At 35.4% G+C, this 498,345-nt stretch overlaps 5 protein-coding genes across 15 annotated transcripts; 2 read left to right on the top strand and 3 right to left on the bottom strand.

Annotated features, from left to right (window-relative positions):
* Positions 1-15,249: 15,249 nt before the first annotated feature.
* On the bottom strand, positions 15,250-185,913 carry LOC124355151 (LIX1-like protein). Of its 2 annotated transcripts, none has more exons than XM_046806138.1 (5): positions 185,475-185,913; positions 45,157-45,320; positions 32,167-32,307; positions 27,424-27,600; positions 15,250-20,535 (listed from the first exon to the last, which is right to left on the bottom strand). In XM_046806138.1, exons 1-5 carry the CDS (start codon positions 185,632-185,634, stop codon positions 20,299-20,301), a joined length of 879 nt encoding a protein of 292 aa, XP_046662094.1. In that variant the 5' UTR covers positions 185,635-185,913; the 3' UTR covers positions 15,250-20,298. The 2 variants fall into 2 exon arrangements, with proteins under 2 accessions (XP_046662094.1, XP_046662095.1); XM_046806139.1 differs by lacking the exon at positions 185,475-185,913 and adding an exon at positions 75,681-76,357.
* Positions 185,914-186,141: 228 nt separating this feature from the next.
* On the top strand, positions 186,142-401,007 carry LOC124355147 (kinesin-like protein KIF21A). Of its 3 annotated transcripts, none has more exons than XM_046806127.1 (25): positions 186,142-186,559; positions 293,969-294,191; positions 296,303-296,545; positions 298,472-298,693; positions 307,825-308,089; positions 311,371-311,573; positions 314,000-314,189; positions 314,694-315,002; positions 315,812-316,036; positions 317,607-317,806; positions 318,555-318,673; positions 320,802-321,044; positions 323,540-323,744; positions 325,438-325,593; positions 331,085-331,212; positions 335,085-335,270; positions 345,168-345,323; positions 351,726-351,882; positions 362,732-362,837; positions 364,783-364,960; positions 367,311-367,457; positions 368,380-368,500; positions 368,853-369,023; positions 385,984-386,183; positions 398,642-401,007. In XM_046806127.1, the coding sequence occupies exons 1-25, from the start codon at positions 186,522-186,524 to the stop codon at positions 398,703-398,705; spliced, it is 4,455 nt and encodes a 1,484-aa protein (XP_046662083.1). In that variant the 5' UTR covers positions 186,142-186,521; the 3' UTR covers positions 398,706-401,007. The 3 variants fall into 3 exon arrangements, with proteins under 3 accessions (XP_046662083.1, XP_046662082.1, XP_046662084.1); XM_046806126.1 differs by lacking the exon at positions 398,642-401,007 and adding an exon at positions 386,667-387,141; XM_046806128.1 differs by lacking the exons at positions 385,984-386,183; positions 398,642-401,007 and adding an exon at positions 385,573-385,668.
* LOC124355148 (ankyrin repeat domain-containing protein 49-like) lies at positions 398,587-424,880 on the bottom strand. Of its 4 annotated transcripts, none has more exons than XM_046806131.1 (6): positions 424,863-424,880; positions 421,655-421,802; positions 416,821-416,981; positions 415,566-415,710; positions 413,708-413,902; positions 398,587-398,794 (listed from the first exon to the last, which is right to left on the bottom strand). In XM_046806131.1, exons 1-5 carry the CDS (start codon positions 424,863-424,865, stop codon positions 413,715-413,717), a joined length of 645 nt encoding a protein of 214 aa, XP_046662087.1. In that variant the 5' UTR covers positions 424,866-424,880; the 3' UTR covers positions 398,587-398,794; positions 413,708-413,714. The 4 variants fall into 4 exon arrangements, with proteins under 4 accessions (XP_046662087.1, XP_046662085.1, XP_046662086.1 ...); XM_046806129.1 differs by lacking the exon at positions 424,863-424,880 and adding an exon at positions 424,666-424,743; XM_046806130.1 differs by lacking the exon at positions 424,863-424,880 and adding an exon at positions 424,671-424,697.
* Positions 424,881-431,809: 6,929 nt separating this feature from the next.
* Positions 431,810-443,236, top strand: LOC124355150 (bolA-like protein 3). Of its 3 annotated transcripts, none has more exons than XM_046806136.1 (4): positions 431,810-431,936; positions 440,116-440,287; positions 442,033-442,121; positions 443,046-443,236. In XM_046806136.1, the coding sequence occupies exons 1-4, from the start codon at positions 431,931-431,933 to the stop codon at positions 443,115-443,117; spliced, it is 339 nt and encodes a 112-aa protein (XP_046662092.1). In that variant the 5' UTR covers positions 431,810-431,930; the 3' UTR covers positions 443,118-443,236. The 3 variants fall into 3 exon arrangements, with proteins under 3 accessions (XP_046662092.1, XP_046662091.1, XP_046662090.1); XM_046806135.1 differs by lacking the exon at positions 431,810-431,936 and adding an exon at positions 432,480-432,686; XM_046806134.1 differs by lacking the exon at positions 431,810-431,936 and adding an exon at positions 435,452-435,505.
* Positions 443,237-454,340: 11,104 nt separating this feature from the next.
* LOC124355146 (zinc finger protein 532-like) lies at positions 454,341-487,568 on the bottom strand. Of its 3 annotated transcripts, none has more exons than XM_046806124.1 (6): positions 487,415-487,568; positions 476,699-476,893; positions 470,543-470,621; positions 465,189-465,309; positions 460,216-461,519; positions 454,341-457,168 (listed from the first exon to the last, which is right to left on the bottom strand). In XM_046806124.1, the coding sequence occupies exons 4-6, from the start codon at positions 465,285-465,287 to the stop codon at positions 454,591-454,593; spliced, it is 3,981 nt and encodes a 1,326-aa protein (XP_046662080.1). In that variant the 5' UTR covers positions 465,288-465,309; positions 470,543-470,621; positions 476,699-476,893; positions 487,415-487,568; the 3' UTR covers positions 454,341-454,590. The 3 variants fall into 3 exon arrangements, with proteins under 3 accessions (XP_046662080.1, XP_046662079.1, XP_046662081.1); XM_046806123.1 differs by lacking the exon at positions 487,415-487,568 and adding an exon at positions 487,086-487,370; XM_046806125.1 differs by lacking the exons at positions 470,543-470,621; positions 487,415-487,568 and adding an exon at positions 487,086-487,370.
* Between the last annotated feature and the right edge of the window lie 10,777 nt (positions 487,569-498,345).

Genomic DNA, 498,345 nt, shown 5'->3' with positions numbered 1-498,345 from the left:
TTTACCTGATACGCTCAATGGTGAAAATTATTTACATTTCTTGACGACTAATCTGAATGAGTTACTCGAAGATGTGCCACTATACACACGCAACAACATGTGGTTCATGCAGGATGGAGCTCCAGCTCATTACACATTACAAGTAAGAGAATTTTTAAATGAAGCATATCCAAACAGATGGATTGGTCGAGGAGCCCCAGTAGCATGGCCTGCAAGGTCACCTGACCTCAATCCTCTAGACTTTTTCTTATGGGGACATTTAAAGACGCTTGTCTACGACTCGCCTGTGGATACCATAGAAGAGTTGCGAATAAGGATTGTTAACGGGATTCAAAGGATACGTGAGACACCTGGGATCTTCGAAAGAGTTCGGCAGTCTATGAGAAGACGGCTGGATGCTTGTATTTTGAATGAGGGGAAACATTTTGAACATCTACTGTGACGTGGTTAGTTTTTTAGGACAAGTGTAACTTTTTTGTTGAATGATAATTCAGATAACTTTTTTATGTATGATAATGTATGATTGTTAAAAATATTTACTTGATAAAAAATAATAGTAACTCATTAATTTGTTTTAATAAAACAGCTGTTTTAATTTCAATATTACATTTGTAGAGAGCTTAACAGATTTTGTATATTTTTCATGCGTTTTGTATGTAATTAAGGATTATTTTTTAAAGTTTGCGTTTGTCTATTATAGACTTATTTTACATCTTTCTCTTCGAAATTAAATTTTCTACAAGTACCGTGAAAAAATATTTTGTGTTTATTGTACATTTAACATAGTAAATCTGCTTCAAACCTAAATGTAACTTGTTTTTCGGGACCAAGTTTCGCGTATTTCGTCACATATCTTAAAAATTACTGTAGCTACAGGTCTGGAAACGGTTTTATTCAATTTTTCAGTTAATTTTACATAAAGTACGCTAAATTGTACATCTTAATTAACAGCCAACAAATACCCGTAGGGCTTCGTTGCAGCAGGGGAACTGAAATTCAGACGAAATCTTTCACCCTGTATAACTTGGTAACTAAGCATTTTCGGACCTATGTTAATTAGACCTTTTTTTCTTATTTTGATGTGAGGAATCACGCCCTGACTTATGGGCACCTTTTTTCAGAACACCCTGTATATATATATATATATATATATATATATATATATATATATATATATATATATATATATATATAATTCAATGTAAATAAATTTGTATTACATTATTTAACTAATTCCCTTACCAAATTAGAAATATATATCTTAAAAATGTTAAGAAGGCAACATGGTACCTCCACCTGGTTAAAATTCTAAAGTTAATGATCTTTTGATATATTTTTTATGGTTATTCTGTCTGCGTAGTATATTACAAGATTTCAACCTTAATCAACCTGTGATTATGAATCAAATACATCTAAATAACTTTCAGCTTTTAAATATATATATCTTCTAAACCTAATCGGACTTTTTCAGCTTTAAGTATATACCTTCTAAACCATACATTTTCCTTATAAAATACTAATCTGTAAAATTAAATTACATAAAATTTTGTGTAATTTCATTGATCAAACGTCCTTTTAGCCAAATTGTAACCGAGATACATTTGTAAATATGATAAATTCCTCATATTACATAAACATTGCAGACAAGATGTATTACATAGTCTGATACATTTTATTTTTCTACATTTCTATACGCACCATGTTGGGTGCCTTCGAATTGAACGTGATGATACTCCTGCCCCGATTTGCACCTTTTCAATGATACATTTAGATAATTTAAACGTTATAAACTATAACTGAAATAATCAGATTTTGGGGAATTTTATCTCCCAAAATACTATCTACATCGAGGTCTAAAATTTGAAATATACAACCAATAACCCAAAAGATAATTAACTTGGGAATGTTTCCAGGGGACCCTTATTTCTTATTATTTTCCGCCTGTCAGGACAAATGCGCGTGCGAACACTCACACATTCACAGCTCGTATCTATTGTTATAGTTTTTTCTGAAGAAGATCCCTGACGGACCCGGGTCCAGGCTACCTCCCTTACACACTAAACATCTCACTTCAAACGTCTACCACATTAAAATATTCACCTATAAACCTCGGAAATAACTTTTTACTGATTGGGTAGTATTCACCCATGTATTTAAGTATGAGAAAAATATTTTTGTGTGTTATCGTGGATTGTGATAACCAAAATATAGAGAAAAACGCGGTTTTCTGTTTAAAATTTAAGCTTTCTCTACTTTAACTTATCATTATTCCAAAAGTAAGTTTTGGTTTTTCCGGGGGATGATAGATTGCCTTCAAAAATTCATATTCTGCCACCAAAAGTAAAGTTTTTAGATAAAATATACATTTAATAATGGAATTAATGAATGTTAATTAATGGAACTCTACTAAATGTTACGAGCAGTTAAAGGTTAAAACTTCCGAGAATTTTTTTTTACAATTCTTTCTCTATATTTTTGGTTATTATAATCCAAAATAACACATAACATATCAGTAAAACATATTTCCGAAGTGTTATAAGTGTATATATTTTAATGTGATAGACGTTTGAAGTGATAATGTTTGGTGTGAGAGAGATGTCGCCGGGACCCAGCTCCATCAAGGATCTTCTTTAGGAAAAAACTATAGGACTGTCTATCACTAGTTCAAAATGTACACCTTACAAGAGCATTTCGAAATTTTTATATCATAATTATATTATAGATTATATGGTAGTAGGCCTATATGTCTATTCATAAACGTTTCTTATCTTCATCCTGAATTTAGTTTCATATGGTCTAGTAATCGCTATTTGGTAACTAAAAACAAATTAAAAAAACTAAAAAAAAACAATAAAGTCAGGCAAATCGTTTAAAAATTGTTTATACTTATATTTTAAGAATATAAGTAAACATTATTTCATCGTGTGCAGCAAAATAACAACTTTCGAAGTCTATATTGCCTACATTACTCTGACCTAACCTTACCTATTTTGTATGTTTCGGCAACCTATCATCCCCCGGAAAGTTCAGTGCCAGTATATACGGCACTGATACTTGCTGCAAGCTGGGGAGATGGTAGCGATATAGAGATATGGACAAGGTGCGCGCTGCACGGAGGAAGCCACTCGAGTTATGGTAATTGGAAATGCAATTTCTCGATGAATGAGTTCAACGGACGGGAAAACAATGGAGGGCTGCGACCATCTGTCTTGGGCGAGTACAATGACAACGACAATAGTCTGGTCAGCCGGGGAGTGCTGACAGGGCCCGTTATGTACGTAGAGGCCGCCACTGCCACCGCAATACGCTCACCACTGCAGTAACTGCAGAACGCCGTGCCCACAAGAATGGACAAGAGCGTATGAACTATGGACAACAAACATTGGGGAGCCACTACTGTAATTATTGTGCTTGGCGTCCCCGTCAAGGCTACGGTCAGAGTCCAGTCCCACCATTATCAAAACTCATCATCATGATCATTATGAAAACTTAGATGAGTCATCCTTGAACTGACCTTGTGTAAATCATCATATGTTATAACCAATCAGCTGCTGTAGTGGAATAAAAAAAATAACTGACTGAGCAATCGGTGTGTTTTAGTAACCAGCTGTTTTAAACTAATCAAAAATATTGTCTCATTAGTTGGAACTTTGGAGGCCTGTGGGGGATGCCTAATTACAACAATTGTAAATTCAATCAAATAGGGGCATTACCAATGGAAAGTGTTAATACTTATACATGTCAAATCAAAGGAGGAGTTTCCTTTAACCACTTGTTTCTAGGATTTTGAAAGTTGAAATTTTAGGGTACCAGGGACCAAAGAAAAAAATTATATTAAATAATTCCCATACAATGTACCAGTGGTATATCACATTAAAAAGGGTTTCTAATGAATTTGTATGCAGCTTAGTTTTCGAAAAAGCAAACATAAATTTAGACCCCTTTATGAAACTGCAAATACGTCAATACAATATCTAAATTAAAGTGATATTAATTTTCTTAATCCGAATATGAATAAATCTTCCAATAAGGTAAACGTGTAACACCCGCAGTCCAATATTTGGAAAATTTTGATCTTTTAACAATCCGGTTAAAAAAAATGAAGTTACTAATAATCTTAGCATTCATATTTTTTTGGATACCCAAAATCGTCAATGAAGCGCAGACAGTCGGATTAAGTCCATTAAAAAGACATATGTTGTTTTAGAATACAATAATTTTAATTTTTGCCTCATACGGTAGTCTAGTGGTCAACCGTGAGTCCCTGTAATGGAGAGGTCGATCTCGGGGAAATATCATGTATGTAACATGATACCCCGACCTTCGCAAGGATATCAACCTCTCTATTAAAAAAAACTCATTTCAAGACCTTATTCTATATACATTATCATCCTAACTACAATCATGCTTATTACAGTGGTGTGTAACATTCTAAAATAATGTCTCTGTGACTTTCTCCAGAAGAAGAGTAATAATAATGCTCTCTTTGTTACTTGTTTTGCCGGTTTTTTTCAATGTTTATATTACTATTAAATATCCCTGCAATGTTGATCATGTAGATATTTATTTTTGTTCATGATTGTGTTATTAATATCAATATAATTTAGAGATTATAAATATTCTATTCACTGTTTAAAGTGTTGTTACTGACGATGGAAGGTTTGAAAGGATAACAAGATTTCGGCCATTTGCCATTGTTATAGGTTATAAAAGGTATAACACAACGTTTCGAGGATTGGAATTTGTCTTCTTCGTCAGGTTAGGGAGGTATTAATACATAAAAAATAATGGACCGAAAGAAGTAAAGAAGGGAAAGAAAAGTGTTCAACCACACCCAAAAACTGCGTGGAGTCTAGTCCAGGCGTTGTCACTGCACAGGATGCAAGTCCCGAGCACAAGTACGAAGATAACTATCACATCTCACTAGCACAGGCTACAGTGGAATACTGTACAGTATCCCGCTAGTCTGTATGTAGCCTGTGGTATTGGGATTCCAATCCTCGAAACGTTGTGTTATACCTTTTATAACCTATAACGATGACAGATTATGAATAACTAGCTTTATTTTGAGATATCCAGTGTAGGATGGCTGCTGAATAAACCACTATTTTGTGATCTAGGTGTGTCTGATATCGAAACGATGTATAGAGTTTGTTTTAACGTCTTCGATGCCGACATTATTGGATCTCATCAGACGGGACTCCAGATTCCAGAAGTCAACTCTGTGATTTCAGACGCTGCACTAAGCGTAGAAAATCCAGTTTCTACTAGACATTAAATTTACTGTACATTTCTTTATTATTATTTCATTATCAACACTAAATGTTAAAATAAGTGTTTTAGTGTTATTTGGGTGTAATCCGTGGGAACAATAAATAAATAGAATGGTGTTAATTGAACAAAAAAGAACAGTAGACTACTACTCCGGCATAGTACAGGGATCTAAAATTTTGGAGGAATCTGATTAGATCAACAATAATGGTTTATATGAATAGGATGGCACGAACATAACAATAACTTTACAAAAACGTTTAGAAAATTACGTAAAATTGTTCAAAACGTGTAAAGAATGACCGGCGGCAGGACTCCGACTGCGGCTAACGGTAATGTACAAAACGCAGAGCCATTGAAGAAGAAGAATAATAATCCTTTGAAAACAAGCGCTTCCGTTCAGGTGGTCCATTCCCTTGATCACTTACCGGTTTGTTAAAGATCTTTGTCCGAACGTCAACTGAAGGTTGGACCTGGACCCGCTCTCTACCTTCTTCGCAAACTGTCATCCAGTCATCCGTGATACGAATACTGAGCTCTTCTGTGGAACTAACAAAGCCATAAATATGAAAAAGAATTCTCCCTGCTATGATTGATGTTGGTGGAATAATCACGACTGTGAAAAACATTTTAAGGATCACGGCTTTCAGGAAAAGGAATAACTAAGTTATGAGAAAAAAACTGTTTACTCAAACACAAATTTTTATTATGGTATTTCGCGATTTCTGTGGTTATGAGGTTAAACGATGAAACGATATACCTATTCTATTTCATATGTAACTAACATATCTAGTTTGTAACTAACGTATCTAAGTTTCATATCTAGTCTTCAAAGACAATGGCCATAATAAGAGAGTATGAGGGACATGTCTAACTATTCGCCCAATGAAAGCAAGAGAGCGCTGCAGTGGGAATGGGCAATGAACTCTGGCGGCGGTGAGCATTAATGCGGCGTTTCCTCTTCATAAGAGGAAAACTGGTGCATCTACAAGTGCTGTAATAATTTAACCATCGACCTATTATGGATATCTTGGCAAATTATGTGTAATTTTATAATGTAATGTTTTAAACATCATTTGTATCGTATTATATCATACTTGTTTTGGATTTTCATGCACGGCTCACAATAAATGGCGCAGCTCTGCAATTGTGTGCCCGGAGCGGTCCACCCGTCAAAAGCTCTCTGCAATATGAAAATATAATTCACTTTCTAAATGAAAATATTTCATTTTCTTTTTGACCGGCGCACGCAATGAGCGGTGGGCGGATACTGGGCGCGGCGCAGCGATCACAATACGCGTCAAATAAACTTCTTCCCCTCACTTCTTGAAACTCAATTATTGTCCTGGATCCAATATAATCTAGATTGGGCGCTGGACTTTTTCCAAAGCAAAGAAAGGTCAGTAACCATGATTTAGTGGGATGCAATTACAAGGCGAATTCGAGGGTTTCCATGGAATTGCATTATGCTGACAAAAAGTGGTCCGTGTAGAGAATGCGCATTGCGGGTCGGCTCATTACGGCGGCGCAGAGACGAGAGGACTTGTCCAGTCCATTGACAAAAACAACCACGACCACATGAACCTGCCATACGTTATACAGCTGCAATGAAATTCTTTATTTTTTACTCTTTTATAAAATGATGACCCCGAGTGTCACCACGATACAATTCCTGAACTCTCCATTGACACAAAATAATATTTTACAAGAATAGTCACGTGTAATGTTTTGTCTCGTAATACTGCCAGATAGTGAATCGTCGTAGAGCGTGATGAACTTGATTTCAAAAGTGTTCGATTTGAGTGTTCGATTCAAAAAATTACCAAAACTTTAAATCGTAAGATTACTTCTGCCCAAAAAGCAATGTAAGATTATAACTTTAAAAGTGGAATAACTAATCTATAAAAAATGTAGATGGTGATACAGTTTCAGTATTATTTCGAGAGATTTTTACACGTTTTGTAACACTGCTAAAATAAAATTTTAGCAATATATATATATATGAGGTAGGTATATGAAAGATAACCGAAGGGAGAGACATGTCTTTATTCGTAAAAATGTAATTTTCTTGAGTAATATTTTATTAAAATAAATGTAATTTTGTTATAAAATGTAATTTCTTTAGCTCATACGTTATTATAAATATGTCTTTCTCTGAATTCACATTATTGTAAAAAAATATAATATTAGAACCGCTTTAAAACAGAAAACACGCTTAGAAAAAGTCTCGTAAAAACCAAACCAAAAATTTACAAACATGACTAAAAAATCTGTGTTTAGAGTATAACATGATCTTGTAATAGGGAACAAATAGGCGGGACAAAAGGCCACTAAACGTGATAATCAACGGACATAGCAAAAATAATAATACAAATAAATAGTGGAGAAGTCTAAAATTGCTCAGCACTGCTGGTCTCATTCATCACATCGAATGGGATGAGCCAATATAATATACCACGAGATGAATTTCTTTTTAAACACTTAATGAGGCTTCATACATAAAATACAGACTAACACTTGTCAATCTTCGGTTGAGGTTAGGTCACATTGAGTACCAATATTAAAAAAGAATTAAGTAGGAAACTTAAAAATATTAATCAAACAAATTTCAACCAACAAATTCAACCACGAACGATGACATTGAAGCGTAGGATTAAAAGATAAGGTCGGAGGACAAGGGTCTTTATCCTTCACCCTCCCGACCATCGCCTTCATGTCTTATTGTTTCAGATGACGCGCCGCGATACCACATGAAATGCCGACATTGATTTTCACGGGAGTGTTCCACTTTCGCTAGTGCGGGTGTGAAGTGTTGTGTGTCCTCTTCACTTCTGTACACTGACAACGTCTGGGTTCATTTCCCACTCTCTGGACTTCAAACTGTTATCAGGTATGATACATATATTTTTAGTGCCAGCCCACTTCTACACGTTGTAGAGTTTAAATACGTGTTTATGTATTATTTTTACACATGCATGGTAGATTTCAATCCTCGAACATAGTGTTATACATTTTGAAACATATAAAGATGGTAAATGTCAGAGATTGTATTATCTTTTCTAAGTACTATAGATAGATATGAGATCAGAGATAAAAATAAGCCAATTCTTGTTTTTGTTCTCTATATTTCATAATGTAATTTTGAGGGATTGCAAAAATGTTGTTAACATATAAAGCCAATAAACTATAGAAATCTGACCATCTACACATTAAGAATGTCCCAACGAGTTTAGTAAAACACTATAAAATAATGAATAAAAGCAATTCTTTGTATTTCTACCATGGTAAATATTGAATTCACAAACGTTTCTACGCTTGGGAGATCTCTCCCTTTGATCCAAAAAACTATTGTTTGAAATTTTTTTATAACATGTTCATACCACTTCATGCCAAATTCCATAAATTCACAATATGGCTATGGGCTGTTTTGCCATAAAGCTGTACCCAGTTTGACATTGAAAGTACTAGACCTATAATTCTAAGTTCAAATTGAGCAAATGTGTACCATGAATAATTAATTTCATACATATTTCAATAATAAAGCCATGTTTTCTACAGATCAAGATCTATGCTGAAAAATACTCGACATTTAAATAATGTATATTAATATGTTTTAACACTACAGTACTGTTTGCTGACAAGTCGGTTTTCAACAAAACAATTAGAAGGAAATATTTAAATATTTAATATAGGCATATATAAAATGTATATTTAATATTCCTTACTAATTTTTTTGCTGAAAACTATTGACTTGTCAACACACTGAACTGTGGTTTAAAAGCATGTACATATTCTTGCACTATCATTACAGCTGAAACACACTTTGTGAATGTCACTATACTTATTCCGGTGTTTTGAGCATATTCGCTTCTCAGCCTCTGTTTAAAATCATTACTGTGCAGCTTTTCCATATCAACCTTTATAAATTGGTCAACAACTAAACTTTTTAAACATATTCTAAACAATGTCAATCACAATGTTTTGCCTAAATCCATCTATTTGTTTAATGTGCAAAGACAAGATATGGACCTTGAATTCTGCTTTTTTAGTTTAAAAGACAAAACTATAACTATTAACAAAAGTCATGATTTACTTTAATTTGTTCTATAGAAGTCCATGCTAGTTTTGGTTAAAATCCAAGGCCTCTTGGATGTTCAGGATTGTTGGAAAGAAAATATTTATTACCCTGAAGGTTCACTCTCATGAATCCAAAAACATTTACAATTATTTTCAGTTACAGTTTTTCGTATAATAATTGACCTTGTTTCAAATATAATGCTGGGTAGTTATAAATAAGCCAATTTTGGCTCTGAGCCTTTGTACTTTGGATTTTATAGGACGCTGAACAAATATCCTGGGTCAAATGTATTTAACTACATGTCAATACAAATTTTGGTTAAACCCATGGATTCCGACAACCAAAATAGTTGTGAAGAAAGTATTTTGGGTGTTTCACTTCCTTGGTTCCAGATGTGCTCACAAACTATCATCTGTTATCATTTCTGTCCCATAGATCTTTATACAAATTTTGGTTGAACCATGCAATCACACAGTGTCTATAGTAGTAGTACAGAAATCTGTTTTAGCTCTGGAGTTTCAGCTTTTTTGGTACGATTGGTCCTGTCATCAAACCTGACCATGTTGTTTGCTTTTATAATATCTTTACCAATTTCTGTATAGATCCATTGAGGATAGTGGGAGTGATCGTGATAATACAGAGAAGTGATTTGTTTACAAATACATTGAGTAATGTGCAGATAAAAAACTTTTATTTTTATCACTAAAAAGACAACCATCATAGTATTTACTTGGTAATTTTTAGCTGGACAAAAATACTACTTAACAAATATTCTGAAAAACGTAAATACAAAATGAGGAAGGGTTGCTAAAAGTCCCACAAGAGAGTTCTTTTATGGCTGATTTACATCTGAGCAACCCAATGGGTGTCCAGAAAAGGCATATCAGAGTATAACTATCAAGATATTGGGACAAAGGGATGATGGCAACAATAGGTCTAATTTACTGTGGGAAATCATGGCTGGTGTGGGTGGGATTCCTTTGTTGTGAAAGACTTTAGCAAGTCTAAAAGTGAGGAATACGTCTTCCCTGCCTGATCCAACTGGTAGAGGCTATAACAGAGCAAATCACCCCTTCTTCTGAGGTGGCATTGCTGAAATATAGCACAATATTCCCCCTAATGATGACTGTACCTTGGAATCTCAGAACAATGCGGCTCCCTCCTCGTTGGAGACAGTAATAAGATACATAGTTTGAAGGAATAACTGATGTCAAACTCCACTCTCCAGTTTTGCCATCCCCACAGCTCTATTTTCATTGGATTAGAATTCAGTTAAAACCTCCTGTTATTTTTGTAATTTGCTGCAAGTTGATGTAACTAGTCAGTTCTTGTGATCATGGACGGAAAATTTAAAAAATGATGGTTTTGTTTCTAACATGCACCACAGAAAGAGCAGACCCAGTCCTTGTTTTTGGTGAGGGCCACCTGAGTTTAGATACCATTGTCATTGCTGTAGCAGACAATTTTGCATTTCAATACAATAAAAATTGTAAGAAATTTAATTTGGAATGAAATTGACTTATACTAAAAGTTTAGTTCATAAAGTACAGTTAATTTTATTTTTTACGGTTACTTTACAAGAGTTATTGTTTTTTTCTCATATACATTTTTCAAAATCTCTCCCCTGGAATTGCCACTGCACATGGCAGTTTCAACTGTACCTGAATTGCTGTCTGGAAGAGAGAATTACAATGTATCAAACATCTAACACAGCTAAAATTTCACAAAAAGAAAGGGCAAGCAAAAGGAAAGAAATAAATGTTTTGGGATGAATGGCAAATCTCTGATTGGCCATTCTTCAATATTGCCTAGTATTTTATTGCAAAATATAGCACATACTAACCCTTATAATGGCTTGTTTTAGTTTTAATGATGTAAATACATCTCTACTTTAAAGTAATTAACATCATCTTCTAATAATGCAATAATCACTTTGTGAAGGATTTGGTTGTCTTAAGAGTGTGAAGTTGTATGTGAGTTTGGATCTCTCATCTCAATTGATTAGGTTAATAGTGTATAGATTTATTCAAGTCTTCCATTTGAAAAAATAATGCCTTCATAGCTAGAGTATGGAATCTGGTAAACCGTCTGTTTATCCCAAATGTGTGACAAGTGGAGTAAATTATCCATATATCCAAAGTGCGTGTCTGGTAAAGTACAGTAAACTGTCTATATGTCCCAAGTGTGTGTAGGGTGAAATAACCAACCATGTATCCCAAGGTGTGTTGGTTGCAGTAAACCGTCTAAATATTCCAAGCAGGCCCTACTCAGTCCAGTTTTTTATAAACGATTTTACCAGGGCCAGGGCCCCACCCAGATGTCTACGAGGTGACAGGAGCATGGTGGCAGGACATGACGGGCCCGACCGAATATCTTTTCTGGGATTCGCCAAAACTGAGTAGCGCCATGACTCCAAATATATGTCAGGTGTAGAAAATGCCCTTGTATCCTATGTCGGATGAAGTAAACTGTCCATATACATCCCAAGTGTGTGTAGGGTAAAATAAACCAACCATGTATCCCAAGGATTTGTTGGATGCAGTAAACTTTCTATATATTCCAAGTGTATGTCAGGTGTAGTATATTGTCCATATATCCTAGGTGTGTCATGTGAAGTAAACTGTCCATATATCCCATGTGTGTAGGGTGAAATAAATCAACCATGTATTCCAAGGATTTGTTGTACACAGTAAACTTTCTATATATTCCAAGTGTATGTCAGGTGTAGTATATTGTCCATATATCCTAGGTGTGTCATGTGAAGTACACTGTCCATATATCCCATGTGTGTAGGGTGAAATAAACCAACCATGTATTCCAAGGATTTGTTGTACACAGTAAACTTTCTATATATTCCAAGTGTATGTCAGGTGTAGTATATTGTCCATATATCCTAGGTGTGTCATGTGAAGTAAACTGTCCATATATCCCATGTGTGTAGGGTGAAATAAACCAACCATATATTCCAAGGATTTGTTGTACATAGTAAACTTTCTATATATTCCAAGTGTATGTCAGGTGTAGTATATTGTCCATATATCCTAGGTGTGTCATGTGAAGTAAACTGTCCATATATCCCATGTGTGTAGGGTGAAATAAACCAACCATGTATTCCAAGGATTTGTTGTACACAGTAAACTTTTTATATATTCCAAGTGTATGTCAGGTGTAGTATAATTGTCCATATATCCTAGGTGTGTCATGTGAAGTAAACTGTCCATATATCCCATGTGTGTAGGGTGAAATAAACCAACCATGTATTCCAAGGATTTGTTGTACATAGTAAACTTTCTATATATTCCAAGTGTATGTCAGGTGTAGTATATTGTCCATATATCCTAGGTGTGTCATGTGAAGTAAACTGTCCATATATCCCATGTGTGTAGGGTGAAATAAACCAACCATGTATTCCAAGGATTTGTTGTACATAGTAAACTTTCTATATATTCCAAGTGTATGTCAGGTGTAGTATATTGTCCATATATCCTAGGTGTGTCATGTGAAGTAAACTGTCCATATATCCCATGTGTGTAGGGTGAAATAAACCAACCATGTATCCCAAGGATTTGTTGTACACAGTAAACTTTCTATATATTCCAAGTGTATGTCAGGTTTAGTATATTGTCCATATATCCTAGGTGTGTCATGTGAAGTAAACTGTCCATATATCCCATGTGTGTAGGGTGAAATAAACCAACCATGTATTCCAAGGATTTGTTGTACATAGTAAACTTTCTATACATTCCAAGTGTATGTCAGGTGTAGTAAATTGCCCATATATCCTAGGTGTGTCATGTGAAGTAAATCATTCATATATCCCAAATGTCAGTCGGATAAAGTAAAGAAAAATATGAACAATATAATATTCCTAGAGATGGCATTACTCTCTGATGGCAGGCTAATTTATAGCATTATGTTTTGTTTTAGATTTATAAAAAACCCAAATCATTATATTTATTATACTGTGTTCAATAACATTATTTTCTGCAAAACTTACAAAAAATTATACTATTGATAAAGAGTATCAGTAATTAATGTTTGGAACACTGAAATTTACAACAAAAATTATAACAATTAAAAAAGGTGAATCATACCTGATAAATCTTTTTAATTCAGTCAGTAACACCAAATCTGAAGAATTTTATGTAATTTGTGAAAATATGTACTTTATATAACTTTCATGATTAAAAAAACGTCTAGGTACATTATTTTGCAACATCTACAAGTAAAATGATGCAACATATTTTCACAGACTAGTATATTTACCCTCAAGTTCTTAATGGATATTATTCAATATAACTATGATTTATGATGTGATAATTTGCGTGTAACAATTTTAAATGTAAATAAAAATTTAACAATAACATAACACGAACCACCAACTAGAATGAAATCGTACCAAATAAAAATGAAACGTAAACGAAACCAGACCAGAACACAGTTGTGGCACAGCCATTGCTCATCTATGCTAAAATGAAAACAAAACTATCTTTTAAACATTTCTTTTTTCTACATTTGTTACTGTACACACACAAAATAATAAACAAACAATTTTAAGTCACAAAATAAATATGTTTGTGTACAACAATTAAATTTCATATTTGTTTTTTTTTTAAATGCTTTTAAAGATTTAATTATGAGAATGTCTATTACCTTGACTATCTCTCCCTAAATAACAAAACTAAATATATCCCACTTTACTTACTATTTAGACAGTTATAAATTATTTGGTGAAACGCAAAATAAATGATTGTTTCCATTAAACATGGATGAACTGTATCATACTTGCTTGGTACTAGGTTCCTGCAATAGCATTTGCATTAAATGAGCTAATAGTGTTGCTAGACTAGTAAAAAACAAATAAGCAAATTATACTTAACAATAAAAATGAAAGGAATATCTCGATCATCCATCAAAATACACAGCACATTTTCTCACCCTTAGATAAATATCAAATCATTCTCAAATAAATTAAGCTTTATATTTTAGCTTAACCTGAGTCTAAAATGAAAAATGCTAGTGTACCTAAATATTGAAAACTACACAATGAGGGCATCTTATTTAGTTCATATGCACCAGGTGTTGGGATAATAGTTTTAGCCCAAAACATATTGAAAGGGGAATAGTCTTGGTTTCTGTAATACAGGAGATAGTAATGGAGAAGGAATTTGAATGCTGTGTTACAAAAATCTAGTTCTTCATAGGGTCTTATTCCTTTGTTATCGCTTGTGTGTGTTTGTCACTATACGTTACAGAAAAAGCAGCATAGTACAACTCAACAACCCTGATAATTTGTGACTGTAACGAATTTGGTGACTGGATAGCCCTAAGTCTAGAAATTATATAAAGTATTTTAACAATTTAAAACAAATACCTTTTTTAACAAGTTTTGCCCTTAAATATCAAAAATGTTTTTAGAAAACCTTTTTTTAGAAAACCAAGAACAGACAATTAATAAAAATAGATTTACTCCCACATATACACAAGTAACTGTGTGAACATATTTAATGTGTTTTCTAGAAAAAGTTAAATACACAAGATGTTATAATTATATTTTATATTTATTAAATAATTAGGTTTGTTAATATATTATATTTATATTAAATTTATTAAATTATTGTATGTAATTTTAGTTGTATTCAGTTGTTCCTTACTTGATTGACACAAAATTCAGTTTATTTCATGAGGAAATAGAATATTATTGCAAACTCTACTTTTGTAAAATTAGTTTTGAAATTCAACTAAAAGGATGCAGTAATTTCGAAGAAACTCCAGTAAGAAGACATGTAGAAGCTATAAATAGATTGAGGGAGAAGTCTACGTTTGTATGAATTTCTATAAAATTGAATATCATAATCTTACACGTATTCAAAGAAAAAGGAAGAAAAAAGTACACACAGTAAAAATCCTACATACTTTTATTACAAAAGCTATACACAATTTTGCATCATTCACAATACAACGCATGATTTATATCAATTATATATATCGCAGGGTACAAAGTAAAATAAACATCTCATGAGATCAGTTAAACATCATTATCAATAAGTAATGCAAAGAATCACCTCAAATGTTATAGTTTTTTATTCAAATTTCGTCACAATTTGATAAGGAACAGAAGAACTCATATTATACCTTCTTATTGTTAATGTAAATTAACCTGAAATCTTCGACTTATATTGTAGAGACACTTACTTAAATCAACAACACACAATTTGAGCCAGTTAAACAATGTTTTTATGTGTATAAACAATTGAACAAAATAGAAAGTAAAGGGAAAAACACATTTGTTTCACAAAAACAAACCATGGAAGAGTAAAAAAAACGAAAACAAAAGGTTTGATTAATTAATAAGAACTTCCAAAGTGCATATTTTTAATCTATAAAAATATCCATGCAGTAGAAAGGTGTATATTTTTATTAGACTAATTTATTTGCTATTGCATGCCACAAAATCAGTTAACAGTTTTCAAACAGAATGAGTACATGTTGTTAAATATTTTTGAGAGACAAGAAAATTAATGGGAAATTATAAAAATCTAAGACTGTAAGTAAGTAAATTCAAAAGATATAGGATTTGATATATGAAAAAAGTAAATTTGAACTAAATAATACAATTTACATAATATTTTATGCAAAAAAATAATGATTCTCCCACTTCTGATAATTTAATAAAGCATTGCACCATCATGTGTGAGCACTAGTGCTACACTCAAGTTGACCAAAGAGGTTTAATTAATTGTGTACTACTTATTTAGTTTTAATGTTATAGTACCCATGCTGTCCTTATCCTGATATATAAATTATAAGTTTTTTACAATTTATGTAATAATTTTGAGAATTTATACTTTAATTTTTACCAGTTAGTAGAAATTAACAACACGAAATATGGCTTTTTGTAATATTGGAAAGTACAAAATATATAGGTACTGTACATCAAAATGTAATGAAACATTACTGCATTTGAAAGTAAATCTAGAAGAAATTCATGAAATACTGTATTTTATTGTGTGAACAGGTAAAGCTTGTTATGCAGAATAAATATATTAATTTCAACATAAAACAACTGAACAATATTAAAAATGTTAAACAAAACAATAGCACCAGCTGTATATTGTTTAACAATAGAGTTGCAATCAAATTATAACAACCGAGAAGACTTTTTATGTTACTACCATTATCAATAAATAAATAACTTCTTAACAAAATCACAATTTGACAATTAAAATATTACACGACTTATTTACACAGTATCTCTGCCCACAGGGTTAGTGATGGGCTCAAGAAATATAAAATCTATGAATATATTACATATATAAATAAATCACATGTTTCTCCATGACACTTGGCACGGAGATCAGTCAGTATATACAAGCGAAAAGCCATAAGTTTAGTTAAAATTATTAATGTTGATACATGAATAAATCTAAGCATGACCTTTTCTAGTAAACAAAATGAAAACTCGCAGGTGATATTAGTTTAAACATTGAGAAAGCACAGAGAAAATTAGTTTGCTATAGTCCTTCTTTTCAAAAGGTTGAATGTCAAATAACCACAACATTGTCATATAAGAAACAAATCTTAGTGAAAAGAAATCTGTAATATATATAAATATAAAAACATAAACTCTATGTCATATTCTTAAACTGGATAACTTACACTAGATAATCGAGTTTAACTTATTAGGTACTTCAGTCAACTCATTTTAAACCAAGAAACAAAGAGGCATCAACATTTTAATGTTAATTAAATAACCCTTACAACAGTAGTTATCTAAGGGTGTGGTGTCATTTTGAAATTAATATTACATGTGTGATAAGTCTGTTGTCATTTTGATAATTTGTGTCAGAAAAATGTCAACATCACTCAAATAGTGTAAATGCTTGTCAATCAATGTGCATAATCATCCATATATGTTGGTTGAAAAATACAAAACTCAAGTCACAAAATATTACAAAGACAAAAGTTTGTCTAATTTAAATTAATTTTAGATGTCCCCATACTTAAAAATGTGGGGTTCTGAATATTTGTAACCCTAGTAGTGGCTATCGGCTGTTATCCACTAACCACAGAGCGATTAATTTTATAACTATCAGTCACTGTTTGTTACACTAAAAAAATATTTAATTAAATGTAATTTTAAATTTTAGTTTTTGACCTGTCTATAGACATCATTTTTGCAGTGTGTGAAGACGTGGACTAATGATTCAATAAAGTTGTTATAGTGGCTATCCTATTGTTGTTGTACTTTATAATTCAAGCATTTTATTATTTTTAAATCCCATAATTGTTTTATGTTGGATGTAGTAGCAGTACAAATTATTTTAGTCTTCTAATATACCATACGGTAAAAGTTGTTCCTATCTAAAGTTCCGTTTTTGTGTTTTGCACGTTTTTTAATTTCAAAGCTTAGTTTTTTCATATTTTTGTACAAAAACCCATACATATTTAAAGCCTTCATATTATTTCATAACTTTTAATTATCTTGGAATTTCATAATTTAACAAAGAAAAACATTCCCAAACTAAAACAAAATGAGTGTAAAAGATTTTAAAAGTATTTAGTTTAAAAAAAGTAATCACACACATAACATATATGCATTCAATTTGATCAAAATATTGTTCCTTTATCCTTTTTTCTGAAAGATTAATTTAAAACATATTATCACAACTACTATATAACAAATCTTTACATGAAATCTCTTACATAGCAAAACAAAAACATAGAAGTGACCACCACTACTACAGTGAAATAAAAGATCTCTTTATTTAACTGTAAAATTCTTCTGGTGAATCACTGGTTGTAAAAGCTTTGTGTACTTATAACATTTTAAGATTCAATTTTGTAAAATGCACTTGTCTCGATATATTAATTGTTGGCAATTCATTCCAGATCTATATAGCACAAAATGCTCTGATTTGAAGCAAATAAATTTGTGTAAGTACTTGCTAAATCTAGTAACACATCAAACCTTAGAGACTGCTTACTCATCTTATCAACAATTCTCTATTTAGTGTGGTTTATTTTTTGTTCTAAATGTTTATTTATAAACATGATGAAAGAAACAATAAGAAAACTGTCAAGCAAGCAGATTTTTTTGTTGAATAATAAATGAATAAAGTATATTTAATTTTAATTGGACAATTAACAAATCCAACAGAAAATCCAATTTAAATACATGTTTTACAAGAATTTATAAAAAAAACTAGTACAAAAGAAGTTTTTACACGCAAGTAGTACAAATACTAGCACACATACGTAACATAATATTATATTTAATACAATGGTATTTAAATTTATTTCTCATAAACTAAAATCAAAACATTAACAAAAAAACTTGCCACAGTGAAATATTTGTTTTACACTTTCTTTACTTTCAACAACAAATTATATTACACTTAATTTAAAAAGATTTTTAATTTCTAATTGGAAAATAATTCTATTCAATGTTGTAGTCCATCTTAATGTACAAACTTTTATTAACCAAAAGAAAGAGAAATTATACAGCGATAACGTCCTTAAGAATATGGCTATCATGTATGGCTATTAGTTTATGCTAATCTATTATAACGAAACTATAACAATAATGTTCTGGTCCCTTTGCTAGTTATGGTTATTATTCTGAGTTGTCATCACAAATTTCTTACAATTGCTTTTATTTTTTAAACATAAGTTACATTTGGTTATTAACAATAAGAAAAATCAATTATTTTGTTTGACCTTTCAATACCCAATTAAAAGAATCATGACAAACTAAAGCACTGTTAACATTTCATTCCTGTTTAATCAACAAAATAATCCTTTGACTGAATATGGAATTATTATTAACCTATGGTTTCAGTATCATTAATTACTCAATATTTAGCGTGGGCGCAAATAGAAAATATTATCATTACATTTCTGTACTTTTGTCTGTAATAAAAGTATAACAAGAGAGTGATTGTTTTCAGTTATTGATTAAATGTTACACTTCAAACACTTTCGCCATCTTAATTTTAGTCTGTATTTATAGAAGATATCCCATTTTAAAAACATCCCTAATTAGCATCTGTTTAATTTTTTAATATTTATTATTGGGTTTTTTTAATCTCAAACATATCTACTACATTGTTTAAAAATTAAAAAGTAACACGCTTCATAAGAAAACCAATGATGTTTGGATGTAAATACTAACTAATCATATATTAAAAGGAAACATCTCCCATTATTCTACAACGAAAAAGTGTTTAACATTGTTATTGTAAGGAAAAACTATCTTTATTACATTTTTATTTTTTTTTTATACCTAAAAAAGAATCCATAAGTAGCAATACTTCCAAACAACCTTAAGACATTGCTTCTATTTGTTTTATGATTTTTAAGATATATGCAATTGCTATTTGAATTTTGAGTTCTCCTTTCAAATGTTTGACAACATTGTTATAGTCAGCGTTCTCAAAAATACATTTTTAATGATAATACTGAATTTTGGAGCTCATGCTTACATATTTTTTTACTCATTTAAGTTATAAATTTTAAATTGTATAATTTACTTGAGTTGTATTCATTCCAATTGTATTAGTTTACAATAAAAAACCCTTTTATATTTATATTGAGGGCACCATAATTTTCATTTCAGCAGAATAGAATTTCCACAATTGCCAATTTGTACTGATTAATTACATTTCACAGTACATAAAATAAATCCTTTATTATGATTCTCCTATTCCAGTAATAAAACAACATGTTGTTTACAATGGAGATAGAAAAAATTGCCCTACAAATGAGAGAAACTTGATTCCTAAAATTTTAGGGTAAATGCTGAAAATTCCTTTCAGGAATAATTCTACGAAATAAAATAAACACTCTTTTATAACAATCTCAGGATGAAATTCCATGACAAACAGAATTCAATATACCGGGTATCGAAAAGTCATACAATGCTGTACAGGACAAACTTTGGCAGTCTTTTAGCTGGAGAGGGAACCTCCGCTGACCTGTGTGTGGGCCAACATGAGGATGTCCTTCTTCTCCTTGGGGAAGCGCAACTCGCGTCCGGCCAGCCTGGCAGTCTCTAGCTCTCGCTCCGCCTGGTGTAGCTCTCGGCCCAGCGCGCCCAGACACTCCTGCTCTCGTGCAATCCAGTCCAGTGCCATCTGCGAGCGCATGTCATCGTCCAGTGCGCGGTTACTATAATGTGCTACCACCTACAACAAATGCGCCACATTACTTGACAAATGTTCACCTTTTAAAATTAAAATAAAGTAAAGTAAAGATGCCTTATTTTACCAGGGCTAAGAAGGCCTCTCTCTAACACTTAACCAGGAGGACCAACGGCTTAAAGGTAATTTCTGAACCACCACCAACAGCCGGGCAGGCGAGCTGCTTGCTAGGACAGGACCCATCCAAGCAGCAGCTCAGCGGTCACCCATCCAAGCAGCAGCCATACTCGATGTTGCTTGATCTGGTTATCTTGTGATAACTGTTGTACCCGCTACACTGCGCAATTGGCAAATTGGCTAACCGGCCTTTTAGGTTTCCTTCTAAGAAATCATATTAATTTTTCAATCTTAAAATATCAATTATTCTACAATAAGTCCACAACAAAGTTTACTTAATGAAAAAGGTTTTTATTTTAATACTAAATCGTACGAATTCAGAAATATTGTACGAAAGAACAAATATAATTATAGGGGCTGAATTCTTTTACAACTACAATATAAGCTATAATAATACCATATTGTATGTATTACCACAGAATTTTTAATTTGGATTATTTTGCACAGAATTCTTGAGACTAGTCACTGGAATAATACACAGAAATCTTCCCGAATATAACAGGGTACCTATCACAAGGTAAACTTTGAGATTGATTTTTTTTTTTTGCTAATGCCTGTTGAGAGAAAGTACATTAATATTTTGTTAAAATTTGTTGCCTCAATCACCGATTATAAAAATAATGATACTCTAAACATGAAACACAATCTTTGGCAAATTGGCTAACCGGCCTTTTAGGTTTCCTTCTAAGAAATCATATTAATTTTTCAATCTTAAAATATCAATTATTCTACAATAAGTCCACAACAAAGTTTACTTAATGAAAAAGGTTTTTATTTTAATACTAAATCGTACGAATTCAGAAATATTGTACGAAAGAACAAATATAATTATAGGGGCTGAATTCTTTTACAACTACAATATAAGCTATAATAATACCATATTGTATGTATTACCACAGAATTTTTAATTTGGATTATTTTGCACAGAATTCTTGAGACTAGTCACTGGAATAATACACAGAAATCTTCCCGAATATAACAGGGTACCTATCACAAGGTAAACTTTGAGATTGATTTTTTTTTTGCTAATGCCTGTTGAGAGAAAGTACATTAATATTTTGTTAAAATTTGTTGCCTCAATCACCGATTATAAAAATAATGATACTCTAAACATGAAACACAATCTTTAAATGGAATCACTCAATATTTTACAAAAATGAATTAAAGTTCAATCTTGTCAATAGTGAGATTTTAAATTCTTAGAATGCTAGTTCTGTGAATTTGTGGTGTAATGGTGCCTTTGGAGGTTACTAATATTTGATGATGGTCCTGAACTATATCAAGCAAATAAAGGATAGAAAAACAAAATAAATGTGGCAAATCTAAAAACAAGAAATGTTATCTTGCTTTTTATGTTTGATATAACATCTTCTTGAGGGTGCATTGAAATCCAACATGAAAGTACTTTTTAAATGGCTGAAGAAAACCATTATGAGTAGATGTTAAAACTTAGCATTGGATGCTGGTATCACTTCAAACAAATAATATGAAATGAAAGCTAGGATAGGTCTCCCGTCTATCCCACCCACTTCTATCTTGGTTGTGGCTTAAAGAGACAGACAATGAACAGACACTGCCCAAAACAACAGCTGGGGTTACAAAAAGATTTTTTGCAGGAGCTTGTATTCATTATCATGATGCCCTCTACATCCAATGGAGCTGGTCAATAGACTGCCTTGCTAGAGTAAAGAATTTCAATAGCTTCAAGACAAGGACATAGCCAGCGAGGGGGTTCAAGGGGTCCAGACCACCCCCAAATTTGTAATTGTTTCTATTACTTTTTTAATAAACGATTATTATTATTTTAATAATTCAGTACTTCTAAGATGTACTGCTGAAAGATTATTCTCAACACAGATACGGGTCAAGAACCTTTTACAGAAACACTTTTTTTGGCCATACTTTCTATCTACTTTGGGAAAATATTAGTTGTCTTGACCTCCCCCCCAAAATGTTTTCCTTTTTACTTAATCATTATAGCTTCCCTCATTCTCCTAAAAAAAATAATCAAAACGTATGCATAAGGTTAATGATAATTGTATGAACAGACATTGTAGATTGAAACAAAGCTATAACCAGCTGTTGTGATGTTCAGAATATCGGTGGGCTTAATAATTGTTGTAAACTGCCCCATATGTTGTGGTTCTAAATATTATGTTGATATTTATGTGGTGATGATTAGATGGATGTCCGATGTATGTTAAGATGAAGGTGTTGAATTATGTTAATTATTTGCCTCGCGTTGTCATGTAACTTAGTTTCGGGTTTCCAAAGTGAGGTTATGTTAGCTGGTACACATGGTCACTGAATATGTCAGTAGGGCCTTTGACAGTATTTCACATGACATCTTGTTAAATAAATTAGAATATTATGGGATCCGCAACGATCAGTTAAGTTTCTTCAGGACCTATTTGTGTGGTAGACTACATATGGTTTGTGTTGGAGATCAATATTCATCTCGAAAAGAGGTTCTTGCTGGGGTCCCACAGGGTTCTGTCCTTGGCCCCCTTCTGTTTATATTATACATGAACGATTTGCCAATCAGTCTAAGCTGTAAGACAATATTATATGCAGATGACACATCTTTAATTGTAAATGACAACTATTTAGCTAACGTTTTAAGTGACACGAACAGAGTAGTTAATAAGGCTAGTCTATGGTTTGGGTCAAATCTTTTAAGAATTAATGAAAGTAAGACTGAACTCATACTATTTTCATTGAGAAATTTTGAAATAGAGGATGACATTTCCAAACCAGTAAAGCTTCTTGGTGTCTCGTTAGATCACAAACTTGTTTGGGATGAACATACTAATAATTTAATATCAAAACTGTCAAGAGTGTGTTTCTTACTAAAAATAATAAAATCCTGTGTTAGTAAGGAGTTAATGAAGACTGCATATTTTAGTTTTTTTCACTCACATTTATTGTATGCCAATATGTTATGGGGAAATAGTGTGGGTGCTGACAGAATTTTTATATGGCAGAAAAGAGCTTTAAGAATCATGTTTGGATTAGGCTACAGGGAAAGTTGCAGAAATTACTTTACCAGCTGCAATATAATGACTGTTCCTTGCATTTTTATATTTCAGAATTTAATTTATGTCAGAGAAAATGTTACAAACTTTATTAAATTTACAGATGTACATAATTATCACACTAGACATGCCAAAGATTTAGTTTTTACCTGTTGTAAAGTTGGAAAAATATGCTAAGAGCCATAAATATCTACAGATAAAATTTTTTAATAAGTTACCAGAAGCATGGAGACTGTCAAACATTAAAGAGTTTAAAACAAAAGTGGCTAAATGGATGATAAGCCAAGCTTTTTATTCAGTAGAAGAATTCTTAAACTCATAGAAATTTTATTTAAATAGGATATATTTATATGTCAGTTGGGCTAAGTTTTACTGTTTGTTTTAACTTAATTAATTTGTAAAGTGGTATTCGCTGAGAACTGTATTTATGTCTATATATACTGACTTTGTCCAATCTGTAAGGATAAATGACAATAAAAAATTATTCTGATTCTGATTCTGAATATGTCGAAAAACCAATGTCATTGAATTAGGTTAATAGTTTGTGTTGACCGCAAGTAATTATTCAGAGTTTGTGTAAAAATGTTTGTATGATATTTGATTGTAAAGTGATTCCAATGAAGGTCTAGCTCAGTCAATAAAAATATGATACACTCACCACTTAGATGATTTCTAGGATAATAAATTTCCTTGCATTTCACTTACATAAATTATTTTAAGTATTTCAATGTAATTCTATTCACCAATTTAATTCAATTGAACATGTAACTCTGATGATCCGTGTAATGCATGTTCTTTCACAACATATTGATTAAAATCAAGTACAAGGAGTATTAGAAAAATAAGGTTCCCTATGCCACAGAGACAGAATGCGATATTTTGGGAGAAATTTGGCAACACTGTCTTACTCATCAGCTGTCCCTCTCTCTATCCATATCACTCGCGCTTCGCTACGTCCAACAGTGCCGGCCTAGCTGCCTTCGAAGATGGAGCTCCCTATTTTTGTTACCGCCAGATGCGAAATTCGTGCTGTGATACGTTGTTTAAATGCAAAACAGATTTCACCTATTGAAATTCATCATCAATCAGTTAATCGAAGTTTATGGGGAAAACTGCGACACATTAAGAAAACTGAGACGCGCGATCCAGAACTGCCGGAGAGGAAGATTGTCCATTGGTGTGAGCATTCTCCATAACAACGCTGGACCTCATGTCTCACGTCAAACTCAAGAACTGCTTAAAAATTTTGGCTGGACTATTGTGCCCCATCCCCCCTACAGCCCAGACCTACTAGCTCCAAGTGATTACCAATTATTCCAAAAATTAAAGGAACACTTGGGTGGCCAACGCTTCAGTACCGATGATTAAGTCAAGGAAGAGGTTACTCGATTCCTCAAAGGATTGGCGGCAGAATCCTACAACATGGAGATAGAAAAGTTGGAGCATCGTCTACAAAAGTGTTTGAACAGAAACGGGGATTATGTGGAAAAATAGCTTAACTTTTAAGTTTAAATTGATGTATAACACCAAGTAAAAATATACAGCTGTCTATTTTAAAAAAATCATGGGAACCTTATTTTTCTAATACCCCTTGTATATTCAAATGTTAATCCCACTACATTATATAATTTTCAATTTGCAATTCACAAATTTAATCATATCAAATTTTATTTAAAAATGTGCTCTCTGACACGAGGACTACTAACACATGTCCTTTCTCTTTCACCCATCAAGCAAGAAGGCTGGTAATCTGCTGCAGCTGTCGAGTCAACACACAAGAAGTTGTGAGCTCTTTAGTCTTGAACCCAAACTAATACGTTTTACCTTATTGTTCTTTCATATTAGCAACACATTTTAAATTTCTTTAGTGAGTATCGTGAAATAAATAACTGAATTGATTCCAGTATAAAGTTGACTTATCTTTTGCTATTTTAATTGTTTTAGTCTTACATGTAATAATCATCTGTTAGTGATACACAACAACTTCCACTTACAGATCTGCCACGAACAATTTGAAATTTAAATTTGAATCATATTTATCTGTTACAGTTGATGTTTTTCATATATATAATTCATATATATATATATATATATATATATATATATATTTCATATATAAACCTTACTGGCTCTGAAGTTGTAATGGACTATGCCATTATTTTTGTTGTTGTGGATTCACTATAGATGTCTCATTTTAAATATATAATTTAACACATCGAAAAGCTATGAGTTTTTCTTGTAAAACATATAATTTCTCGTTATTTCAGCGATGAAGTGCAAAAAATGTTTCACATTTTATTTCTTTGTAACTGATTAAAATATCAAATAGGATCATAAAACTATGTGAGGTCTAACAGAGTTCTTAACATGAGCTCTGATCAAGATCTGTACAGCTGGTTCTTAAAAGTTAAGGGTTTGATTCCCACAAGCCACAGAGCATGAGCTACCATTTATTATTTAAATTTTGTCAGGTAAGGCATTTAAGCGTGAACAAATTTTGTAATGTCTTTCAAATTAAGCCAAGAATTTGTCTAATTTGTAACAATAACAAAAACTAAACTTTGTACTTAATTACCCACAAAACTTCCATTCCATATTGTGCCGAAGAAAATTGGCACAAAAACACAACTTTTTTCTAAACATACATATATTTTTAAAAAACCCCAATTTTTAAAAGCTGGTTGAAGTGAAATGACCTTGATTTTTACTATGTATGGCAAATGTTAAATCTCACTTTGGGTCGAAGCCCATACATTTTGTCGTAAAGTTATGGGAGTTGTCTCATTTTAAAGTAGGACTAATATGCATCCAAAGGCTTTGTGGTCTTTCTTGTGAACTTTATACTTTCAAAATATTTAACAAGTTCACAATATCAGCGTTTATCAAATTTTTATTATTTACCGTTGAATCTTTCAATAATAGCGGCGTCAAACGCCTAAGTATAATGAGAAAGGTATGTAGGCTTCGCCATTTTGCCAAACAAATTATTTCGTTGTTTTTTCAAATTTTTCTCCGTGTACCCCAAGGGGTACCTAAAAACATTAGTTTACTTCAATAATTAGGCAATTGTGCGCCCAACGGGTACATGATAGTCTGAGGTATTTATTTTATTTCATTTTAATTTTAAGCGCGGGATCAAATTTAATAAACCACCAAGTCAGACAAACAATAAAAACACAATAATGAAATGCATAGCAACGAGTACCCCATCGGACCCAGGACACACTTAACAAAAGTCCAGTGTGTACACGATGGCTGCCATTACAGCTGGCTCTTAACGACCTGATAGGTCCTTCTTAAAATCTTTTATGTCTGCCCTTCCGTCTGTGCGATAACTCTTAATAGAAAGATCAAAGAGACATCAAACATGGTACATATATACCTCTTGATCCGGAAGGACTATTCGTTTTGAGGTCAAATCAGCAAAGGGCAGTGAATTTACATCACTTTGGTAACAAAATGTTGTTATGTTCTATCAGGTCCTTCATTACTCAGTTGTAATGGTGTATGACAAAGGCTAAGATAAGTAAATATTTCACCCTCCTGTTAAACATTACTAAAGTGTTACTATTATTTATCATGTTACTCCTGTGATGTTGCTAAGGGTGTGACTACTACTTTCTATATTGGACTTTAATAATAAAAACTATAGACTTAAGGTCCAAAAAGAGTTTTCATAATCTGTTTAGGATATCTTTGAGGAATCTAATCCTTAGCCTACCTCCTGACGGGAGCATTGTCTCTCTCGCATCGCTTTCAAGCTGCCGTTCCAGTGAAGCAGCTGAAACACGGTCATCAACTCCTGGAACTCCAGCATGGTCCTGCCCTTATTGGTCTCCAGCATAAAGCGGAATGCCCCAATCCCTGTGTTCGGGTTGTCGGCTTCTTCAGGGTCACCCTGTGCAATGACAGAAACAGAACTGATGTTAATTTTAGGTATAGGTTTGTAATAATATGTATAATGTAATATGTAAGCATTATAATATGTAAATAATAAAATGAATTTACAATAAAACCATTTACAGTAGAAGTACAGTGTGCACATTACAATGTGAGTCCTTAGGATTCTCAGAAGTCAGTGTAACTTGATGCATATTTTAAAGGTTCTGAGAACACACACAACGTGTATCCATGTATGCTTAGGATATCCGGAAATCTGTACAATTTGAGTAATATCTTAGAGATTTTGAGAGCAAATTCCAATCCCCTTAGGATATCTGGACATGTGTACAATTTGAGTAATACCTAAGAGATTTTGAGAGCAAATTCCAATCCGAGTCCTTATGATTATTAGGCAGTCAGTGCAATTAATTTTACTAATACCTAAGACTTTCTGAGTGTAGAGTACAACAATGTAAGTCATTAGGATTCCTGGAAGTTATCCATGTATGCTTAGGATATCTAGACATGTGAACAATTTGAGTAATATCTTAGAGATTTTGAGAGCAAATTCCAATCCCCTTAGGATATCTGGACATGTGTACAATTTGAGTAATACCTTAGAGATTTTGAGAGCAAATTCCAATCCGAGTCCTTATGATTATTAGGCAGTCAGTGCAATTAATTTTACTAATACCTAAGACTTTCTGAGTGTAGAGTACAACAATGTGAGTCATTAGGATTTCTGGAAGTTATCCATGTATGCTTAGGATATCTGGAAATCTGTACAATTTGAGTAATACCTTAGATATTTTAAGAGAAAATTCCAATATCCTTAAGATATCTGGACATGTGAACAATTTGAGCAATACCTTAGAGATTTTGAGAGCAAATTCCAATCCCTTAGGATATCTGGACATGTGTACAATTTGAGTAATACCTTAGAGATTTTTAGAGCAAATTCCAATCTGAGCCCTTATGATTATTAGGCAGTCAGTGCAATTGATTTTACTAATAACTAACAATTTCTGAGAGTAGAGTACAACAATGTTAGTCATCAGGATTCCTGGAAGCCAGTGTAATGCAATATGACTATAGAGGTTATGATTGCAGTTGCAATGTGGGTACCTTGGAACTATTACGTTTATTCTCTACATACAGCCTGTGCTGTTTAATGGTGTTATGAAACAGGGCAAGAAGATAATCGGCAATGTTCTTGGAGAACGATATTGATAAAAATCGTTATCGTCATAAACACGATTTGAATATTCGCTAAATCTAACTCAGATTCAAAGTTCACATAGTCGTAAGTCTATATGTACAATGAAATTTTAACTGCACAAAGAATAAGAAACAAAGAACAGCGTGTCATTGTCAATATAACTGGTCAACATCCAAGTAGTTCTAGCACTGTCCGCTATCCGCTTAAGCGTAATAATTAATTACCCCGTTTAGCCGGTAGACCTTGGGTCGTAAAGAGAATACAAAGAAAACGTAATAAACTGTTCGTATCTTAATCTCACATCAGCACTCATGCAAACGTAAGTATCAGTAAAGACTTGTATATTATCTATATTTATAGATAGGTTGTGAAGTGGCTGTGTACTACCGATCCGGCCCGGCCGGCTCGGCTGCCGGTTGCCGGTCTGACGCAGAGAGCAAGGCAGGACAGTTATGCAGAAGGTATTTATTATGGGTCCAGATCGTCACTCAGCCATGCCAGTTTGGGTTCCAATTCGCCGGATGCAACTTATGAGTTCCTCGGGCAGTATCTTGTGAGAAAGAATGTTCTTTGACATAATTTATTCGGCATTGCGTCACCGCCTGCCCCAGTTGGTGCTAATTGCGAGATATTCTGCCCCCGGGCTCCCTCACGTCCTGTAATGAGTCGTTTCGCACAATCGCCCATTATAAGAATATAAGCACCTCCTTGCCTGGCAACCGTATGTGCTTTGAACCTCCTACGCATCGTCTAATTTCCAACTTGGAAAGTGCCGATACTCATTGGTTCTAAACTCGAAAATCAGATTTGCCGGTTTAACTCCAACAGTCTTTGTTTAAGCTTTGTATCCCACTTCAGTACCAGTATCCCACTTTTATCCGTGCCGGTGTGATGGTTTTTCTCGTCCTTGAGACTTATGCTCGGAACTTGCATTCTTTGCAGTGACAACGCCTGGACTAGACTCCAAGCAGCTTTTAGGATGTTTAAATCCCTTTTCTTTCCCTTCTTTTCTTCTTTCTGTTCTCTATTTTTGTGAGTATTAATACCGCCCCCACCCGACGAAGAGGATAGATTCCAATCCTCGAAGCGTTGTGTTATGCCTTTTTGAAATAAAGATGGCAAATGTCCGAAATCCTGTTATCCTGTCCAACAGTCTTTTCTTCACTTAGAATTATAATTTACTGTTCGTGTTATTGGTTAATGCATAACTCAATTAATTTCCTGCACTGGCAACAATATACTCTCCGAGTTTACAACAGAAACGAAACTATAACCTTAGAAGTTGCACTAAGGTTAGTAGTCGGGTCCATTCAACAAAAGCTTTAACGTCATAAAAAGTATTTCCCTTGTGAACAAAGCAGCTAGTTCCTATCTAAATATTCGCTCATTCTTACTGACATAACAATACCACCTTCAAGGCGTGTTGGATTTTTATTATGGAAGGGCACATGCCATGAAGTGGGTAATATAACCTCGTGTGTCATTTTTGTTGTGCAAAAGATGTTTGAGTATCGATCTATAAGCCTATGAAATAAAAGAGGTTAACTTGGGCAGCCCAATATTCTCACCTTTGTCTCTGAGACATGATAATGACTCTCTGAAATGCAAACGAGAGGAATTTGCAAATTACAATAATTTCTGAGTTTGAGAAAGCCTCTGTGGTTCCGTTTTACAAGACCCTCTAGCTTTACTACGTCAGATTTAGGAACATCAGTAAGGATCGGTCTGGGGTCCATCGCCATGGGAATATATCCAATGTATATCAACGTTTTGAATCAAATTTGCTGTCACATTTTTCACTTGTCAAGTAAACAATTACTATTTGAATAAACGTTTGAATTCAAACATTAAGAAATCCTTTTTAATAAAACCTGGACTTTAAACGTCTAAGGATTACTCCATATTGCACTAAATTTCTCGCTTATTAATATATTAAATCGACTTAAAATAATCTACTTTTGAGTTCATACTACTTAAGTTGGATCTTCCACATGTGATTCAAATGAATGATATTAAACCACACCAATCACAAGAACTGGAGAATACCAACCCTCAGAAATAAACATTGTCACACGCCTCAACAGTCAGGTCGGTTCTGACTAGGTTCTGTGGAGGCTTCCACGCCCCACTATGAACAAACAGTTCACTACGTATTTATTGTGCGGACGAAAATAAACAGAAATGCCTACCAGTAAATTTCCCGGGTTATTTAGCCGCGGACGGGGATCATTTCTTAGGTTCTAAACCGCCACAAAAACTAGTTTGACCTTTCGAACCGCAGCCCTTTCATTTGCCCGCGCCCGAGCCGTATATCGCCGGATATTGTTCGCATATAAAGTTACATGTTTGCGGCAATTTAAAATGACAGCCAATTACCCGGAGATATTTTGAATGAACTGTTGATATTCACAGCTGGAGCGCTGAGCGGCGAGGTCGTCAAGCCCGGGTATTTATGCCGGGCCGGGCGATACGGCCGCTGCCCCGCGACTGTGACGGGTGACGATTACTTCTGTAGACATTAAACTATCAATAAGAGCCCGCGCGGTCCGAGCTAATGAAGTAAAGCGCAATGCGCGCGGCGCGAGGGCGAACTGCCAAATTAAGATCTCGAGAGATTCGCCTCCGCGTCCCGGGCGCAGCGTAGGAGCCTAGCCTGAGATTACCAGTTTATGCAAGTATTTGCTCTCGACGAGCGAAGGCTAAGCTCGTCTTGACTGACGGACTGACAACATCTTAAGTAGTCGACATGCCATTCCCGCTCCTTCCCACTTGCACGGTACATTTGTCGCAAAAACTGCGGGAATGCAAATGCTCGGAGGAACTCACAAAAAGCTGGATCCGTGTACGTTTAGTTTAATACGACAGGTTAGTGGGAGGCGGGGCCGAGGATGTCTTCCATCGATGTTAACAAGTGCGGCGAGAGCGAAGTAATCTAGCGTATAGTGAAGCGGCACTTGAAACCGACACCCGTACAATGTTGCCTCTCTACACGATATTTCCCTAGCCACAAGTTCTAAAGTTCCCGACAAGATAAAGTAATCTGGAACGATCTGTAATAAGTCAATGATGCAATGCCTTTTATTGTACGTTATTTGTGGGACTATTTATGTAAAGAATGAATACACTTTTGATATAATCAAGTTATAAGAGCCTCACAAATATACGAATATTGTAACAAAAATCATCATATTTAATCTACAAAAACTCGGTTAAGAGTATTTTGTACTTCAATACAAAAACAAGTGAGCTATCACTGAAGTGATGTAATCGTGTAACACGCCTTCATTAGGCTACTGCTAATCAGTAAAATACCACTATTCTAGTCAATATTTACTAATACTTCTGGACATTTACTAAACTTACCTTAAAAGACGCTCTGGCTTCGGCAACTGCCTTCTCAATGAAGTCATCCGATATCCTTCTCGAAGGATGCTCGTTGAAAACGGAATTCATCAGGGCGATCTTCGCAGCACTTCTCCTCGCTTCCGCTTTTGTTGGACAGTTCTGCAACGATCGTCAACAAATGTGAGACTTTCTGACAGGTGAGTATCGATAAAGCGATGGGCGGCGTATCATTTGTGCAGAATATTTACTTGTCTGGACGTAGGAGGGAGCAATGTGAAATCACAACACTGATAATACATAAACCTGCAGGCTATAAGTAGTGAAAAAGTATCTATCAATTTTGATTATCAATAAAAAAATATCTTTCTCAGATTCAGAGAGCGATCGTAAAATAATTGAACAACTCACTTCTAGATGCAGTTGGGTCACTATGTGGAGTACGTAATACAAGCCGATGGCGATTGTAGTAAAATGCCCTTAGGTTTTCCCCCTTTATTTTTTAGAATTACTGGAGATGTTTAATTTTAAAAGTGTAATTTCTAGTCATAAGTAAGAGTAATAATGTCAGGTTTGACCCCCATGGTCGCGGTCTACCAATGGAAGATTTTCATAAAAAAATAACATTATTATGACATGTTCACTGCACATCTATGAATAAACAAATCAAATAATTATAGCTTTAATACGAAGGGGAATTTTAAGGTTCATCAACTGAAAGCTACTCAATTATAGCTATCACGAAGAAGTCAATTTCCGAATTCTGTGGGAATTTAATTTGCAATTGAGTGCATTTCCAGAATGATAACAGGCCAAAGCAAGAAATGTGGAACGAACGTTTCTTAACATACTCCTATAAGTATTTTGCAGTTTTCCCACGGTTCTAGAATATGTAAATTGATTACGGTGCCCAGTGTTTTAAACGTTATGGCGTCATGGTTTACTAGAAATGCCTCACTAACTTAAATAGAGTAAATTAAGTTAATATTGAGAAATATTTCAAATTATTAATTGCAGAGTAACATAATCAATCTTCTTATAATTAAAATTAATCGCTAAATGTTTTGTTAAGCGTTAATCACAGGAACGGCTGGACCAATTCGGCTAATTCTTTTTTTCAATATTCGTTGAAGTCCGAGAGGTTTATATGGAGAAAGAAATTAGGAAAGATTTTCGGATTAATTTAAAATTCGGAAAACATAATGATAATATTCAGGACAACACAATCCAAATTTAACTGACTCTATAAACAGCTGTTGGAACTTTCAGCTGAATTTAACATCCTTGAAGAGGATGAAACATTTGTTTAGTTTTGAGAATAGCGTGCGAAGCCGCGGGTAACGGCTAGTAGTCAATACTTGCGAATACAGAAAAATAGAATTCTATAAATGAACGCGTCAAATATTTGACGTGAATTGCTTTAAAACTGATATCCATTTGAACAATAGTCTACTTACTGAGGTAAAACTGTTAAGAAATTTCAAAAAAGCTAAATTTTAAAACAAAGGATCTATATAAGAGACAGGACTATTAAAATACATTATAACTTAAATATTATAAATAATTTACCACAATCTCACAGTATAAAATGGCTCTCCACTGTCATCTCGACGACAAAGCCTAACCTACACGTCCGTCACTTATTTGCAAATTCCTCGAGATGGGGTGGCTCAGTTCAACGCCCAAGTTATTTATATCCCAAAATGACGAAGCGCACAAGCACGGGCGCTGCAATTAACTAGTGATTTAAATATTGTAAAATGAAATTGAATATACTTAAGCAGGGGCATTATATTAACATATCAATCAAAGTATAATCGTTATGATAGCGGGCGACTGAAAACATTCACCGGTTACGCATAGCGCAGCGGTGCGGCGCGGCGTCAGACGACTAGTTATATGGCTATAAAATATAATTTTGTTAAAACAGTATAATTTGAACTCATAAAAATATATTACAAGCTAACTTATAATAATACCAGGCGAATGATTAGCTTGCCTAGATAATTGGCGTCGAGACGGGGGTGTACACGGCCGACGTAACGTGCGAATCACTCAGACGTCCTTGATTAATTAGCTTGATTAGATAATCTGCGTTGAAACTGGGGTGTACATGGTCAAGGTGACGCGACGTGCGAATCACTTAGATGTCCTTGATTGATTAGCTTGCTTAGATAATCTGCATTACGACGGGGTGTACACGGTCGACGTAACGTGCGTATCACACAGACGTCCATAATTGATTTAGCTTGCTTAGATAATTTGTGTTGAAACTGGGGTGTACATGGTCAACGTGACGCGACGTGCGAATCACTCAGACGTCTTTAATTGATTAGCTTGCTGTGATAATCGGCATCAAGAGGGTGAGTACATAGTCCTTTCGACGTGACGTGCGAATCACTCCAGGCGTCCTTGATTGATTAGCATGCTTAGATAATCTGTCTAGAAATTGGGGTGTACATGGTCGACGTGAAGTGCGAATCACTTAGACGTCCTTGATTGATTAGCTTGCTTAGATAATCTGTCTAGAAATTGGGGTGTACATGGTCGACGTGACGTGCGAATCACTCCAGGTGTCCTTGATTGATTAGCTTGCTTAGATAATCTGTCTAGAAATTGGGGTGTACATGGTCGACGTGACGTGCGAATCACTCCAGGCGTCCTTGATTGATTAGCATGCTTAGATAATCGGGTTCCAGGGGGTGGTGTACACAGTCGATGCGACGTGCGAATCACTCAGACGTCCCTGATTGATTAACTTTTTGCGTCGAGTCTCTGTTTTAGGCGGTCGACGTCACGTGTGAATCATTCAAGACGTCCTTGCTTAAATAATATACATTGAGAGGGTGGTGAGGAGGTGTTACAACTTTCATGAAACATAATTTTATTTTCATAAAATTTTAAATCAATTAAACATACGCATAAGATTTTGAAGCTGTTGCAAACAGTCAGGTCAACATTAATAGACAGGGATTTACAGGTCTCCCAGTGCAGATGATCAGCGTTTTTTATTAAATTTGAAGCATTGCTCACTGACCTGACTAACCATAAACACGGAAAATACGGATCCGTGTTGATGGGTGATCTCAACGTGGATGAGATTAGCACAACTATCTATCCACCACTCGATTAGTCGATTTGTTAAGTCGTTTGGCCTTACTGTTAGTCAAAACTCCGACGCGAGTGACGGATACAACGCAATCGGCTATTGACATCATCACCAACGTGAAAAATGTCACAGTGTGTGTGGTCAACACAGCAATATCGGGCCACTACGTCCAACCAAAAATTCCAAAAACAATAAGAGACACAAGGCCAGGAAATATTGCTCTCCTAAACGCTTCCCTTTCAAAAGAATAAAAAATTTTATAAATTAGTCCCATTCTGCACAACAGTAATTTCAAATAGTAAATGATTGTTTAGATTTTCATCTCAGTACATGCTGCCTTATAAAAACAAAAGTTTGTCCAAAGAAGGCAAACAATAATTGGATTACCAGAGGCATTTTGGTGTCGAGAGAAAAATTAGAGATTTTTCTGAAATTAACAGAAAAAATCCAATGAACAATTTAAATTCGTTTTCGAAATTATAAAAAAACCTACAAATAGATGGATCAAGCTGCAAAAACTTATGATGTCTCAAAATAAATTCTTTCCTCCAAAAACGTTCCTAAAACTATACGAGACATCTTAAACAATAAAAATTAAGAATTAAAACTAACCACAGTCAAAATTGGGGACAGACTTGTGTATTATGCTTCCGAGGTTGGTGACGAGTTTGACGGATTTTTCGGAAGTCGAAAAGTCTCTAATTCCGGCCTACCACATTGATTTTACATTTTACCCCGATCAAGAAAACATATACTTACGTATGCTTCCGAAAACTACTTAGATAAAAATAAGTGTCTACTTGCGGTACTTATGCTTTAGATGTAGGGGAAGAGTGGAAATCCTTGAAAATAAGTTAAAAATGATCGTTTATAGTTTTGCGTGATAGAAATTCGTTGTTTTTCGGACTGTAGTCTAGGAAAGAATAGCTCGTTGAGGCTTTTTAGTACCCCCTGTTTTTGTTTAAGCCTCAGTAGAAATGTCACATCACACTGTCAAGGAAACCAACCGGATTGTGGGCAAAACCCTCGTCCAACACAGCCACAAGGGAATCCTGCGCGTAGTCAGAGTCCTGTTGCCTCAATGGCCCAGGCTCCTGTAGTTGAGGAAGAGCTCGATCAAATCATTTAACAACTTTTACCTTTCTCCTAAAAACTGCAAAACTGCAAAAATTTTTAAGAAAGAAGGTTCTTGTTCAACGAATAACTATCGGCCAGTCTCAATTTTTCTAGATTTGAGCCAAATATTCGAAACTTCTTTTAACAAGAATGCTTTACTTTTTGAACAAACACAACTAGTTTTCTGAACACTAATTTGGATTCAGAAAAAGTAAATCGGCGATAGACGCAGTCGTTAGTTGATCGATATGGTTAGAACGTCAGGATCACTCATTTAGTGTGTTCCTCGACCTTTCTAAAGCATTCGACAGTGTTGACCATGAAATACTGGTTGAAAAACTAGATTCTCATGGCATCCCAGGCGTGCCGCTCTTATGTTTTTTCCAGCCAAAAAGATCTCAAACCATTTCAACTGAACTACGGAGTTCCTCAAGACTCTATACTCAGCCCAATCCTTTTCCTGATATATGCCAACGACGTAAACCCATCGCTTCGGCACGGTGAAATATGCTAATGACTCGACTGTCTGTTTCAGAGATAAATCACAAGAATGTTTGAAGCAATAAACCTTTGTTGATCTCAACAACCAAGTTCACACTTCAACAACCTCAATATTTAAACAAACTCATCAAAATCAAACGCGTTGAATTTCACATTGCTAGCTACATTGGAGTCCTAATACGATTCGGCCTTTATGATGGCAGATTCCATATTGGAGAAAATCCACTAATGAAAATTCTTTGGAATATACCTTGATCGGGGTTGATTTTGGAACAATCACATTGACCATGTATGCGCCAAACTGTCCTCAGGAATATACGTCTAGAGATACTTGGCCTGATATTGCCTAGTCAGAAACTGATTACGGCATATTATGGGTTGATTTACCTCCATCTTTCTTACGGGGTGGTTTTGTGGAGAGCCTGTGCAAGCAGCCATTATCTGAGGGTATTGAGATTGCACAAAAAGACGATTCGCGTTATCGTCAAGTTGAACTTCAGAGAGACGTGCAGGCCAGCATAAAAAATGACCAATTGTTGACTCTGCCCAGCCTCTAAATTTTGTAAACAACTTAATGCTGTATGTCTAAACTTGCCCCTGTCTGGGGCCGGGGCACACATGGATATAATAAAAGAGGGACACTTAGCGTACTTGCCTTCGCATCAGGTGTTCAATTCATCATCAGATTGCCCGATTTTATAAAAAATACCTCTACGCCCAAGGCGTCAAATACAAGTTTGAAACACATTTTACAAGTCAAACACATTTTACAGTGTTGACGAGTTTCTGGCATGTAACTGGGAAACCGTCCAATTCGATGACTGATTTCGTCACTGGAAGTGGTTTGAAATTGACGATGGGCAAAATAGACTTGAGTTTATGAACTTGTAAATTAGAATGTTGTAAAATTGTAGTGTGAATGTTCCAAATCTTGACGTTTGCCATACAATGTTGTAATTGTAACGAGCAAATAAACTATTTGATCTGACTTGGTGTACATATTCAACGTGACGTGCGAATCACTCAGGCATATTTGGTTGATTAGCCAGCTGAGACAATCGGTATCGAGACTGTCTTTGAATTAATAGCTTATCTAGAGAATGAGAAGATGTAAAATCTCATAACGCATTGAATATTTAGCTTCCTTAGATTATCAGCATAGATACGGGTGTCTATTTATATATAAATATATATATATATATATATATATATATATATATATATATATATATATAATGTCCTTGTTATTCTTTCTGTAAGGTCGCGGTGTAGCCTATCACATCATCCTGTGTGTTGAGGTGGATTACGTACAATCTATGGAGGTCGATGTCGTGAGGATGTATGACAGAGAGATATTGTGGAGTATCCTGGGTAATAGCATAAAAGAAAAATGGATGCGTTTTTGCTTACAAGTTAATGTGATGTATCCGCTTAATTATTTGTTAATGGTTTATTCGCGTTTATATTTTACTTGGGTTGACTGCAACTTCTCTGTTGTACTCTCCCGACGCACATGATCTTTGTAAGATAGTTATGAAACCAGTTTGAATGTTTTGCACATTTTAATAATATATATTATTAAAATGTATATATATATATATATACATAATATATAATATATACATCTTTTATGCTATTACCCATGATACTCCACAATATCTCTCTGTCATGCATCCTCACGACATCGACCTCCATAGATTGTACGTAATCCACCTCAACACACAGGATGATGTGATAGGCTACACCCCGACCTTACTGAAAGAATAACAAGGACATTTACCATAACTATGAGTCACAATAACACACTACAGGTACATATCGAGAACTGATGAGGGAGTATGATGACATCTGTACATCATGTGAGACAGGGGAACATCTGTGTTGTGTAATATCGTTTGATATTCTCCTGACTTGATGGTTTAGTTTAGGTATTTTCATGGTTTTCAAGTAGAATTTTCTATTGGATAATTTGAATTTGGTGCTTTAACCACCATATGGGTGGTTTGATACTTTTTACATGTATAACAAAGCTTTATGATTTGGTACCTGAAGATAAGGGCACATACCAGTTCTTAAAACGTGTGTTTATGTTATAACACAAAACAGTGGTAGATAAGCTCATAATCTTATCATTAAAATCAGCAACCAATAATAATCTTTAAACAACGAACATATATTATTCTAAAGATGAAAACCAGCACAAGAACTCACTCGAAGAAAAGTATTAATTGCAAGACTTGGAGTCACCGCCAGAAAAAAGGACAAGTTTTTTAGAGAGATCAAATTACCTATCATGTCTTTCGTCAAATATGAGATATTTTTCAGTCTACCCTTCATATAAGAAAAGTTATGGTAAATAAAACCTATTATTATTTATAACAATTAAAAAGGTTTATTCTTTTCCTCATTATAATATTACAAACCTTTTAAAATTCCACATTAGTTACGTAGTACAATCTTTGTGATATTTCTCTGTAGGGTCGAAACGAAAAACAAACTGTTTGTTTAATTTGTAACGTATGTTTATTTTTTTAAAGAACGTAGCAACAAGTCTTCTGTTCTGAAAGGTAAATTATTTTAATTTTGAAAATTATCTAATCTCGTTTTATAATAAGCGCGCATAAAACGGTAGAATGGGTTGAATAGTTGAAAATATAGCGTCACGAATAGTTTTCTGATACGGAATCAAATCCTATAGAAATACCTAAGTAGAAAAATTATTAACATTTTAGGACATATCCAAATTGAATGGGCTGCAGACTAATAAACCTGATTAAAATTCCAAACACATTGCTTTCTAAGTGAAAACAGAACAAGAGGCTGGTAGAGTACTAGATAAAACAAATTATGAATTACAGAGTTGTTACAGAAGTGCAATTAGAAACAATACTATCTTCAAAAACAAAAAGCAAAACTAGTTTATGTTAGCGCAAGCAGACAATAAATCTATTTTCATCATCTGTCGATTGGCAATATTCGCAACAACCTATCATCCACCAGATACCTGGTATACACATACGATAGTCCAAGCAGACAATAAATGTTACAAAATGTCCCTCCACTTAACAGTAATTCATGCCATAAAGCCTACTTTTAAAGTTTTGTCACAACTTGATTTGCTTCGAAAGTGCCTAAATGAGATAGCCCAAAATGGTAACGAATCTGATACAGTTTTAGGACATGAATTCAAAAATCTATTTTATACGAAGATATCCCTTGGAACTAGAAGCTAAAAATGTTCTTTAACAGTTTATGATATAAGCAAACTGCATTCATGTTTTAAAGATTTTGTGACTTTGGTGCACACACAGATGCGGATGACGGCAATAAACTAGGTTGTGTAACAAGTGCGATATGAAACAGTATATCCCACCTCAATGTGTATTGAATTTGGTAGAATACAGTTAGCTAAAGATAAATACAGTTAGACTTTCGATTATTAATTTATAAAGCTTAAAAGTTCGTTGTTATCTATTAGAGATAAAGACGAGTCATATTTTGGAGGAAACAGTTCTGTCTGTCAATATGCAGACACTTTATTTTAAAATCCTTAAATATGGTGGAAACTTGAAATATTTATCAGCTTAAATTAAAAAAACAACTCAAATTTCAGTTGTTAAAGACAAATAATTAAGAAAGGATCGGCATAATTCGAATAGTTTCAAAACCAGAGAGTTCATAAATAAATCCAGAAAATGAATGAAAGAGAATGTAGACAAGGGTACTTAAGCTTTAATCACAGTAAATAGTCTTATATTTTCCTCTGTGAAGTAGGAAGTGGAATTGCAAAAATTAAACTAAATGGTATTATTACTCAAGAAATTAAGAGAGAAAAATAAATCCTAGTTGTATAAATTTATAAAATCCAAAGAACGGTAAACGGTAAGTAAGAAGGAAGCAGAAGGGTTGCTTATGAAGGAGGGTTTAAAGGGCAGGACACTAACTGCGGTCTGACAATAGCGTCTCGGAGCCAAATGTAATGGGATGCGTCACAAACCTGCTTGTATTGGCGGTGGGCTCAGGTTGTCCTATGGCCACAGCGCATGCGCATCAATTACAGTGTCCTGCGCATCGCATCCCTGGCACGCGACGTTACAGGCAACACGCAGCCACAAATTGTAAGCGTCCCTACCCGCACGCACCCCTTCCTCCTGAGAACATTATTACTGCGTTACGAGTCGAGCACACGCTCTCCCTTTGCCGTCCCCGATTCCCTCCAGTTGGGGTTAAATAGTAGGTATTTCACATATGTATTATGATGTTGTATTCTCGTGTTCACGGAACGTGATCGTTCAAGAGTCAGAGTGTTCAGTGAGTAACGGCCTTCATATCGGTTACCTAGCGGAATAATGACTAGGGTTCTCCATTACTACATTTGAACTTAAATTATCCAGCTAACGTGGGAAAATAATATAGTTGTAATAAGCAATGTTGTGAATACGTCAGTCCCCTTTTTCACATTCCTAATTCTGTTTTCCCTTCCTGTTCCTATTTATGTTCTTGCATATAAGCTTCAAACCTCTAAACACAAATAGTTAGTAAGTAATGCTATTCATATCGGTTGCTTAAGAGGAATAATGACTAGGATTCTCCATTACCACATTTTAACTTAAATGATCCAGCTAACGTGGGGAAATAATATAGTTGTAATAAGCAATGTTGTGAATACGTCAGTCCTCTTTTTCACATTCCTAATTCTGTTTTCCCTTCCTGTTCCTATTTATGTTCTTGCATATAAGCTTCAAGCCTCTAAACATAAATAGTTAGTAAGTAATGCTATTCATATCGGTTGCTTAAGAGGAATAATGACTAGGATTCTCCATTACCACATTTTAACTTAAATGATCCAGCTAACGTGGGGAAATAATATAGTTGTAATAAGCAATGTTGTGAATACGTCAGTCCTCTTTTTCACATTCCTAATTCTGTTTTCCCTTCCTGTTCCTATTTATGTTCTTGCATATAAGCTTCAAGCCTCTAAACACAAATAGTTAGTAAGTAATGCTATTCATATCGGTTGCTTAAGAGGAATAATGACTAGGATTCTCCATTACCACATTTTAACTTAAATGATCCAGCTAACGTGGGGAAATAATATAGTTGTAATAAGCAATGTTGTGAATACGTCAGTCCTCTTTTTCACATTCCTAATTCTGTTTTCCCTTCCTGTTCCTATTTATGTTCTTGCATATAAGCTTCAAGCCTCTAAACACAAATAGTTAGTAAGTAATGCTATTCATATCGGTTGCTTAAGAGGAATAATGACTAGGATTCTCCATTACCACATTTTAACTTAAATGATCCAGCTAACGTGGGGAAATAATATAGTTGTAATAAGCAATGTTGTGAATACGTCAGTCCTCTTTTTCACATTCCTAATTCTGTTTTCCCTTCCTGTTCCTATTTATGTTCTTGCATATAAGCTTCAAGCCTCTAAACACAAATAGTTAGTAAGTAATGCTATTCATATCGGTTGCTTAAGAGGAATAATGACTAGGATTCTCCATTACCACATTTTAACTTAAATGATCCAGCTAACGTGGGGAAATAATTTAGTTGTAAGAAGCAATATTGTGAATACGTCAGTTCCACATGGTTTATGTGGAAAGTTGCATGTTTTATCTTATCGTAACAGACACGTACCAGAGCATCGCTGTATACCTTATTGGCTCTTCCTTAAACCAAGGGAATTTTTTATTTTACAAATATTTAATTTTCACTTATAATATACATTTTTCCAAAACAATATAGTGCAAATGTTTTACAGTTATTCTTAAATTTCTGACGATATTTGTTTTTCTTTTTGAAATATCCATAAATCATGTTTTTATTTCCTGATTACTTTCACTTTTAGTTTTTTAATCGGTATTGTGTTATAATTATAACTTACATGTGTCGGCTAAACTGTGTAAAAACCGTCCCTAGTAACGTCGCAGCTTATCACCCAAAGGACCCAGGTTCGAAGTTTAGTTCGGACACATACAGCAAAAATTGTAGTGTGTTTACAAGAAGTATTGTGTGACGGAAGTGTAATGTAATTATTATACAGAGTGAGTTTTATGTCCTGGCACACCTGGATATAATTTAAACGGCACGAGATATCTATGTGAAACCTTGACCCTACCTATAATAACATATTTTGTTAATTTTTCAAGTTGTTGAAAATGTTTCCCCCCTTTGGGGGCAACTAAACATTTTCAAATACAAACCCCTCTCATGTGACCCCTCATTTTAAAGGGAATAAAAAGATAAATCCAATAATTTAAACTAGAGGTCTCTACGTTTATGTTAACAGATTTTATGACAAATTTACAATAATAAAATTAGTAACTGTCTTGTCCTGTTTATCGTAACATGAGTCAACACTAACGCAAATTCTAAAAACAGTAACCTGTTTTAATGTAGCACGTGTTCAAACTGTTCACCTTCGGCTGTTTGACAGTGTGCTAGACGTGTGTAAAAAATTGAGACATGATAGGGGTTTGTATTTGAAAATTTTTAGTTGCCCCCCTTTACTCAATTGTAAATTTGTCATAAAATCTGTTAAAATACTTTAGAAAAGGGGGGCAAAATTTTCAACAACTTGAAAAATTAAAAAAAATATGTTATAATAGGTAGGGCCAAGGTTTCACATAGATATCTCGGGCCGTTTAAGTTATATCCAGGTGTGCCAGGACATAAAACTCACTGTGTATAATACTTATCATTAATAATCAATCGAACTAACGTGTTACAGTAGACGGTCTTTCTTAGTAGTAAAATAAAGTTCTGATTACAGGAAATTGCTGTAACGTATTTCCTTTAAAGAATTCTTTAAGTCAAAACAATGTTTTAGATTTAGAGCATTATCGATACTACTGTATACTCGAAGAGAAATACAAACATAATAAGACCACCATAACACAAAATAATGATCGGCATAAAAAGTTGTAAATAGTTACCAATAAAAATTTCCTTTTTACTGTCTCACATTTTAATTAAAATCAGAAAATAATTAAGGTTATTCACTGAAATTCTTTCTTCTGGAAATCATTGGTATTAAGAAAGATACTCGACTGTTTTTAACTTTAAATCCTGTCAAGCTATTGGCATTGATTTAAGTACTAGATCCACTGTTGTTTATAGGAAAATCTGATACATTTCCCGTTCAGACCAACTTCATAGTCGATTCTGTCAATTTCTACAAATCAATTTCATAACGAATTGCTCTAACTTTTACAAACCACTTTCATAACTAATTCATTCGACTTCTACAAATCAACTTCGTAACTAATTTGTTCAACTTAAACAAATCAAAACCCAATTCGTTCGACTTCTACACATGAACTTCCACACCAATTGCTTTAACTTCTACAGACCAACTTCTCCGACGTATACAAATCAATTTCAAAACAAATTCCTTTGACTTCTATAAATCAACTTCATGATCAACTTGTTCGTTTTCTACAAATTTAACTTCGTAACCAAATAAGTTTGACTTTTACAAATCTGTTATTGAGCTGGTGGAAAGACGCACTTCAGGATTGTACTATATTTATTGATTTATAGACAATAATCATTGTTCATTCAATTATTTTCCTTGTTATGGTGAGCCTATAGCTTTGGATTTTCCCCTAACCTCTTTCGCTGCATCAAATCATATTTCTATGTTTCGGTAAAATGCTTTCTAAGAGTTTCATTGTTGATTACGCTGTGTCTGTAACCTCCAATTAATTATTTTTGTCTAGAAATAAAAGCATCTACTTATAACTGCAAAGAATAGCTTTGTTATTTCAATAGTAGACCATTCTGCCATATTAGGTCATACCATGTTCTTGTTAAAGCCTTTTATAATTAGTTTGTGTACTTCAGGCTACTACATGTGATGTCGTAGCGAACAGATATAGTTCCACAATGATTTTGGAAGATGGAAGTAGAACATGAGTTGTGGTTATGTGCAGTCGTTGAATTTGCGATTCAAAATGTGTTGAATACACGTAAGTTTGGATAGAAGAGATTATAAAATCACTGATGAAGCGAAATTAGGACGACCTTAAAAGAACTGATACGCTTAATTGGCTATTTGAATTGAAACTCCTGCTACGACTTTATTATTTCTAGGACTTATAATCTTGTAATGATACAACATAATTGAAAATGTATGAGTATTTAAATGTACGATCCTACTTTGTTAGGAACATTGTTCACACAGTAATGCCATATAGGATTTCAAACGCTGCTTGTAATATCCCGTTAAATGGACTTTTACAATTTTTCCTTTTCAGTGCACAGTAAAACCGACCAACCTGAAAACTTCCGAAGCAGGAACCTCCTGGTAACGTGACGTAGCAGACATAAGGCGGACTCTGGGACGGAACTGATTCGTAGATGACTAGAGCACCGTTCCTGAGGTCAGCTCCACGAGTCTGCTTCATCTGCCAGAACTCTTGCAGGGCCTCCACAACGTTTACTGCAACATAAAGATAAATCTAAGTAAATTATCTAAGTTAATTATCGAGGGTTAAGACTGGCTCTGACTCAAAAGTGTAATAGCGAAGCCAGTAACATCGTCTTCTCGTCGCGCACCATCGTTTGGTGAGGAAGCTAGCCGCTCACTACGCGGCGCTCTTCGCGGGTTTGATCTGTTTAGGGCAATCACGATGACGAGATCCTCATGGGTCACCTACATGGGGTGATCGCACGGTGCGGAGAGAAAGAGTGGGAACATGTGGACTTCAGTACGTGGAGTGAGGTATCCATTATAGCTGTCGGGATTGTACTGGTATAGATATTTTGTTCACACGTTTAGGAGTCGGGGACAATTAAATCGACGCATATATTATTTTCGTCTACTTATGTTACATTGGTCTTCCTTTAAATCTAATTAAACTTGTTTTAGTTTTGGAATTTAACTAAGTTGTCAAATAATTTAGGGAATTCCTATTGTAAAGGACCATTGATAACGATAAAACTTGAGAAAAGTTCATTTGTTCTGGCTACTGCCTTTCAAATAAGTATACTTTTATATTTGTTCTCCTGTAAAATTAGTGAATACGAATAAGAAACAGTGAATGATATATTAATTTTTTAACAGTGTGTTTTACAGCTGAGCTCGAAACACCCCTATCGATCTGGCATGAAGGTTGTTTTTAGAATAAGTAGTTGTAGAGAAAGGGTGAGGTTTCCGAAATGAGTAGATTTAACACCAATGCAGTTAAGTTCCTGGGTTGGTGGTTGCATCTGACCACCTCTTTAACAGGGTTTCTGCATCGACAGTTCGCAGACCGCAGCAGGGCCGGCTGCAACGGCCACAGTTTGTCTCGATCGGCAGCTGCGGCATAAATCACCAAGGACCGCGCATTATGACCAGAAGAGTGGATTTCCAAGCCGGTTGAGATGTCGACGGTTCGCAGACCGCAGCAGGGCTGGCTGCAACGGCCATAGTTTGTCTGGATCGGCAGCTGCGGCATAAATCACCAAGGACCGCAATATGACCAGAAGAGTGGATTTCCAAGCCGGTTGAGATGTCGACGGTTCGCAGACCGCAGCAGGGCTGGCTGCAACGGCCACAGTTTGTCTCGATCGGCAGCTGCGGCATAAATCACCAAGGACCGCAATATGACCAGAAGAGTGGATTTCCAAGCCGGTTGAGATGTCGACGGTTCGCAGACCGCAGCAGGGCTGGCTGCAACGGCCACAGTTTGTCTCGATCGGCAGCTGCGGCATAAATCACCAAGGACCGCATTATGACCAGAAGAGTGGATTTCCTGGCCGGTTGAGATGTCGACGGTTCGCAGACCGCAGCAGGGCCGGCTGCTTTGCATGCAACTCTTGCAGCGCATTCATCACGCCAGTGGCGACCGGATCGGCGCAATCATGAAGGTGGACCACTCACTACACGGCGGAATTTATACAGCTGATAACTGGAGTACTGGACTAGATCTGACTTGTTTCTGGCAGAGAACTGAGAGAACCGTTTGGCAACAACAGCTGGAGCTGCAGTTTACATGTCTCTGCCGTGCAAGAAGTTGCACTCCTCTACCTGCAGTGTTAGGTGGCCGATTTTTTAAGTAAAATTGTACTGATTAATTGTGCATTACTAAAAATAATTCAACGTTGAAAGGGCCAGGTCAGTTATTTGTGAAATTATTACATTTGCAGATTTGTATCAAATAACCTTGTATTCTTGTAGAATATAGGCGAACTAACCACGATCCACCAGTTCCCACACTATTTAAAGGGAAGAAAGTCTGCCCACTCTGTTGGGGCAATGTCATTCGGTGATCTCTTTACTTACTGCTCAGTCGTCGTGGGTTTTATAATTTAAAACTCACGGTTTCCCGACGCTTACTGTCACAGGTGTTGAGGCAACTTAGTTGAATAACCTTGCGTAAATGCAAATATATTATTAGTGTCAAAAGAGAAATATGATACAATGACCATTCCAGTTGAAAACAGAGCATAATCTACAGCCAAAGAGGCCAGAGGGAGGTATTTACGTTTAATCCAGAAAATGTTTTTGGGTTCTACATTACTTATTTCAACGTAAGACTATCAAAAGTAGGATCTAATAAGAACATAACAGATACTGATTTGTTTAAATGAGTCTAAATATTTGTGGAATTCTGAAACCTCTGTTTGGTTCATTCTATAAGATCACTCAATCTTGTAATAAGCAAACAGAAATTTTAAGGTGCCTTTTGCAGGTATACAGAGGCCATGTGAATGCTTGGGTAGAAGGCTTTCCCAAGCACGTCATAGGGTATTTAAGAGGGTGTCCGAAAATTCTCTGAGAACAAGGATGACAGTGCACAAGTATGCATATAAACATACAAGAACAGAGCAACCTATAGTGGCACATGGATTGATGCATAATTAAAATTTTTAAGAAGCATATTCAGTGAAACCGATAAGAAAAATTTCACACAATTTAAGTACGAACAACCTAAGAACCATGGAACAAGCCCACCAGCGCGTCACAAAATCAAAATTTCCAAGTGTTTTATCTGTATTATTTGTAATTTATAGAATAAAGAGATTTTGAACTTGAACACACACACTCGCGCGCGCGCGCGCGCGCGCTCACATATATACACAATAAATAACTTATTTACAGCAGATTTACTATGTTAAGACATTGCCTACATTGAGTTTCTTAGGAAGTAAACAACAATAGAAAAGTGAATAAAAGGCAGCTGCAGAATTTCTTATAAATTTTTGTATGCCGTAAACATGTAGACTATTCAATGAAACTGCTGCCGTGCATTACCAGACCTTACATCTACATTATTTCTAAATCGAGTTTTACGTTACAGGTGTCAAAGTATAATATATTTTTTTTACATATTATGTAATTAGATAAATACAATTTTAACATTCTTTAATTGTTTTTATAATATTGAGTTTTCTCAGCTTTAAACTTAAAAAATTTCAACCGTCGGCCATCTTGATACGTGATATGGTAGTATTATATAAATGTTTCTCTTGATTTGAGGGTGCAAAGAAAATAATTGTACCAAATTTAAATTTTACATCTTTACTGGTTTCTGAAGTAAAAATTAAAAACTAAAACTACATGTGTGTGTGTGTGTGTTTGTGTGTACATATGGTGCAAAGGAATTATACATTTAGAACGCAGCCAAGACAGTGCCAACAAAAAACATCACACGGAATCTCATGCTAATTTGGACCTTTTAAATTGTGACAAGCAACTGACGAGTTACTCACTGTCACTCGAGGAGGTTCTTACCAAATAATTTTTCAACATAAAACCCAGATCTTGAAGTTCCGGCAGTGGACCCGGACGGTGTGGGTGCGAGAGTAGCGGGACGGCGAGTGTAGTGTGGGCGGCAGTGACTCACTAGTCCCGGGTACCTGGTCAGTGGCCGAACCCGTTGGCAAAATTAATTGTCCTATTTGAAGGTCCATTTTGATGTTTATGCATGTGTGTATAGTCTGCAGGCCGGTGGTCAAGTGTAAGGTAAGTAGATATTCAGGTGCAGCAGCAGAAGCAAACTTATTAACCTCAGTTGCAGCACGTTAGATGGCTGAGGTAATTTTGAAACAACTAGTACACTGTTAAAAATGTTTGTTCTAGAAGAACACATTAGACGTATTCGAGTGCAAGATGTGTTGTATTTACACCCATCTTGAGAATGTATATTATCGATTGGACTATTGAAATAATTTCTTGCAATGTTGTGTTTATGGATCACCTGTGTTTAATTCCATTCACCATACATATGGGGCGGCATTCGGAACAAAACTCCATAAAACCTTAAAAAACCCAAAAAATTTAGATGTAACCAATGTGTTTTTATCGGGTTAGTAGAATTATACCGAAATCATTTAATAATATTTAGTATTATAATACGAAATCCGTATTCAAATCCATGTTCTCATTTATACACCCTGCCTAAATACAGGTATATGTAATTTAGGTTTAAAAAAAGTTGTAAACTATATATACAGGGTGTAACAAAAGTCACTCTACACTAGGATATTGTTCTATGAACTAAGAGTAGCTAAGAACTAAATGTAACCAATGGTCTATCTCTTTTCGTCTGTCTGTACATTTTATTTTTTATTTCAGAAACCAGTAAAAATATAAAACTTAAATTTAGTACAATTATTTTTCTTTCACTCTCAAATCAAGAGAAACATTGATATAATACTACCATATCACGTTTCAAGATGGCGAACGGTTAAAATTTGTAAAGTTGAATACCGTACTGTACAAAATGATAATATTATGAAAAGTTTTAAAGAATGATAAAATTTGCTGTATTTAATTACAGATATTTTGACAACTAAAACGTAAAACTCGAGCAAGGAATAATGTAAAAGCTGGTGTAATGCACGGTAACAGTTGCATTGTTTACATATGTTTGCGGTAACAAGAAATTTACAAGAAAACTTGGTGCAGTTTATTCGCTTTTTTATTGTTGTTTACTCCCTAAAACCTCAATGTAGAACATGTCTTAACACAGTAAATGTGCTGTAAATATGTTATTTATTGTTTAATTTAAATAATTTTGTTATCATTAGATTTGTGTAACTAAGTTTGTTACCATAAGCATTTGACCTAAAGTTGGTATGATTTAATTGATTAAGTTTTAAGATATTAATTTATTATAAACACACACACACACACACACACACACACGCGCGCGCGCGCGCGCACACACACACACACACACACACACACACACACACACACACACACATATGCTGATACCTGAGAAACGAAGCACCCGACCCACATTCGTATGGTGAAATGTGTTTGTATTGGCCTGAACAATAATATGATATACTTTTATCCAGAGAGTTACGGGACACCCTATATAGGTGGTCACTGACTAGTCTCAAGAGTCGGGCTTTATATACCACTTAGTCGAATAGTGCAGGTTTAATTCCTGTCTGTGACCATTCCACTTTTTAAAAGTTCAGTCAACCTTTTGCTGTACCGACTCTCATCTTTATTCTGTTTGATAAGAACCTCGCAAAGGCCAGTGGCCCTTGAGCACTGGCAGAATAAGGCTAAAAGTAATATTGGTCTTTCTTTGACATCTCGCTGCATGTGCAGCCCTGGTTTATCTGGTCTAGTTCATATAACATGCATGTTATAGGAACCGGGACGAATACATTCCTTCGACAGACACGCCCATACTCCGCCAATGTGTTTTTATCGGGTTAGTAGAATTATACCGAAATCATTTAATAATATTTAGTATTATAATACGAAATCCGTATTCAAATCCATGTTCTCATTTATACACCCTGCCTAAATACAGGTATATGTAATTTAGGTTTAAAAAAAGTTGTAAACTATATATACAGGGTGTAACAAAAGTCACTCTACACTAGGATATTGTTCTATGAACTAAGAGTAGCTAAGAACTAAATGTAACCAATGGTCTATCTCTTTTCGTCTGTCTGTACATTTTATTTTTTATTTCAGAAACCAGTAAAAATATAAAACTTAAATTTAGTACAATTATTTTTCTTTCACTCTCAAATCAAGAGAAACATTGATATAATACTACCATATCACGTTTCAAGATGGCGAACGGTTAAAATTTGTAAAGTTGAATACCGTACTGTACAAAATGATAATATTATGAAAAGTTTTAAAGAATGATAAAATTTGCTGTATTTAATTACAGATATTTTGACAACTAAAACGTAAAACTCGAGCAAGGAATAATGTAAAAGCTGGTGTAATGCACGGTAACAGTTGCATTGTTTACATATGTTTGCGGTAACAAGAAATTTACAAGAAAACTTGGTGCAGTTTATTCGCTTTTTTATTGTTGTTTACTCCCTAAAACCTCAATGTAGAACATGTCTTAACACAGTAAATGTGCTGTAAATATGTTATTTATTGTTTAATTTAAATAATTTTGTTATCATTAGATTTGTGTAACTAAGTTTGTTACCATAAGCATTTGACCTAAAGTTGGTATGATTTAATTGATTAAGTTTTAAGATATTAATTTATTATAAACACACACACACACACACACACACACACACACGCGCGCGCGCGCGCGCGCACACACACACACACACACACACACACACACACACACACACACACATATGCTGATACCTGAGAAACGAAGCACCCGACCCACATTCGTATGGTGAAATGTGTTTGTATTGGCCTGAACAATAATATGATATACTTTTATCCAGAGAGTTACGGGACACCCTATATAGGTGGTCACTGACTAGTCTCAAGAGTCGGGCTTTATATACCACTTAGTCGAATAGTGCAGGTTTAATTCCTGTCTGTGACCATTCCACTTTTTAAAAGTTCAGTCAACCTTTTGCTGTACCGACTCTCATCTTTATTCTGTTTGATAAGAACCTCGCAAAGGCCAGTGGCCCTTGAGCACTGGCAGAATAAGGCTAAAAGTAATATTGGTCTTTCTTTGACATCTCGCTGCATGTGCAGCCCTGGTTTATCTGGTCTAGTTCATATAACATGCATGTTATAGGAACCGGGACGAATACATTCCTTCGACAGACACGCCCATACTCCGCGTCAAGTGAAAAAAGATATTACTACCCTTACATGTCACTTTTTAGGCAAACCCGTCCAGTGATAATGGCTGATAGCATAGTCGGCGGATTTCACATGTTCACAGACATTTGCCTTAAAGTCCAATATAAAAAATTACAAACCTATGTCCCTTTTGCCTACATTTCGAAAAAAAAATAAAAGCACTATTTTATCACACTATACTGAAAGCGGGTATTTTCAATAATACTATTTTCAATAGTACGCTATGCCACCTGTCCCGTAACAGGCTTCGCTTAGGTTGAATGAACAATTTCAACTAATTTAAATCTCAAAGTGCCCTGTGGCTAGACATCTCAGGCAGATATCGTACAGAAAGTATACTTTTACATCCTCTCAGCAGGCAAATGAGAAATTGTATCTCCTATCACTCAGTAGATAGGATACAATGACGCTCAAGCCAAATTCCCTGGTTAGACTTACACAATAATAAAACCCATTCTTGTCTATGTAAAAGATGCAAAACTTTAAAGTCTTCAGTTCTCGAGATGTCTCGCCATATGATATTCACGTTGTTTCATTCAGTAGGTTCCATAGCAGTGTTTAAATAAAATTTACACATAGCGTTTTTTTTTTACTATTTTTCTTTTTTACTGTATGATTAACGTGCATGTGTTAATATGTTACATGTTTAAATATCAAATGATCATCCTTAGTTTTTTTACACACTTATTTACCTTGTTTTGTTTTTCTCGTTGTCATCATGGTTGCTTGTACGATCAGTGTAGAATTATTTGCTAAAGCTGAGGCAAACCCCAAGGAGTAGTATGAAACATCATCAAACTTAGAATCGCTTATGTAGAAATGAAGCTTTATACAAATGATCGATTGATCAGTTCGTTTCCTAGATATCATGCGGACAGACAGAAATACAAATTTTCCAACTCCACGAGTGATTGTGACACGTCCATTTTTACCCTTCTCTAACGCTCATGAGCCAATGAGTAGGAGATTGTTTTCTTCTCGTTATAGAAAGGGAAAAAAGATAGAAATTTTACCTCGTACTGCTAGTAGTAGTGTACGTAACGTATGTTGCGCTAGTAGTCTGATATTTATATCGGTAATGTACTCGTGTACCAAATACTTTCGGTACTGGTGATGCAGTGATGGAATACAGTATAATGCTGTACATTAGATTGGATGCTTTGGTAGCTGATTTTAATTTACATCATATTTATAACACTAAGTTACAAATCACAGGATGTAAACTGTATCTCGTAAGCGGTCAATGGATTTGATGAGTTTGTGAGTATTAAGCATTAAGCATTTACAAACATATATAATGATTATGTATGTATCTTCTCGGAATTTTTTGTTTATGCATTTATAAATGTTAATCATACAAAAACAGTGAATGCTATTAAATAAGGTTGGAAGATAGGAGATTTGTATATGAAATTGATGTAAGAGTATTTAATGATTGAAACCAAGGTTAAGCAGAAAATGAAGTGTCAAACTCTAAACAGGTTTAATTAGGTATTCCTCAGGGATCTGCATTCGGTTCGGCTTTATTTAATGTTCTTGTAAACGGTATAATACAAACAGGTCAATTAGAATTTATTTTCTAATATAATATGCATACGATAACGTATTAACGTTCAAGAAAAAGTACGCTGAAACTTTAAATTCGGAAGCTATTAAAGAAATAATATGTAAGGAAGTTTCATTCTTTGAACAGTTGAATTTAAAAACCAGTTTAATAAATCCAATGTGAACAAATAATTTAATCTCAATTCAACAACTAACCGAGAACACCATTCCATTTGTTGGCCAATGCAGTTTTAAATGATTTTACTTCTGATATGTTCTTTGGGAATAAACAAAATACGTACAAGATATAGACATTGACCAAACAAAACTAATAGTTAGGCCTACTATTCACATATTCGCTCTGGTATATCCTGGTTTAGAAGTATAAATTTGTGCTAAACATATTTTTAAATGAAAATATTACGGAATAACATAATATGATATTCCACAAGTACCAGTTAAAATTAATTGTAATATCACATTATTACAGAAGGAAAGTCTTCAGTTGATTACCTTCGCAAACCGGAGCTAATCTAAATAACAACATTCATGTTGATATAAAAATTAATACAAATTTAAATACCTTAACTAATCGGCTGAAACACGCATTTCAGTGTCAGGAGGATTTTACACGGTAGATGAATTTATGTACATTTACTTGCTACTTAAAATATGTAACTATGAGTTATTTTGTTAACTTTTTGACTTTATGCGCGGAATACACAATCACTGATGCGCAAGTTTAGGTAGGTAGGTCACAGCTTCCTCTTCCACTCTCATTGCACAATTCATCCCAAACTGTTGACCAGTACGTACTGTACAAAAAGCAACTGCAGTTAGTTAACTTCCAGAAAAAAAAATTAAAATGCAACCGGGAGATAGGTACCGATAAAAAACCAAGAAGCAAATCTTATATTCCTTAGTATAGCGAAAGCATAGAAAGTAGAAATACGCCAAACATACAGCTCAATTCATTGTTTAAATACCCTGCGGACAGTTTTGCATTGCTAGCGCTCGGCCAAATCCACTGGAAGAATCCGTATAGAACTCGATGATGCTAATACAAAACAATGACTTAAAAGTATAAATTAGTTGTACATCAATAAAGTTATATGTTCAATTTGGAAAATAAACGTAGTGTCCAAAATCATGATCAACAGGTTATCCGTTGAATCCTATTATTCTACACATAATTCATCTTTAACCACCCCATTAATAACGTAGCTAAATCAATACAAAGCAAATTCAGTTAAAACGGCGTTGTTCAACTGAACACGTAAAGCACTCTTTAATTAAATACGGTATATAAATTGTGTTTAAACAAAACTCATACTCAATAAAGTACGGTAAGTCAGCTGTCACATTTCAGGACAGCGACATGCGTTCGGTCACCTGAATGGTCCGACTCCACAGTTTAGAAGAGGAATAAAACTTGAAGCGAAGATGGAGACACATAAACTCGAAGAGAAGTCGGAGTTGGAGCTATTCCAAGTACTAGAACTCTGGGAAAACGACTCCAAGTGAACGACACTTCCAATGACCTTGTAACGAGCGCTAGCCGCCTACGTGCTCTCAACTCTCTAACCCGTGAGTCATGCAACAATGCAAGGCCGCCGCGTCTGCAGCGATTCTACGCGAACTGCAGCGGCAGCGGTCTCTTTCATTATGGAAGTCAACAAAGGAGGAATCTCCGAGGGGTTCCGGTCAAACATGGCTCTTAAACGTTAGCAGTGTAACCATCTGTAGGTCAACAGATATAAATAGACAGAATCATTTTTAGCATTGTCTGTATTTTGCAATAATGATTATAAAGTTTAAAATAAAGAGTGGATCTTGCGTTTTACGAATCTTTTATAATAGTAATATTTTATTCGTTCAAGTTATAATACAATTGAACACGTCAAAGTATAAATATCATTAAAAAAAATAAAAAACAGGTTAAATGTACAAAGTCTTTTTTATAAAAGCCTTTTGTTACAAAAAAGCTGTCTTAAAAGCCTTTTAAGAGTGTAAGTAGCCTACCTGTCTCATTTTTTATGTTTGGTGGCAGCTTGTTATATATTGTAATACATATGTACTGTGGCCCTTTTTGAAAACATGCAGTCGAATGTTGCTGCACTGTCAGCCGCTGCGTGCTCCTCGTTGAAGTCGCGCCGGCAGTTAAAAGAGTGGGATGATTTCTGATAAACATGCAGAACTCTACTCCACCAGACCAGCCAACGTAATTATGTTCAATTCTTCAAAACAATAACCGACAAGATTCTCTTCTGGTCATTTTCAACATTGCTCTTTCGCATCAGTTTTGAATTTTGAAAACTCTGAACCTTTTTTTTACTTGATGTACCCCAAAAAATAACTCCATACTTTAAAATGGACTCCACATAGGAAAAGTATACAACGAGAAGGACTCGGGTGCTGCATACCTGAGCAAGGCGGTCGAGAGCTTAGCAGACTGGGCGGAGCCTTTTGCAGATGACATCCACATGATTCCCAGCTGAGATGGCCATCCAATAGCAGCCCAAGAAATTTGGTAGCAGAAACATTTTGCAATGAGTTGTTGTTGTAGTTTTTAAGTGTATATCGAGATGGTGTCACAGAAAAAATTATTAAATTACTACAAATATAGGTTGTACACATAAAAAGTAACCTCCATTCCAAAGCAAACCCAATAACTTACCCATAAGAACTAAAGCTTGAAACAGACGGTTGCTGACAGAACCCGCCGCTGCGCGTCTCGTTGTCGGGTAATAAGAACGATTTCGGCCGAGAATGTTGCCGGGTCAGAGCACCGAGACTTGAGGACACAATGCACCGCCGAAAAAACCGAATTCGGCGCGTCTGGTAAGGTTTGGACCGGAATGTCTCGGTACGATCGGCAATTCCGTTTCGGCACCGAGCAATTTACAATGTTTTGCGGCAAATGTCGCGCAGGCCCCGCGGCCGCCTCCCCATACGGAAAGAGCACACCGCTTCATTTCTCGGTAGTAATTAGCAAACAATGCCGGGCCGAATCACCTCGCCGGGGATATGGAAGGAGAAAAACTTTGCAGAGTAAAATGCAAGAAAAAAATTGTGCAGAAACAAGCTGTTATTGTGTGGGAAGTTTTGCGGGATGCAGCGGCCGTTGCACCTGCCATCTCTTCACGGCTTCCCGCCCGGAGAATACTGTTCGACCCAGACTACAAGTACACGCGAAACGCCCCTAGTAGCTGTCCTACACCTGCACCACCACACCTTGCGTCGCTGTACAAGGTCAGAATGAAGGTCATCGGACGCCCTTATTTTGTACGGTGATACATCTCTTATTCAGAAGATTTCCCCTCCGCATCTCGCTCAGTGCAACACCTGTCCTGAAGCTCAGGACCTCATACAGATATCATCCGCCATCCTCACATTTATGGAAATATATTTCGTGTAATTATGTTACCTCATATTTTAAGCTGAACGTTTATCTATTACTATTATAATAACCTAATGGTGTCTGTGTGTGTGTTACTCAACCAGGTGTACAGAATATTGGACAGATTGTTGTGAAATATTACACATACTAGTTAACATATACACATAGATCTATTTTGAAAATCCCTCCTAGCTACATCTCCCTTATCACTCCATTACTCATTATAGTTATAGACTTGGCTTTATCAGCATAAGTTATATGTTTGTTGTTATTCGCAAGTCTGGTGCAAAAGCTTTTTAACGTTTAGGTTTGATTTTATTGGGATTTTAATCACCTATAATAAAATGCCATAATTTATTACATCATAAGTAACTAAAAAGATAAGAACTTCCACTTTCTTTAGTTTAAGTTTTCCTTTATACTTAAGATTTCTCAACACTGAGCTAAAAAAAGTGTAATTGTTTACTGAAATTATTCAGTAAAGCATCCTGAAATATTCTAGAAAAAAATTTAAAAAATGTCTGAGGTACCTATAAAATACAGTTTCTCTCTCTGACTTCAGGGCCCCATCTTTAAATTTAAAACTAAAATAGATCAAGAGATTGGAATTTATTTCAGTGGCTATCAATTACCTCAGTATTGTGTGGAATGGCTTTTATAAAGAAAGAATATACTCATGGTGTCCCTGTTTTTCTAAATGAAATTGTGTGCCAGGCCGCAGGGTTTTTATAAAATAACTTTATACATATCATATTACTTTTTCCAGTTGTACTTTTGCCGCTTGTCACTCATATTTCACAAGATTAGTTAATCTGCGGTGAACAATGCATAATCAATTAGGATTTCCATTACTGTGAAAGGCAGTAAAGTGTACGAAAATATATTACATAAATTTTTATATTCTTTTATAAAGTGTTAATTGATTAACTACTATTTTAAAGCTATATTATACAATAGCTTAAATTTTAAGAAAGGTGCATTCCTCAAACTCGAGGGATACAAATAAAGTAATTAACTAACATTTACTACAGGATATAAATCATTCAGAAAAAATAAGAGCAACATTTCTTTCAGTATAGATTGATATTAAATTGAATTTAAATAGTAGTGTTTACTCTATAATCTCATAGAATTACGAGATGATACTGTGAGATAAACGTCGAGAATAGTCATCAAACTGATTTTTTTTTGCAATAAATTTACCCATACCATTGGAGTTAAATATATCAAACGTCGTGCCTTACCTATCTTATGGAGCTTCTGCATTTCTCACATTTATACTATACAAACTGCATTTTAATTTCGTTTCAATTGCAATCATCAATTACATGATCGAAAAACAAGCTTTAACTGATCTTGCAGACTTTCGCTACACAGACTGGCATAAAAATACACTTCCAGCGAAGATTGTTACGTAAGCTTTCATGGTATCATATACTATGAAGCTCTAATATAACACCATGCTGAGAAAACTTATGCTGTAATGTAAATTTACGATACATTATGTCTAATTGTTTTGACGTTTTGATAAGTTTAGGGAACATATAGTAATCGTGTGAACAGAATAATTAAACATTCAGGGCAGGCCTAGTCTTCAGGATGTTTGAGGTAAATAATATTTAGGTGTTTTGGTACTGCTAGCAGCGTGTTTATATAGGTCAATTTGAGGTACACGACATTTAGGTAAACGAGGACAGTAAATTTGTGTGACTCGCGATGAATAACATTAGTTCTAAATTCAATCCTACTGATATACGCCAGAAAGCCAATTTAATGTTTCAACACAATTTTCATTTGTAATTTATAAGTCTACTTCCAACGGGTTAAATTAACAACCACGTCTCTTATCTATACCTCTAGTAGTGTAACTACGCCTAAATAAAACCTGCCTTCCCCTCTTCTTCGTCAGATATAAAGTGAAAACTTTCGATGCACAACGAGTCAGAATTTCGCTACCACAATTTATTTCTGCCTAAATGTCAAGAACTATCTTTAGTTAGGAACTGTAACGAACAGTTACACAGACTTCAAAGCCTGTTTCCGAGTAATGCCAAAAGCACAACGAGCCCAAATTTGCTCACGAAGCAGGCAGATAAAGTTTGGAAAAAAATCCATCTGAAAAATCCAGGAATTTGACACACCTTAAAATATGAATGTGAGGCAGAGAAATTTACAAGGCCAAAGACGAGGAAACGAGAGAGCGCAGCAAGCCGTGACTGGCACGCAAAGGAATTACATGTGTTCTAATTTATGGAATTATTTCAGGAGTTGTAAATTAAAAAGCGTTGCAATATATTTACGGGCAGAACTAACCAGTAGATGGTGTTGCAATGAGAAACGAATCGGTCGTTTGCAAATAAAATTAAAAAAATCACGAACCGTGTTAAAAAGATGAACAACTTGCATACATTTAATTATTTTTGCGTTTTCTCCCACGAACACAAGATGTGGTACATGCAGAAACACCAACATTTTTATTAGAACCTCTTTATAAATATTTCAAAGATAAAAACAAAAAGACGGAATTCTTCTAATATTCTATCCTATTCTAATAAATAGTTGTTTATGTTTTACAACTTTCCAGTAAATTATGAGGAAGCCTCTTCAATACTTGTCTAGCATTTTCCCTGGGAAAATGTTTTAAAATTTATGATCATGGTTTATATTCACCTTTTGTAAGTCACGTGGCAATGTGTTGTACAGTTTTTTGCAGAGGTCTAGGATAGACCTACTCTATTACACTGTAGTGAGGTGCTTCTACACTGCCAGCAGCCTCACAGCTCAAGATATTCTTTAAAAAATTGCAGAGCTGAATACCACCCTAACCCGCAAAAATAATACTATTATTGTTCAGAAATTAACAGAATGTTCAGTCGTTTAGTTTCAGCATAGCTCCAATGCATAATTTTTGGATTGCAGAAATTCCCAAAAACACTACTCCTGCTGTAGTCAAAGTCTGCTGTAGTGTCCTGCTGTACACTACGCGTAATTTAGTACAAAGCGTGAATCTTACTCCTCAATCAGACATGGATATCTTATCACTTTATACTCACATTCACATTGTTTATCAAATGTACTTTTATTTAAGCTGGACCTATTTACGCGTCTCCCGTTTGTAAGTAGGGAACTCTCCCACTGAGTTGAAGGCTACGGAAGATGCTGACGTTTAAAACGGACAATGAGCCTTTGGCGACTGAGCTCTTCTAAGGTAATCAAGGGGGAGGGGAGGCTATTGATAAGAATAAGGATCTGATGGGAAGAGAGAATATAAACTATAGTCCTGTGTTATACAATTTTCAAGATTTTCCACATGAACAATGGAAGGACCGCCAGAACACCTCTGACGTGATAGAAGGCTCAGGCCAAACCACATGGAAAACGTCGACTTAGGTATGTCGGTGAACACTGAACAAGTACGTATAATTTATTATATTTATTCACTGATTTAACTTAATATTTTCATGTTTATGTATTTGGATATCGTCACTACTTTACTAGACCTTCTTTACGGCAGCAAACCCATGTTATCTTAGTGGGAGTATCGGCAGGGTCCTGAGGGATACGGGATGTGAGGGCGCCCGCCGATTCTGGAGTTGTGGAAGTAGGGGGTCCGGTCCGGGCTGAATGGAATGAGTCGGGCCGATAGGATCGGAGTGAAGCAATCCACGGACAGGATGTAGCCGATGAGCGCGATAACAGGGACGGCGAGTGGCGAGCGACGGCGCGGCCCGTGCAGTCAACGAACCTATCCCCATTTACTACTACTCAGCACTAGCGGTTTTATGGGTTATGCAATAAAAATGGCTACGGTCGCATAAAACGCGGTCCCGACGCGCAGGCGCACTGCAGATTGCGGTAGGTCGAAACTGAAACTTGCAACTGCGTATAAAACCCGCGCAACTTTTAAAACCGCCATTTGCGGTCGTAAAGACGAGATCCAGCTCGGTTCGTTTCCACCACGTCCCGGAGTCTTCGCGAGTTCAAACTGTACATAAACTAGTTACAATTGCACATAAAACCCGTAATGTATTCAAAAAAACTATTATGGCGTCGTAAAAGTGTTTTGAGCTGGTAGGAAGCGGATCGCAAAAGAACATGATATGGTGCCCAGGATGAAGATACGACCACAAACAACAATGGGATCAATCTGAGCGAGAAATACAAACATTTACATTTTTTGTAAAAAGGATCTTTCGACAAATCGAAGTATCCTAAATGGGTCTTAAATAAGTTACTCGAGTTTCTGCTGAGTGTTTCATGGTATTCTCCTCGGTATTTTCTATTTGTTCTTTACATGCCAGTGAGGTGGAGCTTTGAGATCGGAGATCATTCTTAAGTAGCATATTAGATAGAATACTTACAAAATTCGAACTAAGCATGTGTGTGAAGGGGGGTTCTGAAATTGGGGACAAATCCGTTCATACTTGCTCATCTAAGAGTTAAAATCAAAACTGCATAGTAGCCTGTGTGGTCGAGTATTTTCTATTCGAACATGTGGTGAACGGGAGTTCTCGTGTCAGGGGCAAATCCGTTAATAATTCTTCATCTAAACATTAAAACCCATCGTCAAAACTACATAGAATTCATTAATTCCTATTATTATCTTCAGATCAAAGGGAAAAGCGATACGGTTGGGGTGTAAATCCGTAGGTCTATCATGTACCGTGAGACTCTGAGCAAAAAGTAAAAGGTCTAAGAATAGCATTTGCTTCAGTAGCATATGGAACTTCATTGGTTTACAATGTGAGGTGAAACTCTGATGTTGAAAAAGTCGCTTGGTGAAAACCTAAGTGATTTAAATGGTTCAAGGCATAGTTGGAGGCTTCTGAGATCTCTTGACGTTTATCAATCATTCGTTCGACCGTGACCCAGTCAGGGTACAATAACCCGAGAGTGCAAAACAGTATAATTTTGACCACTGAGTTTCAGTATTTTATTGACACTAAGCCACTTTTGAATACATAAGTGCAATTGTAATGTGATTTCTTCAAAAAGAAAAACAGCTGTTACTTACTAGGTTTTGGGTGTTAAAATGATTGTTATACCATTATTGGCTGAGCTTTAGCAAAGCTTACGGCTCGAGAGCCTAGTCACTGGAAAAAGTTTATATCTGTCTATTTGTCACAAGTTTAATTTCAGCGCACTCTTAAGTTGTAGCACCTCCCTAGCTCAGCAGAACTATTATTTTAACACTGCTATGAAACCAAATGTAATGAACACAAATCGGAATGTATCCTAGTGCAATATATCCTGAGAAAGATTTCATCCGTAGACTTTAAATTTTACATGAAACTCCATTTCCAAATAGACAAGAATTTCTTCAATGGTGGTGCGTGTCCAACCATGGATTTGGTTGAGCGTGATTTTTGTTTGAAATTCTTTTCTGCATGACTATGATCTGTCGCGGCCATCTCAAGACTGAATTGAGTATGGCCGTAAAATAGTACGTTACATCAAATCAACGCTTGCTTTTATGAATAAGTAAATGGTACCAAAATCCATAGGTCTGATGTCCAATTTTCTAATTTTATAGATGTAATTACAAGTAATGTTAAACTTCACTTTAAAGGCTTCACACTTTGGTGGACAAAAGGTTTCATTTCAAACTGGGGACCAGAAAATTGTTAAATAAAACGCTCTATATATTACACCATACTGGTTGCAGTTGTAAAAATGCTCTATATATTACACCACACTGCTTGCAGTTGTAAAAATGCTCTATATATTACACCATACTGCTTGCAGTTGTAAAAATGCTCTATATATTACACCATACTGATTGCAGTTGTAAAAATGCTCTATATATTTCACCATACTGATTGCAGTTGTAAAAATGCTCTATATATTACACCATACTGGTTGCAGTTGTAAAAATACTCTATATATTACACCATACTGGTTGCTGTTGTAAAAATGCTCTATATATTACACCATACTGGTTGCAGTTGTAACGTTTGCTTTGATGAATAAATGAATGGTGCCAAAATCCATAGATTTGATGTCCAATTTTCTAATTTTATAGATGTAATTACAAGTAATGGTAGAAGTAACTTTTCTTTTTTTTGTAGTTTCACAATAAACTCAGAGTTATAATATGTTCTCGATTTTATTCTCAAAAAGTCCTAGTATACGAAATTCAAAAATGCAAAATTATTATAACTCAACATTTTTATAAGCTCATGCATATGTATATATTATTTGTTCGTCTTTACAAATAAAACAACTTATATATTTTAAATGTTTTGCAGCTCCAATATATTCACGATAGATTAAATTTTACCGCGTTTTAAATTTGATATAATATATGATAATTTTAAGCCAATGCGAATGTTGACTCTAATACAGCGTCAGGAATCTGACACTGTCACGGACTTGACTCCTGGATTCTGGAGTCACGTTCGTCTGAAGAGATCCAAAAGAGTCGGTGACGAAGAAGCTTAAAGTAAGCAGTTTGCATTGTTCCAACATTAGAGACTACAAAATACAGTGTAATCTAGGTGAAGATGTATACTCATAGTCTCATCGCGTGGGCAACCGAGTGAACTTCAGTGTTTAGACACGATCTATGAGCATAGTGGAGCAACCGAGTGAACTTCAGTGTTTAGACACGATCTATGAGCATAGTGGAGCAACCGAGTGAACTTCAGTGTTTAGACACGATCTATGAGCATAGTGGAGCAACCGAGTTTTCTACACATAACGTAGCTGTGGTGGAAATGGTTGATTCAATACGAATCTGGTAATGGTTAATGATAACCAGTGAGGATCTTGTACTTCAAAGAGACAAGGTCAGATCTTGTACGTCAGATCACATGTCGCGTAACAGGCTTCGCTGAGGTTGCATGCAAAATTTTAAGTTTATAGCTCATTTAATTATTGAGACGTACTGTGAATAGACAATCCTCACGCAGACAAAACAAATTGTACCAGCCAACTAAATGATAGGCTCCAATGACGATCAGATAGGTCATATGGATGGGCCGGAAACATTAAAGAATTCTTATCTTTGCAAAAATAAAGTTTCGTGAATAATCTAAAGTTTTCGTATGAAATCTGTCTTGATATCTAACGGATACTACGTCACCTGTTAAAATGTCATATGATTATAATCAGCTCAGTTCTTTTTTTCTGCAATTCATTCTGCCAGATAGTCTGTAGCAGTCGATAGCAGCAAGTCTGAAATTCAGCTCGTTTTCGAGATATCGTACGGACAGAAAGAGAAACAGAAATGCAATTTTCCAGCCCGTCGAGTGATAGGATTCGCTAACGCTCAGCCCATAAAATATATATCGAGTGTCAATATCTCTACAACGCTCCCAAGATCCGTCCATTACAATACTTTATCAGGGATAGCGACTGGTCTAAAACATAAGTAACAACAGTGGCCAAGACATAACAGTGAATAATTAATGATTCTGCCAGATTTGTAATGACAGAGATTGCCGTCAATATGACTGTATGTAGCGCCTGTAAACAGATACATCAAAAACAATATTGCACACTGGTTAAGTAATGGTATTTTTCCTGATCGTTATCTATCAAAAGGCTCTGAGTTCTCTGGTCCAATCTTGTCCAGGGTTACATCAAATATGACAAGAACATCGATCTGCAATCAACTAAAGAACCCAAATTGTACAATTTCTTCAAAAAAGTGTGATAATTATAATTGATGAAAGGAATAGTAGATTTGTACCACTGTTAACAGAAACACGTGTTGATGAAATCCAGGTAAAATATCGTCATAAAATACATGAATTATTTTGCCAAAAACGTGAACTCACGTCAATATGTACGTTTTCTTATGGAGTACAAAGACGCCGAGGTTTATTGATTATTGTTTATATATTACTTACTTATGAGCATTTCAACCGACTTTCTATTCCATTACGAGATAGACAAAGCAACCAGCGATTTGCAAGGCTGCCGAATCGTGCGATGACTCACCCAGCGCTATGTCGGACAGGAGACCGGTACGGTAGCTAGGCTCCTCACAAACGGTCGCTTACAATTCTTCCAAGTGATTCAACTACACATTGTCCCATCAAGACCCATTTACCAGATTGTTACCTTTATTTACCGACTATATGTAGTTCGGTACGACAATGGACCAAGAAGTTCGGGTCAGATAGGGACGGATGACGGTCTGAGGAGTACGGCGCATCTTGATCGTTGACTGTTGGTCACACCAGAGTTTTGTGTTATGTAAGGGAATACAGTCTAATGAAACCGGTATGTCAGAGGACCAAAGAAGTTCGGGTCTGATAGGGACGAATAGACGGTCTGCGGAATACGGTGCATCTTGATTGTTGACTGTTTGCTCACGGCAGAGTTTTGTGTTATGTAAGGGAATACGGTATAATGAAACCGGTATGACAGAGAACCAAGAAGTTCGGGTCTGATAGGGACGAATAGACGGTCTGCGGAATACGGTGCATCTTGATGTTGACTGTTTGCCCATAGCAGAGTTTTGTGTTATGTAAGGGAATACGGTCCAATGAAACCGGTATGTCAGAGGACCAAAGAAGTTCGTGTCTGATAGGGACGGATAGACGGTCTGCGGAATACGGTGCATCTTGATGTTGACTGTTTGCCCATAGCAGAGTTTTGTGTTATGTAAGGGAATACGGTCCAATGAAACCGGTATGTCAGAGAACCAAGAAGTTCGGGTCTGATAGGGACGAATAGACGGTCTGCGGAATACGGTGCATCTTGATGTTGACTGTTTGCTCACAGCAGAGTTTTGTGTTATGTAAGGGAATACGGTTTAATGAAACCGGTATGACAGAGAACCAAGAAGTTCGGGTCTGATAGGGACGGATAGACGGTCTGCGGAATACGGTGCATCTTGATGTTGACTGTTTGCTCACAGCAGAGTTTTGTGTTATGTAAGGGAATACGGTCTAATGAAACCGGTACGACAGAGGAACAAGAAGTTCGGGTCTGATAGGGACGGATAGACGGTCTGCGGAATACGGTGCATCTTGATGTTGACTGTTTGCTCACAGCAGAGTTTTGTGTTATGTAAGGGAATACGGTCTAATGAAACCGGTACGACAGAGGAACAAGAAGTTCGGGTCTGATAGGGACGGATAGACGGTCTGCGGAATACGGTGCATCTTGATGTTGACTATTTGCTCACGGCAGAGTTTTGTGTTATGTAAGGGAATACGGTCTAATGAAACCGGTATGACAGAGAACCAAGAAGTTCGGGTCTGATAGGGACGAATAGACGGTCTGCGGAATACGGTGCATCTTGATGTTGACTATTTGCTCACGGCAGAGTTTTGTGTTATGTAAGGGAATACGGTCTAATGAAACCGGTATGACAGAGAACCAAGAAGTTCGGGTCTGATAGGGACGAATAGACGGTCTGCGGAATACGGTGCATCTTGATGTTGACTGTTTGCTCACAGCAGAGTTTTGTGTTATGTAAGGGAATACGGTCCAATGAAACCGGTATGACAGAGAACCAAGAAGTTCGGGTCTGATAGGGACGAATAGACGGTCTGCGGAATACGGTGCATCTTGATGTTGACTGTTTGCTCACAGCAGAGTTTTGTGTTATGTAAGGGAATACGGTCCAATGAAACCGGTATGACAGAGAACCAAGAAGTTCGGGTGTTGATAGGGACGAATAGACGGTCTGCGGAATACGGTGCATCTTGATGTTGACTGTTTGCTCACAGCAGAGTTTTGTGTTATGTAAGGGAATACGGTCCAATGAAACCGGTATGACAGAGAACCAAGAAGTTCGGGTCTGATAGGGACGAATAGACGGTCTGCGGAATACGGTGCATCTTGATGTTGACTGTTTGCTCACAGCAGAGTTTTGTGTTATGTAAGGGAATACGGTCCAATGAAACCGGTATGACAGAGAACCAAGAAGTTCGCGTCTGATAGGGACGAATAGACGGTCTGCGGAATACGGTGCATCTTGATGTTGACCGTTTGCTCACAGCAGAGTTTTGTGTTATGTAAGGGAATACGGTCCAATGAAACCGGTATGACAGAGGAACAAGGAGTTCGGGTCTGATAGGGACGGATAGACGGTTTGAAGAGTATGGCGCATCTTGATTGCTGACCGTTTGTTAACGCCAGAGTTTTGTGTGACGTACGGGAATATGGTCTTGCGAAACTGGTATGACAGAAGACCCAATAGTATTGATTATATAATAAAAACATAAATGTATGTGTTAACTCTCTGCATTTTGCAATAATTCAAAAGCTGCGGTCGTATGTTTGGCTTTAATAGAACCTCCGTGTTCTGGATCAGTGACGTTCATATAAAAATATCAATTATGCATTATCACACGTTTTATACAAGCTGCTTTGAATGGATTTATCCGCAGCGTATCATAACATATTTATAAATGACTCATTAAGCACTTATGAGGGAATCAAACTAGACACGGAACTCGTGTTTATTTTATCTTATTTGTGTACAAAAGAGTTAGGCTTGAGACTTCTTCTGGTCACACCGTGTTTTAATCTTAGAGTGGCTAAAATTGCTTATGTCTATGTAATTCACCGTAGCGGGAATTGTTGGAATATTAGTGCCATCGAGTTGATAATGGGGCTTTAGTACTGTATCTAAAGTTAAGTCACATCGGTGTTGTTTGGGCATGTGCTAACTATATATTGAAAATATGACATTTCTTATCAATTTACCCGGTAAAAAGACCTAAAAAGTGTGAATAGTTTAACATTGTTATTATTTCATAAAATCTAAGATCTTTTCGCTCATGTCGCCATTTGAAAATTCGCTTGAATAAACACTAAATATCTGAAATTAATACATTAACTTCGAAATCATTTTATGATAGTTTGGAAATTCTGAAGGGTATTTTAAAATTCTATTATATCCTCTAATAATTTAAAGTGATATAGATTTAACAACTCTGTAAGTTAATGCTGTAAAAAATCAATTAATTATATTATATAACAAGGGATGCGGTTTATAATAATGCAGTTTATCATAATACCGTACGTAACATTTCTTGGCCATAGAACGATTACAATAAATTCGTGGCAAATCTATTATTTAAAAAACCAATTTCAAAAATTAACGATTTTGAACCTTCTTTTAGTAAAAGACTCTCGGTGTGAATTTATTGGGGCTGGTAAGATTTTATTTCTGTATAAAACTCTACGCACGATATCTCGAAAACAAACTAACCTATAAATTTTAAATTGTTCATGAAGCTTAATTCTACACGAGGAAGACCGAGTTCGATGATAGTGAAAATCAGACCTTGGGATTTGGTCCGCGTTAGCGAATACATGTACATTGGTAAACCGCGATAGCTACGAGAGAACTGTAGAAGTAAATTTGTAAACAAGCCAGTACACTCATAAAATATTTTAACATGTGAAATATTAACAAACGTAGCCTAAATATCCCAACACATAAGCATAATTTTATTTTCAATTGGTATGTACACTTTTATTATTTAAACACTGACATGAAACCAAATTTCATGAACAAAAATGTCTATGTATCACGTGGCAAAATATATCGAGAGAGAATTCATCTCTAGAAATGATATTTTGGACGAAACTTCATTTATACATAGAAAAGAATATAAATACTATAATGTTGCATGTCCAACCGTGGAATTTCGTTAAGGGCCATTGAAGCTTATCCATCAATACGCTGACACAATTTCCCTATTGTTTGTCGTCTCCGGCAACCAAAGAAATGATCTCTTGAAATTTGGCATTGGACCTCAGCAAAGCATTGGACTAGGCGACACTTGGGGCGACGTACACCTTGCATTACTTCTTATGTGCTATTTCTTTAATGCACCTTCTACAACAAATGATCACTATGAGGAAAACATAATTTTAGTATACATTACACAACAGCGAGTTGAATGAGTTATAGCAATAGTGATAAATTAAGTAATAAGGGTTAACTCCAGCTGTATCGGTAGAGTGGTTAGTATGGGATGTCGATTAGCGCATTAGAGAGTGGGATACTCGTGACGGCAGGTCAGCTCCCGCAGGTCAAAGGTCACTCCTCCCTCGCCTAATTCAGGGCGTTCCATAAGCTCCTCCTGCTACAGATATGTACACCTACCAATTAACTGAGGACCGACGGTTCCTCCTCTCGCCCTCGACTATCAGCAGCTATACCGGTAGCATTGTTGGTGTTTGGTGCCGATTGGTAGATTGGAGAGTAGGATACTCGTGACGGCAGGTCAGCTCCTGCAGGTCAAAGGTCACTCCTCCCTCGCCTAATTCAGGGCGTTCCATAAGCTCCTCCTGCTACAGATATGTACACCTACCAATTAACTGAGGACCGACGGTTCCTCCTCTCGCCCTCGACTATCAGCAGCTATACCGGTAGCATTGTTGGTGTTTGGTGCCGATTGGTAGATTGCAGAGTAGGATACTCGTGACGGCAGGTCAGCTCCTGCAGGTCAAAGGTCACTCCTCCCTCGCCTAATTCAGGGCGTTCCATAAGCTCCTCCTGCTACAGATATGTACACCTACCAATTAACTGAGGACCGACGGTTCCTCCTCTCGCCCTCGACTATCAGCAGCTATACCGGTAGCATTGTTGGTGTTTGGTGCCGATTGGTAGATTGGAGAGTAGGATACTCGTGACGGCAGGTCAGCTCCTGCAGGTCAAAGGTCACTCCTCCCTCGCCTAATTCAGGGAATTCCATAAGCTCCTCCTGCTACAGATATGTACACCTACCAATTAACTGAGGACCGACGGTTCCTCCTCTCGCCCTCGACTATCAGCAGCTATACCGGTAGCATTGTTGGTGTTTGGTGCCGATTGGTAGATTGGAGAGTAGCATACTCGCGACGGCAGGTCAGCTCCTGCAGGTCAAAGGTCACTCCTCCCTCGCCTAATCCAGGGAGTTCCATAAGCTCCTCCTGCTACAGATATGTACACCTACCAATTAACTGAGGACCGACGGTTCCTCCTCTCGCCCTCGACTATCAGCAGCTATACCGGTAGCATTGTTGGTGTTTGGTGCCGATTGGTAGATTGCAGAGTAGGATACTCGTGACGGCAGGTCAGCTCCTGCAGGTCAAAGGTCACTCCTCCCTCGCCTAATTCAGGGCGTTCCATAAGCTCCTCCTGCTACAGATATGTACACCTACCAATTAACTGAGGACCGACGGTTCCTCCTCTCGCCCTCGACTATCAGCAGCTATACCGGTAGCATTGTTGGTGTTTGGTGCCGATTGGTAGATTGGAGAGTAGGATACTCGTGACGGCAGGTCAGCTCCTGCAGGTCAAAGGTCACTCCTCCCTCGCCTAATTCAGGGCGTTCCATAAGCTCCTCCTGCTACAGATATGTACACCTACCAATTAACTGAGGACCGACGGTTCCTCCTCTCGCCCTCGACTATCAACAGCTATACCGGTAGCATTGTTGGTGTTTGGTGCCGATTGGTAGATTGGAGAGTAGGATACTCGTGACGGCAGGTCAGCTCCCGCTGGTCAAAGGTCACTACTTCGCTTAATTCTGGGCGTCCCATAAGCTTCTGCTTCAGATATCTACGCCTACCAATTAACTGAGGCCAATACAGTACCTAATCTCTGTATCAACTATCAGCAGCTATACCGGTAGCATTGTTGGTGTTTGGTGCCGATTGGTAGATTGGAGAGTAGGCTACTTCTTTTAGTGGATCAGCTTCTGCAGATCAAAGGTTCCTGGCCCGATCCAGAGTGTTCTATACACCCTCCTGCTACTGATATATGAGTTTACACCTACTAATTTACACAGCTCGAGTAGCTTCTATAGTTAGTTTATAAAAAACAAACAGCTGCAAATTTGTCATCTTCCTTATACTGTTTACCAAGTACTTTTCTATTACTGTTTAGATTTAATTCATTCGTTTTATACTAATCTGTAGGTAAATTTGTACCGGTTATTTATACTTTATAGTAGCATAACTTACAATCGTTTTTGTTTAATTTCAATTTCTATTTAACGCAAAAATCTTTAGTACAAATCAGTTTATCGTCTGTACTAACAGTACGTTACTAAGTAATTTATCTTTTGAAACATTACACTTCGTTAGCAGAGTTTGATAATTTGAATTTGAATTTGCTAGTGTTAATACATATGTAACAGAAAAGGAACTTCATTTATTACTCTTAATTGCTATTAATGATTGAAGGTATTTCCATAGTAATATTGAAGATGTAAAACGTATTTTTTTAAGGCAGAACTCTAATGAACTCTGATAATGACACATATATTTGAATTTTTATCATTAAAATTTATTACTTATAATATTTTTTATTTGTAACTTCATCTAATCCTTTAACTGTATTGAACAATCATAATCGTGACTGCACACAGCAGCCACAAATTCCGCGCTTTGTGACAACCGAATGCAAGAAGGTTAGGCTTCTCAAAATGGAAGTTTCGAGGGAGATCCTGTCTCAAGGACAGGTTGTCACAATATTTCTGCGATCACTTTCGCAGCAAGCAAACAGCTTAACGCAGGCACTTAATTCATCACCTGAATGCTAATGACCTGAAACGTCTTCAATTTAAGATACTTTATTGGATTTAAGGCGTTCTTCGAAGTATTAGACTGCTCATGCGCGACAGTCCAATGACCTTGGATTAAGCCGCGACCGTATCGCAAACAGCATCATGGCATTTTGTGCGACCATCGTGGGCTCACTAAACTGCATTACGCCAAAAGGCGTCCATCCCTTTACTGAGAATCTAAATATCAACTCTAAACGTAATTGTTAAGAAGTGGATTCGAAGTAAATTAAAAACATAATCCAAAGACCTTTTAGTCCAAAGAGAACAGAGTTTATCCTGTCTGTTAACATACAGTTGGATTCAAAACTATTAGTCAAAATATAGATTGATGTGAATCACCAACTCTGCCACAAATGTTTCGTAAATAGCTGTTCTCCTTCATCAAGATTAATAACACTCAATCGCAACCAATTAGGTTCTCGGCCCATTCGGAGCAGAATTTTGCGGTAATGATCGGATAGGATGTACTAGCTTTAAATTTCCTTGACAGCAAACTGGGGGTGTGGCTGTAAAACCCCTTAGCGTCCAAATTTGCGCTTATAGTGTGCAAAAGGTCTTTGGTACACGTGAAGACGTGAAACACGTGCAGAACAACTTTGCAACGTTTCTTATCCTCATCCAACCACAAAACTGTGGTTAAGATTTCAAAGGAACCTACATCATCAGAATAAGGCAAAGTTAATGTCCCTGCGTACCTTCTTCGACCCTGGCTAGACCTTGGAATTGTCGATGTACCATATACAACTAGCGGGTATCAGGTGAATCATCATCTCACTCAAATGGAGAAGATGCTGGGAACTATAAACAACTTAGTGAACCGTGTAGATTCTTCATATAGAAATATTACACTGACAGCTGATATCTGATTTAATATTATTATTCACTTTTAGTAACATCTTTCGTCGATTTATTTTTATAAGTAAATTGCATTTGGTTTCTTAAAATTTGCCTGTTGGAACCAAAAAACGCTATATTTAGTTCTCAATCGTCCACGACCATGTATCGTTTCCTCTATCTCATCCACTTTTTAAAATACACGAATTCTCATTCAATGTGTTACTGAGTGTGTATTTAGATAAGACAGGCACTTTGGAACCCCGTAGTTAAATATTACCAAACACAACAATATTAAGCACAGAGGATGAATTTATCTTGGGTAGGATATTTAGTTGTAACCTACTAAGTATGCATTTAGTTAAGACAGGCACTTTGGAACCCCCGTAGTTAAATATTACCAAACACAACAATATTAAACGCAGAGGTTGAGTTTATCTTGGGTAGGATATTTAAATCAAAAGTGTCCAGTACAGAGGAGGCATAAATATAGTCGCGATTTTCCAAAGTAAATCAGCCGGCTGGGACCGGTCTCATTTGCATCCATCCTCCCCGGGTTAATTGGCTATTTAGCCGGCCGGCGATCGTTCAGTCCACGGTCCAGCCGCGCCAGTGAGTGTGTGCCTCGCTCCTCTACTGGCAGTGTAGTGCCGGGTATACAGGGTTGTCCGTCAGCACAGTCAGCTACGGGTACAGAATAAAAGAATATCTTTTCTGGGGCTGTCTATCCTGCCGCGCCAGTGAGTGTGTGCCTCGCTCCTCTACTGGCAGTGTAGTGCCGGGTATACAGGGTTGTCCGTCAGCACAGTCAGCCATGGGCACAGAATAAAAGAATATCTTTTCTGGGGCTGTCTATCCTGCCGCGCCAGTGAGTGTGTGCCTCGCTCCTCTACTGGCAGTGTAGTGCCGGGTATACAGGGTTGTCCGTCAGCACAGTCAGCCATGGGTACAGAATAAAAGAATACCTTTACCGAGATTCTCGGTCCTGCCGCGCTAGTGAATGTATGCTTCGCTTCTCTACAGGCAGAGCAGTAAAAGGGTGTGCGGGAATGTCCTTAACTCCTACCTTTATGTAGTTCCTTGTCCTGCCATGCCAGAGACTGTGCTTCTCTACTCGTAGAGTAGTAGCAGGGTGTGGGAGTGTCCGTTAATACAGGTCAGTCCTTGACACAGAAGAGACTACCTCTATGTAGAGCCTGGTCCTTCGGTGCCAGTGACTGTGCTTCTCTACTGGTAGAGTAGTAGCAGGGTGTGGGAATGTCCGTTAATACAGTTCAGTCTTTGACACAGAAGAGACTACCTTTTTGTAGTTCCTGGTCCTGCCATGGAGTTACTGTGCTTTTCTACTGGTAGAGTAGTAGCAGGGTGTGGGAATGTCCGTTAATACAGTTCAGTCCTTGACACAGAAGAGGCTACATTTTTGTAGTTCCTGGTTTTGCCATGCCAGACCTTGTGCTTCTCTACTGGTAGACTAGTAGCAGGGTGTGGGAATGTCCGTTAATACAGTTCAGTCCTTGACACAGAAGAGGCTACATTTTTGTAGTTCATGGTTTTGCCATCCCAGTCCTTGTGCTTCTCTACTGGTAGTGTAATATCAGGGTGTGGTAATGTTCGTTAATACAGTTCAGTCCTTGCCACAGAAGAGCCTACCTTTATGTACCTTTATGAGCCTACCGAATTCCTCTTCCTTCGGTGCCAGTGACTGTGCTTCTCTACTGATAGAGTAGTAGCAGGGTGTGGAAATATTCGTTAATACAGTTCAGTCCTTGACACAGAAGAGACTATCTTTTTGTAGTTCCTGGTTCTGCCGTGCCAGACCTTGTACTTCTCTACTGGTAGAGTAGTAGCAGAGTATGGTAATGTCCGTTAATACAGTTCAGTCCTTGACACAGAAGAGTTTACCTTTTGTAGTTCCTGGTCCTGCCATGCCAGTGACTGTACTTTTCTACTGGTACAGTAGTAGCAGGTTGTGGGAATGTCCGTTAATATAGTTCGGTCTTCGGCAACGAAAAGACCATATTTTCTGTAGTTTCTGTAGTGTATGTGCCTCACTCCTCTACTGGCAGTAGTGGCGGGGTGTGGTGGTATCCGTTAGCACAGTTCAGTCCTCGGCACAGAACAAGGGAATCTCTGTTTAGTACGTCACTCCTATTATACATGTATGCCTCGAATGAGTTGAAGAAGCCTTACGACCATGCAGCATTGAATAATTGCGGCCTGATGGCGAATTTCAGGTCTATGTGCAGCAATGATCGTTATATGAACATCTTGAAAAGGAAGATTAATTGTCATCCAAGTTTCAAAGGGGTTCTAGGCCACTACTTGTCGCTTTGGACTACTCTTTTGTCACCCACTCAGAAAAGGAAAATGCAGTATTCGCAGATGGCAAGGACATACACACTATAAAACTAAATAAGCCTCGGAAATAAGCATTTATTAAGTTCAAAAAATGAGAACATTTATGTACACTAGTTTGGTAAATGTCTAAACTCCATCTTGAGCAAATTCTGCTATTGATGAAGTATTGGCAGAGCAAGGTTAAGCCTATTCAGAATGCCTGTCATATTTTCTCTACGAAGAAGGATGTTAATGGCTGTATATTGTTTTAGTCAACATTTCTTTACTTCGTGTTACTGGTATAAAATAAACAAAACCAAAGACATCAAACGAATTTATGTATGCCTTAATTACAATATCCACTTATTCCTCATGAATCGATTCGTGATTATGTTCTGATGAACATAAAAATTCATTTCCAGATTCCTCGTGCATGTGAGAATTTATGTCTTATACTCGTAATTTAAATCTTATGGCCATTATCGACCTGATCTCCATGTTAATCAACATTGTAACTCAGTCTTATAAGTAATAAGTCAGTTATACCATTAATTCTCTTGGCCTTGAAATCGAAACTAATAGTTACTTACTTGCTACTGTAGACAACGCAACTAAATCATTTGATACACAACTTATCCATATCCAAGGCACCATGTGATAAATGTGACCGTTTACTTTTCAAGCAGGTATTATTAATCTGTATTCAAAGTGCAAAGCAAAAGGGTAATGACAACACACTTACGTGTATAAAGACGGGAAAATGCCATTAAAGATCAACTGGAAATTTCGACGTTTGTGTCACGTTATTCGATGCACATTTCTCACGTTAAGTATGATGAGTGCGATACTGAAACATTCTTTGTTAGTTTTCCGTATTGTACTGTTTTAATCTACTGTACATATTCGAAAAGTGCTATTATATCAATGTTTATTTCATTCTCACCAGTTGTTATTCAATGAACCTTCAAAAATAATGATCTAGAAGAAAGAATTTGATGGTTTCGAATAGCATTCCAGTGTTTGAAGTAAATAAGGGAGCAAAGCGGGTTTGTAGCGAACAAAGAAATGAGTTAAGGATGGAGTGTATGAGTGTGTGCAGACGGTGGTTTAACTCACCACGCATGGGGCACGGGCCGGGCTCCGGTTGGAACCAAGGAAACTGCGGAGTGGAGGTCTGATCGGACACAACCATCATGGCGCTGCAGCAGGCACCTCCCGCAGACGCGACACCACGCTCGCTACTGAACAAGACCGGTCTTACACGCGATAAACGGCGCAAATCGGGAAGAATTAGACAAAGTTTCGGGCTACGCACATAGTATAGGTGCAACGCACGGACTGAGCGCGGGGCCCGGCCGAGAACCTGCTGTAGACGAGAAAAAACAAAATAAAAAGCGACGGCCGGGACGAGCGGAGCGAGAGAGAGCGCGCTAGCTGCGAGCGTCCTACTCGTCAACAGTGATCGGCGCGGGCTGACGGGGCAGAGGCTCACTATCAGATCAGACCACTCACTAGTAGTGCATACCTTTGACCTCGCTCTCCGCACTCACAAATACCTCTAATCGTGGTTTAATTGTGATTTTACTTGGGGCTCTCTTAAACAATCTTCTTACGGAATACCTTCTATAGAACCTTTGTGTTTCAGCGTCCGACACCCTTTCTACGAATGAGCCTTATAGTCCTGTATTACAAATAATGTTGACCATCTCAACTTGTACAGTCGTACTTGGGAATCCTGCGGAAAGGTAGGTGAATCGTGAGTACAACTTGGGACGTATCTATATTAAAAGGTTAACTTTAGAGTAAAATTGTCGACTTTCACCAATTCGCCAATACGACAATTGCCAATAAGATATTTTTGTAACAATCTTGAAGGTGGAGAATGGAGAGCGTAACGAGCCAATTTTATTCCGTAAAGACAAGGCCGTGAGGTGGGGGTATTTCTGACGTCATATTTGGAATATAAATATATCTGTAATAAATACTACATAAATTAATATTCCGTGAAGTCGTCTAACTCTAGATAAAATTGTGTGTTGAATTTAATGCTGCCCACCAGTTGGAATTCTTTGGCGTATCCATGCTGGTGTTTCGGAGGCGGGTCTTCTCTTGGGTGTCTGAGCATGATGCACATTGAAAGCAAGAGTCTACCTTTGGTTGCTCATTCCTGCTAGTATTTTGTTATATTGTTTATTTTTTGTTATATATTGTTTTGTCATTTCATTGTTAAATTTTCATAGTTTATACTGTCAGCACACACTTATAGCATGTACTTATAGCACTTATAGTATTTAGTATTAGCATGTGGTTGTCTTGTTGATTTTTGTCTTGTTGTATATTGACCCATGCAGTAGAGTTAGCACACGCTTAGCATGAAGCATGTAGCTATTATCTTGTTACCTTGTTTTCAATTTGTCTTTGATGCACAAGTTGCATACACTTAGCATGTACATTATTATATAATTATTATCTTGTAGCCATTGTTATCTCTTTTTGTATCTTGTCTTTGATGTTCTATTTTATTATCTTTAAATGTATACCATATTCAATTGTTCTGTAACAATGGCTAGTCCAGTAGTACTAATATTGCATGTAAGTGGCTATGCATGAAAAGTGTACTATCAATATTTCGAATACCATTTTGTAAACATTTTTGTAAAATGGCGATTGCCGTATGTATGAATAAATAAATAAATGTACAATCTGACACTTGTCAGTTAGGGTGAGTTTTAGTGAAGCCTATCATAAATTCGTAAAATATTTCTGTCCGTCTACCCGCACGATACATCGAAAAACAAACTCATCTATATACCTGAAATTGCTCATGAACCTCAACCTCTACATTTCCATGGTGGTACATGTTATATTAATGTTAACGAATATGCACTGGTCTTATGAGTAACTATGATAGTGTGATAAATAAATGTGTAAACAAACTCATCTATATACCTGAAATTGCTCATGAACCTCAACCTCTACATGAGGAACACCGAGTTCCATGGTGGTACATGTTACTCCATGGGATTTGGTTGAATGTTAACTATTTTGCCCGCATGAGTAACGATAGCAACGAAAAAAGTCGAAAACAAACTCATCTATATACCTGAAATTGCTCATGAACCTCAACCTCTACATGAGGAACACCGAGTTCCATGGTGGTACATGTTACTCCATGGGATTTGGTTGAATGTTAACGAATATTTTGCACTGGTCTTATGAGTAACTATGATAGCAACGAGAAAAAAGTGTGATAAATAAATGTGTAAACAAACTCATCTATATACCTGAAATTGCTCATGAACCTCAACCTCTACATGAGGAACACCGAGTTCCATGGTGGTACATGTTACTCCATGGGATTTGGTTGAATGTTAACGAATATTTTGCACTGGTCTTATGAGTAACTATGATAGCAACGAGAAAAAAGTGTGATAAATAAATGTGTAAACAAACTCATCTATATACCTGAAATTGCTCATGAACCTCAACCTCTACATGAGGAACACCGAGTTCCATGGTGGTACATGTTACTCCATGGGATTTGGTTGAATGTTAACGAATATTTTGCACTGGTCTTATGAGTAACTATGACAGCAACGAGAAAAAAGTGTGATAAATAAATGTGTAAACAAACTCATCTATATACCTGAAATTGCTCATGAACCTCAACCTCTACATGAGGAACACCGAGTTCCATGATGGTACATGTTACTCCATGGGATTTGGTTGAATGTTAACGAATATTTTGCACTGGTCTTATGAGTAACTATGACAGCAACGAGAAAAAAGTGTGATAAATAAATGTGTAAACTAACTCAATACATCCGTAAGACATTCAAACATGTGACATATTAACAACATGCAGCCTAACTATCCCCATAGATACATCATTTTATTGGAACTTAGTGGATAAAAGTAATTGATTCGAACACTGACATGAAACATGTATTTTTCCAAAAATGAATCCTATGATGCGTCATTTTCGTGACAAAACTTCTTTTGCACGACTTACAGTCTATCTGTCCACAGGACTTCTCGAGAATGAAATAGGAAATAGATCTGAAATTTTGCATGCAACCTCAGCGAAGCCTGTTACGACATGTGGAGTGGCGTACTCCTGCCTTTTAATTATATAGAAATTTGGATGTTACATTTTCTAAGAATTTTTTTTCAGTCCGTTAACTCAATGACCTCTACTGTCCTCTAACGGACGTTACCCTAAATTTGGAAAATTAGGACCTTGAAGAGGTGTATGGATTTACGTACACGTTTTAAGATTGTCTAGTACAACAGCGCAGGCGCAAAGACTATAATATATATATATATATATATATATATATATATATATATATATATAGGCTACATAAAATAGATAAATAATAGAAGGGGATACACTCCGTACTCTCCGAAGAGTTTAGAGTAAGGGCGCAATTTATTTTGCGATAGGATTAGGATTAACTTACTACAAGGATCTATTATCTTAATGCAAGCTCAGAATTAGGATATTACAATTTTATACTGTAGTAAATAAACAATAACTCATATAAACAAAACAAAACAAAACATACCTTTAATATTTAAAATACTAATTTTAACTAACTATCTGTGTTAATTAAAATTTTTCATTTCTCACGACAGACCTTAACAAAGTTATAATATAATTTTGTTTTAGAGTTGTAAACCCACTTTGTAATACCCTTGAAGTGAGGGGTTGAAACAAGTTTTAATTACCGTACTGTTGGGCTGGGTAAACATAAATCATTAAATATGAATGTAAATATCTTTCCATAATGAATTCCAACATATCATACCACACTACTGACCTACGAGTATTATACATGTATTAGTCAGAGGGAATCGTTCATGGCTGAAAAACCAGATTAGGAAAACATAAAAGCATGAATAAATGTACTTACAAAATATGCACAAATTATTTCGTATATTAGAGAAACTCTCATAATTAAGTTACTACAAAACATAAAAACGCATATTTTATGCGGGAGAAGACCAAACAATTTTTTTAATTATTTGGCACACTCTATTCTGTTAAAGATTAAATTATCAATACAATATGTAAATAAAGATGCATTAAATCAATAAACAATAAATGTAAATAATATGAAATCAGAAACATTTAAATTATAACAATAATATTAAAAACTCCAATTAAATGTTAGGGAAACATGTCCTTATATTAAACTAGTAATAGACTATTAACGGTTCATGTGTGTTTACGTGTGCGTGTGTAGTAAAAAGAGATTAAGGCAAACTGAACAATATCAACACTTAATGAAGCATAATAGCAGTGTATTAATAGTAAGAGAAACTAATGTTGAAATTAAAGAAATAAATTGTACATTTTACACAATGAACAAGGATAACACGTATTTTATACAATGTTATAAGGTTACTTAGAATTTAAAACTAACATGTACTTTAATAAATGTTCATGCTTAATTCATTTATACCAATAACAATATTAAAATTATAGAAAACTAACGCGTGATATAGAATTGGCTTCTTTGTCCAACACCTCCTACGAAGTTGACAGGAGAAAAGCATCCATAGACACCTCGGGTTAAGCAAGCTTGAGGTGATCATCTTACAGCTTATTTATATAGCAATTGTGTTATACTATACATTACGTACTCCATGGTAACAATAAGATGAAAGCTTTGTATAGATTATGTAAGAACAAACTTAAAATTAAACAAAACAATTGTGTATTTTACATAATGTACAAAGCAAAATGTATAAACTGATATGTAATATATCAGTACTACTAAATAAATATTTCGCGAAGTCGTCTGACTCAATATAAAGTGGTATGTAGAATACCTATATGGATTAGGTAAGAACAAAGCAACATCTAACAAAACCATTTAAACGATTTCTATTTCAAGTTCGTATCATGATAATATCGAGGCTCATTGAAAGCAATGGGTTTCCAAGATCACCTGATAAGCCTTCAGCGTCAATGATGAGGTCAGAGAGTAGAGAAAGTAAGACTTTATTCAACGGTCTTTAAATTCTTTGTTTGAAGGTTATTTTTGACGATGGAAGGATTGTGAAGGAAACAGGATTTTTCCGGACATTTAAATAGTATCAATAAAAATGTTGTAAAAATTTCAAACTAATTATTTTAATTTACAATGTTTTTTTAAATGTATTGTATAAATACTATGAATCCCACCCATAAACAGGCATTATTTGTTCATTTCAAATTCATTTCAATTTTATAGCCTATTATAAAACAAACTGCACGTTTCGGGTAAGTGAAAACGTTATAAACATAGGCCGTGATAGGAAATTTGAAGGCGTTTTATCGTTTATCGAACCGGTCAAATTAGAATCGTAATCTATAAAGATCCATAAAATAAATCTCAATTAGTTGATGACAGAAACGATTAATTAAATAAAGGCCATGTTAACCTTATGATCGTCTTGCTTGTTTTCCTTTTCGAATCAGCACCAACATGCTGCAATTGTTACTATCCTACAATCGAGAAGCCTACTTTTGTCAAAGACGTTTGAAACAATTCACGTTTCATAACAGTATTTAAATATATAGTTAAAATTAGACTACACTGTCTGTTATATCTGCACTGCTAGCAGTTACCCGCTGCTGTGCGTGTAATTTAGCAGCAGTAATTAAGTATGACCATTGCTGGTTCGAGTGAATTATATTTCCGACGTCAATATTGCGCTTGCCTTGTTGCCACAATCAAAAATATGCGTCAAAAAGTTTATATTTATGGCCATCATAATTTACTTTTTTTTCTTAGTATGTTTTGTTCCATACTTGATTTTGCCTCGTTTCCCGATAGTATAATATGTATATAAACCACGGATCAAAAAGCCTACTTCTGCTAAAAGCGAAGTAAGATGGGTTTACATCAGTCTTTAAATTTATAGCAAAAGTTAATAACAGTTATCTTTTAAATCTAATACTTAATATTTGTTAAAAAATTGTAAGTTAAAAGTACATTAATAATGCACCAAGCGTTTGTTTCTTTATATACTGAAAAATAGAGTTAATATTTCATAACATTAAGAACTGGAATTACATTTAAGTCAAAAGCTCAGTCCAGCGAACTTTCATCTAGTATAGTTCTTGCCGACTGCTTCAAAGGGAGTCTCGGAGTCAAATTTTGACTATCTTATGTTTAGAAATTTTGTAAGCTAGACGAGGACTTACCTAATCGCTGAAATCTAAAACGAAGTGAAAATAATGATTATTTACTATACAATGTACTCACCATAAGTGTAAACAAATTGAAAATAATATTGTTTACACAGAACAGCTGATTACATTAGACACGCTCTTTTAATTCATATGTTACAACTTTAGAGACCAAGATGGGATTCTTCTCTACTTTAAAGACCAGTGGTGCGTAGCGCGGAGGAATTTTCGAGATAAGAATAGGTCTATAACGCTGGAACCCTATGAATGTTCAGGTAATAGTTTCAGTAAAATCGGTTGAATAGTTTACGTGTAAAAGAAAAAAAAAAAAAAACAAACAAACAAAGGCACTTTCGTATTAGAAATATTATTAGGATTAGGTTTACTGCATGTTAATGTTTAGTCTACGAATAATAATTATATGTTCTAAACAAATGCTATTTTATTTAAAAAAATGTCATTATATTAACAAACAAATTTCCATTTTGGACTATATATTATAAGCCAAATGAAACTAAACCTGTTGCAATCTTAAAATACAATCTCTAGTTTCTTGGAAACTGCGGAGGGAATTACAAGGCGACAGTGAGCATGCATGTTTTTATCATTTCTTTTTTTCCACATACATACAAAGATACATACATAATGTTATTGCTAAGTGACAGATTATATTTGTTTAAACTTAGGCTATCTTTGCATCTCCTTAGTACCTACAAGGGCAGTCAAACAATGTCAATATAAATAGCTTTAAACTGTCTACAAACAACAACTATATGTGTCCTTTATTTCAACACACAGCTTTTGAAGCTCCTAGTCATTCATCAGTTTATGAATGTTAGCTACCACTTGTAAATTTTTCATTGTATATTTTTTGATGTATTGGGTTTTTTCCCGTTGAAATAAATAAATAAACAATATCCCACAGACACTTTGTGGGAGTCCATAACTTAAGTTAATCTTATATGAACACCTTGCCCTGGATGAGTTTTAATTTTCCTCATGTGCTCTAGGGTCTTGAATAAGACTGTATGCAACAGTTAAGAAGAGGTTGTGTTTTCCCTTTACAACCACTTTGATTACAGCTGTTATATAGAAATATACATATTAAGTGAATAGTTTCGTACTTCTAAAGTATACTGTGTTAAACAATCAGTAATGGAGTGGGTAAGCTAGTTAGCTATGATTAAATTATATTAAATACAGGTTTAATAATTATTTTGTTTCATAGTAACTGTATACAATTAATATTAAATAAGGAGTTTACAATTATTGGAAGTTAATATTTTACACAACTCCTATAGATATTTAATTATGGAAGTTTGTCTTGAGATGATAAGTCAAACCCTTTCCTCATATCAGCTGCCGACATCCTCACAAACCCATTTCAAGCTAACCTAACAGAGATACTAAATTCAAACGAGTAAAAACAGACTTGGTTAACTGGACAATAAATCAAATGAACCTTTTCTGGTAGTTGTAAGCAGACCTACCCCCAATTACGCCCTGAAAATGTCCAGACAAATTTGATTAAACACCAACAAAATTAACCTATAAAATATTTAATGGGGCTCGGAAGTTGTTGAAGCCGAACTTGGGCGCTGTTCCCGACCGTAGCGACAATGGGGACGCGGACGTGAACCCATTATCGGTTTCAAGACATTCAAGGGCTCATTTTATAAACACGGTCCCCTTGTAATTAGTAGTCATAAATGATTAAATATTTCCATCTAGTGTTCTTAGTGAAAACCGGATCAACGTCTATTTTATAGATTATTGACTCATCGTAGGCGTGCGGTCCGACATCCTTGAACCTGTCGTTGAACTTTTAAAATCCCCGCGCTGCCGAGTAATACATGTAGCCTCGCCTGCCTCCACCTTCCTCGTCGACCGCCGTCGAGTAATACATGTAGCCTCGCCTGCCTCCACCTTACTTGTCGACCGCCGTCGAGTAATACATGTAGCCTCGCCTGCCCCCACCTTCCTCGTCGACCGCCGTCGAGCTATACATGTAGCCTCGCCAGCCTCCACCTTCCTCGTCGACCGCCGCCAAGTAATACATGTAGCCTCGCCTGTCCCCACCTTTCTCGTCGACCGCCGCACCGTCGAGTAATACATGTAGTCTCGCCAGCCTCCACCTTCCTCGTCGACCGCCGTCGAGCTATACATGTAGCCTCGCCTGCCTCCACCTTCCTCGTCGACCGCCGCCACTCGTACATGTAGCCAACGAACTATACTACTGGCAACGCGCGCTGTCCATAAGCCCTGTACTATGTTTTCCGGGCACACACAGCCCGTGGTGCTGCGGGAGTATCCATAGACTTGCAGGCGCTCGGAGTGGGCAAGAACTCAACCGCACTAATCGACTACACAGGTAACCCGCTTTTACATGTCACAACATGAATCGTTTTCATGTCACAAAAAACCCCCCCCCACGAACTCAAAAAAAAAATCATTGGACATACTTTACTTCAGTCTGTCTCAACGTCTGCTACGAGAAGGTCAATTGTTATTTTTAATCGTTTTAAAAAGTCAATTATTATTTTAATCGTTTTAATAGGTGTTTAAGAGTTACAAATTTGTTTTATATTCGAGATGCTTTTTAAACAATGGTAAAGAGTTGTGCTGCGTACAACTGTACTTCGAGATGGAGTAAAGGCTGCAACACTTCTTTTCACAAGTAAGGACTTAACATTTTTAACCATAGTAATACATTTCAGCAATTATAAATTGTAACATTTGATATGTTGTATTTTATACTTTGTTTCATAAACTTGCAAGATTATTAGGACCTAACAGAAATAGTTCAGTAAGTACGACTGTTGATGGTATATACGAATAAATAATTATGTGTAAGGGACTGATTATCCGCTAGTCAAAAAATATATTTTTATAGTTTTTAAAACTATAATTTGATATTTCTGTAAACAATTTAAAAATTCCAATTACTCAAGAGAGTTGTTCCAAGTTAGCCTATCTATTCTTAAAGTAGATTTCAGCCTTTTTACACTATGCACCAAATTCCAATCCAGTACGAAACTAAAACATTTGTTTATGTACTTCAGAATTATTGTTATGTTTTGATTTTTTCAGTAAATTATACAGACTTTTTATGTTTTAGCTTTCCGTTGGATGATGACAAACTTTTAAAAAAATGGATTATTGCATTGAAAAGAAAGAAATTCAAACCAACAAAACATACTGTTCTGTGTGGTAAACATTTCAAAGAAGACGATTTTTCATTTAGTTTTACCAAAACACAACTAAGAAAAGACTAAAAAAATGAAGCAATTTTCCGACATTTGTTTGACTTTCATCAAATATCCAACCACCGCCAAAAAAAAACAGAGGAGGGTTGTCATCAAAAAGAAGTTACCCGTACCTATTCAGCCACCTAGTGCAGATCTTCGATTTGAAGCCCAACACGTCTATGTCATCGGTAAGTTTAACATAATTATTTGTGTTGTCAGAATCAAAAAGCAAATGTGTAAATATGAAAACATAATTTTTAAAAGAACGTAAAAACTACTTTGCTCCCTGCAACAGTGTTTAAAAAACATAAAATCATTATATTAAATTGTTATTATTCTATTAATACTATTGGTAAGTATTTTTTATTTGATATAAAACTATAAACAAATTTTAAAGCCAGCCTTGTTTGCCGCAAACCTCAGTTATAATGTTCTATTGTTTTTATTGTCTGCAATTTTGCTGCGATAGGGCTATATTCAACGCAGGTTAATCTAACAGCATTTTTGTTGATTATTTTTTGAGGTTCTGCTGCTGCCGTTGGAACACATCACGACCAGTCAGTTTTCCACACACCAAACGAGCAAAAATCAAACAGTTTGGCCTACATCAAACACCGGTAAGCTGTAGTATAGTTCGTTGGTAGACATAGACACGGACATCACGTAAAAGGTTTTTTTTTTTTTAGAGGATGCGGCTAGATAAAAATGTCTCATGAATTGGAGTGGGGTTCTTATACAAATGTTTTTTTTTAATAAGTTTGGGGTTTGTGGGTTAATAATTTTAATAAATTCACGAATGATAATTACAATAATTTTAATTGTTGTAATTAATTCAATGCTAATGATTCTAGGATAAGCGGAAAACTGCATCACCAATCCTCATCTCTATCTCCCAGAAAAGTGCTATTGCGCCGGAAGGTTAAAGCTCTAAAGCAAAAATTAAAAAGAAGGGACTGTAAATTAAGGTCAATGAAAGAATTGATTTCAAATTTGAAAAACAAATTTAAAAGCACCAAAACAGATTCGTTAATCGAAATTGTAGGAAAACAACTTTACAGGGTTGCCTTTCGAGTTATTGTTGAGTAGCCTGAAAAACAAAGGAAAAAGTAAAAACAAACATACTTTCACAGAAAGTGTTAAGGAGTTTGCCTTAACACTATATTTTTATTCACCAAAAGCTTATAGATACTTGCGGGCTTCAAAATTTAATTTTTACCACATCCTGCCACATTAAGAAAATGGATTTCAAAATTTTAATTGTTGTTCCAGGGTTTTTGGGGAGGAGGTATTCATGTATTTAAGACATAATGTTAAGGAACAGGAGAGCACCTAAGAAATGTAAGTTTGGTATTCGAATTCCATGAGCATTAGAAAGCAGATAGTTTATGACGAGCAACTAGGGAAAAATGTAGGATATGTAGATGTTGGAGGATTCAAAATAGACAACAACGAGGAGATTGCTACAGAAGCTTTTAGTATTTCAAATTGTTTCTTTGAGAGGCACTTTAAATGTATCGTAGGGTATTTTTTATGTAAATAAAAACTTCATCAGTTTTTCTGTCGCAGCTAAATTAAAGTGGCTATAGTTAAACTAAGTGAAGTGGGCGTTAATGTACAGAGCGTGACCTTTGACGGAAACCAGCACGAATCTTAGCGCATTGAAAACATTTAGGTTGTAAGTTCCCTGAAGCGCCATTTTTCAAACTCGATACTATGAATTACGATATTTGTGCCATTTTGCTTGGATCCTCCACACATGTTAAAACTAGCAAAGAAAGGCACTAGCGGACATAAAAGGTTATAGACTCCGAGTCAGGGAGAATTTGTTTTAAGTTATATAGAGGATCTTAATAATTTACAGAACTAGCTAGGTCTGAAAATGTGTAACAAATTATCAGACAAACATGTTTTCTACAAAAATAGAAAAATGAATGTAAAGGTAGCTGCACAGACTATTAGTTCCAGCGATAGCAGACGCTTTTACAATATTTGAACATTAAAGAACATCCACAGTTCTCAGAGATTCAGATTGTCTAGCAACTGTAGAATTTTTAAGAATAGTTGACAATCTTTTCGATTTTATGAACAGTAGGGATCCATTTGGAAGAGGCTACAAGGGCCCGATGAAACTAGAAAAACAAAGCAAATGATGATTTAATGCTTTTAAAAAAGCAGACAACTATTTGTCAAAACTTAAAATTGTGGAGGACAATCAATTTTAAAATCATGCAAGGAAGACGTTCGCTTTAGGTTTTCTAAGTAATATTAAGAGTTTTTGTATTTTATAGAGACAGATTGTTAGTTTTAGAGAGGATTTTAAATACTTGTTGTCATACAAATTTAGTCAAAGACCACCTGGAATTATTTTTTCTCCTGTATTAGAAGTAGGGGTGGGAATAATGACAATCCTAATTACAAAAACAGTTTTACTTGGGCAGTAAGGCAACTAATGTTTAGGAAAACAGTGTCAGGGCATCTGAAAATTCCAACTGTCTTGAGTTTGACCCCAACTCACACTTAGGCCTTCTTGAGTTAGGCCATGGTTTATGTGTTGTAGATGACATAGATGACGAGAGTGAAATTGAGAGCGCCATATGTGTAATGGAAAATTATGATGACTCTAGTTTTTAAGGATGAAATCTTGTATTATATCTGTGGAGTCATGTTAGACACGAATGGAGAAAAACAAATCAAATGTAAAGATTGTTGTTATGTAACTCCATGCTAATGATTCTGATCTTAGAACATATACACGCCTTACTGATTTTAAATCTAAGGGCAAATTAATCAGATCAAGTGAGGATGTATTAAAGGTTGTTAAATATGCCTATTTGCTCAAGCTATCTGAGACTAATTTGACTACTGTAAATTTAACAATGAGAGTTTGTAACCATTTAACAGGTAGTGTATTCAAAGGACATTTAAGTAAACGATGAATTTTACTGGAAGCCATGAATTATTGTTAATAAAATCTGTAACTCAATTTGTTTTTGAAAATAATATCTCATCCACATTGCAAAACAAAAAACCTTGCATGTGACGAAGAAATCTAACTTGGGCATAAGACAAAAACTTAATAAAAATGATTTTGTTTTCCAACACTTAGACTAAGTTTATCATGTTTGTGAATTGTTTGTGACATGAATTGAAATATACCACAAGTAATAAGAAAACATGTAGCCTACTATTTTACCTAGGACTATATCTGGTTCCTGTTGTGTTAGTTACTGTCGTTAATAGCCTACGGTAATTTGATAACGATTACAGGTTATTGTTTTATAGTAATTTAACATACACCTCAATGCTTAAGAAAAACGCTGTGTAACAACAGATGTTAGAAAATTATGTTGTAAAATTTAAATCATATTAGAGGCTACAGGGCGATTTAAAATGCCGCGAAAGCAAACTGCATAGGGCCTGCTTGTAGCGCGGAGCGTGTTCTTGCCCCACTCCGAGCGCCTGCAAACGTCAGACGCAACCCCGGATTTCGGCCCGGTTCTGTAAGCCAGCGCGCGTTCCAGTCAGTAGTATAGTTCGTTGCATGTAGCCTCGCCTGTCCCCACGTTTCTCGTCGACCGCCGCCAAGTAATACATGTAGCCTCGCCTGCCTCCACCTTACTTGTCGACCGCCACCGAATTGTACATGTAGCCTCGCCAGCCTCCACCTTCCTCGTCGACCGCCGTCGAGCTATAATACATGTACCCTCGCTTGCCTCCACCTTCCTCGTCGACCGCCGCCAAGTAATACATGTAGCCTCGCCTGCCTCCACCTTACTCGTCGATCCTTCGATCTTATCCATTTCAAAATGAAATTATTCACAATATTTATGAATTTAAGACATTACACAGATATTTTAATGGCAGAGTTATATTTCAAAACGTAGCACTGAAGATTTGGTCATTTTCAGCTTTAATTATTACTTATATGTCGTGTTATTAATAACCACAAACTATGTTCTTGTGAATCGTGAAAGATCTAACTTTCTAGTAGATCAGGTGTTATACGACTTTGATCCATAATACTGAATATGATATCATAAATATAACATTTAAAAGATAAATAATATTCACACGACGCTACTGATGATACACTAGATTGAAACAATTACCAACACTAAATCGATATATTCGTATAACTGTTCTTTCCTACAAACAAGAGATACTCCCGGATAAACCTGATAAGGTTTCCTCCCTTCTTAAATATTTTCCCAAGGATATCTATCTATTATTGAAGACCGATATCTACTGCATCCAAATTTAGCAAAGTTCTCGAAAAAATATGTATCTGTCCGAAAAGATTTTTTTCTATATTTCACTATTTAATTTTTTAGTTAAAGTCCTCAGACCATTAGAAAAGTACGTACTATTTGTTAAGAGTGCTACTAGATTTGTCGAGAGACATTGTCCATATCATATTAAAACTTATGTCAATTTTCGGGTAGTCTAGGACTAGTTTTAAAATTAGAAAGGTGACGTAGTGACATTGAGGCGCTTAGATATTGTTATCGGGCAAGAGAGCAATGGTCGGGCAGTCTAGGACTAGCATTTAAATGAGAAAGGTGGCGTAGGTGACATTGAACACTCAGATATTGTTACCGTGCAAGAGAGCAATGGTCGAGCAGTCTAGGACTAGCATTTAAATGAGAAAGGTGGCGTAGGTGACATTGAGACACTCAGATATTGTTACCGAGCAAGAGAGCAATGGTCGAGCAGTCTAGGACTAGCATTTAAATGAGAAAGGTGGCGTAGGTGACATTGAGACACTCAGATATTGTTACCGAGCAAGAGAGCAATGGTCGAGCAGTCTAGGACTAGCATTTAAATGAGAAAGGTGGCGTAGGTGACATTGAGACACTCAGATATTGTTACCGAGCAAGAGAGCAATGGTCGAGCAGTCTAGGACTAGCATTTAAATGAGAAAGGTGGCGTAGGTGACATTGAGACACTCAGATATTGTTACCGAGCAAGAGAGCAATGGTCGAGCAGTCTAGGACTAGCATTTAAATGAGAAAGGTGGCGTAGGTGACATTGAGACACTCAGATATTGTTACCGAGCAAGAGAGCAATGGTCGAGCAGTCTAGGACTAGCATTTAAATGAGAAAGGTGGCGTAGGTGACATTGAGACACTCAGATATTGTTACCGAGCAAGAGAGCAATGGTCGAGCAGTCTAGGACTAGCATTTAAATGAGAAAGGTGGCGTAGGTGACATTGAGACACTCAGATATTGTTACCGAGCAAGAGAGCAATGGTCGAGCAGTCTAGGACTAGCATTTAAATGAGAAAGGTGGCGTAGGTGACATTGAGACACTCAGATATTGTTACCGAGCAAGAGAGCAATGGTCGAGCAGTCTAGGACTAGCATTTAAATGAGAAAGGTGGCGTAGGTGACATTGAGACACTCAGATATTGTTACCGAGCAAGAGAGCAATGGTCGAGCAGTCTAGGACTAGCATTTAAATGAGAAAGGTGGCGTAGGTGACATTGAGACACTCAGATATTGTTACCGAGCAAGAGAGCAATGGTCGAGCAGTCTAGGACTAGCATTTAAATGAGAAAGGTGGCGTAGGTGACATTGAGACACTCAGATATTGTTACCGAGCAAGAGAGCAATGGTCGAGCAGTCTAGGACTAGCATTTAAATGAGAAAGGTGGCGTAGGTGACATTGAGACACTCAGATATTGTTACCGAGCAAGAGAGCAATGGTCGAGCAGTCTAGGACTAGCATTTAAATGAGAAAGGTGGCGTAGGTGACATTGAGACACTCAGATATTGTTACCGAGCAAGAGAGCAATGGTCGAGCAGTCTAGGACTAGCATTTAAATGAGAAAGGTGGCGTAGGTGACATTGAGGCACTCAGATATTGTTACCGAGCAAGAGAGCAATGGTCGGGCAGTCTAGGACTAGCATTTAAATGAGAAAGGTGGCGTAGGTGACATTGAGGCACTCAGATATTGTTACCGAGCAAGAGAGCAATGGTCGGGCAGTCTAGGACTAGCATTTAAATGAGAAAGGTGGCGTAGGTGACATTGAGACACTCAGATATTGTTACCGAGCAAGAGAGCAATGGTCGGGCAGTCTAGGACTAGCATTTAAATGAGAAAGGTGGCGTAGGTGACATTGAGGCACTCAGATATTGTTACCGAGCAAGAGAGCAATGGTCGGGCAGTCTAGGACTAGCATTTAAATGAGAAAGGTGGCGTAGGTGACATTGAGGCACTCAGATATTGTTACCGAGCAAGAGAGCAATGGTCGGGCAGTCTAGGACTAGCATTTAAATGAGAAAGGTGGCGTAGGTGACATTGAGACACTCAGATATTGTTACCGAGCAAGAGAGCAATGGTCGAGCAGTCTAGGACTAGCATTTAAATGAGAAAGGTGGCGTAGGTGACATTGAGACACTCAGATATTGTTACCGAGCAAGAGAGCAATGGTCGGGCAGTCTAGGACTAGCATTTAAATGAGAAAGGTGGCGTAGGTGACATTGAGACACTCAGATATTGTTACCGAGCAAGAGAGCAATGGTCGGGCAGTCTAGGTCTAATTGTCCATATCGGCATTAATGTCAACGACAACGATAGTGAGGCCTTGACTGCGGTCGTTGGCGTCTGCAGTAACACTAACGAGACAAAGACACACTCACTCTGCCTCACACAAAACTTTCCGGTTATCGTAGCGTAGGTTCATCAGTCATATTTCGTCGTTTCGTTTGAAACAAACATATCTTCAATAACTTTTTAGTTTATTTATTTAAATAAATTGTCAAGAACTCTAGGTATTGTCCACATTTCATGTGTTATTACTTAATCCTACACTACGCTACGAGATTCTATTCTGAAGCATATTAAGACGATTTATTACACTACAATAGTTTCAAAACCGTAGTATTGATAGTTCTTGCATACTATATTACTTCTACACAGCGTATATCCTAACAGGGCATACGTAACTTGATAATGAAATAGAGTTACTAAAATACATCCTACGAAGATTCTATCTGGTAGTTTACTGTGAACTCATTATCAAACTATAAATCTTCTGTAATCATTATAAATCACTTTTACATAGGTTTTGTGTCAATTTAATGCTAAGCTAAATATATTAATTTTTTTCTAATAACAATTAATTTCGTTAACAAGGTAATATTTGGCATACTTTAAAATTAAAACCACGAATAACTACTAAAGTGGTCAAAGATAACATATTTCTTTTTGGGATTTATGGTTTTTACAACGCGAGTTGTAAATAATAGAAATAATAATAAAAGAAATAATAATGTTTCTTTTTCGGCAACTTTAATGTTATTTTCGTCTAATAAAATGTTCTTCTGTGTGGTTTGTTTTAACTTACAACAAATATATAGCTGAGGTCAAATTGCTGGCAAAACGCACATTGTTTTAATATGTCCACATTTACTAAATATGTAAAGTATATATATATATAGTAGACCACGTCCATGATGCCTATGTTAATGTTCTGTATAAGTGTATAAAAGTCAACTAAATCAAACGCTTTAGTAATTTTTTTTATCCTACCAGAACATTATTTGTATCTAGAGAAATAAAATTACATGCGATATAATTATTTATAGAGTTTAATATTAATTTATACTTTTAAAAAGTAATTTTTAATTATAACACATCGATTGACAATGGTTTCAATATTTTAAGTATACTTTTTGAAATTTGTTGTAAATGTAGGTAATAGTGAGACCGGTTTTTAATTGCTGACATCATAAAGAATGGGGTTTGTGTATGGTCTATTCTCTAGGGAATAATCATTACTTTTCACACAGTTTTTAGATTTCAGTAGTTAGGCACCCTTAGAAAATGTCCTAAAATATAAGATGATCAGAATTTGATTTAGAAGGCCCCCTTTAAAGCAGTCGGCAAGAACAATGTTAGATGAAAGTTTGCTGGACCGTGCTTTTGAGCTACTGTACCAATTCCAATTCTAAATATCGAGGCAATATGGTAAGCTAACCTGTCACATAGTAGGTAAGTCAATTTAAACGGTCTTAAGTAGGCACTTTTTAACCGAAGTAGGCATCTAGGTCCTATGTAAGTATAACCAACAAGGCAAACTCTACTATGGTACTGGAAATATCTTAGACCTGAAATATATGACAAGGACTGGAAATATACGCTTTTTGACCAAAGTAAGTTTCCGAGACCTGTGTGATCCGAGATTTGTGTTTTCTTGATCGGGATTACAAGGCAGATTCAGCTGTGACGTAATGTATATAATTAATTAGAACCAGAAATGCTCCTACACGTGCCAAACATGATATAATAATTAAGTTAAACTCTGATACTATTTACCACGAACTTAAATAATATCTACCTGATGTATGCCTACTTACGTTTTAAAATGTTTGTAGGACTCCCATCATATTACGTCATAATTGCATTTTATAAGGACTTCGGTTCTAAAAATTGCGTGCGAAGGCGCGGGTAACAGCTAGTTCTAAAATAATACAAATATTTTCCAGTTTATAAAAAATAAACAAGCAAATATTGTCATTGTTAATGTACTTTTACCTGCACCTTTTTTGTAAATATTTATTATTAGATATAAAAGACAAAGTTACTTTCTAACTTTTATTATAAATTTAGACTGTTATAAAGCCCATCTCAGTTTTATTTTGACAGAAGTAGGCTTCTTTGATCTGTGATTTATATTTTCTTGATCGGGAATCATGGCAAAATCAAGTATGGAACAAAAAATACAAAGAAGTAGTAAATTAAAATGGCTGTAAATATACACTTAGACGTATTTTCTTGATCATGCCAAAAAGGCAAACTCAACATTGGCGTCGGTACTATATTTCACTCGAACCAGAAGTGCTTATACAGGTACAAAACCTACAAAATTTTGACCAAAACAGCGGGTACCTGCTAGCAGATAGAAAAGACAATGCATTCTAACTTTTACTGTACATTTAAAGACTGATATTATATCTATCTTAGTTATCTTAAATTACTTAGATTTCATGACAGAATTGGCTTCTCAGGGCTGTGTATGTATACAATTTACATTTTTTTTTATCAGGAAAAGGGAAAAATGAACTAAGTGACAAATAATATTGACCAGAGTAAATTACAATGGCCCTAAATATACATTTTTAAAGATATGTTATTGGTCGTGGCTAGATGGTAAGCTTAAAATTAGCGACGGAGATATAATTTACTCGAATCAGGCGTTCTCATACAGGTACAACACTTACGAAGAAATTGCGTGCGAAGCCACGGTTAACTGCTAGTGACATAATATTTTAGTTGGTCAGATAACATAAAAGTTGTTTCAAGTTATAAACAAGAGATTCCATAAATAGCTTGTATTAGTAATCATAAACATTTTTTGCGATTGAATACATACAACCGAGAGCTACAACCCCCCGGTTAAATTAATGGTATAATAATTTTTAAGAAAAAATAGTTATTGAATTTGTTTATATTTACATAACTGTTATTAAATATTCTCATTTTTGTGTTGTAAGAAGTGTATTAGTTTTTGCTTCTTATATATTTATATCTTCAAAATTGGATTAAGAGCAAAAATTCTGCTAAAAACTAATTTGAATAATAACATATTCATAAAGAGAGACAGAATAACGACAATAAGGTTTTACTCTACATTACGATTTTTACCTTTACAAAATGTATAGAACCATTACAACTACCAAAGCTGTCGTATGTCAAAGCTTTATGAAATATTAAATGTTTAATAATTATGTAATAATAACTATAGCTGTACTAAGTGCTGCAGTAGAAATATAATCTGTAACGATTCATAAGTGACTCTCTCAATGTTCGTGGTTTATTAAATGCATGCAAACAATTATGTTCCACAATTAATTAGCGTTCTTTTGTTGTAATGTTTATTCCGTCATGTAATGTAGTGCAAGAACAGTACACTTATTGCACGTGTTCATTAACGTAAAACTGAGTAATTACCAAGTGTTCACAAAGCTTATAGAAGCCCTGTTCGGTTGTTGTTTCTGGGGCCCCTCCGCCCAGAACGGCTCGAGCGGCTGTGAGAGAACTGGGCCACGCATATGTTTACCAGACGATAGGGAAATCACGGGAGATGGCTGGCTAATCACAGGTCGTACGTAACGACATTACACGGAGAAAGTAGTTCGGACGACGCGATGGAGGCTTCAGTCGACCCAAAACTATCACTAAATGGAAGAATCGCATCGACACGTACAATGCCGCTTTCAACACATCGTGTAGACTGCGCATTGAACACGATTGTAAAGTTGAGATCTAATCGATTAATTAAAATATTAATCATAAAACTAATACACCTTGAAATGCTATTATAATTAATTTAAAGTTGACAACTGAACACATCGTGTAGACTGCGCATTGAACACGATTGCAAAATTGAGATCTAATCGATTAATAAAATATTAATCATAAAACTAATACACCTTGAAATGCTATTATAATTAATTTAAAGTTGACAACTGAACACATCGTGTAGACTGCGCATTGAACACGATTGTAAAATTTAGAACTATAACACTTTACTTACAAGCCATAAAATTTATGAAAGTATGCAAGTAACTACTGAGTATCATATTAAAACTCAGGTAAACGATACATGATATACACGATGAGATGACAATTCATTCCTGCATGATTCCACACTCTATTGAAATAATAGCATGCACTAAACATCATTCAGTAGCTTAATTATATTTCTTCGTTATGACAGTCTATGGCACGTTGCGATGCTATGCAGACAAGTAAATCTTCTATAATATAAAAATGAAACTGTTCGTGTGTAACAGCATCACTCACAAACGGCTGGACGGATTCGCCTAATTTTTTTTTTTAATTTGTTAGTCTTGATCTGTAGAAGGTTATAGGATACTTTTTATCCCTTTCCCGATTCAGGATTCCGCCCCACTGGTTACAGAAATACCCGTAAGAAATGCATTGCAGCAAACATATGTTATTAAGTGAAAGAGTCTTTTCAAATTTTTAATCAGCTGTTCTTTGTAAACATATATAATGCGACAAAAAAATATATTTATATATAAATTTCTTTACACTTATAGTTTTAAAGCATAGAGTAAGCTTAAGAGAAACGACAAATTTTGTTTAAACTGTTTCTGCAATCATAATATATAAAAATGAATGTTTGTGTGTTTGTCCTTTATAGACTCAGAAACTATTGGACCGATCACTATGAAAATTTGTATTTTTCTATGTAGAAGGTTTATACGCAATGCCCATTGATGTAACTAACCACCAGGCTGTACTGCAAGATATAAAAGTTATCAAAGCGCCTGCACATTATAAACTGCAATTACAACACAGTAGTTACGTATATTAAAATATCCAAACACTATTTGAAGGCAAAGAAATATACGGGCAAAGCTTAAGAGACGCGTGCGAAGCCGCGGGAAACAGCTAGTACTTATTAAAACATTGCAATGTAATGTACAACTTAGAGTAAGTGTCTAGTTTTAGTTTGGAATGAGAGTTTCATGGTCAATCTTCGAGGAAAACAACTAATACGGTGCTTACAGTTAAAGAGTATCCAGAACAATATTAAACACCAAACAGAAGGGGAGGGGATCTAGTCAGCTGATATTTTCCCGTAGTGGACAGAGTAAGGCCCTATTTTGTTCCTTAAAAGTTTCTTGATCCGTTTGCTTGCTGAGAACGATCTTTTAGCAGTAGATGTCAGTAATACTGAATTATGTAAATACTAATAATCGTTCTAGAAAAGTAATTGAAAGAATATTTGATGCAAATCAAATCCAAATCAGATGCAGTTCAATATTAAATTATTATAACATAAATAATTGAACAAAAATATAATTTTGCAGCATTCAACAGTTTATACCAGCAATTGAGTTACCGGTAGTTTATTAACAGTCAACCATTAAATACAAACTGGAATCGATAAAAAAAAACAACCTTTCTACAAATACAAAATAATGTCTACTGTTTCGGTTACTCTTGTAAATTATAATTTTATTTTTTTGTCGTCCTTTTAATTATTACGAAGTAGGCACAGGTAGAAGCGAAGATGTTGAACAATAACATCATTATCTGGGTCACTTAGCGAGATGCATCGGCCTAGCCAGTCCTCTGCAGCCTGTGACCTAATTACACGTTGGTTTTCGTGTCACAGTCCGCCTCTATAGTTGGTTGCTAAGGCCGGCTGCACAAGCGAAGCAGTTGAACATTAGCATCATTATCTGGGTCACTTAGCGAGATGCACCGGCCTGGCCAGTCCTCTATAGCCTGTGACCTAATTACCCGTTGGGTGTCGTGTCACAGTCCGCCTCCATGGTTGGTTGTTAAGGCCGGCTGCACAAGCGAAGAAGTTGAACATTAGCATCATTATCTGGATCACTTAGCGAAATGCACCGGCCTAGCCAGTCCTCTGCAGCCTGTGACCTAATTACACGTTGGTTGTCGTGTCACAGTCCGCCTCTATGGTTGGTTGTTAAGGCCGGCTGCACAAGCGAAGCAGTTAAACATTAGCATCATTATCGGGATCACTTAGCGAGATGCACCGGCCTAGCCAGTCCTCTGCAGCCTGTGACCTAATTACACGTTGGTTGTCGTGTCACAGTCCGCCTCTATGGTTGGTTGTTAAGGCCGGCTGCACAAGCGAAGCAGTTAAACATTAGCATCATTATCGGGATCACTTAGCGAGATGCACCGGCCTAGCCAGTCCTGTGCCTGTGACCTAATTACACGTTGGTCGTAGTGTTACAGTTCGCCTCCATGGTTGGTGACTAAATGCTCTCTCTTAATGTGTTCTGTTCTGAATGGTCTATCTGGCCTCTTCACAGCATCGCTTTGCATTTTCTGATCTGAGAAGGCGGCAAGGAGATTATGCGATCCTTCGGTTAATTGCACGCAGATAGGTCGTTCACCAATCACTACAATATATACGGTTTATGTCTGGATTTATATAATCGTTCTCACCAGTGGTCATCTTAATATTAATAACAACCATTTTATTGGTGTTTCAACATTAAGTGTGAACAATGTCCAATATTGCAAAATAATTTTTAATTTGAAGTTGTTAGCTAATATCCTAATAATTAAAATGTACATAACTGAAAAGAAATCAAAATACATGTAACTTGGGATATACCCAAATTAATTTGGATACAAAATTAAAAATGTATAAAATTATAACCATAAATTTTGAATTTAATTTATGTTAATGAATGAATGAATAATGTGAAAATACGAACAAAACACGCATTTATATCTTTATAATTAATTTTTTTAAATCAACTACATTTATTATTGATATTTTATTACCTAAAGAATATCAAGTTACATCAATAAATGTTACATATCAATTTCGAGTAAATAAAATGTATATGTGTTGTAGATGGATTTACTTTTGTGATGTGTCTGAAGAAGATATCCTTGATATCGAAAGGCCTCACAAAAAAATAAAAGTATTAAATATTGGTTTTATATTTTAATGTAAGTAAGTTAAAACATGTGTATGTGCAATAAAGATCTTTATGTAGTGTTTCAGTTTCAGATCAAAGACTGTCCAATCTCACATTAGTTGCAGATCAAAGACTGTCCAAGCCCACATCAGTTGCAGATCAATGACTGTCCAAACCCACATCAGTTGCAGATCAAAGACTGTCCAAGCCAACATCAGTTGCAGATCAATGTCTGTCGAAGCCCACACCAGTTGCACATCAAAGACTGTCAAACCCACATCAATAGAATTGGCTAGTGGTACGCTAGGCCTGTCTAGTGTTCCAGTAAGACGTCTGCGCCACAGATGTTTGACCGGTCTCGGTTTAATTGCAACCACCCTGCGAGCAACACTGTGACAAAGGTTCTCGGAGTGTTGCCGAACTTTCCATGAACGTTATAATTATGTCACAGCCCGTTTATCTCTCGACCCTGGGTATCGAAGACATTTCACCCCTTGGAGAGGAGACGAGGTGAACAGAAATGTCATTTTTCATATCCATCTGTGCGATTTGTGTATTCGAAATCTGAGATGGTTTAGTATACGCTATATAATATAACGCATAAGCGAACAAGTGTAACACCCAATAGTTTTGTTTACAAGACACTAAATTACGAAAAACAAAGTAAAATGTTATAACGAAATAAAGTTAAACGTTTTAGAGTTCAAAAAACGAAACAAAATGTACGTTTCTAGCTAGTTCAATTTGAATTTTCCAATGCTTTATTGGTATTTGACAATTATTGAGTTTGCTAGGCCGTAATCAGCTTTATAACACAGTACTGTAAATGTGTCTTATGAGGCAACTTTACAGAGTCCACAACAAATTCTTGACATATATACCACAAAATTTTCTTTTCCATCTTATCTTGGGAGCATTAATTTATGACCACAGCCTAAATTTGCACCAAAATCGCCATGATCAGTCTGAGGGGTCTTACCCCTCCTTCCGATCTCACTCACAATTTTTTTTTTAATCCAATCAACCAGTGGGGGTTTGGAGATTTGATTTATACTTCCCAAATGCAGTTTTTGGGAATTTTATATTTTAAAACTAATTTTTCCTGATGGCCTCATACGAGAACACACGTTCTCTGAAGCCCTAAAACGCCTTTATGGTCTAAGAATTTCTTCAAAAGAATAGTAAAATTTTAAAAATTATACTCTACAAGCTATGGGCCTTGGTAGCATTGACCACAATTTTAAAGAAAACCAGCTGTTGTAGCGGCGCTTTATTATATTATATTCCGTACAACTCAACAAAACTAGGGCAAACAGTCTATCGTGTATGAAATTAGAGTTTAACTTTATCAACTACATAAATGAATAATGTTTTAAAAGAATTGGCGGAGTTTCAAAGTTAAATCTTTTGAACACTGTTGTAAAGCCTAATACACACCCGAGAACAATAAATGGTCCAGTATTAGAATAATTTTAGGATCAAATGTAATACATAACGTATCTCTAATGTATTGCAAATATGAATAAGGTATTTACAACAATCTTCCCTCATTTCAAAAAGAGAAAACGTAACACCCGATGGTACAGGTCGATACGTGGTTATGAGTGAAGATTAATTACAGGGATCCTATCTAGGATTTGCTGGATCTTCATTGCACCTCAGAGTGTTTGAAGATGAAAAAAACGTTTAGTGATAAGCCTGAAATTTTTATCCAAGTATAGAAGTTCTTTAAGATATATTAGTCACCACTAATGTGTACTGACACATTTGGAAAATCTAAGTCTGACTTATAAAACAATTGTCATACTCACAACAGCACAACGACTAGTTTACCTGCAACAGAAAATGATATCAGTTATTGAAATGTGAGGGAGAGAGCTAAGCACACCGCTCACTGCCCAGGAATGTTAGGCCTAGTGTTGACAGAGGTGTTACATTAACAAACATCTGCACGGACGGAGGTGGCATTGTCGGTGAGATGCATTAGCCAGGAATGCCCAGATCTCCACCTCCACTGCTCAGGGTGATTGAATTGTCCTCAGGAAATGTAAATGTCTCCTGACAGTAGACCACGGGTCGAAGTGTCACTCGCTAAACGTTTGATACTGAAAAATCTTTTCAATCCTTTCATTTTAATCGTAACAGTGACCACACGTTTAACGCCAATTTAACTACAATCAAATTCAAGTTCACGCCATAATTCAAACTCTCTCCCCCCAAACATGTATTTAGTAAATAACCACCACATTTCTTACTAGTAACTAGTTTTGTACCATATATACATGACTTTACTGATTCATAAAACGTGAGAAATAAAATATATAAAATTTAACAAAGCATTCCATGGAAAAGGAAAAATTATTTAACAACAGCCAGTTTTATCAACGTCCCTCCATTTTGTAATCAATAAAACCATAACTTTAATTTTGACATAAAACACATGACAATGTTATAGCCATTTAGGTTGCAATACAAATTAGCATGCAAACTTACGACGTTTTAATGGTACAACCTGCATTTAGATTACCAAATTAAAAATTAATATGAACGCTAAGTAACACACTAATGAACCAAAAGGTAGTACCGATACTGATTCATAAAACGTGAGAAATAAAATATATAAAATTTAACAAAGCATTCCATGGAAAAGGAAAAATTATTTAACAACAGCCAGTTTTATCAACGTCCCTCCATTTTGTAATCAATAAAACCATAACTTTAATTTTGACATAAAACACATGACAATGTTATAGCCATTTAGGTTGCAATACAAATTAGCATGCAAACTTACGACGTTTTAATGGTACAACCTGCATTTAGATTACCAAATTAAAAATTAATATGAACGCTAAGTAACACACTAATGAACCAAAAGGTAGTACCGATGGCCGAGTGGTCTAAAACGTTCGACTTTGAGTCTGAGTTAGAGTGATAGAATCCTGTCTGTGTCTCTTGCACTTTTTATCAGTACTATAATAGACCTTGTACTGTATCTACTCTCCCCCTTATTCTGTTTGATAAGATCCTCGCACAGGCTAGGGGCCTATGAAGACGGGCAGAAAAAGGCTTAAAAGAGGATCGGCTTCTCCTACAAAAAAAAACAAACAAAAAAGCTGTGTTGAGTAAGGCAAACTGCGTCTATTTTCGTCTACATTATACATTTAAAACATTTTGTACTAAAACATATGTTCTTGCTTTAGCATAAATTTGTAAATGAAGCAAATGACAACAAATAGTTTAAGGATATTGATAACACAATAAAATACATAAAACGGTACACTATAAAGCATGTGTAGGTTTTAAAACGACAAAGTAGAATCACCTATGGTATAACACTGGACATCGTAATACGAAACCAACTTAAATGGAGAAGAGAAAGAGAGAAATTGAGCCGAAAGGAAAGGATTAGTGATAAAGTTAAGAGCAGGACGTACGTCATTAGACTCTCATTCCTCGAAGGAAACAAAATAGAAAAGAGATAGTTTAGTATTGTAAGGAGATTAGTCTAATACTTGTTGGCCTTGTATTATGTGTGTCAGGTCTTGTTTATTATATATTTACTATTGAATATCACACAACATTTGTATTAATTACATGATTGAACGTAGTTAACTAGTTAATTACTAAGAGAGTGATGTAAAATTTTTTTGATTGGGTAACATAATAATTCATGATAAATCAGTGCCAAATTAAGAAGATGTAGGCTGCAAATGGGTTCTTCACGTCATTAAGGAAGAGATCCATAGTTTTCTTGGATTGAAGAACATAATCGTTTATGATAAATCAGAATGGAAATGTTGTGCCAGATTAAGAAAATGTAGGCTGCAAATGGGTTCTTCACGTCATTTAGGAAGAGAGCCATAGTTTCTTGGATTTAAGAACATAATCGTTCATGATAAATCAGAATGGAAATGCTGTGCCAGATTAAGAAAATGTAGGCTGCAAGTGGGTTCTTCACGTCATTTAGGAAGAGATCCATAGTTTTCTTGGATTGAAGAACATAATCGTTTATGATAAATCAGAATGGAAATGTTGTGCCAGATTAAGAAAATGTAGGCTGCAAATGGGTTCTTCACGTCATTTAGGAAGAGATCCATAGTTTTCTTGGATTGACTTGGATTGAAGAACATAATCGTTTATGATAAATCAGAATGGAAATGTTGTGCCAGGTTAAGAAAATGTAGGCTGCAAATGGGTTCTTCACGTCATTTAGGAAGAGAGCCATAGTTTTCTTGGATTTAAGAACATAATCGTTCATGATAAATCAGAATGGAAATGCTGTGCCAGATTAAGAAAATGTAGGCTGCAAGTGGGTTCTTCACGTCATTTAGGAAGAGAGCCATAGTTTTCTTGGATTGAAGAACATAATCAATCGTTCATGATAAATCAGAAAGGAAAAGTAGTAGCTGATTAAGAAAAGGTAGACTGCAAAAAGAGGCCTCACTGATACTATATCACGTCTTACATCGCGTTTTAATTCTATCTTCTTGGGAAAAAAAACAACGTAAACATCTTCTAAGGATTAATCTAAAGTGTTCGATAGTTTAATTATTCAAATATCGGTTAGAAAGAAGGTGCGAAAATTAACAATTACGATACTTTAATAAATTGTTATTATCATATTATTGTTTATCAATAATAGGCCATTCATTACAAGTAAGTTGCCAGATGAAAATTGTGGAAAAATTATTAAAATAATTAGATAATCATATAAACCAATGTAAATGTATTTGTCATAGCCTTAACCACTAAATTCCAGTAGCATACCGGTTTATTTACAAAGACCTGAAACTGAGTTCTTGTAGATTAACCACGCTGGAACAAGTCGAGGATGCGTGTATAAAGATAGAACATTATTAATAGTTAGTTTATGGTGAGATGAATCATTCTAAAACATCAAAGATTTTATGTTTTCCCATAGTTTCCTCGATATCTTCTTAATACAGTTGTCGAAGTTTGATAGTTGCTATGCATACGATTCACGTCGACATTTTCAATAAATCTGTCTGAGACATTATTTTGTTATTACGTACAGCAAGCAGCATTTATTGGTGAAGTAAAAGTCTACAGTTGATCACTGTGTAAACGTTTGCCACAAAATCGAGATCTGATCTGTGATAAAACGTTATTATTGTATCTATTGGTGCAATTGCAACCGACGCAACGGTTGTTGATTTCCTGGGAATCGTTCGACCGAGACCCCTCAAGGCTCCTGTAGTTAGGTTTTACCGGTACACGAAGATCCAATGATTGACGACACGGGCCGGGTTGACCATGGCGTCGTGATAAATTCATTGCTAAACAATAAGCAGGGCTATACGGGGGCTAGTCACGCCGCTCTATAATTCCTAACAATTCGTTTTTGAATGGGGTCACACACTCTTGACCCGCCACGCCCCTCCCCCTCCTTCCTCCCCGGACGCGGAGATCCAGATTACATTCACCCGGCTCGTCAAGCACGTATTATACATCAACATTTTGACTTCATTATAATGGGCTACTTTTTGCTTTCAAGTATCGGCCGAAACCCGTCTGGCCCGATAAACGCGAGGACCTGATCTTCACCAGCGCACTCGGCTTCTGCGCACTGTACTGCTGTCGAGCCCGGCAGCTTGCCTACTACTACTCTGCTTCTGATGCACACTGTGCGGCGGCACTGCCTACTATTACTCTGCTTCTGATACACACTGTGCGGCGGCACTGCCTACTACTACTCTGCTTCTGATGCACACTGTGCGGCGGCACTGCCTACTACTACTCTGCTTCTGATACACACTGTGCAGCGGCACTGATGCATACTGCGTGCATCATGAGACACTGTTGCACCAGTTGGAGAGATGTGGCGTTCGGGGGCTTCCACGGTTATGGCTAGCCTCCTACCTAAAGGAGCGAGATCAGACAGTGGAGATTTCGAACGTCTCATCAAACAAAATTAAAGTGCCTCATGGTGTCCCTCAGGGATCTATTCTTGGGCCTCTTTTATTCCTGATTTATGTCAGTAGACTGAATTCTGTGATCCAGCATGGAAAACTTGTTCAGTATGCTGACGACACGACTCTCTGTTTTAAAAGCAAAACATTGCAAGAACTGGAAGTCACAACGTTCATAGAACTCAATTCCTGCATTCAATACTTTGCTGAAATAAACTTGGAAACAAACCAATCCAAATCGAATGTTGTACATTTCTGCCTTAGGCAGAATGAGTTTTCAGAGCGGCCAGCTGTATTTGTGGATGATGTCCTTTTAGAGGAAACATACTCCACAAAGTTTCTAGGATTGTTCCTTGACAGAGGATTGACCTGGGATGACCACGTCGACAATATGTGTGCTAAAATTTCAGCAGGCATATACGCCTTGCGCCACCTAGCAAAGCTATGTTCCCCTAAAGTTCTAAAAATGGCCTACTATGGCCTAATTCACCCACACTTTGCGTATGGAGTGAGACTTTGGGGAAGCTGTGCCAAAAACAAATTTGAAAGAGTCTTTAGACTCCAAAAAAAGGCTGTCAGAATAATTAGAAAGTTAAATTACAGAGAGTCATGCAGGGAATCTTTTAGGGAGCTTGAATTTCTGACATTGCCCTGCCTCTATATATACGACGTGATCATGTATTGCAAATCAAAATGCAGTATGGTCCGCGGCGAGGACATTCACCAATATGAAACCAGAGGCAGGGACAACTATCGAGCAAACAGCACAGGCTGACGCTTACGCAGCATCTGCCACAACAAGTTGGTGTCAGATTAATCAATAAGCTCCCGGAAAGTATAAAGAACTCCAACAATAAAAACCAATTCAAAACTCGTATAAAACGCCTATTGGTGTCTAGAGCGTTCTACTCTGTCGATGAATTAATGATGAGCCGCTGGGACTTATGAGAGGCATAGGATCTGGAGTCAGTGAGAGTGTGCTTGGGTGAATGTGTGGAAGGGTTGGTTTGGATGCATGTGTAAATGCCTTAACTTTGGCATGTGTGAAACTATTAACAAAATATGATTTGATTTGATTTGATTTGACTACTACTCTGCTTCTGATACACACTGTGCGGCGGCACTGCCGACTACTACTCTGCTTTCTCTGCTCAGCTCTCCAAATACTGCCCAATTCAGGTACTGATGACTGCATATTATGGAATAATTTACCCACATCTCTCGTACGGAGTTATCTTGTGGGGAGGTTGTGCAAAAACACATTTTCAAAGAATTTTCACACTGCAGAAAAAAGCAGTTAGAATAATTGCAAAACTTCAACAGAGAGAGTCGTGCAGACCAGTATTCAAAAATCTCAAACTGTTGACGCTTCCCTGCCTCTATATTCTGGAAACATCTCTTTTTTCCAAATCGAAATGCGAGGTCATAAGAGGTAGTGACGTACACTCTTATGACACTAGAGGCAGGAATAACTACCGTACTGGAAGACACAGGACGGTGGCTTATGAACGATTGCCTTCGCAGGCAGGAGTTCAGTTCGTCAACAAATTACCAAATTCGATCAAAAATGCCACAACGCCTAAGGCATTTAAAACTCGTCTGAAAACTGCTCTGATCTCTAAAGCTTTTTATAGTACAGACGAGTTTATGGCAAACGATTGGGGGACCACCTAATTGGCTAACCATGTGATTAGAGTGGGAAAATTATGAAATGAATGAGAATTTGGGTGAATGAAAAACTGTAAGTCTGAATGAGAGCCACTGTAGTGATGAATGCAAAATTTTAGCTATAAAATGTTATGACGATTGCGATGCGATTTGTATTGTTTTTATGCAATAAAACATTGAATTGAATTGATACACACTGTGCGGCGGCACTGCCTACTACTACTCTGCTTCTGATACACACTGTGCAGCGGCACTGCCTACTACTACTCTGCTTCTGATACACACTGTGCGGCGGCACTGCCTACTACTACTCTGCTTCTGATACACACTGTGCGGCGGCACTGTCGAGCCCGGCAGCTTGCCTACTACTACTCTGCTTCTGATACACACTGTGCGGCGGCACTGTCGAGCCCGGCAGCTTGCCTACTACTACTCTGCTTCTGATACACACTGTGCGGCGGCACTGCCTACTACTACTCTGCTTCTGATGCACACTATGCGGCGGCACTGTCGAGCCCGGCAGCTTGCCTACTACTACATACTCTGATTCTGATACACACTGTGCGGCGGCACTGCCTTCTACTACTCTGCTTCTGAATACACACTGTGCGGCGGCACTGCCTTCTACTACTCTGCTTCTGATACACACTGTGCGGCGGCACTGCCTTCTACTACTCTGCTTCTGATACACACTGTGCGGCGGCACTGTCGAGCCCGGCAGCTTGCCTACTACTACTCTGCTTCTGATGCACACTGTGCGGCGGCACTGTCGAGCCCGGCAGCTTGCCTACTACTACTCTGCTTCTGATACACACTGTGCGGCGGCACTGCCTACTACTACTCTGCTTCTGATGCACACTGTGCGGCGGCACTGTCGAGCCCGGCAGCTTGCCTACTACTACTCTGCTTCTGATGCACACTGTGCGGCGGCACTGTCGAGCCCGGCAGCTTGCCTACTACTACTACTCTGCTTCTGATACACACTGTGCGGCGGCACTGCCTACTACTACTCTGCTTCTGATGCACACTGTGCGGCGACACTGTCGAGCCCGGCAGCTTGCCTACTACTACTCTGCTTCTGATGCACACTGTGCGGCGGCACTGTCGAGCCCGGCAGCTTGCCTACTACTACTCTGCTTCTGATGCACACTGTGCGGCGGCACTGTCGAGCCCGGCAGCTTGCCTACTACTACTCTGCTTCTGATACACACTGTGTGGCGGTACTATCTAGCTCGGCAGTGCTAAATATGGATGTACATTTTCATAAAATAAATTATTATTGAACTCTATGGTCACTTTTTTACTCATAAGTAGCAAGTATATGTTCCCAATTGGGAATAACAAGTTAGATTACTAAAATCTAGACATAATAAGGTTTAAGAATTTGCTAGCGACCACTGCTTTCAGTTTGCGAAGGTCTAGCGCTACAAAGATGGGGTGCGATGCCCTGCCTTAGGCCAAAGGACGGGTTTTTACAGGCCGTTATATTTCACACCTGTATAACGTTGAACGACAACGGTGAAATTCAGGCGGAAATATCTATAGGCTTTCAAAGCCGAAAGCAGTTTAGCATGGGCCGAAAGCTTGGCGTAATTTTATTCTTGTTGTTATTCTTGTGTTGAATGAACTTTAGTGATCATGAAACACGATGTTGCGTCCCTCAGTCTTGTCCACATCATCGGTGAAAGGTTACTTGCGGGGGCACTACTTTGCCACCCATATCTTCAGAACCGTTAAGAGATAACTCATTGTACCTAAAGCTGTTTAATAGCTAAAACTCTTTACCTCCGTAACGGATTTTACTCAAAAAGTCGTAACTTTAGTAGTTTACGAATGAAAAGTAAAATTTCTTTCAATAATACACCTCTCTTTTCCATGGACAATCCGTGGATGAAACCCATTTATTAATAATTTGATCCCTCGTAATTAACATCAAAACTTCCGCTGGGCTACGAGTTTAACATTCTTATATATACTTGATTTGTATTCTAAGCTGAAAAGAATTTGCAATGTAGAAAATATTTACCTATGGCCAACTTATAGGAATTGTTTATATAGGAGTTATTTTAAGCCACCCAAAATGCATAAAACATAGGCTATAAAGATTAAAAGTCACTGTTTTAAATTTGTTACATTCTTTATTGAGAATTCAAAGAGACGAGATTGTTATTTAATGATTTTGAATTGAGGAAGCCCACTCTCATTCCCTACGAAAATATAACCATCAGTGTGTATTAATTGCGAATGTTATATTCTGTGAAAACGTAAAACTTACTTAAGGTGTTCCACAGGGATAAATTATCGGACCTTATTTGTTTTAATGGAAAAGACATTTTTTATACTTCCACATTAAATTTATTTAAAAAGCGCTTTCGCCGGTTAAGGCATCATCAGTTTGATATTGTTTACAGAAAAAACATATGTGTAAAATAGAATAAACATATGATAAAGTAGAATAAAATTTAAAACTAACTGTAAAGACCAAAAACTAATAAATTATAAAATATAATTTTACTCACTTCCACCAAGAATACAAAGCAGAAAATGAAAAACTTATTTGTTTTAATCGAATGTCACTAATTTGAATTCATCCATTCATAATGGAAAGATGATCTAGTTTACAGTTGCCTCTCTGTTTTCAAGGAAAAAGAACGAGAGAAGAGTTTGACACGAAACATGTCTAAATTCATGCATACAAAGATGTTCTAAATCTAAATTTCAGCACACCTATGCAAAATTTAATTTATAAATTGTCACTAACAAAAACATGTTTATATTCGGCCTGTAGTAATGATAGATGATGTAATATTGAAAGAAACAGAATCGAAAAGGTTCCTAGGACTGATCTCCGATCTGGAGTAGATTTATATCTGATCTTCGTAATGAATTTAGGGTCTGGGGTAGCTGTGCTAAATACAAAACCCTGTCGCTACTAGCTTGAGGTATAACTTTACTGCTGTTCAAAATGTTTTATGGCACAGGAAATTCCATCATTATTAGACCAGAAAGACAGAAGTTGGCGTTTGAAAACACGTCGTGGCCAGTTTGTGTCAGAATTATCATCCAACTCCCTGAGAATATTTAAAAAATCTACAAAAATCAGCCAGTTTAAAGTTTGTCTGAAGCGCTTATTGGTGTCTAAAGCATTCTACTCAGTTGATTGGTTTTTGGGAGAGCCGCTGGAATGAGTGAGAACCAGTTTTAGTCCCCGGTGCTTATTATGAATGGCAGATTCACTACAAAACGTAATTCGAGTCGAATGCGAAATTTGCTGTTCTTGTGGTAACTGTAATGATAGTTTTATTAGAACTTATATATTTTCCTTACTATTTTTATTTCCTTGTGTATTTATGTTGTAATATCTTCATTTTTTAACATTGTTATTTAATTTTTTATTCATTGTCACAGTTTTTTTAGTTTTTATTTATAAGAATCAAATTAAAATTTTGCTTTGCAGGTTTATAAATTGTAAAGCTTATCTTATTAATATTTTTTTGTAACAGAATATATTGGCTGACAATTGCAATAATAGACTAATAGTAAAGTGGTTTCATGTAATAAGATCTTGATTCTTGATATAATAATCTCGACTATCAAGTACTTCGATTCGTATAGAACCCATTGACATCAAACTGTTCCTCCATAAAAAAAAAACTATAATCATTTATAAATAAGCAAGGGGAGGAAGGATTCTTGGTATTAACACTAATGAAAATTGCTCTCTATTTAGCAGGAAAACAATATTTATACATGAGGAAAATTTAAATTTCTTTGGACATTAGGAGCTGTCAACATAATTGATTGTATAGTAAAGTTTAGTTTGCAGTAATTTGGTAATATACAATATTTATACTTGAAAAACACAACTTTCTTTGGACATTAGGAGCTGTTAACATAATTTATTGTATGCAAAAATGCTGCCTGCAATAATTTAGTAATTTATACATGGGAAACACTTAACTTTCTTTAGACATTAGGAACTGTTAACATAATTTATTGTATAAAAAATGTTGCTTGCAGTAATTTCGTAATTTATACATGGGGAACACTTAACTTTCTTTGGACATTAGGAGTTGTTAACATAATTTATTCTATGCAAAAATGCTGCCTGCAATAATTTCGTAATTTATACATGGGGAACACTTAACTTTCTTTAGACATTAGGAACTGTTAACATAATTTATTGTATAAAAAAATGTTGCTTGCAGTAATTTAGTAATTTATACATGCGGAACACTTAACTTTCTTTGGATATTAGGAGCTGTTAACATAATTTATTCTATGCAAAAATGCTGCCTGCAGTAATTTTGTAATACTCAGAGCTGCCTACACAAAACACAATGTCAATATAGCATGACGTTTAAATAAATAACACGTAATACTAAAGAATCGTCTGTACTTGCTGGCCAATGCCATATTACACTATAACTATTACTGATGACAAAAACTGTTGCAGACTTAAGGACGTTGTGTAAGTGTGAAATTTGAAACTCAAATGAACCATGAAAAATTAAATGCACGAGGAAATACTTTTCAGTTTGTCACTACAAAAAATTTGCATGAATTTGCATTAGTATTTTTAGATTTTCAGAAAAATCAATAAAATATATTAAATTGTGTGAAATTAACACAGGAATCGCTTAATAAAAAAAATATAGCTTTAAAGGCTTTTAAGTGTTGATGTAATGTACACATTTCTAAATGCACTGTAGTGTTGGATGGTCGTTTTGAATTATTTTCTATTTAAATAATTTAATCGCGCATAAATTGTCGCTAATACTACGCTAACCCGGCCCAACCTCTCCGTGTACCTTGTAGCAATAGTTTTCCAAATTCCCGATTGACTGGATAATAGCAACGATTATGTGTGCAGCGCTCGTTTTCAATACTAAGTGAAAATTAAAGAAAATGAGCATTTAGAGTAGGACGAGTACGCGTACGATGTGCATAAAGAAAATAGTGGTGAAGTGAAACAGGAGTAGCTCAAGGCGGAACTGGGTCTTCATCATCAAATCGTCTATAATAGTGCAATTTACATGCATGCAGTAGCCAACATCGCATTCCAAATTGGTACAAGATTGCTATAGATCTAAAATACATTTAATTATCCGGCTCGGACTCCTCCAATATGGCCATTTATATGCAAATTACCTGAGGTACTTTTGTAACGGACGCGGTTATTGAAGCGGTCCCGGCCATGCAACGCCACTGGACGCCGAAACACTTATTTTATGCAAAATGTTCCTAATTGTCCACCCGGCTCGTCTCCTTCACCACGAAAAAATATTGCATATACACTCTTAACAATATTAAATTTCATGCGTACCTAAAGTAGCTGGACAGGGAGCGCCTGTAGTTAGCCGCCATCTCGCTGCCGAGTCGTGATTACAAACGCCTAATTCAGCATGATCGGCCGTCGTAAAATAATTCAAGAAAATTGCAACGCTTTTCTCGTGCAAGACAAATTATTTCAATCATGACGGACGCGGGGGACTCGGTTCTCGCGGGATCTGTAGTCTCGACAACAGGATGTCACGGTTCCGGAAACAACGCGGATTTATGGCCAACGAATACGAGTTTGTCACTTACTACAAAACCGAAGGAATAATGACCACACGCTTGGTAGAGTTATACAAATTTCCGAATTTATTTTTACCACTAGTTATCACTAAAACAAACAAATGCTAATGGTAACAAAAGTCGTAACCGTTGTATTGAGTGAGTTAACGTGGTTTACTATAGTTGGTGAACTATTTACATATTAATATAAAAATTTAGATACAAAACAGATAGAACTGCATAGAATAGCAAAATATGTTAAAAATCGATCATATACTAATTTGTGTAATTTGAATAATTAAATGGCCAGCGTTACCCATTCCATATTTTAATATTATTATTATAAGATTTCCGCAAATAAAAGTGAGAAAAAAATGTTATGAAGAACATCACTTCACGCTGGACGAATTTATAACCAGGAACTCACAACTGAAGATTTTTCAAAACTAAAAATTGTATAGTCTTCTCAGTAAAATTCTATATTATAAATAATGTACGGGTAAACCTGGAACAACAAAACATGCTATAGAACGTCGACAATACACTGAGTATAACACAGTGAAACATTGAGATATGAGCATGTTTAGGGAGAACAAAAACTGACTAGGCGCATGAGCAGATCGAAACCGGCCTTGCTGATGAGCTACCAAAGTGGTTATTTCACCCAATGTGTGACGAGGTTAAATCACAGGGGATAGTCAAGTCATCAATGAGAGCATCTTCGTCTCCTAGAGAGCGCTAGCGGATGGTTATGATAAAGCAATGTTCGATGACCTCGGCCGGGTCAACAAATAGCTCAATCAATCAGCTGACTGCTTGACGCATGCGCAGTGTAGACGGCCAATAGTGCACAGTGCGCATGGCTTGGGCAGGCGTGTAGTGCGCAAGCGCTGACACTGTGCCATAATTTTCTTGGCGCATGGCCGACTACAACTGTGACAATGAACAATTAATTGTTGAACTAGTCAAAGTAGAAATCAACTTTTATTTTAATTATTATTGGACATTTCATATAATAATATCGACCCGGTCCGGTTCGCACGGGTTCAATACGTTTTTTTATATTTTTTTATAATATTCAATCATAAGAATCACTGATTTGTATCTTCAAGATTCTGATATTGATCAGAATCTTCCAAAAAACCTCAAAATAATAATTTACAAATCTGGCTAATTATAGTCAATCGCCTTACGAATGAAATGCTCGTATTATGAAATTAGATCAGTCTATAATCATTTATCTAACTAATCATTTGACTATTATTACTACTAATGACTAAACATATTTTTATACACAATATTGCAGCAGTTTTTCGTTGGATAATACAAATAGGTTATTCTTGGAAGTTACTCGTGAAAGGGCAACATATAGTTGTTCATGTCAAAAACACTGAATGCTTAAATCTAATCCTGCAACATTGAATGTTTGGACCTGTGACTTATTAATGGTTATTGAAAAAGGCTTTAATATTAGTTAATCTTGGATTTCATTATTATAATTCACAATGATGTGTGGTATGATGCCCGCTCGACCAATCTTAGCACAAGCGCTGTTCTTTGGTCATAAGTCACACAGCCAAAACACGCGGGCTTTTAAACATAATACCTACCTACCAAAATATGAATTGAAATTATTTACTTAGAGAGTAATTTGACCCAATCTTTAGTCTACGTATCTTAATGCATTGACATGGATACTTCATTCATGTAAAAAGCTTCAGAAATTTCTTACTTTCTTTGTACTATACCTATACCTAGGAACCTGCCCTAGTTCATAACGAAGCCGACAGTGAACCCCGAATCAACATCCGTTAAGTAGTTTAGAAAATATCGATGCACAAACAGACCAACGCAAAAAAGCAACTATAACTTATACTATGTATTGATAGAGAACTATAACAAAATTATTAATTAATTAATTGAGAGAAGGAAAGATTGCAGCTTTAGTTTATAATATGTTATACTAGCATAATATAACGTACTATAATTAACTAAAGAGCTTAATACGATAATGAACATTATCATAATTCCTTTTTTTCTCCATTTTTCCATACTACTCATACATAATAATATTTGTCTAACTATTTTAGGCCCAAAATCACAATACTATAAATAAAAATCACGCCATTATGAGTGTGATTCTTATTTTTAAAATGATAACAAAACACAAGAAGATTATTAACGAAATAGCTAGTCCATGTTCCTTGCAAATCACGTAATCAACCCACAACTAATCTAAATTTCGTTCATGCTATGGTACATTTAAAAAAATTTATATTTTAAAAATTGTAATAGCACCTTCATTGATCAAATCTTTCATGCTTTTAACTGAATGTGTTTATGCTTTTTATATAACTGTTTTACCAACCACAGAACAATATAAAAAGTAAGCTAAGTATTAATGTTAAGTAGATATAAACTAGTTTGTTCCGTAGACAAATCAATCTGTGTATGAAGTAATAAGGAATAATAATTGTCAACACAAATCTTCTATGGCATAGTCTAGACGTAGTATAGTGATTATAATAGGATAGTCTTCTAAATGTGGTAAACATTATCTTCTATATGTTATTATGTATGTTAGTACATACATTATTGCTCCTGTAAAGTCGTGACAAAATTGTATTAAAAATAATAAGATTTAATACTCATTTTCTAACGGAATTTGAACCTGAGATGATAAAATATTATCGTGTATGACTAAGCCTGAGACGTCACAATTCGATAGTATTCGAATTGCATGTTAAATGAACGTATGACAAAAATGAAAATACACTACTCTAAAGGACCTTTCAATTACAAAAATGTCAACTCAACTTTAAACTAAACTTTAAACTTCAATTAATTTTGAAAAATATCATATGTATATCTTTGTACTGTAATAAACTACTATTTATATACGTTAATGACAATAATCGGAATGTACGCAGTGCAGCTATCAATGTACAACCTTATGTATTACAGTAACCTCAATAATACATTCTCACTTCCACATTACTAAGCACAAGGCAAGCTACAACACATTAATGGCCCTTTTATTACATTTTATTTGAAACAGTTAAAGCAAATTTACTATGCAAACAGATTTTACTAGTTGTTTTGTAGTGAAATAATATCCACACATATTTTACTCCTGGTTTTAAAGAGAAATATAAACAAAATAGATTTTATTTGTTGTTTTGAAGTGAAATACTATAAAAACAAATGTTACTCGTTTGAACTCATAAAGTAGCACTAGACTCAAGAGTAATCAACTTTCATGGTAATACATTTTTCACTAATCTAATTTTATTTCCTAGCTTAATTTTCAATGATTATTAGATTGCTAAGCAATGTGAATAATTTGTGACTTCAATTATCATAATTCAATATTTATGTTTGTGATTTTATTGTACAGATAATCATGATAGTTGTCAATGTGTTCATAATTATTATCCTTTCTACAAAACACAATTAGTATTGAATGTGAATTAATTAAGGATTAACCGAATAATAGACAATACACAATTACAACGTACGCGCCTATTTTTTTAGAAATTGCAATTTTTGGACATTTTCTGCGGTTCCCACAATATCAGGTTGCCACGTCGATGACCTGAACCACGACTTAAGGTAAGTCGGTTGACCATTTTGGCTAAAATATTCGATATTTTTTATATATTTTTTGTAATCTACAGTTTATTCTGATTAATTTGACACCTCAACATCTTACAAATATTGAGTAGAAAAGAGTTTATCGGTTTACGTTTTTCGAAACCATGAACTTGGATCTTTTGCAGCACATCGCGCTTTCGCCATGAGTCAAACTACCATCTATTCAAGAATCGAATTAGAACAGTAACATAATATACATTTTATATAGTAGTGCAAAGTTTGAAAAGTGACTACAATTTTATTTTGCCTAGTTGGCACCCTGCATGGCTTTTTGCAGATGTAAATAGCTACTGCAAAAGTACAACTAGATTGTCAGCCAACAGGCAAAAAGAAGAAAAAGAAACTAGATTGTTTGTTTAAATCTTTGATTCTGTTATTGTATTGCAATAATAGTGGTTCAGTGAGAGTTTTAGAAGAGCTATTGTGTTAATTGATTTATTATAATCGTATTTTAACAAGCCTAGACCATCACTAAAGGTTTTTAAAAAACGCAAGAACATTGGGAAGCCAAAATGTGTCAGTGATTGCTTACCTAGGCCTACAAACGCAACTCCTCAGCCTCAGATCTTGCCTACTAATATCAAAAGGATAAGTTCTTCAAAGAAGAAAATAGCCAAGCATGAGGAACAGTATAGTATATTTAGCAATAGTAATGAAAAAGATACTTATGACATAGTAAATTTAGATAAGATTGAAGGTATGCTTTCTGATATAGCGGTTTGTAAAGACTGTAGCGGAAGACTGTCAGTGTCAACCAACCGAAGATTAGGCCTAAGTGTTGAGATTGGTTTTAAGTGACTATGGACTAATGACTAATGAGAATGTGACTAATGACTGTGGACTAAATACATCTAAAAGGAATGACAATGAACTGATAAATAATTCTAAGTCAGAGTTGAACATTCGTTTAGTATATGGAAGGCGTAGTAGTATTGGGAAGGGAGAAAGTGCCGCTATGACATTATGTGGAATAATGAATCTACCAAACCCACCGTTGTTTCGTTTCTATAACAAATGCTTAAAATGCTTGCATGATGCTACTGAAGAGATCTGTAAGGCTAGCATGACTGAAGCAGAGGTAGAGGCAGTAGAAGAGAATGAGGATAACAGAGATATTGCGGCAACATTCGACGGAACATGGCAAAAGAGAGGGTTTTCTTCGCAGAACGGTGTTGTGACTGCCACCAGTGTCAGTACTGGAAAGGTATTGGATGTAAAGGTTTTGTCCAAGTTCTGTAAATGTAAAAAAGATTTGAAAACATACATTCAGAAGACTGTACAGCAAATTATCAGGGCACAAGTGGTGCGATGGAGGTCAGTGGTATCATTGAATTTTTCCGAAGATCACAAGAGCTTCATAATATTCGATATGAATATTACCTTGGCGATGGGGACTCTAGTGCCTTTCCAACCGTTTCTGAATTAAAACCCTACGGTCCAGACTTTGAAGTAAAAAAACTCGAATGTGTAGGCCATGTTCAGAAGCGGATGGGGAGTCGACTTAGGAAACTAAAATCTAAAATGAGCAAAATAAAACTTGGCGATGATAAAACAATTGGTGGAAAAGGCCGACTGACAGAAGCTAACATAAATACAATACAGTTATATTATGGACTTGCCATAAGAAGAAATACTGCAAGTCCTGAAGCCAAGAGACAGGCAGTATGGGCTGAATACTATCATCTGATCAGCAGCAACGAAGAACCAGCTCATGCCTTGTGTCCGAAGGGTGACGAAAGTTGGTGCAAGTTTCAAAAAGCAATTGCCGACAAACGGACATATGATCATAATGAGCATTGCAATTTGCCAGTTCCAGTTATGGAGAAAATTAAACCTATTTTTAAAAGTTTGTCCAGTCCTGAACTGCTTCAAAAGTGTTTGCATGGGGAACACAACGAATCTGTAAATAACATGATCTGGTCGCGGATTCCGAAACGTAAATTTGTCCAGCTAGTTTCACTTGAATTTGATGTATATGATGCCATAACTATCTTTAACAAGGGACATATTACCAAATGTTTAGTTTTAAGTAAGCTTGGAATCAATCCTGGGGTGAACTGTGTCCGGTCCATGAAAAGTGTGATGAAACTCGCGTGAACAAAGCAGAACGTGCGCTTGAAGATCTTCACAAAAAGTGCAGGCAGAAGTCATCATTGGCCAAAAGACACCTTGAAGACCTCTACCAACAAGCAGAGGACCCAGATAATCCCTCCTATGGACCAGAATTGCACTTAGTAAGTGTCAGTTCTGTTTTATAACACATTTTCTTTTTTAAACTGCGATTTCTACAAATAACTGTTTTTCGACATAAAAGGTACATTTTTACAATAACCAAAAGAGATATCTTTATAATTTTTTTTTTAATTTGTTCCTTTTATAAAGCTTTATAAACAGACGGAGAGTTATTTTCATATTTATAAGTCAAAAAGTCTTAAAAAATGCAATATTATTTAAAAAATGTCATTTTTCAGGCAAAAATTCAAAAAATCATTAAAAAAAGTTTTAAATATTATTTTAGAAACTCTTCGTTAAGTTAAAGTCATGCATATTAACTTGTAAGGAAAGAAAGATTATTTCAATATCGATTATACTTTTTGAGAAAATGTACCTTGAATTTGATGAAATTTAACACAATTCTATTAAGCTACCACAAGTAAGCTTTACAATAAACAAATATATATATATATATATATATATATATATATATATATATATATACATACATACATACAAGTACACATTTTGAGATCAATTTATAGTTGTCAAAAATGTAAATGTTTGTTTGACAAATGACAGTCTTGGCGTGGTAATTTAAGCCTAGCATTGCAAATATTTTAGAAATAATTCAAATTGTAATACAGAGCACAGTCTGCTGTTTCATCTTTTAAAGTCTGGATGAGGTCACATTTGGAAATAATAATAATACATGGAAAACATTAGATTTGTGTCTAGAAGGTTTTTAGAAAAGAGTCTCATGTTGACCGTACATGGATTAAACGATTTATGGAAATGAACTTCTATTGCGTAATTGTTGATGCTGTAGAAATTGACAAGGGCAGTTTAAAAAAAAACTTGATAATGCTAATTAATTGTCAAATGATTAGACAGGCTGATTATGGAAATAATGATTTTACGGCAGTTAATTACTTCAAGTTAGTTATCTTACAATAGTGGCCAAACGGTTTGTACATAAAGTGTGCGCATATAACTAAAGGTCTTAGAAAGGTGACAAAATATGCCCATTGTATCACAAAAATGCTGCTAGTAGTGTACCCGCAGTCTAGACGAGCAGGCGCGGGCGTGTCGAGGCCGTGCGTGCTGTGGGCCATCTCCTGCCCACGACACGCCGCCAGTTCCCTCATTTGCGCTAAAAAGTTCACAGAATCGTCAACTAACGACGCCTCCATCCAAATGTCACGCGAGCGGCTTCGTGGTAAGCGTTGCTAACCTCGAGACAAGGAGGCCCAAGTCGCTCACATCTGCACAAGGAAACAAGGAGGAATCTTCAAATCTTCATTCATATCTTCTGTAGTCTTATAGTAACCGATAATTCCAGGACGTTTACAGGTGGTTAGCAGAGCAATTGCTGTAAAAGGTGGATATTGACGTGAATACTGATCTTTGGAGTAAAGGAATTTAATTTTCAGTTGCTTACAATTTCCAAGACGGTGTTACAGTTATACACCAAATCCTTGGACAGGAATTTTCTGATCTTCACAAGAATAAAGATATTTTCTAAAATATGCGCTATTTTGAGTTTTAGATACCATTTTTATATTACAAAATTTAAATCAACATCTTTAGGACATACTCAATAAAAAGTAAGTACATGTTAAAAATAACTATCTACTTATATAAACGTGGATACGATATTTTATTTAAGAAAAATAAAACGAGTTACCTGGCAAGATTTCCATAATTGTTATAAAAACTATCGTATAAAATAAATTATTTTTTCTGTTCAGTTGGGTTAAAATATCGCATTTTGTAAGCATTTAAAATTAAAAAAAAAAAAAACAGTAATATTTTGATGAAAATAAAAATACCATTTAGTTGAATATAGAATGAACTTTAAAACTTTAACGCTACGCTTTTATACACTGTTTTAGTTACAGTTAAAATTTTTAGTTTTTATTAGGTTAACTTGAAAGTATTTGGAGTAAGCTAAGTTGGAATTATGTTGAGTAAACTTATATTTTCAGGAAGTTCACTTTTAGTTGCCATATATTTACTATCTGAAATTGAATTTTATAGACTAAAATTAATGTGGCAACTAATGTATAAAGTGTTTAGTATGTATAGACTTATTCGACTTAAGGTCACACTGTAACTATATAACCCTACAGCATAAGACTTACACAAGTCAGCAGTTTGGCTACACCATAAAATCAGCTTAGATTAATTTACTTTAATTATTCATGCTATCTAAAAATCTGATACAATGACTGCAATACAGAATATATACCACTATAGGAAAATGGCGCTACAGCACAGATCAATACAATCTTTAAAAACAAATTGTGAAAGTAAGTTGGGAGAGTAAGTCCTAATGGAAATGAATATCGACTAACACAGACATATTTCCCTTACATTAAAGGAACGACTGATAAAATAAGTAAGGTATTAAAAGAGCAAAATGTCAAAACTATATTCTATCCACCCAAAACTTAAAGAACTGTTAAGGATTCAATTCCACTCTTTACTGCCTGGTGGTTACAAATAATGTCACGTGGTTGGATGAGTCTATGTTGGAGAACGAAACACAAATTAGGCACTCAAGCAAGGTTTTACTCCGTACTTGGCAGAACACGGTTACAACACCAAACATGCATTAGAATTCGACTAACACAGAAATACTAGCGAAAAACCCACAATCTAAGGATAGTGAGAGACACCTGAGAAACAACGAGAGAGGATATGACCTGAACAAAGAAAACACCATTAGATTATTAAAAAGTTGGCAGCCTGAACAACAAAATCAAACTGATTACTGAGATTCATCATTTTAGTCGATGGTTGGTTCAACTCCAGCCATTCATAATACAGCTCTACCCCCCCTTCACACATCCCTTTAAGCGGTTGTGTATTATTGGCTCTGCCACTTTCAGTAGAACATTGTTTAACTGAAGGTTGCTCCTAAAAGCCTGGACGAAGTATCTCAAAATAAAATAAATGTTTAAAAAGATGTATATTGTATATAATGTGAACAGAAAAACTCTGACACTATCTGCGTAAAAACTACGATTCTGGAAATTATCGGTCACACCTCTTAAAGTTCATCAGCGATCGGTTAGAAGGTTAATGCTCCCACCGATACTAAACTACACCGTAGTTCTACGGGTAGAACTAGTAGCACGGAAGGAGGAAATGCTGTCGTAACGGACTACAGAATAACCACTCAGAGGCTTTAAGTACAGTCCGCAATTAATTACTGTTTAGTGTCTATAAACTTCAGGAATAAACAATGTCGCAAGAAACGGCTACGCGAGACAAAAGGTAATTAAGTTTTTACAGCTAAATAGTTGCAGCATGCAGCTGGTCTGCTAACACGAGAAAGGCATGTCTCACGGGGACACAGAAGTCGCAGCGACTACCATTGACGTCTCCTTTAAGCGATATTATTGTATACAAATATAAACACCAACGGTTTTTGGACATCCGTATTACAATATAATATTATTATTGACTAATATTGTTTTGATTCAATGAAAATCTCCTACTTGGATTATTTTTGGTGGAGGACGACATGAGAGAGTATACAATGGTCTAAAATATCAAAGAATAGTTTTGTATCCGATCAGTTTTTTGTTTGACCCACTTAAAACTAACCAACCACAAGGAACAAAAATAATAGTTAAATCACAGTCGGCCAACGATATAAATTGTGTGAAATTTGTCATTTTTAGCCGAATACTCGGTTTATATATGGTATAGCCCATACAGTGATATAACTTTTATACAATATATGTTGGTAACTAACACTTTCAACTCCACCAAACAGCTGAGAATCGATTTCTTTCCCAAAAGAAATTCTCAGTGGAGACTCATTTATATCGGTTTCACGAAAAATCGGTTGTGCTTATGCAGTTCAAATTGGCCTAGGCTCCTGGACTATTTGGAATTCCCAGTCCCTTTCGGTGAGTCCGCCATAGCTTTTAATAAGCACAGATTTAGTGAACGAGAGATAAAATAATGATATGCTACCAACGGTTCACGATGATAACAAAAAGGTGTGTGTGTATTTTCTATTTTTATTATTCCATTCTTATCCGCGACATTATTTTTTTTAAAAGCTTGTTAGCCTTATTCTGTCCCATGACTGGCCTATACAAGGATATTGTGAAACAGAATAAAGGAGAAAGTCTGTACTCACAAAACGGTCCAATAACGATTTGAACATCCCCTGTCTAACTCATATCCTGTTTATCCACCATCCACTGGTTCTACCTCATGTCACATCAAATCATGAGTTTAATTATTTTGGATAGTTAAAATATGAAACTTGTACGTGTTTGTATTACACATTTTCCTGCATTCAGGAACACTACACTGTTTATTCTAATGTAACGTCACTCGCACTCTGACAGATTGCAACAAATTCTAGGAATTCGAAATAAGGCTGAAATGCGTGGGATAGAATTGTTGACTGTACTTTGTTTTTGTCACTATCAATACTCCTAGACAGGTATCTGGAGAACTACCTTTGATTTAATTTTCACTTCATGCCGTACCATTAGAAAATCGGCTCATAACACTACACAGAAAATAAAAACGGTCTTATCTTGTCTGTTAAGTGGCCACATTTTGTGGTACAACACTATTGCAAACTGTCGGAGCGCTACAAATGTCAATCAAAGTCAGTCCGGCCGAATGCTGACGACCGCCCCGACGAACGAGCTGTATCAACTAATAAACGTCTATTTCAACACTTATTTATGTAGAAAAAGGCGGACTGTGGAGTATACGACCAAGTGTCCAATTTTACGGGCCACAAATCAGGCCCACTAGCGGCTATAAACCCGAGCGTGACCGGTGTAATCCACCGGTGTCAGATTTCCGCTCAACTTTGGCGATTCAGATGTTACGCCGTTTAACGCCAACCCCCGCCCGCGCCGCGCCGCGATGACGAGTCAATTCCGCCAAAATCGAGGTGCCAGGTGTGCCCGACACTTTACCGTACATAACGATAAATCAAATTGCCGGCTCGTTCCGTTGCAGGGAATGCTTCAATTAACAATAGAATATTTATGATGTACACGGTCGGTGGACTCACACCGTGAGCCTCCTACATAAAATTTCGCACCTGAAAAGCTCTTCCAATTTGTAATAAAAACGACCAATACGATAAATTAAGGAACACGAGGGTCTGAAAACCCTTGAAATGCTCATGTGCGACCCGCTCTTTTAACCTTTTTATCTGACATTTACGTGGTCTTTCCAGGCTGTAATCTGCAATATAAAAGTATCTCAATGAAGTTTTTCGTAAATCTCAGGTACGGTGCTTCAAATAACACGTTTAAGAATCGTTACCAGCTATGCCGCACTGCCCCGCGCCGATGCTGTCCACACACAGAGCATGTGTTAAGCAGCATTTTTGGTACAAGCACTTCATTGCAAATATCTTAATTAAATACATGTACAGAAAATATTTACCAAACATTATTCATTTCTTTTAGTAGACTTATATTTTGGAGTTTCTGTTTGTAAGTTTGAGTAAAAGAAACACAAGAGGCGTGTGGCTCTCTCACCATGAGTTCAGGAACTAATGATTCGCTGACTTCTTTTTACTGAGTTACCCTGATTAATGTTCCTACGTACGCCTGCAGAATGGCATCTGCAGTAATCAACGTGTTAAGGAATTACATACACACGGTGTTCAATTAATTGAAACCAATGTAGAACAAATACTGACCATAGCACCATGTTACTGTAAAATAAAAAAACAGCTACGTGACAGAATCTATGATGTTACAAACGCGACTCCCAACTAAAGTACTGGACTAATGATTTCACAGGCAAGCAGTACAAAGTAATCCTTTGGTTTTCTGGTTCTAGTTTTATTAAGAGATCCTTTCCTTTGTGAACTTCAATGAAACTTTACAAAGTTTTAGGATCAATAGGTTGTCTGAGAATACTAAATATATCCTGGCGTAAATAGTTTTAATGGTTTGGTTCAAATTTTATGTGTTTAAAAGTAATTTCTGAAAGATTACTGGGTGCTCGATTTTAAACAATCTGCAGACTCATAGCTATATACTGACATGCTACAGACTCACAGGTATCTACTGAAAAGCAGCAGACTCAAAGTTATCTACTGAAAAGCAGCAGACTCAAAGTTATCTACTGAAAGCAGCAGCAGACTCACAGGTATCTACTGAAAAGCAGCAGACTGACGACAACTCACAGGTATCTACTGAAAAGCAGCAAACTCTCAGGTTATCTACTGAAAAGCTGCAGATTCAGAGCTATCTAGTGACAAGCTACAAACTCACAATGATCTAGTCACAGGCTGAATAACTATCTAGTGACAAGCTGCAGACTCATAGTTCTTTACTGAAAAGCTGCAAACTCTCAGGTATCTACTGAAAGCTGCAGATTCAGAGCTATCTAGTGACAAGCTGAAAAGCAGCAATGACTCACAGGTATAACTACTGAAAAGCAGCAGACTCAAAGTTATCTACTGAAAAGCAGCAGACTCACAGGTATCTACTGAAAAGCTGCAAACTCAGAGGTATCTGACGACAAGCTGCAGACTCACAGGTATCTAGTGACAAGCTGCAAACTCAGAGGTATCTGACGACAAGCTGCAGACTCACAGGTATCTAGTGACAAGCTGCAGACTCATAGTTCTTTACTGACAAGCTGCAAACTCTCAGGTATCTACTGAAAAGCTGCAGATTCAGAGCTATCTAGTGACAAGCTACAAACTCACAATGATCTAGTCACAGGCTGAATAACTATCTAGTGACAAGCTGCAGACTCATAGTTCTATACTGACAAGCTGCAAACTCTCGGGTATCTACTGAAAAGCTGCAGATTCAGAGCTATCTAGTGACAAGCTACAAAATCACAATGATCTAGTCACAGACTGAATAAGTATCTAGTGACAAGCTGCAGACTCATAGTTCTATACTGACAAGCTGCAAACTCTCAGGTATCTACTGAAAAGCTGCAGATTCAGAGCTATCTAGTGACAAGCTACAAACTCACAATGATCTAGTCACAGGCTGAATAACTATCTAGTGACAAGCTGCAGACTCATAGTTCTATACTGACAACCTGCAAACTCTCAGGTATCTACTGAAAAGCTGCAGATTCAGAGCTATCTAGTGACAAGCTACAAACTCACAATGATCTAGTCACAGGCTGAATAACTATCTAGTGACAAGCTGCAGACTCATAGTTCTATACTGACAAGCTGCAAACTCTCAGGGTATCTACTGAAAAGCTGCAGATTCAGAGCTATCTAGTGACAAGCTACAAACTCACAATGATCTAGTCACAGGCTGAATAACTATCTAGTGACAAGCTGCAGACTCATAGTTCTATACTGACAAGCTGCAAACTCTCAGGTATCTACTGAAAAGCTGCAGATTCAGAGCTATCTAGTGACAAGCTACAAACTCACAGTGATCTAGTCACAGGCTTAATAAGTATCTAGTGACAAGCTAGTGACTCATAGCTAATTACAAGCAATCCGTTTTCACATATTCCAGATTGTTTATGTTTAGTGTTATTTTCTCTCTGCTAATTTACAGAATCATTATTCTCTATTACAATTTTTTCATAACCTATTTAAATGTACTCTACAGTAAACCTTAAAATCATGGCATAGTCGATAAAACACAAACCTTACGCTCACATAGGGAATATAACTTCCCCGTGGATACTTTATTCATTTTCCTCGGATTAGTCCTTATATTTCAGTCGATTCTTTATAAAATATGTACTTATAGTAAGTTACATTTTATTCCTTCAGAATCGTAAATTTTTTGCAACCAATATTATGATTTGAAAAAATAAACGCAAATTTGATAGAGCATGAAAAGTTATTTATTTTTTTATCAGCAACTTAAAAGAACGTATCGTTATGTGGCCATAAAGAAAGAATGAAAAGGTGCTAGTGTTTTACGAACTAAAATCATAATTTTCAAAACAAGTATCATAAACAATATTATTTTGTATTTACTAAATTTATAAAGAACTTATACTGATAAAAAATAGTCCCCTAGGCCTGTCTAATTTACAGAGTGATTTTGTGTGAATTATTTTTATCCCAGTTTGTACAGATTAATAAAGTAATTGATCCGTTGGTTTTAAATATAGTAATTTTACCGTACACAGATGTTCCAAAACCAGTCTCCTCATTTTATGCATGCAAAAGAGATGTTGTGCCAGCCTACTGTGTTAAACGCTTCAATGACGCTCAGCCGAATACCATAAATGGAAATGCACCATCGTAGAAATCGATTTACTGTATAGAAATGAAGCTTCATCCAAAATCTTCATAGGTCGATTTGTTTTCGAGATTATTGTGCGAATGGACGGACAACAGACCGAACTGAAATGCTTCCAGCCTCTCGAGTGATAGGCTTCGCCAACGCTCAGCCAATTAGATTTTAAAATTCAAGGAGCTCTATAATTTTATAACGTGTCGCTCCATTGTCACAAATTCTTGCAATTGTTACTCCCTCCGGTGACTTTGTTCCAAATTTCCTTCAGTAACGTTTCAGGACTCTCAAAACGATTTCAGTCTCCCAGTAACAGCTTAACCCCAGTCCATTGACAACACAACCGGACTTCACACGGGTTATTCACTGAGTAGAGAAGTGGCAACTAAGGCTTACGCTATGTAAAAAAGCTGATTCGAGTTGCTAACTTATGTATTGTTTCAATCAACTGAAGCTGTTTTCCATTCCCATGCAAATGCAAAACAGTGTATAGACTCCACCCATACTAACAGTAATTGAGACACAATGTGTAAATAATGTAACAGAAATATTCAATACAATTAAAACAATTAGTTAATTTTTTGATACAGTGTAATTTCTTTACCTTTAAATTATTTAATTTGTAAACTGTAATTGCTCTATGAACCTTGTGAACTTGGACAGACCCATCACCGGACACTCAAATAGCCCCAACCAGGGTGACCGGACGGAAATTCCTACAAGGAGGGCTTTTGGGGGTGAAAAAGGAGGACATTAAAGCAAAAAGGAGGACAGTATTAAATATTCTAATAAACTTTGCAAATCATATTTATTGATACAGTACTAAAAACAAACATTATAAATTACTGTAGTACTGTATCCAAGCAAATTATAATGCAAAGAAAAAAAGAATCAATTGGATTTGTTTTGACATATAAATCGAAAAATTAAATATCATTAAAGAATATATTGATGGATACAAGAATTATTAAATATTATTAAAGAATATATTGATGGATACAAGAATTATTAAATATTATTAAAGAATATATTGATGGATACAAGAATTATTAAATATTATTAAAGAATATATTGATGGATACAAGAATTATTAAATATTATTAAAGAATATATTGATGGATACAAGAATTATTCGAAGCCATTATTTTGCATGTTGCATAAGATGAAACTAAATTTTGGTAGAAGTTTTGTCTTTGAATATTCAAATTGATTTAAACCCAAATTTTTTAAATTACCTATTCCAAAAATCAACTTGTAAAATTATTTGAATGAATTAATTGCATTGATTCGTTACATTATTATTAAGTTAAAATAACATACATACAGTATCAGAAATAATCACTATAACAGAAAAATATATCTTATTATAGCAAAATTAACCTATCATTCACAATAAATAACTAAAAATTCAAGGGGTAGTAGCGCCAGTGCAGCTGAGCGGATAGACACAACAGCGAGTCAGTGATACTATAGACAACACTCGAAATACAACTGAACCTACAAGCATTTCACATGCCATGGCATTCATTACATGTGCGCTGTAATAACTTTTCATGGTCTATCTTGGCACTTCGGAAATTGGCAAAAGAATTGGGTAGGGTACGATAAGCGCACCCGGTTTTTATATTGAAATTGGCAAACGATATTAATTAATCATAACCATCGATATAATCAATCGATACTGATTAATTATTTTGAACAATAAACTTAAATAATCTATATCAACAGCTGTAAACAATTTCAAATAATACACATAAGGTAGTATTTCAATTTTACATAAGTAACATTTGATTATTAAAAAGCAGTCAATTTTTGAAAACTACACGATATATTGAAAGATGACAAGACATGTTTTTCGTGGCTTCAACATGTTGGACTCGTACCGAAAAATCCATTATGTGAAAATTGTGGGAAAGAAACAACTGTAACTGTGAGAAGAGGAAATATGGTCGTCTTCGGTTTTCCTAATTTTGGTTACAATTTGTTTGTCCACTGTAAATATTAAATTCATATTTTAATTTAAAATATATGGTTGTTATTGAGGACTATAGATACTTTTATATCGATTGATAGTCTAGGATTTGAGATGCGAATATTAGTTAATGTCGATGGTTACATTCTTCGATATAAAAAACTGGGTCCGCTTATCGTACCCTACCCGAACTTTATAATATGATGCTACTATTTTTGAAAATTTAAGGATTCTCCAAAAAGTCGGACATTCTACAAAATTGTATAAAGCCGAAAGGACAGGAGGACAAACATTAAAGCCCCAAACTATTACAGAGATCGCGCATTTTTTGTGGAAGAAATCACCAACACAAAGCACAAGATTTGTGTTGTACCACGGCACAGAATAGTACGTCTCTTTATCGCCTTTCACGTCATATAGACAGTGGATAAAAAGTACTAAGCAATAGAAAATCCCAACGTTTAATTTTACTACCCATAAGAAGTTGCAGGCTACGCTAGAAGATGCGTTGACCTCTCCTACGCTGTGGAGTGGCGACGTCTAGCGCCCGTCGCCTCACTGCGGTCATTACAGTTCCGGGAAGAGTCAAAGTGGTGAAATGTTTGAAGTACCGGCCGCGAGAGGGGAAGGTGCTGGTAATGAGTACATTAGGGCCAGAGACAGGAGATGACTCGGCACCGCTTAACCTACTTGGCCGGACTTGTCCTTTGTCTTGCTTCACTGTTTCTGTTGACGATGTCAGGAATAGCAACTCCTTCCAATACTTCTAGGACCGCCAATCAATATAATATAATTGTATTCCTTATCATTATTTACATTAAGCTTTCTTTAAATACATTACTGTAATCTCTATTTGACTGTAACCACAAACAGTCAATTGTAGAATCATTTGCAAGTTGATCTTTCGATTAGACATCCGGATGTATACCTCTGAAAATACCGAAGAATTTCTACAACCTCCTGGTAGACAACGGATAATTGTGGCAACCTACTGAGTGATAGGGTTCAATGACTTCAACTGAATTCCATGGTTGAATATGCACAATCATATAACTCATTCTTGTCTATGTAGGAATCGCTGACGCTCAGCCAATTAACGCTGTGTTTTAACATATCATTGTTCTAAATATAAACATATTTTTATACTGACTGGATGGATATTGATATTGGTCATTTGGGTTGAAAACGTGTTACATATTTAAGACTGTTGTGTATATATCTTTTCATTAGACTAGTAGCTAATTAAAAACCCGTCTAGATAATAAAGTGGAATAATCATAAAGTCAACATATTCCTGTGTATATTTGGCTACACTAGGCTATTATGGGTTAATACAATTCCCATAGAATCCAAGAGCTCAAGGTACCAAATTTTAGTGAGGATCTAACTTTTTTAAACCCCCTTTAAATATAAAGAACTCTTAGTGGTTGTGTTTATAAAATTGATGTTTTTATAGTAGTTTCTCAGAAGTAAAACTATACTTAACTTATCACCAAATTGTACTGAGCAAGGAATATCACGGGACGACTTGTTCGTACTCGTTCATCCTTCTCTAAGGGTTACAACAGGACCCAACGTATATCAATGTCCTATCAAGCAAATTACACAGCCGTAGACCATACTGACAAGGTCGAGTCTTTTTATATTTTCACACGAATACTCGAAAACTGCTTGAGGAGACGTTTAAATCAACATGCACTTTACGGGTATGTCATTACTGCAGAGAGACCTTTGGCAATTTACATAATTTTCGCATCTCTGGGTCACGAAACCAGCGAGTTAGTGTAGATGTTTAAATAGGCCGAGTCGTATACTGGATACATATTTAAATATCCTAGCGAGACAAACACGTGATATACGGAAATGTATAGTTGGATAGTCAGACCACTGAATATGGTATTGAATAATGCGAACATCATTATCCCTTCAATAGATTTTCCTTTTACGGGAAGGATAAATCTTACTCGTAATGTACAGACGAAGGAGCTGTTTCCCGAACTATTCTCCGTTCTGTCGTAACGACTGATATATGCTGCTGCTGCTACTCTTACTACTACAACCTATAATTAATAATACTACTACAACAATCACTACTACTACTGCTTTCACTACTACTACTACTACTACTACTACTACTACTACAATAATCACTACTACAACTATTTTTGCTACTACCACAATAATCACTACTACTACTACTACTACTACACTACTAGTTGGATGAGGCGCAGAGATTGCTAAGTCTAGCTATGAGGCGAATACTCTGCTGGATGGGTGAGCATGGACTGTCTTTGACCACCGAGAAGACAGAGATCGTGCTTCTCACCAGGAGGAGGATAGATCCCGTCGTGCAGCTAAACGTAAACACGGAACTCATCGATACCAAACGCTGCGTCAAGTATCTAGGAGTGAGAATGGATTGTGGCCAATCTGAGTAGGCTCATGACCAACGTCGGTGGACCCGCGGAGCGTAAGCGCCGAGTCTTCATGTCCGTGACGAACTCGGTTATCGTCTACGGTTGCGAGATCTGGGCGGATGCCTTGCGGCAGAAGCGCTATAGGAGGAAGGTCGTGGCGGTGCAGAGGAGAGGAGCTCTCCGGATTTCATCTGCCTATCGTACCGTTTCGGAGCCGGCCGTCCTTGTGATTGCGGGGGTAATTCCCATCGATCTTCTTGCTCTTGAGCGGAAGCGTGTCTACGATGGGAATGGCACTGTCAGCCGTACTGCTGCCCGTTCTCACACAGTGGATGAGTGGCAAACTCGATGGGAGACGGAGAGTCGAGGGCGTTGGTCTTTTAGGCTCATAGGTGATCTGAGGGGATGGACCGAAAAAGAGCATGGAGAGGTAGACTTCTACCTTACCCAGCTTCTCACTGGGCACGGTTGTTTCGGCTTCTACCTTAACAGAATGGGGAAGATCCCGAGTCCGGAATGCCAGAACAGGGATTTGGATTCGGACGATGCCCTGCACACCTTCTTCAAATGTAGAAGGTGGGAAACGGAGAGAAGGGAGCTGGAGGCAGCTATCGGGCGTGTTTCGCCGGAGACCCTTATAGAAGAGATGTTGTCCAGTCCCGAATCGTGGAGCGCTGTCGCTGCGTTCTGCAAGAGGGTGCTAAGGCAAAAAAGAAGACAGCAGCTATAAAGCACCAGAATAGCTCTTGTCGGTGGATTTTAGAATGAAGTAATGCCCATTGGGCGAACGATGGCACCCTCTTGAAGTAGTTGCAGAGATGCGTTCCCGAGAGGGTTTCCAATGCCTGGACCGGTAGATTTTAGTGGGTGAGAGTCCCACACACCAGGGCGAACATCTGTCCCTGACGGTGCATAATGCATTTTCCTATCGTAAAAAAAAAACTACTAATACTACAACATTAATCCCTACTGCTACTACTGCTAATGTTTCCGTTGTTGCTACTACTACTACTACTACTACTACTACTACAATTACTACTGCTGTTGCTGTTGCTACTACTAATGCTACTGCTACTAAATTTGCATCGGCTCAAACCGATAGTCTTAGGTTACTTGTCACTCTATGGTCAACGCTCCGCAAAGCGTTCCGTTACCTCTACACTACAGTCTATAACTACTCAATTTTTATACTATGGAATATTCTATATCGAATATGGTGACCATATAGAATGAAATACACAGATCGCGTGGCGTCGCTGTCTGTGTATTTGTACACTTATGACTATCCATTCATGCTCATGCACCAAGTCACAGGATACAATTAGAAACACGTGGACAAAGGGGTGACCGAAACCACCCCCAGTGGGAGAGGCCCCACTAACTTTGGAACAGTTGCAGATAGGAAAAAGTAAACTCGGGGAATGTTAAGAAGCAACGAACGGAACGTGTTTTGGGCATATTTCAAATTTTAAGAAGATAATTTGAGATCTATGAAACTGGCATCTCTAAAATCAAAGTTTTTAATAGTAACACTCTCCTAAAATACTGTAAATAATTGAAAATGAAATAAACCTAAAACAAAAACATTAAATGTTAATGTGGTATTTAACAAATCCAATTTAAACAATCAGTAAAAGAAAACCTAGAAGTTAAAATGGCAAAGTCAAAAAGAGTATAAAGAAAAATTTAGAACAGGTATCTATTTTTAATTCCATCCCCCCTCTCCCACCAAAGAGATACAATAAAACAAATATCTGGATAAAAAATCAACTAACTACAAAAATAGCCAGAACTAAAAACACAATTTGACGAAATATTCCTGAACTACATGAGTGGTAGCACTAGTAATTTTTCCTATACATATAAGACCAGTTAAGACAAACTATAAACAAAACAATCAAAAGTTAGTTATAAAACTAATATAATAACTGATTCCGATAGGCTAATTAGATTTATCTTCATAGCTTTCTAAAGTGGTATAGCAGTATATATATATATATATATATATATATATATATATATATATATATATATATATATATATATACAAATCAAGACGTTTATTGGATTTATGCGTGTCAGATTCTTATGTTACTACCTACAGTATATATTTTTATAAATTAACACCATCATTAATTTACCAAGATTCAGCCATTATCTCAACATTGTAGAAGAGAGTATTGTAATATAGAGAATTCCAACATGTTTACTTAGCATCTCACTAATGATTTTCTTATCATTTGGTTATTAAAATATATAATTAATTTTCATTAAAATACAGGTTGTCCACAAATTACTCTATTAAATTTCACCATTTGATTTGTCAGGTCAAAATAAGTAAGAAATGTTATATAAAGTTCCCTTTGTTTACCGCCTATTGGTATGTTTATAATTTTTAGGAAAAATAATAACTAAGACAAATAAATAAAGGTATAATGTTCAAACTCAGGTTTATAAAGGGCGACCATATACAATTTTCATAATGTAATAACTCAAAAACGGAAGATTTTAAGAAAAATTAAAAACATTAGTACAATAATGGCTACTTTTAAAGGAAGATTTTCATACCATGTTTATTTCGCTACGACAAATACTATCAGGATAATAAAGGTTTTACTGAGAGCCTTCGCTCATAACAAATACACAAATCGAGTTATTAATATTATCCAACTGATTAATGATCAGCTGATTGTTGTAACTAAGCTGAAATTACCTGCTCATTGTTGACAATCTGTATGCTTGTTATACAATTTCTTTGGATGCAGCAGATTTTTAAAACTACTATAAGCTAGTAATAGTTGAACCATTAAATGTAATAATCAACTAAAAATTTAAGTAATTAACGGTTAAGTTAAATGGTTGTTTTAAGTAAATCAACCTATTTAAAGTATAAAAATATAACAACAAAAATTGTGGAATAGTTATTCCATGTTTTATAACTGGTATTTGGTTACAATATATTAACAAATAAAACAACATTTTAAGATTAATTCGGTAATACCATCATTCAAGAAAAGTTAATAAATTTCTTTATGAAAAAGCATAAGAAAGTAAAGTAATACGTCTTATGTTACTGGACGAAGTTAGGGCTAAGAAGCCCTCTCTAATACTTAATCTAGGGACCAACGGCTTAAAGGTGTCTTCCGAACCACTACCAACGGCCGGGCAGACGGTCGGCTTGCTACGACAGGTTCGCTCAGCGGTCACCCACTAATCAGCAGCCACGCTCGGCGTTGGTTGAAAAAAAAGCATGAGTAAATAAATGTAATTGTTGATTTTAGCTCCAATTTAGCTTCCTCTTAGTGCAGCGTCTGGAATTTGACGCTGTCTCAGACTTGACCTCTTGTAATCTGGAGTCATGTTCGTCTGAAGAGATAAAAAAGCTTCTTGCCTAGGTAAGTTATGTGTATGAGTAAGTAATTTCAGATGGTAGTTACAAAAATCACCAGTTAAACGCTATTGTAACTACTGTAGATTAGTTTATTTTAAATGAGGGAAGGTCCTCAATTAAACCTTTAACATTCCGTTATTATATGTCGTAGCGAAATAACCTTGGTATAAAATTGTTTATGTATAAGTAACCAATAATTCTGTTCTTGTAAAAGTTTTATAAAATCTCTCGTTGTTGAGTTGTTACACTTGTGTTGAAAACTGTGTATGGCCGTCACTTTGAAACCTAATATGATATTCTTCTGATTTAAAAAAAAAGAACAGATATTAGTTTAACTAAAAAGTGTGCAATGTTTAAGCTGTACATCTTTATTTAGGTTAAAGATAAACATTTTTCTTGAAAACCACAAACATACAGACAAACGGTAGAGTAAGCAAGCTCTACTCTTCATATGCCAAGTCTTACTTGTTGACCTGAGAATTCAAATGGTGGTTTAATTCAGTAATTTGTGGACACCCCCTTTGTATTTCATAATAATGAATCTATTGTCATTGTTACTTTTTGTTAGAATTATTTTCACAAAACTGTTAAACGAGAGTGCAATATTTTCGGACCAATTACCTAGAGAAATCAATCCAGATGGGTGGTTTAACATATACAACCGTTAAAGACTACTCTCGTAATTTTTGCGGATTTTGCAAACTGCTGGTGTTGCTTTTTAAGTTAAATGTAAACAAGAGTGGTGAGTTCTTTGTCCGAAAATGGTAGGGAAAGACCTAATCTGATGCTTCTCACAGTGTACTTTTAGTACTGTTCGGACGATAAAATTGTTTAACGATGCGGGCAGGTACCTACTTTGCTCTGTGTCGTATAAAAACGTGTTTAAATTATTTCACTTACTCGTGTCATCCAAGGTAACAATCCCTGTTACGGCGAGCGTAATGTATGCGCCATGAGACCGCTTGGGTTTGTTACAACACGTGGCCTGGGGAAAGAACATCATAAGATCCTTCCCTACCAAACATTAACATTCGGAGGCAAAGCATATTGCAGTAAATAACTTTCCGAAATAATTTAAGATGGATTTTACCACAAAGAAAGGATTTTAAAGTGAAAATAGAAAAAATAGGCTACACTTACATTTAATAAACACGGATTACTAGACTGCTTACTTTGATATGTTTCATTACAAAATACAATGTTGTAGTATATGGGAAAGATTAAATCGTAGTAAAATACAGTATATTATCATTTTATATTGTAAAAATTACAAATATATGTTTATAAAATCCATTTTAATAGAACCGACAGAAACGTCGCACCCGCCTTATTGTAATCACAACAATCAATCAACGAACGTTGAACTCGACACCAATCAAACTACAATTGCAGATAATGATAAGTTTTTCCCAATAACGAGTAACACAAATAATAGTAATAAAATGCAGAACATATCCGACATCATTTATAAAAGCGCCATGCATTGTATTTGTATTATGAATTCTATTAAAAAAAAGAACGGATCTGGCATTTTTTGTTATAAAGTAAATTCTTGTTTTACACAAGTTCAACTTCAATTTGATGACACGTAAAATTGTGGCACAACACGAGGCTTTATATCATTGTGAATAAATCAGGATACAACATGGTAAGGACATTAAAGCTTTATTATTAATGATTTTTAAGAACTGCAAAGGTGCTAATCATAGTATGTCGCTGTTAAGTTTAATACTCCCCTTTATGAGGTTAATGTAGGTTTGGTTGAGGCCTTTAATAATTAAATTCTTAAATTTTCGAAAAGGAAATGCTTATGCTTGGAAATTGTCATTTTGGTTAGCAACATGCACCAAATGGACATAATCGCTAGTGTATGCATTTCCAGGCTTAGTAAAACGCACATTTCTGACACTGACACTGGTGTTTCACTAGCATCAGACTCTCCAGTATCAGCAGAATGGAAGCAAACTGGAAAATGGAAAATAATAGAGAGAAATGACTGGCATCTACAAACACTGAGCCAATTTAATTCACTCAGCTCCTATTCGTAGAGTGGGTGGACGAAGTAACCGCCCCCACCACTGCTCTAGCACATTTTGATCCAGAAAACCCATTTCACGGAATTGAAACCACTAACTTAAGCAGAGACCATGAAAAATTCAGACACACAAAAAATAATAAATGTTTGAAAATGCTGTCTTTCTGAAACAACTCGTATTAAAACACAACGTATAACTTAGTCTTATTTTCTAATGAACTGTTCAATGCCATCATCGAAGTGAACTTCATTTGATAAGAACGTCATATCGCGGTTATGGCGGACTGGAAGAAGCAGAATCCACGAGATTCCTTTGAATGTATCTTGGTCGAGGGCTGAAATTAGACGAACACATTTGAAGCTTTGTATCTAAGCTTGCTTCGGGCATTTATGTCATGCGGACCTTGGAATATTTTGTTCTATGGAAGTATTACAAACTGCCAATTTTGGTCTGATACTTCTACATTTGTCTTAGGACGTGAGTTTATGGGGCACCTGTTCCAAATGCTCGTACAAACTTGAAAGAGTTCGTGTCGAAAAAAGCTGTCAGAATTCTTTAAAAAAGGTTTCTCCTAGTGAGAAGTGCAAGAAGTCTTTATTTGTGCAGAGCTTGGATTACTGAATTTACCCTGTCTCTATATTTTCGAGGTTGCCCTGTTCTGTCGACTCAAACGCGAGGTGGTACAGGACAGGGATATCCAGGAATTAAAGGCAAGCACAACACAGAACGACAGTTATTGAACGCGTGCCGCCTCAAGTTGGTGTCAGTCTAATGTGGGTATCAAACAACTTAATTTCCCCAAAACTTCAAACCTCGTCTAAAACACCTCCCTGGTGTCAAAGGAGTTTTACTCAATTAATGATTTCATGATGAGCCACAGGGATGAAGATTCTTGAAAATCATGAGCAAGAATGAGAACCCCCGGTTCTGATATAGAACAAGTATTGTATTTATTTATTAGTTTTGTATGTTTGACGTATGATTAAACATCACTGTATTTCGATTCCCTCTATTTAATCGACACTGAGGCGTTATGAATCATGTTGAATTTAAGAAAACTTGATTTTTCTTGCTACTATTTGTCCTGGCTTGTCACTCAGTGACAGAAAGGGAAACTGACCCACACCGCGCCGTGTACAGACGACCTAGAACCCCACAAAAACGAGGCGCTCCTCGCCGCCGGGACCTCCACAAGGTTTTATACCATACCGTGCTGCCGCGGCTACTTCCTAGAATCAACCTGTCACTATTATTTACACCGACTGGTTATTGAATCGCAAAGTCGGACAAGGGGGGCACGAGTCCGTGCGCGAAATGGCTCGATATCATCGCCCTGTTGCCCTCTCTCACCCATTCCACTCTCAGTCACCGTATCTATTCTTTCCTTGTTCTGTGCAATTGTGAAATGTACGCACTTTTTCAGAATTTTAGTAATCTTTCATCAGTCATTCAAAAATGTAAACACGTTTTAACGTCATCATATTAGAAACAATAAATATTAATAAAAAGTTACTAATTTATGTACGCAAACAATTCACTTGTACAAAGAATATCGCTTTCTGACGTTAACAAATTTATTATTAATCCTCGTAAACCTTGTCGTTGACTTCAGAGCAGCGAACCCGTAGTTGTAAATCACACTATGGATATAATCGATCACCAGGCAAGTTTCGTTTTCAGCCGCGAGACGATGTAAATGGGCTCGGACTCCGCCGGAGCAGTGATGCCTTATTCCAATCGTAAAACAAACTATCGATATATAATTGATTACATTTATATCGGTTACACGTAATCGGAATCATTGCTGGGTAAGATTCTGAGAGCAAGTTTCGTTTTCAGCCGCGAGACGATGTAAATGGGCTCGGACTCCGGAGCAGCGATACCTGTTCCACTCGTAAATCAAACGGAAACGGTTGACCTAGGGATAAAGCCTACAATCAGACGCAACGTTTCAATCACAGCCCCTTGATTACATGGAGCGCGAACGTGCGAACGTACCCGAGCTCCTGGCCCGCCGCCGCGGCCGCTCCACAGCCAGGGCCGCCAACATCACATCTTCACTGATCACCTCTTAAACAATTTAATGGTCTCTTCTACCTCGATTCTCCGTGTTCTACAGATTGACAGACCGATCGTGTTTATGAACTGGTTCTAAAGCACTTCTTTTTTTATTTAAAATCTTTCACTCATATTATCAGTGAATTCGGTCACTAATAGGGAACGAAAAATGTAGGAACACGAACTAGATACTGTGACTTGAACCAAGCATTACCAGTAAGAACCTCTGACTAATCATAAAGTAGTTTACTACCTTACGGTCGAATTACTCGTAGTCATTGGAATAGATTAAACCGATTAAAGGACATGAGACTATTATATATTTACAATTCATAACGAGAATAAACTTGATCTATAAAGCGTGGATAAGTGCTAAAAATACTGCCCTGTAATATTTCACGCAATAATTTATACCAGCCATCAATACACGAATGCCCCAGTGGATGAATTGCAGCTAGACTTACATCTCTTATCGCTGGCAGTTAATCGGGAAGTGCAAGAAGTGCAGCTGTTATTAACGCTTAGAATTTCCCGCTGTTTTCAACATTCCAGTTATAATTACTTGATGTTGAACAAGATCTATCAAAATGTTGAGATTAAACCGATTAAAGGACATGATACCATTATATATTTACAATACATAACGAGAATACTTGATCTATAAAGCGTGGATAAGTGCTAACAAGATCTATCAAAATGTTGAAATCTACAGTCAAAGTGTGGGTCAAAAGAAACAAAAATACAACTTGGAAAGAAGGAAATACGGTACATACTATAACTGTATTATGTCCAGATTGGCAAACAAGAATGTAGATAACGTGCTCATCACTTGCGAACCAGAAAAAGTAAGTTAAGCACTTAAAACCACCTAGCTCAAAGTGACGAAAACAATGATAATTATGAATATGTAATTATACCTAATTAGCTTTATAAAATTACCACTCCTTGTTGTTGAAGAATCCTCTGAAGTATAGGGATAGTTTGAATCACCTCTTCGAATACACATAGACTCATTATTAAACCAAATTATTAACATGACGAATGTTAAAGAGTAAAAGTAATGGGATATTAATGTTTATAACACGATGTGTTTTAATTAGTTACTAAGTGTTAAGTAATAAGCTGAGTCGTATTCCATTCCAACAAAGGACATTTGGAATTTCTAAATAGGAAACATTATAATTACATACTGTACAATGTCATTGATTGGTTTTGAAATACGGTAATTCTAAACCTCATATAATCATCCCTACGACTCTTTTCCTGCACTTGTTTAAGGTTTATAATTGGTTTACTTATTTGGATAGTGGTATGTTGTAATAAAATGCATTACTATTTTCAATTGAATAATGGTTATTTTAGGTGTATCTCTTAGTTATTTGTATATTCAACTGGTACGATTTTCAAAAATACCGCTTAGAGTGTTCAATTTCACCACGTGATCTACAATGGCATGTAAAATTTAGCAGTTTGAGTGTCCATATTCATATAAATCTTCTTCATATTCACCTTACACACTGAAGAAGGGAATTTAATAGAATGGGATTCGAAGCATTACCTTGTACTGATTACTTTACTTCGTAAACATGAGAGTCGGTCAATAAAATCAGTTGACTACGATGTGATTACCCCATTCTAAACAAGCAAACACATTTAACAATGTCGGAATGTTTTACATCATTTTTAAGATTTTTGCTCGAATTGACATCCTGAGATCGTGAAAGCCCAAAAGTCTCACATCTCTCGGGAAGTGTGTCTTTAAATGTTAACTACTGGACTGATCATTCTGAAATTTTACATGGACATTATTAGGGTCTTGGTTAACACATATACCTATTATCATTTCAAAAATCCCTCCGGGCTACGTTAAACTGGTCTTTAAAGTAGCATTACAGCAAACAAATGTTATTAATTGAAAGGGCCTGTAAAATCTAGAAGAAAATAAAAGTTTGTTAAAGTTTACTTTTAACTGTAAGCGTGTACTTTTAACGTGTATTTTACTTTTTAGCGAATATTGACAGTATGAAGTGCTTGCTCATTACTGCAATGCTGATTTCAAAGACAAAGTACTATCATCAACTTATTATTATCAACTTTTACTATACAATTAGACGGTCTTTTTCTATACTTCTTCTTTTACTATACAGATGTAGGCTTCTCAGACCTGTATATATATTTTATATATATATATATATATATATATATATATATATATATATACATTAAAGTGTATAAATGGCAATAGCCTTATTTAATTTCAATAAATAAGGTGTAATGGTAGCACATTCACCCGGCAAGTGAGAGATCCGGGTTCGACTCCCGGCGGAGCAAGTACTTTTTGCGATTCAATGTTTATTGAAATTATATATATATATATATATATATATATATATATATATATATATATATCTTCTTGACCAGGCAAAAAGCAAACTCAATTGTGGCAGTAGAAGTATCTTAGACAAAAATTAAATTACAATTTCCGAAAGTAGACGCTTTATTATCGAATTGTATATGTATATATATATATATATATATATTTGTGTGTGTGTGTGTGTGTGCGTGTGTTTTGTAAAAAAAGTCAAAATAAACTATTACACAAAAATTACGAAGGTTGGAATAAATCTAAATGGCCATAAATATACACTTGTAGAATATTTCCTTGATCGTGACAACAAGACAAACGTAACATTGGCATCGGTAATATAATTCACTCGAATAAATGCTCATATACGTGCAAAGCCTACGAAACTGCGCACGAAGCCGCGGGTAACTACTAGTAGTACATACAGTCTGATTCCTATAACCGTATTCCGGATAACTTGCGTATTTGTAAATCGTTAATAACTATTTTAATATTAAACCTATTTCAAAGTTATTCATAGTGAATGACTGTAACCGGGATGGTAGTGACTGGCAGGACATCGCCCCTGTACTACATGTTTGATCACCTGGGCTCGGTAAACAGTCGGTCACGTCGCTAGATATTGCCGCCGCTCCGGAGCCTTACTACCGGAGACCGACGGTAATGCGAGCTGCATTACAACAGTGGACTACCGGAGACCGACAGTAGTGCGAGCTACATTACAACAGTGGACTACCGGAGACCGACAGCAGTGCGAGCTACATTACAATAGTGGACTACCGGAGACCGATAGCAGTGCGAGCTACATTACAAAAGTGGACTACCGGAGGCCGACAGCAGTGCGAGCTACATTACAATAGTGGACTACCGGAGACCGATAGCAGTGCGAGCTACATTACAATAGTGGACTACCGGAGGCCGACAGCAGTGCGAGCTACATTACAATAGTGGACTACCGGAGACCGATAGCAGTGCGAGCTACATTACAATAGTGGACTACCGGAGGCCGACAGCAGTGCGAGCTACATTACAATAGTGGACTACCGGAGATCGATAGCAGTGCGAGCTACATTACAATAGTGGACTACCGGAGGCCGACAGCAGTGCGAGCTACATTACAATATTGGACTACCGGAGGCCGACAGCAGTGCGAGCTACATTACAACAGTGGACTACCGGAGACCGACAGCAATGCGAGCTACATTACAACAGTGGACTACCGGAGACCGACAGCAATGCGAGCTACATTACAACAGTGGACTACCGGAGACTGACAGCAGTGCGAGCTACATTACAATAGTGGACTACCGGAGACCGACAGCAATGCGAGCTACACTAGAATAGTGGACTACCGGAGACCGACAGCAGTGCGCGCTACACAAGAATAGTGGACTACCGGAGACCGACAGCAATGCGAGCTACATTACAATAGTGGAGTACCGGAGACCGACAGCAGTGCGAGCTACACTAGAATAGTGGACTACCGGAGACCGACAGCAATGCGAGCTACACTAGAATAGTGGACTACCGGAGACCGACAGCAGTGCGCGCTACACTAGAATAGTGGACTACCGGAGACCGACAGCAGTGCGAGCTACACTAGAATAGTGGACTACCGGAGACCGACAGCAGTGCGAGCTACACTAGAATAGTGGACTACCGGAGACTGACAGCAGTGCGAGCTACATTACAATAGTGGACTACCGGAGACCGACAGCAGTGCGAGCTACACTAGAATAGTGGAGTATCGGAGACCGACAGCAGTGCGAGCTACACTAGAATAGTGGACTACCGGAGACCGACAGCAGTGCGAGCTACATTACAATAGTGGACTACCGGAGACCGACAGCAGTGCGCGCTACACTAGAATAGTGGACTACCGGAGACCGACAGCAATGCGAGCTACACTAGAATAGTGGACTACCGGAGACCGACAGCAGTGCGCGCTACACTAGAATAGTGGACTACCGGAGACCGACAGCAGTGCGAGCTACACTAGAATAGTGGACTACCGGAGACCGACAGCAGTGCGAGCTACACTAGAATAGTGGACTACCGGAGACTGACAGCAGTGCGAGCTACACTAGAATAGTGGAGTATCGGAGACCGACAGCAGTGCGCGCTACACTAGAATAGTGGACTACCGGAGACCGACAGCAGTGCGAGCTACACTAGAATAGTGGACTACCGGAGACCGACAGCAGTGCGAGCTACACTAGAATAGTGGACTACCGGAGACTGACAGCAGTGCGAGCTACATTACAATAGTGGACTACCGGAGACCGACAGCAGTGCGAGCTACACTAGAATAGTGGAGTATCGGAGACCGACAGCAGTGCGAGCTACACTAGAATAGTGGACTACCGGAGACCGACAGCAGTGCGAGCTACATTACAATAGTGGACTACCGGAGACCGACAGCAGTGCGCGCTACACTAGAATAGTGGACTACCGGAGACCGACAGCAATGCGAGCTACACTAGAATAGTGGACTACCGGAGACCGACAGCAGTGCGCGCTACACTAGAATAGTGGACTACCGGAGACCGACAGCAGTGCGAGCTACACTAGAATAGTGGACTACCGGAGACCGACAGCAGTGCGAGCTACACTAGAATAGTGGACTACCGGAGACTGACAGCAGTGCGAGCTACACTAGAATAGTGGAGTATCGGAGACCGACAGCAGTGCGAGCTACACTAGAATAGTGGACTACCGGAGACCGACAGCAGTGCGAGCTACACTAGAATAGTGGACTACCGGAGACCGACAGCAGTGCGAGCTACACTAGAATAGTGGACTACCGGAGACTGACAGCAGTGCGAGCTACATTACAATAGTGGACTACCGGAGACCGACAGCAGTGCGAGCTACACTAGAATAGTGGACTATCGGAGATCGATAGCAGTGCGAGCTACATTACAATAGTGGACTACCGGAGACCGACAGCAGTGCGAGCTACACTAGAATAGTGGAGTATCGGAGACCGACAGCAGTGCGAGCTACACTAGAATAGTGGACTACCGGAGACCGACAGCAGTGCGAGCTACATTACAATAGTGGACTACCGGTGACCGACAGCAGTGGCAGCTACATTACAACAGTGGACTATCGGAGAAGCCAATTATTATTTTCCCTTAGTCTTCTTATTTTCAACCACTTCCAATGTAAATATTATATGAACAGAAGCAGTTTTAATACAGCAAATGTAAATTGATTTCGGTTTGTATAAGTATATATTTAGCAGCTCAAACTGTTTAAGTAGAATATGTAGTAATGCCAATTTCGAAAAATGAATTACGAAATAATCTTTATTTCGGTACTTGCCCCACTTAGTTACTGGTTGACTGTGATCATTTGCTTAATCATCAAAACAATACCGAATGGATCACATCGTGCTACAACGTAAGCTTAAAATTAAATGGAGATAATCCCGATTGAAATTTTGTAAATTCTGTTTAAATCGTGTTTATATTAAAAAATTTAATTTAATAATACGTATTCGGTATCCAATGGGAAAATTGTATATACAATTTTAATGTTGTTAACCGATACAAGACGCATACTTTTAGGTTCCCCTTTAATATCAAGGAATCCCAAAGAACACTGGTGGTTATTTTTGTTCTTTCGTTAAAGAACTACATAACATAAAATGTCAAGTAATATTTATTAAAATCCAAGTAAACCGAGAAACAATTATTTTATTATTACAATTATATTGTTATACATATACAATAACTTACTACGTATGCCCTTTACTTCGCCTTTTTACTTCAGCCTTTACAGTAGCTAAAATTAAAAAAGCTGATTGTTGTGGATCATTAGCAGTACTTTTAAATTATGATATTTTTTGTTGCTTAATAATCAATTATTTAAAAATGGATTATCTCCTTTATGTTATCAACCGATTTTCATTAATGTGGTATAGTTTGATTTGCAATTACAATTTCTAGATACAACATAATGACAAACTGTCTTGTTACGTGTATTTTATAAGATGTTTACATTTACGACTTTTAAAATGGTGTCATGTTGGAAATAACGTCCGTAAAAAGTTAATTTATTTTCTCCATTTAGATCATTGGGTCATACAATTTATTAGGCTATACCAACATTCAATTCATAACGACTGTTTGGGTAATTACTGAGTTTGAAATTATTGAATATAATAATTAGATCTTTTTAGCCCGGGAATATATCTGAAAAGGTTGGATGAAATTCTGGGACACTCTGTAGACAAAACAATTCCATGATTACCTTTTACGAACATTGTTGGACAAAGCTTGTCACTTGTGATGATTTATTTCACTTGTTCCGCCTAGTAAGTTATTTTCCTACTAACATCTGCAAGAAGAGAGTTGACTCATGCCGGTCGCAGAGGAAGCACGATTCAAATTGCCTACGATTACTCGATGCATCTAACACAATAATTTTAATACTAATCAAAGGTAATTGATTTATCCTTCTAGATGCGTGCATTCAAATCCACCATCTTCTCGAGACCATTTCAATCCTGTAAAAATGATCCTTCGGTGTGGGAGTCATACTTAGCCTGATGATCTCGCCTACCACGGACAACTAGATTCTGACGTCTTCAGCGTGATCTCGGTTCTTGTCTTCACACCCGTATTATCAAGACATTCACTTGCGTCTCAACATGCATTGTCTTATGGTGACATAATTATTTTACAAAAACTCACTAAATTCAAAGATTACATTATCACTAAACGTGCATATTTGTCTATTCGGCATCATGCAAAAGTTTCAAGGCATTCAACTTACAACACCATCAACAGACTCAAGCTTATTATGAAGTAACTTCCAATTTACCTGAAACAAACAAATTCAATGTAAATAATTTGATCTCACAGATATATTACAAAAGTATAACAACCAAAATACCTTAAGCAGATAATATAGGGAATATGAAAGTGTACTGTACAGTCTAGGACAATCAACTAACGGGGTATATAGTGGTAGGATCATGTATTGGCCAACAGTTATTACCTGGCTCTGTGACCTTGATATGCTGCTTATCTATACAGACCTCGAAACTGGTTTAATATTTCTACAGTCCTAGTACTCAACACCGAAGATCTACTAGCAGACAAATAGATACCGCAGTGTACAGATACATGACGAATATGAAAGTGTACTGTGCAGTCAAGGACAATCAACTAGCAATACACAGTGTGAATAAGGATACATTGGAGGGATGGAACTTGGGACACCTTTCAATGAAATAGAAGTGAACATTTTAGTCACAGTTACAACATTGCCCATTGCCCCAAAATGGAAGTTTGGGGGCGAGCGGCTAAACATTTTCAAAAGAACCATAAAGTGACTCCATCTTGGTGGAACCAAAATTCATTATAGTTGTTAGTTGCTACTTGGCTAGCTGAATAAACCTGATTTTGTAATATTTCCTGGTATACCTCGGCATTAAGGTTATCATCAATAAAGGGGCTCAACAAACTGATCCCCTCAAAATACCAAACAATTTAATATTTGAGGGTGCTGGTTATGTTGCTCTCTTATCCAATGAGATTTAAATCAGCCCAATAACGAGTCTTGTGTCTGTTATCGTTACCGTTTAACATGAAAGTTGCTTTATCTGAGAGAGCAATGTTGTTTAATCTATTAGTACTATGTAAAGTATCACAAAAACACGACTTAACTTTGTTAGTTCCAACCAGAAATTGAACATGATAATGGAATTCCTCAAAACTGATAAGATAAGGGAGGCCTGCCCTGCAGCAGGAAATAACTGTAAAACAGGGTTAAGATTGTAAGGAAAGTGGTTGTCTATTGAAGTTACCTTCTGTATATGGATATTCATGTTTTACCTCAATTAATTTTAAATTAATTTCAATGAGCTCCCATTTTGTACTGAGTCGAGATAGCTCTAGTTTCCACTGTTCTCCTTATTTTATCAAGACCTTTTAAAATGAGGTGCTTCGCGTTATGAAGGATCACTTTGCTGGGCCCTTGTTTTATTGATGGAAACCTTAATGCCGAGGTATACCAGGAAATGTTACAAAATCAGGTTTATCCAGCTATCCAAGTAGCAACCAACAACTGTAATGAAGTTTGCAACAAGATGGAATCACTTAATGGGTCTTTACATATAAAGATTTTCAGCAGCCCCTCTCCCCTCAAAATCCCATTTGGAAATGGGCAAAATTGTAACAGTGATTAAAAAGTTCTCTTCTATTTCCTAGAAAGGTGTACCGAGTTCCATCCCTCCATCAAAGACTAAATAGAGTGTATCCATACTTTTAACTCACACTGTATAGTGGTAGGATCAGGCATTGGGCAACAGTTCATACATGGCACTGTGTCCTTGATAAGCTGCTTATCTGTACAGACCTCGAAACTGTTGTAAGGTTTCTGCAGACCTTGTACTCAAACCGAAGATCTACTAGTAGACAAAGAGAGACTGCAGTGTACAGACAATATGAGGAATGTGAAAGTGTACAGTGCAGTCTAGGACTAGCGAGGGATATACTAGTACAGTAGTAAGATCAGGCATTGGGCAACAGCTAATGCCAACTGGTACTATGACCCTAATAGCTAGCTATCAATACAAACCTTGAAACTATTGTAAAGTTCCCCTAGTCTCTGTACTCGTTACCGTCCATCTACTAGTATACAGAAGAAGGAATAGATAGCAGAAAATAGGAATAAATGTGCAGTGACATGTGGTTTTAAGTACAATTAACTTATTGCGGAATACATTATTAAGTATTGCTCAAGAATTAATACCAGCAATTACCTCATCCTCCTCATCCAGCAAGACTAAGAAACATAAACTTAAAACTTAAGTACCGATAAGTTACCATCTTAAAAACTGTTAATGTCTCTGTATAACAACTTCTTGACCTAATTTTTCCAAACAAGTTTAGTAAACCTGGACTTGGCGTTTTTAAGGCTAATATATATACGACCATTAGTCTTAAGTCTCTGTAAACATCTTTACCTCTCTGAACTATCCTCCCAAGTAAATTTAATCCTCACTATTTTTGGATGCCATATTTATATCGTTAAATTCTCGGTTCAGCTATAACAACATTTTGACACTTCATGAAACTACTTAATCTCTCCGGAACTGACCTTTTTAAGATTGCTTAGCAAATGCAGGGTTTAAGATTCTTAGAGTATAGAACGTTTCATATTTATGAATGTTAAGTTTTTTGTAAACACTTAATTTGCCTAAAAGTAGCCTGCTTAAGCAAGTCTAGCGAACAAAAACTTAACAATTCTTAGGTTGCTATATTTACGATCGTCAAAATCTCCTTGTATAACTTAGTTTCCAATAAGAAGCCTCCTAAAACAGGTCTAGTAAATCCAAACAAGGCTGACAATTCTTAGGCTGCTATATTTACGACAGTACAAGTTCTCCGTGTAACAACTTAATCTCTCATGTATTAGCCTGCTCAAACAAGTCTAGAGAACGTACACTTGACAATTCTTAGGCTGCTATATTTACGACAGTACAAGTTCACCGTGTAACAACTTAATCTCTCGTGTATTAGTCTGCTCAAACAAGTCTAGAGAACGTAAACTTGACAATTCTTAGGCTGCTATATTTACGACAGTACAAGTTCTCCGTGTAACAACTTAATCTCTCGTGTATTAGTCTGCTCAAACAAGTCTAGAGAACATCAACTTGACAATTCTTAGGCTGCTATATTTACGACAGTACAAGTTCTCCGTGTAACAACTTAATCTCTCGTGCATTAGTCTGCTCAAACAAGTCTAGAGAACTTAAACTTGACAATTCTTAGGCTGCTATATTTACGACAGTACAAGTTTTCCGTGTAACAACTTAATCTCTCGTGTATTAGTCTGCTCAAACAAGTCTAGAGAACATACACTTGACAATACTTAGGCTGCTATATTTACGACAGTACAAGTTTTCCGTGTAACAACTTAATCTCTCGTGTATTAGTCTGCTCAAACAAGTCTAGAAAACTTAAACTTGACAATTCTTAGGCTGCTATATTTACGACAGTACAAGTTCTCCGTGTAACAACTTAATCTCTCGTGTATTAGTCTGCTCAAACAAGTCTAGAGAACATAAACTTGACAATTCTTAGGCTGCTATATTTACGACAGTACAAGTTCTCCGTGTAACAACTTAATCTCTCGTGCATTAGTCTGCTCAAAACAAGTCTAGAGAACGTAAACTTGACAATTCTTAGGCTGCTATATTTTACGACAGTACAAGTTTTCCGTGTAACAACTTAATCTCTCGTGTATTAGTCTGCTCAAACAAGTCTAGAGAACGTAAGCTTGACAATTCTTAGGCTGCTATATTTACGACAGTACAAGTTCTCCGTGTAACAACTTAATCTCACGTGTATTAGTCTGCTCAAACAAGTCTAGAGAACGTAAACTTGACAATTCTTAGGCTGCTATATTTACGACAGTACAAGTTCTCCGTGTAACAACTTAATCTCTCGTGTATTAGTCTGCTCAAACAAGTCTAGAGAACATCAACTTGACAATTCTTAGGCTGCTATATTTACGACAGTACAAGTTCTCCGTGTAACAACTTAATCTCTCGTGCATTAGTCTGCTCAAACAAGTCTAGAGAACTTAAACTTGACAATTCTTAGGCTGCTATATTTACGACACAGTACAAGTTTTCCGTGTAACAACTTAATCTCTCGTGTATTAGTCTGCTCAAACAAGTCTAGAGAACATACACTTGACAATACTTAGGCTGCTATATTTACGACAGTACAAGTTTTCCGTGTAACAACTTAATCTCTCGTGTATTAGTCTGCTCAAACAAGTCTAGAAAACGTAAACTTGACAATTCTTAGGCTGCTATATTTACGACAGTACAAGTTCTCCGTGTAACAACTTAATCTCTCGTGTATTAGTCTGCTCAAACAAAGTCTAGAGAACATAAACTTGACAATTCTTAGGCTGCTATATTACCGACAGTACAAGTTCTCCGTGTAACAACTTAATCTCTCGTGCATTAGTCTGCTCAAACAAGTCTAGAGAACATAAACTTGACAATTCTTAGGCTGCTATATTTACGACAGTACAAGTTTTCCGTGTAACAACTTAATCTCTCGTGTATTAGTCTGCTCAAACAAGTCTAGAGAACATAAACTTGACAATTCTTAGGCTGCTATATTTACGACAGTACAAGTTCTCCGTGTAACAACTTAATCTCTCGTGCATTAGTCTGCTCAAACAAGTCTAGAGAACGTAAACTTGACAATTCTTAGGCTGCTATATTTACGACAGTACAAGTTTTCCGTGTAACAACTTAATCTCTCGTGTATTAGTCTGCTCAAACAAGTCAAGAGAACATAAACTTGACAATTCTTAGGCTGCTATATTTACGACAGTACAAGTTTTCCGTGTAACAACTTAATCTCTCGTGTATTAGTCTGCTTCAAACAAGTCTAGAGAACGTAAACTTGACAATTCTTAGGCTGCTATATTTACGACAGTACAAGTTTTCCGTGTAACAACTTAATCTCTCGTGTATTAGTCTGCTCAAACAAGTCTAGAGAACGTAAGCTTGACAATTCTTAGGCTGCTATATTTACGACAGTACAAGTTCTCCGTGTAACAACTTAATCTCACGTGTATTAGTCTGCTCAAACAAGTCTAGAGAACGTAAACTTGACAATTCTTAGGCTGCTATATTTACGACAGTACAAGTTCTCCGTGTAACAACTTAATCTCTCGTGTATTAGTCTGCTCAAACAAGTCTAGAGAACATCAACTTGACAATTCTTAGGCTGCTATATTTACGACAGTACAAGTTCTCCGTGTAACAACTTAATCTCTCGTGCATTAGTCTGCTCAAACAAGTCTAGAGAACTTAAACTTGACAATTCTTAGGCTGCTATATTTACGACAGTACAAGTTTTTCCGTGTAACAACTTAATCTCTCGTGTATTAGTCTGCTCAAACAAGTCTAGAGAACATACACTTGACAATACTTAGGCTGCTATATTTACGACAGTACAAGTTTTCCGTGTAACAACTTAATCTCTCGTGTATTAGTCTGCTCAAACAAGTCTAGAAAACGTAAACTTGACAATTCTTAGGCTGCTATATTTACGACAGTACAAGTTCTCCGTGTAACAACTTAATCTCTCGTGTATTAGTCTGCTCAAACAAGTCTAGAGAACATAAACTTGACAATTCTTAGGCTGCTATATTTACGACAGTACAAGTTCTCCGTGTAACAACTTAATCTCTCGTGCATTAGTCTGCTCAAACAAGTCTAGAGAACATAAACTTGACAATTCTTAGGCTGCTATATTTACGACAGTACAAGTTTTCCGTGTAACAACTTAATCTCTCGTGTATTAGTCTGCTCAAACAAGTCTAGCGAACGTAAACTTGACAATTTCTAGTCTGCTATATTTACTGCTGTTATAGTCTATGTACAACAACTTTATCTCTCCTGAACTTAAAACGTTATCATGTCCTGCAAACGTCAACCTGGAAATGTTTAGCCTACCACATTTATACTTTATTACAACAACGTAAGGAGTCAATTATTTTTTAACTATGATATTTTGGGATAGTTTAAATATTTAAGTGAACTTTTACGTTTCTAAGAGCGGAATGGTGGAGGTAGAAAGTAAGTAGTTACACTAAGACTTTAAAGATATTGAAAACCTTAATGTAACTACTTACTTTCAATTTCATCATTGCGCTATTAGAAACGTAAAAGTTCACTTAAATATTTAAATTATCCCAAAATATCGTAGTTAAAAATTGTTTACTGGCAATATCAGATACACATTCAAAGGCATTCGTATCAGGGTACAAGTTGTGGCTAAACCAGTCAGTTAGCTAGTCAGTCAGCTAGTTCGTAAGCCCCGAGAAGAAAGACACAACACTGTTAAAACAGACGATAATAAAAAGAAATGAAGTGTTTGTCAACTGCTTTTAATCGACAAGTGGCGGCGCGGTTCGGGCGGGACGGCGGGAGAACATAAGCTGGAAAGGCACGGTAATGGGTGCGATAAACAGCGGTAGGATTTCCCACGTCTATCAGGATTAGTCCGAGCGCAGCGATCGACAGGTGGGAACGCGTAATGTTGACAAAGAGACCCAAGGTTAGCGTAATGAACTCTGATTTATTCTATCACAAAACGATGTTCGATATTTACAATCGATTTTGTTTTAAACAACTCACTTGTACTAGTATGAAATTTATTTTATATATGAAACTATTTTCCCATTGCTATGAATATATTAACATGTGCGTTAAAATTCGTGTTCTTAATTTGTATCTAATTACAAACGAAACAATTAACGTTCATGTTAAACTTGGAAAATAAGGGTCTCAACGTACACTGTATTCATTTTCTTACAACAGGAGTTAACTATAGTTTCACGCCTCCATCATCTATATATTATTCGAGTACAGATAGTATCGATGTTTGCAATATCGATGTCAGATGATCGATGTCCTGTTGTAGCCAAAGCACGCTCTGTGTTATGTCTCCTGTTCCCTCGCTAGGATACTGTGGAGGCGGACGCTTAAGGCTACACTGTCTGCGATTGTTCCCTGATAAGCTGGTACTCGAGCAAGGTTACTCTTATCTGAATATTCAGTGGGTAATGCACCACTATTCGAGTACAGATGGTGTCGATGTTGGCAATATCGATGTCAGATGATCGATGTCCTGTTCTAGCCAAAGCACGCTCTGTGTTATGTCTTCTGCTCCCTCGCCAGGCTGCCGTGGCGGCGGACGCTCAAGGCTACACGGTCCGCGATTGTTCCCTGATAAGCTGGTACTCGAGCAAGGTTACTCTTATCTGAATATTCAGTGGGTAATGCACCGAATGCTCGCGGTGCTGTGAAACAGATCTGCACCGGCAACTACTGTTCGATATAGGCTTCAGGAAATATCCAAGTGCCATATCATTTTATTTATTTTGGTAAACTGTTTCAAAAGCCACTTTTTGATCTGGTTGAGCCACTAAGCGGTGTTAGAAACACAGAAATGATTTTAAGTATCCGATTACCAACGAAAATAACTTTGTATAACGCAAACAGAATAAGAGTAAGTTTCTAAAAAAACTGTTTCCCAGACTTTTCTAAAATGTGTTAATTGGTCAGAGATCAAAAATATTACCCCTAGGCTACAAGTGAAGGACATCTGTACCTGGTCATCTACAGCCCCATGCAGCTGTAGATAGTTTAGATTTAGGCTACCCGCCTTAGACATTGTACTTTATATATGAGGGGAGTATCACTAGTTACACTCCAATTGATAGTAGCCACTATCATTAATTCATCTAAATGGTTTTCCTCCAGTATTGTTGTTTAACTATGAATACACAGGTTACTCACCTTCACCGTTCGTTTACTAGAGATGATAAGTTTGAAGAATGAAGTTCACTTTCCAAATTGGGACGTTATATCTATTAAAAGTTTGAACGAGTAGTGGACATTTAAAAAGGAATACACCACACAAACATATACGACAACATTTAAACTTTTCACTACGTTGTTCTCGAAATGGGAGTTAATTACAGGATTGACGACTGTTAAAGCACGTAATACGGTTAGGCTATTAACTCGATAGCTAATTTCGAAAAGCTGGTGCCTGTTTAGAGTTGGTATGAAAAAGGAAGTCTGAAAAATCTTATTTTGATTAGCTGTAGTTATTTATTCGATTGTACGTTTGAATATAAAACGATGGATTAAATATCCATTCCCGTATAGTGATAATACAATACAAAGGGGGGGGGTGTCTCTTGGATCTAGCACGTTTGTTAGGTTTTCGTGGAATTGATTTCTTATCAACTTTAATTTAAATAAGTAAAATAAAAGTCATTCGACGCTGATAATGAAACAGAGCTCCCAAAATGCTTCAGAAGTCTTATAAACATTGAAAATATTTGGTTTAATTTATACACTGGAACTGGGTTGACGAAAATAACACGATTTTAACAACCGAGGCACTAGATTTATCTCGTTAAAGACAATTTTATCTCTTCATTCATGACTTTGGGACAAGTCTAAGTAAACAAAATTTGGCAAAATTATTTATTTCAATATGGACCGGCGCTTTGGAAATGGTTTAAAGGGTCTACAAAGCGTGTAGAGATAAGAATTTTAACGGTGTATTTACTTCAGGCAATGATACTATTTTTATGATATTTGACGTAAAATTAAGGAATTTTAATAAATACGTAACATATTACTCCTTTCGATCAAAATATTCACACATCTTCAGCTTTTATAGGATCAATTTCAAGTGAAACGGTAAAACCCTTTTTCTACTTTCATTGTTTTGAGAAAAGTGAGCATTGACAAAGAGCTTTTCGACTAAAATTCATTTGACCAACTTGATACTCTTTGCATCATCTTGGAAGCGAGGATGTACTGTATCTGCGGTGCGTCACCTTAATGATAAACGGGGATACTGTTGGATAAGTGATAAGCTACGTTGAATAGACACAGAGTCGACATTAGATCTGACAGCTGAAACCGAGTTGCCAAACTGCACTCACCACTACACAGTTAGAAAGCTGCACAACTGACAGCCCTCGCCTAAACAAATTTCCAATGCATGTTTCAATACGAGTAGACACTTGACACCTAGTATTTCTCCATCTCACGTCTCCTTTCTTCACCTCCACTCGAGAGTCCGGCCCGACTCTCGCTTATGTAAGGCTGCAAACATGGTACGGCCCCGATCCAACTGAGTGCAACTTTTCCTCCGATCTTACTTTTTTGGTATGCTTTGCATGATTTTTATTTCTCCTTTTACACAGCGACAAAAAGATAAAAAAAGACTCATATAGGAGATATGGTTGCTATGCATTTTATGACCAAAAAACCTAGTTTTTCGTAAAATCTATACGGGATTTTAGAATTAATCGTCATCGACGCTAATTTCAGCGCGTATCGAAATAAGAACATACCAAAAGGGTAAAAAATATACATCCATAATTTTAGTCTCAAGTCGTATTGTTTGCTTGTCGCACTCATAATGAACCGGCATTAACGATAATAATATTTATATCGCCGTGATGAGGCAAATATTCGACTGACTCTCCAAACTATGAATTGAACCACATTTTTGCATGGTTAATACAACATTAGGACAACCGACGCGACGTCTAAATATTAAATATCTGAATTCCGCTGTCGTAGAGGATATCAAAATTACTGACATGTTAAAGTTGTTTACTTATGATTAAATTCCTAAGTGTACGTAAACGTTTAACCAAACAAACATAATGGATATTCTTGGCTAACCAAAAAACTTCACGGTCATCCACTTGGTGTCGGTCATTAACTGGTGCATTCACCCGATATAATAACAACCGCATTTCTGGCTTGTAAAATAATTGTTATAGCCCAATTATATTTACATTTTATTCAAGAAATTCAAATTATAATAGCTTAAATAATTACAAAATCCACACTTTATGCTTCCTGTATTTTCACGCAAACTCGCGTGAAGAATGTAGTTGCTTCATTTAAGGAGATTCCCATGCAAATGGTTTATGCATGGGAACCGTTTTAATGGCGCTCTTGTCTCCCGCCAACCTTACAGTCGAGCACAGCAGCACTGACCAGATGGCAAACCCCGTCTACCCTACAGACTACCACAGTCCAGATGGCAAACCCCGTCTACCCTACAGGCTAGCACAGTCCAGATGGAAAACCCCGTCTACCCTAAAGGCTAGCACAGTCCATATGGCAAACCCCGTCTACCCTACAGGCTAGCACAGTCCAGATGGCAATCCCCGTCTACCCTACACACCAGCACAGCAGCACAGTCCAGATGACAAACCCTGTCTACCCTACAGGCCATCACAGCGCACAGCAGCGCAGTCTAGATGGCAAACCCCGTCTACCCTACAAGGCTAGCACAGTCCAGATGGCAAACCCCGTCTACCCTACAGGCTAGCACTGTCCAGATGGAAAACCCCGTCTACCCTAAAGGCCATCACTTTCCAGATGGTAAACCACGTCTACCCTACAGGCCAGAACTGTCCAGATGGCAAACCCCGTCTACCCTACAGGCTAGCACTGTCCAGGTGGCAAACCCCGTCTACCCTACAGTCGAGAATAGTACATAGCAGCTCAGTCCAGATGGCAAACCCCGTCTACCCTACAGGCTAGCACAGTCCAGATGGCAAACCCCGTGTACCCTACAGGCTACAACAATCCAGATGGCAAACCCCGTCTACCCTACAGGCTACCACAGTCAAGATGGCAAACCCTGTCAACCCTACAGTCAAGTACAGCACACAGCAACGCAGTCCAGATGGCAAACCCCGTCTACCCTACAGACCAACACAGTCCACATGGCAAACCCTGTCAACCCTACAGTCGAGAACAGCAGACTGCAGCGCAGTCCAGATGGCAAACCCCGTCTACCCTACAGGCCAGCACTGTCCAGATGGCAAACTCGTCAACCCTACAATCGAGCACAGCACACAGCAGCACAGTCCAGATGCCAAACCCGTCAAACGTACATAAAGCACAGCGCACAGCAGCACAGTCCAACTGGCAAACAAAATAATTATTCTACAAGGATACACGTTTAATACCCACTCGTAAATCTTGTATAATACTGAGTCAACCTGAAAGTAATACTCCGGTTTATTACCCAGTTACGCTATATATGTCACAACCATGACGACAACCAAGTGTTACAACTTCCGGATAAGTTCCCGTCTCTTAGTAAACCGCTTTCTAAATATTACGTATTATAGTTCATGTAAAAATGTACAGAAAATCAATTGACACTCTTAACTCTTCAAAAGATTGTGAAATTGAATACACCGACGCAACGAATTATAGAAGACCTGACAGAACTTTGATGGTCGACCAAGCAATCCAACAGTGTAACTTCATCCTGAATGTTACTATGTCACATGATAAAATATCATATACTATTATTCTCAGTTTGTTTACAACTTTCTTCATTTTTGGATTTTCTCGGTGCCATCATAGTTTTACTTATGATGTTAAAATGATAGGTCTTGGTTTACCTTTCATTCTGACTATTAGATCACAAAATTAAACAGAGTGTATCCATACTTTTAACTCGCACTGTGCGGACAGACAACCACATACATGGAGACGGATAGACAAACAGAAAAAATGAAATTTGTCCAGTCCCTCATATGATAGACTACGCTTACGCTCAAATGGATTTCTGAATTGCGACATAACAAAAATAGGTGAAAGTTTAAATGAAATCAAGTTTGTTGTATTTGGTATATTTAGGAAAAGGTAGGAAGGACTAAAACACGGTTGAAAATTATATATATATATATAATGTTATTAACTGCACTTATAGGGTTATATATATATATATATATATATATATATATATATATATATATAATGTTATTAACTCCACTTATAGGGTTATATATATATATATATATATATATATATATATATATTAATGTAATGAAAGTAACCAAAACCCTTTTAAACAACTTTTTATTACATACACGTGTTTCGGTTTTTAACCCGAGTGGCGGTACTTTTTTCTCCAAGTGGCGGGACATATTTACTGATTTTGTATGTTCGCAAAAGAAAAGTGATATAAAATACTGTAAATTATATAAGTATGACATATCATATATCAAGTTAAACAACATAACACACAAAATAGAATGGTCATAATATGAAACACCTATCTTGGACAGGTGTAAAAAACCAATGGGTTGAATTCCAAAAATAAAAATAATTTTGTTTTGTTTTATGTTAGGCTGATTAAATGTTACTAAATTTAATTTTTTAACACAAATCCAAAATAGCCATTTTGTTTAAAATGTAATTCTAAACAAAAATATATATGTATTATTCCTAAAAAAACACACTAATTGCTGATCGAACCTTTTATGTACTCGATTTTTACTGCATTTTAGTCAGTATCAGGGCCAACCTCATTCTTCCTCTTTCTTCCTGGTTTGAGAGGCCTCCAGTAAAGTTCCAAGTAAGGGAACACTCCCTATGAACCCCAAAATTACAAGCTGGGCACCAGAAGTGAGTTTTGCCCCTTTTTTGGTGTGTCCACACACTGCAAAAAGTCTTTCACTACGGCTTGGTAAATGAGCAATCCGGTGAGGAAGATCTCCACTTCGTCCAGGAAGTGGTACAGTAAGTGGATGAACTGTTTGTAAGGGTACCACTAGTGCCAGTATATCTAAATACTATATCAAATTAAAGTTTGGAATCTGGTCTTTCTAACCATACCTAATATATAACGTTTAACGATCACCAGTGTACATTAACCTCTAAATAAATAATAAACAATTAGATATACACATGTGGACCTTTTAAACACATGTTAAATTTAAATGACAGTTGTAATTTTCTTATTAGTAATCTGTATTTAATATTTTAATTTTTTTCAAAAATTGGATTTGTCTTATTTTTCAGATTACTATTTAAAATTTTATGAGGATTTTTATTATAATTTAGATAAATATGTAATTCTTCTTTTGTGTTTAATTTCTCTCCTTTCCTTTCGATATCTAAAATTTCCATGTTCTTTTCAATATTTGTGTAGTTATGGTCAGTCTCCAATAAGTGTTCAGCAAAATTTGATTTTATTGTAGACATGTTATTTGTTTTCAAAGCTTGTATGTGTTCTTTAAACCTTTTATTAAAATTTCTTCCAGTTTGCCCAATATAATAGCTTTCACAGTCATTACAGTTAATTTTGTATACTCCAGATTGTTTGTATAATTCCTGTTTGTCATCATTTTGGTTCACTTTGTTTTCAATAAATTTAAATGTATTCTTTCTTGTTTAGTGACTGATGGAGAATTTTGAATTTTGAAAGGTTTTTCGTACAGCTTTGTTTAATTTAGTATTGAATAATACACATATATATTTCTGAATTTCTGTAGTATTATGATTATGTCGTATTTTGTTGGTTTTATTATTTTTTCTTGTTTTCGTCTTAATCATTTTTTGTCTACAATTTGTGGTTGATATCCATTTTTGACAGCTAGGTATTTTATTATTTTTATTTCTTTATTTTTATTCTCATCACTCATTGGTATATTTAACATTCAGTTTACCATTGAGTGAAATGCTGCTAATTTGTATTTCCAAGGATGGTTAGAGGATGATGGTATTAGAACATCTGTTTGAGTTGTTTTTCTATAAATTTCAAATGAGTGATTTCCATTAAGATTAGAAATACTTATATCAAGAAAGTTAATTTTGACTTTTTGGATTTCTTTAGAAAACTTAATTGTTGGTGATATAGAATTGAGAAATGTTAAAAAGTGTCCTGCCTGGTTCTCATCTCCATTGAAAAGACATAATATATCATCCACATATCTAAACCAATAAATTATTTTGTCTTAAATATATATATATATATATATATATATATATATATATATATATATATATATATATAGGCTTAACTTGAACAATTTTGTGTACCAGTAATCACTATCAGCCAAAAGGCAAAGCTCATTCTGAGATTTGTTGGTACAATTTTACTCTAAAACATAAAAAAAGAAGTAAAACTAACAATTTAATTTCTAAGCTTGGCAACATCACCTGCGGTTAAAGTGATTAAGAAGTTTTTACAAACAGTGATAGACAGGTATATTGAAACTAGTGTGTAGATACGAGTACTTCATCGTCATTAGAACTATTGTACCGCATCACCCTGCTGGTGAGAATTTAAAGATACTCATGACATTTATACAATTGGTTTCCTAGTTTTTTTCTCTCAGTTTATATGTGTTTTAGTAGTGCAAGAAAGTTGAAAGGATAACAGAAATTCGGACATTTATGTTACAAAAATAGAACACTAAGTATAGTGGGTTGCGATATATCCACTACTTCAGGTGCCTTAAGGTTTCTTTGACACCTTAGGAAGAAGATCCCAATGCTTAAAACACAGTGTTCCGTTATTGTAACATGCAACTATGGCATATTATATGTCCGAAATCATCATATCCTTTCAAATTATACATGATCAATAATAAACAGTAAACTGAGAAGTAAAATTACATATACGTCGGAATGAGAGAAAATATAAATGTTACTGATTATGTGACAGCACTTTTAAAACAAAACGAACAAATTCGTACCAACACATTTGGTAAGCATTTATAATGTTATATCTATGGACGATATTCCAGCAAAACTAGATACTTTACGTGCCTTTGATAAGAAAGTCAAATCTACGTAAAGTTGAAATGTAACAGAATTCATGTTTAGTACAAGGTCCGAACAAACCGATCACCTGCAGTACAAAGAGAGGGCAAGGACTGCTATAATAACATGGAAACGGTATCGACTAGACGATATTGCCGTAAACTGATTAGACTCGCCCCACAATTGGGGGTTCTGGCGCGGCGCGGCGGCTGTGAGCTGACCGAGCTCGCCTTCACACAACTCCTCTATCTCACCGTTCCGTGTAAACAGTAAGTTCACTCTCAAAATCTACCAGGAGCTGTTATGGAAAGAGCGCCACAACGTTATTGATCTGGCGACGTGCTCTGGTGGAATGGCAACTTGGAGGTGTTCGTTTTGTTTATGACGATTATTCCTGCCTAGGATATATTAGAATTACGTCACTTGCCGGCTTTGGTTTCGAGGATTGTTTGATGCTAGGATGTAATGAAATGCCCCAAATCTTGTGGCGAAATCTTACGTATTTTCGTAACACCAGACAGATTTGGTTTTCAGGATTGTTTGAGCCTTAGCTGTAAAGTTATCCATTTTAGTAAGACATCATACAGTTTTGGTTTTGAGGATAGGGTGTAATTGTATGTATTTTCACAAGACATCATACTGATTTGGTTTTGAGGATTATTTCAGGCTAGGGTGTAATGTGTGCATTTTCACAAGACATCATACAAATTTGGTTTTGAGGATTGTTTGAGGCTTAGCTGTATAGTTATCCATTTTAGTAAGACATCATACAGTTTTGGTTTTGAGGATAGGGTGTAATTGTATGTATTTTCACAAGACATCATACTGATTTGGTTTTGAGGATTGTTTCAGGCTAGGGTGTAATGTGTGCATTTTCACAAGACATCATACAAATTTGGTTTTGAGGATTATTTCAGGCTAGGGTGTAATGTGTGCATTTTCACAAGACATCATACTGATTTGGTTTTGAGGATTATTTCAGGCTAGGGTGTAATGTGTGCATTTTCACAAGACATCATACTGATTTGGTTTTGAGGATTATTTCAGGCTAGGGTGTAATGTGTGCATTTTCACAAGACATCATACAAATTTGGTTTTGAGGATTGTTTGAGGCTTAGCTGTATAGTTATCCATTTTAGTAAGACATCATACAGTTTTGGTTTTGAGGATAGGGTGTAATTGTATGTATTTTCACAAGACATCATACTGATTTTGGTTTTGAGGATTGTTTCAGGCTAGACAGTATAGTTATCCATTTAGTAAGACATCATACAGTTTTGGTTTTGAGGATAGGGTGTAATTGTATGTATTTTCACAAGACATCATACTGATTTCGTTTTGAGGATTGTTTCAGGCTAGGGTGTAATGTATGCATTTTCACAAGACATCATACAAATTTGGTTTTGAGGATTGTTTGAGGCTTAGCTGTATAGTTATCCATTTTAGTAAGACATCGTACAGTTTTGGTTTTGAGGATAGGGTGTAATTGTATGTATTTTCACAAGACATCATACTGATTTCGTTTTGAGGATTGTTTCAGGCTAGGGTGTAATGTATGCATTTTCACAAGACATCATACAAATTTGGTTTTGAGGATTGTTTGAGGCTTAGCTGTATAGTTATCCATTTTAGTAAGACATCGTACAGTTTTGGTTTTGAGGATAGGGTGTAATTGTATGTATTTTCACAAGACATCAGACTGATTTGATTTTGGGGATTGTTTCAGGCTAGGGTGTAATGCATGTATTTTCACAAGACATCATACAAATTTGGTTTTGAGGATTGTTTGATGCTAGGATGTAATGAAATGACCCATGACCCAAGTGGGGAAATGTTATGTATTTTCGTAACACCAGCCAGATTTATAATAATTTTCACTACGTCTATAACATTTCTATAACAATCATACTCACAGTACATACAGTATAATAACAGTAAATTATTTGACCCGTAGAACATTTTAAATTTGAACAATTTAACTATTGGAGGTAAAAAAATGTATGTCTCTACTAGTAACATACAATTCACTTGGTGTGTACCAAATGTACGGCCTGATTTCTACAGACCTGACCCCTGCACACACTAAGTACCATTTCTTCCTTTTCTATTTTCTAGTTTTAATAATATTAATTTGTAGTGAGATTGGTTAGTAACGATGACAGATACATACGTATTCGTTCTTCAGTGAGCCAGTACAACAGGTCAAATTAATTATTAAAAGTCGCAGCACAACTAATAGTTATTATGTGTTTGCTTCGTTACCTTCTAGATTAATATAAAATTATAAAATTGAACTATATAACTATGCCTACTATATGCAACGTAATATGACCGCTAGTACTAATATTTAATCACAGAATACAGTGAAGGTTGTTTATTAATATAAAATTATAAAATTGAACTATATAACTATGCCTACTATAGGCAACGTAATATGACCGCTAGTACTAATATTTAATCACAGAATACAGTGAAGGTTGTTTATTAATATAAAATTATAAAATTGAACTATATAACTATGCCTACTATAGGCAACGTAATATGACCGCTAGTACTAATATTTAATCACAGAATACAGTGAAGGTTGTTTATTAATATAAAATTATAAAATTGAACTATATAACTATGCCTACTATAGGCAACGTAATATGACCGCTAGTACTAATATTTAATCACAGAATACAGTGAAGGTTGTTTATTAATATAAAATTATAAAATTGAACTATATAACTATGCCTACTATAGGCAACGTAATATGACCGCTAGTACTAATATTTAATCACAGAATACAGTGAAGGTTGTTTATTAATATAAAATTATAAAATTGAACTATATAACTATGCCTACTATAGGCAACGTAATATGACCGCTAGTACTAATATTTAATCACAGAATACAGTGAAGGTTGTTTATTAATATAAAATTATAAAATTGAACTATATAACTATGCCTACTATAGGCAACGTAATATGACCGCTAGTACTAATATTTAATCACAGAATACAGTGAAGGTTGTTTATTAATATAAAATTATAAAATTGAACTATATAACTATGCCTACTATAGGCAACGTAATATGACCGCTAGTACTAATATTTAATCACAGAATACAGTGAAGGTTGTTTATTAATATAAAATTATAAAATTGAACTATATAACTATGCCTACTATAGGCAACGTAATATGACCGCTAGTACTAATATTTAATCACAGAATACAGTGAAGGTTGTTTATTAATATAAAATTATAAAATTGAACTATATAACTATGCCTACTATAGGCAACGTAATATGACCGCTAGTACTAATATTTAATCACAGAATACAGTGAAGGTTGTTTATTAATATAAAATTATAAAATTGAACTATATAACTATGCCTACTATAGGCAACGTAATATGACCGCTAGTACTAATATTTAATCACAGAATACAGTGAAGGTTGTTTATTAATAATAACAATTATAAAATTGAACTATATAACTATGCCTACTATAGGCAACGTAATATGACCGCTAGTACTAATATTTAATCACAGAATACAGTGAAGGTTGTTTATTAATAATAACAATTATAATATTATTAATATTTTATTGTTATTTTTAATTTTTCTTCAATAAGGATTGACAATCTAGTTTATATAATGTACTGAATCGTGTTGTTTTACTAATAGTTTAAATAGGCAATTTGACAAATCAAAAAGGCAACACAAAATATTCTAAACAAATACGACGGCTTTGTGTCTACAGTTCTTCAAAGATTCCTTTATACCACGTTACATTTGGACAGAAAAGTAATTAACTAATAGTTCCAATTAGAATGAACATAGCCGTGTTCTGTATGTTCCTTTTTGTTAAGAAAAGAACAAAACCTGTTTGGTTTTTACACACCATAGTATATAGTGGCACTCAGGGGGTTTGTTATCAGATCCACAAACCGAAGACTAAAGGATAAGACGTTTGTAACATAATTTGTATGAAAAATGACTGAAGGGATTGACATGTTCTTATAACAAAATATAAGTTTCTTAGATTACACATACACTATACTACCCGCGGCTTCACCCGCAATTCTTCTGCATTGCATCGCATCTAACGTTTCGTGTATTTGATTGAATAGTTTCAATGATTTCAATAACACGAACTACTTTAGACCAAAGTGAACGAACCCCATAGTCGAAGTTCTTTGCTTTGTTAATGAAACCATTTATAATATAACACGATGGAGTATATAGTATATACAATAAACGCAATGTCCTTCAAAGATTGTATGTAATTAAACAATTTTTTGTCTGGTGTATTGCTTTGTGATTCCACTTGCCGTTACCTCTGGCTTTGCATTCAATTTTGTAGGCTTGCACCTGTATGAGTACTTCTGGTCCCAGTGAATTATATTACCGGCGCCAATGTTGTGTTTTCCTTGTTGCCGCGTTGTAATTTTCTCCGGTCTTAGTATCTATTTTTAAATAGTTTATGATAGCTTTTTGTAAAATTGATGTATGAATGAGACTGAAATAAGGCAAAAACTGTATGTGTCAATGGGTATTGTGCTATAAATGGCAAAATTATTTAAATTTAAATTCCTAGACGTTTGCTATATATGTTAACATGTTTTCGCAATAAACAATTTGACTTTGATGATAACAAATCTATGTAAACCTTGTAGAACGTTTTCTTACCATTATCATGGAAAGAGAAATTAAGGCGCTTCCACAAACTCAATTTGCTGTATTTTAACACACGTTACATTATATATATATATATATATATATATATATATATATATATATATATATATATATATATATATCAGAACAATCATAAAAAGTAAATCGTCATTATCCTCGATTATAAATTTAAAATCTATAAGATCCTGTAACATTATAAAAACTATAGGAGTTGTAGAAGTTATTATATTTAGTTATTGTATTGTCAATTGAACATTTCTCAAAAGTATAAAAAATAATACACAAGTCCTGGGAATCAAACCCGTAATCTCTTCCTTAGCGAGCCGCTGCCTTTCCTCTACGCTACGGTAAAGGTCACTTGTTACATTGCTGTACTGTTTGATATTGACTTCAAACTACTCACAGAAAAATTCTATCTATCTTAGACATCCTAATCAACTCAAATCTTATAGTTGACAATTTTTGTTGAAGTGATAGATACTTTAATTCTTGAAAAATAGTAGAATTGATCTTCGATAGTCCCCATATCATATAATTGTGATGAGAATTTGGTTTCGTTTCCTCACTTGGGTCTCCAACCTTTAAATAGTTTTCGCTTTATCCTTTTCATATTTAGAATATATTTTAAGATATGGGGTTATATTTTGGACTTTTTTAAACTTTTCAAGCAAACCAAACTTTTTAAGGGGTTCTCAATATTAAAAATGGCACATCAGAGCAATGTTTAAAATGCGCCGAAGAAAATCCTGGTGCGTCCTGAGTACTAAATGTTGTTTAGAAACAACCCCAATTTTTTTCACAGTCAGCAAAGTTGCCACTTACTCAAGAGGGTTGGGCAGCGGCTGGCGGAATTCTACAACATTCCACTTTTTAAGGGGTTCTCAATATTAAAAATGGCACATCAGAGCAATGTTTAAAATGCGCCGAAGAAACTCCTGGTGGGTCCTGAGTACTAAATGTTCTTTAGAAACAACCCCAATTTTTTCACAGTCAGCAAAGTTGCCACTTACTCAAGAGGGTTGGGCAGCGGCTGGCGGAATTCTACAACATTCCAAAGGGTTCACAATATCGAAGTACTTCGGTATATAACTATTTAGTGGGCTAACAAAAGACATAATAAATTAAATGGTGGAATCTGCGTTCAAGAGAAAATTTAAGACAGTATTAATTTCTTTTTACAATAGAAACATGGTACAAATTAAATAATACAACATTATCATGTCCCATTAACGTATTCAACTTCCAGTTAAATTAAACGCGTAAAATGATTATTGACTATTTCCCAAAATTTACATACGTAGGTCTACAAACAATAACTTTTGCAAGGTGATTCCAGGCGGAAACCTCATAACTCATCTTAATAAAAATAATAAAACCACCATTTAGATTTACGTGTCCGGCCGACTTAACGGAACATTCTTGGTTTTGCCCTTTACATCATGTCAGAAGTTCCAGCTCGGAATACCAACGCTCCGACTGCAACACCTCTCTAATGGGACCAAGCTGCAATGCTGTTGAACCGACTGAAGCGTCCAGTGTCGCCATAAAAAAGAAGTCTTAAAAGCAGAGGTGTGGATAAGGTGAGTGGGGAGGGGGGGATCTAGCGAGTCAATGGAAGATGCGTTGAACCCCACTCACTAATTAAGGATGCAAGCCAGTGCGGGTAGCGGACTAGCGGGTGCTGCCCAAGAATGCGGCACCCATGTTGATTTTTGCTTCTTGTGGTCGCCATGCTGTCGCCCCAGGCAGCGAGCGCGGCGGCCGCCACTCACTCGCCGGACCTGGCTCGGCAGCCTGCCTCGGCCTCGCTTCACTACAATAGCGCCGTCCCCCTTTCGTTCTTCGATCCCTCTGTTCTCAAATTTTCCTTCGTACTTATTGGTCTCCCACCGGTTTTCTGGACTTGCCCTTTTCCTAGGCCTCGCTTCACTACAATATCGCCGTCCCCCTTTCGTTCTTCGATCCCTCTATTCTCAAATTTTCCTTCGTACTTATTGGCCTCCCACCGGTTTTCTGGACTTGCCCTTTTCCTAGGCCTCGCTTCACTACCATAGCGCCGTCCCCCTTTCGTTCTTCGATCCCTCTATTCTCAAATTTCCTTCGTACTTATTGGTCAACCACCGGTTTTCTGGACTCCCTTGCCCTTTTCCTCGGCCTTCTTACAGCTTCCTGACAATGTTTTCTTCTTCCCAACGTTCCTCGTCTGTACCACAGTACTGTCGTTGTGCCATTAGACTATTCTTCAGTGGTCCCATCCTTCAGCATCCATGTTCCTCAGTCCCCCAATGATCTCCATAATTTTTAATCATCGATTTCCACCTGGTACTCCAATTGTTCTCGATCACCACCTGCGTTGCTACTGAACTGTTCTCAGACTCCCACTTTCGGTTCTTCTGTTGCTTCTCGATTTCCAATCCTTCACTAGTCTTTTACAGATCTCCCTCCGTGTTTACAGGGTGATAAGTCTCTTATTCACAGCTTGTAGTATAGCTAAACACTCCTATATCACCTTACTCATTAAAAGAAAGGACAGTTGAGTAATTGTGCAAAAAGAGGTTTTCTACTGGAGGTCTCGGCTTGGCCGACGTTACTCCTGATAGAATCCTCGGCTCTGCCAGCATTACAACTAGGTGGAAAGTGCCGTCAGCATCCTAGACATGGTTTATGGTACCAAATAAAACTTATATAGTAATGGGTTCAACGACCGATTTATGGCATCTCTGTAATTATGGTTCTAAAAGCCATAAAATTAAGAGGAAATGACGGCACTTTGGTGGGGCATCCACAATTCCCCTGGCTAGCTGATCTTCACTTAGCTTCTGTTCGGTGGGAACCGGAAGCACAAATACATACACGCGTGTTATGTAGGCCATATCCAGTGTACAGAGCGACGTGCACTCAATCAATAGTGGACAAGAACCTTTGTAGTTACTACACATTTGCTATAAGATTTAACATAACTTATGTCACTTATGAATCTGTATATAAAGTTTTACTAATCATTAAGCGAGCGGCGCACGATGGACCTAAATTTGAATGCATGTATATGATATCAGTTCACCAAAATCCTGACGTAACCAAACCCAATCTCCCAAATTACTTTACTTGATACATCGCATTAAAAAGCCACAGCTATTTTATTGCAAAGTGTCAGATCATTATATGCAGTTTTGCAAAGGTAAACTACTCTTATGTTTTATGTGATAGGTTAATAATTCATATTTTTATTTTCTTCCTACAAAATTCAACAAAATGGAGCTATTAATAAAATTTCATTAAAAATTACTTCACTTGTCTTTAAAAAAATGTCCCATGAAGAATACATGACTTACTTTAAATTCAGGCATACTCGTATTTAACATTTACAATATATTTTTGGATACACAACCTAATTTAATGGATCTTCAAGTTTAGTCACAAGCAAGCCCATACAATTTCAATTTCACAAAAAAACTACTTAAGATCACAAAATAACTCAAATATATTTAAATTATACCAAACCCTTGGCTAAAGCTATTTAATTACGCAATTGAAATTTTATTCACAATTTCATTACCATCGAAATTATCGCCATGAACATTCCTCGTTGTGTTTTTACTCAAGATTGATCTTGAACAATCTATCTATAAAAAATAAAGCACTGACAACAAACCAGCCAAAAATAAACAAACTCATGACAAGATTAAATCTTATAACAGTTGACTTGGTTATGAATGACCGATGTGAACGTAGTTTTTGGCACTAATTTAATCTACGAAGATTAGATTCTAAATACCATCTTTTGGTCTTTATCATTTTTTACTGCACTACTTAATGATTAATCTAAGGGAAAACAGGTTCAGCATATTTTTACTGTTTCTCTATTGTTAAAAATATAAGTATACATTATTCATATGTAGCGGTGTATTATAATATAGTAAATACAGCGCTGCTGCTTACACCCAACGTTAATTGTGCTTGTGGGAGAGCTTTACACGACACACTTCATTGTAAAAAAAAAATAAAATATGTAAAAAATAAACCTACTAAATCATGATAAAACCCCAAAAGCGGTGATTCGGTAATTTCAAAGTATTTTTGGACGAGGTGCGTCAACAAATACACGATTCGATTCGATAACTTTATTATTTCAAGACAATAAGAGTTATGATACTGAATACCTCAGTACGATTAATAATATCGCTGCAGTGAATAAGTTTCAAAAACCCGAAGCAACACATTCGAATCTCAGGAATGCGCTCCAAAACTGAAATTCAGTTAAATACAATAACGGACTAATGCGAGATGTCGACCAGCCTCGAGTTACACGATAATGAGTTAGTACAGTATCATATCTAAACGAGTGGAAAAATGCTCAGAAGTAACGTGATGAGCGGTGGGAGGGGGGGGAGAAGTCAGTCAAGTCGGGAACTTGGGACACGTAACGCTGCCTGGCCGGTCGTGCCATTAGCATTCTTGGACGCCAAACGTATATTGGGAATCCGCAAAAACAAATTTAAATAATAATTTAGTGATTGTGATTTGGCTCGGTCGCGGCCAGCCGGGGCAGGGACGATGTTATGGCCGATAATCCCTAACAGTGGGCACGGCGGGGGCCTGACATCTCTATCCGACAACACAATACCGCGTCCTTATTGAATTTAACTTTTAGATGCGACCGTGTGAAAGTGCTGAAAGGCCAGCTCTCCACGGCGGGTACGGCGCGCCGCGGCCTCACGAACAACAGGGTTTGGTGCAAAGTTAGAAAGCGCTTTTTGCACCAAGTACACTAATTCAGAACAGAGGCCTACTCTGAATAAATGGCGTTGTAAACAATTAGGTACTCAAAAACTAATAAATGGTTAATAATTTAAAAAGGTGAAGTAATACAAATTCACCATACAAAACTACTGAAAATAAAGATATGTCATAAAATACGAACAGAAATTAATTCAACATATAAATGAAAGCACTGAGATGAAATTAAGTACAATAAGATTATATATTTGACGCATATTTGAAGTATTTTCTTCTAGCCAAAATACATGCCAAATTTGTGAATTATCCTGCGAGAATAATTCAGAAGTTATATTTAAAGTTTTCATATAAGGGTTTGCAGTTCATTTAACTTTCATACTGACAATCGGCCTCCAACAAAGTTTGACGATTTTAGAATGGTCCTACTTTTATAAAAACTAATTGCTACCACGATTCAAGCACGTTGTAAAGCTAAAAGTACCTACACGATCTTTACATCACTGTCACGACAACAAAAATGCATATCGTTGTTTTCACAATGTAGTTACTAAAAACTCCTCTTTTCTCACAGACAATAGGCCAGGTCTAGTTTGGAAAAATTTGACAAACTAATATCCAATTATGTTTGTTAAGGTATTTCAAGGTTTCCTCTACGTAGCTATTGCTGGATAAATTACGATAAAATTATAAAATGAAAATAAATATTTTGTTGATATTGGGGTTTATTTAATTACTATACTGAGTAATATAAAAGTAAAAATATGAAAGCCATCCAAAAAATTTATGTATAATACAAAATGTATGTAACAATATTATGAACACATAAACGATAAACAATATTCTAATACATATCTTTCTACAGGGTTCAGACATAACGTTCGATGTTACATATTCATACGACATGTGATAGCTTGGAATTATTTTAAAATCAAACACATGCTTTAATGAAAAGTAAAAGAAGAATTCGATAGCCAAGAAGGAATCTCAATAAAAACCATGTCGAAACAGACGCGTCAAAACACCGGGACGCGCTTGTAGAGGAATGTCTAAAATATGTAAATAACTGAGAGAGGTCATTCCTTCTGACCAAGTCTGTTTCTTGTCTTTCGTCCGGGGAGCGCATCATATTTCAAGATAAGACGGACAGATACGGCAACAAAAAATAAAAGCATCCGTCACGGAATCGTGGCCTGTATTGGGCGTACACGGAGTAGGTAAGTAAGTAGTGGCGATGTGGCTAAGTGAGGAGCGATGTCTAGCGAGAGAGCTAATCCGACAGAGGAGACGCGGTGTCAGCCCGCCAGTGACGAGTATGCACGCGACACAGAAACTCTCCTGCCTACTAGTAGTCTGCCGTGTGTTACAAGTAAGTAGTGGCGATGTGGCTAAGTGAGGAGCGATGTCTAGCGAGAGAGCTAATCCGACAGAGGAGACGCGGTGTCAGCCCGCCAGTGACGAGTATGCACGCGACACAGAAACTCTCCTGCCTACTAGTAGTCTGCTGTGTGTTACAAGTAAGTAGTGGCGATGTGGCTAAGTGAGGAGCGATGTCTAGCGAGAGAGCTAATCCGACAGAGGAGACGCGGTGTCAGCCCGCCAGTGATGAGTATGCACGCGACACAGAAACTCTCCTGCCTACTAGTAGTCTGCCGTGTGTTACAAGTAAGTAGTGGCGATGTGGCTAAGTGAGGAGCGATGTCTAGTGAGAGAGCTAATCCGACAGAGGAGACGCGGTGTCAGCCCGCCAGTGACGAGTATGCACGCGACACAGAAACTCTCCTGCCTACTAGTAGTCTGCTGTGTGTTACAAGTAAGTAGTGGCGATGTGGCTAAGTGAGGAGCGATGTCTAGTGAGAGAGCTAATCCGACAGAGGAGACGCGGTGTCAGCCCGCCAGTGACGAGTATGCACGCGACACAGAAACTCTCCTGCCTACTAGTAGTCTGCTGTGTGTTACAAGTAAGTAGTGGCGATGTGGCTAAGTGAGGAGCGATGTCTAGTGAGAGAGCTAATCCGACAGAGGAGACGCGGGTGTCAGCCCGCCAGTGACGAGTATACACGCGACACAGAAACTCTCCTGCCTACTAGTAGTCTGCTGTGTGTTACAAGTAAGTAGTGGCGATGTGGCTAAGTGAGGAGCGATGTCTAGTGAGAGAGCTAATCCGACAGAAGAGACGCGGTGTCAGCCCGCCAGTGACGAGTATACACGCGACACAGAAACTCTCCTGCCTACTAGTAGTCTGCTGTGTGTTACTAGTAAGTAGTGGCGATGTGGCTAAGTGAGGAGCGATGTCTAGCGAGAGAGCTAATCCGACACAGGAGTCGCGGTGTCAGCCCGCCAGTGACGAGTATGCACGCGACACAGAAACTCTCCTGCCTACTAGTAGTCTGCTGTGTGTTACTAGTAAGTAGTGGCGATGTGGCTAAGTGAGGAGCGATGTCTAGCGAGAGAGCTAATCCGACACAGGAGTCGCGGTGTCAGCCCGCCAGTGACGAGTATACACGCGACACAGAAACTCTCCAGCCTACTAGTAGTCTGCCGTGTGTTACAAGTAAGTACTGGCGATGTGGCTAAGTGAGGAGCGATGTCTAGCGAGAGAGCTAATCCGACAGAGGAGACGCGGAGTCAGCCCGCCAGTGACGAGTATACACGCGACACAGAAACTCTCCAGCCTACTAGTAGTCTGCCGTGTGTTACAAGTAAGTAGTGGCGATGTGGCTAAGTGAGGAGCGATGTCTAGCGAGAGAGCTAATCCGACAGAGGAGACGCGGTGTCAGCCCGCCAGTGACGAGTATGCACGCGACACAGAAACTCTCCTGCCTACTAGTAGTCTGCTGTGTGTTACTAGTAAGTAGTGGCGATGTGGCTAAGTGAGGAGCGATGTCTAGCGAGAGAGCTAATCCGACAGAGGAGACGCGGTGTCAGCCCGCCAGTGACGAGTATGCACGCGACACAGAAACTCTCCTGCCTACTAGTAGTCTGCTGTGTGTTACAAGTAAGTAGTGGCGATGTGGCTAAGTGAGGAGCGATGTCTAGCGAGAGAGCTAATCCGACAGAGGAGACGCGGTGTCAGCCCGCCAGTGACGAGTATGCACGCGACACAGAAACTCTCCTGCCTACTAGTAGTCTGCTGTGTGTTACAAGTAAGTAGTGGCGATGTGGCTAAGTGAGGAGCGATGTCTAGCGAGAGAGCTAATCCGACAGAGGAGACGCGGTGTCAGCCCGCCAGTGACGAGTATGCACGCGACACAGAAACTCTCCTGCCTACTAGTAGTCTGCTGTGTGTTACAAGTAAGTAGTGGCGATGTGGCTAAGTGAGGAGCGATGTCTAGCGAGAGAGCTAATCCGACAGAGGAGACGCGGTGTCAGCCCGCCAGTGACGAGTATGCACGCGACACAGAAAACTCTCCTGCCTACTAGTAGTCTGCTGTGTGTTACAAGTAAGTAGTGGCGATGTGGCTAAGTGAGGAGCGATGTCTAGCGAGAGAGCTAATCCGACAGAGGAGACGCGGTGTCAGCCCGCCAGTGACGAGTATGCACGCGACACAGAAACTCTCCTGCCTACTAGTAGTCTGCTGTGTGTTACAAGTAAGTAGTGGCGATGTGGCTAAGTGAGGAGCGATGTCTAGCGAGAGAGCTAATCCGACAGAGGAGACGCGGTGTCAGCCCGCCAGTGACGAGTATGCACGCGACACAGAAACTCTCCTGCCTACTAGTAGTCTGCTGTGTGTTACAAGTAAGTAGTGGCGATGTGGCTAAGTGAGGAGCGATGTCTAGCGAGAGAGCTAATCCGACAGAGGAGACGCGGTGTCAGCCCGCCAGTGACGAGTATGCACGCGACACAGAAACTCTCCTGCCTACTAGTAGTCTGCTGTGTGTTACAAGTAAGTAGTGGCGATGTGGCTAAGTGAGGAGCGATGTCTAGCGAGAGAGCTAATCCGACAGAGGAGACGCGGTGTCAGCCCGCCAGTGACGAGTATGCACGCGACACAGAAACTCTCCTGCCTACTAGTAGTCTGCTGTGTGTTACAAGTAAGTAGTGGCGATGTGGCTAAGTGAGGAGCGATGTCTAGCGAGAGAGCTAATCCGACAGAGGAGACGCGGTGTCAGCCCGCCAGTGACGAGTATGCACGCGACACAGAAACTCTCCTGCCTACTAGTAGTCTGCTGTGTGTTACAAGTAAGTAGTGGCGATGTGGCTAAGTGAGGAGCGATGTCTAGTGAGAGAGCTAATCCGACAGAGGAGACGCGGTGTCAGCCCGCCAGTGACGAGTATGCACGCGACACAGAAACTCTCCTGCCTACTAGTAGTCTGCTGTGTGTTACAAGTAAGTAGTGGCGATGTGGCTAAGTGAGGAGCGATGTCTAGCGAGAGAGCTAATCCGACAGAGGAGACGCGGTGTCAGCCCGCCAGTGACGAGTATGCACGCGACACAGAAACTCTCCTGCCTACTAGTAGTCTGCTGTGTGTTACAAGTAAGTAGTGGCGATGTGGCTAAGTGAGGAGCGATGTCTAGTGAGAGAGCTAATCCGACAGAGGAGACGCGGTGTCAGCCCGCCAGTTACGAGTATGCACGCGACACAGAAACTCTCCTGCCTACTAGTAGTCTGCCGTGTGTTACTAGTAATTATCGCCTTAGAAGATACTGGATTACTAGACGAATCGTGTTGGTGTAGTAGGTATAAACAACATCAACTCAGTAGTCGAATCCGGACATGATCCAAGTGTGTAGTTCGTAGAGATGACGAGGTGTTAGTCCGGCAGTAAAGAGTACGCGCGCGACACAAAATCCCCTGCCTACTAGTAGTCTAGTAGTGTAACAAGCAATTATCGTCACGCAATATACTGGATAACGAGGAGAAACGAGTCGGAGATGTCAATTTAGACAAAAGAAACTCCGTATAATGCGTTGTTATATCACTTGGTAATCTAAAGCAAGAGAACAAGTTTTCTGTAATTTGCATGGATAAATAGCAATAATTCTTTACACGTGTGTACTACAAACTGAACATTAAGCTTCCGTTGGCATAGTCCAGAGACCATCTCGCCTGAGTGAAGGCTCCCCGCCGCGTCGTGCTGGAGTGTGGCAGGCATAGAAGCCGAGGATTTAGCGGTTCATGAATGGACAACCTGACAGTGCCACTGACCTCTACTCCACATAATAAAAGATATTTTATGCAGGTCGCCCAGTAACTGGATCCCGCTGCGGAAAGCACTATAAAAATCAACCCCTGCGCTCCTTTCTTTACGACTTCGGTTCCTTCGACCGCGCCGCTTTATGAACCTGATTCAGAGAAACATCGTCATCTGTTTACTCAATATGGACGGCTCCATGCCCCGTTAGATTGAAATGTGGCATGCGTATTTTGAAAAGGTTTAGTAGTATCTGTTTTGTGCTTAATAATTCCATTTTATAACAACCAATCGTTACAAAAGATTGTACTTTATTTTGTTCTTTTCCGATTCATAGTGTATGCCTTTGCTGTTAAACGCAATCAACTGCCAAAAGAATTATAAAATAATGATTATAGTCGAGACAAATCAATGCAAGCCGGTGTTGCCGGCTGTAACGAAATAATAACTAGCGAATAGATAATCGAATAAATTTAACAATCGAGCAATCGTTATTCTCATCTATCATATTGAATCCCTTATCCTCACGATTGAAATTAACTCGTGCGTACAATACGACACAGAACGTGTGCAAAAAATTATGATTAAATAACAACATGCAGAATAATCGAATGCCGAAGGAAAATACAGATGTAAACAACCGGAACTAAGCGAGACGTCGCGTCGTCTCGCCGCGTAATACTGAATATTAGCTGATATCACAATGTGACAACGCCGCATGGTGAGGGGGGAAGTGGGGTGCGGTATATGCCCATACGGCCAGGCTTACAATGGTGTGTACTATAATACCACATTATCCGTATTGAATACTAAAACAAAACGGGAGATTCCCAGTTCTTCTATCTGCCCAGTTCTGCGCAGATGAATGGTGTAACTGTGAACACTGCACCGACCGGATTCACTGGCGGAGGGATGCGACATGAAGCCACAACCACATCGTAACAGACGGATCTGATGACGTGGCTCGGTTACATTACGGCCGCAAGTAACCCGGACACCACAAGACATGGCCGCTTCATGCGATACACCAACCGACACTGCGAATCGGAATTGCACTGAGACCGGGTTTGCTGTTGGATATCACGATAGCCTCAACACACAATCAGTTACCTATTCCTTCAGACGTATCATTGGGATAATACTTATGGGAAATATTTAACAGCCTAGTCATTTTTCGTTACTGTGAAACAATCCAAACTCGGTTTTTAAAACTTCACGAGTTACAATATATGTCCTCTCAGGCTACTCAAGTGTTAATCAGTTAAAGCGAAATTAAGGCACCATGGACAGTAAACAGCAGTTGAGCACGAAGCATAAACATTCCAGTACGGAGACTTAATAGCAGGTAGCATCTACATCCCAGAGTACAGTCTCTACAGACTGTACTCTAAGTAGCATCCACCATCTACTGTACAGACTGAATAGCATGTAGGAATTACATCCCAGAGCAAAGTCTGTAGAGTAGGCAGTATCCACCATCCAAAGCACAGACACCATGATATCATTATCCAAATCCTAGTGCTAAAACTGAATAATAGGCAGTGTCCATAGCCCAGTGCAAGTAAGTCCATTGCACAGATAGAACAAAAGGCAGTAACCATTTTTCTGTACAAATTAAATTGCAAACAGCATCTAGAATCTGGTTCATACATGGAACATCTGGTGGAATCTAGATACCGGTACTCAAATTGAATGGCAGATATCATCCTGAACCTGGTTCATGTACGGAGCAGTAGGCAGCATTCAGAATCTGGTTCATGTACGGAGCAGCAGGCAGCATCCAGATACCAGTACTCAGACTGAATTTCAAACAGTATCCAGAGCCTGGTTCACACACTGAACAGCAGGCAGCATCCAGAGCACGGCTAGAGACAATCACCATAAAGCCTCCGATAAGGGCGCGAGAGGATCGAATCTGCACCCACATAAATACACTCGGCTAATTACAATTCTTTGTTCACTCCGCTCGTTCAAAGTTCGCGGCCGATTCGCCAACTTCCGCCTGCTGAATGGGCCTGACTGGACCGCAGAGCGACGCGCCGCGCCGTTAGGCCCCGCTCTCCGCTCTGCTCGAGTTAATGAGTCGGGCGGATTTATCGGATGCGGCCCTCGCGTCCATCACGGGCCACGCCGCCGATCCACCGATATTATAGGCCGGTCATCAGATAAACTATTCTCGTTTTAAACGCCATTTATAAATTTCGACATTAACACTACACGTTTTTCTGTACCGTAATGAGCCTGAGTGAGTTGTACTGCGGATTCAACTACATCAAGGTTAAGTGTTGTTTCTTCGGAAAGTGTTTCCAGAGTACGATGTTATTTATAATAAAATTCGGTAAACAACATGTGAGTAATGAGCTTTTTTGTTTAATGTTACGATCTTTTCAAATGTATTTTACGAAACTGAAACATGTAAATGCAGAAAAATTGCAAGTTGGTTATTTTGTGGGAGAATAAAATGTTTTATTAAACAATGGAAAAGGTGTTGCGTTACAATTGTTACAATTCTATACTAGGGTGTAGCTGGTACTTGTTCATAAACATCACTTGTACGACATTCAGTAAAGGTCTTGATTGTGAGGAATGCACTTATACGAATATAGTGCCAGTAAATGATGACTCCGGCGGTACTACTCGTGTATATCATCACTACTATTTCTACGAAACCCCCCTAAAAAGCAAACACGACCGAGAGCAATTTGGTACAGTAATTGTAAACTGTTGTACAACGTCGACTGACGCACGCGAGAGTTTCTCATCAGTGTTCTTAAAAGTGAAGCATGTAAAAAGCAAGTAGGACTGGGACCTGCTATTAGAGGGACTGGTGTACTGTCGGTGGTGAGGGCCAATCACGGGTGATGTGGACCGCTCATCACAGCCAGTACTTTTATTGCGGTTCGCGGAAAAATGAAAACATGTCGGCTCGGAGTATCGGAAACGAGCACTGTTATGTTTGTAGATTACAGCGCTGGCAAGCGGCTGTACACAACAATAAAATGGAGAAGCCAGCCCTAATTATTGGAGTGCAAATGGCAACGGACATTAGGCACCTGCATTGTCGAAGGCCAACGCTCCGACTGCTTGGGCAGGCACAGCATTGTTAGTTGTTACTCCTAGCCTAGTGCTATATTCCACCGAATCCTCAGTCGCGGTATTTGTCACGAGCCTGCGCTGTAGTGTTGGGTCAGGTACCGTAGCTGAGCGCACGGCTCTCGGTCGACCAGGACGAAGATCAGGAATCTTCCTGAAAATATCTGAGTGACACACTTGTCTAGGACTACATGCCATCCACCGACAGCACGTCTCAAAAATGTCAGCAGGACGGTTAGTAGCAGTCTGGCCGCCGAGCACACACCTACAGTGGATGTTTGTACTCTAGCACCTCCTCCTTGACCAGTTTGTTGCCACTGCAAACCTCCCGCTACACTCCAGTAATTCTCTCTTGACCCGTTTATTGTCACTGTCAAATTTCGCGTTTCACTTTAGCAACTCCTACTTGACCAGTTTGTTGCCACTGCAAGCCTCCCGCTACACTCCAGTAATTCTTTATTGACCCGTTCATTGTCACTGTCAAATCTCGCGCTTCACTCTAGCAACTCCTACTTGACCAGTTTGTTGCCACTGCAAGCCTCCCGCTACACTCCAGTAATTCTTTCATGACCCGTTCATTGTCACTGTCAAATCTCACGCTCCATTCTAGCAACTCCTACTTGACCAGTTTGTTGCCACTGCAAGCCTCCCGCTACACTCCAGTAATTCTTTATTGTCCCGTTCATTGTCATTGTCAAATCTCGCGCTTCACTCTAGCAACTCCTACTTGACCAGTTTGTTGCCACTGCAAACCTCCCGCTACACTCCAGTAATTCTTTCTTGACCCGTTTATTGTCACTGTCAAATCTCACGCTCCATTCTAGCAACTCCTACTTGACCAGTTTGTTGCCACTGCAAACCTCCCGCTACACTCCAGTAATTCTTTCTTGACCCGTTTATTGTCACTGTCAAATCTCACGCTCCATTCTAGCAACTCCTACTTGACCAGTTTGTTGCCACTGCAAGCCTCCCGCTACACTCCAGTAATTCTCTCTTGACCCGTTTATTGTCACTGTCAAATCTCGCGCTTCACTCTAGCAACTCCTACTTGACCAGTTTGTTGCCACTGCAAGCCTCCCGCTACACTCCAGTAATTCTTTATTGACCCGTTCATTGTCATTGTCAAATCTCGCGCTTCACTCTAGCAACTCATCCTTGACCAGTTTGTTGCCACTGCAAGCCTCCCGCTACACTCCAGTAATTCTTTCATGACCCGTTCATTGTCACTGTCAAATCTCACGCTCCATTCTAGCAACTCCTACTTGACCAGTTTGTTGCCACTGCAAGCCTCCCGCTACACTCCAGTAATTCTTTCATGACCCGTTCATTGTCACTGTCAAATCTCACGCTCCATTCTAGCAACTCCTACTTGAACAGTTTGTTGCCACTGCAAGCCCCCCGCTACAGTCCAGTAATTCCATACCTCGATATGTTCTGTTAGAGATATGCCGCTCCAGACATCCTTTAAGCAACTCCTCGACCCATGTCTTGCTGGTACAATCCTCGCACTTCACTTTTACAACCTTTACATGGTGCGAGTGATTTCACTGTAAACCTCGCTCTTCACACTCGCAATTCCTTGACCTGTTTGTTGTCAAGTACAATCCTTGCGCTTCACTTTTCCATGACGCGGTTGTGACTGCAAAACACTCACTTTACTCAACACCTCCTCTTTGACCCATCTGTTCTTTTCAAGCATATGCTATACATCATTTACTCTTATTGACCCATTTATTGCTATAAATCTCGCACTTCACTCCAAAAACGCCTTATTGACCCATTCGTGCCAAACCTTGCGTAGCAACATATACCAGCGGGAAAAAATATTAAATGCATGTGAATATGAATATTTGCGTTCTTTTTGTTTACGTGTAATTTAAAGCGTTAAAGTGCACGAATCGCTCTACACTCTTGTAACTGCTGTTTAACTTGCCGGTGTAATAACATATCCTCCAGAGCTGTAGGAACTGTGCAAAGTTGGGGAATCTGAAAACCTCTCCCACGTTTTGGAATTAGGTGATACAAACAAATTGGTAAAGTGGGTTATAGCGCTCTTCCTCTAACCCATCTCTATTTATATAAATAAACAAATACTTTAATTACTGGAAATGTAACAAACGTTACTTGTAACTGCAACCGTCGTAGTGTAACATAATATTTCATCTCAGAGCACTTTCAGGCCTCTTTCTATATACTTGTAGTTTCTCTTAATCTGGCTCTTACAACTATTGTTACAGTTGATTTCTGCAACAAACGCCTAGTAAAGTAGCCTATTTTTAGTTTAACAATTAAGTTTTAATTTCTATCACAGCCTTTTAAGATAATTTTTATTACTGCATTAATGCGTTTTATTAATGCATTTCAAGTTTTTATCATAAACAATTGTTTAACCATAACAAAGAAAAACTACTGAATACAAAGGGTTACCGCGCTGCCAACTTGTAAGAATTAATTATAATAGTCTAAATGCAAACACAATTTTTTTATATTGATGGAATATTCACGATTTCTTGCCAAAGCAGTGATTAAAAACAAGGAGAACCTTAAATTAATTGTAAAACAACATATTAAATTCTAATCCGACGGAACCTATTATATATTACTGTGCACACTTAACAAATTGCAACAATGTCATAATCAAAGAATGGAAAATTAGAAAAACGTTAGAAACTCGATATTCTAGCACGGTATAATTAATTCTTACTATTATGCACTTTATTAATATTTTTTTACTAACGATTAAAGGTAAGTGCTGTATTTTAATTAAATTTAATTATGATCTTGTTTTAAATGCTGTCATCCCCTCTCGCCACTTTCAAATAGTCCACTACAAACATTCAGATTCTTATCTTAAGGATGGTCCCAATTACTTAATTTATCGTGGAATAATAAAAACCCGTTTACTTTTCCTGTTGATAAGTAGGCCTCTTGAATTTCTCTAAATTTTTAAAAAGAGATTAAGCAACCCAAAAAATTGCACCAATTTAAAGTGAACGTCCTACTCACAGACTGGCAGACTAATGACAAAGCTAAGCGAACATGACCGATTCTCTGGTCTTTAGCTTTTAGAATGTCCAGCCCACTCCTTATGGTCAACACGAATGTATTTCTGGTTTTCTCAACGACGCCAACGAGGTGGGGAACAGTACTGGCATCTTCAGCCATCGGCCCATCGTCGCGTCGATGGGAGCCTATAGGGAGTGTCTCAGACGCTACCTGAAGTCTTAACTTTCTTTTTCTCTCTTTCCATCGTTGTTTAGTTGCTAAATTGTATTCTCTTTTGTTGGAGTGAGAGACGTATTCAACACAGTCTTTTTACCTGTCGTTTTTGTTAAGTTTATTGTTGTTGTTGTTACCTGAGTTATGTTTATTATTTCCCGTTTTTTTATTAATTTTTGTTCTTAGAATACTTATGCTGTTCTTTAACTAATTTATTACACTCATTTTAACCCACTACTCCTTCAATAATTTAGACTAAAATATAGCGGCTCCAACCCCTACGTGTTTGTTATTTTAAACTTTTTTATGGATACTTTGATGGAGATTTGTTTAGTTTATTGTTGTTAAGATTGTACCTGTTTTTTTGTGTTCATTAGTTTAAAAGTTTAATTACTGTAAAATAATGTATCAAGTCTGTTTAATGGGAATCCGTTTAAATAAAAAATGTCAAAAATTGAAAGGGGGGGGTTTGTAATTGCGGAAAATGTACGCTTTAAATAATATTTGTAAAATAAGAAATTCTTATTAAACAAGGTAGTGATAAGAAAATCTTGATAAACACTTTGCAAATAGATACATGTTAGCAAATTTAATGTCACGTACACATTATTACTGTTATTATTAGTTTTAGGCTCAGCTCTTAAAAAAGCAGAGGATTGTCATATAACGCTTTCTATATCTTCCACATCAGTTTATTACTTAATTATAGGCCACGATGCCTTTGAAGTGAACAGAGTAACTTTTCCCACAATATTTTTACTAACCCAGTCACAGAGATATACAACAGTTTTTCAGCACTGTTGGAATAATCAACAGTTTAAAACGACTGCTAGAATGCTAAGTTATAGACTATTCATTTGTATAGCTTTGAGAGTAATTTTATTGGATACGGAATATCAGTACTTAAATAACTATATCGATTCTTTAGGGTCTACTAAAATATATTCATTTATATGTTTTTGTTGTATTCTGACTAAATCTAATTTAATTTTACATTTAAAACAAGCGTAAAGAGGTTTGAGTGTTAAACTTTCGTCCAATCTGAATTTTAAGTGTACAATCAATCTAATCTACATTGTACTGTATTATACAACAATAAATTGTAAAAATTAATTTAAAGTAGTGAACCATTTGAAAGACCTTAAACTGATGACGTTTAAACATTTAAATGACTAAGGTTTTCACTGCCATTTCGGTAGTATTACAATACAATCTTTAATAAGTTACACCATCAGACCGTACGTTAAGAGGGAGTTAATAAAAAGGCTCTTCGGCACGAATTTCTTTTTCTAGTGGAATCTCAAGACCAATACGGTAAATGGAGTATGCAATCGGTAAATGTAGTATGCAATCGGTAAATGGAGTATGCAATCGGTAAACGGAGTATGCAATCGGTAAATGGAGTATGCAATCGTCCAAGAGAACACAATACAACGTTTAACACCCATGAGTACTTGAAACGTTAAAAATATGAAATGTGTATTGTTAATAAACGTCCAATAACCAGAATTGTTGGACTCGTGGGAAAAATTTCATTTCTGCCTGCCTGTCCGCAAGATTTCTCGAAAATGAACTGACCTATAACTTGACCTTTTGCACGAAGTTTAATTTCTAGATGAGAACACTGAGTTCGATAATTTGGCTAGCCATTAGCGAATATTTTTACACTGGTCTTATAGTTAACCAAGATAGCAAAGATAGCAATGAGAAAATAAAAGATAGAAAGAAACAAACTCAGTACACTCATCAGAGATTTAAACATGTGACATATGAATGCATGTAACGTAACTAACCCAACACATACATAATTTTATAGTGACTCTAACTATTTATACACTTGTACATAAAAATCAATTTAATGAACAAAATTTTGAATGCATCACGTAGCAAATATGCAAAGAAATGTTTCATAGACAACCTTTTAATTTGACATTTATATAAGAATAAGCTACAATGCGTCGTTTGAGTGCCTACTTCTTTTTTTATGATTGGCAATCAGTGGTGTAAGGTCCTACCTCGTTACGTAAGGAGGAAATAGTAAACCTTTTATCTAATACTCTATACCTACTGTTTGTATCTAATGTGGAACGCAATAAAAAATACGAACATGGTAGGCTAAATGGTAACCTCAAATAACAAAAATTTAGGATGAAAAATATTACTCAGGACAGGTCTAGACTTGAAAGTTCGTCCACAACAGCGGCTGCAGACTGAAACTCTATAAGCTTAGATCTTACCCATACTGCAAATTCTTCAGTGGCACGAACTATGAATCATCCCTTACGATTCGTGTTATCAAAGTCTAACTTAGGTTATAGTGCGTTTTGTGAAGCGTTACGAATGACACATTAGAATTAGTAAACGCTGACTATACGTCACGGGGATCTGACTTTTCCTAGAGTGTGATCCAAATATAATTCATGAAGTCAACAAAAGATTTCGTTCTTTTATAAGGTGACATTGATCTCTGCTGTATGTATGAGTCTGTATGTATTCTCGTTAGTGACATTACCTGAGTTTGTTGTTAACATTTTACAACTAATATAAATTCACGTTTCCCTGTATTCAATCTTCAAAAATGAGATTACATTTTCGTGTAGTTTAAAAATTAGTGTAAACGTTCCCCTAAAATCATACATACTTTATGAAATAACCACAGTTGTTTTGTTTGATGAAGTTTTTTTTAGTTATTAACGTCAGTACAGCACTCATCATCATTAATTAATCCGAAGAGGAATTTAACTCCTATCCCATGTGTGGGTCCTACCTAACATATATGGATATATTCTTTCACGACCTACCGTTAAAGTCTCTATAAACGGAAATCGAAAATATCGTTTCACATTAATAATTGGCTAGGCAATTTACGAATACACATTTTTAACCTGTCTAGTGTATCGGCTAAACACCTTCGCTATTTTTAACAATAATTTTAATTGAAATTTTAAGTGACCAAGTTTCAATTCTATGCTCTTTACGACCGTTAAAGTCTCCGAAGATTCCATTTCCATTCACATGATTTATTTGAATTTCCTAAAATCGGTAAGTGAATCATGTCTTTAAGAATAGTTCTGTTATCAAAACTGGCTATACTGTCTAAAACATTACTATTAAAATTTCTATTTTATGATAGGCCACTGCTGTAAGTTTAAACTGTTTTTTCTATTTATTTATGAGTTTGGGTTATATTAAATCGAATTCATAAAGAATGTGTAATTCAGTGACATTTTATCACCTGGGTAGACAGCTATTAGCGATCTTTTACATCACTTTACCTTTCACATTATACATGTTATCCTCCACATTATACATTTTATCTTCTACATTATACACTTTATCTTCCACATTATACGTTTAATCTTGCTCATATTTTAATGCACTATAAATATTTCAATTCCTCCAATAAGGTAGTTATTGATGTTTTATTTCTGGTTCTGTTCTCATTTATGTTATAATTAAATCCTATTTCTAACCATTTACAGTATTTTGTTAAGCCATCAGTAATTTTGGTCATGGAATAAATATTATACACAATTTTATGTAGGCTAATCAATGTTCCCACTAAACTAACAGTGCTTCCTTTAATTATTGACAAAGTGGATAAGAAATTTTAAAATGTTAAAAAAAATTAAAATTGTTAAAAATTAATAAATTTTTTAATAGTAGGCAAATACCAAATTTTAAAAGTTTTTTTATTAAGTAACAGTGTTTTCTAAAATGAAGCAGGATTTCGTGGAAAAAATATACACTATTTAATAACTAGGTATGGAACTTTGTAAATGAATGCAAATCCATAACTAGGATTTATTTTAATGCATTTTTTTATAATATCATACGAATAATCTATTTTTTACAGATTTTATTGACTTCAAAGATAGCTTTCCGTGGTTTATAAAAAAACATCTACCACCGATTCATTTAACTAACCTGATATAATCATCTACCTGTTAAGAAACATTAGGATAAAATAGGAAAACTATTAGTCTTTTAGAGTACAATATGTGTATAAGTTTGATTCTTTATTTAATAAATTGTGTCATTTTGTAATTATTTGTGGAAGTAAACAATTCATCAAAAGTATTTCTGTGTCAATTCTATTATTTAATTGTAGGCCTACTTATTTATTATTAATAAATGGATTGTCTAGTGTACAGATCCATTGGATTTATTTTTCTCACACATTGTAAATGATTAGCTTTAATTTTGGGAGGAATAATATTTTGAAATGTAAAACTAAACATAATAACGTATGTATTAAACATAATAATGGAACAAAACTCAAATTAATTGGAATTTATTATATTTTGCGGAAACTTTATCATAAAAGGGAATTTATAATGAATTGTAGGTATGTAGTGATTTCTTTTACAGAATATATGATACACGCTATAGTTTTATTTCAACATTTAAAAATTCATTTATTTTTTCCAAAATGATTACTAAAAAAATGATTAGGCTAAAAAATAAGGCTCATTTTCATTTTAAATTAGAGAATGATTAAATAAATCTATGTTGGGTAGTCTAATTTTAACAATATTACAAAAACTTGGAAGTCTCTAAGTCTTTTAGAGACAATGATATTTTTTAACTCTTCTTCATAAAACTCGTTATTAAGTTATCCAGTACTATCGGACATGGAATGTATATTACAAGATTAATGTTCTATTATTTCTTTTTTATTCTTTATACAAAGAAGCAATGGTCTGCCAAGAACCATTTTTCCCAATTGATTTAGTAAGATGGTCATATTTTCACATCATTACAAATGATTCATATGATTGATCTGCTACTCGATAGTTTAATCGCAACAAAATATTTATACTTTATATGTTTTGCTGTAACTGTGTACATACAATTAAAAAAATAATTTCTTACATTCCAAAAGAAAACAGCTAGTGTTTTTCACATGTCCTTGTCTTTTCAATAAACTATGACATGAGTTATAAATTTAAAAAGAAAAATATGGTTTGTGAACCACAATATTGTTAGTGTTTGTTGTATATAATATCCATAATAGAAAACATGTGATCAATAACTGCAGAAACTATGGAACAAATTCTAAATCCAAACCACAATAAGAAGATGAATTTTTAGCATTCTAATTAAATAACTATCAGTATTTTGTTTGGGAGCATGGGAACCTTAAAATTTAACAAAACATGGCTTAATTTTGAACTACATGTTTAATAAACCCATATTGGGTCACAAATTTAAGGACACACATTTGGTAATTAATTAATGATTACAAATTAGAGCTCAGATACAAGTGTAACTAACATTTTAACTAGACAGAGAAATAATGAATTTTGTTCAATTAAAAAAAATTAACACACAATTTAGGGTAAAACAGTTTAAGACTTGGTAAGTTTTAAACTAATTATTCCTAGGAGGAATAATATTTTTATCGTAACTAGAGAAAATTACTCATTACGTAAATTATTTTTAAATACATTTTGAGAAATTCTATAACCATAAATTACTTATTTAAAGCGACTTACCTCGTCCATATCCTTGGGTATGTTTGGCAAAGCTATTGACGACGGCATCCACTGCTTCCTTCAGGATCTGTTTGGCACGGGCATCAGGAAGCGTTGAAGTCGCCGAAGAGTGGCGTAAAGCAGGGAGAGGCGCCGGAGGCGCTTTAGTTTTGGCGTTCATGTGAACTCTGCGGGTCAACCGAATCAGATGTTTGATAATAAACACGCGGATTTTATTCACACTCTGAGCTCTGGAATGAGCCCAGCACGAGCTACGAGTGGCATAGGGGCGGCACTAATCTTCACTGATGAGTTTTTCCACGGTACAGAGTGACACTCTTAACACAACGATGGGTTTCTTCAGAAAGACAGATAAACAAAGCGAGGTGCGAGGTGTTCGACGAACGTCACCTGGTCATTACTCATTAGCTTGTGCTGCTCTTCTGCTGCCCGTAACTTTTCTGGAATGAATTCAGGTATTTACCCAGCAGCGACACCTATTATGAAATCAAGTTCAACTACGTTCAGGAGGAGAGTGGGAGTCCGTACTGTGCTGCTACCTGTTGGCGGCGACACAAACTACTACGACGAGCCATTGATTTCTTGATATTTTTCCTTTTTGACGCTAGAGTGATCAGCTGGTACGAACTCTGTAGTTTTCTAACGATGAAGTAGGCCTTGGATTAAAGTCCAAACAGCACAACCGTAGACAGACAGACAGGCTGACTGACACTCGTTGAAATCATAGTTGCTCAGCTGTTCTGTTCGTAGTTCACGCTTCGAGTGTGTTTTGCGTGGGCCATAGTTTGACATAATGTTCGTGTCTGTGTTTAACATTACGTTTTAGTGTGTTTACAAAACCAATAATATTTTTAGTAAATAATTTGCATTCATGTCTTAAATGTTACTGGTTAGAACATGTACCTAAACCAAGCCATAATGGGTTCGTTTTAGTTTACCAAACGTACATTCAACAATTTTTCAAACAACCAAGAGTGCTCAGAAAATGTAATTTTCTTTGGCTTTTAAAATTGTTTATTATATTTTGGTGTAAAACCACCTTGCAACATGGCTGATGATGAATCGAGTGTACGAGTTGCAGTTAGGTAAGTGTTTACAATTCAATATTTTTAATTAAGTTACTGTTACAATGTCTATCTTGTACCACAAACACTGAAGCTGATTGCAGACGCGATCATATAATTTTGAAAACCGGCTTTGCCTTGCTTGTTGTTTGTAATCAAAGATAACACTCGTGCAAACATGTTTGTTTCAAGTTTGAAATAGATTTTTTGTGTTATTGGGTAGCCTAACTTGTTATTTGTTCTATTTCAACAAATTGCAAGAAAAATCATGCCATGGATTCTGTTTCTCAATTTCTGAATCTTGGTTTATTTATGCAACTCACTAGCAAAATATAAACAGTGGTCTATTCTATTTATATATATCAAAATAGCCTATATTTACTTCCTTATTCCATGGGCAGTTTCATTTTTTATAATACTTAATGGGTTAATAATCATAAGTATACTGAATAATACAAGTAGATTACAGTCTAAGTACAAGACAACTTGAATTTCCACTATATAACAATCAACCAGGCTGTTTAATAATGAATAACTAACTATTATATGTTCGGTATGTAGTAGGCTCTGATATGTGGAGCTGAATGTACCATACACAAAGTAACAGTTTGAATGAGCTACCTATATCAGATAAATATTGCAAACATTCTGGATATTATGTTGTAGCTTAATCTAATTTGTGACGTAGTATAAACATATTATTTCTCTCCAGTCCTGTCTGTTGAAAAGCTAACTTTGTCTTTAAATTTGATTTAAGTGTAAATTGATGCTAACATTGACATAGGCTAATAATAATACGATTGTTAGCCATTTCTGACCTTTAATTGTTGATTTCTTAGCCTACCCCTCTATTCCCCATAATCCTGTTACTGTATAAGGTAGTTGTTTTCTATATGAAAATACTACAATGCGTATAAGTATTTAAATACAAAAGGCAATAAACAGATACATACATATATGGTCTAAATATTATTCATAAGTCAGGTAAAATAGATGTCTAAAATATCCTGTGTATTCATAAATTTGTAAGAATCTTCAACAAAAATTAATTTAAGTTATTAAAAATGTGTGTATACGTATATTTTAAATTACTTGGAGTTTCTAAAAATGTTTTGAATTATATAGGATATTTTTAGAGATCTCTGATTTCTTCTGCTATAAAATAGATTAGGGGTAACTTTGTAATCAGGAGGTTGTTTGTAGTGGACTTAGTTCTCAAGAAATCAATTCTAAGAATCTCAACTCCACAAAAATGTCATCCGACACTGAGTAAGAAATGTCTTAAATTATCATAATATGATTATTGTCAAACTATTATATTGTTATTTTCGAATTTGCTGAGGCATACAGCACAGTTTAGCCTATTGACCCATTAAAACCCCAGAACTGTAGAACAGTTGGATATATTCTCGTTATTCTCTTTGGCCTAATTATTGAGAGTAAAGGACAAATTTATTTCAGTTTAGTCTAATTACTGAGCCAATAAGTTATTTAAAATCAGTTAGTCATAAATATACTTTACATCCATATAAGAAGTAGCATCTCCCAAGTTGTTTATTTAAACTTGTCTGTACATTTGTAATATAATTAAAATCTTTAGATATTTAATTCTCATTGTCAAGTACTATGTTCAATAACAATATTTTAAATTTAAATTGTATCAGTTTCTCTGTAATTTAATCCCAAAAACCAAAAAATGGTATTGTACTGTGTTGTCTTGTAATAATTTACTTACCAGTTTCTATTTGTTTTGGAAGTTTTTTTTTAATACAGTAATACATACTACAAGTTGCTATGACGAACTATCTTGTAATATAAAAGAACTTCATAATACCCTAAAAATGTTGACAAGTAGATACAATGACTTACTTTTTATAATTGTATAGCATGCTTTCAACACTTAAATTGTAATTTATTACCAATACTTATACATTTTCTTGTCACTAAATTTTATATAAATAATTTTCAAACAATTGTTCTTTAAAAATAATATAGAAATCAATGAATTTGTGATGATGACAATCTTAAAGTTACATGCTATTTTGTATGCATTGAATAATTTATAATATTAATAATTTAATTGTGTGATTCAACTATTAACTTCACCATTTTGATGAATTTTTTTAAACAATAGTGAGTGTTATATTCCCACAATTTTACATGTGTCATATGTATCGGATTTATAACTAGAAATCTTACTCTAAGCAGGTTTTTTTTTTTTTTTTACTTAAACTATTAGTGCCCAAATCTGAGCTGGATTAAATTAGATAAAACACTTTTTGTCATCACACAAGGAGTGTTGGGTTAGGCAGGTTATCAGGATAATTACAGCCATATAACTACTTTATCTCTCACATGGCTTATCTGGTATATCCAACACCAAACACCAAACTGTACTGTATGTATTGTGTCCAGCATCCAGCTTCATAATGAACAGTTCCCAATATTGTGTACTGATGACTAGTGAGATATTGTTCTTAAGCAGTGAATAATGTATAGTAACTTATTGATTAAAATCTCTAAACACTGTGTTTACTTACTGTGAACATTATTGATCCAGTAATACCTACTGTAATTGTATAGCCTGCAGAGATCATTTAGTGATTGATAAATAAAAATTAAATGATAAAGTAAATCCCAATAAATTTATAATTACACCAATTTAAATGTACAATAATTATTACCTAGGAAGAAAGAGTGGAGTGGTAACTCAAGAGGTATGCTTTGCTTCATTAGGTCTGCCAAGGACAAAGCGCTTCTCAACTACTCATTGTATACACAATTTATTAAACGCTTAATGAAGTTCATTTTTACCTACCACTATTATAGTCGCTGCTCTACTATGTTTTACCTCTTTTAAGTAAATTTCCTTCCTTGTCACACATTGCAACTGAATGTAATTTTAAACTATAAATTATAGTTTACTTGTATAACACAGTTTTGTATTTTTACTTGTGCAATCATTTTGGCACCCACCCCCTCCCTATTTTTACTAAAAGAATTTAATTAGATTTTTATGATTTAATGATTAGCCCAAAACCTTTGTTATGCTTAATATCTTATCTTCCTTAGTAATACAATTTAGACTGGAATGATTTATTGAGCAAAACCAGATAAAAGGTGTTGATTTATTGATAATATATAGTTTTTGTAAAGTTGCCATATAGTGTTCTCCCTGAACTATTTCATATTTGTTTGCCATGTAAATATGTGGCAAAGAAATTCCACCTTGTTCTCGTTTGAAACTCTCTAAATCTATACGTGTTGTTATGGCACACTTCATCCTTTTTCAAGCTCACATAACAAGGTACCTATCTGAAAAGTGAAACAGTTTGTTTAAGCTAGGAATAGCTTTCTAGAATTCATACATGAAGTGTTACAAACGAGCTTAATACAAAATACTAGGATTGTACATAATTTGTAACAATCATTCCACCAAATAGTAATATTGAGTTAGTGAGTAATTTTCATTCAGTAGAAAAAAAAACAAAAGAAGTGTTAAAAGAGCATTAACATTTTCAAGTTGAAGATGTTTTCCATTGTCTTTACAATAAAGTAAACAACAAAAAAGGATGAAGAGTTCTTTGAATATTATCAATAACCTCATCCTGCAATACAGATGATTAGTTTAGAGAAAAGTCACATGTTATTTTTGCTTCATTCAATGACTATACTTTTGGCTTAATATCTCTACAGATTCCTTCTCTGCTTTTTGAGTAAAGAGATGAAATTTTACCTTCGGCCAGTCCCAGAACAGTTCTTTACTGAAGTGATCTTTGACTACAGTTTCCAGTGTGCATATGTCTGTAGACTCTCATTTCTTATGTTTCTTATACTGTCAATCACCTCTTTTCAGACTTCTAAGTTAATGCATTTTTAAAAATATATGTGCCATTACACCTCTTACATTTATGTCAAAGGTAGAAATCAGTTGATGTTCAAGGGTTGTACATAATTCTATAGTGGCAGTTTGTATACATTTTTAACAATCCTTCAACCTCTTCTAGTGGAATTTAACTATTAATTATGAATGCTTCTATAGTTAATTACACAAAATGATTAATCATACAAACACACACTGTGTGCCACTTTCCTTGTTTTCAAGTTGTGTTGTACTTGTATTGTTTACAAAACTTTGAAAAGCCAATATGATAGGTGTATATTGTTTCTTGAAATTAGTTTATCAATGCCTTTTGTAATTAATTTTTGAACCATTTGTTCAACAAATGTTTTTATTTCTATTACATTTGGTCCATGAAATGTTGTTTAAAAAACTCTCAAATGTTTATAGTGTCTCTAAACAAGATCATACAAGAATAACAATACTGTAAAATACCACTATATCTTATCTAAATAATACTGTATATACAGTCATATTATTATAACAGGATGATCAGTCATGTAAACTAAATAAAATTGATATAATATAATTATACAAAGTTTTACAAATTTATTGTTAATATACTAGTTGTTGGTAACCACAGCTTTATGTACATGTTCGTATTATATGATATAGATTTTAAAGGCAAAGTTTACTTAGATCTTAGGAAGCGTATCTGAGATCAGCAATGGCTGATGGAAGAACCAACTACTCGTACAAACAACGTGATGTGGGTAGAGTAAATATTTACCAAATTATTGACTCAGTTGCATTTCATATTGCTAATCTAGACCACGTGATACTGCTAGATTGAGGCTTCCAACAGGGATGTTGACTATTAGTATTGAAAAGAGTTTATAAAACCAATGACCTTGAAAGAGACATTTTTTTTCTTATGGGAAAACTTGGAAATCACTTGAGATATGAAATCCTATCACTCTGATGTAACTTAATAAAGCCTAACTCTTGTGTTTTCAGACATTTTCTACAAAGCACTCCTTGCCCAAGTCTCATTGTCAATTCCCTCGATTCTGTTAAATTTTATAACAATTTAGAAATCTCCAATATACAATCTTATTTTTGTGACCATTTTGGCTTCTTAAATTATCAACTCCTTGCTTTCCAAAAAAATTTTATAATTTTGGATCAAGGCTACAATAAAGTAAAAATAACCTCTTTTTCAGATAACCCAGTGCTTCTGGAATCTTTTGCAGAGACAAATTTAAACATTGTTTAAAGTATTGTATCCCAGAATTGTTTACATTACTGTAATGAAATAGTTAAACATACCTTGTGTGTTCATAAAATTGTTTTTATGAAATTTTGTGTTAGTTGCAATAAAAACAAACAAAAACATTTATCAACTTGAAGTAGGCTACATTAAATGTAATCTGAATGTACAATTTCAAATAGACTTAACTTCTTTGATAACATTTACAGTACCTTCTGTTAGTTTTATTTTCAATATTAAAAAAATTGATTAGCAAATTTGGAACAAATCCAATAATACACCACAAAGTATTGACATTTCAATCTCGAGAAGTAGATATTATATTATATATTAGGATTACATTCAATTATACTACAGCTATATTTACTGTGGTCAAACATGAACATCAAATTTAGCTTTATTAGAACTAAGAATATATAACTGTTTAAATAAACAAATAGGATCAATGTTACAAACAATAAAGTTTGCATCACCTGTACCGCATAGTTTTAACCAAACTGTTGGGAATATAGGAGTGTTTTAATTTAAAATATATTAGAATATTATAATTTTAGGATATATATTTCATTTGTGAATATTTTTTAATTTTTGAGGAATGCTTACAATGTGTTTTAGACGAAAATTTGATATCAATTAAAATAAATCCAATATTAGAAATTTATTGGTTATATAAAAAGAAAAGCTCAGTTTGGTAAACAATTATTTTGGTATGGTAGTCAAGGTTTGTAATACAATTGTCTTTCAATGGTATTCTTGTCTTCACTTGTAACTAATGAAAATTAATATATTAATCTTGTATTATCCACTCCTCATCATGAAAATCTAGTTTTTCCATCCATAATAAGGTAATTCGTGTTGACCCTATACTCAAGGTCATTGATCGCATTCACTTTCATGGGATGCAATGACACTGTGAACTTAAGGTGCGATATATAAGAATTTCAAGGCCATCAGATCGCCGTATGTGCTGTTGTTGCCAAGAATTGGCTGTGGCGAGATTTGCACAATCAAAGATAAGGAGAAGGTCGGTCACCAGGTAGGTGCCAGCGGTCAACAGGTCAGGGCCTCGGTGGGTGGCTTCAGGTCCAAACCCAGGTGTTAAATACCACTCAGTCTGGCCATTGTCGTAGCTTAAGCTGCAAGGCCATATTGCTGCCTTTCATAAAAAAGGTCTAACAGTTCGTATGTTTGTATGGTTATTTTGGTTGCACTTTTGTCAGGCTAATGTCTTGAGTTTTTGCTGGTTTTGTGTTCTGTGTTGTAGTTTCTTTTTGGATTTAAATGTAATGCGACAATTTGCCTCAAATCGTTAGAGTTTTCTCAAAATAGGTTTTAATTTACTGTGGAATGTATTTAAATTGTTTTTTTGTTTATGTTTTGCTTTGTAGGGCGCGGCCAAAACGTTTCAGAACAGCTACAAATTAAAGAATAAGGGAGGAGTAGGGAGAGAGCTCTACGGAGTTTTTTTTTGAGTTGTCTTTTGACACAATTAATAATTTTTGTTGTGATTTCATAATCAGAAGTTTATAGCCTGGTCATTGACAATTCTTTTAGATAAAGTTCTTTTTCGGAATTACATTACTGTAGTGTACTTTCACTATGCTCCATAGCATCCTTTTCAAAAAAATTGCACACTTCCATGTTAATTCAATATCAGTTTCAACTCGTCTGTAAGTGAAACTGAGGTTACGTTACAGAGTCTGAACTTAACTTTCAATGTAGGGAAACCGACACCGGTATCTCTCCAACACAGTCACCGTGAGAGCCGCTCCTGGTGTCCTTCCCCGGCTGACATCGATACCTGTTGTTGCGCGAACACGAGTCACCACGAGACCATCAGAAGTGTACAGAAGTGTAGTAGGAATTAGCAAAATAATTATAAATGAGAAATACAACGAAACCTGTCAAGATTTTCAATGCGTTGAAAATATCCCTGGGGATAGAATCAGGAGGAACTCGCTCTTGGGATGATTTAAAAAGCAATTCAAGCAATTAAAAGCAAAGGTTGAATCAGGCAGCAGCAATTTTATAGTTCAAAACAAATACATCCAAGTTAAATATGTCTCTATCTAATTATGTATACACTTAAAAGTATGGATACTCTCTGTTTACCTTTCGATGGATAAAGATCGAGGGATGGAACTCGGGACACCTTTCTAAGGAAATAGAAGTGAACTTTTTAGTCACTAATACAACTTTGCCCATTTACCCAAGATGGGATTTTGGGAGGGGGCGGCCCAAAATGTTTAAATATAAAGACCCATTAAGTGTCTCATTTGAAAGGTCCTGATAAAAGAAGAAAAACAGTGGAAACTAAAGTTTTCCATCTCAACCCAGTACAAAATGGCAGCTCATTGAAATTAATTAAGTTAAAAAGCATGGATGGATCCTGCTAATCTTCAATGGACAAATATAGAAAAATGAAACTCGGAAAACCCATCTAGGATTATTCAATAGCGAATTAAGATAAACCAACAAAGACATCTGATGAGAAAACTGTCAGGTTGTAGCCTCAGGGCATCTGAAGACTACGGACCGGCAGTTGCTCAGATCTCGGCGTGTTGCGCGCGGTGTCACCGACCCAGTTTAGTGAAGCCCGGCTTTGCCTTATCGGAGATAAGGCTGCTGTCGCTACTGGTTGTAGCCTCAGGGCATCTGAAGACTACGGACCGGCAGTTGCTCAGATCTCGGCGTGTTGCGCGCGGTGTCACCGACCCAGTTTAGTGAAGCCCGGCTTTGCCTTATCGGAGATAAGGCTGCTGTCGCTACTGGTTGTAGCCTCAGGGCATCTGAAGACTACGGACCGGCAGTTGCTCAGATCTCGGCGTGTTGCGCGCGGTGTCACCGACCCAGTTTAGTGAAGCCCGGCTTTGCCTTATCGGAGATAAGGCTGCTGTCGCTACTGGCTGAGCTTCTTTGACGATGCGATGAGTTTGTTGGGTCGCTAGCACAATTAATTACTGGGTTGATGTTTCGGAATGAGATATTGGCATTAGTAGAGTCTTAGTACACCTAGTCACCAATAGTTACTAAACATATAAAACGTATTTACTGTCCAAATTCCAGCTGCGCTTCATCGCCTAGTTTTGTCGAAATCCAGTGTTAATGGTACATAATTAGGAAACCTGTTTCGTCATCCTACATGATGTGCATTGACAAACTCAACTCAGGTTTAAACAATAATAAAATTAAGACATGTATATCACATCTTACCTAACTAACATTTTTTTTTATTTTCGGGTCCCAGTCCCGGTGGAAGAAGTACGTTTTGTGATTCAATCTGTAATGAAATTAAGTTAGGCTATTGGCGTTTGTTCAATTTTAATTAATGTCCTTTATATACTATACTTAATATACTTTGTCGTATATAAAATACAGAGGCCTATTGGATTATTAGGGTTACTTACATGTAAGAGCATATCTTCTATGGAATGCTTTCTGTATCAATGCAATGTTTACAATTACTATCAGGTGATAGTCTATTAAAGAGAGTTACGCATATGTATATATATATATATATATATATATATATATATATATATATATATATATATATAACTGTTCTGAGTTCAGCTTAGCCTAAAATAAATGAGGTGTGGTGTATGTTGAGATCGTGTGTTATCGTTAATTATGGAGTAGAGCTTCTAAAATTATAGTGATTAAAGTGATATGTTAATAATGAGGTCTATTACAAACTAGATATATGAGATAGCTATTGTTACTAACAGCAGCTTTAACAGTGACATGATCATTCTTGAGTTTGGTGTGTTGCTGTACTCAATCGTACTTTTATAGAAATATGTTCTGCAGTTCGAAAGCTGCCATTTGAATTTTTAGGATTACTTAGAACAGATCTTTTTTTAATTATTCATACAAATTCTGCTAGATTCATCAATATTTCTTAATCAACGAATTAATCAATAGATTACTTGAACGATATAAAATAGCTCCCTAAAGAGAGAAAATCCTTGTTTGAGTTGCCTCGTTTGACACCTAAAAGCATCGGTCCATCCTCCATATTGGCTGCCCCAACACAGTTTTGTAATGCGTGTAAGCTTATCAGAGATTACTTCTTTTGTTGCTTGAATGAAAGAAATTAGTGGAGTAAGATATTTGCAAGTAATTTCAAAACATACAGAATACCCAAATTCATAATCCGAGATTCCTAGAAAACTTTTAAGTTTATAACAAAAATTATAGTTTTTCCCGAAAAAGTCGAAAAATCAGTGAGTAGAACGTGTTGGCTTCCTCAGTGAGCCTTTTGTATCTCTCGGTGCCATCAGTGAGTCAGTAAGTACTCTGGCAGGAAGTTGCTTGTACTTGAATCCTGTTCCGTTGGTGTCACTCACTGTGCCAGTGTATCAGTAAAATCGCATTCGAGAAATTGCGATCAAATGTAATAGAAGCTTGTTCCTTTGGTAAAAATGTCACTGTAACAGTGCATCAATAGTAAAGTATCAGTCGAGAAATTGCGACCAAGTGTACCAGAAGCCTGTTTGTCGGAACCGAAGTTATCGGAGTTAGATGTGCACAGTAATTGTAGGCAAATTGAATCGCGTTTTCGTTACGATCGGCACGGGCCGCGCCCCACACTTCCCGTTCCCGTCGGAATTGAATGAATCGTTCATCTCATCACCCTTCCTCCCCCCCCCCCACAATCGTTCTCCGCAACTGTTGGGTACTAGTTCAGACCGTTGTGCAGTGATAAATATCCCCTTATAGTTTGGCATTGTGTTTCTGTCCTATATCGTTGAGTACAATAATAGAGGGAACTTCAACGCAAATCTCACAACTGCGGGGACAAACTAGAATCATCGCGAGAGACGACGTGCTAAATGTGTATATTTACCAGTAGAGTTTGGTATATTCCGACTAAATATAATCCAATGGCTAGTAACTAGTGCCAGAGACTAATTCCAATGTTTTCCCTTATTATTAATGACTTTGTCAAGTATGATATTTTCATTCCGGTATCGAGTGCTATTGTTCCCTGGCGCTAGTTTCATAGTATGTTAATGAAAGTTTTGCAATACGGTTCGTTTTTCGGTTTATAGATATGCATCCTCGGGTGCATTGTATCGACAAAACAAGTCGGTGTACTGTCACGTAATGTCGACATTGTTAGGGCACGAAGTGATCAAACAAAGCCAAAGTTTCATATCGACACTGTACCTCTTGAATGCAAAGGAGCATAATACAAGGAGGATAGAGAGTGGACGTTATAGTCGATAAACAAATAGCAAATTCCATCGACATTGTTAATAGCCTACATGTGAATCTTTGGAAACCCAGTACATTTATGAAGGGATTTATTCCAACATGTCCTCTTAATTATTTATACATGTGTGTGGGAGGGATTGCAAGGTAAATACCACTTTCTCTGTCGTGATTCAGTGACAGAGAAAGTCGAAAGATAAGACAGATTACTAGGATATGAATGGGTGTGGCGATATGAATGGGTGTGGCGATATGAACTCATATAGCTCGTATAAAGTTTAGTCTTATTCTGTATTCCGCGCCGGATGGACTTTATTCTGTAGGAGGCATCTCATAATGTTATTTATGTTTATATTTAATTATTTTGTGTGTGGGAGGGATTGCAAGGTAAATACCACTTTCTCTGTCGTGATTCAGTGACAGAGAAAGTCGAAAGATAAGACAGATTACTAGGATATGAATGGGTGTGGCGATATGAATGGGTGTGGCGATATGAACTCATATAGCTCGTATAAAGTTTAGTCTTATTCTGTATTCCGCGCCGGATGGACTTTATTCTGTAGGAGGCATCTCATAATGTTATTTATGTTTATATTTAATTATTTTGTGTGTGGGAGGGATTGCAAGGTAAATACCACTTTCTCTGTCGTGATTCAGTGACAGACAAAGTCGAAAGATAAGACAGATTACTAGGATATGAATGGGTGTGGCGATATGAACTCATCGAGCTCGTATAAAGTTTAGTCTTATTCTGTATTCCGCGCCGGATGGACTTTATTCTGTAGGAGGCATCTCATAATGTTATTTATGTTTATATTTAATTATTTTGTGTGTGGGAGGGATTGCAAGGTAAATACCACTTTCTCTGTCGTGATTCAGTGACAGACAAAGTCGAAAGATAAGACAGATTACTAGGATATGAATGGGTGTGGCGATATGAACTCATCGAGCTCGTATAAAGTTTAGTCTTATTCTGTATTCCGCGCCGGATGGACTTTATTCTGTAGGAGGCATCTCATAATGTTATTTATGTTTATATTTAATTATTTTGTGTGTGGGAGGGATTGCAAGGTAAATACCACTTTCTCTGTCGTGATTCAGTGACAGACAAAGTCGAAAGATAAGACAGATTACTAGGATATGAATGGGTGTGGCGATATGAACTCATCGACCTCGTATAAAGTTTAGTCTTATTCTGTATTCCGCGCCGGATGGACTTTGTTCTGTAGGAGGCATCTCATAATGTTATATATGTTTATATTTAATTATTTTGTGTGTGGGAGGGATTGCAAGGTAAATACCACTTTCTCTGTCGTGATTCAGTGACAGACAAAGTCGAAAGATAAGACAGATTACTAGGATATGAATGGGTGTGGCGATATGAACTCATCGAGCTCGTATAAAGTTTAGTCTTATTCTGTATTCCGCGCCGGATGGACTTTGTTCTGTAGGAGGCATCTCATAATGTTATTTATGTATCTGTATATTTTGTTTATTTAAATAGTTATGAAGATGTTCACAGTTTTCCGTTATATAAAATGTTTGTTAACACATCGAGTGGGTTTTAATAGTGATGTAAAGATGGGTATTATGATAAGATTCAGTATAATATTTGGTGTCTTTTATTAAAATAGAGCAATTGTGGCTGAACTTCGCAAAAAATACATTTTCAAACCGGTCATGCCCTGTAATAATTTCTATTTTTTCTGCTTGTGTTGCCTTGATCAGTTACGTCAGAGAATCTTAATATAGGGTTGGTAAGGGAAATGAAGCATCATCCTTTGTTTAAAAGTTGCATGCCAAACCAGAAATGATTCGACATTTTAAAGATATTTATCAATCTAAACTAAACAAGAGTTTCCTTGACAATAGCCATAAACTTACTACTTACTATTGTGTGAAAGTAATAACGGAGTTTTTCTAGTATTAAAACAAACAGCGCCACAACTAGACCATGTGAAACTCTTCCGTGGAACAAAAAGAAAGCTGTCACTATGCGCCGGAAGGGTAGTAAATAATTATATTTTTGTGAAGTTCGCCGCAAGAGAGCAGCAGCAGACTGTTAGCAGCAGGACCGAGTGAGCCATTTCACTGTCAAGTGTTGAACGCTGTGTCATCAGATTATTCAGGCTATTACTGAGGTCTTGACTATCGACTCACGTGATCGATAAGCCACCTGTCTTGTGTTCACCCTTTATTGTGTGATACTGCAATAAAGACGTAAAGTCGTCTGGACATGAAGAGTCCATTCATTCTAAGAGGAATTTTCATGTGGGAAGGTCCTTATGACATAAATTAAATTTATAAGTAACCCTGACGCTGTAATTATCTTAAAATCGATAAAGACTACTTGTAAGGGGGGTAGGTAATTGACCAATAAGAATTACACTGTGATTTTAGAGCAAAATAAGTGCATTGAGGTTGTTGTACTTTCATTTCTCTACAACACCCAGACCAGACCATTACATTAGGTGCGTCCGCAATGATGTTCCGACATTTCATCAATGTCTTAATGAAAATCAAAGTCTCATGATGTTTTGTACTTTAGAGCTTCTGTAACACTTACAGAGTTATCTACGATATTAGTCTATAAGATTGTTTTTGGCTAAAATAAAAGAAAGCATATTACACGATCAGTAGTGCATCCTTTTTATGTGTTGTACCGTGAATGTGTAACCCAATTTCCGTAGTATTTGGTTTCTTAAGGGGTTATGAATATTCAATACGTAGACGTGCAACGTAAACAAATTAAGCTGCCTTTTAAAATTGTCTCTGAAGCCACCTTTCGTGATAAAATAAAATACGCGTAATTAATATAGCAGTATAACACCATACAGTATTTGTTCACAACACACTGAAATATTATTTCTTAACAAACACATCTAATTTATTCTTTTGTTTTATCCTGTTGTTTTATCCTTATTTATGTGTTGTTTCTATAAGTGTTTGAGAAAAGTCCTTGCGTTTTCGCATTTCTATACATTCGTATTGAATAATAAATCTGAGAGGGGCGGTATCTTGAGGCCAAGTAAAAAACGATTCTTACGTGGCACCTTTAATGTGAATGGAATTTACGAATAAATTTTCATATTTTTATATGTGGTGACCCCCGGTGGGTGGTTGGACTAATGAGTTGTTTGTGAAATGAAAAGATTTTGAAGTGCCGTAATCCTATTCTCAAGTGTCATCGTAAAATTTGCAACTAATGAAGTAACCGCCGAGTACATTTAAGCGTTAACGTTATGCGACATTGTTGTTGGATACTGCAATCAAGCGGTTTTATGATCGTAGTTGGGTTTGACCGCCCGCCGCGCATTGTGCTGTAGGCAGGTCCTTCCCCTGTGTAGTGGCCGCCATGAAATGCTCTGTCTCGTTGCACTCACATCATGTGTTGTCTCAGCGCATATCTCTAGGCATGCTTTTGTGTATGTGCTTCAAAGGTAAGGATATAAACAGGAAGCGATAAGTCCTCAGTGATATCTGTTTAATTCTTTCAACTGCCACACTTGAGAGAGGTGCCAATTTTATTCCAGACAGGAAGTTAAATAGGTTAATCGACGACCACAATCTTGAAGTCCCCCAATATTAGGCCCAAAAACCCATCAAGAACTTCACGCTCTGAGACGAACATACTCGCTTCCCACTCCAAGTCATCGCGCACGGCAATACCGCCCTTACTACTGGATCTGCTATTTGACCACCTTCGCCGCACGCAAACCTTAAGTCAGGAACTCAATTATCGATGGTACACAAGTGGTCGCGTCATTATCTGTCTATATCCCGATATAGCTTCCTTCAGTGTCGACCAACTTCTACTGTGCCACCGTCCTGTGCCAAAGTTTGGTCATTACTTTGTGTCACGTGAGCAGCGATCTCGTACACATGGTGACGGGCTCGAAACTACGGGGCCAGGTATCACCTTTTTCTTTTAGGACGAGAAGCTTAGAAAATTGCACCTAGCCCTATAAGGACCTTTGCGCTGCTTCCGGAGTGACAGGATATTTTGGATGGGTAAGGTTGGGATTAGGGGCCGCCTCATGTGGAGATTCATGAGAAGTCACCTTACTCTTGTTGTCCTTACTCTTGTTGGGGTATTGTTGGTTTATTTGTGAACGACCTGAACATGACCTCTATTCTAAACGCGTATTGACATGTGGACTCTCCCTGCGCTTAGCCCCAAAGTCTTCCGTAGATAAGTACTTAAATATGGATACTTAAATTCTACATCGTAATTTTTAGGTGTTCCGAGTCTAATCGATCCACTTGTTATCACTGTAACAAGCGTTTAGAAGCTTTGAAGTTCGACAATTCAATTCGGGTATGCGTCGTAATAATAATATTGGAAAAGACTGCAATCAGTTACTCCAGTTGGCACAAATATCCAAGGTAGTGTCTTCCATTACATGTCGTATCGGAGTTGAGCTTCGATAGGAGTTTACGAGTAAACCTAATGCATCACTGAAGCACTTCACCTTCAGTAATCACATCGTTCATATCAACTTCACAGAGTTGGCGATACATCTTAATTGGTTTATTGTGCTTCGCCAACAAAAACTGTATTACGGACCGCACTTAAAAACTTCGGGGATTTTAAATGCGTCACACATTTTAAACTGCTAATTTAAAACAAGGAGCGACAATAACCTCTCACTAGCACGACTGGATAGCCACTGAACTGGGAAACGCCCTGACTTCAAAATGGCCGCGTTAGTTCCACCCCTAGCGGCTACAGAGCGGCGAAACTCAATCTACATTCTGGATAGCCCTCGTATACTATACAATACAGTATGTGTCACCATGGTGCTCTTATACGTATGTAAAAGTGTTACGGTAGAATAACATTGTTTGTATCTGAAGCTTCAATATTTGAATTATTCAAACTTGCAACTGATATATCCATTCATACAATAAAACATTTCTGTCCTTTTTATGTGCAGAAATTTGTAGACTATTAATGAAACAAGAAATCCGTAAGTTGTATTAGTACAGTTGTAAAGATTGGTGGATCTGGTGAGGGTGTAATAAAATCTTATTACTTATCGATATTGCGCCATCCCAGCCCTAAAGGATCTTGTGTTAAGGACAGTTTTTTGAGGAAGTAGTTATATATTACATATTGACCGCAAGTAACTTGAAACATTGTAAAAAAGGAGAAATGCTGTAAAAGAAAGAAATAAGTAGAAAGCTTGTGGTTAGAACTTGAAAACACTATTTTTCCTCAACACATAAACCATTAAAATCTCATATTCTAGTATTAGGCCATCCATCATCTGAATCGAGAGACTTTTATTGCTAGCATAGTTTTCCCCAAAAGTTTTCTATTAATTTGAATTATTTTCAATCCTATTGTATTATTATTCTCACGACGTGCCACGTTTGTCTCTGAAACAGCATTGGAATCACCTATCAATGACTTGACCTCACTGTTGCTGTGTTTACTTTAGACGGTGGGAAGGTGAATTGTAACTATGGTATATGGCGTGTTTACACTTCTTTGCAGGAGTCTGCAGCGGTTGTTTACAATGTTTCAGCGACGCTAACAAAGCCTTTTAGTGCTCGTTGTGTTTAAGTAGCAGGTGGTAGGAAGCACATTTTCCAGCGTTCTTGTATTCTTTTAATTCTCTTCCTCGTCTAGACTGGTACATTACATGAACTTCGATCAGAATGAAGGTCATGGGTCATGCCATTGGACTGATATTTAAAATACTCCATATATATGTGTGTGTGTGTGTGTGTGTGTGTGTGTGTGTGTGTGTGTGTGTGTGTGTGTGTGTGTGTGTGTGTGCGTGTGTGTGTGCGCGTGCGTGTGCGTGCGTGCGTGCGTGCGTGCGCGTGTGCGCGTGAGCGCGTGTGCGTGTGTGTGTGTGTGAATTGTGGGTAAAGAATTAATACTAATGCGTTATAATAAGGATGGCCCCCAAATGATGAATCCATAGCACCCCCCCCCCTTCTACATGGAATGAAAGGCAGTGTATTATCTCTACGAAGTTGTGTATGTAGTGTAAAGTGGAATAACGGTTTAAACGTTACTTTCGAACCAAACAAGAACCAACAATGGATGGCTAGGAACATTGAGCTTGTTATCTGTCCTAGGACTATGTCACTTGTTGCTTCTACTGGTAACTAACTGTCTAACCATCTAGTCAGAGGGGTTCATTATGATATAGCTCCAAGTATTATGATATAGTTATTCCAAATGTACGTTAAAAATCGTAACGATTAGGTCTTTTAGTAAGTTTCTCACCGTTGTATCACCTGATATCACCGCTGCGTGTATCAGACCTCGGAGACCCCGACTCCCGATTGGCCCCTGTCACTCGCCGGTCGCTTGGGCAATCGCCGATCAGTCGCCTTGACTCTCGGCAATTAGGTGACGTCAGACCGCTTAAAATGCTACCGTCGGGCGTCATTTGTCTTTCAAATTAGGCTCTAAGGCGGAGGGTATGGCTCCGTTGTTTACCGATACAGCCGCTGACTACAGTGTACTCTCAGTTAACTTATACTAAAATTAATCGATGTAAACTTTGTGTTGCCGTTGTGTCATCGAATTTATTAAAAAGAAGGAGATGTTTGGTTAGATGGGTGTCGAATCTCTGTATTGTAGAAGTAGGAGGAGACACGCTGTAAGGAAGGAGGACTCGCTACGACCGAGAGTGTTCCCGTCGCAGTCACCGTGACTTATCGAGGATTGGTCTCGCCCTCGGCCGGCCGGCTCTGCTACCATTACCGATTATTCCCACGTAGCACACTGTGTCCAATGCCTGTTCTTCTCGCCGGCTAAAATTAATATGTTCCGATCTAATGCAGACGAAGAAATGAAAACTCTGAAATCTTTACCACATTTACTCGTAGACTTGACAATTTTGGCAAATTGCTTTAAGGAAAGTAAGGAAACGCAAAAACCTTCACACTACGTATTCAGCAATCTCGTGATTCATAATTGAATTCATAATTGTTACTAATGTAACAATTCAGGATTTTTATACAGGTTGTTCTATTTCTTTTGTTACTCTTTCGCTAAGGGACTTAGAAAACTCCCAACTGATTCGAAATATTCGGCTCAATGCTATCTTGGCAAAGGAGAAATCGGCGAGTAAATTTAAACAAAAATTGTATACACTATACATTAATACATGTAAAGTATTCAGTTAGGTGCATATGAATTAATTGAACCGATACAAAAAATATGTGTCAAGTTTTAAGTTCCGTATAAATTATATCTCACATTGTTACCGATCTGTAGTATGTCTACACTTCGAAGGCGGTTCATTACGAGTATCGTCCTAATTACTAATCTCCCAAAGTTAGGTCAATTTTATCAGCTGACATCTCGTCACAATATCGAGTAGAGAAATCACGTGAAGTGCATTTTTTAAGATGATTATACGTTAAACCGAGGTTTTTGTAGGTTTTATTCTTAGCATGTGGCTTCTCGAAGATGTGCGGTATTTAGAACGTCGCCGTAATGTACGACCGAGAGGTAGCTGGTTGTCAATGCTGGGGCTAATACTTTGCAGACACCTCTTTGTATGGTCCAAACTTGTTTAGTTTTCCGTCTCTCTGTCTTGACAAATTCTTAAATGGTTTAGTTTGTTGCAATTTAGCATAAGTATATCTTACTAAAAAACCAATATGTACAAACTTTACATACACATTTCCAATGGCACGGCGGTTATTGTAACATCTTTGAATTGTTAAATATATGCCCACATTCCAAAACATTGTATCATGTGGCTGACTATCGCGTTAGATATAGCTGCATGAAAATCACGAGATTAACTACAGTCTCGTGAAAATAGTTACTTATACGAACTTGTATAAGTAACTGCTGACCGGATGGGTTTCAACTAAAACCACTGTAAGGTTAGTGTTTTTGGCCTTAAAAACTACATATGTCAATCATTCACTGTTAAATATTTTACGGGGTTTAAAAAGCTTTAGCTGCATTTGAAATTTGTATCGGTCCTCCGATCACTGTTTGAATATCAGAAATGATCGGTTGATCCCTACATCAACAGTTCTCAGCGATCAGCGCAGATCTCTAACGCGAGGTTGTAGTGTTCCAATTGCTCTCTTTACCAACACCTCGTTGTTGCTGCAGCTGCTGACCCAGCAGTAACTCAGGGCAGAGTTAGCCTTGAGTAGATAGCCGGCTAGTAAAGGGAAACAGTACTTAGCACCGGTACTGGAGTAGATAGCTGTGACCGGTGGTCGAGGTGCGGCATGGCATGACAACGCCGCGCCGCCGCTGTCAGAAGCTCTGAACAGATGGTGTTATGTCGAGCCAGGTGTCCTGATTTCTACCGCCATTCTACTACTGGTGCTGTTGACTTGAAAGTAACTATTAGATATTGGGGGAATAGGAATTTTAAAAAATGTGTAAACTCGCAACTAAACAACCTAAATCACGATAGGTTTCAATGTTTTTAGGTTTCGCTATTAATGATCAATGAAAGCTTGCACAATCGAAACAAAATCGTATAGAATTATCGATAACTTTATATCGATGTTAAATCTCTTACTGTCCGTACCAAAGAAATGCTGTGAAATATAATTTAAGTATAAGTAATAGTACCAGTTATTTATTTCAAACCAATATGTACATTTTTCCGAGGTGTCTCTCGTCCTTTGAAACAACACTTATTAAAAAAGGTTACTTCTTACTATGACTTCTACTGTTTTTTCCGAGGTTCATTGGCATATTGGTGATTTGAGCTCATACCATTATTTTATCGACACAGATGAACCAATAAAACGGAGTATTGAAAGACCCGACAGGATACTTACAAATATACGTGCATTGATACACACATTCTTAATCCAACTATATCCTTACAGAGTACCCAACATGGCATTGGATATAAATGAATTCATTGCAAATAACAATCATTAATGTACGAGAACGTTAGAATTTTTCTGACTAACTTTGCTGCCTTTAGACATTTTGATCCCTAAATATATAACGTTCTTCTTTGGACTAAGAGGAACCTAAATTTATACATTTCAAGCCTCTTATAGTCTCTCTATCAAGAGGTATCGCACAGACGGACAGGCGGACAGACAACGACACGATCTTAAGAGGGACCTGACAAGCCCTCAAAAATGATCTTTCAAAACATTATTTAAAAAAATATTTTCTTTGTTCGGTCTTAATAAGATTTAATTGAGTGTGCCAAAATCTGTAGCCGCATATTTCAGGCATTTCTCACCAAGTGCAATGACATCTCCCATTTACTTATCAGTCTTGCAAGAACATCTTTTAACAGTTTTATAACAATACATATTTTTGGGAGTTAGTTACGACCAATGACCATAAAAATTAACACTATAACATCCGAACATGCAACGAGTGTTATTTTAGAACGGAGTGAGAGTAAGTAATCGGTCACAGAGTCATAGTTCACATGTAATTTTTGCGTCCGCATGCGGTGCAAAAACTGACCATTCGATATGGAAAAGGACCTAAATGTAGGTCCAAAGTGTTTAAGATGCCATTTCTGATTACAGGGTTTCATGCTCTAAACAGAAACAAATCAGGTTTTTATTGTCTTCTGATACATGTGACCGTGCTGAAATCTTAGAAATTACCACAGTAATGTAATTTGAAAGAGCAGAAACACAAAGCTCATGCCTCACATCTATCTCAACGAGCTGTAAAATACTTACAGACCACCCTAAAAAGAAATGTCTCTGCACAGCCTTGATTGTATCTCTCTGAGTTTGGCGGCTATTTTGTGTAATAGTGGCACACTCAAGGTGGTTCGGTCCGTTGAAATGCGGGCGATATACGTAACGTAAGTTTCTCCAAACCCAGCCTTGATAGTGATTCAAAGATCAATTTGGAATGTATAGAACACCAAATTCGTATTCTTTTTGTGGATCCTACTTTCCTACAACACCAATCCCGTAAGATAAAAGGAAATATTAGCGACATTTGGTGGCATATGGTTAGTTTTAGTGAATATCACACCTAATGGATTTACAAACTCCGATGTTCAGTATATAAAAGTCTTAATATTATCAGCATAAAACGTGATTATGGGTTCCAAATTGGAGTCTTGAGGAACATTAGACACAAATATTTCAGAATTATTCCAAGGCGTACTCTAAATGTTCTTTCTAACCTTACAAACATGGCTAGGAAACGATCCAAAAACTGAAAATTTCCTTACTACGTATGGCGTTATGCCTCGTTTAAGCACATGCCTGAGTAAAGCTTTACTTATAATAATAATAATATTAAATAATTTATTTCCCCAAAATAACAAGCTGAATATTACAAACAAACATTATTGCCAGTGCTTAATAATAAATAATACTATGATATAATTTATTTATAATAACACAAAATAACAAATACAAAAAAATGTATTCTACTTATTTTATTTCCAATCGTTACTTGTACCTTAGATTAGTAAAATATAAAAAGTAGGTTAAATCCTTTTAGGTTTTTCTTTCTTTATGTAATACTAATAATTAGGCCAATACATTTTACACAATATGGGAAATGCAGGTACCCCATAAGGCTGTGCCTGTCTTGGGGATACTGTATACAAAAAGAGTAAAAAATCAAAATAGCGGAAACGAGCAAGAATTAAATAATAAAAATGAGTTATTGTAGATTATGTATTAAATAAAAAGGATTAATGCACGATTTACAACTAAAATATTAGGATTTAAACATGTGACATTAAATATTACAAATAATTACGTTATAATCCTCTAACGTGTCTAGTTAAATATTATAACATAGCAGGCTAGACTAACTATACACTAATTTATCATCTTGACCGATCAACCATACTCTAATTTTTTGTAGAAAATATATTTGATATTCCTATTATTGTTGTACATTATAGTTAGGTAGCTCGAGTAGTAGCAGCAGTGAGGACGGTGGCTGCCCCGCTCCATGGCCAGGGTCACACATTACCCGGTGATGGATGCACGTTGTTCAGGATAAATAGCGCTAGCCACAATAATAATTGACTCGCTCGTGTTCTACTTTGATTTATAGCACTAATTGCTCGCTTGTAGGTATGTAAGCGGCGCGGCGCGGCGGCCGGGACAGGTGCATCTGCTGCAGCGCACCCTGCACTCGGCGAGTCGAGTCGCTAATTCCCAATTAGGATGTAAAAGGGTGGCGATCTTGTCCGTGATTGATCGCGACTTCCATCCCCGTCTTCACGGGTGCGGGATAACAGCGTCACTACTGAAATGAGTGAAGTCTAGGAATTCTAGTTGGCAGTGTAAATTATCTCTAATTGGTCACACTATCGGGCATTCGTTTTTCTTGTACTCGCAGAAGAATGACAGTTGCAATGGAAAAGTGCTATTGGTTCTTTTTCAGTAACGGCGGAAAAGAAAGTGTTACAGAAAAACGGCGCAGGTCAGTCATTTATTCGAGATTTGTTACATATATGGATACAATTTTTTGGTGTATGAATAGGATTTTTGGAAACAAGTGTGTATGTCCTTTGTTCCCGGATTATAAATAAACTTAAAAAGAGTTCATATTAACGTAATCCTCCACTAAAACACGGAGGGAAATTTGACAGAAAACATTTTGGAGGAAAGAAAGAGAATGAAGTTGTGGCATCTATTGACTTAAACATTACGTTTCTTATTTACAGATGCATTTTTTTCAAAACTGCGTGGTATTTGTGGGTAAGGTCAAAAAAAGTAATACTATATTAATAACAATTTGACTCTACCGTGACCGCTAGAACTATAACTGCCTACAAGCTCCTTAAACTATGCTACATCTCTAGCTACAGAATACGCTGTAAAAGCCTTCCGTCGTTTAGGGAGAGCCAAAAAAACGTGCTATTTTAATTCTTAACGTATATAAATAACTACATATTTTGTATGAGACGCCAACCGCTTGGGACGGGTCTTATTACTAACACTTTGCTAACGATACGATCTGAGCCCAGTCGGTCCCGTAATTAAGTTTTGGAGCTAATCCGGTCGGCAGAGTCCCGAGCCGGTGAGAAAAAGTGGTACCCGAACTTGTTCTATTAGAGATACAGTGAGTATGTCCATGTTGTTTGTTTTGGTGACGTAAGAAGTGGTCGGCGTTAACCTTGGACCGGGTTGACGGCACGATTATAATAAGCCGAGGATTACACGCCGCCAGATACACAACTTTGGTGGCGAGGTCGCTGGCTGGCTTAGTGGATTTTTTAATTAAAGGAGTTTTGTAAAATTCCCAGGAATCTTGCTGGAACGGTCGGAAACCAGAGATGTCGACGATAACGTGTATTTTGCAAATATAAAGGTCAGTTATAATGAAGGCCACCTTATATATTGTGTCGTAAAAATAATATAAAATCTGGAAATTCCTGTTGTAAATCCTTATTTTTGAATATTTGCGAAATTCCGTAACTTATTCGTACACACCCAACTCATTTTGATATCGTGCTTTTTGATCTGTTTGTGGATAATTTGGAGATGTGAGATCAGGTCCGTGTATAGTGGTAGGAAATAAGGCGCGACGAGAGGCCGGGTCTCACACTTTCGCGGCACGGTCCACAGCAGCCCCCCAATTATCCTCGCCAGATGAACGGGTTGATGAGTGGGAAAGGCGGCCAAATGTGTCGCTACAGCGCCCGTGTAGCAGTGTCGTGTGCTGTATAATTGTTGGCCGAGGCTCGCCGCCGTTAAACGGTCGTTTATTATGTCACTGTTAACAGCCAACAGGGATCTCATTACAGGGTCACGTGTCTTGCGGCGTGGTCTGAGGATGCGGGACATGATACATTCGTGGGACGTGACGGAACTTTTAACCTACAGACTACTCTTGTCTGACTAGTCAACAAGTCTGTGCTTACTTAGTAGAACATCAGATCCAAGTACATTCTTTCCTATCAACTGTACTTGGTCTGTGGTCCGCATTTGGTGGTGGCAGCAACCTTCTGATAACTGACTTTCCAAGGCTTTGTGTTACATCATCAGATCCAAGTACATCCGTCGATATCAACTGTACTTTGTCTGCGATCTCGTGTCTATTTATCTGATCGCTAAAATCCGTTCATTTCATCATGTATTTATTTTACTTGCTCAGGTTTTGGAGGATACTGAACATTTTTAAGGGCAACACTCACAGAAAAGACGGGGCTATATTTTGTGAGCGAGATATGGGTTGTGCACAGACATAGCTCCTTTTGCAAAGTCTGTACGCATGCTCTGCAGTTGCATGGAATATTAAAGCGTCTGGAAAATTTCCGTTCATTGATGTCTCAAAATTGGACAGTTGCAAGAGGAAAATTATTTAAATTTGTTTAAATTACTAAATGTGATAAATGGGGAAACAGTAAAGCCTACAGTGGTGAACCTTGTATTGTGATTTGTTAAAATCACTTTAATCAACATCGTCAGCTGTCTTCAACTATAATAGAAACATGCTCCGAAATGTTCTCGGATATTTGTAGTCAGGACAGTCTCTGTCCGCGTTATTGTCGCTCCTTGCGGTCAGGTACATGATACGGTGCGGCGTGAAACCGCACATTGACGCTTGGCGCGGCCGACAAGCCTCTGCGCAGATTACCAGCGTCTCCGTGTACACGGTTTGTAATCTGCCCCTTAATGCACTTTCCAGTTCATTATTTATCTGCCGCTTGAACGGTGTAATTGTTTTGATTTTTTTACTCAAATGGAGAACCTCAGTAGTGTCACTGATATGCCGCAGTAGGCTTAGTCTGTGTTTGTCCTGCGGGACCTAACTCTAGACGCAGGTGTGTCCGAGATGGAAAATTGTTGACTTGGAAACAATTGGGTAAGGAATACGAAACTTTGCACTATAAAGGCTGGCCAGGAAACTCAATTAAATCACTGACATGTAATCATTTGCCAAAAAAATTAAAATTATGATGGAATCGAATTTGGAACTAATAGTTTTGCAGTTTCTTTACATGCGGGATTCTGGTCTACTTCATATCCTCGTTATTTTGTCCGCTCTTTAATGTGTATGGTCCGTGTATTTATTTTATAGCATAACTATACGCATTATAAATATTTCAATTTACGAACATTGTACTGTAATTACAGTGATAATTTACGAAACAGCAAAACAATACTTTTTCATTTGTGAAAATTATTACAATTGAATACGATACATTTATTACCTTATTCTTTTCTGTAGATGAGTAAAGATTGTTCTGCACTATAGTTCCTAAAATGAGGAATGAACACATAAAAATAAGCCGATATAACGGGCCGTAACAAAAGGAAATGAAAATCGCTTCAATTATTGTATTCGGTTTCTTTAAAAATGGGCTTATCTACGATTTTCTTGTCATCACGATGGTAGTCATAGACCAATGTACACGTTTTTATTTTACCTTTAATTTTGATTAAACATTCTTCTCTAGACAAAGAGGAATCTCTCTGGGACCTTTCTATTTAGTCATCGAAGTCAATAATTAATTAACAATATCCGGTCTGCGAGTTCCTACAAATATTTCCCCTCCATCCCTAAAGTACTAACTAACGCATGTGTTGAAGACAACAAGATGGATACCAGTGCTACAGAGTACGAGTCCTGTACGGTTTGCAGGATATTCCCAGGCTAAGCCGGCTCGCGAGTAAGATGTTAGTGATCGCACATGAGTTATTGGGGCCGTCACAGCGGTAAAGTCGCTCGCTGTATTCACCAGTGCTGCAGAGTACGAGTCCTGTACGGTTTGCAGGATATTCCCAGGCTAAGCCGGCTCGCGAGTAAGATGTTAGTGATCGTACATGAGTTATTGGGGCCGTCATAGCGGTAAAGTCGCTCGCTGTATTCACCAGTGCTGCAGAGTACGAGTCCTGTACGGTGTTTGCAGGATATTCCCAGGCTAAGCCGGCTCGCGAGTAAGATGTTAGTGATCGCACATGAGTTATTGGGGCCGTCACAGCGGTAAAGTCGCTCGCTGTATTCACCAGTGCTGCAGAGTACGAGTCCTGTACGGTTTGCAGGATATTCCCAGGCTAAGCCGGCTCGCGAGTAAGATGTTAGTGATCGTACATGAGTTATTGGGGCCGTCATAGCGGTAAAGTCGCTCGCTGTATTCACCAGTGCTGCAGAGTACGAGTCCTGTACGGTTTGCAGGATATTCCCAGGCTAAGCCGGCTCGCGAGTAAGATGTTAGTGATCGCACATGAGTTATTGGGGCCGTCACAGCGATAAAGTCGCTCGCTGTATTCACCAGTGCTGCAGAGTACGAGTCCTGTACGGTTTGCAGGATATTCCCAGGCTAAGCCGGCTCGCGAGTAAGATGTTAGTGATCGTACATGAGTTATTGGGGCCGTCACAGCGGTAAAGTCGCTCGCTGTATTCACCAGTGCTGCAGAGTACGAGTCCTGTACTGTTTGCAGGATATTCCCAGGCTAAGCCGGCTCGCGAGTAAGATGTTAGTGATCGCACATGAGTTATTGGGGCCGTCACAGCGATAAAGTCGCTCGCTGTATTCACCAGTGCTGCAGAGTACGAGTCCTGTACTGTCTGCAGGATATTCCCAGGCTAAGCCGGCTCGCGAGGAAGATGTTAGTGATCGTACATGAGGTATTGGGGCCGTCACAGCGATAAAGTCGCTCGCTGTATTCACCAGTGCTGCAGAGTACGAGTCCTGTACTGTTTGCAGGATATTCCCAGGCTAAGCCGGCTCGCGAGTAAGATGTTAGTGATGATCGCACATGAGTTATTGGGGCCGTCACAGCGATAAAGTCGCTCGCTGTATTCAAAGATACTCGTACTTTATAGCGTGTGTCCCATATCGATCGACCCCAGCCAGCTAGCTGCTAGCATAGCGTTACCTGTTGCTGCTGCGGCCAGCTGCAGCAGTTATTACAGCAGATCACAATCTACAACGCTTACTGAAATTCTTGTAGGGAAAGTTAGGCGTTGGTTGGATGTAATTCCCACCGTAAAAGAGATTTTCAATTAAATCTGGACTGCACATGAAGAGAGGATGCAATCGGTTATTGATAGAATTTATTGATTTTTTATTTTTTATACAATTTGTTGATGATAAAAATGTATTTAGTATTTCACAAAAAATTATAGACTTTTGAAGTAGTGATTGAGGTTATCTTGATATCAGGCCCACGGAATACGGTTTAAGGATAAGCAATTTTCAAAGTTTGTGTGTTTGAAAAATAACTGCAGGCAATTACACGACCAAAAACTAAACAATTAAATTCCCTTAGTAATATATCATTAAAACACTTACTTTTCTGAAAAATGTACGCTTTTGCCTGGCACATATTTGTGCGATTTGATTATTCACGACAGACGAGCGGCACAATTAATTATGTGGCGGTTTCGTCATTAAAATCGATCATTGACACATTAGTGTGCCGCTGACTTCCCTCAATTTGTTAAGACATTATTTAGGTGTGGTGTATGGTGTAGGTTTGAAACGTTGTGTACGGCCTATTGGGAGTACAGATGGCCGAGCGGTCTAAGATGAGTTAGAGATAGCGCAGGTTCGAATCCTGTATGTGACACTTGTACTGTATCGTCTCTCCCCCTTATCCTGTTTGATAAGATCCTCGCACAGGCCAGTAGCCCATGAGGACGGGCAGAATAAGGCTTCAAAGGTAAGGGGATCGGCTTCTCCTTTATAGACAAAATAAAAACAGATATGTGGCATCTCCTATGTGCAACTTGGGTTTTGACTGTGTCGTGTTAAAATTTGTAATTTGGTTGTTAACGTTGATCTTTAGAATTTATTACAGCTGAACTAATGTCGATTGATATTCCAGAAGTGATTTCAACCTAACTGAATGAGAAGTGATTTTCTTAATAATTAATTATCACCTAAATTTTTATAGTTTTCAGCTGATTTGTAAAAAGCATTTATATTGATCAGACAGGTTTACCAACCATCCGACCAATAGAATAGAATTTCTTTCAAACGACGTAACAAAAACGGGGATTTATTATTTACTTGATGAAAACCACGAGGAAAGTATAATATTATGTGATAGGTTTGAAACTGGTAAAAAATCTACTTTCTTTTAATTCAGAAAAAAATATGTCGTTGTGCAAAACAAATTGACTCAAACCGTACACCCCATGCTTGCTGGTCTTTGAAAATCTTTCATTATAGTATTTAAAAACTGAAAAATTTAATGTAAAAACGTTGTAAGGCACTAATTAGAGAACTGTGATAGTTTGAAGATTTTTTGGCCAAAACGGTTTTTTGAGCGCAGCGAGTGAACGACATATCATTATCATTAATTAACTTAACCACATTGATTTGTTGGTCTTGTTATTACGCACACATTTCTCCATTTAACTCTTGTGGTTTCCAAGATCCCTTTAGTGTGCATACAATTTTGAACATTTTATATGGTATTTATCAGCTGGTGTATATACACGAAAACAGTTGTGTATTGCTGAAGGCCAAATGTTACATATATAAAAATCAAAGAAGATACGATACTCTCACGCCTAATAAATTGGTTAATATTAGCTTAACATTACTTATATAAAATAAAACCTCTTCAAGCAATTTAAGTTATTAAGTAACTAAGTTTGGCTTGTGGGGGTAGTCATATTCTGTGTCGCTGGTACCTTGGTACTCGGTATTTTTGCAATATTTGAGTAAATTTAAACAAACCGTGTGACATATAAATGCTTCAACTGGGAGCGGGCATGTTAAATTATTAACAGAGTGTTTCGTCAGCCATAATTCATGTACTGTAAAGATTCTTTATCGATTTCCCTGAATCTTGATTAATTATTACTTGGAACACCTGTAATTCTTCGTAGAGGGACCAAAAGGTTTTAGAATTTTCCTGTCTTTAGAAACATTTTAAAAGAAATTTAATTCTAAATGTTTTTAAAAGTAAACACAACGTTAAACAGATCCTACCGCCAAACCTGTATCATATACGAGTCGATCAGACTCGATTAAACAATCAATTCATTTGAAAAAGTGAGTAAGGATTTTATGAAATCGATATGACTCATACCATGTCCATCTCAGTAATTGTGTCCAAGAAATATCATTGGCCTTCGCTTGCGCGACTAGAGGACCTCAGTATATTACATCATCAGGGTTGAAACTGCTTGGTAATTTTATGAGTTTGAATAATATCTAGTACCTTGGGTTCCGGAACTAAGAATATATCTGTTGTGACAAACAATATTACTATCCGAATTTTAAAGATAGTTTCAGTTTGAATTATTTGCGTAAATAAACGAATAAGCAGTAATTTTATGGTGCACAGCTATTGCTTGTACCATTTGTGCGTTATCCATGATTTCTTTCTACAATAAACCGGAGCTTAGCGTTTTTTAAATTGTCCGAGGTATTTCAAACAGAACGTTCATCACGCTTTTAAAATTGGTTCGAAACATTTGTGTGTCGTGTGTTGAGTAATTTTTGACCAAACTAATAAAGTATAGCAGGGTTTCAAGATATTTGCCATCGTAATATGTTACAAAAGGTATAACACAACGTTTCGAGGATTGGAATCCATCCTCTTCGTTAGGTGGGGGAGGTATTAATATATACAAAAATGAGGAACAAACAGAAAGAAGGGAAAGAAAAGTGTTCAATCATACCTAAAAGCTGCTTGGAATCCAGTCCAGGGTATGTTATCCTTGTTATCTAAAGTACTTTTATCCTTTCATATTTTCCATCGTCAATAACAAACTTTAAACAAAAAGTAATAAAGTAAATAACATAAAATGTAAATAAGAGGCCAACTTTGAATTATTTGTTATTTTATATCAGTAGTTATTGTTTTACTCTTGTTTTCCACGTACATTCTTGATACTTAAGTGAACGATTTTATGGGGGATGAGAGAGAAGGGATCGCCTAAAATTAAAAACCATGTTCTCTTTGAGTTACTTTGAAGAAAATATGTTCGATGGAAAGGTTTATTCCGTAGGTTTTGTATTTTATATGTTTTAGGTTGTATAAGAATAGGTTACCCAAAGTTGGCTATTGCAAGTAAACTCTGTGGAATGGAAGTTAGGTTAAACACCAACTTTGCCTACTTAACTGACACAGTTTAGTTAAAATTTGCTATGGTGGGTTAAACGTTAAGAACTATCTCGGCTGAAAATGCTTGCGATATTTTGGAATTCGGAGACTTTCTTAACCAAGTTTTTGTGTATTTATATGAAAGGTTAGACAGCTGTCGTCATTTTAAAAAGCCTCAAAACTTCTACATTTATTCTAAAACGGTAGTCCGTTCGAATTAAGATAAGACGGCGTTAAAAAACCTTTGATAAAATAAGAAATGTTACATCACGCCTGTAACTGTGTAGGCCATTGCTATGGCAGGATGTGCCGTCCCTAGTGCACCGTTTTTGGCTGTGGTCGCCGAGCCGAGACAGCTGTATGGAAATGTTGTGGGTCTCCTCGGTCGTCGGCATTGTTGTTGTACGTGTCCGGGCTCTTAATGTCCTTAGTCATAATCACGCCTTCAGGCACCACTTCATTTATAAATTGTATAGTTTTTATTGGGCTCTGTAGAAGCCATATGGCTATCACAATACATTAACTTTGCTGTGAAGACAGTAAGTACTTAGGGAGCAGAAATCTGGTATTTTAGATGTGGTCGTCGAGCCGAGACAGCTGTATGGAAATGTTGTGGGTCTCCTCGGTCGTCGGCATTGTTGTTGTACGTGTCCGGGCTCTTAATGTCCTTAGTCATAATCACGCCTTCAGACACCACTTCATTTACAAATTGTATAGTTTTTATTGGGCTCTGTAGAAGCCATATGGCAATCACAATACATTAACTTTGCTGTGAAGGCAAATGCCACTAAGGGAGCATTATGATTATTACTTTCTCCGATGATTTTAACGTAAATACAGTATAGGCTCGTTAATGTGGACAGTGCTTTAAATAAATAAGTGTAGCGATGATTTAAACTCACCATTGTTACAAATAACTGTCACCATTTTCTGTAGTAAACTTAGCCTTTCTACGTTTTACTCGGACTTATTATCCGTGACCGTCCTCAGGTTATGGCAAAATCATTGTTGGCGTCATTGATCCTTGACAGCTGTGAGCTTTGAATTGTTAACTCATACTCGTACTTTTTACGAACAAAAATTATCTGTAAATGGCAAAAACTAATTTGTAGTAAACATCTGGTATCCGATGTTCCTGAGCCCACTCCACCAAGGTGAACCACTCTGATTGATAGTTGGTAGGGTACGTCAGGTCGTAAACAAGATATAAGAGAAACTCTAGGTAGCAATAAAACTATATAACGCCATCCATTACAAGAGTGGAGAAGAGACGAAGTGACCGCAGAAGGAATGATGGAGAAAGCCGCAGTTGATGTGGAGGTAATGGTGCCCATGTGTATCACAATCAAGAGTTAGAGAACAGACTGCACTTGTCAGACTCTGCTGGTGAGTTGGTTACATCTGTGTGATGTTACATTACTGTAATATACTCTGTGCTCACTACGTGGGTCTCTGTGTCATGATAATGGTGCCCATGTGTATCACAATCAAGAGTTAGAGAACAGACTGCACTTGTCAGACTCTGCTGCTGAGTTGGTTACATCTGTGTGATGTTACATTACTGTAATATACTCTGTGCACACTACGTGGGTCTCTGTGTCATGATAATGGTGCCCATGTGTATCACAATCAAGAGTTAGAGAACAGACTGCACTTGTCAGACTCTGCTGGTGAGTTGGTTACATCTGTGTGATGTTACATTACTGTAATATACTCTGTGCTCACTACGTGGGTCTCTGTGTCATGATAATGGTGCCCATGTGTATCACAATGAAGAGTTAGAGAACAGACTGCACTTGTCAGACTCTGCTGCTGAGTTGGTTACATCTGTGTGATGTTACATTACTGTAATATACTCTGTGCTCACTACGTGGGTCTCTGTGTCATGATAATGGTGCCCATGTGTATCACAATGAAGAGTTAGAGAACAGACTGCACTTGTCAGACTCTGCTGCTGAGTTGGTTACATCTGTGTGATGTTACATTACTGTAATATATTCTGTGCTCACTACGTGGGTCTCTGTGTCATGATAATGGTGCCCATGTGTATCACAATGAAGAGTTAGAGAACAGACTGCACTTGTCAGACTCTGCTGCTGAGTTGGTTACATCTGTGTGATGTTACATTACTGTAATATATTCTGTGCTCACTACCTATGTCTCTGTGCCAAGATTGGAAAAAATTCTAGGTGGGAGATTAATAAAACTTGACCTGTAAATTCTTTTTCAAAGTTTTCGAATTCTGTCGAAGTTTTCTGGGGTTTATTGATCTCTAAGTCACAACGAACTTAAAATACATTCTAAAAGTCCATTGATGTCCGTAGACTCTACAACGAACGCATTAGAGCAGTTTTGTCCGATAACTAAACCAAGGACAGTCTGGGGCCAGTAATCCAGATTGGGAAGTTTATTCCCTGAACGTTCTAACGAAAGCTAAGAACGAAAAATACAGCAATTCCTTTGAAATTAGTGTATTATACATGCGAATACTATTATAAAGAATGTTTACAATAATACCAAAAGTAACACTTTTAGTGGCATTTTTAATAGTATCTTTACCAGGTTAAAGTTTAATTAACGGTAAACATTGTAATATCCGCGTTGTGCTGCATATTTTATTAATTCAAAATGAATACGTATAAGGTTTATACAATTTTTCGATAGTGTGCAGAGAAATCTGAAACCTTTCTGACAGACATTAATAATTTGTGACTAACTAGAAACTAAGAAAACAAAGTTGGAGTTCCCTCTAACACAATGTTACTAGACATCTTGTGTCATGAATTTAGTCAATCGGCAAGCATATAATTAAACGTTACTCTAGATATGTTGTATACACTCGTCACGCTGGAGATTGATTGTTAATCAATTTTTTGTCGAGTGTAACGTTGCTAGTTTGTTATCCGCAAGAATTGAATGTATCTCGTTCGCCCAAATTTGACGGAGTCCAGTGACTATTGCTTACCGCTTCGTCAAGACCAGTTGTTGAGTGGCCGAGCGACCGGGCAATAGGCGAAGGCTGTGGACCTCGGCTGCCCTCCGCTAATTTGTCATGTTGCCCAACGCCCGGTGGTAGGTGTCAGGCCTGCACATGTGCGTGTACTACCGTGCCGTGCCGATCCTGCTTGACCCGTTCATTTGATCTTCGTGCTTTACCCAGTGCCGAGAAAAGAATTAACTTCCCAATCCATATGTAAATTCGCGTAGAGTCATGTCAAATTCGAATTAAACACCATGCTTATTGTCAAAATAGTATTTCTGTTGTGGATTTTTCAAGTATGACATGGAAACGTTTGGTTTTGTAAATATTGGAAATTGGGTTTCCTGGAGCTTTTTCTACAATATCCACATTTAACCTCGCTAGTCCGGCAGACATATCTGAGAGACATTGTAAACGAACACAGACAACCATGGAATTGAAGAATTTAAAGTATCTTATGGTAAGCAAAAGTGCCCCATTTCCTTCCCCAGAGTGCAAGCTAAAGAGTAACATCGTTTTAATTTATATTTATATCAGTTTTTTATATCTCTAGCTTTACACATAACGCACCTATGGTGGGAGTAGTTGATCAATGTGAATCTTGAGTTAAGCTCGAGATCATTTTGCTCTTAGTTATACCTTCACCTGGATTACTATATATATATTTTTTAGTGTGGCGTGCCTGATAAGCTCGAGTTCACTTTACTTCACCTGGATTAACTATATATATTTTATAGTGTAGGCGTGTCTGATGTCGAAACGATGTAAAGAGTTCATTCTGAACTTCTTAGTTGCCGACTATTTTTGTATCTCTTCAGCCGAACATGATTTCAGATTCCAGTAGTCAGTGTGTGACAGCGTCAGATTCCAGTAGTCAGTGTGTGACAGCGTCAGATTCCAGTAGTCAGTGTGTGACAGCGTCAGATTCCAGTAGTCAGTGTGTGACAGCGTCAGATTCCAGTAGTCAGTGTGTGACAGCGTCAGATTCCAGTAGTCAGTGTGTGACAGCGTCAGATTCCAGTAGTCAGTGTGTGACAGCGTCAGATTCCAGTAGTCATTGTGTGACGGCGTCAGATTCCAGTAGTCAGTGTGTGACAGCGTCAGATTCCAGTAGTCAGTGTGTGACGGCGTCAGATTCCAGTAGTCAGTGTGTGTGACAGCGTCAGATTCCAGTAGTCAGTGTGTGACAGCGTCAGATTCCAGTAGTCAGTGTGTGACAGCGTCAGATTCCAGATGCTACACGTAAGAGGAAGGTGAACTGGAACTAAACTCAACATTTATAGCTTCGGCGTTGTCTCTTCTTATTCATTTCAATTGAGATATCATACAATGGATTTTGCCATGTAACGGTTTTTATTCGTCCTCTTCCTCTTATATCATTGAGGTTAAGGTTTAAGGTGAAAAGAGGTTAATAGTTTGAAACCCATTAAATATAACTTCTAATGATATTATTTAACTTCTGAACTCTTTAATTCTTGTCTTATGATTTGGTGGGGGATTGTTGACGCTCCTGGTATGAAACGTGTAGTTTTGTGAACAGTCTTTTTAGTTTTAAATTAATATAGATATAAAGCTCAAAATAAGTCAGTACTTTTAATTTCTAAAGGTAAAATTTAGAATTTTAATTAATTGAAAGACAATATACAACTATTAATGGGAATTTGTGTAATTAAAGCGAGCTATTTATGGTGCACAGTTATAAAACTATTATAGTACTTAAAATTTACAAATGTGTAACAATATAGTGTAGAAGAAACTCCATTGGTAGACTAGTGAACTCTTATTTGAATCGTTAAGCGGAGGTTCAGTAGGGTCCCGGCTGTAAAACGACGCTCGACGCATGTCAACTAATTTGAAAACATTGACGACTAGTGTTCCTGCAGCGCCATAAATAAGGCGGTGGTCTAATTTGGACAACATCTACTAACATCAAAGGCGTTTTAAATACACCGGTGTAAATCAACCTGACGAATGAATCTTAAGTTTACGCTTTCTAAATCGATTCAGGAACATATTTATTACCATTTTTCAGTCTCGCGTTAGCATATGTTTCTGTCGTCTGGATCGCAATAATTTAGATGTAACCTCTTCATTTAGTCCTTTGTGTACGGTGCAGAATTACACTTTTTTATGAAAAATTTAAGCATTTTGTTTAAAACCCATTGATGACGGTAGAACATTTAGGAGTTCGTAAACTGTCGCAGACCTTTGCGGTTTTTATGTTTAAGCAAACAGAAACCAGTGTATCGAAAATCTATTTCGGTTTTTGTGGCGCAAAATCGATAATCGATATAGAACGTAACTGTACAAAGTGAACATATCAGGAACAACACTCAATTGCATGTCAGTTCCGTCAGCCACGAAGAGGAATGAATCTTTATGCTAGATATGTCCGAATCGCACCCTTTAACCCAATTTCTTTGCTACAACATTTTATATATCCGATATCATTATATCAGAAAGTACATTTCGAAATGTTCAATAAAAGAATCTTCAACGATGTCAAATTGTTAGCAATGATGTAGTATGCTTTTATTTGTAACATTAGCTAAATATAAAGAATAAGCTTTACTAATGTATAATGGGAATTGTACATACAAAACTTTGAGATACAAGTTGGTAATATTATCTAAATCTGTTCGTTACCACTAAGAAATTGCGTTCAACGTTCAGTTTATTGTGTTAATCTTATAAAATGTTTAATCGATATAGTTTACTACTCTTCGACTGATTTATTACAACACGTATTCACTAAAATGCTTGTTATCATTGTTTTTTGAGTTTCAAATCTTGGCATTTAAGAAACGTTTTTAATTTATTTCTTTTTATCCGTACACTGCAACTAGTAATTTTCTCTTATAATAAACGCGGTATTATAAAGGATATAGTTTTTTTTGTGTGTTAGTTCCAGACTTTGTTCTAATAGTGAAACTGACTACTTTTTATTTTGTGTTGAAATGCTTTGAAGTCCTAGTCTCAGTAAAACATGATTGTTTCTCTAAATGCACTAGGCTACTTAAAAAGATCTGTTGTCAATATTATAGGATTCCTTTACCGGAGATCATAAAAATAAGATTATCAAGTCAGCTGAATAACCTTCATTCCTCGACCAGCTAAGAGAAAGCGTGCTGAATAAATGAAGCTAACATCTGTTGAGCGTTGCATTCAAGGTGGATTCTAAAATAATAATCGCGCTGCCCGTCTTTTCCTCTCTTCTAATAATGACGTCTTCATGTCACATTCCGCTATCGGTGCTTCCATTCTGCAACAACAATATGGGGTTTCCTGGAGCTTTTAACACATAACGTACCTATGCTTATAAGTCAGTACTGACTTATAAGCATAGAATTCGCTGATGAGAATGATCATCAGCGTACCGCTCGTCTTGATCAGAGCTCGGTGACTCAGTTTCCGCGTTATCGCTATTTATTAGTTGCGTGACAGCTGCAAGACTATCAACGCCAACGACAACTTGTAAGATTGCTGGCCCGGCGATAGGAGCCAATGTTTCCGTGTGACCTTATCACATAACTCCGCGGTCGGTGCAATTCTCGACCAAACAAGCGACCGTTCAGTGATATTCGGCGTTTTGAGATAAGCCAGTACACTTATCTGTTTGTTGCTCTGATTTAGGGGAGTGTTCCCAACCGATATTCCGTTATCTCTTGTGTGATAATGAAACGTCACCGTATCGTAATTCTTTAAATTGTTGAGACCAAATGAAAATTCCACTCAGATACGTACGGCCTATATCTATTGTCAACACTCGAAATGAATATTTGCCTGTTACGCCAGATTCGAGAATGTTCGCTGTTATACACTATACTGTTTTAGGAGAACCTTGGTCCCTCTTGACACATACAAACGTAGCTGGCCTTCGCAACCAGACTATCTGCATGCCCTGGAGACCTGGCGCACAACCACTACTTTAATATTTTCTAATTTATTTATATTATCGTATATAATGTATTATCTCCATGAATGAATAGGTCTAAATACGGCATAAGTATGACATTTTAAAGTAGAAAACTATATGAACACATCAATCTACATTTAAAAGATAGCTTTACTGTCACATTAGGACCTCGTATTTGGACACATTTATTACATTTTGTTGTGATCAGAGACATCCAGACTATATCGTGAAAATATCGTGTAATCGAGGTTAAGAGGCATAGGCTACTCATTGTTGCATTACGTGCACAATGGAGTGCATTACGATGTTTTAGATATACGGTAGAGCAGACGCGTTTTCTTACACATAACGTCATCATTAAGAGCTGGCGTTTATTCAGTTTTTGTATTGTTGGCTATTCGCTGAGAACCTCAATGTGGCCATGTCCTGTCACAGTAAATTTACTTTAAATCAGCTATTTATTATTCGATTTAAATAATGTTGGTGTCATTACATTTGTGATAATATCCTATAAAAAAATGTTATTCGTGTAATTCTTGAGAAAAATTGCTGTTTTTGAAATAGTCAAAGTTTTATTGGCCGTCATTTTAAAAATATTAAAGATAATTTCATGATTATTCTTTACTGGCCTTTGGTATCATAAACATATGAACCAAATTTGGCATAATTAAACGTTTTTTAAGATATTAATTTTTTTAAGCCACTTATAGACAGACAGATAGGAAACTAAGCCTCAGAGACCCATTTTCAGATGGCAAAATGGTTTGTCTTTACCTGAGCAATACCTTTATCCACAGAGTTAAGTTTCCAATGATGTTGGCGTTCGTACTTTTAGAGATAATATGAAAAGAAACATAAAAGTTAAGAAAAAGTAAATTATATTCAAGAAAGGTGTACTTACGTCACATATGACATAAAATCGTACTATTTATTCATTCATTAATATTATATCTCATTCCATTTTCTTTCAATAGAATTTTTTTTGGACGCTAGAAAGAAGTGAATGCACATATTAAAAATTCCATTCAAGATTGGAAATATTTTTCTTTTTAGATGATTGGTTGCGCGAGGGACATATTCTATCATCCGAGTGTTCTCACAGGATGAAGACAATGCATCACATACCCTTACCTTCTCGCGACATGAGATCAGACCCAATCGCCTCTGACCGCAAGCCCGTGGGAGAACGCTCTCTAATAGAATGGCACGGAGAGCTGGGTGTGTAATGGGTGCTATACAGCCAGTCCTGGAGATCGTGACATATTCAGTATTGACATCATTAACTGCTTTACTCTCTCTCAGTCGTGAGCAGTCCCTAACAAACTTGATATTTGTCATTTTGTTCTGGCAAGTAAAACGTTGACAATCGTGATCAATTTGGTGTTTGATTAAGTGTTTGGGCCTTCGTTGTTGGCTATCAAGCCCCTCGGTGTCTCTGTCTTATTAATGTTTCTGGACCGAGAATGGACAGTATAGGTCCTGCATGACATAACACGGACTCCACTTCAGATAAACCCGACTCAAGAGAGAAACGTCCATGCCCTCTACATAGCCATAGGCATCCTAAGTCTGTAAGGTGATAAAATGCTCAGACTTTAATCGATGTCCCCTCCCCGCTGGTGCTTTTGCAGGCCTAATTAAGAAGTGCAAGTACAAATGATTTCATTTTTTAAATAAGCCTACTGACTGATGTGTTCAACAATACCTTACCACTTAATATAGTGTATTTTGAAGTGGAAAGGCATGACCGATGAGTTATCATTACAGCGAATCGACCTTTTCATGTGACCGCACTGTAAGTACTGTCCCTGTATCGTGTGCTGAGTAAACGGCCGGAAGCTGTGTTTGAGAACTCGCAATTCATAAGAAGGAAATGATGAGACCTCTAAATATGTGCGAACATGAATGAATTCATGTAGTTCAGTTGGCAACTCCGGTTGGTTTAATCAGGCAAGACGTACTGAAAGTACTGTCCCTGTACCGTGTGCTGAGTAAACGGCCGGAAGCTGTGTTTGAGAACTCGCAATTCATAAGAAGGAAATGATGATACCTCTAAATATGTGCGAACATGAATGAATTCATGTAGTTCAGTTGGCAACTCCGGTTGGTTTAATCAGGCAAGACGTACTGTAAGTACTGTCCCTGTACCGTGTGCTGAGTAAACGGCCGGAAGCTGTGTTTGAGAACTCGCAATTCATAAGAAGGAAATGATGAGACCTCTAAATATGTGCGAACATGAATGAATACATGTAGTTCAGTTGGCAACTCTGGTTGGTTTAATCAGGCAAGACGTACTGTAAGTACTGTCCCTGTACCTTGTGCTGAGTAAACGGCCGGAAGCTGTGTTTGAGAACTCGCAATTCATAAGAAGGAAATGATGATACCTCTAAATATGTGCGAACATGAATGAATTCATGTAGTTCAGTTGGCAACTCCGGTTGGTTTAATCAGGCAAGACGTACTGTAAGTACTGTCCCTGTACCTTGTGCTGAGTAAACGGCCGGAAGCTGTGTTTGAGAACTCGCAATTCATAAGAAGGAAATGATGATACCTCTAAATATGTGCGAACATGAATGAATACATGTAGTTCAGTTGGCAACTCTGGTTGGTTTAATCAGGCAAGACGTACTGTAAGTACTGTCCCTGTACCTTGTGCTGAGTAAACGGCCGGAAGCTGTGTTTGAGAACTCGCAATTCATAAGAAGGAAATGATGATACCTCTAAATATGTGCGAACATGAATGAATTCATGTAGTTCAGTTGGCAACTCTGCTTCCATTACTATGGCGGAATAGTGAGCAACCTACTTCCGAGTGGGCGTACTCTACTGGTGCCTTCTGCTGAGATCTGGAAACAGTACACACGAAATATGTCTAGTTTTGATTACTTACTTTAGAGAGTGAAGCTAACGTAGTTTGCTTCAGTTGTGAGGACAATCACATTCAAAGGCCTAGACTTCAACCATTTTTTTAAAAACTTCACGATTATAACTAAGGGCGCAAAATTTTCAATATAGGTATGCTTTAATGTTCCATGAGAGACAGAATTAAGTGATTAAAGAGTAAATGTTCATACAACTATATACTAATTCAAGTATCATCAATTACTGAGTCGTAAATAATTTTGTATGTAATGATATGATCGTAAACTTTATAATAGCTTTACCATTAAAAGAGTCGTACAGCTTAGTAGAGCTAACGAAGCGAGTCTATCATTTATACTAGTAACTATAATGAACGTGGTGAACGATTGGCGAAAGTAATGATTTCATGAATTACAGTGTTGGAGTTTTATTGTATATTTTATAGCGGTTTTTATGTCTTAGGATCCTAGGTTCACTCAGTCCGCGGAGTAGAGCTGCACAACCGAACTCTGACAATTGATATGTAATTGAAGTGATTGTGTGCACAACTGGCATTGTGAGATACATCGTGGTGAATAATTGGTGAAAGCAATGATTTCATGATTTACAGTTGATTAGTGTTGGAGTTTTATTGTATATATTTTATAGCGGTTATTATGTTTTAGGATCCTAGGTTCGCACAGTCCGCGGAGTAGAGCTGCACAACCGAACTCTGACAATTGATATGTAATTGAAGTGATTGTGTGCACAACTGGCATTGTGAGATACATCGTGGTGAATAATTGGTGAAAGCAATGATTTCATGATTTACAGTTGATTAGTGTTGGAGTTTTATTGTATATTTTATAGCGGTTATTATGTTTTAGGATCCTAGGTTCACTCAGTCCGCGGAGTAGAGCTGCACAACCGAACTCTGACAATTGATATGTAATTGAAGTGATTGTATGCACAACTGGCATTGTGAGATCCATCACGACCAGACCGCAGCACTGTGACGCAGTAGGACGCTGCCACGCCAACGCTTCCTTTATGCAACCTGCTGGCTTCAGCCTTCGGGTCAGGAATGTTCCTTGTGCCATCGTCACACGCCTGCGGCCGCCTTTTACGGCAATCCGTGCTGTGACGAAATATCTCTGTGTCTTACCTTCCTTATGGAACTAGTTCGTTACAATAATTATTATTATAAATATATGGTGGATTGTTTGAGACGATAATTGAATAGCAGAAATTTCTCATCGTTATATTATACATCAAAAACAAGACCTATCTCAAGCCGGCACATGCTCTCTTCTTCAGATATGCATAAAAGCTTTAAACAACGAAATGTTAAGCTTGCACTGAAGTAAGCAAACAATTTCAACGCAATGTTACGAACTAACGAGAGTCAAAGTTAAGAACAGAATAGTTGAACGTCAGTTACATGAAATTATACGTGAACCTAATATGAGTTCCTTAATATAACTACTAAAAAGGGAGTAAATTCCAGTTTCTGAAAGTTTCAAGTTTATGGGTTCTGCTGTATTACATAATTATGGTAAACGTCTTAATCCTTTTATCATTACAAAATACAGTTCCAGTTTAGAAGGGAACGTAGGTGTGTGTTTATATCTCACTAAAAAGAAATGAAAGAAGGAAAGTTTTCTTTCCAAAAATATATTTAATAAACACTATATCTACTGTTGAGAAGCAAATAACATACAATTTTGTGTCTTTACTTTTAACAGTTCGAGATTATACGCCTTTCAAGCAAGGAAAAACGAGGTCGGAGAAACGGATTATTCCACTCCCGGAATAACATGAGATGGTTGAGATAAGTAAACGAAGTGAAAACCTACATACCTTACAAGATTGTCGAGGCGGGGATGAAGAACGACGACAACTAACTTTCCCTGTACCATTACATATTTATCTGATCTGAGGTTGCAAACCATATTACTCAAACATGCCATAAATCTGTCCTTATTGTCAGTGAGCATTGTAATCAGTGCTCTAACATTAATAATGTTCTTTGATTCCAGGTAAGATGAAATGCCAGTCGGTGTCCACTAGAGATAAGTTCCTGATTTGATGTAAGTCCGTGTTTTACTATTTATTTACTGTCGTAGTTTATACGGCTGTGTGACATTCTTGCCAAGTGTATGAGATTGCTCACCTGAGTTTTTTTACAATGAAAGCAACATCAACAGGAATGAAGAATATTGGAAATGTACTGTAGATAGAAAAGGAATGAAATGACGACAGGTCACACGTAAGTTACTACAGCCCCTGCAGTTCATTGAGGATGGGCATCTACTAAAAATCCATGTGGTTACCTAGACAAACTCTACTCCTCACTGTTTATGTATTGCAAGTCACAATAAGCAACCGAGATGTGAGGGAAAACGCAATAAGTGGACAAATTCATCAATTGCATAAACTTACCAAGTGGACACACTTGCCAAGTGAACACGAAGTGGAAACTCTTGAAGTGAACAAATTCATGATAGGTGAACAAACTTCCCAAGTGAGCAAACTCACTAAGTGGACAAACTCGCCAAGTGGAAACTCCTCACCTGAACATATTCATCATAAGTGAACTCCGCGGGTCCGAGACGATCAAATTCGGACTGTATTCTGACATGACGTGGACATGATTTAATTGGGCTCTACACTACTTCTGAGTTATAGCCAGTCGTGATGATAGCCTAATGTCGATAGCGGCATGAAAACCCGTCAACATAGGAACCTCACATACCACTTGAATGTCATTGACACAATGGTAAACTTTATCGGAGTTACGGCGTTCCTCAGTGTTGGTCAATTGTGTCTGTGCGACACAGTCCATCAGCATGCGGACCACCTTCGGCTTTATGACAGTTTTTTCAGTTTATTGCTACCAAATGGCATCCACGCGGCACCTCCATTATCAGTGATAGGACCGCCACCACCCTGTGTGATTTTATACCGTAATTCTACATTAATAAGTCAATCTGTTGTGATCACTGCTCAGTTACAAATAGCTCATTACAATGATTCGTCATTATTGCTCACGACCTCACTTACCATTGTTCCATCGTGCTTCTACTTACCACAAGTACTTGAGATTATACTTACTATGGACGTAAAGGAGTTAGATTTCGAATGTCTTAAAAAATGAGACATTAAAATTGATTAAGTGTAAAGCAGAAGAACAGTATCGCTTTGTGCATCCTTCAAAGCATCTTTAATTTTTTATTCTAATTTGTTTTGCCTTTGTACTGGCAGATTGTTTAAGAAACATTACTTTAAGTTCTGTATTTTGTTGTGTAGTCACAGCAAATATGACAAAACGTTAGTTTCGCTGTCAAAGCGGAAACGTCGTGACTTGCACGTGAGCAGGAACGGTTTTCACGGTTAACCTCAAAGAACAGGTAAGTCTGTATCGCGGTCAAGGGCCGGAGCGGACACATTGCGGTTTCTGCTGCAATCTGGTGCTTATGGGAAGTGGATCACGATCCTCATATCTGCATCTACGTCTGTGGCTTTCTAATACTCGTCTGTTGTTGCAACTCATAATTTGTTACGCATTGTAACGTTGAAGAATATTTCTTAAAGCTAGCAAACGAGAACTTATGAATTCGAATTAGTTTAATGTGAAGGTAGCTTAATGCTGTTAAACGCGTAGAATCACCGTAGCATATCTCTCGAACGAGAAATTCACAATTTTGGTTTAAACACCTTGTAACTGAAAATCGTCCTGTACAGGAAGCTGATATATTTCAACAAGTGTACTGTAGTATATTTTAAAAGTGGTTTAACCGTACTACTTAGATGATCTAACTCATAACTATAAAACCAAATAACATTTTTTATTAGTTCTTTTTTATTGTTTTAAGAAAATTCTTTCCGATAATGGGGCACAGGGTAAATAAAATATCCTTTTACTATGACTTGAGTTTTAAGAATGACTTTTTGTAGGTAGGCGGGTGTAGTTTGAACTGTTTCCTCCATCATAAAGATTTTCCCTACTTTTTGTTGATAAACCTCGTAGGTTAAAATTGGTACAGTGTATGAATTGTGTATAATAATTCGAATTAATAGCTTTCAGATGAGGCGTATGCATTATTTCACTTATTTTATGATGTTTTTTGTCGTGAAGGTACATTCTGGAAGGAATGAAAATTCTGTTGATTTATTGGTAAACTAACATATGTAGCAAAGATGTCAATCTTCAGTTAGAGTCGGTTCATCTTTTACGCAGCAAACCATTGTATAAGTAAAGGAAATTGTGAATGAACTTATGCAGGTGTACTAACTTCTGTGCCATACAATTTCCTAACTAAGATATACTCTTTTAAGATAGAACCCACTAATTTTTAATAAAAAAATACAGTTTGAACAAATTGCACACAATTAGGTATTTTGTAATTAAATTTACAACGCTTTGACGTAACATGTTACGAGACAGCAAATCGTGTCGTGTTTCTTCCCAACCTGATCAGGACACTATATCTTCCATGTATGAGTGTGGGTCATTGTCAAGAATAGCCTCACAATAATGACACATCTAGTCTGTATATTAATGAGTTTACACAGTCACTAATTCAGTGGGTGTCCAAATGTAATAACTTCCATTGACGGACCTGGTACACGTGTTTGTGGTGAAGCGCAGCGCAGGCAGGCGTGACCACTGCCAGAGTTAGCACACATTAGTCAGTCAGTGACACGCACACCGGACATAATGTTGACGGAGTGATTGGACCGTTTGTCGAGGGCGGGTACACCTGTCAGTCACTCGCCACCGGATTCCGCGGTACGGGAGAAACTAATTAGCCGGTGTGTCTGGAAACTTCCCGGCCGTCGGGATCATCGTGGATGAGATAGTTCGACGGTCAGCGTTCGTGGTCCGGGTGCGAGAGGTCACGAGATTTTACAATCATGTACATAGAAAATGAGTAATTGTGTTTGTATGGTTAATGCCTCCTTTATCTGTGTATGATTCTTCTGGGAAATATGAGTATCAGTGGGGGCGAGTCAGTTTCAAGCAGGGAGTCACCCAACTCTCTTATCTGCTGTCCCTTATACATTGAGACAGGTGTTTTTGTGGGTAATGCCTCCTCTATCTGTGTATGATCCTTCTGGAAATGGTATCCGTGGGGGCGAGTCAGTTTCAAGCAGGGAGTCACCCAACTCTGAGTCTTATCTGCTGTCCCTTATACATTGAGACAGGTGTGTTTGTGGGTAATGCCTCCTTATCTGTGTATGATCCTTCTGGAAATGGTATCCGTGGGGGCGAGTCAGTTTCAAGCAGGGAGTCACCCAACTCTGAGTCTTATCTGCTGTCCCTTATACATTGAGACAGGTGTGTTTGTGGGTAATGCCTCCTCTATCTGTGTATGATCCTTCTGGGAAGTATGAGTATCAGTGGGGGCGAGTCAGTTTCAAGCAGGGAGTCACCCAACTCTGAGTCTTATCTGCTGTCCCTTATACATTGAGACAGGTGTGTTTGTGGGTAATGCCTCCTCTATCTGTGTATGATCCTTCTGGAAATGGTATCCGTGGGGGCGAGTCAGTTTCAAGCAGGGAGTCTCCCAACTCTGAGTCTGATCTATTGTCCTCTATGCATCACTAGTCGTATGTGAAAAAATTCCTTCTCCGAGGGAGTGCGCTTCTGCCTCACCTACAGGACATCAATCCCGCACCAGAGTTTCAAGTAGCGTGTCTGGGCCGGCTAGCGAGGAAAGAATAATTTAATATAATAAATAGAATAATCTTATTCTGTCCACGTTGGCGCCGGCGTATCAGTCATTAATTGAATCGCGGTATCAGGAATACGTTCTATGGGCTATGGTATGATTCTATTAATATTGAATTTTTGGGTGCAAGTTTTTCCTTAGTTCAATGCTACTCATTTTTTTATAGTGAGTTCATTCACCCTATGCAGGATTCTTATAGTAGGACTTATCTTTTTCTGTGGCCAAATTATGACGCATACTTGTATCTTAGAGTATATGAGATATGACAATGAAATAAAGTGATTGGTTTCAAAAATGTGTTTTATTCCAAACCTTTTACAAAATACGGTTTATCCCCTTCAATAGACTCGTCTGTCTATGCACCCATGCTGAATGCAAATTATGCATGCTTTGTGAAGAAACTACGATGTGCTGTATTACGCATCTTATCTTGTCTCTCGCACTTTTTCCATTACCTTGAACAGTACCTTAATGAGTTATTAAGTTAATCTTGATTTTTTAATAAATATTTGACTTTGTAAAAACGAACTTGAAGCTATAATAATGAGCGTAACCATTTAGAATTGCTCTGTCGAATTTGTCGTCCTCTGTAATGTTAGTAGTCTCTTCTAATTCCCTGCTTCCAACGCATGCGTTGGGCGCTTGGTTGTGAGTGGTATTGGAACATCCACGTTTCGATACTCATGAGCTCTTCTGTTTAATGAAAATCTACGAAAAATAACTTCATGATACCAGAGCAGATGTCGTTCATGTTTTTTGTTTGCTCACGCGAAAGGATTTTTGTAATACTTTGGTGCAAACGTCTTTCATTTTCAAATCATGCCAAATTTATCTTACTTTTTTCTATCATAATCAGAGTACTTTTCGAAGTTATATTTTGAAATTAAATATAATTTAACAACACTTTTATGGTCTTAGAAATACTACGAGACAGATTTAGAGAGCTCAAAAACACAACAATCAATATTTCAAAATTTATTGTATATAGCTTTTCCCGTGTTTAAGTTGCTATTAAATACTACAGTGGCCGAAATGCGTATATGTATAATTACAAGACATCCCGTCTTACTTACGTTTTTACTATCCAGGGTTTCGGAATATATTTGGGAGTTGTCATTTAACGGCACATTATTAATAAAAAAATCGAAATTGTACACAGTAATGATTGTGGTGTGTAAAACCCATTTTATACTACAAATGACTTTATCTCATAAAAATTCCCTGTACAATTGTTATTTATAATTGGATTTTATACGAGAAGCCAATTATTGTATAAAGATTTGAAACCCAGTTGAATAGGAGAAGAATAATTGCTTTTTATCTGCGCTGCCGTTTCAAGAAATTGAAAGATAACGGTGATAAGATACAATGCGGTTCATTGCACCATTCGGTTCCTGATGCAACTCTGGCTAAATGACTCATAGATTTTATTGCGCCACATGTTGACTTATTAAAAACAATCATTATATTTCTTGAAATCTAGTACTTCCGTGGTACTACTTCTATGTATAGTGTACCCTTCAAATATTTTACACATAGGGTGTTGTACTTTCATATCAATAAAGATTGATATGAAATGTACTGGCTCCGCCAGGGCTGAATTAACAATCTAATGTTGCTTACTGCGAGGTTAGTTCTGTTTCATGTAGTGTTTTCTTTGTACATTTTAAAATCTGAAAACTATAAACGTGAACGTACAGATTCTCCAATACAAAGTATAGAAAATTGAGATGGAAAGTCCAGAATAAATCTCAATCTTGTATGACTGAAACTGTAAACTGATAACCACGACTGATTGATCTCGACCTTTGCTCAAACCGCGCAACATGTGGCCCTGTGCTGGCGATAACGTCTATTGACAGTGCCGATAGCTTGACGTGTAAGTTATTACACCCACCGCTGACGTGTGTCAATCAACAGTGATAACACGACCGGCCTGCTTGCTCCTTGTGTGACGTATTCATATCGCTAACGATCGGTACCTCGCTATCCTCGCACAGTGTATATTGAGATATGTTATCTTAACCTAATAACGCCATGTTTCTAACGCCTTATTGCTAAGGAGCCTACTCTTGTAGTTTCTTCTTATGGATAAAAAATTATTGGTAACCGAGGTTGAAGGTTAACCACAATTTATCTAGCAGAGGTATTCGTGTTACAAACGATCGGTAACCCTTTAGCTACTCTCGCTTTCCCACGTTATCCTTCCACAGTTTATATTAAGATACGTTAACTTATCATAATAACTATGTTTTAACAGCTTATTACTAAGAAACCTACTGTTACTGATATAAAAGTATTAATGCCGAGTTTGAAAGTTAACCACGAACTGAGGTGCATAGGTACGATAACGAGCATTAAATTGAGTGTATTTATTTTTGGTTTAGATAATAAAGCAAATCATTTACAAACAATAACATCCATTTTTTATATCTAAAAATTAAACAAAAATATGCCTGTTTTGACGCTTTTTAACCAAACTTCAACATTAAAAATTCTAAAAATCGTAATTCGATTAAGATAACATTTTAATATAATATAGGTAAAAGTGTACTGTTAATGAGTATAACATTTTAGAATGATATGAAAGGAGCATTAAAAATAATTATTTTGGAAGCTTAGTTCTGTAAACTACTATTTAAAACGTTAAATTTGTAACATATATTTAATTGAAGCAGGCTTTTTTATTTACCGCAGACGGCATCTGCCAGTTTGAACTCACAAACCGCCAGACTGCAAAGATGGAAAACCGCCCTGGCCAATCTGGCGGTTTGTGTGTTTTAATGAGACAAATTCTGAAAAGTACACATAAATATTTAAAACTGTCCTTGAGGTAGCTTCCCAAAAGTTTGTACAAAGGTAATACTTCACGTGTTGCTAGAATCCACATAGTTTTGTTTTAAATTTGTTCAGTATAACGGTCAAGATAATCAGTTGTTTAAACATTAAAACATCTTTTTCGTGAACAAAATTATGACAAAATAATCACAAAATTATGTTGATATTGACGCTGTATAGAGTTATAACACGACTTCATACATTCCGTAACAATCTGTCAAAATTTTGTACCACAGGGAGTAAATTTATACTAGTATCTGAGATACACATAGTTATTACTGACTTAAAGTCTAATGCAAATATAATTGGTCTTTGTTTTGTTTTTGCTACCAAAATAAATTTTCTTGATTTAAATAAAAAGGATTTTAAGTATAATATATTTAGTCGGATCATATCTCCTGACGTTGGGCTGATGATTATGACACGTCAGTGATGCACTTTAGAATTGTGTCTCGTTCTGTTTTACAAAAGTACAAATTTTTGAATCCATCACAAGCAAAAAAAAGTCAAGAATTACTTAATTGTTTAGTAATTATTTAAAAAGACGAGTACAATTTTAAGCTGTGTACTGATTTCATATACTATCTAGGAGTGTTATTATGTAATATAGTATCTCAAAATATATAATTAAATACCTTAATATTGACCTTTTGTAAAATTATGTGAATAATAAGATGCAGTTTATTTTTTTGTACAGCTTACTAGTGATATATTACGTTAATGTTGGCTCTTTGAAATTGTTTCTGATATATTCTCCTCTTTTGTATAATTTTGAAAATGTTATGTTTTGAAAATGAAATGTACAGTTTTCATGAACGTTTATTTTTGTTGTTTGCAACTCCACTGTATACTAACAATTTCTATAATAAATATTTGATTTGTGTACAAATAACTGTTCATAATACGAAAGGTTGTAGGTCTTTTTCGTTTAAGGGCCAGCACCTTACAAACATACTATACCTGACTGACAGTGCATTTAATCGTTTTTTTTTTTTTTTTGGTGTTATTCATTCGTAGGGCAGTAGTCCAGGTACTAGGCCTACTTCTAGCATAAACTCGTCTTATCTCAACAGTGATAAACGCGCGCCGCTTATCTTTTGCCTGTAATGAAACCATTTTCTCATGAGTGAGTTATACTTAGTTTTTCTTGTTCGATAAAGCGTGGTGAGTTGATATGGGCTTGGACTTTGCAAGCTCGAGTTAATTTTTTTTCTGAAAGAGCAAGCATCGCGTGATCTGAGTTTTGAATAGGCAAGCTAGGGTCTTTTGTGCTGGCCCTTAAACGAAAAAGACCCAAGGTTGTTTTTGTTTTTAAAAGATTTTAAAATTATTATGTGTCCTTTCACGTGATTGACACGTTTTAAGTTGATGTACAGTTTGTATGGGCACAGCCGCCTTCCTCTACCATGGCTACTTGGGCGTTTACAGCGCTATTCTATGTTTCCAATGTGATATTAACTGTTTAATGCTACCGCTATTAATTAATTGGACTATCAAGTTTCTAATAACCTAATAATCACTTTATCATTATTTTCCCATCTGATTTTAATCGGAATAGCTAAAATAGTGACGATTACACTAAATAGTTTTTTTTATAATTACAGTATATGTATTATGGTTGAGTGTAGTTTTTGGTCTAACAATCGTTAAACCTAGTTCAAATTCTATTAGTACAGTTATCAATAAATCCATACTGTTAATTAAGTGCCGTGGCACGACATTAGTACTGGAAGTATACAGATCGATCCGTCACTTCGTTATTACTAGTGTTATTACAGTTGTTACGTTAACGACAGGTTCCGCGTCTTGAGTGTTAACTGCACAATATTACATGGTTCGTACGGAGCGGATTTGTGACATTGGATTTTTGCTTTAATTTATATCACATTTTAAGTGTGACACTTGAAATGAGTATGAAATTGGAAACTTTCTCCATTGTTATCATTCAAGACACATGTCACTCAAGTTACAGATAATGGTTCTCTAGATAATGTTTGGTTGGGATAGAAGTTACAATATAAGTAGGATACGTAAGTATGAAGAAAAACATAACTTTGAAACTGTGATACACATATTTAACAATGTTATATTTCAGACTTTATTATGATACTGTTGCATGGCGGTCACACAGCGTTTTCTTTTGACTGACACCATTCAATACACTTAGGTGAAATACAGTTTAAACTTTAGATTACACTATCGCTCAAAATTTCATATTTTATACTGAATGTATACTTTGTAATTTAAAAAAATAAATATACTATTCGTAATGTCAAATGAAAGCAAATAAGCTGTGAGTTTGGCCATATGAATGAAACCCCGTATTTACCCATTGTAGTTACACAATTTACCACTATACATTTGTCAAGGCGGTGAATGTAACACTGGAGTAACCCCCCGCCGTAACAACATTAAGTTGCTAATTATTGAGTACTCCGATCAACAGAACCAAGCAATTTCTGTAGGCTATGCGTAATCTTGTGTTGTAGACAATACATGCACTGCTTTAAATTTAGCAGTGCCACTAACTTATATAAAGAGCCTTGATATTGAAAAGGTATATAAAACTTAACATAGTGGTTTTGTTGGTTGATCCAGGGTCGAGGGCCGATGTAAAGCAGATGTAACCAGAGGGGGTGGAGCCTTAGGATGACAATGGGGAGTCAGTTGACCAGACTTTCTGGACGGCCCTTACCCAAATTTGGCGTGGATATATAATATGGCTTATTTTTAACCCAGGATCAGTGTGCAACCTGGCGGCCCAGGATTCAAACAAACACATTTTCCATTTAGACTATTATGCGATTTCTTAGAGAATGTACCTACTTATTTAATTCTACTTCCAAACTCGTCAACGATAACGAATTAAGATTAACCTTGTTAGGCTAAGTTTAAGTTTTGTAAGGTTTAATCTTTCTGATATTGCTCTCCAAAAACAATATCCATTCGAATACTCTTGTCAGCAGTACAGACAAGATTGTATAGATAGAGTGGTATTTTATAATCTAGTTTTCTACGCCACATAAACGTAGTTTTAAAATTGTAATTAATATTTTCATCAGGTTGTATTCCAATATGTTTCTATTTGTTTTCGTTGTTTTAATAAAAGATGTAGGATATAATTCCTTCTCCTATTGCTTTGGATTTTCAATGCCTACTGGAGGGACGAAACGAACAACACCAAAACCATTTAAATTAGGCTGGCCGTTGTTTCATCGTTGTCGCCTGACCGGAAATTAATTGTTACACAGCCTAGCGGTTTGATTCCTACTGCGTGTTTAAATAAACCTTCATATCGTTAGTTTGGTCATACATTAGACACTTCCTTTTTCAAGTACAGGTTTTGGACTAAAGTTTAGTATTACGTACACTTTTACTTAGTTAGTTCAAAAACAGTTAGGTCAAGTAACATTTTCAGGAAATGTTCATAAAATCAAGCACATACTACCTGGATATACAAATTCCACAGGTCCAAATTCAAGTTCAATTTGCCAACACTCCCAGCTTGAGCCAAGATTTACCACCTGGTTCAATATTCACATACAACTGCTAAATGTTTGTTATGTTTTGTTTTGCTTCATTGTATTCCATACTGTTAAACAAATATAGTTTTTAAATAAATTATTAGTTTAAATATAACAAATTATTTAACGTGAATCGGAAAATATTTTTCGTGGCTTTAATTTAATAAGTTTGGTATGTATACATAGAATTCGTGAACATTGCTTTGAAATTACACTAAACTAATTGAATCAATCGTGAAGTATCCATCAAACATGAGTGTGTACGAAGTTGGCATTTTAGGTTCTACTACAGCCCGTAATATTTATTTATGAAACATTTTTGGAGTATCAGAAAAAAGAAATTTAAAGCAATGAAAATACTTATATCTACGAAGTGAACTCTCTTTTCAATAAAATACATATCAAACGAGCGTGGAGTGAATCAAACGTCGTAAATTTCCGTCGTAAAACTAACGAACAATATTTCCTAAGGCGGTTCTTTTAGGCATGTGGCGTATTAATCCGTTTTTGAGGGGAAACTATCGAAACCTTTTCTGTAAATTTCCTCCCCGGAGATGGAACGTGACTTCTCGGTTTAAAAGCCCAGCCTTACACACTACGATGGTATTGCTGCAGTACTAATTTGTTAGCAACATATTGTATTTTTGTGTAAAACAGTTAACTTGATGTTAGATCAACGATGAACTTAAATAATACCTATTAAATGATTAATAACAATTATAGTTTTAAGTCGTAAAGAAGAAGGTAAAATGAAAGTAAATTGAAAATTTAATTATATATAAGGGAAATTTTACTTGGATGATTAAGTGTACAAATCCCAACATACTTGCGTTATTACTTAGTAACAAAATTTGCATAATTTGTGATACATTTGGTTTTGAAATGCATTGTTACGATTGATATAATTAATAACAGATTTCTTTTGGAAACACATATTTTCCTATTAATGTTAGGAATTGACCATAACATCTGTGTTATACTTACATTCGAAGTCTGGCAAAGATAATGAGAAGGAAACATATGTTGTAAGTAGAAAGTAGTTTATGATCATTAAGTGGGTGCTATGTGGTTTAGTAGTACAATGTTTAACCCAAACAATGGGAGAACCTGAATGGAATTTCTTTCGTATGCTAATTCACTTTGAACTGTACCCGAATTAATAGTAATTTTATGCCGTCATGAAAATGTCCAAGGTGTTATTTAGATGCACCTTTATCTTCACCTAAGCGTTCTCGTCGTCTCTCGATTTATCAGCATGTTAGGATTTTGTAGGCGCGAGATAGGTAAAGATGCCTTAGTAAAGAAAATGTCTTGTTTCATAATGCACTGAAAGGCGGGATTTATGGAGTGTTTCAATCATATTAATATCATCTGGCTTAGGGCCCTTCCAAGGTGACGGGTGGGAAATGTAGGTCGCAAACAAACACCTACTCAGCTGCGGCCGTCGTCGATCCTCTTGTATAATTCATAAGATGACGAGATCGCGCTGTGGTGAAGTCTCGGGTGATTCCCGGGGCTACTCGACATCGTGTTCAACGATTTTCATGCGCGTTATTGGTAACTACGAGTAATTGCAGTTTTGACCTGAGTGGTTGAACTGTGAAGATTGGACTGAAGAAGCGCGTTGTCTAGACTACGTAGTGCCAGGGAAAGCCGGTATCAGCAAAGTGTTAAAAGCCACTGACTTCGTTGTTCAACGATTTTCATGCGCGTTATTGGCAACTAATTGCAGTTTTGCCCTGATTGGTTGGACTGAAGAAGCGCGTTGTCTAGACTACGTAGTGCCAGCCGTATCAGCAAAGTGTTGAAAAGCCACTGACTTCGTGTTCAACGATTTTCATGCGCGTTATTGGCAACTAATTGCAGTTTTGCCCTGATTGGTTGGACTGAAGAAGCGCGTTGTCTAGACTACGTAGTGCCAGGGAAAGCCGGTATCAGCAAAGTGTTAAAAGCCACTGACTTCGTGTTCAACGATTTTCATGCGCGTTATTGGCAACTAATTGCAGTTTTGCCCTGATTGGTTGGACTGAAGAAGCGCGTTTGTCTAGACTACGTAGTGCCAGGGAAAGCCGGTATCAGCAAAGTGTTAAAAGCCACTGACTTCGTGTTCAACGATTTTCATGCGCGTTATTGGCAACTAATTGCAGTTTTGCCCTGATTGGTTGGACTGAAGAAGCGCGTTGTCTAGACTACGTAGTGCCAGGGAAAGCCGGTATCAGCAAAGTGTTGAAAAGCCACTGACTTCGTGTTCAACGATTTTCATGCGCGTTATTGGCAACTAATTGCAGTTTTGCCCTGATTGGTTTGGACTGAAGAAGCGCGTTGTCTAGGACTACGTAGTGCCAGGGAAAGCCGGTATCAGCAAAGTGTTAAAAGCCACTGACTTCGTGTTCAACGATTTTCATGCGCGTTATTGGCAACTAATTGCAGTTTTGCCCTGATTGGTTGGACTGAAGAAGCGCGTTGTCTAGACTACGTACGTAGTGCCAGGGAAAGCCGGTATCAGCAAAGTGTTGAAAGCCACTGACTTCGTGTTCAACGATTTTCATGCGCGTTATTGGCAACTAATTGCAGTTTTGCCCTGATTGGTTGGACTGAAGAAGCGCGTTGTCTAGACTACGTAGTGCCAGGGAAAGCCGGTATCAGCAAAGTGTTAAAAGCCACTGACTTCGTGTTCAACGATTTTCATGCGCGTTATTGGCAACTAATTGCAGTTTTGCCCTGATTGGTTGGACTGAAGAAGCGCGTTGTCTAGACTACGTAGTGCCAGGGAAAGCCGGTATCAGCAAAGTGTTGAAAAGCCACTGACTTCGTGTTCAACGATTTTCATGCGCGTTATTGGCAACTAATTGCAGTTTTGCCCTGATTGGTTGGACTGAAGAAGCGCGTTGTCTAGACTACGTAGTGCCAGGGAAAGCCGGTATCAGCAAAGTGTTAAAAGCCACTGACTTCGTGTTCAACGATTTTCATGCGCGTTATTGGCAACTAATTGCAGTTTTGCCCTGATTGGTTGGACTGAAGAAGCGCGTTGTCTAGACTACGTAGTGCCAGGGAAAGCCGGTATCAGCAAAGTGTTGAAAGCCACTGACTTCGTGTTCAACGATTTTCATGCGCGTTATTGGCAACTAATTGCAGTTTTGCCCTGATTGGTTGGACTGAAGAAGCGCGTTGTCTAGACTACGTAGTGCCAGGGAAAGCCGGTATCAGCAAAGTGTTAAAAAGCCACTGACTTCGTGTTCAACGATTTTCATGCGCGTTATTGGCAACTAATTGCAGTTTTGCCCTGATTGGTTGGACTGAAGAAGCGCGTTGTCTAGACTACGTAGTGCCAGGGAAAGCCGGTATCAGCAAAGTGTTGAAAAGCCACTGACTTCGTGTTCAACGATTTTCATGCGCGTTATTGGCAACTAATTGCAGTTTTGCCCTGATTGGTTGGACTGAAGAAGCGCGTTGTCTAGACTACGTAGTGCCAGGGAAAGCCGGTATCAGCAAAGTGTTGAAAGCCACTGACTTCGTGTTTAACGATTTTCATGCGCGTTATTGGCAACTAATTGCAGTTTTGCCCTGATTGGTTGGACTGAAGAAGCGCGTTGTCTAGACTACGTAGAGCCAGGGAAAGCCGGTACCAGCAAAGTGTTGAAAGCCACTGACTTCGTGTTTAACGATTTTCATGCGCGTTATTGGCAACTAATTGCAGTTTTGCCCTGATTGGTTGGACTGAAGAAGCGCGTTGTCTAGACTACGTAGTGTCAGGGAAAGCCGGTACCTACCAGCAAAGTGTTGAAAGCCACTGACATCGTGTTCAACTTTCATGCGCGTTATTGGCACCTGAATGCAGTTTTGACCTGAGTGGTTGGACTGAAGAAGCGCGTTGTCTAGACTACGTAGAGTCTGGGAAAGCCGGTACCTACCAGCAAAGTGTTCAAAGCCACTGACATCGTGTTCAACGATTTTTATGCGCGTTATTGGCAACCTGAATTGCAGTTTTGACCCTGAGTGGTTGGACTGAAGAAGCGCGTTGTCTAGACTACGTAGTGCCAGGGAAAGCCGGGACCAGTAAGGTAGGCAGCCACCGACATCCCACGGGCGACCCACTCGGCCCGGTCTTGTCTCTTCCCACATCTGGAGCAGCAAACGCGCATATGCCAACTAAACTAGCGTCAACTGCTCACAGTCACTGCAGTTCGGCACTTGAGGTCGGCCAGAAAAATACAGTTTCTAAAGCATCTCGTGTGGTTTCTTAATCGAATTCCTGTATTCTCGTTTTTGTTGGAATGCCTATTCGCCACTTCTACGGCGCGGCGTTTAGTTTCAATAAGGAAACTGGACTTACAAGGGCTGAGTTGTAAGCCGCAAGGTCGCCGGAGACAAGGAACGCGGTAATCGAAAACAGTGACGCCGCGAATCGAACACGGATGTCAGCTGATCTGAGAGACAGTATGGTTTGTTGCCAAGACTGCCTGGCCACTCTGTCAGTTGGTTTCTAACCTTAAATGTACAACGGTTCACAAGAACCAGATACAAATCTGGTTTGAAAAAGCAACTGAAGCGGGCAGTGAAAACGTTTTATTTTGTGAACAAATAGATCTTATAATAGGATTAAATGTATAGCAAGGTAGGAATACGCCACACCACGTGTCACGTGATACATGTCGCTGTGCCGTCCTTGAGGTCTGCAACATTTCAAGTATAGCCTAGTTTATTCTGGAGAATTCTTGCGGAAATGTATAGACCATTGTAATCTATGGTATAGACAGACAATCATACAGCAATGAAAATTTTGCCAGCCTTCTAAGTAATAGGTTTTAATGCATTCAGGCAAATTCCATTGTCTGACATAGAACTCAATAGGCTTGATAGAACTCATTCTTGTTTATGTAGAAATGAAGTTTCATGCAACAATTAAAGTCTACAGATGAAACTTGCTCGAGATATATTGCCACATGATACATTGACATTTTTGTGTATTAAGTTGGTTTTCAAAATAGGCTCTGGACAAAAAGTAATTTTATCCAGCCCCTCGAGTTCTTCGCTCCGCTCCGCCAATTTATAAATATTTAACTTTGTCACATATATTACTATATATGTCACGCTGATAGCGTCGTTAAGTCTATTACTTTTTAAGAGTGTGATTAAATCTGTTGTGATTTAACGAAAGTTGGAGTTTTAAACATCCATAATAGTACATCAGATCTGCAACAGATTAAAAATGAGAACTTCTGTTTTGTTGAAATGGTTAGTTTGATGGAATATTAACCCGTGAGAGATCTTCTTGTTAGATGGCACCTAACAAATATAGTTTTGGTCTGATGAAAAATGTTTTATTAAGTGGTAAACCCTTCCGATACTGCACAAGTGCCTCACTGACTATATGACACATTCTTTTCCGTCAAACACGGTAGGACTCATCCATATCCGTGTCTGTGGGGTTGGCGGGAATCTCACCCTGTGCGCTTTGTTAGTTGCCATCTGGACACGGGACTGACCGCGTTAGTGCAATTTTAGACGGCATCTACGCATGCGACCGATCCCGTTAGCGTTTTGTATTAGTGCAAGCGTGTTAGTGTCAATACAATGTTTAGTTCAATATCGTTATTTTAGTGTGTGTTTTTGTAACAAACATTATCTTTGAATATTTATTTTATTTAGTTTATTATTATTACAATTGAAATGGCCAATAATTCGCATAGCGTTATTTTAGTAGAATTGAAGAGGTCGAAAAAGATTGTACTAAAATAGCATTTAGAAGCATAAAAACAAAGGTAACATACACAAACACAATGTTAGATTGTAGCTATACAGGGGCCTGCTATGTATGTGGATAGGGCGGGACCTCACACGGGTTAAGAGAGTATAAAAGTAAGAGTACTAGCGTAGTGGTGATTCACATCAATAATTTGTTGGTAGTTGTACAATACGCCAAGTCCGTGTGACCGTTTCCTACTGTTGCAATGTCGTCTCTTGTCTGGAGAGCAGGAACTTGGCCGGCTACAAGGTCTCTCCTTACCTGGGTTCAGCTCAGCCGACCTATGTCGTGGTGCCAGGAGGTGCGTGTTCGTGTCTGCTGTGATAACAGCGCAGGGTTCACGCCAGATGTTCTCCTCACACGTGACCACGTTCAGCTGTTAGATGGAGATCTTGAAATTTAAAACTCTCAATTAGGGAAGTGATAATTTGATCAAGTCCAGCTGAATAAATCAGTAAGCAATTGTATGGATGTACCAAATATGTGTTTTGTTTCTTAAGAACTTAAGGTTCACCAAGACCATTATGTAAAAAGGATACAACAAGAGAGATAACATTCCAAAAGAAGTTATAAACTTCTTGAAGACAAATAAACCTTCATCCACCGAGAGAAAATTCAATGATGGTAATGAATCTTCGTAAAAATTCTATGCAAGGTTACGATATGTTAGTTCGATTCTCAAAACAACAATAGTTGATAGTAGTTTCTGAACGGTTTTGAACGATCACTGTGTGCTGTCGCACGAATCCCGGAGGAGCAAATGTATTCGTACGCCAGCAACAAAGACAAGTTTATTACAGAATTACAGATGGCGAATAATATCATTATGTATTTGTTAAGCTTTGTTTCGTTCTAAGTGTGCAAATTTCACGATGTACACTAAGTAGAAGAAACAACCTATGAAGACTGGTGCAGCCTTTCTTCCAATCAATGCAAAGTAATTCAGCATTGTGATTTCTCTCTGCCGCCGAGTTACGTGGACTGCTGCAGAAATGCCAGAGATTCACAGGAAACGACGAGGGAAAGTTCTAGTGCAGCAACAATAGGCGCTTGTTACGTAACGGGATGTCACGGGTGGGATCTCGCCGCTTCTCCCAGCCCCAGACTCTTGGGGACAGTCCATCAGCCGTGCACCTAGACCCTGGACTGCACCATACTCGGCATCCACGATCATTGTGCTCATACTCATTTACTCACAATCGTCTTTGGTGTAATATTCGTTACAACATTAGGCCTGATCTTGCCGCTTCTCCCAGTCCCAGACTCTCAGGGACAGTCCATCAGCGTCTGTCTAGCAGCGTGCACCCAGACCCTGGATCGCACCATACTCGGCATCCACGATCATTGTGCTCATACTCATTATTTACTCGCAATCGTCCTTGGTGTGACATCCTTCCACATTAGGTCTGATCTTGCCGCTTCTCCTACCCCCAGACTCTCAGGTCTAGATCAGTCCATCAAGTCTGCCTAGCAGCGTGCACCCAGACCCTGGGACCGCACCATACTGGCATCCACGCTCGATCATTGTGCTATTTACGCATTATTTATTTACTCGCAATCGTCCTTGGTGTGATATCCGTTAGGTAGTGTCTGATCTTGCCTTTCTTCCCAGTCCAGACTCTCAGGGACAGCTCCATCAGCGTCTGTCTAGCAGCGTGCACCAGACCCGATCGCACCATTACTCGGCATCCACGCCGGCATCATATTGATCAAGATTTACTCATTATTTACTCGCAATCGTCCTTGGTGTGATATCTTTCACATTTAGGTCTGATCTTGCCGCTTCTCCCACCCCCAGACTCTCAGGGACAGTCCATCAGCGTCTGTCCCCTAGCAGCGTGCACCCAGACCCTGGATCGCACCATACTCGGCATCCAACGAATCATTGTGCTCACACTCATTATTTACTCGCAATCGTCCTTGGTGTTGGATATCCTTCACATTAGGTTCTGATCTTGCCGCTTCTCTCCCACCCCCAGTAACTCTCAGGGACAGTCCATTCAGCGTCTGTCTAGCAGCGTGCACCCAGACCCTGGATCGCACCAAATCTCGGCATCCACGATCATTGTGCTCATACTCATTATTTACTCGCAATCGTCCGTTGGTGTGATATCCGTCACATTAGGTCTGATCTTGCCGCTTCTCCCGTCCACCCCCAGACTCTCAGGGACAGTCCATCAGCATCTGTCTAGCAGCGTGCACCCAGACCCTGGATCGCACCAAACTCGGCATCCACGATCATTGTGCTCATACTCAATTACTCGCAATCGTCCTTGGTGTGATATCCTTCACATTAGGTCTGTGCGTGGATCTTGCCGCTTCTCCCACCCCCAGGACTCTCAGGGACAGTCCATCAGCGTCTGTCTAGCAGCGTGCACCCGAGGGACCCTGGATCGCACCAAACTCGGCATCCACGATCATTGTGCTCATACTCATTATTTACTCGCAATCGTCCTTGGTGTGATATCCTTCACATTAGGTGCTGATCTTGCCGCTTCTCCCACCCCCAGACTCTCAGGACAGTCCATCAGCGTCTGTCTAGCAGCGTGCACCCAGACCCTGGATCGCACCAAACTCGGCATCCACGATCATTGTGCTCATACTCATTATTACTCGCAATCGTCCTTGGTGTGATATCCGTCACATTAGGTCTGATCTTGCCGCTTCTCCCACCCCCAGACTCTCAGGGACAGTCCATCAGCGTCTGTCTAGCAGCGTGCACCCAGACCCTGGACCGCACCATACTCGGCATCCACGATCATTGTGCTCATACTCAATTACTCGCAATCGTCCTTGGTGTGATATCCTTCACATTAGGTCTGATCTTGCCGCTTCTCCCACCCCCAGACTCTCAGGGGACAGTCCATCAGCGTCTGTCTAGCAGCGTGCACCCAGACCCTGGATCGCACCAAACTCGGCATCCACGATCATTGTGATCATACTCATTATTTACTCGCAATCGTCCTTGGTGTGATATCCGTCACAAAATTAGCCCTACTTCTAGGAATAGTTATGACCAATGTTGTGAATGGAAAAAGTGCCTTAATTTCCTCATACTGTAAGTTAGTACACATATTGTCTGCCAGAAGTAAAGACAATGGACAATTTAAAATTGTGTGGATCTCATTGGCACGTTTATTCGTCCTCACATGTAAAATTGCAGGGTTGAGTATGTCAATTACGTTGAGTAAATGTCGGTTATGGAGACATCATTCGTAAGTCTTCGTGGCACCTTGTGTGTTATAGTAGATTTGTAACAAGATATACGTAAGTAGAATGCGAAGGTATCATAAGTGGCGCTACCTTACAGGTCTCCGAAACCTTATGCACCGTACGAAGGGGTAACCAGTAAGTCTCGAATTTCACCCCCTTTCAACGTCCCCTCCAGTTAAATGAACTGCAGCTCATGGATTCCTGAGAGCATGTTTAGTGCGGACAACGATTTCATTCATTGCCGGTGTCCGCCGAGTGTTCCAGAGACCCCGGATCCCAGGCTCCAAGGCCAGGCGGTTATTATTTAATAAACAGTCGTGTGCGATAATTTGGCGGAGCGTGGCGTCACAGCTCATGTCCGAGATGGTATCAGCGACAAGAGGATGTGTATTACAGGGTGACATCATGGTCGCCGAGGACCTGGCTATGGTGTAATGTGGCCGCTTTGCATACTGGGAGAGGATCTGTCCGACCTCCCGCATGCCGCCTCTCACTCTCAACCTGAACAGAGATTCTGAACTTATTTCAAACAGTTATTTGATTATTAGATATAACATTGAAATATAAATTGTGAATGAATATGTTTTAAATTCTGGTTGATAACCACCAAATAATAGTTCTTCCGGGTCCCAATAGGTAGATTTCATGACGACTTAAATATTATTAATTTATTCTGATCAAATTTAAATGTACTCAATATCACGAATAAAGTTCGAGGTACAAAAAAAAATTGAAAGGTATCCAATCCTCTAAACGTTGTGTTATACCTTTGGTAACAACACATAACGATGGCAAATGTCCGAAATCCTGTTATCCTTTCAAACCTTCCATTGTCAATAAGAAACTTAAACAATTAACAAAAACATTGTTTGCAACAAAGGGTTTAGGAAGTGCTATAAGCATTCCCGAACACTTTTTATTTTCTTTCTAGGTTCATAAATAACGGCGTTGTATGTTTTTCAAGTTTGAACGGTCTCCATATTAAACGAAATACTGTACCAAGCTAGCCAACAATCTTTGCCGCCATATTTATAAGATCAATTAAAATGTTTTTGCGAATTTATGTTTTCCACAAGCCGCGTAGGTACGATATTTATAAACTTTTCAATATGGGATATTTATGGCTCTGAGAGTCAGTCAGTAAAGTTAATCAGATATGTTCCTTAAGTTCTACTGTCCTACTAAGAATTATAATTCTTTTATATACACAATGATTAGAAGTTCTGCATAAATACATATTTAATACCATAGATAAAACTATACTCTATACTATATATTAGAGTATGTTGTAATGTGTATTTTATACAAATTGAGGTTAAATTTGAAGGATTAGATAGCAGAAATTGATCACCTTAATAATTATATTTCTCTCAATCTCCATCACCCAAGGGTTGAAATGTTCTCATATGCGAATTATTCAGTTCAAGAAACGATGAAACTATTTTGTTGGATTGTGATTCAAACCTTTGATTTCAATAAATATTTGTCATTTGTGCTGATATTATTACTGTTAATTATCATTACAGGTAATGTCGAATACAATGCGGTTGTAAATACTGCTTTAGTGTTTCTGTTTTCTCTCCGAGTGTGTATAATAGAGATTCTGTCAATGTTTTACAGTACACTCGCGTCATAAATACTTCTAACGAGTTGTTGCAGGAAGAAACAAACGGGAACATGCGAGGTCAACAGAGTATTTGTGGTAAAAACAAAACCACTCCGTCTGAAATTACAGACAGGATTGTACCGTAGCTAGAGAAACGTGTAGTTTTAATGTGACAACAGTACGCACGTGTAATAATATTACGCTTTGTTTAATGTAATCGTTATTCTTTGTTGTCTTCAAATCATTGGCTCTAAACTTCTGCAATCAACAACTACCACTAATGTATGTTGATGTTACAGGCGTCTGTTTATTGGAAGCACAAAAAATTATGTAAGGTTGAAATAAAATCCAAATCGAAGTGAATATTTTTATTTTTGCAATATGGCCGCTGACAGAAATTATTTTGCTTAGGAGGGGTAGCATTGGGGCTAGAGTTCGTTTTAATATCGTTTCAGGAAGCAAGAGAGAAAGAACATTTAGACAAATATAATTGCTTTCATATATTACTTGTATGAATAACGTTTTTAGAACGCCTAAAGTAAACCAATCGTTGTTTAGACATTCTTTTAAATATTTTGGGCCGAAATAGTCAACTGCCTTTTGTGTAGTGAAAGACTGTAGCACCGTAAAATTGTTTAGTATTAAGTTGAAAAAAGTAGTGATATCAGTTTCTTAAACAATACACTTATACAGTTATTTATTTTCCTCAGATTATTTATTGTTTTCTCGTCGTTATATTTATTTCGTTAAACTGTAGTAGATAGTGTGTGTATTTATTTATTACCTCATTGTTATATTATTTATTTGTATATGTGCGTTATAATTATTTTTTATTTTTGTTACCGTTAAATGTTCGTTTCCTTAATAAAGTGACAAGAGAAATATTTAATATCTAAAAGGATGAATCGCAAATACATTACTCAAATAAGGCAATTGTATAGATAAGATTAAGCAAAGTGATTAGCAGGCGGCACGGAGTGAGCAGTCAGTTATAGAGAAGAGTTTGGACTCTAGCTTATAAACATTTTTTCTATTATTGCGCTACCACACTACTGGATGAAGTGGCAGTGTATATTTCTAGAATGTAGATTGTTGTAAAACCGTATTTTTGTGGAGGAATAAACTCATTATTTCATTTCATTATAAATTTGTACATAGAGCATAATGCTTTGTTTCCACGCGAGATACGACAAGTGTCAGTATTTGAGCGTGGTTACATGCTGCATCATGAGAACAGAGGCTCATTCATTGTCTCATCACGTTTGTCTTTAATCTATCAGGGAGGGAGGGCGGAGATTTTCTGAATTAAAACTTCGCGCTGCCGTCGTTGTTGGGCAGCAGTGTACACAGCGTTGTGCGTATCTAAATTCCTTGATAAGAATGGGCGAATTATCTTATATACACATCTATATTTGTAATTAGTAATTACTTGTAGTTTTCTTAATTTTGAGCATCGCGTATAGATCATACTGTAATCAGATATCTATAAAGTGTTAAAAGATGTAATTTCGAAGACCAATAATGTGCAATGTTTCTCAGCTAATTCGAATATGTTTACACGTTAAAAAGCTTTAGTGTAGGGAATTAAAGACGTTTTCCACGTCATCGTGCAAAGTAAGTCATTCGTTAATTGGGCATTATATCCATTACAGTAAGCAGCAAAGTACTTCAGTATATCACCGTCACTAAAACACAATTTTCCCAATGCACTATATAACTTGATTTATTAGATATCGTGTTAAAACACGTCATTCGCTCCAGTAATGTTCATATTCCTTTAATGTTTAAAAAATAACATTATTATCTTCAACCGTATTTCTGTGGGCCTTATTTTGAGAAGTACTAATATCAGTACGTAAAACGTATACAATTTACTCATGGAATCATCAAAAAATATTAGTATTCATCGACTTAGGCTCGTTATTACGTAGTTTTATAATCTATTATAAATTACATATAACATGTCTATGAACTCATTGTCCTTAGATAACAACATAACTACAATGTTCGGTGGAAATGTGTACTCTCTTTGTAAACTCAAAATGTTTTTACATTGAAGAGGAGAAATTTGGTTAATGTGAAGAAATCAGTCTACTGTTAGCATTTCACTGCAACGCAGTAAATCTATCTATCATTACTATAACTTTAAAATGTAGTATCAGTGACGTAGGAAACAGAAGAGTAACAAAACACACTCTGAAGAAAAGAGTTACGGAAGATACGTGGTATGAAATCCCCATCATCTGAATGCAGTTTAACGAAATGCAGTACACGATTTGTTAAGAACACAACACAAACTACGAGTATGTATGTACAGTGTACAGCGCTGGTACAGTGCACGGCCTCCGGTCTAGGCGAGAAGCATACTGATTGCCTGTACCAATGCGAGGCATTTAGAGCCCACTTACGTAATAGATACTCGCACCGGATGTATTTCATCGTAGTACGTATCTGATGTTACGATGATATCGGCGCGCGGCGTGGAGTTCTCGTCGGTAAGTGAGCGAGTTGATGCCTGCCAGCCGTTAGTTTGATGGGAACCGATCCTGTACTTGGCGAGATATGATCCTGTTAGATTGTCAGCACGCAAGTACATTAAGTACGTTGCCGCGGGCGGTCTCTGCACATTACGTCTCTCGCTCTCTTGGGAGCGTTCCAACTGGATTTCTCACGATAAGAAAACAACAAAGCGAGTGATAAATCCTAATGATTAATTTCGACATTGTTAACTCAAAACTGTACTGTTAATTCCTTAATTGAACGGGTAATTCTGTATTATGACCGTACGTTATATTTTCTACAAACTAAACAGACCTGAAAGCTGCGGGAGTTGTGCAAAGTGTGATAATCTGTCCACCCATCCCACAGTTCACGTGAATATTGTGGATACCGGCGTCTTTCCTATCATCTCTTTCCTCTTCTGTTTTTATCCCTTACCCGCTTGATTCCATGTATTTTCCAGGTAATGTCAAAAATAGAGGTACTAAGTTGTACCCTTGATTGTTTACTAATCTGTCGAAGGTCGTACTAACTTTTAGCGACTCAGTTATCAAAAGTAAGTTGTATTTAACTTTTGATGCAATTCTACTACGTTACTATACTATACAACGTAGATTGTAATTCAATGTAAATTTACGAGCATAACCTAGTCACTATAAGTTAGTACAACATTCGACGCGTTGTTCCATAATTAAGAGTACAACGTACTTGAAATCAACCTTTAATAGAAATATCATTCCTGTGTTGGCTTAGCGGCGGAAAGATATTCAATCCATTTCCATTTTTAGATGTGGACTAGTGTTTTATTTCAAAGCTTATTAATATAACTTATTCACTGTACCAGTACCTAAGTTTAATATAAATCAGTGTCATTTCCTGAGTAAAATTAATCCAATGTAAAATTCCATGTATTGGTATAAGTAATAAAATCGTAAATAAATCATATAAATACGTTTATAATATCCATCAGAATTGTTTAGTATATTTACACATAGGGTAATACTTATACAGCAGTATGTGATGTACCGCAATATTAATATTGTTTACTCAAAATATATTTTAAGAAATGCTTCCTTTGCTAATGACATAATTCCTTTTGCCATTCATAAAGATTTTAACTGATACACAGTGCCATACTGTTGATTTTAATTGATGATTGAACAATTTGATTAGAACAACAGAAATAAATTATTGTTATTAAATTAATAAAAGTTAAAACATTTAGTACCAAATACTAATACATTTATTATTATTTAATTTTAGTCACTCTAAATAAAATTTAATAGAGTACTGAATTATTTGCAGTGTAATGCTACGTTTCACCATTGAATTGATTTTTACACTTAAATTGTCTACTATATCTAAATATGAAACTATATAATACAGGGTGGTTATAAATTATTGTACACATTTTAAGATTGAATAAATAAATAACCAATCAACTTAACAACATGGAAATTGTTTTATTAAATAGCAAATTTAAAACAGTTTTATTACCAATGAAGGACAAAAAGATTACTGTTACTCATACTTTTACAAGGAAACTAAACTAATTCCACGTGCTCACCGAGGTTTGCACGCAAAGTTTGTAGTCTAAATTCAACCTCACACCATGTGTTTCTGAGCATTGCTGGAGTTATGCTTCCAATAACCTCTCGAACTCTATTCTTGAGTTCCTCAATATCTTGAACTTATTTGGCGAAGACTCTGTCCTTGACATAGCCCCACAAAAAAAAGTCTAAGGGTGTAATGTCTGGGGAACGTGGAGGCCAAGGAATTGGACCATCCCGTCCAATCCAACGACCAGGAAACGTGTCATTTAGGTAGTCACGTACTATCTTACCCCAGTGTGGAGGGGCACCATCTTGCTGCCAGTAAACATTTGGTTGTCTATGCTCAATTTGCGGTATTGCAAAAAGTTCAAGCATGTCGAGGTATACCTCTTTAGTGACTGTCGGTTCTGCGAAGAAAAAGGGTCCTATCACTTAATCTATAGCCAATGCACACCAAACGTTTATTTTAGGGCTGTCTCTTTCTTGTTCTCGAACATTATGAGGATTTTCAGTACCCCAAATCCTATAATTGTGTCTATTCACCTTACCAGAAACATGAAAGGTTGCTTCATCAGAAAAAATTACTCTTTTCAAGAAATTGCTTTCTCCAATGTTTATTGTTTGTTCTTCGAGGTCAAGTAATCTAACACCAAAATCGTAGCGTCGAGGTTTATCGTTAGGTTTTAGTTCATGTAATAACTGAATTTTGTATGGATGGGGCTTAAGGTGTTTGTGCATTTTTAAGACTGTTGATCGAGGTAATCCTAATTCCAAACTTGCACGCCGAGTAGACTTACCAGGGCTCCTTGTAAACAATTCTCTTACTTGATCAACAATAGCTTCAGAAACTGGAGGTCTACCAGCACCTTTTCTATGTTGGACACTTCCCGTCTGTTCAAACTGCCTATACCAGCGTTTTATAGAATTGTTACTCGGAGGATTGCGGCCATACTCTGAACGAAACCTTCTTTGAACAGTTATTACAGATCTGCTTTCACGAAACCAAAGAACACACCTAGCTTTTTCTTGCACACTAGCCATTTTGATACTGAGGTTAGTTTAGTGTTTGTTTAGTCAACTGTAATTAACAGCTGGTGTGGAAAGATCCATTGTTGACCAGCTGACTATGTCACAACACAAGTCATTAAGAAGAATCATACCTTACACCCACAGTTTAAGTGACATTTTTACTTTCTTTTTATAACTACTTTTTATAATTATTGTAATGTGTACAATTATTAATTTTCAGTCAGTATATAAAATTCTTTTAAATTTACAATTTAATAAAACAATTCCCATGTTTTTAAGTTGATTGGTTATTTATTTATTCAATCTTAAAATGTGTACAATAATTTATAACCACCCTGTATATCTAATTTATCAATTATTAATTTATTATTATATTGAGGTTAAAAATAGTAAGCATAAGCCGGAACCTACGAGTCCATACAATTTCCTGCGTCTTTGTTTTAATTTTTTTGTTCCTTCCCAACTCTGATCTTCTGTTTATGTTCGTACGGATCCGAAGTATCGTAGTCCACAGCTGAATCCGCAGCGGTTTGCAAGTAACGAAGCTGTTCGGACAACTCCACAAGACCGTGTGACTACACAACACCCGCGGCGTTGAGTCATTCTGATATCTTATCTGTAAGATTGTGTAGAGTGATAAAGTTTAAATATGACCGTTTTGCCTGATAACACTTATACTTAGATAGGAGTAGTCAACAATATTGGTATCAGCGCTCTATTGTGTTATTATTCGAACTCTGTGTTTGTAACGCGTTTTCAGTATAGGTACGGTACTACTATTAACGTTACGGTATGCTACCTGTAACAACACCAGTGTTTAATGAGTATTGTTTACAGAGTTTAGAGAAATACAATTCCTCTATGTACGTTTTAACGTGTTTCTATAACTTCCCTATTTCTAGTAGTAATCCCTTGTGTACTATTGGCGATATAATGAATTCAAAGTGTATTTAACAAATCGGCTCATTTACTTACTGTTTTACCTAATTCCAGTTGAGGTTTCTTATATAACATTCGTAGATTAGGAACTATTTTATCTTAAAGATTGCTGGCCATGTAGATGTTGTAGATTGCTAAACAGAATGTTTATTTTTTACCCAAGATCTAACCACTTTATCTTGCTTAGTGTCATCAAAATTGACGATAAAAATAAAGGAACTACTGTGCGTAGATAATTAAACTGCTGATTGATAACTTGATATCTTTTTAAAGTGTATATTATTAACGATGGATCAATTGAAAATATAACACGTTTCGATATTTGATATTTTAAAGTGAAAAATTGAAACACCGCGTTTCAAGAAGTGGAATCCTCATCTTCAGGTGAAAACTATTTTAAGGCATATGTTTAGGTATACACGAAAATAAAAATAAATTAGTCTACCATGTAGCGATGACATTGCCCATGTCATCTTTCACGACATCTTTAAGCAACTTGGGTGAGAACTCCTATATGTAACTGAAGTTCTAGGGTGTGCTTTGATGACTAGAACAACGCCAAACATTTCACTGCACTGAACTACACATCTGCATCCATAAGCAACCATTAGTGAGAGGCTTATATTCGTATCGATTATACGGAATACCGCGCTAGCTTCTCTCGCCTTTGTCTCCTCGGTACGTGCTGTAGACTCGTACATACACTAGGGGCTGCAGTAGATGAGTGGCACACTATTGACCTGGTTGCATTGCTAATATGCGTATCGATTATACGGGATACCGCGCTAGCTTCTCTCGTCTTTGTCTCCTCGGTACGTGCTGTAGACTCGTACATCAACTAGGGGCTGCAGTAGATGAGTGGTACACTATTGATCTGGTTACATTGCTGATATTCGCATCGAATATACGGGATACCGCGCTAGCTTCTCTCGTCTTTGTCTCCTCGGTACGTGCTGTAGACTCGTACATCCACTAGGGGCTGCAGTAGATGAGTGGTACACTATTGATCTGGTTACATTGCTGATATTCGCATCGAATATACGGGATACCGTGCTAGCTTCTCTCGTCTTTGTCTCCTCGGTACGTGCTGTAGACTCGTACATACACTAGGGGCTGCAGTAGATGAGTGGTACACTATTGACCTGGTTACATTGCTAATATGCGTATCGATTATACGGGATACCGTGCTAGCTTCTCTCGTCTTTATCTCCTCGATACGTGCTGTAGACTCGTACATCCACTAGGGGCTGCAGTAGATGAGTGGTACACTATTGACCTGGTTGCATTGCTAATATTCGTATCGATTATACGGGATACCGCGCTAGCTTCTCTCGCCTTTGTCTCCTCGGTACGTGCTGTAGACTCGTACATCCACTAGGGGCTGCAGCAGATAAGTGACACACTATTGACCTGGTTGCATTGCTAATATGCGTATCTATACGGGATACCGCGCTAGCTTCTCTCGCCTTTGTCTCCTCGGTACGTGCTGTAGACTCGTACATCCACTAGGGGCTGCAGTAGATGAGTGATACACTATTGACCTGGTTACATTGCTAATATTCGTTTCGAATATACGGGATACCATGCTAGCTTCTCTCGTCTTTGTCTCCTCGGTACGTGCTGTAGACTCGTACATACACTAGGGGCTGCAGTAGATGAGTGGTACACTATTGACCTGGTTGCATTGCTAATATTCGTATCGATTATACGGGATACCGCGCTAGCTTCTCTCGCCTTTGTCTCCTCGGTACGTGCTGTAGACTCGTACATACACTAGGGGCTACAGTAGATGAGTGGTACACTATTGACCTGGTTGCATTGCTGATATGCGTATCGATTATACGGGATACCGTGCTAGCTTCTCTCGTCTTTGTCTCCTCGGTACGTGCTGTAGACTCCTACGTACACTAGGGGCTGCAGTAGATAAGTGGTACACTATTGACCTGGTTGCATTGCTGATATGCGTATCGATTATACGGGATACCGTGCTAGCTTCTCTCGCCTTTGTCTCCTCGGTACGTGCTGTAGACTCCTACGTACACTAGGGGCTGCAGTAGATGAGTGGCACACTATTGACCTGGTTGCATTGCTAATATGCGTATCGACCCACTGAGAATATATATAATGGTGAGATTATACGGGATACCGCGCTAGCTTCTCTCGCCTTCGTCTCCTCGGTACGTGCTGTAGACTCGTACATCTACTAGGGGCTGCAGCAGATAAGTGACACACTATTGACCTGGTTGCATTGCTAATATGCGTATCGACCCACTGAGAATATATAATGGTGAGATTATACGGGATACCATGTTAGCTTCTCTCGCCTTTGTCTCCTCGGTACGTGCTGTAGACTCGTACATCCACTAGGGGCTGCAGCAGATAAGTGACACACTATTGACCTGGTTGCATTGCTAATATGCGTATCTATACGGGATACCGCGCTAGCTTCTCTCGTCTTTGTCTCCTCGGTACGTGCTGTAGACTCGTACATCCACTAGGGGCTGCAGCAGATGAGTGGTACACTATTGACCTGGTTGCATTGCTAATATACGTATCGATTATATGGGATACCGCGCTAGCTTCTCTCGCCTTCGTCTCCTCGGTAGTGCTGTAGACTCGTACATACACTAGGGGCTACAGTAGATGAGTGGTACACTATTGACCTGGTTGCATTGCTGATATGCGTATCGATTATACGGGATACCGTGCTAGCTTCTCTCGTCTTTGTCTCCTCGGTACGTGCTGTAGACTCCTACGTACACTAGGGGCTGCAGTAGATAAGTGGTACACTATTGACCTGGTTGCATTGCTGATATGCGTATTGATTATACGGGATACCGTGCTAGCTTCTCTCGCCTTTGTCTCCTTGGTACGTGCTGTAGACTCCTACGTACACTAGGGGCTGCAGTAGATGAGTGGCACACTATTGACATGGTTGCATTGCTAATATGCGTATCGACCCACTGAGAATATATAATGGTGAGATTATACGGGATACCGCGCTAGCTTCTCTCGCCTTTGTCTCCTCGGTACGTGCTGTAGACTCGTACATCCACTAGGGGCTGCAGCAGATAAGTGACACACTATTGACCTGGTTGCATTGCTAATATGCGTATCTATACGGGATACCGCGCTAGCTTCTCTCGCCTTTGTCTCCTCGGTACGTGCTGTAGACTCGTACATCCACTAGGGGCTGCAGCAGATAAGTGACACACTATTGACCTGGTTGCATTGCTAATATGCGTATCTATACGGGATACCGCGCTAGCTTCTTTCGTCTTTGTCTCCTCGGTACGTGCTGTAGACTCGTACATCCACTAGGGGCTGCAGTAGATGAGTGGCACACTATTGACCTGGTTGCATTGCTAATATGTGTATCGACCCACTCAGAATATATAATGGTGAGATTATACGGGATACCATGTTAGCTTCTCTCGCCTTTGTCTCCTCGGTACGTGCTGTAGACTCGTACATCCACTAGGGGCTGCAGCAGATAAGTGACACACTATTGACCTGGTTGCATTGCCAATATGCGTATCTATACGGGATACCGCGCTAGCTTCTCTCGTCTTTGTCTCCTCGGTACGTGCTGTAGACTCGTACATCCACTAGGGGCTGCAGTAGATGAGTGGCACACTATTGACCTGGTTGCATTGCCAATATGCGTATCTATACGGGATACCGCGCTAGCTTCTCTCGTCTTTGTCTCCTCGGTACGTGCTGTAGACACGTACATCCACTAGGGGCTGCAGTAGATGAGTGACACACTATTGACCTGGTTGCATTACTCATATTCGTTTCGAATATACGGGATACCGTGCTAGCTTCTCTCGTCTTTGTCTCCTCGGTACGTGCTGTAGACTCGTACATACACTAGGGGCTGCAGTAGATGAGTGGTACACTATTGACCTGGTTGCATTGCCAATATGCGTATCTATACGGGATACCGCGCTAGCTTCTCTCGTCTTTGTCTCCTCGGTACGTGCTGTAGACTCGTACATCCACTAGGGGCTGCAGTAGATGAGTGGCACACTATTGACCTGGTTGCATTGCTAATATGCGTATCGACCCACTGAGAATATATAATGGTGAGATTATACGGGATACCGGGCTAGCTTCTCTCGCCTTAGTCTCCTCCCCGCTTCCAAACTCGTCTAATTACAAGTACTGGGGGTCTCTTCGTGTCTCTAGCGATCGTACCGAGCTACTGGAGATCATCCCAAAAGCACACAATATCGCTTTGAAAAAGGGAGAACAGGACATTTCATTCGGAATGTTTACTGAACTTTATTTTATTTGTATCTTTTATGTATTTAAACCGGTTTATTTTGTATTGTTTTTTTTTATTCTAGTATACTGTTTTCGAATGACCTCCCAAAACATTATAAGGTTGTGGCCTTTTACAAAGTCAACATTTGAGCATTTTGTATAATTTTAATTAGTTACGTCAACGGTGTTGGAATCATTATTACAGCAGAGTACAAACATACTGTATGGCGCGATTACGTGAATCTTCTGAATCTGAAAGTATAAATCATTGAAACCCTCGCAAACTATTTATTTTTCTCTGTATCGCTTAGAGACAGTCCTTGACCTATTTATAATGGGGATGGACAATGAGCAAAGGGCACTTCAGTGATATTTTTATCGGTCGTTGATAAAAAACAAAGTCAAATTGCTTTCGGAGTGTTGCACAACTAAAGTCTGTCTCTTGAGCTCTGGTTCTAGCTCACATTTCCTAGAAGCTGTTCTATGCTGTTAAGCCGTGGAGACGAAGTTAAATAATTTAAAATAATCCCAATTTGTATATAAATTATTATTATTATTATCGTTCTTCTTGTACTAACTTTTAGTTATGCCGTAGGCGCACATTTATTTTATATGATCTCAGAACCACGCACATAATTCATTCCATGTGATTGTTTACTCACATTCTATTGTGTGATTTCAATACGATAAATACTACCGATATTCGTAACTCACGACAATTTCCAGACATGAAAGCATTATGGATTCTAAAACGTTGCTGTATAAAGACGTGTAGTTCAAGACTTGTAATTTGAAGCTGTCCACGTTACTCTACCCCTACATACTGGATACTGTACAATTTGTTTGTGGCTATCCACGTTACTCTACCCTACACACTGGATACTGTACTATTTGTTTGTGGCTATCCATATTACTCTACCCTACACACTGGATACTGTACTATTTGTTTGTGGCTATCCACGTTACTCTACCCCTACATACTGGATACTGTACAATTTGTTTGTGGCTATCCACGTTACTCTACCCTACACACTGGATACTGTACTATTTGTTTGTGGCTATCCATATTACTCTACCCTACACACTGGATACTGTACTATTTGTTTGAGGCTATCCACGTTACTCTACCCTACACACTGGATACTGTACTATTTGTTTGTGGCTATCCACGTCACTCTACCCTACACACTGGATACTGTAATATTTGTTTGTGGCTATCCACGTCACTCTATCCTACACACTGGATACTGTAATATTTGTTTGTGGCTATCCACGTCACTCTATCCTACACACTGGATACTGTAATATTTGTTTGTGGCTATCCTCGTCACTCTACCCTACACACTGGATACTGTACTATTTGTTTGTGGCTATCCACGTTACTCTACCCTACACACTGGATACTGTACTATTTGTTTGTGGCTATCCACGTTACTCTACCCACACACACTGGATACTGTAACATTTGTTTGTGGCTATCCACGTTACTCTACCCTACACACTGGATACTGTACTATTTGTTTGTGGCTATCCACGTTACTCTACCCTACACACTGGATACTGTACTATTTGTTTGTGGCTATCCACGTTACTCTACCCACACACACTGGATACTGTAACATTTGTTTGTGGCTATCCACGTTACTCCACCCCCACACACTGGATACTGTACTATTTGTTTGTGGCTATCCACGTTACTCTACCCCCACACACTGGATACTGTACTATTTGTTTGAGGCTATCCACGTTACTCTACCCCCACACACTGGATACTGTACTATTTGTTTGTGGCTATCCACGTTACTCTACCCTACACACTGGATACTGTACTATTTGTTTTGAGGCTTTCCACGCTACTCTACCCCCACAAACTGGATACTGTACTATTTGTTTGAGGCTATCCACGTTACTCTACCCCCACACACTGGATACTGTACTATTTGTTTGAGGCTATCCACGTTACTCTACCCCCACACACTGGATACTGTACTATTTGTTTGAGGCTATCCACGTTACTCTACCCCCACACACTGGATGCTGTACTATTTGTTTGAGGCTATCCACGTTACTCTACCCCTACATACTGAATACTGTACTATTTGTTTGTGTATGGAAGCGCAATTTAACTCGAGACATCCACAAGTACGAAACCAGAGTAAGCGACACTACAAGAATGGAAGTCTCAAATCCCATTGGCTTCCATCCATTGGTCGTCCGCAGCGTCTGTGTCAAAGGCTTGTTACACAGCGGGGGATTCCCTCAACAGAACTGGGGGATTGAACGTTTCACTCGGAATTGCTTTGTTTTAAATACAATTGTGTATATAAAAAATGCCTTAACTTTATCCATTTGGATTAGTGCTACCTCATATACAGGGTGTCCGGTATCTCTGTGGACGTAAGTAAGCTTATACCACGTCGAACAATAAATAACTGATTTAGAGCAGATTTACTATGACAAGACATGGCTCACATTGAGGTTCTCAGGGAATAGCCAATAATACATAAACTTAAAAACGGTAGCTCTAAATAAGTTATTTATTGTTCGATTTTAATAATTTTGATGTCATTAAATCTGTGATAAAATCCTCTTGAAGCTGTTATTCTTGTAATTCTTAACACAAATTGCGGGTTTTTCAGAGATTAAATGTTTTAATGGCCGTCATTTTAAAAACACTAATGATAATTTAATAGTTTTTTCAGTAACTGGCCGTGGTATCATACAAATTAAAGGCAAATTTGGTATAATGTAATGTATTAGTTTTTAAGATATGATTTAACAGACAGACAGACGGGTAAAAAACTAAGCATTGGAGACCCACGTTCATATAGTGAAATATATTTGTTTTGACCTGAGCAAAAACGTAGTAGCCTATACCATTGTCCAGAGAGTTACGGGACACTCTGTATAAATAACAAGATAAGATCGGTAAAAAATAATGTTTCAAATAAAATACATTTAATTATGCTTTGTGTGCACCATTATTGATAAGAATGTATAAGAGCTCTATTAGTTTCAGTTATATCCCATTCCGAGCTTTGAGAACGGTACTGTACTGCTGGGATAACTCGACGATAGCGTGTCCGCAAAACAACCGATAATATAACTCTTTATGTAGTTACTGCTAAGTAAAACTAATGGTCGTTCTCTCGACAAGTACTATGTTTTGCACGCACCGAAGGGGGGAATAAACTACAATACAGCATTTTTGAAGCGTTTTAGATTTTTGTCGGATGTTTACTCTATCAATTTGACTAATGGGCTTTAAATGTTCCTAAATATGATCTTGGAATAGTGTAGGATTAATAAGTCAAGTGAAATTTAGTGTTGAAATTGTACCAAAAGGATCTAAACGTTGTGACGATTTCAGGTAGACAAAAAGTGGTCTGGTGTCTAGTGTCCTTTGTTGTGAGCGACGCGACGTACAGCTTGTTGTGGCCATATGGTTTGTGGGCTATTTGTGACCCGTCGGGAGGGACCAGAACGGTCTAGGAAGTGTCAATAAGAGGGTTTCCTGTTCCTGTCCCGACTGTTGTCTACACCATGCGGTATTGTTGACATACGTCGTGGTGCACTTGCAATGTTCAGGTTTACACTACCGTTTACATCACAAAATATGCTAAACGGTCCAACCGAAGTCTCTGTATTGTTGACACGCGTCGCGGTGCACCTGCAGTGTTCAGGTTTACACTACCGTTTACATCACAAAATATGCTAAACGGTCCAACCGAAATCTCTGTCCCGACTGTTGTCTACGACACGCTGTATTGTTGACACGCGTCGCGGTGCACCTGCAGTGTTCAGGTTCACACTACTGTTTACATCAGAAAATATGCTAAACGGTCCAACCGAAATCTCTTTCCCGACTGTTGTCTACGACACGCTGTATTGTTGACACGCGTCGCGATGCACCTGCAGTGTTCAGGTTCACACTACTGTTTACATCAGAAAATATGCTAAACGGTCCAACCGAAATCTCTTTCCCGACTATTGTCTACGACACACTGTATTGTTGACATGTGTCGTGGTGCACCTGCAGTGTTCAGGTTTACACTACTGTTTACATCAGAAAATATGCTAAACGGTACAACCGAAATCTCTGTCCCGACTGTTGTCTACGACACGCTGTATTGTTGACATGCGTCGTGGTGCACCTGCAGTGTTCAGGTTCACACTACTGTTTACATCAGAAAATATGTTCAACAGTACAACCGAAATCCCTGTTGTTGTCTACACCACGCGGTATGGTTGAAACGCGTCGTGGTGCACCTGCAGTGTTCAGGTTTACACTACTGTTTACATCAGAAAATATGCTAAACGGTCCAACCGAAATCCCTGTTGTTGTCTACACTACGCGGTATGGTTGAAACGCGTCGTGGTGCACCTGCAGTGTTCAGGTTCACACTACAGTATACATCAGAAAATATGCTAAACGGTACAACCGAAATCTCTGTCCCGACTGTATGTCTACGACACGCTGTATTGTTGACATGCGTCGTGGTGCACCTGCAGTGTTCAGGTTCACACTACTGTTTACATCAGAAAATATGCTAAACGGTCCAACCGAAATCTCTGTCCCGACTGTTGTCTACGACACGCTGTATTGTTGACATGCGTCGTGGTGCACCTGCAGTGTTCAGGTTCACACTACTGTTTACATCAGAAAATATGCTAAACGGTCCAACCGAAATCTCTTTCCCGACTGTTGTCTACACCACGCGGTATGGTTGACACGCGTCGTGGTGCACCTGCAGTGTTCAGGTTCACACTACTGTTTACATCAGAAAATATGCTAAACGGTCCAACCGAAATCTCTTTCCCGACTATTGTCTACGACACGCGGTATTGTTGACACGCGTCGTGGTGCACCTGCAGTGTTCAGGTTCACACTACTGTTTACATAAAAAAATATGCTAAACGGTCCAACCGAAATCTCTTTCCCGACTGATGTCTACGACACGCTGGTATGGTTGACACGCGTCGTGGTGCACCTGCAGTGTTCAGGTTCACACTACTGTTTACATCAGAAAATATGCTAAACGGTCCAACCGAAATCTCTTTCCCGACTATTGTCTACACCACGCGGTATGGTTGACACGCGTCGTGGTGCACCTGCAGTGTTCAGGTTCACACTACTGTTTACATCAGAAAATATGCTAAACGGTACAACCGAAATCTCTTTCCCGACTATTGTCTACACCACGCGGTATTGTTGACATGTGTCGTGGTGCACCTGCATTGTTCAGGTTCACACTACTGTTTACATCAGAAAATATGCTAAACGGTACAACCGAAATCTCTTTCCCGACTATTGTCTACACCACGCGGTATGGTTGACACGCGTCGCGGTGCACCTGCAGTGTTTAGGTTCACACTACTGTTTACATCAGAAAATATGCTAAACGTCGTGGTGCACCTGCAGTGTTCAGGTTTACACTACTGTTTACATCAGAAAATATGCTAAACGGTCCAACCGAAATCCCTGTTGTTGTCTACACTACGCGGTATGGTTGAAACGCGTCGTGGTGCACCTGCAGTGTTCAGGTTCACACTACTGTTTACATCAGAAAATATGCTAAACGGTCCAACCGGAATCTCTTTCCCGACTGTTGTCTACACCACGCGGTATGGTTGACACGCGTCGCGGTGCACCTGCAGTGTTCAGGTTCACACTACTGTTTACATCAGAAAATATGCTAAACGGTCCCACCGAAATCTCTGTCCCGGTCAGACCCTGGTTGTTTCATAACTGCGCGTATTCTGCATCCAAAGCGACGGTTTATGTAAAACCGCTCCTACGTGAGGCGACTAGACGCGGTTCCCATTCAACAATTCCGCGCTCCCAATCGTTAGTTGTTGTGTGGACAGAGCCGCGGTGATTGGTGGCTTTTAAATGTGCTACTGTCTCGGTGAAACGTTACAGGGTGGTTTACGATTTCCCCGCCCTTCACGTTTGGAGGCCAATACTGTTGTAGTAAACTTGTAATTACGCTTCTCCTCTGAATTCATTCAGTTGTTGCGTTTTTATGATAGTACTTATGATGATCTTATGATACTATTGTTTTAATTATCATGTAGGACACGACTTGGATTGTCAACAAGTCATCTTTCCCCAGTCATAAAACTTCGCTGAAATTCATCTGATAACTTACTTCAACTCTAAGGAACTCCAAATGAGGATAAATCCTATCGTAAATTGTCAAATATCATTGTTGCTCAATTTAGATTGTTCCAATGATCGTTGTAGCAATGTTAATGTTATCGTGGGTTGCGATACTATAAAATGATAACGCACTAGTTCACACTACACTATACTATAATAACCACACTACACTTTTTTATAATAAGAGCGGCCGGCCTTATCACTGCATATAGAAGTTATCCCGTATCAGCCCAGTGATACCATATGGACACATGGATACATTGAGTGTTTGTACAGAATGTTCATTTCTATGTTTTTAATCTGGGCTGATAGGGATAGGAGTTTTAAAACTCTACGCAGTCGGCGGTACAACCGCTCTTAACGTTCAGTAGTATACGTTTAGATTTTGGCATACTATCGTAGAGTAAATTTTGATAATTGCAGCCACTCTTGACACAACCCAGCGGACTAAATCCAGGTACCAATAATAACCCATTGTGATCATCAAACAAAACTAGTGTGTCAATAAGTTCAGGATTTACCACGTGTCCTGATATACAATTAACGTGAAAGGTTTGAACTCAATTATAAATGCCCCTATAAGCCTCCTCTCACTTATTAAATTAGGTGTTTTAAAATCAGAATTTTATTAAAACTTATGTTGTATGGAAAACAGTTAAATTATTCGTGCAGTAAAGTTTGAAATTTAAAATATGCAATTTATGATTTCTGTTTATGCCAACTCATAATTCGAAACACATTAAAGTTTTACGACTGTATAGGTTTTTAGTCTCTTTGATCCCATAGGCACGATTTGCTTCGTGACGCAAAGTTTGCAGATACCTTTATAACTCTTGTGACATCTCCCTCCGAAGTTGGCTGTTGTCCAAGAAGTTCTCCTGAACAGTGAATGTGAAACAGGTTTTACGTGCCCAAGTTGCGTCATTGGAAACATTTCTATAGTTTTGTTTTTAGTTTTGTAATGTATCAAATTTTTGTCACTGGTTTCTCAAGAGAAATGTTCTGCACGGTCATTTTTGAAGGCAGATACTGTAGGGTTAACAGTTTTAATGGATTTGAAATAACCGCGCGTGACTTACTATATAAATGAATTACAATTAATTACAATATCTTCGCCACAGTCACGGATACAATAAATTTTAAAGTTTTTTTTTTTGTAATATAAAGTTTTATCGAAAAATGCAACTTCAGGGAGTATTTTCCTTTGCATATATAAATGAAGTAACTTTTTAAAGCCATTTGGACACGAGAACACAAATACTTTGCAAAAAATTACATTTGGATCACTTTATCAAGAAAATGATATGTTATTTTTGTACTATGAGTCTTGCTTATGTGCATTTTTGTTAAATTTGTGACCATATGTACCAAAGTACAACACGCTCTGGTGAGGTCTTGGACCGAGATGGTCAATGATAACAAAAGGAGAAGACCGATGCTAATCTCATGCAAGAAACATCACGAAGTGTATGAAAGTTAAATCAGTTTAAATACACTTCAGGTTAAATTAGGGTCTTTTTCGAAACTCTATGTACCACGCGGAGGAATGAACGGTAAAGATATAATAATGAGATTTTTCCTTTTCTGTTCCTTTCACGATGTAAGAAAGGGTTGCTGGCCTACCTGCCCAGTAGTGAGTGACTGCGGTAGAATCTAGAAGGGACGGGAACGTGTGGGACGGGAGGGCGGCGGCAGTGCGGCAAATCGGCCCGATTATCACGTAAATATGCGGCCCACACCGTACACACACGCGCCCACTACCGTACTCTCACTACTACTAGGAGTTCAGCCTGCAGAGGCAGGGGTACTCTACAGATCTTTACCAGGTAGACACAGCACGCAGCACCGCGTCGTCTAGACACTCACTGCACCTGAATGTTAAGTGAGTTCGGGAACAATTTAGGAATCAATAACAGATCGTATGTTCTAATTGATATGATCTAAGCTAATCGCAGCACGGACAGTAAGGCTATGGATTCTAGAGATCTTTACCAGGTAGACAGCGAGACACAGCACGCAGCGCCGCGTCGTCTAGACACTCACTGTTACTAAATGTTAATTGACCTCGGGACCACTTTAGGAATCAATAACAGATCGTATGTTCTAATTGATATGATCTAAGCTAATCGCAGCACGGACAGTAAGGCATTGGATTCTAGAGATCTTTACCAGGTAGACACAGCACGCAGCGCCGCGTCGTCTTGACACTCACTGTTACTGAATGTTAATTGACCTCCGGACCACTTGAGGAATCAATAACAAATCGTATGTTCTAATTGATATGATCTAAGCTAATCGCAGCACGGACAGTAAGGCTATGGATTCTAGAGATCTTTACCAGGTAGACAGCGAGACACAGCACGCAGCGCCGCGTCGTCTAGACACTCACTGTTACTGAATGTTAATTGACCTCGGGACCACTTTAGGAATCAATAACAGATCGTATGTTCTAATTGATATGATCTAAGCTAATCGCAGCACGGACAGTAAGGCATTGGATTCTAGAGATCTTTACCAGGTAGACACAGCACGCAGCGCCGCGTCGTCTTGACACTCACTGTTACTGAATGTTAATTGACCTCCGGGACCACTTGAGGAATCAATAACAGATCGTATGTTCTAATTGATATGATCTAAGCTAATCGCAGCACGGACAGTAAGGCTATGGATTCTAGAGATCTTTACCAGGTAGACAGCGAGACACAGCACGCAGCGCCGCGTCGTCTAGACACTCACTGTTACTGAATGTTAATTGACCTCGGGACCACTTTAGGAATCAATAACAGATCGTATGTTCTAATTGATATGATCTAAGCTAATCGCAGCACGGACAGTAAGGCATTGGATTCTAGAGATCTTTACCAGGTAGACACAGCACGCAGCGCCGCGTCGTCTTGACACTCACTGTTACTGAATGTTAATTGACCTCCGGACCACTTGAGGAATCAATAACAGATCGTATGTTCTAATTGATATGATCTAAGCTAATCGCAGCACGGACAGTAAGGCATTGGATTCTAGAGATCTTTACCAGGTAGACACAGCACGCAGCGCCGCGTCGTCTTGACACTCACTGTTACTGAATGTTAATTGACCTCCGGACCACTTGAGGAATCAATAACAGATCGTATGTTCTAATTGATATGATCTAAGCTAATCGCAGCACGGACAGTAAGGCATTGGATTCTAGAGATCTTTACCAGGTAGACACAGCACGCAGCGCCGTGTCGTCTAGACACTCACTGTTACTGAATGTTAATTAACCTCGGGACCACTTTAGGAATCAATAACAGATCGTATGTTCTAATTGATATGATCTAAGCTAATCACAGCACGAACAGTAAAGCATTGGATTTTAGGGACTTTTTGCAGTTCGACAGCAATAAGCGTACAGTAAAGAAAAATATTTTAAAGGATATAAATAATTATTACAAGAGCATTGCTTTTTTCAGGAGACAACACAAAAATACTCATCTTTTATAAATAAGCAATATTAATTAGAAATGGAACGTATGTGAGAAGCCCGAAATCAGATTGAATCCAAAAAATCCACCTTAATCGGTAGTCTATTGAATTGTCGACATATGCTTCTTACTGCCAGTCGAACAAGACCACTCATCGAGTACAGTATGTTTGGTTATAGTAACTGATTACACTATTATTGAGGCAAGCAGTAATTATGCCAGTGTATTGTTTGGGGTGACGCAATGTACTTTTTCTGCTGTTGATGTATGAGTACAGCGTGTGCGAGATTTGCTGACGACGTGCGGCGTTATAATTCAGTGTACGTCATCCCTCCACCAACCCACACTCCCCACCCACTTGTCTCTGTTGACACCGTAGCCATCAGTAGGGGGACTAGGGGTTCAATCTCTCCCCATGCAATCCACGGTAATGATGTTTCGTAAGGTTTTATAACTACCGCCCTGTAATCTGTTTCTGGCTACGGCCATGGTGACAATCACAACGGTCAGCCTGGTACATGATATCACTAACACCGCCGGGACTGTAATGTAAAGTAATATGATTAAGAATGCGGCGATACACATTTCGAGATCTACAGGAGCATATGCTTTGGCGAACGATGAGTACTACGGTGACCTGAGATACAGCGGGTATCTGCTACAATCTACAGAGTTCTGTGAAAATTTTAATCCCGTAAAAATATGAATTACGACACTTTTTAATTTTTGCATGATTCAAACTAGACCAGTATGTAAAGAATCTAAAGATTTGAATAGTAAGTGAGATCCGGTGAAAAGTTTTTCAATATCGTAACAAGGTCACTACTTTTACTTTCCGACAAAGATGGTGGAGAGATGATGACATATAGGGTAGTGGGCAGGGTTGCCAGACGCAAATTCTTAAAAGGAGGACTTTTGGGGTTGAAAAGGAGGGCATTAAAACATAAAGGACAGTAATAAATATACGATTTTCCTCTTAAAAAATTATAACTGATTTGAACCACAATTTTTAGAGCGATATTAAAAATAAATTTGGTAAAATAATTGGAATTAACATTACATTATAAGTAAGCTGTACTATATATATATATATATACGTGAAATTTGTATAAGTGGCAATAGCCTTATTTAATATCGATAAACATTGAATCGCAAAAAGTACTTGCTATGCCGGGACTCGAACCCGGATCTCTCACTTGCCGGGTGAATATGCTACCATTACACCACAGAGCCCTCACTTTTTACGATTATACTTTTCAATTATTTAGTATTTGACCGTATCTGTCACACACACACACACACACATATATATATATATATATATATATATATATATATATATATATATATATATATATATCAGAAATTATCACTATAACAGAAAAATATATAACGTATTATAACAAAAGTAACCTATTATTCATAATACATAGATATAAAATCAAGGGATAAATGCACCAGTGTAGCTGAGCGGATTTACAACAGTGAGTCAGTGCTTTATACAAAACTAAACACACAATCCAACAGCAGTTCACATGCCATTGCATTACGTTTGCGCTGCAGTAACTTTTCATGATCTATCTTCGGAAATCGGAAGAACTTTTTAATGTGATGCTACTATTTTAGAACATGTAAGTGTTTGCCAAAAAGCCGGACGTTTTACATAAATCGCAAAAGCGGGGAGAACAGGAGGACTTGTCCTCCTAAAGTCGGATGTCTGGTCACCCTGATAGTGCGCGAAGGAGGGAATGAGAGGTAGTATGAAGAAGAATTACAGTAAAATGTCACTAATGGTAAAATATCGGAATCTCGGTAAACCTTTTTCATAAATGTCTCTCTAAAGCGAAAGTTAATTTAGTAAGGAAATGATTTATGGCCGTATGACGTTAGGGTTCCGAACCACTTTGGTATTATTTCATGTTTATCTAGCTAAATAACGCTAGTATAGGGTAGTCAACTCGAAGTTCTTACCTCGGAGAATAAATACCTTACGGCACAAGCCCGGCCACGGCCAGTGCACGTTATCACTGGTTTCCTTTCTGTTACTAATAACATATCGCAAATCCAGGCTGAGGCACATAATCTTCAAGGCTTTCTCCAAAATGAGAGAATAGAGTTTCCGAGGCGCGTACAATCCAGTCATGACTGGTGATTAGATACGACTGACTAGCCGACCTCCGACTCAACATGAGGTTATCACGCTCCTAGCTCCCGCTCGCTTTCACTGGAGGCCTAGCGTCCGCCGGAGCGTTAACACTTTCTTGTAAAGCTGTTCCACCGGGGTGTTATTTGCCAATTAGAAACTGAAGACGATTAATTGCACTATTAAACATTTAAATGACGAAAGATTTCCCACATTTTTCTAATAATTACGATACTGTTAACTAACGGTTATTAGTAGACTACGTGTATGAGACGAGCATGAACTTGATGAAATGCAAGTTATATTGTTAATTGATAACAGGCACAAGCAGGAGCCGGGAACCGGACAAGGACAGTGTTTCCGGATTACATAATAGGCAATAAAAGTATTCTATATGGCATTGCCCTCTGACCCGTCTTTCATTTTATGGTGTTTCGAAATGTCAACTGAAATGTAAAAATTAAGGAGCATTTTTTACCGTTATAAGGTTTTAAGTACCTATAATATTTGTTCGTCTATATAAAAACTATACAGGGTGTATATTATGTCTGGAAACACCCAAATATATCCTTTAATAATTTAAATATAAATTTGAAACCTCTTACAATCGTGATAGAGATTGGGCATCTACTTTTTTGGAACAATGTTTTTGTTATGTCACACCAACGGGGGACGTCCTGCCGAGGGTATCGTGAATATTCTTAATGGAAGCCTATACCTTGTGATACATAATTTTAAAGGTAATAGCTTACTGAATTGAATGCCACAAACCGCATCTCAAGGGAATTATTCTATCAGAAAATAGAGCATTTTTAGTATTGAAAATTTACTGATGTTCAACAATGTAATTTTAACATGGTTCTTGCCACAAAATGTGTTACACTAATTTTTAGCATTTTTTTTTAAATGTTCAATTAAATAAAACAAAAAATTTCATTTTAAGCTGGTTCTATTAGCACAAATTTGCCAGTTTTTATTACAGTACAATTATGGAAATACTTATGTTATTGATTTCTTATTACAAATAAAAAAATAATGTATGCTGTTAGAAAAGTCTTACAACAAACGTTTTACCTGCATTTGGTGTCAAAGCAATTGTTCGAACTGTGTTCCTTCTACGGTTTGACAATGAGCCAATCTTGTGTAAAATGATTCGACAGAGTTGCCTAACATTTCTTCAGTTATCAAAGCAATCTCCTCTATAATCCTGTTTCTTAGGTCTTCCAAATTATGAGGCTTTCTTCTATAAAACATTGGATTTTAAATGACCCCATAGGAAATAATCGATTGGTGACAAATCCGGAGATCTTGGAGGCCATTCGATTTCTCCTCTTCGGCCAATCCATTTATGAGGAAACCTTAAATCCAAATACTCTCCTTACCTGTCTCCCATTAATGGGGTGGAGCACCATCCTGCTGAAAACCATACATTATCAAAGTAATTCTCCTGATGCAATTTGAATAGCTGGGATTATTTCATTTTGGAGCATATTGTAGTAAAGTTCGGCATTTAAATTTCCATTGATGAAAAAGGGTCCAACAATTTTGTTACCTAAAATTCCACACCATACGTTCAGTTTTTGTGTGGTTGCTGTGAATGGGACTCAGTAATCCAATGTGGGTTTTCACTAGCCCAGTAACGGCAATTGTGCCTGTTAACATTGCCATTTAGGAAAAAAGTTGCCTCATCAGAAAATAGTATGTTGGTCAGAAAATCTCTATTGTCATCACATTTGCGCATCACAAGTTCACAAAAACTCAACTCTTCTGTCGTAATCATCCTCACTTAACTGTTGGACTAAATGAACTTTAAATGGTTTGTATTTATTAATTTTCAAAATCTTACTCACAGACATAGGGTGCATATCATGTTGCTGTGCAGCTTTTCTGAGCGATGTATGTGGGTCCTTCAATAAATGTTTGCAAAACATCTAGTGCATGTTCTTCATCTGTTGCAGATTGTATCCTACCCGACTTTGGCCGATTACGTACACTCCCTGTCATTTCAAAACGCTCAATAGTTTTTGATATTGTTGAAACACACTTATGGGATTCCTTTCTGGGAAAGTGTCATTAAACAAATTACAAACTTCCCGATAAGATCTTTGACGATCGCCATATCCTCACATCATCAACAGAGTAATTCGTTCTCTTTCAGACAATTCCATTAAAATGCCAAATAAAAACTGAACTACTGTAATTAGATAACTTGTTGACAGCAATGCTTCAGAGACACTGATTAACTCGACAGGAATGATATGACCTTTGTCCATTTGTAATTCCCAAGCTTAGACCTGTCTAGTGAAAGCTCCATGCTCAACAAACTGAAACCTGTAGACCAGATGATTAATAACACAATAATGTTTCTCATAGGCTAGTGACCTTTGTCTCTTAAACCTTCCTGCTGACTGGAAAACACCAAGTACAGATTCATAAGTAATCAGAGAAAGTGACTCATAAGTTTTATTCATTGTAATAAAAACTGGTAAATTTGTACTAATGAAACCAGCTTAAAAATAAATTGTTTATTTTATTTTAATTGAACATTTAAAAAATGCTAAAAAATTAGTGTAACACATTTTGTGGCAAGAACCATGTTAAAATTACATTGTTGAACATCAGTAAATTTTCAATACTAAAAAATGCTCTATTTTCTGATAGAATAAATTCCTTTGAGATGCGGTTTGTGGCATTCAATTCAGTAAGCTATTACCTTTAAAATTATGTATCACAAGGTATAGGCTTCCATTAAGAATATTCACGATACCCTCAGCAGGACGTCCCCCCGTTGGTGTGTTATAACAAAAACATTGTTCCAAAAAGTAGATGCCCAATCTCTATCATGATTGTAAGAGGTTTCAAATTTATATTTAAATTATTAAAGGATATATTTCGGTGTTTCCAGACATAATATACACCCTGTATATTCAAGAAAAAATGAAAAAGCAAATGAATATTCTTGAATGTATGTAATTAAAAATGTAGTACGTACTTTATTGATTCGTGTATCACTTAAACGTTTTAGCTCTATTAAGTCACGAAAAAAATGGGATTTGTGTAATATGTCCCTCGTGATTCGGCAAGTCATGTGGTTGCCATACCTGGCCTTGAAAGTTGGTTTCAATATACTGCTGTCACCACCACAAACGAATTTGTAAGTATGCCCTGATCGGGGTTCGAATCAACAGCACTGTAGCCCCATTGTATCTAAGGTATAAGTGGAGAATGGAAATGTCCAGTGTAGAAGCACATATTATTTAGTAAGTTTAAAAATGTTTGTTCTTTCCCCACATATTGCGTCACCAACTATCTCATTAGAAATTATGATTAGTTTTTTGTCCACCTCTAAATGATTCTTAGCAAACTAATTCGTTATACCCCACGTTATATTCTCCCCTACAATATCTTATTTCAAGTCCTGATGTTTTCAGTACGTTAAAATATCAGTTATTTTTTCCTCCGAGTGATTGTGAGTGTTATGCTGTGATGGAGGAGGATTTTCATTAAGTATGTAATAAATAAAGTTCATTGTAACAGCAGTTGTTGGTATTTAAATAAAGAAAACATAACATTTGTAGAATACGTATTGGCGTTAATCTGTGCGCACTTCCTCCTTGACCTTGCCTACTGTTCCTGTATCGCCTTACTGTGGATCTAGTGCGCTACTGGATGTCTATACTCGGCAGCCTGTTGAAGCCTGAAGGCTGCCATTGTATTCTAATGGTTGCACAATGTTCGCATACTCTCGTCTCCACTGTTTACCTTTGCGCTATCTGTCTGTGACGAGTTGTGCAAGAGTCAAGTACTCACGCCTCTGTTTCTGTTACAGGTAAGGCGCTGATAACGACATGTCGGATGAGTAACACTGATTCAACTTAGCTTTTAAGATTACAGAATGGTTATTCATGGTTATTTAGCACCTTCACCGAGTGATATTCGGTACTGTTAACGCACTAGGGCGTCTGTCCCAGTCAACGTAACTCAAGACAGTTGCTGTGATTGGCACTTTCAATTATGTTGGCACTTAAGTGAAACCAGTACCAATTTGGTTGACAGAATTCTACAATTTGGCACATTAAATTTGTGGAAAACCTCTAAAATTGTACAGAGCTGTTTGTAATTAACTGTGTTATGATAAAATACTCTCACATTTAAAATTTTGGATGTATAAGATTACTTTGAATTTGAATCTATTACAATATGGATTTATTTTAGTAGATTTTCAAATTGCCTCCTAATTGGGGCAGTGGAGACAGTTCTTAAACATTTATTTGGATTTTATACAGCTCAAATTAAATGTATTGATGAAACCCAAACAAAATATCGAGAAAATTACAGCATTTTGATACTAAGATGAGCAGTTGGGGTGGGAGGGAGATCTTCTCAACAGAACATAACTGATTTCAAATATCAAGAACGCCCAATCTAAAATGGTGTCGGTTTATTCTCCGAATCTTACGGGTTTTGTTTCATATGAAAATGTTTGACACTTGTATACCGAGAGATCTTCCTAGTATGATTAGTTTTATCTTAAAAGATAGTTATTTGGGCTCAATAAATAGTTCAGTTTTAAATTATCTCCTCCATCACAGTATTAGAACAGATGCCTTTCTTTATATTTAGTAGTTGGAAATTGTGTATTCCTTTGGCATCGTGTATTGCATTGCGCTGTGGTGCCAATTGATGGGTGTTGTGGCTTGTTAGGTACTACGTAACCAATGTTCGTGTGTTTGATGTGAAGCCTCAACCAGGCACCGTTTACCACATTATTTCACGCTAGGATCAGGCACAAAGCTAGATTAGAACTGGGATAAGACAATAACAGCTCAACTACGAGGATCGTTGTCAGTTACCTTTAAATGTAACGGGCTCAAATAGATAGTAACGCTTTAATCCTGATAGCCTTTATTTGTACAGAATATTTTACCGTAGTTCATGCTTTAATTTGGGTCTTCTATGAGGCGCCACTCGTGTGTAATATCTTACGCACCTGATAATTTACAAAGAAAATATTTAAAGAAGCGTGTATAAGAAAGAGAGAATGGACAACTAAGTAGGTCTAGGTAGTGTTGTGTATGAACATGTAGGTGTGATAGTCGCATACTTAACTAATTACAGAAGAGCGGAGGCGGCACCAGTGGCGTGACCCTTCAATAATGCGTGACACTTACTCTTCCTTAGCACATTCTGCTCACCCTTCAACATCACAACAGTATATAGTGTTCTGATAGTTTACAAGTTCGCGTCCTGTAGACGGACCCTTCCGGTCCGTGCCTTGACACATTCTGCTCACTCTTCAACATCACAACAGTATATAGTGTTCTGATAGTTTACAAGCTCGCTTCCTGTAGACGGACCCTTCCGGTCCGTGCCTTGGCACATTCTGCTCACTCTTCAACATCACAACAGTATATAGTGTTCTGATAGTTTACAAGCTCGCTTCCTGTAGACGGACCCCCTTCCGGTCCGTGCCTTGGCACATTCTGCTCACCCTTCAACATCACAACGGTATATAGTGCTCTGATAGTTTACAAGCTCGCTTCCTGTAGACGGACCCTTCCGGTCCGTGCCTTGGCACATTCTGCTCACCCTTCAACATCACAACGGTATATAGTGCTTCTGATAGTTTACAAGTTCGCGTCCTGTAGACGGACCCTTCTGGTCCGTGCCTTGGCACATTCTGCTCACCCGTCAACATCACATCAGTATGTAGTGTTCTGATAGTTTACAAGCTCGCTTGCTATAGACAGATCCTACTGGGCCGTTTAACAATGCCACGGAGGAATGAATGGCCAAACACGTCCCACTAAACATGTGTACAACACTATTAGTTATTTAATTGATTATAACATTATTATAAATGTAATTATCTACCGTTGAAAAAATGAAATTTTTATAGAGTTGGCATTAATAACACACTACATTATTACCAGTCTTATAACCCTAACCTACTACAATCCCAACTGGCCTATTCTTTCATGATGTCGAAATTAAAAGACAAAATCAAGGATATCGAAGCCTTATTGAATAATATATTTGTAATGTAAAAAATATTAATATGTTTATACGAATTACTTTCTTTTCAGGGGTGGCTTCCTCTAAATATTTAATTTTTAGAGAATACACAACTATGATATTTTTCTAAACAAAGTTGCCTAGTGGACAATGGTTCTGTTGAATCAATTTTAAGAGTTCTTTTTGTTTTCTCCCATGGTAGGTAGGCGAAAAAAGATTCAAAATTAATTCATAAAAAAATCAAAGTTTTATTAATGATTCAAATAAATTAAATTAATAAAAAATGTTCTTTAATCTAAATATTAGAGAGATTTCGAAATTAAAGGTATATGAGACAATTCAACAACAATAATTTAGACGGTTCAACAACCATATTTTCGTTATGAGCCTCGTGTTAATAGAATATTTTTTTAGTCAGAGTGTTATTTAAAAAACGTATTTTTAAGTAATTCTTTAAACTTACATTTAAGGTAGAATTGTTCAAATTAATGATTCAAATCACGACTGACTAGATCGCACGAGTTGTCTGAGCCAGATAACTATTGAGCCGTTGAGAATCCTCGACTATTTGGTGGATTATGTACAATAAATATATACAAATGAAAGTTAAAACCGTGTGTTAATGTTAATTAGTTAAAATAATCGCAACATTAACTATGTTAAATACTGTATTAGCACATAAGAGCGTCGGACTCGCTACAAGTAATCAAGATTATTCCATATACACCCGTAGTGAAGGTGTCAGCTTGTAACACAAGATATATATTGACATGGACTGAGGGTGGCCCAAATGCGTGTTATATATACTACTGACTACTGTCCTTGCTTCTTTGTTAACTTTGAAAGAATACGTATCAATCGAAATCACTTTCAGTCAGAAGGAGTATCCTGTTATTTCTTGAAGGCACGTTGTAGTATCCGTCTCCACGTACTGTACAGTGCTGTTGCCTGACCAATCAGTATGCGACTCTAGGCGACTCGATGGTCGGGAAGTTGATGTCATCAATAAAAATTACCGCTCATCATTGCCCGCTCTTACTGTCTGCTGCCCGCACACATGCATGTCGTCTGCTCTTATTCCTGCTCAGTGTTGATGTCCAAACAATCATTACGCGACTGTGTCGAATCTATGATCTAGAAAATTATGTCATCAATAAAAATTACCGCTCATCATTGCCCGCTCTTGCTGTCTGCTGCCCGCACACATGCATGTTGTCTGCTCTTCTTCCTGCTCAGTGTTGATGTCAAAACAATCATTACGCGACTGTGTCGAATCGATGATCTAGAAAATGATGTCATCAATAAAAATTACCGCTCATCATTGCCCGCTCTTGCTGTCTGCTGCCCGCACACATGCATGTTGTCTACACTTCTTCCTGCTCAGTGTCGATGCCCGAACAATCATTACGCAACTGTCTCGAATCGATGATCTAGAAAATGTCATCAATAGAAATTACAACCCATCCTTGGCCGCTCTTACTGTCTGCTGCCCGCACACATGCATGTTGTCTACACTTCTTCCTGCTCAGTGTTGATGTCCATACAATCATTACGCAAATGTCTCGAATCGATGATCTAGAAAATGACATCAATAGAAATTACAACCCATCCTTGCCCGCTCTTACTGTCTGCTGCCCGCACACATGCATGTCGTCTGCTCTTATTCCTGCTCAGTGTTGATGTCCAAACAATCATTACGCGACTGTGTCGAATCGATGATCTAGAAAATGATGTCATCAATAAAAATTACCGCTCATCATTGCCCGGTCTTGCTGTCTGCTGCCCGCACACATGCATGTTGTCTACACTTCTTCCTGCTCAGTGTCGATGCCCGAACAATCATTACGCAACTGTCTCGAATCGATGATCTAGAAAATGTCATCAATAGAAATTACAACCCATCCTTGGCCGCTCTTACTGTCTGCTGCCCGCACACATGCATGTTGTCTACACTTCTTCCTGCTCAGTGTTGATGTCCATACAATCATTACGCAAATGTCTCGAATCGATGATCTAGAAAATGACATCAATAGAAATTACAACCCATCCTTGCCCGCTCTTACTGTCTGCTGCCCGCACACATGCATGTTGTCTACACTTCTTCCTGCTCAGTGTTGATGTCCATACAATCATTACGCAACTGTCTCGAATCGATGATCTAGAAAATGACATCAATAGAAATTACAACCCATCCTTGCCCGCTCTTACTGTCTGCTGCCCGCACACATACATGTTGTCTGCTCTTCCTCTGTACCGCGTTGAAATACAATTTTTCCACAATCGAGTCTTTAATAAATGTCTCAAGTATAAACTTCAGTAATTACAGGTGACCTATAACCTAAAGATGTTCAAATTTTGTAAATACATTTTGTAAATTTTGTAATTTTATTGAAGTATAATTCTATTGTGATAAAAACTTTCATGTCGTAAAATTTAAAGTTCGTAATATCTTAGTCAGCTCATTTCCGAAAGTTTCCAAGGAATCGAGTTTTAATGCATCGCACGGTTCCTAGCATCTGTTTGCTACCAATAATGATTGTTGTAGTTCTCATTCATTTGCTATTTGTCAAAGTTTTATTAGTAATACTAGCTGTTTCCGGCGGCTTCGTACTCTTTTCGTAAACTTTGCCCGTGTACGAACACTTCTGGTTCAAGTGAATTATATTTCCAACACCGATGTAGAGTTTGCTTTGTTGCCACGATAAAAATAATCTGTCAAAAGTGTATGTTTATAGCCACTGTACATTTACTTTATTGTAAAGTGGTCTAACACTCAAGCTTTATGTTCAACCAGAAATGTATTATAAAGACAAATATACATCATTAATAACCTTCAAATAGTGTTTGGCTAATTTAATATACGTAATTGTTTCGTAATTGCAGTTTGTAATGTGCAGGCGCTTTAAACAACTTTTATTATTTCCAGCGCCGCCTAGTAGCGAGTTACATCAATGGGCATATTGTATAAACCTTCTCCGTAGAAAAATGCATATACGTACATATTTTCATAATAATCGGAAAAACATTCGTTTATTTACATTATACATACATACCTACACGCACGCACACTTATATATACCTGTATTTATAATAAACATTGAATCACAAAAAGTACTTGCTCCGCCTGGACTGGAACCCGGATCTCTCACTGGCCGGGTGAATGTACTACCATTACACCACAGAGCCCTTACTATTTACGATTCAATTATTTTGTATTTCGCCGTTTCTTTCACATATGTGTTTAAATAACCAAACTAACATATTATGATCGGAAGACCAAATACCTGTCAAATGACTTTTATTTACATTCCCCCGGATCTCTCACTTGCCGGGTGAATGTGCTACCCGGGTTCGAGTCCCGGCGGAGCAAATACTTTTTGTGATTCAATGTTTATTTAAATTAAATTAGGCTATTGCCTCTTGTACAAATTTAATGATATAGATTAAAATATTGTAAAAAAATAATTCTACTGTTAAAGGTTTTTTCATAATATTTTTTTCTTCAGTATGTACCTGATTTTGATACCTGTTGCTACTAAGACAAACTGTTCTTTACCAAACGTATCTTACGTATTAATATAGATTGTGTAAGTGTACAAGGCGATCGCAGGGAAGGTTCATGTGTCCGGACCGTAAGTCCGACCCCTAGCAACTAGGCCAGCGGAACACATGTTAATGTAATACATGCAAGGGTGTTGCCGCGGTCTTCTCTGTTGAACTTTGTAATGCCACATTCCGAGCATAATAGAGAGATAGAGTACGGTAAGGCACGATACCACCAGTAGAGTACTCACGTAACTTCTCGGAACGTTGTTTGACCGTACTACTCTAACGTGTATGTGTGTCAGAGTATTGTGTCTGATGGTAAGGCACGATACCACCAGTAGAGTACTCACGTAACTTCTCGGAACGTTGTTTGACCGTACTATTCTAACGTGTATGTGTGTCAGAGTATTGTGTCTGATGTTAAGGCACGATACCACCAGTAGAGTACTCACGTAACTTCTCGGAACGTTGTTTGACCGTACTATTCTAACGTGTATGTGTGTCAGAGTATTGTGTCTGATGGTAAGGCACGATACCACCAGTAGAGTACTCACGTAACTTCTCGGAACGTTGTTTGACCGTACTATTCTAACGTGTATGTGTGTCAGAGTATTGTGTCTGATGTTAAGGCACGATACCACCAGTAGAGTACTCACGTAACTTCTCGGAACGTTGTTTGACCGTACTATTCTAACGTGTATGTGTGTCAGAGTATTGTGTCTGATGGTAAGGCACGATACCACCAGTAGAGTACTCTCGTAACTTCTCGGAACGTTGTTTGACCGTACTATTCTAACGTGTATGTGTGTCAGAGTATTGTGTCTGATGGTAAGGCACGACACCACCAGTAGAGTACTCACGTAACTTCTCGGAACGTTGTTTGACCGTACTGCTCTAATGTGTATGTGTGTCAGAGTATTGTGTCTGATGTTAAGGCACGATACCACCAGTAGAGTACTCACGTAACTTCTCGGAACGTTGTTTGACCGTACTATTCCAACGTGTATGTGTGTCAGAGTATTGTGTCTGATGTTAAGGCACGATACCACCAGTAGAGTACTCTCGTAACTTCTCGGAACGTTGTTTGACCGTACTATTCTAACGTGTATGTGTGTCAGAGTATTGTGTCTGATGTTAAGGCACGATACCACCAGTAGAGTACTCACGTAACTTCTCGGAACGTTGTTTGACCGTACTATTCCAACGTGTATGTGTGTCAGAGTATTGTGTCTGATGTTAAGGCACGATACCACCAGTAGAGTACTCTCGTAACTTCTCGGAACGTTGTTTGACCGTACTACTCTAACGTGTATGTGTGTCAGAGTATTGTGTCTGATGTTAAGGCACGATACCACCAGTAGAGTACTTTCGTAACTTCTCGGAACGTTGTTTGACCGTACTACTCTAACGTGTATGTGTGTCACAGTATTGTGTCTGATGGTAAGGCACGATACCACCAGTAGAGTACTTTCGTAACTTCTCGGAACGTTGTTTGACCGTACTACTCTAACGTGTATGTGTGTCAGAGTATTGTGTCTGATGTTAAGGCACGACACCACCAGTAGAGTACTTTCGTAACTTCTCGGAACGTTGTTTGACCGTACTACTCTAACGTGTATGTGTGTCACAGTATTGTGTCTGATGGTAAGGCACGATACCACCAGTAGAGTACTTTCGTAACTTCTCGTAACGTTGTTTGACCGTACTGCTCTAATGTGTATGTGTGTCAGAGTATTGTGTCTGATTAATTAATATCTAATAGTTTATCAATAGTTAATCAAGTAGTAAATCATGGAATGACACGCGTAGATAGCAAGTGTCCGGTCTGTCTGTCAGGAAACACTAGCGTTATGAAGAGAAATGTCCAGTAATCAGTGGTAATTGCTAGACTGACAACAAGGAAGTGTCCGTACTCTCAACACGAATATACGTATTGTGGACGTCTCAAACTATGTATGTAAGCAAACACAATAGCAAACATATCGTTTATAATGGGATCTACTAGACACAACAACCGGGAACTTTTAAATTCAATCGTATCTTATTTGATATGGATATGTTTGGACGAGTTCGTTACTAGCTTAATTCAATAAAAATATGTTTAAAGGGTGTGTCACAAACTACTGTGGATAATAATACTAATTATTGCAAACAAAAATATCCTATACACATAGGTTAAGAAATGTTTCATTTAGCTGGTAGTCATCGTTTTGTTTTGTTTTTATAACAAAATATCCCTAGAACTAATAAAGCTACAGTTACCAACCTTTGCACATGGTTATGAAAAGTAAGAAGAAAATTAAAACAATAATCGTGGAATTCGCTTGAATATTAACAAAACGGTGCCTGTTAACAAAATTTAAAGTCAAATATAAAAAAAACCTCTTAGTACAGTTATAAAAATTTACAAGATACCAAATAAATATGTTGCAGTTTTTATAGCAATTAAAACGACGAAAGATTATAATTTTTATGGTGGAAATTGTGTCTGGCATAAAAAGAAAGCCATTCAGCTTAATTCATATAGTTTCTTTCCTATAAATTATTTAACTACAGTTCACCATGTACTCTAGTGTTGACAACAACTTGCAGCATGTGTGATGGAGTGTTTGTAAACACTTCCCACACTCCGTTTTTGAGATCCGGTATGTATCATATATATATCCTGGCGTAGAAACAATAATTATACTTGTCTTGTACAAGTTAGCCACCCAATTATATATATATATATATATATATATATATATATATATATATATATATATATATATATATATATATATATATATATATATATATATATATATATATATATATATATACTAGCTGTTTCCCGCGGCTTCGCACGCTTTTCGTAAGTTTTGCCCGCGTATGAGCATTTCTGGTTGAAGTAAATTATATTTCCAACCCCGATGTAGATTTTACCTTGATGTCACGATCAAGAAAATATGTCAAAAATGTATTGTACATGCATAATGTATTTTATTACAAAGTGGTCTACCACTCAACCTTTAAGTTCAACCAAAAATTTAGTTTAGACAATTATACATCATAACTTAGCGCCTTCAAATAGTGTTTCACTGTTTAATATACGTATCTATCTCGTAATTGCAGGTTATAATGTGCAGGCGCTTTGAAAACTTTTCTTCATTTTATTCGTTTATATTCACGACATAAGCGAATAATTCAGATAATAACTATCCTATCTTCTAAGTTAGACTAAATTACGGATACATGTGAAATTTGATTGAAATTGGTTCAGTCGTTTTGGAGTTTATTGGCAACATACATCGTGACTCAAGATTTTTATATATATAAGATATATACAAAATTTGCGCTTATCAATCATGGCATTCATTAATTAGATCTGGTCTGGAGTGTAATGGACAACAGGTGATTAGCAGAAATCACAGAGTAACGATAGTATATATTAGTAATAAACTCAGTATAATGGCAAGAATTTTCGTTTAAGTTAACCACGTTGAGTTCCTGATCTGACTTAGTTATTGAAAACATAGATTTTTTCTTTTATTTATGCATTCGGAATTTCGAGTCCGTTAACAATGCATTATTTGTCCAATCAGCATTATCCGTTTCTTGGATTGCGCGCGCAGTTATAGTCAATAGTAAATACCCCGGTGATTTATTTCAAGGTTGTATTATCATTAGAAACTGCCACACAAACAGGCAATGCTGACAAAAGTGTGTACATACAAGCATGCATGTACCAGATGCTCGTTGTGTATTTTGACACAGTTAGTAACCGAGAGCGTGTGAAGGCGACGCGACACGGCCGCCATGCTACAGTAGATGACATTTAACGAACGGTCCACAAATACTGGGGTAAAGGTAAAGGTCAGGCCTCGTTATGATGTTATTGCTTCCATTTCCCGGCGCCACGTCGATCGGTGTGGCCTTCTCTTTTTGCGAGCCTTTCACAGAATAGTTGTATATTTTTACCAGACCGAAGGCTATCACACTAGTTAACTCTCACTATCAACTGGCCTCCATATGGAAAAATAGCTTGTGTTCTGAGATTATGTCTGTAAATAGTGTTTTACGGTCGGAATATTTGAACTTGGTGTTTTGAACGTGAGATGGCAAGTTGTCAATGGTCATCTGTCATATCCGTCGCTGGTTGCCCATATCATACGCGGACGGTTCAATTTTAACAATCTTAAAATGTAGGGAAATATTAATATTTTGAGAGAACTAAGAAAGAATCAAGGTAACTCTGTTTATCTAAGGAAAGAATCAAGGTAACTCTGTTTATCTGAGTAAAGAATCAAGGTAACTCTGTTTATCTGAGGAAAGAATCAAGGTAACTCTGTTTATCTGAGGAAAGAATCAAGGTAACTCTGTTTATCTGAGGAAAGAATCATGGCAACTCTGTTTATCTGAGGAAAGAATCAAGGTAACTCTGTTTATCTAAGGAAAGAATCAAGGTAACTCTGTTTATCTGAGGAAAGAATCAAGGTAACTCTGTTTATCTAAGGAAAGAATCAAGGTAACTCTGTTTATCTGAGGAAAGAATCAAGGTAACTCTGTTTATCTGAGGAAAGAATCATGGCAACTCTGTTTATCTGAGTAAGAGGTTGACGTGAAGTTATAAAACTCAATGATTATTTCCTAAGAGTTTTTGGAAAGGATTGAATTTTTCTATCAGCCGACTGCACCAAAGCTTTTGTTGGTGATGTGGGCCCCAGGTTCCGTCCAACCGAACACAGACTCGAAGTTACGGCAATTCTACTAAAGAGCCGCCCGGGCGGTACGCAGATCTACCTCTACTCTTGGCAGTCTCAACAGCACTTTCAACATACTAAACTGACTGTACAGGAAATATTGTGTAAAATTTATTGGCAATGGTTGTTTGGCAAAGTACGGTATAAATATTCATACGGCACTACTGTCTTCAAAAGTCAATTGTTCCGGCCATAATAGCCGAGCCAATAGCCTGGATTGCCTATTGTTTGTGGTGCACAGCGGCGGGGAGTCGCCGGGCCTCGTCGAGCGATACCATAACTCGAGCCACTTCTCCATATAGTAATCCAAATGGAGAAATTGAGTTTGTAAATGAACCCAATATACCTAGGAGATCTTGTGTTAGAATTTTGTTGCCCGACTGAAAAGGATTAAAAGTTGAGTGATTTTATCTCGATAATCCAAAATTCCTCTTGTCTCCTACATCTTATCACGGAGCTTTTTATTAAATCTTAGGAATGGTGAAGTCCAATATAGCGACACCAGCCATGTCTTCTTCAGTGTTCAAGAACATGACATAACATCTCTTAGTTTCATACAAAATATCAAATAACTGGCATTTCCCAAGGTTTAGTTAATTCCTTTTGAGGTTTTCAAAGACTATTCCAGTTTTCAAAAAGTATAGTAAATTGTCTGTTCTTAATAAGAATAAACGCAGACTTATATAATAATTTTAAATAACAATAAAATCTTTGAACGTTTGGTCCATAAGAGGGTGGTAGATTTCCTATCCAGTCGTTATTTCTTATCTGAAACACTGTTTGGGTTCATACAGAATTAATAGACTTCTAACGCCATGTTAAGATAATTATTTATTCTTAGCAGCCACCAACATGCACCTATTATTTCATGCAATCATGTATGTGTTTGATAACGTAAATCATAGAACTTTTGTGTGTTTGATGTTTTCTGGTGATAAGGGCATAGAGGTTCAGGGCATAACGTTTTCAGTGTTTGCGAGTAGTAGCCTACAAGTGCAGTAGCAAAGTTCGCTTCTAGTTACCACAGGCGTACGTACCTTTACGATGGATTCTTGGCCACTTTTTCATTCTTGGCCATTGTATATGTCATTGATTTTAATCTAAATTTACAAGGACGTATAATACTATTTGCGGATGGCACTGTAAAGGCTGTTCTAGTAACTTATCAACAGACAATGTGATAAATTTTAAATCACGTTTTTCTAAGAATGGCAACTATTTTAATACTGAGAAAACTATTGCCGATTTTTGTCCATAGGTTCCTCAAACTGAAATTGTTGATGTCATTGATGATGTTGCTGTTGAATAAACCTGAATTTGATTTCTGGCTCTCAATATAGATTCTTTCTTTATTTGCCTTATTGGCTACACGAGTAAATTTCAAGCGTGCATTGACTTTTAGGATTTAAAATACTAGATAGCCTACGTGCAACAGTTAGGAACTGTATCTATATTAAGAAACATTTTTAGTAATAGCATTTTCTTTTACTTTCTTAATGAGTTGTGTAGCACCATTTAATAGTTATAGATGCAATTAGATACCTTGTGACTAGTTACGACTGGCTAGAATTTTAATATTAGTTGCTTTGATATTAGATTTTACAAAATAAAGTCTAACGTCTGTTACATAACATTAACGAGTGATTTTTGAATGGTTTTCTGTTAATATTCAAGTATGTTAATTCGTATATCGCTAAATAACAACTATATAATATATAACTAGAGAATAGATATAACGCATAACTATCTATTTAGTCGGATTTAATGTTCAAAGAGTTGACTGACAATATAAGTTTAGCTGTAATATACGACGTTAATTGAAAGGTACTTAAAATGTGACTGTCAACCGATCAGGGAAATGCAAAAAATAATTGTTCTTAGGCTAAGCGTCCGGTGTCATGACTATTAATATATCAGTTTTCCGGTTCTGGTGTGAACCTAAGGTACTTTTAGTTTCATGTTGGCCTTAAACCAATATATGTTAAACCGGAACTGCCAATAAGACACATCTGCTTGCAAGGGGACAGAGCTGTATCGTGATTGGTCTTTTTATCACAGGCTACAGCTTTTTGACAGTTTGGCGCTATCTTCTGTGTTAAAATTAGTTTATTCCTAGCTTATTCGCAGGTTTCTCGTATTGGTCTTGGATTACATTATGGATTTTGTGAAAGTACTTTTATTTCTCAAAGTTCTACTGTATTACGTGGTTGGCTTTGTTGCGAAATTGATTAAAACGTAAATAAAAATACATTAGTACTTGGCTTTAGTTTATGTAAAATATTGCGGTATTTTAAAAGTACTAGAAATTAAACCATGACCTTGTGTTAGGAAATTTTAAGACCTTCCAGAGGAACCACAAACTAAATAGTAGTTTAGCGCCACAGTCATCCAAGATTTGTTCGTTTCGGTTGATCATAACACTCAATACCAATGCAGGGTTATCATCGTAATAGGCTTATTAATAAAATATACTCCAAAATAGCAAATTTGAGTACGACGGTTTGGACTTTTCTCTTACTCTATTGTTTAAATTGGCGCTACCAAGTTAAAAAGTTACCGTCGTATAACTTCAATGTAAGTGGTCCAATTTGTGGGGCGATTAAACAAAAACTTAAAAATGGTTTCTACATGATGTTCCACGTACAATCCGACAAATGCTTGACTGTTGAAAAGCTATAACTGATTACTTATTTTAAACCTTTTTTACAAGATGTAACAACAAACGTTCATCCAATCGTAGCTGAATAGTAATTTGAAATTTCTATATACTTTGCTGGATTTTTAAAAAATTATTCTATGTACATTCTCAGGGCCTCATTGGTCTAGGGCATCTCGCCCACTGCTGACCTCAGGGTCTTCCTTAGTTTACAAGGATACTGTCATGTCTAATGGAGATCGTGCCGTCGAAGAACCATATGCGTAAGTAAAAGTAGGAAAGTGCAGCGACGCCTCAGTTATCAGGGTCCCTGCGTCTGTAGTGTACAGGGGGTGTCGGTGCCTGTGGGCTGTTGGTGGGCAGTCTGCTCGGGCAGAGGCAGGAGCAGGCCCACGCTGTCAACTGCCTCCGCGCGACATCGTTCTTGATTGTAACCCGCCATTGGTATGGCATTTTTAAATGCTCAAGAATAGGAGTTGCGGCAGATTGTGACGTAGTAGTACTGTAATAAAACTGCAGGCCGTGTGTCAGCTGTTTTAAGAGTTTACAGACCTTTCCTGTATGAAATCGCGTTGAATGGAGACTTACCGGATTTCCCTCCTGGACCATCGAAATAATGTTTAAATGTATGCAGAGAAATTGTCTTTAAGGAGAATGACTGAAGTTAAAAAATAATACCACAAAAACTGCAGTTCTGAGTCTCTTTGACACAAGAATGGCCAATATTTGTGGTGTATACTTAGTTATTCTTGTGGTGCAGGAAGGAAGCGCATAACAGTCAGAGGGAGAAGGAGAATTAGCCGCTGCAGACAGATCTGGTAGAGTGAGGCAGGTGCTGGAGCGACAGATGGTAGCGGTCGAAGGCGACCTCCACGGTCGGCGGAGTTATGTTCTTATAAGGCAGTTGATAACGATAGCAATTTGGGCGAACAATGTCAGTCGGTCGGGACGTGTATGCCGCGGGCTATACGGCACCGCCACAACCCGCCACAGAGCACATCTTAGGGCCACTACTGGTAATCCTTGTTGCTCGCGATCCTTTCGTGCCGTCCTAAGGCTAGTGCTCTCCTCTCGAGTACCCTGACCTCGGCGTAATGTTTCTGGCCTCAGAACCCAGATCTCTCACTTACAGTAGGTATACAGTAGAGAGAGAGAGAAGCACTGAAGGATCAAATCTTTAACATTCACTGAAACGTAACTAACTTGTGATAATTCAATATTAAAATTGTGTACATTATTTAAATTAAAACGAATGATCTGTTTCAAGCTCTTAATTAAATTTACTGCGACAGATGAGACGTAACTGTAGCACGCACCAGCCAGAGGATGGCTGGGGCGCCGCTAAGTGTTGTGTGATTGGCCATTTCCTGCCAAACAGAGCCTACGGCTGCGGTTAAGTGAGGTTTATACTTCAAACTGGTAAACGACAGTTATCGTTGTACTATTACTGTATTGATACTCTGACCAGTGGACGTTTCAAAGCTACGCGAGGGCATTCAAGTGACATAATAAGACGATTTATGACAGAGAAATATTCCCGAAAAGAAGGTAGATGCCAAAGCCGAATTACCTGAATTCTCAATACACCAGTTTCCACTGTAATAGTGGATACGTAAATTTGGTGGCGTAGAGAAATTTGTCAAGAAAAAAAAAATAATTTCGTATGCTGTATGTCTTGGAAGGTTTTGGGAGGACAGATCGAAATAACCCTAAGAAGAAAAATATGGAGGAGTGCAAACTTATGAAGTGTTTATTCAACATTTTGAAGAGGAATGATCTCGATGTCTACCTCTCCCGTCTTTTTAGCTACGCCCCTGGGAGTGGTGTTTGGCTTCAGCTTTCCGACTGTTGTTTGTCTTCTGTGAAGAGTGGACGTGTTTTGTTTGTGGTTGTCATTACTCAGTAGTGTATGTCTGCTCACTCAGCTTTTTACCACTTGTAAGATCCTGTAATAATAACACGGAACTTTGGAATCCCTTCGCATGTCATCGGTTTGTACAATCGGCATATTGCCGAATAGTTGCTGGTAATTACTGCAGAAGTACAGTCTTCGGGATCGACTTGCACCCGGTGGTTTTGTACTCAATAATGATTTGCATAGTGCTTTCGTGCTATGCTGAGCTTAAATTTTAGATCTTTAAGGTGATAGCTGTAGTGTGGCCATACGTTGAATGGGCTGATGTTGCTACTGGAACATCAACATTACAAACCTGATGTTATTTAGAGCGGGTATTGTGAGTTACTCGTACAAACGACCCCGAGACACATTGAACTGTAATATTGAATCTAACTGGAATCTGCAATCTCGATTTACTGTGCAATTTTGGAGTGGACAGGAACGCTGCCGGGAATATTTACGGTTTACGATGAAGATTCCATAGCGAGTATCAGATTGTTTACCATCGTTTTGATAAATATCCGTATCCACAGAATGGGCCGTTTTTGCTACCGTAGACCTGAAAGTTCAGGACTTTCAACAATCAAGTAAGCGTCCCAAGCATCCATTAGATCGGAAAAGATCGTGGAGAGCATTACGTCGTCGCTGCACAAGGCCTCTTATAAGGGAACTTCTCCCGGTGCGAGAATATCCATAGAATAATTGTCTCCAAACTATACTGAGGTTAATGTTAAAACTGTTACACTTGATGTTGAAGCTTTAATTATCTAACAGATGCTATAGTTGTTAAATGAGTGTCAGCCATCGAGACAAAATACTGAAAGTGGTCTGAAAGTTGCCACTTTTAATCTCTGTACCTCCTTTACTTGAGCTCGTTAGCAAGCGTACGTTGTACTATCATATACATATTTGAAGGTTAGAGTGTCCTCTGATAGGGGAACTTCTGGGGAGAGAACTTCTCCCGGTGCGAGAATATCCATAGAATAATTGTCTCCAAACTATACTGACGTTAATGTTAAAACCGTTACACTTGATGTTGAAGCTTTAGTTGTTGGTGCTATAGTTCTTAAATGAGTATCAGCTAACAGGAAAAAAATACTGAAAGTGGTCTGAAAGTTGCCACTTTCAATTTCTGTACCTCCTTGACTTGCGCTCGTTAGCAAGCGTACCTTGTACTATCGTATACCAGTTTCAAGGTTGGTGTCCAGGTAAAAAACATGACCTGTAAAAATTATTTTTGTACATTCTTAATGCTTTGCTACCTTCCAATTTTGGACCCTACCAGAACTAGCGTGACTGAAGTCGCTTTCGTTCTTAAGGGGAACACTACGTTTCGAGATCTGCAATCTGATCTCTTCTTCAGGTAAATAACTAACCTAACATATAATTACAAAATAGGTTAAAATAAACAAATCATACCAGAGCGTTGTGACACGCGTTAGTCAGGAATCACAACCACCATGTTGTGTTTCAACTTCACTAAGTCTAAAACATGCACATAATAAAAAACAAAACAAATTAATTAGTGTCAAAATAGCAAATGTCCGAAAAAATTCCGTTTCCTTCACAATTCTTCCATCGTAAAAAACGAGCTTCAAACAAAGAATACTATATCGTCTTTAAGAAAAACTAGTTTTTGTACCTATAAAACAAAATTTGGATCTCGCCTCCCGGACTAAGAATAGATCTCACGTCAAAACGTGTAAGTTTTAAGATATTAGGTGATAAATTTAAAACATTATAATTAAATTCGAAATTTGAAATTATTACTTCACCAATGCCTAACAACTGTAAGGTTTTTCTCAGAAGATAATTCAAATATTTCAGTTATTTCAATATCAAAATATTTTCGCAAAGTTGAGTTTCTTTTTTCCAAAGTTCAGAAGGCTATAGGAATAGGTATTATTCACAAAGGCCTCCACAGATCATAACGATAATGAAAAGAGGAAAAGACAGAAGTTTAAGCTGGTCAACCAGCAAAGTTTTCATTGAAATCTGTAAAAAGATGTCTTAAAAAACTAATAGCTAAATTGTTGTGTACTAAATAGGCAAGGGTTATTCCAAAATTACACCTACTTACAAGGATTGGTCCATTGTGTTTTAGCTAATGTTTACAAATACACTTTGGAATTGACTTTTTATATTCAATGTATATAATTACAACTGATAAAGGTTGGGCCGTAAATATCATTGTATTATACTTTGTTCTGTTTTTTATTATTATGTATTAAGTAAATAATGCATCCGTGTTGTTATTTAAAAAAATTAAAGAAGTATATTTAAATTTAGGTACGGGTAATTGTTTATATTTTGTTAACTAATATAATTCTTTTGTGCAGTTTAAACCCCGGCCTTGACCGATGTTGCAATGTACTAGTAACTCGCAAGGCTAGAATGGTACTAACTTCTCCTACGAGTTAACATTACCTCGCCAAACAAGGTTGTTTATGTATTGGCCAACACTTCACCTCCGCTTTATATTCATTGTTAGCTCTTACTCATTGTCATTCATTTGTCGTTTACTTACGTGCGAAATTTAGTTGTTATTTTTGTTGCTTTAGCTTCAACAGGATTTTTGTAAAACGCTACAGAATGACATCATCATTTCGGTTTGAAAATTTAAGTGACGTTTACTACAACATTAAGGATATGAAGAAATCCTCATATCCTCAGAGATAATGTTATTCAAGAGTAAAAGATAAATACATGGGGGCAGTCAGTACGGTCGTGGTAAGATAAGGGTTTCTCATCTCAACTCAGTTGGAAAAAGTTCAATAAAATAGCTCAATAAAAAGTATAAATTGTTTAAAACGTTGCAAATAGAAGACAGTGAATGGATGTAGGTTGTCATTTTGTCCGACTAACGAATGTGAAATTATTAGAGATAAAAAAATCACTATCGTGTCTCATTTAGATTGCTTAGCTCAGATTGGTGAATTTGTACAATTTCCTCTATCTTATCTTATCATCGTATCTTTTGATTATTTCTCAGAATCGCTAAAATTGGTGATCGAAATACCAGTGTCCACAATTGTGTGTGCATTGTTGCAAGCATAATTAACTATCAACCTATCTATCTCTATGCCATCTCCTGAAATGTCTTATTGAATAACAATTCAAGTAGATAATTGGTTTCTGAAGAAAAAAAAACTTCTGACAGTAATGTTACTTTCAGTCCTTCTTTTAATACAGTATACTAAAAGATTTAGATCCGTATGAGTGTGTTTGGAATATATCTCTATTCTAATTGTTTCAACAATGTAGCAGCAGAGCCGTAAGCCTCTAGAACTTATCCGGCAATATCGAAGTTTCATAGTTAGTTGGATGGCGTATCTGAATTGAGCAAAGGCTTTATGTGAACCCAGCATGGTAAACCATTGTATGTTTTACCTCAGTGGGGCCAGTTCCGGACTCAGATCCTGTTCTTATTTTACTCTATACTGATGACAGCGCTTGCCCAATTTTGTACAGTGTCAATCTGTGATCAATCTTCAAATATTAGTCATACTTTGGGAAGTAGTCCACATAGTTACTGGTACGTTGTACTAAATATCTGGGCTCGAAATTTTTCAGGGCATGATCTTTTGAGTCATCGATTTCATAAGTGATTGCCTTGACTTCTCCAATCAATTACAAAATTTCCACCAAGCAGTGAAGTTCTACGAATTGTATTGTGTGTACCCCCATAAGTCCTACAGAGCAACATTTTAGGGTGCAAAATCAGCAAGGCCCAATCAAATGTATAGATGTACTGGAAAACATTAAGACTATGTTTATTAGTTGAAAATCGATGCCAGTTCTTTTCTTTGGAAACAAACTAATAATTTTGTTGTATGCACATTTGTGGAGTATCTTTCCATTCTTGTATGAAACACGTATTTCAGTCAATTAACATTAGCAGGTGTGAGCATTGATAGCAGACTCCTTTACCTCTTCTCTGTGCAACACTGTTTTAGTCATACACTTTTTTCTCACGAATAATTTTCAATGCATTCATTATTGGGTGAAATCAACTCAAAAGTATATTATAGTGCAAATAGTTATTTTACTAAGAAGAATATATTTTAAGCGACCTACATTATATATTTAATATTTCAATATATTTCTTTGTTTGAAGTTAATTTTCGACGATGGAAGGATTGTGAAGGAATCACGATTTTTCCGGACATTTGCCATCGTTCAGTGAAACAAAAAATCAGTAACACTTCGTTTCAAGATCTGACATCGAATACCATCTTGTTTCTGCCGTGGCTTCTGGTCAGTCGTAGGTTTTTTTTAGGTAGTTTTTTATTAAGTGCATGTTTTAGAGTTGTGGCACACAACATGGTGGTTGTGATTCCTGACTTAGGTGTGTCACAACGCTGTGGTATGATTTGTTTATTTTAACCTAGTTTGTAATTATGTATTAGGTTAGTCATTTACCTGAAGAAGAGATCAGATTGCAGATCTCAAAACATAGTGTTATTGATTTTTTTGTTTCACTGAAGGATGGCAGATGTCCGGAAAAGTCCTGTTTCCTTCAATATATTTATTATTAGTCTTTATTATTTAAAGTTGTGCCAGAAATGAAAATACTATGTAAGAAACGTGGAAAGTAATGTAAATTAGTTGTTTGAATAAACAACTGTGTAGTTTTATAAATTAAATGCCATTTGTGGGTGCTACACCGATCAATGAAACCGGATAAAAGCAATTTAACATAGCACAAGTTAATAGTGTAGTATTTGAACATAATACAGTGTATTCATTTCTCCATAGTTTATATTATTTTATGGGTTTATGTGCTGATCCACACACTTTTGTCTGACAGGATCCGGCCCCAGACTCCCCGGGAGGTGATAGACATGTGTCGAGTGTGTACGGCGGTTACACCAGGCGAGCCTCAGGTCACACTCGGCAGCGACAAGTCCTTCACCTACGACTATGTGTTTGACATGGGACAGAACCAGGAGGCCATCTACGAGACCACGGCCAAGTCACTGGTGGAGGGCTCCCTCGAGGGTTACAATGCAACAATCCTCGCCTATGGACAGGTACGGAACTTGTATCTCAGAGATCTTAATGGGTATTTTGTTTTATTCATTTATACTGTGGTGTTAACTGTAGAAGCTAACTGTGGTGTAAAACACATTACACATGTTGTATACATATTTAAAGAACATTCTTTTCACACATTCCTTAAAATTAAGTTTGGACTGAAACCGGATGTAACTTTATTTCTTGTACCCTTATAATACAAATGTTTGCTCAGAATATATTTTTCTTTTTTACCTTTTACCTGCATTCTGCATAAAATACTATATACATTTACTTCAGTTTTGTAAAATTTTTGAATTGTTATTTTAATTGTATTATTATTTTTTTCAATAAAATATTAAACTTTTCTAAACATTATAATTTTCTATTTAGTAAATGTTGCTATAATGCATATCGATAACATGTGTAATTTTTTATATCATATTACATAATTATAATTATAGTTCAAATTGTAGTTTACCATAAAATTAAAAATATATTTAAATGTTTTATTTTGCAAAAATGGCAAAATAGTGAAGGTAATATAGCACACAAGCATATATATTGTAGTTATGTCTTGTTATTTTTATACATGATATAATTCTTGAAGAATTAGTAACACAAATATTTATTCAAAACATTGCCAGTTTTGGAAGTAAAACAGTATATTACTTGTATACGAAGAGTGTAGTTGTTTGAATCTTCAATTACATAATAACATTTAAGTAAATAAATAGCTGTGCTATATACGAAGAAGAACTGAACAATGGAAACAGCAAAAAAGTTACTTGTACTCCTGAATGGGTGATGTAACTGGGCCTCCCATATCCACTGAAGAGAGAGCAGAAGGCTTGGGCAGATCATCAGCTAACATGTATGCTGGTTTCACTCTGTAAAAGCTCATACAGAGCTTATGTCTGTTCATTATGGCAGTGAAGGTTTTTCATATCTTTGAAGTACATATGGTGGCTGCAGATATTTTCTTATGTTATCAATCATCCCATAGAAAAACATGTGAGCATGAATTTAGGTCTTGGAACACAAAAATAGTTGGTTGGCAGTGACGAGATAAAAGTATTGAGCAAAGTTTGACCATGTATTTGGAAAATTTTTATTCCTTTCTTAAAAACATTTTTTAAATCTACATTTATTAGTGTTTGTATTAGTTCTGTAATTTAAATTTCTGAACAAAAAACTGTGTTTAACAATAAGTTAATGTTCTATTTTTGGCAAATTTTTTCTAAAGGCTTGCAAAGTGCTAAAAACAACATAGGCAACTAACATGCCACCAGATCTAAGGACAAGAAGGGTTTCTGCAAACTCAGTGTCACTATTATAGCTAGCTGTTTGAGACTTCAATTATATCATATGATTTAATTAAATATGAAGCTATGCTATATACTAAGAACTCTATGTTTTAATAACAAAACCAAAGTCAACTTTCAATAATGCAAACAGAGCAAAACAATTCAAGTACAGTGGCATATGTGGTTATCATAATTACGTAAAACACATGATTAATGTCATCACATCATAAACAATTGTGTATACTAACGCTTAAATAACCAGTTTTTTTTAGTAAAATATTTTTTTGAATGTAAATTATATGACTATATGGAATACGTTTAATGAATAAATCTCATTATTTACTTAATAATGTACTTAAAATATTTGTAGATTGATTAAGAAAACAATTTTCTATGTAAACAACAACTACTACATATTGTGTTATAACAAAATCACTTATTGTCAGTATACATGAAACTGTGATGTGCACTTGTCAACTGTATGTTGAAAACATATAAATTTTAAAGATTTATATGTTACACATGCTAGGCTATATTTTACAAATATAAGTTGCAATGCAATGTGAATGTAATGAAGACAATATATTTAATTTAAAATAGTAACTTAATGTATAAGCTAGTAAATTGTGTTCAATATAAAGAGCATAATATATTGAAATTATATATATATATATATATATATATATATATATATATATATATATATAGTACTGTAAATGATTAGATTTTACAGTTTGTATACTATATAGATTTAGTATATAAGAATTCATAAATTGTAAATATTTTAAAACTATTCTTTAAACAATACACTTGGCTTTCAGACTGGTTCGGGTAAAACATACACAATGGGAACCGGTTTTGAAGTGGACATAGAACAGGAGAATGTAGGCATCATCCCCCGAGCCATCAACCACCTGTTTGACGGTATACAGAGGCAGATAGCCCAAGCGAAGGAGTTGGGAGAGACCCCACCTGACTTTTCCGTCCAGGCGCAGTTTCTGGAGCTTTACAACGAGGAAGTCATAGATCTCATGGATCAGACGCAGGATTACTCTTTAACTAAGGTATGTTGAATATTTTATGATAATTTGTTACTGGTCACGATTTTCTTGTGAGATCGTTAAAAGACTTAGCACTTCCTTTTCAGTTTTGATTTTATTGAAATAGTCATACTATTTTTTCTTCTTCATCATCTTGTTTATTTCACAATGTTTTAAACCAGTACTGGGGGTCAGGGGCTGTTAATTTTTGGCATCAAACATTGATTGTCGATTAGAGGTATTGTTCAATTAAATTTACCCTTAACCAACAGATTATTTATCAATACTGTCGATCATGTATTATATTGACTCCCTGTTTTTTCAAGAAGGTACGAAGCTGTGAAGATTCCTTATATACTTAAACCTAAAAGATCTTCTTCACGGCTCTCAGAGTGTGAGGATATACAGGATGGTCGGTGGAGTGGATGGTCTCCACCTTTTCTCAAGATAATGTAGAACAGTCAGGCTGGAAGGAAAGGATATTTCTGACACTTGTCATCCTCAGCCATACTGCCTTGGAACGTTTGAAGGCTAGTTCTGTTTAGATTTTCCCTTTAGTCCAAATAGATAGGAGAAAAGTGTCTCCTTCAGGTCTATGCTCGCCAAAAAATACTGACGGAACTTTGCCCACTCCAATTTGCCGAGTTATCCCACTATCTCAACATTTCCAGTTGGTGACATGTCTGTTTTGTTGTACCAAAATAGATTCTACTGGACATCTATAAACCATTCAGAATTAAACTCCGAGAACCCCCCAATAAATCTTTTTAAGTTCTGGCACAGATCATACTTGAATAAAGATGGAATCTGGCTAAAAAGAGTAGTACTCCCCCTTTAAAACATTCACATTTTATAATTTGTAATGGTTGTACTGTTGTCATTAACTTCAAGGGACACATAGTAATATCTTGGTTCTTATTGAATACCATAAACTAAAGATGGAGACAATATCAGAGATTTAATTCCAATGTACTACTGGAACCAAAATGCATTAATATGGAACAAGTTTGAAATATAATACTTCAACAAGAAATAAGCAGAGTTGTTTAAAGTAACTTCTAAATTTATTGATTGTACTTCAGGTTGTTTTTAATTTATGATAGCGTCTTGGCATGTTTGTTTAAATGTTTTGATTTCCTTCATTATAGATATTACGTTCCTAATCTACATTCCCTTTTATTGTTATACTATTTAGGAACAAATACAATTTTAGCATTATTAAAAAAATTTTAAATCTAATAAAGACATAAAAGCTCCATTAAATTGTGAAGATCAGCCTTAGGCTCAAAATTAATTCATATTAAATAATAGTCAGCTTTTGACCATATTTTCAAATCTCTGTTAGTTTAATCCATTTTGAATTGTATCGATTTTCTGGTTTTTTATTCTTAGGAGCTTTAAAAACAAAGGCGTCTTAGAATGTTTATACAGATACATATATTCATAAATTATTAATAAAGTTGCATTATGTAGTCATACAAGGTTGTACAGTATTCTTACATTTGATAAGTAATAAGGTTTTGTACAAGTTAAAGTGCATATAAAACAGTTTATATCAAATAAATTACACACACAAAAATTATTAGTGATGGTTAAATTACATTATTCTGGTATTTTCATAGATTGTCACTTTGAATGTCAGGTAACATTAGTGTGCTGTAACCATCCATTCCATTGGAAAGTCATGGTTTGTAGTTTAATACTTGAATTATTAAGAAACATATACTGTATGTAATGTGCAACATAGTATGTTACTATTTTAACATAGTCCTCCTTCCATCTTTCTCTTTTCTATTTTTTTAATTCTTCAAAGTACAGGTCTTCTTATATGCAGGTAACTAGCCTCTCTTGAGGCTTGGTATACATGATTGCTAGTGGACATTAAGTTGTTATTGTGCTTAGTTTTGTTCACTAGAAAGGCTAGCTAACAGCTGTAAAACTGTGTTTCAGTGCAAGAGTGGGATCAAAATCACGGAGGAGCCAGGTAGCCACTCTATCTGTGTGATGGGTGTGGAAAAACGAGATTGTCACTCAGCGGCGGAGGCCCTACAGTTCCTGCGCCAGGGAGCTCTGTCTCGCACCACAGGCAGCACGCAGATGAACGCTCAGTCTTCCCGCAGTCACGCGATCTTCACGCTGCACATCAAGCAGCAGAGGGTCACTAGGCTGGAGGTAGGCTCTTGACTGACATTGGTATTGTACAGAGCACTTATATTCCCGCAATCACGTGATCTTCACACTGCACATCAAGCAACAGAGGGTCACTAGGGTGGAGGTAGGCTCTTGACTGACACTGTTATTGTACAGAGCACTTATATTAATGCAGTCACGCGATCTTCACGCTACACATCAAGCAGCAGAGGGTCACTAGGCTGGAGGTAGGCTCTTGACTGACACTGGTATTGTACAGAGCACTTATATTCCCGCAATCACGCGATCGTCACGCTACACATCAAGCAGCAGAGGGTCACTAGGGTGGAGGTAGGCTCTTGACTGACACTGTTATTGTACAGAGCACTTATATTAATGCAGTCACGCGATCTTCACGCTACACATCAAGCAGCACAGGGTCACTAGACTGGGGGTAGGCTCTTCATGGATACATAGCACTTGTATAGATTTATTAATGTTTTACAGTTGTGAGATATTTCAGATTTTAGCCCATCTGAAAATGTAGAGATGCCAATCCGTATGTACCGCAAACGTTTGTGTGTGAATTGTATTTATTTAGCCTCATAACAGCTGAATGTAATACGTTTTATAGGTAAAAGTTATTTTTGAATATAAAAAAATACTTAGATGCTACTATGATTTCATCAATACCTGAATTGAATTAAATTGAATTGAATCATAATTTATTTTCAATTTCGGTACATGAAGTACTGTACAAACTAAAACTCAAACTCCTTAAAACATAAACAAAGAGTAACAATGTAAAAATTAATCAGTAATTATAAGTTATTTAATAACATACAATTAAGGAATCTATTTATATGTATAACTAATTGTAAATTCGTTAGTACTAGCAGTTAATTTCTTTTAAGGAGTTGAACTCATTAATAAAAAATATTAGTGACCTATGAAATAAGCCTACATGGGCCTGTAGAAAGCCTGTGCGTAGGCTCGAGTTGCTGCCATGAAACCGTGGACGGATTGTAATTTGCTGTCTTTATTCAATATAACGAACTACGTGGTGCGCTTGTCGCGCGCCCCCCCCCCCCCACACACACACACACTTCATGAAATATTGTACTAATGTAAATCTTAGCGTATAATTAAAAGTATTAAAATTTAGGATGGCGTATTCCCAGAATCAAGAAGAAATGACAGAGTATTAACTTATATACAGTAGTTGGTTGAGAGGATTAAAGTGAAGCAGTAAAGTTAAATAGATAATTTATACTACGAGCTACCATGAATCCATTCATAATTGTCGGTAGTGGAGTAACAGGTTAGATAAGGAGGGGGCGGGGGGCAATGTTAGAAGTAGTCCCGTCTGTATTCAGCCGTAATAATTGATTCAGCCTCGTCAATACTGATAAGAGACAACCATTCATTTGAACGTTTTTACACATAAATACCGATGGTGAATCGAAAATGTGGTGATCAGGAAAATATCGACAAAGATTTCTAAATAGAAGATGGGATATGTAGAAAGAGTTAGTTGATAATATGGATTTACTAATTTGCATTGGAACAACACCGATATTCCGTGCATATCGAGTATTATGAGAGTGTGAAGTTGTTGAGAAGATTGTTGTAAAGTTGTTATAAATATGGATGAGGGTTGATATTGTCTGAGAGTGTATGAGATTTTGTTACCATTTTTAAATTATTATACTTCAGTAGCAAGTATTCCTTTTGAAAACAATGTAAATTAGCATTCTCTTATTCTTTGTAGTGTGCATGGAAATGTACAAGATATGTGCATGACCCCACGGTGGTTTCAGCGGTTACACCAGTTTTGTGATATAACTTTAATAGTATGAAAGTATTATTGAAGTTATAAAATTGAAGAATTCAACAATTATAATTTTAAAAGTATTTAATTTTATAACACAAATACTAATTTGTTACTATTAGAGTTAAAACAAATAGGCAGAAACCCAATGTTATGTGTAAAGAAATTAGTAATTATAAAACTTAATTTTTTATGTTATATGTAAATTTATTACATATAATATATAAAATGCGTACTATATAGTACAATAAATAAATATTGTAATTACTCTAAACATAATGTGAGTTTCTACAATGGCATTCATTTTTGTTAGGGATGAGGTACTGTATTAACATAGACAAGGACAAAATAATGAAACAGAAACAATCAGTCCATCTAAGCAGCAGGCTACACTTAAATTCCAAAATCAAAAAGATCTTAAATAAACTTAATTCACAGTACTATACTAAGCCTATATTACTGAAACAGTAAAATTTAATTTTTTTCCATCCTTTCCGAGGCTGTTCTTATTCTTGAAAGCAAGTTTTATGCACTACCGGCTTGCTAGACCTGACATAGCTTCACCAGAGCCCCGTTAGCCGTCTCTTTGAGCCGTTGCCCGTCCCTCACGACGAGGGAGGAGACTACAGAGACTACAGGAGAGAGAAGGGGACTACAGAAAATGCAGGTGGAGGAAGAGGAGACCTGGAATGACAGACAAAAGTGGAGGAGGCTGTGTACGACGACCCGTGATAACGGAAACGTCAGATGATGATGATGATGATGAGTAAAATTTAATGCATTAGTTTAGGATCACAAGCTATCAAACAAGAACAGTTATAGAGAAGCAACATGTACAGAAACTCGTTTACTCTACATAATAGCTAAGTCAGATAGGCTGCACTCAGTTGTAAAATTCAAAGCTTGTAAACCGCAAGTACAATAAAACTTTCAATTGACAAGATCTGAACTGTGTAAGCCTACTCATATAACTACTACTGTAACAACATCCCTTAAATGTTCAAGAATTGTTTATTTCATCACCGTTCCTGCTCAAGCAATAATCTCCTACAATAAATTATTGAACTATTAGTTTTATAATTTTAATCTAAAGCAAAGGCAATCAGTAATGTTTTAGACATGAAATAAGTCTAATCTTTCATTAGCATATGTGTATATTTACAAGTTCATTATACTGTATGCATAAAAACCTAAGTAGTACCCCTGCGTCAGATGACTGCTGAATCATTTTTTATCGTCACATGACAGACTTTTGTTGTTTTTGGGGTTAAATTGGATTTGTAACCTCTAATAAAGATTTAAAAAGAGTGGGAAAATACAAATATTTGTCCTGCTAATCGAATATGACTTGACATGACCATAGAAAGTTTACCGTTGGTCAGAATTGACTGACACAAGTATAGAAATAATGATAAATTCACCTTGCATTTAAACTGCTAAGTGAAATTTAAAGGAAATGTTCCGTAAACGTACTATTGGAGATAAGTTATATTTAAAGTCTATTAACTATGAAAAGTTTGGCGCATTAACACAAATCTCTCTTTAAAAATGGAATACTTTATTCGATATATGCTAGCAATTAAAAGTACTCTGTAAATATTTAACCAATGAAAGGATCTTACTTGATACTTACTTACTTACTTACTTGATACTTTTGTTTCCGCAGGAAGTTGGCCCATCTTAGGGCTTCTGCAGGTCCAAAACTGCCCTGCATAGGAGGGACAGTGTTTATGGTAGGGTGGGGTGTTCCAGCCCTTTACAATGATCAAAAAATTGTTCCATGCTATAGAAGGATTGATCTATTAGGAAATTTTTTAGCTCACTCTTGAATTTTTTGTTACAATTGATTGTTCTTATTATTAGTGGTAAAACTTGATAAATTTTTAGTCCAGAGAAATTTGGTTTTTTTTCAAAAAGAGTAAGCCTATGTTGCATTGAGAAATTGTTCTTAAATCTAGTATTGTTCTTAAATCTTGGCAGATGGTAGTGTGTGGTGTACCCTAGATGATGATATACATATTGTTTTTAATTATTATTACATTAAGTAGTAAATTATAACATTTTGATAAGTTATTTGTAGCATAGATTGATTGATGTGTGCAAGTGTTTAAATAGTTGGACAAACATTGAGTTATAACCTCATTGTGACTCATGAGTCACAGTGTACTTTGGTCTTGGGTCCAAAGGTCATGTATTAGGATTTCTCCTTAAGTGTTCAGAATTGGCCTCACTTACCCCTCTCAGTCTGTGGTGTGAACTGCTTGTGTGTACTTCTGTTGTCAGCACTATAAGGTCAAAGCTATGGAGAAGAATAGCAACTTAGAAATTGTTCTGCAATCTGAGGTAGGTCTATAAATCTAAGTGTATTGGTTTATCCACTTCAGTTTATCAGTTTCTATTTATCCATTTCTGTGGAAGATCTGTAAGGTGTTGTCAGCACTATAAGGTCAAAGCTATAGAGAAGAATAGCAACTTAGAAATTGTTCTACAATCTGAGGTAGGTCTTTAAATCTAAGTGTATTGGTTTATCCACTTCAGTTTATCAGTTTCTGTATATCCATTTCTGTGGAAGATCTGTAAGGGTATACCTAGTTTTTTATAACAGTGCAACATTTGAAGGTAGAAGAATACAGATGAAAGAACATTCCTGGGAGTGATATAATGAAACCAAATTATTTAATATTCTGAATAACATAACTTTTAATCAAAGCATCACAGCTGTTCTCAGTGGGAACCCTTTGTTAAAACTAATCTCTCATTGTTGTATGTGTTTTTTGTTAATCAAAGCCAAGTACTTCTTTTAATGGGTTATCTTTTGTCTTCTCTGTGCTTATAACTTATTTAAAGTATTAGTTAAATATTGTCTGTTTTAATTATTCAATTTAATCTTAACCTATGTAAAACTTTGAATTATGTTAGTATAAAAGTTTAAATATACGTAGGAGGATAAAGCAGTCCATCAAAACTAGTGCTTTACCCACTTCAATTTATAAAAAATGATTAAACACTTATTTCCAATATCAATAGACAATAGACAATAGACAATATTCTTTATTTGCAGTTTCTTTAAGAAATACAATGGCGTCAACATGTGATAATCTTGCTTTACAATTTTATGTATCTATTTGTTTATTAATTTTTTGTAATGTTTTGTCATCTTATAAAAGGTCAAAAAACTCCTTGGTCGAGTATAAGGGTCGCTCCACTAGCCAGTTCTGAAGTTCATTTTTTAACTGGTTTCCTCTCTTGTCCTTAAGGTTTTGTGGCAATGAGTTGATGATTTTGCGGCCAATGTATAAAGGTTTTTTGCTAAATGTTGTTGTGTGGTGAATAGGAAGACTGTAGTCGGCTGCTCTCCTAGTGTTGTAAGAATGTATGTCTTCATTTCTTGGAAGGTCCAGCTGATTGGTGTAGATGACAACTGCAAGTATGTAGAGTGATGTCACGGTTAAGATCTTAAGTGACTTGAACGCTTCTCTGCAGCTATCTGTAGGGCCTAGGCCTGCAAGTGTTCTAATAGCTTTTTTTTTGGAGGATCAGGATTTTGTTAAGGTTGGCCTCGGATGTTGAGCCCCAAGAAATTAATCCATATCTAATGTGAGATTCCACCATCGCGTAGTAGGCTGTTTTGGCTAATTCCGGGCCTCCCATCCACATCATTCTTTTGACTACAAATATCCCAGATGAGAGTTTCTTGGTCAGTGCATTAATATGATCTCCCCAGGAAAGGTCAGCACCAATTGTGAGCCCCAGTAGTTTTGTCTTTTGTTCTGTTGAAATATTGGGAATATCTGGTATTTGTTCATGTCTTCTGCTAAAATTGATATGTGTGGTTTTGGATGGATTGATAGCTAAGTCGTTTTGAAGACAGTATTGGAGTGCTTTGTCTGTAGATGATAAAATGCTAGTTACTAATTCATGTGATGTGTCATTTGCAAATAGAAGAGTTGTATCGTCTGCGTACATTATAGTCTCTACATTGTCATCATTGATAAAAACAGAAAAGTCGTTGGTGAAAAGAATAAATAAAAAGGGGCCCAGTACTGAGCCTTGAGGCACTCCTCTTCTCACTGGCAGTGGCTTTGATCTGTATACACATTTTTTTCCATTCAGATTTTGTTGAATTTCAGTAATTTGTGTGCGATCTTTCAGGTAGCTAGCCACCCAATCTTTTGCTAGGCCGTCAATACCTAAAGCCAAGAGTTTTCTCAGGATGAGGTCATGACCCAGGCAATCGAAGGCTTTGCTGTAGTCAAGTAGAATAGCTGAGACATGTTTGCCATCTTCCAGGTTGTCTGTGATTTTTTCAAGTAAATTGGTAACAGCTGTGGTGGTGGATCTACCTTTGAGAAATCCATGTTGATTTTTTGTAACAAGTTCATTTCTTTCCATGTAGTCTAGCATTCTTGACAGAGCAATCTTTTCTATTATTTTTGAGAGTGTTGATATTAGCGAGATAGGGCGGTAATTCTCTGGTTTGATGAGGGATCCTTTCTTGTGTTTTGGATATATTTTAGCAGTTTTTAAAGCAGAGGGGAATTGTCCTGAACTAAATGATTTGTTTATTATGCTGACTAATGGAGGTGCTAGTTGTTTGGCACAGTGTTTTACGACCTTTGATGGAACCTCGTCTACTCCACAAGATAACTTAGATTTTAGTGAGGATATTGTTGCAATGACTTCCTTTGTGTTAGTAGGTTTTAAAAATAGTAATCGGGTATCACTTTGTGGGAGGGTAATTTGGTGAGTTATTATTGTGTTTTTAAATTGTTCCCGATTGTTTTCCAATGTGGAAGCTGCTATTTTCGAAAAATATTTATTAAAGTGTTCAGCCACAAGAACAGGGTTATCCTCTATTTTGTCATCCATCTCCAGCTGCATATTTGCTTCACCTTTTTGTTTATTTTGTTTCTCCGAGTTGATTGTGTCCCAGATGGCTTTACTCTTGTTGTCAGCCTGATTAATATATTCTGCTGTTATGCTTCGTTTGAGATTTCGGAGTTTAAGGTCGTAGGTTTTCTTTTTTTCTGTCATTGCTATTTTGTCATCATTATTTCCAGTTAGTTCATATCTGTGTAAGGCAGTTAGAAAGTCTTCTTTTAGAATTTTTACTTCTTCATCGTATTGTACATTAAGCTTCCTACTTGGTTTTGCTTGTACTTTCTTCTTAGGACATACATGGTCTAGTGTTTGTCTTACTGTTGTTAAAAACAAGTTATAGCTCTCTTCAACATCTGGTGCAGCATGCACGCTCTCCCAATTTTCCAGAAAGAATTCGTCTTTAAGTATGTCAAGATTTTTCCTTGAAAATATTCTCCTCACAGTAGCTTCTTTCTTAGAGGACAAATTTGTTTGCATGTTGACGGTGCAAATCTGGCCAGTGTGATCTGATATCCCAGTCTGTACTACTGTGAAGTTCACCATATCTTCTGATATGTTTGTGCAAATACAATCAATAGATGTTCTGGAGTGATAAGTAGTCCTTGTCTCTGGGAGAGATAGCCGCTTGATACCAAAAATTGATAGTTCATCCTCAAAGAAAGTGTTGTCTGTATTTACGGTTAATCTGTCTATATTGACATCTCCCATTAAGATTTGGAGTTTAGCTTCAGCTTTATATGTAGTAAGTACGTCAGCTAATATGTCAACAGCTAATTTGACTTGTCCTCCTGGAGGACGATAAACACCAAGTACATAGAGTGTTTTATTCTGGATATTAATTTTTGTTAATGCAGTTTCACATACCAGTTCCACGTTCCTATTAGATATGTCTATTGCTTCTGTTTTTAGGTTACGTTTTTCCTGTACATAGATTGCAACTCCTCCCATTTTATGATTTTTCCTACTGTAAGATGTTACTAATTCATATCCACTAATCTTGGTAAGTAATAGCTTTTCTGTGCTCAATCCATGTTCAGAAAGTATCAGTATTGTTGGTTTTAAATCATTCATTAGATGGTTTATTCTCTCTACTTTTTTTGATAGTCCTTGGACATTTTGATGAAATATAGTTATGGGAGCTATTTCATCTTGTGTAGGATAGAATTCCAAAATATTTTGATTTTGTGTTTTTTTGTAGCCTGTTTGTGCCTTGTCTTTCTTGGACGTCGAAATTCTAAAAAAGGAGCTTTTTTCAGTATGGTAATATTGATCTGAAGAGGTGTTGTTCGTGAGTTTTGTCTCATGTCCATTTTCCTGGGTTTCTTGGTGGTCTTCACCTACTGTAATGGGTGGCAGCAAGGTGTGGTGTGTCATGGTTGAGTTCTCTTGAGTAATCGGCAAGGGTGTGTTATTACCCTTCTCCGTATTTTCCAGAGTAGAGGCACTGTGAGTCTGAAGTGTAAGAGATTGACTTAGTGGGATGTGTTCATCTGCTTGCGTGTGTGGTACTATGTGTGATTCAGCCCTAAGATGTTTTGCTAGATCATTGTCCGAATAACTGTTCATTTGCTTCACCCATTTGCTTAGTGTGTCATTTGCCACTGGTGAGAAATATTTGAAGGTTTTTTTGTGTCTTGTAATTGCCACAATGCAGTGTGATTTAGAGTTGTAGAGCTCCTCTTCTGGGATCTTTGATGTTCGTACAACCGCAATGTGGTCAGTTTGTTTTCCTTGATATTCGTGGATAGATGACACATCATACCCTAATTTTTGTAGCTCCAGTTTTTCAGATAGTTTAAACACTAGTACTTTGTGTTCATGTTTGTCAATGTTGAGTTTTTTTATGTCGTCCAGTTGAAAAGTTTGAGTTTCTTTCTTTATGGAGCTGCATGTTGTCATTCCTTGTGGGTAGAAATGAGACATTAGAGCTGCCACACTGTTTGTGCACCTGTATGAATGGTGTAGGATTTTATCAACAGTTGTCAGCTTCATGATGTCGTAGTAGGTTAAATCATGTGTTGTTCTATTTATATAAGGTATCTGGTTAATGTCACCAATGAGAAGGGCTTCCTGAGCATTTGCTAATGCGCATGCATAGAGTATTTCACCAGCGCGCATCATCAGGGCTTCGTCAAAAATCACTCTTTTGTAGGTGCCTCCCGATTCCATATATTTTGTCTTGTTTATTAGGAATGAGCATATCATTTCCGATATGCACAAATTCATATTATAAATCGCTTGATTTATGAAGCCAAGCACTTTATTATTGCCATAAACTTTTGAATATTTGTAAAAACTTGCAGTATACAGGTTGTAACCTTTCAGCATGTCAGTTGTTGTTTGAACAGTTATGTGTTGACAATTAATTAGAAATTTAACTGAAACGAGTATACAACATCTTGGTTGTTCCTTCTGTAATTATAAAGTGATATAACAAACAATGCTTGTCTGTTATTTCCAGAAAGATGAGGAGATCAAAGACACTGGTGCTAGTCAAGAGTTCGTAACGTTCAGTGCCAAATTCCATTTTGTAGACCTGGCAGGGTCCGAGAGACTGAAGCGAACGGGAGCTACTGGTGACCGAGCCAAGGAGGGAATATCCATCAACTGTGGACTGTTAGCTCTCGGGAATGTTATCTCTGCTCTGGGCGACAAGTCCAAACGTGCCCTTCACGTCCCCTACAGAGACTCCAAGTTGACCAGGCTGCTGCAGGACTCTTTGGGAGGTAATTTTGATTGAGGCATTTACTATTGACCAATTTTTCCTATTAGTTGCTGAATAGAAAAGTTTATTTTCTTAGGTTAAAACACTAAAAAGTATATCTCAGACCTAAAATAATTATTTAAAATTATTGTGAACATAACTAAAACTGGACTTATAAACAGGTTTTTAGCACATAGCATCATATGTTGACTCTAGACACTGAAAATAAGGTAACACTTCAACCATTTGTTAGTCATTAGTTACATGTAGAAATCTATAATTTTATCATAAACTAGGAGTTATCCGCGGCTTTGAATGCGATATCCTATTGAATAACAGGTATTTTCTAAGCATACCTTTTTCAACTGGCAAAATAAACACTATTAAAAATAAGTGATAATCAATGGAAGATATTCAAATCTCCTGATCTATTTCAAAATAATTCGGATTTAAGTTTAAAGAGCAATGTTTTGAAGTCCTGATGTCGGAGATTAACATAGTTTTAATGAGTACCAATGAAATATACAAATTTCTCTACAACATTCTGTAATATTTGTATAAATAGCTCCAACAATTTCAGCAACACTTGGAACTATCTTATGCCCAGTGAAAAAATACTAAGTCCATAGTAAACTTATTGACGCACACATGATTTTGTATATACTATTTCAATTTTCATTGTTAAGAATTTTAAAATTTATAAAAAATTACAGTGGCTCTTACTTCAAGTTTAGCAAATGATGGTTATTTGTGCTTTTAATCAATTATATTTAACACGTCATAATAGTGTGCTTTGTTGCCATGATCTAAAAATATTTACATACTCATTCTGTGGGGCCTACTCTAGTTAAAAGCTGTCTACTTCTTGTAAAATGTATTTCCAAGGTGCTGTAGTAGCGTTTGTATCATCATGAAAATATATAAAAATGTTGGTCTGAAAAGTTACTTTGGTCAAAAAAGTCTACTTCCAGTCATTTTAATTGACTTTCAGTCTAAAGTAATTCCAGTGCTGTGCTCGTAGAATTTGCATTACTGCAATGATCAAGGAAATATATAAATATCTGCTGAAAAGGGTTCTCTAACGTTTAGTATACATATGGAATTATGTAAGGAAGTAGAAAATTAAAAAGCATTTGCAGTAGATTCATAATACAGAATTAATTGTTATTACAATACTATGCCATTTAGAAAATGTATCGTAAAAGATTAAATAGAACTTGGGATTTTTTTAACAATAAAAATATTCAGTGATAGACATTTTTATATTTTTTGCTTATTTTTATGATAATGAGATACCAAATGCTAAATGCCACAACACAAAGATGTTCTTTAACATTTGTTTACTGAATTTTGAAACTCCAAGAAAATATAGTATAAAATTGTTAATGTTCGCTCTAAGTATTGACCATTGTATATCAATGTTGGGTAGAGAATGCAACTAGTTTTCATTTAAAACCTCTCATTTTTTCATTTAAAGAATACTAATAATACCTCCTTATCTAGCCTTATTCTACCTACTCTTGAAAAACTTAACATGTTAAAACCTTTCATGACTACCCCAAACATTTTCTTATTTTTTACAATGGAATTTCATACATAAAAGTTTTCAGTTGGTACATTTTTATAATAAGTGATTATTTATTTAGTATTTCTAACACAGTGACAAAATGAATGAATTTTTTTAACTTTGGAGGAGTTGTGGAGGAATTAGCCACAAGAAGTGAGTGTATTTCCAGACAAATTTGTATGTGATAAAAGTCTTAAATTAACTTCTAGAATATGCCCTGAAATTCATTGAAATCTGTTTTAGAACATCCTCTATGTCATTTTATGATTAGTTAAGACGGTTACTTACAATCACAACAGTTACTCAGATCATACCCATCATAAGTATTCTGTTTTCATTCTAAATACTTATCACTGTGCAAATCAAATCTTCAATCACAATAAATCCTGAAATTGTACAGAACTTTGAGAGTCAAGTGAAGTTTAATAGTCTTGTTTCTCTATATTCATAATCTTTATAAAATAACCAACTCCTTCGTGTAGCACTATTCTCTTATATTTGTGTTCATATACATATGTACTATATATTTAATATTTAACTTTTACCGATCAATACACTCTAATAACAATAATAAAAAATTGTATTATCTGGAAGGCTGAAAATCCGTGGAAAACATGTAGTTCCTGCTGAGCTCAGTAAACTTTTCGCTAGGATTTGGTCAAATTTTGTATTAATAACTTATTAATAAATTAGCAATAGTGTATTCAAATTTGTTGTTGAGAAATTTGTTCAAGGTGGATTGCAGGTTCAGAGAAACTGGTTTGTCTAACAGTCAGATGGAGTAGTTGTGTGTGTGTTACAGGTAACAGCCGAACTGTGATGATTGCCTGCGTATCACCCAGTGACCAGTAGTTGTGTGTGTAACAGAGTGTGTGTTACAGGTAACAGCCGAACTGTGATGATTGCCTGCGTATCACCCAGTGACCAGTAGTTGTGTGTGTTACAGGTAACAGCCGAACTGTGATGATTGCCTGCGTATCACCCAGTGACCAGTAGTTGTGTGTGTAACAGAGTGTGTGTTACAGGTAACAGCCGAACTGTGATGATTGCCTGCGTATCACCCAGTGACCAGTAGTTGTGTGTGTAACAGAGTGTGTGTTACAGGTAACAGCCGAACTGTGATGATTGCCTACGTATCACCCAGTGACCAGTAGTTATGTGTGTAACAGAGTGTGTGTTACAGGTAACAGCCGAACTGTGATGATTGCCTACGTATCACCCAGTGACCAGTAGTTGTGTGTGTAACAGAGTGTGTGTTACAGGTAACAGCCGAACTGTGATGATTGCCTGCGTATCACCCAGTGACCAGTAGTTGTGTGTGTAACAGAGTGTGTGTTACAGGTAACAGCCGAACTGTGATGATTGCCTGCGTATCACCCAGTGACCAGTAGTTGTGTGTGTAACAGAGTGTGTGTTACAGGTAACAGCCGAACTGTGATGATTGCCTGCGTATCACCCAGTGACCAGTAGTTGTGTGTGTAACAGAGTGTGTGTTACAGGTAACAGCTGAACTGTGATGATTGCCTGCGTATCACCCAGTGACCAGTAGTTGTGTGTGTAACAGAGTGTGTGTTACAGGTAACAGCCGAACTGTGATGATTGCCTGCGTATCACCCAGTGACCAGTAGTTGTGTGTGTAACAGAGTGTGTGTTACAGGTAACAGCCGAACTGTGATGATTGCCTACGTATCACCCAGTGACCAGTAGTTATGTGTGTAACAGAGTGTGTGTTACAGGTAACAGCCGAACTGTGATGATTGCCTGCGTATCACCCAGTGACCGAGACTTTATGGAAACCTTGAATACCCTGAAGTATGCAAACCGCGCCCGCAACATACAGAACAAGGTGACCATCAACCAGGACAAGTCCTCACGCACTATCTCACTCCTGCGACAAGAGATACAGCAGCTGCAACTTGAGCTAATGGAGTACAAGCAGGTATTCACACCAAAGTGGTCTTTTCAATCTTTCATTTTTATATGGGTGTTCTATTTATTTATTTAGTATAAAACTAAATACAATTTTTAATTATTTATTCTTTTTTTCCTTTTAAATTGTATCAAAGAATAATAAATAATATCATTTTTCTTTTATTGATACTAAAGATGTGATAGGGTTTCGTGCTGATGTCATTTATTCTTTATCGAATTGTATGTACAGTGTATCAAGTTACATATTTATTAGTGCTGCGGTTGCACTTGTATAATGTTAGTTTGAGCTGCTAATGCTTTTTCAAGAATCAAGATAACCAAAATAAATGATAACTAGAACAATTTTGAAAGTTTGTAAGAAATGCGAATCATGTTGAGATTATTTTTAGACTTCTTAATTTTTTTCACCACTTAAAATTTATGTTGTGTATAATTTTTACATTTGGGCTTTTACCAGCTAGCATTTTACCCCACTGTTAAGAAATCACAAGTCATTTTGTGTAATTTGCTGATTTATCTCATGCATCCAATAATAAAAAGTAAATTTTGTAATTGTTGTTGTAAATTATATTATTCATATATGTTGAATACTAGAATGAGAGAATAAAATTTACATATTGGCAATGAATACAGTAAACATTTTTTAGAAGCAGTTTCGCATTATTCATATTTTTTTCTTGGCTGATTTACGCAACTGACTGTCTTATAACTGAAAAATATTGCAAACACTGGGGTAATTAGGAAACAGATAAGTGTATGAAGTTAGTGCTGAAGGAAAAACCTGAATTTATGAGTGTTTTGCATATTTAAAAGAAAAGAAAATATGTATTGATAATAAATCATGTTCTAGACATCTGTAAACTTTTAAAATTTATAAAAATAAAAGAATTATATAATTTAGTTTTAAAATATACTACAGACTTTTTTTTAACACAGTTAATTAACATAGCTAAGATTTATTTAGCTAATTTTGTCAACATTTTTGGAGGTTAAAAAGATCAATTTGAAATTTTCATCATAAAATATACCTGTAACCTGTAATTTTGTATATTTAAGTAGTCAAAAATAAAACAAACTTTTTTTGTGTGGATAATTTAATTCTATACAAATCATTATATAGATACGCTACTTCTTCAAAAAATTACATTACCGGAAATGTATTGCACAACGATATATCGTTGTTAAAGTATTTTCGGCAGGAACACAAACAACGATATATTGTGAAACAGTTTTCGGTATAAATCATGTGTGAAACAGCCAAAGGGTTAATTAGTGTGCTGGCATGTACAAGAATCGTAGTTTTGTAAATTGAAAACCAATGGCATTGTTACAAGAGAAATTCATGTGATAAATACATATTGTAGAAAAGTACGTTGGTGTACATAAAAACTTAATCATATAAATGGCACAAATATATACCTCTCAAAATATACATAATCGAATAAAAGCTGTAAGTTTTGTTCTTTGTTTAAAGTTTGTTATTACAACTCCAAACACAGAACCCTCACATAAAATCATAACCCTAAAATAAAAATAAATTATGCCTTACCCTAAAACAACGAAGGTTTATTTGTTTTTGTATGCTTATGTGTTCTGCTGTTGGCAGATGGTTGATGATTTTAAAAAAATTAATAGAGTTTTGGACATTTACTAGACTTGAGACTTTTATTGTTAAAATTTTGTGTGCATAGTGTGCCTTCAAACATAGTGTTTTATTTTCTTTAGGTAACTGAAGAATATTATTAAAAAGGAGATACTACATTGCAGTGAATACATTATAGTGATAAGAATGGTATATTGTAAAAGACAAGTCAGAGGTGTGAGAGTTCAGAGTCATAGAGAAAGTTTGTCTTATAAATTATACTTATAGAAGTTTACAAAGTAAGTTCTATTTAAAATTTGTTTCCTAAAACAATTTAAAGAATTTATGATTATTCATAATGTCTTTTGAAACTAATAATTTATTTTAAAAGTATTTGAAAAAAAAAACTATAAACAATACTGTAAACCAAATGAGTCAGTGACTTCTGACAGCTTGGGCAAGTGAATACATTCACAGTGTGTAATTATTGCCACAGTTTGACTCTGCCTGGCCGCATCTCAATGACTCATAACTGTACTCCAAGAATGACAATCAGATCCCTTCCCAACATTCTTCATTCGTAGAGTTGATACTGATTCAGTTGCTCGTGTTCAGTTGTGTGTTGTTGAACCGAATCGTCTTTGATAATGATGAAATGCAATGTTCATGTAAGAAGATGTGGATTTGTTATTATTGTACAGGAGTTTTGTATGAGTTTTAAATCAGTTATTCTTCTAAATTATCGATTTTCAGTAAACTTTCAAATTTCCTTATCGCTTTTTTGCAGTGGATGAACCATGTAGCTAGAAATTTAGGAAAAAAACATATTTAAACATGTATGATGTGTACAGGGCAAGCGTGTGATGGGTGAGGATGGAGAAGAGACCGTCAACGATATGTTCCATGAGAACAACATGCTGCAGAGTGAGCTGGGTAACTTGCGGACCAGGGTGAAGGCTATGCAGGACACCATCGACAATCTGAGTGCCAAGAACATTCAGCTCCTGGCCGAGAAAGCAACGGGAGTTTGGCTCAACTCAGGTAAATCAACATTAGTATCCAGAAGGTGCCTGCACACACATATGAATCTCAACCATTATTGTGTATAATTGATTTCGATGACGAACTCAATGCATGATAGTTTTTACCTGCCTCGTTATTACAGCTGATTCGGATAAGGCCATCTGGCCAAACAACCCATTGCGGGCAGTGAAAAATCTGAGTGCTTGACGCACTGTGGCAGGAGTTATTTGCAGTGGCAGATGGTACGGCAGCAGCAGACATTCCTCGGCATGTACACAGTTGACATGCAACAGTTCTTTATTGCAGTAATAGCTATTCCAAAACATGTTCATGTATATTGTTTATACATATCTTAGATAAATAAATATGAACTGATAAATAGGAATATTAACTATTAGTTGTAAACTATTAAATTAATATAAGTCATCATTTAGAGTTTTTCTACCAGCCAGCACTGGAAACAGCGGCTAAACCATCCCGTTGTTGCCTCAGATATTCATTAGATGAATATTGTGATTGCAGAGGCGGGTGCAGAAGGAGACATGACGGAGATGATTCAGAACTACCTGAAGGAGATAGAGGAGCTGCGAGCCAAGCTGGTGGAGTCAGAGTCGGTATGTCAACAGCTGAGGCGGGGGCTGGCCCGGGGGGTGTTGGGGCCTCCCACCAGCCCTCCTGCTAGTGACAACGGCAGTGTGAGTAGTCTGTTAGCACTGGCCAAGCGAGATCTACATGGCAAGATGGAGGCTTTGGCCCGTGGCAAGGAGGCCCTCACTGCAGATAACAGGCGCAACGGGCACGACTCGGACCACTCGGAGAGCGATGAAGCAGGTTAGTGTCTAATGATCTTATTATTGTAGCTACAGAGACAAAGTATAAAGGCTTCTTACCTCCACTCTTGTGAACATAAGCGACTCTTCTAGAAACTGAAACAAATAAATATTTTTTAAATTTTATTTACACAACTGTCTCGAGTTTTATTGCAAATCCCAGATATTGGTACTAGAATCTAAATACAAGACACATATCTTGTTCAAAATAATTTTTCTCTAAAGCACCCAATTGAATTTAAAATTGTTCAGATACTCTGAATTTGCAGAACTCCTTGTTTTGTCTTTTATCCATTAACACGTTCACGGCAACAGCTTATTTCCGGACTATTTTAATTCCCATTGATTTTTTCAATATTAATGGCAAAAAACTGTAATCGTCTAAAAAGTATATGGTTTCACAATTTTTACATAAAAAATTTATTTCAATATGATTTTTCAATGTTTCTCTGTGTACCCCAAGGGGTATCTAAAAAATTAATTTACCTTACAAATTTAGCAATTGTGCACCCGATGGAGTTGCCCCTTTGGTCCAAGTATTTTTTTAAGCACAGGATCAAATTTAATAAACCACCAAGGCAGGGAAATAATAAAAATGCAATAGAGAACTGCAAAGCAACGTGTAACCCATCGGGTACATGACAGCAATTGTGAAAGATCACGTGTATCTGATGGGGTACACGTTGTCGTTAACGTGTTAACAGATAGCAAGATGTTTGTAACAATTTCCATATGATATTATTTCAAATCTTTCTTATTAGGCATGGAAATTTAGTTGGAAAACATAAAAAAAAACTAAATTGGTTACAGAGAGTGAGTCGGAGACTGAGTCAGAGGAGAAGGACAGTGAGTATAGCCAGGAGCTAGCAGAACTGACATCGGAGATTAACCTCAAGCAGAAGCTGATAGAAGAGTTGGAGCTGTCTCAGCAGAGATTGCGCAGCCTCAAACACCACTATGAGGATAAACTACAACAGCTGCAAGCCAAAATAAAGGCCACCCAAGAGGAGAGAGATAAAGTGCTGGCTTCCTTCAGTGAGTACTATCTGTGAATTAACACTTACTTTTCATAAATGATGGAACACATTAATTTTAAGAATTATTTTGCTACTACGCATTGAGTGCAGTAATAAAGTGAATTCAATCAGATTAATCATCCTGAACCTCCATTATTAAAATTTATCACTCGATATCAGTGTTCAGCGTAATGAATTGAACAAAACTTAGGTTCTTACTGTATGTCAAAATTCAGTGTTACTAGGTTTTAGACGTCTTTGTGTCAGCAGAAAACTACACATCAGGAGGTAAAAAAGGATAAAACTGCTTTAGTCATTAAAACTTACATGATTATAATTATAAATTGAGTCTTGACTTGTACAATTTTAAGATGATTTCAATGAAATCATGCCTATTTGTTGCCCACTCATTCTTCAAGTCTCTCAGTAAAGCTGTGTAATATTTTCAACACATCTGATTTGGTGTTGAAGCAACCACTTTGCTGATAGCCTCTTTTACGTCTTCTAGTGTAATTTGAATTCCCTTTTGATTTAAGTTTAAAAATAAAAAAATCACAGATACTGAGATTAGGTAAACATGTGGACTAAGCAATGTTACCATTGCAAGATTTTGCTTGGTCACTAAAGTAATATATTACGAGGTTTCCTGTATGAGCAGTTGCTCCATCTTAGAATCAAATATTTTTCATTGTTGGTAGTTTCCTTTACGTTGAGACCCAACATTCTCTGGTAATATTCTTGATTTCCTGTTAAAGTTTGCCCATTCTACTACCATAAATATGTCACGATGATTCATCTTGGTTCTATCACTCGCACAAAGTTTTCTGGCGTTGTGATTGACCTCGAACGGCTTGTAGGTTGAGTACATTGATCTAAAGTTATTCACACATTGCGTAATTGTGTTATGAGATGGAATACATCCTCTATGGCCTACATGGAAATGACTATGAAACTGACATTGTATAATCACATAAGAATTGCTATTTTTGAAATATGTCTCAACAACAAACACACTACTTATACTGGACCATTGCTCCATGGCTAATAGAATGGTATCGAGTAGGCTTATGAGAGCACAATATCTCTCCCCACACAACTGCTCGACTGTTCACGGACAAAACTCACCTGATGTTCTACTGCTCCTAGTATAATATGCAAAAGCCTACCTGCAGTGATTTATTTGAATCGTGAGAGATACCATTTCCTAGTATCCGGTTTAAGTAATAATTTTCACTTTTCTGGTCTAGTTTTATGGTATTCACACTTCTACTATAAGTTACAGTATTCTCACTTATGATTACAGGGTTACAAGATATTCTTACTTTTCTTATATAGTGATGTTCTCCAATTTGTTGTGTACAGCAATATTATAACTATATTTTTTTAACATAAAAAATATGTTAAATATGTTATTTTTTTAACATAAAAAAATATGTTTTGTTTGACACTGGGGACTTTATGATTAGTTGAGTTAAGTAGTACACAGCAGCTTAATAACAATAATTTGAAGTGAGGTTTTATTGCACATATTTTAAACATAAATGTAAGAGTGACAGTAAAAAGTTTCAGTTATTGTTGTTTATTATTAGGTGCCCAAAATAATCAGCCAACAGAAAAAGTCAAGAAAGTCCGGGATGAATTTGAACGTAAACTGAATGACATGCAAAAGGAAGTGAAGAAATTGCAAACTGCCAAGAAGGAGCATGCAAAAATGCTAAGAAACCAAAGTCAATATGAAAGTCAAATCAAAACACTTAGAAATGAAGTAGTGGATATGAAGAAAAATAAGGTAAGCTATCTGTTTGATAGTAAAACCACTATTAAAAATATTTTGTGAGTGGTTAAGTGAAATGTCTATAATTAAAAGTTAACCAACAACCCCATTTTGTTGTGTTGGTAAGGATAAATACTAGACAGCAACCTTAAAACACAAATCATCAAAACATTGCATTTATTGTTGTGAGAAAGAGAAATGCAGTTTAGGTTTGACACTGTAAAGTAAATGAGAACAATAAAATAACGTAATAATCAAAATTTAGAGGATTGGTCCATATAAACCTACTCTATGATTGCACGAATAGAAACAATTTTTATTTTCTATAACTGTCTGATTTAAAATATTTATTTCTTTTTTCATTAGCAATTTTAAAGTAAAAAGTATTGGGTTATTAGGTATTGTGGACTACAGTATTGTACGGTATTTTTAATTATCACTCAATGGATGTTCCTCTACACCGAAATCTATAAAGGTTTTAAATCAATTGATTTGTGATATTACATTGCCAGTTGTCAATAATGAACTATTCCTTTAGTGCCTGGTCCTTAGTTCCCGGTGTGCTTTGTTTGTAACAAGTTCCCCTTTTCACCCAAATCTGAGCTGTATGCGATGATGGTACATAAAATTAGTTTAAAGATCATCCATTAATTAATTATGGATTAAATTGTTTGTACATATTGCCTAGGTTATATTTGTTTAGTTTCTTATACGGTTTATAGAACATACTTATAAACAATGTAATAATATTATACATTTTCAGGTTAAGTTAATAAATAAAATGAGAGAAGAAACAGCAAGGCACAAGGAAATGGAAAACAGAAAAAATCGGGAAATTACTCAGCTTAAGAAGGAATCAAGAAAGCATGAAGTTGCTATAAGGTAATGTCTCTACATAATTGTCGTCAATATTAAGGCACTTGTCATATCTAAAAACAACATTTTTTATACTTTTGTCGTAGAAGATTGGATTGCCACTTGATTTAATAACGACCGAACACGATCATTTTGATGCTATTGTCGTCGGTGCGGTGCTAACCTTAAAAATTCTTCTTCTGATGAAAAAACAAATAGGTGCTAAATTGAGGCTTTAGGGAGATTATCACATTGTTCCTAGCAAAATGCCGTTATGAGATCTTGAGTTTGTTTTGTCTCATTTTGACGGACATTGCCATACAAAAAAGTGTGTTTCTCAATCAAAATGTCATAGAGAACACTTCTTGAAACTTGAGGAAACACTTCTGATAAGGAAGAAATTGTGAAATGTCTGTTCATTTTTGCTTTGTCATTAACTTTTTACACGTATTCATATGTGAACATTGAGGTTGTACATTGCATTTCTCATCATCAACCTTTTTTTGGCTATCTTAAAGTTCTAAAGTTCTTACCCATTTGAATGCCATTCCATCACTCATAATGTTTGTCCATATACTTCACAATTCTGTTGGTGATTTTCGATTGCTTTCACGCTTTTAGCACCAAGAAAACAAATAACAGCACGTACATCCCAGTCGGCAGGATTCTTAATTGGTGGGGGCATTTGAAATATGCATTAACACATGTATAAATGATTGATTTTGCTGTAATTGTGTCTTTGGCTTGCTAACAGATGAAGGTAGACAGTGCGCAAGCATGGGGCACTGATTATTTTTATTTTTACTATTCATAAATGACATCCATCGAAGCGTGAAAGGTTCCAAGTTGTTTTTGTTTGCTGATGATACCTCTTTGGTCATCTCTGGTTGCAATCGAGCCGAGCTTGAAATCCAAACCTTTGTTCAGGCCAGTAATTTGCTGCAGTGGTTGGGTGAAAACTCTCTGTTTGTAAATACATCTAAAACCAATTTTCTTGATTTTGGAATTAGAAAGTCTGCTAAAACGTTGATTGAATCTCAAAACATTATGATTGGAGAGTCAGAAATGTGTCCTTCTTTGAATGTTAATTATCTTGGAATTGTTTTGGATGATCAGCTAAACTTTTTTAGTCACATTGATAAAGTCACGAAAAAACTAAGCAGCTGCATATTTTTTTTGATGTATAGACTATCCTGTTTTGCTAGTGAGGAAATTCTTTTGCTTACTTACTATGGCTGTTTTTATCCTTACCTTTGCTATGGAGTCTCTATATGGGGATACGAGAGTAAGAAAACTCAATATGTTTTTCGTCTCCAGAAAAGAGCTATACGGATTATTTTCAAGTTGAGTCGTTCCCAGTCTTGTAGAGGTTACTTTCGCAGTAATAATATCCTTACGTTCCCATCCATTTATATCCTTCAGTGTCTTTCTTTTTACAAAAAGTATCCCCACCTTTTTTCAGTCAACGTTAATCCAGCCCATAATTACTCCTTAAGAAAAAGAAACAACCTAATCCTACCCTGCCATAAAACATCTTTTTTTTGAAAAACAAAGTCTTTACTCCTGCATCCGCCTTTTTAACTCTTTGCCATCCTGCTTGAAAATTGTTGTGGACGATAGGGAATTTCAAAATCGTCTGAAAAAATTTCTTATTTCGAGAGAATATTACAGTGTCCGGGAATACGTTGAGGATAATAAATTGTAGATCACTCCTGTTATATTGATTTGGTCTTGTTGTGTTTGATCTGTCAGTAGTCTATACTTTAAGTTAGGATATTATAAGTTTCTTGACGAATGCCTATGCATGTTATGTTTTTGGCAATAAATGAATTGATTGATTGATTGATTGATTGATTGATTGTAACACTGCAGCTTTTTCTGATTTTGCTGTAATTGCGTCTTTGGTTTGCTAACACATGAAGGTAGACAGTGTGCAAGCATGGGGCACTTATTGTAACACTGCAGCGTTGTATTTGAAAACGGTACTTTCTTAAAAATCATGCCTTGTATTTAATCTTTCCAAGACACTGATTAACTCAGAATAGTCTTGTATTTCTTGATGTTTCATCCCCTTCAGCAGTCATGACTTAGTCGTAGTGGCAATGTAGTGCTGCCCATTATTTTTCACTTCCTCATGTAATGGTTTTGTGCAAAGATCACTGGAAGCAGAAAAACGGGCCAAAGATATTGTGCTAAAACGACGGCAGGAGGAGGTGGTGGCACTTCGGAAGATGGCACGGGGTGGCATGAGTCGCAAGGCAGCTGGTCGTTTGCCACCTAAGGTGAACTCCTCATCTCCTCGGCTAGCCAAGCAGAAGTGGGCAGCTCTACAGAAGAATATTAACGCAGAGACGTTCTACAAACAGCAGACATCTAACATGGAGCTTGAGCTGGAAAGGTGAGCACTATACTTGTTCCATAGGAAACTTGTGCTGTGTATAGATCAAATGTAACAAATAAAGGAGTTGTAAGTGAAGAAATGTTTTTATCATTTAAAAGTGGACTAAAATGTCCCTGATGAAGGCAGATGTAGCAGACCATCTCTACTCAGTGAAGGGCATGTTGAAAATGTTAATTGAAAAGTTTGTGAAGTATAGAAAAGAACATTTAAAAAATCTGAAATTTCTTAATATTTTGCCATAAATTCTTAAAACTATTTTGTATAAAGTAGTGGAATAAATAAGGCAAATAAAAATGAGAACTCACAAATTATACACATAGTACTTATTAACTAATGATTTATTATAATTTCTTTTGTAACCTTGAAGACTTAAATTGTTTGGTATTTTGAAAATGACTCATCTAGGATGGCTCAGTAGACTGATAGCAGAAGGGTAACCAGTTCAGTCCTGCTACTTGGGTATTTTCCTTCATCTAATAGACAAATATTTAGATCCCATTCAATGAGCAAGACAACAGTTAAAATTATTATCAATGCAGTTGTTATTGTTATTTTTAGCTGTTTAAATCTTGTGGTTCGGAAGCAGAGAAACTATCTTTAACCCATTGCGGATCACTGACCAGCTCGTCACGCAGCGGCCGGGCCTAACGGCACGATGACGAGCTCAGGTCGCAAAAGCGGACTGCTTTTAAGTTTCCCTCCAAATAGTTCTATTAATGTCTGACAGATCGGGCGATCGTCTTCCCTTGTCAACTGTGTTTAACAACGGTCTACGTTTAGAGTTTTCAAAAGTTTTATAAATATCCTACAGATCGCAGTTGTATGTCGAAGTTGAAAAATCATTCATATGAGTTTACTCTCTGCTTTTTAGTGCTTCTGATTGGGTGTTTTCCTCAGTTGTTATTATAATACTTTTGATGTTAGTGACACAGAACTAAACAACGCAGAAGTATATGTTGGCGGGTATAGTCTAGACAATGGCCCGGATGTTGTAATCGCTTCGCCCGAGCCGCTTTATTTAGACTGTGATTCAGACATCATCCCTGCCACCCCGGAACCTTGCTCGCGTGTTATCGTTCCTACATCACGGATACCCCAGCAGGCCCATGTTCCATCTGATCGAATACCTTCACAGCTGAATTTTCTAGTATACAATAGAGAGCGATACGATGTGGCACACCATTGCTGTTCGTTCGGCCGCTGACCGTAAATTAATTCGTGCGCGCCAAAACAATACGATCCGCAATGGGTTAACATACTGTACTCTATTCATGTATACATTGATGTTTTATCCTTTATACTCTTATACTTATATAAAAATCTAATTGTGTTATTCAATCGTGTAAAAACTACTGAACTGAGTATACTGAAATTTTACATGGACATATTTAGGGTAACTAGTTACATAGATCTATTCATAGTTTGAAAATCACTCTGTACTACAACTCATTAGTTTTGAAAATTCCTTTTTTGCTTAATAAACGGTAGTAAATGTGTTTTTAATCATATATCAGTCAGAAATAATATTTATACACATTTAAACAGGTGATAGTCAATGTTTGTTGTTATTCATTTGTCAAAGTCAGTTACGCTTTGCAAATGTCAGTAATTTTATGTCCAGAAGCTTTTATTTGTATGGGTTTGTTTTGATTGAGATTTGAATCAACTGCAGTAACATGCCATAATTTATTACATTATAAGTATGTTAACCGAAAAAGCTAACAACTTCAACTTAAATCTCTCTTTAGAATTAGGATTTCTTCACACTGGCCTAAAATATTTCATTTTTTACTGAAATCTTTGAAGCTATTCAATAAAATATCAATTGGAGAGAAATTCTAGAAATTTCAGTTGTACTTATACCAAGTTACTCTTTGACTTTAAGGCTCCATCTTTAAACTTAAATATTAAATGGATCAACAAATTGGAATATTTTAAAGTGACTATCACTTATCTCAGGGTGATTTGAAACACCATTTAAAAAGAATATGGTCATGGTGTCCCTGTCTTTCAAAATGAAATTGTGTGCAAATTACGGTTAACTGCTAGTGTACAGATATAGGCCTAATTATGGTATTATTTTTATATCAGGATAAACCAATTTATATTTTGAGTATTAAATCTGAATACATGTTTATTTTCACTTATAAATTTTAAAACATTGCTTTCTTTAGAGTTTAATATTGTTGGTACTTTTGTAGATAACTTAATACAGCTCTGAACCTGACTAAATCTAATTGAATTTATGAATCAAATAAATGTATTCTATGAAAACTTCACTAAAAAATATATTACTAATTGTGACTTTGGTCATTTTATATTAAGTTAATCATCAAACAGATATAATGGACTAATGGTTTTTGGGTGTTAACAAGTCTAAAAAAATACAATAAGTAAATAGTTTTATGGAAATAGTTTAAATATTTTTATTCATTTAGCATATACATAGCATTTTACATTATTTTGCATCCATTAACAAAATATTTTCACAGGCTCATCGAAGACCGCAGAAGACTTAATGAAGTTATCAATATGAAGGAGAGAAAGCTGAGAGACTTAAAAAGCAAACAGCCTGAAGAAATAGTTCTAATCCGTGACTTAGAGGAGGAGACCGAATCTTTAAAGGCCCACCTGAAGTACATTGAAGATAGTATTACAGAATCACAACAAAATATTTTGCAACTTGAAGAGTCTAAAGTGAGTGTTTATTTGCGTTATTTACATACACAATCATAGCAGTACATAGTATACTTTACAGACAATACGTAAAACATAAAACCCTTTGATACTTTTTTGTGGAAGTGGAAAAGAGAAAAATCTGTTTGACAAAGTGTTGCCAAACAAGTATTATTTCTTCAAGGCTTTTGACTGTGTTTATTATCCCCTTTTCCTCTTCAAACTTAGGAAGGATGGTTTCTCTAATGGTAGTGTCAAGTGGGTCGAGTCTTATATTTTGGACCGGTGCTAGTGTGTCAGGTCAGGTGACAAGCAGTCAAGATGGAGACTAGCCACTCGTGGAGTTCCACAGGGTTCAGTCTTTGGGCAACTTCTATTTTCACTGTACATAGATGACATTACTACTAAAATTACTCAATCCAATTTTCACTTATATGCAGATTACAAACATACCACCACTTTTCCATAGCAGAAATTCAAACTTGTGTGACTCTCATGAGTTTTGATATTGACACTATTACTCACTGAACTTGGAAAAATGGACTAAAACATAGACAAAACTCAGTGTATCTTAAAATTGTCTCGAAATAAATCACCCAAAACTTGTTCGTAAAATTGACTTTACTACGGTTCCTAAATTGAAACAAAATGATCAGGAGCTACAATAGTCTTGGAAAGTAAAACAATGTAGGGGTATATTATTGACAAATACTTGAGATGGACTGTACAGACTTCTTTATGTGCAATAGGGTCTTTGCGTATGTTCACAGCCTCAAGCAGGTGGCTATACATCTACCACTGGATGTTAAAATAATGCTGATAAAGACTCTTGTACTGCCTTCTTCAAATACTGTGACATTGTCATTAATGACATGGCTGTGGAGCTTTCTAATAAACTCCAGCATGCTCAGAACTTTTGCATTAGATTCATTTTCAATCTCACACGTGATTATCACGCAACACCTTACTTCAAACAATTATCTATCTTAAAATTACAAGATCTTTGAGACTATCACTCACAATCTGTTGCATGCTCTTTTAAATACAAGTTGCCCCAGTTATAAAAAATTTGAATTTATGTCTGAATTAAGTAAACTAAGTACAAGAAGGGGTACGTCCATATTATTTATTCCAATTCATTGAATACCTAATTTTAGTAAGTCGTTTACAGTTTCTACCTGTCACTTGTGGAATGCTTTACCTGTAAATATCATCGATAAGTTCCCTCGCTTCGGGGCGGAGGTCAGGGCCTTGATGATGGGGGCCCAGGGGGTAAAGCAGTTGGCAGCTTTGGGATGTTGTACTTGGGCCAATGGAATGCAAGTTGAATGAGTGTGACGAGTATGACTTTAATAGTAGTATAAATATGTATTAAGTTACATTAATTATTCATGTTTGTTTTTTAAGCTAAGGTTCATTTCATATATAATTTAAATATGTTAGTTTAATTTTTTTTATAAGGTTTAGTGTTAGAGAGGACTTTATAGTCCTAACTTCACAGAGTAATTAGAAGTAAAAGATTAAAGTAAATAGAAGTAGCATTAAAAGAATTGTAACATTTTACAAAATAATATACATTTATCATATCCTTAACAAAGTGATATGATAAATAGTTTTGTATTAGCATTACTCATAGTGATTTATTTGTAGTTTTTTATAGTACAAGTGTTCAAATAAAATTTGGCTATTATTACCAATGGCTTGTGTACTCCAGGATATAGCGGACTGTGCAGAACTTGTGTCCGGCATGAGAGACCTGGGAGAGGCATCCTACATCATAGAGAAGCTGTACAACATGACGGTGTACCAGAGTTATATGACAGCACAGAAGGAGGCAGCCCTCCACGAACTGCAAGCCAGGAAAGACCAGGTACACAGACAGTTCTGATCACCAGAAGTGACTTACTTTCTCTATGTACAAGCACATTTCTTGTTGAAGATGAGATTAGCTACCAGAGAGCATTGATTTTAAATTTATTAGTAGAAACAAATCATTTTATGAAAAAATGCCAGTGAACAAGTTTTTTAAAAGACACTCTTTATAAAATGTAGTAAAATCATGCAAAAATTATGATGCTGGACCCAAAGTGTAATAAATGCTTATTTTATGATTTTTTTCCGATTAGACGACAATTTAAACAGCTTTATAATTAATAAATTTAACGGGGGAGTTTTCTATGGTTCTATAATTTATTTCAACTGTTGAACTCTTAATTTTAACCTTAAATACACATAAAATAAAACTGCCTTTTTCTCATTTCAGTTATAAGAAAGGATTGTGCAGTTCTAACTTCATCTAGTAAAATATATCAAATTACTATACTAGACTCATTTAAAACTGAATCATACTTTCAATAGATCAGATGTATAGCTGATGATGTGTTACAGCTGATGGTGGTCTGCTCTTTGTGAAATGAAAATGCAAGTGCACATAAATATAATACTACAGCATGGAAAAATAACACATCATTCAAACCTGCCTAAAGATAAATAACATTGTAAACAATGAACTAGTTTTAGTTATTGAAGACTCTTGGAGCAATTGGAAAATTCTTTAAATATTACTAAATGTTAATGAAAAACGTAAATGCTTGGGAAACACTACACATAAACAGAAATAGAGAAAAACTCATGAACCATTGTTCATGAACATTGTTGAAGAGGGCCCTATTGAAAATTCCAGTCTTCTTTCTTCTCAATCTGTTCAAAAATTAAACTCTAGTTATATCTAATTTTTCATATTGGCTGCAATATTTCCAACATTTTTGTATTTGCATATTTACACCATATGTTAATATTAATTGTAACAAACATTATGTAAATATTTATTTGTGGAGTCGCCTGATGATGAAACCTTAGGTTTTGAAAGGCCTTGTCCAAGAAATAAACAATTTGGAAAAAGTATTGTTTTCATTAACATTTAGGAATATTTAAATAGTTTTAGTTAGTTAAAAAGATTTTCAATAATAATTTTATTTATTATGTCCTAAAATTAAAGCCATTATTGGAAGTGTGTGTTATTGATAACTATAACTGGTTTAACATTTTTTTTTTCTAAACAATAAAATATTCGTTATCTGATTTATTGGAAGGATAACCATAACCCAAGGTTGGTAGAGGGACAGGTTACGTGGTGCTTGTTGCCGCTCACTGTGACGTCACCCAGTGACCAGCCGCGATGTTCTGCCACTCCGCTTTGTACCATTACTACTGTACAACCAGTCTTGTACAACTCTCTTGTGACCTATTTAACTGTCTTTAGTGTACTTTTTGAATATTATTTTAATTGTTATACTTTGTATTAGTTCTAATAATATACTTAATAAAAGACATAAACATGTGTAAATAAAACAAAGCGTTCACTTTTTCAAAATAAACGTGTATTTGAAGAACAATAATGATTTATGTACATATTTTTTTGCTTTTTTATTCGCTTTCGTTTTTCTAAATCAACGTCTCCTTGTCTTTTCTTGAATTTTGTGGCACAAAGATTAAGGTTTAAGTCCCGCAATAGTTTCAGTACATGACGGTTATCGGCAAAGAAAAACACTTTTTTGTTTTTGTCTGCAGGATTTTCAAACCATGGCTTTTCAATGAACATCCAGTTTGTTCCATAAACTATAGTTTCCCCCACCCATATCTGATACACATGCTACTGCATCATAACCAGAGGTGCGAGCTTTATGTATGGCCTTAAATACAATTTCTTTTGAAATGGTTGTATCAAAATCGATGAAAATTGGCTGTTTCCAATTAGAGAACAGTCGTCTTAATACAATAACCTACATTTTATTGTGAGCTCCTATAACTTGGTCATTTGTCTGGTCAAATTCGTATGTTTCCTTCACTTTCATCTCATTATACATCAAAACTGCAACCTTTTAATATGTTTCCTTAGTTTCACCAGCAACTTCCATTAAACTGAAAATTTCGTCAAAAAACGCTTTGCGTATATTTATATTAGTGATCCATCCGTTCAAAGTTGACAAACTGGGCAAGGGAAAATTACATTTTCTTCGAAGATATATATATCTCTTCGTTAGTCCATTTAACTCTGTTTTATTGCCTAGTAATAAATCTAACTGATATTTTGTAAATATAGTATTCAGCTTATCTCTTATTTTTGATTCTATCGACTGTCGTGAATTTTTCTTCTTCGATATATTATTAGTGAATTAGTAAGCCTACGAATTTTAAAAGATTTTCACCTTAAAATATACTGTTTCTTTTAAAGATTTTCTTTTAGAATTTTATTTTCTTCCAATAATGCAATATATTTTTCATTTCTACTGGATTCTGTTTCCAAATTTGGCAAAATAGTACTAGTAGTTAACTCGCTACTTTCCGCTCCTAGTTCGTCTGAAGAAAATATTTCAGATTTTTCAGGACTTGCCAATGAATTTACAAGTTGTTCCTTATTTCTATTTGTGTACCTCTTTTTTCTGTGTAACATTATCTCATTCTCAGTTTTAACATTTTCACAAACTGGAGTATTTGTCAATTTTTGAGAAGGAACAGCTGATTGTTTGAGCTTCTTTTTTCTCGGTAAATTCAACAGCTCTGATTTAAGATCCCTTTCATAGTCTTCTAGCAAACATGGTCTGAACATACGGAACAAGAGTCTGGGTTCCATTTTCCTGCCCGCTTACACAAATACACCCATCTACTCCTTATTTCAGAGTCTTTGGGAAAATTAAAATATACCACGCCTGTTTCCTTTGTTTTAGCGTGGCTCTTGTTGCAGACAGCAACAGTGCACCTTTTCCCAGGCATTTTTTAACCTACAAACTGACTTTCAGTTTCAATATTTCTTTAAATTACTACTTGTAACGTACCATGATGATATTAGTCGAACTGCAATAGTCACATCAAGTACAAAAATGTTACCTCCAAAAAATACTATAAACAAATATCACCAACATACAACAAATATGGAGAACACAACACCTCAATGCTAGACAGAAGCGAATGCACTGTTAGGAGGCGGGAGTGGACCGTGGCGGCAAATCGCAGGTCACCGGTTGACGTCACGCCGGCGGCTCGGGGTATACTGCTGGGCGATATAGGGGACGAGTCAACCTGTCCCTCTACCAACCTTGACCATAACCTGCCACTTTTAAGCGATTCTAATAACAGGCAATAGATAAATTGCATTACAAAATTAAAATAACAGCACAACCCTCATTAATACAAGTCAAATGTTTGAAATTCAGTTATTTATAAGTTTTAATATCTGTAAAAGAAAAATACTTTGCAGTTACTACCAGCCAGTAAAGTTTGGGTGTGCAATATGCAAATGCTTTACATTTTGATCAGATTGTACACTTTGAATAAATTTATACTGGTCATAAATACTGACAGCCAGAATTTCCTCTATCAACAGCTCTTTATGCAGGGTGGCCACCCGACTGGGAAAACCAGGAATAAGCCGGGAATTTTAACAGACTAGGAATAAGTCAGGAATCTTCTGTAGAACCAGGAAAATCTCCCAAACAATTTTATGTTTCTAAGAAATTATCAAATCAAGAAATAATAGAATAAATAATCAAATAATTGAGTCCTCCTTGAATCAGAACCTGATAAATCTGAAAACATCATATTTTACACGACTTCATTAACATAAACTCTAATTTCGATGAATTACAAGATCTTGTTAGAGAGACTGTACAAGAGGCCTCATTGTGGTTTAGGTCCAATGGATTAGTGCTCAATGAAGCCAAGACTCAGAATATTATATTCAGCTTAAAACAAACACCATCAGATGATACAATAAATGCTTTTTTTGACTACTGTAAAATTTTTAGGTATCTATATCGATAGTACTTTGACTTGGAATTCCCATATTGAGTACATATCCAAAAGGTTGTCTAGGGTAATTTTTCTACTCAGGCGATTATTGTCGTGTGTGCCTGAAAAACTATGTAAAATCAGCTTATTATGCATTTTTTCAATCAGTTTTAAGATACGGTTTAATAATCTGGGGAAACAGCAGTAAGATTGAAGACATTCTAATTCTGCAAAAGAAAGCTGTGCGAGTGATAGCGAGGGCCCATTCTCTGAACCACTGCAAGCCTCTGTTCATTGAACTTAAATTACAAACTGTGATAAATCTCTACATCTTTGATTTAGTTACCTATTTACTCAAAAATTTTCAAACTCTCACTCTAAGAAGTGATATACACAGCTACTATACTAGAAATAGAACTAATATTGCCATAGATCATGTTAGATTAGCCAAATCTCAAAACAGCCACATTATAATTTCTCAAAAAATCTTCAACAAAGTAAAACATTTGGCAGATAAGTATCCCACAAAAATATTTCAAAACAAACTGTACCATTGGCTTTTGAACAATCCTTTCTATACCCTATCAGAGTTTTTTAACTACAAGGATATTAAATTTTAGTTTGTTAATAATGTATACAGGATCCACTGTACAGCTCGCTAAATCTGTTATACTACAATTGAAAACATATATTTGTAAACAACAATGAGATTTCAGTAAATTGTTCAATTTTAATCTAGAAACTGTCCTTTTTTTTATTCAGTACTGTAAATTTCATCTGTAGAATCTTATATTGTAACCTGTTATCCTAAGATTTCAAATTGTTGTGCTAGTATTGTAGTAATTCACGTGCAATCAGTTAAAATATTTTTTAATTTAATATCTGTTAAACTTTTATAAATTCTTTTGTTGTTCAATTATTTTAAAATCTCCTTTTGTTAAACTATTGTCTTTCATTATGATATTGATATTCAAAGAATAATTTATTTTAAACTATAATGATATTTTAAAAACTGAATAGTTTGGTTTTATTGCTTGTTTCTGACCATGTCATCTAGACAATATTACTGACTTTGTCAATGCATGTCATATGTAAAAAGGCAAATAAAGATTGATTGATTGATTGATTGATCTGTGAAACTGTGAATGAAGATCAACATATGTTCATGAGCCTCATCTGCCACCAGTTGCCTCCACTAATGTAGTGGAGTTTGCCTGGGTTAGTTCTACCTGTGTGTTGCGACAAGCTTCCAAACACATAACTATCCATTGGACAATTAATAACTTCCGATTAATTTAATATCAGTAAAGATCAATTAAAAATTAATACGTGCTCCCACACGACTTAATCCCGGATTTCTCATATAACAACCTTTTTGTAGAAATAATGTTCAGTAATTTATAATAACGGGCAAGAGTAGTCAAGAATACAGATAATAAATTCCAGAATATTTTTATATTTATTTTTACTGTGCAGAGTGATATATTCTAGTTTATTTTATGCATTTCACACTGATATCTAACACTTCATTTTTGCTAATCATGGTTTTACCGAAGTTTCCATTTGTGTTCCAGTTGGAGAAGGAGAGTGAGACGCAGAGACAGTTGTTGGAGCACATCGTGGGGAATCCAACAAAGGACGCTCCACAGGGCAGCTCCAACAGTTCTAATACTTCGTCTAGATCCCCATCACCAACTGACAAGTGAGTGTGTAACAAGCACATCATGAATATCTTTGTAAACAACAGCATCACCTGCAACAAATATTTGCGGTAGGCTTGTAGTACATTCCCTGCGGCAGGCAGTAATGCTTGTCTGGTGCTTGGTCTCCTTGTGCAGGAATCAAGAATGAAGAATATTTATTGAAAATAACATTTTGTTACAATAGGTTTCTTCAAAATATATTACAATCACATGAAAAATTACATTATATTTTTAAAATGGAGTGATGTGTGTCTAGTGCAGAGGATGAATATCAATAATTTGCAAAGACTCCATTTTGGCTTTAATTTGAAAGCCACCTATCAAGAGTTATTCACAATTTAACATTGTCAACAAACTCACTCATGGGTTTTTTTTAACACGATTTTTGTTTCTGGTTTCTGTGGGTTTTATTTCTAAATATTACTGTTTTAAGTTTTATAACATATGATATTATTAAATCTTATGTATTTAAGACTATATTAAACACCTTTTGCTCACTTGCTGTAAGAAATTTAGTCTGGGCTTAAATACTGACTGTCAGAATGTTGTATGTTAATAGCTCCCTGGGTTAGAGCCATAAATATGAAAGTTTATTTAAAAACCCCATTTAATTATAAACAGTTACAAACTAATTAAAGTACTTCAACTAGTGTAATCGCACTTCCACTATGTATTTTTTTATATTATTAGAATACGGAAAAGAAAAGAAAAATATAATCTTAAACCTAATTCATTGTAAAGAACCTCAAAGGGCATTGGAACACTATAATATACAAGTGAAGATCAACTCCTGTAATTTTACTTTTGTAAAATTTTACAAACTTTTGCACCTAAACATTTGGTGTGGAACTACATTTTTGCCATGTATAAAAAAGTCTTGTTTTTAATGTTACTTGAATATATTATTTCCTAATCAATATATTTATTTAAGCTAGACTATTTTTTGATCCAGAGTGCAGTGTTAACAATGTGTTTTTTAACTATCATGCATTTCCTGGATTTTCGCATTTGTGAAGTTAAGGTTTGTGTTAAACTTATTAGTGAGTGTTTCACACTGTCTTCATGTGTCACTTGTGTAAAGTGTATGTGTATTCAGATTAGTCACTGCTTTTGTGGTCACAAATTAAACTGAAGCAAGTTATGTGGTGTCCTTGGAGTTATAAAAAGAAATATCTGTGGGATATGAAAATGGATACATGATTTATGTCTCCAAAATTTTGTAGCTGCAGTAATATATTGCAACTGGTTTTTTGTGTTACGAGTAACATTCTAAATTCACAACATTATACATCTTAAAGATCTGGTAGTGAATATATTAATTTACTTTGCAAACCACTTTCAATTAATAGGTACTTTTAATTGTGAAATGCTTATTATGTTTCTGAAATATAAGTTTAAGTTGACAGCTCAGAAAGAAAATGTCTTAAATCTATAAAAAATTAACAGCTGGTTAAAACAGGTATTATGCCCTTTGAGTTTTTAAAAACATCAACTAATTAACCAATATTACAATGATTGGAATAGAACAAATACACATATTTTAAAATGGATAATTGAAAAATCGTAAGACAGTGTGAAAATGATTTAGCATTTCTTATAAATGTACACAGGCTAAAATCTGGAAAACAGCTTTTAACAAAACTGTCAAATTTTATTAATCTTTTTCTAGGATTTCTACCAAATTAATACTGTGGTGTGAACAGCAGATAATGTTTTTTGATAGATACAGATATATATATATATATCTATTAAAAATATCTATTATATATTTTGTATATATATATATATATCTATTAAAAATATCTATTATATATTTTGTATATATATACATACACACACACACCCATTCATCTGATCTTCATGAAATTTTGCTTGAACTACTGTGGTGGTTTGTGGTATAGTACAACTATCTATGTTGTCTCTTAGAAAGAATTGAAAGTTGCCTCATTCAGATCTTGAATTGGTTATTTTGAAAATTATTATTGCCCACCTATGATATGTGACCAGATTTTGACATACACAATGTAGAGATGAAATGAAATGAAATATGTTTATTGTCATTAATCAACAGTAGTTGCAATAGACATAGTCAAACTTACACAGCCTTAGTGTAATCTTAGATATTAAAGGTTACATGTCAAATTATATGGGTCAAATATAATAGATCTGTAGTCAACAAAAGTGAATAAGATATGGTAAATCTACATTTAAAATGTATAACAATAAGTGTAATAAGTTAAAAACATATAAATGAATAAAACCTATAAATAAATTAAAAACACAAATAAATACAAAGATTCAAGTAAAAAACACATATTTACATAATATCTTGGACTACAATTTTATAGAATAGAAATTCCCATTTTCAAATTCAGCTACACTATAAAATGCTTGACTAATCAGCCAATTTTTCGGGTCAAATAGAATACATCTATAGTCAACAAAAGTGAATAAGATAAGGTAAATCTGCATTTAAAATGTATGTAGAGACTGACATGATCAGGAGTCCTTATTTGATTGCCTATCAGTTACCGTTATGGTTCTCTATACAGTGCCAAACATGGTCAAAAATTCACTTTTCCATTTCTGACCAAGTTTTAAAAATGTAAAAAGGAAACAAATAGAAAGGATTCTTTAGGTTTGGTAATTAAATGAGTGTAAGTTTAAGAGCAGGCTGGTACACATTAGGGCTCTCACATAAATGCCTGAAATCGACTGTTACAAATTGGACCAGTACCTGGGATAGTTCCAGACAGGGATAAAAGTTCCAAGTGGCAAACTCTTGAGACAAAGGTAGACAATTGCCAAGAGTCATATAAACCCTGAATCCTGAAAATGGATAGTATACTTCTATATTTGGCTTGCTATTCTAAATGACTGTCAACATATACATTAGCCTTCATTAGTGGTTCCAGTAATAGCCAGGAACCATTATGAACAGGTGGTGGGTCGTTGCAACTGGAATATCCTCATTGTGACGCTCTGTAACTGAAACAGTTATGGAGCCGTGATAACGTATGCTAGCTGTTGCAGCAACAAAGTAGCAGGTTATTGGAGCATTCTTGACAATGTGACCATAGCAACGGTTCAGAGCTTCACGAATGGAAAGTGAGATAACGTGACACAATATGTTGCAACAAGTTCAGAGAGAATATATGTATTATTCCCACGTTTTTATCCTCCCTTAATTTTAATAATGCTGGAGATTTTATTTTGATTTAGCACATTTTAAAATTTGTAACATTGTTATTTTAGGTTTTATATATATATATATATATATATATATATATATATATATATATATATATATATATATATATGTATGTAGTTTGAATTGCTAGTGTACAAATTATTTAAATACTTTTCCTGTATTATGTCATAATCAACATTATTAAATTTGGTTTCAATTTAACTAATATTTTTTTATGTACCATATTTTATTCAGTTTGTAATATTGAACCCAAATAAAACAAAACATTAAATTAAAAAAGTTTTATTTTCATGTATTTGGAAACATTGTTTTATATAGTGGTTTCAACCAATGATTATTAAATCTTTTAATTTAGCTATATTGCAATCAAATATATCTGATATACGCAACACGACAAGACATAACAAAGTGAATAATGAATATGGCACAACCATTAGCCGGGGCAACTCCACGCATGTTACGAACGAGTTGCAACAGTTCTGTGTCTGGACTGGTTTGGCACATCTCTACCACTGTGTGGACAATAACCAGATTGCACTTCTAGTTTGTAGCTCACCTATAGCCTTTGTTCCGTAATTACCATATAGTGTTTCAGAGCTCTTACTTACTTACTATATTAGTAATTAAGCTTAGGTAGTGATAGCGTCTGTATTGTTTCAGTATAAACGGCAACACGTGCCCAAGTATTGTCAGGACTGAGAAATACCGGCGCCGTACAGCGCTGCCTGAAGAACTCCTCTACGTGAAGGAAGAGAGACGTCCTTTGTCCCCCTCTCTCTCCCCTGAGCACATGCCCCCTCCCACCCGGGCGCTCACTCGAGTGCCAAGTGCCCCCACATCACTTAAGTAAGCAATCAGCTTAAAACATGATCAGATATGATATAGGTTCTTGAAGGCACAGTTAAATCATTCTGAACAAGTAAAGCAGTAAACGATTAGTAGCAGTTTATCAACCCATTAAAGACTTAATAGAATCATCTACTTATATGGGCTGTTGTAGATTAACTCATTCAGGTCATAGAGTTAGATGTTTGCTAATGTTACATACAGTGGATCTTAACTATGTGTAATGTAATCTTAGCATGATTACCTTCACTTCCAGTCCATTGTGAAACAAAAGTCGTGGTATAAACAGCAGCAGCCTGACCAATCAGACTTCTGCAGTAGCTATACTAAGGCTTTTACTATACTACTTTTAAAATATTTTGATGTTTTATGTTGTTACCTCACTTTTTTTATCATTAAGAGTGATAAAATTATTGTATTTAAATGTTCTGAAATTAAAATAATGAAATTATGATAACATTTTTGTTCACTGCAAATCACTGTTTTCTGCTACTTTTTTGGCACACGGGTCGGCCAGCAGACAAGCGGTATAGGTAGAGGGGCATGTTTGGATGTGTCAGAATGAGCTGATAACACACGCACTGTCACTGCAAGTCTTGAGTAGGTTGGGGATTGGCATAAAGATTTCCTTTAATACGACGTCATGGCTAACAATATCTGCAAGGTGCTTTCGGTTAAGGGGACCACCTGAGAACAAAGAGTAATCTTGTAATTTGCGTAATCCCTCATAATATCACTACTGGTTGAATCAGTGGAAAAACTTTATAATGGGTTTCACAGTATTACCCCGTCTCCTTATGTGATATGTCTCGTGACAGTTAACATTTCAACCAGACTTCTCAACTTGATTGAATTAATGTAGGTTTGAATTATTCTATATTAATGTGTAGTGAAATGACATGACATTAATCAGCTAATTTTGATCCTGGATAATTCACTCAATTCTTCAAATTGTGTGATACTGAACATTACTTTTTTGTATTTTACTGTGTGTAGTATTAAATAAAAATATTCCTAAAGATGATAAAGGTCAAAATAAATCTTCAGAATAAAATAATTGATTTCTACAAAAACAGTAAGGACAAAAATGATGTTTGCCAAAACCACAAACAATAGCAAAGTTATTGAAATAACCAGTTTGTATACTCTTAAACTATAAAACAATTATAGTTAATTCATTCCATTTGTATATATTTTCTCTAACGAAAATTATAGCTTTTTGTTTTAAAAATTAAACTTTTAGGTCTTGTCATTAAGAAATAGTGATAAAATCTTGTGTATTAGGAGAGAAAGCTTACCTGTTTTCAGAAAAATGGAAACCAGACCTTGTGTCCTGTAATAGGCTTCACTGTTTGAGGGCATCTGTATGTGCACTAGATCTATGAAAAGTAAAATAGAAAAATATTAAATATGTGTAGCATGTTTTAGAACATTTATGGCAAAGTTATTGGCTACTATCACATCATAATATCATAATTAATTAACTAGATTTATTCCATTTAGTCAATAACATTTATAAGTTTAATACATTATTACATTTTTGAAAATTTTACTCTGTTTAGATTAATAATCTGTTTAAAGTCCTGTTTATTCTTAATTAGTTTGATAATACATGCTTACTTATAAAACTGAATGTATTTCTTTAATGAACTCTGTTTCAATTATAACGCCATGTCACTTTTCTGTGTAGGACTGATCACAGGTAAGCTGTGTTCCAATAAGTATTGCTAGTCGTTTGGTAGTGCTTTATTTAATAGCAATTTATTAGGTAGTTTGTGGACCTTTTCCTTTGTAGAGTTTTAACTTTTATTTTGTAAAAAAAATTGTATGGAAGATTCAACTGAACAGTTATTGACCCTTTTATTAATACTTATTTCATTTATTGGAGTTCACATGACTCTTTTTTATCAGACTGCATTTTCTTTTATAAACATTTTATAAGCATAAACATATTCGGCTTCAGGAAATATTGATAAATTTAAGATATTTTGAACATTATGTTTGATCTGCAGTCTGCTCTAACAATTTCTTGGTCAAATGCTCCATTGCTCCTTAATGTGATGAGGTGTTTCATGTATTGAGTGAGAGTGAAATTTCTCAAAATTACTAAATAAAGCATAGAAATAACTACTGTTATAGTACAAGAAGATTAAAAAAACTCAGTCCTGAATTAAAACTCATTCTAACTGGCCCAAATAGTGCATAGAAATTTAATATATGAAGTAAAATATATGGAGGGGGCTGCGATGTCGTTTGAATCGAAAGGTGGGTAGCTGGCTGCTCGCATAGGCTGAGAGGCTGCAGAGGTGCTTTTGCTATCGCTATATACCAGTAGGTGTCTTTAAAAAAAAAATGGTTTCTTTGTAAATATCCTCATTAGATTATCATTACGAATTAAGTAGTTTTGTCTCTCGTCTCATTCTCTTATCTGCTTCAAAATAAATATCTGGAACATTATTGATATGTGAAGTTGCTGGTTTACCAACTTCTTATTGTTTCTTTGTTTTTCAACTTCATAATCTTTAGTAATGTATGTAACTGTGTTTACTGAGATAACGTAGTTTGGATCAATTATGTTTTTTTACATCGGAGTGTACACAATTGACTATTGCTTTGGACTCTTCCCCAAGCACAGACTTTATAATCTGTGCAGGAAGGATATTCATATAATTTGTAAAATTTATGTCCAATGTGCTTATTTTAAAATGAATAAAAATATTTTGAATTTGAGATTTGAATTAGATGTTAGCTCCACTGCCTCAACCTACTTTATCAATGCTGCCTATTTTGTACTACCAACTATTGGTAGATTCAAGAACTACTTACTGTAATCACAGACAATGGATACGTTTCTATACAGACAGTTTAGCGACCGTGCGCAAAATTTAGTTAGTGGATGACAGCATCAGAGAGCACTAGTGTAGCGCTAGGTCACTCACTCCCATGTTGCCAATTAGCAAACAGCAGTAAACACACGCGCTGGCACTGGCGCGGCGCGGCAGATAATACACTTCCTCGCGTCACCTCACCGCTTGCTCTTGCTCAGTGGCTCGCTCAGTAGTCTTGCTGCCTCGTACAGTACACTCACTCCTGTCTTTTTTGCCTGGGTTTTTTCATTACCTCAAAATATAATTCTGCGTTCTGTCGTCAGGAAAATCTCGTTCAATTCCCATCTTACCTCTAATGCAAATTAAGTTAAACAACACATAAAGGTATTAAAAGTAATTCTTTAAAAATGTTGTTCCCGTTACTAAACACAGAAATAACATATTTCTTTTATTTTGTAACTAATAAAAATTATATATATGAATCGTTGAATTGAACTATGCATTGAATCTATGTTTTGTCTATAGACTATACAGTACCTACGTCTTAATCCCCAAACTGTACGCAATGTAACTTGTATTTTTTGAATAATTGAGAAATCTTATACAACGTTAAGCTTGTTAATTAGGTTATATTCCGCCAATAATATAGGATATTAACAACAAACAACAACAACAAAAACACCAATCAAATAAAGCTTCATTGTAATAAAAAGCCTTATACGTGCATCTTATGAAATCCTAACCATGATACTACATGAATCAATCAGCCTAACTTTTTTGCTCAGTTAGTAAAAATCATAGAAATATTAAATGTAACTAGAATTGCCTTAAAATCGAAGGTCTGTATTTAAAAAATCAGGGTTATCAGATGACGTTAAGTTCTAATCATGACAATAAATTCAACTAGAGCAAAAAGAAAATACAAATATTTGTGGAAATTAAAATAAAAAGTTTTATTTAGAACAAAATCTTCTAAAATAATTTTCAGCTGAACAATAATAAGTAACAGTACATTAAAATTTATATTGATGAAAATATTATTCTAAGAATTAAACAAAATGATAAGTATCAGCACTGAAATACGAAAACAATTAAAAAAGCAGATTTATCACTTTATGTGGCACACAAAATGATACTAGATAAAAATACTAGATTAAATTAAATATTCTTCAGTAAAGCCCCTGCATGCGACTTACATTCACATGAGATCTGATGAATCACTGCACTCTAATATTAAGTGAAAATGATTCAAGCAAAAATCCCTTAGTTTATACTTAAGTACAAATGTTTACTTTGAGAAAATACAAAGTTTATATTTCTAAATACACGCAGACCAAGTTCGTAATTATATTTATAAAATACATATAACCAATAAATTGTAGTGTAGAGCAATCTGACATACAATACACAATGGAATAAACCTGAGTTACAAAAGCTTGATACAAGTTATTACTAACACTGTATTTACATCGATACAAAATTTCATTTCTATAAACAATTTTTTTGAAACAAAAAATAATATTTACAAACATGTAAAAAAAAAACAGAACGTATTCTTAATTGCCCATTAAGCTGTAAACCGAGCAAGAACAGGTTTTAGTCGGGATATCACAGTGCACAATTATTCTTGTTAAATTAATAACATATATTAATTAATTATTTACGTAACACTAAATTGCACTTTTTTAAGCAAGGAAGTGGACAAGAAAAGGCATTAGGTGTTCATAGTGTGTACTTAAAACACTGAAACCCTTTATTTATCTACCAGTATTTAATCACATTTCACCCATACATAATTTTTACTCGTGTCCGAGGATTTTAATTTTTCCTTCAGTAGTTTTTTTCATTTGACGTGAAATCCATTTACACTGTTTATGCAGCAAAACTTTCGAACAAATGTTTAAGCACAAATGTTTGAGTTTTCTTTACACTGTACGCATGAAATGGCATCGCATGAGATGACTTTGTCAGTTGCTTTTCATGAGTCTTTTCACAACATTTGCTTTATGAGCCACTTTCTTAAATAACTTTTTGTAGGTTTTGATGGCAATCTCAACAACATTTACATTAAGTTGACTGAGGGAGCTAAAAGTCCACTGGAGTCAGTCAGTCACTTTCACGTTTGAAAAAGTTCTGTTCAGAATTAGAAGTTCTTTGTGACTTGACAGCTTAGATTGTTTGTCGCAACATTTTGTTAAAACACTGTTCACATTTAAACTTTCTATGATATGTGTGGGCCATAATAACCTGCAAAAGTATACTGTAGAACATTTCTTCTAAGGTAACAATACTGAACAATCGTCCGAATTGGAGGATCATTTGACTTTCGGAAATCATTTGCTGATGCTTCGTCTTCTTCAGACGAATTTGATGAATCTGAAAGCGGTGTTGCTTCCTTACTCTGGGACTGTGACGTTCTTCCCACCTGTTGCACTAGGTCTAGAAGTGCATCATAGTCAGGATTATATGATGTGGTTTTGGGTGGTTCTAGGAATTGCTGAATAGTGAGTATACGCATTGTACCTCTAAGTACTGCGGGACACTTGGGATTTCGATTCCAACCCACCCTTTGTCTGATTGAAGAAAATAAATTTTCAAGTGGGTCTTGGTTTAGTCCTTGATGTAAGTATGTATTTACAGGCCCTTCTGATGATAAAAAAGTTCAGTGTATGCGCGGATTGTTAGTATGTATGAAGCCATCGAAAAACAGGGTGGTCTTGAAACTTTGGGACTTAATTTCTTAAGGTTGGTAAACAGGTCCAAGGCGTTGGCAAAAAGGGCATTTCTATATGGCTGTTACTTGAGCTTAATGCACAAGAGTCTGGATTTTTAGAATGGTGTGTTCTGCTGTTCATTTGCATCAAATAAAGAATTTATTTGATTCAGTAGAAAAGAGGACGTTATCCAAAGCCGTATCGCTTTTTTTTAGGCATGGCACAATTTCGGTAACAGTTTTTAATGCCGCTGCTGTCGTGTGGCCTGAATATCTGAGTTGCAAGAGAAAACAAGAGAGTTTTTGAAAGGGGTTTGGCCAGATATGTGCTGGTGTTAGTTGAGGAAGCTGCTCTCTGAGGTACTTTCACTTTTATGCTATCAATAATCAAATAATTGTCTTATATCGGAAAATGAAATGGTGTGCCGACATCATAGGACAAAGTCGTGGGTGTCAACAAGATTGTTCCTGAGGGACTTTCAAAATGATGAGGTGGATCAAAAAGTGCAACAACTTTTTGTCCACGACTTGTATAAAAATATGGTTTGGTCCAAACAAATACACCTAAAGTCTTGTAGGCTTTGACATTTGTTGTTGACTGGACACATACCATAGCTTTAACATTGAGGCCTGCATTCTGTTATGTTATTGATGCATTCTTCGATTATAAGCCTTGTTCTGACTACCCATCAGGCCTTTATCGGAAACAAAGTAACCAAAATTGGGAGTTTCCATTGATTAAAAACAATCCCCAACCATTAAAAACAGTTGCTCTCCTTTGCAATCCTTTTTTGAGTGTCGACCACAGACTACCTATGTCTTCATAGCCTTCAATTTAGGTCGTATTGTGTGAATATTCTAAAACATTTCTTTATAGACATTTCGTTTTCGAACATCAAAAAACACATGCTTTTTTCCAAAGTATTCACTTACTGTTTGATTTTAATTTAATTTGTTCCATTAGTGCTCTATTAAATCCTGTCCATGAAGCATTTTTTTGTCGATATCCATATCCTTATTGTTGATTCTGCTGGCCAAAAATCAAACACTTTCGTAAATAGGTTATACGTAGAGATGGAGATCTCAGGAAACAAAGCGGGTAGCAAATTTTTTTTCGTCGGAACTCTCCAATGCATGTTCTTTTTATGACTTTGCATTCTAAACAATATTTCGGCTTCTTTGGATTTGAATTTCAAACCTCCAAGCCTGCTGAACTTTAATAATAGGCATTTTAATCTTGAAATCTTGGCTCTTTAGATGCCAAGGTTTTTAGTTTGTGAGTTTATTTTAGACAGAAAGTTGTTTTTAGTTGGTGACCATGAAATAAGGCTCTCTTAATCTTAGAAAGACATTGTCTTGCAGGTGATGCACTTTCTATCCATGCCATGAACAGACGGCGAAACAGTTTCAAAACACTGAAGCTGGCTGAAGAGGGTGCTCACGGTCGAGAGATGGATGTTCTGTTAGAGGGGACCTTCCAGAGATATCTTCTAGGTGACTCTGCAGTACGTTTCACACGAGGAGAAGGAGAAGTTTGATGTGAAGGACTCTGGAATTGGCTCTTTTTTTCCTCTGAAGAATACTGTATAGGTACAGCAATATGGACGAGTCGAGACCACTAGGTAGAATGTCACCTTGTCGGAAATGGCCTCTCACATTAGCAGCTTATTCTTCTCATCGATAACGGCGACAGTCCAATAAGATCTGGGATTTCCTAGAATAAATTAATTTTTAATATAAATCTGTATAATTGATGTTAGGTCAAGGAATTCCAGATGTTCATTTCATCTGTGAATAAAAGCCGGCGCTTAATGGAAAAATTAAACTTCTGAACATCACACGTGTTCACACAAATATAGTGTAAGCATATATTATAAATGACTAATATCCTGTTATAATAACAATTTAATTTCTTACACTGTTTTCTGAATCCATATATCACTATTTTTCTCGTGGAAACCTAAACATCTTTAACCCTTTCACTTTAAACCTACTGTTAGAACAGTTTTTGTACTGAAACACCTAAGTTTTTTTTTTTTTTTTATTTAGTTTTTTTTTTACCCGACATTTTCAACTAACAAATATAAAACTAACTGAACATCACACACGTGTGTTCACACAAATATAGTGTAAGCATATATTTATAAATGACTAATATCCTGTTATAACAATTTAATTCTTACCTGTTTTGATTCTTGAATCCATATATCACTATTTTCTCGTGGAAACCTAAACATCTTTAACCCTTTCACTTTAATCCTACTGTTAGAACAGTTTTTGTACGGACAGAACACCTAGTAGTACCCGACATTTTCAACTAACAAATATAACTAACTGAATACATCAACACGTGTTCACACAAATATAGTGTAAGCATATATTCATAAATGACTAATATTCCTGTTTTATAACAATTTAATTCTTACCTGTTTTCTGAATCCATATAATCACTATTTTCTCGTGGAAACCTAAACAATCTTTAACCCTTTCACTTTAAACCAACTGTTAGAAACAGTTTTTGTACGAACACCTAGTACCCGACATTTTCAACTAACAAATATAACTAACTGAACATCACACGTGTTCACACAAATATAGTGTAAGCATATATTATAAATGACTAATATCCTGTTTATAACAATTTAATTCTTACACTCGTTTTCTGAATCCATATTATCAACTATTTTCTCGTGGAAACCTAAACATCTTTAACCCTTTCACTTTAAACCTACTGTTAGAACAGTTTTTGTACGAACACCTAGTACCGACATTTTCAACTAACAAATATAACTAACTGAACATCACACGTGTTCACACAAATATAGTGGTAAGCATATATTATAAATAACTAATATCCTGTTATAACAACTTTAATTCTTACCTGTTTTCTGATCCATATTTCCACCTATTTTCTCGTGGAAACCTTAAAACATCTTTAACCCTTTCACTTTTAAACTACTGTTAGAACAGTTTTTGTAACGAACACCTTAGTACCCGACAATTTTTTCAACTTAACAAATACAACGCAGTAGGCTGAACTTGAGTCAGTGGGAGGGTATCAGTACAGAGCGGGTGAGAGGTGGGGCGACGTGAAGAGTGAGCCGCGCCAGCAGTAGAACGTGATCAGTAGGATGTGTGTCCTGGTTCACAGCGGGTGAGTGGAGGGGATGCGAAGCCCGCGCCGCGCCGCTTGAATTAGCACAGTGGGACAAGTAGACAACTCGTGGCGGTATACACCTAGCGCTCCACACGGCGCTCGCTGAAATACTAAAGTCCAAATGTCTGTATAGAAACGTATCTATTGTCTGTGCTGTAATGTTTCTTTGGTTAGTGCTGCTATCTAGTGGAAATATTTCAAATGTTTTGTGTATTTCTCTGATAACAGTAATCTTAATCCTTTTATTCTACAAATATTTTTGTTATGAGCTGCCTCCTCACTGTATTTATTTTAATTATTTGTAACTGCGCTTATATTTATTAGTTGCATCACCTGTATTCATACTGTTTTTATAGTTTTACTAAAATATTCTGTTTGTTCTGGTTGAAAAGATGGCATGTTCTAGTTATAGATGGCCTTGTAGTGACATAAATCAGACATTACTCAGGATTTAATGTGTTATGAAGAGTTTTTTTGAGAAATAACAATCTTTAAAATAATATATAATATGTCATTTACAAGCCAAGTTAAGTTTGAATGTATTTGGAAGAAGTATAAGAACGCCATTTAGTGTTCTCCTGTGACAGATAAGATAAATTAATTCAGCCCAGTAGCATCAGGAGTGCTTCAGAGGAATTATGTCAGGAAAGTGTTCAGAGACACAATTCAATTGAAATACCTAAATATCCTTGCAGACATAGCTCTAATGGTAACATCTACTAAGCGGGATATTCTCACAGTGTGCATCTACTTCAACTAGCTTTATGCTGTTTTGAAAAGAACTGTTAATCAAAATAACAGAAATTGAGATATATGAATATGAAGAAATTCAATACTGACATGCCATATCAGGTTATAGAGACATGTGTGGACTTCCAAAATTAAACACTGCACTGCACTTCTTAGCTAGTGATTATTTGCATTTGATTTTTACAACATTTTACCAAAAAGATATGTCCCTTAGAAATTAAACTTACATATCTGGTTTGCACCTTATACATTTTACAGTACCTACCTTCCTGTTTTATTCATCAGTCTTTACTCTGAAAGTGTCAGGTTTTGAACTGAGTTTTCATATGTAATCAATCTCAACTACAGTTAAGTATAAATAAATGTATATGATAAATAAGTATAATCAATCAATATGAGAATTTGTATATATACTCTTTCCACTCACTCTGACTCTTGAATATCCACAGGACGCTGAGTATAAAGCCTGAACCTCCCATTCCTTCACCAGTCCTGGGCCGTAAGACGTTAGCAAGGCAAGATTCCACATCTCCTCGACCTGTCAGAAGGGGAACGTTTGTTCTGTCCTCTGGCACGTTCCTAGGACGTTCCACATCCACGTCTATGTGAGTGTCAAGCATGTGGTTCAGTGGCATTTTATACGTGTATTTATCACTGTGCACTCTAGATTTGTTTTTATTTCGCTAGCACTGTTGTAAGACCAGTTTGCATCAGGCGTATGGCCAGAATATTGCTGTCATAAGTTAAGAATATTTTATTGGCCAGTTAAGATTTATTAATGATATGCATTTTTGTAACTTTGGTGCTAATGTTATGCCGTAGAGTAAATTACGCTGTATTTTGTTGTATCTTTATTAGTTATTATAGTATTTTTTTTATTTCACAGATAATAAGGAACATTTTTAAGTAACTAAGTAGACATATACATGGTTTTAATAAGTATGTAAGAAGATTAAGTGGACCAAAGAGTTAAATGTTTATGTGTGGACAGTTCTTTTGTAAACTTACTTGTTCTAGGTTTTATGAAGTGGTGTAACAGTGTTTAATATTTACTAATCAATTCATATTTATTTTTTAACTGTGCACTGTGGTACTCTAAACAATGTATTTTTAATGAATTTGTTTTTAACTGTATAAGGTTATTTTTATTGTTTTGTCTTGATTAACATATACATCTTTTTTAAATCAGTCTGTAAAAAATGTTTAATGTTATTATGGACTTTAATATTTGATCAAGGAATTTGTAAAATTCAAAGTACTACAGTTCTATATAACCTTTGTAATACAAGCTGCAAATACACTTAGTTGAAATCATAAATTTGGGTCACTATACTACTACTAATCTTTGTTATTTATTCATGTACATAAAATCTTTCAGACAGTGTATATTACTTAGCTCTTTTGGTTTAAAGTCAATTAGAGGATTTTTACTGTATATTTTTATTTGTATAGCATGTAAATTAATTAACGTGTTTTAAGTCAGAATGTTATGAAGGTTGTGAAGTTACGCTTTAATTAATTACTATTTAGTACTAATAAAATGTATGGGATATCGAAGACATTGTAATTTTAATGATTGTTGTAATGTAATGACAAGATTCAGCCTTACTTAGTACCTTATGAAGAGTTGTATGTACCTCAGATAGTGCCAGGAATGGTGTTAACACTTCAGTAACCAAATATTAATATAGATAAAGACTTTTCCAATGTACTTAACATTTTAAACAACTGCAGTGCAATATTTTTAAGTTTTAATTAATTATGAATTGTAATTTTTAATAAATTGAGGATATTTTAAAATGTGTTTTCTTTATATCAAATTTTGTTACCCATTATTAAGAGGTAATGGGCATTTTGAATTTATAAACTAACAGTAATTTGTGTTATGCATGTTCTAGACACTGACACTTAAAGTAATAAATTATACTGTTGGAAGTATTACTAGTAACATGTAAACTAACGACTATAACTTTCTGGTAAATGGTTCAAGTTATTAAACTGTTGTGTTGTAATTAGAGTCTTAAAACACATTACAGTATATAGAAACCTGTTTATTATTTTTAATTAACTAGTTCTAAATTGTTGAATTAGGTCATGATTTATGGGGCCAGTTGAAAATTCTATGAAAACACAAAAGCCTCATTAGATAATAGAGAGCAAACCATCAAATTAAATGGAGTAATAGATTATTTGTATTACTTTATTAGGAATCAAATTTATTGTTTCATGAGCTGAAAGATTAGATGACTGTTTGCTCACACTGTAATTTGGATTTAAGTTAGCCAAAAAACTATTAATCACGTACTTCTAAGAGGAAAATTGTCGTCTTCTTGTTTTGTTTATTACGTGTCATATTAATGAGCTGGTAGATTAGATGACCATTTTTTCTCGTTGTAATTTGGATTTAAGTTAGCCAAAAAACTATTAATCACATACATCTAAGTGAAAATTGTCGTCTTCTTGTTTTGTGTATTACGTGTCATATTAATGAGCTGGTAGATTAGATGACCATTTTTTTCTCGTTGTAATTTGGATTTAAGTTAGCCAAAAAACTATTAATCACGTACTTCTAAGTGAAAATTGTCGTCTTCTTGTTTTGTTTTGCATATTACATGTTATATTAATGAGCTGAAAGATTCGATTACCATTCACATTGTAATTAGAATTTGAGTGAGCCAAAAACTATTAAACTCATACTTCTAAGTGGGAAATTTTCCTCTTCTTGTTTTGAATATTATGTGTTGTATTAAAAGTAAGGGTATTAAGTGGACATGCAGTTACCTGCCTACCACACATTTGAGGCTCTGCTTTTAACACAGAGAAAAAATTTAAAACTGTGTTATAAATCTTTTTGTAAGAAAGTATTATTTTGCTAAGAAATATTATATGTCATGTATATTATTACATGTAATTGTAATATTGTAAAATTAAATGCGGTAAGTTTCTTAGGAGTAAAAATCAATATTCATTCAAGGACAACCCAGAATGTTTTTGTGCCTTCTTTGCTTTAGAGAGCATTTGTGATTGTTATAATCTTTTGTTTTGTATCAGTGTTTTAGTGTTAACTCTCAAGCTGGTGTGAACCATCATTAATTGTCAAGAGGAACATTTGTAACAGTAACACTGGAAATCTGGTGTGTGAAGCAGATGTTTAGAAATCCAAATATGTTTACACACACATATATATATATATATTTTTTTTTTTTTTTTTTTTTTGCAAAAATGATATAGTATAGCTTACACATCCATAAAACTAAAGAAGTCAGTTTTTATTTGATTCTCTTATTTAAAAAAAAAAAAAAGTTTATGAACAATGTCTTTGCTGTTTGCGCTAGTTCAACTAGCTTACTCGAACATAACCAAATAAAAATTCACTCTTTTAAATAAAAAAAAACTTATAATCTACAATGCAACTGTATTTTTGCCAGCACATTTTTCTTCTTTTATCTCGTTTTTAAGATGTATAAACGATTTACAAAAGTATTTTCAACCTTTTAAAAATCTTGTAATTATAACAAAAACTATGAAAACCATGCAGACCCAAATTTTATATTATTTTCTTGGAATATCATTCTTATGATGATTGAATTTTATGCACCATCTAAAAATGAACATCTAAAAAAATAGCTAAAACATGTATTTTTAGTAAAGAGCAAATGGACCACCAGTTCGAGAGTTAATTAGATATTTATGTTTTGTTTACGTATTTTATGTCCTGTTGTTTGTCTTTGTCTTCATTTAATTTCACTACACAATAAATGTAAATATTTACAATTTTTAATATCGATTTAAAGTTCACCCTTTCAGCAAACAAAATCTTGGTAATCAGTTGTAATTTGTAAATACAGTACAACCATGTTGAACAGATTAATTGGGTCCAAAAGTGATCTGGATGAATGAAAATCCAAATAAACCAGGAATATGTTTAAAAAATTGTAGATTACAAATAATAAGGAGTGTATTCGTTAGAAATGTTACAACAAAAGAAGGTATTATTTATTATTACAGAGATTAATCATACAAACAATCAACAAAAAGAAATGTTTACTGTTTCGTAAAGTTAGTTAGCCAGTTCTTTGGTACATTGCTTCCGGAAGTACGAACACACAAACATTTCCAGCCATAATTTCCTCTGACAGTGTCAGCGTGTTGCTCAAAATAAACCGTTAGCATGAGTCATGACATATTCCAGTTCTTCAATATGATAGTCGTTTTCACTGTCCCCTGTTACTAAGCTGATGATACAGTTTGTATGTTTCACAGTGAGAAACCAATCAATTACTGTTTCACAATTGACAGTTGTCAACCTCTCGCAGGCTTACTATAATATTGTTAATTTTTTATTATATCACATGCCAGTACTGTTGCCAGTCTGAAGCCAATCAATTACTGCCTCAAAATTTACAGTTGTCAGCCTCTCGCAGGCTTGCTATAAAATTGTTAATTATTTATTACATCACATGCCAGTACTGTTGCCGGTCTGAAGCCAATCAATTACTGCCTCAAAATTTACAGTCGTCAACCTCTCGCATGCTTGCTATAAAATTGTTGATTTTTTATTATATCACATGCCAGTACTGTTGCCAGTTTTGTTAATCTAAAAAACACACTATGCTGGAAATTCATTAATTTTTTTAAATTGGACTCTCTCCACTCTGTAAAACCGATCTGAATAACCCAGAGATCCAGATAAATGTGGTTGTACTGTACCAAAAATAATTTATTTCTTGATGTTTATTACTAAATTCAGTTAACCCATTGCGGATCACTGATGAGCTGGGCTCGTCACGCAGCGGCCGGGCCTAACGTGACGGTGACGAGCTCAGGTCGCAAAAGCGGTCTGCTTTTAAATTTCCCTCCAAATAGTTCTGTTAATGTCTGATAGATCGGGCGATCGTCTTCACTTGTCTACTAAGAGTGTTTAACAACGGTCTATGTTTAGAGTTTTCACAAGTTTTATAAATATCCTACAGATCGCAATTGTATGTCGACATTGAAAAATCATTCATATGAGTTTACTCTCTGCTTTTTAGCGCTTCTGATTGGGTGTTTTCCTCAGTTCTTATTACAATACTTTTGAGGTTAGTGACACAACTAAACGACGCAGACGTACATGTTGGTGGGTTTTAGTCTAGACAATGGCCCGGATGTTGCAATCGATTCGCCCGAGCCGCTTTATTTAGACTATGATTCAGACATCATCCCTGCCACGCTGTAACCTTGCTCGCGTGTTATCGTTCCTACATCACGGATACCCCAGCAAGCCCATGTTCCGTCTGAAAGAATACCTTCGCAGCTGAATTTTCTAGTATACAATAGCGAGCGATACAATGTGGCGCACCATTGCTGTTCGTGCGGCCGCTGACCGTGAATTAATTCACGCCCGCTGGTGCCAGCGCGCCAAAACAATACGATCCGCAATGGGTTAAATTATTCTAACAGGATAAATTTCAATATAAATTTATTTAAGTAAAATCTGTTTTCTAGTTAAGTATTACATTATATTTTAAAATATTTGCATCCATCTATATTCTGTCTTCATTTAAATTTAATACAGTTATCCTAAACCAACACTTGGTTGTTAGTGTTTAACTAATGTCACGTGTTATAGCATACTTGTTGGTCAACAGTTTTCAGTAGATCTTTTTAGTCTTCTGTTAGTTTTCCCTTAATTTTTCCTAACAGTTGGATATCATGTTAATTAGTAATTAATCACACAAAGTCTCTTTTAATAAGTTCTAATCCATCACCACTGTTCTGTTATTTTCTCTCTTGTTATAAGTATGTCTATGTCGCATTTCTAAAAGCAACAATAATAAACTTAACACAGTAACAAGAATGATCAGGTCAGTCAAATTGAGTGTAAAAATATGATGACAGGAAACAATTCACATTTCAAGAAGTTTTTGTGTTTCTGTATGTGTACTTATAAACCCCAGACAAACTGCTACTGTGTATCAAAATCACAATAGAGACATGCTGCGTCTAATCTTTAGTATATAGTACTGCTTTGTACAATGCACAAACAACATTTATTCTGTAAGGAAAATTTCAAATTATTAAAAGTGCTATTTTTTACACTATTATGAAATTTATTAATAAAACAAACTGACCCTTACAATTACTACTGAAATGCTGTATTATATTTTATTACTATCTGTGACACAGGGAATATAATTAATAAACCAGAAGTGCTTCTACACATGTAAAATCAAATAATCTAACTCGATGTTCCTTGTACAGAAATGAAGCTTCATCAAAAATATCAAATTTATAAGTCTGTTTGTCCTTGAGATATTGTGCAGAAAGATAGAAAGACAGATAAATAAAATTTAACACTCAGCCAATTAAAGTCACCAGGGACAGATCACAATCTACATACTCCTAGTATATTTGTAAGGATGCGGTAGCAAGAATAATGATATTTTTGTTTTCTTCTTGAGGTAATATTCCAGAAAAAATATTGAATGCAATGATATATAATGTATTTTATACATACTGTTTGATAAAAAATAAAGAGGCGATGTTCATTGTACCGAGAGCACTTCACCACTGAAAGAAATTTGACTACCAGTTTGATGGTTAAAGTTTATTATTGATGGACATTGCCATCATCGTATGTTACAGATTATAAGGTAAAGTAAAATTTTATTTATTTATTTTTTAACTTTTCATATAATTTTGGCAGTGAAAATATCAAAATTATAACTACTAATTTAGCTTTTTGATTTACAATTTCTTGAGTTTTATCTGTTTTTAACATTAAATTATAGTCTCTTAAATTGTTCGAAACTATTTTTGATCAAAGACAGATACTGGGAAATAAAACATTAAAACACATGAGTATAGTATGTTTAAAATTTGTTTCGGTCTGTAGTCCTTCTAAATAACAGAAACTGTGAGTTTTGTTGTGTAGTAAAGAACACTGAGTGTTCAGACAATTTGACTGGCCTGCAAGCTGTGGTGTTGTGTGTGCCGCTTTTAATGCAACTAATGTAATGGGGTAGGGAGCAAGGGTTGGACGTGAGTCCTCCGCAGTCGCCTCCTGCCTACCGCAGGATGACCAGTCGGGAGGAGAATGTGTTTTCTCGCCTCACGTCCGGCACCACCCAGGCATCCGAGCAGCAAATGGGCAATGGCGTCATCTCCACGTATCAGGGAAAGGTAGGTACTGCCATCAGTCGGTAGTTTCCTCTAGTCAGTAACTCTTACTGTGCGAATATTCCTACGAGAAATCTGATTCCATTAACAATTGTTACTAGCAATCGTAGTGCATTGCTGCTATATATAGTGGACAGGAAGGTGAGGCCAAGGCCGTGAGAGGCCACATCTAACAGTATTCGATCTAATCAGTGTACTCTTCTTGTACAGACGGAAAAGAAAGTAATTTCTCTTATTCACTTTTTAAAAACTTAAAATAAATTGAAAAGCTCTAAGATGTGCATTAAAACGCACATAAAGAGTGTTAAGTTTGGTCTGGTAGTATTGTTTTAGTTTCTATCCTTTTCCCAAAATGAAGGAGAGAAGGCAGATTATAATCTCAAATCTGTTAAATAGAAGGACACAAAAACACCATTTACAGAATATTTATCTTACTTGCATAAGAAAACATAATGTAAAGTTTGTAATTTCATCAAATAGAATTTAAGTGTATATAACTTCTGAAAAATTATTTGTATTGTTTACTATAATTTACTGGAACAAGGTAAAGACATTTAACTTTTGATTAAGTTCATAAAGCTTGTTCAAATATTGGATAACAAGGTGGCATTATTGTTTCAAAATATTGAATTGATCTTCCTTTTTGTGAATTGGGACAAAATAATATATATATATATATATATATATATATCCAAAAACAAACACTAATGTGTTTAATAAAAACATCCCCAACATCTATCTATTCATTTTCACCACTCAGACAATTAAAGTAAAGAAGCACTGTGTTTGACTAATAAAATTCCAATTTTAAACTATTTTGTATATAGAAATTTTTTTGTAAATTGTAGATTTTGTTCGTGTATTCTTTCTAGAATGGGTTATAAACAGTAGCTGTTAAATTTGAAAAGATTTATCTTCATCTTTCTTGAAAATTGGGATCAACTCTAGTAAGAAAATCAATCTTCTTCTTTATGGATAAAGTTTTTAAATGTTTAAGAACAAACTATGTTGTAAACCAAAACATTTGATTTTTATTTTATTGTTAAAAATTTAGAAGGTGTTATTTTATCTCCATCCAATTATATACCTAAAATATCTATAAACTTGATTTGATGGATCTGCACTGTTGAAATTTAACTAATTCCTATTACAAAAGTAAATTTAAACCTTATTGTTGTTAAACCAATATTATTACTGTATATCTTATTGTTCAGATTACCTTCTGACATTCAGAGGGCTCAAATCAGATTTTACAATGTGGTTCATGTCCTAGTTGTTATACAGCAAAACACTCCGATTGAGTTGATACACTTCGATTTGTTAACCCTTTTATAAATTCCCAATTCTGAGAGGTACTGATTATTTTAGAAATGCCTAAATCTATTTCAATCTCATGTAGCATATGGGAACATCTAATCTTATGGGAACACCCACAACAGTTTCATAAATCCTGCTGATTCAAAAGAATGTTAGAACAATTTTTCATGCTGAAGCACAGAAATCCTGAAGACCAATTTTTATATAGACTAGGATTCAGTAATTAATCTACATATTTCATATACAAAAACTAATACACACTCATTTTTTTACCAGGCAGGATATATATATATATATATATTCACACAAAAACAGATGTAAAACCAAGCTAGAAATTCCACAACACCAAGTAGCTACACTAACTAGGGGCTTCTTTTAAAATAAATATCTCAAAATCTTTAATAAACTTCCTAATACTGCATACACCACGCCTTAGAATAATCTTTGTTTTAAACAAAAATTCATGATTGGTTAATTAATCAACCTTAATGCTCATTAAATGAGTGTCTAAAAGACAATACCTGTATTGTTTATTTATTTTAATTAAGTATTGTATTCTTGTTCACTGTTTTATGTTTAGTTTAGTTAAAGTTAGTTAGTTAGTAATCTAATATTTAACTGTCGCATTACTCAATAGTAGGGTATATTTGCAGTTTTTAATTTACTGACAATGCCTATTTCTTGTAAAAGATCAATGAAAATAAACTTATTGATTCTTATTTTCAACACTTATTAAAGTTTAATCCTTGAAAATAATGTCAGTTTAAAAATACTCAAAATACTTCAAATTTGATGTAGTTTCAGAATATATACACACTTATAGTCTTGAGAGACTTTTAATAAAACATAAGGAAGAAAAAAGTCACCTTCTAAGCCATAATTTACATATTTGCAAGGGTTTACATGATTAATTGTAAAAATTAATTTTTAATACAATATACCATCCAAGTATTGTACATAATTTTTGCAGTAAAGTACAAGGAACATGTAAGAATAAAATGTAGCAAAAACTCAAAGTGTGTCATTTCTCCAAAATGTTTAAAAAGCAAAATTTGAGAAAATATTCTCAAACTTATAAAGTTTTTATCCATGAATACGATTTCAGTTTCCAAACAATCATAATATGTAAAATGTTATGTAGGTTTTGAATATACGTACTTACAGTCTAGGAGTCACAAATTACTTTCATTAAGGGTCCTTTTTAAAAAATAACATGGTTATTGTGGTTCGGAAAGAAAATACTCCCTATGGGCTTAACAATTGAAATAATAAACTGTATTTTTTAAATATGTGTAGATACAATATCAATGAGTAAATAAACAAAAGGATGTACCATGGGGTTTTTACAATATTCATGTGAATAATTACATTTTTCCTTTAACATCTGAAGTTTAGTCTAAAGTTTGTGCAGGCAACTGTCTTTAAATCTTAGTGATGTTCGTTTGCAAGTCTGCTTCAGAATTTATTTTTAATGAAGTTCATCTTAAATTAAAAATGCTGCTTTACAAAAATTTGTTGACCTAAACAATGTGAGAATTTTCAAGGCTGTTTTTATCCTGGATATTTATTAGTGCAAACAAATTTTATCCAAAACTCTTGACAAGAAAATTCTTTTTTCTGGTGTTATAGAACTGGATTTTCTTGGAAATTGATCATTTCCATCTAAAGAGCAGCCTTATTACTCCTGAAAATATTTTTGCAGCTTTATTGCTCCATTCATCAGCAGGATCCAGAGAGTAAATGTTACTGAGGATGTCGACAACATTCTCGATCTGTGGATCTGTTTTCAAATTCCAATTTAAGATCCTTAACGAACGTGTTGTATTGGCCAATATCAAGCTTGTTGTCACTGCTGATCTTTATTTAAATGATGGAAGTGCAAGTGTTCATTTTGAAGATCTATGTTGAAAAGATCTAGTTTGCACAAAAAGCTTTTTACTTTTGACAGGAGCTCCCATACAAGCTTTTCTTTGCCTTGAAGTTTAAGGTTGATATCATTGATGTGTTTAAAAATATCAGATAAGAAAGAAATGGAAGTTAAATTTTCTTAATCGCTAAGAAAACTTAAGTAGGTGTTAGTAGATGTCTGATCAATGTTGAAAAGAAAGGTCTTCAGTCAGTAATGTCACATAATTCATCCTTATCCAAGGTATAATAGTTGGAATTATATTTAACTGCTCTTTCACATCAAAATGATTTTCTTCTCTCAAAACGTTTATGTTTCTTGAGTAAGTACTTGCAGATAACGGAATCCGTTGAATAGTTTCAACAAAATCCTTTCTGTTATCAAACAAAACATTGCCTGCCTTGAACATGCATTCCTTAACTATGTCAGCGTCGGTGAATGGTTCCATATGCTTAACAAGAGTCCAAGAATAACATAAAGAAGCCTCATCACATTTCACCTGCTCAGTCATTGAATAGACTCATGATTTTAGTCCAAGGTTGACATATATAGGTGGACAATAAACTCGCAATTTTAGATTTACGCAGGTTACTACTAAGTTTTACCGAGCTTTTAACTAACACAAATGTTTGTTGACAAAATCAAGTACATCGGTACTGCTCCAACATGATTTGAAAGCATGAAACAGTAAAAATTGGTCCATTCTGGAAAAACTGTCTATTTTCAACTTCCATCTTTCTTTCTTTTATTTTCGTTGTAAAAAATAACAGGTACCTTAACTCGTAGCGTAGCCAGACAAAAGTATTTAGCGCAGGTGGTGTTGGCATCCGTCTTTCAATATAAAAACAAAACACTGACTAATTGAATGCGTGGGCGGGTGTCGTCATTGCATACTCCCTCCTCCACCCAATAACACACCATGCCTCATCACTCACTTCGAATACTGACAGTCTTGCGCTGTGCACCAATCTGTTGGCAAATCAACGACGGTAGAAAAGACAAAGCACGGAAAAAAATCAAATAACGTACTTAACGGGGGGAGAGGGGAGATAGAAGAAAAAACTTTCTTTTTTCCAAAACATACATTGAGCTACATTAAATGTAAACATCAATTGTACATAAATAGCGTCAATATCTATAAAAATCTTAAACTAAAACTAAAATTAATATTTACAAATAGTTTTTTAAGCAGTTTTCTGCTAATTGTTTGAGAATAATTCTCAAATTGAGTGTAGAGCTTTATTTGTGAAATATTTCTTAACTTCGCTATCAAACATTTTGCTATTGCAATCTTTTATTTCTTTGGGCAAACAGTTAAAATATTTTTTCCCATACATTCTGTTTTCATTTCATAGAATGTCAAGTTATGTTTGTCAGTGCTGATTTTATTACATGTATTGTAGTCATGCGTTACTGTTAAACATTTTATAGAACTACTTTTAATATCTTTAATGACATTTTGGAATTTTGAGCTCACTAAACAAGTGTTTTACTTAATCTCCTCTGTTAAGGTTTAATATTATTCTAACTGCTAAAACATTCTACATTACTCACAGTTGATTGTCAGTTGATAAAAATTAATTGGGTTCTACCATTTGTGTTGAAAGTTGAATTTGCTCCGTAAAATACACCCTGAATATTATTTGCTTAAATTCATTAAAAAAAGCAAAAAGTTAATTACAGTAAGGACGTGATTACCCAGAATTTGATTATTCAAAGTACATTATAAGGATAAAATCATTTCATAATCTAGTCACGAGTAGAATAAATTAATTTCAAAACAGCAAATTACTAAACTAAATCTTTTATGAATTGTTTTATACATAACTAAAGCATGATAAATCGTACTGATTTTAAAATGCTTTCGTGAGTGTTACAGCAGTGAACGAATCATAAGTGACTGCTGCTAGAAGGCAAACTGTACACTTGGCCTTAACAATGTTTCTGTGCAAATAAAGGAACATTGGTAACATTTTAATAAATAATAAATGTATATTTTATTTGGTAACTCTCTTGCTTAACAAAGTAAGAGTTACTCGTAAATACCCAGACAAAAAGTAGTACCCAAGTTTGAAGATAGTATTTGAGCAGGCATTGGCCACTGTAAATTAACAAAACCTTTTCAGTTAATTCATGTGTTAAAAATTAAATTAAATAGTGACTTACAAAATTACTTAACCGAGATAATGACATTAGGAGCTCCATAACGTAACCAATACCAAATTTTTCAAACCACAGGGTTGAGATAAAAAATTAAGATGGTAATTTAAAACGACTTTTTCTTACAATTCTAAAATTACATACTCAAAAACAGTGCACTTGTACCTACCATGTATTAAAATTTGGTCTTAATCAAAATTACAAGTTTCTGAGTTATGAAAGTTACAGTTTGGTTGAAAAATGCCAAAAACCGGTACCTTTTTTGTTATTACCAACATAAAAATGGCAAGTTACTGTTTATAAGTTATTTGCTTTATATTTTTAAACATAGAAATAACAAGCGAAATTATAATGTAGCTTCAGTTATTGTAGTTATACTAGTTAGTTTGTGGTTAACATTCAAACTCGGGTGTTTAAAATTTTTGATTTGAGAGTGGTGTTGTATAGTTATGCTTAGGAGACAAAGTAAAAATGTTGTTTACCTTATGGTAAAAGTTGTGTGTAAGAGGCATATCCAGAAAGTAAGTGTACTGAGGCTGTCATGGCCGGAGGGATTATTATTAACGTGTTGGATGCACTGCCATGTAGCATGATTCCCTCCCTCCCTCCCTCCACAATGAGACTGTTTCAAGGTCAACATGTTGAGAACTATCAATTTAACAATAAGTTTCATAAAATATGTCAATCCAATTTCCCGCTAAGTGCAAAATCACTGCGTTATTTGTTACCTTGTTTGGGATGGAAAAACTGCGTTTGAGGTTTATAATGAGGTAAAATCTGCATATAGTGATAAAGCTATGAATCGTACAAGTGTACTCAAGTGGTGTTATGAATTAAAAAAATGATTGTTCATTTGTGCATGATGATCAGAAGAGCGGAAGAGCTTCAATTGTGGAAAAAATTTAAAATGCACTCTGTAACAATGGCAGATTGACTGTGAATGAACTCTCTGCAATATTTCCAAACTTTCCAGATCTCTGCTACAAGAAACCATCACAGAAGAAACCCTTGGACATCGGAAACTGTCCACAAGGTGAATCCCAAAACAGTTGACACACTAACACATGTTAAATCGAATGAAAGCAGGACAAGAGTTTTGAGATGGTACAAACTCCATGGAGATAAAATTCTCCATCGTGATCGTTTAGAATTATACAGTTTTTACCTCATCATAAACCTGAACAGAGATGACACCGCATATTTCACAATTGGCGGGAGAAGATTAGACCTCATGAAATGACATGCAGCATTATCAAACTCAATGTTGTTTATAGAAATGAAGAGTCGTGCAAAATTTCAAGTCTGTAGATAAATATTTTTTGAGGTATCGACAGACAGACAGGAATTAAATGTTTACAATCCTGCGAGCAATAGGTTTCGCTAATGTTCAACCAATAATATTTAGAGATAGCCCACTACATGTAACTGCCAGAATTAAACTATAGGGAGAGTTTTATTTTGCTTGTAGTACAGTATATAAAGATTTGTAATATTGATGACGAACTGAAAATTGATAAATTTTCCATGATGGATAAACGATTAAAGTTAATATTGTAGCAGTAATAAGTCAATTTCAAGCCAAATAAAAAGGCAAGACTCACTTGTTACATAAAACAGTATTCTTAGTTCTTGAGGATAAAAGGATTATCATACCTAATACTTTCTGATAGTCAGGCTGCACTGAAGGCAATGGATACCTGTTCGATTGATTCGAAAGCGGTCTGGGAATGCAGGAATGCTCTAGCAGAGCTGGCAACAAATAACAGAGTAACACTCGGTTGGGTACCGGGTCATTAAGGTATTCATGGGAATGAAAAAGCGTACATCCTCGCAAAAAAGGGAGCAGAATCCACATTGGTGGGGCCTGAGTCAGGTTGTGGGATAGCCTTCTCCAACATCAAAGCTCTGGTCAAAGATTGGGAAAAGAGGACAAGACACAAGAATTGGAGTAGAGCCTCAGGTTTAAGACTATCCAAATTGTTTATCTCTCCTTATGCTAAAGGGTGGACAGCTCTCCTAATACCAGAATAAGGAGGATATAAGACTGATATTAGGAATGTTGACAGGACATGGCCCTCTGAGGAAGCACCTTATGAAGGTAGGCCTTAGTCAGAGCAGCGAATGTAGACTCTGTGGAGAAGTGGAGGAGTCAGCAGAGCACATTTTGTTGGATTGTCCTGCCATCGTAGAGACTCGGAAAAGATACTTGGGAAAATATCACCTCAGCCCCAAGGACATTAGAGAACAGGAGCCCTTAAATCTGATTGGTTTTTGCAAAAGCCTCGGTCTTTGAGGGCCCAAATTAAAGTAAGGGAGGCGCAAAGGTCCTTTTTAGGATTAAGTGCGGGGACAAACTGTCCTCTTCCCTCAGGAAGGAAAAAAAAAACCAATAATATTTAGAGATGGCCCACTGCATGTAACTGCCACAATTAAACTATAGGGAGAATTTTATTTTGCTTGTAGTATATAAAGATTTGTAATATTGATGACGAACTGAAAATTGATAAATTTCCCATGATGGATAAACGATTAAAGTTAACATTGTAGCAGTAATAAGTAAATTTCAAACCAAATAAAAAGGCAAGGCTCACTTGTTACATAAAACAGATAAAACAGTATTCTTAGTTCTTAAGTTTACATGGCGTGTATCATGACTAACAGCTGTCTTTCGTGCTACACAGTGTTGAAACATCACTTACATATTTACATTCTTGAAATATTTCTGTTTCAACATTTGATTCTTATTTCAACAACTTGTTTCGGTTTAACATCTGTTTACTGAAGACAGCTTTCCACAACAAGGCTGAACTCAAGAATGTAATTTTGTATAAGCGATTTTTCTATGTGTGAACCGAAAAACACATCATATTTGTCATAAAATCGTATTGACACCAATCATAAAATAGTAGGCTTTTTTGTAACACTATGTTTCACTATTGATTTTTTAATCATTGAACGGGTAAATTTCCAGAAAAATTTTGTTTTTCCTGGTATAAAATCTGTGAGATATGAACAAAGAGGCATCGTGGTGAAGTATGAACCTGTAGTAGAAATAAGAATGAACATAGTTATTGTGGTACAAACAATTTGAAACTTGACAAAGTTGGAAAGTTTTGCTTCTCCTAGTAGAGCTCTGGACTCAGAACCCGGTAGGATTATAATTTCAACTGCAGCTTCTACGACATATCGAACTAAGTATGCTTTTTGCCCAAGAAAAATTATCATTAAGCCTTATCTCATATGATTCCACATGCAACTATAATGACATTATTAGTGTCTGAGTTTAAAACTGTTAGATTTTGTTATCTCAAGGTGTTAAGGAGTTATAGAATCTGCAGGCCAAACCAGTGATGATCCTAATGCTTGGGATCCACGGAAAACTTGATATCAAGTGAGCTTAGATATTTGTAGAGGCATCGACTGTATGAAGAATATCTGGAATCAAAGGAACTGAAAACTAAAATAATCTTGAGTTAGAGACTTGGTGATAAAAGATCTGAATAGATTAGAATCAGGCACCAGAAGATTTAAAGACCTCAAACTCTTGTGAAAAAGAGATTTATTCATATAATGCCGGAAGAGGAGTTCTGAAATACTAATAAAGCTAAGGTATCCAGACATCTAAATAAACCACAGATTTTAGCATGTAAAGAACAGGGAGGTTTAGAGAACTTTTAAGACTGGCATTCATGGTATAGTACTGCACAGTAGTAACTGGTCATCAAGTAAGGAGTCATATTCGACCAACTCCGGGTGATATTGATTATATTTGAGTCACATCTGATAGACTGACCATGGACGTCGGCTTTCAACCTGTGTAACCAGTTGCACTTTAGTATTTTCCTATCAATTCAATTGAGTCTAGTAGTAATAGGTCAATTGAATTTAATGTGCTCAGCACAGGTTTGTGATGGAATTACTACTCTAAACGACTGACAACTCGCCACTGCCTTCTGAGATAGCCTAGCAGTGTCTAGAGAATTATGAGGTAATGACAGTGGCAGAATGAGACTTTGATGAACCGGGATGATGCACCCTGAACCTTGACCGTGTTCCACCCAATTTTTGTTGTGATGCACAGACTAAACACTTAATAGACTGTTTAAAAAAATAGTTCTTATACTCATATATAACGAGGACTACCTGAAGATAATATGTTTTACTTATACGTAAAACATGTTTTATTGTAATTCTTTATTTATTTATTGTCTAGGTTATTTCTCTGATATATATATATATATATATATATATATATATATATATATATATATATATATCCAATAATTCATAATTCAGCATGGCTCAAGTCCTGACCATGCCGTATTAACGGAAGTTTACTGTATTCTCATATTAGTTAAATGTTGTAACATAAATCGTTTTCAAGAAACCTATTAAGAGTAGTATTCTTTGGTGAATTTTGGGATTTCATTTGAGTCATTGTTTTTGAGAATGAAATAACCATAAAATACAAACGGAGCAATATTTCAGTGTTTGGCATGTGTGAAAATTACTAAATTACAAATATGGTTCGCTGGCAGGTGGTTGTAGAGTTGCATTCCCACGTAGGATGGTTATCACACAAACAGCCTCAGGCGATGTGCTGGAAGGTTTAAGGTACTCAATTTCTTGTGTTTACCTGTTCCTCTGTAATTTCTAGCCATCAGCGTACATTATCACATCATGAATATGAAGTGAGACGACATTGAGGATATGAAAGACTAAATGCCGTTAAGTCCAGCATATAGTTTTCTTGTAGAATAATTATTATGGGTGTCTTGTATAGAGAAATAGAGAAAGGTGTGCAGAAACATGTGCAACCTAGAAAACAGAAGGATAATAATGAGACCTGGAAATAAAATTTGTATAACCCTGAGATCTGAAACAATAAGAGAACTATGAGGATCCCAGGAAACCTGAAAAGTCCTGATTCTAGAAACTAAATCTTTGTAAACACAGAAACCCAAGTGTATATCATAGAGAGTGTCTCTCTCTGAGATGCTAATAACCAGAACCCCAGGTGGGTCTGAGGAACTGTCAAAATCCACTAGTGAATTGACTGTTCACCAGCTTCACTCCACATCAGATACATTGCCTTTGGCTGCTAGAGGGTTAGTATAATGGAATCTAAGGAGCACTTTATCATCAAGTTATAAGTCAAGATTCCAAATAACTCATTGGTAGTAAACTGCAAGAGGTCTTTATACATGGTCAGTGGTGGATTTCACGTAATTGGGACCTAGGCTCGAAAACATTGGTGCCCCTCCCCTGAAAGCTTTGTTTGTAAATTTTGTGAAAATTGTTACACCTAAGGTTGCAAAAAGGAATAAATATGAAATTCTTATAGACATATTTTTATTGAATTTGAAGCACTTTAAAAGAAAATTTATTATTTTGTAAATAAAGAAACTATGAGAATATTAATGTACTCTTACAATTTGACACCATTGATTTTGTGTTTGTATCCTACAGATGGCTCTTAGAGCACCCCTGGTCTGCACTCATGTGGCTGAAGGACACTCAAGGGCAGTTCTGGCAGTAGCTGCCACAGATGATCTCCTTTTCACTGCCTCCAGAGGTAAACTGATGTACTATTGTTTCTTTCGATTTCACAATATGGTAAAACACTTAGATAGTAAAGATTGAAACTACAGGTCCTTTGATTTCTGGTAATTGGGTTATGAATTAGGGAAATTATTTTGCCTGAATAAATTATTCAATCTTATATTGGAGGTACACAATATTCTTTCATGGTTTAAATGCTAAATATGAGGGCTATTCAGAAAGTAAGGAACGTTTCCACCTGACGCAGACAGGTGGGTGCCAATCTCAGCTCGGCACCTCAGTCAGCGTCCAGCCGTGACAACAAACATCTCCGCGCTACCATATTCAGATTTGAAATGTGTGCTGCAATCGAAAATCCCGCCAGTTGTAAAGTGAGGTATGTGATTCGTTTTTAGTTGCCTACAAACTTACAACCAATAAAAATTCATCAGGAACTGTGTGAAGTGTACGGGAACAACGTAATGACTGAAATTTCTCTCAGTAAGTGGTGCATTCAGTTTAAAAGTAGCAGAACAAACGTTCTATGATCAAGAGAAGAGTGGACGTCCGAGCATTGTGACTAACTATCTGGTCGCCAAAGTTGACAAAATAATCATGAAAATCTCCGTTTCACAATAACTGAGCTTTCTCTATGTTTTCCAGAAATTTCACGGACTTTATTGTTTTAATAGTTGTCCAAAAAAAGCACCAAGGAAAATTGTCATCCACAATTAATTGTGCTTATGCATGATAATTCCCAACCTAACACGGCAAACCATACACAAGAACTTCTGAACTTATTTAACTGGGAAGTTTTTCCTCATCCCCTCTACAGTCCTGATCTTGCTCCAAGTGATTTTCACTTGTTCCCGATGAGGAACACTGAAAACGACACTGACAACGATGGGAAGCTCCAGGTACGCATCACTGAATGTCTGAGATCACTGGCGGCAGAATACTATGACACAAGAAATTCAAAGCTTATCCACCGCTATGATATAAGTGCCTGAATTTGTATGATGATTATGTAGAAAAATGGTATTTTAGTCCCTCTTTTACTTGTATATAATAAAAATGTTTTCTTGTACTGGTTTTAAAAAAATTCCAAAAACATTCCTCACTTTCTGAATAGCCCTGTACACCAAATAAAAGAAAATGAAGCAATATAATTTTATTCATGTCATCTTTACACATCGATTGTATCATTTCACATTCCTCATCTGGTAAGTTGAAAAGTTTTACCAAAATGTTAGTAAAAAGAAACAATAATTACTATTAAAAACCAGAACCACGCATAATGTTAAAGTTGCAATTTATTGTCACAAATCTATATCATTTTTTAAATTTCTTGATTTTTATATGGTGATTTTAGATATATTAAAAGTATTAGATATTGATACACAATTAATATCAATCAAAAGATCTTCAAGGAAAGGACTTTTCCCCATGGCCTTCCAAATTTTCCAGTGGTTATCTTATGTGAGTATTTTTTTCAGTTTCAAACAGCTGATTACTAAAGCACATGTGGTGCTCAGGCAGTTATTCTCAATCCCTTAATTAACTTAATATCAGTTGATTGGTTCTAACTGTATTTTATAAACATACTTGATTAACTTTAAAGTAGTACAACCATTAATGTTAATTTGAGTTTGATCATACTTATACTTACTTTATAAGTAAGTATCGGTTGTATGGTGTAAGCCATCAACTGTCAATTTATTCAGCCACAAACATCAGCAGTCTTACCGTCTTCTCTGCATCAGCAGATCGGAAATCCAGATAGATTTTGAGCAGTTCTCTCCTAGTATGTAAAAAAATTATGTAAGATCTAATTTCTTTTAAAAGTATACTGTTCATAAAAGTAAATATTGCAATATATTTATAATATTTCTTTTCTTACTCTACTATTTTCACTCTCTCTGTATTTTCTATTTGTGCTTCTTAAACTGTTATAAAGTCATTATTACCGATTGTTTCAGACCGCACAGTAAAAGTTTGGGACCTGACCGAGGGCAAGGAGAGTCAAACGCTGAGTGGACACCCTAACAATGTGGTGGCTGTGAAGTACGACTTGGAGAGTAGACTGCTGTACAGTGTGTCATCAGCATACGTCAGGGTGTGGGATCTCAGGACATCCAAGTGTTTACGGACATTATGGTAATTATTGTCTGGTATTTAACTATTGTAACAGATTTTCAAGAAGTTAGTCTGCCCCGGAGGCACTTAAGTTTTTATTGAGTCTCCATGAAAGTTAGCACATTGATTTACATAATGCATGTTATACAGCTATGACTAATAAAATCTTAGGAAAGATACCTTCATTATTCAATTTAGGAAAATATAAAATTAATTAAGGGGATCAATTTAAATAACTTAGTGCAAATAAAAAAATTATAAAAAATATTATTCTATTAATGTTTTGAATAGTATTTTTCCAAGATTAATACAAATTTTGCCAGTTATAAATCTAAAATAGTTGTTTATAATGAAATGTTTCATAATGAATTTTAATTTAATATTGTTCGTAGAATATATTTAAAGTATTAATTTCAGATTTTATGTATTTTATTTGGAATCAATCATCTGTAAGGCTTATTAAACTGCTACATTATTGTACTTGTTAGTTATAAGTTTTTTTCTCAAAATAATATTTATAAACGTTATTTCATATTAATTATATGAAATACAAATCAAAAATTTATAATATTATTAGATTATTATTTAACTTGTTAAAATTCATTTAATATAAAAACATATATTATAACAATATATGTTATATGTGATAAATATTTGGTGTTACAACTGTAAACAAGCCATATAGTTTAAAATACAGTGGAACCTCGATAAGTCGAATTGATCGGGACCGCGGCCGATCCGGGTTAACGAAAATCCGGGTAAAAAAAAATTAATAAAATACGGCATACTTACAGATAAACTCCATTATAATTGTAAAAACATCAAACATATGGACATTTAATTATTATTAATCCTTACAGTACATTTATAACTGTTCATTTCCTGGTAAAACACTCAGTCAGCTTTGGTTATGCCAATGTCGTCTGCCGCTTGCGTTCTGTGCGATCCCGCAGTCTCTTCAACATGAGCAATTCAGCCGGCGATGTTTCTGCCTGCCGCTCGAAATAAACCATTATTTCGTTTAGTTTGGTCACTGCATCTCCATGACTCATCACTGGATCTTCAATGTCCCCTGTCTGCCTCCTCAGCGTCTGATTCATAACCATCAGGTAAAAACAACGCGATCACTTCCTCGTCAGTAAGTGGCTCATAGCTTCCGTTATTGTCTGCCCCTAACCATAGAGTAATGTGGCCAATGGCGCAGTGTAGCGGGTACGGCGGTTATCGCAAGATAACCAGATCAAGCAACGTCGAGCGTGGCCGCTGCTTCTTGGAAAGGTGACCGCTGAGCGATCCTGTCCTTGCAAGCGGCCCCGCCTGCCCGGCCATTGGTGGTGGTTCGGAAGTCACCTTTAAGCCGTTGGTCCCCAGGTTAAGTGTTAGAGAGGGCTTCTTAGCTCTAACTTCGCCTGGTAAACTAAGACATTCTTTACTTTTTACTTTTAATGTCGTTTTCATCGACTTCAAAGAGGATTTGGGGAAATACGCGTCTGTTATTGTTTCCGAGAATCCGGGACAATGACCGCCACTCGGCTGCCATGTGCCATGAGTCACACACTCACTGTCGTACAGTCCCATCAAATACTGATGCAACATCGATTCACGGATATTATACCACTCAAAAATATTACGTTTTTTATTATTGAAATGTTTGTCCTGATTTTTCATTTTTTAATTGAAAATCGGTCCGGGTTAGCCGGACTTCCGGATTAACGGGGGCCGACTTATCGGGGTTGTACTGTAGTGAAGAAATATACACAGAGATTTTAAACATAAGCATATTTTAGATAAAGGAACTTAATTTAAACTATTTCACTCAGTTATATTATAATGTGAATGCTCACTGAAACTAATATTAATAACTAATACTCACATTTTAGGTTTATTATAGTTAGAATGTTGTAATATCATTGTAGAGCAAATGATATTTAAGAAAGATGGGGAATTAGAAATAAACCCAATGTCCATAGTCCAGCCATTAGAGTACATAAGAGATTTCAAAAATTTCAATTTTTCACATATTGAATAATTTATACTGTGTCACAAATTCACTGTCATTTGAATCTATATACTTACACCTTACATCTTTATCTTTAAACATAGGAATTTGATGGAACAGTATTCAAACAATAATTAATAAATGTTTTAATTAAATTTTTCTGTAAATGTTATTTTTTTACTTTAGTATAAAATTGGTTTTGTGTCCACTGAACTTTATCAGTTACAATGCTAAAGATAATAAGGATGTTAATGGTATGCTTTTTATGTTGTATCTCTGATGAAAGATAACTACCAAAATTGTGCAACTTTAGTTTGTAAGCAAGACAAGAAAATGTTAAATTGAGAGTATGTTATGTGTGTGTGTGGACAGTTCATCAGGGTCCAGCACCAACGGTGTGGTGAGCGGCCAGCAGATACCAACCGGAGAGGCTCAGATGAATGACATCGCCCTTAACCACAGTGGCAACATCCTGTACACTGCGGCTTCGGACAGGGTCAGGGTGTGGGATGTCCGCAAGTGAGTCTTAGCATCTACTCTCACACATCTGGGCATTTTGTGTTTTTGCGTTACGACACCTACGAGTGTGAATAAATTACACACTAAAACATCGTGTTTTGTTGTGTTTGTGTACACTAACAACATTGTTACAAAACATTTTTCAGTGTAAATGTAAAATACAACTAAAATTTACTCTATTAAAAAAAAGGAATGTCTCACTTGTAACCTACATTTTGTACTTCAATATTTTAAAATGGATTGTAAACAAAAGATATTTTAAAATTTACTTTTTCTTGTTTATAATCACTTCTGGTCATCTGTATAAACATTATTAGTAAGTAACAAGAAAAAACGTTTGAACACTGTTGTAGTTTTCTTTTTCAAGGCTACATTTCTAATATTATTAATAACTTTTATACAGTATTTAAATTACATTTCATAATTATTTTTCACATTTTTTATTTCATTCACTTTTAAATTAATTAATTTATTTAGGAAATAATTCAGAGGATTTTTGGTGGCATTAAGAATCCCAAAATCCTTATTGTAGCTTGGTGCCTCGAAGTGTTCATAGTGTACATACAAAAAAAAAATATTTTTGGTTGTCATTGCCAGATTTTATATTTAGTTGGGGTTATTTTATGTGAATTTTGTTATTTTGTTTTAGTTCAAGAGAATGTTTGCTCATAATTATTATGTATTTTTGTGGCAAACGTAGTACGTATTCTACTATTTTGAGACTTCTGAAAACAAAATTACTCTATTGGAAAGTAACATATTTATGTTAGGCCAGATCTGATGTGATTGCAATCACAAAGCCTCTACCAACCAGAGAGACTGAAATGAAATACTAAAACGACAATGGGTTAGTGAAAAAAAGTTTTAAGAATTTAAAAGGGGACGTAAAAAATGAATATAGTGACAATGCTTGGTTGTGCAGGTTTGCAGTGACGGGCAAGCTGAGTGGAGGCCACCAAGCAGCTGTCATGTGTCTGGCCGTGGGGAGACTTAGTGCTCACGAGGACATTGTTGTCACAGGATCCAAGGATCACTATATTAAGGTACAAAAGAGCAAAATATTGAGTTTCTCCACATTTATTAATAATTTTTGTTGAGAATTTAAACATATCAGTGTAAAAAAACTTTCATTGTACAAAGTGTCTTTGATGTTCCATACATATGGTTCTGTGGATTTTTAATCACAGCACTTGACATTTTTTAAACTACTGAATGTTAGATGAAATTCTGTTTAGTGAAAATACAAGAACAGTAATATTTATTGATAAGTGTAAACAGAAAAATAATCTCTTTTGGACTAGTTGATTCTTAGATCAAAACGAAAATTGTTCTTTCTTTACAAAATTACCAAGTATTAGTTCAGTGTTGATTGATCACACTGTGTGTGTTTGTCAGGTGTTTGAGGTGGCAGGGGAGGAGGGTGGGTCATTCTCTCCCAGAGTCAACCTTGAGCCTCCACACTACGATGGCATCCAATCATTGGCCATCAGAGGACATGAACTGTTCTCTGGCTCTCGGGACTCCATCATCAAGAAGTGGGACTTGGACAAGCAAGAACTCATCACTGTGAGTACTGGTTGTCAGTCAGTCATAAGAATGTTCAAAGTGCAATAGGACACTTATATAAAAATCTTTACAACTTCAAAGAAATATAAAACCTTTATTTTCCAATGTAAAGTTAAAAGTTAAAGACAAAGTATATGCAATTTTTTTAAGTTTTGTGACAAGGAGTTTACTTGATTTCAGTATGTTCCACATGATTTGCATACAAATAATAAAAGTCTTATATTCCAGTTCAACCTAGACATGAAGTAATATTTGATCATCGAATACAGCAAACTCTCTCCTGATTCTTTCTCTCTCAGTTTTTCTTTGGTGTTTTTTTCCTATTTGCAGGGGGTTGGAAAATTCTCATGGACACCCAGACGCCCGTACTTCTGGATGTGCCCGACTCTTCGACTAAAAAAAAACCACACTTTTCTTTCTTCTTCTAAGCTGAAACCACTTTAAGTATTACTTCAGCCTAGAAGTATCTAGCCTCTGTAGGCTTACTTAGACGGGCATCTTGTCACAGCTTTCATAGGCCTCCCCTCAGTCTCTCATCCTTTATCTTTTTCTGGAGAATGTCATGTACAAATCTCCTGGTTGCATTCCGTGTGTCTTCATTTTTCAACATATGGAGCACAGCTAGTTTGTGACGATTGGGATGGATTTTTTGGAAGCAACGTGTCACCGTGCAGGACTAGGCTTGTACCCGCCTGCACGATGAAGACCGTGGAGCGACCATAATCCTAATTACAATATATTCTCCTGCCAGCTTTGATAAGAATTTTAAGTTATAATTAAAGCACAAAACAGTAAAAGTAAATCGTAAAACAATTTAATAACCGCCAAAGATAATTTACACTTACCGACACCAACTTAACACATACCGACACCAATACCACGCCGACCTACAATCACGACCAAACCCGCCCCGACATACAAACAATTTACAATTTGTTACCACCCTATAATTTTCCGGCACCTACCCCCCCCCCTGATTATTAAATCAATCCATAGTGTAATACAATTCTAAAAATAAATAATAAAAATAAGACTTGCGACATGGTAATATTTCGTCACCGCCACTCGCCGATCAGACGTCCTCACTGCTCCCTGACTCAATCTAGACTCCCCGTTATCAGACCACCGGTCCTCCATCCATCCGCACGCGGCTTATCAGTCAGACCGGTTCTAGTCGTTGATTCGGCGGTCCTGATAAATGTGGTGGCAGTCACCACAATCTCCCCCCCTCAAGGAAAAAAAAAGGGAGAGGAAGTGGGAAAGGAAGAAACATAATAGCTAATAAAAATTTCAATTTGGAATATCCAAAAATTTTGGGTGCTCTCCACCTATCGAAGAGCGGGTGACGACAGGAGGACCAATTACATATTGATAATAATGATGGAACAAAATCCAACTGTTGGTCTACTCTTGTACTAGTCAACCCTTCAAGTAATGACCGAATAGGCGATCGCACCTACCGTTAATATTTTGTAAATATTCTAAAACAACGGGAAAATGTCCACACACCCACCCCCCGAACAGGAAAGAGTTCGATACAATCAGAAAGTTGGTATGTGATGTGTAGTGTATGTGAGGGATTAGGATTGAATTCTGGTCATCCTGAAAATAAAAATTGCATGTGGATTCCGTGCGGAGAGAGTGGTTTACACGCCTGGTTTTGGCGACCTTATAGGTTGTCTTTGTTCTGCTTGCAGTCGATGTGCGTATACAGTCCTGTGGGTTTTAGAGCGATACTTCTAGTGAAGATAGTGTCTTCTTCAGAGACGAGAGTTTTTTTTGAGGTAATGTGTTTTGGTGCTTACACTGTGGGTACGTCTCTTCTTTAGATGTAGCCGTTCTTGATCCGATGACTTCATTTGCAATTGCAGTGACAACACTGTTTCTTCTTCACATGGTATGTATAGCTTTCAGTTATCCAATGGCCATTGTCAGGGTGGAGAATTTGGTAAGGATTCATTTATGTGGAAAGTGCTCGGAATACACATGCGCGTATTTACAAATATTCACATATTCTTAAATTAGGAATTAATTGGAATATGATAGGATTTTGACGTGTCGTGTGGCGAAGTATTGTAGTATTTTTAGTAATGAGGTAGTATATTTTAAATTAGTGTGTGACATTGCCCATGTTCCCGCAAAGCTAAGGTGCGTAATATACGGCGAAAAATTTTGGGGATGGTCCGTCCCGGCTGGATCATAACTTGCTTATGCGATATCCAAAAATAGCTCCGTTATATAAAAAAAAATAGATCCACTTTACGATTAAAGGTCGGATACAACGAATATATAAATAAGCACACAAATAACAAAGGTATCCCTAACAAGGAAAACATACATTAAGGTATAATAGTGAAATGCCAAGGAAAGGTATTTTTAAATATTCCCATTTACAATCAACAACCTAACTCATATATTTCGCTTGCACAAAATTCACGTAGAATGTAGACGGTGTATATATATCTAGCAATAAATAACATTTAATTATTTAGAAAAACATAGATATTGCAACTTAATGTTCGTTCTTGATCACATTAAATTTGCAAAATTCACACACAACACACATACGAGCACATACGATGCTACGAAGTAATAACGATCATTGTATTTCATACGATTAATGCATTTATCATGTTTATATTCGTAACTCGTCTGAATAGTTTAAGACAGGATAAAACCTATCCATTCAACATAACTAAATCAAATCCTAAACACAACATATATTACAACATAAATTACACAAAGTAGCACAAAAGTATTTTTAGTTTTTGTACAATATGACTCCTACAGATTTCCCTACATTTTGGTAAGACGTTAGTTGTTAGTAAAAGTAAAGGATAGAATAGAGATGTGTAGATTTTCTTCTTGTCTGATTGTGTATATCTATGGAGAAGAAAAAAAATTAATTTGACCATGTGATCAACATGTTCAAAAGAATCTATGCATTTCCTGGTTGATAAGCAATCCGGTAAAAGGATGCGCACTAAAAATATAATAAAAAAATGCATCTTTACCATAGATTATTTTACCCAAAAGCTACGTAAAATTGCAATATAGAAAGAATTTATGAAAAAAATTACAATATACAAAGGACCCACCAACCGAGGAAACTCAGACTTCATCTCCATAGTGTGTTCAAAGTGTATATTTAGATACTCCACCAACGATCAACCACAGACCACTGTAGGGAAGCCCTCATAGAAAACTCCCTCAGACTCAGCAGCCGTGCAAGCAGCCGCTAACAGAGGACCCAAAAACAAGTGTAATAATGTGTAAGAAGAATGTTAGAGTGTGAAAGAAGAGGAAAAGAAACATTGAACTAATATCACCTAGGGAGAATTGTGTAGGAATATGGTCGCTTACCACGGACTTAATATTTAGGCATGAAAAACTTCTTTAATTGAGATATATGACCTTTCTTATAAACTTCCCATTTGTAGGATTGACGAGTCTAGCTGTGACAGGTGATGTAAAGCATTCCACCACACAAGGTTTTGGACCACAGGGGGAGCAGTTTACTGTTGATGTTCTCAGCAGCTTTACTAATTGGATTATTTCGAAACATAACCCAGTCACCCTGTGAGATGTGGGTAGTTGTCCTACCAGCGTTGTATAAGCGTTTCCCTAATTGACCTAGCTTTTTTTAAGTTTGAGAGTGCATTGTCCCAACGCTGTTGCATTGTTTGTAGCGGTTCTTTGCGCCAGTAATGAATCGAGATTCCATGCCAATTCGAGTGGATGCTGTATTTCCCGGCCTAGAAATACGCTAGCTGGAGTTGCTTTAGTGCTTTTCATGTGATGCTGAGTTAAAAGCTACCTGCAGCCAGTGAATGTTCTCATCCCAAGTCTTGTGGTTATGTCCGTGAAAAATTCGTAGTGCCACCTTAAGATTTTTATTAACCCGCTCAGCATGACTAGGATTCGGGTAGTAAGCAGAAGTGTAAATATGTTGGATACCGTAAGTCATACACATGTCTGCCATATGTCTAGATTTAAACTGGGATACGTTATCTGAAACTAAAAATTTTGGGAACCCAAAAAAGAAAAAAACGTTTTTAGACAAAATATCCACTGTAGTTTTTTGCTGTAGCATTTCTAGCTGGTAACAGAATAACAAACTTGGAGAACGCATCAACTACCGTCAACAGATATTGGTTGCCTATTGTTTGATCTAGGAAGTTTAACCAATGTGATCTATGAATATCTTTTTCAAAAGGTCTTGTAACTACTTCCGATGCAAGTTTACCCACTCTAGAGTTTTGAGCCTGCTTGAACGTTGACAAATTTGACATGATCTTACTCGGTCTGCTATTATTGTATCAAGTTTTTGGGCCCAAAATATTTTTAAGAATACGTTTTTGTGTCTTTTTTAATGCCCAAGTGAGCTGCAGTTGGGGACTCATGATAATATTTAATAACCATATCGATGAGTTTGTAAGGTAATACCACTCTAGGTGTATGTCTGTCCGATATTTTGTACATCAACACTCCCTGACTAAGTTGATAGTTAGTGGGCCTATTACTCGACTTTATAATCTTTAAGAGATCAGGGTCTTCACGTTGATGAGGTACCAATATCTTTAAACATTTCTGGGAATCCTGCCAAGAGTGCCACTTGTGGTAAGGTGGATGGCTTTTCCGATGAATTATTTGCGTGCACTTCAGTTGGTTCACTGTTTTCGAACAGGCGCGATAAACAATCAGCAACTCACATTATCCGATCCTTTGATATGTTGTACTTGAAATTTAAACGAATTTATAAATGTAATCCAGCGAGAAATTTTTCCAACTTGACGTGGGTGTTTAAAAGCCAGGATAATGCCGAGCAATCCGTCTGCAAAAGGAATTCCCTATGTTCAAGATACTGTTGAATTTGGAAAAGGCAAAGACAACAGCCAGGCATTCAAGTTGAAGAGTGTCATAATTTTGCTCATGCTTGTTTAGTGGTTCGCGAAGCAAATGCCACTGGCATCAAGTTGCCATTATATTCTTGGCTGAGTGAAGCACCTAAGGCGGAGGTTGATGCATCGGTTTGTAAAACAAAAGAATCGATTAAAAATCCGGCATTTTCAAAACTGCATTTGATGTCAAGGCTGTTTTTAAAGTTTCGAATGCGGATTGTTGTTCAAGCCCCCAGGTAAATTTTTTTACGCCTTTCTTCTTTAGACTATTAAGTGGTTGCGCTATTTTTGCAAAATGATTTAATGAATTTAGAATAAAAGGCTGTCCATACCCAAGAATCTATTTAGCTGTTTCAAGTTTTTAGGAGCGGGGAACTCAACTATTGGCTTGCACCTATCCGTGTGAATCGTCACGGTATGATTGGCAAATGTGTGACCTAAAAATTGGATGTGATTTGCTGCCAGGGTCATTTTATCTGGATTGATGGTTAATCCTGCCTGCTTTAGCCGATTTATGACTTCTCGGAGATGGCACAAGTGCTGATCAAAAGTAACCGTTTGTGTATATGCACAAATCATCGAAAAAATTGAACACATATTTGTATTTTATATCTCCAAAAATTTGATCAATTAAACGTGTTAGGACTTGAGAGCCGGTTGCAAGACCGAAAGGCAGAAAATTGTACTCAAATTGCCCGAAAGGTAGAACAAAAAGCTGTATATTTCTTTGAGTTCTCTTGTAAAGGGACCTGTAAATATGCCTGATTTAAATCCACCAAACTAAAGAAAGTAGCTTGCCCTAAGTGCTGGAAAGCAGATTCTATAGTTGGCATGGGAGTTGCCCTCAAGATCTATTAATGAGTTAAGCTGTCTATAGTTAATTACCATGCGCGTTTTTTCCGCCTTTCTTTGGTACTAAAAATGCTGGCGACGCATAGGGAGACATTGATGGTCTAATCACTCCGTTGGCCAATAAATGATCCACATGTTCCTTGATTGCCTCCATTTTAGGTGGAGCAAACTGATAGGGCCTATTTCTAACGATTGTATCAGAATTTAATTTGATTTGATATTCGACCCAAAATTTGTACGGCCTAATTTAGTAGTAATGTGTTTCTGGAAATTCATTTACTAGTCTTAACAGTTGGTCCGCTTGATCAGATGAGAGGTTTTCCCCTAACTTAATTGGACATATTGTTTGTACTTGGTAATTCAGCTGATTGAGCGAGATACATGACCGAAGGAGTGTGCCATATGGAAAAGTTAATGTTTTATTTGCCATATTAATGATCACCCTAGTTTTAGTTAGAAAGTCACAGCCCAGAATAATTGGCATTGGTAATTCTGAGGCGACAAGAAAAGGAAAATCCCAAGACAAGTTTGAAATTTTGAAGTGTAATATAACCTTTAAATTAAATATTATATTTTGTCCCGAGGCTGAAATGGCTGACTCATGTATGGTTTGAAACAGATTTTATCACCCTTGGTATATTCTTTAAATTCTGAAAACAGGCATTCGATATAATGGAGAATGAAGAACCCGAATCTACCAAAGAATTAATGATTAACTTGCGAAAAGTCAAAGGAACTGTACAAAACTGAACTCCCGGGAAAGAAGGAGCTTGAGCCGACTTGGTGAAAGGTGTCTTCACTGCTGGCTTGATTTTATCAAAACGGGCGGTTAAAGTTAGAAGAGGGGATTCTCCGCCCATTAGAACCCTCTTTTGTAGTTTAAAAACCCACGTTGAGATTGATTTCTGGAGAATTGATTATATAGTTGATTCCTATTGTTTTGGATTCATATTTTGAAAAAGGAGGTCTATGTTGAGTAAATTGTCCCGATTGACTGCGGCGGTTATGAAAAAACTATTTTGCTGATCTTGTATGGATATCGATTATAAGTTACATTGCCTCTCCCTATTTGTCTATAAAGATTGGTTTAGTTGACGTCCACCATGGACCTGTGGTCCAGTTTGTTGATAATACTCCCGGTGAATTTAAAATCTTGTGTGAGCCGTTTTCCGTATTTTGAATTACTTGTAATCGGGGGGCTAAGCTCAACAATTCAGAAATGGTGGCTGGAGAGCCGGAAAACCCGCTAATTCGAGCTCTGGTTTGAGGGTTAATTCCTGTAATGACAATTTCAAGCATCTCCTGGGGTGGAAATAGCCGGTATAAAGCAATTCTGCTAACGGTCTGATATCATTGATAAAACTAACCAGTGTTTCATTTGGTTTCTGGATTCTATATATAAGTTTTCGACCGTGGCCTGTTGACGAGCTCTAGTAGGCAGAAAAGTATCGAGTACGGTGGTAATTAGACTTTCCGGATTCTGTTTTGATGAAATAGCTTGTAGCCAGATATTTCTTAATTGACCTGTAGTTTTAGGTAAAATTGCTAATATGACGCTGTCTGGATTAGCTAAATTTAGCATCAAAATTTCCCTAAATTTTATAACAAAATCGAGTAGTTTTCTAATAACTATTCCATCAAGCGATGGTAAATCTGTAATTAAATCAGTTAACACAGAGGGCAACATTGCGCGTGATGTCGAGGGTGACGGTGAAGTCCCCTGCATCTGTGACAAGGCTGACGCAATTTGGTTTCCCACAGCGGTTGCCGTTGTGTGGACTATTTGCATCCAATCGGTTACGGGACTCTGAATGTCTGTGGGTTGTATGGCTAGTAGACGACTCTGTTGGATTAAGAACAGTTGCTTGACAGTTGGCTCCACTGATACGCTCTTTTAGTAGAACACGATTGTTCTCTAATTTAGATGCTGGAGTTATTCCCCAACATAAGCACTGTTCTTTGGCCTGAGATGCATTTAGTAGATTTACCCAAGCCAGTCCTTTAGGGCGTTTTTTTCCCATTCATACGGTGGATCAGTGACACTAACGTCTTCTTTGAGGATATCTTCGCACTCTAACATCTTATTTATGCTTGACTCAATATAAATAAATTATATCAATTAACTAAATTATATCTTATTTTTTTTTTTTATTTTTATTTTTGAAAGCAAGTTTTATCCACTACCGGCTTGCTAGACCTGACGTAGCTTCACCAGAGCCCCGTTAGCCGTCTCTTTGAGCCGTTGCCCGTCCCTCACGACGAGGACGAGGGGTTGGACTTAGAGGGACAGCCTCATAATAAATACATAAAAAATAAGAACAGCCTCGGAAAGGATGGAAATTTACGGCAACGACCCGGCAATTGTTTTAAGGTTAAGATTTGGTACAATAAATGTTGTGACGCTTAGGAACAAGTTAGAAGAGGTAGTAGAGATGATGAAGAGAAGAAGAATAAACATAATGGGAATCAGTGAAACAAAGTGGAAAGGTAGTGGAAGTAGAGAAGTGGGACAGGGATACAGGATTTGGTGGTCTGGAGGAGAAATTGGAAGAAGAAATGGAGTAAGCTATAGTCATGGACAAAAAGATGACAAGCAGAGTGATGAAAGTGGATGTGGTAAGTGAAAGAATTATTAAGGTTACGGTCCAGAATGGAGGGGGAGATAATGGACATAATACAGGTATACGCACCACAAACAGGATGCACGGACGATGAGAAAGAGAGAGTTTGAAGAGGATCTGGAAAGACAAGTAAAAGAAGAGAGAAACAATAATAATTGGGGATTTTAACGCACAAGTGGGTAAGTTTAGACAAGGATATGAAGAGGTAATGGGATGTTATGGAGTAGGAACAAGGAATTTAGAAGGAGAAAATTTACTGGATTTTTGTTTAAGGAATGATATAGTGATAGGGAACACCTGGAACAAGAAAAGGGATAGCCACAAATACACAAGATACAATTGGAATGGTGAACAGCCAAGTTTAATAGATTATATATTAGTGAGGAAATGCCTGCAGCCATACATGGCAGATGTAAAAGTTATACCCAGTGAAAGTATGGAGAGGAGATCACAGGCTGGTGGTAGCTGATTTTCAAAGAATGAGGTTTGGAAAGGATACATGCAAAAGACTAACAAGAATCAAGACATGGAAGTTAAAAGATACGAAAGTTAGAGAGGAGTTTGTAAAATAACATTAGAGGAACGATACCCAAGGGGTGAGGTCAAAACAGAGAGGAGGAATGGACAAATTTCAAGAATGCTATAGTCAAAGCTGCAGAAGAAACATGTGGACGAACTTCAGGTAAAAGAAGGGATAAAGAGACCCCTTGGTGGAATGAAAGAATTGCTGAAGCAGTTAAAAACAAAAATAGAGCTTTGGCGAGAATGGTTTAAGGATAGGTCAAATGAAAAGAGGGATAAATGGAAGAGACTTGCAAGGGCATCAGCAAAGATGATGAAGGAGGCAAAGGAGAGGACAATGGAAGGATTTTGAAGAAAAACTGAAATCAAACTTCAAAGGAAATAAGAAGATTTTTTATGGGGTGATAAGGAACAAGACGAAACCTAAAGAAATGTTGACTAAGGTGGTGGATGTTTCAGGGGAAATCAAATGGGAGGAGAAAGAGGTTTTGAAGACGTGGAAAGAGTATTTTAAGGAACTACTGGAAGGAACAGAAAATGAAGAGGAAAGAAGAGATATGACAGAGGAGACAGAAGATGAAGAGGATTTTAGTATGTATGTGCGAATTGGAAAAAGCGGTTAAAGAGATGAAAGAGGGGAAATCTGCGGGAATAGACGACTGACGGCTGAGATGATAAAGGCGGCGGGCCCATTGGGAATTCAATGGTTGTACAGAGTGATGAAGTGATTTGGAAGGAAAAAGAAGATACCAGAAGACTGGAAAATGGGAATAATAGTGCCGATTTTTAAGAAAGGCAATAAGCAAAAATGCGAGAATTACAGGGGAATAACTTTTGTTGTGCCATACACAAAAAATTTATGAAAAAATACTGTTGCAGAAAATTAGACCAGTACTGGAAGAAACAGGAAGAGAGGAGCAATGTGGTTTTAGGAAAGGTAGGTCAACGGTGGATGCTATTTTTGTGATGAGACAAGTGTTAGAAAAGAGGTGGGAATACGGAAAAGATACAATGGTAGCGTTTATAGACCTACAGAAGGCATATGATAAGGTACTGAGAGAAAGGATATGGGAGAGTATGAGAAAGAGAGGATTGCGTGAGGGAATAGTAGAAAGAATAAAGAACCTGTACGGCATATGTAAAAAACAGGGTAAGAATTGAAGAAAAATATACAGATACTTTTTAAAACAGAGAGAGGAGTAAGGCAGGGAAGCATATTGTCACCTTTCCTTTTCAATAATATAATGGATGAAATTATTCTAGAAGTACAAGGAAACAGAGGAGCAGAAGAACTTAAGACAATAGCATATGCGGATGACATAATGATATGGGAAAATAGGGAAGAAGAGTTAGAACGAGAGTTAAACAAATGGGCAAAAGTGGCGAAGAAATATGGGTTTAGAGATGAACATACAAAAATGTAAAGTAATGAAAGTAGAGAGAAGGGATGGAAATAACAAAGACGTGTTAGTTGAAGGAAAAAGACTTGAAAAGGTGAAGGAATTCTGTTATTTAGGAAGTATCATAACAGATAGGGGCACAATAAGAGAAGAGATAGGAAACAGAATATGGAAGAGTGGAAAGTTTTTCAATATGGTAAAGAAGATTGTGTGGAGTTGGAACATTGGGAAAGAATCAAAAGTATTGATGTATAAATCTTATTTCCAACCAATTTTATTATATGGAGCAGAGACGTGGACGTGGACTAAAAATGATTTAAGCAGATTGCAAGCTGCAGAAATGAGATTTTTAAGAGGGATAGAGAAGACCTACAAGAAGAGATAGAATAAGGAACGAAATAACTAGAGAAAGATTGAAGGTAGTTTCACTGCAAGAGACAATGGAAGGAAGAAGAATACAGTGGATGGGGCATGTGAAGAGGATGGGAGATAATAGAATGCCTAGAATAGCACTGGAGAAGGAGGAAGGAGGAAGAAGACCAAGAGGAAGACCGAGAGGAAGATGGGAGGACCAAGTGTGGAAAGACATAGAGAGAAGGGGACTACAGAAAATACAGGTGGATGAAGAGGAGACCTGGAACGATAGACTAAAGTGGAGGAGGCTGTGTACGACGACACCGTGAGAACGGAAACGTCTGACGATGATGATGATGATGATGACTAAATTATATCAATACCAATATCACAATACTATTTATTATGTAAAGTTGGAGGGGTATTCAGTGCCATTGTAACCATAAGGGGTTTTACCAATCAATATTGTTGTATGTTTCACTTTTACTATATATTTCAATTTGTTATTAATTAATTACTGCAATAATTGAATGCTTCATTGATAGTTCAATTTTATTATAGTGGCCAATTATTTTAAGCGTAATATTCAATTGGATAGATAAAAATTATTATATTTAGTAATATTATTACTTAAGGCTTATATATGCATCATATTTTACCTTATAGACACCCTTTTATTACTTACTGCATTAAAGTATTTTTTTTTTTTTTACAAAAAAAAAAAAATAAACAGTCTGTATATTAAACCTATGAAACCTTTAATTCAGTTTTTAAAATAACAAGTCTATATTCTATTTTGGCTGGTTTTAATAACTGGTTTCAAGAGTTTTTTTTGTTTAATATATCTTTCAATAACATTGTCAAAAGTAGAAACCCTTCATTGTTTAAAATGTACGCTGTCTAGTCTGTCCGAATGTGGGTAAAATTTATGGAATAACTTTCGATTATAAATGACAGTAGGAGTAGGAACAATAATGTTGTTTAACCCGACTTCAATGAAGATAAAAACTGGTTGAAGGCATTTAAATTATTAACTGTGTGATTGCACCGTTGAATACGAGGATAAACCGGAGTAAGCTGAGAGATTAGAATGTGTAAATTTGGACATAGACGTCGAATGCATTTCAATAGAGCTACAAATTGTTGCTTTAAAAATGTCAACAGGCGTGGCGTTCAGAATATCATTTTGTGCCGATCAGCAGGAATAGAGGGTAATCAGAATTTAAAAAAGGTCGCTGTGATTGATTTTATCTTTTAAATCACATTACTTTTAAGTCCGGAAAAAACTAAAATTTGTCTCAACCTTTAATTGTGAACTTTTGAACTTACTTAAATAGAAAAAATAACGTCGGGCTAGTGAGTCACCCATTAATTGAAGTACGTGAGAATTAATCATTTAATTTATGTAAGAGCGAGGCGTAGGGCTTTCTAAAAATAGGAGGCAAGAAATATATTAAATTGCATGAGTTATACCGAGTCTAAAATATATTAAATTTTAGCTAAAGACAAATCTCTATAACGGGTGCGAATAAGCCATTGTTTAAATCAAACCATTCATTACCAACAGTATGCATATATATAAGAGATATTTCAAACACGCAAATAAACAGGAAAATCTATAATGTTTTAATTTATCATTAATTGTTGTATCATAACTTGACTCGACTTATTCTATAAGTTAATATTACTTTTTTTAAACCCAGTGAAAAAAAATATCCAAAGTTTCAATATCTACAGATTACAATAAATAAGAACAATAATTATTTAAGTATGTACTAATTAACATGTTACAATTTAAATGCAATAATTCAATTGATTTCAATACTTTAAATAACTCTCAAACATAACTTCCACTTTCTCAAGTGTTTCCTGTCCGAGATTTTCTCACGATAATATGAAAGACCAAAGTTTGAAATGAGTGTACTAAATAAATTAAGTAAACTCAAAGCATGTTGTAAAATCCCAGCAGAAGGCAAACAATAGGCCTACTTCCGGTACTGATAATAAAGCGATAAGATTATATTTATTTCCAGCAACTATACTACCGCACCATCAGTTAACTTACCTTTTTAAATCTTGGTTAAGAGGATATAACTAATGTAAGCTTTATTGCTATTATAGAGAGAAGTAATATATATCTTGTACTTACTAATATTGTAGCATGTTGTAACTCTGAAAATAACATACTGAATTGCAGACATTTATGAAACATTGGGATAACAGACAAAAATATATGGTATTTACCAGTATAATATAACTTTACCTCTACTTTAACTGACTACACCCCATCCTGGAAACCAAAATATAATATGAACTGATTTTGCTAGTGGTTTTAAAATTATATCGAATGAATAAAAGTTATAATTTTGATCAATATTAAATCTAAAATAAAGTTTTATTGGCCTAATAGATACGATTAAATATACTTCAATGAGAGCTATAATTTTGAATGTTTTCAATCAACAGAATAGTATGAAAATACAATATTGTAGCTTGATATTGCCGTTAAAACATACCTCCCAATTTATATGTGAAATTACTCCTGTAAATGGTATTAACTGTTATAATCATTAAAGATCGATTTTTTAAACACGGAAACTCTAAAATAATCTAGTAATGGTTTGGAATTAAAGAGACCTTTAATTGACTGCTAATGTAATAAACGTATCATCAATGTATAAATTAATAAATAGTAATAAATGTATCACTAATTAATTAGTAAAACTAGAAAACCAGCCATCTAGTATCCAATATCTATCATAATAAGATGATGATTACTGTTGTAATAAGATTAAATTATATAAAATTTAGTGTTTTCCAAAGCTTGCTTGAATAAAACACACACCGTGTAGTGGATATGGGAAAGAAATAAATTTGTGAAAGTGAGCATTTACTGGTTTGAAAGTATCCTGACATTTACTTATTTTTTTTACATTTTATGTAATTTTATGCATTTTTTTTTGGTATTTTTTATAGGTTTATTTTGGATACTTGAAATAAATTTAGCTCAATCCAGTTGTATTCGTTTATATAGATCTATGCAAACTTTCACAACAATCGCAACTCTGTATTCTTATAGACTAGCAGTACTGTCCTGTATATGTACTTATCCAAGCATAGCTGTTGGAATTGAAATTTTGATTTAATTTGAAAATATGCCATTTGAACAATTGTTTTACATTAATTACATATCTGAACTATTAGAAGTATTACCAAATATAAACGAAATTAAGTGTTTGATATTTAATATTTCATATGTTTGCAAAATAAAAGTTTATTAGTACAAATGTAAAACAAAATAAATTTTGAAATGTAATTACTTTGTTATGATGCCAATTCCCCATTTTTTATTAGTTATATACTCGTATATATGTCTATTAAAATATGGCCGAAAACTTTCCAAAAATAAATCATTCATAATTAATATGTTTGTAATGCAAAATGAAAGGTTTTTAAATATTAATTTCAACAAAATAATTTTGAAATGTAAGCCAATTCTCCATTGTCGGCGTGGTGTCGGCAGTGTTGGAAACTAATTATATCGATTATTGTATTATAATCAAAGTAATGAAATACATAAAGATCGTAAGTATGGCTAAATAATTTAATTGCTGGCAGGAGATAATTGTTAAACACTAACAACACGGCAATTTAAAAGGCAAACTAATTAATGCTTCGCGATAATAATAATCTGTTGATAATAAAAATATTCTTTAAAATAAATAGATTGATATTACCTTGTTTAGTAATAAGTGTAGAACATATTCAATTTCATATTCATATTCACTTTTCAAGAAAAGTTATATAATGTCGAATGATTTGTTTTAGGTTCTATTAAAAAAAAATTATTTAAGATTTGGAAATGAAGTATTAAAGAATTTTAGTTAACCAAGGATGAAAACAGATGTAAAATAATTTGATTCAATAAAATTTATAGTTTTCGCTCTGCTACCAATTGTGACGATTGGGGATGGATTTTTTGGAAGCAACGTGTCACCGTGCAGGACTAGGCTTGTACCCGCCTGCACGATGAAGACCGTGGAGCGACCATAATCCTAATTACAATATATTCTCCTGCCAGCTTTGATAAGAATTTTAAGTTTATAATTAAAGCACAAAACAGTAAAAGTAAATCGTAAAACAAATTTAATAACCGCCAAAGATAATTTACACTTACCGACACCAACTTACACATACCGACACCAATACCACGCCGACCTACAATCACGACCAAAACCCGCCCGACATACAAACAATTTACAATTTGTTACCACCCTATAATTTTCCGGCACCTACTACCCCCCCCCCTGATTATTAAATCAATCCATAGTGTAATACAATTCTAAAAATAAATAATAAAAATAAGACTTGCGACAGGTAATATTTCCGTCACCGCCACTCGCCGATCAGACGTCCTCACTGCTCCCTGACTCAATCTAGACTCCCCGTTATCAGACCACCGGTCCTCCATCCGCACGCGGCTTATCAGTCAGACCGGTTCTAGTCGTTGATTCGGCGGTCTGATAAATGTGGTGGGCAGTCACCACAAGTTGATGATTTGAAGTCAAGTTCTTCAAGAGCTCCCTTTCTTCCTCCCATTGTTGGCATAGAAAGAAGGTGTGGTATGCTGAGTCCACCTCTCCACAGTACCAGCAACCATCGTCATCTGTCAGGTGAAATCTCTTCAGATAGCTGCCAAAGCTACCATGGTGAGATAAAAACTGAGTCATGTAGAAGTCGATTTCTCCATGCTCTCTCTCTGTCCAACTTCTTATGTCCTTAATGAGAGTTTGTGTCCATTACCTTATTGGCATGCACCCAATCCTTGACAAACCTCAAAGAAAAAATCAAATATAATATCTCTAGGAGTCCAAAATATTGGTCTACAACAACCACTTCCAATGGGGTTTTTAAAGATGATTATCATCATGGATTGAGTTAAGTTTAGTAACAACAAATTCCTTATGAAGAATCCAGTCATAGAATTGATTAAACGTATTGAGCTAATTTTGAATGTGGTGGCTTTAGTAAACTTTGATATCCAATGGAACATGAATGGGAGAACATTAAAATTGTAACGTTTTTATAAACATCCTGTATAGAAACACACTAGTAGAACAAGTTTAAAAAAATGATCTCAAGAGATAATATTCAGGTTGAAAGGATATAGAGATAGATAATATACAGGTTGTTTATAAAAAAATATTACAATTTTAACGTTCTCCCATTCATCTTCCATTGGATTTCAAAGTTTACTAAAGCCACCACATTAAAAAGTAGCTCAATAAGTTTAATCAATTTTATAACTTATATAAAATTAACCAATCCTAGATTTTAAACTTTTGCATTTTACAAATTAACTCCAAAATGCAAAAGTTTCAAATCTGGGATTGGTTTAATTCTAGAAAAGTTTACCCTACAACAAAATATTTGACCTCTATTGAATGTTCAATCTCATAAATATAATCTAGTTCATTCTTGGGTTGAAAAGTAACTTTTATTCTATTTAACGCATTAAATAATTTATAGTGATAAATACATTTTGATGATGTAATACATTATTCTGGCAAGTGTAAGATTTGAACCAATTTGCTATCAGCATAAGCTTAAATTGGAAGTTCTATAAGTGCTCCAGGATATGGATCTTAAAAACCTCATATGTCCACATTTCTAGATCTTGATTTGAGAGTTTAGACTAATTATATTCTCAGTTCTGAAGTTCAACGTATCATGTGTTCTTATGTAGAATCTTGGAGCATTAGAAAAAAGGTTTATTGTACTATCACTAGTACAAACGAATACAACATTTTCCAATATAATTTTTATTTTGTGCAAGGCCTTTCTGAATCAAAGATTCCATCATCAGGCACTTCACTTGTGATCCTCTGCTTGTGTACAGAGTGTCAGTAATGCACACAAGGACTGGGTGTGTGGTCTGGCTTACATTCCTGGCCAGCCATTTATACAACTTGCACATTGAAATGAACTAGTTACCTAACAGTTCCTTCTTGAAACTGATCCTCTGCTTGTGTACAGAGTGTCAGTAATGCACACAAGGACTGGGTGTGTGGTCTGGCTTACATTCCTGGCCAGCCATTTATACAACTTGCACATTGAAATGAACTAGTTACCTAACAGTTCCTTCTTGAAACTGATCCTCTGCTTGTGTACAGAGTGTCAGTAATGCACACAAGGACTGGGTGTGTGGTCTGGCTTACATTCCTGGCCAGCCATTTATACAACTTGCACATTGAAATGAACTAGTTACCTAAAAGTTCCTTCTTGAAACTGATCCTCTGCTTGTGTACAGAGTGTCAGTAATGCACACAAGGACTGGGTGTGTGGCCTGGCGTACATTCCTGGCCAGCCATTGCTGCTCTCAGTGTGTCGTGGTGGAGTGCTCAAACTGTGGTCCTCGGAGAGTTGTCAGCTGCTGGGAGAGATGAAGGCACACGATTCTCCCGTCAATGCCATCACTACTAACAGTTCCCATGTCTTCACTGCAGCCAAGTAAGTTCAACATGACATCATTTTTCAGTGAAACAAAAAAATATAATTATGAAAGAATAATTCACAACCTTATCAACTTATTTTCTAAAATATTTCTGTTCACTGAGTACGAATTCAGTAAGTTATAGTAATTAATCCTATTAATTAAATTGTTTTTAAATCAACATGTATATAGATTTCTTCTACCCAAAACTGAAAATGAATTATCTAGCTTTTAAACGTATTATGATAAATTGTTGTGTTCGTTTACCAACCTCTGTCCTCAGTGACCAATGCTATTTATTAATTTATGTAAATAAAACTTCATCTGTATTGCAATCAAAAGGGATCTTTAATTCAACCTTAGAATTACAAGGCTGCTCTGCCTGCTGATTAATTTTTAACTTGAATTATCTTGTACCAATGTGATTCCTGCTCCTGCCATTGACAGAGTGTAGGGAAAGGGAGGCTGCTGCCAGTCGCTCACTGGCCCTTGTTTTACAGTTGTGGCGAGGTGAGGATCTGGCGAGCTCCTCAGGTTGCCAACAACAACGCCATGACAATGTCTACGGGACGCATGTTTGAACTCTCCGTCTAACACCTAGGCTGTTTTAGTTTTGTATTTTGACTAGGTTAGCTTAGATTTGCTGAGGAGAATGGAACAGAGTCGATTTGTCTCTCTAATATTAATTAATATGATGCATAATAGGAGCATTCATTCTGAATGTTCTGTTCAGTTTGCCAATTAGTTACACAACTATTACTCGTGGCCGAGTATGAAATGAAGACTAGTGGGTTCGTGTATCTACTATCTCTCTAATATTAATTAATATGATGCATAATAGGAGCATTCATTCTGAATGTTCTGTTCAGTTTGCCAATTAGTTACACAACTATTACTCGTGGCCGAGTATGAAATGAAGACTAGTGGGTTCGTGTATCTACTATCTCTCTAATATTAATTAATATGATGCATAATAGGAGCATTCATTCTGAATGTTCGGTTCAGTTTGCCAATTAGTTACACAACTATTACTCGTGGCCGAGTATGAAATGAAGACTAGTGGGTTCGTGTATCTACTATCTCTCTAATATTAATTAATATGATGCATAATAGGAGCATTCATTCTGAATGTTCTGTTCAGTTTGCCAATTAGTTACACAACTATTACTCGTGGCCGAGTATGAAATGAAGACTAGTGGGTTCGTGTATCTACTATATACTTTGTTACATGTAGCATATTACTGGAATCAAAGTCATGTATGTGCTCTATATGACTAATCTCTTTGTTTTCGTGAGTATTGTAAAACGATAATATACAGTTAACATACTTATAGTATAATATAATAATAAATGCCACTGATGCAGAAACAACACCCTTATAATTTTAAACTTTGATTGCTTTTATCGTTTACTAAGGATATAAAGATATGATGCAAATGTTTATGGCTGGATGATAATAGTTGAGCTGTCCTCCTCCAATATGAGTTCAGGCCACCAACATTGTTATCAGTTAGAAAATAACTTGCAATAGTTACATACAGTCCAGTAACTGAGTAGACAGAATGTTTGCAGTTTCAGGTCTAATATTTTAAATTTTAACGTGCTTTATGTGTTTTGATTGTTTTTATTTTGTTACGTAAAGCTACCAGAGCCGTTTGACCTACATTTTTTGGAGCATCTGAAGCTTCTATTTTAATCATTTTTTTTTTTTTTTTTAATTTTTGTATCTGCCGCTACTATTTTAAATTCATGATTTATCATGCATATAAAAGCAAGCAATAAACCATTGAGACCATGTTAAGAAGTTGAGGTGTTGAAATCAACAAGGAATTGCACATTGTGCGCTAAACAATACTTTCTGGCATTCAGTTGTATTATAAGACAGCAAGTTTGGAGCTAAATATGCATTTCGTCTCTGTAGGCATTGTTGAAGCACAGGGAATTAGTACATTGACTCATTTTATATCTGCAGCCTGCAAACCAAAATTAACTGTAGTTTGTTGTTTTTGTGGTTGAGTGATGATTCTCTCCTCAAAAACATAACAAACAGTTTAATTGTAGACAGGATAATATATCCAGTATGTTCGTTACCTTTACTTTTTATTTGAGACAGATACAAAATAAACGTAATAATAATTATCTGTTACTCATATATGTGTAAATGATATATTATTAATACACTGTACATTAATATTAAAATGTAGTGTAGTGTGCAAAAAAAGGAAATGAATTTACGTTTTTTTCTCTGTCCACTATATATTGCAATTTAATAAATCAGTGTAATGATTAATTAGTTGTTTTTTGTTTTAACAATTACAGATTTAACCAGATATCTTAATTCTCAAACATGGTATTTTAATGTGCACAGTAATCCCTAAAATGGAACAGTTAGTGGAGAATGGTTATCTAAATCATGAGTGATACATTTGTCCATTTGTGGTTTCTAAATTGTCAGTGATCAAAGATAGTTGGCTGGGCTGAGTCTCACCATGAGGATTCCATTGGTTGTCTTTGACCTCTTTGACATATTTTCACAACTTATCTTGATATTGGAATCGTACACTTTATCAATTCTGATGATGAATGTCAACACCCAACACATGTTTCTACCAAATTGAAACTGATATTTGGTTGTTTACGAGGAATGCCTTCATGTGTCACTCACACAAGCTTGAGGCATGGAGACAAACTACAGGAATATATGAAACGACTTTTAATAAAAAAAATTTCTCATATTACAATAACAGCATATATTATTATATATGTCAATAATTCAATTAGAATTTATTTCTAAGGTTTTCATTGACAGGTAAGTTTTAGTTTATTAGTCATAATATTGTAAATTTCTCATACAAGTGACTTTCAATAAAATCTTAAGTTACCAATTCATATATCTTCTATAAACTCTAACTTGAATCTAATTAAAAAATTCTATACAATCTATGATTGTTGGATACTCATTATCATGGTGCTGTGAATGTGTATTTTGTCTCTCATATACAAAAAATAATGTTCTCATCCCTGAAGGTACTTTTAAGTGTCTTTATAAAAAATGAATAATACCAGTCCCAGATTGCGCCCACTTTAAAAATGTTGTTCTTCTGCTGTTTAGCAAAATATTTTTTTACCATTAATTAAAAAAAAACCCACTAATCTTCAAAGGAATACAGTTTTTTTTTAGTTAAAACGTAGATGTCTGGTTCTAAAGAGATTTCAACCTGGTTGACTTTTTTCTATTCTTCTCTCCAAGTTTAAACTAATTTTTTTGTATTAGAAAGGTTGTAAATTGTGAATTGACTGATCTCTTATTGCTAGTATTACTTGTTTGACTGTCTTTGTTACCTGTTAAGTTTTCTTTTGGTTTAATGTATAATCTTGTATTTTGTCTGTGTTGTTTTGTTTTTAATTGTATGTATTAACTTATTTAAATATACTTTTATAACAACATTTATTATATTATCTGTGCATACAGCAGCTTAATATTTATACATAATTTTTAAGTAGAACTATTTTTTATTTACTGTGGAGTCCTGCTAGTTTAAGTAGTTGGAACCAAAGTTTATTTAGATTGTAATATTTTCTGACTAAATAAGTATTTAATAATATGTTACAGAAATAAATATTTGTAAATAAAGTCAGATTTATAGAAAATATGGGTCTCTGGTAAATGGAAGATTTAAAACTTTTTACTAGCTGAGAGATGTGCAACTAGTTTGTTACATATTAATAGTATTGGTACAAAGCTCTATGGAAATATGCACATGTTTACAATGTATTTTGTAACTGGTAATGAGTAATGGGGAAGATTATTTGAAAGTTATTGTTGTTATAACAGATGTTCAGTTTCAACTATCTTTTTTGTTTATCTCTGTGCTACAATACAGGTAGGAATCCCATTTCATTGCAGCAGTTCATGCTTCGTAACCCAGGTTAAATGTTGGTGAAAAAACTTTATTTCAGCATACTTTTGTGTTTTAGTACTAACCCTCACTGAAACTTAAATTATTTAAACACTTGTATAAAACCTAACTTAATGAATAAAAATTTGTATTATGTAGCAAGATATTTCGTATTATTGTAACATATAATATATGTAGCAAGATATTTCGAGAAAGATTTCATCTGTAGACTTTAAATTTAGTATGCAACTTTATTTCTACATGAACAAGAGTGAGTTCTATGATGGTGCATGTCCAACATGGAATTTGGCTGCGCATCATTGAAGCCTATCATTCAGTAGGCTTGTACAACTTTTTTTGTCTGCCGGGGAGATGTAAACATTTCATTTCTGTATGATATTCTGCTTATCTGTCCAAAATTTTGCATGCAACTTCAGCAAAGCCTGTTACGCAACATTTGGTGTGCACACTCCTATCTTATTATATGTAAAGTTAATAATAGTAAAAATTAAAATACATAACAGTAAAACAATGCGACCTTACAATTATTAAGATAACAGAAAATTTAATAACGTAGTGAAGCAGTATAAATCTTATACTGTTAATATACCTTAACAGGAATGATACTAATATTTACGTAGAATTGCATTAATCAACGACATATAATCATAAAATAGTAAGAAGAAAAATATTTATATAAGATATATGTCAACATATTGTGCTTAAAAGGCCATAAAATGGCATCTATAAATTACACAGAGAGGAAAAATAAAATAAGTCTCTAGAAAAATAAACATAAAATAATTCTACAATACCTATCACCTCAATTACAAAATTAATAAAATAATTTGTATTACCAATAATTAAATCTCTCAAATACAAGTGCAATTTTCTTCAGAGGCCAATCGGAAAATTCTGCATTCACACATTTTTTTAAAACAGCATTAAATTAAGAAATAAATAAATTTATTTTACACAGTAATTTGTATAAAGCCATTGATACATAATAATCAGGAATATTATTATTTTTTTTTTCGTGAAGAATATATCACTAATATAGAAAGGAAGTCACATAATTCTTTCTCTTCAAAAAGTGTTGTTCAGTGCATGATTAGTATATATCATAGTTGCTTGCACAGTATGTTTTTGTCACTATGTAAGTAAGTCCTTTCTAGTTTGAAGGTTCTTCTGGTGGTCATAACTAAACCATTAAATATTGAAATTTAGCAATTAAAACATATAAAATATAACTTGAACTCTTTACTGTCTGCTTAACATTAAACTATTATTAGGTTTGTAATAGGATTTTGTCAATTAGATATGTTTTCATGAAAAACTATCAATTTTGCACTTTTTACAAATAGTATTAATTTAATAGTTTTGTTGGTTAAAAGTAGGCAAGCACAGCTTGTGGAATGAAGCTTATACACTCACTGTATGTGTGCAGCCTTAAAATGGAATAGCAGCAGAACTTTACTTTAGTTTATTGTGATGCCTATCTTGTTTGTGTTACCAGTTGTGCTTTGTTTTGTCACTGAATTGATGTCAATAAAACACAATATGATTCAAAAATAAATACCCATATTATTTTGCTATTTTGTTCATGCTGAAATAACTGAGTTTCAGAACTAATACACTCATTGTTATTACTTTTTAAAAACCAACACAACTGAGTCCCTCCGGGTAGATATGAAAAATTACTTAACTCGTAAACTGGCAGTCAACATTATTTACATTATTAAACTGACAATGGGCAAGTCAGCACTACCACCACTACGTATATGTCATTTCAAACAGAAAGAATTGCTGATTTCATTGGTGAAATTTGTTTTACTGTTTTGGCAACAATGATATCTCAGTGACATCATAAAACTTACCTTCTGTTCAGAAGAATCATCTTCATCTAGCCATTTTGAATCCAGTGACTGTCTGTTTTGATTTAGTCACAAAAGGTGTTACAATACACTTTACCAGGTATGTCCCACAACTTTTAAAAAATTAAAAAGTTTGGTTATTAATTTTGTTATATTTAGTAGAGTATAATTCTCTAAATTTTTGATATATTTTGGAAACATTTTGTGAAAAAACTATATTTTGAGTACATTTTTGAAAATAATCATTGTACCTGTAGTAACAAATTTAGCCTGTTGTGTACTATTTGTAATTTTTACGATATATTTAATTTTTCTTCAAGAGAACCTGGATACCATTATATATTTTCTGAAACTAGATAAAATTACGAATAAATTAGATATCTTGGATTCTAATATTTGTTGTATTATCACACTTTACAAGGTGCAGTTCCACCACTTTTCAAAAATAAAAAAAATGGAAAAAATTATAGTTGAACATTTTTGTTTAATTATGTATGTATAATTTTTGATATTGCAATTATCTCCACATTTCCCTGAAAAAAATAGTGTATTGCACATGTCTAATACAAATTCATCGAGTACAACATTTTTAAAGTTCAAGTACAAATACTCAAAAATTTCCTGCTATCCTGAAGAAAAATTACCACCAGTTCTTTGGTTATCAGTCGGATATCCATGATATTCTTGTTATACATTAACTAACCAACCACTTCTGTGTTTGGACTTTCATTTTCAATTTTCTTATCTTTATATAATTGTATTTGTGTGTGTGTGTGTGTGTGCGCGCATGCGTGCGTGCGTGTGTGTGTGTGTGTGTGTGTAATTTGAGTATGCATGTGTGTATGTTGTCTTAAGAGTAGTTTTTTAACAGTTTAACTTCGAATAAGATCATTCTATTAGCTTACAACTTCTATTAAGGCATAAAATGACCAAAGGATTGTATGCAAAGGCAGTGAATCTCTTTGTTGATAGTACATCACGCGGCAGACCTTACAAGTCAAGCTTATCGAACAGAATTGAATAATCAATGCAGGGTAATGAGGTCACAGAATTGAAAGCTATGCAACCTCTGGTCTGACTGAGTGGTAATAAAATTTATGAAACTGTAATCAGCTGCTTTGTAAGAGCTGTAACAGAAATAAAATGCCTTTTGAAGCTATGTATCCAACAACTCAAACTAGCATTAAATATTTCCAAAACTTTAGAAAATACCCAGCAGCAGTGCAATCTGTCTATAATTGGTCAACTGTGTATTGTCAAAGTTTTAAAAATGGATTTATCATTGCATACTTAAGCTTATTTTAAAAATGTTCTATTTTCAAAAGACTAAGATAAGCAAGAGTTGGGTTTTGAGTTGATTAAGTTTTTGCTTTAAGAACTGTAGTTTATGTTAACTAATTTGTTTCATTTATTTCTGTATTGTAGTTGTTAATTTTACCAAATATTTAGATTAGCAGGACTCTACTATAAATCGACAGGTTCTAACAGCCTTCAAGAAACTAATAAATACTAATAATTTGCAACTTAAATGCCTTTAGTAGACTGAAACGCATTGTAGTGCAAGTCACAGAGTCCTATTGTAATTATTAGTGACTGCAGCAATTGTAAGTCTTTATATAAGTAGTGACATAAAGTCAAAATAATATCTTCAATTTTATTGAACAGTAAACCTTTTTGTTGTATTTTTAAAATAAATAGAGTGGAAATAAGTTCTTTAGGTAGCTTGTTATTGTTTCTTTTTAACTAAACAATAGTACAAAAAATATACTTTAAAATTAAAATATTGTATTTTTTGTGTAAAAGTACTAATGATGATTTATAATAAAGAATAGTCATCATGAATAGATTTTATTTTTCAGTAGGCAATACTTTCCATCCCAGAATAACTTTTTTATGTTCTGTTAACATATAGTTATTTAAACCTAATTTAAATGACTGCTATGTAAGTATTATTTTAACAAAATACCTGATTGCATTGTAACCTTGTTCATTTGTTTAAAATAGTTACATTGAATTTTTCTAATTTATTCAGATTTTATAATTTTGCTACGTAAATACAAATAGCAGAACCGTGACTGGTATTCATGTTCCTCATTTGCGTTTTATTTTGTAAATTGTGTCAAATGTATACTACATTCATTTAAATTTATCACTTTATGGCCAACAGCTACATACGGTAGAATGCTTTTAAAGTAGGTTAATAAATTTTGTATAGTATTTGTTATATTTTTACAACTAAGTGTTATAAATAAAACCTGTTGTAAGTTCGTAACATAACTAATTAGTTGTAAATCCTTATTAGATACTCGGTACGAGCTGTCGCTAGCAACATTGGTGATCGATGTATGAACTTAAGCCAAATAAATAAATCAAAATAATATTATTTCAACATCTAATTGTTGTAGTAGTCAAATAAAAATAATTAGTTTTTAATGTGGGATAGCAAAATTACTTTTTTATTCTATTAATTATATAATACTTTTGATGTACAGAAATAATACATGTGTTTCATTCTTTTGAAAACTTAATTTTGCAATTTGAATTTAAATCAAGTTGCACATTTTTCTAAATATTATTACTGCATATTTTGTTTTATTTGATCAAATCCATAATTTAATCAGTCTCTTATTTAATTAATCAAATATTTTTCTAAGACATTGTTCTTTCAAAAAACTAACTGTGATTTGATTTTTGTGACTGATAGATAACTTTTAAGAAACCTGTAGAAATATTTAAAGATTTTCAGTGGTATCTTCCTTGGCCCCAAAAATATAATCCAGAATGTGTCACACCCAAATTATCTATTAAAATACAAAAGAGGCTATAAAAGAAAAATCTGGGAAAATGTTCCATTGTTAATAGAACACAATCCATGAATTGAAGTAATGCTTTATAAAATACTATATTAAGACAATAAACGAAAGAAGAAATTAAGTCTTTATATATTCCTGTTTCTCCCTCCTTAGAGGTTAAGGGATATAAAGGACTTGTAGTCCAAACAGCAGTCCTCTTTGATATCCAAGTAAATTTATTTCATCAACTCTCGACTACGTAACTAATATAGAATACATTTCTTTGCATTGTGAACTTTTGTTGTGTATAACCTCTCCAAGTTTTTAAACTCAGCTAACTTCTTTCCACTCTAAACCATTTCTCTATATACTCCTCTGACACTCAGAAAATCTGGCCTTTGTGGATTCTTTAGTTTGTTGTCCTAATATAGAGGGTGCTTACTCAATTCTATTGTATTTTTTTATGATTCCTGGAAGACTATGAACATCAGTCTGCAAATGTTTTCTTTCGGAATTGTAGATTCTGAAAATTACTGTAATTTAAATGTTTTCACGAAAGTAGCCAATTATGTTAAAAAATATAATTAACCATTCAAATACCAAATGTAATTCAGAAATTCTACATGTATGTGAAATTCCTTTGAGGGTGGTATCCTAAGTTGCTAATAACTTAAAATGTGTTAAAAGCAAAAACCTACTTTAAATAACAAAATCCAGCTTGCATTGAAATCCTTTTCTTGGCAGAGGGGTGCTAAAGTACAAGTCACAGTATGTGGCCTGACAGTGTCTGTATTAAGGAGGAACTTGTGGACCTGTGTTTATAGAGAGAAATATATTAATTTATTTTTTCCTAAAAAAATAAGCTCTTAAAAGGTTTCCAATTGGTTTGGAGACATTTACTGATTTGAACTAAATATTAATTCTTTAGACAAATACAGTATGTTTTATCGGGGGATATCACATATCAGATCTATAGAATATAATTACATAGCACTACTAAACTTTGTTAACAGTATAAATCTGACTTGAAAAAACTCCTAAAAAAATTTGATAGCTAGGAAACCATTTGGAAAAATGTTTTAAGTAGTAGAAATGCCGTCCATTAATTTTACCATGTTTAAGGTGATATATTCTTTACTTGAAGCACTTCAAAAACCATATTATTTGTACTTTTGAACATTGCAAAAAGAATATACACATATTGAAGCTCTGCTTTTTGATTTCACATGAGGAGAGTGAACATTTTCCTGATCAATAATTGCAGATACAACAGCTAAAAGCTAGATTTTATTTTGAGTTTTTATAAAATTTTGTAGGATTTTTATATTTATTCCCTTTGATACTATAACAACTCTGTTTGTTAACTTGTTTTCTTTAAGTATGGTAAATTAGTTCTTCAAAAGAATGTTTAAAAGTAGATTATATAAGGTTTGTATTTTGAAATTTACCTATTTTTATCTGTTACTTTTATGTATTGCCTTTAAAATATTATACAAATAAATAGTTATAACAAGAATTTTTGTTTTTCATTTCATTACAAAACATTCTTTCAATGCTCAGTGGAACTGTATAAAGGTGAATAAATGTATTGCTTTTGATTAGTGGCTTGGCTTTCTTTTAATTTCATAAGCTATCATATATGTTGCCATATCCATAATTGAGAATCACACATATAATTTGCTATACTGAGGAAATTTTAACATTATCCTAAAAAGGTATGATTGTACAAAATGTGTATAGAATACAACAGTGTCTGTAACAATGGCTCTACTAATTGTTGCCTCTGTAAATAAGTTTAGTTTAAAATAATAGCTTATTAAGATTTTCAGGAATTAAATGTCATGTAGCATAATTATACAAAAAATAATAAATTTAATGAAAATTTATGAATGCCAAGGTTCGTTCAATTTGGCAAAGATAAAAAAATTAACCTTCATTCACTATACGTAGTAATACTGCAACTAGTAAAATTCAGTAACAAAATACTAACATGTTAAATAAAAACATATGTATCTATCACTCACATAACAAATATAACATATTCAACATGACTGCAATGTGGGGACAACAAACCACGAAGTGCACTATTGAAGAAGATATGCACTCCTGGCTCATATCATTAGGAAACTGATGTCATCAGTCACAGAGAGATATTTGGGGTGACTTGTCTTTATAGTCTTAACCTAGTCATGTCTTCCTGGAAAAGGTCGGTTAATCCGATGGACTGTTAAGAGGGAGCCTATTGTACACAGCTGTTCCTGAATATGTCATAAATAAATGGAGGAATCCAATGTGACATCCATCACAGTCGATGTGCACATTTTTCTCAAGAATACATTTAGTATATAACAAGTGTAATTTTTATAATTTATTTTTAAAGCTGTAAACTACTGGAGCATATTTACTTAGTATTGAGTAATGGTTTTCGTTAATAGTCAACCACATTCAATTCTTTAATTTGCAATAGATGTATCAAACAATATATGAATCTCAACGAATAAAATCTGGCCACATAAAATGCCTGCTTGCGTTAGTAAATAAGAGAAGTAAACGAGTTAGTAAAAATTTGCTTGCCACTTGCATTGAAGACTGTTTCTGTGTTGTATACTGCTCAACCACCATTACAATTTCTGAACTTATATTTTGGCTAGGTGGTGTTTGTTTAAAGTAAAAATGGGTGTGACACACTTAGCGAATCTTGATTTTGGTGTGTTCAGCATTAGGGTTGATTTGTTATTCTAAATGCATATTACTCTTAGATCATTAAAAGTTTGTTCCGTCTGAAGAAGAACTGAGATCAGGTTCTGGCGAACAATGTTTTAACACAATTAATTAAAAATAACGGATATCCTTAACAGTCTCTGTTATTGTGTTTACTTGATGTGAAAGAAAATATGTAAACATTTTATTTCATCAAGGTCTTTTTGTTTCTTAAGAGGAAAAGCAATCTATGTACAAAAAAAGAGTATCTGTTTGGATACTTGTTGAATGCAACTAATTACATCTGTGTTGAAAACCTTTTTAGAAAACCCTAATTAATTGTAATATTTTTTGAATTTGTTCATAAAACTCGAGTTCTCCAAATTTTAATTTTTGACAGTTATTTTCTTATAAATGATTTTAAAACTAGTAGCAACTGGATCTATGTTTACATATAGGGTTAACTACAGATTCCTGTAATCAAATAAAGAGCCATTAGCATACAAAATAGCTAGTTAGACCTTACAAGTATCTGCAGCATTTTTTGCAAGCTGAACCTTAAAAAAAGTTTCCAGAATTTGTACCCTGTAGTTGTATTACATCGTCATTCATTAATAAAAAGGTTTTGAGGAATTTTTGTTGATTCACACTAGTTATTATTTGTACTGTATCTTGTAACTGGGTAATAAAGTTGGTGTGAATAGTTGTGATACAAGCATTAAACAGGATAATCATTATTTTAGTACATTGCAACAAGAATTGACAAGCTGATCAACATGTTGTTAAGTGTACATCATAACTACACCTAGGAAAAAGTTAGCAGAGTCTGCTTCAATTTGCACAGTACCAGTTTTGAAGTAATAACATCCAAATCCCACAAATACTCTGTTTTTGATATGCGTGTTTCCTGCACACAAGAAGCTCTTTTGTCAGATATACATTTGCCAGCTCAAGAGTTTTGATGTTGTATAGACTATCGAAATTTAATGATATAGTTGGTATAGTCTCAATTGGTCACTACATATCATTACTCACATGTTATGTAATTAATGATACGCCAAACTACTGTAATACTGGATGAAAAAAAACTAGTTTCTTATAACATAAACCAAAATTTTAACTGTAACTAAATACAGGTTATAAAAAAGCACTTGGTCAACAATAAAAGCCTTTATTATAACAAAAATAAATGTGTTTTATCTTCTTGCAGTGACAACACGGTGCGGCTGTGGAGACTCAACAATCGCCTAGACATGTTGGTTAACGTGACGTGACATGTGTTCTTGCTGCTAGAAGTGCTCCTCAATACAATCCTGCGCTTCCTCGCCAGACTGTTCACCATCTTCCGAGCGTTCCTGCACTCCTGATAGAGTTGTACAATTATTAGTTTTTATTTTATTGTTTTAACTATGTCACTTGTATTTTAATAGTGTTGCTTTAATTACATTAGTTATGAAACCAACAGAGATTTTAACATTTTTATTTTAAGTTAAACTTGGATCAAAAATAAAATAAATGGAAGTACACATCATGAAGGCGCTAATATTTGAATCACTTAATTATACTGGCTCTATAGCCTACCACATCTATTTTGGCTGGGACACATAAAAGTCCATGATAAGGGCCTATTTAAAATGCTCAATTTAGCTAATTTACATTCACATATTGTGAAATAAATCAAAATTAGACATATTATATTCCTAATGAAAAGCTTTATAATAACTGTAACTAAATATTGCTTTACACTTCGTTTTGTAAACTCTATTTTTAGGGGAAAATATATTTGAGTACATGAAATAAAGTAGTAAAAACCTAAAATGGCTTAATATAATATATAACAAATATGTATAACTAATTCTACAGCTAGTGTAGAAAACATGCCACTGAACAACATGCATAATTTGTCTTGAAAGTTCAGCCTATTTTTTAACGAAACTTAAGTTAATTTAACGTTAGTGCCTTTAATTAGTGTCATACTACCCTATTACGAGTAAATGATGATTAAAAATATATATAATAGTGAGGCTAAATTTAATCAAAATTAATGATTTATTCAAAAGATAAAAGACTGTTTGCTTAATAAAAAGCCTTTTCATTTTATTGACATAGATAATTAAGAAAGTATATTCAGTTTATAGTTAAAAGTGATGCTAATATTTTTAACTCTGTTCCTCATTAGGTGCTGGACAGCTAATCTTCCTCTAATGATATCTTTCTAAGCAAAGATTCATTTTATCATCCAGCGATTTTACATATCATTGTCAGTATTGAATCAATTAATCTTACACTTAATCTTACAATTTTGTTATATAAATATATCTTAGATTTTTAAGCTCTAGACAATAATTTTAAAATAAAGTATCATTAGTTATTATATAAGCAGTGATTTGTAATTTCTCTGTATAAAATGCTGTTATGGCCTTTTTGCATTTATAATATTTATATTTTATTTATTACTTTATTTCTCTTATTTATTTGTCATCCATCACCTTTACTAATTTACCGTTTAAAGTGTATGTTTTAAGATTTAGTTTTATTTAAATGTGATAACAGTTTCCAAAGTATTTTAATATTAATTTGTATGACTTTTTCAATTTTATCTACAACATAGTATATTAAATCGATAAGATTGAAGTTCCACAAAGTTTTAATAGAGTAGTAGCGTTGTTCTTATAAGCTCAAAAATTATCCAACTATTATTTTTGAAAAGCTGTGATTAAGAATAAAAATATTTATAACTTTATATTTGACCATAACTTGCTTCTCCAAACATTCTTGTATAATGCAGTAAAGTATATAAAAGTTGCCTAATTTTTTGACTATGCACTTGACATTAATAACACAACAAATTATTATAAATGATATCAACAACAGTAGTTGATACGTTATAAATGAAAGAAGAAAGAAATTATAAACTTTTTGAACAAACCCTTGTGAAATATTTAAAATTTTGCATCAGACCATTAATATAAATTTTGTAATGTTGCTTTATCCACCTGCTTTTTACATTCTTATAATTCGGTTCATAATGATTTAGTTTACATTTTATAACTTTTATGCAAATTCCTCCTTTTTTTCGTAAAGATTTATTACTAAACTATGGCTTATATACAAATTTATAATAAAAAAAGTAACTTAAGTTTACAAGTCTGAATCTGTAAAAAGCATTAACATAGCTTTTATTTTGAAAGTAAGCTGTAATTTTAAATGGCTAAAGATCTGGTATTATCACCAATAGATCTTACGTTGGCAACTAACAGTTTTAGAAACAATATAAATAGCAAATATAAGTACATAGTAAAATTGTTATAACCAATAAAGATAGTGAGTACCTAACGCTATAGAATTAACAACATGTTTATATTGGTGCCTTTATCTTTGTATGTGAATAATAAATATTAAATGCACCTTTTTATAAACAAGCACTGTGTAAGACATACAAGATAGATGTATTTATATTATAGCAAATCAATGTTTTATTTTATTTTACACATGAAACGGGTTTTTCTAGAAGATATTAGATTCTGTGAATCTCTTATGTAAAAATATACATTAGTAATAAAGTATTTGTTTACAGTTTTGTTAAAAATATTATAATTTGCTGTCCTCCAGTTTTTTCCCACACCCTTCCTCAAGATTTCTTCAGTATCATACACAACTTGACTTCAAATAAAGATAAAATATCACTATATTTTAATATTTATAAATAAAAATCTTTTATTTTTTCAGTGTAAATCAAATAAAAAAAGTTTGTTTGGAGAAACTAAATTAGAAATTCCTTTTAAAAGATGTAAAAGAAATTGCAATACAATGGTCAGCATATCTTTGTCATGGAAAAGTTGATAATTTAGGCTCAGTTGGAAATTCATGTCCCTAAGAGAATCCATAATCATCAGTAGACAAAATTGTTAGATATGAAAAATAAATAAGTATCCTTGTTTACCAGTACAGAGGCAAAGAGAATCTTGGAATTTTATAATAGAATGTTAGTCCTTTGTAATAAAAAGACCTATCAAATCCTGTGGGTTGTATATGGAGGTTGTCTCTCATTGTAGTGTTGTAGTCATGATCTCTAGTAATATTTAGTAAGTGGGTTTTTGATGACCATATACTAAACACTTCAAAGTGATGCAACAGTTTGTAAAAGAACGGTGTATATACAGACTTATAGGTGATCTAAAATTTTACCCCCTATAATGTTTAGGAAGTTTATATTTCATCGTTGCAATACTTCAAATGTAAAAATTAAGTAAAATTTAGATATCTTGTTTCTGGTGACCCACAACAATTTTATCCCCACCCAATCACCAATTTTATGTTAGCCATTTTGCATAATATATTTCTAACATGTTTACACTGTAAAAAAGACCTCCAAGCAAAAAAAAAATCAAACGAAGACCAATATGCCATATTTTATGTCAGAAAAGAAGAAATATGCCTAACATTATACTGTCGTCAACACTTTAATCTTTAAAACAAAACAAGTAGAATTTGGCCTATTTTCCAGTGTTTAAATATATTTCTAGTTAAAATTTACATCAATATACACACCTAAGATTACTATATTAGAAAGAACTACCAGTTCATCAATACAATCCATCCTCTGAAGAAAAGATTTATTGTGGTGTGTTTTAAAATGAACAACTTCAGATTTTTTTTGTTAAAAAATAAATCACTTTAATTAAACTAATCATTCAATTCAGATAATTGGTGGAATTAAACGATGCAAATTTACAGTGTTTAAGCATCTTAATTGCAATTGTGTCATCAGCGTGGGATATTAAACCTTCTGTGATTACATAAAGGCCATTTACATAGACCTAATACGGTTCACACGATCAAAAGCCCTGGGTAAATCACAAAACACACCAGCAGAGGTTAGTGATGCATCCAGTCAAACTGGTACACATAGTTAACTCATTGAGGTAGTAGTTATATGAGCCTCTGCAGGGCTGGTAGCAGCAATTAAATTAGGTGAAAATGTAAGTGTTTAGTTATACCGTCATAGCTTTTTTTTGTTTATGATAGAGCAATGAAATTTGAAACATTGTTTAAAATAATTGTTCCTCTACATTTTTATATAAAATTTAAAGAACCAAAATGCTTTATTTAAAATCTTTTAAATAAAAGATTTTAAATAAAGCATTTTGGTTAAAAAAAAAACCAAAAATGTTTTTATGTACCTACATAAAAACATTTTTTGTAAAAAATAAATTGAAATGAAAAAACACACTTTTTTAAAGTGAAACATTTTAAACTGTGCATTTAGTACCTATGTTTCTTTTTAATAGTCTATGTTTTTTACACAAGAAAATATAATGAACCATATATCTCAAAATTCGAATTGAAGACAAACAAACAAAATTAAATAATCACCACTGTTATTTTAATCATTCCACACAAAAGTCAGTAGCTATGGTATCTATGATGTTCTATGGTAAGATTCATAGTTCACAATACTAGATGCAGACACGTCTTTTTATATTAAAAATATTAGACAACCTCCATAATCAGGGTCTGATTCATCTATAATTAAATTAGTGCAATGGTTTCTAGATCGGGGTATAATGCAATCTTCAAAGGATTTATCATTATCACTGTCACTTGAATTATGCTCACAATCACTGTACAACACTTTATCAACTTCAAAATCACTGAAGTTTTCACGCTCCATCATTACACATAAAGTAAACAAACAGTCAGAGAACAAATTATACAAGATGATGAACCATCAGTTGATCAGCAGCGAAGCAGACACAACATATTTTAAAAGTCAGTATGAAAGCGAAATTATTTGTTTGTGTCATCTAAACACTTAGTAAGAATCATACCAACGATATCTAGCTGAAATACGATGAACTACGTTAACAGTGTAATGTCAAATGCCGACCACGTAACCAGTGCCTGACAACGTTCAGTCCCGGCTGAGTGCCATGTAACCAACATGTGTGTCTACCTCAATGGGTTAATGTCCTATCTCTCTAACATAAAGCTATTTAGCATAATTAATTTTAGCTTGTCATTAACCTACATGTGGACGAACTTCAGGTAAAAGAAGGGATAAAGAGACCCCTTGGTGGAATGAAAGAATTGCTGAAGCAGTTAAAAACAAAAATAGAGCTTGGCGAGAATGGTTTAAGGATAGGTCAAATGAAAAGAGGGATAAATGGAAGAGACTTGCAAGGGCATCAGCAAAGATGATGAAGGAGGCAAAGGAGAGGACATGGAAGGATTTTGAAGAAAAACTGAAATCAAACTTCAAAGGAAATAAGAAGATTTTTTATGGGGTGATAAGGAACAAGACGAAACCTAAAGAAATGTTGACTAAGGTGGTGGATGTTTCAGGGGAAATCAAATGGGAGGAGAAAGAGGTTTTGAAGACGTGGAAAGAGTATTTTAAGGAACTACTGGAAGGAACAGAAAATGAAGAGGAAAGAAGAGATATGACAGAGGAGACAGAAGATGAAGAGGATTTTAGTATGTGCGAATTGGAAAAAGCGGTTAAAGAGATGAAAGAGGGGAAATCTGCGGGAATAGACGAGCTGACGGCTGAGATGATAAAGGCGGCGGGCCCATTGGGAATTCAATGGTTGTACAGAGTGATGAGAGTGATTTGGAAGGAAAAGAAGATACCAGAAGACTGGAAAATGGGAATAATAGTGCCGATTTTTAAGAAAGGCAATAAGCAAAAATGCGAGAATTACAGGGGAATAACTTTGTTGTGCCATACACAAAAAATTTATGAAAAAATACTGTTGCAGAAAATTAGACCAGTACTGGAAGAAACAGGAAGAGAGGAGCAATGTGGTTTTAGGAAAGGTAGGTCAACGGTGGATGCTATTTTTGTGATGAGACAAGTGTTAGAAAAGAGGTGGGAATACGGAAAAGATACAATGGTAGCGTTTATAGACCTACAGAAGGCATATGATAAGGTACTGAGAGAAAGGATATGGGAGAGTATGAGAAAGAGAGGATTGCGTGAGGGAATAGTAGAAAGAATAAAGAACCTGTACGGCATATGTAAAAACAGGGTAAGAATTGAAGAAAAATATACAGATACTTTTAAAACAGAGAGAGGAGTAAGGCAGGGAAGCATATTGTCACCTTTCCTTTTCAATATTATAATGGATGAAATTATTCTAGAAGTACAAGGAAACAGAGGAGCAGAAGAACTTAAGACAATAGCATATGCGGATGACATAATGATATGGGAAAATAGGGAAGAAGAGTTAGAACGAGAGTTAAACAAATGGGCAAAAGTGGCGAAGAAATATGGTTTAGAGATGAACATACAAAAATGTAAAGTAATGAAAGTAGAGAGAAGGGATGGAAATAACAAAGACGTGTTAGTTGAAGGAAAAAGACTTGAAAAGGTGAAGGAATTCTGTTATTTAGGAAGTATCATAACAGATAGGGGCACAATAAGAGAAGAGATAGGAAACAGAATATGGAAGAGTGGAAAGTTTTTCAATATGGTAAAGAAGATTGTGTGGAGTAGGAACATTGGGAAAGAATCAAAAGTATTGATGTATAAATCTTATTTTCAACCAATTTTATTATATGGAGCAGAGACGTGGCCGTGGACTAAAAATGATTTAAGCAGATTGCAAGCTGCAGAAATGAGATTTTTAAGAGGGATAGAGAAGACTACAAGAAGAGATAGAATAAGGAACGAAATAACTAGAGAAAGATTGAAGGTAGTTTCACTGCAAGAGACAATGGAAGGAAGAAGAATACAGTGGATGGGGCATGTGAAGAGGATGGGAGATAATAGAATGCCTAGAATAGCACTGGAGAAGGAGGAAGGAGGAAGAAGACCAAGAGGAAGACCGAGAGGAAGATGGGAGGACCAAGTGTGGAAAGACATAGAGAGAAGGGGACTACAGAAAATACAGGTGGATGAAGAGGAGACCTGGAACGATAGACTAAAGTGGAGGAGGCTGTGTACGACGACCCGTGAGAACGGAAACGTCTGACGATGATGATGATGATGATGATGATGATTAACCTACAATCGATTGATGTGCAGGTAGTCTGTATTGTTTCGCAGAGGGGGGGGGGGGGAGCCAAACGCAACTTTTCAGATCCCTTTACAATCAAACCAGATCATGAGTGAGCAGGAAGTGCATATCTCTGTGGAGTAGATGTGAGCCCAACCGAAATTGTTTGGAGATTACGGGCACATTTCTGGTCCAATGCCCTGAAAAGAAGCTATGTGTTTGCTTGGTATAAAGAACTTTATGAAAAAGGTTGACGACGAGAGCCATGACAGTTCCCCAAGGACGAGTGTAACTGAGATCAACATTGAAGCAATAAAAAATCTCATTGAGGAAAATCGGTGCATAACTCTTTCAAATCACAATATATTGTAGAGTACTGGATGCCAAAAACCTATCATTTTAAAGGAAAAGCAAGCAGCAGTTGGCCAGAAGTGACATTCTTCTACACGTGAACACCAGGACACATGTGGCTAACACCACAAAGCAAAAATTGGTTTAATTAGGTCGACATCCACCCTATAGCCCAGATTTGTCACCTTGTGAATTTCATCTTTTGGATCCTTCAAAGAAGCACTCAATAATTTTTGCTCCATTGGCTAATAGAACATCCAAGAGTTTCAATTATTACATTCGGTCTGTATTTTGATTTGAGAAGCCCATCTCAAAAAGGTAACAAATAGCAAAGGATATCAACACCAGAAATGCTTCCCTGGCAATTTTCGGGATCACTTTTTTCGACGTTACACCAAAATTTTAGAAAACAATTTGTTTTTAATCCAATCTTTAAAGAAGTATCTGTTTGGAATTTAACCAGTTGTTCACTCTCTTTAACGTGTAGATGCATTTCTTTGTTAAATGGATTTCATACCCACATTATAGAGTTGAAATCATAGACAGGGACATATTCGTCAAAATACACTCAGTTTGGAAAGATCTTTCTTCAATAAACTGTGTCAAAGTGGAACATGTAGTGTATTCACCATTAGCAATGATAGCCTTCTGCAAATTGAGTTTCTTTTTTAAAACCTTTCACTTTGTCTGACAGGTTTAAGATATTTGTGTTGTTTTCTTGCAACTACTTACTTAGCATGTTCAACTTTTGAAACATGAAAAACTATCTTTGACAGACAGTTCTTATAAATAAATTTATCAACGTGGTTTTTATCCTTCTGGTAAGTATATGTTTTCTGTCTCAACTCAAATATTCTTGGAAGAAGGTTACCAAGACACAACCAACAAGAACTAATGTAGGATATAACATGAACGGTCAGATCCCATGTCCTTGTACAGTTGTTCAAAAAAAGTCTTACTTTTTAGGAGTGAAGAATCTAGTTTTAAAAGTCATTACAAAACCTTCATTACTTTAATTATTAAAGTAATTTACAAGTCGTGGTTGACATAATTTTTGTATACATATGCATGATGTAAATAAAGATATTTTGACTTTGAGACTAAAGGTCTGCCAGATATGTCTATTTATTTCTTTTTAAAATAATATGAAAAAGAAATAAAGAAGAGATAAATTGAATTATTCCTTGAAGTATGCTATTCACTGCAACTATGAAGATCTAGACCAGAATTGTTTTATTACATTATTTCAGGCTAAGCAAATTATTTCTAAGCATGTGAATATCCCATGTCCAAACCAGAAGTCGAAACCAGGTCCCTAAGACATTTACCACTCAGCTACTAAGGATCTCAGGGGGAGGGAGAACTGCAAGGGGTGTATTTCAGTCACACATAAACTTGTAGCCAACTCCCCATGCCAGGGTTGATATATCAAGTCTTGGACTGATTTGATCACAAATTTTAGAGGTTCACTCAATACACCCTGTTTTGGAGGTGATTTCATTTGTGCTTGTTAAACTTCTTTCATCCGTAATTTTGTCTACAACTTTGTTCAGTTCCATATCCAAATAGTGATAACCGATCTGGCCAAAAATGTTTATCTGCTCTTCACATCTACTATTGGAGCAAATATGTATGGCCCTATTGACACGAATCTCCATTAACTTGGGTCCTTAATGATGGATTGATTTTTTTCTCAGAATGTTCCATATTAACTTCAATTTTATCTAGTTTATGAAACTTTTGGTTTGGCAGAAGCTTTTTAATTAAATTTAATTTGATAGTTTTTTTAATGGAAGGGATAAGTGAGGTTTGAGAAAACAAAAAACACATGGAAACTTAGGTGGGAGTTGGTAGACAAATTTGACTTTCCTTAGTAAATTTTGTTTGTGGCAGTTAATTTAAAATAGGTGTATAAGTTATTGGAAAATAAACCAGTGGTTTGTATTTAGAAATCATGTATGATTATTACTTTCATATACCAATTATAGTTTATCTTTATTTATTCATTTTATTATATTTTTACTGTGTAGTGTATTATCCGGTAGAGTTAAACCAATTTAATTTCAAATTGCAATTTAAACCACGAACTAATAAATGCTTTAGCTTTTCATAATAATATTAATTTTAATGTAAAATTATAGTATGATTAATCACTGAATTGTATAAGTAGGTTTTGATGATATAATAAGAAAGTTAGCTTTTGTAGCCCTTACATCTTTAGATATATTTTTATCTCTTGAGGTACTGTTGTAACTATTTATATTTTCTGTATTTGTGTAGTATTTTAAAATAAGTATAATGTTATTTGACAAATTTGATGAGATGATTGATATAAAATTAGTAAAGATTCTTGTTTTCTAGATAAATTTAAGAATCATCAAGAATCAAGAATTTATTAAGTCATTTAACTTTTACAAGTAATAGACCAAGTCAAGTTTAAAATCTAGCCTATCTCTACATTACATTTAACAAAATACATTTAACAATAACATTTCATCAAAAGTGCTGACATTTCCTTAAAACCTAAAACTTGAATCATAGTCTAAAGCTTAAAAAGGCAAGGTTAAGGTCAGTCAAGGGCAACTCAAGATATTCTTTAAGACTATAAAAAGGCTTATTGACCAAAAATCTATACAAAACCATTTTGAATTTATTTAAGTTTAACTGATGTACCCAATGAGGCAGCATATTGAACATTTTTATGCTGATACAATCAAACCAGTTTTGTGACACACTTAATCTAGAAAAAGGCTGTTCCAGTTTCCAGTTATTTCTCGTGCTGTGCTGATGGTTGTCACTCCTAACTATTACTTCACATTGGTCTACCCTTTCCTTAATTTTACAAAGACATACATAGATATATACATTAAAGACAGTTAAAATTCCCTCTGATACAAAAAGTGGTCTGCAGTGTGCATTGAAGGAAGCCCTAGTCATAACTCTAATGGCCTTTTTATGTAAAAGAAGAACCTGTTTTACATTACAGCTACTACCCCAAAGATGGATACCATACAATAATATGCTGTGAAAGAAAGCAAAGTAGGCATTCCTCAAGATAGCCAACGGTAATACGTTCCGTAAATGCCTCAAGAGACAAACCACTCTACTTAACCTACCACATACACTTTGAATATGCAAACTCCAACTTAGGGTCAAGTATTATACCTAAAAGTTTGGCATCGTTACAGTGTGCAATATTTACTGGGACTTTGGTCATGGTAAAAAGCAGACTTTGGGTTTTAGTTTGGTTTAGAGATAGACCATTTGCTTCAAACCCACTTAGACTCTCTGCTTGGGCATCAGCCATAACTATACTAAGATTACACAACTCACTATTAGGCTTACTATTAAACAATGTTGTGTCATCAGCAAAAATTATTGAATTACAACTAATACTAGAAGGTAAGTCATTTATTAAAACTAAAAACAAAAACGGGCCGAGGACCGATCCCTGTGGTACTCCATTTGTAACAGTCGCAATATCAGAAAGCGTGTTATTTACACACACTCTTTGTGTACGGTTTGCCAAATAAGTTTGAAAAAATTTTAGCTCCACACCTTTGAAACCATAGAATTGTAGTTTAGAAAGAAGGATCTAATGTGGTACACAGTCGAAGGCCTTAGTGAGGTCGCACAAGACTGCAAGAGTGCTTGAATGTACTTCAAAACCTTTAAGTACAGATCTAATAAGGCCCTCGACTGCATCCACAGTTGATTTACCTTGCCTAAAACCAAATTGGAATTTAGAAAATAATGAATTGCTTTCAAAAAATTCATTTACCTGGTGTTTTACAGTTTTTTCCATGATTTTTGAAAATATGGGTACGACAGAGATGGGCCGATAGCTACTAGCAGACGTCTTGTCACCCTTCTTGTAAATGGTAACCACTTTTGATTCCTTGAGGGAATTCACCAGATTGTAGACACTGATTTATAAATCTTGTTAGTGGGCAAACTACTGAGGGTAGAACCCTTTGAACTAATATGGCATTGATATCAAACACATCATTACTTTTACTACTTTTCATAACACTTTACATATTTAGACACTTGATCACAAGACACTGGCTTCCACCGGAACTCGACGTCTACAGCTTGGTTTTTGGAGAGGTGATCCATGGCAGTAGAAAGGGATTGACCAACTGCTTCTCGAACTTCTGCCACTGAAGAGATGAAATAGGAGTTGAAGTCATCAGCAGAGATGTTGTAGTCATCTTTAGGTACTGGTGTCTTCTTCTGAGCATTGATGATCTCCCACGCCTTCTTAACTTTATTAGGTGCTGAGTTAATGAGGACTCAATTTGACTCAATTTCTGCAAGGTGAAGTGATTTTTTATATTTTGCTCTAGCCACAGTATACTTTTTTCTCATTTCTGCCACAAACAGATTATAGCGCAAGGCCCACTGTAGTTTATGGTATAGACTTTCAACTTCTCTCTTCATTGTGAGGTGCTCATTTGTATACCATTTCCTTTTTTTATTTTTAAGAATTGAATCAGAGTTCCTCTTGCTAATGGTTTTCACAGGAATATAACTATCCATGCCTGTAGTAAAGAGCTTGGTAAAAAGATCAAATGAGTCAGTTTGGCCATTTGAGAAAATTGAATCCCAATTTACACTTTCCAGATAGCCAATAAAATTTTCAATGTTACGATTACTAAAACAGCGAACTTGCACCTTCTCGGGAGTTGTATTATCCCCATGTTCATGGAAGTTTGAAATTTTAGCTGCCAAAGCGTAGTGGTCAGATATCGGCTCCTTTATAATTATAAATAGAGTTTCTTGGGAGATTTGTAACAATGTTGTCCAGGCACGGCGTTCCTCTTGTAGGTCACATAGTAGCAATCCACAGTTCATAGGACATATTTGAGTGCCAATGTAGCATTTTCACTTTCCATGAGAACATTAATGTTTATATCGCCACATATCAGGATAGGCCACTTCAGTTTTGACAGATGCAGAATGAGCTGTTCCAGTGAATTTAGGAATATCTCCAGATCACTATTTGGTGCTCTGTAAATGAATACCAGACTCACCCTAGAGTTGGAAAAGTGCAGATTTATAGCTACAATTTCACAGTGTTTTTCTACACAAAACTGCTCCACATTTACAGTTTGGAAGTTTACACCTTCTTTGACGTAAATTGCAACCCCGCCTCTAGTTTGCACGGTTCTGCAGTAGGTTGCTGCCTGAATATAGCCTCTTATGCGTGCGTAGCCTATAGTGTCTGGTGTATACAAATGTTCACAGATACAGATAGCAGAATAATTTTCATTGTCTAGAATAGAGCCTAATTCATCTAACTTGTCCGCTAATGATTGTGTATTTATGACAAAAATATCATATACTTTTGTTGGGTTAGGATCACAAATTTGATCTACAGTATTGGGCATGGTCCTCTTTGAAGGGTTTTCACTGGCACTTAGTTCTAGTTTGGAATAGTACATTGAGATGTTTGTTTTTCTACCACCTCCGATTGGACTTGTTGGAGGGTTTTCTAAGACCCGTTCCCACTGCTTGAACTTTCCAAGTTTAAAGCGTCAGTAGGCTTTTTAGTTAAATTTAAAAACTTAGCCACATAAATTTTAACCGGCCAAAAATCCGATGAATAAATTTCAGATAGGTCGCTAGCCGGAAATCCTACTTTAAAAGATGAGTAAAGAAAGCTCAAGCTAAAAACTGAAAAGAGTTTGTGCTATAGATATTAAGCCTTTGGAGACCAGTCTATATTACAAGAAATAAACTAGAAATAACGGGTTATTTCATGGGATTTGCATAATTTAGGAGAAGTGGCTATATTTTAGGAACTAAAATCATATCCTTTATCTGTTTTTTATTTATTTGCATATATATATATTGTATATTATAAAATGAGATACAAGAATATCTAATTTATTTGCAAAATACATATTAGTATGATTTTTTTAATACTCATAATAAGTATTGTACATTTTCAAACCACTCCTGAAAAAATTACTTTCAAACCATTCCTGGTCAATGATAAAAAAAGTTGAAGCATAAAGCCATATGTATTCTAACTGTGAATATGTGTGTATACAACTACAAAAAGAATAACTCATAAAAATTCTCAGTTAGGAACATTATATATATTTATATACATTTTGTACAAAATACTAAATGCCGCGTTTTCCAACAATGGATGGATAAAATTGGACTCTTGTGAACTAAACCAAACTTTTTCCACATAGGCCTACTCTTAGTTCAGTACACTGACAAAAAATTTATTTACAAAATAAAAAAATGAATTTGCATTAAACTTAGCACACATTATATGGATAAAATATTCCATGCAATCCTCATTCACACTTCTTGCAAGTTATTGCGCCACTTCGTAGACTTTATGCTGCCCACAGCACAACATCCTTCCTTATTTCCTGGCAATTTGAAAATCCTCTCCTCTTCTACAATTGTATTTTCTCCTTGCCCTATGTGACCTAAATTTGTTTTTCTTGCCATCTAAAGTAGGCTTCTTCAATGACAGATATCATATACTAATTTTTGTTGATATAATGATGGGTGCATATCTGAAAGTCTCTTTACCATTAGCTCCAACAAACCCATGCTAAAAATAGATTTAAATAGGCTATAGGCTTAGAATCTGGTAGAGGACAGTGCTTGGGTCCAGGTAGTTCAAAGTACATAAATCTATGTTCACTATCCTGGGGCAAAAACATGTAGGACATATCATCCATCCCCTTCTTCAATTTCATTCCAGTCATCATCCTCTCAACAGGAATGTCTGGACCCCAATCATTACCAAATGTTACACCCCTAGCTTTCACTCTACCTCCCTTGCTAGGCCTATTCTAACACTAATTTAGTCGGTCTCAACGTCACTCTCATCACCATAACTGATTGGAATTAAACGAATAGGCTTATCAGAATGATGTTGATGATGGTGGTTGGTTTGATTCATTAAGTTCCCATAATGCATCTTCATCAGAATCGTCAATGAATGAGCCATCCACTGAGGAAATAACTTCATCCTCACTTTCATTCAACTCACTTCCAGACTTCTATATCAAGTTCACTACAATGTAAATCATTGTAAAACCAAACACTTATTGTTCTTCACGTAAATAAAACGAAACACAGAAATAAGAAACACAGCATAAATAATACTTTTTACAATGTAAACACATCTTAGCAACTTTCTGTTTGTTTACTCCCGAGAAGCAGCAACTGGTGCATAGTCTGACCATAGAGGAAGCAGACGGGCAACATTGCGTATATACAGACAGAATAAACTAACGAAAAGTCAAATACTATTTACAAAACCATTATATTTAATTATATTGGTTATCTCTTTAGACGTTTTTCGTCAAAATGTGTCATTGAATAAATGAAAAACATTTATTAAGAAACTCTGATATATGGGAAGTTTGCTGTACTCGCTACTATTCTGATATATCAGAAGATGGTCTCTTCTGATACAGGATAAAAGGGGAATTTTAGTTTAGAGCTTTTTTTTCATTGTAATAGCCAAAAGCACATTATTATGAACATTTGAATTGGGCTAAAAAATGAAATTATTGTATTGTATATGAGTATTGACAAGAATTAATGAATAGCTTTATATGTATTAATATTGCACACAATTAATGGAATAATTTAGTTTTATTAATAATAGACCAATAACTGGTGAAATTCGACTTTAAGAGCAGTAGATTCATCTTATTTTTTACTTATTTATTTTTAAACAGTTTGCTACTTGAGGAATCATTTTCTTTTATTAGTTTCAATGTATTCTATACCAACCAGAACAGATGATTTGAAAACCATTGATGTGTATTTTAAACTTAAAAACAAGTTTTCAACTTTACTTATTGAAAATAAACCACTTTTACACTAATTCATTTGAACATCCAGAACAAACATAAAAATCAAATGACCAATTTACTTACAAATTGTTCATAACTGGAAACATGGTTCGATAATTTCAAATAATTTATAGTGAGGTCCACTTCTCTTTGCTATTTCGAATGCAGTTTCATTACTTTGGTTCTTGATGTCTGGTTTTATCTCGTGGTGCATCAAAAGCAACTCCAAGACCTCTTTAGCATAACTGTTTGAAGCAGCTAGGTGTAATGGTGTTATATCTGCAACAGTCCAAACAAAAGGTTAATACAAAATATCTGTGATCACATTTTGCGAAACGAGTAGAGAAAATACAAAGCTGTTGAGAAAAGCTCTCGCAAAATTAAGGCAAAGAACTAACCGCGGAAAATGTATATCTCATTTTGAAAATCAGTTTACAGTGATAAAAATATTGTTTTTCAATGATACTATAAGATTATACATTTTGTCATTACCTATAATTTCATGTATATAATATATTAGACATGTGCGGCGCCACTGGTCGACAAACTGTCTGGTTGGAAGACGCTTGCCTACTTTCGGATCAAAAAGTATAAGTTAGGTACCAGAGTTTGAATGTTAACCACAAACTAACTAATAGAGCTAAAATTATGGGAGTTATAATAAACTTAAGCTTGTTTTGTGTCTGTAAGAATAAAAAAAGTACCGGTTTTGGCATTTTACTACTAAACTGCAATTTTTTAAAGTTAAATTATTAATTTATTACGGCTCCTTCTTGCACTTAAGGGCACCAGTTAACCCCGCATGATCGTCGCAACATTGCCCTTGATAGTTTTGACGGTTCGTGTGTTCCAATGAGCATGCACCAGCCACGGCAAATTAACAAAATCTGTTTAACTAAGTTTAAGTGGTGTTAAAAACTATAGTTTTAAATTGTGTTTACAAAAATAAATTGCCTTTAAAACAAAAATAATGACTGATTTATGTCTAGACGCAAAAATAACTCCAGTAATTTTTGTTAGATTGTGGTTAATGTTCTGTCTATACTTTTTGATGCGAGAATATTATCCAACGATGGCCATGTTTGTTGGTATGACAGGCGGTGCTGATGCGCTGTGGCTGACACACACCAACAAAAACGAACGCTGTACACTGCTAAACGTCTTGTTGTGGCAACTGTAACTAGTACTTGAGATATTTTGAGGTTATGTTGTAGTCTGATTTTATTTTCAAATGACAGATATTCGTAAAAGGTTAAGTGTAACCAATTTAAACAATTTGTTAATGATCTCTATTGAAGGTACTAATAAAAAAACCAATCCATTTCAATGAGGTTTAAACATTGGTGTTTAAAAAACAAAGAAGGCTACAGATTGAATAATGTTGGAAGAGCCTAATCTTTGAATTATTGAGGTTCTAAGTATTTTAACAGAGGTCTTAAGTATTTTAAATGTAAATATTGGTTCTGGACGCTAAAGTATTATAGATCTTCAGACGGTTTTTCAAGTATTATTATAATCTCCCGCGGAATACCAATGCTATCAATAAGTGCTACAAGACAAAAATGTTTGCTAAAATTTCTGAAGAGCTTGTAGCATTTTTGCTAAGAAAATTTTCATCTCAGCTTAAACTCTGATACAAACTTTAATCGTACACAAAACATTGAACTGAATAGTTAATTTAAAAGTAATGATAAAACATTCTGGATTCAAGGCAGAATAGTTTTCTCCATTGTAATATTTACTTTTAATAAGGGTTGGAACGTTATGTATGAATTTTTTTTTATCAGGGATTGAAAGTATTTACTTAACAAACATTTTATTATTAGCAGGCTTAAATAAAATACCCTATTATTTTTGTTACTGCCCTCTTTAAACGGCTCTTCTGTTCATAGTAAATAAATAAAACTCTACCATATGTTATTTAGAGATTGATGAACAATACCTCCCACACTGAGCGCATTGATGTCCGCACCATAGGCGAGAAGTTTGGCAACACACTTGACGTTATTCCACTTGCAAGCTGAATGTAAAGGTTGCCAACCGTCCTCAGTCTTGGCAGCTATATTTGCTCCATTTTGGATCAATATCTATCAAACATCAAACATAAAATTATTGTATTTTGCAATACTTTCTCAACGTAAATGATCAGAAAACTTGTTAAGATAAAGAGAGCAAAGCCAGTTTATCTTTTGTTTGTTTTTACTCCCTGTTTATGGTAATTTATGGAAGTGTAAAGGCTGTTTGTGTTTAAACCAATTTATTAGGCTGGGTAAGTGCTTATAATTAACATGATATTTTTATGTACAAAAATAAATGTAATATTTCATTCTGTATGTGTCTAATACGTCATTCTGTCTTAAAACACTGTCAACGTTGGACACTTTTTTATGCTCTTCCTATCAAATGTTCCTTTTGTCTGAGCTCTGACTATTCAAGGCATAGTCTTTTAGATAACTCAAATGATATAATTAACGAATTTAATAAGGATTTTATTCCATTACATTGAAACACATAACAATATATGTATAACCAGATTCCTTAAATATGTATTGTTCTCAACAGTTTTAATTTCCAAAATAATACTTGTGTTTTCACAAATTCTAACAATATAAAATATTATCAGGCAAGGTAACAAAAATGTTAAAGTTCTTTTAAGTTCATAATTTAAAAATAAGATTTTTTGTTTTACATATAGTTTGTTTAATCTGTTCTTACTCTTGTACTTGTTGATTTCCTGTTGTTATTATATCTTACTTTCCAGTACCTATTTATAATAGTTCTTTTCTTTGTCAAATTTCGACCTTACTTAAAAACCTTCATTGAAGACCATTTTAATGTTGGATGTACTCACATTTTCTATTCCCTTATTTGTATTAGACTCTCCCCGTCTAATGCCACAGCACGTCTGACTGCTCTTTTCATGATAAAATGGGAAAAATCTATATACACAATTATATTGTGCTGTGCATTATAATCTTTGGTCTTAACTCTGAAGGTCATATCATCGCACTGTGCGATGTACTTGAACCACAATGATAGCAGATGATTTTAATTTTGAGTGAGAAATACAGAGAGTAAAACACAATAAAGACAGAGGGTTATAACTTACATACCTGGTCGGTATGTGTCATACTCTACTACTTACAACCTGCAAGGTAGAAATTCGTTATTATACGATATATTCCCAACTCTCGTACCTCAACTGCATCCACATGGTTATTGTAACTAGCTCGGTGAAGGGGAGTGTAACCATCTTTGTCCCTAACATGGACAATTGAAGGATTTTCGTTAATTAATTTGAGAATATTTTCCGTTTTACCATTTTCTGCAGCCCACAATATCTCTGTGTTTGGAGAACCTAAAAAATAAGCATAATTCATTTTAAAATTCAACACAGGCTATACAGTTTGAACTCCATTATAGATAAGGCTGTGGTTGTCTAAATGCATTGATTAATCCAAAGCCCACATTTTAAGTGCTCCGAAGTAGATGTCAAACTATGGGTGGATATATGACAATGATGTGTACGAAGAGTGAAATACTTGATGCCATCTTATTTTACTATTCATTCCTACAGTACATTCAATGTATACAAAAAGTGTTTTACGACTAGATGCAGTTTTTATAACTATAATAATGTAAATTACATTAATTTTCAGATAACATATAAGTTGGCCTGATAATAAATCAATATCCACTTATACTGTAATAAAACTAAACGTTAATTATTAACAAACATTAAGAACAATAAATTAACAGAGACAACCAAGACAAACTATATTCAAGAATTAACAGATACATTTATTATAAGATACAAAATCCAAAAGTATTATTGAGGCATGATCATATTCATAGTACGAAAATACAGGTGCTCAAAGTATTGTCACTATATTTTTCATGCTATGATTCTTGCTTCAATAATAACAGTTTTGAATTTTGTAAAAAAATGTAGAAGCCTGAATGTCATTTTAGTACATTGACAGCCACACGGTATTTAAAGCCCTGTTCTCCTATGAGTTCAGGTCAAGGACTGTGTGGGATAGTTACATAGTAAACTCTTAAGTAACAGGCAGTCTTAAAAATCTCCTATGTGTTGGGTCTACTCTACAGGGTGCCCCAAAATTACAGGATCAAACTTCACCAAATTGTTCAGGAGGTCAAACTGAACGAAAAATGTTATATAATGTATAGTCCTATCTTGCTTCATTTATCTTAGATAGGACGTTTTGTTTTTTACATACAATTAATTTTATTTTCAATATGGGTTTACCGATTTTGTTGAAACTTGGCATAAATATTATAAACATGAACATAGGTTGTAAAAAAATATTTTAAAAAAATCTTTTGTGTATTTTCAAAATGGCAGCCATTTAAAATATTAAAACTTAAATAACTTGAAAACCAACCATTTTATCAAAAAATGTTTAGAATACTAAGTTTTTGCGAATTGTGTAACAAATCCAACGTTACCATTTCTATGAAAATCGGTTCATAAATGGGCTGGTTTTCGAAGTTTATGTCCGTCTGGACATCATTCTTTCTAGCAACATACTCATTTTTTGTATGTGCCTGAATTCAAATCGAAAGCAAACATTACAGTTGAACAGCTGTTTTTATCAAACAACTGTTTTTATTAAACAGTTGTTTTTAAACACAATTAGTTTTCTATTGTTGTTATAACGTAGGTATGGTCAGTGTGGTCACACAATTAACTGTAGTTGTGTATTTACTAAAGTTATTAAGTTTTTTCATGTTTAAGATGGAAAACTTTTCCAATGCAGAATATACAGATATTAATTTCAACAAAATCAGTAAACCCGTATTGAAAATAAAATTAATTGTATGTAAAAAACAAAATGACCTATCTAAGGTAAACGAAGCAAGATACGACTATACATTATATAACATTTTTCGTTCAGTTTGACCTCCTGAACAATTTGGTGAAGTTTGGTCCTGTAATTTTGGTACACTCTGTAGAATTAGACATAAAGAAACCACTGGTGAATTAGCAGACATAGCATTGACAACGAAGTTCAGTGAAACATAGCTGTTCTGTGGGATAACCAGGAAATACATAAGTAATACACATTCACTCCAGGAACTCAGAATAAGTAAGCTTGTTTTACACTCACTTTTCAGAGAAGTTACCTTTGAAGAGAGGTGTTCTGTATAAGATAACAGAGCTTTGTTACAGAACACTGTCATTTTAGAAAGTACCTTCACAAGTTGAGAGTTTTCGATAAAGACTGTGCTGACTGTTTGGACAGAATGAGCAACACTGCCGAGCACATGATTTTAGAGTGCAGTGAGCTTGTGGAAGAGGATACAAGTCTACTGGTTAAGAGCCATAGGATATCCGATAGGGAGTTCAATGGCACGTTACAGCACTTTGTCAAGCTTCTTGAACAAGCTGAGTGTACTCAGAACACTCTTTTTTTACTCGATGGAGTGCAAAAAGCCCTTGAAGGCTGACATGCATAAGAAGTTCAGTTCACTCCGTTTGAATAGAACAGTCTTGTTTCTAAGATTAATCTTTAGCCCGGTTTTACTGAATGTTTAATAACAAGCAAAAAGTGCCAACGGACATCTGATAAAAAAAGAATTTTAATTCTTCAAATGCATATTTCTGCTTTTGTTTTTTTTATTTGTTTGTTCATAAAGAAACAGGCTATTGTTTATCTGTCTTGACACATAACAGAATGTAGTTCCATTATTTAATTAGCAACAAAAATACAATCAAGTTGGTTATGTGCTCACCAAGTCAGCTATTTTGAGACTCATTTATAATGAGTTTGTGTATATTTGGGTGGTTTGTTTTAACAATTTATTAAATTACTCTCTTCTACTTCATCTTATTATTATAGATTGTTCTTAAGTAAAAACACAATAAGGATAATATCCATAACAGTGAAGTTGTTAATGAAGTTAGCATTGTTGACAATAATTGTGAAGGTGACCGTAGCTTTTCCCTGTTGTTTGATATAATATAACTACATTTAGGTGTTCCCATGAGTTTCCGGTTTGATCTTAACTACTCTTTTGTTTGGAGAGTTGAAAAAAATATTTGATTAAATTTGAATCTATATTAAAGGGTTATTTTTACAAAAGGTTATTGTAAATAAAATAAAGAAACACATATGACTCCCATATCTACTTAAAGTAAATTAAATTGTACTCTTGTTTATCTACCTATTTTTTACCCATAGAGATTTTAAAATCTCAAAATGTATCATAACCAATTTTGTGCAGTACTTAATTTTTAATGGGCTAATTTTTAGGGTTTATTTTTAGTGAATTTTGTTCCCTTTTTATTGGGAATTAAATTAAAAAGTATGAATTCATGACACCATATAAAAAAAAAAAACAACAGGAACTTTATTAAAGCCTTGGGAAAATCGGAAAACATAGTCTGGCACTTATCAATATATTAAGTAATAAATAGCTGGCTCTTTTGAGTAGATCACATAAAAATAATGGCTGACACTCGAATTATTAAAAATATGATTAATTAACATTGAAAAGACAAAGGAAACTAAGGGACTTATAATCAGACCCTAATGTGAGAGATTGTCTCAAGTCTCACTGGGTACTGTCTGAATGATATGTTGTAGTCAATATACTTAATTATACATAATATGGCCAAGCATTTTTGGATAAAAGCATTGTTTACTTAGTTTTTTCAGAGAATTGAATGCAGTGGAATGTGGAAAATAATCAAACCTCAAGGTGCCAATAAAATCAATTGTACCATCCACAAATTCACCAGTGGCTTAAAAGAGCTCAAATAGACAAGCTATTTAGATAAAATAATTTTAATGTTATGATAGCTACACAGCAAAATCCTTAACATTAAAAACAAAGTTAAATACTCATTACAAGCAGTCATACGCATTAACCTTGACAGAATTGATGTGGCAGTTTTGGTTGTAAAAACACATTTCATTGTACTTAAAAAAGTAAATATATGGTTGATACCATTGTGAGAAAGTGTTATATGTTGGCTTGTATTTCTATTATTAATTTTTACTTATAATTCTGTTTGCTCTTCAATATGTCTGACCAGTTTATTCTTTACAATTTGTGGTTTTGTGAATAGACATTATAATGAACACTAATTATACAAAAGAGAACACAGTCGAATGAGGTATTTATTGGACACTGTTGGTCATTTGTGTAACAATTACTCATTATACAGTGATGTTAATGTGTGATAGATTTTTTTATTGGAGACACATGATGACAAAACTAAACAGAATGGACGCCTGTAAACTTCAAAGCATTTTCAATAAACTTCAAAGTTGACCATTAAACAAATTAAAACATTTGCCTCTAAATTATTAAATTGAATTTTATTTATGAATATAACATTAAGTTTTTCTTGTAAGGTATATATTTTTGGAAATGTTATTTTATTATTTATATTAAGATATTTATGAATTTCTGTGAAGCATACTCTGGTAATTTGCTCACAGGGTGTATACTTGCATAGGTGCAGAAGAGGTTGGAAGTGGGAGCTGCTCATGAAATGTACAGCCCTGGTACTGCATAAAATATTAGTTTTTACTATGTTTTGCGGAAAAAAAAGAAATTTATAAGTAATACAGATTACTTACTAATAAATTATACTTAACATAAATTAATAATAAAAAGAATGTTATTTGTGTTCAGGAAGGTTTACCTGTATTTTATCATTTTAATAACCATTCATAAAAATGCGAGCAAAGTTCAATGAAATTTATTCATGTACAAAAAGGAAATCATATAATGATGTGTTTAAATGCTGTGCAGTCTACTTTTTGGAATTCTAAATCAGATATGACGCAAGATTGGTATAAGAATTTTAAATTATCCAAACCAAATTCACATTAATTATCCTATTTTAACACTACACACATAAATTTACAAATTTCAGGGGATCACAAAAAAAGCTTAAATTGTCCCAATTTCAATGTACTTGAAATTTATGTAACAATTTTTTACTTAGCATCCAATAATTGGGAACAATAAATTTTAGACACTCTGCACTCATACCATGAGGGTTCAATTCCTCGTCAACCCCTTCAGTATCATCATCCCAACCGCTAACATAGCTAGATCTCACATCATCTTTAGTGATTACTGGTAAATCTCTTAATTCATCTTCACTAGAATCATTTTCATTATTTTCCATCGCTGTCACCTGAAACAATAATGGTTTAATTTAAAGTTATTTGAGTTAAAAGTTTTGAATAAGTTTTGCTCACCTTTAAAATTAATTAAGTTATGGTCGTTTTTTTCTTTACATTGCTTATTATGTTTGTACAAAGTTAGTTAAATTCATAGTCTATTTGTTATTTTCAAATTTATTTTTATCAATATTGACAGGACTTCCAAGATTCATGTTATTAACATAACATATCCATCCATCTACATAAAACAATATGAGGCCATTGTCTACTGCGACCTGGGAAACAAAATTTGACAGAGCAAATAAAGTATTGTAAATTAACCAGACCATAACTTCCTATTATCTTGCAAGAAAACTAATTCTTCTTTTATTATTCTAAAACTTTGTTATTTGTAATTTTCATCCTTTTAAACACCTATATTGTTTTAACCCTTTGCATGCCACTAATAAATCTATTAACTTTCCTATAACGCCAAGACAAGTAAACAAGTTTTTTTCTTTAAGTTCAAAGCTAATTTTTATAACTAAATTATAAAAGGTAAAAGCAAAAAAAAAAAATGAAACAGGAAAGTTTAATTAAAATTAGCGTACTTATAGTAAAAATAAAAAGAACTATTTAACATTTTTTTAAAGAAATTCAAATTTCATTGTAAAATGTAATTAAACTGAAAAGTTTTATAATCTACTAATTATTAAATAGTATATTTTCTAATCACAACACTACCACACGATGAAGAATAATAATGAGATACATAGTAGATTTGCACTCGTGACAAACCGAGAAAGCAGTAATACATGCCACGGGTATGTTTGGTTATGGCTCTGTAGGAGACGCAGAACTGACGAGCGGGTGTTTGGAGTTAGACAAAGGGCGCTCCCCTTCTGCTGCAGAGTAAAGTCGTTTATAAATACTTTTTTGGAAACCGCAATAAACGCATCGGTCATTTTGAAGACCTTTTGTGAACTAAAAAAACTCTCAAAGAGACGTAATCTACAATAACGGATAAAACTGTATTTGGCGTTTCGGTCAAAGTCTACCATTTTAATATATTCGTCTACGGCTTGGGAAGGGTTAAACCATGTTAAGGAGGATTAATATGAAACTTTATTTTGTCAGCCCGGCATTAATTTCATATTTATTAGTGACAGTTGTGGATAGAGTACGATAAACGGACCTGGTTTTTTGAATATTGATATTGACAAACGATATTACTACATTGTAACCATCGATGTAACCGATGCTGCTTAAAAATAACTAACTCATATCATTTGTAAACACTTTTTAAGATAATAAAAAGAACATTTTACTTTTTAATAAGTGATTGTCAAATTCAAAATTACAGAATTAGAAAACTACTTGAAAGTAGCTAACTATGAAATTGCTTTAAAATATGGTAAAAATGTTTTCATTGGCTCCACGACATTGGTGTGGTGCTGAAAAACCCATTACGTGGACAAAAGTCATAGACATGTAGAAGGCACGTTTTGGGTTGAGTAAATGTGGTTTTGTGCATTTTACCAACAAACGTAGTGACTTTTTAGACCCAGCAATTGGTGGTCATACCAATAATTAGACAGTCAAAAGCTCGTGGAGGGCTGTAAAACGAAGTTTAAAAAGTTGCGTACCAACCGACCTGTTTTTGGGTTGGGCTGAGAGAGAGAGATGCTTTCAAACACTTTTTGAAAGTAAGAAAAAAACTTAAAAAATGTTCCTATTTTCTGTTCGGTAATTCTAAGCAATATATGGGTCAACCTCGATTTTTCTCATATTACAATATAATGTTCCAATAGTCAATTAGAAAAGGAAATGACTAGAATTTCACTGCTGGACTATGACTATAACTGCTGGAAAGCAGTTATGGGGAGCAGGCAACTTCCAGACGGTCATATATTGCTTAGAATTACCTATTAGTGATCAGGGGCACTGACGTGATCTGGGCTTCAAATTTGGAACTAATCGAGTTAATTTTTTTTTCTAAAAGAGCAAGCAGCGCGAAGCGGGCAGGCATCGTGCGTGATCTGGGTATATACTGAATTAATTTCAGTCCGCGCGGTTTTATCTCGGCGTTATCAGTCACTGGCGGCCTTTCCAGAAAGAAATTCTAGTCATTTCCTTTTCTAATTGACTATTGGAACATTATATTGTAATATGAGAAAAATCGAGGTTGACCCATATATTGCTTAGAATTACCTTCTGTTCTAAACGTTTGTTATGTTGTGTTAACATTTTGTTATTTATTACGAGGGATTCCTGTCATAATTGTTTATTTTATCATTACGGTTCCTTTACTACTTATGATATTGTCATTGTGTAAATTAAACTATTTATTTCAATTTTAAACATAAATATATTATGACTGTAAAAACCGATGGTAGTCTCATATTCAACATAACCTATGAATATTATTTATCAATGATTATACTAATCAATACAAAAAAAAGAAACAGATCCGCTTATCCTACTCTGCCCACAGTAGACAAAATAACTAACTATAAGCAATTATTAGAAAAACATTATTTACAGAACAATATTATTTTCATCAGTGAACATAACCTATATCATGTGTCTTTAAGAGCTCTATCACGTTTAGCTAAAAATGCAGGAGACAACATGTAGGGATTTTATATAATTACAATAGTGCTCTCATGCAACCAATCTTGCTTTTTTTATTAGGTATTATTGGAATAAATAAAACTCTACTAACTGGATAACAAAGTGTTTACCTAACTCGCTTATCGATTAAATGAGCAATATTTAAAGTGTAAGTTTTCTACTATAGTTCTTAGACCTTTGTGTGGTTTAATTTGTTTTAGTTAAAAATATAAATTATAAATTGTCATTTTGTAACAAGTGCTATTAAGAAATGTTTATAACCAAACCAAACCAAACATCTAACTGCCACGGCACTCGATGCCGATATTCCGATTCGACAATCATGAATCGACGTGTATTATGAGAATAAAAATAGTTAAGCAAGTGAACGGGAATGAAGCGTATTAGAGACATTTCAGGCGCAAAATGACATCACTTATCTATTAATAAAAAAAATTGTATTTATTTCAACATATTACCATTTTCTAACAAGAATAACACAATATAAGTAACTATTATATAGGTAACTTAAATATTAAAAATAAAAGTAAAATTAAAACATGTCCAAGATGGATTCGTAAAAAATATACACGATACAGTGACAGATTTTCAAAATATATAGTAATAATAAGTAGTAACAGTGATGATAAATATGTAAAAAAATGCATATGTAACATTGACAATATCATAACACAATAACATTAAACTGCATAAGCTGACGGGATCATTATCGTCAGTCTGCGACGTGAGTAACTATTTATCTTCTCCCGATTCAGGGTATATATGGGTTAATGGATATATAAAGAAACATCAATAAATATTATATATTTGCGAAGGCCTGCTAATTATATGATAAAAAACAAATGTCCTTAATGTTTTATTAAACAAGTAACATATTTGGACACTTAATTTTCAACATCATGTACTCTTGACATTACATTGTTCTGACTGAGGACAGTAGAGTAATGGGTTCTCACGAACAAATTCTGTAACATTTTCCTCGTTGAGACTTAGAAGCCCATTCTGCGAAGTAGTTCTGGAGAGTCGACATGAGCATTATGCAGCTTAAAGTACTGTTAGTACTATCCGTCTTTCCAATGAGCCCTATAACTTCGGACAATTGAGCAATAGACACCCCTCGGAACTGTACACACTGACACACTCCAATTATTACTGTTACCCATAGGCGTATCTAGGGTTTTAGAGTTTTGGGGGGTTGTAACCCCTCCCCTTGATACAAATATTCAAGGTATACTTTACCTGACCTTAAACTAAAAGTATACTCGTAGTCAAGCAATGTATCATAGTTCAGTTTTGTTTTATTTCATAAGCAAAGAGCAAGCCATTGGAAGTCAAACCGTCTACAATATCAGCCATGAAAAAGTTAAACAATTAACGTCCGTGAGGGGAACAGTTATTGGGCTCGAAGAGGTCAAAAGAAACTCATTAGACACCACTAAATCGTATCAACCTTCACACTCCTATTTATGAGGTATAGGAATGCCATTTTAAAATCGATCTAGTTTTCTTTCCATTTCGTCCATCGTAAAAATCAGGGATACTAGGTTTCAATATCATAGAAGTAGCTTTTGGTATCAAGAGAACGTGTCGTGAACTGAAGAAAAATCTTACAATAAGCTTGCATTTCGCTCTGGAAGTTTCCTCCCAACATTGTTGAAACACATGTAAGCTATGTTCTTGGATGTGTGTCAGTTGGGATAGAATGCTTCTCTTTCTTGAAATAAGTTTGGTAGCACTCAGCCGAGTTTAGATTACAGAGCTCTCTCAATCGGGCGAAGCGAAAATAGTCGTGTCTTTTAAAAGAATGTGCTTATAACGCTTATGGAAGATCTTAGTTTTAACTAAGAAGGTATCTTCGTACATTAGCTAAGAAAAAAATAGAGTTCAAAAATATTCCACTACGGCAAATGAACTATAGTTTAGCTTTAGGTTCAAATTTATGTGTTACATACGCACGCATATTATTCCATTAACATCCCATTTTTTATTTAGTACGTGTTCTGTTTGTCATTGACGAGAAACCCATCAGGTTATAAGTAGATACTTAAGACAGGATGGTGAGAATCAACATTAACAGGTAGATTAGAAGCTTCAGTTACTTTTACTGAACTATCCAAAGAGAAAACCAAGTCCAAGATAACCATTTAGAACTTGATTTACCTGCTTGAGAAGGGACATATCAGCTAGACCAAGAACTATGCTGTTTGATTGTGAACAATACTAATTTGAAAGTAATGCAAAATTTGTCCTTAATATGTTTTCATTTTGGTAATAATATGTGAGCATGTTACGTGTTCCGTTGGAATAACGTAGGTTTGTTTTAACTTGTACTATTTTAGGGATTCCATTGACAAACTTTAAGGGAAGGTCTTTCTCCAGTTAATTTATTGTTTTCGAGTGTCTTTTTAGTGTCTTGATATACAACTTTCGTAATTGTCAGATTATTTGTTAAATATAAAGCCTTCAGTGCCCCATCATTCTTCTCAGACATTTGAAGCAAAGATCTTTAAGATATTAACGGCTTCAGCCTCGCTTTGCAGAATGATCTTCAGTGGACAAACATTTCCCCGTCTGGAATTACTTTTAAGGAAACCTGGAAAATGTACTGAACTATTTATTATCCAAATCATTTTTGTTTATAATATAAATTATTATCTGCTTGTCTTCAAGTTTTGACCCCTTTATCCCAGAGTTTCTGATGACGTGTTATTTAATTATTTAACAATCTTCGAATACAAATTGTCGTCTGCTAACTATTTTATGTTTTACAATACACGTTTATATTGGGAATACAAATACTAAGAGATTCCTTATTTAATTAATTTGCAGTAAAATAAGGTGGTCATTTTACACCACCTTATTAGTTTTTAACAAGTTAATGTTATTAATAGTAATTAGCTACATATCACTGAATATGCCACTATAATATTAGGAGCCGAATCAAGCAATAAAAGATTAATAGAAAAAATATTAGTTGTGATACTTACTCACAATATAATATTTAAACCACTTTAAGTTTCATTTATGCTACTTTTACTTGATTTTTAGGGTAATTAAAAAACTTTTCGCCTTGTCCCTATTTTTATTGGCACAACTTGTGTTATGAAACAGTGTTAAGTTAAGACGTGTAAGAGCTTGTCCGAAGTGGAGAATGAAGGTGATTGATTTAAGGACAATAAGCCTCTTTCGTTGAAGAGAAAATAAAAGGTACTATTTATCACTGGGTTTGTTAGGGAAGGGGGTGACTGAGAGTGACAAGTAAAGAAAACTTACTTACGACAAAGAGGAAAGCGAATTAGTGAAAGTGTGAAAGGTCAATGAAAAATATAATTCTCCTTGGCTGATTAGCGATAAAGTTTACTCATACATCAATAGAAATTAATTATAAATATATTATAAATCATTGAAAATGGCGTGCATCAATGTATTAAAATGTATATTGATACAGTAATGTTATGCCTATATATCTAAGAACTGTTCAGCTCCAACCAGTGGCGTAACTAGACAGAGTCGCGCCCCCCCGCAGCGTACTGAAATGCGCCCCTCCTGTCGGCTCCTAACACCCCCCCCCCTTCCTCCTCCTACTGACCTACAACGCATCGTTATAATTATAGCCTACTTCCCTTCCTGGTCTAACCTTTATTCTCATGATGTTCACTCTACTTACGGTAAATTGTAATAGAAAACAAACCTTTACTTTTTAAGAGTGGCTTTAAATTTGTGTAAATAGTTGATAGTCCCGTGCTGTGCAATGTTTAATTTTTATACATTTTTGTAAAAAGATCAAAAAGGAAAAAGAAAACTTTAAAATGAATTATTCATCATAATTATTTAATTAATGAAACTATCTCAAACATTAAAATAAAAATAGAAAAAATTGTAGACATGTTAATTATTTCCATTTATTTAAACCCTCTCCTCTTCTTTAAAAAACTGAAATATTTTTCAGCTAACATCTTCAAGTTGATCCTACGAGCCCGTTCATGTTCTATGCTCAAGACTCCCAAAGCGCTCAGCCTGGTATTGGTCATAGGTGTTTCTCAAATAATTCTTTATGAGCTTGAGTTTAGAAAATGACCTGAAAATTTATATAAGATTAAAAAAACTATGTTGTTAACATATATGCCATTTTCAGGTTATAATACAAGTATATAATTAAAGGGTATAATAACTCTTCTTAACACAAAAATTAATTTTAGTTAGTACGGGTTTTTATGATATTTTGGTGATTACGAACCTTTCCGCTGACGCTAGACGTAACTGGGAGAGTCAAGAACATCACATCATCGCTGTGCAGACATCAGGAAGGCTGCTTGACAAAGTCACGTTTCTATCGATTAAATATGAGGCTAAATCCTTAACTTTTTTCAATCCTCTTGTTTTTATTTCATCCGAAACAATGTTTCTGAAACACACATATTTGTGTCTCCAACCCGTGTGAAAACATCTTCCTCATACTTCTCACAAAACTTCCTGGCTGAAAAAAATTAGTTCATCATCACTTTTCTCTGTGAGGTACTTTGGAGTTAAAAAGATGAACTGATCGTTAATCCTGACCATGCTCTCAAAACGTCTGGAGCTTTTGAGCAATAACTATATCCCAAGCTCCTGTGTAAAATACTTTTAACTTTGAATTCTTGCAATGGATTAGAAAATTCAACATCGTTGGTCAGTTCGTCAAAAAAGTTTTTTTACTTTTTTTACATCGTTTAGTCGGCAGAGAAGACTCAATATTCCATCCCCTGGCTAGCGTTTCAGCTTCTTTAACAACACTTCAAACTCATTTTCTTGCTCTCTTTAAGTTCCGTCATACTCTTTCCAAGAAGGGCTGTAGCTTCGTCAATTGATACATCCTCTTTTTGTAGTGTTATTAGATGTAATATTAATTCTCTCTAAAACCTTACTTTGGAAAGTAAGCATCAATACAAATTGAAAACACGTCATTTGTTTTTTTGAGTCCATTGCCTCTAAAACCTCTTTATTCTTTTTAGAAGTCAGAATAATATTCGTCAAACAGCTTAAGACAGAAACAAAGTTACACTTTATGGCCAGTAAACAATCGTACCTAGATGACCAACGGGTCGGACACAATCTTTTGAGTGTCTTGCTAAGTATAGACCCCCTTTGCTCCATAGATTTCTCTCTCAAAAGCTTGCCACTTGGCAGGCTTTCGCCGAAAAACACGTAAATTTGATTGACCAAATCGTAAAAATAAAATCATTTCTGGTTATGTCAGTAACTGAGTCATTGAGTACCAAATTTAAATTATGCGAGGCACAATGCACGTACTCTGCATTTGGCGACTTTTGCTTTATTCTAGATTGGATTTCCAGAATAGTTTTTCCACTCATTACGGCTGCCCCGTCATAACCCTGGCCTCTACACTTTTCAATTTAATGTTGTTTTCTTCTTCCAAAAAATTACAAACCTCGTTAGTAATTTTTTTTTCCGAATTTTGGCCTGTAAGAGCTATGAACCCTAAGAATGATTCTTTAATTTCAAGTTTTTTCGTAGTTTTGGACTGCCACATGTCGTATTACTATCGATAGTTGATCAGTTTTTGAGACGTCTTGAGTGGTGTCTAATACCAGAGAGAAGAAAGGAGCTGCTTGGATTTCACTTACAACTTCATCCAGAACATGCTGTGACGCAAACATGATCATTTTCATTTTGGATTTTTGGGAGACAAATACTTAACTTTGCTTTGATCGTTTTCTAAGTGACTTTTTAGAAGAGGATCGTATCGTGACAACAAATCTATAATATTCAAAAAGTTTCCAGAAGTATGTCCACTGTTTCAATATTTTCATTCCGATGCCCTCTGAACGCTAAGTTACAAGTAGCCATAGTTATTACTACATCTAAAAGTCTTTTGAGAATCTCACAATACTCAGGTTCATACTTTTGAATAAGTGATTTTTGCATCTTGGCTATTTTTTACGGTACTATATGCTAAACATGAATTTAAGTGTATACGAGATGTTTCATGTTCTTTAATTTTTTTGCTTAAACCTTGCCAATCATTTATTAGACCTTTACACCAAGCATCTTTAAATTTAGGGTCAGTTCTGTCAGCGAACAACCAACAAGGTTCACAGTATACGCCATTTAATAAAGGTGAATAACAAAGCCAAAACCGTTCTAGTTTTTGGCCCGTTTTGGCAATTTTGTAATAAAAATCAACTGCTAAAAGATCTATTGTTTTGTCGAGTCTTTAGGAAAAGGCCTGTGGGCCTACATGGTTCAGAATTCAAAATGAAAGTTTTATCTTCTTCTTTTAAGAGGGATACTCCGTCATTAGTGTAGAGCCCAATGTCAGTTTTAAAAACACCACGTTGTTGACTGATTTCATTAGTATCAATATGCAAAACACAGTTTTTATCAATGTCTACGGTACAGCTACAGCTATCATTAATTTAATCTTAACGGTCCTAGACTCACGTCTGGTTCGTTATTTGTGAATTCAGGTGGGGTCTGAGTAGATGTTCCATTTTCTGTCTCGATGGTAGGTAGGTCAGAACTTATTTCACTACACTCACAAATTAAAACCGGAAGTTATTTGTTTCCTTACACTGTCATTGTTTTTACTAAGAGATATGTCAGATTTAAAAAATAGATCAATTTTTTGGTGTTTTTTTGCTTTTTTCCTTGTCTTCCTCCTCCATCTTCCGCTTTCGGTATTCTGCACCACTAGGTTTTTTAGAACATTTTTGTTTAATTATTGATTTAGTTTTCTAGTACATCGTCCCATAATATAAGTTTCCTGTAAGAGGTGTAGTTTGCAAACACTTTTCAACCCGCCACCACAGTTGTAGGCTACTGAATAAATCACAACTTTCGAAAATGCAGTAAACGTAACGAGTAATGAATATATGACTGAGTGACAAGGAACCACAGTATACTGTGAAGGAACTACCTAACAATAATTGGTACTTGGTAGTGTGGAGGGAGGGAGGGGAGTATTCAAGTCGCAACATGAAACAAGGCAGTACACGCACGCACACCCCCACGCTCACACACACGGTCCTAAAGCGCCTTAAAATACACTTCCGTGGCGGTTTCAGCAAATAGTTTGCCTGCTTTAGTTTTGAAGGCGTTTAACTAAAACAAGAAATGATAATAGGCCTACGATATTCCTCGCTAGCTCATTTATACAAAAAAAATTATAAGGAATTACAATGAAAATAGTGAATATTCAACCCAACCTTAAGAAATTTTGGTAAAATCGGTATAAATTTTTTTTTATTTTTTTTTCATTCCTTCGTGTGGCGCCCCTTGACACGCCGCGCCCCCCCCGCATTGCGGGGTTGCGGGGGTATGTATTACGCCACTGGCTCCAACCATGTCTTAGATTGTGGAAAGTCCAAGCTTGCCTTGCTGAAATGCAAACCATATACTACAGTACTAGCAATTCTTTGCCCATAATAGTTTTATTAAGAATAAGTTGTATAGTATTTATTTACTGGTAATTATTATCCTTCAAATAATAGGTGACTTGTAATAGTTAAACGATATTGAGAGGCTGAATGATGGTGGGTATCTAAATTAGTATTGCGTATTAATCACAATGTTACGCCTACGTATCTCAGACAATTAATTATCCTAGTCTTCCTCATGTGTTGCCTAAATGCAAACTATGTAAAAATACTTCAAATCTCCGAATTCTTTATTTATGAAAAATATTATAATTAACGAATATTAATATTAGTTAGAAAAGTCTTGTAGTCTAACAGTGAACGTGCCTCTTAAAGGGAGATAAAATTTACTGTTAACAGTCTATATTACTGTGATAGATAATTATTGTTGCTATATAAGATGAGTATCGTAATATCTTTGACTGCCCTCAAGTAGCATTAACTAGTTGACACTAATGAGTTGTATCTTATAATTTGTAATACCAATATAGATATATGCTTATTTTAAAACCTAAAATAGTTAGCAGACGACAATTTGAATCGGAAGATTAGTAAATAAAGTAAATAATAAATACATAATAGACAAAAATGACTTCATAGTATTCCTGGATTTGCTCCTGAAATATCTCCTAAGCGTCCATCCACCTGGGATTAAATTCAGTCATATGCTAATTGCAAATGGCAATGTTTACCTTTTTACAACCATCCATAGTAACAGTGTCATAACCTTTGACTTGTGAATTGAATTATAATGTTAACATTTAATTGGTTTGTAAAATTAAATTAACAATTTTTAAAAATAAATTGCGGGTTTGTTTAAATTTTTACTGTAAAATGTACCGATTTTTGAACTTTTTTATTTTAAAGGTAAGTGCAATTAAAATTGAGGTTAGAGAAATAACAAATTTCAAGTCTGCAGGTAGATTATTTTATTAACTAGATTTTTATTAAATTAACCCATGACTATCATGCCTACATAAAATTAATTAGTACAATAATCTATGGAATGATTAATTTATTTCAATAATTTATTAATGATTATTAATTTATTAATGTCTTCAATTAGCAGTGTAAAACTGCCCATAGATTCCATTCCTGGAATGAAATAATTCTATTACATAAATCCTCAGAGTCGTAACCTGGCTCGTGAACTACTCTTATCTAGTTTTTAACTACCTCTAATTTAGTTCTTGAACCAGTCCTTTGAACAAAACTACATTCATTTTACAATTTGAAGGCAAATGGAACATATGCAAAACAATATCTATAGAGCCTATGACTGCAGTAAAATAAGCGGCCACCAACACAATCGGATTATGACTTGAATGATTCGAATCATCGATAATCATGACCATCCAAAAGACTGAAAGCAAAATGTTGGAACAAATAACATAATAAGATATTTCAAAGAACAATATGGTTTTGTTAGTTTTCAATTTTAAAAATTAATGTATAAATATTAATATAATTTACAAATTATAATTGATGTAATTTGCAACAAAATATAACATTTACTTACTTTATGTATTTTCAAGGATAAAAGTGTCTGCTTGTGAAACAAAGAAGACACATACGTCACTGTCCTTGCCACCTATTATAACACATATGATTATAATTTTGAATTTATTTCCAAACACAATTTTACTTTGAACTAATTTTGAGTGATAATTTTGAACAGAATTAAGTTTTAGGCTATTAAAATCGTATTATAGTGAAGCTATATTTTTATATGTAAAGTAATATGTATTTGTTTCAGATTACGTAAAATAACTAAACTTTATTTAAACGACGTTTGAGCAGCGTAGTACTTACGATTACTTTAGCTAATCATATGGTATTTCTGCAGGTACTGATGCCGTCAAAAGTACATTCATTAATAAAAAAGTAATTGTTTGATTTCAACTAAAATAGTACCCGATTTTACGATTTTTCATTATATTCATAATGAAAAATTTAGAATGCTCAAAACAAGTCTTTTAAGATGTATTTTAGATACGTCGTGTTTGTTCTGACTTTTCTTGCAGCAAAACATTATTTGATTTCCACCTTTAATTGTAGTTTTCATCTCGTCAATAAAAAGCAGGACAATTCAGATTTAAAGGAGCAAGGTCATTATCTTGTAACCATTTAGAACGTTGCTGTGTTTATAAAAACATTTTGAGCCAATATCTGCATATTCATCGCCATTGTTCTTGTCGCCTTCTCCTACATAAATAAAATAACAGCAGCTGATAATGACGTCACTAGCAACAGCAGGTAATTGCATCACTAGTCCAAATAAAGAAAGCTGGCAATAATTATTTATGAATATCTATAGGTCAAATGTCGTATTGGATAGTATCGATATTTAAAATCGGTAATCATAATCCGATTGTGTTGGTGGCCGCTTATTATACTGTAGCCGAATCTATTTAACTGGAATTTCAATAGATTTTACATAAATAGTTTACTGTATATTTTTATAGTTACCATTCGCAGCAGCTATTTTTTAGATTATATTTATATTCCATTCAAAGCAGATGTTTCTGGGACTATATTTATTTTAAGGCCAACATAAGAAAAACCTATAGGTGGTCCTATACCTCAACAACATACAAGTCGATTTCGATAAAACTCATTCTTAGACTGCGCCTATTTTCAGAGCTACATTTATTTTAACAGCTTTTTACTGAAACACCTATGGTTGGTTCCGTATTTCAAAAACGTATGAGTGGGGTGGGGAATGAGGGTGGTAATATAGTTTAGTAGACAATGTTTATAATATGTATACAAAGTTTTATCAAAATTGGCGTAAGTTTTTGAGTTACGGGACTGTCTATAGGGTTAATCTGAACTTACCAGTAAAATCAGTATAGTCCTGAAAATAGCCGCTGCAAATGGTGATTATTATAATAAAGGTAGATTTTGTTCACTTAAAACCTGTATTTGTAGTATTTATCTTAACCTTATTAAATATACATTATGTAAGGGATAAATTACATTAAAATACAAAACCAATATTTAATACATATTATTGTGAGGCCTTTCGATATCCAAGATACCTTCATCAGACACATCACAAAACAAAATTTTTATTTTGTGATGTGTCTGATGAAGGTATCTTGGATATCGAAAGGCCTCACAATAATATGTATTAAATATTGGTTTTGTATTTTAATGTAATTTAACAGTGACCAATATAAGCTCCATCTACAGCATGTAAGGGATAAGTTCAGGAACTAGGTTAGGATTCATTTATGAACGAGGTCCACTTGTTCTTTCTATGGGTGGAATCTATGGCTAGTTTCACGTCTGTGAGGCAATTTATATCACTGAAGGAGTATTGTCACACAGTTTTTTATAGATTAAGCAATAAATTGGTAGTCTTTTGTCAGTAAATGTGAAGTTAACGGCCTTAGTGGCAAAATCCAAGTTTTGCGTTATTAACCTATTGCCATCATTCTGTGGAACAAAACAATTTAAAGTTTCAAGGAGTGGAAATGACAAACAACGGAGTTGTAGAACATTAAAAGTTGAACTACTTTCTCATGCAGGGTAATATTTCCTTGTTCTACATCTCTGTTGAGCGTTTCGTGGTCTTTTTGTGACCTTGAGTCAACCTCATAATACGTCAGTTGTTGTACCATCTTTGAATACGTAAAATAACAATGATACTGAAATCAGGGAGATTTGGACTGATGCTTTTGGTAATTTAGACATTCTGTGTATTATAGTTCATATCGGGCTAATACAATTGCCTCTAGCGGAGAAGCACCAACCAAACTAATATAACCAAAACTTACTAATTTTGTATGTACATTCTATCTACTTACAAATCACTTGGTAACTTCCAATAACATGAGAATATCTTTTCCTGATTTAGAAACAACACTTGATTACATGATGAACTCATACTCTTACTCGAAAAAAACAGGGTGACCAATTAAAAAGGGAATAAATTGTTTCATAATTTTAACTGCTTATGTAATCCACTCTCAAACACTTAAATAAATGTTAAAACTAATTGATGGTTTTAAAGTTAATGTGCACTGGTACTTAAGTAAAGGGTGCCATAGTTATCCACAAGGTAGTGCAGGCTACTATAAGGGATGGTTTTAAGATGGTACTTAGCTGTTCTGACCACAGAACACTCAGCTAAGCTATCGGACGCAGATAACGCCAAAAATCATTGGTAACAAGAAGCACAGTTCAGAAATATAACCCCAAAATGATATTTCTATTTCAATTATTCAATAATAAAAAAGCATAGTTTTTTGTGATTTCCACCCCCTAAAACTATATGTAGTTTTGTTCAGCAGGATAAGCAGATTAAGCTTTGAAATTATGATTGGCTACTCTGCTTGTTAACTTCAATGATACCCCTTTGCCTACCAAAATGTAATCACAACACTTCACAGGTGGCAGAATTTTCACTTGCAGTACACACTTTAATTAGTCATAGTGAGGAAAGTAAGTACAGACTGCCTGCTTGATGTGTACTGAGCACAGTAAGATGACTGTTCTAACACTGTTTACTGTCGAACTATAGGCTCTTTTCTGCTATGAGTGAAAGCAGATCCTTAGAAATATTACAAACATTTGTCAAAGAGCCTAAATCACCCATAAAGAAATGTTGCTTCACATCACAATTAGTTCCATATTCATTTATGAAAGTTACTTTGGTTCAGAAGCTTTCAGAAAACAAGTTTTAACTGAAGACTTAACGATTAAGTGTGACCAACAATCAAACTTTTTATGTTTTATGACAAAGTTATCTTTACTCCAAATAGAGAAGTATAGGAATAACTGTCATTGGTGTAGTGATGAATTATCTGTTTGAATGAGGGAGAGCCATATACAGAGACCTGGAAAAGTGAATATGTGGACTAGGAATGTTGGCACTCACACACTCACATTGTTGACCTTTTCATAATCAATGGATCGTTGAACGGTAATTTCTACTCATAAATTCCATTTTACTACCTTTGCTAAGGCAACATTTTAATTGACTATGGTTTCAACAAGATGGAGGACCACCTTATTTGCTGTACAGACAAGAGCACTAATTGACCTAGTTTCATCACTGTTATATACGACGTAAGGAGATCACCTAATGTAGATTATGTAGGTAAACCCTCTAGATTTAAACTTTATGAAACTAAGCTTGTCAACATTAGATAGCTAACCCAGTGCATCATGGAAGAAGGTAAACAATTACATCCTGGTGCATTACAAAATGTTGTTTTTTACAGGGTTTTACCACAGGATAATAGAAGGATAGCACTTATTGTAATTGTACTTACTTTTACTATAAGTACTGACTTATTGTTTTATCTTAATTTAATTGTTATTGTAAGTTGTTGTTGAATTCTAATTGATGTTTACTACAGTATTTTTTCCTAGTAATTTTCTTCTATACATTACCATTTCTGATTGTATCAACCTTTTGAGACGTGGTTTGTGGCATTTAATTCAACTAAATGAGACCTTTAAGTAAGGTATGACTCGAGTCATGCTTACATCATGCCTGCCATCATGCTTGTGATAGTTATTGCATAAAAAAAGTAGTTAAGATAGCTGTTATAACACTTTAAAGTTTATAGATTATATCTGCTTTGGTTTATAAAATATTATGTTTCCAAATTTTTCAAACACACTGTATAGTTACAATACAGTACTTTGTACATTATTTTGTTTTATTCATTAAACAATTGCAATCCAATGATACCAACTCCAGGTAATGTTACACATTCTTAGGTATAATATGCATTTAACCTGTCACATGTATCAAAAAAACAAAATAATTTTTAAAGACTAACAATATCCAATGTAAAATGATTCACATCCTAAATTGATATTCTTATATCTGTTTTGGCCTTGGTTTACTTTTGAGTCCTAGTTTAAGGAGTTTTATCTTCATTTCCTATCTTTCCGTATGTTAACATGTGTTCCTTCTTCTCAAAAACAGGTAAAGATAACCTACTCACATTTTTGTGATTATTTGAATAAGGTTTGTTGGAATAAAGGACTCTTGTTAAAAAGACTTCAAAATCTCTTATCTAGAAACGGGTTTACTTTTACTGACAAATATTTAGGTACATAAGTGCTGGAAACAAAAGTGGTTGCATCTCTACCTATTCTACTACAGAAGTGAGAAACATGCTTGATAAAAAGATTGTACTTCATAATTTCACTTCCAGAAACTATAGGATCATATATCAGTCTAAAATAAGATGCTTTAACAGTTACACATCAAATTTGCAGATTTTTATTATATACTTTTGAAAAAACAACACAAACAATTTTTTAACACTTTTACTGTATCACCGGTCTGTGAGACCGTAGGGGAATTTCATGTTTCTGAAATTGGCACTACTGGTGTTCGGTTGCCCCCTCCACGCTCAGTAGCTGTCAACCGGTCTCTCCTGAGCCGTTTTTGATTGGTTTTAGTTTGTCTAGGGCGTTTGACCTTGAATCAGTCCAGTTATTTTGTGAGCGCTACGGTCTACTGTACCGGACGATACGGTTACTGTAACTATTCTACCGGTCTGTCATACCGGGTGATACGGATAAAGTGTGAATAGTTATTACGTGGTTGTATATATTAGTTTTTATGTTTTATTATAACTTGTTATAATCATGAATGACTCGGAAGATTTAACGAGCGACTTTTACAACTCCTACATAATGTTGAAGGGGATGATAGTGACGATGAACCTGTTGACGATTCGGATGAAGATCCAAACTATGTAGTGTCTGATAACGAACTAAATCAAAGTGAAAGTGATGATAGTTTTGCTGTTGATGAACCCCAATTGGAAGATGAAGGTGACATCCACTATAATGTCGAAAATTATTTGGTTCAGGAATCTGAAGATGACTTGTTTTGGGGGAAAGATGGTAGCATATGGTGCAGAAAGGAGCCACCCAAGCAGCGCAGAACACCTCAACATAACATTTTGAGGGGACCATTACCCGGGCCTACTGCAAGAGCAAGAGCATTAGGTAACAATCCACTCATTACAAGATTTGAATTCATAAAACGTCTGACCATAAAACTTATAAAGCCTTACATGACAAGACGCCTAGAAATTCAAAATTTGCCAAGAGACATTAGACGCGTCATCAAGGAGTACGTTGGAGAAACAGAAGTTGCATATCCTAATGAATGTGTTCCAAGTGCCCAGCTGCTAAGGAAAGAAAAACCAATTACAAATGTATCAAATGCGGACAACCCATCTTTTTGGAGTGCAGCAGAAAGTTGTGCATTTGATGTGTTCAGAATATCTAAAATCTGTGAATACTTTTTTTGTATGTACTTATGCCTTTTTTAAGTTTTAATTGCTTTGGTAAAAATGTATGTGTATTTCTGATACTTGTAAATTCAGCTTTATATTATACCAGTATTCTAGAATATCATTTTCCATCCTAAATTCCCCAAATTATTAAATTTTATAATTTTTTGCAATTATAAAAATTTAAAAAATATTAATTGTAGTTTTGTTATCAACAGGGAATAATTGTAAATATATTTTGTGTTTAAATCTGAACTAAAAAAACAAGAATAGCCCAAAAACAGCAAAAAACCTCCCTCAGGTCTGTGAGACCGGATGATACTGTAAGTGATTGTAATTTCATGATACAATAAAAGTGTTAACGTATATAAAACATTTATATTCAAGCTTATATTGTATATTCTACCTTTTTAGTAAAATTGTATCAAAATCTGCCGACTATGCACGTAACCGATCATGGAAGTTTTCATGGCAACAAGATGTGACCACACTCCATTGATTGTCTTATTTGTTAGACATTGATACAAAAGATCCATGTTTCGTAACTAGTGACTATGTTGTTATAAAACATTCATCTTCTTCATTGGTTAAGAAACTTTACAGTTGGTCACATTCCCTTTGTTTTGAGTTCATGAGTAATGTACTTCATAGTCGGTGGGAAATTTTATTGCAGCAGTCATGTTTAACATCAGTCTAGAGCGTTTAGAATGGCACAGGAACATTCAATCAATATGACATTGTCAGATATATACTGAACGTAGCTACATAACCCCACTCACATCACACCGCTACTCCCACGAATTTGGCAATCAGGTGCTTTGGCATCTTATTTTCTGAACAATCTTCATATAATAAAAAAAAAAACAGAACATTTTATTTTGTACTATATTTTACGCACTGATCCCCTTTAAAATTAAAAATAATCTTTTATGTTCAATTATGATGTAGAGATGTTGGATGCATTTTGTTTAAAAAATGTCCTATTTTATTTACAACGGAAACTTTAAATTTTATTTTTGCAGAACTTGTCACGGCAGCCTCTCAAGAGACCAGCACAAATTACTCAGATCTCAAAGTGGTTATCAGATCATACTGGAAAATCAAGCCAAACATTTCCAGTTGAAAGTAAACTCCAAGACATCCTCAGAAAGAATTTTCCATTAGCAGAATACATTGAAGTGCGGGATGTTTCAGGTAAGTTTCAATCAAACATTAATCGTTTACTAACTTTTTTCAGATTCATTCTTAAGAGTTTCAAATTATTTTGTCAATGTGCTCATTGCTCTTGACTCTTTCCGTTTAAGTATCTGGAAGATCCACCACACAACAAATACGCATGAGCTCCAACATTAGACTGCCCTTGAGCTTAATACTACAATGAACAGTGGTTATTGACATAGTTTCTTTCTTGGTCACTAGGCAGTTTTGATCTTCGACATATCCTACTATCTCTTAATTGTTTCATTGCAATTACTCAGTTTCATTGCTAAGTAAATCTTATAAATAGGGCTCTATCCCAAGGGCTTCCAAAATGTTTAATATTAACCCTATGATTATTTTTGTTTAGTTTAAAACAGCTGATTACTTAATTTTTTTTACTGACATTTCTCAACCATCCAAGATAACCAGCCAAACTTTAAATACAAAATGTTAAGTTTGTAAGAGAGATATTGATAGGTGTAATGAAAGTCATACTATTTGAATTTATAGGTTTTACAAGTTTGGAATATTCTAAATTTGAACTAAAAAAAATTGGAAATGTGCTGAAAACTAATAACTGTTACATATTCTTAAAGAAATATTCCTTGGTGTCCTTGGATAAAAATTTGGATTTGCTCAATTTTAATGCAGTAACAATAAAGGAAAGCTGTGAAACATTACAAATTTAACATTTTGGAACACTCTGTATACAAGAAATTAAAATTTTGTTTCAAAATGATCAGTGAATAGAGAGAGACCTTTTAGAGAGAGTACTGGATCAATCTTTTTGAGTGCGGTTTGCGTCATTAAACTCTGCTAGATAAGCCCTTTAAAATTATGTGCATATTAACCTATGTTCCTATTTAAGATTTCCTTCTGACTTCTTGCGGGACGTCCCCATGATATTACAGAAACTGATAGTTCCTTCAAAAAGTAGATTTTTAGGTGTAGTGTTGATGTACCAAATCTTGTTGATTTATCTGTTATCGTTCAGAAAATATTATACCTGTGCAGGACTTTATGTACACCCTGTATATATATATACAGGCAAATATCTTACCAGTTTGAATGAATTATTATGTGAATCAAAAATAAAATGAGTAATTTATTGTTTTTGTACATCGACTCTTGAGGTGACCTGTAGGGAGGTATAGGGGAGGAAAATTAAGTAAGTGTGGATGGGGGAGAGGTTAAGAGGGGGTGGGGCTCTGTGGAAAATAGTAAAATCTTAATGGGAGCCTTATGTCTTAAAAGTTTGAGGAACACTGCCTTAGACTATTGAAGATTTAATAAATTTAGTCCATGTTTGAAATCCCTACATATAAGTTTCAATTTGGATTGAAAAAAAAAAAAAAATGTTTAATAAAATAAGATAGATTATGAAGCTCAGGTGCTTTAGACCATAAAGAGATTTCTTTACTTCATACTCTTGCATCATGGTCATCATATTACATCAATTGAGTGTCAGAGAAAATTATTTATGAATTGCAACTTGATCTAAAGGAATTGGCGAGTTTCACTGACAATTTAAACCTTAGAGTGAGAAACATATAACCAGTGGCTAAGCAAACAATTAGGGTGTTGTGCTTATCATACTAAACTATTCTTTGCAGTTTGCTCTATATATATATATATATATATATATATATATATATATATATATATATATATAAAGTATTAACCATCAACACTGTCCAGTGACTGCTGTACTGCTCTAATTGAAATGTATTTTGTAACAGGAGGATGTGGAGCAATGTTTGAAATATCTGTGATAACTAAAGAGTTCAAAGGTCTGACAATGGTAAAACAACACAGATTGATAAATGAGGTGAGAATTTTAATTTATTTACAGTATAAACACTAAACATGTAATTCAGAAATCTAAAATTGCCTTAATTAACAGGTAATTTTTGAGATTGCAGAGAGAATCAGATTTATTAAAGTATAATATCGACAACTGCCTGTCGCCCAGGTGACAAAGATCCAGTAGACTGTACAAAACCAGTAACTTTACAATTTGTAAAATTATATTAAGTGGATCCCCACTGTAAGTTTGTCTGTTATGTCCTGTCCATCAGTGGAAACTTTATAAGCAACCATAACTTTCCTGAATTTTTCATCCCTCAGACTTTGAAGGTGTACAAAAATAAATGCATATGTGGACCTTTTAGTGGCAGAGCACAAAATAAAAGCTTTTCTCAAAAATACCATAACTTAAATCTTTCCCAAGGTATCGCTGAAAAATTTCAACATTTTGTAACAATATCTATAAAATCCAAACATTTTCAGATAGGCTTAGAAAGTGAAACAGAATAGGAAAATAACTTGTGACTGGTTATTTAAAACACATTCACAAGACCTACAGAAACACTGCATAAAACAAATATGAGCCCAGATGACTCTTTATTTAGATATTCATGTTTCATCAGCTCTGTTCAACTGAGTTGACTTTGAGTTGGAATGCCTATGTTAGTGATGTTGGGCTGAGTTCACCTATGGACTTCAAAAGGTTAATAACAAGTAACATAAAAACAATCCCAAAATATGCTAAATTATGTATTACTTTAAAAATTGTCATCTCTGAAATCTAGGGTCAGTTGAATTTTAATTTGAGTACTATGTGCGTGTGCTCACTTACATTAGGAGGAGGGGGAAAATATTCTACTGCCAAAGATGATTTGTACCCATGTGATTGTGAACAATCTGTGTGTGTATTTTATGAGTTAATTAAATTCTGTATATTTTGTTGCAGGCTTTGAAAGAAGAAATAAAAGACATGCATGGACTTCGAATATACACATCATTACCTTCAAAATCTAGTTGATGCTCCTAGGGGTGCTGCTTTGAACGTTCATAAACTACTTAAGTAGATGGATTTGTTTGAATTTTCATTACAAATATGCCAAAATTCAAACAATAGTGTAAATATATTACTTGTTATTTTTTGTGTTTTATATTTTTCCCTATCCTGATCTTTGATATCTTAATGCATATCCTGCTGGTACTTATATATAACACCTTGGTGTGGTGTATAAACAGTCTTAAGGCATCATGAACTATTAAAAGACACATCTGAGTTAATTGTTTTCTAATTTTATTAATCTTTAGACTTTTTAATAATATTTAGTCTTTTTATTCTTGTAGAGAAACCCAAAAATTAAATATTAGTCTTTGCAAATGATATACTACTTGCTGGAATGCGAAGATTTTAAGCAATAGTTTTGTAAATGTTGAGAACGGCAAGAGTAAGAATTAATAATATCTCATCAAAAACACTTTAGCTAATAGTTTAATGGTACTAATTAAATATGAATTTAACTGCATCTATGATCTTGCAATATTTAATTTATTAGATATTCATTACTATATCTTTTCAATGAATTTCAGTGAAACGTCGTAAACTTATTATTTATTATATGCATTATAGATACATATTACTTTATCATTAAATTTCTTGAGGTAATCTTCTGAAACAGTATTAAAGTCATCTAATTAATTACGAGTTATGCCTCGTAGTAATGCCTAGAAAAAAATGATTAACATGTTGATATGTGCCATTTTACAGACTAATTTTGTGATTCACACATTGAACATTTCCTAAATTATATTATCCACATTTTGTTATTGTAAAAGAATCACTGGCTTGAATTACAGTTAGAAGTTAGTGGAGCCATGCTCCAAAAAAATAATTAGATACATTTTAGAACCTAAGATACTTTACTTCCTCCTGAGTTTCTGAAAAACTGTTGATCAAAATTGTGTATTTAATTATAATGTAAACACTAAAATGTAATCTTGAAATGGTAAAAACTACGAGGATTACCCAGAAATGTAACCAAAATTTATGCACAGCATGAGAAGTAGTGAGGGTTGTGCCACCATCTTACCATCAATGGGTAGCCTACAGTGATTCAGTATCTTCTAACTGTGCAAGGCAGAGCTTCATATGGCCACACGTTTTCCATTTTGAAACATTGTTGTAATGGAAAATCCTTTGAAATGCATAGTGTTATGAGATTTATTTGAGTGAAAATTATTCAGCAGCAGAAAAACTAGGCTACACCAAGGTTTGTGTTTGTTGAGTACCAAACTTGACCACAAAACAAAAAGAAGCACGAGTTCTGCCCTAGACTTTCTTTTTCAGTATGACTTTGAAGGACAATGTTTGAGAAAGATCGTTATTGGCAAAAGCAGTCAATGCTCTGCGTACGAAGACACGCAGTAAATATATGTCCACCTACTGTCCAAAACTGACCTTGCTGAATCGAGGAATAATATCTATGTAAGGTTTTGAACTGTGTATATTTTTACTGTAGTTATGTTTCATTTTTCTCATTTGTTATTCCTATATTAATCCACAATTTGATGAAATTTTGTAAGAAATACAGGAAGAAACCAAACAAGTGTTAGAGTGTACAGGCCCAAGGGGTGGCATATTATACTCTCTAGGTGACGGATACATTTACACATGTAAAAGAACATGGTTATGATGTATGGACAAAAATTATAAAATCATCGCCTTTTGTTATGCAGTTTAACGAATCTTTAACTATTGTGCATCACATTAATCACAGTGCACTTATAACCCCGTTTATCTGGAAGTGTCCAACTTACGGACGAATTCTGACAAGATTATAAAACAGACTGAAATCTCAATTAACTCAATTTTAAAACTGATTTGTAAACTAGATAGTCAACAGATGTATATGAGCAGAAATATTATTTCATTAACATTAACAAAATTACTGTACATAACATCTAATTTTGTATACAGTAAAATTTTATGAATTTTAAATGTTTTATTTTTCGCGTGGCACAAAGTTCTCGAATCTCGGTTTACACAAACTTAACAACTGCAACAAATAGCAATCTTTACTGGTACATCTAAACATCTACGTTTACCACCGTAATCAATAGCATATCTACAAACTTCGTATAAATTTACAAGCTATGGGTTTAAGTAAGTCTGAGGATCTCCATTTAAATAAAACAAGATTAAATGGGGAAATTGAGCGATCAATAGTAAAGAGCTACAATAACTAATGTTTACAAGTTCTACGAGTATTATTTAATTTTTGGTCTAGGTAATCGGCATGTATTAGAGTGTATTTTCTGATGTTTCAATAAAAAGAAACCTATATCCTGCAATAGGTAAGGATATTATGACCATAGTTCAAAAATGTAGTGTTAAAATCTGCTGTTTAGAGCAGCTAAAATTAAAACAGCTAATTGTTGAGGCCCACATTCAGTGCTGTCACATAATGAAAGCAGAAATTGTTTAGTAATCGGTTTTTACAAACCAATGATCTCCCTTATTTCACAATCGATTTTCTTAAACTCTGTATTGTTGGATCTTTAATTAAATTGTATAAATAGTTTGTAAATAGCTCAAATTTTAACAAAATGTCTTGTACATGGCTAAATTTGTTGACACCATCGATCCAGCTACCTGGTCAAGGATGCAGATAACAAGTATCAAGTAAGTATAACAATTAGGAGAACTTCTACTTTTAATCGATTTTCATCTTGAAGTATACTCACTAAAATAGTTCTAAAGGGAGTGTAATACAGGGTGCGGCAGCATAACTTCCTTTTTTAAAATGCGCGCCATTCAGTTAGTTGATGTCATAGCGGAGCGCTAGTGGTCTCATTCAAGAGGAGGTACTGTAAAGTTTTGTCCCGACACGGTTCAGTCGCCATCATGCGTTGGAATAATGAGGAGCGTGCCTTTGCCGTTGAGGCCTACTTTTCAAGCGGATGTTCGGTTATTGCAACACAGCGTGCATTTCGGAATCGCTTTAATTTAGCCCCGTTGGCTCCCGTCCCAGACCGCAAATCAATTGTTACATGGGTGACTTACATTCAGACAAACTGCAAGTGCGACAAAACGAAGAACTGGAGTCCCTCGGCCCGTTTTTTTTTTTTTTTTTTTTTTTTTTTTTTTTCTCTTAGGACAAGAAGCTTATAAATTGCACTTAGTCCTGTAAGGACCTTTGCGCTGCTTCCGGAGTGATAGGATATTCAGGATGGGTAAGGTTAGGGGGTAGGAGCCGCCTCCTATCGAGATCCATGAGGAAGAATTAGGGCACTACATCTCAAAGTCATCCCGGAAGAAGGGAGGCCAGCTGTGACCCAGCCTCTCCAGTCAAAGTAGGCAGGGGGTGGCACACCCTTGTTGAGGTTAACAAGAGCCTCTGAGGTAAGGGAACAAACCCCACCAACTCCAACAGTCATCCTCCACAGTAGGCTAGACCTATTGAATTGCCCATGAATCCCAGAATCTCAACATTTGCGGTTAGTGATGTGCCGCTACTGGACATCCATAAGGTTGCCCAGATTGAAGTGGCACATCGGGTTTTGCTGTGCCCAGTGGTGGGTTCAACTGGTAGGTATAAACCAGCCAGAAGTGATCCCTGCTGGGTTCCCTCGGCCCGTTAGATCACCTAAGAACATTGAAGCAGTGAGAGCGTCAATGTTGCGATCACCACGGCGTTCTGTGCGCAAACACGCATCTGCCCTTGGACTACCCGATTGTTCTGTGAGAAGAATTCTTCGTGATGATCTTCATTTTCATCCCTATAAGATGGCGATAGTGCAGGAACTTTCAGAACGTGACTTCAATTCTCGGATGAACGCGTGTGAGCTTCTTCTTGATGTCGTTCCCGAGGGTGCTATTTTTATTTTTAGCGATGAAGCCCATTTTAATTTGTGTTAGTTTGGTAAAAAAAAAAAAAACAAAACATTATTGGTCCCTGGGTTTTTGAGGAAAATGAGGTTACAGTGACAGTGACTTCGGACCGCTATGTAAACATGCTACAGAATTTTTTTTTCCCACGGCTAGAAGATTTGGATTTGGGGGACACTTGGTTCCAACAAGACGGTGCAACAGCACACACTTCGAGAGCATCGATGGCTGTTTTGAGGGAAAACTTTCCAGAGTGCCTTATCTCAATTAGAGGCGATTTGGAATGCCCGGCACGCTCTCCCGATCTGTCACCTTGTGATTTTTTTTCTATGGGGTTTTTTGAAATGCCGTGTTTATGTGAACCGTCCAAGAACCCTACAAGATTTGAAGACCAACATCCGAGAAGAAATTGCCAACATAACACCTGCTACGCTAACAACAGTCATGACAAGCACCAGAAATCGGCTTACGCAATGTATGGAGAATGGGGGACGTCACCTAACAGATTTGATCTTCAAAATAGTGTAAATAAAAACTTTAGCCATGTACCTACATTATAAAAAATAAATAAATATTTTCTGATGCATACAATAGTTTTTATTGAGTTTTGAAAAAAGGAAGTTATGCTGCCGAACCCTATACAACAAAATAATTAAAGCTGGAAGACAAGTATAAGCAGCAAGAACTCTTGGCTAAGTTTAGTGAAGGAGCTGAGCATGGCACAGATATATAAAATTATTATCTCTCAATATTCTATCTACTTGTAGCTCTCCTTATTACCTTCCAGTCATATTAGCCTATCATATGATGCCCTCTATATAATTTTGTTGTAACATCCTTCTCCACCTTTTTCAAGGTTTCCTGGCAAAGACCTTCCTCAGGTTTGACAGAAACAAGAAAAAATCTGTAAAAATCTCCAAAACTTCAGGATAGTTATTATTCAGTTTTTCATGTTAGATTATCTCTGTAATTTCTTCATTGCGACTGTGAGTCTAGAGTACAGTTAAACATCAAGGAGAAATATTTTGCTTTTAACATTCCACCTTATATCTTCTCTTATTATGTTGGCGAATATATAAAGAAATACATCCTGGTTTTCTGATGAAAAATAGCTTAGCTGCCCCAGACTTATGTCATTCAATGTGTTTACAAAGAAATTTTCAATTTGTTTTTACATATTTCATTTGTTTACGTGTTGGATTGTCTATGAGTAGGTATTCTTTTTATATACAGGGTGTCAATTAAGTCTGGAACCTCTTTTTTAATTTTTGAACCACAATAGAAAGAAATACCAAAGTTCACACGTGCTTACTGGTGATAGTAACTCACACATCTCTGCCCAATTACCGACCAGATATAATCCCTTTGGGTGACGGTCCACAAGGAGTCAGACAAAATTCTTGAATAGTAGCATAGGTCGTTAGGTTAGGTTAAGTACCTGTGATCAAAGTAAGTGTTCAAAATGTTCCCCTCCCATCGTCTGGCAATGTCCTAGGCGGTTGTAAAAGCTATCCACTGCATTTTGAAGGTAGTCACGAGGAATATCTTGAGCTTCTTGGACTATGAGATTTCTTAGGTGCGCCAAATCTCGAGGCTTAGTACGATAAACTTTATCTTTGAGGTATCCCCAAAGAAAAAAAAATCCAGCGGAGATAAATCAGGGGAACGAGCAGGCCACTCTACTGCACCACGTCTTCCAATCCATCTGTGAAGGAATATTGTATCCAAGTATTCTCTAACAAGGAGAGCAAAGTGTGGTGGGGCGCCATCTTGTTGGAAATAAATTCTTTGAAATTGTCGACCAAGAGCAGCTTGTAGTGCAGGAATTATCTCATTTTGGAGCATTGCTAGATACGAGTCACCATTTAAATTACCATTGATAAATAATGGGCCCATAATTTGATTTCCTATAATACCTGCCCAAACGTTAAGTTTCTGTGGATGCTGTGTATGACTCAATCTGCCACTTTCACATTCTAACAGTAGTTGTGTTATTGGTAATAATTATTGATTGATTCCTGGCTTCGATTACTACATTGTCAGATGATGGGAGGGGAACATTTTGAACACTTACTTTGATCACAGGTACTTAAAAATTGGCGTTTACTTGTAATACTTAATAATTTACATTGTTCAATTGTTTTAAAATTCAAATAGCTATAACTACTGAATGAATCGACCTTTTGAAGTCCGGTTTGCGGCATTGTACTCTGCTAAGTAAGACCTTTAATTTGATACCAAACTTGACCTATGCTGCTATTTAAGAATTTTGTCTGACTCCTTGTGGACCGTCCCCCAAAGGGATTATCCGGTCGGTAATTAGGGAGATGTGTTCGTTACTATCACCAGTAAGCACGTGTGAACTTTGGTATTTCTTTCTATTGTGGTTCAAAAATTAAAAAAAGAGGTTCCAGACTTAATTGACACCCTGTATAATAACACAAGGCAAATAAACTTTTACTCTAAAAAATATAACAGATAGAATACCATAATTCAATACACAAATAACTTGTATAAGAGCTAGACAGTTATTGTACAATAGTTTAACAGTTTATTGACACAACAATATGTACTATTATTCTCACTGTCAATGTACTATGCTATGTACTTATGTAAGCATTAAGCTGTTTAAAATCAGTTATAGTGAATGAACATTAGAGATAGTCTGTGGATATGTTAACATTCCTCCTGTATTGGTTGGTTGATACTGTCCAATCTCCCATTTAGAGTTAAAAACCTCAGTATGGAATTGATGGTGTTCATGCACCCATTATTACAGTTACATCTGGTGTCATTGTCCAGATGTAGTTACTGACAAGTGATTTTATCCCATCTGGAAATTACCCGACTCGTCTACTCATGATCTATGGTAGTAATGTAGATTCCAAAAAAGAGCCCTCCTACTCTCTCGTACTAGACCATTTTTGTTATAAGCATCATAGCAAAGGTATTCAAAGATTGTAGTTTTCTTTGTAAGCAAGATTGTCAAATTATTTATCCAAAACCTACATGGCTTTAAGAAAGGTTGTTAAGACTACTACAAAATTGTCATCATTGTAGCAGTGCTTGAACCTATGGTTGTAAGGACATTTTTGATACCAACTGCCTTAACTTCCAAAACTTATTCGACAAGCTTCCTCCTACATCTTCTAGAGAAAGCTTCCAATTTTTTTCTGACAATTGCTTGAACAAAAAATGCTGCCTTTTAGAAGGTGCAGAGTTTAAATTTATGAAATCTAATATGAAAGTTCCATTGCTGATTCAGAAGTGCTGCAATGCTACAATTTGGGCAATCTGTGTCTTTTGTTTATCATTTGAATAGCATTCGTCTTGAACTGTGACGTCCAATATATATATCGAAGATTTCTCTACTGATTACTGGAGTAGCAGTCCATTTAGTCCCACAATCAGTGTGTGATTCTGCTGGTGGTTGGGTTGTAATCAACCAAAAGCTTTGCAAATTGGTAAACTGTGATTGTTACTATTACTTGTAGTTACTTTTACTAATTATTTATTCCTTTTTATTATTGTGTTCTACAGAAATATGAGGAATTGCATTGTACAGATCTATATGTTCTCATAGTTTCCAAAATGAAATCAGAAAATTGGGTTTGAGATATGGTTTGTCCAATTTTTGTAACAAAGATTCTAGTCTAATGTTTTATAGATATTTGTCCCAAAGCTATCTTGAGATTCTGTTATTGTCTCAGATATGCTCTGATGTTACACAGATGTAGCAGTCGAGACTGCAAGGTATCCCTTACCTTACTGGAGTTGATGTGTTGAGAGTCTTCAATTGTTTTTCTGTGAAATTCTACATGATTACGAACTATCAGGAGAAAATAGTTCTCAAAATTGAATATAGTGTGCTAGGAAAGGCCCGAAATGGTTTAATATATTTTTAATCAAATTCAGAAATTTATTGTCACGTAACGTTACATAATTGTAGTAGATAACATCTACAATGAGCAGGTAACTCGTCAATATAGTTTAAAATATTATACTAATCCTAAAAAAAAGTTATAAACATAATTCACAATTCATTGATAAACCATTTAACCATTTTTGTAAAGCACTTGTTATATGAATTTTACCCAATACATCTAATTTTTTACATGATTTTCAGGTTTTTATCTCTTTAGGGGCACAACCTGCATGAAGTCAGAAGAAAATCTTTAAATAGGTTGAGATGAACATCAAATGAAGTCTTTTTTTACCCTGCCCAAAATGGTGGCATTTTAAAGTTCCTTAACATATCCAGAGATTTACCAAGATACTTCATTGATGCGATAAATTAATTCTTATGTGATGGCAACAATGTGATTTTCGAGATAGTCTATTATTGTTGAAAATTCATTAGCCTTTACATGCTCGTTAGTAAGTGAAAGTTATTGATGTCATTCCAATATAAAAGTGATTTATTGTTTATCTTGTTTAATGTGTTGTAGAATATTTATTTTTCTTTAGATGTTGGACAGTTGATCTTTGTGAAACAAGTACAGTGCAAATTAGTTTTTAGCACTGTTTAAGAGGGTATTTTGTTATTGTGATGTCCCTGAATGAAACAGAAACAATAAACCTGCTTATGATGAGGGGATATGGTAACCGTTTATGAACATTTGATCAAGTTGTGCATTTATTTAATGAATTTCCCGGACAGACCAGCAATATAAAAGTCTACAGTAGGTACAACAGTCCAACGGTTCAAAGAAACTGTCTGTGTAAAAGGCCATGGAAGAAATGGTAGAGCTAAATCTGCTACAAATAAATATAAATCAATAGATGTATTACAAAGTTTCGTTGAAGAGCCACACACATAAACAAGAGTTACAGCAATTTTTCACAGTATAAGCCAAAAAATTTTAAAACAAAACCACTATCATCCTTATAAGGTGAAATTGCTTCAGGGAGCTTTCAGAAGACAATTTTGATAGAAGAGTCAAATTCAACGAAACAATGATGGGTAGGTGTGTATAGGAACTAAATTTCTTATCTAAAGTTGATTTTTAGTCAAAGCTATCTTTACACTTCACAGAGAAGTAAGTAGGCATAGCTGCCGTTATTGGAGTGATAATAATCCTCATAGGATGAAAAACAGCCATACACAGAAACCCCAAAAAGTGAACATATGGGCTGTTTATTTTTGACGATGGAAGGATTGTGAAGGAAACAGGATTTTTCCGGACATTTGCCATTGCTTTAGTGAAACAAAAAATCAGTAACACTATGTTTCGAGATCTGCAATCTGATCTCTTCTTCAGGTAAATAACTAACCTAATACATAATTACAAACTAGGTTAAAATAAACAAATCATATCAAAGCGTTGTGGCACGCCTGAGTCAGGAATCACAACCACCTTGTTGTGTGTCAACTTCATTAACTCTAAAACATGCACTTCATAAAAAAACTATACACAAAACTAATCATTAAAACTGAACTACAGAGTACAGGTCACAATACGTCTGCATTCATCTACCAACCACCTACGACTGACTGTAGAGGGCTGTGATAGTTGGAAATCGCATTGTAGAACCCTTTGTAGTCAATGGCAGTTGAAGTGGGGTTTCATATGAATTGACGTTGAGAGATATAGTTATACCGGCTTTACTTACTGTGTTGGGTCAAAGTTAACAGGATGGAACACCACCTCATTATGCACTCACTACTAAGTTACAGATCTCTACCACAGATTGAGATATTGCCAACAGACACTTAGAGCATTTTAAACATTTACTGTAACTGTAAGTACTTTATATTTTTATATTTCACTTCAGTGAATTACTGTTATCTTTAAGAAATATTATAGTGAGTGTTATACTAATTTGTATAATTTAAGAGAAACTTTTTTAAAACACTGTCATTTTGGATAGGGTAAAGCTTTTGAGGTCCAGTTTGGTATTGTGTTCTACTAAAAATTACTTTTAATTTTATGTACATCTTGATCTATGCTCTAATTTAGGATTTTATTCAGACTCCTTGTGGGCCGCTACCCTAAAGAGATAAAAAAGCCTGATCACATGAAAAATTAGATTTTTTTGGGTAATATTGATATACTAAGTCTTATTGCTTTTCAAGAAATGGTTAAAAATTATTAAACCGTTCGGGAACTTTTCAAGCACGCTATACAGTTAACTTTAATATAAAAGACCCATTCAATAGTCCCCATTTTTTACTGTGTCCAAATAATTAAATGTACTGGAATTTTAAACACTTTTATTAAAGTTTTTTTTAATGATGACTGTTTTTTTAATGTCAAAATGACATGAGAGCTATTAAGTGTGCGGAGTGTTTTGACTCATGAAGTTTTGTAATTTCTTATAAGAGCTCTATGAATTCCTTAAACATGATTTAGGGATTTATGTGATAATTTGCTATTGTTGGTAGACCTGATGATACCACGAAATTGGTGAGACTGTAATTTCTTATAAAAACTAGAGTTTTCCTCATAATGATTCAAGGATGGATATAATGAGTAGCTATTGTTGGTAGAGATAGTGAGTGTTACCTCATGATACCATACAATTGTTAGACTGTAATTTCTTAAAACAACTAGTGTATTCTTAATAATGCTGGCCACGATGACTTAGGAATGCTGGTAAATGGTAAATGTGTATTTTCACTGCTTCTGTGAAGCTGGTGTAGTTGTAATTACTGTGGTAACCTATACAGTGACTTCCGAACAACAACACCTGTAGTTGGACAGTCTATCTACTTGCATAAACTACTCACACTGTGGTCAGCTACTTTTTGATGCATGAATAAGTTATTTTAAAATGTTATTATTGAGATTGAGATAATGATAAAATACACTTGTCATTGTGAGAAAATATATTATAAGTTATGTGTGGCTATGAGTTTAAATGCTAGGGTAATTCTTTTACTATCTAGAAACTACCACTTGTTAGAAAATAAAGTATCAACAGATCATTGACCGGAAAACAAAAATGTTTGTATGAAGAAAATAAGTAATAACTCCCTACAAAAATATCTTCGTAATATTTTGTATTAAACATTAATACTCTAAACATAAACCATATAGTTAAATAAACTAGTGTTAATATCTCACATACACGACAACAATGACATTTATTTAAAAAAATAATTTGATAACAATAAAAATTTAAAACTGTTACATAAAATCAATTAACTGACACCCACAAAAATAGTTATAAATCATTAATTTTAAAACTGTGGAACTAAAACCACAACTTAAACTGCCACAAATCATAAAATATTATTCATTAAACAAAATCATAATAAATAGACAATAAAAAATACTAAACATTTTCATTGCAAAATTTATATATTGTCGAATTTTAGCTACACAAGGAGTGGGTTCAACTAAAAATAAATGAAAACCATTTAAAAATAAAACACTATAACAATATATTTTACAAGTAAACTTATAATGCTAATTTTTACAACAAAATAAAGAAAAATTGGTAAATGGTAGTAATACACTATTCAAATGGAGTGGCCTTAACTTATAGAATTATATACAATATGAAATTTTATTTTTAAACTTTAATCCTTACATTTTTTTAAAATATAGGCCTGATTGCAAAATGAAATAAACGTAAATTAGGCTTTAAATGAAAGTCCACAAGCTGCTTAAGGTGACTTGCTCAAACTGTTCATAAATGCCATTCCATGAGTTCTGAAATGTTTTTCTAATGAAGATCCAGAATCAAAAATTTCATTGCAAACTCGACACTGATTATCATCTACATCCTCTTCCAAAGACACAACCTTCTGTGGTAGACTTGAGCTGTTCTTACGGGTGTAACTGTCAACGTCTTTTATACCATGATGCATTTGTAGGTGCCTTTCCAAAGAAGGCAAAACCACAAAACAAAGACCACATTCAAAACACTGAAACGTATTGGGGTCTGTTCTATGTGTAGTAATATGTTTAAGGAATGTTTCTCTAGTGTCAGCAACAAACTCACATTTTGAACAGACCAACTCATTTGGCGACTTTGAAGTAATTACCTGACCTTGTATATGAGTCTGACCAGCTGCGCCAAACTTTTCTTTGTTGGTTTTCTTCCTGCTTTTCTTCCTAACTGGTGCGGTATCTGAGAACAATTCCATAGAACTTTCACTCTCAGGTGAATAATCTTTTGATATGTTATCAACACTTGTTCTTGCCTTTTTGTGGGACATTTTCACTTCATCACAGCTGGCAGATCTTTTGATTGTTTTCTGTGCACTTCTTTTTCTTTTTATTGGATTGAAAATATGATTTTTTTGTGAATTACTGACATATGTTTTGGTTACATTTCTGTTATTTAATTGTAAATGATTACTGTTTACAGCAGAGTCAATGTCAAGGGGTTTAACACATTGTTTGCAGCAAAGTGATTGATCATTGAGATCAATATTAGGAAGCAAGACAACAGAATTCTTCTTACAAACAATGCACAGCTCCTCTCTCTTCTCCTTAACCGTGAATTCTTGAGAACATTCCCAATCTTCTAGGCTTAGAGGATCTTTCTCAGCTGCTGACCCATTAAAATTTATTTCAGGATATTTTCTGATTATTTCAGGTTCATCTTCAAGTTCTGAATTTGAATCTGACACATTTTTGGTTGGCATAGATTTAACTGACCGTGGTTTCTTTCCTTCCTTTTGCTCTTTATCCTTCTTCTCCTTGAGCTGATGAATAATGAAAGCCATTTTATTTGCAAATACAACAGAACACAAAGGACACTTATAGCCATAAATCAAAACATTATTGTTCTTAGTATGTTCTTGCACGTGTTCGACAAACTTATCCATAGGAACAAGCTTTTTTGGGCACATCGAACACTGCCTGTAATCCATTCGAAGGTCCATTTCATCTGGATGACTGGTTTGTATGTGTTTATCCAAAGATGGACTGTTGAAAAAGGCTACGGGGCATAATTTGCATTTAAAAATACAACGAGAATGGATGGATGAGATGTGATGACCTAAGACACCGACTGAAGGAAAGTGTGCTTTGCAAGAAACACACAAGTAGCGTACACATTTTGCCAGGTGACCACAAGAAAATTTCAAGTGTGCATGTACTTCTTCCCAAGAATCAAAATCTTTCCCACAGTCTGGGCATTTGTACGGTTCCATTTTCATGTGAATGCGCAGATGTATCTTCAGGGCACATTTTGTTGCCAAAATCAGATGGCAAACTTTGCAAGCCAAATCAGGGTTTAGTGGGCGATTGTTACCATTCAAATGTTTGCTAATGTTCAGACATGCTACACCACATTCGGAGCAATTACGTTTAACTTTTTGAGAGCCAGGCAAAATCTTTTTATCTTTAGTCTTGTTTATTGAGCTTTTCTCATTTCCGATTTTTTCAATAATACTATTTTCAGTATTGCTCATATCATTTTCAATAGTTACGCTTTCAATGTCAATATCTTCTTCTTCTTCTTCATTATTGTTTATCACACTGTTATTTTTGTTATCATTTAAACTAATTTCAAGCTTTCTAAATTCTGGTTCTCCCACATTTGGTGAAATGGAATTTATGTGCTTGTTGCTGTACTGCTTGGGATGTGCTGTTTTTGGCAATTTATTACAGAGTAAAATCACACTTTTAGGCCCTGATTTATTCAAAAAAGGAGATTGGTCCATAGTGGGTCTCTTGAGATTTTGCATGACTGATAGTTTTGGTGTTTTGGGAACTAATGTTGTGAACATAGGTTTTGTTGCTTGTGATATAGGGGCAAGAGCACTGATGGGTCTGTTAAGTATTATTGAAGATGGAGTCTGTATACAGACACTTTTCGACTGTCCAGCCAAAGCAGTTACTTTTTTACTGGTAGAACTCAGATTACTGACAGTAGACACCATTTGGTTTTCATTCAGAAAATTATCAACACCAAGGGTGTTTGATACAATTTCCTGTAGTTGCCCATTTTTACTGTTTCTTTGAAGAATATATGAGTTATTTGGTTGGTCATTTGTAAATTCTTCAAATGAAGTAGAAGCTAACCCACTATCGACCATCTCTTTTGCAATAGGGTTGAATGTAATGCAGGTGGTGTCAATATGTTTTAATGAAGTATTATGGCGTCGTAAATGTTTCAATAAGACACATCTGTTGTAAAATTCAAGCTCAGTTTTGCAGATGCGACACCAGTAGCGAATACTGACACTGCGTCGAGCCAGATGATGAGTTAAACTCGATTGCAATGAAAATCTACAACAAATTAAAAATATTAGACAAAATAGGTCACTAGTTGTGAGATACAGCTTAAAATATGTAAACCTATTGTAATTTATATTTTCAAATGTAAAAACTAATTTCAAACTCATTATTGATGAGAAAAGCAAGCTGGGGGCTGTCCTTCATCATTATACATGGTCAGTTTTTATCACTCTCCAATTCATTGCTGGTAATCAAAAATATCTTTTGATGTGAAAATAAACTTTGGCTGCCAACTTGAAAAACAATAATTTTTTAAACAACTTCAAACTGGCATCCGCTGTATATGCAGCATCAGAAGTGAGCCTATGTAGGCAATGCTGTATATGTAATGCAAAGCAGACGTTTGAGAAGTTTACTATTTTATCATACTTTGGATATTCAATCCATTCCATCGAAGAACAAATGTCCTAATAATCAAAGTTTCTCTTGATTCTCCAAAACCTTTTGATACTCAGATTAAGCGTAAGAATATTGCGGTGCCACACACAAATTAAAGGACTACTCCTGACACTCTATTTAATACTGTCCATTACTATTGGACTTTCATTACTTTAGTCATTTATCAAAATATAAAAATGTCAGTTATTGGCTAATTTATAATGATCAGTTGATAATAATCAAACTTAAAGTAAAGTAAAGATGCCTTATTTTACAACGCGAAGTTAGGGCTAAGAAGCCCTTTCTAACACTTAATCTGGGGACCAACGGCTTAAGGGTGACTTCCGAACCATCACCAACGGCCGGGCAGGTGGGTTGCTTGCAAGGACAGGGTCGCTCAGCGGTCACCCATCCAAGCAGCAGCCACGCTCAACATTGCTTGATCTGGTTATCTTGCGATAACTGTTGCACCCGCTACACAGCGCCATTGGCAACTTAGGTTGAACATATGATGTTAAGTATACTTTTACCACACAACAGAACCACACACATTTTTTAAGAAGTCTGTTAGTGATCATGTTTAGATTCTATCACAAATATTTTAAGAAAATTGTCTGTACTTAAATTAACCCAGCAACTGGATCTCGAATATAATTTTCTACCTTTCAAAAACATTCAGAAGAAACTAATTTAGTATAAGGAAAACATTGAAAGAAACCAAACAAACATTGATTATGCAAACTTAATACAAACTTAAAACACACAATTTTTGGCAACTATTCTTTCTCTGGCTCTTTTTATGTTGTAAAAGTTAATCATGAATAGACTTATTTAGAGAACAAATTGAAGTTTTATCTAATAAAATCTGTGTTCAGACCAAACACCTTTAAGAACAATTAGAGAAATATTTACTAGTTCTCAAGTTGCGCAACAAAACAGTATGTAAATGTATATCTAGCCTGATAGACACATCCAGTGCTATCATTATTGAATTATAATTAATTGATTCACAGGATTAAATTACTGATTGAATTTAAACCTCGGTATGTTGTCAGTGGATTAACTGGAGCATACTAATCCCTTTAAACCTGGAAGTGCCTAACAAAAATTCTAATGTGTGCATTGATTTTTGTAGGTTTTACAGGACTCCTTTGTGGATTTTACAAAAAATCTTGATTTATTATATTTTTAAGTAAAAATAAATATATTGTTTACAGCACATATTGTATTTAGTTTTTGACATGTGAAAAAAATATTACAAAAAAGTATCTGCATAATGATAAAATATACGATATTTCAAAAGTCTGAAATAGCCAAATTGTAGGAAATTTAGTTGTGAACACAAAAATATATATTGTTATGGGGTTCAGAAATAGAAATAGAAATGGAAACCATTTGTATGTATAAAGACAAAAAGTCAGAGGCAAACTTTTGCCCACTTTCACTTAATAAGCAACACAACGAAATAACCATGCAAAATTGATTCGTGCAAATTAATGTGTATTTCTATCTTTTTTTGAAGTTAGCTGATGTAAAACAGTGTGTAAGTTTTTACTAAAAAAAAAAGATATAACACTTCAACTTCAGACTCAACAAAGTCAGCTATGTCAGATTCCATTAGAATGTCATGAATATCACTTGATCTACAAGGATCATTCTGGGGTATTATACAGGGTGTCCTGTAACTCTCTGGACAAAATTATATATATATATATATATATATATATATATTATTGCTCAGGTCATGACAAACGTATTTCACCATATGAACATGGGTCTCCGATGCTCAGTTTCCCCTACATTGAGAGTTGCCGTTTATTCAGTTTTTGTATTGTTGGCTATTCACTGAGGACCTCAATATGGGCCATGTCTTGTCACAGTAAATTTGCTCTAATTCAGTTATTTATTATCCGATTTAAATAAATTTGGTGTCATTCGATTTGAGATAATATCCTCTAAAAACTGTTATTCATGTAATTCTTGAGAAAAAATGCTGGTTTTTAAGATATTCAAAGTTTAAAAGTTTTAATGGCCGCCATTTTGAAAATATCAAAGATAATTTCATGAAAATTGTTTCAGTAATTGGCTTTGTTATAAACATTTGAATCAAATTTGGTACTATTAAACTTATTAGTTTTTAAGATATTAATTTTTAAATAAAAAAACATATACAGACAGACAGATGGGAAACTGTCTGAGCAATAATGTGGTATAGCTTTGTCCAGAGAGTTACTGTACACCCTATATAATCAACTGTATATGATAAAACTTTGCTCATTTCGAATAGAAAGCTTCTGAACAAAGAACAAAATTAAAACAACAATCTCCTTTAACAACAAAATTACATCTAGGAAAACCACACAGATTGCCGACTAGAAACAGGATAAAACAAAATCAAAGACCATTACTATTAAAAACAACTCATAGACTTTTAGTTGATGTATAATTTAAAGGTATTTGATTGGTAATAATGCTTTTAGTGGTAAAATACGAATCGATCCTATCGGGGTTGATCGCACTTTAGAGGTTTAAAGATTGACAGCAGATGGGTCGATCAATGCTTCTAGGGTTAATACTTATTTAGTACACAAAGGGTTATCACCTGGGGTATTAGTGAAGTACTGTCCTCATTTATTTGTAAAAATATTTTAACCACTTACTTGTCGCAACATTCCAGGCAGTTGTAAGTGACTCCTGTCGATGTATCTAGGGGAACATATGGCTTCTTTAATTTCTTGAACAATAACCCTTTGACTATAGAGTCCAAGCATTGTACTTGAGTGTACTGATGGATAGCCCTTGATGGATTACTCTGTAAAATTGGAGGCTTCTCAAGTTTAGGTGCGATGGATAGAACCCTGGTGGGTTTAGACAGAACTGGTTTGTTTTGCACATTCAGTTTGGTCACATTAGTCAAAGCTGCTAATGATGCAAGCTGTACAGGTCCATTTTTTACTTGAGAAGTCAACATAAATCTCACATTTTTGTTTTTGGGCTGATTGCTGTTAATGACGACTGGAAGTGCTGTCTGATTCCTGACATAAACACAATTCATCTTCTGACCTTTACTGTTGACAAATGTATGATGTGGTACAGCGATTTTGCTTATTTGTATTGTTGTCGGAACTTGATCTTTATCTCTGATAGAAATCTCAGAAACTGTGTTGTTTGCAGTGACACTTGTTTTGTTATTTGTTTCACTGTTGATTTTTTGGACCGGAGGTACACATTCTTTATTAATAATTTGACTGTTTTCATTGTGGTTAGAAAAGTTGTTGAACGCATCTGTTGAGATCTGTGCAATGCTTTTCACTGCTATTTTTGGTGAACAGACTTGTGTAGGTTTTTCAATATTAGAATCCGATTCTTTCTGTTTGTTTAAAGTAAATCCTACTTCAGCCATCAAATTATTCTTGATCACAGACTTTAGCTCATCATCTGTAAGTTCAACTTCTGACATATCATCATCTGAAAACTTATCATTCTCACTGTCACATAGATCAATCGACTCTATGAGATTTGTATTGCTGTCAGCTGGTTTGTCAGATAAAATCTTCTTTAATATTGGCAAAGTCTTGTCAATCACTTTATCATTGTTTTGAACTGTAGTTACTGTGGCATCAGACGTAGAGTTTAAGTTTTTATCGGCACAATCCACTACACTGTTTGCTGACGTACTCATTTTCTTCACATTTTTATCTACAGCCACATCTGAGGTTGTGTTAGTTGTAACAGATTCAACATCCACTCTTTTGCTCTTGTCCAAACCGGTTTCAATAACCAAAACACTCATTTCTGAGTCATTGTAATCTGATGTTCCAGGATTCATCACAACTCTACTGGATGAAATATTTTGATGGACCTTAGTTTTACTTGTATTGCTGGTATTTTCTACCACAGGATCATCATGAATGTCCATAGCTTCTTCTTGAGAACTAAGATCTTCTTCACTTTCAATGCCATCCTGAAAAAATGAAGTATTATTAACTTTTGTTTTAACTGTATATATGAATTTGTTATTAATTCACTAAATAGATAGACATAAAATAAATATGTTACAAAGGATGTTTGCTAAAACATAGTACTCTTTAATCCTTTAAGGAATAAACACTAATTTATTGCTACTATAACATTGTTTAATTTATAGTGCTTTTAACCCTTAGAACACCGTAGATGAATATATTCTATAATAATAAATATGTCTGCTAGTTTCACTGGTTCTTAACTCTTCAACACATTATTTCATTTTTACCAAACAACTAAAAATGGTCCATTAAATGTACCATTCATCGCATTTTTGGCATAGTATACTTATACTAGCAATGTTTCTATTAAGACTACTTTTTAGTCCGACAAAAATTAATGATATGAAATGAATATTGGAAATGCTTTTTTTAAACCTGGAAAACAGCACCCCTTAGTATTGGTTGTTAACACTGAATTGAAGATGCAACTTTACTATTTCATCTGTGTATAATTAATATAATTGTGTCAGATATTGAAGTATCAAGTCAAGATACTATAAAATACCATTTAGATAATAACTGAATCAAGTGATCATGGAGCAAAGCAAAATTTAAACAAATGACAATTTGTAGTGCAATGTGGAAACATTGTTGTAACTTAAGGTCTTGTTCATTTTTGTTCTAAATGGTGCGTATTAAACATGTGCATCGAATACTCATGCATTATATGTGTGCAACTGAATGTGATCTTATTGATTTATGTTTTTATTTGATATTTTGTGTTATTAGGTCACAAAAATCGTCACAAGATAACACTAAAAAAATACCAATAAGTTATTTTAAATAAATTCAATTTTAAATCATACTGCATGAATTGAAATTAATACTGTAATACTTAAAATTATTACACAATATGGCCAATCTGTATTGTAAGGTAATCATAGGACAAATTAGAAGTAATAACCAAGTTAGCTACCTGTAAGTAATATATGTTTCAAATTCTTTTATCTAAAATCTTTAATCATTTACAAGTACAAAAATTGTGATATTTATTGATAGTTTAGTATAAAGCAGCTTTAATCAACACTCAGTTACATGTCATGAAGTAATTACTATAGTCGGTTAAAAGCAAATAAATTGCGATTTCGTTGGGCAACCGAAATCATGTAACCGTGACCAAACTAATGCTGTGTTGACCGAAATGATGCTTCGGTAATTGAACTGATCAGAATCACCCAGTTTTTCAACATTTAAGAATATAATTAAAGATTTTCAGGCAATATAAAAATTAATCAAATTTATAATATGAAATTTACTGCATAAAATTTTCATACATAAATCTAATACAATCTAATTTTTAATATTTGTAATATAGGAATTTAATTATCAGCTGCATTAGTTTTGGTGTGATTTGAAATATTAATGTTTGAAAAGGATAAAAATATCAAGTGGATTTATTTTTAACAAAACATATTTTAAAATAATAAACTAAAATCGAACTGTTAACATAGATAAGTCTGGCAGACCAGCATCAGTCAATAAGATAATAATTATATTTTACTGGTGAAATTCAGCTATTATTATTATCACATTAGCTTATCATGATCCAGCCTACTTGCGAATTTAATAGATTTTAACCCTTAAAAAGTGTGGCATATGTCCGTACCATCAGAACTGCGCTAAATGCGGCATATGGGAATATCCGTTTTGCCTTATTTTAGTTTATTGTGTATATTATGTCATGAAAATGCTGCGAATGTATAGGAAGGCGTACATGGTTTTTGACCAGAATTGTGTGTCCAATTTGTAAATAGGATTGCATGTCACGTGACAGAACAATAAAAGACCAGTGCTATTAACAACATTTTGTCTTATGATACAAGGTGTGGCATGTGGATATAACAGTACGGCGTAACCATGTGCACGTTTGTTTATTTGTTACTTCTTCTTTCAAGAAATAGAAAATAAATTTAACTTTGCCAAACCATACATTTTTATATCTCTAAATGCATGCTAACTGAATCGAGGCCAAATTTTTTTCAGTGCTTAAAAGGTTAAGTCCTAGCATTTAATTCTGTACTAAAGACAAAATATATAATTGGAGAGGTTAAAAAACTTAACTACATTATTATGTATTTGATGTATTTATGATGTAGTATGTATTAGATTTATGAAAATATGCAATACTAGGCTATATGAAAATATACATCAACACTATGTTTTTAATTAAGTGTATTTGGCCAATGCCAGGGTCTAGAGGTGATTCTGTACTGTTAATAGATCCAATTCGGTTTGTTCTCTTACACCAAGAAAATGAAAAAAAAAAAAAAAACTAGATGCTGCAAACATTGATTGAGACCTGATTCCAAGCCAGGAAAAGAGAAGTTCTCATTTCAAGAAGAGTGAAGTTCATGCTCCATGTCTTATCATCATGGCCACTGCACCACTTATTTTAATTTGGAAAAATAAATCTATCTGGCATCACCAAATTTTCTGATCACTAGGACACCTTGAACAATCAATTTCATGGAACTGCTTTGCAGATCAAATAATGCTGCACTGTATGCAAATAATCCTGCAATGTGTGTGCCGTGTGGCTTTGGACCTCTTATAACTTGCTGTGGAATCAAATTTTGTTATATTTTCTTACCTTGTGATATTAGGAAGCTAGTTAAAAAAAAACTGTAAACCAAATTGAAATTTTTCCAATAATACCTCGGAAAAACAATTGTAGAATTTTGAAATTAAGAATAATGTAACCACTTTTAAAATATTTCCTCAAATCATTCACGGAAATGTGTTTTTATTAGTAATTAGCATAAATCACTACTGGAAGCATCAGGAAATTTATAAATTATATTGATATTTAACCATTTTATAAAATAAATACTGCCAAGAAACTGAATGACCAGGATTCTGTCAATTTGGTCCTGTAAGCAATATTAGGTCCCGTTACAGAATTTAGTGAAACCGCTATGTTTTCCTGATACTGCATAAATAATAATGATCACTATTACATGTTATACTTCCCATTTTAGTTTAGTGATAAAACAATAATAATGGAAATTTTACTTGAACGTTGACAACCGAATAGACAAAGAATTATAGTACTGTAAGTTTGTTAGATTTATTGTAAAAATTTCTGTTAATCTTCATTTATCCTTCACAACAGTAGGTAATCATGACTACTTTAAACATTATAAGTTAAATTGGACACTGATGATGGCTTAATTCAGAAACACGTGATTACAACATAAAATGTTTCCTATTTTTGATATTAATTACTGAAGTAGTTTCCTGTAAAATCTGCTGATTTGTTGGCTGGGCTTTTAGTGCAGTTATTAAACTCTCACTCTTATGCAAGTGAGCACCTAAGGTCAGTGTAATTTTACCAATAAAAACGCTTTTACATGCATTTAAGCGATACAATTTTTATGAAATAAAAATCTTAGGTTAATTAAAACCTTAATTTAATTCCAATATTTTAAATATAACAATGGCTGAACTGAGTTATAACATAATATTTAATATGACTTTTAATAAGGTTAATATCTTATTTAATTTAAAACTCAGGGTGGAAATGAAAAATAAGAATACACTATTATTATATTTTATTTTCTAACTTTGGGGACTTAAATTCTCTGTCAAAGTGATTAAGAATGACATACCTGGTATGCGAATTGTTCAGTCATTGCAGCATCAAACATGTCCTCTGTGAGTACGTAGGAATTCTCTTCCACTGGAACACTGGCCATTGTTTCGCACATTACTGCTGCTCGACTTAAGATTCTACAATCAAAGTGAAATAATGAAAGGAAATACCTTTTCTTATTTAATTTTTAAAATAACAATAAAATAATCTCAATGACTTTTAAGTGCTCTGAAATATAAATACAGTAAAGTGGTGAGAGTGAAAATCATTACATTACCAAGTATTTTCTTAAGACATTGATAGACTTGGTAAGAAAGATTCAAGTGCAATATTTTCTAAAATGAACAGCCGAAGCTTTATAGGGAATGCTAGTCAGCTGAGCCTCCGCTTTTAACGTGGGGCTAACGGTTAAACTTTGTTATAAGTAGAAACTCATCTCAGATTCATAAATGTTTCACTTCGGAAACTTAGATTTTAGTCTTAAACTTCAAAAGTTTTAAACTTTACCCCCATGATAACTGCGGAGCCTCAGATGAGTGGCTGGCTGTTGATTATCATGCACTCTTAAGAGAACTTTTAAAACAATTACAATAAGGTTAAACTTGGATTGATCTAAAAAGCCTTTATACAGTATTCTCGCTCAAAAATAATAATAAGTAAGAGTTAATGTATATTTTTCACTGAACACCATCTGCAAAAACTCTGTGTAGAGACCAAATTTAATTTTAATGTTTTACATTACATATTTAATTTACAGAAATATTTAACTTTTTGAAAATTATTTATTTGAAACAATTTAAGTATAAACTATATTAAAATGAACAAATAATATTTAAAAAATGCAATGGTCTTAAATTTTCTGTAAATTAAACATGTATACATACTGTAGAGCCATAAACTGAGAGCAGAAATCAAAATTCTCAGGATTAAAATTTCTATATTAGTAACTAACTTTTTTAACCCTTTTAGTGCCAAATGTACCGTTTACTGGAAATTCGAAAACTACGTCTAAAATGCCAACGTCCGGTTAAATGGACACCACGAGAAAGATCATTAAAAATTAAACATTTTATTTATCAACACAGACAAACTCTCTCAAGACTAGAGTTTACTATTTCTCTTGTGGATGAGCTTTCAAGACAGTGACTTTTAGAGAACAAGAATCTAGACCAAATGTTGCTGACCTAACAAATGTAACACCGAGGCATTCCACCAGAGATCCCGGAGGGGATAAGAATCCTGACATTTTGAAAATATTCCTAATGATAGGGAGAACTGCTGTACTTGTAGTGTAGAAAGGCTGGGGGGAACAGAAGAAAATCAACATATACATGCATAAAATGCAAAAAGAGTTTGTATCCCAAGTGTTTTCCTTTTCACCACTGCTAAGTTTTTGGATTTTTTATAAACATTTCCCCACTATAAAAAGCTAGATAACTCTCAGAATGTATAATTGACAGTTTAGTTTTACTTGTGTGTTTGTTAATTTATCTATACTTTCCTTTAACTTTATATTTTGTGTAAAATCATAAACTGTTTTTAAAACTTCAAAAATTGTGCCAGTTGTTAGCTTTATTAAAAATGCCATGGTACACACTATAACTGAACTCGATGTAATACGACATGTGACTGGACTGTGCGGGGGATCTGCCCCTGGACGTGACGGTATCTCGGCCACTACGTTAAGAGATAACATTCATGTATTTTCGAAACCTCTTCTGCAATTAATTAATTTAAGTCCTTCTTCTGGGATTTTTCAAGTTATTTTTAAAATTGCAAAAGTAATTCCTTTGCATAAAGGTGAGAGCTTTTTAGATAAAAATAATTTCCGTCCAATTAGCCTTTTGAGTGTATTCTCTAAGATTCTTGAACGAGTGGTTAAAGAACAACTTGTAAATTATCTTTATAATAATCAAATCCTGTGTGACTGCCAGTATGGTTTCAGAGAGGACAGGAATATTTCTGATGCTCTGTTCGATGTCAATAGGCAAATTAATGACGCAACATCCAACAACTTACGTGTTATTCTAATATTTCTTGATCTAAGAAAAGCGTTTGATAGCATCGATAGAAATAAGTTGATTCTAAAATTAGAGTATATTGGAGTAAATGGTAATGCGCTTTCTTGGTTCACAAGCTACCTCACGGATAGGCTACAGACCGTGTCTATCTGTGGGACTGAGAGTGATGCGCTTCCTGTGGACTACGGAGTGGTCCAGGGGAGTACGTTGGGCCCAATTCTGTTTTTGATTTACATAAACAATATTTCTAAATTAAATCTGAACGGCAAACCTGTTTTATTTGCCGATGATAGCCTTATTTTAATTAAGGGCAACGATTGGGTTGATGCTCGTTCAAAAGCACTATATGACCTTATGGTCCTAAAGAATTGGTTTGATCAAAATGTTCTTTCACTAAACACCTCGAAAACTAAATTTATGCCCATTTCTCTCAGGGAGTCTACAGACTATTCCCTGGACGGACTGGTTGTTCACAGTTGTGGCAGTTATAATAATGTATTTTGCTCTTGTGAAAGTATTGAAAATGTCTCGTCTTATAAATATCTGGGCGTTATCTTTGATAAAACGTTTGAAATGGTCTTGTCATATTGAATATGTGAAGAGAAGAACAAGGAAATACATATTTGCATTCAAACAATTAAGGGAAATATTAAATGAAAAGGAAATTAAACTTGCCTATTTCGCCTACGCCCAGTCATTGTTTTCATTCGGAATAATAGCCTGGGGCGGAGCGTACAAAACACTTCTGCAGCCACTGCAGGTGGTTCAGAACGCAATTTTAAAGGCCGGGTATAAAAAAAGTAGGAGATATCATGCTGATACCTTATACAAAGAAACCGCTATTCTGTCAATCCGTAAAATTTCCATAAAAACAATCCTCATCCATATTTATAACAACTTTACAACAATCTTCTCAACAACTTCACACTCTCATAATACTCGATATGCACGGAATATTGGTGTCGTCCCAATGCAAATTAGTAAATCCATATCATCAACTAACTCTTTCTATATATCCCATCTTCTATTTAGAAATCTTTGTCGATATTTTCCTGATCACCACATTTTTGATTCACCATCGGTATTTATGTGTAAAAAACGTTCAAATGAATGGTTGTCTCTTATCAGTATTGACGAGGCTGAATCAATTATTACGGCTGAATACAGACGGGACTACTTCTAACATTGCCCCCCCCCTCCTTATCTAACCCTCCTTATCTAACCTGTTACTCCACTACCGACAATTATGAATGGATTCATGGTAGCTCGTAGTATAATTTATATATTTAACTTTACTGCTTCACTTTAATCCTCTCAACCAACTACTGTATATAAGTGAATACTCTGTCGTTCTTCTTGATTCTGGGAATACACCATCCTAAATTTTAATACTTTTAATTATCCGCTAAGATTGACATTAGTACAATATTCCATGAAGTGTGTGTGTGTGTGTGTGTGTGTGGGCGCGCGTGACGAGCGCACCACGTAGTTCAAATGATTTATATTGAATAAAGACAGCAAATTACAATCCGTCCACGGTTTCATGGCAGCAACTCGAGCCTACGCACAGGCTTTCTACAGGCCCATGTAGGCTTATTTCCTAGGTCACTAATATTTTTTATTAATGAGTTCAACTTCTTAAAATAAATTAACTGTTACTACTAACGAATGTACAACTAGTTATATAAATAGATTCCTTAATTGTATATTATTAAATAACTTATAATTACTGCTTAATTTTTACATTGTTACTCTTTGTTTATGTTTTAAGGAGTTTAAGTTTTAGTTTGTACACTATTTCATGTACCGAAATTGGAAATAAATTATGATTCAATTCAATTATGATTCAATTCAATTCAATTTTATTTTTGAAAATTTTACCATTAAATTTTAACAGTGTGTTCATAATTTAGTAAACTTTACAGTGAATTTAATGAATAGACCCAGCTATTTTTTTGATCACCAAAAGGAGGTCTAACTAAAAAGAAAAAAAATCTTTAGGTAAAAAAAACATTAAATTTGCGTAACAAATAACAGATACAAAAAGGGATAGAAACCCTGTAGCACTAGCAGGTACACACTTGTAATAAATACTTGGCACTGGTAGAGCACAACTTGATAAATACCTATGGCACTAAAAGGGTCAATGATAAAATTTTTGGGTAAAACTCCAGTGGTTTTAATTTCTAGTTACCAAGTGTGACAAATAACACAAGCAATGGCTTGGTTGAGTTTAATTTGAATTTACAGAGATACTGAGAAGTACAAGAACGAGATAATTAAGTTTCAAATGATGCTTTTATAAAAATGAATCTTTGAACTTTCATATAAGATTTATGATTGGCCTATTACGTTTTATGCTCCCTTCTCAAGAACATGGTCCGCCATGAATTATTATAACATTTCAAATATGATTCCGGTAATTTGCATATATCACATAATGGAACAAGAACAATGATATGAGAGAATTTAACATGTTCTGTGTTCTTAAAATATCATTACAAAATGCAGCAGAAAGGAGTTGGGACGTTCCAGATCATCATCAGTATGTTGTTACAATTATTTGATATATTTTTGTGTTTGTTAATTAAGGTATCCAAGTAATAATGTGATGTAATAAACAATGTATATAAACAGTATCAGGATAAATTTACAAAAAAAGTTGTACATAATTTAAAAACATTAAACGTCTCAGTAAAACTCTATTCAAATGGATACAATGTATGTGGATTCCCATCATAGTTTGAAGAAGTAAATGTATTGCATGTTATATTTTCAGTAAAATAAATATTTTTTGTAATATACTGATTTAAAAAAATGAAAAATTTGGTAAATAAACTTAAGTTTTTGAAGAAAATATGATTAAAATAAAATACAACTTAAATGTAGAACATTTGCCATGATTATTTGTAGCAGTATTTTATTACACATAATGATGGCATGTGTACCTCAAACATTGTCAATAGTGAACATATTGATTGACACTTCTAGTTCATTGATTATAAAATAGTCAAAAATCAATTTTTGCAAAATGAAGGCAAGTGTACCTCAAACATTATCAATAGTGAACAGAGTGATTGACATTTCTAGTTTATTGATTCTGAGTATAGTCAAGAATCAATTTTTTATTACTTCTGACTAGCTAACACAAAGATGCCAACAATCTGGATAAAGACTCAACCACGTGTTCTCTATGAGAAACTCGAAATGCTAATACCGTGTAAAAGTGCACACGCTATATTGTTAAAAAGGAGAAAATATAATTGTTTACAACACAAGCGCATTGGCAAGTCAATCAATTATTTCTGAAACACAACTGTCACTACTAAGAATTTGAATTATGCTATACCTTTGTTAAAAGTTCTTTCCTCAAACTTCACAGCAGATTTAAAGCACTGCTCTGAATTTCATATTGTGCATCTTATGAACTGAAAAAGAACACAAAATATGAATTATACTTACAAAACTGACATATTCTATAACCTCTAAAGATGAACTAACATTTTAAAAACAATATCCAAATACATTAATAGTATCAGAGCTTGTTTCCTAATTTAAGAGTATTCTGTTGAAAAGTAATGTAGATACCAGTAGATTATTCATTTCATTCCAGACCAATTTTAACTTTCCTCTTATAAAGTCTTTAAAGAACTTTATGCAAAAAGACTTTAAAAGTACTGTAGACTAAGCACTATTAAATTACTATAACATATCTTACAACCGTTTATTTTTAGACTAACGGTGCCGTCAACAAACAATAGTCTAACTGACTTTCAGTTTTCATATTAGCACAGTGAAAAACACTTACAAGTAAATAGGACTACAGATAAACATAGTTCTTGAGATAAAACTATAAATCTATACAAACAACCAGTTTTAAGATCTATCTGATTCGAATTCAAGCAAATACAAAGATAAATTAAAAACTTCAGAATATCATGTCACATACACAAGATTTACCATTCATAAACCTTAAATCTACCCTAACTTTACTGGAACAGCTGATCTAGCAATTGTTGATTTGAAGGAACTTCTACCAAACACATTACTCTGACCATATTATTATTAATTCTCTGACCATATTCCAAACTCATTATATAAAAAGTAATTCCCAATAAATTTCAGGAGAATTTCTCAGTATTTCAAAATTAGAATATAAATCAATACATGCATAGGAAAGTGTGAATTTGTTTTATTGTACAGCTTGAATATTTGACAAGATTTTATGTAGATAAAATTGTAATACAAGTACAATGAATGTATGAGAATCTAATGAAATAAAACAAAAGAGTACTTAGTGGATTCAAAGATTACTTTTTGTAAATAATTTTATAGCCTGGAACATGAAAAATGTCTAATGGCTATAATGGACTAACTTCTACGTTCAAGTAAATAGGCACCAAAAAACTTTTATTACCAAATTACCTAAGACCTAAATGAAGTATACTATAGGTAAATAAATTGTACCAGAAAAGGAAATCTTATTTGTTATATGAAAATAATTCCCAAAAAGCCTGAAGAAGGATTTATTTCATGAATGGTTGGGTCATTTTGAAATTATCAGAACTGAAACATGTTTAAAGTCAATTTTTAAAGGTTTAATTAAATTTGTAAAAAAGTTAATTGATATGATGTTTCCTATCCCTGGAGCCAACAAATAAACCGACATCACGGTTTTCAATCCCAGTCTAGTTGGTAAATATCTGAATCTGCATAAAGTTGATTACTTATAAGACCTGACTAAACCTGGTGTAATAATAACCAATATCAGGTTTTTCAACCCCCAATATAAATGGTAAGATCTGAATCTGTTATAAATATTGTTTAAATATGATTGGTCTCCTAACCCTAGAGGCCAAAATAATATCCGACATCAGGTTTTTCTATATCCCCACCAGTTCTAGATGGGTAATATCTGTATCTGCATATGTTGGTTATATAATAACTCTAAACCTAGGAGTAACAAATAACTGAGATATCAGGCTTTTTAAACCCCATTCTAGATGGTAAGAATCTGAATTCTGTATAAAAAATTGTCTATAAAGATGTCTCTAACCCTAGAGCCAAAAAATAAACCGATCTCAGGCTTTTTAAACCCCCAATTCTAGAATGGTAAGATTCTGAATCTGTATAAAGGTTGTTATATCAATTGTATACAAATTTAAATACAGGCTTTTTTAAACATATTTTTTATGTTTCTATTACATTCTTAAAAACTATGGTAAAAAAGTATCAGTGTTAATGTTATAAATGGATGTTAACTTTATGTTGATAATAAACTCTACTGATCATTTTTAATGTTTGGCATGAATATTCTCTTTATGCGTTTGTGTAATCTGTCAAGTTTTATATATTTCTATTTCTGCCATTACGATCAACCAGTTTGGACACTGTGATTAATCATTTTACTCCAATTTAACCTCAGCTGTGATAAATTTCACACCAATCAGGAGTATTTCTTATTTATTCGTTTGTGTTGGTGGTTATTTGATAAAATCTTCACAGACTGATTATCACAATAATGATGGTTTTAGTAAAACAGCACACACCGCAAATTCTTTGACCATCATTTATGCAATCGTTCAATGAATTTGAGATAATGTGGCTGGCCTGAATTGAACAGATGCAAACCAATCTTTTATTAAAAACATCAAAATACTTTTTTAAATAATTGTTTATTTTATTTAGTTTATTTTGTTTTAATGAATTTTATTTGTGATATTATTATTAGGTCTAAAAAATCAAATTTATTTGTCGCAAGTGTGGTATAAATCAATTGGATCTTAGAGATTTCACTTTATTAAGTTCAGGATCTGTGTCTGTGTTATATAGTTTTACATTTAGTAAGATAATTAACTATTAACCTGTTTTAATTTTACACAAAATTTAAAAGAGCAAGCTAGTTAGCTGCCGGTCTACACATCTGAGGCTCCACTTTTAACATGAGGCTACTGTTTTAAATTGCATTAACAAATTGGAATTTTGTCACTGGTAATGTACAATTTTTTGCTAAAGAAAACTTAGATTCTGGACTACTCAATGCTAATACACTGTTAAAAAACTACTGTAATTTATTGTCTGATTAATACTAATTTGTTTTATAATTTATACTCAATTATTGATTTTTTTTTTATGGAAAAAATCAATACTGAATATATAGATACTATAGCATTTAGAGTCCACTCATTGACTGCCAACTTTGCTAAAAAACATTTTCGTAAACTCACAATTTTGAAGTAACACTAATTCTTTCCGTTTAGTCCTTATTCTTGTCCTTAGGATTTACACATTGTTTGGTCTCAATCAAAAGAGGTGTTAAGGTTCAGTCTGTTTACCCTCGCGACCAATAAGTGAAGGACTTGTACAGTATATGAGCTTGATACTCAGCCAAACAAACCTATTCCTGATGGTCATCAGGAAGCTTGGGTATTGAAGACTAAAATACACTAGAGAGAAGCATGGATTACTGTATCGATTTTAGAGGTAATAGGTGGTTCACGATTGGCAAAAAAATGCTAAATCAGTGTGTAAAAAAGAAGTGATTACAATATATAAACATTTTCTATGACATGGTATCTAGAAATTCTTCATATTACAATCCCTGCATTTTATTTGTTCCACCAAATCAAATTTCAATTATTAAGGAGGGAAAAATCACTGGATAAATTGGTTTCAATATTCAATTGATATAGAACTGCTCTTACTTAAGGTCAGTATTAATAATGATTAAGGGCAAGGGATAATTGGTCACAACATATTTTTTCATAAAAAACCTACTCATTTTTGTTTCATCCTGATATTTCAAATAAACTTTAAAAACTGTAAAACTCTAAAAAAAAAGGAAAGAATGATGTATGGGTTATGGTAGATTTACCGTTAAGGAACCATTTCATATTTATTGAAAGTAAAAATTTCTCCAGAAAAATAAAATTTATGGAAGTAGTTTTCATAAAGGCATATTTACAAACAAATTCTTTCCAATTCATACTAAATCATTTGGCGAGAGTAATCTTATGTTTTTAAATGAAATGTAGATTTTGCTGCTGTTTAACACTTTCAACTCATGGTGAGGTCAAAAATTCGCATTAGTACCAACAGTTGGCTAGCAGCCACATTTAGTTTTCATTTCGCGTTTTCTATAAGAACCAATTTGCTTTTTCTTGTAATTAATGAGAGGATTAAACAGCAGCTGAAAAATTTGAAAGTCATATTATATTTAGGTAATTACACGACGGCCCCTACATTTGGGGCTGCAGTTACAGAGGCCACATTGAAACGTATTATTAAGGTAACTTGCAACCAAATGACATTTTAAAAACCAAATATACATTATTTTTACAGTATATTGTTTATTATTAATCGATAGTAATTCTAAATCAAGACACAAGCCAGTCCCATGCACATTCAGATAAATGTTTCTGGAGACCGCTTTTTGAGGGAAGGGCCTTTTTGGAAAGGGCCTAGAATTCAAAATTAGATTCTTCAACCAGTACTGTATAAATCTTTCAATATTCAACACAGCCAATGACATTTCCTCTTAAAATGATTTTGCTATCAATCCATTGGTACAAAACCAACGATCTAACAAATATTTTATCATTTCTGTTTGTCTCAATTCAATCCCTGAACATATTAGGAAAATAACCATTATAAACCAATTTTTTGCCATTTAAGAAATGCATTTTAACCCATTAGCATGAAATGACGAATGTTAATCACTGGAAATAGGGGTAGTCTCTCTGTGGTACTTTTGACTATATATTATGTTGTCTGATACATTGCCGCACGGGACAGGCTGTGACCTCTTCATAATCTTATCTACCATATATTTAATGTTTCCGGTTGGCATAGCTGCATTAAATATTACTTTGCCTTTTATTGACGATTGTGAGGATACTTACAGCTGTAATTGGTTGTTGTACAAATGGCATGTTTCCCTAGCAATGAAAGGTAAATATTCAACTAGGTCATGGAACGGAAAATTCTAATATTATTCTCCTGAAATTTTTGATATACTACACTTATATTTATGGCATATATAATATGTATGTGTGTATGTAATATGTGAGTATGTATTTATGTATGTAAATAATAGTGTACATATTGTTGTTTTTATAATGAATTTTAAACATTTAAAGTGTAATTTGTTGAAGTTTCAAAAGTTTATTTCAAACAGAACACAAGCTATTGCAATTTTCTTTTAACCAGCCAAACCAAAAAGAAATAGAAATGCCTAGGAGCTCAAATGCCACTAAAATTAGTATGCCAAAAGTCAAAGTAGGCCTACAAAATCAAAAGCTTACAATAAAAAATAATGATGTGTTCGGTTTACCAACTAAGTAAATTTTAATCAGAGTTAATTAACAATCCCCTCAAAATGAATGCTTCAAAATTATTAAGCTGAAAAAATAATCTGGAATTTAAAGGTTTTAGTTTAAAAGTTTTAATTTTAATCCAAACGAATAATTGTTACAATTTAATAAAAGTTGTATTCTAGAAAATTCGATATCCAGTATAAGGGAAATAATGAGAGAATTTCAGTTATTATTATTCTTTATGAAATATATCATCTTTATTATTATTATTGTAGTTAAAAAGTATTGAAAAAGTACAAATAATAAACCATTTACTATCATCATTAATGTTTACAAAGTTGTGTTAAGATAGATTAGGCAAATTTTGAAAAAATTAACCAAATAGTTCAATGTATTCAATTATTCAATCAGTTTTAAAATATTATCAGTTGCAATTCACAAATGCTCAACTCTAATAGCTTCCTCCCCTGCGGTCTGAAAGTGGACTAGGCCATGCATGACCTCTTTGTGTAAATGCACACTTCATTACTTTCCACAGTTGTATTATTTTGCTTTTTAATCTAACACTACACAATCTTGTTTCATTTGTTTAACTTAAAAATTTTGTGTTATAACTTTACTTATATTAAACAACTGGACCCTCTTCATACAGTAGCATAATTAGATAATAATTTTCTAACTCTAAACTGAACTAGCAAACACAACACTTTCATTATTACTGATAAATGCTATTATATCCCACCTAATGAAATATTAAAATTAAAGATAACAACAATCTATTATTATAAACACACTAAAAGCGTTTTAGATTCATTTAGATGTTACAAATAATAAATTTAAATGTGGATTAATTTCTACAGATTTTTTTACTTAGGCATTTTAACAGAATCAAAATAAGTTCTTTCACCAAATACATAACATCCACTGTGCTCTTAATTTATTATTATTACAGTGGATTTATTAAATCTTAATTTTATAATTTCTGCTGAGAAAATTATTACAATTAATTGTTTTAACAGAAAATAAAATAAGGCTTACTTACGAAAACACAAGCTCTATATATATATATATATATATATATATATATATATATATATATATATATATATATATATATATAAATGACATATATATGAAATAATATTTCATTTGTTTCTTAAATAATAAGATATATTACTAACTTTACTTACCTAGAAAAATGTACATGGCACAGTCTATTTATTGCTTCTAAATAACTTTGGGTAAAATAATAAAAGGTTTTAATTACTTTTCAAACCAAATATAGTTTCTTCTTATATCTGTATTATTTTGTCCAGGTAATCCTAATTTTCAAAGTCACGAATCACAGCCATCCGAATCAATATATATAATGATTCTAGGCTAACCTGCAAAAATAGAACATACAATTAACAAGAGTTAAAAAACCCGTTTAAATAGGTTATTATAACATAGTAAATGCATTGTATTATTATTACCTTATTGTTATTATAACCATTGACTGATGTTGAATTGTTTAATGATCGTTAAAAACAATGTCATTTAGTTTCCTTCTTCAAATGTTATGTTGTCTTTGATTGAACTGTTATTTTTATGAAATCAGTTTAACTTATACTGAAAATTGATTCCACTAAATATAAAGTTACAATAATGTACAAGGTAATACAAAATACATATGTTCTAACAATTTTAGACATCAAATGTATATCATCTGTTTCGAGACCAATAAAATATATGACATATTTCTATCGAGACACCTCAAGTCTTTGGTTTGTCAGCTGTTTAAAATAGTGTTTACAAAACTGCTGTATATAAACAACCCGGTATATTCTTTAAAAATAAAAAGAATTGGTCAATTGTAAGAAAATTATACACTCAATTTTTTGTAATTTTATGTGCATTCTATTTGGAAGAAATAATCCACCATGCCACAAACTATTACCTGGGTAATATAACATACAGTGAATGTGTAAAGTATGAGTTAATCTATAATCTACCTGTACAAAAAGAGGCTAATAGTAACTTTGAGGTGGCTAACTAAATCTTGCCAACCTAGCTAAGGAATGTTTCCTCCAAAGGAATTCAATCCTTAACAATAAAAACATTAATCTTGTATTTGTCCTACAGATCCCAGTTTGTTAAAATAGGTGAACAGAGGTCCAATCTTAAGCACGGGGTCCCCAAGGGTTCTGTCCTGGGCTCCTTCTTGTTCACGGTCTTTATCAATAACCTTCCAAATTTTGTGCCAAACAAGTGTGTTTTGTATGCAGATGACACCACACTAAAGTGTTGTAGTAGATCTCCTGAAACTAATACTAATGACAAGTTGTATATGAGGGAAAGATCTGACCTCTAGTTCTCTGACAACAGCTTACATGTTAATGAAGCTAAAACTGAACTAATTGTTTTTGGCCTATGTTCCAACTCTATATTCAATTCGGTCAAGTAGCTTGGAATCTATCTGGACTCTAAACTCACCTGGAGAAGCCATACTAATGGTCTTTGTAGTAGATTAAGTAGTTATTTTTCTGTGAAACAAACTTAAATCTTGTACTAGCACTAGCTTAGCTATGAAGGCCTATTTTGCTCTTTCACTTGCACCTATTATATGGTACTCTTTTATGGAGCAATTCTAGTGGTGCTAAAGAAGTTGTCTTATTTAAAAAATAGCTATACGCACTTTCTTTATTATAAAAATCAGAGCCTCTTGTAAGCCATTTTTTGTTGAATATAGTATATTTAGTCTACCATTTATTTTTATCTTGTAATGCTTATTATTAAAGAAAACCTAGATTTATTCAGTGTAGGAGGCATTACTCACCATCACAGAACTAGATACTGTAACCAAATTGATCTAAGATATGTTAGGCTAACTATCTAACAATCTTTAAGTGTTAGAAATACTAGTATGAAAAACTTTAAAAATGTATGCTAAACTGACTAAAAGAAAAACAATTTTATCCAGTTGAACAAATGCTGTCTACCGATTTCATATTAGAATAGTGACATGTAATTTTCAGCATAAGTATGCACTAGACAGCAACGACTTTGTTAATATACCGTAATGTAGGATGACAATAAAAATATTCTCGATTCTTAAAAAAAAAACATACCAACCCATCTTACGTAAACTCATGAAGATGAAATTTGGATTACCAGATAGGAAAATTCCATATTTGACCAGGCATCAGGAAGATTTCATTGCACATTTTTTTAAATTTTCTACAGCTGAAACTTTGTGCTAAGATATTTGCAAAACTACCCTTTGTCTGGTGCTAAAGCACAAATGTGACAAAGATAATGTACTAGAATACTGAGTGACATCTCATGTAAGCCATCACATTCAGTAGCGGTTTGTCATAAGGTGATAATCAAACAGTATCTATAATGCAAACACACGATCGTAGTCATGATCTGCATCCAATGGGTGGTTTTTAATTAAAAAAGATTTCAAATCGATCAATCATAAGAAATGTGGCTAATGTATATATTTGTGATTTTGCAAATCAGAACGCATTTAGCTAACCTAGATTTAATCTAAGCTGCTCACTCCAATTCAGACACACTCATGCAACTTCACTGCTAGAAGAAAGTCAAATGAGAGTTCGTCAAAACATGGTTTGGTTTTTGTGGATTGAATTTAATAATTTTGTGAAATAATTCCAGCAGACAATTCATTTTTATAAAGACTTCAGGCTCTGACCTGTTGCTGTTCTACTTGGCAATAATAGTTGTGTTGTGGGTAAACATACATAGGTTGCCTTCTGGGATTGCCTTAGTGTTCTGACTGCCTTGTTCATATCCCTGTTAAATAAAATATCAATATAATGATTTTAAGAAATGATTAGCGTGTATAATGTATATGGATATCCTGAGTAGTCTTGTTACTATCTAAGGTGATAAACAGTCCTAGTGAATAGGGAAACAAGGGGACATATTTTTAATGTGAATAATTCCTTTTTATTTCATTGTATTCACCATTTGACAATGCCAATTGATAAATGATTCTCATTCTGGCTGAGCTTAAATCTCTTTGTCAACCTATATAACCTATATTAATTGAATTTGAATAAATGGCAATAGTCTGATTTAGTTTTAATAAAGCCTGAATCACAAAAGTACTTACTCCGCCAGGACTCGAACCCAGTTCTCTCACTTGTCGGACAAGGATATATATATATAATATATACATTACTCTGTCAGTGGATATACTTAAAAGCCAAAAAAAAGGCTCGCCACTACAAATTTTACAAATAACATAAAAACAGCAAACAAAATATGTGTTTTGTTTGCTGTTTTGTTTTGCTCCCTGAAAATCCATCAATATGTGAAGAATAATAGACCTAACGCACATTTTTAAGCATAAAATTCAAAACATAATAAGAATTGCAACCTGGTACACCAACCAAGAAGGAATAATTCATATTGATATAAGGAATAAATTAACATTTTTAGCCTCACATTACCTCAGCTTTCATTAGAGCCTCTTCAAGTTCTAATTTCTACTTGGGACCAATGCTATAACATCACTCTATACTTTGTAAAAAACTAACAAATAAAAAACAAATCATTATATGGTTAATAAGCAGACAAACTAGTGAAGTTTGATAAGCTGTCACTCCAGACAAGAAATATAAGAGCTTTTATCATCCTAAGTAAAGATTATTATGACAGATAACTGCATTATTCCTCAAAACTTATACTATGTGCGCTACCTGTTTTGTAACAATTTGTTTGACTATACAAATAACATACTGACCATCAGTTATCAAAAGAAAAAATTAAATACACTAGAATTTTGATTAACCAAAACCCAAAAAACTTTTTATGTTAGCTTAACATACTGGCCATGGCTTTGGTGAGCTACTGTCATATGCCAACTATTTGAAGACAAGTCTGCAGATGGTACAGTTTCTCTACACACAATTACAGACATAATTAACCTATTTCTGAATCGATTTTTTTAATTTCTAAGTTAACTGAATCGATTAAAAATATCTTTTTATGTTTAACTTACATAAAAACAAGCGTACGATAGAATGCAGGGTAATACACACGTTTACTGTAAAAAAAGATGAGTATATATTATTCCACATTAACAACTGACTAATTTGGTAAATGAGACTCTAGTTTACAGCCTAAGACAGAACTGCAAACTTTTAGGCATTTACCATTTTAACATTTCTAACTTGGTTTGAAATAAAAAAATATGGTCTCGGATGGTTTACAGTATTCACAATCGTAAATTATTATTCACTGGTTTTGCAGATAACTCAACAAAGTTGTCTAATTATTTTGAGTATTCTGAATAGCCTTAGCTTAAAGTAACTTCCAGCTGAGATATTATCTACTAATTATTGAAGAGTATTACACAGGACTTCTTGTACACTCACAAACAACTAGTCATTCAACATAGGATTACATGTATTGATGAACTAATTTTTATTTTCAATGTGTAATATCCTGCGAGTGCTGGTTTTTTAAAGTTTATATAATATAAGCCAGGGGTTTTCAAACTTTCAAGCTTTGTACCTTCCTTAGTATATAGAAATTTGGCCACGCTTCCCCCCTAGGTTAGTGTAGCTTTTATATTTGCAAGTTTTAAAATTAATTATTTTATCTTTGTTTTACTTTCAATATTAGCTCAAACACTTTTTTAAATAGTCCTTGCCTACACTTTAAGTTAAGTTTTAAAAATAAAACAATGAAACACAGAACAAAAATTAATTTTTTAATAACAACTACAAAAGGGAGTTAATAACGATATTGTATCACTTTGTGAAAAGATTAGCACTGTTTGTCTAAAATATCAGGTTTTAACAACGACAAAGCACATTGCAGATCACTTTCAACGTCCAGTTTGCTCGATATTTGCACTGAAACGAACTCAACCAAAAATATACAAAACCAATGTTTTAAAATTTTTTCTTTGATAGAGAACCACATATTATATTGTTTGTCTGTTCCTGAATGAGGTCAGGAAGTATACCCATATATATTTTAAATGGATCTCTTGTCAACTTAAATTGCCAGCTCTCTGTCCTAACGTCTGGAAAATACTATCCAATTCATTTTTAAATTATACGAAATACTGTGATACTAGGCTATCTTTAAATTCATTAACAAATTGTAGAAGTAGATGTATCTTCAACAGTTTCCTCGTTTTTTATTTTGAAAAGTTCCAGTACAATAATTTCAAATGTCTAGGCCACATGACGTCATTTCTCAAATTAGCATTACAAAGAACGAGCACTGAGGTAAATAATATAGTTTTTATTAATAAAAATTAATTTATATTTAATATAATCTCACGACACAGTCTTTTCTTTTGCAGTCATCTGGCCATTTTTAAGCCTACTACAACACACGTTTTCTGTCCCACTTTTCATGTTTACTAGTCCAACTGCGGTATACTACACTAATAAACCATGCCAGCATCAAGAATCACTTGACAAACAAATCCGTGTTCTCCACCATTTTCCTATTATTCTAATACACTGACTTCCCCTTGAAAATCTTCTACGTCTCCCCAGGGGGCACAGCCCCTAAGTTGAGAACCGCTAATATAAAGAGTGATTGTTAAATTTGAGCTTTTAAGAAATTATATTGAAAATTTGACATTAGATCTAAAATTTTTATGTGCTGCACATGATTTTAAAAAAAATCTAGTCAGTTTTGGGTGTACATTACAATAAGATATAAAGTGGTAATAAACAGATCTCATGATTATTAGTAAAATCACCTATTTTACATCTGGTGCCTAATACAATTTGGCTTGAACTCATGTGGACAGACACAAATGTTTAACACAGGGCCCGCAATACTGAACGGCTTCTGGGCAGTGAGCCAAGAAAGTTATTTTGAGGTACTGAAAAATTAAAATTGCTAGTCTGGAAGTTATATTCATTAACTTACCATTAAGACTAAAAAATACTTAATTGACATTATCTAAAGTAAAATTCCATTAATCCGCCATCCTATAGTTCGGCATGCATAGTAATCCGGCACACCTTTTGGTGAAAAAGTAACATTTTCCTGAACAACGCAAAACATCAGTAATTTAATACGCTATGATGTTTTTTCCATTTGTGGTTGACACAGCGTTTAGGTGGGCATGGAGAAGAAGCTAGTTGTCATTTTGGCCGACTTCAGGTGATATCAGTTAGACTCGGGTCACGTTACTGACCATGGCTGTCGACTGTCAGCCTGTACAACCAGTTGCACTTACGTATCAATTCAATTGAGTCTAGTAATGGTAGGTTAATTTTACAATTAATGTGCTCAGCACAGGTTTGTGATGAAAGGACGACTCTTAAGGACTGACGACTTGCCCCTTCCTTCTGAGATAGTCAAGCGGTGTCTAGAGAGGCTGGCAGTGGCAGTACGGTATGGTGCTGTGATGAACCAGGATAACTGTATTCCGCCCAATTATTGAGATGCATAATGCAGAGTAAATAGACTGTTTAAAAAAAAGTTCTTATTGATCCTCAGATAACAATGACTTGAAGGTTGTATTTGAATACTATAAACGTGTTTTACTGTGATTGTTTATTTATTTATTTACATTTTTTCTTTGATATATATCCAATAATCCAGCGCTTGATAATTCGGCATGCCTCAAGACCTGACCGTGCCCGATTAACAAAAGTTTACTGTAGAATAATTCCAGTATATCAACAATCGCACTTTGAGCATGCTGCAAGTGAGAGAATACATGCTTGATTTAGAATGACTCATGGCGTTGAGTGGATCATGTGTCCACACTGACATCAAGGCACATGATGCTGGTGCCACCTGCGGATAACGTGCACTGTTGGACATCACAGCATAGCAGCACTACTAGCCTATTGTCTGTATGTCTAATAATATTAAATAGTTATAAGAAAGTCTATACCAAAAACTACTATAAGAAATTGTCTGTGTCAGCCAAAGAATCATTTTCCTAAAGATTCATGTCTAAAACAGATAATTTTCTATAACATTATTACTAAAAAAAATACAAAAACTGGTTTGGAAATAAAGCGTGAGTGGCTATGGTATTCTTTAAAATAAGATGCAGTCTACTGTGATGCCTGTTGGCTTTTTGCTGAGAAAAAGTACAAAGTACATCCTTAGTATGGATTGAGGTAGCATTCAAAATTGGTAGGCTTTCTAAGAATTTGACAAAACAATATGAGCTAAGCTACACTCATTTTAATGCATGCATAAAGATTAATATATTGGTAAAAATAACTAATTCATACTATAGCAACCGAGCCTAAAGATAGAAACAAACAAATAAAGTATGGTTCTGAATAGTATTGTTAACATAACTTTAACATTGGAAGTGGCAAACTTAGCCTTTAGAGGTCACACAGATCAGATATGCAAATACGGTTTAGTTTTACAAGAACTGGTCTGTGATAAGTATATAAATCCCTCAATCCAAAACAAACTGTAATTAAAGCTTTTTAGATTTCAGACAACTAAATGAACAAACTGAATAAGGTTTAGCAGAAGCAGTTTTAAAAAGCCCAGGTGAGAAAGGTCTATTAAACTATAGACCTATAACCTATAAAAATGTTGTTGACAGGGTTACAACCTAGTGGCAAATACGTCTGGTGTTTATAAGAATGTACAAACCAGAATTCAGAAAATGGAACCGAACACTGAATATATTCATTGCTCTGCTAACAATTTAAACTTAAGTTTAAGCGATGCTGTATCAAGTATTCAAGAAAACACTGTACTTTTTCTATGCGATTGAAAAGTGAATTTATTTTTTTAACCAGGGCATTATAAGGTGGGAGCTTCTTACCTTAACTTGTTCCACTTTTTACGCACATTTTCACCCTATGCGCTTGCCATCTAGATATAGTGCTTTGAAGGCTTTGTGGTACACTGTTACAATAAGGGCGCTGATAAAAGTAATTTTTATCTCTTCTAAAAAGGATGAGCAGACACAAGGTAGTTCATTGAAAAACGTTTGACAGAATTTGAATTTATTTTTCAAGTAGGTTAACTGATATTAAAATAAGTTAAAATTGTTTCCAAATAGCTGTTAAACAGTGAAACTTGATCAAGGGCTTGTATTTTTTTAATTTAATGCAAAAGCAGAGCTGACTAAGTTAAGAAATAACTAAGAAACTGATCTTGTTGTTGCTACAGGAATCGTTCAAGAATGGGGAATTACTACTGATTTTAAAATTAAAAGAAATCATACGTTTTTCAAGATTTAACTGAAGACAAAAGACTTGCTGACCATGAAATGTATTTAAATACCGTTGTGTTTTATGGCACATTGCATATTGTAATAAATCAACTAATTAGTCGGCTTGAGGACCTGATAAACATAACCAATGGTTTTTAAGTGTTGCCTCATGAGTTTATGTATGACTTCGGCATCACATGATACAACACTTTTTGAGAAAGTAAAAAAGCTCTGTCAACAATACATTAAAGATTTATCTTCAGAGTTTGTCACAATTATTTCTTTTTTCTGACCCATAATTACTTTTCAATCTTATGATGTAAGAAGGAGCTTCTCGTTTGTTTATTTACCTATCTTGCCTTGGAGTTATTCTTTAAAAGTAAGCAGTTTATATTCCTTACCCTGTTGACAAATGCTTACAGCCTATCTCAAAAATTGTGACGGCTACGCCCTAATGAGTATTTTGATAATAGACCTATATGTTGCCGGTAGACGCCGCCTCATTGACATTGTCAATCGTCACAATGTTTATTGGTTAGTGAAAATTAATGTTATCAGACACGCTAACCTCTTCATCTATCAAACTAGAATTCGAGGTTTCTGTTTCTCGTGTCAGGAGTTTGCTTTTTATGAGATAGCATGTGTGTCTGGATAAAACGGAACCGGTCAGTCAGTGCATGGTGACCGAGGCCTTCATATCCTGTCTGCATAAGTAGCCTACAAGAAGTATGTAGAACATTTTGTCTTGTTGTTTAATAATTGTTTTAATGAATAATTAATTTGTATTTAGTAGGGGCGGTTAAGGGTCAGAGCTGATTTTAACAGTTGGTGATCGTTTTCCCAATGTAATTGTACAGAATGAATTATTTGATTTATTTCTACACGTCTTGGCAGGTAATGACGGAGACACTACCATATTACTTAATATTAATTTAACATATAGCGAAGATAATTGAGTTTAGATTAGTGTTAAATAATAAATTATTAATTGCAACAGTGTATCATATCATAGAAATAATAATCAAAGCTGGCTACGATAGTAGGGTGTTGACTGGGCATTACTTGGCTGAAACCACGGCAATTAGGGCATCAGCTTAGTACAATCCATAACGATACCCATATGTATCTCAATACATTAGGAAAGACATAGTCTTATGTCAACTAATCTATGACAAATGCCATACTTCCTTATATGAGACCAAATGTAACAAATATTATAAGCCAGTAAACCTTGTTTGTCTATTCTCTGCTCTACTTGTCAACAGGTTAAAGTTACCTATGTGATTAAAGATTTCTCTAATCTTACATGTATTCAGTGACGAAATGCTGTTTTGACTTTATAGGTTGATAACGAAATAAGCTTTTTAAGACATATTGCGTAAATACTAAATATAGGAAAGCCATTAAACATTTAACTTCAAAATTTAATTTCCATATATACTTTAATGGCTGAAAACACAAAATAAAAATATCATTAAAACTATCAACAGGGCTTAACTTATAGGTTAAGCAACATATATGATACCTATTTGCTAACCATCAATTATGTACATGGTCCTACTTATTCTCAGATATATTTTCTTGTTATAAACTTAACAGCTGGAACTTTTGTATGAGATATAATTGCATCTAATATACGGAATATGTGAAATTATACTGTTTGTAATCTTGTGAGTCGGAACTAGCTGACGAGTAGAACAAAAATTAACACCCCAACAATATTGATAAATGCCTAACCTATGTAAGATTACTATTAATAAAACTTATCTATATGATCTCTCCATCAAAGGAAAGACAGATTGCAATAGGTATCGTTACGTAAACCAACCAAGTGTGCTAAATAATTCAAAATCAAAGTATTAACTTACTGCGCACAAGTACATTTTTGATTTTATACCAAAAATTGCTCTACATTTCTACACGAGTTGCATTGAATCAATATAGATAGGATATATCTTTTTTGAGGTTACTCTGAGGATAATTCCTAGGTGTCATTGTTTCATTTAGTTTGGTAAATCATATCTAACATTAAACTACAATAATTTAATGGAACATTTTATCGAAGACTTTATTTTTATACAAGATACAACTCTGGACATAAATACTTACCACCAGTTGTCACTTGAACAATTCTAATTTAGAAAAAATAAACATTTAGTTCACTGTAGGCATATATTCTGTTAAGTATTAGTATAATATTGCATTGCCTTGTTAGATAGGTTGCAAGATTAGGTGAAAATGTTTTGATAGATTACTCTCTATTACAAAAATATTTTCATTTAACTTAAAAGTTTAAATAATACACAAGAACAATATTACAATCTATGTCACTAAAATCTAAAAATACCAAGATACACATAAAACCAATTTTTTACCATTAATTCACTTACCCTATCTTAAACCGTGGCATTCTATCTACTTTGTTAGTTCTTGGATACCACAGCGCCCTCTGCTTATAACCTTCCGCGTTGAAGAATGAAGAACTATACATATACTATACATTCAGATTCCAAAATTAAGCAAAATGTTAATACATATAAGATATGATCTTAGTCAAACATAATCAGTGCAGTTTTTACAATTCATCTTCCTGAAGACCCCTCCTCATGTGCAGATTGTACTTACGCCTCTGTGTTAGGTGTTAAACCATCAATATCATCATGGCAGTGAACAACATGTTGTTCTAAAAAACTCAAATCCAAACAATCTGTCTTCTTACCTGAGAGTAAAAATATTAATCAAATCACGAGTAATTATAAATTTATTGGATTTTAAAATACTTCAACTAACATTTTCAGCACTAAAATTAACTTCTTCTTTCCATTGCCACATGCTACTAGGAGATTCCCTGGAAAATCGTGTTGGTAACACTGCGATCCGTTCTCAGCTGTTGTCATGGTAGTCAGTTGGCGACAAGCGAAATACAATGTTTCTCTTGCCTGCCGGTAGAGTGTGACCTTGAAAATGCCAAAACAGAGTACTGCCATAGTACTTGGTCAACATTTCTACTTTTGTATGTGAAGGATTTAAATGATTCAACTCTGTATTAAACTCATTGCTTGCAGTCATCATAGTTAGTTTATCACTCATCTGATATAAGACTATATGTAAATGTTCTTCCTAAAAGCGTGCAAAGTTATGCAATTGAAAATGAGTTTCTAGATTTAAAACTTGTGTTGATAATATATAATGAACATGTTAGTCATGATCAAGATATAGAAACTATTATTGAACGAACTTAATGGAACGAGCCATTTACCAGTATATGCGATGTTACTAAGGTAGATTGTTACTGGAAGAGGGATGGTATAGTAAGGATTAAAATACGGTGCCATTTTATTACGTTTGCCGAGTTTTAAAAAGAACAAATGGTGTTTACACTGTCAGCAAAACCTGTAACCTAATTAAACTTCATTGTAACATCTTGAAAGAAATATGCTAGAATGCAGCATTCGTGAAAGTTGATAACTAATTATGTAGACTATTTGTAGAATATTGTATATATTTTGAAACTGCAATAATCAGCTTGAAAGTAACTTGAATATGAGGGGTCCAGAACCAAAAGTATCCTTTGTCCACTTTTTTTACGAAATTGGGAATTTTATTCTCTGTTTCCTAGCATACTTCTTTGTTGAACACAACATGTTTTTAGTTCTCAAATGTCTGTTTCATGAGTTAAAATTTAATTTAAAAGGTATCTTCAGTTCCAAAGTGTCTATACATATCAGATTCAATATTGCATGATATTTAATTTTCAGAACCAAAATGTCCTTCATTCTAACTTGCTTGCAAAGGCTCTTGTCCACTCCAATTCCAATGTCATTAGTCAAAAACTTATTTAATCCATTCAGAAACAAAAAGTTTTTTATCCATACAAAAATGGCCTTTTCAATTTCCAAAACGTCTCTTATTCCAGTTACAAACCCTGCTTTCTGTAATTGATTTTTTCTATTTAAAAATATATATTATTCATTATTATGAAGTTTTTGGGTGTTTTAGGTACTGTTATCTTCAATACATGTACCGTTAAAGTTTTAAGTAAATTGAATTACAATTTTCTTTAAATAAAATTCTCAATTTCCTAATGTTAAAAGCTCATAAATGACACGTTGGTTCTGAGCACCTCATTATATACAAGTTATTAATAAGTTTGTATAAAATGTAATTTAAATCTGTTTTTGGGGATATTTTGATACTTTGAGTTTTTTTTACCAATAATAACATTTTATGTTATTGCTGTATCATTGGTGCTTATCCACAGATTGATCCACTTTGAGGAATAATGCTTATTATAAATTCAATTAAGTTTTAATTTAAAACCAAAATAAAAAGCCTCCCTTATTCTAAATACATGAATGACATTTATATTCTCAATAAATCACATCAATTATTGGGAATTAGGTAATTATTATAGGCCATTTAATATTTAAAATTTACTACAGCATAGTTTGTTACATAAAAAGTTGCACTGAATTGGTAATAATTGTCTTACAAGTTAGGCAAGTTATTACATTTTATAACAGTCCACAGAACAGACAATTTCACAAAATCGTTTATTGTATCTACACATCAATGTGAAGTTCCATGACAATATTTACATGAATGCTAGGTTTAGGCTGGAATTGAAAAATATTTTGTGATTGAAGATGTTGTTGTTCAAAAAGAAGTTTTATAGATGGAGAAAAATAATGTTAAGTTCTTCTAAATAAAATGTGTAATGTTCCATAAACATCATAATGAAACAAGTCACACAGTTTAGTACTTTTCATCATATCATTAGCGAATGTATTAGTTGTGTATTGAGTATTTGTACTCTCTATTAGTCACTTAGTAGTAAAAATTATATTCTATGAAAGTGTGGATCATGTATACAAATATTTAATTTGCCATGCCAGAAAAGTAATTAGTGGGAGCATTCAATATATAATCATGCTCTATGTAAATTTGATTGTATTAACTAGCGTTAGTATTAACACAACACTCTACCTTCAAATTGCATTATATTTTAAACATTTATTAAGTTTTAGTCAGTTTAATATTTGGTGCACTTAGTTAAAGTTATAAGAAAGTTGTGATAATACACTATTTCTGAAGGCAGTGCCAAATTCTAACTAGACTCAAAGTAGCAAGTGAATATGCCTATCATTATTCAATGTAAGCAAGAGCATTTATATGATAGTTATGATGTGCGTCACCATTTCATTTTGTTGCTTATTGAACATTACACATTATATTTAAAAGGACTAAAATGCTGGAGCAATGTTTATATAGTATATAACTTTGAGATTAATTTTCTGTTATATAGATTTCTTAAAATTTATCACCTATTTCAAAAATTGTAGAATAATTTTTATTAGTTTTTACTTTTTATTGGCTAATGTTTTGTATCTTGGCTAAATGATCTGTAAATAGGAGTTCATAAGATGTTTAGTAATGACAATAATTTATTTTATTGGAGAAGATGTCAGTTTTACATATTTAATTATTAAGTCAAAACAACGAATCTTGACCTATTCTACACTAATTTTCCTTACTATGGCAAACACACTCTCTACTGTACATATCATCTAAAATCTCTGACATGAAGTGAAATACTTCTCGTAGGAGTCAGTTGTCATGGTCATTTAGAGATGAAATCACATCTCTGGAATCTGTCCTGTCCCGCTGCTCTGTGTAATATATTCTATGAATTCCCAAAAACTGTAATGCCATCCCAAAAATTAAGAAAAGTAAAATTATTCCTAGCATGATGTTACATTATGGCCTATGAAAGAATACCCCTCAGCATCTTCATGGGTTCTGCACAATGAGTTATAAGGACTCTTAAATGAAGCACAGGAGCCTTTCAGATAACAGTTACAGGACGGCTGAACGGCTAAGCATTTCCTAGTAATATTGGTGGCTATCTAGAGGAGTGTCATCTAAAATATTGATTTAAACAGAGAAGTTTCCCACAAAACTTTGAGGTAAGCTATAATTATTTGAACAATTTCAATCTCCCTCTCAATCATGTTTCATTGATCCAAGGTGGATTCCACATTGTCTCCAATAGGAGTATTACTGTTAACACTAGCATGAACAACGAAATGTCCACTCGTATGATGTGAAACATCTGAAACTCTGATAAAAAAATTTAAAAAAATACCAATAGTATTGCTGAATTAAGCCATGCCATTTAGAAAATCTCAATCTCTGTACTCTACCCTGTATTGATGCTGAAGGATATAGTTTAATTGTCTCCCACAGATTCATCTCTCATAACACTAGCATTAACAGTATCTGCGAGGTAAGTGATGGTCATTGGAAGAAAAAAAACATATTGGCAACTAATTTTGTCTTGCCGCGCCATGTTATATCTCAAAAGACTCCTAGAGGATTGTCATTTTGAACTCAGATGTACACTGGAAAGGTCCCCACAGAACCTATGAGCTAACTTATGGATATTTGAAAAATTTCAATCTCTGTGCTTCTTTTCTGTCCCATTAATCCAGGAGTATTTAATATTTCCTCCAGTAGGGGCATCATCATTGAGCCAAATGTGAAGAATAATGTTTCCTACAGTTTCTGACGTTAATTTCTAGTATTTTTTTACTTTTTATGCTTTTTCAATTTACTTTGTCTAGCTTTTCCAAATGGATTTATATATATATATATATATATATATATATATATATATATATATATATATATATATATATATATAACTTAAAAAATAATTTGCCAGTAACATAGGTAGCACTCTTTAAAAAATCAGCCAAAATCGGTTTGTTTGTTAAATTAAAATTGGTAGACAAACATAATTTAAAAGAGTCATAAAAACATGTTCAATTATATAACCTCATCCTTTTTTGAAGTAAGTTAAAAATTCAATTCAAACAGCCAAATCACAGTAGGTAATATGTAAAACAATTCATGTTGACGGTAATTCCAGGGTAATCTGGAGGTTAACCAATGAAGGGAGACCGTCATAAGAATAAACTTGATAACAATATATTCCTGGCGGTTGGTAGTAAGTAAAAAGGTAATCTGGTACAGGTATAAGAGTCTTTTATTAACATTTTCAGTAATGTAGCTAGACAATAAACCCTGGAAAGGGTAGATTTGGACCTATGTAAGTCTTTCAAGTGTGTCGATGCCGCCACCCTCATAGAAAAACTCTCAGCAATTAATAATATTAGAGACAGTACTACATGTGCTACAGATAAGATTCCAAAATACCTAAAATTCAAAATTGAACCCACAATTTCAAACAGCATTCAACAGGGATCCGTCCTGAAACACCTATCCTGATTTATATTAAAGAGGGGTATTCTACTGCCAAGCCCTGAAGTCTCAAGGTGAAACCCGGAACTGTACTTTGAAGCCTGCTAGTCTACAATTTCAGCAGTCCCACAAAATGCCACAGACCAATGTAAATTTACCACATCCCTCCAGAATGCCAAAGATGCTGCAATAGTCCCTTACAATAAACATGTATAATCAAAAAGATGTACAGTAGTTTTCTGCTGCTCATTACATAAGCTACAAAGCAGATCAACCCTAAAAATTTCAACTCTATAAAGATGTTTCCTCAGATGCCCATGCCCAGTGACTAGACTAACAACCTGAGAATACAGCAATCTGCTTATGGAGAGAAGATCAGAAGATCAGTTGCTACCCTGTGGGAAGATGACTGTAGAACAAGATTATACATCTGCAATATCCATCTTCTATCATATTCAGTATAAACCTACCTCGAGATACTAAAACTGTAAAACTAGAGAATTTACACCTTGGGATTCCACAGACTTGGTCGAGGTTCTATCATGTTAACTGCTGAACATAGGTTTGCCTAGGTATCAGCCCATTCATTCCTCAAGATCCCCTCATGACCAGGAACCCAACAAACATTGACAATGTTGATTCAGCTGAGGGAAGAAACAACCTGAGGACCAGATAAGTTGAAGTAAAATACACAATAGTCCAATGCCTAGCTATCAGTGAAAATACTAATCGTCTTGTTCATATACCACAGACAACAAGTACGTACAAGTAAAAAAAGGCTGTGACTTCTGCCTGACATACTGTGGGATGAGGAACTTTATGGATCATCAGTTCTCTGCATGGTTTCATCCTTGTAATTCTAGCATATATCCTTTTTCTGTTTTAGAGCCATCATTTAATCAGTCAAGCTCTACTGGTGGAAGAGTTTTCCTTCCCTCAAACCAAATCTCCCTAGAAGGGTTTATTCTATGAAGATTTCTTAGACGTATGATCAAAGATCATGTGCTACACATAATTTACCTGAATAATTTCACTTTCACCATGTTGTATTTGGTCTGATGAAATATGACCAGTTATTCTAGCTCAATTGATCTGTCTTGCAGTCCTTCAAAACTTCATCATGGACAGAGAGACCAAAGTCCTTGAAGGTAAGGACTTCTCCTAGCAGCAGCGTAGATCACAATTTCCAAGGGAACACGATTAAGAAAACTGTCCAAGGCAGCACCTGAGGCATTTGGGAAGGCTCCAGTATTAGCCAGATAGGCCATCTTCTGGATACTCGCTAGTCTAGCCACCGTTCTCTTGGCCTCTATTTTTGGCCATCCAAATGTAAATGCAGTTCAATCCCTGTGGGCAACGTGTTTCTATTCCCTGACAACAATACATTAATAGTGAGTTAAAGCGACAGTGGTGAACTTGCAATTGATCTTCATAAAGTAAACAATATGGCTAAGTATGTCTTTACTAACCTCAGGGTAAATGCTTATAAGAATGGGTATTAGAGATGAAAATATAGTTGTGATAAAAACATCTAACTTCCTCAGAGTGAGGTTGGATGATAACCTCAGATGGGATAACCTGGTGAAGAAATAAGGGATACTTAGCTAAAAACCTTGTCTTGTTGTGACAGATCTGCCTTCTATGAAATGTTCATCTCTCAAATATTAAAAATTATGGGCACTTTGAACAACGCATTAACTATGGAAGAAGGAATATGGACTAAATTGTCAAAGAAAACAGTTAGGAGACTTAGCACCAGGTAGGGTACGATAAGCGGACCCAGTTTTTTATATCGATATTGGGAAACGATATTACTTATAACTTTCAGTATAACCAACCCATATTGATTTTTGAACAGTAACTAACTTGTATAAACTATAAACACATTTTCATACAGTAAACATATTTTATTTTTTGGTAATAACAGATAGTCGAAAGCCCGTGGTGAACTGTGAAACGAAAGTGTGGCATATCAGCCGACCTGCTTACAGATCATCTCTGTGAGTATTGTACAGAAGAGAAGTACAGTTTTCCAGAGAAGAGGTTTCAAGAACTTCTCGAAAGCGGTTAATCATTGCTACCCAGGAGAAAACATATAAATAATTACGCATATTTCGTATTTTCTGTTAAAAATGTTTGCTATGTTGTTATAATTTCATTATTATTTATGAGTTTTTCCTATTTCCAGTTCTAATCGTTCGTTTGATTTTTAGAGCTCATTTATTATTTATAAGATTATCACCATGAGCATTATATTAATTATTTTAATTTAAAATATGATAGTTATTATGACTATAGATATGTTGATATGATTTATAAATGTGTATTCGACAAATGAATATTATGTATCGATGATTGTACTAATCGATTTAAAAACAGAGTCCACTTATCGTACTCTATTCTTAGCAACTATACCATAGGTCAGCTGCATGAAAGCCTTTGGCCAACTTGCACTCTTAACAGTTTCCAGCTTGAACCTAGATACATCATGTACCTCTAGACTCAAAACATCCAACCCCTAGACAAAACACACAATGGGTTCGCTCAAAATAAAGTTGAGTAAGTTACAGATGCAATAATTTTTTAAGAATCATTCATTAAAAATTAATCAACACACATATTTTAACTTTTAACATTTAAAAAATCACTGAGTAAAATCAAACTTATTTATTTTCAGATTCAAAAATAAACTACACATTTTTCTGGTAAAGTTATGTTTTTATAGTTCTTAGGAGTTTCTTCACATGAAATCCAATGTAAGTTTAGGTAAATAAATAGTTTAACACATTATGCTAACATAATCAAATTTGTTGACTGCCTTGACACAATTCTTTATTCTTTATCGATAACTAGATTTATCACCTCATGAAATGAATTTTTTCCAGTCCTTATCTTAAAATCATTTCAAGAATGTTAATCACATGATGTAATGACAGTTTATGAACATATTGCTTCCTCTGGAGCAGTGGAGGAAGCAGTAGGCCTACAAGGTGCGGACATGGCTACCGGGTCGTGGTAGGTGATTCTGAGTCAAGAGCAGTTGATGGAAGGGCTATCTCAACTATTGGACACTAAGTTGTCAAAATTAGCTACTAAGGATGATCTTTTAAGCTTTATCGAATAAGGTCAATGCTCTGGAAGAGGAGAACAAAGCCCTTCACAGAGAATTGATAATGTTAAAAATCCAAGAGTAAGGTTATGTCGGACAAGCTGGTAGACTTAGAGGGAAGGTCCAGGCGAAATAATTTAATTTTTAAAGGGCTAAAATTTGATCAGAATGTCTGATTGTAAACAGGTTGTCAGGAAGTTTTGTGCGGACACGCTGGGGAGAGTGGTGACGGGTTGTGGGTGAACAGAGCCCATCAGCTAGGCCGATGGCTTTTATTGCTCATATACCGGACGACGGGGATCTCGAGTACATAATGTCGCAGGTGAGAACACTAAAGGGCACAGGATTAGTCGTCCACCGAGATTTTCCTCGAGAAAAAACGGGCCAAGTTGGTTGTTGCTGTGTGCGGGCGGAGGTCGAGATAGTCGGTGGGCGGCGCAGAATGCCTCTCGCCTTTGACCACCTAACCATCGAGAGTGTGCGGTTCACCTGGGAAGAGGGACGATTGATGGCGGGACGTGATGACGGGAGCCAGAGACTCAACGAACTGCTGGGTCCATGACTTCTCCGACTTCTTGAGAAAACTGCAAGAGGAGCAAACTTCGAGCTAGAACTCGCGCACCCAGGAGGTAAAGGGGAGAACAGAGAGCCAGGGGCGACAACATCAGCCGACATCGGAGGGTGACATCAGTGCGAACAACGCAGGCTGCGGGCAGTGAGGAGGACACGCCAATTCCATACCCCGGACGAGGCAGCAGGTCAACGTTAGTGCAGATGAATTCGGTGGAACAACAGAAGAATGTTAAAATTTTAGTTTTTAATGTATGTGGTCTAAAGAATAAGGCGAGTGATGTTGGATTTAAAGAAATGATTAGAAATTACGATATATTTATATTTTTTGGAAACTTTCATAACAGAACACGACAAAGATTTTATCTCAAGCCATTTTAAAAATTATAGAATTCACTGTTGATTATGCAACTAGAGTAGCTAATGTTGGTCGTTATAGTGGTGGATTAATATTTTTGTTCAATTTAGATTCAAAATTTAATTCAAAAAATACAGTATATTCAAATAGAACACCTTAACGTTGTACAAATCAATACTGGAAGAAAATTATATCGATTCTTTCCACTTTATTTAAACTTTAATGGTTGGGAAACTATTTTTCGTAATGTAGAGTCCTTCTTTAAAGCAAATTTTTATTAGCAATTTAGTTATTATGGGAGATTTTGAACGCTCGAATTGGAACTGAACAAGATTTTAATATTTATGAAACGTTCAGATTGACTAACTACAGTTTAAATGAAAGTGGAAATTCAAAAGATCGGTTAGTAAATGTCAGAGGTAAAAAATGTTTAGAACTATTTGATAATTTGGGTTTAGTTATTTTGAATGGGCGATCTGCGGGTGATACTTATGGGGAATTTACTTTTGTGGGGACCAATGGGGAATTCAGTTATAGACCTCGTGGCGGCTTCAATTAATTGTCTTGATATGATTAAAGATTTCAGAATTGTACCGTTCCCTAGTTCTGACCACTTGCCAATAGAGGTAACCCTCAGTGTGGACGCTCCTGTTGCTGTGGGAGGGGCGCGAGTGGGGGGCAAAATCCTACCGTTATTGCCGAAACTCAAATGGACACAAGGTGACGAGATTCATTATCGCGACAAAGTTGGTCGGGAAATTGCTCAGGTGCAGCTTGTCAATGACAATCAACTTAACATAAACAGTATAATAAAATGTATTATTAAATCTGCTCACTTAAAAAAAAACCCCGAACACATGTACTTTTTTCAGTGCTAAGCAGCCTTGGTTTGACCATGAATGTTTCACTGCTAGAAAGAAAGTATTCCGTTTACTTAATTTATTTTTAGAAAGTCAAATTCTATATAAGTTAAACAAAAATATTTAGAAGAAAATAAATATTACAAATTAACGTGTAAAAATAAACATAAATTATATCTTGATAATATTATATATAATTTGTATAATGCATCTGATTCCAAAACATGTTGGAATGCAATCAATAGTTTTAAAAATCGAGAACCGAAAGGATAATTGGAAATTTGTCCCCTAACGAGTGGCTCGGACACTTCAGAAGACTCCTTAATCCGCCTCTGTTAGCTTGCAAGCGTCAGCTATGCTAGCCCATATATTGCCGACGAGTTTCTCGATTGTAATTTTCTTCATTGCATGAGCTGGAAATAGTTCTGAAAAAGGCTAAAAATAATAAGGCGCCTGGATTAGACAGAGTGCCATATGAGTTTTTTAGAACTCTCATATCAGTCTGAAAAACAAACTTTTGGAAATTTATAATAATATTTTTAATACGGGTGTAGTACCCGATAGTTTTAAGAAGTCTATTGTTTTTTTCCTTTGTACAAAAAGGGCGATGTAAATGACAGTAAACAACTACAGGGGATTGTCTTTTATTGATTGTATTTGTAAACTATTTACCAGTATGTTGAATAATAGGCTATACAATTGGGTGAATGAAAAGAAAATGCTAACTGAATATCAGGCGGGGTTCAGAAAAGGATACTCTACAATTGATAATGTATTTAACCTTTCGAAACATTATTAAACTCCAGCTATCAAACAAAAAAGGAAAATTATACTGCTTCTTTATTGACTTTTCTTCGGCTTTTGACGTCATCGACAGGAAAGCGTTGCAATTTAAACTATCGAATATGGGTATTTCAACAAAAAATGTTAAATGTTCTAACTAATTATTATGATGGTACAAGTGCGAATGTATGGTGCAAAGGAGATATAACTGAGAGTTTTGATACCAAAATAGGCTTAAAGGCAAGGCTGTATTCTCAGTCCCTTAATGTTTTCGCTATTTGTGAATGATTTTGCCGAAGCGGTGGAGGGGGGATGTAGTTTTGGGAGTACACGGGTAAATACACTCATGTACGCTGATGACATTGTTCTCATGTCGCCTTCTGCTGCAGGTCTACAGCATATAATTAATAGACTAGAACATTATTGCGAAGCTTGGAATTTGAAAAATAAATTTAGCTAAATCTAACATATTGGTTTTTAGAAATGGCGGAAAACTAAAATCTAACGACAATTGGGACTTTAAAAGAAGAACGAATTAAAGTTGTCGATAAGTACAAGTACTTGGGTATGTTTTTTACAAGCTCCTTATCTTGGGGACTGCATTTTTCAAGAAAAATTGACCATGGCTAAATTTGCAATCAATTCAATTTGGCGAAATTTGATTCTTTCTAATAAAGCTTCTCTGAGTGCAAAGATTATCTGCTTCA

Source organism: Homalodisca vitripennis, chromosome 2 (assembly GCF_021130785.1).
Source record: "Homalodisca vitripennis isolate AUS2020 chromosome 2, UT_GWSS_2.1, whole genome shotgun sequence".
NCBI lineage: Eukaryota > Metazoa > Arthropoda > Insecta > Hemiptera > Cicadellidae > Homalodisca > Homalodisca vitripennis.
Note: the sequence above shows the minus strand (reverse complement) of the source record. Positions and strands in the feature narration are given on the sequence as shown.

Bases quoted from the DNA above. Each gene is read 5' to 3' on its own strand.
- LOC124355151 (XM_046806138.1), bottom strand. From the start codon at position 185,634: ATGAACGCCAAAACTAAAGCGCCTCCGGCGCCTCTCCCTGCTTTACGC. The intron at 45,321-185,474 runs GTAAGTCGCTTT...TTTATGTTGCAG, and splicing joins TACCCAAGGATATGGACGAG to TAAACGTTGTGGAGGCCCTG. The intron at 32,308-45,156 runs GTTGGTCGGTTT...CGATCGTTGCAG, and splicing joins CCTGCTTCGGAAGTTTTCAG to AACTGTCCAACAAAAGCGGA.
- LOC124355146 (XM_046806124.1), bottom strand. From the start codon at position 465,287: ATGTGCGAAACAATGGCCAGTGTTCCAGTGGAAGAGAATTCCTACGTA. The intron at 461,520-465,188 runs GTATGTCATTCT...TCATTTTTTCAG, and splicing joins CTGAACAATTCGCATACCAG to GATGGCATTGAAAGTGAAGA. The intron at 457,169-460,215 runs GTAAGTGGTTAA...AATTTGTTGTAG, and splicing joins TGCCTGGAATGTTGCGACAA to ATTTTCATTGCAATCGAGTT.
- LOC124355150 (XM_046806134.1), top strand. From the start codon at position 435,467: ATGATACTGAAATCAGGGAGATTTGGACTGATGCTTTTG. The intron at 435,506-440,115 runs GTAATTTAGACA...TTATTTTTGCAG, and splicing joins GATTTGGACTGATGCTTTTG to AACTTGTCACGGCAGCCTCT. The intron at 442,122-443,045 runs GTGAGAATTTTA...ATTTTGTTGCAG, and splicing joins AACACAGATTGATAAATGAG to GCTTTGAAAGAAGAAATAAA.
- LOC124355147 (XM_046806126.1), top strand. From the start codon at position 186,522: ATGGCTGATGATGAATCGAGTGTACGAGTTGCAGTTAG. The intron at 298,694-307,824 runs GTAGGCTCTTGA...TGTTATTTCCAG, and splicing joins AGAGGGTCACTAGGCTGGAG to AAAGATGAGGAGATCAAAGA. The intron at 368,501-368,852 runs GTACAAAAGAGC...TGTGTTTGTCAG, and splicing joins CCAAGGATCACTATATTAAG to GTGTTTGAGGTGGCAGGGGA.
- LOC124355148 (XM_046806129.1), bottom strand. From the start codon at position 424,728: ATGATTGTCGAATCGGAATATCGGCATCGAGTGCCGTGGCAGTTAGAT. The intron at 416,982-421,654 runs GTATGAGTGCAG...CTTATTTTTTAG, and splicing joins CGAGGAATTGAACCCTCATG to GTTCTCCAAACACAGAGATA. The intron at 413,903-415,565 runs GTATTGTTCATC...GGACTGTTGCAG, and splicing joins CAATGCGCTCAGTGTGGGAG to ATATAACACCATTACACCTA.